We start from the raw sequence: 576,716 nt of genomic DNA, 5'->3' as shown, positions 1-576,716 counted from the left end.
TCTAAGGACATTACAAACAGTACTTTTTAAGTCTCCAGTTTTCTCAATTTGCTCAACTAGGAAATCCTAAAGCAACCAGAAAGTGGGAATACTTTTAAATGCTTTAGGATGTATCCACATTGGCTTCTGAGGTTAATAAAGTGAAATGCTTACATATAAATAATGAATTAAATTAATCAAACATCAAGTTAAGAAGTTGAAAAAAAAAGTAGGATATGAGAAATTCAAAAAAAAGAATAGTGGAGAAATAGCCAAGTTAAAGAAAAATGTTATCAACTAGAAAGAGAAGAAACAACAGAATAACTAAATCAATCCAAAAAATATTTATTTAGTAGATATAATCAAAATATAAAATATATAAAGCTTTTACAAGTTTAATTAAATCACCACACAATTAGGAACACTTATGACTGATGATAAAAACACAAGTATAGTTTTCAAATATAGAGAATATTATACGCTTACCAAAATTTTCTAAAAACAAAACATCGTTTTGACAAAATAATAATCATAAGAAAATAAAAATAGTGAAATAATTAACTTTTTAAAATTCTGAACCCAGGTGATTTTATAGCAGATATTTTAGGTTTGTGTGGACATTCCAAGTCTGTGCAAAATCTTCCAGAATATAAGAAACACTTTGTTAAAAAATGTTTTTAAAACATTTAAAAACCTTTATATCAAAATCTGATAAAAATGAAATTTTAACCTTATTTCACTAATGCATATAGATGCAAATGTCTAATAAATAAAATACTAGCAAATCTGATCTTAGTTAATGATTAATGATTACTTTAAGTGTCATTACTGTCAGTTAGGTTTTGATATGCATTACAATCAAATGCATATCAAAATTAGGTGCCAGGTCTCCTAAGAGAAAAATGGGCGAATTGAACCACAACTCTATTTTTCTTCTTTGTACCTTGTGTGTACTGCTTTGCAGGATGCATTTTTCTGACCTGAGATCATAACAGAAAATGTTATCAACTTTACTATCCAACTCATTAATTAAATGTTTTTATTTTATTCATGACTTCCTGTTTTTTTTTCTTTTATTCGTCTTAGAGCAGACCACTTAAAGTATGTAATATATTCTCATATCTTAATATGACAATTAGTCTTGTTTTGCTTTTGCTTTATTTCTCCTTTCTTCGTTGGCTTTCTTTTCTCATTTTTCCACTTTTTGTTAGTTTTTGTCGCTCACTTTTCATGTTGGTGGCTTTCCGCAACAATCGGGTGAGCTTTTACTGTCCCATTACATTAAAAATGAAACACTTGAAGCTGATTGGAAGCTCTCTGTAAAGGCTTTGTTGATTGAAGCCATTTACTGTGGGATGAGCTGCAATGACTCTGTCTCTCCTTAGTGGTGTCTTTTAATTCCCTGCTGTGCAAATAAATACCGGATTGCCGCGTTTATTCTCAGAATGGGGAAAGGGACTTGAGTTCTGCTTTTCACTCAGGCTGTTTATAGTCCCAAGCCTGGCCCTGTCCTCTTCTATGCTTGTAGTTCATGTACTGAGTTTTCTTAGACAATAAAACTTTAGTGTTGAAAGATGGATTGGTTGTAAGAAAGGGACCTGTGAGTGAGGAGTCAATATAATACAATACAACCTCTTATGCAATCTCGTTTTCAGGTCCCCATTTTAGCTATGTCTTTTTCAATAACTTATGTTCCCAGGAGCTGTGGAAACAATTCTATTTTGTGTCAGGTATGCCCCCCGCAGGTACTTTTTTATAAATCAGCTAAATGAGGAACCATACTTCTCTTTATGCTATTTTCTCTCTTGTTGTCTTTGACTTTATAGATTTTTGTATATTTTGAATTTCTACTTTAGTGAGTTTTCATAAAAAGAGGAAATACATGTTAGTGATCAATCAATGGTCCATGTCTAACCAGAAGCTTAAGAGTCAAATTAGTGAATTAGAAGGATGTAATCCTTAAGAAAAATATTGATTGTGTAATTTTTGATTATACATAATAAAATTGTCATAAATGAAATAAAATTATTTTATGCATTCTATCTCATATAATCATGAATTTATCTACTTTGTATTTATCAATGACCCTATGTAGTCTAAACATGCTTTTCTTGCATGTGGCTCTAGACATTGATCCATATTATATTAAACTCTAGCAGAAACATTGGGAATTATATCATGAGGTTTGAAATTACTCATGTTGTAATCATATTGCTGTAATGAGTTATTTAATTTCTTGTTATTTTGTGTGTCTTCCTTTAAGTGAAAATTTTAAAATTGTAATTGATTGAATACTCAGTATAGCTGTATTCCATTTCATTAAAAACTTAAACTTACACATCATATCATACAATTTAATTTGAAGATACCTTTCAGCTATATATTCACGATAGGAAGATATTTCACAAGTGCATGCTGTAAAAATGTCTATGGTATTACTTTTTTTTTTTTTTTTTGTCACAGAAGCCATATTATTGCTGAGAGCAAATAAGCTTAAACCTCAAAGGATTTACTTCGGAAGTTAAAAGGTCCACTTAGGAAGTGAAAACCCACAATGCTTTAATGGAATTTAAACATAGCAAAACCTCTTCTCCCTCACACTACCATTAACTGGTATGAGGCTTTTTTGATGAAGTTTAAAAAGCTTCTTCAATAAATTCCCATAAGCAAGCCAAAGTAAGGACAAAGTGGTAGCCTGAATTTTAAAGCTATATTTTCTTGTTTGATTTTATTTAACAGTGCTGTATTACTTTTAGGCAGTTTATTGTTTTCTGTCACCTGACCCTTGGAGTAAAGACAGTATTGTTGCATGACTTAATATTTAAAAGTCAATAAGGGCATGGGAAAGGCACTGCGTGAGACTTTTTTAAAGACATGCCTGAAATTCACTGACAAATAATCTTTTCTCATTGCTATATGCAGGGGTGTCTTGCTAAACACGAAAAATGGGTTTTTAAGCTCACTTGGTGGGAGTAATGTCAGTTACAAAATTTAAGCCTCTCTTTATAGAAAATTCGTGTAAGATAGACCCAGATCCCTAAAATAAAATGGTAAAGACAACACATAAACATAAAAAGACCAAAGACAAGTTGCATTTTCTTAAAAAAAAATTAAGAATCAGGACCAGCTATTTAATTTTTAATTACCATTTTATTGTCACTGTAACTTTTGTAAGATAAAGATTTGAAAATTTTCAAAGTCATAATCTGTTTTCTAATTTTAGGACTCAAAATCCTCAACTTTAGCTTTCTGGTCCCAGGGCAACTAAAATATTTAATAATTTTTTAAATAAGGTAAAATTTTGTTAAGAAACTGAAATAACCTTCAAACCCAGTTCTGCGAGAAAGGAATACATAGACGGAGCTATACCGTGACATAGCACTTTCCACAATTTCTTTCACACACAACTCCTTTCTTCCTAAGACTTAGGGATAGTTTGAAGATTTAGATTTTCTTCTACTCAGTTTCCTTTACTTCTTCTGGGGTTTAATTTTCCTGCTAGTCCTTCTATTTTAGCTTCTTAATTCATTCAAAATAGTTCAGGTTATGATGTAGTAAGAACTCCAAATTTTCATTGGCTTACCTCAATAGAGATGTGCTTTTGCTCTGAATTTATGGTATCTCCACAGCAATATAAGCTTTCACACTAGCTGCAGCAAGGGAAGAGTCAAGGCTGAATAATGGATCATTGTTTTCCATCAGAAATAAGATACCTCACTCCTCCTAACATAAGATTGACCAAAACAATCACACTGTGTAATTCAAGGGGGAATGATCTGCCTGTAGTCCTTGCTGCTTGGGAGGCTGAGGCAGGAGGATTGCTGGAGGCCAGCAATGCAGAAAGGCCACACTTTGGTGAACAGGGGTAGTACCCACCAAGTTTTTTTTTTTTTCTTTTTACTGGACTATTTTAAGTTCATTAATATAACTTAGAATCGTAATTCTCTAATTTTGCTTCTATTATTAGAGTCAAAATTTTATGATTGGATAAAAAGCAGGAAAAAATGGATATGCAGGGTTTTGCATCAAGGAAGAAATAGAAAATCTTTGACTCTGGTCATACGTCTGTTCCACATGCATTCATAAGCTCTTAGCAGTTCAGTAGACCCAGAATACTTTCTATGATTAAGAAATTCAAAAGGATAACTTTCAAATTATTTCAAGAAGAAAAGAAAAATTGTATCAAATTGTTTTCTATGGTCTCATATCTATACTCATGTATTTTGCTCTGTCTGCCTTACATTTTTCAATGTCAAAAAGATTATTCCAGGAATATTACAGATTGTTTATGTCTCCTAATGTCTGTTCTTTCTGCTTGGAAAAGAAAACCTAGGGCTATGCAAATTCATGGTCACAATGTCTCATTTTAACTATGCTTCGCTTACATAGCATTTTAGAACATTAAGAGTTCCCTATATAGACAAACTTTTAGATAATTTATCCCCTTATCTTTTGAATCATCTATATTTCACTTTTTACTTGATCATTCCTTCAGCCTATAGGGATTCTCTATATTCCAATATTGATAATAATTTCCTTTTGTCCTTGCGTACCTCAAACTAATGTCTAAATTATCTGCTCTTCTTCATAGCCATTTGAAGAGTTATTTTTCCATCTCCACTTCTTCACCTTTTATTCACTACTGGTTAAATTATTTACTATCTCTGTTTTTGTAGGAAAATCTTATTTAAAAATACACAAAAAAGAAAGCAATAATTTCTCATATTTCCCTTACCCCAAACCAACCATCATTAATCTTTTGTTATTATTGGTACCACTGTCACATTGAAAAGTGTTTGCTGTTTCTGCATCATTCTGTCATTATTTTTTTTGACTCAAATAAAATTTCCATATATACATGGGTTTATATCTATGCTCTGGTTCTATATTTAGGCTTTCTCTTTAGATCATTTTGTCTATGTGTCTCCTACTGTGCTAACCCTCTCTCTGTTAATTACTATAGCTCTATAGCTGCTCTGAGGATCTGGAAGGGCCAGTCTCTTCACATTGGTCTTCTTTTCTAGCATTCCGTTGTCTATTTTTTTTTTTTTTTTTTTTTTTTTTTTTGAGACAGAGTCTCGCTCTGTCGCCCAGGCTGGAGTGCTGTGGCCGGATCTCAGCTCACTGCAAGCTCCGCCTCCCGGGTTTACGCCATTCTCCTGCCTCAGCCTCCCGAGTAGCTGGGACTACAGGCGCCCGCCACCTCGCCCGGCTAGATTTTTGTATTTTTTAGTAGAGACGGGGTTTCACCGTGTTAGCCAGGATGATCTCGATCTCCTGACCTCGTGATCCGCCCGTCTCGGCCTCCCAAAGTGCTGGGATTACATCCGTTGTCTATTTTTTATCATTTGCTTTTTGATACAAACTTTAGAATCAGACTGATAAATTAAATGCAAATGTAAAGTTAAGTGAAACAAATCATACACTGGGAATTTTACTAGAATTGCAGCCACTTTGTTGTTTATATCATAACGATGTTGAATTTCTCAATCCTTGAAATAGTTATGTTTCTATCGTTTTTAGGTTTTCTTTAATATCATATAGTCAAGTTTTATAATTTGCTCTCTACAAAATTTACACACTTAAAAAGATTTACTAATAATTTTATAAGGAATAAATGTTGAATTTTCTTGTGTATTTTCCATTTTTATCAAGATAATAATATATCTTTACCTTTTCATCATTTAACATGTTAAAGTATAAATTACTTGATGCCTTTTGAATTATAATATACTTTTTTTATTATTATTTTTTGAAATGGGGTCTCCCTCTGTTACCCAGACTGGAGTGCAGTGGTTCAGTCACAAATCACTCTAATCTCAAACTCCTGGGCTCAAGCAATCCTCCCGCCTCAGCCTCCCAAGTACCGAGGACTACAGGCACATGCCATCACACCCAGATAATTTGTTTTTTTCCATTTTCTTTGTGTATAGATGAGGTCTCTATGTTGCTCAGGCTGGTCTTCAACTCTTAGCCTCAAGTAATCCTTTTGCTTTGGCGTCCCAAAGCTCTGGGATTATGGCATGAGCTACTATGTTTGGCATTAATTACATTATTTTTGTAGATGTTCACCCCATGTAAAAGCCACCTTGTGATTATAAATATGCAGGATGAATTTTTCTCTTCATTTATGGTCAAGATTAAGATTTTTAAATTCTCCAATCAGTTCCTTTCTGTGCAATGGGGTTTAATTTTCATTAAGCTGTGGGGGGTTTGCTTTATGTAACTCAATTCTGAATCTTGGGCAGGCTCTAAGTTTTATCTTCTCTCCCTCATATTCCATTATGTAATGAGGTTCCTTAAAGTAAAACCTCAAGCTCCCAGGGTTTATCAGAAAACCCTCTGGCTGAAAACAAGTTTTGGTGCTCACTTACCTCCCAAGGTTCCTGCTTTAATTTCATTTTAAATCTCAGTGTATTTCTTACGTTTTGTGCACCTCAGTGATGCATTGAAATTGTTTTCAACTTTTGACCAGCATTTGAGTTGCTTTAATCAAATCCAAGGTATCATTCTGATCTCTTATCTGCTATATGCCAGATTTAGAACACTATGGACTGAAATCCATTCACATCTGATTTTTAACCACAAAACCACCACTAACACTATTTTTGTCAAAGATCTTAACCAAACATAGAGAACTTGTTTAGCCCTTATTTCTGATTTGGCTACTAGCTTCTTCTTGGTGCACTTAGACCTCACTTACATTTTATGACAAAGCACTGTGTGGTTTTTTTTGTTTGTTTGTTTTGTTTAGTTTTGTTTTTTTGCTGCTCCGTCTCAGGCTTTATTCTAGACATTAAATGTCAGAGAGGTTGAATATTGGGGATAGACCCTGGGCTTTTGCTCTTTACAGTTTCTTCCTACATTAGCTCACATATTCTCAAGGCTTTATATAGCAACTATATCCTGACAGCCTCCAAAGTATATCTCCTACCCAAACTTCTTTGAAGTCTCAACTGATTAATGCAACTGTAAACTTGATTTATCCATATATAAGACTTTCAACTACTTATCACACTTTTAATTGAACTCTGCTTTTTCTGAAAGTCACTTGTTAATGGGAGACTTTAGCACCCCACTGTCAACATTAGACAGATCCACGAGACAGAAAGCTAACAAGGATATCCAGGAATCGAACTCAGCTCTGCACCAAGTGGACCTAATAGACATCTACAGAACTCTCCACCCCAAAGCAGCAGAATATACATTCTTCTCAGCACCACATCGCACTTATTCCAAAATTGATCACATAGTTGGAAGTAAAGTACTCCTCAGCAAATGTAAAAGAACAGAAATCATAACAAACTGTCTCTCAGACCACAGTACAATCAAACTAGAACTTAGGATTAAGAAACTCACTCAAAACCACTCAACTACATGGAGACTGAACAACCTGCTCCTGAATGACTACTGGGTACATAATAAAATGAAGGCAGCAATAAAGATGTTCTTTGAAACCAATGAGGACAAAGACAGTACATACCAGAATCTCTGGGACACATTTAAAGCAGTGTGTAGAGGGAAATTTATAGCACTAAATGCCCACAAGAGAAAGCAGGAAAGATCTAAAATTGGCACCCTAACATCACAATTAAAAGAACTAGAGAAGCAAGAGCAAACACATTCAAAAAATAGCGGAAGGCAAGAAATAACTAAGACCAGAGCAGTACTAAGTTCTTTCTCAATAAGTAAAAGGAATATACATACATTCAAGTGAACAAGCCAGAGACCTGGAAATCATTCTTAATTACTTTCTGTTCTACTTTGTCCAACCACCACCTTTCCAAATTAAGTTAATCAGCAAATGCTATCAAATCTACATACAAAAAAAAAAAAAAAAACTCTTTCTGTCTCTGCCAAACCATTGTTTGCGGGGGAGGGGTCCACAATTTCTCACATGAACTCAACCCAAGTCTTTTAACACCCCACTCACCCCCTGCAAGCTTGTCTCGATACAGCAGCTAAAGATATACTCTAAATCATAAATTAGATTATGCTCCCTCTAATTAAAACTACCTAATTACTTGTGCAAGAGAAACAAAATATTACTTTCTTACCAATTCCAAAGAGCCCTTAAGGCTACGATTATGTGATTTCTACCAGACTTCCCATTCTCATCCGGTATAATATGTCCTCAGCAAGTCCTTGAATATACAAGCTCTGGTGTGACTGAAAAGACCTTTTAGTTAGTACAAAAGGCTTCAGCTTCTCTACCACAACCTCAGAGAACAGATTCAACACCACCCACTGCCTATTCTTTTCTCGCCCCTCTGCCTAACCTCCATTATTCTCTTTCAGAAGTTGGCTTCTATTTCATTCACAATACTTGTTTCAGTTTCCAAGTTTACGTCCATTTCTTGATAATTTGTCAATTGCCTTGATAATATGTTCTAAGATGATATGGCCTTGTATATTTTATTTTCATTATTCCCAGTACAGTATCTAATACTTCCTAGGTGTTTAATAAGATAAAATATTGTGTTTGATTATGTGTGTGTGTTAACTGGAGAAGATACATTTTATACTAATTAATAACATACAATCAGAAAAGTATGAAAATCTTAAATGTTCTTATGTTCTTTGTTCACATGTCATCATACTCAATTAATAATTAGCTGTTAAATCAATGAATGTATATTTAAAGTTTACAACTTAAATTATCAGATTTTTTTAACCATTCATAGTCTTTTTAAACATATAAGTATGTATTTGGTATACTTAGTATATACCTAACAGATAGATGTACATAAATTAATCAAAACATATGCACAAGTGTTCATAGAAGCTTATGTATTAGAATCCAGTAATGAGAAACAGCCCAAATGACCACCAATAGCAGAATGAATAACTTGTGCTTTACCTGTAAAAGTAAGAATCACGTAGTAATGGTAGTACACAAATTGCTGCTATGCAAAACGCGAAGGCTCAATACCAAATTTGGATTATTCAGTGAAAGAACCAAGACATAAAATGAAATATACTATATGATGCCAGTTATGTAGAGTTCAAAAGCAGGCAGAATTAATATATGACAGAAGTCAGTACAGTGGTTGTTTGGAGAGTAATAATTAAGAGAGAGCATAAAGGAGGCTTTTGAGACACTAGTAATATTCTATTTCTTGAATATGTGGTATGTGATAAGAAGAAATGAAAAACCATTTAAAAAACCTATAAAGACCATTATTCCCCAATTACAATTCAGGATAAACTTTGTTATATCAAGGAATAAAGTTACTGGGTCACATGTTCTGCGTCAGTATATACCACCAAACAATTTTCTATTTTTGAGATGGAGTCTCGCTCTGTCGCCAGGCTGGAGTGCAGTGGCGCCATCTCAGCTTACTGCAACCTCCGCCTCCTGAGTTCAGGTGATTCTCCTTTCTCAGCCTCCCGAATAGCTGGGACTACAGGTGCGTGCTACCACGCCAGGCTAATTTTCTGTATTTTTAGTTGAGGTAGGGTTTTACCGTGTTAGCCAGGATGGTCTCGATCTCCCGGTATCATAATCTGCTCACCTCAGCCTCCCAAAATGCTGGGATTACACCGGCGCCCGGCCTGCCAAACAATTTTCTTTTCTTTTCTTTTCTTTTTTTTTTTTTTTTGAGAAGGAGTCTCGGTCTGTCGCCCAGGCTGGAGTGTAGTGGCCGGATCTCAGCTCACTGCAAGCTCCGCCTCCCGGGTTCTCGCCATTCTCCTGCCTCAGCCTCCCAAGTAGCTGGGACTACAGGCGCCCGCCACCTCGCCCGGCTAGTTTTTTGTATTTTTTTAGTAGAGACGGGGTTTCACTGTGTTAGCCAGGATGGTCTCGATCTCCTGACCTCGTGATCCGCCCGTCTCAGCCTCCCAAAGTGCTGGGATTACAGGCTTGAGCCACCGCTCCCGGCCTGCCAAACAATTTTCTAAGTTATTTTTATTATTTTGCACTCTCACCACCTGTATACAAAAAGTTCATTCACTCCACATTCTTACTAAAAGTAGATATTATCTCTCTTTTAGATTTAACATTTTGAAGATTGTGTGAACAATGGCACTGCCTCTTAATTTGCCTTTTTTGCAGTTAATGAGATTGGGAATTTTTCATATGTTGCTTGGTCATTTGGATATCCTTATATAATGCCCATTGAAAACTTTCACCTAGTATTTTATGGAGCTTCTTACGTTGTCGAATTGTACACATTCTTACATATCGTGCATATAAGCCTCTAGCAAATACATGCCTTGCAAAGTTCCCCAGTCTATTCTATATCTGCTCACATTTTCAGTGGTATGTTTTGATAAATAGAAGGTCTTAATGTTAATGTAGCCCTATTTATCTTTTTGTTTTTCCTTTATGACTAGTGCATTTGTGACCTAGTTAAAAAGTTTCTGTCTAGTCCTAAGTCATGAAGGTACTCTCCTATGTTTTCTTCTCGAAGATTTATTTTTCTGTCTCTCACATTTACATTTATTTTCTGTATGGAATTAAATTTTTAATATATTATTAAGTAGAAGGCACAATTCATTTTTTTCTTACATATATATTCAGTTGACTCATAATTATTGAAAAGATCATTATTTCCTAACAACATTGCAAAATGAACTTTGTCCTATCAGGTGATTATTTGTGTCTGTTTCTAATTTTTATTCTTTCTATTAGTACATTTCTCTATATCTATGCGAGAAAACGGTTTTTAAAATTACTGTAATTGTACATGTTTTGATAGTAATAGTGTAAGTCCTTAAGCTTTGCTATTTTCTTCAACATTATCTTTATTAGTTTTTGTGTGTTCTTCTTACCGAGACATAATTTGCATCCACTAAAATGCAAAAAGCTTAAATTTTTAGTTGGATGAGTTTTGGTAACTGTACAGATGTATTTTAGAATCACCCAAAACAAGAAATAGGGGCTGTAATACCAGCACTTTGAGAGGCCAAGGGCTGTGGCTGGCGGATCGCTCGAGCTCCACAGTTCTAGACTAGCCTGGGCAACAGGGTGAAATCCTATCTCTATAAAATAAAATAAAAAGATATAGAGAATTACTATTTTATTTACTTTATCATTTTGTTGCAAATTCCAGTATCATACTCAAAAATATTTTAGTATATATGTCTTAAACAAAAGGATTCTTAAAAACATAATCACAAACCCATTATCACTCCTAAGTTACAACTATAATTCCTTAAAATGTAGATATTTTACATTTTAAACTTCACAAAACAATCATGCTTTTTTTGCCTTAGAGGATGAGTTCTAGAAAGTTAAAGCCAGAGAGATTCCATACATACAACACATTTAACTTTTCTCAAGGTCAGTTCCACTGTGGTTGTAATAGAGACTTTAAATATTAGCCTTGTTTTAATCATAGCATATTACAGTGAGATAAAATATGTGAAAACTTCATAAAATGCATACAATCTTAAAATTCAAAATACATATAACAAGAATTATCTCTGCCAAACTCCTCATTTTATATAAGCCAATTGAAACCAAAGGCGGGTTCAATTTGAAATATTTGCAGACTTGGTATGGGGCCTGGATTCTATGTGTTCCTGCAACTCTCTTTACTAATGCAGTCCCTCCCCTCTCCTCTCCATGGGCAAAGACACCTTTGGTGAAGGACTCTTCTTTGCACCTCCAGACAGATCTCTTTTGAGGATGCCTATGTCTACTACTTACTTTCCTTCTTTCTGACCATTTCTAAAATCAAGCTCAACATGTTTCCCTTATCTCATTTTCCCATCTTTCCTCAAGTATCTCTATTTTTTCAGTGATACCAACATTTGCTTAGTTTACCCATATAGAGAACCCTGATGATGTTAACAACATACCAGGCCATGGTTCTCCTTTTTTTTTTGTAATTTATCCTCCTTGGATTTTGCAATATTTCTTGAGTCTGTAGATTTATGTTTTTTGTAGGTTTTGGTGAGATTTTTGACCATTATTAAATATCATTCTGATGTGTTTTCTTCATTCTCTCCTGAAACTCAAACTGCAACTAAAGCAAACATTTTGCTTTTTCCTCCTGAGTCTTTCACTCTCTTTTCTTTGTATTTTGTTCTTTACCTTCCATGTGTTAGTCAGAATATGTTTTTATCCCCCTTCTCTTCCAGTCATTTAACCCCTTTTGCTCTGTACAATGTGCTATTAAGTTTATCTATTTGTTTCTTAAGTTTTTTGATATTATCAATTGTAAAAATTATATCCTTTATTTTTATAGATTCAGATTATCTGGTGAAATTCTCCATTATATCATCTGTTTTCTTAAACTTAAATTACACTTAAAGTATGTTCCTAGTAAACACAATATCAAGGTTTTCCTTGGGTTACATTTTACGGTCATTTATTTCTCTTAGTATTGTCTCTTGGTATGTTGGGTACTTTCTCATTGATTGTGGGACAACTAACATTTATAATTTCAGAGTCTCTAAATAATGTTCTCTGGTTCTAGTCTTTCTTTTTTTGAGCAGCTAGGATGAGGCAGATTACCATACCCTAGTCAACAGCTGAGATAACTCACGCCTTTACCAAGAGTCCTTCTTCTTGATATACCCTTCAAGTTTTTTTTTCTTTTTAATATTATCTCTTTCACACTTTAAGATTGTCCAAAAATTCTGTAACGTTTTTGAACAACTGTCTGTTTAACTTTTTTGCTTCTTCTCCTGTGTAAATTAAGATTTCAATAAATGCTGCAAAAGGAAAATCACAAAATTTTGTCTTCTCTATGCTTCGCTTTTTCTGAGATCTTGGTATCTAAGGTTTGCCTGCCATTGCACCCCTAAGCTCCATTTTTCTCCCCAGACTTATGAAATTAATGAAAGCTCTACTGGTATTCTGATCTCTCAATAATAGCTCTATGTCTGACCTCACAGCCTTTCTGTCATCCCTAAGAATCAACAAATACACTGAGTTTAGCTAGTACATCTTGCAGAACACCAGCCCACCTCTACTAGGTTCCCTCAAATCCTGACTAGCAACTCTAGAGACAGATGATCCCATCCCATTTTGTCTGGTTTCATTTTTTTCTGCAAGCTACTTCTTCATATCAACAAGCAGAAATCAACTCTAAAACCTGTTAATATTATTGCTTTTGATTTCTTCTGAACTGGGAGGTGAAGTAGAGGTAAGAAGTTTGGATTGTTAAGTAGAACGATGTTAAGTGTTCTATTGTCAATAAAATAAATTAGATTTCAGGAAGCATTATGGTTATTTATAGTATTTTTACCTTATTTCTTGAGTATATTATTGATAGGTAAGTTTGACAGGTAAGAAAGATATACAATAAGTCAAATTGTAAAACTTGTTAAGAGGAATTATTTTAAAAATCTAAGCTCAATTATAGTAAAATGTATGATCTCCAGTTGTCTTTATTTCTTTTTGATTATATTAATACTATTTTCAACTTCATATCAAAACTATTTAAAGTAACTACACATACTTTAATAATATAAAAATGCAGACTACTTTCTACAATTGCTTTACATCAAATTTCTAATTTTTTTTCTTTCCCTAGTTTTAAAATCATCCTGTAACATTTTCAAGACCCAGAATATGACATATGTATTTAGGTTACTTCTTCTGACTGATTTTCTCTTTTTTTTATTGGCCACTTATTGAAATACAATTTATTGTTGTAAGTCCAGCTCAATGCTACTTATTTTTGTTTTATTCCTGTCCTTATATAACTAATATAAAAGGCACTATACTCACATACACAGATTAGATAGGGAGAGGATGCATCACTGAACATGGTCTTGTTAAATGGACCTGTTTTGCATAGGCCCTCATGGCATTATCCCCACAGAAATGTGTTTGCAACACAGTACAGGGATTTACAGCATAGCAAACTTGCAATTGTTAGTTTGTTATATTCACTTTCAACTATCTTTTATATGATTCTTTTGCCATACTCTCAAGTTGCACTAAATTTCCTGATACTTCTTATAATATGAAAACCCATTCAACAATTCTAAATTGTATGATAATCTTTGCCATCTTTTTTCTCAATCACTTTCTGAGGCTTTTCTGATGGAACTCTATATGACTTCCAATTTCATATCCTGTATGCTATGTCTTTTTTTTTTTTTTTTTTGCAGCTAGTTGAGCACTATCACTTGCTTTCCTTTTGTCAGGCATGAGTCATAACTGTTAACCAAAACAAAAAGTAAATGGCAGATAAAGGTTACACTGATGTAAACCACACTTTATAATAAACTCAATGAAAGCAAGCTAGAACAAACATTGGCTGAGAGAAAGTACAGAACAGAGCTCAAATAAAATTACATATCGTACTAAAATAAATTGTTCTGTTTTAGTATATGCAAATTTATAGAAGCATTTCAGAAACAAATAGCACTATAATAAACCAGCAGGGTGGTACAAATGACACATCTGTGTACAATACTTGGCATATCCATCAATAAATGTTTAACACATTTCTGAAAGTTATTTTATTTTCCTTTAGGTATAATTAGAGCTTTATCAATTTCAGCTCATATCATTTAAATATTCTTCTATTATGATTTCAGCCTGGGAGTTCTATGAATTCAGGAATGACAACTGGCTTGTTCTCTTTGTGTCCAGAACGCTGTTTAGTGTTGTGAACCCTGAATATCTGAAACAGATCTCAGTTAATTTAGAAAGTTTATTTTGCCAAGGTTGAGGATGCATGCCTGTGCCACAGCCTCAGGAGGTCCTGATGACATGTGCCCAAGGTGGTCAAAGCACAGATGGTTTTATACATTTTAGGGACACATGAAACATAAATCAACATATGTAAGATGAACACTGGTTTGGTCCGGACAGGCAGGACAACTTGAAGCAAAGGTGGGACAACTGGAATCAGGGAGGGGGCTTCCAGGTCATAGGTAGATAAGAGACAAATCGTTGCATTATTTTGAGTTTCTGATTAGCCTCTCCAAAGGAGACAATCAGACATGTATTCATCTCAGTGAGCAGAGGGGTAACTTTGAATAGAATGGGAGGTAGGTTTGCCCTAAGCAGTTCCCAGGTTGACTTTTCCCAGTAGCTTAGTGATTTTGGAGCCCCAAGATTTATTTGCCTTTCACAGTTTCTGACAGAGCCTGTATCTTCTTTAAATATGTACGGAATAAGATAAGCAACATACAGCATTTCTTCCCTAAACTAGGAATTCCCAAGGCCTTGAAAAGGGCTTGACAAATGAAAATAGATGTTCAAGTATTATTTGTGGAATTCATTATTTCAAATAACAACAATCGATTGAGTATTTATTGTCTGGCGTGAACTGTGCTGTGCTGAATAAAAATTGCTATGAGCAAATTGAGTGTATCCCCAACTACCTTTCCATCCACATATTCTCTTCCTTCCTCACCCTGTGATTTAATATTTTTCTACTGAGAACTCAGGACATAAGTTTAAGAAAACTATGAGACAACATGTATGTCCCTTGAAAATCATTTATGTGTGAAGCTTTTATTTATTCCTAGTGCTAGGCATAATTGTCTGTGTTTTGTTCTGTTCCCGCCCACTCCTATGCTTATTTTCCATTATAAAAGTTCTGACGACATAAGTTTTTAGAGGATGAGTGGGGAGAAGATTGAATAGTCAAGGTCCAAATTTGCATTTCACAGTTTTTCCTTCCTTGGGAATTCTTCCTACCTAGGAACAATTCCAATCTCTGAAAGAAATGATTCAGGAATTCAGGAATGTGTATTTGAATGTAATCTTCTGTGGGGATGATTGGAAGAGGTAAGAAATAGAGGCAGTAATTATACTGACATATCAAGAAAATGATACTTAAAATTCAAATAGGATCTTAGATGATACAAATATATAAAAGAAATAATTTTCTAAAAATTTGAAGTTAAGGCAACCAACTCTTATGTCTCAGATTCCTCCTTGCATTCACTGAATAAACGTTTGTTGAAGACTTAAGAAATACTCAGTAACTCACTAAAGATTATGAATAAAATACGAAATAAAATACAACCCATGGAAAATATAGTCTAAGAAAGCTCATCATTTATCAGGGAGCCAAGAAAGCTAAAATACACCTAGTGTATAATTGATAGCTGTTGTACATATTCAGATTGTTCTAATACCATATCCCAGACAGAGCAATTCATTTCCTCAGTGAGGTTAGGTACATCTTCACACACATAAAGCTTAAATTCTCCCAAAGAACAAATAGGAATTCATCAATCAGACAAGAGAGAGAAGAAAATTTCAGGCAGGAGGAATAATAAGTAAAAAGGAAAAAAATTCTTGAAAATGCACAAACTTCTCTGGGAAAAGATTGGCATCTACTATGGCTATAGCAGACTGGAGGCAGGGCATAGGATAAAGAGATTTTGCAACATTATGAGCTAGGAAAGAAGGTTGGAAAGATCCTGGAAAGTCTTAAAGAAGCTGTACACATTGCCATTAAGATTGTGTCATGTATTGAATTGGGCATGGGAGTGGGCATCTCATTACCAAAAGAATGCGTTTTTATTAGAGACAAACAGTGAATAGGCTGAAGCACTTCCTTTAAGCCTATATATACAAAATACATAAAAGGTATTGTTTTTATTTAAAATAAAACATATTCAGGGAATCCTTGGGCGATAATACAGTCATGGGTTCTTACTTTTTGTTTCTGGTTGGGCCAGTAAAGCCCACTCCTCATCCCTGTTTTCCACTTATTACTAGAGCAAGAAATTAAAAACCATGGCTTCAGGCTGCTGAAAGCCTAAAATAAAATAAAAAAAAATAAAAACAGAACAAAAACAAAACATAAGGCAGGTTGGACAAGCTTGCAAGTTAGATGATAATATAGATTCTCTTCGGTTTTATATAATATATTCATATCAAAGAATGCTTTTACAACATCTCTTAAATACCCAAATCTGATTCTCTTGTGCTTATATTCAAGGATTTTCTTTAAGAAAAAAATGGTATGACTAAGTCTACATTAGAAAATAATTCTTGTAATTTTGTGGAAGAGATGTAGAAAAGCAGAAACTGGGAACCAGGAAAAGGGCAGGAATAGAAAGATACTTCACAAACATTCTGGTATAATTATGAACAGATGAGAGGCAAGGTATGGGAGAGAGTGAGTAGTAAATGGTGATTCAGGAGTTTTAGCAATGTGAGGACCAAAGAGAGAGCAGGAATGAGAGAGTCAACAGAACAGTAGTAGGTACAGATGGGGATGTATCAGAAGGCTCCACATGCCTCCAACTATCATACAGTAAAAGCACATGTGTAAAAATGATCCAAAATGCCAAAGCAAACAGAAGAAAATACACTCTTTGTAAATCTGTATATATAATTTAAGATTGCTTATTGTTATTTTTAGTGAATATTAAAGGTATAGCAAAATCAACAATATGATTATACAATGTCATGAATTACTTTATATTTATTGAATTTCTATTTTTCCATTTAGTGTCTCATCCTAGTGCCACTCAGATTAAAACAAACATAGTTACCAGGACAACAGGACCTAGAGGCCCTCTTCTTCAGGGGTATAAGGAATCCCTTATTTTGTCAAATGCAATGGAGCCTCCTGACTGTTCTTAGACATGTGTGATTAATTGCCAAGAGTCACTTACTTCTTCACCCGTGTTGCTCCTGCTCTGCTCTCCAACTGCCACACTGCATCTGAGAGGAATTGAAATACGCTTTTATATTTAAATTTCATTCTTGTGATCAGGTTGAACCTGTCATATACACCTACCACCCTCATCTAATAATAGGCAAGCCTGAGTGAGTACTAGGACTCCTACTGTGTATTCAATACACTATCCATTGTGTAAAAATACTGATGTGTCTCCTGGAGCCTGCAGGTATGCATACATTTATTTGCTCTTACACCGATTTTCCTTGTCATCTGACAGTTTTCATCAAACACAGTGTTTGGTTAGTTAATCTTTGCTCTATTTTCTTTACTTATATATTTACTTCAAATAGAAAAGCATGAAATTTAAAAACAAATTCCAGCCCTTGAGATTCCTGTAACTAAAAAGTACATAAGCCGAAATGTAGTCAGGTAGACAGTAGACTGGTAGCCAGTGTGAAATCGATAGTTACTAATGTTAAAAGGTAAACTTCCAGTTTTGCTCCTACACTTGCCTAGTCGCTGGTTCTTTTGTGCCCGCTCTGGACTGGTCTTAGAAAAACAAATCAGTTGGTGCCGAACCCGGGAGGAGACCCCTCCTCAGGGCCCCCAGGGTCTGGGGAGCCTCCTCCTCCTCCTCGTTCCACGCCGCAGACGGACCAGGACCTGAGACCCGCTTCCCTCACTCTCACGGCCTCTCTGGGGTAAGTGCCCTTGTCTCCTCTTTACCTCCCTCGGCTAAAATCCTGCGCAGGTCCGAGGTCCATTTGGAGCCACCAAGTGGCTCGGGAGACCCGTTCAGGACGGAGACGTCCGCCTGAAGGTAATCTCCACTTTGGCTCCATGAGCCTCCAGTCTGTCTCTGCTGGTTCCAAAGGACGCTCTGAAGCCAGGCAGGGATCCATTTCCATTTCCATTGTGTCCATTGTGTAAGTAAAGAGGAAACAAACCGGAAACCCCCAGTCCAAATTTCCAAAGAGTACCGGCCTCTCTGGGGTAAGTGCCCTTGTCTCCTCTTTACCTCCCTCGGCCAGAAATCCTGTGCAGGTCCGAGGTCCATTTTGAGCCACCAAGTGGCTCGGGAGACCCGTTCAGGACGGAGATGTCCGCCTGAAGGTAATCTCCACTTTGGCTCCATGAGCCTCCAGTCTGTCTCTGCTGGTTCCAAAGGACGCTTTGAAGCCAGGCAGAGATCCACTTCCATTTCCATTGTGTCCATTGTGTAAGTAAAGAGGAAACAAACCGGAAACCCCCAGTCCAATTTCCAAAGAGCACCCCCTTAGGGTGCCTCCTAGCCAATTTAAAAACCTTACAGCTTGAACAAGACCTTAGGAGGAAGGGGTTAATTTTCCTTTCCACTGTGGCGTGATCGACCTCAGCAATTTCTGCCAGTGGCTAGGCAAGTGGTCTGAAATTAATTACATTCAAGGCTTTTGGGCCTTACGCTCTCGTCCCGATCTGCCCTATACTCCTCTTTCTCTCCCTGCTCTCTCCAACCCCTCCTCCTCCCCCCATCCAGACTCCTCCTTCCTCTTCCTTACCTACTAGTAATCCACTCGGTCCCGTGCCTCCTTCGGGGCCCCCAACTGGCTGTCTTGAGTCCCCTATCTCTGCCCACACCCTCCTACAGTGTTAGCACCTTTGCGAGAGGTGGCTGGGGCGGAGGGGGTAGTCAGAGTACATGTCCCTTTTTCATTGGCCGATCTTTCCAAAATTGAGAAGTGTTTAGGTGATTTCTCAGCTAATCCTACCATATACATAAAGGAATTTAGATACCTTTGTCAGACCTATGACTTAACTTGGCATGACCTCCAGGTTATCCTAACCTCCACCCTAAACCCTGAGGAGCAAGAGCGTATCCTAGTGGCCGCCAGGCAACACGCCAACCAACTATTTAACTGACGCCGCCATCCCACTAGGGGAGCAAGCAGTCCCCTTGGCAGACCCAGACTGGAACTACCAAGCAAACCAGCCTGGGTGCCGTAGGCGAGACATAATGGTTCAGTGTTTGTTGGCTGGTATGCAGGCTCGCCTCAAACAGAAGTTACAGCTCCTACCAGTGGCTTTACAGCCCAGTCGTAACCCCAGGCCAGAGAGTACACACTCCGCAGACTCCAAGGCTACGAAAGGAGCCTGCTATAAGTGCGGCAAGGCAGGACACTATGCCAACAGGTGTCCGCAAGGTCCCCGAGCCCCAACGCAGCCTTGCTATAAGTGCAAGGCATCAGGACATTGGGCCAGTGAATGTCCAAACCCTCGTCCACCAGCAGCCCCCTGCCCTGCTTGCCAGCAGGGAGGACACTGGAAGTCTGATTGCCCCACCCTGAGAACAGGTGCTGCGTCTCCACGTGACCCCCTTTCCCAGGATCCTGGGAGCTCCTTCCAGCTCCTACATCTGGACGACGACAACTGAAGGTGCCGAGACCCGGGGACCCCCATCACCCTCGCAGAGCCGCGGGTAACTCTCCTGGTAGCGGGTAAGACAATCAATTTTTTAGTCAACAGCAAGGCTACCTATTCTGTTTTGCCGTCCTTCTCTGGAACTAGCCTTCCATCCAATATCTCTGTAGTAGGAGTAAGCGGAAAGCCATCCACTCCACAAAAACTCCACTCCTTTACCGAAAGCAATCAGTGGAAATCAGTTTGGCTTTCCCCCACTCGCCTCAAACTTACTAAATTTTCTTAACTATCTCATACTCCTCAACCTTGCTGGGACCTTCCTTCTGGGTTTTGCCCCTATTCCAACAAATGCTTCCATTCCTCATTCCTGTACTAATACTGTGCCTTATTTTATTCTTCATCCGTACGTCCAAATACCAACCATGGGCCCTGACCTTAACGACGCCCCTTAACAGCCGGAAGTAGCCAGACAGACCAGACAGACCACGGCGCCCCTTATCACTATTACCAATAAAAGATTGGAATGTTTGGATGAACGGAGGCAAGATGGTGCACTTCCGGGTTCTTCTTCCGACAGAGTCCCCCGGTGGGGCTCTCCGACGGCGTTCCCACAGTCCCGACATCCCGACAGGAGTGGGGCTGTGAGAAGGCCGCCCGTGGCGTCCCTCCGGAGCGGCTTTTCTAGGAGTGGGAGGGCAATAGGCGGGGCACGGGCGTGTCGGGGGGCGTTCCCCAGGTGCGACCAGGTAAATCTTGGTCTCTTCGGATTGACGTCACCTGGCGCATGCCCAGTTGGTCTGCACCTTCCCGGGCGCCGGCTGCATTTTCGTGCGCGCGGGAAAAGTTGGTGAAGAAGAACCCGGAAGTGCACCATCTTGCCTCCGTTCGTCCAAACAGGTACCTCAGAACAACATATTTAGCAAATTTTCAAAATAAAATATCTTTAAAATTAGCTAATCCATCTTAAAGCACTTTCCAAAAGATTGAAAAAATGAATGTTAGTTGGATATACTTAATGTTTGTGAAATTATTTCTATTAATGATAGTTTAAATAAGTGTTAACATAGCATGTTATTACAGTGCTTTTTATTTGATAGATATTCTCACTTAATTCAAAACAACAGTATTCATATTTTTCAAAATTCCCATTAAATTTTTTTGTAAAAAAATTGTGTTCCTCCATTTTTATATCTAGATATGGCATTTTTCTAATTATTTCACTTTTAAAAAAAAGTAGTGAGTTCAAGTGAAGGACTGAATATGGAAGAGGCACCTCTGCTTTCATGTTTTTCATTTATTTCCTTTTTGATAACCTTTTAAAACCAAGTTTCACACATTCATTCCCTTGTGTATACTTCCTGCCACTTGTCCAGGAGTAAGCCATGGAGTCAGTGATGAATGTAAACAATGATCTGTCATTCTCCACAAGAACACCCGGTATTCTCTCTTGAGAGATCCTACTCTGAATTCTGCAAGGAATCCCTCCTGTAGCTCCTATTTCTCTGCTTAGCCAGTATGGAAGGTTGAATAAAGGAAGAATTTATTTCCCCTCTGCTTTCACAGCAGCACAAATTCATATTAATCTCAGAAAATAAGAAAAAGTGTCTATAGTGATAAATTAGCTGCATTAAATACTCTGAGCAGATTCAAATATAGTGTTCATAAATTTATTCAAATTTAGCTATTTTCATCCATACTGTTTCCATCAGCTCAGATCATAAAATTATTGGGTCACATTATTTTTTATGTGAATAAAAATAATGTAGCCACTGCCAAGTAAGTTTATTCAGGTACCTTTCTCAAACTTCAGAAACATTTTCTTTTATTTACCCTTGCATTTATCTAGCCATTCACCTATCCATCTATTCAATCATTAATCATTTTTTCCACAAACATGTATTTTTTAATGTTAACACAAAAATAATATAGCCAGTACTGGGGACTGTTAGATAATGACAAAAAATTAATTGCTGATAATTTCATTTACATTCCAATTTTCACAACGTTAAGGCTTGTTGACATTTCAATTAATTGTGCATATTCCTAATATTCTTTCTGGGAAGATGCCTCAAATTAAGAAATTTTTTTTATGTAGAATCAAGTGTTTTTCTATGAAGTAAGAAATTTTATGTTAGATGTTTAATCATTTAGATTTTCCTTTCTCAGAAAAATAAACGTTTGTTAATGCTTTGTGATTTTAATTTTTGTAGCTATATTTTATTGAACAAATCGGGATCAAGTTTTTAGAGTGCAGTCAGAAAACAAATCCATTTCCTTCTCTCTCCTACTCATTTTAACCTGCTCTGTAAGAATGGAACTTTCCTGCCTTACATGGAATTTTCAACAGGTTCTTCAACTCTTTCGGTTGCTCTTCTGTTTTCATTCAAATGAGAAGGATCTCTCTCAAGAACTTTGTTTGAAATAAATCGTGTCCTTTTTAACAGATCAAGCCTTCCAGAGGGGAAGTCTGCAGAAGGAAATGGCTGAATGCATGATATATTTTCTATTTTTTGCCTATATCTGTATTCTTCTCCATCTCTCACTAGGCTGCCTTAAGCTGCTCCAGGATTAAAGGAAGTGGGGGATTAATGAGAAAAGAGGTAAAAGGCAGGAATTTTATTTTTAAGTGACTGATATTATTTGGCATTGAATTTCTCTGTGCTTTGCAGGTCTTTAAAGCTAACTCTGTCTAGCATGCTCTTCTGAGATACTTTTAATGAAATAAGGGATGCATTTTTCCCTTGGTTGGTCATATATAAGTTCCCCATCAGTCTCTGATTTTGTGATGTTCAATTCATTCCGCCTTTCTCTGTTCCCTTCTTAACCACACTCCTATCCCTTTTAGGCAAATCCCTTTAATGTTGCTCTGATTCAAATAGCTCTCATCTACTGTGAGAGCATCCTTCGTTCTGATAAGCTCTGAATTTCAGCTTACTCCTTTCAATTTTGTAATTAGAAAAGGTAATCAGCCACCCTCTTTTTCCAAATGTGTATCTGGCACCAATTTTTATCTTCCATCCCTCTAGAGAACTGCAAGTCAATGTCTTCCTAAAGTAAGTGTGTGTGTGTGTGTATGTGTGTGTGTGTGTGTCTGTGTTACAATAAGGAAAAATTCCCACTCCTACCTGAACCATATTACTTTGTTGTTCCAACTTACTTTATAAGCTGGAAGATACACCACCTTTTTAATAAATCCTACTTGGATATTCCACTATCTAATTTTCAAATATGGTAGTAGTTGTCATTTCCCGGGAAGAGAAAAGGACAGGTTCTCACCTGAGTTACAAATAGATTCTTATTTCAATAGCTCTGTTGTTACCGGGGGTCCTTGCTCCCAGAACTCCCAAGATGGTGGCAGGCCGCTTCTAAAATGGCTGCATCACTTCCAAGATGGTGGCAAGCCTCGTGCTCTCTGACCTGGAGTTCTTGGCCTCACAGATTCCAAGGAATGGAATCTTGGACCATGCAGTGAGTGTTATAGCTCTATTAGAAGCCGTGGGTCACAGAAGAGAACAGTGGAACCCAGTGACTAGAGTTCAGCTCAATTAGGACGAACCCAGGCACTTGGCTGTGCAGGAACAATGGCAAGCCTTTAGCCCCATCCGGAGTGGCAATGGGCACCTCACTGGATCAGGAGCACAGCGGACACCCTTCTGGATCCGGGGGGATGGAAGTCAGTGGCGGCTCTGCGAAGGCGGCAAACAGCAGTGGTGGACTTTGAGGGAAAGCTTAGCTCGAGTCATAACAAAACACAGACTGGAAGAGTGCAGTTGCAAGATTTAATAGAGTGAAAACAGAGCTCCCATATAAGGGTAGCGGATCCAAAGGGGGTTGCCCTTGAGGGCTCCAATGTCTGGGTTTATATACTGATCCTTGTCCCTCCTGCTGTGCTCTTAGGCAATAGATGATTGGCTATTCTTTACCTCCTGTTTTTGCCTAATTACCAGTTTAGTGAGCTCTGTGATTGGTCGGGTGTGGGCTAAGTTTCAAGCCCCATGTTTAATGGTGGAGGCGGTCACCTTCCCAGCTAGGCTTAGGGATTCTTAGTCAGTCTAGAAAATCCAACTAGTCCTATCTCTCACTGTTACCTTTGTGACACTTCTTCCGTACTGGTACATAAGAGGACATTCATAATAATTGTTTTCCTGTTAAAAATGCCAGTACGAAATTTAAAACCGCATTTTAATGCTTTTCACTCAAGCACAATTTCTGAGAGTTCTTACTTATAGTGTATCTATGTTGATTAGTCTTTGACAGGGTTTCATATCATGATTTGAGGGATCTGTAGTTTCATGCTGGCAATTAAAAAAATTTTAAACCCAGAAACACTTTCACAAATGTCTACTTTAAAATGTGGAACTAGGTTTATATTATATTAATACAACCTAAATTAGTCAATAATATTAAAGGAAAAAAACGTTTTTATGTTGTCTAGATTTTGGCTCATCAGAACGCTGTAGGAACTAGCTGCCCGGTGCTGAACTAAGGCAAAACCTAAATAAGTAGCAAATGCAAATAATAGAAGTCCAGGAATCTCATTAATTATGAAACGTTACATAAAAACTAAAATATATAAAGTACAAAATTATTCAAGAAGCATTCTATAAGGAATTTGTAAGTTTTCACAAATGTTTTATTCACACTGTTACTCCCTTGATTCCTTCCCTCTGGGCTACTCTCTTATGCTTAAGATACATAGGTCTGTACTTGAAACAATCCTATCTAAATGGAATATCAAGAATACAAATAAAACAATTTGATTGGAATTTTGTAGCAAGCCCTTTTCATTACCTAAATATACTCAGTAAACTCTCCGGCCACCTTCATTCACTGCTTCCTTTTATTCGATTCAAAGCAAAATTGTAGTTCCCAATAACTCAACCTGTCCAAATTCACTTCTCTCCAGTTCAGTATCTAGTCCGATGATACTCTGATAGTCATCCAACAAATGTTTGCTTTTGTTTGTTGTTATCTCACCAAAATGAGGACGGTTCAATACATTCTTGATAATTTTGAGATTAAGGAGAAGATTTGAGAGGGCAAAAATGGCAACAGAATGCTTAATTTTAGCCTCCGTAAGCAATTTGTTAAGGAGAGTTTTTATTGTCAAGCTCATGATTCTCTATCAAATTGCACTTAATATTATACAGACTCGTTCTCTAAATAAGTATCAACTCCTTAACATGTTTTGAATCTGGTGTGTGTGTATGTGCGCGTGCGTGTGTCTGTGTTCTGAGAGATAGAAATTAGTGAGCAATGATAACGAAATAAAGGAATGGAAGAAATCCTTGAGACAGAGTCAAAACAACAATAAGTCATATAAATAATTAAAATAAAATATGATAGCTAATGACATAGAAATAAATAACATGTGCTTTGGAAGCACAAAAGAAAGTTGAATAAACCAAATCATATAGCCCCGTTGGAATGGGTCAGCACTCATTGACTGTACTGGAGGATCTTAAGGATGTCACTGAGTAACTGTTGCCCAGTCTTGCCTTTATGACCAACTGATGTGGCAGAGGTTGGAAAGATTAAAATTATAGTCCTTAAACATGAGAAAGACTCTATGTCAAATCAAGAAAATTATAGAATACTGAGCATGAATTCAATTTGGGATGCAAAACCAATAATAAAGTATGTTGACGAAACCAACCCATTTTAGAAAAATCAACATTTTTAATGTCAAAAATAAGAGTCATTTCAGAGGAAACATAAAGAAGAAATATTTAATACTATCTCTTAAAATTGTTTGCCGGGAATGTTCATGAGATGGAGCAATAATCAGTTGGGTGTTGATTTCAGATAAGAAATATTTAAAACTAGAACTATTGTGTTTAATATGTGTCATGCATTACACCATTTACTCTTGACAATCCTATGAGGTACATTCATTCACAGCATTTTGATGTTACAGGTAAGGCAATTGAAGTGCATAATGCATGAATAACTCTTTTGTATTCCTACACTCTAACTCCGGAATCTCAACTGTGATTTTATGCTGTCTGTTTGGAAACAGAATATACCTCATAGAGGTAAGATGGCAGATTTTCGGCTGGGCGCGGTGGCTCAAGCCTGTAATCCCAGCACTTTGGGAGGCCGAGTCGGGTGGATCACGAGGTCAGGAGATCGAGACCATCCTGGCTAACACGGTGAAACCCCGTCTCTACTAAAAAATACAAAAAACTAGCCGGGCGAGGTGGTGGGCGCCTGTAGTCCCAGCTGCTCGGGAGGCTGAGGCAGGAGAATGGCGTGAACCCGGGAGGCGGAGCTTGCAGTGAGCCGAGATCCGGCCACAGCACTCCAGCCTGGGCGACAGAGCGAGACTCCGTCTCAAAAAAAAAAAAAAAAAAAAAAAAAAAAAAAAAAAAAAAAAAAAGATGGCAGATTTTCTAAATGTGATTTCCTAGTTGTAGTTACTACCTGTCATTTCACTTGACATCTTAATACATTTTTCTGAAGAACATATACCATGAAACTCCCAAGTTTGAAAGTATTCTAAAATATTATGAAATCTAGTGATAAAACCAGGTGAAGTTTTTTTGTTTATTTTTTTTTAAATCATTGCAACCAAAAAGTTTGTTCTTCTCAAGAGTACCAGGTGGAAACAGAGAACAGATTCTACCAAGTCCTGACAGGCGTGTGAAGATTCAGGGCAATGAAGGTGCAGATAGAGAGAAAACAGACTGTGTGGGCAGAGGCTGTGAGGATAGAGATGAGCAGAGTTGGGGGGTTTTGTTTGTTTGTCCCTAATTCAGAGTTTGCTGAAAAAGAGTAGTGAGAGAAAGCAATACCTAAAAATAAATTTTCTGTGGAGTATATTGTATTCCACTTTAATGGGGTCTACAATACAGATCTCCAATATTCCTCAGAGGTTTAAGAGATGTCCCTGTAACTTAATAATTTTAACATAATATCTTAGTAATTAGCTATTATGTGTGTCTTGATATATCTAGATTAAATCCTTTTCTCTCTCTGTCTTCTCAAGATAAGCTGTTTTCTGCATATACAACATATTTTACATGGGAACAACTCTAATATGAAGTATTTGTACAATGAACACAAAATAAACTGAGTGATGATTTCTAGCTAACAATGTAAGAAAAAACATCTGAGGAATATTTTAAAGTTTACTCTAAGATAATGAGCTTAAAATTCAGCCCTAGCCTTTAACAGTCAATGAAATGTTGGTTTCTCAGAAAGGTAACAGAAAGCCAGCAGAAAATTTTCCTCCAATTTTATATGGCTGTGTGGTAACATTTACTGTGCATCAAGAAACACATGATGAAACCACAAATGGGCAATAAAATAGAGCCAATGCATAAAGAGAGGAAAATTATATCAGGAAATAGTAAAATGAGGAACTAATTTAAAATGAAGAATTAAAATGAGAAGGATGAAGAACAGAATTTCAAAAGCATGGTTGTGAATCCTTGAGTAAGGTAACCTTGGAATTATTCACCAATTTCCCAAATGCAGGAAGAAGAGGACCTGTAATAAATGACTATTTTTTTACTTACCATAAAGAATCTACCCTTCTTCTAGTAATAGAGTATTTTTTTTTTCTTTTTGAGAGCAATTTCTCCCCATCCCGAATTGTCAGTCGATGGTATTACTTTGGAGATGATCAGAGAGTGCCTCAGTCTTGAATCTTCCCAGAAAAAGGCATTCAACCCAATGTGGGCCAATGAAAGACTATGATGAGGAATTGCTAGAACTGTTACATTTAGTGAATTTGCTTTTAGTGGAATGGTTACGCTGGTGGAACATAATTTTGTAATTTCTAGGGAAAGAGCCTGCATTAGGTTGAAGCCAACAAAAGAGAATGCCAAATCGGGCAATGGGGAGACAAAGAGTGAGCCCCTGAATTCAGCTATTATAAAGCTAGGTCCTTCTCAAAGATTTTTAGGTACATGAGGCAATAAGTTCTGTTTTCTCAATGCTTAAAAGAGTTGTCGATAATTTTCTGTTATTACAACAGAAATAATCCTGATTAATAACAGTATATTTGGAAATCCAAACAAAATATTTGAAAATAGATAAAATACCTCATAATTGTTTACATTTAGTAGAGCAGATGTAACATTTATATGTATTCCTCAGAAGGCAATAGCAACTAGAAATAAAAATGGATTAAAAAAAGCTTAATTTCTAAGTAACAGAGCTATCTATAGTTCTAAATTTTAAAAATAAAACTAAGTATAGTATGAGGGAGAACAGTCATATATGCCACAGTATTTTGGTTAATAATTTTTGTTAATAATGCAATTGGTTCTAGAATGGGTTCTAGATTGGTTGGGTTGATTGCAATGTTTACATACCTCATTATGTAAAAAATACTAGTTTTTTTCTTTTTCTCAAAATATTTTGGAACAACCTGCTCTAAAAAATGCAGATATAAAGTTAGTAGGAATCATATGGGGAGACATATGCTACTAAGTAACATTTTAATAATTTCTTCTTGAAATAAAATGAATAACAAATTATAGATTATATCACAATAAGGTCCAAGAGTTTGGAGGGCTCTTATAGGCCATCTAAACCATTCTAAACCTTTACAGTTTAATTAACAGGTGAGCATGTAGTTTCTACATAAATTTTGCACACTTCTTTCTGAATAAGGCAACTTCATTCACTGAATGAGATTTCAGTTGTATGGAAGCTGTTTCTCGCACTGAAGTGAAATATGTCCTTTTTCAAATTCAAACTATTTATCACTCTGTATTTTAAAACAATACATAATATTTCAATAAAACTATTGCATTTTACTTTAAACTTCTCTAAGTATTCTCAATATATTAAAACATACTTAATTCATGTACATCAATGTTTTTCTGTGTGTCAGGTATAGCTTGGCTAGAAATACAGAAATAAACAGTACAGACACATTTTCTTGTCCCATGAAGCCATGAAGCATATTCTCTGGATGAAGTATATGCAGATATATAAACATAAAATGATGTTTATTACTGTGAAAATAAATAAACAAGATGACGGGAAAGTGTTGCCTTGAGAGAGAGAAGCGTTAGGTACAGAGAATAACCAAAGCATTCATCTACAGGAGGTGAGATTACAGCTGAAACCTGAATGATTAGAAAGGGCCATCGTGAGAAGATCTCAGGAAAAAAGCATTTCAGGCAATGCTAGGCAAAGTATCTCAACCGAAAATCACTAGGATAAAATGCTTTGCTTATTGTATGATTTCAAATCTCCTTTCTTATACAGTCTAGCATAGATTTTATTCACTCGAAGTGCAAATCCTTGAGATACATATATTTTAAACTAATTTTTAATAAACTCAAGTACATGATATTCTGGTTTAATTAATGAAGTTTGAGTATGCGTTAGCCTTTTCAGCAGTCAAATTGCACTATTGATTCATATTAATGAAGCACCATTTTCAGTAAAATTTTTAAAAATAATTTTTACCAGGTAATTAGTTTCACCAACATAACTCCTTTTCTTTGCACTCTTGAGATATCTAAAATAAAGAGTAGAGACTTTTACAACAGAGTTGTATTAATAGGTATAATTAACACCAAGAAATTCGCTTTCTGTTATATGACTCTGGCACATTTTTTATCATTTCACTTGATAGCTGATTTCTTAATTTTTATGTTTGCCAACAGGCTTACAATAAGTGGAGGTAATGGTAGGGTGGTCTTCTATTCAGATCTTTATCTTCACGCCTTTCTGAGATGACTCAATCACTACAGTCCCTACAATCGTCTTCCTTTCAACACTGCTGAGATTCACTGTGCTAACTCCATTATTTGTTAGAGAGGATCTGCACTGCTAGAATATATCATCCAGCTACTACAAATTTCTCAGTAATTTTACAAAAATAAAAAAACACTTTCTTTTATTTTTAAAATTTGATATTTGCCATCATTTTATCTCTTTCCTAGTGCTGCTAGATGTCTCCAGCATCATTTTATCATCCCAGAGTTTGTTCCTAATTTTCAATGTTTAAATGTCCTCTTAAACCAATTCACAAACTTCTTTGCCTTTATCACTTCCCAAGCTTCTGAATTTTTATGAAAATAATTTCCTGGGAATAAACTACAGTGGAATTGCACATCAAGACTGACCTTAGCTAATACTCATCTTGAAATATCTTACAAAACACGATTTTTTCTTCAATATCATCATCATCATCATTGCTTCTCGGAGGTCATTTCTAGCTCTCCGATACTTGCACTGTACTTTTCCCTTAGTAACTGCAGATTAACTGAACTATGTGCTGATAATCACAAGTGAGTTATTCTAGTTTAAAGTTTTCTCCAGAATTAATGGGACTAAACCTAAATCAATGTTTAAAGTGAATATGCCTCAGACACCTTTAGGCTAAATATGAAATTATAATAAGTAATATTCAAGGATCTCTGAACTAATACATTTTTACTTATTTGTTTGTTGTATTTAACAAATATGCAGAATTCACTATGAAAAAGTTATTGGGTGGCCAAAGATCTCACTTGCTTCCACTTTTGATTCATACGTGTTCTGCTTCACCCTAGAAAATGGTTTCTTCAGGAAAGAGAGTAATGGGAAAAAAAAAAAAAAAAAAAAAGACAGAAAACAAGAAAAGGAAAAGCACAAAGAAGAGTTCATGGAATTCATAAAGTTCTTTTTTTATTACTATTATAATTTAAGTTCTAGGGTACATGTGCACAACGTGCAGGTTTGTTACATAGGTATACATGTGTCATGTTGGTTTGCTTCACCCATCAACTCATCATTTACATTAGGTATTTCTCCTAATGCTTTCCCTCTGCCAGCCCCCCACCCTCCAACAGGCCCCAGTGTGTGATGTTCCCAGCCCTGTGTCCAAGTGTTCTCATTGTTCAAGTCCCACCTGTAAGTGAGAACATGCAGTGCTTGATTTTCTGTTTTTGTGATAGTGTGCTGAGAATGATGGTTTCCAGCTTCATCTATGTCCCTGCAAAGGACATGAACTCATCCTTTTTTATGGCTGCATAGTATCCCATTGTGTATATGTACTACATTTTCTTAATCCAGTCAATCATTGATGGACATTTGGGTTGATTCCAAGTCTTTGCTATTGTGAATAGTGCCACAATAAACATACGTGTGCATTTTAATATTTCAATAGTTTTGGAAGAACAGGTGGTGTTTGGTTGCATGGAAAAGTTCTTTAGTGGTGATTTCTGAGATATCAGTGAACCCATTACCTGAGCTGTGTACATTGTATCCAATGTGCAGTCTTTTATTCCACACATACCTCCCACCCTTCCCCTGAGTACCCAAAGTCCATTATATTGTTCTTATGCCTTTGCGTCCTCATAACTCCTACTTATAAGTGAGAGCATAAGATGTTTGGTTTTCTATTCCTGAGTTACTTTACTTAGAACAATGGTCTTCAACTCCATCTGGGTTGCTCTGAATGCCATTATTTTGTTCCTTTTTTTTTTTTGGCAGAGCAGTATATATGGTATATATATTACACTATATATATGCATACATTATATATTATACAAATTATATATATATGAATGCCATTATTTTGTTCCTTTTTTTGGCAGTATACATATTACATTTTATTTACATATAAATCATTTATATATTATATACCTATATATCACTATATATATTTAGTATCTATCTATCTATCTATCTATCTATCTATCTATCAGATTTTCTTTATCCACTTGTTCGTTGATAGACATTTAGGCTGGTTCTATATTTTTGCAATTGTGAATTGTGCTGATATAAACATGCATGTGCAAGTGTCTCTTTCATATAATGACTTATTTTCCTCTGGGTAGATACCTAGTAGTGGAATACCTGGACCAAATAGTAGTTCTACTTTTAGTTCTTTAAGAAATCTTCACACTGTTTTCCATAGTGATTGTACCAGTTTACTTTCCCACCAGCAGTGTAAAAGTGTTCCGTTTTCATCACATCAATGCCTACATCTGTTATTTTTTGGTTTTTTAATTATGGCCATTCTTGCAGGAGTAAGATGATATCTCATTGTGGCTTTGAATGCATTTCCCTGATGATTAATGATGTTGAACATTTTTTCATACGTTTCTTGGCCATTTGTATATCTTCCTTTGAGAACTGTCTATTCATGTCCTTTTCCCACTTTGATGGGATTATTTTTTTTCCTGCTGATTTATTTAACTTCCTTGTAGATTCTGGTTATTGGTCCCTTGTTGGATGCATAGTTTTGAAGATTTTTCTCCCATTCCATGTGTTGTCTGTTTACTCTGTGAATTATTTCTTTTGCTGTGCAGAAGCTTTTGAGTTTAATTAGGTGCCATCTACTTATTTATTTGTACGTTTATTTTTTGGGACAAAGTCTTGCTCTGTCACCCAGGCTGAAGTTCAGTGGCACAATCTCAGCTCACTGCAACTTCCACCTCCAGGGTTCAAGGAATTCTCCTGCCTCAGCCTCCCATGTAGCTGGGATTACAGGTGCCCACCACCTCGCCTGGCTAATTTTTATATTTTTAGTAGAGACAGGGTTTCACCATATTGGTCATGCTGATTTCGAACTCCTGACCGCAGGTGATCTGCCTGCATTGGCCTCCCAAAGTGCTGGGATTACAAGCATGAGCCACCGTGTCTGGCCTCATCTATTTATTTTTGTTGCATTTGCTTTTGTGTTCTTGGTCATGAGCTCTTTGCCAAAGTCAATGTCTAGAAGAGTTTTTCTCATGTTATCTTCTAGATTTTTCATGATTTCAGGTCTGAGAGCCCTTTGCTTACATACACAAAATTACATAATACAATTATGGTTTTATTTACAAAATTGAATACTTCTGTAATTTGCTTTGGGTTACGTATACAACTTTGTATTTACTACATATTAAAATGATCACTTAAGAATTAGGTGAAAACTCATGACAATGTTTTTGAGCACTAGTATACATTGTGTTTACCATCCATTTTGCGGATTCCAGCTTCATTTCAAACATGAATCAATTCAGTTCATCAGTGATTCAGTGTTTTTTTCTTCATTATATTGTATATCTATCATTTATTGATATGGTAGGTATGGTTGGGCATCGTGACTTATGCCTGTTATCCCAGCACTTGGAAAGGAGGAGGCTGGAGGATCCCTTGAGCACAGGAGTTTTAACATCAGCCTGGGCAACACAGTGAGATCTTGTCTCTAAAAAAAATACAAATATGAGTCAGGCATCGTGGCATGTGCCTGTAGTCTTAGCTACTTGGGAGGCTGAAGTGGGAAGGTTGATTAAGCACAGGAGGTAGAGACTACAATAACTATAAGTCGTGATTATACCACTGCACTGCAGCCAAGGTGACAGGAGGAGAACCTGTCTCAAAATAATAATAATAATAATAATAATAATAATAATAATAATAATAATAAATTTTAAAAAAGCATGATACTGGAAACTTTACTCCATCAGTGTCAGTGCTTACTACTTAATTACTGCCATCTAGGAAAAAAAAAATTCACATAATTTTATGACACACAATAGGTTGGATTCAGCACAGAGTGCTTTATATATTTCATATTTAAATGTTACCTGATGGCAAAAGACAAACATAGGTATGTGTTAGAATTTAAAATCTTTTTTTTTTTTTTTTTTGCTTTTTTTTGAGACGGAGTCTAGCTCTGTCGCCCAGGCTGGAGTGCAGTGGCGCGATCTCGGCTCACTGCAAACTCCGCCTTCCGGGTTTACGCCATTCTCCTGCCTCAGCCTCCCGAGTAGCTGGGACTACAGGCGCCCGCCATCTCGCCCGGCTAGTTTTTTTTTGTATTTTTTTTAGTAGAGACGGGGTTTCACCGTGTAGACCAGGATGGTTTCGATCTCCTGACTTCGTGATCCACCCGTCTCGGCCTCCCAAAGTGCTGGGATTACAGGCTTGAGCCACCGCGCCCGGCTTAAAATCATTTTAAAACTACAAATGAATGCAATAACAGAAATAACTTTTATTTATTTGTTTGTTTGTTTTGATACAGGGTCTTGCTCTGTTGCCTGTGCTGGAATGCAGTGTCACAATCCTGGCTCACTTCAGCCTTGCCCTCCCAGGCTCAGGTGATCCTTCCACCTCAGCTTCCCAAGTAGCTGGGACCACAGGTGCAAAACACCACGCCCAGCTAATGTTTGTACTTTTTGTAGAGATGGAGGTTCATCACATTGCCCAGGCTGGTCTCAAACATCTGGGTTCAAGCAATCTGCCCACGTCAGCCTCAAAAAGTGCTGGGATTACAGGCAATTGCCATGGTGCCCAGCCAATAACTTTTACTTCTTACACTATTTTTGTTGACTTTATATTCGTCAAACAGCTATTGTCAATAGTAGAAGCATCTGTGTAAGAGTAGCATTTCTAATATTTTTAATATGCTTAGCTTCACCCAGGCTATAGTGCAGTGGCATAATCAAGGCTTACTGCAGCCTTGAACTCCCAGGTTCAAGCGATTTTCCTGCTTCAGCCTCCCCGAGTAGCGAGGACTACAGGTATTTTATTTTTTTCCCTCAGACTGGTCTCTAAATTCTGGCCTCAGGCGATCCTCCCACCTGGGTCTCCCAAAGTTCTTGAATTACAAGTGTGAGCCATGGGGTCCAGCCAGGATTTCCTTTTTCATAATACTGGTACATGAGAAACCAAATGGCATGTATAATAGGGAGGATGCATTCTTTGTTTTCACATTATCATTGTACATTCTGTTATGACTGTTGTAAAATATGAAGTTTATTTAGATAATAGCATGACATTCCCTTCAGCTCAGCAAATCAGTTGTCTGAAAAAAGGCTCAATAGTTTAGAATGGAAACTGCGTATTCTTTTCCCATGATAAATCCTGACTTTCATGACCCTAACTAATTGAATCTAGGATAAGACAGGGAAATAGAAGGTGGCAAAATTATATTAATAATAGAAAAAGATGATGTAACCAAATACAGAGAACTAAAGTAAATTTTCTAATAGAAAAATAATCCAAGTGAATTAGATTGTAAAAGAGATAAACCATTCTCACCTAACAAACCAAAACCAAATATTTAGTAAAGGAAAAACTAATGAATTAATTGAATCATCATAAGTCAAGAATTCGGGGATTATAAGGACATTTAAATGTCACATTGTTCAACTATCTACATAATTATTTATAGAGCATACCTGCCATAGATATTTTAGCCTGTACATCCATATTACCTCTTAGGGAATTATTCCACTTTTGACAGCTTTGTTAAAAAATTCTTACATACATTAATTCTTTTATATCTACTTACATATCTCCCATTGGAACAAATTCTATTTTTGGAGCTTCTATAAAATTACTCTTATTCTTCTTCCATAGAACAATTCAAGAATTTTTTAAAAGAAATTATTTTCTCCTCTGATTCAGTTCAAAGCATGACCTATTCATTCATATGTTTCATATGTTGATTCTTTTTACAATCCCTTCATTTTAATTAATAATAAAGCATCTCAACTCACGTTTTATTTTTATTATCTTATAACTGAAAATAACAATATTCATGTAATCTGAGCAGTGTAGAGTAGAAATCTGATTGTCATCATTTCATTTTAAATTCCATGTTTTCTTTAATGTGTGTGAGGAGTTAACTATTTCGACCATCACATCATGAATTATCTCAAAATGTTTATATCATAAATAATCGTTTCAAAACATTGAAAAATATATATAGTCGCATTTTAAGAATGACAGTCATCACCTTTCAAATTATTTTCACTTATGACAATTTTGTCCTCAATCAATCACATCAGCTATACAGCTCTAGTCAGACAGTTTGGCAGGTCAATGCACACTATTGCACTATAGTCTATTTGTTCAATAATGAAGTTCTATATTCCTGTTCAATAGCATAAAAAGTGAATTATGATAAAATCATGTTGGATAATCAGTTCTTTGAAGACACAAATTAAAATTATACTGATTAATTGTGTCATATTGATGCATTTTCCTTTCAGGAATGAAACAAAGAAAATAGAAGAAAAAAATCCTCATGACAATTGTACAGGTATGATCTTCAACTTGCTGTGCAAACTTCACCTTCCTTGGGTAAAACACAATCAAAAGTATAATAATACTCCCATCAATAATAATGACTATCTTCAATTGGATTTATAGATATCCTGACTCAATTTTCCATAATATTGTGTTCCTTTATCTTAAATTTCTAACTTTCTTAATAAGTGAAGTTTTGTGCACTTACTTTCCTATCGATACGACAGATATATTATATTCTAGATACTGCTATTTTTACTTTTTAGGCTTCATAGATTTTCTAAACTTTACAAACCTTCTCTGAATGGTAAACTTCTAAATGTTCTAGTTATGTGTTCCCTATATTATAGCCTTTGTTAATAGCTAACACTGGATTTGTGCCATGCTAAAGTGTTTAGGATAGAGAATGTCAACTGATTCAAGCTAGGCATTTTGAAGTCACAATAGCTGCAATATGTTATTGGTTTTTAAATAATAAGATATGACCATAGTTGATTCAGAGGTAATCTGACTTTGTAAAGTTAATTACCACTAAACAATCTCACAAGATACTGTCAGACAAGACTTAGTATCATTTGTTAATTTATTTTGAAAAATATGAATATCAGGGTACTATAGTATTTTTTTTAAAAGATTGAGATAAAATCTTAGCTAGGCATTACTAGAACATAGCTAAAATAAAGCCTTTAACTTGCTCAGACTTACCAGTAAACATTCGAGGCAAGATTTGTGTCACACTAACACAATCCAGCACATAAAAAATTATGGAATGTGAAAAGATGGAAATCATATTTATTAAACAGAGAGAATATTCAAAAATGATTTTTCGTTAATAAGAGGTTATTCCACATTTCTATTTGATCTTCAAATTTTCTTTGGACACTTCATTGTAATTATGTCTTAGAATGTTTCAAAATTTTTCAAGTTTATATGTGATCATAAGCAGATACATTCATAACATATGCAAAGTATCATTGTGATATTCTAAAATTATGTTTCCCAACTGGAGTTGTGGAGCAGGTAAGGGATAATAGTAAAATCACCTAGGAATTTTTTCAAAGCATTCATTTTTCTCTTCCCCAGATAATGATATATGATAATTGGGTTGCAGAGGATAGGTACTTATTTTGGAAAATCATCCACAAATTATTTTTATTCTGCCTTCTCTTGAAAACTAGTTACTTTGATCCAATTACAAATGCTTGAATGCCCCCAAAATATACCAATTGCTCATAGCGTACAAAGGAAAGGGTAGAAAAGAAGGAAATGAAGACAGGATGAAAGGAGAGAGGGAGGGAGAGGGCAAAGAGAAGGGGGAAGGGGAGAAAGAAGGAAGAAAGGAAACAAGCAAGGAACAACAGAGAAAGGGAAGGAAGAAGGAAGAAGAAAATAAAGAAAGTGTCCTGTTCTTCCACGTTTAGGATATTTCAGACATCAATAAAAGTAAATTTAGTGACAGAGATATTGAAAGAAAGAAGAGCTGCCATATGTCTTCATCCTCCATTGTTATGTCTGAATCTTTCAGTGTACTAGTGTAAGAATAATTTATTTAATGTAAACCTCTTCCTTTATGTTACAAGAGGTAACATTAAAAAAAGAGAAGGGGCATTTTAGTTTCTTAAAAATTGGCCTATACTTCTTATGATAACAGCTAAAAATGCAGAAACTGTATGATTTATTTAATGATCTGAGTGAGATATATGGATTCTGAAAGCTAAGAAAAACAGAAACAACCAAGAATCTTTACTTTGCTCATTTAGACTCTCATATCTCTACAATATAATGTCCATGAATAAAATAAAAATTATTTTTGATAACAATATGTTGGCTGGAAAATTAGAAGCTCCTGTCATAATAATGTTTCTGTCAGTATCTCTACTAAAAGTGATTTTTGCAGCATCAAAGCATATTTGGGGAAAAAAAAAAAAAAAACCCTGAACATCTAAGTATACATCTGAAACAGTTTCCAACTTGAAACCCAGCTATCACCTGTATTAGTCCAGGGTTTACATTGTTAATATTTAATTTAGCATTTGCAGTGGAGATGTGCTGGGTGTTGTGGTATATTTGAGGTAAAGAAGTCAGCAAACCACAGACAGACACCTACGTCTTGACTATATTTCTATCTTTATTTCAGATAAGCTTCTCTCACATCGACTTAAACCAAAAATAGATCACACATTTAGGAAGTCTGGTTATATATATATTTTACTTTTTAAAATATTTAATGTTACTTTTGCTATATTAAGATGTTAGTAATATGCTAACAGTCAATATTCAAAAGATAATTTTATTTAGGCATACGCAAAGCAAAAACTTGTTCACTTTTTCCTCAAGCAGTAACTATAATAGACAAATACTACACATAACTTAAAAGGAAAGAATAAAATACTATATTTGTAAATATGCAATGAGCTCAAACTTGAGTATGAATTTTGGATTTATATTGTTTTCATTATTTGAAGCCTGATATATGTCTGAAAACTTTCTTGCAACTTCAACTTAGACAGTATATTGTTTAGGTCATTTTTCTGATGAATATTAAGCTTAGATAAATACAGAAAATACTATATATATATCTTTCATTTAAAAATAATAAAATATAATAATCATTGAAACTTAGAATTTTGATAACGAACAGTAGTATCTATCTGGAATGTAAAGCAGCACAAAACATACAGAAACGTTTAATGTAATTTAGTATAAAATTTACCAGACATTTGGTTTGAAGTATCATTTAAAAGAATCTTGTTTGTCTGTTTCTTGTGTTGCAGTTCTATGTGCTTTGTTAAATTTTAATTGGCAAGTTTATTTATTTATTTATTTAATTATTTATTTATTCGTTCATTCATTCATTCATTCATTCATTTGGAGACCGGGTCTCACTCTGTCAACCAGGCTGCAGTGGCACAATCATGGCATAATCATCCAACTTTTACCTCCTGGGCTCAAGCAATCCTCCTGCACCAGCCTCTCAAGAAGCTGAAAGGACAGGTACATGCCACCACATCCAGTTATTTTTCTGGATCTCCCTTTGTTACCCAAGCTGGTCTCTAACTCCTGGGCTCAAGAGATCCCCCTGCATTGGCCTCCCAAAATGCTGTGATTATAGACATGAACCACTGAGGAAACAGCAGAAAGGCACTGGGAGCTCGCAGGGTCCCGTAGGAGTCCATTCCTGCCTGTCATCAGAGGGATCCAATACTGGAGGAAGAGGGGGTAAAACTACAGGGAGAAGCAAACCTCTAGCTGAACTTTGTAACAGTTTGAATGGAGTGAGAAGCCTCCTGGCCAGAACTCAGCAGAGGGTGCAAATCTGTTGTGCAGGCTCCACAGGCAGGGAAATAAGCAAGCCTTTTTCTTTCACAGCTGGGAAGCATTTAGTCTGGGACAGTTTTTCAAGTCCATATCACTCCATGCCTGGAAAACGTCTGAGGGCTGTTGGCAGGGGCACGGTGGGAGTGAGACCAGCCCTTTAGTTTGTGTGAGAGCTAGCTGAGGGCTGTGACTGCTGGCTTTCCCCATTTCCCTGACAAATTTCATGACTCAGCAGAGGCAACCATAATTCTCCTAGGTACACAACTCCAGTGACCTGGGAATCTCATCCCCACCCCTGACGGCAGTCACAGCAAGGTGTGACCAAGAAGAGTCTAAGCCCACACATGCCTAGACACACCCCCATCTGATGGTCCTCCCTCACCCACCTTGGTAGCAGAAGACAAAGGGGATATTATCTTGAGAGTTCTAGGGCCCTGCCAACCGCTGGTTCCTTCCCATAATACCACAGCTGATGCTTTCTGGAAAGTGCCACCTCCTGGCAGGAGACTAACCAGCAAAAAAAACAGAGCATGAAACCACCAAAGCTAAGAACCCTAATAGAGTCCATTGCACCCACCCCTGCCACCTCCACCAGAACAGGCACTGGTATCCATGGCTGAGAGACCCATAGACGGTTCACATCACAGGACTCTGTGCAGACAATCCCCAGTACCAGCCCAAAGCTGGGTAGGCTTACTGGGTTACTAGACCCAGAAGAGAGACAACAATCACTGCAGTTCAGCTCACAGGAAGCCACATTCATAGGAAAAGGGGGAGAATACTACATCAAGGGAATAGCCTGTGAGACAAAAGAATCTGAACAACAGCCTTCAGTCCTAGACCTTCCCTTTGACAGAGCCTACCCAAATAAGAAGGAACCAGAAAACCAATCCTAGTAATACAATAAAACAAGGCTCTTCAACACCCCCCAAAAATCACACTAGTTCACCAGCAATGGATTCAAACCAAGAATAAATCCCTGATTTACCTGAAAAAGAATACAGGAGGTTAGTAAGCTAATCAGGAAGGAATCAGAGAAAAGTGAAGCCCAATGAAAGAAAATCCAAAATATGATGCACAAAGTAAAGGGAGAAATATTCAAGAAAATAGATAGTTAAAAAAAAAAAAACAGTAAATATTCAGGAAACTTTGGATACACTTTTGGAAATGTGAAATGCTCTAGAAAGTCTCAGCAATAGAATTCAACAAGTAAAAATAAATAAATTCAGAACTCAAATAACAGGTCTTCAAATTAATCCAATACATCTAAGACAAAGGAAAAAGAATAAGAAAATATGAACAAAGACTCCAAGAGGTCTGGGATTATGGTAAATGATCAAACATAAGAATAATTTGTGTTCCTGAGGAAGAAGAGAATTCCAAAAGCATGGAAAACATATTTGGGGGAATAATCTAGGAAAACATCCCTGGCCTTGCTAGAGACGTAGACATCCAAATACAAGAAGCACAAAGAACACCTGGGAAATTCGTCACAAAAAGATCTTCACCTAGGCACATTTTCATCACTTTATCAAAAGTTAAGAGGAAGGAAATACTCTTAAGAGCTGTGAGACAGAAGCATCATATAACCTATAAAGGAAAACCTATCAGGTTAACAGCAGATTTCTCAGCAGAAACCCCAGAAGCTAGAAGAAATCGAGGCCCTGTCTTCAGCCTCCTCAAAGAAAACAATTATCAGCCAAGAATTTTGTATCCAGTGAAACTAAGCATTATATATGAAGGAAAGATACAGCCTTTTTCAGACAAACAAATGCTGAGAGAATTCACCATTACCAAGCCAGCACTACAAGAACTGCTAAAAGGAGCTCTAAATCTTGAAACAAATCCCAGAAACACATAAAAACAGAACCTCTTTCAGGCATAAATTACAGAGGGCTTATAAAACAAAAATACAAGTTAAAAAGTAAAACCAAAAAATAAAAAAACGAAGTACGCAGGCTACAAAAAGCACAACGAATGCAACAGTACCTCACATTTCAATAATAACATTGAATGTAAATGGCCTAAATGCTCCACCTAAAAGATACAGAACTACAGAATGGATAACAACTCAACAACCAACCATGTGCCGCCTTCAGAAGACTTACCTAGCACTTAAGGACTTACATACAGTAAAGGGGTGGAAAAAGGCATTTCATGCAAATGGGCACCAAAAGTGAGCAAGGGTAGCTATTTAAATCAGACAAACTTTGTCTGAAATTTAAACAAACTTTAAAGCAGCAGCAGTTAAAAGAGACAAAGAGGGACATTATATAATGATAAAAGGTGTTGTCCAACAGGAAACTATCACAATCCTAAACATATATGCATCTAACACTGGAGGTCCCAAATTTATAAAACAATTACTAACAGACCTAAGAAATGAGACAGACAGCAACACAATAATAACAGGGGACTTCAATACTCCAATCACTGCACTAGACACATCATCAAGACAGAAAGTCAATAAAGAAACAGTGAATTTAAATTATACCTTGGAACAAATGGATTTAGCAGATACATACAGAACATTTCATCCAACAACCACAGAATACACATTCTATTCAACAGTGCATGAAACTTTCTCCAAGATAGACCATATGATAGGCCATAAAACATGCCTCAATAAATTTAAGAAAATTGAAATTATATCTAGCACTCTCTCAGACCACAGCGGAATAAAACTGGAAATAAACTCCAAAAGGAGCCTTCAAAACTATGCAAATACATGGATATTAAATAATCCAATCCTGAATGAGCATTGGGTCAAAAATGATATCAAGGTAGAAATTTAAAAATTCTTCAAACTGAATGACAATAAAGACACAATCTATGAAAACCTCTGTGATACAGCAAAGACAGTGCTAAGAGAAAAATTCATAGTCCTAAATGCCTACATCAAAAAGACTGAAAGAGCAAAACTGACACTCTAAGGTCATACCTCAAGGAACTAGAGAAACAAGAATAAACCAAATTCAAACCCACCAGATGAAAGGAAATAACCAAATCAGAGCAGAACTAAATGAAATTGAAACAAAAAAATTCAAAACATAAATGAAACAAAAAGCTGGTTCTTTGAAAAGATAAATAAAATTGATAGGCCATTGGCAAGATTAGCCAAGGAAAGAAGAGAGAAAATCCATATAACCTCACTAAGAAATGAAACAGGAGATATTACAACTGGTACCACTTAAATACAAAAGACCATTCAAGGCTACTGCGAATGCCTTTTTGCACATGAACTAGAAAACTTAGAAGAGATGGATACATTCCTGGAAAAATACAATCCTTGTTTAAATCAGGAAGAACTAGATATCCTGAACAGACCAATAACAAACAGCAAGATTGAAATGGTCATTTTAAAATTACCAACAAAAAAGTCCAGGACCGGTCAGATTCACAGCAGAATTCTACCAGACATTCAAAGAAGAATTAGTACCAATCCTTTTGACACTATTCCACCAGATAAAGAAATAATGACCCCTCCCCAATTCATTCCATGAAGCTAGCATCACACTAATACCAAAACCAGGATAGGACATAACCAAAAAACAAAACTACAGACCGATATTCTTGATGAACAAAGATACCAAAATCCTTAACAAAATACAAGCTAACTGAATCCAACAACATATCAAAAAGATAATCCACCATAATCAAGTGGGTTTCATACCAGGGATGAAGAGATGGTTTAACATATGAAAGTCAATAAATGTGATACACCACATAAACAGAATTAAAAACAAAAATTATGTAATTATTTCAATAGATGCAGAAAAAGCATTTGACAAATCCAGGATCCCTTTATGATTAAAACTCTCAGCACCATCGGTATACAAAGGACATGACCTAATGTAAAAAAAGCCATCTGTGACAAACCCTCAGCAACATAATACTGAATGGGGGAAAGTTGAAAGTGTTTTCTTTGAGAACTAGAAGAAGACAAGGATGCCCATTCTCATCACTCCTCTTCAACATAATACTGGAAGTCCTAGTCAGAGCAATCAGACAAGAGAAAGAAATAAAGGGCATTCAAGTCAGTAAAGAGGAAGTCAAACTGTCCCTGTTTGCTGACAATATAGTTGTTTACCTTGAAAACGTTAAGGACTTCTCCAGAAAGCTCCTAGAATGGATAAAAGAATTCAGCAAAGTTTTCAGGTACAAGATTACTGTACATAAATCAGTAGCTCTTCTATACACCAACAGCAACCAAGTGGAGAATCAAATCAAGAAGTCAACCTTTATACAATAGCTGCAAAAAAATAAAATGTTAGGAATATACCTAACCAAGGAGTCAATTGACCTCTACAGAACACTGCTGAAAAAAATCATAGATGACATGAACAAATGGAAACACATCCCATGCTCATGGATGGGTAGAATCAATATTATGAAAATGACCATACTGCCAAAAGCAATCTACAAATTCAATGCAATCCCCATGAAAACACCACTATCATTCTTCACAGAATTAGAAAAATCAATTCTAAAATTCATATGGAACCGAAAAAGAGCCCACATAGCCAAAGCAAGACTAAATAAAAAATACAGATCTGGAGTCAGCATCATACTACCTGATTTCAAACTACAGTATAAGGCCATAGTCACCAAAACAGCATGGTACTGGTAAAAAAAGAGGCATATAGACCAATGGAAGAGAATAGAGAACCCAGAAATAAACTCAAATACTTACAGCCAATTAATCTTCGACAAAACAAGCAAAAACATAAAGTGGGGAAAGGACACCCTTTTCAACAAATGGTGCTGGGATAATTGGCTCTCCACATGTAGGAGAATGAAACTGGATCCTCATTTCTCACCTTATACAAAAATAAACTCAAGACGGATTAAGGACTTAAACTTAAGACCTGAAGCTATGAAAATTCTAAAAGGTAACATTAGAAAAATCCTTCTAGACATTGATTTAACAAGGATTTCATAACCAAGAATCTAAAAGCAAATGCATTAAAAACAGAGATAAATAGCTAGGACCCGATTAAACTAAAAAGCTTTTCACAGCAAAAGTAACAGCAGAGTAAACAGACAACACACAGAGTGGGAGCAAATCTTCACAATCTATACATCTGACAAAGGATGTATATCCAGAATCTACAGTGACCTCAAACAAGTCAGTAAGAAAAAAGCAAACAATCCCATAAAAAAAGTAGGCTAAGGACATGAACAGACAATTCTCAAAAGAAGGCATATAAATGGCCAACAATCATATGAAAAAATGCTCAACATCACTAATGACCAGGGAAATGCAAATCAAAACCACAAGGCAGTACCAACTCAATCCAGCAAGAATGGCCATAATTAACAAATCAAAAAGCAGTAGATAGTAGATGTTGGTGTGGGTGTGGTGAACAGGGAATGCGTTTACACTTCTGGTGGGAATGTAAACTAATAGAGCCACTATGGGAAAAAAATGTGGAGATTCCTTAAAGAATCTGAAAGAATGGTAGAACAATCTTAAAGAATGGTAGAACTGGTAGAACTACCATTTGATCCAGCAATCCCACTACTGGGTATCTACCCAGAGGGTAAGAAGTAATTATTCAAAAAAGATACTTGGACACGCCTGTTTATAACAGCACAAATCACAATTGCAAAATTGTGGAACCAACCCAAATGCCCATCAATCAATGAGTAAAGAACTGTAGATAAAGAAACTGTGATTTTTTTTATATATATATATACACACACATATATATGTGTGTGTGTGTATGCATATATATCGCATATCATATATAGATAGATAGATATAAATACACGATGGAATACTAAGCAGCCATAAAAGATGAATTAACAGAATTTGCAGTGACCTGGATGAGACTGGAGACTATTATTCTAAGTGAAGTAACTCAGGAATGGAAAACCAAACATTGTATGTTCTCACTGATATGTGGGAGCTAAGCTATGAGGAACGGAACGCAAAGGCCTAAGAATAATGCAATGGACTTTGGGGACTTAGGGGAAAGAGTGGGAGTGGGCAAGAGATAGAAGACTACAAATATGGTGCAGTGTATACTGCTCAGGTGATGGGTGCACCAAAATCTCATAAATTACCACTGAAGAACTTACTCATGTAAGCAAATACCACCTGTACCCCAATAACTTATGGAAAAATTTTAAAAATTAAATTAAAAAATTAAAAATTAAAAAAAATTACTCTTGTCAAGAATAGAGGCAAAGATAATTTTTTTGCTTTAACTGTAACAGTTTTTTTGTTAAAATGATATGGAGAATACCATTACCTTTTTAAAGTTAGAGAAATTGTGTACATTATGAAAGTGTTTTTCATACCTCAATGTAAAAATAATAAAGAGAAATCAAACAAGCATTTCCTTTTTTTTCCAAAATTAACTGTCTAAATATTATCTTTTGCTGAACTGTGTTTTGGAAGCTATTAATATTTTAATAGTAAATTTTATTATATCTACATATATTTAAACATTAAAATAACAGGTTAAATAGTGATTTTTAATGAAGAGCACATATTTCTTTAACAATAACTTTATATTATGTGACTTCTTTGCCCTCTAACATTGAAGATTGGCACCTGTTTGAAAAGCATAAATTATTTGGGATAAAAGCCATTGTAATTTTAAGCCACAGCAAATATTTGTACATTTTATGGAATCTTTTTATAAAGATATTTAAATTCCAGAATGACTACTTATGAAATATGTGAATACTGATTCTCTTATTTCACAATTGCATGTATGGGCAATAATCTCCCAGCTGATAAAATTTTTAAAACAACAGTCAGTAGCTTAAATGTAGCATGTTATTTATATTCCAAAAAGTCAAATGACAGTGGCTGAATCACATAATTGATGAGTTAAGTGAGTTTTATGTCCACAAAACAATTTTAAAGCTGAGTAACCCAAATTTATGAGCCATATTCAGAGGGATTATAAAGTCAATATATTGCTGTTTATGTATCAAGTCAGAGAAAATTATTAAGGATGATTTCAGCCATGGATGGTTAGGGTGGAGGGCCTTGGTTAAATTTTGAGGCTATAATTCAAGGAAATTTTGGTAGCTACAAAGCTAGTGCAACAAATAGGATAACTGTGCTATAATAGACTTCAGCTGATTTATTTTCTTAATTTAAAAAATGTACAAATGGAGTTTAGTAGCAACTCCAAAAAATATTTCAAAATGTACTATTGGAAACAGGTATTTTATTCAGGCTTTTTAGGAAATTAGACTTAATGAAACTTGTAAAAATATCTAAATAGATACTTTGAATACAACTAAAATATAAATGAGCTCTTGGCAAGTAACTTAAAAAGTGATTCTTTTTTACCACGATTTTACCATAAGAAATGGAAGAGATTTTTGGTTTTTTGTACAATAAAGTTTTGACTAGCTTTAGCAGAGCATAATAGCATATATTTTGGTCATTAACAATTATATAAACACAAATATAATGAAGAAATATCAGAAAATTTTGAAGTCATATAAAGGAAAGATTAAAAATCATCTTTTCATAAACACTGGGTTTTTTCACTCTAGTATTAGTGATATTTTATAGAATACATAGGCCCCAGTCCCAAAAACCTTAATTATTTACTGTGTAATGTGGGGCAAGATCTGTAAGTCTTCAAGACCAAGTGTGGTCAAACATTCTTCAGCCAGTACGTACCTTCATCTCCAACTAGTATGTCATTTTGAGGAAATGCCGAGATTTGAGATTTAACTCTAAAGAAAGATAACAAGTTAGCCTTCCACAATTCCGTGAATGCTTGGAGAAGCTATGAGACTTCTGGGTCAAAGACAATGGACTATATTATACACAGTACAGCAAGCATCATTAGCATGGGCAAATTTGTGCCAATATCCTTGATTCCCAAATCCCGCAAGGACAAAGTAGATGGATGTGTGCACACACAGTGGATTGTGTTTCAGGAAAGGAATTGTGAGCATATGGAAAGCAAATATTTTATAATGGGTAATACACATTCCTATCCTGTACTTGGGAGATATAAATTATCTTTATTATACTAGACAGTAAGCATATTTCCCTTTGCTCCAGAGGGAAATATTAGATCTATCTTCAAAGGCTGTTCATTATGCAAACAATCTTGAGAAGACATCCAGAATTAAATGGGGGCCAATGCCTCCCTGTACAATATGTAGAAATGTTAAAGAACTATGGAAGATTGTCTCCTAACAAGAATAAGTAGCATTTATTCAGAAAAAAATATATAGCATACTATACTCTAGACACTGTTCTAGGGATTGAGAATATAGTGATAAATGAGACAGACTACGTTCCTGCTCTCATGGAGCTAAAATTCTAAAAACAAAGTAAACAACTGAGATAATTTCTTTAAGTAGTTAAATTAGTAATGCAGAAATAAAATGAATGTCTGTAACATAGTAATATAGCATGGTCAAGGAAGCCTTCTTTGAGATTACATATGATTTGAGGCCTAAATCATAAAATCTAGGGAAATAGAGTTCCTAGCAAACAGAAAAGTAAGTAGAAAGACTGATATTTGAATTTAAAAAAATAGCAATGCCAGTAAGTTTGAAATTAGATATATGAACAAAAGCCTACAAAATATCTTACTTTTAACAAGAAAAATGTAAAACATTAATATAGCCATATAGCCTTCAAAAATTATTCATTATTTAAATTTTTCCACAGTGGAAATATATTTGACAGAACACTTTTAACAAATATATTATCAACAAATATATCTGAGAATCCTAACATTATATAAATCTCTGAAAATGCAAATGAATGAAATATAATTGATACATTATATTTAATTCAAATTTAGACCTTCTGCTCTGCAAATGATAATGGTCAAAAAATGAGAAAACAAGCTACTGACTGAAAGGAAATATTTGTAAAGGACACATCTGGTAAAATACTATTATGCAAAATATATGAGGGACTTAAGAAACTCAATAATAAAAAAAAAAAAAAACCTGAGTAAAAAATGGGCAAAGGACCTTAGTAGACACCTCGTCAAATACAGATATACAAATGTCTTTAAAATAATTTTTTAGCTCCCACATGTCAGGGAGAACATTTGATACCTGTCATTCTGTGCCTGGCTTATTTCACTTAACAGACAGTTCTCTGGTTCCATTTAGATGGCAAACGATAGAATTGCATTCATTTTCATGGCTGTATAATATTCCATTGTAGACATGTACCATATTTTCTTTATCCATTTATCCCTTGATGGACAATTTAATTAATTCCATGTTGTGACAATTGTTAATGGTGCTGCAAAAAAAAACCTGGGAGCACAGACATCTTTTTAATATACTGATTTCTTTTCTTTTGGATTTATACCCAGAAAGAATGATAAATGTTTGAGGTGATTGATATCCCAGTTTTCCAGATTTGATCGTAACACATTCTATGCATGTATCAAAATATCACATGTACTCAATAAATTATGTACAACTATTATATATCCATAAAATTAAAAATTTTAAAAAGTTCTAAAAAGTCTTAATATTTACGATATCAGAGAAAACTATTTACAGATGGCAAGTAATTATATAGAAAGATGTTTCACATCATAGGTAATCAAGGATATGCTAATAAAACAAGATGCCACTACATACTAATTAGAATAGCCAATATTCAAGAGACTGGCTACCCCAAATGCTGGAGAGGATGTGGAGCAACAGAAACTTTCTTTCATTGCTGGTAAAAATGCAAAATGGTACAGACACTTTGGAAGACAATTTGGCAGTTTTTAAAAAAATGAAGGATGTCCTTACCATATGATCCAGCAATAATGCACCTTAATATATATCCAAAGGAATTGAAAACTTAGTCCACACAAAAACCTGTACACTGATATTGAAAACAGTTTTATTATAATTTCCAAAACTTTGAAGCAAGCAAGAAGTTCTTCAGTAGGTGTGCGAATAAATAAACTGTGATACATTTAGAAAATAGAATATTGTTCGGTATAAGAAATAAATGAGCTGCAGCTGTGATTCTGATTTTAAAAAAAAGAGCTAACAAGCCATGCAAATACATGGAGAAAACTTACATGCATATAATTAAGTGAAAGAAGCCAATCCGAAGAGGCAGGAGGCTGCATACTATATGATTTCAACTATATGATATTCTGGAAAAGACAAAACCATAGAGACATAAAAATTCAGTGATTGCCAGGAGTTAGGAAGGGAAAAATAAATAGGCAAAGTACAGAGGATTTTCAGGGTAGTAAAAGTATTCTGAATGATATTCTAATGACGGACACATGCCATTATACCTTTGTCCATACCCACAGAATACGCAGCACCAGGAACGCACTATAATGTAAACTATGGACTTGGGTTATGATGTGTCAATGTTCATCAATTAAACATAACTTTGGTAATGATGTTAAAATTGCTCATCAGTTTTAACAAGTGTACCCACTGTGGTTGGGGATGTTGATAATGAAGAAAGCTATACATATGTGGAGACAGCTGTTATATATGAAATATCTTTATGTTTCTATTAATTTTGCTATAAACCTGAGACTACTCTTCAAAAAAATGAAGCCATAGAAAGAATAAGAAAGGAAACATTCCTTGACATTCCTTGACACATTGTACAAGTCTTATGTAAACTTCAGAAAACCAAACACTGCATGGTCTCACTTATAAGGGGGAGCTGAATGATGAGAACACATGCACACATGTCGGAGGGAACAACACACACTGGGGCCTGTCAGGGGTTTGTGAGGGGAGGCAGGGCATCAGGAAGAAGAGCTAATGGATGCTGGGTTTAATACCTAGGTGATGGACTGATCTGTGCAGCAAACCACCATGGCACACGTTTACCTATGAAACAAACCTGCACATGCTGCACATGTACCCTGGGATGTAAAATAAAAGTTGAAGAAAAAAAAAAAAAAGGATACCAAGGGCCAATCCTACTCAGGAACAAATAATTTAAAAAAATAAAATGCAATTAATATAAAAATGTGTTTATATTATATATACATATATAGAGAGAGAGAGTGAGTCATATGTTCTGTATAACACCATTTCAGTCAATGACAGACATACACAATGGTGGCCCCATAAGATTATAATGGAGCTGAAAAATTACTATTGCCTAGTGATGTCATAACCGTCTTAAAATCCTGTTGTATTGCAGTACTCACGTATTCATGGTGATGCCTTTTTAAACAAACCTACTGAACTGCCAGCCATATAAAAGCATAGTGAATACAATTATGTACAGTACCTAATACTGATCACTAATACATAATAGTGATCATACCATTTGTGTATTTTACCATTTGTGTATTTACTGCACTACCCTTTTATTTTAATTTTTATATGTAATTCTTTTACTTACAGAAAAAACAGTAAATGTAAAACAGTCCCAGGCAGATCTTTAGAGGTATTCCAGAAGAAGGCATTTTCCTCAGAGATGACAGCTCCATGTGTATTATTGCCCCCGAAGACTTTTCAGTGGAACAAGATGTGGAGGAAGAAGAGATATTGATGACTTTGACTCTGTGTACACCTTGGCTAATGTGTGTTTGTGTCTTCATTTTTAGAAAAAAGTTATAAAGTAAAAAATAGTAAAAATACATTTTAATAGAAAAAGGTTTAAAAAGTAAAAAAGTTTAAAAATTAAATGTTTTTAGAGCAGAGAAGTAACAGTAAGGTAGTTAACTTATTACTAAAGAAATAAAAATCTTTTTATATAAATTTTGTGTTGCCTAGATTTATGGTGTTTACAGCATCTACATTAGTATATAGAAATTTCTTAGGCCTTCAAATTCACTCACCACTCACTCACTGACTCACACAAAGCACCTTCCAGTTCTGAAAACTCCATTCATGGTCACTGTCTTATATGGGTGTACCAGTTTTAAATCTTTCATATCAAATTTTCATTGTACCTTTTTAATGTTTAAGTATGTTTAGATACACAAATATTTACCATTGTGTTATAATTGGTCTCTGTATTCAGTACAGTAACATGCTGTACAGATCTGTAGCCCAGAAGCAATAAGCTTTTTTGTGAAGAGAAGATTTTAAGAAGAAAAAGGTGGTCAACTTGTTCTGTGTTGACACAGTTTGGTTTTGTGTCCCCATTCAAATCTCATCTCAAATTATAATCCTCAGGTGCTGAGGAGGGACCCGGTGGGAGGTGATTGGATCATGGGGGCAGTTTTCCCCATGGTGTTCTCATGATAATAAGTGAGTTCTCATGAAATCTAATGGTTTTATTAGGGACTCTTTCCCCGTTACATGTTCTCACTCCCTCCTGCCACCATGTAAGACATTCCTGCTTCCTCTTTTGCCATGATGGTAAGTTTCCTGAGACCTCCCCAGCCATGTGGAACTGTGAGTCAAAGAAACTTCTTTCCTTTATAAATTACCTAGTCTCAGATATTTCTTTATAGCAGTGTGAGAACATACTAATACATGTGTATTGCTCAGAGTTCATGAATCACAATTAAAATTTTTCATCAATTCCTTCTTTGTGACCTTTACCATAGACTTTCAATGAAAGGGCTGAAAAGAAAACTCTACTAGTGTGAGCTGAGAAGCGAACACGCTTGTCCTGTGAGATTATACATATAAAACCTTTCTTTTACTTTAAAGTACTAAGAGGCAGCTAAATTATCATCTCCTTTCTGAAGTCCTCTTTAACTTTTCAGACTGAGAAATACGTTCTTATTCTTAATATCAAATATCTTTTTTGTTAATAAGGTATCACGCATAGATGTTGACCACCTTGAGAAAAGTTATCTCTTTTCTTCTTATCTTTCTTCCAAAGCAATGTCTGTGTGTATCACAGTGAATAATAAAATTTTTGATAAGCATTCTCAATTGAACTGAAAGATAACAGTCAATTTCATTGAATTCATAATTCTGCATATATTATTCTTAAATATTAAGGGATTTATATTTTTCTTAATAAGACCTTGATTTATTCATAACTAATAATATTTTAACACTATGTCAACTGCTCAAATATTTGGGGAAAAATATAATACCACATTTAGAAATTTGTTCACATGCAAGTATATTAGATAAATTCATAATGTTTTCATAAAGATCCTGTATTATTTGGAGGCTATTTATGCTGTCAAAGCTAAGCAGCAGGAGACTATTTTCACACTACTTAGAAATGTTAAAAATTTAGTTCATGTGGGGGTGTGTAAACAATTTTAAATAATAACATTTTATCTGAACTTTATTCAAGCTGTGGGGAAACATGAAGTAAAACTGAATATAGAACTGAAAGTACCTATTCTTGCCGTCAAATATTCTTGAAAACTGCAGAGAATGGATGTTAAGTGTTCTCACCACAAAGGAGGTAATGCATTTGTTAATAAATTAGATAAACTATTCCACTATATATATGTATTTACATATGGATACTACATTTTGTATATTTTATAAATTTTACATATTTTATATATTAAACCCATATATACATACTTGTATGTACACATATGTGTGTATATATAATTCATATATACATATATACACATACATATATTATACCTGTGGGAGTGTATATCTATATCTATGTCCACATATAGATATACACACACTTCAAAGTACAATTCATACAACAAAGCACCATGTTATACCTAATAAGTACAAATGATTTTGTCTGTCAATTTTTTTTTTAAAAGTTTTTCTGAAATCTTTTATTTTTCACTTTCATTCTCTAGAATGTTTGAAGAGAGCACTTGTTTTCACCTCTTCTTTTGGATGATAAAATATAAGCCTATGAAGATGTGTGGTTTTGTTTATATTTTATTTTGATTTGCAATAAATAACACTCTCATGGCAAAAACAAGGGATGCATATGAAGTGAAAATAAATGTAGTTTTCTTTTGATCATCACCTCTTCTTTACATGTCTGAACAAAACTCTGTGCAAGTGTATAATCTGATGCATATGAAACTTGGCTAACCAAAACCATCCCTTTGATGTAAAGAAACTCATCTCACTATTTCTACTTTTTATATTGCTTTTACCTTACTATGTTTACACCAAGTGTAAAACTTTAAAGATAGTTTGCTTGAAAAGATGATTATGAATGAGTGAAAAATGTGTTTTAGGCAATCCAGGAAAATATTGTCATGGATATGTGTAGGTATTGCTACAGTTGCTTCTATAAAATACCTAGGAGAAATAGAGTCAGTGCTACCCAATATGTGTTTTTATTTAATAACTAATTGTATGGAGTTACTGATCTAGTTTAAAAAATGCACTTAAGAACATATTGAAAAATAATATACAATTGAAAATACCTCAGTTATTAAAAGTTGAGGTCCTTACCAATAAAGGAAAATACAAATAAATCAAATAATGGTTTGCAAGTCTTAATTTAATTCTGATATGCTGTACTCTAATTAAGGTTTGGGAACTGTGATTTACTAGGATGAAATGCTGAGATTCACAGTAATTTGAGTCATTTTTATTTCAATTCCACTTCTTTCTCCGTCTTCTGTACCATATCACATCTTCTCTTTGTAGCCAACCCCCACAACCTTCTCAGTTTCCTGTTTCCAGTATATTTTCATGAAATCATTGTGATATGACTTTTACCCCACCAGTCCCTGAAAAGGTAATTCATTATTTTCATTCTGTCAAATTTAACTGCCATTTTTCAGTCCCTTCCTCTTTGATCTATTAGCAACATTTGACACTCCTTGAGCTTTGAAACACTGCTTGCTTGGTTTCCAAATCCACATTGTACCAGTTTTCTTTTTCTGCAGTCTACTTGTCCTTTCACAATTTCTTTCAGTGGCTTCACCTCATCTCCAGTGTTGGACTATCTCAGCAATTAGTCCTTTAATCTTTTCTCTTTTCCATGTTTATTCAATTCTTTGGTGAAATCGTTCAGTGTTATCATTTTAAATTGTATTTTATCTGAATGACTTTCACGTTTATGCCTTCACTCCAGAATTCTCTCCTGAACTCTAGATTTATATTCACCTGTCCAGAGTTTCTACTTTGATATCTTGCAAACATTGGAAAGCTACAATTTCTAAAACTCAACTTTTAATCACTAAATGCCCTCCTCCCCCTACCAAAACTGTTTCCTCTCATAATCTCTCCATTTCATTAAAGGCAATCTCATCCTCTCAGCTGCTCAAGCTAAAAGCTTGGGTGGTTCTTAATGTCTTTTTTTCTTTCCACTTCATTTTCATTTTCCAGAAAACCTGTTAGTGTTTTCTTCAAAATGTAGCCAGAATCCTTTGAATCTTTGCTACCTCCACTTCTACTCCTCTTGCGCAAACCACCAATATCTCTCTCATACATATTTGTAAATATTTAGTAACTAGTTTTTCTGTTTCTGGCCACACTTTAATCTGCTCTCCCACAGCAGTGATATAACCCTGTTGATTATGACTGAAGACATAAAATCCTCCAGTGGGTCTCATTTCAATCGGAGTAAATATAAAAGACTTTAGAGTAGTTTATAAGGGAATACAGGATTACTATTTTCATTACCACCACAATCAACACATTTTTGACTTAATCATCTACTAATAGACACTTGAGCCTAACCCATCTCCCTGCTGTTCTGGAATCACAGCAGGTATCCAGTTGACCCATTCTTCCTCTACCTGGAATTTTCCTACCCAGAATATCTATTTGGCTTGACACTTAGCGTCTCTAGATCTTTACTCAAATGGCATTTGAGTTAATAAAGACTTTCTTTGCTACCCTATTTCAAATAGCAATTTGTTCAATTTGTGTTTTGTTTTTCTTCATAGCGCTTGCCATCCGACACATAATTTGTTTTACTTGTATATTTTGTTATTCTCTGTGTCACACTACTGAAATGTAAGCCCATCAGATGACATTTATCTCTTTAAAATTGTGACTTTAGATATTTCAAAGGCATCTGTATATTTTGTTATTGTTACATTATTTGATTTCAGTAAGTAACAAAGCACACTTCATTACTGGATACTGATACATTTTTATTTTATATTTATTAAAATTAAGAAAAATTGAAGTCAACGTGGAAACGGAATATATTCTTTTATGAATTTAAAACTAATATACTTAATGATTTCTCTTTTTAAATTGCAGAATATGTATTTTAAAATAAAAATTATTTTCTCCGAAAATACTTCAATTACATATTGTATACTTCTTCATAAAATTATATAATCATCCTTATTGCTTTAGAAACCATATATAGTAGTATTTTTTCTACTACATGCTCACTCCTGAAACAATGTAAATGAGAGAGAATAATTGCTAAGTTAGCCTTGATATATTTTTGGAAGAGGTCCTTTTCAGATTTAAACTTCTTATTCTAAATCAGCCAATTCCTTACCCTTAAAATCCATTTTAATTAATGATTTGAGATGTAAGACAATTATGACATAATAGAAGCAAAAAGCACATAATGGCATAATTATTTTTAAAAGCCCAGAGAGAATAATGTAGATTAAAAGGACTGCTGGTCTCACTGTTTCTTCTGTGTAGTGTGTCACTGACTTTTCACGTTTCTTCTCATTTGTGAAAGGTTAGGTAGTTTGACTTTGTACTGCATGGCACAGACTCTAATTTTGGAAGTTGTAGCTACTTTTGCACAGATGATGTGTTCAATGGTGCTAAACAAAATACAGTTGCTTTGAATTAGCAAGGATAACATAGGAAATCACAGGATCAAAGCATTCAAGAATACAGATTTAAGTAATTTTTAGAACTTTGGTTATTGGCAAAGTACTAAAAGTGTCATTAGCAAAATAATATGTGATTTATGTGAATCAAAAAATCTAAAAAAGAAGAGTAATATCAAGATTAGGATAAAAGCTTTTAAATATAAACATTTAAGTGAAAATAACCCAAGGTCTCTTCTTAAATTTACCAAGGCCAAAATAATTAAGCAAATGAGATATAAGTAAGGGGAATGAAATCTGAGATCTATTCATTATTGTATTTTTTTATTCACTTGCACACCCCACCAGTTACATAATATTTTTGAATAATAGAAATGTAAAATAAATGATAAGAAAATAGTATTATTAGTGATTATAGACCTAAATAACGAATGTTGCTTTTGGGGACATTTTTGCCCCCTATAGGAGCTTAGAGGATGACATTCATATTTATTTCTATCCATTCTTGTGTTTTATTAGATCTGATCAACTGTGCTTGATTGACTGTCTTTGATTAACAATGTCTCAATTTGATTAACAATGTTCTTAATTACAAATACTTATAAAAACATTTTGCCATACAGAAATGTTGTACTATTGACTAATAGCCAGAAAATTCTGAGAAAACTGATTGACCAGAATAGAAGTCAAAATACTAGGTTAAACTGAATAATGTAATTCACTGAATAATTTTGTATGACTTGCTGTTGTTACCCTGCAATCACCAGGTATTCATTTTATTCTAGAATGAGGAGACATTTTAAAGGGATATTGAAACTTCTCGTAATATTTTTATTATTTCTTACAGTCAGGCTAAAGATTTATTTAAAGTATAGTTAATAATGAGATGTTTCCAAAACCAAAAAATTAGAATAAAATGTGTATTTAATGTTTAACACAACTCATCAGCAAAGGAAATATTAATAGCTGCAGAACTATACAAATTGTCCTATACACTCATTGCAATTCTACTCACATGTCACTGCTATGATTATATCATAATCTGGGAAATAAATGCTGTATCTGACCTCAATCTAATATTAAAAGCCCACAGTATCTATTCTCATTACTGGAAACAATAGCAAGGAAAAGGGGGAAGATTGAAAACAAAGTGAAAGTAGGTAAGGAGATTGTGAGAAAGAAGAAATATTGGACAGCAAAGGATTGGATATTGGACACTTAAGAATGATAGAGAAAAATCTAATCTGCCATGAAAAACCGTGGAAAGAGTTTTCTCATTGTAATATTTTATGAGTACTTTTCTCACGATAGTATTTTTGTATTATCATACTTTAAGTTCTAGGGTACATGTGCACAGCGTGCAGGTTTGTTGTATACATATACTTGTGCCATGTTGGTGTGCTGAACCCACTAACTCGTCATTTACATTAGTTATATCTACTAATGCTATCCTTCCCCTCTCCCCGCTCCCCACAATAGGCCCTGGTGTGCGATGTTCCCTTTCTTGTGTCCAGGTGATCTCACTGTTCAATTCCCACCTATGAGTGAGAACATGCGGTGTCTGGTTTTCTGTTGTTGTGATAGTTTGCTGAGAATGATGGTTTCCAGCTGCATCCATGTCCCTACAAAGGACACAAACTCATCCTTTTTATGGCTGTATAGTATTCCATGATGTATATGTGCCATATTTTCTTAATCCCGTCTGTCACTGATGGACATTTGGGTTGATTCCAAGTCTTTGCTATTGTGAATAGTGCCGCAATGAACATATGTGTGCATGTGTCTTTATAGCAGCATGATTTATAATCCTTTGGGTATATACACAGTAATCGGATGTCTGGGTCATATGGTACTTCTAGTTCTAGATCCTTCAGGAATTGCCACACTGTTTTCTACAATGGTTGAACTAGTTTACAGTCCCACCAACAGTGTAAAAGTGTTCCTATTTCTCCACATCCACTCTAGCACTTGTTGTTTCCTGACTTTTTAATGATTAACATTCTAACTGGTGTGAGATGGTATCTCATTGTGGTTTTGATTTGCATTTCTCTGATGGCCAGTGATGATAAGCATTTTTTCATGTGTCTGTTGGCTGTATGAATGTCTTCTTTTGAGAAGTGTCTGTTCATATCCTTTACCCACTTTTTCATGGGGTTGTTTGTTTTTTCTTATAAAGTTGTTTCAGTTCTTTGTAGGTTCTGGATATTAGCCCTTTGTCAGATGAGTAGATTGCAAAAATTTTCTCCCATTCTGTAGTTTGCCTGTTACTCTGATGGTAATTTCTTTTGCTGTGCAGAAGCTCTTTAGTTTAATTAGATCCTATTTGCCAATTTTGGCTTTTGGTGCCGTTGCTTTTGGTGTTTTAAACATGAAGTCCTTGCCCGTGCCTATGTCCTGAATAATATTACCTAGGTTTTCTTCTAGGATTTTTGTGGTTTTAGGTCTAACGTTTAAGTCTCTAATCCATCTTGAATTAATTTTCATATAAGGAGGAGTAAGGAAAGGATCCAGTTTCAGCTTTCTACTTATGGCTAGCCAATTTTCCCAGCACCATTTATTAAATAGGGAATCCTTTCCCTGTTGCTTGTTTTTGTTAGGTTTGTCAAAGACCAGATGGCTGTACATGTGTGGTATTATTTCTGAGGGGTCTGTTCTGTTCCATTGGTCTATATCTCTGTTTTGGTACCAGTACCATGCTGTTTTGGTTACTGTAGCTTTGTAGTATAGTTTGAAGTCAAGTAGCATGATTCTTCCAGCTTTGTTCTTTTGACTTAGGATTGTCTTGGCAATGCGGGCTCTTTTTTGGTTCCATATGAACTTTAAAGCAGTTTTTTCCAATTCTGTGAAGAAACTCATTGGTAACTTAATGGGGATGGCATTGAGTCTATAAATTACGTTTGGCAGTATGGCCATTTTCATGATATTGATTCTTCCTATCCATGAGCATGGTATGTTCTTCCATTTGTTTGTGTCCTCTTTTATTTCACTGAGCAGTGGTTTGTAGTTCTCCTTGAAGAGGTCCTTCACATCCCTTGTAAGTTGGGTTCCTAGGTATTTTATTCTCTTTGAAGCAATTGTAAATGGGAGCTCATTCATGATTTGGCTCTCTGTATGTCTGTTATTGGTATATAAGAATGTTTGTGATTTTTGCACATTGATTTTATATACTGTGACTGCTGAAGTTGCTTATCAGCTTAAGGAGATTTTGGGCTGAGACAATGGGGTTTTCTAAATATACAATCATGTAATCTGCAAAGAGGGACAAGTATTTTATGAGTATTATTTCTCATAGCAGAATTCAGTAGATTAAAATAGGAAACAATCAATAAGTACGCCAACAAATATCTACAGGCTAAAGGAACAGGTAAGAGAAAAATTCACTATATAAAAAGGTGTTCCCAACAAAGCAATCTTCATGTGAAATTTCCAATGAAACTTTCAAAACATAGGAGACAGAAGCCAAACAAAGTTGTCAGAAAGAAATTTGATAAGAGTTTTATCATAATATACGAGTAAAAATGTCTTAATATTCTCTTAGTGGCAAATATGGTTATGTGATGTTATGAAGTTGCAAAACTAATTCTGGGCCTCTGTGTCTCTGGTAGTACTTTGATTCCTAGTAAAGATTAACAAATATTACATTAGTGGCATAATTTCATGTGTCACTTAAATGCTCTGTTTTTGTTCTGTGAATTAATGCTATTGGCAATTTTTTATGCTATTTTAATTGGTATTTCTGTGATCATTAATACATTTAAGTATAGCTTTTACTTACTGGTTAGCCATTTGCTTTTTTTTCCTTTTGTGAGCTGTCTATTCAAGTTCTTTACCCAATTTTTCATCACTTATTATTTACTTTTCCTCAATCATTTATAGGATTTTATCATAAATTTTAGCTATTAGTCTCATGTGAATTTTAAATGTTCTAAATATCTTTGCACAATGTGCCTTCTCTCTGTTAACTTTGTCAATGTTTACACTTTTGATATAATCAACTCTTATGTTATGCTTGGTGTTAATCAAATACCACTCAAACAAACCATTGCCTCCTGAAAGTCATTTTCTCCTATTTTTGATTGTATTACCTTTCTAGTTATCTTTCTCATATTTAGGTTTTTAGTCCAGCAACAATCCACTTATACACACTTTTATTTTTCTCCTTATATTAACAAGGTTTCAAAACAACATTTACTATACAATCGTAAATTTCCAAAATATACAAGTGTATGTCTCTGGACTCTTTTTATACCATTAGTCTTCTAGTTGCCTGCACTTATAACATCAACATCCAAATTTTACTAAGGTTGTCTTATAATTTATCTTACTATCTGCTGGGCAGTTTCTTTGCCACACCATCTACTTTGCATGTAAGTTGACTTAGCTATGTGAGAACTTTATTCTTTTACGTTTTAGAAAAATTCAGAATAATTTTCAGGTGAAGTCTAAATCTAGCCACAGAATTTGATTGGGACTACAATAAGTTTAAGGGATACTTCTGTGAAGCTGACGTTTACAAACTATCAGACCATCTCAACTAGGAGTAAGAAGTAGTCTTGTTTGTGTCTTTTAATAAAATGTAATTACTTTTCCCAATTAAAAGTCTTGTAGTATATTATTTTCTCAAGGTAATAGTTACCTAACAAATTACCCTATAGTTCCTGGATTTTGCAAATTATATCTCACTCTTCCATTGCAATTTTTATTTTCAATGTATAACTTCTGATACAAATATATACTCTTCAAGTTTGTAATTTAATCATGAACTGAGCCATCTTGCTAATATTTTAATATTTATGATAATTCATACATTGATTACTTTGATTTTTCTATGTTCGTCAGTGATCTTCAAAGTAGCTGCATATTAAAATCACCTGGTAAAATATTAAAAAAATAACAGACTGTAATACTTTTTGGTAAAAAAAAAAAAAAAACTCCAGATAGTTTTATCAGATTTAGAGCTACTCTTTTCTTATTCTTTAGATTTCATAGCCACTTACTCTTGAGCAATAAATTATTTTGTTTTCTTAGCTTCAACCCCTCACTGAATCTTTATTCTCAAAATATAAAGCATGTTCAGACCACTCTCTTTTAATAAGAAAATACACACAAAAGAATTCAGAGACTCCACATTCCCATCTATCTACTATTCTATAGTCTCACTCTTAAATACTAGATATGCATTCTCTTTACTGCCTAGCTTTTCATTTACTCCTTCAGAAACTAATATTTAAACTGGTCTTGCGAAATTCAAAACAGGACTATGTATTGCCACACATAATGACCACTAAAAATATTTGATATTATTGGCCATAAATCTCAATGTAGAATTTCTTTCCTTTCTGATCTCTGTCACTCCCATTTTTGTTTGTCTGTTTCTTTTATCTCTGGTGTCTTCCTCTTAGCCATCATTTTGGATTTTTCTTCTATTTTCCCTGAAACACAATATGACTTATCCACTTTCTTCAGCTTCAGCTCTTTTCTCTAAAATCATTTTATTTTGATGACACCATCTAACCTATGGATTTTGTAAGGAATAACAAATTTATTAATTCATTCAACACATAATTAGAAAACTATTATATGCCAAGCATTCTTTCAGGCAATGGGAACGTGAGAGTGAACAAGATATAGTCTCCTCACAGAGATTAGATGCTAGTGAAGAAAACAGATAGCAAATTGAAAAATATTTTTTTCTCTGGTATTAAAGAAAGCAAAATAAAAACAATAGTGGGTGTCATAAGCAGGGGAGCAGGGTTGTTATTTGATAGAGGTTTGTAAAAGAACAACTTATTAAATCACATTGATATTCCAGTTGTCTAGTTCATTCCTGGCTCCCGCATTACCTCCTATGCCCTGCGTTGTCTTTGTTACTAACTCAGCCTGACATCTAGTATGCCAAATGTCAATGTAGAGAAAACTCTGGTAATCAATGAAACCACACACTATTTAAAAAAGTAAGGCAAGTAATGTGATATGTTAAATTTTGAAGATCAATGTTAACTTATAGCCAGAAAGGAAATATATTTAAAGATATTTCACTCATAAAAGGGCTCTAATAGCAGCATCAGGGGCAAAACACTCACCCACCACCAACTGACCTGTGAGCACATGGCTTCTACTAACATACTCTACTGAAGGGAACCAAGCCTCCTTTGAATATGCCTCATTTCAGGCCTTGGGAGTATAAAAAATGAAGGGTTGGGAATATCCTATTGTCGAAAATGTTAAAGGAATAAGTGAAAGAATTATAATTCAATTTAAAGGTGTTTCCACTAGCCAAACTTGTGCAATTTAAACATTTATAAATTGTCATTTTACTATTGTAAATTTGGAATGAATTAACTGTGAGAAAAGCCATGAGTTGATAAGCACATCCAAGAGTTATTAAGTATAATAAAAGATAGCTAGTTGTATTAAAATAGAGTTACAAATAATACTTTAAATTATTTTTTAATATATAATTTAATATAGGTGAATATTCTTATTCTAATTTATCAACATTTGTTTATAAAGTGCAGATACATACTTTTTAAATCTGTGTCAGCAAAAACTATAGTCCCTATTTGTACCTTGCCCATTTTGACATTCTACCCAATATCTAGGACTAAATAACTGGCATCTTGAAATTTTTTTCGCATATCTTCATTCATTCAACAAATAGTTATCAAGTAAACATTATTTGACCAATACTCTTTAATATACTGAGGATGTAGTAATATAAAAAAAGATACAAAGTTCATGACCTTATACATTTTTCATTCTGATGGAAGAGAAATAAAAGGGATGGATTAAAAAGTAAAATAAATATTATGTTAATAAAGAAGCAAATGAAGTCATGAAATGCCTTGACAGGGTAACATTTAAGACAATGTGCTAGGAAAGTCCTCACTGAGAAGGTGACTTGAGTAATGGCTTAAGGGAAATGAGAAAGATAGTCTTTTAGATATCTAAGTGAAGGGCATACTGGTCCAAGAAACCAGCAAGCAAAAAAGCCCTGAAGCAAGACCACCCCTAAAAAGTGTAGAGATTAATAAGGATTCTGGATGATTGGAGAAGATGCAACGAGAAGAGCAGCAAGGTATGAAGTCCAAGGAATCAAAGAGAAATCATGTAAAGGTAGGAGGCCAGTGTAATGAAAACCATTGGGAGATATTATAACATGATCTTACATACATGTTGACAACGTCACTCTGGCTGCTATGTTGAGAATAGTCTATAAACATTAAGGGTAGAAGCAGGAAGACAACTTAAACAGCTACTGCAATTATTCAGGACAGAGATAATAATGACTTGAGACAGAGTAATAGCTGCTGAGGGAATAGAAAGTGGATGAATGCTTACATAATTTGAAGATGGATACCGTTTGTTTTTGTTTGTTTGTTTGTTTTTGAGATGGAGTCTCACTCTTCCCTCAAGCTGGAGTGCAGTGGTGCCATCTTGGCTCACTGCAACCTCTGCCTCCCAGGTTCAAGCCATTCTCCTACCTCAGCCTCCCGAGTAGCTTGGATTACAGGCACCTGTCACAACATCCAGCTGATTTTTTTTTTTTTTTATTTTTAGTAGAGATGGGATTTCACCATGTTGGCCAGACTGGTCTCAAACTTCTGATCTCTGCTGATCCACCTGCCTTGGCCTCCCAAAGGTTTGGGATTACAGGCGTGAGGGTGGCCCAGATGGATACAGTTTCAATGATGTATCATATGTGGAATGCAAAATAAAGAGATGAGTCAAGGGGAATACCAAGATTTGGAACGATTTGGAAGAACAGAGTTAACATTAACTGAGATGGTGCTATGGTTGAAATGTCTATCCCCACAATTCATATATTAAAACCATAACCACCAGTATCTCAGAATTCAGCCTTGGATATATGGTTTTCACAGAGGCAATCAAATTAAAATGAGGTCATCAAAGTAGTCCCCAAACCAATATGAGTGTTTCTTTATAAAACAAGAAAATTTCAACACAGAGGCACAAAGGGAAGACCCTTACCTCCTAGACCTCAGAAAGGAACAACTCTCTGACACCGTGATTTCAGACATCTAGACTTCAGAACTACCAGGAGATAAATTTCTTTTTTTAAGCACTTTGTTATGGCATCTCTAGGAAACTAATACCTATAGGGTATTATTTTTGGAGTGACATGAGTTATAAGCAAATTAATGGGAAAGCAAACTCACTTGTTTACCTATTCTGACTAAAACAGAAGCTTTAAATATAATAGTTGTTTAAAATTTTTAAATGTTTCGTTGATAATGATAATTAATTTCTTAGGTTGCCCAATTTGCCACACAATGCAATTCAGAGGCCAATTTTAATGAAATGATTTGTTTTTGGCTATTAAAGGGAGTTTCTCAAGTTAAAACCTGTTTTTAAATTACATTTACAAAGCCTCCATTCCAACATGATGGTACCAACTCATCTCTTCCTGGTTCTCTCCATTAAGTGCACTATGAGCTTAGGAAATAATTCCATAGGCAAACAAAGAAGAATATTAAAAGGTGAAAAGAGGAAGGTGTGCTAACTAGAAACTCCAGGATTAGAAGACAGACGTAACAATAGGGCAATTTACAAGCCCACAAAACAGAAAACACTACAGACACAGCATTTTTCAACCTTCCAGTAAGCCGGAGAAGGCTGCTCAGATAGGTTTGTTTTTTCACCATGTCAAATTGAGGTCCTCCTGACAACACCAATAAACCTGATAGAATGGGCATGGAGTACCAATCAGAAACTGATAGGTTTGTTTTTTTACCATGTCAGATTGAGGTCCTCCTGACAACACCAATAAACCTGATAGAATGGGCATGGAGTATCAATCAGAAACTAAAAATAGGTGGCTACACAACACTGGAAAGGGAAACACAACCACAACAATCTCCTGACCTGGGAAGTACTCTCCTTCCCCAAAAGGCCAGAGATTCCTCTTCCCCATCAAGAGTCTATGGATGGCTGAAAAGAAACAGCGAGAGAGATCTCACCATAATAAGTTGGCTCGTTCACAAACCCTCTTCTTCCCCATGCATCAGGGATTTCTTTCCCCATCTGACAGATACTAGGTGGCTTATCCTAAAGAACTTCAGGCAGCAGCAGCAGGAACCTGTAAGAGACCCAGAAGTACCAAGTCAACAAAGCAGACCAAAATAGCCCCATGAAGCCTCTGAAAATTAAATTGTAACTGAAACCAAAACCTACAAAGGTAGTTCAAGGCCTGCTTAATAAAACCAAGCAGATGACTGCCTTCTAAACAAAAGATTCAAACAGAATCCAGGGACTCCTTAAATAATAGACACAATGTTCAGAACACGATAAAAAAAAATTCACCCATGATACCAATAAAACAGGAAAATCACAGCTGGAGTGGAAAAAGAGAACTGATGGCAACACCAAGATGAATCAGATGTTAGAATTATTTGACAAATATTTTAACTCAGTCATGATAAAATACCTCAAACCAAGCATGATACCCATGCCTGTAATCCCAACACTTTGGGAACCTGAAGCAGGAGGATCACAGGAGTAATCCTCAGAAAAATAGAAAATAAACAGGTCTCTAAGAATTTGTGGGACAACTAATAACGGAAAATAAGCAGGTCTCTAAGAATTTGTGGGACAACGAATTCCGGTGTTGTGTAGCCACCTATTTTTAGTTTCTGATTGGTACTCCATGCCCATACTATCAGGCTTATTGGTGTTGTCAGGAGGACCTCAATTTGACAGTCCAGGAGTTTGAAACGAGTTTAAACAACACAGTGAGACCCCATCTCTAAAAAATAAATTTAAAACTTAGCTGGGCAGGTGGTGTGTGCGTATAGTCCCAGCTAACTGGGAGACTGAGTGAAAAGGATCACTTGGGTCCAGGAGGTTAAGGCTGCAGTAAGCTGTGATTGTACCACTGCACTCCGGCCTCTGCAACAGAGTGAGAACTTGGCTGAAAAATAAATAAATAACAATAAAAATATCTCAATAAATAATTACTGATTGTCTTCAAATAAATGGGAGATCTCAACAACGAAATGTTATTTTTTAAAAATGAAAATTATAAAACAAATACAGTACAATAACCAAAAGGAAAAATAGAAAATAAACAGGTCTCTAAGAATTTGTGGGACAACTAATAAGATCCAACTTTTCTATAATTGGAGTACAGAAAGGCATGGAAAAATGAGAATGAGTCTAAAAGAGTATTTAAATAAATAATGGTTGAAAACTTCCCAAACTTGGCAAAAAGACATGAGCTTATAGGTTTCAGAAACTGAGCAAACCTGAAGAAATGCAGGACAAGACATTATAATGAAACTTTTAAAAGTAAAGAAAAAATATTGAAAGCTAGAGAGAAATTTCACATTGCCTGTAGGAGTAAAACAATTCCATTAACAGTGGGGTTGTCATCCGAAACCAGGAAGGCTAGAGAAAAATTGGCCCAATATTTTTAAGACATTCAACTTAAAGGACTATCAACTGCAAATTATATAGTCAGTGAAACTTTCCTATGGGAGAGAAGGCTAAATAAAGATAACCTCAGTTTTAGGATCAATTTCCAAATTCTTAGCATTTTTCTGATAAAAAAACTTTCCTTTGTTTGTCTTTGCCTTTCACATAAAGATAAAAAAGTATGTTTCTTCCAAATTGAAAGTTTTATTGCTACATGAAATTAAGCATGCCTCCCCTTACAATGAGTGCTTGCTTATATTTTCTGTAGCTATGGTAACAAATAACTCAGAATATCAGTATCTTGGAACAAAAACCACTTAACTTCCCATTCATGAGACATATTGGTAGTGGATAGAGGCCAGCATTGCTCAGTATAATTCTCATTTCAATATCCTGGCTAAATGAATCAGTCTAAATTTGTCATATTGTAGCAACAATTTTGCAGCATTTTTCCACGATGATTATTAATAATTTTATAAAATTTACGTTCTTAGGACTCAATATGCAGTCACAGAATTCCAAAGGACATTCTTTCTGGTATTTATTAGAGGGCATCCAACTGAGCAGTGTTCACCTATGCTCTTCAAGGAAAATAAAAAAAATCAAATGAATTTGGGAGTCGCCAGTCCATAAATACTTGCTAAGCTCAAAACTCTTCATCTATATGCTTTGCAAGTAACATTTCAACTATCCTACTTTGATTTCTACATTGGTCCCTTAAAACCCCTGAGCATCTTAGTCATGAGTGATTTGTAAATGTGTATATATATATATATATATATATATATACACACACATACACACACACACACACACACACACATTCCATATCATATACAGATTTGGAACCAGTTCTATAAGCCAGCAATTAGAAATTTTCATGGCAATCACATGTGATGCGAATCAATTTATCTATGAAGAGTTGAATGTTTAGGAGTTTAGAAAGGAGCAGAAATCATATAGTTATTAGGAAATGTCTATCCAAAAGACAGGCAATAATAAATGCAGGAGAGAATGTGGAGGAAAGGGAACCCTTGTAGTCCGTTGGTGGAAATGTAAATTCCTGCAACCACTATGGAGAATAATTTGGAGGTTCATCAAAAAATTAAACATAGAACTATCATATGATCCAGCAATCCCCCTGATGGGTATATGCCTCAAAGAAAAGAAATCAGTACATCGAAGACCTATCTGCACTCATGTTTATTAAAGTACTTTTCACAATAGTTACGATTTGGAAGCAACCTAAGTATTCGCCAACAGATAAATGGTTAAAAGAAATGTGGTACTTACATACAATGAAAGGAGTACTATTTGGCCATACAAAAGGAGATCCTGTCATTTACAACAACATGGATGGACCTGAAGGACATTATGTTAAGAGAAACAAGCCAGGAAAAGAAAGACAAAGATCACATATTCTCACTTATTTGTAGGAACTAAAAATGAAAACAATTGAACACAAAGAGAGTAGAAGGAAGGTTACTAGAGTCTGGGAAGGGTATTGAGAATTAAGGAGGAGGTGAGGATGGTTAACAGGTACAAAAAAAAATAGTTAGAAAGAAGGAACAATACCCAGAATTTTATAGCACAGCAGGGTGACTATAGTTATTTTTTTAAAAAACTAAAAAATGTATAATTGGATTGTTTGTAACACAAAGGATAAACACTTGAGGGGACAGATACCCCATTTTCTAAGATGCAATTATTACACATTGCATGCCTGTATCAAAACATCTCATGTACCCCATAAAGATATACACCTATGTACCCATGGAAATCGAAAATTAAAAAACAAAGAAATGTGATTATGTCATGTGTTGTTAATAGTTAATACATCTAAAGCCAACAAGCATTGTTCATTATCCCCAGGAATTCATTCTGGACTCATAGAAATTTTATGCAGTCATTGCTTAACTAGTATAACATAATTTTATACCATTGGAATAATCTGTAAATAGGATTAATACACAGAATAAAACTACCCTAAGTTGAATGACTTCCTAAGTCACTGAACATAACCTAGGCAGAAAACTGAAAACAGAACCCATGGACATGATTGCATCACTAAACCACACACTCCTTTTGACAAAAGCCTTAGAATGATTAATAAGCATATGGGTTTGAGTGTACAAGAGAAACTTCCTCTACAGACCAACTAAAGGAGATGAACTCTCCTTTTATGTTAACACCTTAACAAACCACAGATACATATATTAAGACTGCATTATGCTGGATGAGAAAAGGCTTTCAGAAATAAAATAAAGATTTGTTACTGACTTTTACTTCAAAAGGTTTTAACAGAGCGATCTTTTAGAACTCTTAGCTTAAATCATGATGTTACTGGATAATATTTGATTTGACTTATAGAATTTGTTTCTCTACTAGGATTATGTAGACAATTTGCCTAGGAAATTTTAAAAATTAGAAAAGAATGAGATATCATTGGCACCTTAATTCACATTCACAGGAAACAAATTATTAAAGGTAATATATTGATTGTGGTACCACTTAGTCAAATAGTTTTTGTCCATGACCCACAAATAAGAAATAATTTTACATTTTAACCCCCCTCTTTAACAAATACATATATTACTGAAAGTTGAGGCAATATTTACTTTTAGTATTTTCACTCCACCTACCTATATTTTGATTTTCCTATTTTTATTTTTATTTTTATTTTTATTTATTTATTTTTTTTGAGACGGAGTCTCGCTCTGTCGCCCAGGCGGGAGTGCAGTGGCTGGATCTCAGCTCACTGCAAGCTCCGCCTCCCGGGTTTACACCATTCTCCTGCCTCAGCTTCCCGAGTAGCTGGGACTACAGGCGCCCGCCACCTCGCCCGGCTAGTTTTTTGTATTTTTTAGTAGAGACGGGGTTTCACCGTGTTAGCCAGGATGGTCTCGATCTCCTGACCTCGTGATCCGCCCGTCTCGGCCTCCCAAAGTGCTGAGATTACAGGCTTGAGCCACCGCGCCTGGCCGATTTTCCTATTTTTAATACATTTATTTAACATATGTATTTTAATGCTGGACAAAATTCATTGTTTTAATTTCAGGACCAAGTGTAGTTTCTTCTACTCTATATAAATCTAGGTAGAATGACTTGAAATTATTTGGAAGATGTATACTGTATATTCTTACTAGTGATATTATTGAAGTATGGAAAATAGAATATTGTAAGAAAGATGCTGACTCAAAGATTTGCAAATCCTCAGGACCCAAACATATAAAACTTTTTATCATCTCTCCTTCTGCTACTATAAAATAAAGGAAGTTTCCTCCTCCTATCTAATGTAAATCCTCCCTCTTCTTAGAAATTTATATAATAAGTTAACTTTTCTTTTCACCTGACTATTTCCCATTCATTTTGACATATGCCCAACTCATTTTAATCAACCAAATATACAAAGCACTCCCTGAATTTACTTTAGAACCAAATTTCCAGAAAATAACTTTATATAATTGTTACATCCATATATTTTCTTCCTATTTATTCCAAAATTAACCATGATCTCAATTTTGACTTGATCATTTCAATAAAAAATGTTCTCACAAGGGACACAAATTATCTCTATGCTTAACATTCAACTGACATATTTTCTTTTTTTTTTTTTTTTTTTTCGAGACGGAGTCTCGCTCTGTCACCCAGGCTGGAGTGCAGTGGCGCGATCTCGGCTCACTGCAAGCTCCGCCTCCCGGGTTTACGCCATTCTCCTGCCTCAGCCTCCCGAGTAGCTGGGACTACAGGCACCCGCCATCTGGCCCGGCTAATTTTTTGTATTTTTTTAGTAGAGACGGGGTTTCACCGTGTTAGCCAGGATGGTCTCGATCTCCTGACCTCGTGATCCACCCGTCTCGGCCTCCCAAAGTGCTGGGATTACAGGCTTGAGCCACCGCGCCCGGCCAACTGACATATTTTCAATCCTGATCTTTTTTGGTATCTCAGCAGCTTCTGACAGTATTTACCATGTCTTCTGAAACATTTTTTTAAAATTTAATTATACATCCTCTCTGAACTTTCATTTTAGTCTCTGTTATAACAAATCATTGCAGGAGTTCCTCAAGTCTGTTCCTTAGGCTTATTTTCTTCTCATTTCATATTTTCTAATTGTTGTTCTCAATCTTGAGCACAGCTTCAGTTATCATCTCTTTGAAAATTATTCATATGAAAATGAGGTATTCATCTATATAAAAATCTGTATCTCCCTTCTAGATACCTTTTTTTAGTTTCAAATCAGTATAGTCAATCACATATTTGAAACCTATCCCACTTATTTTTACCAGACCACATTTTTGATATATCTAGAAAGACTTCTTTGTATTTCTTTTTAAATGCCAAGAGAGTGGCTGTTAAAGTTTTCTCACCACAAAAATAATAACTATGGGAGACTGTGCAGATGTGAATTATCTAGATTTAGTCACTCTTCAATGTATATATACTTCAATATATCATTTTGAACACAATAAATGCACACAATTTTACCTGTCAGTTAAATTTTAAAATGTAAATAAAGACTTCAAATTTAAGCTGTCCAAAATCAAATGTTACCAAACTCCTCAATCCTGCTCCCACCAAATACATTATCTTGCAGTGTTACATGGTTTAGTGAATACCATCAACACATATTCCATCTTATATATTAAAAAGTCCATATTTCCCTTATTCCTTATCCAGACTTACTTTGTTATGTCAGCATCCTTTAACTCTATCAGTTTCTGTCCACCATGTCACTGAAGTTATAAACCATTGTCTCTTAACTAGATTGTTATAACTATTTCTTAAAATTTCTCTTTGCATCTAAAAGTATGGATTTTCTGACAAAAGAAAAAGCTAAATTGTGTTCCATTGCTATGAAAGTTTGGAAGTTCAAAGTCCGTGGAAAGGCATAGAAAATCTAGCATGGCCCAACTACTCTGTGGCCCTCATTTATACTTGCCCTTACTCCAAGCTCCTGTACTTTGTTCCTCTTTGCTCTTTAGGCTTAAGCCACATTAGGATTTTTACTATCCATAATATAAACTTTGTATCATCCCACTCCCATTATAACTGCCATTTTCTCTATTTATAATGAGTGTTAATGTTAACTTTTCTTACTTAATTTTATTCAAACATATTTTACCTCACTTATCACTAGATTCAACCCCTTATATTTTCGTATCCCTGTACTTCTTTAACATTTCTCAGACTTTGTATTTTAATTAATGTCTTTCTATCCCTACTCAGCTATAAGCTCTATAAGGACATGAGCTATGTCCATTTTACTTTTACTGTGGGTTCCTGCAGTCTAGAAAAGGTATTCACTACATATTATCATTGAATATGAACAAACTCTATCAAAGACAGTTACTTTAGAAAGTAGATTTCAATTATTATAAGAAAATGTATATAACATATTGAGAATAGTATCTTGACCATAATTAGCAAATATTAAATAATGGAAATAAAGATGTGATCAACAAATAGGATCCCAACTGTCTGTAATTTAGATAAAATCTCTCTCAGGAATTTTTGTAGTTATGAAGACTTCAAAAGATCACAATTACATAACTTAGCCAAAATAGCATAATTTAGCTAAAATTACATGATTACATTGTACAACTATAGAACGAAGGCCAAAACTAAGATAATTTAAACTCATAATGTTTTAATTTAAAAGTTATAATAATTAGAATCTTGTCAGGAATTTTGGAACCTAAAAACTTGTCTTAACAATTTGTATACAATCACATTTTCTATCACATATTTAAAACACATCACATCCAATATAATGGTAATCAGGTGTCTCAAACATAAAAAATGTCAACACAAACTTAATCTCTACAGCGCCTACACATACGCAACATGCGTGCACAAATGACAAAATGGCCTATTGCTATATCTGTATATTTTCCCTGAAAATGAATGAATGAATGAATGGTGAAAAATATGTTTTATTTTCCCTTTTATGATACACTATGCATTTGCAAAGCATATTCAGGCACACTAACATAATGTCTCACTATGCCCAAGATATTTGGCAAGAAAGATGAGAAGAAACTGGAATATTACAGTCATCGCTTGGTTAGCCATTATGTCAAGATGAAAGAAAAACGAGTAATAACTATCTCAATCATAGAAAGATAACGATTACTTTAAGATATCATATTTATCAATTCAAACTGATAACACATGTCCAATTTACTTGTGTTATATACCTCAAAATATAAATGTGACTCTTGAGGTGTCTATCAACTGATTTAAAATAAGTGAAACTTCAGTGCTTTCAGACCTCAACACCCAGTGAAATCGAATGAAGTCACATTAGTGTCAATTTTCTAATATGCATTTTACTTTTCCCACTGGCATATGTAGGCCATTAAAATCCTCTTCATCTTCTAATGACATCTCCTTATGTCTATTTCTGAAAGTGCCAAAAGGATGTCTTATGAGAGCACAAAGCAATCAATTGGTTATTCTCACCTCCCCCTACAGAAGGCATCTGCCAGGTTCTTCCTGTACATCTTAGGTGCTAACACAATAATTCCTTACCGTGAAAACGTTGAAATTACGTCATGGTTGATATTGCCATCTGCTGCTCACCTGGAAGTTACTGAGCAATGTTGGTGCCAAAGTCAAAATAGAACGAAATAATATCCCCTAACTTCATGCCATTCTTTGTCATTTGGCATGTACAGCAAAACTTGTCCCCAGAAAACACCCTGTCCTAAACTATACTTACTTATTATATGCTTTTGCTTCAAACTGAGGCTCCAGCCTTGTCGAAGATTCTGGATGGAAACAGGTGCTACCCTACCCATTCTTCACTGTGTTTCACTCACTTTCCTCCTTATTGTCCACAAATACACTCACTTACATAATAACATTAAAATACTTTGGCTAAAATAAAAGGCTCTATGGATAACCAATGGCTCAAATAGATGTTTGGGCACAGGATATCATTTAGTGCAACTGATGATGTGAGAACAAAGCAATGAAATACTCTGACTATATATATATATATATATATATTTTTTTTTTTTTTTTTTTTTTTTTTTTTTTTTTGAGGCGGAGTCTCGCTCTGTCGCCCGGACTGGAGTGCAGTGGCCGGATCTCAGCTCACTGCAAGCTCCGCCTCCGGGTTTACGCCATTCTCCTGCCTCAGCCTCCCGAGTAGCTGGGACTACAGGCGCCCGCCACCTCGCCCGGCTAGTTTTTGTATTTTTAGTAGAGACGGGGTTTCACTGTGTTAGCCAGGATGGTCTCGATCTCCTGACCTCGTGATCCACCCGTCTCGGCCTCCCAAAGTGCTGGGATTACAGGCTTGAGCCACCGCGCCCGGCCTCTGACTATATTTTTAGTACATTATTTTAGACTAGTGTCAAACAATAGTTAGCTAAGGTGAAGTTATAAGTGAATGTGTTTTGTTTTTTTTTTTTTTTCAGATTTTGTTCATTCTGAACCACTAATGAGTTGACAGTGAGACATTAGGATATACTGATTGTTTAATATTCTTTCAGACCAGTGGCACACAATAGTAACTTGAAATTGAGTAAAATGTACTTTATGTTTTGTTTTGTTTTGAAGAACTGAAATAGTAGAAACAGAAGAGTTGGTCTCCTCTATTACATTTTATAGACAAGGAAAATACAACTCAATATTGAAAAAACATTTAATTATGAAATGTGTCAGAGATCTAAACAGGTATCTGATTATTGGTTTCTTATAAAGGTGACTATTTTAGAGTTTTCAGAATTGCATTTACTATTTTTACTTTCAATTTATAGGAATGGATGTGAAATTAAATACTTAATGTTAGCATAAATTAATATATTTTAGTATGCTTAGGCCAAGAGTATGCATTAATGTATATAAACAATATAATCTATATTCTAGGGTTTCGGAGGTTATCAGTGTCTAAGATATGTAGGCATATTGTGCATGGAAACCATTTGTAAAAACAAATCATAACATTTATGTAATTTCTCATTGATGTCCTTTGTTGCCAAGTGTAAAGTTCACCAGTATAAAATAAATATCATAACTTTTCTTCAGGATCATGGAAGTGTTGGCACTCAGATGAGCAATCAACCCAAGAAACTGTCTACATTGTGTGGTGGCCAAGCATAGGCTTTCGAGTCACACTGCCGAGCTCCAAGGCCTGTCCCCTACACTTCCTAGCTCTGCGACCTTAAGAAAAGTACACTTCTCACTGTACCATGTGCAAAATGAAGACATTTGTTTTGAAGAGCGATTGAATGTGTGCATTATAATAAATAGTGTCTTGTACTTAGTGAGTGTTCACAGTTACTTTCTTCCTATTATCTAAGGTTTTCATCACATATATGAGGGAAAAGAGGCCAGCATACGTTATATCAGGATACTATGGTTGATTAGTGATACTATTCCTGAAGGAAAGTGGTTTCATTTATACATTCTTCTTGATTTCATGTGCCCCTCCTTTCTTTCCTTAAATATCCTTTAGTAGTGTAAGATATGACTAGCATAGATCCCTCTGCTCGTGTGCTTTAATGTTACATTGCTACATTATCATTTTGCACTACCTGCTATCTTACTCTTAATGGTAATGTAAAAGAGAAAAAGTGTCACGCAGGTCCCATGTCCCCTGTCCCCTGCCTTAAAGATTCAGTTCATGTTCTGTCATTCCAAAACTAAAATACTAAAGTATCACTGATATATAACAGTTCATATATATATATATATATATGTGTGTGTGTGTGTGTGTGTGTGTGTGTGTGTGTATTGCACTGCAAAGTTTAGAACAGTCTCCATATGTGGAAAATAAAATATACGGGTGTTGTGCCCAACTTCTCTGTTTAGTCCTATTGACTTACTTTTTTTTTCATATGCAACATAATACAGCATAATATAAAGAAGTAACTTTAAATACCGGAATTACATCACAGCAGAGTTAAAAATTATATCTGTAATATAAATATAAATGATCACTTACAATTTTTGACAGAATAGTTGATAACAGTGAATTTTATGAATTCCCTCTCAAGATTTTCTTTACATATCAGTATAATAATTTTGCTTTTAACTCCTCTTTGAGTAATCATTCTATTTCCTCATTAACTAAATTGTTTAAAAAGCTGAAGTTGATTATGTAACCTGAATTTTCTACTTTGAAATATCAAAATCGTTTACCACTTACTGAAAAAAAATATTTTTAAAAATAATTGTCACTTTTAGGTAGATACTACACATTTTCAAGTGCGTTATCTCTTCCTCATGGTTACATGCCCATTGTATTTGAATATTTTATTTCTTTAGAAAATATTCTTTTCTTGTGAGTTTTGTTTACAAGATTCTGATACCCCCAAAACATTTTTAGTTCTCTTTTAAAACTGGTATTTGTTTTCGTTTATTACTCATTGTTTAGTGGCAGTGACAAAGCAAGAAAAAATGTTTCCTCAGATGTTTATAATTAATGTGAGAGATTTGGGTCAGATGTTTGGATTAAGATGTTGGATTTAACTTTCAGCAGTTTTTCCTCACAAGTGGGATGGTCATCCTGGTCCTTTGAAAGGACAGTGGTGGAGGCACTCAGATTTTGATATTATTAATGTTCATCATATTTAAAAACTAGCTGCCCTCATGGTGATTTGAAGTTTGCTAAGTGACATTTTGATGTTAAGCTGGCTTTCCACACTGACTAGAAATTTGTGAATTCATAAAACTACACATAACTTTTTGTGAGCATAACATCTGTCATCACTCTGAGAGTGGAATTCTAAGGGTGATTCTCAGATCAGAATTTTGTATCACTCTGATAAAATCATAGCTCAAGGTGAATTCTACCTTATCAGGCAGTAGCTAAGCTGGCACCCACTTCTTGTAGGAATAGCCCTTATATAATCTATGATGGTATACTCTTCATTTAAAGCATCTATTGACAGCATTATTTCTATGCCCACTCTAGTGAAAATTGCTGATTCGCCATATTGCGTATTACCATTCTGCATTATGTAGAATGTCCACTAAAACAAGAATATATTCTTTTGCAGTATGAAACTTTTACTATGTACTTGGGATTTCTCATAATTTATCTGACTTAATTATTATGAAAATACGTTAAGGTCTGTCTGTATATATGAAGAAACTGGAGCTCAGTAAGGTTAAATATTATGTCACTGTCACATCACGAGTGTTCAGAAGTCACTTTTGAGTCCAAGACCAAGCTATACTCAAAATCCCTGGCAAACATTTTAATTAAAGGGGGTCCCGGTGGGTAATAAGTGCATTAGCTCCCCAGGGAACAACTTTGGAATGCAACATTCAGGAACACTTAAAGTGTTTGACAGCATTCTGTTGAAGTTCTTGCTTTTGACTCCTACGTATGAACATATGAAGAAAATGAAAATCATATATATAGGTCTTTCAATTCTTGTCATCACTTCCAATTATAATGAAATGTTTCCTTTCATTCTTCACTATGTTTATTTTACTGAAAGATTATTTTGGCTAACAGATTCTGAAGCAATTTTATTCCAGCTAAAAGAGTTGAACAAATTTCAAACATATCCATCCCACCATAGAAATTATTTAGCTATACTGAGGTCCAAGTGAAAAGAGAATAAAATTTCCAAGCGTCTCTCATTATCGAGTCTTGATTGAAAGTTACAGCCAGAAGATGAGGGGTAGCTCATTCTTAGTGAATATGTGTGTACATATATGTAGGTGTGATTTGATGGTGATGATGAATGGTTTATTTTGATCTGGTGGTATAGAATAAAAGGCAACAGGTAGGAGAAGAGAATCATATCAAAAATAAAATGACATTCAAATCCATGTTCTGAGACTATTTGGCTTAAAATATATAATTTCTTGTTTGAGTCTCTTTTTTTTTAATGTAAAATGCAGACATTGAGATAATCTCGCAGATTCATATCATAGCAGTAAATACAAATTAGAAATAGTTTTTAAATGAAGAACTCCTAATGCTTATATCAGCCATCTTTGTCACATTATGACTTATTATTTTTCAGCAATAGTACTAACAAAAAAATTTATTATATGCCAGAGATGTAATAGATTACATTTATTATATTTTAAATATAAATTCCATAAAATACAATATAAGAAAGGAAACGACACGTAAAATCAGGAAGCAACAATAAATATGTTCTGGAAACAAATAAAGCACTCAAACAAATACTTAGGAAACACATGGAAGAAAATTTTCCATGAGAGGAGCAAAGACCAATCATTCTATGTAACAGGGGTAAAAGAACAAATTTAAAACTTAAAACTACTGCACGAAATTCTTATTAAGGTGATTGTATCAGTATCAGGTGACTATAATATAATATAATAGTATATAATGTAGTAACAAATGATTAAATTTCTACTCTTTAGGATTAACTAATAACATTTAATCTGATTAAAAGTTAACCAGATCACTGTTCTATACAGCAACAAAGGAATAAATATTCCTCTGAGTTTCATTAAAACATGAGCTGATTTGAGTAAAGAAAATTAAAATAGAACTAATCTGCAGAAAACAAACAGAATGCTAAATATGGAGAGCAGTGAGTTATATATTAATAAGAGGAAATAATAAGAAAGTCAGTGAGCTTCAGAGTCAAAGGATGTTTTCTACTGCAGGATTTAAGCCACAACACTAAAAGCCACTGTGTCCTTGCTGCAAAAAATACATATAATTTAAGATAAGTTAAAACAATAACAGATTTTTTCCTTAGATGGATATCAAATCTTTTTTTTTTTTTTCCACTACGGAAAAAAAATTATTTTTAGTGTTGAATGTTACAGCTTTCTGGAAGCAGCAGATTATGAAGAATCATAATCTTCTACCATACCACATTAAAAATCTTTTCAGTTAGTAGAGCATTGAGACTAAAATTTGCTGTGCAACAAATACAACTTGAAATCCCTACTTTTGTGGGGTTGGCTTACTGTTGCATGATGCTTGCTAAAACTCAGATTTCTCCCTCGACCTTCTCTTGGCCGTAATTATCCATATAAAATCACCAAATCCATGGCTCTCAGCCACTCACCTCAAAAGGCTGGATCATGTCTGGAATTGTGGAATCACAGGCAGCAATAATATCCATAATTTTACTGAAAGATTAAAAGATTTTAATCATTTGATTTGATTAAAATCAAATGATTTCCTGATTTTGCCAGTATTCTATTCTAGAATGTTCTTACACATCCTTTCTCTGTTCTTTAATTAATTAGTTTAATAATATTTATTCAGTAATATTTATACACTATAGTAGGCACTGGGCATAAAAGATGGATCAGATACACTCCCTGCCTCAACTGCTTAGAACACTGTATACATACAGAAAAATAAAGTCATGTAAGAGAGTGGCAAGAGGTGCTGTTTTTAACAAGGTGTTCAGTACAGCCCCTATGAAGAAGTTACTAAAGTAAGGATGTGAGTCATATGCAAATCTGGGAGAAAAGTTCTCTAGGATAAAGGAGAAACTAGTGCAAATGCACTTTAAATGTGGCACATCTCAGAGAAATCTCTGATTCTTTCTCCCTGAACCCATCCATTCCCCCAACCCCACACAGACGAAATGTGCTGTTTTTTTTTTTGTTGTTGTTTGTTTTGTTTTGTTTTGTTTTTACTCATTTTAGTAAATGTTAACCTTCTATAATATGGCAGTATTGAGAGACCTGACCTCACTTGGTGATTCTGCAGATTAAATAAATTTATATGTGATACTTAGCATGTGATATATAGGCAGTGAAGGTATGTTAAACAATAGTCACTTTTGCTATTATTTGTTTTGCAGACTTTTCATTTTGATATTATGTTTTGTCTTGCTGAAATTTCAAGATAGTTGGAGTCTTGTTTGTGTCTTCTCTGTTTGGATACACAGCGTTTTTGATATTGTTATTTTTGTCTTTGCGAATACTTTTTAAGTTTACTTGGTGTTTTTAAAGATTGTGATATTTATGTTGTAATGTACACATATAATTGTGTGAGGACAAATACACATTTATTTTAGATTTCTTTTTTCTCCAACTTTAAGTCAATTTTGGTAAATTATATTTATATTTGGAGCTTTGAAAAATCTTGCAATCTTTATTTGTAGAAAAAAGTTTTAAAATATCAATTCAACTTTCATTGTTCTATGATTTCTATTAGTAACAAGTTGTAATATTTTTGTTTCTATTTTGAGACAGAGTCTTACTCTGTCACCCAGGCTGGAGTGCAGTGGTGCAGTCTCGGCTCACTGCAACCTCTGCCTCCTGGGTTAATTTGCCAATGTCTTCTCATATTTTTAAAATGTTTCGATTTATGCCATATTCCTACACGTACAAGGGCTTGTGAAGTTAGCATTTTTTTTGTTATAAGATTAGCTTACTCATCCCACTGAGTAGTATTTCTTTTAATTATTTTTTTGATATTAATTTTATTATAATATTAGTTACTATTACTTTCTTGTATCTTCTTTCTCTCCTAAGGTTAAATGTTATATTGAATTTATGTTTACTAGAAAAATTTAAAGCTGTAATGCTTATTACCATTTCAGAACTGTATTTCCATCCAAGTGTTGTAGATTTACTTCCCTTTTTCATGCTTTGTAGATTTTTACTTTGCTTGCATCTACTTGTTATAAGGAACTCTCTGTTTGCGTTTATGGCTATGGGGCAAGGGTTCTCAACCAGAGGTGAGTTTTTGCTTCCTAGGAGATATTTGGGAACGCCTGAAGACTCTATTGGTTAATGTGACTTGTGTGCAGAGAATGGTGGAGGGAGAGTGTTATTGACATATACTGGGTAAAGACTAGGGATGCTGCCAAACATCCTAGAATGAACAGATGTCATCTCACCACAAAGAAGTTTCCAGCCCAAATGTCAGTAGGGCTAAGGTTGAAAACTCTTACATTTAGTTTTATGAGTTTGTGAAAGTTTTTGTCTTTTTAATATTCCATGAATATTTTAATAGGTGTCAGGTTATATGCAGGCCCAATACTATCTCTTTTCAAAGTATCTTACATCCTTTTTTTTCTAAATTAGTTCATGTCTTTTTTATGAGAAGTCCTTCAGGATCACTTCTGTATGTAGACAAGCCCCAGTTCACAGCTATTCTGACTTTTAGATTTCTTATTCTTTATATGCCGCCAAGATTAATTGAATTCCATTTATGTCACTGGAAGGAGGTAAGAAGTCAATGACTTATGCCCCTGCACATGGCTATCTTTTATATTGCTGGTTTAACAATATACTCTATAAAAGTATTTTTAATCTGAGTTCACTTTGTCATTGTGGCTAATCTTCAAATCATGACAGACTGCATGGTAGATGCATTCCTTTTGCATAATTCCAGGTATATCATTCATGTTATATTCTGTGTTGTACAAACGTATAAAGTATGTATGTAAGTAAGTTACATTACGTGTAAGAAGTGTGGAGAAAAGGCAAGCACAAGGAAGGATGATGGTGGAGAGGGGTAGGAACTAAATTTTCAGCAGAATTGCTCAGGGAAGTCCTCACTGAGAAGTTCACATGAGCAAAACTTGGAAGGATAGTGAGGAAAGGGAGTTTTAATGGAAATGTAGCACAAATATAAACCCATACAGTAAAAATCTGTTTACAATCTTATCAGGCTCAAAAGTGCCATTATTCATTTGCATATGTTAAGTGACCACCAAATGTTATACCTAATTTCAATAAATGGCAAATTTGGGCAAAGAGAGGGAGAGTGCCTTGGCTCAAGTTTCAGAGGATTAATTTGGAAGCTGTAACTGGACCTGGGGTCTTTGACTGTTTTGTAATCCCACACATTTTCCACTATGCACAGCACTTTATTTCCAACTGTTATTAGATATCATAGCAAAAAAGACCGGACGTGGTGGCTCATGCCTGTAATCCCAGCACTTTGGAAGGCCGAGGTGGGCGGATCACGAGGTCAGGAGATCCAGATCATCCTGGCTAACACGATGAAACCCCGTCTCTACTAAAAATACAAAAAATTAGCCGGGTATAGTGGCAGGCGCCTGTAGTCCCAGCTACTCGGAGGCTGAGGCAGGAAAGAGAATGTCTTGAACCCGGGAGGCGGAGCTTACAGTGAGCTGAGATGGCGCCACTGCACTCCAGCCTGGGTGACAGAGTGAGATTCCGTCTCAAAATAAATAAATAAATAAATAAATAAATAAATAAAATTAAATAAAATAAAAAAGAAAAAGAAATCATAGCAAAAACATAAAATAGAACAATGAATCAATAGCAATAGCAAAATGTGTACTTAAGAAACATATAAAATAAGTACTTTGAAGTGTATGGTGAATATAAACTCATCATTTATATATACAAAACAACTATTCCCTTAATATTGTCTGCAGTAACATAAATCTCACCACTACACTTTCATCCTCTATGCTTACTAATTCTTTTTCTCTAATTTACTAAATTATGCTGATTTTGCCTTTTAAATGAGTCCTGCCTGCTTCCATGGTCATTGCTAACAGTTTCCCAAAGCACTTGTCTGTAGTTCTATGGACAACACTGTAAGGATTGATTGGGTGAACTGTAGCTGAGGACGTTACTGGAAGAAATAGCAACCTAAATACACTCCAGAGATACTGTAACCTTTTAACACTGCTATCATTTTTTTTTTCTTAAGGTTCATCTCAGAAGTAATGTATGCTAAAATATTAATTATTCATTCTTCCAAAGCTTTCATTAAAAAAGTCAACTATAGCCCTCTCCCAACCAAACTGAAAAGTTAGCTAATTCTAGTTTAACCTAACTTCTGCTCAGGTATTAGGAGCATCTTCATTTTATCAAGCCAGTCTTTGCAAAGCATTTATAATGACTCTTCATTTTTCTCATATTATATAAAAATAGGTTGTGCTCAAAATTTTTTATCCTCCTGTTTGTCTCTCCTCACAGCTTCACCTCACAACTCGTTTCACTGCTTCTTTCTTTTCACACGGACACTGCATGCTTACCAAGGTCATTCACTGTTTTCTGGAATGTGACTGTGCTATTTACTGTTGAAGAAAATTAAAATTCTTAATCTTTACAGATTATATTTGTTGATGAGGCCTTTCTTGTATCTCTGTGCCTCACAATAATACTGTTATCTTGATTCATTTTCCCTGTGACTTCCTCTATGTGGATATCATGCTTGTCTGTTTTTTACACATTTTCATTTCACATACCTATTCTTTTCTATCTACAGATACTGTTTCTATGACTTAATATTTCTTATCACAAATTCCAATCCTAAATCCTGGGATATAGTAACGTCTATGGTACTGTTCTTTTTAGGATAATATGTGGTGTTATTTGAGAAGTGGAATGTGTAATACTCAAAAGAGTAATTTCTTACTACAGAATTCCTTAATAAAGATGTTTTTGGATTGGTTGTTTCTTCCCAACACACTATTTGGGGGACATTTCAAGAGCAGTTCTTTAGAGGTTGGCTGGTCAATATAACAGAAGTACAATAATCCACAAGTACAAATGTCCTTTATGAGGAAATAAACTGATGTTTATGAAAGTAACTCTAATAGCTGTAGGAACAAAATGTCTATGTACCTTTTAAAATAAGTTCCAATAGATAGCAGCCCATTTAAATACTTATTAAATAAAAGCAGAAGTATCCAAAATTTTGACCTTTTAAATCTAATAGGTTTTGCCAGGGAAGTAACTATATTAGATAACAGAGACAATTCTTTGGCAGGAAATTGATATCTGATTGAAATTCAAGTTATCAGAATTATTCAACAAAGATCTAGTATTTCCCCAAGGACTATTCTTACATGATTTGTGAAACTGTGAATATAAGTTCTTCAGATTCAATGTCAGTTCTTTCTTGTAGGGTAGCGAGTGTCTGTAGAACTTCACACACAGATCTTTTTAATGTGCCATACAGTTTCAGAAAAATAGTACTAAATTTAGAAACTTAGTATTTCTTGCATTTTCATTTTTAAAGACTAGAGAACTCTATTTTTAGAAAACCCTGTGTTGTTTATCTTTAAATATACAATGAGCAGGAAACTCTAGGGTCACATAAATATACAGGTTATTATTTTATGATTCTTTTTAAAGTTATACGAGAGATTTCACTGAAATTTGAACTGTAAGAAAACTACATTGATAGTCTCATTTTTAAAGTTATTCAAAGCCTATGGCTTAATATTTTGTGTGTCAATGGTCATTTGCCATTGTTTTCCCTGTCCTACATCTAATATCCCTTCTAAGATTGCTAGATTAGCAAAAGTAATAATTAATTAATTGACAAATAGGTTGATTAATTAATTAGTGTAAGTACACCCTATTCAGACTTGCTAAATTTGTAAACTCTAGACTGGAGGTAATTTCTGTGGCTTGTGACCAAGAGCTTTGACTGATATACCACTTCTTATCCAGGTCCACAGCATCTTCAAAGACCTGTCAAAGGATGATGATCTATGTGCTACTTCACTCATCCCCCAAAATAGTTATAGCTTTAATGTAAATGATCTTAAGCAATTGGTTTTAATGAGTCACTGTAGTATTTGTAATAGTCTAACTAGTATTATGGACTGCTTTATAGTTGTTTGTCTGACAAGCAAATTTTGGGTAACTTGGACACCATTAATTTTTATGTCCTTTGATAGCACATCACCCAGTTCTATTGTAGCTTTTCAGAACTGAACTGAAATAGGACATTTGATTACTCTTTATAGATTCTTAGCATTAGTTCTGTTAATTTCTGTATATATAGTCATCTTTTTTGTCAGATTCCTTTTTAGTACCTGGGCATATACTAACGAGAAAACTTGTCTGAGTAGATACAATTATGAGAGAAAGGAAGGAAAAAAAACAAGGAAGAAGGTCCAGAAATCATTTTCATAGTGACATGGAATGCACAACGTTGAGCACATTAACATCAGACATTACCCACCTAAGCTAATAAGCCATGGAAAATTGCAGATGTTTAAAAGTCAGTAATGAAATAAAACCCAGATTGTTGACCTACACATGTGAATATGCCTAAACACATGTCCTTAAAACTGTGCCTCTGGATGAAAGGGAAAAGTTAATGAAGATTGAAAGCTCTGTCTGCATAGCTTTACGTGCTGGTGTTTAAAAAAAGCAAAAATAAACAAGGCTAATAATATTTCAAGGTAGAGCCTGAGATGGCAACGTGTTCAACGTACAAGATTTCAGATTACATGTTTTCAGTGTATATAACTTGAGATGTTACTTCAAAGCAGGCAAAATGTACCTCTTTAAACTATGTTTTCAAGGCTCCAGTTGCTGTTATGCAATATGTGGTTTGTTATATCAGTGGTTACAACTTGACACAGCCATATATAAAAGGTTTGGTGCACAATTTAGGACTGCAGTGTATATGATCTATATAACTTTAGGTGTCAGAATTTATAGAATACTCAGAATTCACATTTCCTCATATCCAGAATATATACCTGAATTCACTAGTGGATACAGCTTCACATGCTTAAGTAATTCAGATTACTTCCATTTGAAGAAACTGAAGCAAGAAAGAAATTTCATAAATAATATTCATATAGTGTGTGTAAGTTTGGGCTTCCCAGAAAAACAAAACCAATAGGATACATATATACAAAGATATTTACTACAAGGGGTTGGATTATGTTACTATGGAGTCTCAGAAATCCCATGTTCTGCAGTTGGAAAGCTGGAGACTCAAGGGAGCCAATGGTATAGTCTTAGTTTGAGTTCCAAAGGCTTGAGACTCATGAAATCTAATGGTGTAAGGTCACGTGTGAATCTGGACCTGAGTTCAAAGGAAGGACATAGTTCTATTATCAGTCTTCTTCAAAATATTTTCTTTAATACTGTGCATTCAAAATAAATTACACTATATGCAGGCTAAATGTAAAGTATACTTTAATATGATGTAATATAGTTTAAAATGTTCTTCCACAATTAATACACTTCCAACAATTAATGAAATGAAATAATTACAATCTATTAGGCCACGAGAACATTGAGTCCTGTGATACTTAAATTGACTCCCCTAACTTAAAGTTTAATTTGTCTTTTTAATTTGTTAGCTACTGGCCCATTTATAAAATAAATCCTGTTAGTGTTCAATGATGCCAACTTTCTTCTACAGGTGGCAAGATAAAACGGGTGTAGAGTCATGAAGAAATAGATGTCATTGCTGTCACATTGCTCTTCTTATGGAGGACTGATAGACCATGAGTATCAATGTATCAGAAAGAGAAGAGGTGGGGAGAGAAGTTCATGCAGCCTTGATCTGAAAGGACAATGTTGATCTTAATATACATGAAAAAACTGTTATACAGATAAATAACAAAATAAATACATGTTGCACAAATATATACAGTATATTTAGTGTGTATTTATATGAATACAGTATACATATAAATACTGTATAAACGTGTGTGCATGCATGTGTGTGAATCTGTTGATGTTAGGTACTGAGAACAATATAGAGATCAATAAAATCTTTTAAAATTTAGCTGGTATTTATTGCCTGCTTAGTAGGTTTCAGATAAGTTTAACTTTTTGCTCAACAGTAAGCAGTATGTTCCATGTTGTATTAGTTTCTTAGGGCTATCTTCACAAAGTACGACAGATTGGGTAGCTAAAAATAACAGAAATTTATTGTCTCATAGTTCTGAAGTCTAAAAGTGCAAAATCAAGATGGTAGTCAGTCTTCTTACTCTTGGAAACATCTTACTCTGTCTATGGAGTAGCTGTAATTTCACTACTTTACTTTTTTAATAAACTTAAGGTTACTTTGCACTGCAGACTCGCCCTGAATTCTTTCTTGCGTGAAATCCAATAACTCTCTCTTTGGGCCTGAATCAGGACCAATTTCCTGTCACATTAGAAAGGCCATGCTCCCCCTGAAATCCTTACTTGCCTCTTCCTATCTTTTGGTGGTTTGCAGGCAATCTCTGCTGATCTTTGGCTCGCAACTGCGTAATTCCAATTTTTGCCTTCATTGTCACATGGTGTTCTCCTTGTGTGTCTCTTTCCTCGCGTGTCTGTCACCTTATAATGACACCAATCATATTTGACTAGAGGCCCACTCTACTCCAGTATGATCTTTTCTTAGCCAATTACATCTTCAATGACTCCACTTCCAAATAAACTCACATTTTGAGCTATTGGGAGTTAGAATTTTAATATATATTTTTGTGGGAGACACAATTCCATCCATAACATATGTGTTATCTAATTTCATCCTATTTAATCTGATAATTTAGTTTTTATTATCACTATTTTACAGATATGAAGAAGTTCTAAGTCAAATTAGTTTAATGAACTTCCAACTAATAACTGGGGAAACTGACATTTGAACCTCATTTTTCTAATCACAAAGTCAGTAAGGGAATTCTTATGAAAAACAGCTAACTAAAATGCAAGACAGTTAAATCAGTGTCACTAGATAAGGAAAAAAGGTAATTAATTACTTTTGACTGGAGAGATCATGAAAGGCTTAATAGTGGTTATTAGAGTTGAGTTCAATCTTAGTAGGTGGATTGGAATTTATTAGGGAAAGGAGAAATGTGTAAAGGTTGGGAGGGCTTTGAAAACTGTATGAAAAGATCATGGTATTTAAACCAATTGTCCTTTTCCACTCAAGTCACAAGTCTTAGAAAACCTTGCTCAATCTCACTTAAAAAGGGAATGTATTGGTTCAAGTAATTGAAAGTCTAGAAATAGAGCAAGATTCACAGTTAGCTTACTTCAGTGGCTTCATGTCTGTGAATTCACTCCAATTTCCCTTAGCTGTGTCAGCTTCAGACAGGCTTTCTTCTTGGGCTTTTTCTCTTATAGTGTCAAAATAGGTATACTCTATGTACACCAAGATTTGCCAAGAAAGAGATTCTATTATCTCCTGGCGTGATAAGAAAGAGTCCCAAGATTCTCATTTATTTCACATGTGTCTATTCTTGAGCCAATAACTGTATGTCATAAATGTGAATAGGTAAAGAAGTTAGTACAGTACATGGAACACATTTAATATTAGGTAGGTATTAGTTGCTATTACTAGGTTCTTATTCTTGATGACACAGAGAACACTGTGTATACCTCTATAATTATACCTAACATATTATATATTTTATTATTTCAGTGAGTGTTTCCATTTCTATTCAGAATTTCTTAATAATGGTCTATCATAGCTTACTTATATTGTATCCCCAATAACTATCATGTTGTAATACATATATCCAGTTGGTTTTTAAATGAAAGAATGCTTAGTGAATGTGAAAATATATTGGAAAGACATATACGATGAGACTAGGTCGTTTACATAAGAATTGAATAATAGACTAAATTCGCTGTTATATACACCTTTTTATTGCATGAAAATTACTTTTTTAGTATTAAATGAAAAGATTGAGAAAAATTACACAGTTATATTGCTTTTGGTAACTCATTAAAACTACATAGAACTCCAGAAACTCTTGGTAGTAGCATTAAATTTAATTTCTCTCTTCTTAGAACTTCAACAGATTAACTAGAAAGTACTGGATATTTTCTATTTGATTCAACAAATATTTACTAATCATTGATTATGGAAAGTACCAATTATACTACATGATACTGGTGAAAAACAGTTGAATCAGTCATTGTTCTAAAGATGTATATTGTTAAGAAGTGTCACAGTTAAATCAACATGCCATGCCTATAATTTCAAAAGATTTTATTAAGGTTCCAGAGAAACATAAGGTTTCTGGAAACTATACATTCTAGATGTATTGTTAGATATATAAATATTACAGGTGACATGTATATTATAGTCATACTAATGTGACACTTCCTCAAATTGATTATATTTTATCTGTTGTTATCTTACAAGAATACAACTGTGTTATCTACCTTCTCCTTTCTAAGAAAAGTTTAATATAATTTCAAATAAATTTTTCTGTTAATCTCTGTTATTTTTCATTTATTGAAAACTGCCCAACTGCTTCCTTTTTTTGAATTTCAAATTTTGATTTATTCTTTCTTGGAAGATGATTTTTAAATACAAGCATTATGGTTATATATGTTTATATATATGATGCCTTATGTTTATTTTGAAACATACACATATACGGCGCATAAAAAATTAAACTTCTGAAGCCCATAATTACATAAACAATAAGATGTTATCTCTCATCTGCCTCCTCTTCCTGAACCTATAATGCTACTTGTAAATGTGGGGAACTTTATATTTTTAGCAGATGTGTTTAACCTTTTATAATTTAGAGCCCTTTTCACAAATACCTTAATATTTCATTAATCTAATGAAGTATTATGATTTTATAGAGAAGGAAAGAGGTTTAGATAAGGTAAGTGACTTAAGGTCACATAACCAATAAGTACACTATGTCACAAACCTATGACTTTTGAATACAAAAGCCAGCTTTTTACTATGCAGTGCTGAAATTGAGGGCAAAATGGTTCATGCACAATGGACTCAATTAGAAAGCACCAATAGTTTAAGTTTTGACCAGAGAAATCCAACTAAACAAACTAGAGAAATCCAATTAAACAAACTAGTTAGTCCAAACTTTGAGTTAAAATTTTTTCTCTGATTGCATTTAGTCTTCGTCTTAACCTTTGGTCACTGGTGTCCTGAAATTTATTGACTTCTATGCTGTCAAGAGTTAAATTTTCCTTTTCTTCTATTAATAGTTTCCAGAGGGTCCATCTTAGTTCAATAGAGAGCTGTTTTTAGTCACATAACTTGCTCCATCAGTTGGTTTGAAGGTATAGCTTATGTACAAATAAATTTTAGTTTTCATTTTTGATTTTCAGCCTGGAGCAGTGACACACTAATCTACTGCTGCATTATCCACAAACCTCCCTGTCAACCATTGCCAAGGCTCACTGCAGGGTCAGAGTCTGAGATCTCATTGAAGCTCTTCCATCAGCAAACCAATACATTGATTCTTTACTTGTTTTCTGACTCAGGTCTGCTGTTAGTATTTATTGCAATAATTCTCTTTAAAATATCATGCTAATTCTCCTAAGTTCCTCTTACATTCAGATCTTTTCCAATTGTTGGAGATGACATAATTCAAACATCTACTTAGCTACACTGGGTTCAGGCTGAGAGGCTGTTTCTCAGCCCAACCTCCTGGGGTAATCATCCACACACACCTGGCTTGGCTGCATTGACCAAGAGTAACAGTGCATCTGCACCTGTCTAAGAAAATTTCTGAGATCTTGCCAATATTTTGTAACGCACACATGCTCATTCACACAATCTTAGGGACTGAGTCCATTTGTCTCTGTATCCTCTGCAACTGTTATGTGTCAGGCACATGGCAGGTGCCCAGTAAAGGGTTCTTAATGAATGAATTCTCAGCCTTCTGCTGGAATTCACTTCTATCAGATACAAACCATCCAATTTTAGTTTAGTTTTTTTTTTTTTTTTTTTGACAGGCTATAAAATAGGCCTTAGCCATACCATCTGGATTAGGTATCTTTAAAAGGATCATTCATTTAAACATATGTACTGGGATTCTTTCTAGTTCAGGAATCATTCAGTGTTATGAAGAAAGAAAACTGTGGCTGGAGTACTGCTATACATACTCCTGCCTATGCACTGTGTTCTCTTTACCTGAGAGGTAGAAACAGGGATTAAAAGTACTTTAGTGCAATAACATGCATATAGTTGACACTATTGTATTGCACATTTAAAAACAGTTAAGATAATTAATTCTATGTTTTTACCACAGTAATAAAAAGTATTAAAAATTGTGCTTACTTCGGCAGCACATACACTTAAAAAAATTTACTGGACATGCTAAAGATTCAGAACCACTCTTGGGAAAAAAATTAGAGAAGCCCTCACAATTTCTTTGAAAACTCATTACTAGAATACAATAAAACCAGCAGCTAGCTACTCAGATCTATACAACAGTCATCTCTCACAGAAATAACCTCTGGTTATGTTCAAGCTTTTTCACAGAATTTGCAAAGCCCTTCATGATCTGGCGTCTATTTTCTTATGGCCAACCATGAACAAGTCAGTGTTCCTTGAACAGACAATTTCTTCATATTTTAGGGCTTTGCAAATGGTACTCTCTTGCCTCAAACACCTTTCTCACCATTTTTCTTCTGGCTACCTCTTATGTATCGCGATCTCAGCTCACCACAACCTCCACCTCCCGGGTTCAAGCGTTTCTCCTGCCTCAGCCTTCCGAGTAGCTGGGATTACAGGCATGCACTCCATGTCCGGCTAATTTTTTGTATTTTTAGTACAGACAGGGTTTCTTCCTGTTGGTCAGGCTGTACTTGAATTCCTGACTTCAGGTGATCTGCCCCTCTCGGCCTCCCAAAGTGCTGGGATTACAGACATGAGCCACCATGTCCAGCCCCTACATATCATTTCTTTAGGGAGGCTTTCTTTAAATTCCCTAATGTGGTTTGGGCTTCTGGCTGTGTCTCTTTGCATCCAACCTTCCACACTTTTTTTTTTTTTTTTTTTTTTTTTGAGTCAGAGTCTCGCTCTGTCGCAATCTCAGCTCACTGGAAACTCTGCCTCCCGAGTTCACGACACTCTCCTGTCTCAGCCTCCAGAGTAGCTGGGAGTATAGGCGCCCGCCACCATGCCTGGCTAACTTTTTTTTTATTTTTTTTATTTTTTTTTTATTTTTAGTAGAGACAGGGTTTCACCGTGTTAGCCAGAATGGTCTCGATCTCCTGACCTCGTGATCCACCCGCCTCGGTCTCCCAAAGTGCAGGGATTATAGGTGTGAGCCACTGCGCCCGGCCCCAATCATCCACACTCCTATAGAAGTCTGGCTTTTTTCCTTTGTAGTGTGTAATACAATTGTATGTAATTATGTAATATTAGTCCCTCCCACAAGACTGAAACTTACATGAGGTAGGCCGTATTTCTTTTGCTAATCACTTGTATTACCAGGGCCCCAGTATCTTGTATAGAGCAGGTACTCAATATTTCCTTTCTAGGTAAGGGAAGTATTTTAAAGATATTTACCCTGCAAATTCATCTTAACAGATTTCTCAAAGGAGTAGGTGAAGAGACACAGAATAATTGTGAGCTTGGTGGTGGAGACAGTGGCTGAAGGACCTGAGATGAAAGAAGTTTAGGGTTGAGTGACTGAGTAAGCAAGAAGCGAGAAATGAGGACACTATAGGACGGTCACTTAATGAGGTTCCCCCACTCCATTCCTCCACCATCCCACCCCACCCCAAACAAATCATTAAACAATGGCTTATGTATTCATTTCATTAGAGAATTAGGTAAACCTCACATTACACGACTAAGGCCAAAAGAATTTTGCACCGTTAGAATGTGTTCAACAAACCAGTCGCAATTTAACTGGAATAGATTTCAACCAGGAGATGATTGTATTCCTCCAAATAACCTTCATTTCATTAGATGACATTCCTCCAATATATGGAAAGGCAATAAATGCACTTTCTTTTCTCTGCCACTGAGGAAGAAATTCTCCTTCTTGAGGGACCAACAATATTTCTTTTTTGCTGCTCTTTTCCCTTCTCCTTCCTTTGGTTTCCCCTTTTCACGAAGCTTCTTCAGTCGTTTTTGCTCATTTTTAAAATCTTGATGCTCATCTCTGTAGAGACCAAGAAATCAGAGTATCCCTGTGAGTGCGGTGTAAGTATTGTGATCTGGATACCAGTCATAAGTCTCTTTCCTCTTGGCCAAGGGCGGTTCTCTAAATAGTTTCGCTACTTTCATAGCTTTGGAATCAGTAGGCCTGGGGACTTGACCAATTAAACGAGCACTGAGACGAGACATGCGCAAAGCACATTCTGAATAGGAGGACATTTCTTGAGTGGCAAGGAGCTAGAGTTCCTGGACCTGACCTTCCTCACCTACTGCACCCTCTTCCGGGCTCCTCGCTTGCACTGGCTACTACTACCCCGACCTGCTTCTTATAACAAACACATATAAAAAAGAAATATATTTTAACTGATAAAATATGTAATCAGATATTTAATAATCGCTATTCCTTCAAGTCATCCTCTTTAACACAAGTCACTTTTTTGTCATTATCTTATTTTTTTCTGTTTCGTTATTACAATGACTAATATGAACTTTTCACTGATTGATTCTCTTCTCTGTTAATCTAAATAACAGATTTTCTTTGTAATTTGAATTTTAACGTTGATTTTTTAAAATATTTATGAGCATATAAATTATTTACCAGAAATGTCTTTCTTTCAGGTATTGTATTCTTCAGACAGCAACATTTAGGGAAATTCTTCTTGTTGAAACCTTGAGTTTAGGCCTGACAGTTTTCTTTTGAAATGGTAGCAGCATTGAGTTTCCAACACTTATTATTGTCTTTTATATGCACATAACATAATTAAATGCAGATGTTACTTTAAAATTGATTGATAACTAAGAAATTTATTAGGTGTTTTGCTTTTTTTTTTTTTGCTTTTATGCAATACAAATTCATTAATATTTTAGTAGAGAAGATTTAGCGGAAAGAAGTAAACCATTAGGTCTAGCACTCTTTTTTTTTTTTTTTTTTTTTAGTGTTCATTCATATTGAATATCTCTTTATGAAGTTCCAAAAGTTATGCTGCTCCCTTTAAGATCTAGCTGAAATATAAACAAAATCACCTTTCCTTAGTTCTTATGAATCTCATGAGCTTTTGATAAAACACCAAAAGCAATGGTAACAAAAGCGAAAGTTGACAAATGGGATCTAATTAAACCAAAGAGCTCCTGCACAGCAAAAATTTTTAAATGAATTAAAAAGTTTACAAAGCCATTTTTTTAATCATAGGTGTCTCATTTCATTCCCTTTACCGAGAATATTTGCTGTTTTTTCACATCAGTGAACGAGTATCATCTAAGTGATAATGTACCAGGCTTCCTTCAGTCAAAATGCTGAATACTCATATTTTATTAAGAGAGGATCTTCTCTTAATCAACTTGAACATTTTAAAATCAAATTTAGAGAATTTAGGTTCAACTTTCAACGCTACTTTGTCACCATTTGAAACTCTTTCAAAATTTTGGTGTATGATCTAAAGAACTTTATCTTTAAATAAATAAATTGAAATGTTAGCTGTGTAATACTAGATATCCTCTTCTGATAAAATAAGCCAAAGTACTGAAAAATAAATACCACATAATCTCACTCATAGGTGAAGTGTAAAAATGTTGATCTCACAAAAGTAGAGAGTAGAAAGGTGGTTACCAGGGACTGAGGGGTGAGATCTGGGGAGATATTGGTGGAAGAATACACAATTTCAGTTAGAGTAAAGGAATAAGTTCAAGAGATCTATTATGCAGCATAGCAATTATAGTTAATAACAATATAATGTAATGTATTGTATTCTTGAAAATTTATAATAGAGCAGATTTGAAGAATTTTTTCACCCCAGAAATGTCTGTGAGGCAATACATATGTTAATTAGCTCAATTTTGCCATTTCACAGTGCGTACACATTTCAAAACAGCATGTTGTATACAATACATTTATATAATTTTTGTCAGTTTCAAATATATTTAAAAAAATAAAAAGCTACAAATAGCAGGAATTTCCTATGTGCACGGCAGGATGACTTTCTTACGCATAATAGAAATGTGAATAAATTACAGTAATAGTTGTCCAGGTATTTTAATAGTGAAAGAGGCCAGAAAAATTCTCAAGGTGAGAAAAGAAATTTTAATCTACTAAATGCACAAAGCAAAACACAAAGCAATTCAGAAATAATGGACAATTTCATTATTAATACTGGTTAGCTTTGAAAACGGAGATGTTATTAAATTGCTTGTTATTATATTGAAACCTATAACCATATCTTGAATTTTTAACCATAACATACAATACGTTTGAACAATCTTGCAACAATAAAAATATATTCAACTATCAGTCACCTGAAAGTGTTCTTTACATAACATGCTTGCAGTATTCTTGAAAAATTCTCAAATACATGGAGGGCTTAAACCAAACTGTTTTCATTAATTCTAGACATATAAAAATATTAAAACTTATTTTCCCTTCAGTCGATAACAAGCTTCCTTTCAGAAATGTGGAGGTGGAAAGAGCATTATAACTGTGGCTTATCAGATGCCTTTTCTGGAATCCTGTCTATGAACTTCGTGTTGTAAGGATGATCTACACAGTCACAAGCTGCCTGAGAGATTTTATTATTTTATAACTATATGTTTATTTTAATAGTTTCTCTGTCCCCCTTTATAAACTGTGAAATGAGGCTTAAATATTGAGTAGGGCCGGGCACAGTGGTTCAAGCTTATAATTCCAGCACTTTGGGAGGCCAAGGCTGGAGGATTACTTGAGCCCAGGAGTTTGAGGCCAGCTTGTGCAATGTAGCCAAACCCTGTGTTTATTTAAAAAAAATAAAATAAAATAAAAATAGCCATGCATTGTGGCTTGCACCTAGAGTTCCAGCTACTGCAGAATCTAAGAAGATAAGATCACTCGAGCCCAGCAGGTTGAGGCTATATGAGCCGTGATTGCACCACTGCACTTGAGTATGGGCAGCAAAAAGACCATGTCTCAAGACAACAACAACAAAACTAAATAAGAGTATGGCTTTATTCACAAAGAGATGGTAGAACTAAGCTATTTAGTCCCTAAAACCAAGACCTGTTAGTAAAAAGATAAAGAAATAGAAAAGATAGCATAATACATGCCACTTAAAAAGTTTCACATTCATTCACATTTCTGGTGTATTGGTGGTTTCCTTGAAATTTCTATTGGTGAAGGAATTAAAAAAATCTAAGCTATCAGCAATATTATAAGAATGGCCTAGGGAGATCAGTAGCTGGGATGCTGGTGAGAGTTATCTCATTTCTTCGCACAAAGAGACAAGGTGGCAGATGAACAGAGGGATAGGTCTATATCAGAGGGCTTCTTAAAAGTCACTCTAACTCTACCCATCTGTGCTTTTTTTATTTGTTTATTCTCATGCTACTAATAAAGACATACCAGAGACTGGGTAATTTATAAATAAAAGGGGTTTAATTGACTCACAGTTCATCATGGCTTGGGGGGGGGCCTCAGGAAACTTGCAATTATGGCAGAAAGGGAGGCAAACATGTCATTCTTCATGTGATGGCAGGAAGAAGAATGTGAGATGAACCAAGGCGGAAGCCCCTTAAAAAACCATCAGATCTCATGAGAACTTACTATCACCAGAATAGCGTAGAGGAAAACACTCCCATGATTCAATTACCTCCCACTGGATCACTCTCACCACACATGGGGATTACGGGAACTACAATTCAAGATGAGATTTGGGTGGGGACACAGCCAAACCATATCACCTTTCAACAGAAATGTGAATATCCTCCCACTCCTGGCCTGATGGTTTTTCTATTTCTTTCCTCAAACAACTTTTCCTTTGCCCATATTTGAGCCTCTCACTTCCATGTTTGCACCCTGAACCTTATCCTCACAAATTCTTGCAATTCCTCCTATATTAGTTTCCTATTGCTGCTACAACAAATTACCACAAACTGAGAGGGTTAAACGATTCATATGTATGGACTTACAATTCTGATAGATAAAAGTGGAATTCACTGAGCATAAATCCAGGTGTCAGTAGGGTTGCATTTCTTTTGGAAGCTCTAAGGAACTATCTGTTGCACTTTCAAATTGCTAGATGTCACCTGCTTCCCTTAACTTATGGCCTTCCTCATGAATTTTCAAAGCCAGTAGGAACAGATCAAGTCTTTCTCCCTTCAAGTCACTGTGACCCTCTTTTCTGTCTCCCTCGTTCACTTACAGGGACCTATGTGATTACATCAGGGTCTCCCAGATAACCCAGGATAATCTTCCTATTATAAATTCAGCTGATTACCATTTAATCCCACTGTAACTTTGATTCCCCTTTGATTTGTAAGGTAACATATGTACAGGTTCTAGAAATCAGGATGTGGACAACCTTGTGGACCATTGCTCTACCTACCACACCTCGGCATTTTCAGTTTTGAACATCTCATTCTTTGACCAACACCTCCTTTTTCCAAAATAGCAAGAATTTCCAATCTACACGGCAGGAAGATTTTCTTATGTCTAATAGAAGTGTGAATAAATTAAGTAATAGTTGCCCAGGTGTTTTACTAGTGAAAGGGGCCAGAAAAATATGCTGAGAAAGGAAATTTTTATTTACTAAAGGGCACAAAGCAAAACGCAAAGCAATAAATCTCATTCATTCTAGCATCTCATCTCCAATATTTTAACCCACTAAGACCCACGAATTGATGTTGGAAACTTTTCACTATCTTTCATCTCCCCCAGGTCTTCTTGTCCCACCTTTGATGGGAAGTACAATAATTGTAATCACCCCTAACAAATATAAATTCTATATTTGTTCTCCTTTAATTATAAACTTTTGACAAAATGCTAACTTTGATTATATCTCCTTAATTTTCATTTGCTTTAATACAGCTGATAGTAACAGGTAAAAGTTATGAGACTAATTATACTTTACATTCACGGCCAATATCTACATTTTGGGGGTTATTTACTATACCTTTCTCCTAGATGTTTATTTATTTATTTATTTTTTCATCTCTTCAGATGTTAAATATTTCATTCTCATCTTCCCTTTCAACCTTGTTTCTTGCTTCACCCAGGAAATGGAAGACATTAAAAAGATCATGCACAAGCTCACATTGTCTTTACTATCTACTGCCTCCACATATACTGCCTTCCTTTCTACTACTCTAGAAGAACCGTCTGTGCTGCTATCAAAAACTGTGTCATCATTTCATTAATAGATTCCTCCCTTCTCTCTTACTCAAGGACATTATTTCATTAGTTCACCATTTATCCTTTCTATCATGATTTCTCATTTTCATTGGATCTTTCCTATCAGTCTACAAGTATGTTGTGATTATTCTAATCTTAAAATAATAAAGTCTTCTATTATTTTAATACTCCATTGTTGTTTTCTTCACCAGAAAAACTTATCTGTCATCACGGTTTCAAATATCTCTTCAACTCTTTTAAATTCACTCAAAATGAAATGTTTTCACTATATGCCCCCAGAAAATTATTATTTTTTTATTTTATTAATCTTTTAAATTTTCATTTGTGTAGTTTTAGGCAGTACAAGTGCAGTTTTATTACACATATTGCACAGTGATAAAGTATGGTTTTAGTATCTCCATTACCTAAACAGTGAACAGTGTACTCAATAGGTAATTTCTCATCACTCACCTATTCTTACCCTCACACATTTGGAGCCATTCATGTCTATTATACCACTCTGTATGTCTATGTTTACACATTATTTAGTTCCTATGTATAAGTGAGAACATGTGGCAATGAACTTTCTGCTTCTGAGTTATTTCGTTTAAGATAATGGGCTCTACTTCAATCCAGGTTTTTGCAAAAAAAAAAAAAAAAAAATGAGTCATTATTCTCATGGCTGAGTAACATTCCATAGCATAAATATTTTCTTTATTCAATCCTTGATTTATGGACATTTAGGTTAATTCCATGACTTTGCTATTGTGAATAGTGCTACAATAAACATATGAGGGCAGATGTCTTTTTGATGTGACAATTTCTTTTGCTTTGGGTAGATACACAACAGTGGGATTGCTAAGTCAAATGGTAGTTCTATTTTTAGTTCTTTGAGAAATATCCATACTATTCTTCATAGAGGTTGTATTAATTTACATTCACACCAACAATGTATAAGTATTCCTTTTTCTCGACATTCTCACCAACATCTGTTGGTTTTTTTTTTTTTTACATTTTAATAACCATTCTGAATGGTATGAAATGGCATTCTATTGTGGTTTTAATTTTCATTTCTGTGATAATTAGTGATATTGGGCATTTTAAAATGTTATCCACTTATCTGCTTATGTCTTCATCCTTTTCCTTTTTTTTCTCTCTCTTTTTTTTTTTTTTCCAGACAGGGTCTTGTTCTGTCACCCAGGCTGGAGTGCAGTGCTGCAAACTCAGCTCACTGCAACCTCTGTCTCCTAGGTTCTAGCCATCCTCCTGCCTCAGCATCCTGAGTATCTGGGAGCACAGGCGTGTGCCACCATGCTCAGCTATTTTTTTGTTTTGTTTTTAGCAGAGACAGTGTTTCATCATGTTGGCCAGGCTTTTTGCCCACTTTTACATGAGTTTATTCAATTTTTTTTCTTATTGAGTTACTTGAGTGTCTATAGATTTTGGATATTAGTTCATAGTTAGATGCATAGTTTGCAAATATTTTCTCCCATTCTGCAAGTTATCCATTTGCACTATTTATGTATTTATTTATTTATTTATTTATTTGCTGTGCAAAGCTTTTTAGTTTAAGTCCCATTTATGATTTTGGGGTTTTTAAAAAATTTCCTTTTGAGTTCTTAGCCATCAGTTGTTTCTCTAGGTCAATGTCTAGAAATATTTTTTTCTTGGTTTACTTCTAGGAATTTACAGGTTCAGGTCTTATATGTAAGTCTTGAATCCATCTTGAGTTAATTTCAGTATATAGTGAAAGATAAGGGTCCAGTTTCATTCTTCTGTATATGGCTATCCAATTTTCTCAGCACCATTAATTGAATAAGGGATCTTTTCCCCAGTGTATGTTTTTGTTGATTTTGCAAAGATGAGTTGGTTGTAGGAAACTGGCTTTATTTCTGGATTCTCTATTCTGGAACAGAGATAGATTTCTGTTCCAGAATATCTTTATCCTGGAAGAGAGTAGATTACTGTTCCATAATAGATTTGTGTGTCTTTTTATACCAGTAACATGATGTTTTGGTTACAATAGCTTTGTGAGGTACTTTGAAGTCCGGCAATGTGATGGCTCCAGCTTTCATCTTTTTGCTGAGGATTCCTCTGGCTATTTGGGCTCTTTTGGGTTCCATACGAATTTTAGAATTGTTTTTCTCTAATTCTATGAAAAAACACATTGGGAATTTGATAGAAATTGTAGTGAAGCTGTAGATTTATTTGGGCAGTATGGCCATTGTAATTATATTGATTTTTGAGTTCCATGAGCATGGGATAGTTTTACATTTGTTTGTGTCTCCTACAATTACTTTCATCTGTGTTTTGTAGTAATCCTTATAGAGATATTCCACTTCCTTGGTGAAATGTATTCCTGGATATTTTTTGTAACTATTTTAACTTAGAGTGGTTCTCAGTTTGATCACTATTAATGTTTAGAAATATTAGTGACATTTGCATATTGCTTTGCATCCTGGAACTTCACTAAAGTCATTTATCAAGTCATCTAGAAGTATCTTAAAAGGATTTGTAGGGTTTTTAAGGTATCAATCAGATAATGAAATATCATATTTAGATTATAGAGATAATTTTTATTTCTTTTTTCAAATTTGGGTGCCTTTTATTTTTTCTTGCCTGATTCTCTGGCTATGTCATCTAGTACTTTGTAGAATAGGAGTCATGGAAGTGGGCATACTTGTCTTGCTCGAGTTTTTAGGGGGAATACTTTCAACTTTTCCCCATTCAGTATACTTTTGGCTGTGGGTTTGTTGCGTATGGCTTTTATTATTTTGAGGTATGTTCTTCCATTGCCTCGTTTGTTGAAAGTTTTTATTATATTGAGATGCTGAATTTTACCAGGCTATTTTTTGCATCTATTGAGATGATCATATGATATTTGCATTTAATTCCACTTACGTGGTGAATCATATTTGTTGATTTGTCTATGTTGAAAAAGCCCTGCATCACTGGAGTAAAACCCACTTGATTGTGATATATCATCATTTGACGTGCTGTTGAATTTGGTTTGCTAGTATTTTTTTGAGGATTTTGCATCTATGTTCATTAGGAATATCATCCTGTAGTTTTCTTTTTGTGTTGAGTCTTGCCTGACTTTAGTATCAGGGTGATATTGACATTGTAGAATGAGTTAGGGAGAATTCTGTCTTCCTTGATTTTTTGTAACAGTTTCAGTAGGATTGGTACTAGTTCTTTGTATGTCTGGTAAAATTCAGCTGTGAATCCATCTGGTCCTGTGCCTTTTTTGTTACGAAATTTTAAAATTTCTGATTCAATCTTACCACTTACTAGTAATCAGTTCTGAATTTCTATTTCTTCCTGGTTCAATATTGAGAGGTTGTATATTTCCAGGAGTTGAATTGACACCTTTATTATTATACAGTGACTGTCTTTGTCGTTTTTACTGTTATTTATTAAAGTTTGTTTTAACATATAAAACTACAGCTACTGTTTCTCACTTTTGATTTTTATTTATATGAAATATCTTTTCCAAACCCTTTACCTTGAGTCTATAACTGTCTTTACTAGCATGTAATTAGATTCTATTTTTTAAATCTATTTTGCCAATGTATATATTTTAAGTGGATCATTTAGTCCATTTATATTCAGTGTTAATATTGATGTTTTACTCCTGTTGTAATGTTAATTTTGTCCTTGTTGCTTTACAGTCTTAATTATGTAATTGTTTTATAAGACTGTGAGTTTTCTAATTTTGTATGTTTTAATGATGATGAGTATTGACCCTTTGTTTCCATGTTTACAACATTTTTAGCATTTCTCATCGGTCTTGTATGGAGGTGATAAATTTCCTTAGTGTTTGCTTGTCTTATTTCTCCTTCATTTATGAAGCTTAGTTTAGCAGGATACTCCCACTGAGTCCCTCCCACAATACATGGGAATTCAAGATGAGATTTGCATGGCAACACAGTCAAACCATATCAATACTCTAATGACTATATGAGTTGGTGAAATTCATCTTGCAATGTAGCTTCCTGAAGTTCTTTGACTTTCTATATCTAGAGGTCTAAATCTCTAACAAGACTAGGTAAGTTCTATTTAATTATTTCCTCAAATAAATTTTACATACTTTTATTTTTTCCTATTGTCCTTCAGAAATACTTATAATTTATACGATTAAACATTTTACATAATCCCATATTTCTCAAAAACTTTATTTTTTACAATCCCCTTTACTTTATTTTTGGCTGACTGGGTTAATAAAAATGACCTGCCTTTAAGGTCTGAAATTCTTTCTTCTTCTTGGACTAGTCTAATGTTAAAGTCTTCAACCATATTTTGTAACTCCCTTAATGAATATTTTATTAACAGAAGTTATGCATTTTTAAAATTAATATTTATCTCTTCAGAAACTCTTTCATTCATATGCTAAGTTATCCTTATGATTTACTGGTGTTGTTTTTCACCTTTCTGTTGGAGCTCATTGAGCGTCTTTAAAATCAATGATTTCAATCCTTTATCAGGATCGTCAAAGATTTCATTTTGGTTAGGATCCTTGCTGGAGGATCCTTTGGAGATGTTGTAACACTGTTTTTTCATATTACCAGGTTTCTTTCTCTGGTTTCTTCCCATCTGAATAAAATATCTTTTCTTTTTTCTTGAATTTACTTTCTTTGGATGGAATTTCTTTTCCCCTTGAGGATGTGAATATAATGCAAGTTGTAAATGGTCATTTGGTTCTAGTTCTGAGTGCTTTCAGTGCCAAAAAACTCTGTAGGAGTTACTTAGTTATAGATTTTTGTGGTAGCTTTCTCAAATGCTGGTTATAGTAGTGATGTACTAGGCACGTGAGTAGGTTCACTGCCTCTTATGGTGCAAGGATAGTGGAGGTCCCAGGAAGTTATCTTATTCCCCTGTGCTGTACACTCGTGTCGGCAAGTTTTGCACTGCGTATGTAGTTCAACCTCTAGGCCAGATGCTTATGGGTAAAAGTTGGTTGTGGCAGAGACCAATGGGTGTATGCTTCTTTTTTGTTTGTTTGTTTTTTTAAATATGGAACACTTCACGAATTTGCGTGTCATCCTTGCGCAGAGGCCATGCTAATCTTCTCTGTATCGTTCCAATTTTAGTATATGTGCTGCCGAAGCCAGCACGCTTCTTTTTATTTAACAAAGGATGCTCTCTGTGGCCTCAGGCAATGGGTTGGTCTGTGGAATGCCCAGTGGCCTCAGATCCATGCTCAGTCCCTGAGTAGGAGACAAAGCTGGGTGGAGCTGGTCCACCAGTCTCACCCTTATATCCTTCAATGGTGAAAAAATGCACCAACCCGGATGGGGGTGATGGGGAAGGTAATGATGAAATGCACTGAGGGCTTTGCAGATGGTGAGGGGGCTGGCCAAGCTCCATGACCTGGGCAGGCAGGAGTCCACTTCAGTGGAACATTCTCCTTCAGCCCCAAACACAGATTTGTGGCTTTCCTGCTCTCTACTGCAGCAATGCTACCACTCTGTGTAGAGGAGAGAGAGGATCTGCATTTCATGCAAACCCAGGCCTGTTGTACACACTGCCAATGGGGACACTGCCCCCCCAATAGTCCTAGAATGACCATCCACTTGTACACCTATGCCAATCTCCTATCAGAGTACCCACAGCTGTGTCTGTAGCAGTGAGCAAGAAAGAGAAGTTTCTCTCTCCATGTGTGTGTCTAAGTATGTAGGATGCCTGGAGCAAAGCACAATGTCTGCATCTCTAGTGGAAGAGGTGCAGTCCTTCTCAGCCCACAAGCTAGGAGTTCTCAGGTACAGCAAAATACATGCTTGTGTTTCCTCTGTCTCAAGGGATGCTCTTATCCCTTGATGTTCTGTACTTTCCCTTCCCTTTGCAGCAGCAGTCCCTGAGGGCTAGACCATTGGAACGCTTGCAGCTCCCCTGGGTCCAGCCAGCTCTGTGTGACTACCACAATCTGAATGGGTGCTGGAGAATGTCTGTGGGGGCATTCAGTGATGTGGAGACACAAAGGCTGCAGTTACAGCAGGGCACAGTCTCACAATTGGTAGGTACCCGGTATAGTAGTTTGCTACTATAGCTCAGGTTTGGAGAAAGGGTGAGTGGCCCTGTGCAAGTTGGTAGTGTAGCATAATACCCTCAAGAAGTACCCAAATCATTGCTCAACCAAGTGCTTGGGCTTGTGAGGGCAGAGGAGCTCTCTGATAGTTTGGAAACAGCAGTCTGCCACTGGGATGAGGGGAACCAAAAACACTCCCATCTAACCTTTTGACAACATACCAAGTCCCTCTGGATTCGATCTCTGCTAGCCTGTTGCTTCCTTCTTTTTCTGTTCCCTGGTTCTTTCTGTGATTTATCTTACAGTTTTTTGCTTACCTGGTCGGAAGGAACACAGTTTTAACACAGTCATAGTCTTCTCTCAAATAAGAGGGTAAAGGTTGTATATTCATGAGACTTTTGCAGTCTTTCAATGTGGGGATTGAAGAGGGCGTTATTGGCACTGGGTATGGATTATGATGGAATAGTTTAGGATTGTTGGAAACATCAGAGTGAGGGCTTTGAGACAAACATTTTAAAGAATCATGGAGTAAGAAGTTAATTGAAATTACATGTTGACAAGATGACAAATTTGTTATTCATTAAATGGATCTTTGAGAAGTCCCTGAATAGATAGTAAAGTCATTTGCAACTTTCATCTTGCTGGGCAGAAGTTTCCTGGAGTAGTAGAGTAATATTGCTATATTGTGGACAGTAAACTGCATGTTAAATGTTTTATTTCCTCAGGAAACATGTTCAAAGTTGTTAAAATCCAAGGTCTAGTTGTTTGCAGATTCAGACCTGGGAATTCAAGTTTTCTGAATCACTAGATTGCGATTCTACTTTATCACGACATATTAATATTCCCAATTCTATTACTTATACCAACAACATTGGAATAAGGTCTAATCTTAAGTTTAATTGACTAAGTATGGTATGTGAACATGGAGATAGGTTAATTCTAATGAAAAACAATTTTGTTACGAGAGTGATGGCAGATAAGGCCAGAGTGCATAAATATCTATATTTGGGAAAACAATAAATATCCCCCTTAAATATAAAAAAACTCCCAAATTTTCACTAAGAGCATTCACAAAGAGTCATTTCCTATGCATCAACAATATACCCTAACTTAATTATTGCACATTGTATGCTTGTATCAAAATATCCTGTTTCCCATAAATATGTACAACCATTATGTATCCATAAACATTTTTTGAAAACTAAAATAATATATAATTTAGAATGATGGATTACAAAATTCCAATACGGGATATAAAGGCATACAATGAAATAAAAATACCCTGAATTTCTTCCTACAATTCAAGGTATTCCAAAGTGCAATTATATAATTAAAAGCTAAATTGTCTACATATCTTGAAATCATACAATTTGATTTACTCAGTACTTACTTTGCCTTTATACAACTTAATTTCAAAGCTTTTTCTGTCTGCAAATTTTGATGTTAACAATGATAAGTCAGTAAACCTTGAAAATGAAAAATTTTTAGCACTCCATTCGTCAAATGATTGTTTCAAGTTTTTTTAATGCACTAGGAAAGACGTAAATGGTGCATGCCTGTAATCCCAGCTGTTTATAAGGCTGAGGCAGGAGAATCACTTGAACCAAGGAGTCGGAGGTTGCAGTGAGCAGAGGCCGCACCACTACACTCCAGCCTGGCAACAGAGTGAGACTCCATCTCAAATATTAGAGTAAGATAGTATCTTGTCATTTTGATTTGCATTTTTCTGGTGATTAGTGATGTTCATCTTTTTTTTTTCTCACATGTTTCTTGACCATTTGTGTATCTTCTTTTGAAAAATCTCTATTTCTGTCTTTTGCCCACTTTTCAATGCTTATTGTTTTTGTTGTTGCTGTTGTTGAGTTGTTTGGGTTCCATGTAAATTCTGGATATGAATCCCTGTTTGATGCGTGGTTTGTAAATATTTTTCCCATTCTGCAGTTTCTCTGTTTATTCTGTTGATTATTTATTTTACTGTGCATAAGCTTCTCAGAATGACTATTATTATGATAAGATATGACAGAAAATAACAGATTTTGGTAAGGATGTGGGGAAAAGGGAGTGCTTGTATACTCTTGTTGGAAATGTAAATTAGTACAACCTCTATGAAAAATATTATGGAAATTTCTCAAAGAACTAAAAATAGAACTACCATGTCATTTAGCAATCCCACTAATTGGTATCTACCCAGAGGAAAATAAATTACTATATAAAAAAGATACATGCATTCACGTTTATTGCAGCACTCTTCACAATAGTAAAGATATGAAATAAACCTGTGTTCCTCAAAGGATGACTAGATATAGAAATGTGATATAAATACAGAGTAGAATACCACTTAACCATAAAATGAATGACATCATGCCTTTTGCAGCAATGTGGATGGAAGTGGAGACCATTAAAGAAAACAACTTAGAAATGGTAAGAAGAATACCTCATGTTCTCAGTTATAACTGGGAACTACATAATGTGTACACATCAATATAGAATGTGAAATGATAGACAGTGGTGACTCAGAAGGGTTAGGGGGTTTGAGAAAGGTGAATGATAAGAAATTACTTAGTGGATACAATGTAAATTATTTGAGTAATAGTGATGCTAAAAGCACAGACTTCAAAAATAAGCAATATATATAGGTAACAAAATTCTACTTACAATCTTTAAATTTATACACACTTTTAAAGAAAGAAAAATAAATAAATACCATTGTAGGACATTTAGGTTGATTTACAAAATAGTTCCTCAAAAAATGAAATATCTCTAAAATCTGATGGATCACGGCAAAGAAAGCACATCCTGCTAGGCCAAATATATATTCAACACACATACACACACACACACATATATATGTATATACATGTATTCAACATTAGCTATCAGCTTCCTTACAAAAACATTGTAGTTCAAAACTCCAGCTGTGTATGTATACAAATATTTGAAAATTATTAAAAGCGCACCTTATCTTGCATTAGAAAAATGTTAGATTGTTTGAAATCAATCATGAATTATTTATGCACTACACCTAATTTCAATACATTCCAATTCCACTTGATAACTTATTTAGTGAAAATGTTGTTCTTATGATTATCTGCTTTACCAAAACTTGCACTTTTAATTACAAAACCATTCCTTTTAGGACATTTCATTTGATTTCTTTTGTCTTTAATAGTGAGTTTTAGTTGAGTTTATAATAACACGTACAATGATGCTAAAGGTCAGATTAACTTCCAGTAGCCTTTCTTTGACTCCAAGAACTAGAGAAAAAATTTTCAAACCATTATTAAATTTTTATGAAACTTAAAATTTATATTTTAAATTTCAGAATGTGCTATTTTCAAATTATTTTTATCTTCTTGTGCTACTTTTATTGTAAAGGCCCAATACTAACTTCTCATTTCACTTTTCATACATACAGAAAAAAACCTTAGAATTGAAAAGAATGAAAGTTAATTTAGAAGAAGTCATATGATTTAATGGAAAACTCATACTTCACAAAATGATATGTAAGTGCCCTTCTGGAGCTCTGTATAATAAATCATTGAGGGCACATTCTTGTTAAACTAGCTATAACATTTTTACTAGTTCCTAGAACTTGTTTAGCAGACTTGTAGTGGTTGTTCTCACAAGAAGTAATATCACATAGCCTTTAGTGATTTTATCAACATGTTTTGAAAAGAGAAATAAAATACTTTTTTTAATTAAACATGGAGTTTTAAAAATCAGATTGCTTCTAAGAAGTATTATTGCAACATAAAAAGTATTTTCAAATAGTTATATAAATAGCAGTTAATTATGTCATTGAATTATACTGCAAACTACAGAAGAAAAAATATTTGAACTTCTTTCTATAAACTCCGTTTAAACTCTATGGTACAGCTCCTCATTCTTTATTACCCGCACATATTTCACATCCACAAAAATAGAACTTTTACTTCCCACTGATCCCACTAATGCGTTCTGGTGGCTTCATGCATCTGGCAGCCTTCAGCACCACCATGGCCCCCCTCTCAGCACGCGGTATGTTCTTGACTACAAGTATTCAAGTACTTTCCTTACATCAACAACTGTCCTGAATGCTGAGCTGGAAAGAGAGGTGGGAGTTCAGACTGAAAAAAATCTAACAAAAGGAAAAAAAGAGATGTGTTATTATTGGTAATCTTCCGTAGTACATGTTAAAGTAAGAACTCTGTGCTTTGCATGTGTTTCTAATACAATACAAGAAGAGAATATGGCAAAGGCAAGTGAGAGTCCTGGCATATGCAACTTTTAACAACTATATTTAGTTCAAAGAAAATAAAAAATTCTGGAAAAGGCTAAGCCTGAACAACTGGAATTAGCTACAACTGCCCATGTCAAACCAGGTTGTATAGGTAACTTTACGTACTGGTTTCTTTTATGATCAGATAAAACCTAACATTTGAGTCTGTCATTTATTTCAATTTGCTATTGATTTGTTCAATTTATTGATTATCATCTGGCAGAACTTTTCCTTCCTTTTGAACAAATTACCTCTAAAGGTATCTTAGTAATAGTTTAATGTTTTACTTTACTTTCCACTGTGACACTGATCTCTGTTTCATAATTCAGACATTCTAAAATATAAGGATTAGATGATTTAATAGTGCTTTGAAAAGTAGGGAGCAAAAGAACCAAACAGTACTGATATTTACCTACATTGGGTACTGCTTATCTTCCCATTTGTGTGGTCTGAGGTTAAAATTGTGGGTGTAGAAGCTGGACCAATCAAGTTCATATGCCAGCCAACTACCTCGGGCAAACCTTTTGTGCTTCAGTTGTGTTACTTAACCTTTCTGTGCTTCAAAATCTTCATTTGTATCTTAGGAGGTAGGTTTTTTAATGAGGAGTAAGAGCATTATTATTATTATTATTTTTGAGATGGAATCTCGCTCTGTCGCCCAGGCTGAAGTGCGGTGGCGCCATCTCAGCTCACTGCAAGCTCCGCCTTCCGTTTTCAAGCGATTCTCCTGCCTCAGCCTCCCGAGTAGCTGGGACTACAGGCGCCCGCCGCCAAGCCTGGCTACTTTTTTGTATTTTTGGTAGAGACGGAGTTTCACCCTGTTAGCCAGGATGGTCTCGATCTGCTGACATCATGATTTGCCCACCTGGGCCTCCCAAAGTGCTGGGATTACAGGCGTAAGCCACCGCACCCGGCCAAGGGCATTAATTTCAATAAAATAAAATGGCTTAGAAGATAACAGGCTAACTCAAAGTGTGCTATGGCTGTGGCTTCATTTCTTCTCTATTCTCATTTTGCTCCTCCCCTTCCATTTCTCGTACTGTTATTCTTAACTCTTAACAAATTGTAAACTGTACATGCATACAGACACAAAGTCTACACGTTCTAATAAGATTCACCCGAGACCTATCCCAACTTGGTCTTAAAAGTATTATCATGAAGGAAACTCAAACCATTTAGCACATTGCCTCACCCCTATAAAGGTTTGAAAAATAGTACTTGCTGTTATTTTTGGCATTTCTGTTACTTGATAACATTAGTTGTGAAACTATTATTGTTGTGGTCATTATTACTACTTGCTAGTATTATTTGAGGAATTATTATTCTCATTTCTCAGTACTTCAAAGATAAGTGATTTGATGTACACAGTTGTCCTTTAGTATCCATGGAATATTGGCTCCAAAACCTCCTGTGGATGCCAAAATACACAGAATGCTCAAGTCCTTGATATAAAATGGCATAGTATTTGCATATAACATATGTACATCCTCCTGTATACTTTAAATTACATCTAGATTACTTATAACAACTCATACAATGTAAGCACTACGTAAATAATTGTTACACTGTACTGTTTAAGGAATAATGACAAGAAAAATGTCAGTACATGTTCAGCACAGCACAACCACATGACCAGTCTCTTTTAAAAAGTATTTTGGATCTGTGGTTGGTTGAATCCATGGGTCAGAAATCCACAGATACGGATGGTCAACTCTACTAGCCATTTATCTTTATATTTCCTATACAGAAGTATTAATATGTCTTAATTTTAATAGAAAATGGAAGCAGCAAACCAATAACTGTATTTTTGAAATTGGAAATCAAATTATGAGTATTTTTTCATTGTTTTATATTTTTGTCTCAGCAAAGTGAAATGATTCTGTAAGTGTGAATCAATGAAATATTAATTTTTCCTCGTTTCAAGCAGACTAAATAACATCAATGTAAAAACTTATGTTGAGTGTCTTTAGCTAATATATTTTATTATAGTTAAATCTACTTAGCTCAAAGTTGCTGCTTTACAGTGAAATTGATGTTACTCCAATAATTCATTCATAAATAATGTCAGTCAAAAATGTCTTCCTTCATAAATTTAACGTCATTTAGTACCAAAAGTTCACTTACTTTAAAAAGATGTGACTTTTATTTTATATCTTTGCTGGAAGTAAAAAGAAACAAACAAACATTGCTGTGGAGTTGTGAATGACATTTCTGCTTTGAACTCCACATTTACTCTTACAATAAAATAGCAAATTGTTTAAGAATCATAGAATATGTTTGCTCCTTGGAAATAGGCAGACCTAAACAGGGTAAAAAAAAATCTTGAAATTTACTCACATTTTAAAGAGTATTTTAAAAAATGTACTATAGATAGAAAAATTTTAAAATCATATAACAATTTCTACTGATAAGGAAACACGATCATTATTTTTTCTTGCTTCAATTCATATAGCCATGTATTAGGTAGAATAAGGTGTTTTACAACTTTAGCTGCAGAGAAAACAACTTTATGTAAATTAAGTAATACTGTGTAACAAGTTATCCAAGATTTATGTCTTAAATATACATTTTTGTCTTTAAAATTAAGACTTGCATGTCTAAGTTTTTATCTGAAAACCCATAAATCCAAACAATTGCACTACCAAAGTAAATTAATATTGTTTGCTATTATTGATATAAAGAGGTTAACATTCACATATATAACTCAAAGCTCCATTTATTTTTATGTTCATTGCATTAATATAATTTGCTTCTGTCTCTGTTCTCCTTGCAGCTCATGGATCAGCAGGTCTGTTTAGTTCAGCTGATCTGGTTGTCTTCTGCTGTTATTGATTAGGCTTGCTCAAGCACATATAGGTCATTTATGGGCTCTGCTCTAAGCTATTCTTGGCCGGAACACCTAAGCCAGACAGTGTTGATCTGTGTGTCCTGGCATGTCCTTCTCACAGTGATGACGGAATTACAAGAGAACAAACCTGAAATTAGCATAATGTCACTTCCCCCTTTGGTGGTGGTACATGACCCCTTCAGAGCGAGTCGTGTACCGCCACCAAAAGAAAAGGGGTGGAGAAACATGGTAACCTTCTTATTGAGGGGAACTACAAAGTCACATGACAAAGGGCTGAAGAATTAGACAAATCAGGCAATCAGGCATTCTGCTACATTTTTTTCTTCTTTCTTCTGTATTTTGAAGCAATGATTATTTTCCTCAAATTATAGCTACACATTTTACAAAAGAAAAGAACTTTGTAAAATTTTTGAATTAGGTCAGGAATTCTCACTCTATAAATAGTACACAACTAAAGAGCTTAATAGTAGCATCCTGAAATTCTTCCAGACTTGTAAGGCAGCAGCGAGATTGCATTAAGGTAGTGATAACATTTCTATGATTTTTTTCACAGTAATCATGAAAAAATGCTGAGTGCTACACTGCATAGTTTTATGAAAACTCATTTTTCCTGTTTAATTAGAAGTTTGGAATTAAGTGTTTATCTATAAATTTATAATTGTAAACTAAGTCTTAAAAGGAATTAACGTATTAGTTATTCTGGTGTTGTCTACATGAAGAGAGACCAGTGCTATTATTGTATGCCTCAAAGCTCCATTTAATTCCATGTTTGTATGATAACCTGATCTGCCCCTTTGCCTGTATATTCCCAAAGAATAGCATTCTCTATTGACAGTCACTTTGTGAAATAATAATGGTGTTCTGCTTAGATTATTAAAATAGCTAAGTGAAAAATTAGGGAAAAGTTCCAATTATTATACCATGGAAATGACTTAATCTTTTTTATATTCAGTACTGTATAAATACATAATGAATCTAGATTCATTTTTTAAAATTCAGTTCATAGATCTTTATATGCATTTACGTTAGTAGATTTAGGTCAGCATTTCAAAATGTTTATAGAATGAAATGCACTGCACACAAAGTAAGAAGTAAGAATTGTTTTCTGAAGCTCTTGTTTCAGTGTCTCTGTGTTGTGGGTCACAAAAATTTGACAACCAGTGATCTAGATTGTGATATCTTACCACCGGTCTGAGAAATTCTCTGATCTACCTCTTTTCTTCAAACCAGGAAAAGAAATTGTATAATTTAAATAAAAATAAACAGAAAACAAAATCTCACAATTTTCCCTCATTTTAATTCTCCCCTTAGCATATGCCAATGACTATGATTCCCTGTGCTGCCTAGTATTTCTAAAGCCTAATTAAATCCTTCCTTCTCTACTGTTCTTTAGAACAGATATTGGTATAGATAAGCATTTGTATAAAACATATTCATGGAGCAGATAGTACAATTTAAATGCTACCAAATTATTGGTAACTTGCCATATAGAAAGGTTAAAAGCATGACTCATGTTTTATCTATATATTACCAAGTGCATTATAAAGCACAGGGTTTTGAATGGACACCTGAAAGTCCACTCTGCTTACAGAGTAACGAAAAGGGGCATTCTCCAGGGACATTCATTCAGACGACTGTTTGGTATAGTGGAAATACCACAGGCCTAAAGGTTAGTGAGTCCTGTTGCTGATCTCAGATTTGCTACTTGTGTCTCATTGTTCTAACCCATACAATGTGGATATAATACCACACTAACTAATAATAGGATCATTGTGGCACTCACACAAAATCATCCATGAGAACACCTTTTGAAAACTCTGAAGATTTTAAAATGAGTTGAAGATAACATAATGTTAGTATTGAATGTATTATGAAAGCAAGCACATTGGAACAAACCTCTACTATCAGCTGTGACTGAGAGTATCAGGTTCAACAAATAGCCCTTTTCCCTTTGTCATCCTAACAGTGGTCATGGAAGGCACAGGTCAAATAGTGCTTTATGCTAGAAGAATAACTCCTTTCAAAGTAATCTGGAAATATGAGATAGGGATTTCAAGAAACCAGATTGTTCTAAATGTACCTCTCGCTTAATTGCAAACACACGCAAGAATTGCTTGATTACCATAGTTACTTTGGCAGATTGAAGAATATTAATTATTTAGACTTGAGAAGTTGTACTTGACAGGTAATTAACGTTATTTTAAAGATTCACATAATTTAATTTGAACTAAACAGTTTACTCTAGTTTGCTTTAATATTCAGGTACAAATTGGATGTCCTAAATAAAAGGACTAGATTTATATTTCTTATGACTAAATCTGGCTTATAGTTGTATTAATTTTCATTTGTTTACATTAGCCTTAAAATAGCTTTTGTAGGATATAATCATAATGATCTTGTATAGAACATCTCATAACGAGGGAACTGAGGAGAATTCTCTGAAGGTAGAATTGCATCTGTGCCATAGCAGACAGGTAGAACGTTATAGTATGCTTCATAATTCCATGTATCCCATATCACTGTGTGTATTAAAATCTGTAGGTAGTCGAATGTTTAAGATAATAGTATGTTTTAATGATACTACAGAATACATAATGTCTTTTCTTTCAGTATATGCTAAATGCAAATTAGCAGTTATTATGAAGGTCATTTAGGAGCAAATGCTTCAAGTTCTAATATACTTAGCATCTTTGAGAGGAAGGGGTTTACAGTGAAGCAATCTATTTTTGAGTCACAAGAGGGAAAGGTAAAGGAGTATATTTAAATAAGAAAGGTAGATGAGTGCATGATGATTTTATAATAGAAATAAATTTGAGAGATACAGCTAAGTATAATTTTGCATCTCCATGGCCCAGCCCTATTCTATGGTTATATCCTTAGAGTTATATTTGAATCATTGATAAGACTTTCATTTTACAAAATTTGCCTCACTTTATTTGTTACCTGTAGTTTATCTTCATTTTTCAGGCATTGAAGAAGACACTACCTTATTAATATTTCAAATAAACTAAATGGTATTGTGTATATATGTGTACATGTGTGTATTATATATATAAGTTATATAATAGAATGCAATCTGCTATCTGAGATCTGAGATGCAGTGATTAAATCAAATTAAAGGTGAAACTAGGGGCTATTCACTCAAGTAATCTACCAGTAAGTAGGATACCAAATTAATTTTCTTTGCCTTTGATGAGACTCTGTGCTATGTTTTTGTGTGCATCAGTTTATAAATTAGTCAGAGTTTGAGGGGAAGTGCAGCTCCAAATTTATGGTAACAGCAGTTTTCTTTAAAGCATATCAACAGAGATGAATTGGCAGATTCTTGGTTCGCCATCTTTTATACAATATTGCCCTCTATGGGAATATGGTAAAATATTGAATATTTTAGCAGGGTGATAAGTATATTCTTTCATACACTCCTGTGTTCATCACATCATTTTTCTTTCCTTTTAATTTAATTATTTTGCTCTTTTCCACCCTCTAACAGGTATAAACAGCTGAGCTGGCAAACAAATTCATCATTGTTTTATTATATAGTAGGTTTAGAGTATCAGAAATCATTTTGCTTTATTTTATTTATTTATTTTACATTATATTTAATTATTTGGTTTTCTTTTGTAAAATATCTCTGTTTTCAGAGTACTATATTTTAATTTACTTCATAATCATTTCATTTATGATAATTCCTATTCAGAAAAGGGAAACACCTATTAAAGTTCTAAAATAAAATGATACTTATTATAATATGGAAGACAAACAAATTGTTTTCTTCTGAATCTATAAATGCAAACCAAATTACAGTAATGTATAAAATATTTTAAATTCTTTAAAATATATGACAATATTTTCACTAAAATATTTTTACTCATGAATAATATTAGGAAGATTAAATGACACAGATTCTAAAAAGGAAAACTAATCTGGGTTTTCTTATCCATGGGGAAAATTGCTTTATAATGCATCTTTGCATCTTCCTTTTGAAATGAATTATTGGTTCTTTTTGTGGCATACAGAACTGGTGCAACAGTTTCATATAAATATATTTGTATGAGAAATGTTAATGTACTCCTCTCCCTATTTTCTAGCTTTGAGTTGCCATCATTCAGTCATTCATAAATTTATTTTTTTAAATATCAGTAACTACTTTATGCCATGGCACTGGTCCACGTAATAAGGATATAAGCCTCAAAAAGAAAAAAAAAAGAAAGAGAAATGTTCTCTGTCCTCAAAGAGTAAAGACTTCATTGCTAGCATTATGTGTGTGCCTACAAATCAGGCAATGATAGCAATATAATGCTGTATACCTAATTGTTAGCTGATTACAGAGGACAGCACTGGGTTTACAGGTCTTGGAATACAGCATGACTCTGGTCATTAGAATTCACAAGTATTGCCTCTCAAGCTTAAGGAGACTTTCAGCCATTGTTGACTTGCTTTAGAACATCTCATGTTCTTATACCACTGCTCACAACTTACCATCTCAACATGGTCCCCCAACACACACACACACACACACACACCACACACACACACACACGGCTTAAACCAAATAGGAGAAAGAGTGACAGCATCCAGTGAATTACCCCAGAGTGATGATAATTTACAGTGAGGCATTGAAGCTAAAGGACAGAAACTGATTTACTAGGGCTTAGTAAAAAATTAAGATTTCCCATGCTGATCAGAGCATTAGCTAAATAGTTCATAAATGAGATGCCTTTCCCTGAAGGACTGGAGCAGGCAGAAAACAAATGATATTGGGATATTTAAGATACAAAGAATTTGGTAACAAATGAAAGAAAATACCCTATATGACAAAAAGGGTTTTATCAAACTTATCACTGTGATGCTGTGATTTTGGTCTGCAAGTAGCTTTCTCACTTTGAACATTTAGGACTTCAAATTCGAGAATGTAAAATGACTTGACTTGTAAGGCGTCAGTCAAAAGGAAATCACCATTAAACCCTAATAAAATTTGCCAAATGAAAATTCCAAAGAAAAGAGAAACAAAGAAAGACAAACTGAAACTGCCTAGTGTAGATAAAACTTACAACCACTATAAGGTATTTAAAAATCCTACTCTGATGAGACACTCCCACTGGAGTTGGGGCCTAATTAATGCGTTTTATGAATTCTCCTTGCCTTTGTGTACCATGTAAAAGAGAAATTCACTGAAAATTCTCATACTAAAGATCAGACCAAGGAAAAATCATAAATTTAATGTTTACTGTCCTCCCCCACCTCACCCTAGCATTCTCTCACTTGAATGCTAACATTTTAGCGCACAACAAAATTTCTTGTGATGCAATAGTGTTTTGGCCAACAACTGCTATTTATTAAAAATCGTGTTTCTTTAAGTAGTTGTCAGCCAAACTGGAATTGGACTGTTAAGTTTGTTTGTTCCCTCACTTGACCTTTCAAGTTTTGCATCTTCAAAGGATTTATTTGAAGCATTAACATGCTGATTTCTCTCTTGCTACAACAATGCACTACAGTGATACTGGCAAAAAGATTCTTTCTTCCAACCTGCTCTTCCTATTTTTTTTTTCCCTTTTTCTAATAACTTGCTAACAAGAGATCCAGATGTATAATAACATAACATTTAAGTCTGTGACTGGGGTGCTTGTTACCCGAGTAATGCTATTTGGCACTTACGTTTTTTTTTTGTTTTGTTTTTTTATCATGTATTATGATACCAATGAAGCAAAACTGACTTTATACACCGTCTTTTTCACATAAGCTCTTTTCCTAATAATTGCCAGCAGAAGTTTTTTTTGCTCTTAATAAAAAGTTTTTATATTAGTCACTCACAGCCCAATTAGAGGCTTCCCCTGCTTCCTGAAGGCATAAACTTTGAACATGGAAGTTTCTTTTATTCATGCTTTTTCTTTAAAAAAAGAGTTATAGCCTTTTGTGTTGGGACAACAGGATTGTTGCTCATGTTAAAAAATAAAATTACAAGAAAAGGATATAGACAGAAAGTGGTAGCATGGTAATAGAATCTTGTATTTGTAAGTTTTAGTAGTGAAGACTGTAAATTAAATTATTTTAATAATTTAATTTATTAATTAATAATGTGTTAAATTATTAATTTAAATTAATTAATAACTAATTTAAATTATTAAATTATTTTAATATAATTTAATAATTTAAATTTGATATAATTTATACTATAATATAATATTAAATTAATTTAAATTGTTAAATTAATAATTAAATTATTAATTTAATAATTTATTTAATGATTTAATTTATTAAATTAAATTATTAAATGACTGAATGCATCATTCAGTCAAAATTATGAGAACTGTAAATTTAGTTGGTTGTGTTTATTCAAAGTTATTTTTGCTGTAAAAGTAACAGAAAAGGTGAAACTTGAAAAGAATAAAAATGTACGTTTAAAGATCTAAATATCTTCTGTTTATAGCCTGTATGTGCATGATGTATAATTTTTTTAAAAAGTAGAAATTATGAAGTACTTTGAATCTTGTTTTAGTATTTTCTATGCAAATTTTTATTTATTTTAGAGGCAAGCATTTAAAACTTACCATTAGTAACAATTAGCAGAACAAAGTTAATGAGAAAGAAAACGATGAAAATTTTTTGAAATTATTAAATTTACTGAGTTTTTTTTGAAGTTTACTAAGATGTTTGTTAGTAGATATTACTACCCTCTCATATTCACTGTAATGAAGACTTGACATACAAACAAAAAAAGACCTTCCTTTTTAAATAAACATCTTTTTGTTTGTTTCTTATATTGAGTAAGTATATACAAAGATATATGTGTGTATTATAAAGAACAAGGTGTATAAATACATATTTATAAATTAAATTTAAAGTATATTATGTTCTTATATATATAAGTGTACATTATATAATGTTTTCAACGTTTTTCACTTTTAAAATTTCCAAATAATGCATATAACACATACACATTTTTTGAACTTCCAAGGAAACGCCAGTGAAAATTTAAAAAGTAAATTCAAAGATAAATTCAGTTGAATGAAAAGGTTTTGTAGTTGGCAAATACTACTTGAACTTTTACTGAATCAAGAGAGCAATTGAATGAAAATAAGTGGAGCTCTAAAAGTTTATTAGTTCAACAAGTTCAATTCAATTTTTAAACGACCCATTCAGGTCTTAATATAAGTTTGGGCCTACATCTTAATAGATAAAGGAAAAATTATATTATACTTTATAGAGTGTTTAAAGAAATATGAAAGCATCCACTTTCTTCTCTAAAAGTCAACTATAAGCAATTGGGTAAATGCTTTGCATTGCGTGTATTGTTCAAAACAAACTGAATTGATGCTACATTTTGACATAAGTGCAAACCCTGTAAATGTGGAACACAAGTTAAATGATTTAAAAACTTAAAACACTTTGAGTAAATAATTCTTTCCGCTTTTCTCTCTTGTGTATTATATTTCTTCCCAGAAATGTACAAGGTCATTTATTTCATTTCCCCAACCTGACAGATTAGAAAATGATAAAAGATTACAAATTCACAAATATGTTTGTTTTAATTATTTGAGAATACAATATACAAAGAAAATTATAAGAAAAATATTCAAAATACTTTGAGGATTATTTTGATCTGTTTTAGTGTGAGTGTTGCAAATTTCTCCAGTTTTCCCCAGGAATAGAAAAGAAAGCACTCTTTAGTAAGTTTCCTTTCATTTATACACATGTATATGGTGGGACCCTTTGCCTTCAGTACTTAGTATATTTCTGAATGAACAATGAGACAAGGAGAGTAAAGTTGGGTACTTTTTCCCTACATTGAATTTTAATTAATAATCTCTGGATTTTTTGAATCTCAAAGTTCATGTTTCACAAATATTTAAAAGAATTTTACCTTTAATAAGAATACTTTCTATTAATATTTTATATAGCACTTTTACATTGTGAACGTATTTACTTCTTCAGCTTAAAACTTTGTTTATAGTTTAATGTTAGAGAAGAAATTGATCAACATTTTTCACTTGTAATCAATGAATATCAACTCTAAGTTATCACCAGAGCTGACAACATAAACCCTGCTCCATGTTTTAATGTGATGGGTTTTATCTTCAGATCACTGTGTTGCCATTTACTTCCAATAACTGAAAATACTCTGATAAAGTGGCATTCTTGATTGAGTTGTGAAATAGAACTATGTCAGTAATATAAAGATGTCGAGCATTTTATAATAGTTTTTTATTTAAATTATTTTTTCTAAAGTTAAGACTTAAAAATAATCACCCAACTTGAAAAAAGAAGAAGGCATTATTAGTTAGCCAAACTACATACAATATAAAAATCTTCAGTTGGCTTTTACAATTTATACTATTTTATTTTATTTATCAACAGATAGTGTTTCCCATGTTGCTATTCTAGTAATAATTATTTTATTATGACATTGTTGAAATATTTAACTGCAGTTTATCCATTTCGAATTTTGATGTGTATCACTATGAAAATTCTGACTTGATTTTAATTCATCTTTGCATTCCAAATGTTTTAAAAGGTAGTGAGAAGTACCTGAACTCTTTAATTATTTCTAAAATATAATTTTTTTCTTTAATATATTTTATCCTGTGCACCAGAAAAACGAATTGGTACATGACCTATGAGTTACTAGATTGTATTTATTGCTTATGAATAACTGGTAAATATTTTTTCTAACTTGGTAGATTTTTTCCCCTATCCTCTGTATAGCATGTGTCTACGGCTTGCGAACCCTCCAAACCTTGTGCAGTATAATAACACTAGTAATCCTGGATGCATTAAAATTAATCTTCTGAAAGACCACATTATTAATAAATGCTGAGTTTTGAAGGACTCCCTCCTACCCTTACTTCCAGTCCTATAGAGGACTTCATTGAAACCACCCCAATATTTCAAATGGAACCACTACGTACAACAAACGACACCCATATACCTGAGGAAGGCTTGGAGTTGAGAAAAGCTTGTAGCTCTGTTCTGTAGCCTATAAGGGGTGTTGGACCAAATTCTCATTAGCATATCTTGTTCCACTAAATTAAATGGTAGATACTAAGGAATGTACTAAAGCAAGTTAAAAGCCCAGGGAATCATGTAGTCTGGAATGAGGGGATGTACCTGAAAACACTTTACATTTACTTTTGCGTATATCCTAATGAATAAGTTTAAATAACTTTACATAAAATATGTAAAAGTACTTGATAGTATCTTTACGTGTTTACATTAATTAATAGAAAACAAAGAGCAGGTAATCTTCACCTTATATTGCCAAGTTAAAAAGAAAAAAGAGACATGGAGACAATTTTTTGTCAGTGCGGAGAATAGAACTTTTCCATAATAATCCAGTAATTTACCTTAATTACTAAAACAATGCACACAATAAATTCACATGCACATATTCTTTCTTTCCTTCTAACATTTATCATGATCTAAAATGCTATTATTAACTTCAGGAGTATGTAGCTTACTAATACTTGTCCGAGTTTCCTATTGCTCATTGTTGGCTTTTGTTGAGTTTGTGATTTGTGTGTTTAACTGGAACACATTTACAGCAGAAAATCCTGTCTTGAACTTTTTTATTTTGTCCAATAGAATCTCGTGGCATAGTGTTATAGCTGCAAAGTGGAGTTCTATCCTCAAATTACATAGGAAATAGTCCAACTGTACATTGAAAGATTATGCAAATGTTCAAGGAGCATCTAATCAATCACCGCGGTGTGAGAGGAATGCAGCCCATCGCTGAATTAGCTTCTGTTGGAATGTATTCATGTGTAACATCCCACTGACTGGATGACATCACAACAGCTCCAGGTCCTTGAAAGTCTTGAGGATGATTAGCTGAAGGAATTGGCTGTTTCTGCCAATCATAATCCGGCAAAGCTGCCTTTATAGTTCTGGAGATATGAGAGAGAGGGAGGGAGAGAAAGACCGACTACAGCTAAACAAGAGGCACAGCAGCACTAGCAACAGCAGAGCAGGAGCAGCTGGTATTCCGGTGATTAAATAGTTCTCATAGCCTTTTTGCTGTACTCGGTCTGCTCCCTGGTGTAATTCTCGTGTCCAAGAAGGAAGCTGCATTTTAACGGTGTGCTGAACAGAGGTTTGAATCATTCCAGCTGGCTGCTTGTTTTGAAAAGGACAATGTGTGTATAAATAAAAGGACTCTGCTGGAAGAGTTCAGATACTAAGACTGGAGCTAGAGAGTGCTCTTGGAATATTGTTGAGGCAGATTGCATGAACTGAAAGCTCCTTCTAATTAACCTGGAGCCAAGTGAACCTGAATACTGGATATCTCATGTTCTAACTCGGGATAAATTCAAGTTAGGAAAAGACAAAATATTGAAATGCTTCTCTAGGTAAGTTACTGCTTAATTTGCTGAAATCGAGGCGTGTACCATAAATGAATATGCGTTGCTTAGCTATGTAAACAAGTCGAACACAATAAAGTTTTATTTGTGAAATATTTATGTAGAAGCAGATAGTATTTTAAAATCAAATTCAATCTCCCTTTTCCGCATGTGTGTGCTTACCTGTCATCATGCTTTATAGAAGTTATATTTGCACGTAAATAGAAAATACAGTCCTGCCTAAAAAAAAAAAAAAAAAAAAGAGATACAACTTGATAAAATTTAAACAGTTGCTGGTACATTTGCATAGGAAATATCTTATCTGATACCATTTTAGCCTTTTCATATTAAAAGCACGAATTTTACAAACTCAACATACAAAGTTAACTGTAGGGTTATAAATGTTTCCCTAAAAAGTGTTACTGAAAACATGGCATTCAAATTACCGAAGATGGGAACTCCTCTTCTTTGGACCTGAGATTTGTAGGCATGCTCTGTTCCAGTGGTCTGCTTTAGAGAAACAGCTGTCACAGACATTTGAAATTGTATGATACAGTCATAAATTGCTTATAAAGAAATAGGTGTTTTCCTTCTACCTCCTAATGGAAAAGAAAAATAAATTATTAGAACAATATATGTCATATGCCCTAAGCATAGTTTCTTAAGAGAACAGAAAGCTTTATGGTATACATCCAATTTCCTCAAGCACAGAATAAGTTGGAAAACAAGAAATATTATTGGAATATGGTTTTATTCATTCTTTTCAATATCTCTGTTTGAGGAAGCTAAATAAGGAAACTTAAACCTTATTTTTCTTACAATTTCTCCTGATTAATGAAATACTGTATTATTCAGAATTCTTGTCACAGCTTTTTAAGTGATGATATGTTTTGTTTATTATGATAAATTATACTGTGAGTTCTCATACAGCTTGAGAAAGTTTGAAGTTTATGCTCGATCATGTCTCTTTCAAACTCACGCTTGCTTATTCTCATGGTGCCTTCTATCAGAATATTTTTATTTATACAATATCATAAATGCTTTAACATAAATTGCGTACCAAGATATTGATGTGTTTCTGTAACTCTCAGAATGGTTTTAGTTTTCCACTTTCTCACCAACAACATGGTTAAAATTGTGAGGTTTCTGCCCCAAGAGGAAATTGATAAAGACAAAAGTTATTGTAATTGGTTGAATTTCCCCAAAACTAGGAGGCAATGAATTTTGCCACAAAGATTTAAAGGTTTTTTTTTTTTTTCTTTCAAAGCAAAAGAGTAATTTACTCTATTAAAAGTATGCTAGGTAGCCATATCCCAGTGTCACATAGGCTCTGTGCTGGTCATTGGTGTGTGTGTGTGTGCATGTGAGTAGCAAGTTTATATAAAGAATATAAAGTCCACTGACTACAACAGTCTAAGTTTTCAACTGGAATTCATAAAAAAGTAACTAATTAATAAGCAAAATATATGCACCATTTACATTTATCTCAATATGTAAATGGGAAGTTAAGCCTACACTTGTTGACATTTTTTAAAATAAGAAATCCTGTGACAATACATTATGATGATCAATATTAAGCAACGTTTACACTGATAGACATCTCATAATAAGCAAATTGGGAAGATTTTTAGAAATTTAATACTAAGCAGAATGGGCCTTTTAACTCTATCTGAATGGCACCTGGTCACCACTAAGACTGATACATTAAAAATCCTTTGAAAAAATTATAATATATATGACATACTAGTTATAACATGAAAATCACCCTTAGATCCAATTTAGAAACTCAGGCATTATTTTTAAATAAAAGGAAGGTAAAACCTCATGAAAATTTGAATTTTTAAAATTGATTAATGCAAATATATAAGTAATAAATAAATATGCAAATATACATAAATTGCATTTTGTTTTCTCCAAGATAGGCTTATTAAGAAATGTATCATTTTAAATGTATTATCCTAAACACCAAAAGGAAGTATATGTGGACTAGTTTTATATATAAATATATTAAGTCATAATTTTGAATTTCTATAATTGACAATCAAAACAGAAATATGTGCTCACACTTATGTTTACCTCAGGAAAATAATGATCTTTCATTTTTCATTTGAGATTAAAACTGTTATATCTATTCTTTCTTCTCCCAAAGAAAAGCATTCTGTACTTGGATGTAAAATAAACTTAATTCAATCTCAATACTAACGTTAGTTCTTCAAGGTACTAAATAAATGTATCTAACCCAGTAAAACAGTTGTCCCCAGTAGGTTAAGTGTTCATATGATCACCTTGTATTTTCTGTTTGAGTGGAAAAGGGGCCTTTGGAAATAAAATCCAAAGATCAAACTTTGTGTACATCATTTACAAGCAACTACTAAGGAAGAAGAGAGAAGCATTTAGCATACTGTGTTCAAACTAGAAGATTCTGGCTGGTGCTGCCTCCCCAGATTTAGAAAGCAGCTGGGGAAACATAAAATAAAGCTAGAATATCAGCCCTGGCCGGAAGCCAAGACAGAGAAGCTGTGCACCCAGAAGGCTAATTCTTTCTGGGCTAAAATTCATTGATAATGCATTATGTTTAGAGTCTAAAATGAAGTGTTACTTTTTTTCTCCAGTACAAACTGTGGTATATTTAAACAGCAAATATATTTTCTAAGTAGAGCTAAATTTTAAACTAACAAAGGTTTGTTCTTTATTAAAAGTTGCTCTATTAAAAAATGCAAATAAGCCTAGCAGAAACTCCTATAAAATACAGTTTATACTCAGGAAAATAAAAATAAATAAAGATGAGATGTATCATCTAACCGTGATCTTGGAAAGTCAGAGAGATCAGAAATGACACATATGGATACATGCCAAAACAAAGAAATGTGAAGGTTTTATTAAAATACCTGGCCTAGTAAAATTTACAGTAAAGGTACAATGGTAAATACTGTTGTAGTATATATCTTCTGAAAGTAGACAACAAGCATAAGGTAAACTCTCATTATGTACTCCCAAATAACTAGGAAAAAGAGAAAAGCATGTTGTCTGTTGATTTATTTGAAGTTTATGAAGTGAGATAAATGGGTCTGGTGTCAGACACAATGCTACCGCCTTCAGCCATCATGATAAAACATCTAGCTAGCCTTTTCTTTAACATCTTTAACACTTGAGGAAACTTTCAGCTATGCTGTTATGCAGGGTGTTAAATGCACTATTTTTAAAAGTTATTTTCAGCAAGCTTAAGAAGTTAGAGGTATTATTTGCAATGTAGAACGTGTACACACATATACAGTTATTTCTAATAGATATAGTTCTATTTCCAAGCTTTCTTTATCTCAGTTTTCTAAGGAAAACTACCACTTTCTAGAGGTGATAAATCTAAAATTTCTTTTAGAAATAGTATTGAATTGAAAACAGATTTCCTCAAAAGCCAAAATAGTCTGAAAATGAATTCCAAACTCATTAATAGCCGCAGGCATTTCAAGAAAAAAATATTTTTTTGAAATGTGAATAGTAAATTACTCTTCATTCCTACAGGTAAACATGTTTGCTGATATAACTTAATGTATTTATTTTCTTTGCGTTGTTATAGTTTGTCTATATTCATCAGTATTCAGAAAATCCATGCCATGAAATAGATTTTAATAAAATAAACCACATATGACAGGATAAATAATGGTTTGCAAGTGACCCTTTGAGGTCATTTACATACATAGGCTATTTTAGATATATCTTTTAAGAGAGATTATATACTTCATTAAAACTAAATAAACAGTTGTGTGTAATTAGTTGAAATTTTTAAAAATCTGAGAAAAAAGGGTTAAAACTGACTATGTCTAAATGCTTGAGAATATAATTTGATATTGTACTCAGAAAACAAAAGCGAGACTTTTGCTGAGAAACAGAAGTGATAACTCTAGTGAATTATAGAATTGGCACTTCTCTCCCAATTTGTACTCTGTTTAGAAATTATTATTTTAAATATTTGAAAAGTTCAATGAAGAAAGCAACTTTCAGCAAGCTAATAAACACATGAGTTTAATGTGCAGCCACATGCTTCATTTGTTCCCAAATTAGAGGAATTTCTCTGTTTTGAAAATTCCACCATCAACTGAACTTATGTTGTGATTTATTGCAAATATTTAACCTCCTTTTTAAAGGTCCTTAATGGAATACATCGTCAACTATAACTACGTAGAAGTTGAAAGTTAGCTTGGCCAGGTTCACGATATTCAAGTAAAAAGTAAATGGAGAAATGCTTCCTTGATCTCTTTTCACTTGCTCCTTTCTTTCTTCTCTCTTTTTTTTTTTACTCATTTTTCTTATTTCCCTTCCCTTCCTCTCTCTTTCTTTCTCTATTCTTTTTCTTTATTCTTTTCTGTCTTCTCCACTTCTTATTTTACCACTTTTTTCTGTCCTTCCTCCCTTCCTCCCTCTCTCCCTTCCTTCTTTCCTTCCTTCCTTCCCTTTTCCTTCTTTCCTTCCTTCTTCTTCCCTCTTGCTTTCCTACCTTCCTCTTTTCCTTTTGCCTTTCTTCCTCCCCTTTTCCCTCTTTTCTTTATTTCCATTCATTTTTGCCACTTCAACTTACATGCTCTCTTGCATATTGGAAAACAAATCACTCATTTTTAGTATTGTGGCAATTATTAATCTAATAACCTGGTTTGAACACAGAGTAAGTGGGGAAAATGAAGAGAAAGAGTGGGTTAAACTGCAATAAGCAATAGAGGAAAAGTAAAATAAGGTGGAAGATTTATTTCACAGAAATAATGATGTTGACTTTAACATATGGTCTGTTCTTTCACCTATAAATTTCCATTTAATTTACTAAATTATTTAAGTGTAATTCTTTGCTCCCTTTTCCAACACTCTCTTTTTAATATCAGTCACATCTTTTCCATATAGCAAATGCACCTTAGTGGTAAAAAATAAAATGATAATAATAAATATAAATAATTTTTCCTTAGAAATTTTAAATCTCCTAAATCATTTTTATATCTAGTAGTTTAGGGATATCAACATTCATAAACAACCCAAAGGCCAACTGCCATGCTAGTGGAAGAAAAAGAGAGAAGGGAAAGTGATTTCACACATTTAGATGCTTTGGCTTGATTCCATTCCTGGATCAGAAATTCAGTTGTAGACTGCTGATCCACAGAATTTGTCATAGTTCATCAGACATCTCAAAAGAGTTCTTCTTCTTCTTAATGTACTAAATAGTCTTTCATGCCTACATAACAATCATTTAAACCTCAGAAATAGATATAACATCACTAAAGATTAATACAAGGAGAGGTAACAGATGCAGAGATGCATATGCTCCTGTGAATGCATAGAACAGTCCTAATTCTATTCATTACTCTAAAGTGCAAGTGAATAATTAGAATCAGATTTTAAATCTGGTTTCTCAATCAATCTTTCACTAATAGTTATGTCAATTCAATTGAGATTCCATGTACTGCCATAAGTAAAGTAAAATAAAACACAATCATTAAATCATACTACCAATTATCTAAAGTATTATGGTTACTGATATCACAGTTTTTGAAGTTTCTTTCCTTGGAACAGGACATTTTCTTGATAGCAATAGAAATAATGCTAAAATTGATCAATCGAGGTTGAACTCAATTGCGTACTTAAATTACTCTATCTGTCTGGACATATTTTTTACCTTAGACAGAAAAAAATAGCTTTTTTACTTTTTGCTCAATAATGTTCATAAAAATAAGAATAATGAATATTATTTTCTATTATTTTTAATATGTGTCAGGTACCATCGAAGTTACTAGGGTGAACAAAATAGCTCTCAGGAGGCTTATATTCACATGGTAGAAAACTGACAGTAAATAAATAAAGACCCCACGGTAGTGCCTGTGAGTACTCTAAAGATAAGTCAAGGTGGCACATTAAGAGCTGTATGTGAAAGTGATAGGACTGGTGAGGAAATGCCCTTCTGATAAGGCAGAAACTGAGTAAATCTATATAAAACAGATGTCAAATCGAGTAACATTATTATTTTATCTTGTAGAAAAATGTGATGAGGAGTAGCAATTTCTTGTAATTTGCAAGCTGACAAGCTGAATTTTGACTCTGTCTATTGATTATCTTCCTCAGGTCTGTGAAGTTGTTTGGGAAAATTTAAGACATGGCACAGTATATAGTGTTACTTTCTCTGGGAAGTAGAAAATCAGTTTTAGAAAATAGAAGTCTTATCTTTACTTCTATTCTTTATATTTCTAAGTATTAAAAAGTATTATGTGTGTAAACTATCTCAAATTATTGGATTTTTATTTTTTTTTCTCCTAGACTGAAATTCAATGCTATTTATTGCCTTCTTTAATTTTATTTAGAGATAGGGTCTTGCACTGTCTGGCACCCAGGTTGGAGGCAGTGGGGCAATCATAGCACACTACAACCTCAAACTCCTGGGATCAAGCAATCCTTCCACATCAGCCTCTCAAGAATTTGGGGCTGTCGGTGCACACCACCTCACCCAGTTAATTTTATTGTTATTACTTTTTTGTAAAGATGGGGTGTCACTATGTTGCCCAGGCTGCCTCGAATTCCTGGCCTCAAGTGATCCTCCAGCCTCAGCCTCACAAAGTGCTAGGATTACAGGCACGAGCCACTGTGCCTGGTCTCAATGCTATTATTAAAACTTATGTAGCAAGGGAGCTGGCTCCCTATTTCATTCTCCCAAATTAGTGGGGGTAAGAACCAATATTCCAAAACATCACCCAATTGGCTGGAATGATGGACTTAAATAATGAAATAAAGATCGATGTAATTCTTAGTATCCATGGGTCCATCTGTGCATTCAACTAACTGCAAATGAAAAATATTTAAAAAAAAAAAAGATGATTGAGTCTGTACTAAACATGTGCAGGCATTTTTTTCCTGTCATTACTCTCTAAATAATACAGTGTAACAACTATATACATATCATTCACATTGTATAAGATATCATAAGTAACCTAGAAATGAGCTAAAGTATACAGGAGGATGTGTGTAAGCTACATGCAAATACTATGCCATTTTATATAGCGGCTTCAGTATCTCTGGATTTTAGTCCTGGAGGGTTTGGGGTCCAGGAACCAATCCTTATAAAAAGAGATGACTGTTTCTTTTTTTTTTTTTTTAATTTCTCCAATTATAAAGTTACCTCAAATTTAACAAGAACCAAAAGTTTGATGGCACTAATACAATGCTAATACAAATTTAGAGTGCATTAACAGAACCACAGTGTCAACATCCAGGAAACAGTTATCTGTGGCCCTATTTAGTACAAGTCTGACATTATTTGGCCTGTTCATCATTCTCAGTTTCCCGATGCCTCACATTAATAGCAGTCTTCTGTGACCTTTCTCTTTCCCTATGGTCAACCAGATATTTTTGCCCTACCCCCATACCATTCCATCACGGCACTTATTATCTTATGATGTAATTGCTGTGTGTGTGTGTCAGTGCTCCCCATTTATCCAAAAGCTTTTTGATGGCAGAAATGCTTAGAGAGTACTTGACCAGTAATCAATAGATATTAAGGGTTTGATAAGTATAAAATGTGAGAAGACATCTGGCAACTATGCTATATGAGTAACAGTTGAAAAACACAGTAATAATTAAAGGAAAAAGCTAAAAAGGAGCAGTATAGTTATCTTTATATATTGAACACTTTTTTATGCAAAAGGAATTTGTTTTATGTTATGTGAAACTAGCAGACTAAACTACAAAAGATCTGGAAGTTGTTTCTATGCAACATCAGGTAAAACAAAACTTCCTAAAAATCAGTGAAATTCCACTCAGTCAAAAAAAAACCAGCACAGGCTGGAATGCTACCTGTCCAGAAGATTTTTGTGGAAGGAATTTCTGCCTTGCATAGAAAATAAACACTGGCTACCAAGGTTTCCTGTTGTTTTTCATTGTGTCACTATAAGAAGTATGGACAAAGGTTTTAGAATGAGCACTTTACCCACCTAAAATCCAGCTCTAGCAGTTGGCTGGAAGACTGGTCAACATAATTCAAGAAAATAACCATTGGGTAAAATTACATAGTGGAAATGTATTACTCAGGATATGCCCTAGAGTAAAAAAGCAAATTTTCATAATAGAATTATTTACAAGATGTACAATTTTACAAAGAAAATGAAATAATACATTTCTTGAGTAAGTGAAAGTATTTTTTTTAATGTAAAGATATTATTTTACTACTCTTTTGAGTCAGTCCAAGAAGGAAAACATGTCAACATTAGAGGAATGAATAAGAAACATACTTTTGCTTTCCATAAACTTCTAAATTTTAAGGAATGCAGAGATTGATTGACTTAGTTATGATGCCTTTTTGTAGAAGCCTTCATGTAAACAAGTGTGAATTAGTTTAAAGATGAGATAGTATTGTGACATATTGGAAGGTAGGTGTTAACCTTGGTTTCCACCAAATCAGGATTCCAAGCCTTGCTTTGTGCTGACTCATGATGCAACCTTGAAAAATCTGACTCTTCTCTGCTTCAGGTTCATGATCTGGGACGGGTTAATAATAATTCATAGACTTGCTGAGACAGCTAAATGTGACAATAAGTCCAAAGTTTCCAGTACAAAGTGGGAAACATGAGAGATTTTAAATTAATAGTATCAAGTTTTAATGACATGTGTCAGTACTCTGACTTTGGCCTGCAATGCCACATTTTGTACTGATTTAAAGTAACCCCTGAGTGATTAGTATTGACTGTTCCCAATCTTTCTCACTTGGAGGTAATGATCTAAGTCACATTTTTCTACTGTCTCTACTGTATTGTTGATCATATATTTTAATATTAATAACATTGAATCTAACTTAAAGGATTAAATTTCATTCACCAACATTTTAATGTGATTTATCACGATCTTGAAAATTAACTAACATTACAAAATTTTCAGAGAAACATACTATATTATCCCAGACAAAAAAAAAAAAAGTTAGAAAAAGGGGCCAAATAGTTTTCCTCAATTTTCTGTCATGCTGGAGTAAGCAGAAACATGGAATTGAAGAGGACAAAGACAAAGATTCAGAAACTAGAACTGGAGAGAATAAAAACGAATGCAAATGTTTCCTAGTTGGTCGTCTGACCAACTGCTAGAGCTGGGAGGTAGGTGAAGAGAATATTTATTCCGAAGTCTTTATCCACATCCCTTATAGTGACACAATGTAAACACAAGAAACCTTCCTAGCGACCATCTGTCTCCTACTCAAGGCAGTAGTAATTTCTTCCACAAAAGCAGTTTAGAAAACATAATAAACTACTTTAAATTACTAATTACTAATGCTAATGTTGACCTAGGCTGAAAGTAAAAAGATATAAACTATGTTCTAATTGTTGTCAAAATGTGCTGATAAATTTTAAATTGATCTCATGGTTTCCACCTGTAAAACAAGACCACTTTCACTCCTATTCTTTTTTTCCCCGAAATACATTTTGAATATAAACACAGTATTTCACATTTCTAAATCTCCCAGTATTTTCCACAGAACAAGTTTTCTAAGTGAATTATTTTGATCCTGTGTCTAGTATTCTTTTAAAGGCTCCATAAGTAACTATTGTGATAATTCTAGATGCCAGTCGTCAAGTATTAAAACAGGAACATCTCAAGAAATGTTATCTCTAACAAGTAGCAGAATATGTGAAATCACTCCAAATCTCTTGAGTTTTTATCATGCTTGTCTGATGTTCGAGAATTGTGTAACCCGGATTAGTTTTTGGTGGGAGAATAATATTCTATAGAGCATATATTTACATGTTACTATCCACGTTATTTCTGGTTTATGGCCAAGTTGGCATTTTATTTGTTAATATCTAAGAGATATAATTACATAAAATAGAAGGAAATTAAATTAAAAATAGCAGGTGTACCAGTCAAATTGAATGGAGTATGCCTCTTATGATAAAGAATAATCCAATCATTTTGTGTGTTGTGTAAAATTAAGAATTCTCTGAAGTAAATAAAAGGTGGGAACATAACTATAAGGTTTATTAAATATATAGTTAGAAAATAATCAAAAGAAAATACCAGTGTTTCCCATATTAGTAAGATTCTTTATAAGTCTTGAGCACAGCAATGAAAATTTTACTTCATGATATTTAAGGTGCCAATATAGAGCAGTGGCAATGAAAGAAGAGATTTACAATTAATTAAGAAATGTGGGTTCATATTATCTGTTTAACAGTGGAGTGGTCACTTCACTTCTTTGGGCATTAAATTCTTCATTCATTCATCCCTTGAGTTCTCTGAATAATAATTTTGATAATTAAAATGTATAGCTTTTTGTATTACAGATTTAAAGTGACAATTTAGAAAGAGTTTATTTTCCATCACCAGCAATACAAACTCAGTATTACAGAATGTCACATAATTTCTTGATAGTAAGGTAATATAATGAAAAACATCTTGTTAGACCTTTCTATAAACTAGATAATAGACTCTCATTATATCACACAAAAATGATCCAAATTTTTGGATGGCTTTAATGTATTTACCATAAGTGTCTCTAGATAAGAAAGTCAGTGGGGCCGAGAGTTGTGGCTCACATCTGTAATCCCAGGACTTTGGGAGGCCGAGGCGGGTGGATCACCTGAGATCAAGAGTTCAAGACCAGACTCGCCAACATGGTGAAACCATGTCTCTACTAAAAATACAAAAATTAGCCAGGCATGGTGTCAGGTGCCTGTAATTCCAGCTACTGAGGAGGTTGAGGCAAAAGAATCACTTGAACCTGGGAGGTGGAGGTTGCAATGAGACGAGACTGCACCATTGCACTCCAGCCTGGGTGACAAGAGCCTAACTCCATCTCAAAAAAAAGGAAGCCAGAAGTATATGTTATAGAAGGGACTATTGACATGAATTTTAAGAGACAGTAGTCTTTTGCAGGCAAATTCCACTTATGATGATGGAAGTGACTACTTACCTAAATTCAGAAGCAGAATAATTAAAATATTACAAATATAGCTTCTCCCTCTGGATATTAATGTAACTTCTGAATATAATTACAATACTATTAGTAGCATTAAATTTACATTAAAAATGGAAAATTTGATTACTGTTATCATTGGTATTTTAATAACTTCTTTTGTGATTTATTGAAATTAAATTTTAATGTTAAATATTAGGCAAAATTAGTTTTCTCTCTCCTTTATGCATAAGTCAGGTAGCAAATTTCTGCATTCTGATTTCATTCACTTGTCTCTATATCTTATAGCTTTTTGCCTGTAAGAATACAAGGGTCAAATGAGCATTTTATGTTTCATGGATAACTGCTTCCATGATTGTCTTCTGAGACAATGAGCAAGGGTGCAGATCAATACTAAATATAATAATGCTTTTAAATAATGATTATTGAGCTAAACCAAAGCAATTATCAGTTGATGATAATCATTTTATTACTGCCAGCTATAAGTTGATTTAACGTAAGTGTACAGTAAAGCACAGAAAAATAAATACTCCATTGTAATATTAAGGATCATCTCGTGTTCTAGATTTGTGTTTTCTCTTCTTTTTCAAATCTCTCTTTTCTCCTCAAAATCTAAATCCTCTCATTTTTTAATGATCAAAACAATTTACATCCCTCTCCAACCCATCTCCTAATGATGTCAGTCCATAGGAATCTCCACTCTCTCTGAAATCTCATATCCCTTACAGAGTTCTCACTTGCTAATAAGCATATATTCCTCATGACAGAAAGTTTTATATTCCTAGTAACTCTTTCGATTCTTTTTCTTTTTCTTGAAACTATTCTCAATTTCTTCACCACTACTTTGTTTTCAACTCACTTTAATCTTTTACTTGACTTCACTGGAACACTGGACTGCTTTAACACCACCACCAGTATTCTCTTGATTGGCAAACTCGGGATCAATTTCATGTTGTATTTCTTGACTCATAAATAGTATTCAGTTTTTATCACAAATATTTATATTCTTTACCTACAGTTTCTATTACCCTCTTCCACCAACACCATTTATTTAGTGTTGTTTCCTAAGATTTTCATGGCAAGCCTCTATCATGTTACCATGCACCCTGTTCTTTAGTGTTCTTCCTCAACATCAGGTTTTGTTTTTGTTTTTGTTTTTTTTCTATCCTTTAGCTTACCTTCCTGAAATGAATTTAAATTCCATTTCTATTATTCAGTAAACTAGTGGACATTTCCTTTTTGATATTTCACAGAGTTTTCAAACATGAGATATTATAATTTACTCATTTTCTCCTCACACTTTTCTACTTCTAAATAACTTGGTATCTTCCCCACTATTACACTTATTATGCCTTATTGCAATTGCCTTTTTATGTCATAGAATACATCACAGAATAAACTTCCATTGCTTTTGAAGAACAGAAATAGTGTTTGTCAGATGGATAGTGCATCTGGCTACTAGAAAGCATTCAATCAATATTAAATGAATGACTGTGAAAGCCTGAAGTCTTTGGGTGATTTTTTTTCCTCTCTACATCCAATCAATCATCATATCATGGCACTTCTATTTTGCATGTGACGGGATAAAAATAATTCATATGAAAGTATTCACAACCTTGTCTTTTTAACAAACAGCATAACCATCCACCCTTTTATTTCCCCTTAAAGATAAGGGCATCTTGTTTCTGAATGTGAGGCTAATTATCAATACAATAGGAACTTGGAGAAAGGAGGGGAGACCAGGAGGAAAAAAAAAAGAGTGAAGCATTTGGCAGAAAGGAAGTATTGTAATGGGAGGATTTCCAAAAAATCCTCCCTGCTTTGGGGTTCAGGGAAATTGAAGAGTAAAGAAACAGATATTTTAGAAGTGTCATTTTCTCTTATGAATCAGTCTATTTAATGTTATTAAGGAAATATATGTGAAGGACAGAATTCCTTTTAAATAAATTATTGTGGCTCTTAAACTGTGCTTCTTAAGTATATCCTGCTATGCGTGTGTAATAGTAACCCACATAGGGCTACAAATTTATAAGAGCTAGAAAGTTATGCATAAATGTCATGAAACAGCTTGCTCTTTTTTTAAATAGACTTAACTTTTTAGAGCAGTTTAAGATTCCCAGCAAAAATTGAACAGAAAGACCTTCCATATTCCCCTATGTACAACTTTTCCCACCACCATCTCCTATAATCAAGAAACCAGCATTGACATGTCATTATCACCCCAAGTCCATAGATTACACCAGGGCACACACTTGGTGTTTTATAACCTATGGGTTTTGACAAATGTTGTATTGTCATTACTTTTAAATTATGTATTAATTTTCATAGTATTAAACAGAAAAATTTCTCCACCCTAAATATCGCCTGTGTTCCACCTATTCATCACTCTCTCCCTGCTCCCAAACCTGTGATAACCACCGATCTTTTCACTCACTCCATAGTTTTGCCTTTTCCAGAATTTCATATAAGTGGAATCATATAGTATATAACCACCTTTTCTGATTATATTATTTCACTTACTAATATGCATTTTATGTTCATCCATGTATTGCTGTGGCTTGATAGATCATTTATTTTTAGAGCTGAATATTTCATCATACAGATGTACTAAAGTTTATTTATTCCTTCACTTGTTGACGGACATTTTGGTAGCTTCCAAGTCTTGGCATCTATAAATAAAGCTGCAATAAAACATCTGTGTGCAAGTTTTTGTGTGAAAGTAAATGTTTTAACTCATTGAATAAATACCAAGGATCATGATTGCTGGATAATATGACTATGTTTAGCTTTGTAAGAAACTGCCAAATTGTCTTGCAAAGTGGCTGTATCATTTTTCATTCCCACCAGCAATGAATGAGAGTTCCTGTTGCTCTATGTCCTCCCCAGCATTTGATGTTGTCATTGTTTTAGATTTCACCCATTCTAAAAGGTGTGTACTGGCATCTCATTGATATTTTAATTTGTAACTCCCCAGTGCCATATGATGTGTACTATCTTGTCATATGCTTACTGGACATTCGTATTTTTTCATTAGGGTGTATCTCTTTAGGTTTTTTTCTCCCCCATTTTTGAATTGGATTGTTTTTCTATTGTTGAATTTTAAGAGTTCTTTGTATATATTGGATAACAGTTCTTTCTCAGATATGACTATTTCAAATATTTTCTCCCAGTTTGTAGCCTGTCATCTTTCTCTTTAGAGTGTCTGCCACAGAGCAAAAGTTTATTACTTTAATAATGTTCAACTTATCAATTCTTTCTCTTATGGATTGTTCCTTTGGTATTGAGTAAAAAAATCATCACCAAAACTGAGGTCATTTAGATTTTCTACTATATGATCTTCTAAGAGTCTTATAGTTATGCATTTGACACTTAACATTTTAACAAATGTATATATACAAATAGTCTATAATTCATTTGAGTTAATTATTTAAAAGGTTGTAGTCTGTGTGTAAATCAACTTTTTTTGCATGTGGATGTTCCGTTGTACCAGCAGGGTTTATTGAAAAGGGTATCCTTTTTGCATTGCATTATCTTTGTTCTTTTGACAAAGATCACGTTGACATCTGGGCATGGTGGCTCATGCCTGTAATCCCAGCATTTTGGGACCCCAGTGTGGAAGGACTGCTTGAGCCCAGTAGTTCAAGACCAGCCTAGGTAACATAGTGAGACCACTGTCTCTACAAAATATATATTAAAAATATTTAGCTAGATGTGGTGGCACATGCTTGTGCTCCTAGCTATGCAGAAGGCTGGTGGGAAGATCACTTGATCCAAAGAGGTCTAAGCTGGAGTTAGCCATGCTGTGATCATGCTACTACACGCCAGCCTGGGCGACAGAGGGGGAACCTGCCAAAAACAACAAAAAAATAGTTGACAATATTTTTGTGAGTTTATTTTTGGGATCACTATCCCAATCTGTTCTTTCATTTATACCACACTGTCTTGATTACTATAGCTTTATAATAAATCTTGAATTTTAAAGTTTGTTAGTATCTGTCCTCCAACTTTGTTATTCTCCTTTAATATTGAATTGGTGACTCTGAGTCTTTTGCTTTCCAAATGTATTTTGTGTGTTCTTTTTAATCCATATTTTCATTTTTAAGTCTTCCTCTGGACTATTGTAAATAATTATTAACTGGTCTCCTACCTCCTGGCTTTAATCCATCCTCTTATTTCCTCAAAAGATAACTTTCTAAAAGGCAATGTTTACCATGTCAGTCTTTATATCGAAGTATTTCAATAGTTGTCCAATTTTAAGTCAATTTAAACTCTCTAAAATTTGAATAAGACCTTTTTATCTTCTGGTACCTACCTACCTTTTCAATCCAATTTCTTGCTACTCCTTTGTAACAAGAGATGTAAGAACTAGGAATAAAAGTTACAAAACAGAATAATATTCCAACTTCAAAAGCTTGCATTTTAATTGGAGTGACAGACAAGAAGAAATGTGATATTATGTATATGGTATAATAGATTGTTAATATTACACGCACAACCAAGGAGGGATTGGTTAGGAACTATGAGGAGGGAGCTTGAATTTTGAACCGGGAAACTGGAAGCAGCTATACTGAGGATGGTACATTTGAATAAAAGATTAAAAGAAATGAGGACATATGCCATGTTTATATCTGGGGCACAAGTATTCTAGGCAAGAAGAAACAAGAAGTGCAGAAGCCCAGAAGTACATATGTAAAGAACACAGCATATTCAGAGAATATAGAGAGGCCCAGTAGGGAAGATGTAGTAGAATACTTGGTAGAACTGTGTGGACCATTCTGTGAATTTGGCTGTTACTCTGAGTAAAATTAGGGTCAATTTTAGTGGTGGGTAGTTGATCAGAGGAGAGACATAACCTTAATTACATTGTAAAGTGAGAACCCCGGTCAGTGTATTGGAAAAAAAATGATGTGGAGCAAGGGCTTAGGCACAGTCCTTAGAAAGAAATTTCCATAGAAAGAAATTTCAATTAGAAAGAAATGTCAATAATCCAGTGGAGAAATAATGCTAATTTGTACGAAGGTGATAGCCATGGGAATCGTTAATATATGTTCAGATTCAAGATACATTTTAAAGGTAGAGTCAATGGATGGAGTGCCTGTATGTCTGATGGGAAAGAAAGAGAGGAGTCAATGACCAGTCCCAATAGACACAGAGAGAAAGAGAGTCTCTAAGCAAATTAGAAAATGAAGCATCATTTACTTATATGGAGAAACAGTGGGAGGAATAAGTTTTAGGATTAAGACAAATATCAGACAATCAAGTTTGGTCTCATTTAAGTTGAAAATGCCCATTAGATTTCCAAGTGAAAATATCACATATGTGGTTAGATATACAAATAGGAGCTGGTAATAGATTTAGCTGGAAACATAAACTCTGAAGTCAACTTTATCAATAGCACTTAAAATCAGAACATTGTAAGATATCTCAAGGAAGTGAATATAAGTAGAAAAGAGTAGAAGACTAAAGAATAAGCCCCGGGGAACTCCACATTTAGAAGGTAAGGATTAAGAAAAGCCATAAACTGTGACTAAGTCATAAAGAAACTCAAATATATGATTTCCTGGAAGCCTATTAAAGATAGTTTCCGTGTGGCTGAGGGGATGATCGGGGTATAAAATGCTGCTTATAGGTAAAGTAAGATGAGATGAGGAGCAAAAATTGATAACTGGATTTTACAACATGAAGTTTATTGGAGACATTTGTAAAATAAATTTCAATGAAGTGGTGATGGTAAGCCTGACTGGAGTAGATCCTAGATACAATTTGACCTAGCATTTCAAACAGTTTTGCTGTAGACAGGAACAAAATATAGTGATAGATTGTGAAGTAAGTGAATCATGATAAAAAATAACAGAATGCTTGTATGTTAGAATTAATATTTTAGTCAAGAAGGAAAATATTATTGCTACATGGGAGAGTGAAGTATTACTGAAGCAATATCTTCAATGAGTTAGTGATAATGCATTAGAACTGGTGAACAAGCAGAGTGTTATCCTCAGCTAGAATGGATAACTCATCCTAAAGAGAACATATATTCACATAGTGAATAAATGTTTAATGGGTGCTTATGAAAATCCTTGTCTTCTTGCTACTGTGTTCTCTGTGAAATGGAAAGCAAGATTATCAGATGAGAGCAATGAAAAGGAAAGAAATGTTAGAAGTTTGAAGATAGAGAAAAATATGAAACAATCATCTAGGAGAAAAGATAGCTAATGAACCAAAAAGAGATAGCAAGACTTATCACAGAATTAAAGGCCCATTTGAGGCTATTGATCATGAATTTAAGTCAGTTGGGTAATGTTCTATCCATTATCAGAAATGCAAGCGTAGATTTGGTGGACAGAGGGATTTAGTCAGTTTTGTTTTAAAAAATGTACATCATGAAATAAAAGAGTGTAAGATGATTTGAGAGTATATAAAATAGAATTAATATAATAATTGATTATGGAATTTAAACTGGGTAAGGGGGATTATGAGGCCATGAGAGAGTGTAAAGTTAAATGATAAATGACTTGAAGATTTTAGAGGTTTGAAATATTGTTGATGTTGGATTAATAGGTGAACTGAGCAAAAGAGATAGAAGATTGTGATTGGATAGTACAATATAAAGATATTATTAATTGCTTACAGTTATACAATGATTAGTTATAATGAAAAGACCTAGCATATGACTATGGGACTTGGTAACAATGGTAGGGAGAAAGAAAAGAACATTTAAGAGGATGCAAAAAAAATCTCTATAGTGTTGGAAGGATCATTCATATGGACATCTTTATTACCAATAATTATTCATGAGTACTTTTTTTAAAGCATGAGAGTTTTCTAAAAGATAAGATTTTCCAGGATTAAAGGAGTTTAACCAAGGTGCTAGTTGATAATTGCTTTAAGGAGAAGAGGCAGGTGGTGTAGTTTGATAAGATGAAAAGTTAGATGATTTTAGGGAGTAGAAAAGAAAAATAGGCTAGAAGTGACAATGAGAAATAAAAAGGACATCTAGCCAATTTCCTGACCCAATGGTAGACTAACTGGGAGAGAAAATATATACCAGAGAGTTCTGAGGTCCTAAGGGGAGAGCCAGGTTTCAGTTAGAGCTAGGAAGATGAAAAAAAGTTTGGAGAATCATTTCATTATGTAAGGAAATACTTTTTCTCATGATTGACCACAATTTCTGCTAAGCACAGTGAAAGGTTTCAAGAAATAGAGAGGGTGGGGAATAGGATCACAAACAGCATTAGCTAGGTGGACAAAGAAAGTCCTTGGACTGCTGAGTGTCTTTGGTAACTGATAAGGCCAGGGATAAATGGCATAATGAAGGAAGTTGTGAGGGTCCTGTGTGATGAGTTAAGACCCAAGGAGTCTAATACTTATAGCAATGATAATGCTGTAGGATTGAATGAGGTGGGAACGTGTAAAAAGGGGCTGGAACTCTTGGTAAGCAGCTGTCTCTAACACTGTGTTGGGAGCCTTGATGAACTTTTTAAAATTAGTTTGTTAGAGCCACCATAATAAAGCACGAAAACCTGAGTGCCTTAAACAACAGAAATGTATTGTCTCACAGTTCTGGAGGCTAGAAGGTCTAGATCAAAGTGACAACAGGACCATGCTCCCTCTGAAAGTGGTAGGGAAGGATCTGTTCCAGTCCTCTCTTCTGGCTTCTGGTAGTTCCTGGGCTTGTGGCATTCTCCCTGTGTGCTTGTCTGTCACATTCCTCCCTTTTATAAAGACAGCAGTCATATTAGATTAGGGACCTACCCTTCTGCAGCATGACCTCACCTTAACTGATTACACTTGCAACAATCCTATTTCCAAATAAGGTCACATTCTCAGATACTGGGGGTTAGAAAATCAACATGTCAATTTTTTGGGGGGGGAAATAATTCAACCCATAATGGCTGCTTCCAACTTTGTGATTATGTTTTATTCTTTTTATAGATGACAGGCTTGATTTATATTTTGTTTAGAATTTTTAGACCTTATATTCATGAATTGCGTTGTTTGTAATTTATTTTTTTATTGTCTCTTATTAGTTATTACAATCAATATTATGTTAGTCTCATAAAATAAGGTTGACAGCTATTACTCTTGCCATTTATCTGAAAACAGATTGTGTTAGATTGGAATTACATTATTCTTTGAAGTTTTGATGGGATCTTCTGTTGACATCAGTGACTGGAGGTTTCTTTCTGGAAAGATTTTCGACTATTCAAATTCTATTTTTCTTTATTCATTTTTAGGCTTCTCTAAACCTTAAATTTTAATGAAGCAATATTTTATAGGAACTTTGCACATGTAATTCTATTTAAGATTAAAATATTTTAATAAATTCATTAATAATTTTCTTTTTTTAAAGTCTGAAGTAGATATAGTTTTCTTTCTCTTTTTCATTTCCATCAGTTATGTTTGCTTTATCTGGTTTTATCTTCATGTTAGCAGAGGTTTGTCAAATTGATTAGTCATTTTTTAAAAAAAGTTTTTTGCTTTATTTTTCTCTCTATTGTATTTCTTATCTGAATGTGTTCTGCTCATCTTTGTTGTTTCTTTCCTTCTACCATCTTTTTATTGTTTTATTGCTTTTTCTAGCTTTTTAAGATGACTGCTTACATTATTAGCTTATTAATTTTCAGACTTTTTCAGGTACATACTTCTAAAACTCTAAATGTATTTTACTTATGTCTTATTTAGAATTGTTTTTAATTATGTTTCTTAAATTTTGAATACAGGAGCATTTTCTAGTTATTTTGTTATTAGTTGTTGGGTACATGGCATTACAGTCATAGTGCATATGCTCCATGTGATTTTAGCTCTGTAAAATTTATTGAGACTTCCTTTGAGGTTTGGAATGATTTATTTTTGTAAATATTCCCAAATTCTCTACATATTTTACATGAGAATCATAATTTGAATATGTCTTTTAGACCAAATTTGTTAGTCATATTATTTAGGTATTCTTTATTCTTACTGATGTTCTATCCACTTTTATTATAAAATTATTCTTGAGAAATGGTATGAATTCTTACTCTGTGATTGGGAATTCATAAATGTTTTATTGTAGTTCTGACTATTTTTGCTTTGTAAATTTGAGGCCATGATATTGGATGCATACACATTTAAATTTTAATGTATCCCTTGTGAATTGAACTTTCTATCACTACAAAATAATTTCTGTATATCTTTTTCATGATTACTTGCACTCATTATTTTATATTCATTGTAAATAGCATATATTTGGATTTTTAAACTCAGTCTGCAAATTTTTGTTTTTAAAAGATAATTTAGTAATTTACTTTTAACATGACCGAAACAGACCTATTTATTTTGTGTTTTCTACTAGTCTTAAGTGCTGTAGGTTTCTACTAACATTTTTTAATTGAATATTTTTCTCCCATTTTATTTTTTCTCCACTACTAGCTTTGACATTGAAGAATATAGATAGATAGGTATATTCTTCATTAGTTTCACTGGAAACCACAATATACACCCTTAATTTACCAATATGTGAAGTCATCTGATATTATGACCTTTCCAGAAAATACAGCATTTCTAGAACATTTTACTCCATTTATTCCCTTAGTACTTTTATACTATTGTTCTTACTTATTTTAATTATTTGGTTTTGATTATAATCCCTCAAGATTTTATTATTGTCATTTTCTCTACTCAAGTTCATTTAGACTAACTAACATTTTATCATTTTTTAAACTTCACTTATATCCAGCAAGTTGGACATGCTTATTATGTTTGAGAAATTCATGATTATATGAGTTTCCACTTCATTTACAGATATCAGATAATTGTTTTCCAGCCTCCCTCACAGCCAAGTCATGGGCATGCCTACTAAAAGCAGCTATTCTAAAATACTTCTAGCAGATTTTGAATCAGAAGCTAGTGAATGACAGAATACGTGGGTGCAGAAAAAAATCCTTTTAGGTTGGGGGTGTTCACCTACATCCATATTTTAAGGGCACCAGTAGCAGTGGTACTTGAAGAACTCCCAGATCCCAGTATTACCCAGGCTGATGGTGCAATATTTGCTCTATGGCCACTTTTCAAAATGGACTTTTCTGATATTTGTGTGTGTGTACGTGCCCTTAACTATAACATCAGTAGAGTAATGTTACTAAATCTAATTAAGGACTATTTTTTGAATTACATTTAATCATCTTGATGTTTGCATTCCAGTTATATAGTTTGCAACTTATATTATACTGTTATTTAGTACTCGCTTGTGACAAATTCTGTGATAGTTACTGAAGAAGCTTTGTTAGTACCAAAAAATACTTCAACAAATTTTAATGATTTATTTAGGGAAAGCAACTTTGGAAAAGATCTCAAAACATGGGTAAAAATAAAATCTATTACATATACGTGCAATTTACTCAAAATGATTAATTTGAGTATACTTCATTGCAAGTACAACCTCCTAATGATACATTATCTTTCAAATCAGCTGCAAAGCAACTGCATATGAACATGTATTTTTACGAATTCTCACGTAAATGATAAATTATAATGGAACCATATAATGTGACAACTCTAAGATGTAACTATGAGCAGCTGAAGTTGGTATCCAGAAAGCCTAACTGGCAAATAAATCATAATGCCATTCTAAATGGAAATTGTAACCACAATTTTAAGTTATTTCAAATATAGCTCTTATGTTTTTCTTTCTACCTCATAATTGAGAAGAGTAGATGGAGAAATAATCTAAATCATGGTGTACACATTTGTCTTTTGTATATAAGTTGTTCACATTATTCATTTTATGTTGATTTTCGATTCTTAAGAAATAAATGAGGCGGTCGGATCTCGAGGTCAGGAGATTGAGACCATCCTGGCTAACACGGTGAAACTCCGTCTCCACTAAAAATACAAAAAAATAATAAATAAATAAAATTTCTCCGGGCTCGGCGGCGGGCGCCTGTAGTCCCAGCTACTCGGGAGGCTGAGGCAGGAAAATGGCGTGAGCCCGGGAGGCGGAGCTTGCAGTGAGTCAAGATCACGCCACTGCACTCCAGCCCGGGCGACAAAGCAAGACTCCGTTTCAAAAAAGAAAAAAAAAAAAAGAAAAAAGAAAGAAATGATTAATTATTTTAGCAGATTCGAATCTTTAGAAATGTTGTCATTTCTTTCTTTTTTTTTTTTTTTTGAGACGGAGTCTCGCTCTGTCGCCCAGGCTGGAGTGAAGTGGCCAGATCTCCGCTCACTGCAAGCTCCGCCTCCGGGGTTCACGCCATTCTCCTGCCTCAGCCTCCCAAGTAGCTGGGACTACAGGCGCCCGCCACTTCGCCTGGCTAGTTTTTTGTATTTTTTAGTAGAGACGGGGTTTCACCAGGTTAGCCAGGATGGTCTCGATCTCCTGACCTCGTGATCCGCCCGTCTCGGCCTCCCAAAGTGCTGGGATTACAGGCTTGAGCCACCGCGCCCGACCAGAAATGTTGTCATTTCTTATAAATGAAATTATTACACAGGCATGTATGCATAACAGAGAAATATAACATGAAAAAACAATTTTATTTCGCCAAAACAAATGCATATTATTGTATACACTTAAAATAAAATAAATATATACTAGATAAATGGTAATTTGAAACCAATATGTATCAAAATTTGTTTTAGATATATTTGAATTGTAGCTATTGTACCTATCTTCCTTTCAGAAAAAGATTTAGATCTTAAAAGTCACAGAAATTAGCAACATATTAAACAGAGCTGATGTTTTTTTCTTCTTCTTTTGTGCACAACAGTAACAAAAAGATGTATATTGAAAGTCAGAAATAAAACTTCAGAAGCAGGGAACCATACAAGCAATATAAAAATGGCTGTTCATTACAAATGTGAAGAAGAGAATTGATTAAAATGTATTTGGTGTGTAATTGTGGCAAAATTAGTATTCTAACATTGAGTCATTGATCTTTCCCTGATGTCAACAGCATGATGCTCATCCTGAGAGCTCGGTTGACTATACTCCCTGGACTTATCTAGTTAACACTTTCTTTTTTTTTTTTTTTTTTTTTTTTGAGGCGGAGTCTCGCTCTGTCGCCCAGGCTGGAGTGCAGTGGCCGGATCTCAGCTCACTGCAAGCTCCGCCTCCCGGGTTCACGCCATTCTCCCGCCTCAGCCTCCCGAGTAGCTGGGACTACAGGCGCCCGCCACCTCGCCCGGCTACTTTTTTGTATTTTTTTTAGTAGAGACGGGGTTTCACCGTATTAGCCAGGATAGTCTCGATCTCCTGACCTCGTGATCCGCCCGCCTCGGCCTCCCAAAGTGCTGGGATTACAGGCTTGAGCCACCGCGCCCGGCCAACACTTTCTTTAGTTTAGTAACCTGTCAATGGAGAACAGGTGCTGTTGGCCTATTTTTGCAATAAAAGCAAGAGTATATTGCCCTCTAGTGTTGAAAAAGTTAGGAGACCAAAAGAGTGTTCAGAAATACCCATTAAAAAAAGCAAATTTTTTATTTTCTCCTTTCACATAAACGTGAGATTCCAATAGACAGGTTATTATTTCCCAATTATAGAAAAACAAATATCAAATATAATTAATAAATGTGTTTTATGGCCTCTGTTATAAAAATGGTGACTGGATTGAGAATAAATTATTTCATTTTATTATGTTATCTTTTTGTAATTTAATTAGATCCTTTTTCATTTTAGTTTTGGGTATTTTGCAACTTTAGGAAGTATCCATTCTTCATAATACATTATCTTCTCTAATTATGTTGGATTTTTCAAAAATAAAAATTAGGTATAAATATCATTTTTAAAAACCTTTTTAAAGTAAAGAACGTAACTCTGTAGAGTAGGTTATTCTATTGGTAGCGGTACTTTATAGGTCCTTTGTAGCTGGGTTTTGTGCCTAGTAAAAATATGTATTTCCTTCTCTGAAATACAAGAGAAAGGATTAAGTAGTAAAAAAATTCATCAGAAAAAGTCTTCTAAGAAATAACATAAAAAATTAATGATTGAGGTAGAAATGATATATTTATTATTGTATTTAAAAACAATAAGCTGAGACTTTTAAATAATACTGGAATAATAACACTACATGTTACACTTAAACTTGGTGAAGATGGTAGATCAAATTTTGTGTACTTACAAAAAAAATAAAAATATAATTAATATAAATAAATATATAAATTCTGCGGGGACATATACCAATATTAATATAATCCAGATTTCTCCAGACCTACATATCCTGTGACTACAAATGGGGTCTGGTTGATAATAAGTAAACTTAGAGATAATTTGGTGCAATTGATTTTCCAGTTTTCAAAACCTTAGGCTTGATTCTGAGATCATTGTTTCAATAAAATCTATCAAAACATTGTAACATTGAACATCAATTTAACTGAGTTACTCAAGATTGTTACTAATCTACTGTGTGTCTAATTTAGTATTGGGTTATGCTTGAAGGAAAATAAACTAACCAGCTTATTATGAAAAGAGAAGCTTTCTATATAGACTAGGCTATTGAAAATGTACCCACAGTCTTCTGCGGAAGACACATAAACCAGTTGTGTAAAAATGCAAAGGTATTATAAAAAAATAAGGACAACATATTCTTCAGAGATTTAGAGTAAGAAAGACTACCAGGGGCAGACATGAATAGGAAAGACGTTATGCATAAGATTATAGAATTTTATAGTTTGAAGCAAACTTACAGTTATGAAACTCACCCATTTAAAATTTTTTTCCTACATTTTTGTGCTTTTATACAGATAGTACATGATTCTTGAAAAAATGAAATAAGATAGAAAAGTACAAAACAGAGACAATCAATATTTCTTTGAGCATCCTTCCAAATCTTCCCTGGAGTGTATACATGAAAATAGAAATACAACCTTTTTATATCCTTCATCTAGAAAATGAAGAAACTGAAGTTCAGACTCCTTCCATCCTCCACCACCTTTCCCAACAAGTGTCTGGAGAAAAGATCATTTGAGTTGTACCGTGGGGTAGAGAAAGAAGGTGAATATATGCAAGATATAAATATGGTTATTGTTGTTTTGGCATAATTGTTTTGTGCATTAAATAGCAGGAAGTTTACAAAATGCAGAAGATTCAATTCTGAATAAATCACAGTTCCTGCCTTGGTGGAAATCCATGGATAATTACTCAATTAAAATGTCTGTGCTATAGGCTGTACTATGAGAGCATAGTGGAGACACACTTACTAAACTAACTTCTGTAATGCCAGGGGTGACTTTTTTAAGGTAGTTTTATCCAAGCTGAATCTTTCTAAAAATGAATAAGAACTGATTAGACTTAAAGATAAAAGAGATAACCTGGGTCATTCCAGAACTGTAAATGGTTCAACACATAAAGTACAGAAATAACAAGATGAAACATTTTGTAAGAGTAAACTCTCAAAAAGCTTGTCTCTGAAGCTAAAGAGAAAAATTAGGGCAGTTGCTTGGATTGGGGTGGGGGTGGGGGTGGCGTTGAGTGTGACAGAAAATGTTATGAACATGGGCATGAGCTAAACTTGTTAACAAAATGATACCTGGAGTCTCCAACTAAAATAAATACAGAACCCAGAAACTAGGAAAGGTGAAGAAGTGGTAGGGACTGAAGCCATTCAGATATCTAAAGATTTTAATTACAAATGAAACTTGTTTAGATGCTGTTTATGGTCTACAAATGAAACATATTTAGATGCTGTTTATGGTCAGTTACTAACAAAGCATTATACCATTTTTTTTTAAAGTCCCCAGAAAAGAGGTTAAAGTTCTAGAAAATAGGTGGAGGCAAAAAAAAAAAAAAAAAAGATTAACTTTAGAAGAGATATACATTATCTGTGGAATCAGGAGGCAGGTAAGGACAGTGAGAATTTTTCAGTTTGGGAAACATTAGTGGGAGGGAGTCAGTTTGACTCCCTGCATAATATTGAGCCAGTTCAACCTTTGCTTTCTGTTTGCTTTGTAAAGTAGAAGATTGTGTAGCTAGGGAGAGGGGTCACGTGGCTTAGAAAGTTATTGAAATCATCAAAATAGTATAAGTTGGGGAAATAGAAATAAAATAATGATGTATACTTCAAAGATGTCTTAATCACATTTCCCTTTTATTATAACTGTCATAATTCTAAGTGTAAAAATACGGTAAAAATTATATTTTAGACTATAAAAACACATTATACAGAACAATATAGAAAGAAACAAGAATCTGTTAATGTTCATTTTATTTTTAATATTATGGGTTTACAAAATTTATAATACTTTCAAGTATAAAATATGCATAAATTTTGTTAAGAAAAAAAGCAGTTGAGTTTCTGAAACATTTTCACATCATCCTTGCAGATAAGTTACAGAAAAATTGTTTACTTTTGAAGAAAATGGTTAATAATATTACATCTAAGCAGGAAGGCATATCATGATGTTATATTTCCTCAGTCATCTTTTGTAGCTTCCATATAAATTGTTTATATGGAGTGAACAAAAATCAAGACAGGAAATCACAACATTGTTACATAGATTAGCAGATTAATGCCCACACTTTTCACATGAACTCCATTAGCATAAGCTTAAGTCAGTAACTTTAAAACCATCCACTGTCAAGGAAAAATATAAGAAAAGAAAAAAAATTCTAAAGGTGAAAGGGAAATAGGAAAGGGAAGAAACAGAGAACAGATTAAAACAAAATAATTTAGATGTTTTTGCTGACAATAAGAGAAATACTCGAATTCGCAGATGTATCTGGTAAATAGGCTCTTAATAAATGTTAATATATATATTTGCTGAATGGATGTCAGATAAATGCCTTGACTTCTTACATGAAAGAGACAAATAGGAGCAAATTCAGGAATGGACTGAATTTTAGGTAGCCTGTCTGGTTCCAGTTTGATTATAAATGTCCCATTGTTAAAATTACCTCCAAATCTATAAAAATGAGAAAGAGTCACAAATTTATCCCAAAGTCATCCTAAGGTCCTGAGGAAATTGTCTGAATGTCAGAAACTCTGAGGCAGATCTACTCATTCAAAAATTGTCTAATCCTATTTAATTCTGGTCCACATATTCTGGAGATCTGATTATTATTTTAGTAGTATAATGGTAAAATTCAGTGATGAAATCTTAGCTATAAATATAAATAGAAAGTTCCAAGCAGTGATTATCAGACCTCTCAACTTGGCCACAGATAGCATGTCTACTATTCTACCTAAATCTTATATGGCAAAGCAGAACAAATATCCACATAAAAGTTTCCTTATTTGCAAAATCCCCATGTTTTTCTAATAAGCAAGATGAATGCATAGAAATTTGCAGTTGATTTTAATAAATTAGACTCTATATTAAAAAAATCATGTTGTTTCTTTGCTTTAGAAAATAAGAACTAAGAAAATGGTAAATAGGCACTATACATATCTCTGCAGGAAATGGTGATAAAAGAAATCGCCTGACATTTACTCTTCTATTTACTGAGTTGACTTCATAATCTTTTGAAGTATGAATGTAGCTGATAGCTCAGAGCTATGTACCTAATATAATATTATGTTACAATATAATATTATGGTAGTAATGTTATCATTATGTTTGAAATGACACTTTTAAGAGTCTGTACTGGTAAAAATGCACACTTTGGGGACTAAAATAAATTTATATTATGTCACTGAAATCAAGAAAATATGAAGTGTATGAAAGTTAGGTGATAATCAACTGGTTATTTATGGGTATAGAAAAGATCGTTTCTGCAGAATATTATAAACTGGACGTACTACTTCAATTTTGATTAAATATAACAATTACTCATTACTTTGTACCTCTATTTTGAAAATGTTATGATTTATGTAGCAGTGGTTGCTACTGAAAATATTATCATAATATTTTTGGCCTGGAAGCTGAAAGGAATTCCATGGGACCAGCCATATGATATCAACCATTTCATAGTCTCAACTACTATTTCATAAATATTGGATATTTTCTGAAACCACTCAGATTCATAAAAGACTGCATTGATCTTTGGCTAAAACCTTTAAGATATTTATAATTATTTTAACAACAGATTAAATAATTTGCATTAGCTGTGCCCTATTGAGTAGCACTCCTCAAACAGTTTTTACCATCATCCAGAATAAGAAATAATCTTACATTGGTATGCAAATACACACACGCATGCATACAGGGGCACTATAACATAAAGTTTCATAAAGCACTACTTACCTCTGCCATACATGAAGTTTGACAAGATTTCTATTCTAGTCTACTTCATTTTCACTTACATGTTGGTGAAATGTAATTTGAGAAATACTGCATCTCTCTTGAAAGATGAGGTACTAATTCATTCTCACACTACTGTGAAGAAATACCCAAGACTGGGTAATTTATAAAGAAAAGAAGTTTAATTGACTCACAGTTCCACATGGCTGGGGAGGCCCCAGAAAACTTAAAATCGTGGCAGAAGGCATCTCATTACAGGGTGGCAGGAGAGATTGAGTGCTGAGCAAAGGAGGACAATCACCTTATAAAACAATCAGATTTCATGAGAACTCACTCAGTATCATGAGAAGAGCATGGGGATAACCACCCTCAGGATTCAATTACCGTTCACCGGGTCCCTTCTATGACATGTGAGAATTATGAGAACTACAATTCGAGTGAGATTTGGGTGGGAACACAGAGCCAAACCATATTATTATGCCCCCTGCCCCTCCTAAATCTCATGTCCTCACATTTTAAAATACAATCACGCCCTTCCAACAGTCCTCCAAAGCCTTAATTCATTCCAGCATTAACCCAAAAGTCCAAGCCCAAAGTCTCATATGAGACAAGGCAAGTCCCTTCTGCTTATGAGCCTATATAATCAAAAGTAAGTTAGCTACTTCTTAGATAAAATGGGGGTAGAGGCATTGGGTTAATATACCCATTCAAAATGAGAGAATTTGGCCAAAACAAAGGGGCTTCAGGCCCCATGAAATTCTGAAATCCAATAGGGCAGTCATTAAGCTTAAAGTTCCAAAATGATCTCCTTTGGCTCCACGTCTCACATCCAGATCACGCTAATGCAAGAGGTGGGCTGCCATGACCTTGGGGAGCTCCACCTCTGTAGCTTTTCAAGGTACAGCCCCCCTTCTAACTGCTTTCACAGTTAGGATTGAGTGTCTGTGGCTTTTTCAGGTACATGATGCAAGTTGTTGGTGAATTTACCATTCTGGGGTATAGGGGATGGTGGCCCTCTTCTCACTAGGAAGTGCCACAGTGGGGACTTTGGGGGGGTGGGCAGCGACAACCCCACATTTCCCTTCCACATTGTCCTAGGAGAGGTCTTCCATGAAGGCTCTGCCCCTGAATCAAACTTCTGCCTGAACATCCAGACATTTCCATACATCCTCTGAATCATAGTCGGAGATTCAAAAACTTCAATTCTTGATTTCTGTGTGCCAACAAACCCAACACCATATGAAAGCCACAACCCTTGGGGCTTGCACCCTCTGAAGCAACAGTCAGAGCTATATGTTGGCCTCTTTTATCCACAGCTGGAGTAGCCTGAGGCACAGGGCACCAAATCCCAGGCTTCACACAGCAGGGGAGGACTCTGGACCTGGTGGATTAATCGTTATTTTCCTGTGACGGGAGGGGCTGCCATGAAGGTCTCTCATGCCCTGAAGATGTTTTCCCCATTGTCTTGGTGATTAACATTCTGCTCCTTGTAACTTATGCAAATTTCTGCAGCAGGCTTGAATTTCTCCCCAGAAAATGGGTTTTTCTTCTCTACTGCATCATCAGGCTGCAGATTTTCCAAATTTTCATGCTTAGCTTCCTCTTGAATGCTTTGCCACTTAGAAATTTCTTCCACCAGATACCCTAAATCATCTCTCTCAAGTCCAAAGTTCCACAGATCTCTAGGGCAAGGCTCAGTCTCTTTGCTAAAGCATAGCAAGAATCACCTTTATTCCAGTTCCCAACAAGTTCCTCATCAACATCTGAGATCACCTCAGCCTGGACTTCATTGTTAAAATCATTATCAGCATTTTGGTCAAAGCCATTCGTCAAATCTCTAGGAAGTTCCAAACTTTATCTTACTTTCCTGTCTTCTTCTGAGCCTTCCAAACCGTTCCAACCTCTGCCTGTTACCCAGTTCCAGTGTTGCTTCCACATTTTCAGGGTCTTTACAGCAGTACCTCACTCTCTGAGGTACTTGTTTAGTGTATTGGTCCATTCTCACGCTTCTGTGAAAAAATACCTGATATTGGGTTATTTATAAAGAAAAGAGGTTTAATTGACTCACAGCTCCTCATGGCTGGGGTGTCCTCAGGAACCTTACAATCATAGCAGAAGGTACCTCTTCATAGGGTGGCAGGAGAGAATGAGTGCTGAACAAAGCGGGGAAGCTTTTTATAAAAGCATCAGATCTCATGAGAACTCACAATCACAAGAACAGCATGGAGGTGACCACTACGGTGATTCATTTACCTCCCACCAGGTCCCTCCTACATCACATGGGGATTATGGGAACTATAATTCAAGATGAGATTTGGGTGGGGACACAGCCAAACTATTTTATATGGTTACAAATTTTGGAATTCATGCCAAAGAAGCACTGGTGCAGTTAATGTATATGAAAAGTTGTTAAATGTTTATACAATAATTTTTGTGTTTTCTGGTTTGTGTGTGTTTCCAGACAGGGTATCCCTCTGTCACAGTGGTGCAATCATAGCTCACTGCAACCTTGAACTCTTGGGCTCAAGGTAAACCCCCTGCCTCAGCTTCCCAAGCAGCTGGAACTACAGGTTCACACGACCGCACCTGTCTGTTTTTTTTTTTTTTTTTTTCTTTTTTGTGTTGAGATAAGATCTTGCTTTGTTGTCCAGGCTGGTCTCAAACTACTGGACTCAAGCAATCCTTCAGCCTCACAATCCCAAAGTGCTGGAATTACATGTGTGAGCCACAATGCTTGGCCTGTGTAACAGCTTTAATTAAAAATTCTGTTTCATTAATATGAAATATGAGCTAATTCTTTATGATTCCTAAAAGCAAACAAAAAAAACTCATGAAGCATGTAAAAACAAGGTATATAATAAAATGTTTTCCTCACAGGCATCACAAAAAGTCAAGGTCAGTGAAATTATCACAAATTCTTAAATCATTCAAATTTATAACACAGCTGCTTTTAAATCAATTCAATTCACCTCTACAATTTTTCTCCATTCTTAGTAGACATTTTTGACTTTGAATACTGAACTTTTAAAGTTGGAATAAGACTTGCTGATTTGCGGTTAAATTATTTAATGATGCTGACTGCTAAGTTTTTGACTTCACTTAATTTAATCTCTGTTTCTTCTCAACAGTGCAACTGTAGAATCCTAGTGTAATAAATCATTAATAGTTTAATCTTAGCTCTGTTTTTAAACCTTCTAAATTTTAATTTTGTCATTTTAAAAATAGATCCATATAGAGTAAACAGGACGATGAATAAAAAGAATATAGCATAGTTACTAGCAAGTAGTAGCCATTTATTAAATGCTGGTGAACATCATTGCTCTTGTTTTCAATTTCAGCTGAATTTTCATAAGGCTCTTTTTTTTTTTGAGACGGAGTCTAGCTCTGTCGCCCAGGCTGGAGTTCAGTGGCGCGATCTCGGCTCACTGCAAGCTCCGCCTCCCGGGTTTACGCCATTCTCCTGCCTCAGCCTCCCGAGTAGCTGGGACTACAGGCGCCCGCCATCTCGCCCGGCTAGTTTTTTGTATTTTTTTTTGGTAGAGACGGGGTTTCACCGTGTAGACCAGGATGGTCTCGATCTCCTGACCTTGTGATCCACCCGTCTCGGCCTCCCAAAGTGCTGGGATTACAGGCTTGAGCCACCGCGCCCGGCCCATAAGGCTCTTTAGTGATTTGTACAGCTCATCAGATCATCTTCAACAAAGAAACAACCACACCTATATGCAATGTGATTTAGTATCTAGCTTTCTTCTGTATTTCAGTCTTTCCAAAAAGTAGCAATGACTACAGTAGTACCTATAATTGTTTTGTTTACTAACTCCCTTCTCTGCTGCTACCAGAGATTACTAGAAATTTACCATTATTATGTGGCAAATGAACTTTGCAAACTGTATTTTAGAGACTCTCTAAACACATTTTGAAAATGTCAAAAGGCAATCTTATAACAGATATATAAAACAATAATGTTAATATCATCGTATAATATTTTCTAATCTTGAAAGAAAGTAAACGATTCTAGGAGGTATTTATTCCACTACTAACTAGGTGATAAGCCACATTTGGAAGGATAGAAAGTAAAAATAAGAAAACAAAAGTGAGAACAAGAAAGGCAACACCTAAAAAGGCCTCCCTTTTTTACTCATCAAAGCCTGTGCAGGGGTCATGAAGTCCACATTTTGTGACAGGTTGTCATGACAAATAATGAGTAGATCTCTCTTTATAAATTTTTAACAATAGATTTATTAGAACATGGAAAGTCAGATTTAGAAGAATTGGGACCAAAGCCTGTTTAACTTACTTACTTTGGTGGTTAATAAAATAGTTTTTCCACAGATGCAATTTACTCAGTAATCCACATATTTGTCTGTTCTTTCTATAATGATAGGTCAACATCACCATATAAGAGGCAAGTGGGAAAGGAAAGCTCTCAAATGTTTCTATTTGTTGCTAACTTGTCCCAGGGTCTTCCTGAAGAAGATACTAATTAAGGTAAAATAAAAATTTTGGTATATCACCTTAGACTACTTAAAAACAAATGCCACATATTTTTTATACCATTATAGCAGCAGTTCAATGTCTTCGTTATTATCCTGAAGTAATGTTTTAAATTTTGTATGACTCATTTAACACGTGCCTTTTGAAAAATAATCTCAATTGTCTTATTTGACTTACGGTAACAACACAAGATTCTTACGTTGGTTGCTCTCCGTATCTATACTCCTGCATGCCTTTTCCCCCACCGTTTAAGGGTCATACAATAGGTTAGAGATTCAAGCTAATCACAGACTACACTTCTTTGGCATCCCAAACAATGTAATAATACCATTTCTCACTTCAGGTGTGAGACATAAGGAAACATTTATGGTCTATTATGTTTTATGGTCCAGGCTTCCTCATCTCCACTGGCCAGTTTTGCTAGGGAAGGAGAACTGGGAGAATTGAATGGGAAGGATAACTCCTTTAGTTAAAACATCTACAGTGAAAACACATGTGGTAATATCTATCTATCATTCTTCTAACTCTGAACATATTACTGTTAAATAAATGTCACATTTAAATTTTATTTATTCTTTGGGTTGGCAGATTCTTTCCCCATATGTTTTTTTTTTTAATTTATTTTTCACTATTGCATTAGGAGGAGATACTCTAAATATGCAAAACTGACATATTCTCCTTTGTGTATTCAAAAATAAAAATCACATTTTTAATGTGAGAAGAAGTAAAGATTTAACAAAGTGTTAACTTGTCATCCATTTAATTTCTCTCCGAATCTCCTGGTTAAATTTATTCCTAAAATATTAAGCAATCCTCCAAAGCATGTAAGTAGATATCTGCTCTTATCAGGTTATTTAGGGAAGTGGTGTGGATGGGGTGGGTCTGATTTTATGTTTGTTTAAATAGATTTTTAAATTAAAGATGTGAGCTTGGATATATCTAAGAATTGATATAAGATTAATCATCTCCTTTGACAAGTTCCAAATATCTTTCAATTTCATTAGTATTACACACTCACACACACTACACACTATATATATACACACATATATATCTTTTAATTGAGTTTTTATTTTAAAAAATGATATATGAAAATTTTCAAGCATATATAAAAGTAGAGGATATAGTATAATTGCTTTATATATTTCATACCAAACCAAAGTCTTTTTATTTCTGTATTCCATTTCCTTTTAGTAAAATGCAATCCAATTTTGTTAAAGGGAGCTGAGTTTTGAAACAAAGACTTTTGGAAAGCAGATAATTATATTAAAGAATTTCATTTGGCTGGGTGTAGTCGCTCACACCTGTAATTCCAGCATTTTGGGAGGCTGAGGCGGGCGGATCATCTGAGGTCAGGCGTTTGAGATCAGCCTGGCCAACATGGTGAAACCCCGTCTCTACTAAAAATACAAAAATTAGCAGGACTTGAACGTGTGTGCCTGTAATCCCAGCTTCTAGGGAGGCTGAGGCAGGAGAATCACTTGAACTTGGGAAGCGGAGGCTGCAGTGAGCCGAGATCAGGCCACTGCACTCCAGTCTGGGTGACAGATCAAGATTCTATCTCAAGTAAATAAATAAATAAAACAAATAAAATTTGCAAATAGAGTATTAGTAATTCCCCAACAGGTGGGATTCATTTGTTTTTAAAGTCAATGTGAAGTCACTGTGGAGACTTTGCAAACTGGTACAATATGTTTCACAGTGAAAAGCTAAGGTACATTTATACATTTGGAATCTAAACTGTTAAAATATTTAAAATATTTGATGTAAATTTTTAATTTTTTGAAAAAGTTTAAAAGTTATATTCTGACGAAAACAACCATTTCAACATCATGTAGATTTTTAAAATTTAAAATACTAATGAGGTTAATTATTTTAGAACATAGAAATACAAAATGAAAAGTAGTGATATAATATTATAATGTTTAATTATTTAATCTAAAAACTTTTCAGTCGTTAATAACCATTAATCACTCAGATCCCCGGATTAAAAAAAAAATTCATAAAATATCCACAATGTGATAGAACATAACACTCATTAAAAAACATGCTAATTTAATTATGTCTGATATAATATGTCTTATATAATACATATCATAAATATATATATCACACATTGATAACATGAACTATTTTCACCCAAAATAGTTATCCTAGGGAAAGTTTGGCAAACTGGGAAATTGAAAATTATTTAAGTACTCTGACAGTTTAGAGACAAATGAAGTAAGCTTGTATAGAAAGTAATTCATAAAAGTCAGAATCATCTATACAAAGAAAAACATCTAATAATAATGGAAAATTATGTCCATTTGTGATGAAGCAGTTTGGGACTTTTTTTTTTTTTTTTGAGACAGAGTTTCACTCTCGTTGCCCAGACTGGCCAGGCTGGCATGCAGTTGTGAGTTGTGTGATCTCAGCTCACTGCAACCTCCCCCTCCTGGGTTCAAGCATTTCTCCTGTCTTGGCCTCTCAAGTAGCTGACACTACAGGTGTGCGCCACCAAGCCCAGCTAATTTTTGTACTTTTTTAGTAGAGACGGAGTTTCACCATGTTGGCCAGGATGGTACGGATCTCTTGACCTTGTAATCCACCCACCTTGGCCTCCCAAAGTAGCGGGATTACAGGAGTGAGCCACTGCACCTGGCCACGGGAAATTTTTTTTAATGCTGTGTTAGTTCATTCTCAAATGGCTATATAGCTGCAAATGGGTAATTTATAAAGAATAGTTTTAATTGCCTCACAGTTCTGCTTCTCCTTTAAATATCAGTTCTGACTGTAGGTCATTTCTTTGCTTGTGTATCCCAGTATAGATTGTTAGAAGCAGCTACGTCACTTTTTGGGGGGTGGGGTGGTGGTGGAGGGGATGGAGTTTTGCTCTGTCACCCAGGCTGGAGTGCAGTGGCACAATCTCAGCTCACTGCATCTTCTACCTCCTGGGTTCAAGCAAGTCTCTGTCTCAGCCTCCCAAGTAGTTGGGATTACAGGCACCCACCACCACATCTAGCTAATTGTTTTTTGTATTTTTAGTACAGACAGGGTTTCACCATCCCAGCCAGGCTGATCTTGAACTCCTGACCTTGTGATCCACCCACTACTTCTTAAATGCTTTGCTGCTAGAAATTTCTTCCACCAGATACCCTAAATCACCACATTCAAGTTCAAGTTCCACAGATCCACAGGGCAGGGACACAATGTAGTGTAATCGTTTGCTAAGGCATAACAAAAAATGACATTTTCTCTAGCCCCCAATAAGTTCCTCATTTCCATCTGAGACCTCCTCAGCTTGTATTTCGCTGTCCATATCACTATCAACATTTTCCTCACTACCATTTAAAACCAGTCTCTACAAAGTTCCAAACATATCCTCATCTTCCTGTCTTCTGAGCCCACACTGTCTCTTTTGCTCCTGCTTCCACTATGTGAGACACCTGGCTCCCTCTTGCCTTCTACTATGATTGGAAGCTTCAAGCAGAAGCTGCTATGCTACCTGTACAGCCTGCAGAACCATGAGCCAATTAAACATTTTTTCTTTATAAATTTTCCAGTCTCAGGTGTTTCTTTAGAGCAATGCAAGAACAAAGTAATACAAATGCATTCTACATTCATTTTTTTTTTTTTTGAACTAAAGGAAGTGATAGAGAAATAGAATATCTGATTCTTGGATAAAAATTGACAATGGGTAAGAGTTTTAATTCTTATTACAGGAGCAGGCAAAATTAGGAAATATGCTTTGAGACTAACATGCCAATGTTCTTTTCCCCTAAGCTTTCTGTCCTCTGTTTCATTAGCGAGATCTGAGAATGCCTGCTTCTGCATGAAGAAGAGCAATCCTATGTATCTGGGCTGTAATGCTGAAGAGGGTCAAGTGGCTGCCTGTCAGTCCGGATAAAGGATATATTATTAAAGAGAAAAACTTGTAACTGCTCTAAACTTGAGACAGATTTATTCAGTCAGCTGGGAATTCCAGAGACTCAAGCAGATACCCAAGAGCATGTTTAATTGCTCTAAGTCCCTGATTCCTGATTTCCTAATTTTATATGTATATAATGGTTATCAGTTTTGTAGAACAGTTTTGTGGTAACTGACATTCTTTGTTAAGGCTTACTTTCCTACTTCTTTTCTTTTTTGGTGTGATTAGTTAGAAAATGATCTCGCCGGGCGCGGTGGCTCAAGCCTGTAATCCCAGCACTTTGGGAGGCCGAGACGGGCGGATCACGAGGTCAGGAGATCGAGACCATCCTGGCTAACACGGTGAAACCCCGTCTCTACTAAAAAATACAAAAAACTAGCCGGGCGAGGTGGCGGGCGCCTGTAGTCCCAGCTACTCGGGAGGCTGAGGCAGGAGAATGGCGTAAACCCGGGAGGCGGAGCTTGCAGTGAGCTGAGATCCGGCCACTGCACTCCAGCCCGGGCAACAGAGCGAGACTCCGTCTCAAAAAAAAAAAAAAAAAAAAAAAGAAAATGATCTCAATACATAGTCCTATATACATATGGATGTTTAGGCAAAAATAAAATTGGATTCTGTGTTTTGGAGGTTATCAAAAAATCTACTATACTCTGGGTAGTTAAGTCGACTGTAAACATCAGGTTATTAATATTTTATCATATTAAAACACTAAAATTATCATTGCTTTATATGTTTCTTGAGCATCAGCATTTATATACAAATACATATTTTTATTTCTATTTTTGTCTTAGTTATTACGTTTCTCCTCTCTTTCAGATTATGCTTAGAGGATTCTGCAGCAATTCTTGATATTGGACATATTCAAAATCTCCTCAACTTATGTCCTCCCCGTCTATTGCCTTCCAGCTTTAACTCAGTTGTGCTCCCTTCAAACATTTTACATGATTTGCAATGGTTACATGAACTCTAGGGAAGTCATATTTGCAGCATCTCATACTTTATTCACTATGGCACTTTAGGAAAAGAAATTGGGGAAAAGCTTCCAAAACATTATCTTAAAAAATGAATCTTGTTGTGAAACTTCGGAGAAGTTTTCGAACATTGATTGTTCTCTTAGCTACCTTTTGCTTGGTGAGCATTGTCATTTCTGCCTATTTTCTCTACTCTGGCTACAAACAGGAAATGACAGTTATTGAAACCACTGCAGAAGCAGAATGCGCTGACATCAAAATTCTACCATATCGGTCAATGGAGCTGAAAACAGTTAAACCTATTGATACATCCAAAACTGACCCTACTGTCCTTCTCTTTGTGGAGAGCCAATACTCTCAACTCGGTCAAGATATCATAGCTATTTTGGAGTCCAGCCGATTTCAGTACCACATGGTCATTGCCCCTGGAAAGGGAGATATACCTCCTCTTACAGATAATGGCAAAGGGAAATATACTTTAGTTATTTATGAAAATATTCTGAAGTATGTCAGCATGGACTCATGGAATCGAGAGCTTTTAGAAAAATACTGTGTGGAATACAGTGTTAGTATAATCGGTTTTCATAAAGCCAATGAAAACAGCTTACCAAGTACACAATTAAAAGGCTTTCCATTAAACCTTTTCAATAATCTAGCTCTAAAGGACTGTTTTGTTAACCCTCAATCTCCTTTGCTGCATATTACCAAAGCCCCCAAGGTTGAGAAAGGCCCTCTTCCTGGGGAAGACTGGACTATTTTCCAATATAATCATTCAACCTATCAGCCTGTACTTTTAACTGAATTACAGACAGAAAAATCCCTTTCATCCTTGTCTAGCAAAAAACTCTTTGCAACGGTGATTCAGGATCTGGGGCTTCATGATGGAATTCAGCGAGTACTTTTTGGCAACAACTTGAACTTTTGGCTGCACAAGCTCATCTTCATAGATGCCATATCCTTCTTGTCAGGGAAGAGGCTGACATTGTCCTTGGACAGGTACATCCTTGTGGACATTGATGATATATTTGTTGGGAAAGAGGGAACAAGGATGAATGTCAAAGATGTGAAGGTAAGCATATGTATAAATAACATCAAAATTTGTGTTTCACAATGTGGTACTGGTAAAATATTCCAAATATGATAGATTACTAATCACTAAAGTTTTAAGATGCAGTAGAGTTGAAATAAAATAGCCATTTAGAAAAATCTTGAACCAAGACTTAACCATTCTTTACACACACATACAACACACACTAGAAGCTTCAGAATGAGATAGAGCTAAAATACCCCAAAGAGTTAGTGAAATTAATCTCATTGTCTCGTTTTTCTTTCTTTCTTCTTTTCTTTTTCTTTCTTTCTTTCTTTTTTTTTTTTTTTTTTGTTTTTTTTTTAGAACAGAGTCTTGCTCTGTCATCTAGGCTGGAGTACAGTGGTGTGATCTTGGTTCGCTGCAACCTCCACCTCCTGGGTTCTAGCAATTCTCTGCCTCAGCCTCCTGAGTAGCTGGGATTACAGGTGCCTGCCACAGGTCTGGCTAATTTTTGCATTTTAAGTAGAGATGGGGTTTCACCACCTTGGCCAGGCTGGTCTTAAACTCCTGACCTTGTGATCCACCTGCCTCAACCTCCCAAAGTGCTGTAATTACAGGCATGAGCCACTGTGCCTGGCCTCCTTGCCTCTTCTTAAGTCTTTCCCATCCCACTTAGAACCACTTATAACAGCCTCCCTTATTGTAGCGCATGCTGCAGTTTGTAACAGTGAGACTAAGATAGCCATGTAACTCTATTTCTGGATTATTTACCCTGCCAAATCCTGCCAAACTTGGGTTTGAAAATTGTGGTGTAAATAGAATAATGGAGAAATAGCACAAGACCTTTCTACAATCTCAACCAAGCGTAATATTTGCTCATATGAAATGTTCAGATATCTGAAAATACAGATATTAGCAAAAACAAATCATTTTATAGGGAATGTGGCATTGGGTTGGCCTCAGGTAGTTTTCATTATTATACCTATATTATTTATTTATTGCATTTTTTGGGAAAACACAGCAATGTTACTGATAGCACTTCTAGGTTTTGATCAATTGAGACTGAATAACAGATTCAGCCTGGGATTGCTACTAAATAAAAATAAATCCACTATGCTACACAAGATTAGGTGCACAATTCTGAAGATAATCATCTTTTAAACAATCTTGATGCAGTCTCTCACCTGATCTTTTACTTGTGACTATCTCATCCTATGTATAGCTAAATTTATTTTGTGTGTAAATAATTTTAGCAAAACACATAAACAAAAATTAAGGTGTTATTGACTTTTTGGGATCTTCTGTTAAAGTGTTTATCTTTCAAAGATAAAATTTGGATACTTCTTCAAAATAACAGGACATTTTTTTCATCATAAGACCTGATGGCCACTGTAAAGCAAAATGATTGAAAGTAGTAGAATAAGTTAACTTTTTAAAAACCTTCAAAGTTTATGTGAACCAATGAACTCTGTTTTTCATAAGTTCCTATGAAGCGCTGCTTGACTGTGACCCAAATATTTTATTTCGAGACTGTTAAGAAAAGATAAAGTGACGACAATTGAGTTCCATCCAGATTTTTCTCATTTTTCTTTTACATTTTGAGTATGTGTTATTCTCTTTAATTAGTATAAATGATAGTTTTCTTTTAATTTTGAAATCATAGGCTTAACAAGAGGCCAGTTACTTCAAAAGGTTCTCTGAGTGGTTGGTTCCTTTCTTCACACCCTAAAAATATAGCATTTCCAAGTTTCAGGCTAAAGAACAATATGAATTAAAAAGTTCTTTGTAAGTCTAAATGAATTTAACTAGCTCAAATTCAACTATTTCACTTTTTTCTCAGATAGAAAAACAAATTGTTACTCACTGCTGCTCAAAATAATATTCAAAAGTTGCTGATGGCTATCTCAACTGACATAACCCCAAACAATAAAATAATATTGAAATTTAACAAAGGCTTGAGCGGTGTCACATATGGAGAGAGAATCAGAAAGGCTATGTGTGTGTGTATATATTTATTAGTGTGTGTTCCTATGGATAGAATTATATCCTATATATGAAGTAATGTATAATATTTATTGATGTACACATATTAACTGAACTGTGTTTTTGAAGAAAATACTCTTTACTGCCTCTTTTGTTGTTATTTCTGGTTCTCCCTCAGAATTATTTTTATTTTTACTTTTTTATTGGCAAAAACAATATATATTTTTCATGTACAACATGATGTTTTGAAATATGTGTAAATCATGAAATACAGCAAAATGACATAGGAATTAATTATCCCAGATACTTATCATTTTTTGGTGAAAACACTTAAAATCTACTCTTTTAGTAATTTTCAAGAATATGATACATTGTTACTACTAGAACCTACTATAGGTTTCTTCAACTTATTCTTCCAATCAACATGAAATTTTGTGTATTTTAGCCAAAATCTCTCCAACTTCCTCACTCTCAACCTCTGGGAACTACCATTTTACTCTCTGCTTCTTTGAGTTTAATTTTTTTAGACTCCATAAAAAGGTGAGATTATGTATTTATTTTGCTCTGCCTTGCTTATTTCAATTAACATAATGTCCTCTAGGTCATCCATGTTGTCACAAATTACAGGATTTTCTTCTTTTTAAAGTCTGATAATATTTCATTGTGTGTATGTATCCCATTTTCTTTACTCATGTATCCACTGATAGACACGCAGGCTGATTCTATATAGTAAATATTGTAAATAATGCTTAAATGGGCAAGGAAGTACAGATATCTCCTTGATAAGTTGAATTCATTTCCTTTGGATATATACTCAGTAGTAGAATTGCTAGATCTTATGGTAGTTCCATTTTTAATTTTTTGAAGAATCTGCATGTTGTTTTCCATAGTGGCTATACTAATTATATTTCCACCTGTGTATATGAGGGTTCCCCCTTCTCCACATCCCTGCCAACACTTGTTACTATTTGTCCTTTTCATAACAGCCATTCCAACAGGTATGACGTGATATCTCATTATGGTTTTGACATGCATTTCCCTGATGATTAGCGATGTTGAGTATTTTTATAAGCCTATTGGTCATTTATGTTTTCTTTTGATAAATGTTTATTCAGGCCTTTTGCTCATTTTTTAGGTGAGTTATTTGTTTTCTTACTATTGAGTTACTTGAATTTGATATGTTCTTTAGCTATTACCTCTTATCAGATGTATAGTTTGCAATTTTTTCTCCCATTTCCTATGTTGTCTCTTCACTCTGTTGCTTCCATTGCTGTATAGAAGCTTTTTTGTTTGATGTAATTCCATTTCTTTATTTTTACTTTTGTTGTTTGTGCTTTTGGGGTCATATCTAAAAAAATCTTGCCCAGACCAATGTCATAGAGGTTTCCTCTATGGTTTCTTTTAGTCATTTTATGGATTTAGGTCCTACAATTAAGTCTTTCATCTATTTTAAGTTGATTTTTGAATATAGTGTGAGATGAAGCTCTAATTTCATTCTTCTGTATATAGATATCCGGTTTTCTTAACACTATTTATTGAAGAGACTGCCCTTTCCCTATTATCTGTTCTTAGAAACTTTGCTGAAAATCTATTGACTGTAAATGCAAGAATTTATTTCTGTGCTCACCTTTTTATTCCATTGGACTGTGTGTCTGTTTTTATGCTAGTATCATGCTGTTGTGATTACTATAGCTTTGTAGTATATATTGAAGTATATTTGTTTTCCTCAAGATTGCTTTGGTTATTCAGATCTTTTGTAGTTTCATATACATTTTAATATCTTTTAAATTTTTTTTCTATTTTTGTGAAAAATGTCCTTGGAATTTTGATAGGAATTGTTTTGAATCTGTAGATCATTTTGGATATCATAGACATTCAACAATAATAATTTTTCTACCTCACCAGTGGGGATAAGCTTTCCATTTATTCGTGCCTTCTTCAAGTCCTTTAAGCATATTTTGTATGCTTTTCTCTTGCTGCTTTCAAGATCCTTTGTCTTTGATTGTTGACTGTTTGACTATAACATGTCTTGGTGTAGTCTTGTTTGGCCTTCCTCTGCCTGAATATTTGTATTTCTCCTTAGGTTTGAGCAGTTTTCTTCTATTATTTTATTAAATAAGCTTTCTGGATTTTTATCTGTGTTTTTCTTAAACTTCTATAATTTGAATATTTCCCTCAGACCTATTAGTGAATAAATATGAGAAATTTGATTGGAATTGAGAATTGAAAACTCTTTACATACTAGGTTACTTATATGTCCAAAGAAAAAATGTTCTAGTCACAGTTTTTGCTTTTTGACTTTATTTTTTGGATAAATACAATTTTGTCGGAAATAATTTCAATTTTGTGTCAAAAAGTTTTGATAGTCTCATATTCTTCATTCTCATGGTTTTTTTTTTTCTTTTTCTGTTAGTACAACAGTAATACACTAGTGCACAAAGAGAATTTCATTCTCCTTCAAACTCTACCCCAATTCTAGAACAATGGTGTTGCATAGTTACTGACAATTTTCTATATTACTCCAAAATAGTATAAAAGAGGTATTCAATTGGTATTTTAATAGGTATTTCATACATATTTCAATCTGTATGAAATACCTATTTGAATTTGAAATTCAAATGTCATCCCTATTTCAAGGTATGAAAGAGGTATTCTGTTCCTCAATAAAACAAATTAAGGAAAGCAGGAGTGTTATGGATAAAAAATCTTGGTTAATTGGACTCTTATTTAGCCACTCCCACAATTAGACTGGAATAGCAAGAGCATTAACAACAAATTCAGACATAGCCTTATCCTCAGCACCACCTCACTCTATCAATGTGTGTGTGTGTGTGTGTGTGCGAGTGTGTGTCTCTGTGTGAGTGTGTGTGTGTGTTTGTGAAGGCATATTTTCATCTGAGCCCAATTTTCTCTTTTGAGATAGAGATTCTGAATCATACTGTTAAAGAGTAAGTACTTTTAAGGCAAAGAATTTTAATACATTGAAAATAATACTAGTTTTTATTTTATTTTTATTATTATTCATTTTGAAACGGAGTCTCACTCTATTTATTGCCCAGGCTGGAATGTAGTGGCACAATCTCAGCTCACTGCAACCTCCACCTCCTGGGTTCAAGCGATTCTCCTGCCTCAGCCTCCCAAGTAGCTGGGACTACAGATGCACACCACCACACCTGGTTAATTTTTGTATTTTTAGTAGAGACGAGGTTTCACCATGTTGGCCAGGCTGGTCTTAAACTTCTGACCTCAAGTGATTCACCCATCTCAGTCTCCCAAAGTGCTGGGATTACAGGCATGAGCCACTGTGCCCGGCCAGAATATGAGTTTTTTGACTGAAGTTAAGTGCTCATTATTTCTAACACTTAGTTATAATTGGCCTAAGCTATCTTCTGTATATCTTTTTTTTTGTAGAATTATTCATGCCTTATTTCATTTGATCATTCTCTTCTCCAACTAATGCTACTGAGATAAAAATCAGTGTCCTTTTATAAGGCAATCAAAATTAAATTCAGTTTCAGTAGCTATCATTTGTGTATTAATAAAATTTCATTGTATACCTAAAAATTAAAGATATATGAGAAAGATTACTCATGTATATAAGTTCCTAGAAACTAATTATATTTTTAAAGATGGTGAAATATTATCTATCAATTAAGTCAGATATATGGTCATGTTTTGATCTGCTAATATAACTGTTAATATAACTGTGGCCCTTAAAGCCATCACCCTCTTCCCACTCTCCACCCTCCAGTAGGCCCCTCTATGGGGAGTCACTTGTGTTCTCATCTTTTAGTTCCCACTTATAAGTGAGAACATGTGTTTTTTGGTTTTCTGTTTCCATATTAGTTTCCATATCTGTTTCCAGCTACATCCATGTTCCTGCAAAGGATATGATCTCATTCTTGTTCATGGCTGCATAGTATTCCAAGGTGTATATGTACTATATTTTCTATATCCAGTCTACCATTAATAGACATTTAGGTCAATTCCATATCTTTGCTATTTTGAAGAGTGCTGCAATGATTGTATTCATGTATGTGTCTTCGTAATAAAATGATGTACATTCCTTTGGGTGTATGTGTGTGTGTGTATATATATATATAGTAATGAGATTTCTGGGTCGAATGGCAGTTCTGTTTTTAGGTCCTCGAGGAATTGCCACACTGTCTTCCCCAGTGGTTGAACTAATTTACATTCCAACCAATAGTATATAAGCATTCCTTTTTCTCCACAACCTCTCCTGCATCTGTTATTTTTTGACTTTTATTTTTATTTATTTGTTTATTTAGAGATAGAGTCTCATTCTGTCACCCAGGCTGGAGTGTAGTGGCAAGATCTCGACTCACTGCAACCTCCACCTCCGGGGTTCAAACAATTCTCTTGCCACAGTTTCCTGAGTAGCTGGGAATACAGACATGTGCCACCATACTCAGCTTTAGTAGAGATCGGGTTTCACCATATTGGCTGGGCTGTCTTGAACTCCTGACTTCAAGTGATCTGCCCTCCTCAGCCTCCCAAAGTACCGAGATTACAGGCATGGAGCCGTCCTGTGTGAGATGGTATCTCATTGTGGTTTTGATTTGCATTTCTCTAATGATCAGTGATGTTGAGCTTTTTTTCATATGCTTATTGGCTGCATGTATGTGTACTTTTGAAAAGTGTCTGTTTATGTCATCTGCCCATAATGGGTTGTTTGTTTTTTTCTTGTAAACTTGCTTAAGTTCCTTATAGATACTGGATATTAGACCTTTGCCAGATGCATAGTTTGCAAAAGTTTCTTCCCATTCTGTAGGTTGTCTGTTTATTCTAATAAAACCAAATTTCTTATTTCAATGTTCCTCGTGAGCCAGCTCAAATTTACATTTCAATATCTATCCTTCCCACTTCTCGATACACACTGTTTTTTGTTAGACTTGCCCACTATATAGTTTTCAACTATGACTATCTCATGTCTACCACGACCTATTTTTCTCAGTTTCTGTGCCTTTACTAAACCACTTTTCCTAAATCTACCCATATTTTAAGTTCTACTTTTTATAAGAATGTGACACATCCCCTAATGACTCCAGCAGCCCATTATTTCTTTTTAACTTGAGTCCCTGCATAATTATGACCTTAATTCTCACTTAGCATCTTTATGTATATAAGTCAACTCCAAAATTAAGAGGTAACAGTTTTGCTCACACATCTAGTTATGCCCCAAAGAATGTAATAAGCAACCTTACAAATGATTAAAAAATATTTAATTGACAGTTATAATATTGTTTTTTAACTGTTTGGTGAGAGCAGAACCATTTAGTCACAGAACTGATTTACTTTTTTTTTTCTTCTTCTTTGTTTGGGATGGAGCCTCGCTCTGATGCCCAGGCTGGAGTGCAGTGGCACAATCTCGGTTCACTGAAAGCTCCACCTCCAGGTTCACGTCATTCTCCTGCCTCAGCCTTCCGAGTAGCTGGGACTACAGACAACCACCACCACGCTCGGCTAATTTTTTTGTATTTTAAAATTTATTTTATTTATTTTATTTTTTATTTTTGGAGACGAGGTTTCACCATGTTAGCCAGGATGGTCTTGATCTCCTGATCTTGTTTGTAATCCATCCGCCTTGGCCTCCCAAAGTGCTGGGATTACAGGTGTGAGCCACAGTGCCCGGCCAGAACTGATTTACTTTCTAAAGAAAGAATAATTTGAGGATAGTTTTGAACTTTATCTTGAAGCAAGTGATTTTATATTTTGCATATACAACAAAAGTGGAAAACAAAATCTATATTATAAACCTGGAGTCCTAAATAAGTAGCTAGCAGGCTAATTGGTTTGATTTTCCTTCCTATGTAGTGTTTTCAATGGATCTGAACCTAGGCTGCTATTAAGGCTTGATCTAGATACAAGTAATTTATGATCTCTTAACAGTAATGTTTTCATGCCTTTATTTTACTATACATTTTATGAGTTGAAAACCATATGCTCAAAACTATAAAGTGAAAAAGCAATAAATTGTACAAATTTGATGATGAAAACAAAGATGATAAGTTAACAAATATAAAAAACAGTTAATAGAGGGTGTTGAAAATACAGACAAATAAGTTTTAGTTCCAACAGCCATTTGAAATCTTCTCTTTTTTAAACAAGAAAATGATAAGGTTACTATATTTAAGAAGGACTCTTCTATTAGTAATGTAAATATCTGAAAAAACATTCCAGTCAAAATATGTTCAAGAATTATAATGTCATTAAACAGGACACAGGTTGCTATGAACAGCAAAGAAGAAACCTAGTATAAAACAAAATTTAAAAATTTGATTCCTAATTTGAATAAGGGTTGGATGAGAGAGAAAAAAAACCCTCAAGATTACTAAGTTTGTGCCTTTAGAAAACAAGACATTGTTTATCCTATGAACATTAGCACAGAAGATGAGGGGCTACATTAGTAAATGAAAGCATTAGTTTTCTATATTTTATGATTATAAATAAGTTTTGCTGTATTTGGTAAACTAGTAAAAAATCTGTTTTTAGAATATTTCATACTTCAGACTCAATGAGGTTTGAATCATTTTCAGAGTTACAGATGAAAAACAAAGTCTGGTTTGTGGTAGATGGAATCCAGATTTGATGCATATCAGCCAGTATAGATTTAGCAATGCAAAAGAGTCCAGGCAGCAAGAATTGGGTGGATGACCCAGCCAGGCAGTGAAGCAAGCAGTAATTGAAAGTTACTGGCAGTTTCTAGGCGGGTGACCCAGCATACAATCAGCAAGTGTAGCATAAGAGCTGGGCAGTGGTCTGGACTGGTGGGAATCAGCATTTATCAAAGATATTCGGTAGTAGACAGAAGGTACCAAATCTCTGAGTTCAGTTTTGTGGGCAGCAGTCATCTTGAGAAAAATGGCACAGACAGCAGTGGCTTACTCCTGGAGGAAATATGGGATTGGACAATTACATCACAATGTGGAGTTTGACATAGTGCACATGACAGAGAATGTGGTAGTTAGGAGCTTGGTCACAGCAAGCCTGTGCAGGAGAGAGGAGCCATCAGCAATACTTCCCAGAAATGATGGTCTTGATATCCTGATACAGAACTCCCTAGGTCTTCCTTGTCAGGGAGGGATTACATTTGGAACAGCATGAAATCCTTAGGTGTCCAGCTGTGCGAATTAGATGTACTATTTGAAAGTCCTCAATTGATCAAGGAGAAAAGCAGGCAGTATCAAGGGCTTATAATAAGAATGGTTTATATTCCATGTAAACAAGGAGTATCACTGTGTCAATTAAATTGTTTTAGTAAGTAGAATTTGACTTGTTTGAAAAGAGAAGATCTATTATCATGTATTTTGGCAGTCAGTAGTGACCTCGGACAACCTCAGATTTACTTTCAAGAGGACAGTTACTGCACAGGATATATTTAATCATAATTTTTCTTCTTTTATTGAAAATCTCAGTGTGAGTAATCTAGGTTTTCATTTCTTCTGAATTCTTTCAAGTAGCACCACACATTTCACTTTATCAATGGAAGGAAAAATCATCTGTTTTAAAAAGGTTCGTTTATGGAAGCAAATAGGGTTATTCTACACTTAAAAAATTGCCAAAATTGTATAAAAATACATTTTAAAATAAGAATTAAAAAATTGAGAAAATGCTTACTAGCAAAATCTTTTCCTTTGTATATCAGTCTTTATTAGAGAGTTCACACAAATATGTATTCAGTTCCTGATTTCAGTAGTATAGACAGGACATATTCACAATTATCTGCATTACAAGGCAGAATGCAATATGCAATGTATACCATGCCAACATTATTGCACACAATGGGAACAAAGACAGGTGACAGTAATTCTTCCTCTAGGAACTAGGAATATTTAATGGAGGATGTGGCATTTGAGTCCTCTGTGATCACTGGACAGAATTGTAGCAACGATAGCTGGGCAGTGTATTCTAGGCCGGTGGATCAGCCTAAGCTCAGACTTGGCTGAAAATATCAGGACCTTTTTGAGAATAATAAGTTGCCTGTGTTAATTGAATTATAAGGTAAATGAGAAATAGTGAGACTAAATATAGGTTCTGTTTGTGGCCAGACTATAAAGCCCCTATCCTGTCATACAACATTAGCCTTCATTCTGTTGAAAATAGGATACCACTGGAGTCACTCAGGATTTTTAAGCTAGAAAATAACATGATCAGAGTTGGAATTAAAGGAAAATATATTGTTTGAGCCAGGGAGAAGTTTTGAGGAGACCAATTAAAGAATCTATTACAATAATACAATCATACTAATGATTGTAACTTAAAATAAGGTATTTATTGAGTATATTAATATATGCTAAAAAGGTGCTGATCATTTACAAGCACACAACAATATTAAGAAGTAATGTTTTATACACTTTGAATGAATAAAATGAGGCTTAGCAATATTAAGATAGTTGTCTAATATATGGCTTCAGTGGCAGAACAAGGGACAAACCCAGAACTATCTGTCTTGAATGTTTAAACTCTCTTTTAAAAGACAATGGCTTGGCTTGGGTTTGAATCTTAACTTCCGCACCTGTTAGTTTACCTTAACCTAATATCGTCAACCCTCAAACCATATATCTGTAACACCAGTGCAAAGCAACCTAATTCAGAATATTTTGGTGAGCATTAAAGAGAGAAGGAGCGTAAAGTAGCTAAGACAGAGTTCGGTCTGTAAGATAGACTCAGCTTATCTTGGTGGCAAACTGGATGGAAAGGGAAGATCAGGAAAGTCCATGCAGAAGTAGAATTGACAGAACTTGAATATGGACCCAATGGAGCAAAAAGAAAACTGGAAATGCAGTGTCATCACTGCTGTTTTTAGCCTGGATGTGTTCATCAGAATATATGGAATCAGACAGAGTTAAGGGTGCTGGAAGGATGAGGAGTTTGATTTATGGTCTCATAATTTTAATGGGCTAAGGTCTAATGATTTACCATGGGCATCCACATTTGACCTCTGAAATAATAAATGTAGATTTTCTGGCCCGTCGGGTTGTTAGTGTATACTTAGAAATCGTCACACTTAAGTCTTGCAATTGTAATGGTAATCATTACATAGAAATAAATCAAAGAAGAAGAAAAACAGATTGAATAAAGTATTTGCAATATTCAGTGATAAGCCAATGATAAGTTAGTTTCATATAGAGGAAAAATGCCTCATGCACTGAGATAGGAGGCTCTTGTATGCCTTTCATTGGTTATAAGGAAGAAAGCATGAATGCTCAGTAGGTACAAGAAGTCCTCAAAGAAAGAAAATTAAAGGAATGCCTGACTCAAAAGAGAACAATGTTTATGAAACAGGGAAATTACAATATTTGTCTGGAATTTGGAATTTTGAACTCTTTTTTTCCTTCCTATTTATGACTCCTTGATGAATAAGAATTTCAACATGAGCCCCTCCTACCATCAATGTGAGATGTACCAACCGACACTGTGTCACAAATATTCCTAAACTTAGAGTGTTGTATAGGGGTTAAGTGTCAAGACAACAAGGAACTTAAATCTTTACTTTCAGTTGTTCTGCCTAGAAATTATGATCAATTGAAATAATTTTATTTGGTTTAATGTGTTCATTTTCTTGATGACAGAGTTGCAAATATGTCTATTTTTTTGTTAGAAATAAGTGGTTTTTAGGCATGCTTTCATGTATATCACTTTCCTGTGTGTCAACCAGCTATTAATTTTTAAAAATATGCATTTCAAACAAGGCCTCTGACCATGTGAAGAGTTTCTGCTCAGAATATTTTTACTGTTTTTAATGCAAATTAAATTTTAATTTAAAAATTGGACATTACCTAAATTTATTAGTACTCAAAACAAGCTACATAGTAATGGTCTAATACTAATATAAGCACTGACTTTGGTTACTTTACAGTATTAGATAATTATGGAGCTGAGAGCAATTTCTTGAAACACCAGGGAAGAAGACAATTAAAGTCCATGAGTTCCATTTCACTAGTCAAGTTGTAGCAATTGTCTACATGAGGAAAAGAAAGTATTAAGAAGTATTTTGGTAAAAGAAAGTATTGAGAAGTATTTTGGTAAGAAGGTAACAAAGTCTGAGAAAGGTAAAAAAGCAGTCTTTTATAAGAGTCCTTAAGTCTCATGGTAATGCTTTAGAAGCCCTGGGGGAAGTCCACTGGGGTATTTTCTGATTGGTTTTCTATACTTTGTCATCTCTGTGGCGAGATAAATTGTAATTAATTAGACAATTAATTGGCTCAGATTGTAATGAACCTCCTCAGTTAAAGCCACTGTGTTCCTATAATGATAACCAGCAAAAGATACACAAAATGGTTTCATATCTAAAAAATGACCAAAGAGAAAAAGAAAAACCAAAAATTTGCTATTTTCATGCTCCTTATAGAAATACACATGGTGCCCTGCAATAAATTAAATTATCATGGAAAATGGCAACTAGTTTACATAATCCTGAGCGAGCTAGAATATATTTTATTATCATTTAGAAAATAGTTTAAACTGTTAATGTAGCCATAGACATTGTCTTTTATTTTTATTCAACTCATCATTACTCATGTCTACTCTGAGCCTAGCTCTAGAGCATTGCTGGGATTGATCACTTCTACCCATCACTTTTTCTCCCCAAAATAAATCAAATAGGCTTCTGATGTATTTTCTTTATTTTTATAATTTTGAAATATTTCCTACATTCTAAAGAGTATATATAACAATGTCTATAACTTAAAAGATAATAAGAAGAATAGTTTGGCACAAACCATTTAGTTTAGAATAGAGAATAATACCACCACCTTTCCAATCATGTCACTTTTTTGCTACCACTAGAATGGCAAAACATATCCTGAATTTCAAGTGTATCATTTTCTTAACTTTCTTTTTACTTGTATCACATAAGAAAACATCCCTAAACAATAAATTGCTTAGTATTTTAGATGTTTTAAATTTGAATTTATATAAACATATTCCTACCATACACATTTTCTTCAAATTGCTTTTTCTCTTTCTTTTACTCCTATGGTTCACCCACATCGATACCTATAGCTCTAGCTCACTAAACTCATTTTCTTTGTAGTATTTACTATCTCCAATATTGGTACTGTCAAACATTACAATTTTTGCATTTTCCTGATTATGTGGATGAATAGCTATTCTTGTACTTAATGACTATTTATTTTTTATACAGTTTGCATACTCTGTATGTCTTCTTCCTCATTTTAATTTAGAATTATTTTTATATTTTATATTAATTTTTAAAAATTCTTTATATAGTCTGTATTTTAATGCCTGATACATTTGCATATACCTTCTCCTAGTGGTATATTTCATGTCTTTTTATATCTTTTAATGATGATATTTGATTCATACAACAATTTAATTTATTGTAGTTAAATACATCAATACGATCATACATCTCTTGTGGGCATTTTTTCTATGCATATTTTGTTTCCTCTAGAAGTTCATGTAATACTGGCCATATTTATTATTTAAAGGTTTTCTAAAATGGTCTGAGTCTGAAAATTTAATTTTGAAGTGTGTTAAAATTACTTTGCTTGCTTATGGTATATTCTTTGTTGTTTTGCTTATGGTATATTCTTTCTCTTACTGTCCTCATGAGTTATTTGCAGTTTATATTTTCAAAAAATATCTCAACTGCCTTGCTTAAAAATTCTAGTTTTAAGTTGTTCATAATAGATCATTATTGTACTTTAAAACCGGTTGACTATGTCACATTTTCTTTTTGAATGTTGTTCATTTTTGTTTTCTCTCTTGATTGATCTATTAGACAGAAATTAGCTCACTTCATTTTCCCTTTTCTTAATCCTCACTATTTTGCCTTCCCTTTCTGTTTCAATGTTTGCTTTTTCCTTTGTGCGTTCCTTCTGTCTATAATTTTTATTTTATTCTGATGTTCTTTCCATGTCTTCCTAAAATATATGATTAATTAATGAAGTGCCACTTTTTCCCTCTCATATAAGCATTTAATATCATTTATTTCAAGATTACAATTTCAACTAAGGGCACCATGCTTTTTAAAAGTAGTTTAGCTGTTAGCCTGCAATTTTGAACACTGTCTACTTTTTTCTTTATTATTATACTTTAAGTTCTGGGATATATGTGCAGAACGTGCAGGTTTCTTACATAGCTATACATGCGCCTTGGTGGTTTGCTGCACCCATCAACTTGTCATCTAGGTTTTAAGCCCCACATGCTTTAGGCATTTGTCCTAATGCTCTCCCTCCCCTTGCCCATCACCCCCTGACAGACTCCAGTGTGTGATGTTCCCCTCCCTGTGTCCGTGTGTTTTAATTATTCAATTCCCACTTATGAGTGAGGACATGTGGTGTTCGATTTTTCTGTTCCTGTGTTAGTTTGCGGAGAATGATGGTTTCCAGCTTCATGCGTGTCCCTGCAAAGGACATGAACTCATTCTTTTTTATCACTGCATAGTATTCCATGGTGTATGTGTGCCACATTTTCTTAATCCAGTCTATCATTGATGGGTATTACGGTTGGTTCCAAGTCTTTGCTATTGTAAATAGTTCTGCAGTGAACATATGTGTTCATGTGTCTTTATAGTAGATTGATTTTTAATTCTTTGGGTATATACCCAGTAATGGGATTGCTGAGTCAAATGGTATTTCTGGTTCTAGATCCTTGAAAAATTGGCACACTGTCTTCCACAATGGTTAAACTAATTTACACTCCCACCAACAGTGTAAAAGCATTCCTATTTCGCCTTTCTAAATGGCATGAGAGGGTATTTCATTGTGGTTTTGATTTGCATTTCTCTAATGACCAGTGATGATGAGCTTTTTTTCATATGTTTGTTGGCTGCATAAATGTTTTCTTTTGAGAAATGTTTGTTCATATCCTTCATCCACTTTTTGGCGAGATTTTTTGTTTCTTTCTTGTAAATTTGTTTAAGTTCTTTGTAGATTCCAATATCTTATTTCAATGTACTCAATTATAAATTATTCTAAATTACTAGTTGAAAGAAGAAAATTAGCTCATTTTCTTTCTACAATGTCATTTGTGTAATTTTAACAATTGTTTTAATAATTTAAATATTTAAAAATGCCATGTTGGGACTACACTGAACAAAGGAACTTTGTGTATCTCTCTCTTTGTGTATATTTGTGTGTGTGTAAATGTTCATTTGAAATACTGCTGCTAGAAGAAAAGGTATCAGTCTTATCATTACATAAACTCCCAAATTGATGCCGTCCTCCCCAATAATATTTAACACATATCTAATGTGGACCATCACAATTAGTTCCCTGTTACTCCTTGCATTCGTGACATAAATTTTAAAGTATAAACTATTTTAAATATGGAAACTCTATCCTACTTGAATATTTCATGTGAATTTTAGTTCAGGTGTGTACAGCTATCTTAAATTTTAATTTTGGTTATGAATTTCTCACAGATTATCAGTAATAGTTTACTTAATTGCAATTAGAGTTTTTATGATGCTTAAAGCGTACTGTATTGACCTCTCAAAATGAAAATGCATTTTTCATTTTCACAATGTAAAAGAGTTATAGAAGTTTGCAGTAAATAGAGTTAATTCCTTTCTGAGAAAAGTTTTTCCAAATTGAGACATCAGAATGTCTCTGCTGAGAATTGTTCACCCTAAAGTCCATAAACTTTTCTTAGGCTGCACAAATGAAGAGAATATCTAGCAACTTTTGTAGAAAGACGAAGGAACACAGTGATTGGCATCCATATAGCACTTACCCTACAGTATAAATTAATTCCCCTTGAATGATTTGTATGCCTCAATAGCCACTATTTATTACTGCACTGTATTTGTCTCTATAGGATATAAACAATGAAGGCTTGCTTTTATGGAGCAATATGGGGACAGTGGAATGGGAACTATCTGAGAAAACAGAAGAAAACCAATATTTAAAAATAACAGGATTGCAGAGATGTAGTGGGAATAACCCTCAAGATAGGACATGCCAATTAGTTCCTATACTGAAGCTTTAGAGAGAGCTAACCTAGTAAGACTGAGTACCAGAAACACTATTATAAAAGTCATAAGAGCTATTGCAACTTCTCCTCATGTGTCTGTGTGGAATTTCTTTCCCTTAGTTACTACTAATTAAAGAGTTTAGAAAACCTTGAAATGACTTGTCTTACTTCTAGGGCTAGTGGAGAGTAGAGGAACATGTGAACGTACCCCCTTTTTAAAAAAGAAACCAAGATATAACATTGCAAAGTGAAAGACTAGAAAAAGCGAATGAAAAGATAGATTGTATGAAAAATGTCTCTAGAAAAGTTTTTTTAAAGTAAAAAGAATAGAACTCCTTGGGTTAATAATTTTTGTTCACAACTTTGAGTTTGTCCCAAATGTAAGGTTCTTAGTGCACATCTGTATGTATTTTCAGCTCTCAAGCCTGCAGAAGCCCAAATGTATTTCTTTGTAATTCTCCTTGTAAATTATTGCATCCAAGGATAGTCACATATGTACCGTATGAAACCCTTTTCCATATGAAGATAATCACAATGTGGAGAGGAGATGTTTTGCATGTCTATAAATATGGAGATGGGGTTCTGTAAGCAATGAGACAAAAGACAACTTTCATTTATTTCATTAAATTATATTGCTCATTCCATACGTAACTTAATGTCTCTTCCAATCTGTTTCTAATCTGTTCACTTTGGTTATGATTATTTCTCACATTGCCATCTTGTTGGTACAATCAGAATTCAGTTGATCACTTTTGTTTTCTTTTGGTTCTTGGGGATAAAGTTATTACATTTTGGAGAGTTACTCATCATTACACTAAGGAATATCCTCCTACTTTTCTGTTCAGTGCTATATGATAATGGAAAGCTATGTGTTTGGTTTTTGGCCTCAATAAATCTAATTTTGAGCGTGTGTGTGTGTGTGCCTGCGTGTGCACCTTCAGAACTCTTTCCACAGTTTCAGCTATTCCCATCTGTTCTGACTCTTTGAAACCATTTAATTTTTTAAATAAAAAAGCACAATTAAGTTTTACTACCTGCTAAGATTATATAATTTAATGCTAAGCTTTTCTTACTGCTCTACCTTTTAAAAAATAATAAAAGTTTGGAGCTCCTGTGGAGTACAGTTTCACTTTGTATCATTAATGCTGAAAGGAAAGGAAATTGAAAGAGACCTTGAAATTGAAACTGCTTCTGAAAAATGGTACATTCAAACGTTGTTGCCTTTACCTCAAAGCAGGAGAAATCAGTTCAAAGCATTGTGTCCTGTAGAAAAGCACATCTTTATTTTAAATGTCTTAAAATTAAAAAAAAGAATGGAGGGAGAAAAGTTAAACTATATTCTAAAAATTCGGTACGGACAGTAACATTTATCAGGAAACAAACATAATTGTTTACGTATTGGAAAACAGCACATAGAAAGAAGATAAAATATCATGCTAGGATATTTAGCTCATCCAAACTTAAAAAGCAGTAAAATAATGATTAACTTGAAAGCCCTTGTTGTAGCAATAAACCCATTACAAAAATTGTCAGATGTACTGCATTTTCATCGGCAATAGTACGATTGAAGTTGCTTTGCCATCCAAATACAAGAATATACACGTAGGGTAATAACATGATTGAATAGCATTAACATTACACAAGGAACTTTTAACAAGTAACATTCCTCAGTGACAGTAATGGCTCAGGTGGATGGATAGCTATGAAAAGGTAAAAGTGTCATTTCTGTGTGTTTACAGAGGAGACACATTGCCTTTGTGAGCTCTACATTCGTTTCATTTTAAATAAATATAAATACTTTCTGGATTTTCTTTTTATGTCAGCAATCTTTCATTAACAGAACATGAAATAGATTCAAAGCCATTTTGTATTTTCTATGTCGACTTCTGAGTGACCTTTCATGATTTTAAAACATATATACATGTGCACATGCTTATAGATATACATATTTACATTTGCCTACTAGTATTATTAATCTTTAATATTCCATACTTTTTATGTGCCTTGCAACAGTGATGAATATCATGCACACATAGTATATATATTATTGTTAAGTTTCCATTCAAAAATAGATATGATTTAATCTATTCATTTCATCCATCATGGAGATAAATAGGTATCTCATATCTGAACACTGCCCTTTTTGGTGTGTGTATGTGTGTGTGTGCATGAGTGCGTGTGCATAGCTAAGTGGAAAATTTCTATCTACAAGTAACAATGCCAGATACATGTATAAAATTACTCATTCAAGTACTATGGTTGAACCAATATGTACTATAAACTAAGGTTCAGTTATAAACGTTAGAAATAATACAGAAATATAAGCAACATTTTCTGATGTCTGCCAATAGTACTTTCAGGTTGGCATTTTTCTGCAGGCCACTCATGGGTTGCTATATTGCTGGGCAGTTCTCTTTCTTCTCTCTCTCCTCCTCTCCTTTCCTCATTCTTCTTCTCTTCTCCTTCCCCTCTTCTTTCTCATCACTCTCTTTCTCCCCTCATTTTCTCCTTCTTCTCTCTCTCTGACTCTATTTCTCCTTCCTCCTCCCAGTGGCTTAATGTTTATTCTAGAATGCCAGTTTGAAATAATCTGTTACCAAGAAAAATTCAAAACCTCTTTGTTTCGCTGTCTTCTCTTCCTTCCCATCTATGTACTTCTGCAGGCAGGCTACTGTACCACTGTACCTCCATTGATATATTTGCTAACCAAGGACCATTTGCTGCAGAGAAAAACATTTCTTATAACCAAAACAAGCATCAGCCTCTGGGATTATATAATGCCAATTTACTTACATATGTAAACTCATCCTGTTTAAGTAACTACAATGCACAAGCGTGTATGTTTGGGGAAATGTGTGAAAGAGAAACAGAAAGAAAAAATACAACAAAGTGAAAAAAATCATCCAAAATAATGGTCCTTTTTCTTACCGAAATTTGTTATTGCTGTTGTTATTACTAGGACTTACTGTAACAGTTTTCAAAATTGATCTCTGACCGTAACCATACAGAAACATGAAGGATTTCTTTTTCTATAATTTAAATTTCATAAAAGAATGTCAATTGGTCTTTGGAAATAAGGAAACCATATTAATGTTAAGAGTCATGGTCTTGACAGTCTATAAACTGTGCTTAAATCATAGTAAAAAAATAAATATTTTTTTTCAAAGCATGACCAAAAATACAGGGAAGAGTTTGGTTTTATGGTGATACAGTAGTTTCTAATAAAAGTTGGATGATACATTGTGAAAGTGGCATTCTATCATACACTTGGTAGAGGGAATCCGATTTCAAGTTTATTTCCTATGGACAATGAAATGGCCTTTCACAAAGCTTTATGAAACTACAAATCATTTCAGTTGTTCCCTGGTTGAGAAACTTAAGTTAAATTGGAAATAACCTCCAGTCAACAGTCATTTCAAATTAAGTTAGCTCTATCAACATCATCATCACTCTTAGATGATTACAAGTAATTTTGGAGCCTATAGCTGTTTTACTCTTCATATTATAAGCTCATACTACACGTTTTTTTGAGACAGGGTCTCACTCTGTTGCCCAGACTGGAGTGCAGTGGCATGATCATAGCTCACTGCAGCCTTAACCTCCCAGGCTCAGGTTGATCCTCCTAACTCAGCCTCCCAAATAACTGGGACTACAGTCATGAGCCATCATGCCTGTCTCATTTTTATATCTTTGGTAGAGACGAGGTTTTGCCACGTTTCCCAGGCTGGTGTTGAACTCCTGAACTAGCCCAATTCAGCCTCCCAAGTACCTGGGACTACATGCATGAGTCATCACGCCTGGCTCATTTTTATATCTTTTGTAGAGGCTTTGTTTCACTGTGTTTCCCAGGCTGGGGTTGAACTCCTGAGCTTAAGCCCTCTACCCTCCTTGGTCTCACAAAGTGCTGGAATTACAGGTGTGAGCCACTGTACCTGGCTTAATACTATCATATAATCTTAATGCAATTTAATATAAATTATATTATTAGTCATGCCCTTGTTAGTATTTTTCAAATTTGAACATTTTACAAGTTTCTTTTAAAAAATATGACACACAGTGATAATTGAAATCTAATGTAATTAATGATATTGCTGCTTAAATTAAATGTTGCCTACCCTGTGAGTAACATGAACAATGAATATGGGATTATCTGCTGCACAGAGATTCATTGCAGTTCAGCTTGCTTATGCTTACTCTTTCTGGCTCATTTGTATATCTTGCTGGCCTTTAAGTGGTGCCAGCTTACCACTTATCTATCATCCCTCTATTGTTTCTCATTAACCTACAGAGTCAAGCCTTACTTTGCACAAATTTGATTTAAAATACAGACTCAAATTAAACATTGAAATCACCAGCACTGAGCCATAGTAATAAGTTAAAAGAGGCCCCAAAATCTATTCGGACTCAAGAACTGATGTGAACAATGACAACTTGAACTCAGGTTAAAGTTGCTTTCACTTAGTTTACTTTCAAATGAATAAACAATAAAATGGTTTATACACATCAGTAACACAAGTGTAGAGATACAACTTCCTGTTTATTCAAGGGTGTGTGCCAACTTTATATTTAGCAACCTAACAATGGGATAAGCCAGTGGTCCCCAATCTTTTTGGCACTAGGGGCCGGTTTCGTGGAAGACAATTTTTCCACAGACTGGCGGTAGAAGGATGGTTTTGGGAGGATTCAAGCATTTATTGTGCACTTTATTTCTATTATTATTACATTATAATATATTATGAAATAATTATACAACTTACCATAATATAGAATCAATGCAACTAAATGGTCCTGTCTGGAGATGATGAGAGACAGTGGCAGATCATCAGGCATTAGATTCTCATAAGGGGCACACAACCTAGATTATTCGCATGCAGTTTACAATAGGGTTCACACTCCTATGAGAGTCTAATGCTGCCACTGATCTGACAGAAGGTGGCGATCAGGTGATAATGCAAGTGATGGGAGCAGCTGTAAACACAGATGAAGCTTCACTGGCCCACTGCTCACTCTCTGCTATGTGGTCTGATTGCTAGCAGGCCGTGAACTGGTACTGGTTCATGGCCATGAGTGGATGAACCCTCAAATAAGCAACATTCCATGTCAAAAGATGGGTTTTGGATTTCCTTAACTTTATAAAACCATCTTCCAAGGAGTAGGAACCACATCAGGAAACAAGGACACAAAATTTCTGGATAATATTAGGCAATTCTTGATCTGTAATTGTCAGGTCTATACAATAAACTCATAGCACATCGTTGACTGCCATTTGTATTCCTCTGCAATGGTCTACAAAGGAAGCTGTGTGCACCTCTACTGAAATATCAGAAGAAAATGTTAGCATGTCTGCTCATTAGGCTTTATCTCACTTTTCCAATAACTATATTTTGTCTTATATGTGTTAAAATCCACATAAAATAAAAATATTGGTGACAATATTTCTTCTTGATTTAAAATATGCATTGCACTTTTTATAATGATTACTTCTCTAAAACGCAAAATTTCTTATTGTATGAGTGTGTATAACTTAGAACTTGTGTGTCCACTAGAGTAAATATCCAAAGATTCATTCTAGTTTGAAAAATACTGCTCTAAGTAAATACACCAAGTCATGAAGAAAATAATTCAATTCAACTACATTCTGTCTAATAGTTCTTACTTATTTAGTTAAGCTGATATGCAAGGACACCCTCCAGTGATTGCTTGCCTCATGATAGATACAGTAGTTCTGTTTCTTTGTCTAATTTTCCAAAGAAAGAAAATATTATCTTCTTATAATATGTTGTATCATTTTTAGGTAAATTATGCTTTAAATATTGTAAATATTTATTATCAAATATTATAAAATGTTAAAACTTTAATAATTTGCATTATTTTCTTCCTTTGAAGGACATCACAGTGACCTATTATCATTTAGAGAAATACAGTGGGTAACATGGGTAACATGCTTAGTAGATACAAAACTCTTTACTAAGAACCAAAGTAATTAAGATCCATTAGGTTTCTAAACATATGTAATAGTATGGAATTACTAAACAAAGAAAACCCTTTAGATTTTTAGATATATTTCTTACACTCGGTGTAAGAAGAGGTAGTATGATTGTCATCACTGTGTTGTTACGGGAAGGTAGAGAACCAGTAGAATAAAGGAGGTCAGAAGTTCAGAGACATTTGTAGGGGACCACGTACATCCCAATTCATGGTCCTTCTCTCTCTGAGTTGACTGTTTTATTTTCCTGCATGGTGTAAGAGCAGGTTAGGATGGTAGTTATTATAACACATTTTGGTAAATAGTCTAACAGATTTTTACATTCCTAGGAAAATTGCATATCTTTGAGCATTGTTTTGTATGTGACTGTGTTTATCATTCAAATGTCAGAGGTACACAAGTACATAGTAAAATGTCCCCAGAATGCAAGGACTGAGAATTTAAAGGCCAGTGAAATTGCACAGGAAAGAGTGTGGGAGGAAAAAGGATATATATGCAGGAATATATACTTTATATGAACTTATATAAACTAGATGAAGAGGTTTGGAAATTTGATAGCATTAGGTTTTAGAAAATTACTTAATGTAAAGCCCTGGGACAATTAGCTCATCATTTAAAAGAAAAAGTCCATTATACTTAAGTACATTGAGTATGTTTTTCTGAAATTCCATTACTAATTCTTTACTAGTGTTAAAATGTTCATGACTGGTTACTATCTAGATTTTTTGTAAATAAGACAACACAATTTTATTTTAATTGCCTGTTTCAGTTGTGTTTGCTGCTCTCTGGCTCTGAGAGAAACATGTTTTATTCAGTTTTACTTTCAGTCAATACATTATATCTCCCATAACATATTGTGGTGCTTCCATTTATTGATATTTCAGCACATGCTGGCCACCCTAATTTTTCCACTGGGCTCTAGCATGGAATTAACAGTCTTATTTCCTTCTAAACATGTACCTTTTGTTTAAGGAATAAATAAAATTTTGACAAAAAATATTTGTTATTTTCCCTTTAAGGTGGTTTACATTTGCTGTGTGGCTTTTCTGCACCAGGAATCACAACAAAATTTACAGTGACTATTGTTTTTTCTTAAATATCTTCCACTAGACTGGTACTTAATAATTAGGCTTACTGGACTAGAATGAAGGTGTTAACACTGTACAATATTTCTAGAATTAACTGAATATTTGTTGAATGAATGAATGAAGGAAGGAATGAATGAATGAATGAAGGAATGAATGAATGAATGAGTGAATTGTATTATTCTGTTCTCATGATGCTAATAAAGACATACCTGGGTAATTTATAAAGGAAAGAGCTTTAATTGACTCACAGTTCCACATGGCTGGGGAGGCCTCACAATCATGAAAGAAGGCAAATGAGGAGCAAAGTCCTATCTTACAGAAGGGCAGGCAAGAGAGCTTGTGTAGGGAAACTGCCCTTTACAAAACCATCAAATCTCTTGAGACTTATTCACTGTCACGAGAACAATACGGGAAAGACCTGCCCCCGTGATTCAGTTACCTCACACCACGTCCCTCCCACGACACGTGGGAATTATGGGAGATAAGATTTGGGTGGGGGCACAGCCAAACCATATCATGAATGGATAGGTGAATAAAGTGCCTTATCCTGACAAACTACAAGGGTGAAAATTTGCATCTACCTCTTTTCGTTATGTATCTTCTGAAAGTAAAAAACTTTTGGGGGGTAAAATGGTGCTTAAATCTAATTGTCTACTGACATTGCTGGCTTGTGGAACAACCAACACACAACTGCTGATTTTAAAAGAAATCCTGATGAAAGAAAAGTGTTTCTGTTTGAATTTATGAAACACTAATTCAATCCATCAAAATTTGGGAAGCTCAAGACCAGTTTAAATATATAATACTATTTAAAACGAGGCAGGCCGGACGCAGTGGCTCACACCTGTAATCCTAGCACTTTGGGAGGCAGAGGTGGGTGGATCACGAGGTCAGGAGTTCGAGACCAGCCTGGCCAATGTGGTGAAACCCCGTCTCCACTAAAAACACAAAAATTAGTCAGATGTGGTGATGCGCACCTGTAGTCCCAGCTACTCAGGAGGCTGAAGCAGGAGAATGGTGTGAACCCAGGAGGCGGTGCTTGCAGTGAGCAGAGATCATGCCATGACACTCCAGCCTGGGTGACAGAGCAGGACTCCATCTGAAATTATTATTATTAATAATAATAATAAATAAAAATAGGCAAAAGATCTGAACAGACATTTGTTAAAAGAAGACATATAAATGGCCAACAGGTATATGAAATGGTGCTCAACATCACTAATCGCCAGAGAAATGCAAATCAAAATTACAATGATATATCATCTTACCTCAGTTAAAATGGCATGGATCAAAAAGTTTCTGATGTGAACATGCCAATATTTTTCATTACAACTTTTCTGAGAATGTAAATTTTGTGAGAATGTAAATTCTGTATTGTGAGAATGCAAATTAGTACAAACACTATGGAGAATAGTGTAGAGACTCCTCAAAAAACTAAACTAAACTAAAATAAAATAAAAATAAAAATTTCATATAATTCAGCACTTCCACTACTGGGTATATATCCACCAAAGGAACAAAATCAACATATTGAAAAGATATCTACACTCCCATGTTCACTGCATTATTCATAATAACCAAAATATGGAATCTACCTAAGTTCTTACCAACAGATGAATGGTTAAAGAAAATGTGCTACATATACACAATGAAGTATTATTTGGCCATAAAAAAGACTGACATCCTCCCATTTGCAGCCACATGGATGGAATTAGAGGCTACTATGTTAAGTGAAATAAACCCAGCACAGAAAGACAAATATTTCATGCTTTCAATCATATGTGGCAAATTAAAAAGTGGGTTTTTTGAAGATAGAGAATAGATTGGTGATTAAAAGAGGCCAAGAAGGATAGGAAGGATGGGAAAATTAAGGGAAACAAAAGAACATAAATGTAGTTATTACTACTTAAATGTATACTTCAAAAGGGTAAAGGTGGTAAATTTTGTATGTATATTTTACCTCAATAAAAAAACAAAATGAAAAAATATATAAAATTTACAGATCTTTATTCTTTATATGCACTTAAATAAACTCAATGAAGACACTGAAATTTGACCCATTGTTGAGAATACATTTAAAACTGAATAAAATCATAAAGGCATGTAATAGTTCAATAAAACTAGGAAATATAAATAATAATCAACTGGCATGGAAAAAAAGAGCAAATATGGAAAGGTAGTAAGAAATTTCTAGTTCCTTAAAATCTCAAAATTTATAAATAATTCTATCTGCAACAATTGTTTAACTTGAAACTCTTACAATGTAACAAAAATGCGTACAATCTAAATAAAATTCAGTATGTCACTCTGAGAAGCTATTTTCACTGAGTAGTCTGGGGATTTTCTTCTGGAATAGAGTTCTCTCCAATGCAAACTGATAATGTTTTTATGTTTGAAGAAGATTGTATTTCATCAAGCCACGTATGAACAACTTATTTCTGTAGTCATAAGAATTTAATGCAGTACAAAGTCTCATGTACTTAAAATAGTAACTAATAATTGTTCTTTTGGTGGGAAACATGCAAATGAAGACTGAATTCTTTATGACCTCACAAACTGTGCCTGTTTCCTCCCAGTTGTACCTGCTAACATTCATGAACACAATAATCAAGCAAGATAAGAATGTTACAAACTATAATTTCATTATATTTGTTATTGAAGATGAAAACAAAGTTTCCCATAAAACAAAGTTATCTTCTTTGAACTTCTTTGAAATCTAGAATCACACTTGTGGAACATAACTAGAAACTATTAATTCCCCATAAACACCATGAATATTTCTCGGCAAATTCTGGAGTATTTAATTCCATTAAAAACCAACAGTCTTACATTCCAAACAGCAGTGTGTGTATGTGTGTGTGTGTGTGTGTGTGTGTGTGTAAAACTTCATTTTCAAAGCACTACTGGGCAAGGAGGCAGGTATAATTTATGATTGATTATATAGATTCTTACCTGTTTACATGCATTAGGTCACTTTGCAATATTTGCAGATGACGCTTTCAGAAAAGTTTTAATGAAAAATATTGACATGCTTGAGGATTCTGATTCTCCAGGGCATTGGGATATAACAGACCAAAACTATTACCATTAAGGCTATTTCTGCATATGCAAGAATAAAACTTCAAGAATTCACTCCATTTGTATTCTTATGGGAAGGAAAATTTAAATTCTATGGGGATTGGTAGGAATATATAACATGAAAGCAAGATATTAAAGTAAAAGGTATCAGGTGAAACATTAAAAAAAAAAGGCAAGGACTCATGATAATCAGAAAGGTCTGGTTTTGGTTCTTCCTCTGACAAAATTTTAGGCCATATCCTCTCATTAATATTGCTAAGTCTTCATCTGTAAAATGAGGGTAAGGAACTAAGGTCCCTTAATGGGCTATAAGGCCTTCTGTGCAACCACAAATTGATTATTTTGTGTGGATGTAACCAAGATAGCACGAAACATATGTTTTACATAACCTAAATTCTAAACTTCCCATTTGAATGCCACAACCTCGTATTTTCTCTCCAGTATCCCAACTCCAACAATTTTTACCTCACTGGCCCTCATCACTGAAATGTTTTCATTTCCTGATTAATTCACTACAGATTTAATACCTGCTTTACACCTTCAATCGCCACCCTTCTCTCACAGGGCAAAACTCCATTCCATTTAAATGTAACTCTCCAGTTACCCTATATGCAACTTCAGTTACTGAAATGTATTAGAGAAAACAAACAATTATATGTTGGTTCAATTTAAAGTGATTACTTTTTTACCTGAAAATGATGTTTGGTCTTGGTCACCCTACATGATTATCCTAGGGTTGGGGTCTACCAAACAACTGGTTTATGTGTAACCCTATGGGTACACAAAGACATTCCTAGCAAGGGCATAGTTTTAAGCTAATCAATGTCAGAATCCTCAATCTGCCTACGTACTTCTTTGTAAACATTATCTGCTTGAGAAGGCCTGAGGTCCTGACATCCTACTGGTCTCTTTTTCCACTTTCTCTTTAATGATCACCCTTTTCCCAGTTTACGAAAGACACGTTATTTCTCATCAGGCCAAATTTTATCATGCTGAAGGTTTATCATCTCTGTGCAGCAAAACAAAAGTTTCAAAATGTTGTTGATAGAATATACTGCCTGTAAAGATGAGGCAACGTATTCTGTTACAAGTCAAGTGGCTTTAATTACTGCTTTCAACAAAAATAATTGAACATCCTCAATCATGCACTAGAGGGAAAACATAGTAACCACGAGAAAGCACTCCTTTAACATTCACAATATTTATGCTGCTTTCCTCCTACAATTATTTCACTAGATTTACTGCACGCATAAATATCCATAGTGTGGGCCAGGCGCGGTGGCTCATGCCTGTAATCCTAGCACTTTGGGAGGCCGAGAAGGGCAGATTACCTGAGGTCGGGAGTTCAAGACCAGCCTGGTCAACATGGTGAAACCCTATCTTTACTAAAAATACTAAAAATTAGCCGGGTGCAGTGGCGCGTGCCTGTAATCCTAGCTACTCTGGAGGCTGAGGCACGAGAATCGCTTGAATCCCGGAGTCGGAGGTTGCCGTGAGCCCAGATCACGCCACTGCACTCCAGCTTGGGCTACAGAGCAAGACTTCATCTCCAAAGAAAAAAAAATTCATAATGTGACTTACACATGGAAATCTGTTGTCTCTTTGTATTCTCAAATAACTCTAGAAGAATGTAGTACCTTGAAATTTGATGTGTTCTATTTTATTTTTCTGTAAAATTATAAGCCTTAAAAATTCTCCTAGACTGAAGTGGCATTACTAATAGTATGATTTTTGATCAAAATGCAATAATCTGCAAACTTTCAAAAGGAATTAGTAAACATAAAATGCTTTATTTGAAATGAGTCTCTTGAAGAAGCTAAATAAGGATTTTTTCCAATAAGTGTATATTTTCATGAATGAATTTGACACATTAGAAAGACAAGTTCAGCATCAATTTTCTTTCGATGATTTGTTTTTATAAATGTAAATGCTAAAAATCTTGTTTTTCTAGCTAATATGTCAGAGTAGAAGTTTTCTTTTAATATTCTTTTTCAATTCTTTTAACTTCTTCAAAATAGATGCTTAAAAAGCCCACATGGCTATCTCTCATTAAAACAAACAAAACAAAATAAAAAGCATTTAAAGATCTATCAGCTAAAAAATTTATCAGGTCTGGTGCTGCTTCAGGCAAAAAAAAATTATAAGCTTCTTGCCATATAAGAGGATGTATTAGCCAGTCATTAAGTTTGTCTCGTAATAAGTTTCAGGAAAGAACACAAAATAGCTTTTCCATACTTTCCATTTTTTTTTGTCATTATCAAATAATGACACTGCATGTAAGAGTTTCATATAATGACACCTCATTTAAACTCATACATTTATAAAAGGTTGAAAAAATCAAATATTATTAATTCTATTACAACTTACCAAGTCATTTTTTTTATAATATTCTTTTATTGAAGGTCATAGATCAATTAATAGATTGATAAATGATATATAATAGGGGAATAAGGATATAGATACATAGATATATAGCCATCAAAACAGTGGAGATGTAAGATTTGACTCAATTAACTTCTTCAATTTATCTGCCATCAAACCTAATTAGCAAGGGCAATCTTTATGTCAACTTACCACCCGAATCAGGCTTATTTTAGCTCAAAGACCATCCACATTATTAAATTAAAAAATATTTTGTGTAATAGCATTAAAACTATTCTAAAATAAAAGATGCATCTTGTAAATAGATTATAAACAAAGTTATCAGAATTAAAATCAAATGGGTGTAATTAAATTATCTTTTGAAAAATAAGTTATAAGAAGACAAATATATATGCTATTTTTATTACTTACTTTGTAATAATAAATGCTAGAATATTTTCATGTACCAGGGCAAGGAATATGCTAAAACTTATAGTATTCTTGTCGTAAATGTGTGCCTGTCTGTCTGGTTTTGGGCCTTCAAAAGTGATTAACAACAATATTGTAAAAACTCAAAAATTACTACATTAATTTCTATGTAGTTAAAATAAATATATTGACTATTAAAACACAATGTTTGACACATAAAACATTTTTATTTTTCTTACTAGGTTTTAAAAATATTAAATATTTTATAAGGTGGAAACAGATAATTGACTCTGGATAATGTTGTGATATAACAAAATAAGTTTTACCCATCTTACTATTTTATCTGAAACTCAATTGTAATTTTTTTTCAAGTGGATATTGTTCATTGTATCTTGCAAAATTTAGAAGTCTTAGGAAATATTCAAATTCAACTGTAAAGAATGAACATCATTAAGTGCTTAAGCTGTTAGAAGGTGCTTTTAACTCCAGTTAAAGTGTTCTTGGGATGAATTTTGAGGCTATCTGCAATATATTTAAATATATGAAAAGGAAGTCATTTTTAAGACTAAATATTTCATACAATTTTCTCTTTGATTTGCTCTCAGTGAACTTTTCTTCAAGTGCAATGAATTACTGGGCAATAATTCAGAGATAGAAGATGTACTAATAAACAATTGTGATTCATCACCACATTCTTCAAATTCCTGAATAAACAATTTTCCAATATAAGCTAAAACACAGACTTAACAGAAATAACTCTTAAATTATGTATCATCTATTTGTCCAAACTTATCTATCTTATCATCCATCTGATACACACACACACATCACAAAGGGAAAAATAAAAATCTGATGTGTTTATGGTACCTTGAATAATGATTAAAGGAGGCTACCCTGAAATCAGTATAATGATTAATCCTTTTTCCACTCTTGCGTATACTCCAAACAGTTTCTCGCCTTGGGAAAATATACCACGGTAGGACTCAACTGAAATAAAAGTTATGGCTTTCTTTTACTGAGTGGCAGAAAGACTGCCAAGAATACAGGCAAATAATTAAGAGATTTTTAGTAAATAGAACCTATGTTAAATAGGGATCTGAACAAGTAAGTCCCTTAAAATTCTCATCTTAGTTTTGCTTCTCTAGAGGTAGAACCTGAGAAGGAGATTCTCAAGAGATTGATTGAGGAAGAGCTTAGGAACAGGCCATAGGGAGGCAGAATGGGGCAGGGCAAAAAGCCAAGGAAGAAAGGGATATCAGCCAGGAAGCAGCTTCAGTCTTTCCTGAAAGGAACTCTGGAATGAGTTGCTTCAGTCATTGGCCTGGATGGCTCTTGGGAGTCGCAGGTATATCTGTGCAATTACCAGGGCAATAAGGCTTCTGTTTGGCCTAGGTTATAGGTGACACATCAGAAAAGGGGATAGGTGTGAGCTATTAGCAGAAAAAACTTCCACAATTGGTGGATGGGCATACCTTCTGGTAAACATGATGAAGGCAGGACACCTCCAGATCCACTACAACTATTCGTAACCCTAATCCTTTGCCATTTCAAGAATTAGTAGTCACCCCAATGTGTAGTTCATTGTTCATGGACTTGACTGTGGCAGTTCTCCCATTTTTCTTCCACATCAGTTTTTCCTTCTACTTGATAAGGCCTATCACATCCTCATTTGCTATTATATTCCCACCTTAAACTGAAAATATCAAATAAAATAAAAGTACTGTGGGGAGGGAAAGCAAACCCATATTAGGTGCAGGTGTCCTTCCGTAAGAGAGACTCAGTGGCCTCTCCAGAATGAAAAAGGTCTCCAGGAATGGTAGAGGATCTGTTGTTCAACGTCAGTCTACTGCTGGGAGGTTAGGCATTCAACAATAGCAAGGGGAAGATCACTCTTGTGGGAGAGTCCATGCATGAAACCTCTGTACCGGAAAACATACCCAGTCTTTTCAGAGATCATTTCTGTGGAAACTACTAGAAGACTCAACTGAAGCATAAGTTCCTCTAGAGCTCTACATTTACTTATACAAGTCTAATGAGCAGGGATGGGAGGACTACCAACAGAAAGATCACTTAAATTGGCTAGTGAGGTTTTTGTTTGGTTTTGTTCTTCGTTTTGCACAACATTGGCGGCTTGATTTTGAACTTAAAACCTATATAAAGATTGGCTTGATTCTGTGTTTTTTCACGCCTGAGGCAAATTTTCTCCATCATCTAGACAAATTTCCTCTTTCCCCTTCTATATATGGAAGGTTTATTTCCTCTCTGCCCTAAGACTGAGGATGCAAAACTTGAGGTCTTATTTTTGTGGATTACTCTTATTAGATATCATTCAAGTTTTTCTAAGAGTAAAATTCCCAAGTTGTATTCACATGTTCAACTCTGTTACTATCATTTATTTAATAAAATTACTCTACCAACTTGCAGTTCATATATACCAGGAGAGTATAAAAGTTTCAATTGCTTCACATTTTTGTTGACACATAACATTGTCATACTTCTTAATTCTCCCTTATCTAGTTTGTGTAAATTTGAATTCATTTTAATCAAATTTGAATTTCCATGATTATTAATGAGTTTAAACATCTTTTCATGTCTTTATCAGCCATTTTCATGAAATTTTCCTTGCCTTTTTTAGTCTCATTAATTTATGCATAATTATATTGTATTATTTATCTGATAACTCCAATATCTGATGTTCTTGGTGGTCTAAATCTTTTTTTAAATTATTTTCCCTTTTCCTTCCTGCTGACTTTTACTCATGGTGTCTTGTTTCCTAACATGTTTGGTACATTTGGTTTTGAAGTTCATCTATCAAAATACATAGGAGTGTTTTTCACCAGAGTGAATATGATGAATTCTATCCTACTGTTCAATCAATAGTTACAAATGACCTGGAATATTTTTAGCTTTTCTGTGCGCTTCAGCTTATTCACAGAATCTTTGGAAGATCTTTCTCACTTTGTCATGCCTTTAGAATCCTTTGTTTTCCCTCACTAACATTAACATGGGCTTGTGCCCTCATGGCAGGCACAATGCACCATACCCTTTTCTTCTCCCTTGTTTCTTCCTTATTGCCCTCTGCTTATAGTTCAGCTCACAATTGTGTCTGTTTCTTGCCCATGAATGTTCAATCTTCTCTTAATTTTAGTGAACACATTAATGTAAAACATAAATGTTACTGTAATTTATTCCAGATCTTAGTAGTTTCCGTGGCAATCTCTGTAGCATACCTAGCCCACCATACTTTTGGAAAGAAGGATCAGTCCCTACCTAGATACTATTTGATTCTTAAATTAAGGCTTCAATTCAGTCTCTGCCCAAGATTTAAATCAATGCCTTTCAAACTAAGAGATGTGAAAAATAATTTAGTAGGTTTTAAACAGATGCATCAAATATAGATAGAAAATGCATCTTTTGAATTTGTTAAAATTATATGAACACAACATTTTAATAAAGCATCTAAAACGCATGTTTATTTGGTCATGGTAACAGAATTTGAAAGTCGCTACTCTTAAGTTATCCTTAAAAGCCAGTCATATAACGTCTTTTTGACCTCTTCAGTGGTAAGTAGTTTCCTCCCTGAAATACTATGATACTTCATACAATAACGTTTATATTATATGACTTCTTTATTTCATTTATTCAACATTTATTTTATTCATAAAGTATGCCAGAATAGAATTCATAAAATGCCAGTAAGCATTTTAGGCATCTTATTAAAATCAAAATAATGAGCTGCAATTTGAGTATTGTATGACCCATTTTACAGATGAAGCATTGACATCCAGGAGACAATTAGTAGCTTGTCTATAGTCGTACATTTATTGTGCCCTCTGAATCAACCAATCAGCCCTTGGTTGATTCAGGATTCTACTCCATCTGTCCCATATCTAAAAGCCTATGTTCTTATCTTCCTCACTCTGTGATATCTTTTTGTAACTCTAAACAGTGGTTCTTGACTTCATTTTTTCTGCAAAACTATGACTTACAGTGAACAGTGTACAGTGCCTATAGTCATGAGTGCATTATTTATACAAATATTAATGCACAATTGCCAACGAGCTGGATAAACATATGAGAGTATATTCCCTCTATTAACTAAAGCATGCAGAAAGTATATTTTAGTGGTAACTTAAAATGTACATTATCCCCCAAACTTGGATACCTTAGCTCATATTAAAATGTTTTTATAATACTTCTGTCAACTCTTGAGACATACTCTAATGTATCGGTAAAGACCATGATTGACAACTAATATTGTACATATTTATCATAATTTCATTTTTATTTTTGAAGTTATATTTGATATATATATTACTTTAAGCCTTTAAAAGAAATTTTAAAACTGAATGAATACGGCTGACCTAGACTGAGAGTAGACTGTCTTTCATATTTAAACAGCATGTGTAGTGGTAAATAAGTAGATCTGCATTTTTAGTGTACCTAAGCACCCTGAGGCATTCCGTATACACCGAGTACCAAATTTTTTTTTTAATATTTGAAAAAAACACAGAGACATCTGTCAGGCACAACATACACTAGTATTGTTAAGTTTGGAGACCTAAATACGTACTAATGAAACACTAGGATGTTTCTTTTGGTCTTGTAACATCGTTAAATAAATTACCAAGACACTCAAAGTGTCATGAATGAAAAAGTTTGGGAACTTCTAATGCAGAGTCTGGAAACAACTTCTCTGAGTTCAAACAGCAGATCTGCTGGTTGTTAAGATGCCTAGTATATAATGAGTGCAGTAGTCTCCCCTCACTGCCAGGGGATACTTCCTTAGCAGGTGTCGTAAACCTTGGATAGTACTGAACTCTATATATACTATACTTTTTCATATATATACATACATACATGCCTATAATAAAGTTTAATTTATCAATTAAACACAGTAAGGTTTTAACAAAAATAACAAATAATAAAATAGACAATTATACAAATATACTGTAATATAAGTTATGTGGATGTAGTCTCTCTCCCTCTCTTATTGTACTGTACCTACCCTTCATCTTGTGATTATGGGAGATGACAAAATACCTATGTGATAAGGCAAAGCGAGGTGAATGACGTAGGTCTTGTGACATAGCGGTAGACTACCATTTATCCTTCTGACAACATGTCAGAAGGAAAATCATCTGCTTCAGGTGATCTTGGATCATTGAGCCATAAGGATGTCGATGGCTGGATCTCAGAAATAGATGACATTGATGGCTAAAGGCCAGGTAGCGTATATAGCATAGATACACTAGACAAAGGGATAATTCACATCCAGGGACAAGATGAAGCAGGGCAGCACAATATTTCATCACACTCCTCAGAATAACATGCAGTTTAAAACGTATGAATTGTTTATTTCAGATATTTTCCATTTATTAATATTTTCAGATAGCAGGTAGAATCAGATAAGTGAAAATGGAAAATGAAACCATATTAAGGGTGGGGCTACTATACTATAAAACTGTTGAATAACCTTAATAAGTAAATCATTATGTCTTCAGCACTTACCTTAGAAGTTGGCTTATGATGAACATTTGGTAAATATTTGGTGACTGAAATTCATTCATAATCGAATAAACCCTTCCACAATAAATCATTTCTTCATAAGGAAGAAAACTACCACCTTGGTTTTATTTTTCAAATTACTTTCACAAATATCTGAGGGCTATAGTCTCTCCTGAATGTATGTTGAGAAAACTTAAACCTATAGGCAGAAACTCAGACATCTCACAGGTATGTAATGTGATGTGTCAGGAAGAAATAAATGGAACACACCAAATTCTGGTTATAATGATCAATAGCATTCTTAGAATGAAAAGGAGAAAGATATCAAAGGTCTGTGATTAAATTAACTTCAAAAAGACACTTAATCTTTTTTTCTTTACATTCATATTTCAGCCATACACTTTCATTCAGAGGTAATCCTTCTTAGAGGATATCATTAGCTAGCCTGTCAGCACACAGCTAACCAGAAATCACCTTGAACTGATTTGCATCATATCCGTATTTAATATTGAGATTTTTTTCAAACCTGTTTGAGTTTGCCATCAATGAACTGGGAACATTTTTCTGGAAGGCTGAGACACTTGATGAATAATTATCTCTCTTAAAAAGATTTATTTTTTAGGTAATAAAAAGAGATCCAAAAAAAAGTCTTTTGTTAAATGAGTTGTCTAACAGTCTGTCCTTTAATATGCCCTATATTTTCTGTAAATTGAGAGATGGATATAGAGATTAGATCAGATTCAGTTCCAATATATAAGTAAGACTGCTTCAAAAAAGGGAGTTATCTTGTCTTCTTCCATAAGGAGACGCTTAAAGTCTGTCTTTGTGTGATTTTAGCAGCTATCAATGATCAATGCCTATATGCATTAATTCATTAGGGGTTGTGAAATAATGATATTGCAATTATTTATTTATTTAATAGCTAGAATACTTCTATAAAGAGAAACTTCCCTTCTGTTTAGTTACTCAGAGGTAGAGTTCATAAAGGAAAGGTGAAAGGAACTTAGTTTTTTTACCTATTAATTTTCAAAACAGAGTGTTAGAAAACCAGCATTCTCCAACTGTAGGCAATTACTTGTTGTTTTTTTTTAATTATCCTTTTGATTTAATACATTTAAATATATACATGTATATATATGCACACATGCATAAACCTGTTGAAGATGTTATATTCTATTATCAATGCTCAAATTATTCTAACTTTGGTGGGAAGCTGTTCATCTTACTATAACAAAATGCTTCCATTTAGTCTTGTTAATTTTCTGGCCTAGGTCTGGTTTTACCTACTTTGCCAAAGAGCCCTAACTACTGTTAAAGGTAGAGATATTTCACGGCTATGAACTGTGCTGTAGGGATGCTCATTGTTTTAATATAAAATATATTACCAGCTTTGGCATCATACTTGTACTTCCAAAGCAAACAGGAAGACACAGTGTTTCATTTCTGTCTCATATTTTGTTATCTCCTTTCTCCTATACAAACAGGTGATCAGAGACACTGCAGATAACAGAAAAGCTCATATGGATGACTTATTTACCATATCTCATGATATTAATACAACAGTCTTAGAATAATAATGTCAATGTGATTATTGATCAAATCTTGGATTTTTTGGTAGTTCGTATTCTTCTTAAAATGTATCTCGTATGGATGTAGAGAAGAATTGCTTTGCCTACAAGGCCCTTGGAATAGTACCTTACTGTGTTATTATACTTCTAACTGGATATATATTTAGATCTATTGTATATTTTGTTTTTAATATTTATAGATTACTTTTTAAAATTTAGCTTAAAAATCATGGAAAAAAGTTACATGCTTTCAAAGAAAAATTCACTAAAAAAGAATATTTAAAGAAGTCTAGTTTTTATCTATGCCCTCCCTTTTATTTGATCTTTGCAAAGCTATAAAAAATAAATCAATAAAAATCAAAATTTATTTATTCATCAAAAAACAAGTGTGTGTGTATATATATGGGTATGTATGAATATATGTGTGTATGTGCATACATATTCACACACACCACTTACATCTTAGTATTGGTTGCATATAAGTGTTGGGGTTAGAAGATAATGGAAAATGAATTATTTGAGCCCTTCTATTATTCTCAGTGTTGTTGAAAAACTCTTAGTATGGGAGAAAGGATATATAAATATGAGACATAAATAAATGTAAGTATATATATATATGTGTGTGTGCATGTATTCTTTACACACCCCTCTTTTCTTAGGTAAATGTTATTATACACCACACGCTCTTGTCTAAGTTGATTTTCTTTTTCTTAACAATACGCTGGAGATTGATCCATTGTGGCATAGAGAGAGGTGGGACATGGTGTACGTTTAGCTTTGTTAGACAAGGCAAATTTTTATTTTAATAAATGAGTTAAGTGGTTTACATTTATTGATATAGCTGTTATAAATAGCTTCAGTTCTGCCATATTTTGCACATATGTAGGAATAAATGCACACACACACACACATCTTTTATATCAATTTATTTGTCCTATTTTCACTTCTTGCTTAATTTGGATTTGACCAACAAATTTGTTGTTTTTTTCTTTCAATGCAGAATGTGTCCACACTGGACACTTCTGTTAGTTAGCTCTGAGGTTCATACATCCAGATCCCTCCAGCCTCTACAAATTTTAGGCTAAATTTAGTGAAAAGAAATACATAAATCCCTTTCTAGCTCTAGCAGGTCTTCTAAGGTTGATGTGCAATGATTTCCAGTGGGCATCCTTAGGGATTTTGTGTTCTATTCTTGGTGTTTCACACACCCTCTTTCTTTCCTTCGCTTCCTCCTCTACAAATGCTGGTACTACATGAATCTCTTACCTATATGTAGTTTGGGCCTACCCACTCATTTTGTGGATTTCACTGAAATGCCTGCTCACCTGATTGTTGTATAGATATAGTCTATGATTTTTAGTTTATCTAAAGTAATTGCTGTTCATGTTTATAAGAAAATCAGAGAGACATGCTGCTGACAACATATTTTGAGAATTTTTCTTTTCTTTCTGAGATAGTATCTTGCCGTCACTCAGGCTAGAGTACAATGGGGCAATCACAGCTCACTGTGGCCTCGACCTCCCTGGCTTAAGTGAGTCTCCTAACATGCTCATGCTCAGCCTCCTGAACAGCGGGGACTACAGGCATGGACCATCACACTTGACGAATTTTTGTATTTTTTGGGGACACAGGGTTTTACTATGTTGCCCAAACTGGTCTCGAACTCCTGGACTCAAGCGATCTGCCCTCCTGGCCTCTCAAAGTGCTGGAATTACAGGTGTGAGCAACCAGGATCAGACCACAACATTTCTTATAACTTAATTTTTGAAGGGGAAATATACATGTTAAAAATAATCTATTCTTAATTACAGGTCCTTTACTTCTTTGAAAACAGAGGTTAAGTCATTTTATGAATGTACAATATCGAGATTAGAGATGGGGTGCCTCAAGGGTTTTTAAATTTGTTGAATATTAAATTCAGTGAGTGGGTATTAAGCCCCCGGATGTTTTCTCAGACTTAGGCTGTTTTTCCCCAGACTTTCTTTTACTGCATGAAACCAGAGGGATTTAGTCTTCCTACTGTCTTTGATGGCTTTCCTCAACCTTTCCTTTGCTGAGGGCTCCCTTTTCCGTTGTCTTATCCTTTTCCCCAGCTTTCTCCTTTCTGTCATCACTAAAGTTAAGAACAAATCTAATTATAATGACTTTCCTATTCAATACATTAAAAAGAACAAATCTAATTATAATGATTTTCCTATTCAATACATTAAAAAAACTAAGGATAACAAAGTAATAAACATGAGAAAGCAGGAAAGGTTATGAGACTTTCTAAAATTTACTACAGTAGTCCCTGTTTATAGTTTCTCACTTCCTCGTAAAATATAATTGAAAACCCCATTTGAGTTCATTTATTCACTAAACAAATATCAATCGAACACGTATTATATGTCAGCACTATGCTTGGTTCTAAACTCACAAAATGCACAGTGTGTTCTCTGTGGATGATATTCTCAGTTCTATTTTTATCCTCTCTTTCTGATTTTTGCTTCAGCTGCAATCATAGTCAAAACATGTGGTTTACATAGAACTCACACATAAGTTTACCTTAAAGTTTGTTATTTTGCCATATCACTTTCCTTTTCTCTTGCTGCTCTTTTCAAATATTTATTCACAGTATTTTTCTTCTATAATTTAAGTGTAGGCTACTGAGGGAGGCATAATATCAATGGCTTATGTTGTTGAATACCTGAATCAATACTGCTGACTGTGACTGACACAGACTAGAATTGGTAGGACCCTAACTTTGGCCTTCAGCTTTAGCTTTTTACTGGGAGTTACTCAAACCAATTATTTAGTCATTAATTTTTTAAAAATTGCTGAACATGTACAAGATTCTAGATGCTAAATTTATGCTCTGAAGATACACAAAGAAAAATCCTTGATCACAGAGAATATTCTGGAGAGAAAGATAAATACATACATGTTTACATACACATGCACATAACAATATAATAAGAATAATTTTAAAATTTGGCTTCTGAGGATTTGTGTGATGTGTAGACAGAAATGTCAAAAGATAAAATTATATCTTTCTTAGCTCACTTTGAGTTTATATACTCAACTCTTGATCTACAAGTTAGCAGTCATCTGTTTACATATGCAATTTACATATGCCAACTCAAGAGCAGCAATCTTCTGTTCAACTAAAACTCCATCTATAGTCTCTTTCTCTTCCCTAGTGGTACATTTTGTTCATTTACCTTGACTTGTCTTGCTTTGACTCTGTTTCCTTGGGTCACTGGTCTCTACCAATGTTCACCAGACTGCAGATTACTCTCTCTTCTCCATCTTTTTTTCTTTCGGGAAGAAGCATTAACAACCACTATCCTAACAAAGGAGAAATGATCTTGGAATCACAACCTCATTGATCTTAATTATAAATCCTGCTCCTCTTTTCATGAAATCTCTTGTAGTACACACATACATTATTTCTGTTTCCTTCTCCCATCTTTTTATCTCTTAAAACACATAATTTATCAAGCAAAATAATATATAAAAAGCTATTTTTCTTTTAAATGTCTTATCCAAATATTTTAACTAATGTGTGCTTTTTATTTTACCTATTTTATTTGCAGAAAAATATATTATCAGTATGAACATAAACGAGTTTGAAGGATATTACATAATTGTGTTCCCTATTTAATATCAATGTAATGCTTGAAAATTTTTCGTACTAGTGAATAATGATCTTATTTTAATATCTTTATGTTTAAGGCCATCCTTTGATGTCAAGAACTTTGAAAGTAAATTACTCATGTACCATTAAAGTATGCCTTTATGATAATTCTCTACCGTTAGAAAAGATGCTCAACTTGCAACAAAAAACTCCGAGTGGAATCCGGGTTTGATATCTGACCATTATATGACCTTGGCAATTTTATTAAACTCTTGTGACAGAATTATCACCTAGGAAGAAAGAATACATAAAGATTTTTATTTTTATTGGTCTGCTGAAGTGACTAGATGAAATTATTTATTTTAAATCATTTTATAGATACTATTATTTTTCCTTGTTTATAATATTTTAAATATAACACATACATATACGCACACATATAATTTCTATCCTTAAAATTATATATAGTTTATATTAAATTTATATTAAAAATTAAATCCTCATATTAATAGCTGTGAACCATGACAATCAGTATTTATTTATATTATAATATTAATGAGGTAAACAGAAAAATGAGATTCTGTTTTGAACTGATGTAAATACCTGTTACAAACAATACTGTATTAAGAAACTTTATATAATAGTCAAATTAGAAAACATTTTCCAACCAGATTAAAATATCTTTCTCTTTTGAGAAGTTAGGCTTTTGCAATAAAAAAAATTAAAAATAATTTTTGTGTTATTACATTACCTGTTAAAACAACTATGCTTTAATAAACATCAAAGAAAGCAGTCTCATTTTTATTTGAATTTTTATTTGCAAAGATAATTACTCAAAAGCTTAGAGTCCCAATTATTATCTTGTCCTGCATGAAGTGATAAAAGATAAATTCAAGTTATGCTATCATTATCTTTCTGTATTTTTACTGGTAATGACATTTTTCCTCATAAGTACAATTCTATAATTGACTTTCATTTAATGAATTATATGTTTTACTAACATCCTTGATATGCAGCTGAGAAAGGAAGAAGTAGAAATCAACATGGCACTTCTATCTCATATGTGACGGATATATTCATTATGTTTAAACATTCATAGTGCACATAACCTTAAGTGAGATGCTCTTACTCCTCAACTTGTAGTCATATAGGTACACATATAGAATAAAAGTCAACTGAATACATATTGCATTATGTTCTCTTAAAACTAAAAACATGCCACTATGTTTTATGTTTTAAATAACACAGCATGTATTTTAATATTTAACATTAAGGGAGATTACAAATTATGTTTCCACAATTGGTTATTCATTACTCTTAAAACACATTTCTTCTGCTGCCTTTTTTATTATTTCTACTTCCCCTCATCTGTAAAACCTCTGCCATTCATAGTGTTTCTCTACGTTATTTAACTTTGAAGAATGAACTCCAATCCTATGATCATATAGACTTTACCCACTACTTCAACTATAACATATATCTTTCCACAATTTATAGCACTTGTTTTCTATTCTTTTGAATCACATAATGAAATTCAATCTGATGAAATTTCTTGCATTATTGTTTTATTACTATTATTTACATATTCTTATTGTTTAAGTTATAACCAATCTTGTTTCTTCCAGAAATGTACAAGTCCTTTAATGGTATAGATCTATCACTTAATAGGATGACGTTAAATTTATGTTAAACAAATGAAAGTTGAAAGCAAATGAAATGACAAAATAATGAGCTATAGTTTTGCTATGTTCTGCAATTGAGTATAAAGATTTTGGAAAATTGTGTTAGTTTGGGTACATTAAGGAACAGATGTAAAGTTGATATTAGACATACAAGAAATTTATTGATTGGGGGAGAAGATGGAGAAGGTGGAATGAGCTTTCAGGTTGTAAGGCTCTTCTGACTTGTATAAAAGAGAGGAGGAAGAAAGGAGGATAGATAGGAAGAGTTTCAGATTGTAATACAATTCTAAGAAAGTTTAGACTAGGTTGATGATAAATCCTTGAAATAAAGACACCTATTGAAATAGTCATGTATCTTCAAGAAATAATCTTAAATTATTATTACTGCCATGATCAGTAATCAGGTTGGAGCAGGCTGGGGGAGCATTTGGTGAAAAGGCAGTGGTGGATCAAGGCAGAGGCCATGCTTGGGGTCACCAACCAATGTCACTCCCTATAAAAGATTAGAACAGCACATTTTCATGGCTTCCACATCAGCAAAATGAATGTTTTTAGTATACTTTTTCCCAGATTAAGGTAAATATATATTTTTAAGGCAATAGAATTTTGATTCCTACATACTTAAACTTAATGTTATAACGAGCACTTCAAATATGACTCAAATTGTTATAAATATTTATTAATTATTATGACATTTTATTATTGTTGTAATCACCTCTTCTTCCCCTCATTGGTGAGGGAAGGATTCTTGCCCTAACGTTGTGAGGATAGTCAAAAGCACAATTCCTGACACTGACAGATGAGATCAATGGCAATATACTGGTTAAATAATATAACCTGTGAAGGAGAAAGGAGGACACCGCATCAGCTTGCAGGGCAGATGGGGGCTGCACTTGGGAGAGAGTAAACAACCAGTGGATGTCTCCGGCGGAATCTGTATTTCCCTTGGTCCCTTCAGAGAATGTAATTAGCATGTTTGAATATTTCTGTGAGCCAGCAGAAAGTGGGAACCTGCTACTCAAGAATAAGCAGGATCCGAGTGTGGTCCCCATAAGAAGGAGGATTTTTGGCTAGGGACCTTATCCCCTGAAGAAAAGTGAGGAGAGGAATGTGTAGTTAGGGCATTTGAGGCCTTTCCTGTTTCACCAGATGTCAACACAGAACATAATATTAAACATTGATTTTAGGATCAAAATATGATAAACATTGTTAGTGTCAAAATACAATTAATTTCTTTTAATATTGAATCTTTAAGTTGTTTAAAACTGTCAAAACTTTTAAGTAATTCTGCAACTAGCACATTGAGAATAATCTTTTTGTAATTTATGTTAATTCTAAAGTAGCTTTTAAGAAGTATGTTTTTTATTACAGAAGAAATAAAATTTTTAAATGTTTGATAAACATCGTTCAAATACTATTCAAAAAGACTGAACAACCAACCTGCCACTAATGCTTTATATTGTGCAGTCTTTCAATACCTGTGTCACTAATGCTTATTCACTTAATGAATAATAAATGTTGTAATCCTAATTGATGGGTACTTTCTGTATTATTAAATAAATGAAATTGGTTTTGGGGAAAAATCAAATGAGAGCTGTTACTCCACCCAATTTATCAAATAAATTATAGATAGATCAAAAAGTTAAATATTAAGATAAAAATGTAAAAGAAAACATTTTAATCAATATTATGAATAAGTAGGTTTTATAAAAATTGAAGACGCAATTAATTACTTAAAAATTAATAGCAGGACTACGCAGGGTGGCTCACACCTGTAATCCCAGCACTTTGAGAGGTGGAGGTGGGCAGATCACTTAAGCCCAGGGGTTTTAGACCAGCTTAGGAAACATGGCAAAATCTTGTTTCTACAGAAATTAGCCTTTAGTCCCAGCTACTCGGGAGGCTGAATGCTTGAGCCTAGGAGGTCAGGGCTGCAGTGAGCCATGATCACGCTTCTGTACTCCAGCCTGGGCAAAAGAGTGAGACCCTGTTTCAAACCAAATAAACCAAAAAAGATATAATTTTTGCATTCAAAATAAACTTAATTGATAGATTATCAAAATTAAAGCCCATTTAGAGTTCTGTAGATAAATTGACAAAGTAATCAGACAAAAATAAAAAATAAAATATTAGTGGTAAATAGACCTTGGTGAAAGATATACTACTAATACCTTATTAGTAATCAAAAACATACAAATTCAAAGGAATCAACATGTTTATTTATAAAATTAGCAGTATTTATAGAGGAACAAGTCATGAAAGTTGGTGAAGAAAACAATATCTTTTGGGAAACTCAAAAGACATCATTAGTCATCTTCCAATTAATGAATTTCATTAGTTGGGACCAAACCTCACACTTTTATAACATCAACAACAACCATTACCTACCAAAAGCTCTTGCAAGGACATAAGCTTTGGTCAGAAGACAGTAATAAATGTGACTGTGATAGACAATATGTAATACAACTGAGGTAATTTCATGAAAACTACAGTGGAAACAACGCATTGCTCTATCATTTAATTATATAATCTAATACAATTTTACTCTAATTTTTGAGGCAGGCAGTGCAAAGAAGAGAAAATGCTCAGTTCTTTCAAATGTGGGACAGGCATTATTATCTCTTCTTTATTGGTTTCTGAATGAATGGGGATTTAGCTTTTACCCTGAAGCTTCTCAAATAAGTCTGGTTACATAAAGTAACCTCTTAATATAATTTTATGCAATTAAGCTATCAGAGAAAGTATTCAAATAAACAGGAATGAAGATTAGTTCTTACATGAAAATTAATCATGATTCCACTGAAAAACTTAATTTAAAGAGAGATAATAAAAGTACAAATGTAGTCAATGTTGTTGCTGACTATTACCATTTTTTGGATTGTTTCTTGGGGTCATTTTAATTTTTATTTAGAGAATTACAATTTTTCCTGAAGACTAGGAAGCAGAATATATAGTTTAACATCAGCACCTTGTGGTTCTACAGAACATCATGTGTACTTAAATGTGATTTGTTTCTGTAAAGTCATTAACTAGTTCCAAAATCAATTTTAAAGTTTCCAGAGAAGAGGAGCTCATAATTTTATAATAGACAGAACTCCCATTTTTACTGCCACTTGGCTGGGGGGAGAAGGGGGTCTTGATTCTGCTTTCTGTAATTCGGAAAAAAAAAGTTTCTGATGTCCCAGTCTTCAGTAACTGCTAGCCACCATAAACAGTAAGTTTTATTCAGAATAACAAATACAACAGAATGTTCCATGGGACTTTTCCTTTTTGTTGAAGACCATGGCATTAAATGCTGACACATCCCATAAAGAATAGGTGTTGGCTGGCAGATAGACTCTTAGCCCCTTTCTTACTTCTAGTTTGTAAAAGGGAAGAAAAAAATCTAAGGAAGCTCCAGAGTAAAGATTTAGTTTTGGATATAATTACTGGGACACCTTCTTTTCACTCTCTTCTGTTTGGAGAGAAAGGTGATTTCTACTTTAAACTTGCATGCTTTAAACTACATGAGGGAGTTTAGTGAGTCCCAGAGCTAGCATGGAACCTGAGTGTGTGTAGAGAAATACTTCCTAGGAGAACTTGAACAGAGTTCCCTGGAGTTCAGAGAGAAGAAGGCTGGTGCCTTACTCTTACCTGGAATAATCCCAGGGGATGAGGTTGGCCAGACAGTACTCCACACCAGAGTAAAGAGAGGGTATTACTGGGAAGAGTCTGCACTTTCAGAGTGGACGGCACAAGCTAGATTCATCTTGCAAAAATTCCACCCAAGCAGGGAATTTATCTCAGCAATTGATCTCCTTTAGTCAAGCCAGACATTATTCCTTTCCCACTCATCTATCCTCTGAACAATGGAGGAGTCAGAGCAACATGTTTGGGGCAGGAGGCAATAAAAACAGCAGTGACAACAACAACGACAGGTGGAGGAATCACAAATGAACAGACCACTTCCCTTTCTCCCATTACCAAGTTAAATCTGGGCTGGGGAGATAAAGATGTGTATTAAATCAGATAGGTGATCAAATCAGTTTTTAAAGGGAATATATTTCTTTTAATCCCTGAAAATTAAGCTGTTCTAACAATGACAATGAACAAATAAGTTATGAGCTATCAAAGAGGATTAGAGAAGCAGGAGATAATATAGACCGGGTGATGACATTGTAAGAGAAATAATGAATTCGACTAGTTACATTGTCTACAGTTGTTTACAGGGTGTGATATTAAGATTTTGAAGTATTCTCATAACCCTTTTCTGAATTACCTACCATTTCTAGATTAAAGTTGAGGCCCAATACTTATCTCATTGTAACACTGTTCTCGATAGAACATGATGCAATTTTGTCTTCACCCCCATTAACATGTTCTTCATTTTATCTCACACACATGTTTAAAATTTTAAGGTCTTTGGCAAACTCTCTACCAAACTGAATTAGTTTATCCTGTTTCTCTTTAAAAATTTTATTGTGATTACACACTTATATGATCAGTATTATATTTTTAACATTCTTCATCTCTTTTGAGTTGACATTTCAGTTTGAATCTTTCACCCTGGGATAATAAAAAAAAAATTCTGTTTTATTATATTTCTTCCCAAAAGTCTGACTTGCCTGCGAGACTTCCCTTCTTTCTCTGTTAGATAATTCAGGGTGACCCAGTTGCTGTGACTTATGGTTCCTGTCAAGATGACATTACAGAGAAGCATTTTTGTGTGGTTCAGAATTAAGTTCGAACTGGCAGTTTCTCTATTATTTCTTTCTTCTGAGTAAGACAAAAGTCTGCAAATACTGTTATGAATTTTTTAGATGCTCAATATTAACAGAATAAAAATTATAATATACATTCAAATAGATACCCCACTTCTACTTACACCACATTTTGTATATTTTTATATTGTAATTTGTGTTAGAAAAGCATCCTTGATATCTTCTGGCTTGCTGGGAACTCCTAATATATTGCCACAAACCTATTGTTTCTGTTCTCTGCTCATTTATAAGCATTCAATGTTCTTATTTTCAACACTCTAGCTCATGAATTCTCACACAGGAATGTTCCTCTTTCATTGTTCCTCTTCACTGTATAGCATAAAACAGTAATAACAAAAGTACACAATAAGGTAAAATAGATGGACTTCTTTGTGTTGAAAGAAAAAAATGTAACCAAGCATACTTTATGCTCTTTCGCTCCTGGTTTATCACAAAATTATGCCCCATCCTCAGCTACAAACTTTTTCCCTGAATTCTCTGCAATGCTCGTTAGATTATAAACCAACTTGCATACACTGTTAACCTTTCTGCAAAATGCTTTTAGCCTATCTTTTCTTAACTGAAAACTAGATCTCTTAGGAACACTTTTTTCTCTATAGTTATCTCTGTAGCTAAATATGACTGGGCCAATAGGAAAGTTTGGCATCCTCCTGCTTTATTGTGCCTCCAAACATCGCTCCTTTACTACCATGGGCATTTGTGGTGTTTCTAGCTCCTCATTTGAGCATCTGACCAACTGGCTGTATGAACCTCAGCCTATTCCATTGTCTTCTAACATCCTCCACATCATAAATTTTAAAAAGTTGGGTTTACTCCTTTCTTTCCCTCCCAATCCCCACTTTATCCTAGATGTCAAATTAGAAGTCACCTTCTAAGTAGAACCTGTCCCAGTCTCATCAGAGTTACCTGAGAGGACAAGAAGTTTTGTTTTTCAGTTCCAATCTAGACTTACTGAGTCAGCAAATCATAAATCTATTCCCTAAAGTAAGAGAAGAAGAAGAGTTCCTTTTCCTGTTTAAGGCCAATGCCTTAACCTGTGCCACAATCACATCTCTCTCTCCTATGATATTAGTGAATAGCTCTGGCTGCTCTATTTTTCAACTTCTCCTTCTCTAGGGTATTCTCCACACCCTATTAACATGTTCACTGCTTATCCATCTTAAAAACCCTTCTTTGACTTCACATCCCTTTCTGGTTGCAGCCGATCTTTTCTTCTCCTCCTTATTGATACTTCTTTAAACAGTAATCTACCCTTGATTTGAAAGCGCGATAATAACATCTACTTCTCTCTGGGATTGCAGCACCCTGACTAAGTTTCTTGACTGAAGCTCTCACTTTTTCCAAGTGACCCTTTCTACACAGAATTATTTTTCTTCCAGTTCTGGTAAACACTCCCTCTTTGTCACCTTAGTTTTGGAGTGGTAATAGAGTCCTGCCTTTAGGCTCTGAGCTACTGTATTATCCTTTGTGGTTTTTCTACTCCCTGCCATCATTTTTGTAAATCATCCCATTATTAAATTTGCCTCTAGTTATCTAATTTTAATGTGGCATGCTTCCTGTGAAGATCTTAACTAATGCAATGTTCAATTCTCACCCAGTGTAATCTGGCTTCTACCACATTGTTGTCATAAAACTGTTCTTGCTAAGTGCTCCAGCTACCTACTAATTACTATTCATAATTAGTCTTTTCAATTTTTATTATATTGCCATTGCCATAAATCTAGTGACACTCTGCTGCGACTTGCTATTTTCACAAATTCAAATGTACGGCAGTCTTCTTGTCTTACTGTAGCTCCTCTCTTTCTTTGATTAATATGTATTTTTTTTGGTATTCTCTTCTAATTTGGTATTCTCTGGGAATTTCATTGCTACCTCTAGGGCCAACTCAGCCCATTGTTATTTCTTATTCTACATTTTCATATTAAGAAAACTAATCAATAGACAGAGTTTCAACAATCACATGTATGTTAAAGTATCCCAAATCGATATATGTACCCATATTTCTTTCCTGACATTCATATTTTAATACAGACACCATCTTCTGGAAGTTTCTGTCCAAAGTGTTCCCATGAACTCTGTCCCTTTTTAAGAGTGTTTATCCTGTTTATCATTATTATTATTATTTGATAGCAAATTGATAAAACCAGACATTCATGGTAAGAATCCTAAGAGTTATGTCTGATCATCTGCATCACTTCCAACATCTAATCAAGAGTTATCACTGATTGTTATCTCCTAAATATCTCCTTGAATGTATGCCATTCTATCCTTCTCTACTACAAATATATTCGTAGGAATCATTGAGCTAATTGCTAATTTCTTCCACTCAGGATCATTCTTTTTTTTTTTGAAACTGAGTTTTACTCTTATCATCCAGGCTGGAGTGCAATGGTGCAATCTTGGCTCATCGCAAACTCTGCCTCCTGGTTTCAACAGATTCTCCTGTCTCAGCCTCCCAAGTAACTAGGATTACAGGCATGCACCACCACACCCAGCTAATTTTGCATTTTTAGTAGAGATGGGTTTTCTCCATGTTGGTGGTCGGGCTGGTTTCGAACTCCTGACCTCAGGTGATCTGCCCGTGTTGGCCTCCCGAAGTGCAGGGATTACAGGCGTGAGACGAAGTTCATGGCCGTGAAGTTCTTATAACAGTGCTTATCAAAAAGTTCAATGCTCAAGAATGGTGCTTTAACATGATGTCAAAATTTAAGTTTCCAACAAGATACCAAACTACAATAGATATGAAATTACAAAATCAATCAGGATATAAAGAGTCATCAAAGGAAATAATCAAAATTTGTATCTGTGTTGTTTAAAACTTCTCACTTTTTATGAGTGTATAAAAAAGATCAAGAGAGCAGTTTGAGAAAATTTATTCGAAAATAAATCCTGTGAATCCCTAGTCTCCTTCCAAGGAGAAGGTAGGATGTAAGTTGTCCTCTTTATCACCTAAAAATATACAGTGATTGCACTTCAAGGAGATAGCCCAGAGAGCTTAGTCTGTATTATATACACTCCATAAGTGTTGAGATCCAATGCTCTCACCCAGAAATCTAGAAATCAATACATGGGCTGACAAACTGTTTTAATGGAGAGGCTGAGAGCTGAATTCCATCTTTCATCCCAGATGGTATGAAGTCCTGTTCAAGGGGAATGTGTGGGAGCATGTAAAGACTCCACCATATGGGTGGTGTTGCCCACCTGTGAAGTTCACTAAAGAGAAGTGGTCAAGCAGCAACACACAATAACGTACCTACAAAGCATGCAGAAAAGCAGCCTGAGAATATCATGGGATCCATAGTGCTGATAACCTTCAAAGAACCATGAACACTCCAACAGATAAGGTGTCAACTTCAACACCTGCCAGGTTACTTCTTTTTTCTATCATCCCAGGCTGGGAGTTAAACAGCAACTAGATTCTGGAATTATGGAAGTCAGCAGAGAGAACAGAAGCCATCATTCTTCTTTCTACAAATGCAGGTTGTAGCCTTTTACATGATTCTACTTTGATTTTGTCAAGGTTCATCTCCCATAAAACTACCAGAAAAATCTATTAAAATACAAATCAGATAAATCCTACCTAAAATCCTACATGAAACTCTTCAGTAGCTCTTTTATCTGAAAGCTCCTTTGCTGTACAATAACCTCCACAATGCTGTACCTGCCTATCTCTCTGAGGCAAATTCTCAGTCAATTCCCCCCAGCTACCCCCCGCCCACAAAAAAAAAAAAAAGAAAGAAAAGAAAAAAGATGAGGAAATGTTGAGCAAAAAACCACAAGTCTCCTATATCTGGAATTTAATGCTGCTGGCACAAGGGGACTGGAGAGTAAATTACAGAAATGATGAGAGTCAGTATTATTGCTTTTTTCTTTAAATTGTGATTTCTTTGAAAATTAAATTATACACATACATAAATACATGTGTATAATCTGAGTTTCACAGAAATCACAATGCATGTGTATATGTGTGTGTGTGTGTGTGTGTGTGTAGTTTAAAAAAATAAGACTATGAGAAAATGTCTGTTTGAGTGCATGTGAATGTAGGTATGTATCTTGGTGTTTTGGAGAAAAAACATGCAGAAATCATAGTTCAAATATACTTAACTATAATGTTAACTTTCTCCATGACATTTTTTCTATAGAAATAAATAATTATCATTTCTTCTTATAACACATTTTTTGAGAGCTTTTTACTGACCCAAATCAGTTGCTTCAATAAAGCCAATTATACAACACACTTCTTATACTATAGAAAATTAACTTAAGGTTAAACTACATACAATCAAATGGAAAATTGGCAACACAAGGAGTTGAAAGGAAATATAACTTAATTATTGTAGAACAAGAACAAAGAATATGTGGAGGAAAAGGGGTCTAAATAATGTTCAATATCATGAATTAAAATCATATATATTAATTTTAAGACTATAATACAAGTTCAATGGCTATATTAGTATTAGTTGATGAACCCAAGTGACACCATAATTGAAAGTCAAAAGCCTCATGTATATTACTTAAGAAAATGATTCCATCTATAAAGATTTTTGCAGAGTTTACATAATTATTATCAATAAAATAATACTGCATAAATATGTATCTTGGAAAATTATATCTTTGTATTTCAACCCAGGATTAGTACATTTGAAATTAAAGAAACTTTAAATTCAGGCATCACTTTAAATTTTGCCTCTGTATATTAACTTCTATTCCATTTAATGTGAATAAATATACAGTACAGAATTTATGAACTCTAGAAAAGTAAGATATGCTCTTCACATTGTAGCATGCTGATGGAATTCACATGGAATAGGTCTCCTCTGATTATGGCCATTATGAAGAACAAATGAACTAGAAATGTACTAATAAATTTAAATTTTCCTTTAAGGGTAAATTCTATCAGGAACTCTCAATTATCTTCCTCAATTTTAAGTTTTAATTTCAGTGTATATTTTGTTTCCTCGTGTTCATAAGCAAATTATTAAAAAGAAATACATCCTTACCTAATTGAAGTCAGACATTCTCCAGGTGAGATACTAAGCTATCCAACAGGATCAGATTATCAAATCCGAGTCACATAAATCTCACTCACTGATATTCTACTCGTTATCACTCTTTACTAAATAATTTCATGGATGCAAGCAGTCAGACTCAGATGAAGCAGAGAATGTTCTAGGCTGTTGAGGCTGTGCCCCAGCTCCCTTCCTTCCATGTTGGATGTGTCACACTGACCCAATACAGTGAGGTTCCTAAGGGAGATTTGTGGGGTTCCTAACTGTCTTCGTTTTGTGCTGCCATAAACATGTGTGTGCAATATCTTTTTTTTGTATAATGACTTCTTTTCCTCTGGGTAAATACCCAATAGTGGGATTGCTGGATCATGGTAGTTTTACTTTCAGTTCTTTAAGGAATCTCCATATTGTTTTCCATAGTGGTTGTACTAGTTTACATTCTCACCAGCAGTGTAGAAGTGTTCCCTGTTCACCACGTCCATGCAAATATCTACTGTTTTTTGACTTTTTGATTATAGCCATTCTTGCAGGAGTAAGGTGGTATCATACTGTGGTTTTGATTTGCGTTTCCCTGATCATTAGTGATAATGAGCATTTTTTCATCTAATGTTGGCCATTTGTATATCTTCTTTTGAGAACTGTCTAGTCATGTCCTTAGTTCACTTTTTATGGGATTTTTTGTTTTTTTTTTCTTGCTAATTTGTTTAAGTTCATTGTAAACTCTGGATATTAGTCCTTTTTCAGATGTATAGATTGTGAAGATTTTCTCCCACTCTGTGGATTGTCAGTTTACTCTGCTGACTGTTCCTCCTGCCATGCAAAAGTTCTTTAGTTTAGTTAAGCCCCGCTATTTATCTTTGTTTTTACTGCATTTGCGTTTGGGTTCTTGGTCATGAAATCCTTGCCTAAACCAATGTCTAAAAGGGTTTTTTTCTGTGTGTGATTTAAAGTATCCATGCAGCTTCTTCAATATTTTGCTTAGAAATTTCTTCCACCAGATATCCTACTTCATCACTTTTAAATTCCGCCTTTTATAAAGCCTTTGGGCTTGGATACAATTAACCCAAATTATTCGCAAATGTATAACAAGGATGTCTTTTACTCCAGTTCCTAATACTTTGTTCTTTGGTTCCATCTTATACTTTGATTGATTGGACTTTACAGTCTATCTTTCTGACTACATTCTGATTATGATCACTTAGGTAATACATAAGAAGTTTTAGGCTCTTCCTAGTTCTAGGATCTTCTTCTGAGCCATCGCCAGAATTGTCCTTAATGCTGCATTAATGATAATCTAGGCTTTTTTCTAACTTGCTTCTTCAAATTCTTCTAGCCTCTATCCATTACCCAATTCCAACAGTGCATCTACATTTTCAGGCTGTTACAGCAATAGTCCCACTCTGGGTAAATCAACTGATTTACCCAAACAAATTAGCAAGAAAAAAACAAAACAAAAAGAATCCCATAAAAAGTGAACTAAGGACACGAATAGACAGTTCTCAAAAGATTTTCTTAGTCTGACTTGTGTTGCTACAACACAATAACACAGACTGGGTAATTTGTAATATACAGAAATTTATTTGGCTCATGATTCTGGAGGTGAGGGCCTTTGTGCTACATCATCCCATAGCAGAAGGCAAAAGCACAATTGAGTTTATGAGACAGACTGGGAAGGGAGCCCAACTTTATCCTTTTATCCGCAACTCATTCCCCCAGTACTAGCATTACTCCTTTGATGAGGGCAGAGCCCTTATGCCCTGATCACATCTTAGGAGTCCCACTCCTTTATTCCATCCCAATGGTAATTAAATTGCAACATGAGTTTTTGAGGGGACATTGAAACCAGGGCACTAACACAGTAGGATGAATTTAAATTACAAAACTTTTACATTTTATGCCCCAAGGACTTTATAAGTTTCGTGACATTCTCCAGGAGACTAGGCCTCATACATGCTGAGTTCTATTTATAATAAGAATCTGCTGCCAGGGCATTATTCTCAGGGCATTTTATAGATCAGGTCTCTTCCTTATGGCAAGTCTAATCAGTTGATTTACCCAAACATCTAGATGATGAAAAGATTAGGCTGGGTCACCTGGCATCTTTTCTTTCTTTGGGGTATGTCCTGGATGAAGAAAGAAAATACATCAGGTCAGCTGCTTTAACTTCACTTAAATACATACTCCTTGTTTAGAGGAATTTATATCTTTATGGAGTTTAAACTTTTTTTATAATAGTATATTTTGTTTTGAGGGGACACTAAAGAAGCCTACTGAATGAAGTAGGCAATGTGCTCAGATTTATATACTTGCCATAATATGTTTACAATATGTGTTAAAACATAGTTAAGTAAAAGCCAAGTATTCTATTAGTTCAATGAAAACCAGGTAATGTAGTATCCAGAAGGAATGATGAGTGAGAATAAGAATTAGGCTGGTTAAATGAATATTTAGATTTAAAAAAATAAAATAGATGATTTGATAATGAGTTAGCTACAAAGAAGTAATGGAAGGAATGTTTTCTCTGAGATAATTATTAACCACAAAAATTAGCATTTGCATTATCACCAATAAAATTATATTTTGAAATAAATGTAGCTTTGATGCAATTTTCTGAAATGAAAGGTAAGTTTTGGGAGATTGAAATTTTCATGTCCTGGTAACTTGCATTTTTTATTGTATTGATATTGATGTATTTTTACTAAGCATGTATAACAATTCTAATAATAATTTTATAAGTGCTTAGCCCCATGATTATTTTATAAATATTCTTAATTTTGAAATCTTAGAAAAACACAAAATAATGTGCATATGTCACATATGCTGCTTAATTATGGTTCCTAGTAGTCATGTGAAACTCTGCCTAAGGTTGACAAAGGAGGATCTACAGTCTATCCTGCAATCCCTGATAAAAATCACTTGTTTGAATATAATAGTTATAGAAGCACTCTGTATAAGTTAATTGATCTCCATAATTTTTACTCTATTGGTGAACAAATGATTTAAAGTCAATATAATACAGCTAAGATTGCAAAGAAAACACATTTTCAATATTAAAATACATATTATTAAGAATTCTTAAATCAGCCCCATATTGTTTGTGTGGAAAAAGAGATTTTGCAAACAAAACTAAAATTATATTTCCATTTTGTACTGAGAATTTTAACTCTATTCTACTAAAAAACCTGTCTGCCATATGTTATACCAGTCAATGACTAGTTTGTAATATGGTTAAGGACACTTGGAAGTTAGTACATTTGGAGTGAATTTGTTTTTTGCTCTCAATGGTTTTCATTTGTACTTTTGAGTATAAATTACTACTAGTTTCATTTCATTTATAATTACAAATTTAAAAATAGTTTGGCTACAGTAGCATTTAGTGATACATGCATGCTCCAGCAGCATTTTGACTTACAAAAAATAACTAGATTTTGAGAGATATATTTGTTGTGGTTCAATCACATATATCCATATTAACATGTATATGCCATATTAATAAATCATAACTCCATACCCTTATTAATATGGTAAATGTGTAATAAATTTGTTTTCTCAAATTTTTTATACAAAAGAATCTCTAATTCTTCTAACCAGTTATACTTTCTCTAGTATCCTCTGCATGTAAACAATCAGGAACTGGCTATGTGGTTGAGCACTGGGCAGCATATGATCTGATTATGGATTACCTCTTCTCCAAAAGTAAAATTCACTCTTCTAGATGATATTTTTGTTAACAATTGCCTTTTTATTACTAAATAGCAGAGACTTTTTTTTTTTTTTTTTTGAGACGGAGTCTCGGTCTGTCACCCGGGCTGGAGTGCAGTGGCCGGATCTCAGCTCACTGCACGCTCCGCCTCCCGGGTTTACGCCATTCTCCTGCCTCAGCCTCCCGAGTAGCTGGGACTACAGACGACCGCCACCTCGCCCGGCTAGCTTTTTGTATTTTTTTTAGTAGAGACGGGGTTTCACCGTGTTAGCCAGGATGGTCTCGATCTCCTGACCTCGTGATCAGCCCGTCTCGGCCTCCCAAAGTGCTGGGATTACAGGCTTGAGCCACCGCGCCCGGCCTAAATAGCAGAGACGTTTTATAATATACCTAGCACATTGAGCACATTGTAACATTGGATTGATCTATTATCATCTGAATGTTTTAATACACATTCCTTTATAAAATAAAATGGTTTTCATGATAGTGAATTCTATGGCAAAGGAAAAGCAAATTCATATCTGGTGTTTCCCAAAATCACCTTCAAGGTGTCTAAGAATCTCCTGCCAGGTGGCAGAAGATGATATTTGAAATCTGAGGATGTTTAGAGAAACAAGGAATGGCATAAAGCAGTGATCTGGATAAAATAGTATTATATGTAGCAATGTTTTATGAATAAATAATATCTGTGATGTGGCTTTTTTATTTGAGTAATGTGATTGATGGATAAAACAAAAACAGAAAATGCATATATTGAATAAAAATTTCTATGAAATGTATTTGAATTCTGTAGAACCCCAAAGTATAATTAAAAGAGAATCCTTAGCAGTCCATCTGTGAGTTTTTGTAGCAGTATGCTGAAGTTCTAAAAAGTCAGTTTGCTTTATTAAACAGCGTGTTCTTTCCTAATAATAATTAGCAAATATTTGACAACTTTTAAATGTGCATTCTGTTTGAACGACTTAGTTGTAATTGAAAAAATTTTGTAATTAAAAATCAAGTAACTAATTGAACAATACAATTTATCTTAACGGCACTACAAATTTCTAGATTTCATTATAGAAAAACCCTTTCCTAATTTGAATACACACACACACACACACTCATAACAAAACAAGGAAGAAATATTCATGATTATTACGGTTCTTTTGCTACAACTAGTCACGTGGTCATAGCTGGTATTTATCACTACCTTCTTCTACTGCCCATTCTATATATTTTTTGCCTTCAGCAAGCACCTCAGGGGGGTCATACTTCTTTACCTGGTGGGATGACCCAAACCTTCATTCTGGAAGGGTCTGAGTCATTAGCAGTCTTGCCTGGATTGGGTTGTTGTAATTTTCCATTGATAATCACAAGGCATGCTAATACTAAGAGATGTCCTAAAGTATCTCCTGTATTGCGTACATATTCTCCCTTTCCTCCATTGTGGAGTATTACCCAATATCCCCCTATTAAGTCAGGATCAATCACCACAGCCAACACAGTAACTCCCTTCTTTCCCTGTTAAATCAGAGGCATGCAAAAGACAAAGTGGTCAAGTGGCAGTCTTCATTGCTAATTCAGTGGAATCATTGTTGGATCTCCTGGTGGAAGTATTCCTCCATTTGGAGATAAAACCTTTAGATCAGCAACACGTAAGATTATCAGAACAGAGAGCAAACATTTTGCTAATGAGACATTAGGAGTAATACTGAGTGATGTCATTCCTATTTCCTCTTCTGGATTTCTGGACCCATGAATTCTGTCTGTGGAATAAATAGTACTGTATACTGGACAATTATTCAGATTATACACAGCCTTCTGAAGAACCTTGCCCTAGCTGCAAAGAATTGCCACCTACTTGTAGCTGAGTTTTTAAAATGCCTTTCCACTAATCTATCAAACCAGCTGCTTCGGGTTAATGCAGAACATGGTAAGATCAATGAATTCTATAAAAATCCCATCACTGCACTTTATTTGCTATGAAGTGACTGCCTTAATTGGAAGCAATAATTGATGGATTAACATGACTATAAATAAGGCATTCTAAAAGTTCATGGATGGTAGTTTTGGCAGAAGCATTGCACGGAGGGAAGGCAAATCCATATCCAGAATGTCTATTTCGGTAAGAACAAAATACTGCTCCTTCCATGCTGTAAGTGGCCCAATGTAATCAACATACCGGTAAGCAGCAGACTGATTACCTTAGGGAATGATGCCGTATCAGGAATTCAATGTTGATTTCTGCTTCTGGCAGATTGTGCATCAGTGCTGGCCATAACCAGGTAAGCCTTCGTAAGTACGACTCCATATTGCTGAGCCCATGGATAACATTTATTCCTGCCACCATGGCCACTTTGTTCATGAGCCCATTAGACAGTGACAGCAGTAGACTGAGAAAGAACTAGTATTCATAGAACAATTAGTATTATCTACTTGATTATTAAAATCCTCTCTGCTGAGGTTACCCTTTAGTGAACATTCATATGGAATACAAATATGTTCATACATTTTACCCTTTAAGAGAGAATTATCCACATACTTCCCAAAATCTCTTTGTTACCAATTTTTCAATTGTTTTTCCTCCAAGTGCCTGACCATCCAAACAAATACCACTGGTCATAGACCATGAATTAGTCTATTACTGCATAATTAGCCATTTCTCCTTCCAAACAAAGTGAAGAACCAGATGCAATGTTTGAAGTCCTGCCAATTGGAAAGATTTCTCTTCACCACTATCTTTTAAGGATATCCCAAATAAAGCCTATAGTGCTGCACCTGAATTTTATCAAGTCTTGCCTGCATTTCATGCAGAACCATCTGTAAACCTGGCATGAGTCTTCTTTCTCTCTGTTTGATGATCATAGATATTTTCCCATGAGGCTATAGGCACAGGTTGAGAGAGAAATGTCCATGGTCCTCACACCAATTACATACAAAAGCTATGAAATTGGTGTGACAACCATGGGCATTTGGGCCACTTCTTCAAATACCTTGTCATGCCAGCTTCACCCCAGTGGAGTGCTACTGGGATTGCCTACCTTTATGACTTGATAGGACAGGTAATACCCAGTTCAAATGTATTGTGGAGATTTGACTCTCTATTTTTATAATCCAGGTTAGATTTTGCTCACTTAACCTAGAACTTATCTGTTCATACACACCAGTTAAGAATTTAGTAGCCATCTCTTTTACTTTTAGGAGCTCTATGACCAACTAGTCCATGCTCAGGTTGCATGATAATTTTGTGGCAAATGGTTAAGTGTTCAGACCTAACAAGGTCCAGTAGGCCAAAAGATGTTTTCCAAAAGGAGAGTAGTTACCCAAAGAGGATGGCAAGGCATTATTCCAAAATTCTAAGGGATTGTTCTGTGATCCCTTAAAGGGGCCTACCAAAAACTCCAAGCAGTGCCCCTATTTGCCATTGATACTCCAAGCACCATTGATTTGATAGATCATATAACCCAAGTGACACAGCAGCTTGCATAGTAGCCTGGACTTATTGCAGAGCCTTCTTCTGTTCTGGACCCTACTAAAAAAATCTCAAAACCAGTAGATTTTCAAGTCATTAAGTAAATGTGATGGAGTAACACACATCAATGAGGAATACATTGATGCAACAACTTATCCTTTACCTTAGAAAATATACCTCAACATGACCAATACCATTAACCCCTAAACATTTTACTGAGGTAGAAGACCTCTGAACTTTTGTTGGATTTACTCCCTACCCTCTTATATGCAAATGTCTTACCCGTAAGCTCATTAGGTCTAATCAATACGATTTCATTAGTGTAACAGACTAGTGTGATAAGTTATAGAAGGGAGTGTGATCAAGGTTCCTGCAAACTAATTTAGGACATAAGGCTAAAGAGTTGATACAGCCATGAGACTCAGGACAGTGCAAAAGCATTGCTGGCCTTACCAGCCAAACACAAACTGCTTTTGGTAGGCCTTATTGATAAGGATGAAGTAAAAGGCATTTGCCAGATTAATAGCTGCGTAACAAGTACCGGAGGTTGTGTTGTTTCTCAAGCAATAAAACTACATCTGATATAGCAGCTGCAATTTGAGTCACCACCTGTTTAGACTTAGGATAATCCACTGCCATTCTCCAAGATCCTTCTGTCTTTTACACAGGCCAAATAGTCTATTTAAATAGGTATGTGGTGAAAATTATCACCTCTGCATCTTTCATGTTCTTGATAGTGACACTAGTCTCTGCAATCCTTCCAGGAGTGCAGAATTGCTTTTGGTATACTACTTTCCTAGGTAGAGGCAGTTCCAGTGGCTTCCACTGGCCTTTTCTATCATAGTAGCCCTCACTTTTCAGGTTATGAAACCAATGTAAGGATTCTGTTAGCTGCCGAGTATATCCATTCCAGTTATGCATTTGAAACTGCAGAAATAAACACAGGATGAGTTCAGGGACCTACTGGGCCTACTGTGAAATGGACTTGAGCTAAAACTCCATTGATCACCTGATCTCCATAAGCCCCTACTCTGATTGGTGGACCACAGAAGCATTTGGTGTCTCCTGGAATTACTGTCAGTTCAAAGTCAGTCTCTATAGTCCCTAAAACATCTGATTATTTTCTTTTCTTCAGTATGTATTTGCCCTGGTCAAAGACTGTAAATCCTTATTGGAAGATTGGGAGAAAGATTAACAGGGTGTTGTAAGTTTTTAAGTTTTAATTTCTGTGGGTACATATTAGGTGTATATATATATTTTAAATATATAATATATGGGTACATTTTAGGTGTATATATATTATATATAATTTATATATTATATATGTATATGTTTTACTTTATATATAATAATTATATAAAAATACTTTATACATATTATATATAAAGTATATGTTTATGGAGTACATGAGATATTTTGATACAGGCATACAATATATAATAATCACATTAGGGTAAATGGGATTTCAAGCATTTGGAAATCATTTCTTTGTGTTATAAACATTCCAATTATACTTGTTTGGTTATTAAAATGTACAATAAATTATTGTTTATTGTAGTCACCCTGTTGTGCTATCAAATACTAGATCTTATTCATTCTCTATAACTATATCTTCATATATTAAACATCCCCACTTTCCCCCTACCCCCCCAGTACCCCCTCCTAACACCTGGTAACCATAATTCTACCCTCTATGTTTATGAGTTCAATCATTTTAATTTTTAGCTCCCACAAATAAATGAGAACATGCGAAGTTTGCCCTTCTGTGTCTAGCTTATTTCGCTTATCACAATGTCCTTCAGTTTCATCCCTTTTGTTGCCAATGACAAAATCTCATTTAATTTTACTTCTAAATAGTACTTCATTGTGCATACATTTAAAAATTATGTACCACATTGTCTTTATCCATTTATCTACTGATGAACAATTAGATTGCTTCCACATCTTCGCTGTTATGAATAATGTTGCAATAAACATGAGAGTACAGATATTTCTTTGATGTACTGATTTCCTTTCTTTTGCATATACACCCAGCATTGGAATTGCTGGATCATATGGTAGTTCTAGTTTTCATTTTTTAGGGAACCTCCAAATTCCCAAATATAGTTGGCAAAATTAATTGTGGAATTGAAAAGACATTTAAATCAAACCGTTATATCAAAATTCGTAGAGTAAAAATATACTCCAATATTAACTGTTTATTTTACTTAATTTGGGTGAAAAAATTCCAGCAAGAAAAGGAAACTAGTGAGATCACTTAAGCTATGGTGTTGGGATGATAGTTTTACTTTGTAACCATCAAGTAATAAAACATTTGATTTAGAATGACATTGAGCCATAACATCAAGTAGTGAAAATTTAAGATGCTGGTTCAATTTCCCATCAGATAACTCAGCCATTTATAAATGAAAGCTCCCATATATCAGTGATAAATGTAAAAACAAGATGTTTTGCTGGTTGTAAAAAATGGTCTCAGAAATACTTAGCTTTAATAGGCATGATATCTAGGATGTAAAGTTGATAAATTATCATTTGTTTTATGATGTATCATTGATTCTTGGAATCAATTGTTGCGTGTTTATTGGTTTGTAATTTTTTGTTATTGTTTTGTTTTCTTTTGTGAAGTAGCTGGTCAGCTCTAAGACTCTAGTACTCATTCTAAGTAGGCTTTGAATCCCCTCTTACTTTATTTATTTTACTCCTATCACACATACACATTTTTCTCTCTTTCATGCTGCCATTTATGTATCTTATTTGTAAAATTTAAAAATAATTTCGTATATTTTTGTTAAATTAACAAAGCCTGTTTTATTTATGGACATAAAAAATTAACACTGCTTCATGAACTTGCAACATTATTCATCAAGGGCAATGTAACTGTTGTAGAATAAATATGTCTTTATTTCTATTCTTATTAGTTGGCTTCCATGTGAAATTGAGTTATTTTATCTTGAGGAAGCTATATTGGAATATAAAATAAAGTAAATTCTATATTTTTTCACAGAGATAAAAACTTTTAATATTTAAATAGACACTACATTATTATTCCTGAATGAACAGACCTTATGATAGATTTTTACTGTTTTTTATTACCTGAAACCGCTATTTCTCTAATAAATTCTTCACTTAGAAGACAAGATGTCTAACTTGAAAATGGTAGGATTTACAAGAAATGTCAGTTCATAAAGCTATCAATCATTTTAGGGAAGTGAGTGCTGAAGATTGCAGGAAAATAATAGTGATGCCTTAATGTTAGTCTGAAACTCCATTGTAAAAGTAGAAAGTTTGATGGTGCATGACGTATAAAGAAAGGTTAAGAAATTCACTTGAATGGAGTATCTGAAGAGATAAGTGATAAGACTTTTCTCAGATTGTAGAAATGTAGATAAGTACCAGAATGGCATGACAGCTACGAAGCACAGTTAAGGTAATTGTTTGGCCTATCAGTAAACATGTTACATAGAAACCATTCAAGAGACAAGTCATACGGCAGGATAAGATAAGCATATTATTCCTGAGTACTAAGCTTCTGAAGGCAAACTGCCTGTATATAGCATGAATGTTTCTATTTTCCTTTTTATATCTATTCGTCAGTGTTCAATATTGTGGGAATTGTGGGAAAATGAAGGCATTACAATTACATTGCACATGAAAATCAAATTATTACTAATGTGGAAAGATCAACATAGGCTTTATTAACTATTATTTTTGCCATGTTTAATTCTGAACCTGTGCTAAATTTAACATTGTATTTAATCAAAATGGTTATAAATATGTTGCAAAAATTTTAAGCAATGATTTATTTTTTATTAGTAAGTGACCAAAGTGCCTAGCAGCAGCTTCATTTTTAGAAGCAATTTAGAAGAAAACTGAATTGTGTTTGAAAGAAGCAAGAACATATCTGGTGATTGTTTTTCATATTATCTGATATTTCAAGTCTGTATTCTGATCATCATTTAAGATTTCAAAGTCACAAAGAGCCATGTATGTATTTTTAACATGTATGTGTTTCTTAATATGCAAGCTGAGATACTTTTGTGTATCTCAGCTTGACTATCCCTCAAGTAGTTCAAATTCAGCCTGTCTCAAAAAGATAACATCATCTTTTCCCACAAACTTGTTCTTCTTCTGCCTGTGATTATCATTCTTATGATTCCACTTGTTTAAAAGTAGAATATTTTAATAAGTAATAAGAATATGGAACATTATATTCATTTTAAAAATGAAAAACTTTATACCCTCAAAAACCTAATTTATTAAACAAAACAACAAAATTATATTACTTTATATTTAAAAAGTACAAAGTGTCCTACTATAGTATGTCACAAAAGAGCAAGTTATCGTCATGTAGGGTGAAAAGAAGATAGGAAAAAGATACAATAGAATTGTATCTTAAAGAGTTAAACTAGTTTAATCTCAATACAAACATTTTAATAAATAATTTTGAAAACGACAGTCCAGCTGCCAGTCTCCCACGAATTGAAATGTCTCTCTTGCTTATTTTTTGTGAAATAATTCTCAGTATACTACAGTTCATGATATTAAGAAAACTGTTCTATATATCAATGATCTTTTTATGCAGTAAAGGTATTTAGTAGCAAGAGAGTGTTTAATTCAGTGACTTTTATTTGTGGATATTCCCCCCTGGGATTCCTTATTGCAAGGTTGCTATAGAAAATTATTTAGTAAAACACTGAAAGATCAAGAAAATCGGTGTGACTGCGTGTCAAAACATTTGACGCTTTAAGTTTATGCTAGGGCTCATAGGCAAATCCTATCAGCTTTAGAAAACAGTACACCATCTAACACCCATACGTGTGTGTAAAAGTGTATGTGATTGCTTGAGGCATTATTAATGGAAGTCTATGGTGTTAATATGTGTGCGTGGTATTTTATTGTTCCAATATTATAAAGTAAGCTGTTTGTGAACACTATTTGACTGTGACCTGTGTCTTTAAAAGACAATTATAACATAATTGTCAATAGCCATTTGCAAAGAAATATAAAAAGTAAATTCATAGAGGTAAATGCAACAACTTGTAGTCAAGATTACCAATTAAAATTGTAGTTGACATCTGAAAGAATTTTTGAATAAGCTACGATCTCGATAGAAGAAGAGTCTTCTAAAAATATTCAATTACGAACCTAGACTTAGATATCAATGGATTTACTCATTAAGAAACCAAAAGTTATCAAATTATAAAGGGCTATGAAATAATTCATTGGTAACTGTATGGAAATGATGGAAATATGAATGGCATATTTATGATATAATCATTTTTATTATCCCTCTGATGTAAATACATTTGATACATGTCTGATAAAAATGCTACAGTTTAGAAAATTCCTGAAAAGGCAGAACTTTAATTTTCCCAATCTTGTCCCCCAAAAAGAGCTATCAGAGTGTATTGTATTTCTAAGACTATTCTGGTGGTCAGCTCAAATTCTCTTCTGGATTAGAAACCTCAGAGAGACTCACTCTAGGTCATTCCCAGGGTTTCTAATTTAGTTGAAAAGGAAATAAACAAACTTAATGCCCATCCTGTGGTGGATTTAAAAGTAAATTTTATTCTAGCATCTTCTGAACCACTTGAATTCCAAGGACAACTTAGAAACAGAGCCAGCTTTTACTCAGGCCCCAGATCCTTACAGGGGCAATGCAAACAGAGCCCAGACAGGAGTTGTGCCAGATGGTCTTTGCTGCAATTACATTTCTCAGAGAAGCAAGGGGAAATGCTTGGACCCGCCGAACATATTCCAGAAAGTCTTCCTGTTGTCTTTAGCATCTAAGCAGATATCAGCTAATGAGGTCTTTTATTTTGGTTTGTTTTTGTGTGGTAAATGATTCCCTGCACTTCATATCCCATTTCTCCCAACCTTCCTTAGCACCTTATTCCATCAGTCCTTCGATCTCTTTCTTGTATCATAATTCCAGCTTTCTGCTGGAATTCACAACTCACCCTGCTTTCCTCTTAAACAAACCAACAAAGAACAACCGAATAAAAAAACTCTTTCTTAATCCACGTGCATCATTACCTTGTGTTTCATCAGTTTTTGTCTGTTCACTCTTGAAGGTACTGTCTACATTTGCTTCTCCCTTAACTTTTCAATTGCGTATAGTCTGTGTTTTTGCCACTATCACTCCATTGAAATGGTTCTTGTTATTTCCCAGCCATATTTACATTGTGAACGTAAAGGCACATATTTTGTCACCGTTTCACAAAACAGCGGTATAAGATTAAGCATTTGGAAGTTTTAACCATACTACAGCTGCATGTTTACTAGTTCCATAGGCTGTGCCTCTATTGTCATGTATGTAAAAGGAGGTGATAATATAGTAATAAGAGTTAAATTATTTACATGTAGTGTTATTAGCACTGTCTGGCTCAATAAGTTTAATTTAACTATCAGTGTCTCCATTTCCTGAGATATAAAATGGAGAATTACAATAGTTCACTTTATACAGGAATTAAGCCCCGAGGCTGAATGCTTTAACCAATGTAAAGTACACAGAGTAAATATTCAATAAAACCCTGTCATTTTTAACTCTCACAATTGTAAGTCTTGATCACATCTATTATTATTACTGTTGTTATTATTATTAACATTATCTCTCAATTTTTCTGGCTGTTTCTTAGTAGTCTTCTTGCTGCCTGTCTTTCTCCATTCATGCCGTAACCATAAGTGTTCTCAGGGTGCTGTAGTTGGCTTTCTACTATACTAATTCTACATATCTCTCTGTAAACTTTATCCAAACCCATGGTTTCAACTTCACCAGACACATGACAACTCCAGAATCCTCTCCTTATATACAGTTTATATATAACACTTTTGGGTATCTCAGCTTGACTATCCCTCAAGTAGTTCAAATTCAGCCTGTCTCAAAAAGCTACCATCATCTTTTCCCCCAAACTTGTTCTTCCTCTGCCTGTGAATCTCATTCCTATGCCTCTACATGTTTACAAGAAAAATTTGAGATTTAAATTAACAACTTCTTTTTGACTTCTCTCCTATATTAAATCTGTATCTAATGCCTGTGTATTAAACTACATTGATAGCTTTCATATTTATTACTACCCCCTTTTTCCCAAGTTCAGTTTTTTCAATTTTTTTTATAGTTATAGGATTCGAACTGCCTATAGGCTGATTCAGCTTCTGTTCATCTGCAATGAATGCTATCTGTTTGATCATCATCATTCCCCTGATTGAAGATATTAAATGGCACCCTGTTACTTTGAGGATGAAATTCATATCTTTTAGTTTGTCACACAAAGTGTATCTTTATTTTTGTCTTCTGTTCTTAATCAACTCTTCCTCAGTCATACAGGACTTCTTGCCATTTCCTGAATGTATATTTTGTGTTGTTTTTCCAGGCTTTACATATACATATTTCTTTCTGTTTTTTCTTTATTTTTTCTCTCTTCTGCCTTTCTTTTTCTTTCTTTCTTTCTTTCTTTCTTTCTTTCTTTCTTTCTTTCTTTCTTTCTTTCTCTCTCTCTTTCTTTCTTTCTCTCTCTTTTTCTTTCTCTCTCTCTCTCTTTCTTCTTCTTCTTCTTCTTTTTTTTTTTTTTTTTTGAGATACAGTCTCACTCTGTCGCCCAGGCTGGAGTGCAGCGATGCAATCTCGGCTCACTGCAACAACCTCTGCCTCCCAGGTTCAAGCAATTCTCTGCCTCAGCCTCCCGATTAGCTGAGATTACAAACACATACCACCACAATTTTTGTTGCTATTTTCTGTATTTTGTATTTTGTGGCTAATTTTTGTATTTTTAGTGGAGATGGGGTTTCACCATGTTGGCCAGGATGGTTTCGAACTCCTGACCTCAAATGATCTGCCCGCCTCGGCCATATACCTATTTCTATTTTCTTTTTTCTGGATTGCCCCCACCATCTCATCCAGCTAACTTGTACTCAACCTTGAGATCTCACTTATCTCTTGGTCACCCCCTCTAGGATGCCCCCAGTCTTATTCAGAAGCCCCGTTCATACCTAAGATTAGTTTGAATGTAATAAACCCTGCACTTTTAGGATCAGTATTCTTGCCTTTTCCCAGTGGACTATGAACTCAATAAAAACAAGGACTTCTTTCTCACTGTTCAACTTCCCACTCTCTTCTCCTCAACCATGTGGGCCTCCTAGTTCTTCCTCTACTACCTCAGACATGCTTTCTTCCCAAGATATTGGTGTTGCTTGTGCCTTCTGCCATATATACGTATGGCTCACTATCTCCTCCTCGTTAAAACTCTGGAACAGGCCGGGCGCGGTGGCTCAAGCCTGTAATCCCAGCACTTTGGGAGGCCGAGACGGGCGGATCACGAGGTCAGGAGATCGAGACCATCCTGGCTAACACGGTGAAACCCCGTCTCTACTAAAAATATGAAAAACTAGCCGGGCGAGGTGGCGGGCGCCTGTGGTCCCAGCTACTCGGGAGGCTGAGGCAGGAGAATGGCGTAAACCCGGGAGGCGGAGCTTGCAGTGAGCTGAGATCCGGCCACTGCACTCCACACCGGGCGACAGAGCAAGACTCCGTCTCAAAAAAAAAAAAAAAACTCTGGAACTATCCCAATAGCTTAGAAATACCTGCCGTTACCACCCTATTTAAACTGCAAACCACCCTCTCAGCAGGCCCAGCAATCTTACATTTTAATCTCTACGATATTATGTGATGTGTTTATTAGGTCTACAGACTGTCTCCTCTGTTTAATGTAAGCGTGAAAGAGGGGCCATTTGTGTGTATTGTTCTCTATTGTATCACCGGTGCCTGGAAAAAACAGTGAACACTCAAAAATATTTAGCAAACAGTGAGTAGAAAGAGTGACGAATTATTCTTCTTTTGGTAGTATAGTGACAAACACATAATAGGTATCCCACAAATATTTATAGAATTAATAATAAATTAAAATGTTTAAGAAGTTCAATTTTAATAATTAAATTCAATGTAAGCAATTTAACATTAAAGAATCCAGTCCTTATTAAAATTAGAGGAAAAATTCTCCTATCATGGAAATGTTGAAAAGTAGTCAATCCCGTAAATTCAACTAAACTCTTGTTTGTTCACCTGAAAATTAAGCTGTAGCAAACTTAATTTTACGGTGAGAAAAGCTAAACTGTTTTCCACTTTTTCTCCTATAAAAAATTTAGGAAAAACCCTGGGAACTTTTGCCCAATTAGCCCTGAAAAGGATGAAATATTAACTACTAAAGAAACATCATACATGTCTTACACAACTCACGGAACTAATATATCTGTTATAGTAGACTAACTTTCTATTATATGTTCAAATTGTACTGTGATTGGGGGTTGATTGAGAAGGAGTGGTTGGTGTGACGAGCAGCAAGATGAAGATATATTTATACCAACTTCATGCTCAGGGCCAGCTTTACTTGCAGAATGACAAATAGATATGCTTTTTCTCGGTCGCAGCTCAGAAAGCTTCCTATTGCCTTCGTTGTACATAGTGCACCCAAAACTTAAGACTTGGGAAACAAAATATTACCATCAGCCAGCTGCAAAAACAGTCTGCAAATTCACTTTACCTCTCACAGGGATGAAAAGTGAATTATGTTGTTTGCAAGCCTGTACCTTTCCTAGATCTCCACAGAAAATTCTCATATATTTACTGTTTTGGTAAATCATGATACAAATTTTGAAGCCAAAGTAAGTGCTAATAATTAAGTGTGGTCAGGATAAAAAAAAAACCTTATAATTAGCTTTTTGATTTTAATTGCTTATGGAATTAAGTTGGTACAAATTATTTTCAGCTGTTTATATTTTTAATCTTTTTTTTTGCTATTTGATTAAAATAAACAAAAGTTTAGGTGATTAAATCCATAGAGATAGGCAAAGAGCAGGAAACTTGTTTAATTTCTAGAAGTAAAGGAGACCACATGTTGATAAGTAAGGAAGGAACAGAGTCTTGCTGGAATGGAATGTCCAGTGGTCTAGAGATACACAGACTCCAAGTTCTCTTCCTCGCTCAGCCTCTTATTGACTATTAGAAGGGGCAACATCTATCTAAACACTGTGTACCTCAGTTTCTTTATTTTAAAATGACATTAATTATAATTAACTTTTTCTTTTCTTTTTTTTTGAGACGGAGTCTCACACTGTCAACCGGGCTGGAGTGCAATGGTGTGATCTCAGCTCCCTACAACCTCCACCTCCCAGGTTCAAGTGATTTTCCTGCCTCAGCCTCCCAAGTAGCTGGGATTACAGATGACTGTCACCATGCCCAACTAATTTTTTTTGTATTTTTAGTAGAGATGGAGTTTCACTATGTTGGTCAGGCTGGCCTCAAACTCCTGACCTAGTGATTTGTCTGCCTCAGACTCCAAAAGTGCTGGGATTACAGGCATGAGCCTCCGCTAAGTACTAGTATCCATTTTCTTAAAAAATAATACAGTCTTTAAATTTATTCTTAATGTCCTTCAGTGACAGACTGGATTAAGAAAATGTGGCATATACACATCATGGAATACTATGCAGCCATAAAAAAGGATGAGTTTGTGTCCTTTGTAGGGACATGGATGCAGCTGGAAACCATCATTCAGCAAACTATCACAAGAACAGAAAACCAAACACCACATGTTCTCACTCATAGGTGGGAACTGAACAATGAGAACACCTGGACACAGGAAGGGGAACATCACACACCGGGGCCTATTGTGGGGAGTGGGGAGGAGGGAGGGATTGCATTAGGAGATATACCTAACATAAATGATGAGTTAATGGGTGCAGCACACCAACATGGCACATGTATACATATGTAACAAACCTGCATGTTGTGCACATGAACTTAAAGTATAATAAAAAATAAAATAAAATAAATTATTGTGAAAGTGACTCCAACAAGATTTCCAGGCAAAGGTGAATATATCATACAATTAGGTAAAGGCAACATAAAATCTGGAGAATAATAAACACTAGGTTTAAGAACATGGTGACAGATGACCTTGTAATCATGCATCAGCTTCAGTTTCCATGCATTTATTGGAGAAACAAGATATATAATAAGATCACTGTTTTCACTGTAAGCTATGAATTCCTATGGCCAGCAGTAGCCAAAGATAATCTTAACTTTTGTTTGATTTTAAACATCTAGAATTCTTTTATTCCTCTTCTTTCTAACTTTAAGTTCAGGGATACATATGCAGTATGTGCGGGTTTGTTACATAGCTATACATGCACCATGGGGATTTGCTGCACCCTTCAACCTGTCATCTAGGTTTTAAGCCCCGCATGTATTAGGTATTTGTCCTAATGCTCTCCCTCACTTTGTCCCCCCAGCCCTCAACAGGCCCCAGTGTGTGATATTCCCCTCCCTGTGTCCATGTATTCTCATTGTTCAGCTCCAGCTTATGAGTGAGAACATGTGGTATTTGGTTGTCTGTTCCTGTGTTAATTTGCTGAGAATGATGGTTTCCAGCTTCATCCATGTCCCTGAAAAAACATAAACTCATTATTTTTTATGGCTGCATAGTATTCCATGGCACAAATGTGCAACATTTTCTTTATCCAGTCTATCAGTGATGGGCACTTGGGTTGGTTCCAAGTCTTTGCTATTGTAAATAGTGCTACAGTAAACATACATGTGCATGTGTCTTGAGAATGGTGTGAACCTGGGAGGTGGAGCTTGCAGTGAGCTGAGATTACGCCACGGCACTCCAGACTGGGTGAGAGAGTGAGACTCCATCTCAAAAAAAAAAAAAAAAAAGAAAGATTTATAATCCTTTGGGTATATACCTACTAATGGGATTGCTGAGTCAAATGGTGATCCTTGAGGAGTGGCCACACTGTCTTCCACAGTGGTCTAAAGACTTAAATGTAAAATCTAAAACCATAAAATCTAGAAGAAAACCTAGGCAATACCATTCAGGACATAGGCACGGGAAAAGATTTCGTGACTAAAACACCAAAAGCAATTGCAACAAAAGCCCAAATTGGTAAATGGGATCTAATTAAGCTAAAGGACTTCTGCTCAGCAAAAGAAACTATCATTATAGTGAACAGACAGCCTACAGAATGGGAGAAAATTTTTGTAATCTACCCATCTGACAAAGGGCTAATGTCCAGAGTCTACAAGGAACTTAAACAAATTTACAAGAAACAAACAAACAACCCCATCAAAAAGTGGGCAAAGATTATGAGCAGACACTTCTCAAAAGAAGACATTGATATGGCCAACAAACTTATCAAAAAAAGCTCAACATCCCAGATCGTTAGAGAAATGCAAATAAAACCACAGTGAGATACCATCTCACATAAGTTAGATTAACAATTATTAAAAAGTCAGGAAACCATAGATGCTGGTGAGGCTGTGGAGAAATAAGAACCCTTTTACACTACTGGTGGCAGTGTAAGTTAGTTCAACCATTGTAGTAGCCATTTTATATTAGTCCTTTTATATCTTCATATACTAGCATCACAACTTTAAGAAATAACTTTTTAATTTATTATTTGATAGAGAAGGAGATAAACTATAGGGACATTGAATACAATTCCCCAGCAGACAGAGCTTATAAGTGATGGAGTAGCGTTCATACCTCACTCTGCCTGGGCTCTTACATATTTACCATGCTGCCTTTAGGCATGATTATAATACCTGCCTTGGGAAAACGCACACAGTGAATATGAAAACAAATTAAGTTCATTTCATGAAGTAAATTGAAAGCTGCAAGTTATTTTTGAAAACAAGGCACCATTTATGCAATTATTTATTAAGCAAAAAATACAGCAGAGTGCTATATTGAGGGATGCTGTAAAAATAAAATGTAATACTTGGTTCTAGTTCTGAAGGATTCTATATTACATTATAATATATGTAGTATATTATATTAGAGTGAAGTGTATAATTATTATATAGTAAACATTACCTAATATAGGGAGTCACTGTTCTTTGGTAATCAAACATAAATCTACTCTGGTAATCAAACAGAATTCTCTTCTGGTATCTTAAGTCAAATCAGTTTATTGGAAGCCATAAGACAGCTTATATATTCGTATAAAAAGCAGGAAAAAAACACAAATCACAGAATAGGGGCAGGACAAGCTCTGATAGCCTAGGTGGGGAAAATAATGGCTGTGCTCTCTACAGCATTCGTCTGGTGGGCTGACCCACTCTAACATTTTGTCTTTGGGCCACTCTTCTGAATAATTACATTCCTGAGAAAGAGTCTGGCTAGCCTAGTTTGAGTGTATGCTGACCCCTTGGACAAGGCAGGGCAACCAGAAGCATCCCACTGAGACCTCATGCAATGCCAGAAAACCAAGATGCTATTACCAGTAAAAAGGAAAATGAGTGATTAGCAGGAAAAGCAAAAATGATCACTCTAACAAGTAAATCAATGCTATGGTCTGAAAGTTTGTGTCACTAAAATTCATATGTTAAAACTCTCACCCCTAAGGTGATGATATTAGAAGGTGAGGTCTTTGGGGGAGATGATGAGTAAGTCATGAGGTCATGAGGTTGAAGCCTTCGTGAATGGGATTAGTGCATTTATAAAGATGCCCAGGGGAGCTCATGCATCCTTTCCACCATGTGAGGTCACAGATAGAAGATGCCATCTATGAACTAGAAAGAGTGCTTTCACTAGACATCAAATATGTCATTGTCTTGACTTTGGTCTTGTCAACCTCCAGTACTATAAGAAATAAAGTTCTGTTATTAATCAGCTCCTCAGTCTATGGTCTTTTGTTATAGCAGCCCAAATGGACTAGGACAATCAGAGATCATAATGGAAAGATTTGGATGAAGATGTCAGGAGAGAGGTAATTCTGGAAGGACAGAAAGGTTTTCAACAGTTGAGCGCAGAAAATTATTGCAGAAGGGTAAGAAATTTTGCATAGTAATTAGTTTCATACCAAAGATTATAGACTACTACTTCATTGTTAATAAAGACTGATAATAAGTATTTGCCTCATGCCATTTTAGGTTTGTTTTGTTTTATTTTGCTTTATTTTTAAATTAATGACAATTCTTTTGGGTCCATGTCTAAATAGTCCTCACTGCATACATTCAAAGGGTCTGAAGACATCTTAAAATTTGTTATAGCTTTGTGATTTATCATCATTAGTTTATTCAAAGAGATATTTGATTTCTTAGCAGAATTCTAAGATGTAGATATTCTCATGAGGCAAAAAATAAAAAAAGGAAAGGTTAAATTCCTGAAAAACCAGCTAAAATGATAAATGAAGATACTTTACTTTCTCACATTATAATTTATGTCATTTAACTTTACCCTCATTTTATCATTCTTTGGAACTGGCATAAAAGTCAAATCAGTTCCTCTTAATGTCAGATGATCTAGTTGCCATCACATTTTAGAAGTGAATTGAGTTGACAAAATATAGCTTTTAAACAATTATGAAAGTTAACATTTCAAACATACTTGTATATTCTATGGCATTAGATTATAACATGGAATAACAGGTGTTCTTGACTTTTGATAAAAGAATCAGAAGTATATACTTAAATTACAGATTTGGAAGATATTCTTGAAAGATAATAATATTGACACATAAGATTGGAAAAAAGAGGATTTATTGATAAGTATAGGTCCTTCATTGATCACCTCCCCAAGGGCCTTCCAGATATATCAATTACAAGTTTGCTAAATACCTCATCAGGATTGTGAGGTATTACATACCTCCTAACAGCCCTTATGACAATAACTCCTTTCCTCCTGACTTCCATATTTTAGGATACTTTTTCTGGAAAATCTCCATGATTACCTATTGCCTAGAAAGTAAGTTCAAAATTCTTAGCAAGAAAATAGAAGGAAGGAATGCTACTCAGAATGTTTTACCATTCCATGAATAAGCTAAGACTTTTGGTAATGCTATTATTTGTTTACAGTTATTGTGCTTCAAATCTTCTTTAGTTGGAAAAGCCAGGTGTCCAGTAAGAGTTTTCTTAATGAATGAATATCCAGATAAGAATTATGATAAACTTTAAATTTATCATGATAATATTAATCACTTGCTTTCATGGAGCCCTTTCTGTATAAGAAGAATCAATCCTAAGAACTTACTATGTAGCATCTCAATTATTTCTCACAGGGGAGAAGTAGGTATGAGTATTAGTTTCATTCTACAGACAATGGAATTGAGAGGTGAAGGAGAATCTAAGTGGTCACACTACTAGTACACAGCAGACCAGGATCCAAATCTAGAGCTCCTACAACAACTCAGAAGCAAGACTACTTAGGGTTAAATCCACAGTGCTTCATACCAGCTGTTTTACTTTGGGCAATATACTTAAACCTCTCTGTACTTCAATCTCATAATCTGTGAAATAAAGTAATACTAACCTGCACCCTAATGGTGCAGATTGAATTAGTTAACATGTATATAATGCTTACAATAGTGCATAATAAATGCTCAGTAGAGGATAATTTTTATTACCTGCTAATTCCTATGGAAGTCAAACCTATAGGCATTCACAAAAATGCACAGCTAATTAAATATCTCAATGAAGCAAATAAATCAAAAATAGATATATGAATCCACCCATTCATTAACAAATATGCATCATGTACTTAATTCACACCAGAAACTGTGCTCAGTATTTGTGAAATAACAGCAAACAAGATAGACCCTGATCCCATCTTCATGAAGTTTACTTTCTCAATCTTGTGTGATTATAATATGAGGTAAATAAGACACATTGTCAACTTGACCCAAAGTTTAGGCCACACAATAGGGGGAAATCACAAGTCACGCCTAATCATGAGGCTTGGTGGATGAGGTAACTCCTCTGAAAAGGGCAAGCCAAATTCAAACCCAAGGCCTACAGGGAATTTATTTACCAGCAAGAGTCCTTTGCGAAAAGGAAAATACAACATACCATAGAGCAGTTTCTCAGGGAAATAGAGGCAAGACCACAAAATACTCTATTGATAAAGTTTAGGGCCATGTTTAAAAATGAAACTCTCTAATTACAAAACTATAGTCAGACCACAAAAGTTCCTGTATCAGGAATGTCACTTTGATGATGTATCTGAAAGCAATGAGGTTTAAAAGCCTGAATTCTAGCACTTATGGTATGAGACTGCTTTTAATTCTTGCCCAGAATCTATTTTCTTTTAAAAACAATGTTTCCCTAAGGCCTTCATCAAAGGGGTGAGGTTTGTGCTACTCCAGAGTATCTGTTACCCAGGGAATAGTTAATGGGGTTGCACAGTATGAGCCATGACCTCCCCATCTCTGCACTTTGGGGAATTCATTCTCAACTTGGATTCTAAGCTGGAAGTGATTCTTTCCGTTAAAACAGGTTTTAGAAAACCTCTATCATAGCACACAGCATGCAAGAGAAAGCTAATCTCCAGAAGAGGCTGTAGATACAGGATGCTCACTATGGGGACAGACAAAGAGAAAGTTACAGTGTGAAGCATCCGTTTTTGCATTTAGCAAAACAAACACCAAGTTTTGTGGACAGCTGCAAGAATTCTCAAACTAGAGGGCATGGCAGGAAAGCAGGCAAGGGATAAAAACGACTGCTGGAAGTGATTAATCCTTAGGTCCTCTAAGTATGGGAATCAAGTACAAAGCAAACTGATTCCATTAGCCATACTACTTAAAAGTTATCATCAGTGCAGGAAACCTAGATATGACAACACAACATATTATATATACCAATGTATCATAGACTACATACAATTTTCAGCATAGCCTGTCATTTCCAACAAATCCTTTAATCCTCTTCAAAAAGATGCAAGTTTAAAACCCCTAGAACCAGGGGGAATTACTTGTCTATTAGAATCAGGGTTTTGATGGTTGGAGTGGGCGGAAAAGAACATCACTAACATAATTCTTTTATAATGAGTCATATTTCTCTCTGACTGTATAGAGCAAGCTAATGGAGTATTCACTTCAATGCATTACCTTCTGCATCTGTACTATAGATAAGGCATTGTGCATGTTTGTTTATGTGAGAAACATGAAGATAAATAAAACTCAGTTCCTTCTCTCTAAGGCTTTGCTATCTTGTACAAAGTTAGGAAAAGTTTCACAAAAACAATGCAAGACTGAATTAATTTACATAGCCTTACTTGGGTGTAATATTTATGATTCAGTATTCTTATTACTTAGACCTCAATGTGGTAGGTTATGTTCTGCCATACTGAAAAAAAAATTCATCACCAAACAATTAAAACAGTGATAAGTTTCACACTCCTCAGAGCTGGGTTTGTGAATTTTTGATAATATTATCACCTATCTGACAGATATATTTTTCCTTTAGCAACTTGGGGAACATAAGTCTATTTGTTTTTTTCTCATTCTATCTGCTTGATATAAACTTGCTACGAGAGGTAGAAAGAAAATAATATGAAAAAATAAATTTTCTCCCCTTAAATAATCTGGGAAAACATTGTGGAAGATTTGGATTTATAAAAGGACTAGTTAGTGGGGATACTAGTTTTGTAACAGAGATTTGGGAGAAGTGAAAAATACCCCATATAAGCAAAAACTCAGAAGTTAGAAAATGAATCTTATTGGCAAATAAGTCACATCATTAGCCTGGATAAGGGGAAAATGCGAGGAAGTGAAAAATATCTAAATGACTTTGTCCATGGCACAAACATTTAAGCAACCAAATACAACATTGCTAGGTCAGGTAGCTGCCTCATAGGTACCAGAAGTACCTGTTCAATACAATACCCTGCAGCACTACTGATATTTATGAACTCATTTGAGTAAAAGTAAGTAGATATTTCTTCTAAACACGACTTTTTAATTTTTGTTTTGCTCTATGAGGCCACTTATGAACACATGGAAAAGAAATTATCCAGAATCATTTTCTACTTTAGCCTGCATGAAAAGAAGTACATTGGCAAGTAGTTTGAGTTCTCAATTTAAACTAGTGGAGGAACACATACTGAATGAAATTTTAATTTTTAGTATCAGTCTTCTTTAAATAACCTAAGGAATTTGTTGTAAAGAAAATGAGATGTGCTTATTTGATTTTTGGTTGACCATTCTCTGACAGGTACAAAAAAGGGGACTTGGCTTGATGCAAAAGCTGGAATCTAGGAAACAGCGAGGAGAGCTAAGGTCAGCCCATAAAACACCTCTTGAATGTTTCTATTACTTAAAGGTGTTCTTGTCTTGAAAAAGTCTTCTCATACACAAAATTGGGAATTAGTTATGAATCATAACAACATAACATGACAGAAAACTGCTGTATTACTTCTCGCTCATGTTGCTATGATGAAATATTCAAGTCTGGGTCATTTATAAAGAAAAGAGGTTTAATTGACTCACAGTTCTGCATGGCTAGGGAGGCCTCAGGAAACTTACAATCATGGTGGAAGGCACGTCTTCACAGGGGCAGCAGGAAAGGGAATGAGTGCAAGTGGGCGAAATACCAGACACTTATAAAACCATCATATCTAAGAACTCACTCACTGTCACAAGAACAGCATGAGGGAAACTGCACCCATGATCTGATTACCTCTACTTAAGGTCCTGCCCTTGACATGTGGACATTATGGGGATTACAATTCAAGGTGAGATTTGGGTGGGGACAAAAAGCCAAACCATATAAACTGGAAAATCAGAGAACTTGGATTATGATCTCTAAGACAAGGTTCCTATGGAAATGTCAACAATATTACAATCATTCTAGTTTTTATTTTCTTCATGAATAAAAATGCTATATGCATATTGCATATGAGTCATTTCATTTATATTCCACATTCTTTAAGGTAGGTAGTTTTCTCCATATCTTTACAGTAGGAAAACTAAGGTTCAGAAAACTCATTCAGCCAGTCAGTGGACAACCCAAGTTTCTACTTTAAGTCTTTACTGAGTTGTCATTTAATACATCAAAAAATTTTTTTTGCACAGGTAGCTACAGAGAGATTTAAAAAAAGAAAACATTTGTAATAATTAAATGCACCATATAGGAAATAAAAACAAAATAAAAACAGAAGCATTCCAATAAAAATTAATAATTGGGAAGATCATTTTGGAGAATTCAAATAAAATTCCCACAGAAGTGTCAGGATTGTTTAATGTCAAATAATCATATTTTGTGATCTGAATGGAGTACATTAGGCAACCCAAAATGACGGTACATGTATGTCTAAGTCAGATGTTTATTAAAATTAACATTGCATTTCAATGCCAGGATGTCAGCATTGTAATGATAATAGTTATTTCTATAAAAGAGATGTCAAAATACTTTTGCTGTTTGTTACTTCTAAGTGAAAATAGAAAATAGAGGTAGCAACTGAAAATGAAGCAATTGTATACATGATTATGAATCTAGCTAATCTCTTAATTCAATTAGAATATTATCAGCCTGTCATTGCGAATGTGTCACTTACATTCACATTAATGTAAGAATCACATTAATGATTCTATATTCACATTTCCCTTCACAGTAGTAAGACAGTTCTGGTTTCATCCTGTTATATCATTAAATGGACAGTTTATAACTGCATAGCTTTCTACCTAGCTTAGGTGAAATTAGTAACAGTGAGAAAGAATAATAACTTAAATGCTTCTTTGGGATTCTAGAGGAAAAGTTGTGAGAATTAGCCAGTTCAACACACATTTTAGTGTCTAAATTTATACTTCTCTTCCAAGTTCAATGATCTATAATATTTATAAATCAGATAAAATTTCAGGCTTCTTGAAGTGACCTATTCCAAAAAAGCAGATAATTTATTCAAGAATTTTTCTTCTGCTGCTTAGGAAACCTGTGGAGATTTTATGATTTCCTCCATTCAGCCTGTCTTTTTCTGGTTAATCATAAATAGTGATGGTTTGTTGATTAATTAACGGGAAAAATGAAAGCCATTAACGTTTTTTAAACCCAAGGGGACAAGATTTTTTACAAGCTCAAAGTATTCTTCATATTACAGTCTTATTCTTGTTGTATCATCTGAATATCTAACCCCAAAGGCTCCAAAACTCAGCTGTATACAATGGTTCAGTAACTAAGGAAAACATTTATATATTTGAACATGATTTCCTATTCATCTCAGTCAACTGACAGTAATTACAGCCACACTGGAAATTTCTTTACCCTGGGGACCTGAATGTTGAGCACCTACCTCCTTGTAACTGATTTCCATCAGTTTCAAACACTACTAGCTTTCATCCCATAGACATTTATTGATCACTCTGTGTTCCAGGTAGGTTTAGGCTCATGGGATGCATCGTGGTACAAAGAAAGACAGAAAAAAAGCAAGGAGATTTGAGGTGAAGCCAAATATTCCAAGCATGTATGTACCCTTGCAAACGAAGAAAGGTTTTATGCTCTCATTCAAGTGGCTGGGAGAAAGTTTAGATATATAATGCTAAATTATATAGTATACCAGAAGGTGTTAAGTCATATGGAAAATAACATTTCTTAGACAACTTTATTTTGCTTTGTTTGTTCAGCAGAAAAATACATATTTTAAATGTAGGAACAATTACTTTATTATTTTTGTTCTTGCTAAGATCACGGAGCAGTTCTAAGTGGGTACTAAGTACTCCAGCAATACAAATTTCATTAAATAGAAATAAGAATATGAATTTTAAACAAGTAGAATACTATATCAAGAAAGTCAGACATTCTTTTTGGAAATTACACAAATGTGTTTTAACAATGTGGCATCAATGTCTGGGCCAAATATCTGGATTCAATATGGCTTTGAAAAATAGAATAGAGGGAGCATCATACTTTTATCAATTTCCTTAAGATTTGTCAATAGACACTGTTATTAGAGAAGATATGGAATGTATATGACCACTTATGAATCATGAATAAAAACAGAATTTCCAATTTTATTTTGCATCCTGAGTTGCAGTGGTACAACCAAAAATTAGAAAAGCAATGTCTTAAAGGAGTTAATTTATGGACAAGGATGGAACTTTTTTAGACAATTGCTTAGTGGAAGATAGACTTTATGAATGCACAGGTTTCCATGATTCACACAACACCTACAGGAGCAGTTGCCTTCATCACTTGGTTTTCAAAACAGAGGCTAAAAAAATTTTTTAAGTATTTTACATTTATTTCCCTGTCAAAAGCAGATTTAAGGAAAACATATATTCTCCAACAAAAATAGGTGTAAAGGTAACATATAAAGAATATATGTCCAGTTGGGAAGTGTGATACTAAACTGCAGTTAATGCTGAGTGAGTTACTTTCTATTTCCGATTTCTCCACTTGGTACCCAGCACTATCTCTCTAACTAGTATTACTTAAAACAGAAACAATAATTTTAAGGCTACAAGGTGAAAGAACACTCAAGTAAGTTTTTTGCCTACTCCAATTCTTACAGATACATGAAGAAATACACAACTAATGCCAATTTGGATATTGTCCAAATGGATGAATCCTAAACTTTTAAAATTAGGTCCACTTTAGTAGTGCACAAGATGTCATTTCTATAATCCCAAAATTTCTAGGCTCCTACCATCTAAATATGAATAATAAGCAAAAATATTTTTAATGCCTCAGCTAAAATTACAAATAAAATATGGAGACTTTGCAACATGAGTGTCATCTCTTTATTTGAAATTCTAAGCACTTACTATCTATAGTATACCATGAAACTAAGTTAGAAAGATATATAATTATTTAAATACTATTTTATTTCTGTGAATTTTAATTCTTTCTTTTGGAACATTGAATTCTGGAATTGAAGTGGTTATTTTTTAAGTAAAATATACAAATATCAGATAAAATGTTTACAATTCAGCTGACCATCAGTGAGTAGTTGATGCCACCCTTACCCAGGCGCTAGAGTTCTCATAGGAAATGTAAAGAACAGATTTGGGATCAGAGATTTAGAGTTTAGAGACTGGTTAAGCAACACCCCTTTCTAAATTAATTGTTAACCTTATCTGTGAAATAAAAGTGCATAGAATTATCATAAAAGTTAAATGAAATACCATACAATGACCTTTTGAAAATTGCAAAATGCTTAATGGAGATTATGCATAGTATCCCCAGGTTTGGCATCCTGTAAATACTGTACTTTCTATCTGAGTTTTGTGGCAGATGTGGAACCCATGGAAACAAAAGGTCAACTTTATTTATTGAGGGGGAAAAAAAAAAACCTTCCTATAAGCAGACCCACATAGTTCAAACCTGTTCTGTGAAGGGTCACCTGTACAACCCAGTGAATCCTCATGTAAATTCTGAACTTCAGCTAAGAGTAATGTGTTAGCATTCATTCATACATTGTAATAAATGCATCACAATAGTGGAAACTATCAACAGTAGAGGAATCTGGGTGGCGGGGCGGGAATGAGAAGACAAGGGACATAAAACTGTAATTTCTGCTTAATTTTTCTGTAAACCTAAAACATCTCTAAAAAACATAAGATACCTTTAAATGTTGCAGGCAAGAGTAGCTTAAGGAGACATAAAAAATATAAATAAATGTAATATGTTAATCTGATGGGATCCTGGAACAGAAAAAGGAAATTAGGGAAAAACTGAAAAAAAAAAAAAGAAGTATGGACTTCAATTAGCAATAATGTATCAATATTGGTTCATTAATTGTGACAACTGTACCATACTAACATATAATGCAATAAGTATTGTGTATATGGGAACTGTACTATTTTTGAGATTTTTCTTTAATAAACAATTCATTGAAGAAAAAGATATACTGATTATATACTTTAAACCAGAAACAATACTAGAAACATAAAAAGGCATATGCCAGATCTCACACATGAATCTAAAGTTATTGAAGGCATATGTACAAATAAAAATATATTATTAGAATTAGTTTAACTTTTAATTAAAAAGCAATGTAGTACAAGATTCAAATAATCCATATGTAGAATGTGTATGTCATAAGAGCACCATGAAAATTTTTGGTTTTTAATCTAAGCACATTATTTGTTAAGTATACATATTCCATTTAATTTTATGCTCAAGTCTCTTAATTTCATTTGTATTAAATTTTATATAAGTAAAAAGTTGTTCATATTACCTGTTTTGATATTATTGAGATTTCACTTTTCTCTTGTGGCTGGAGGTATGCATTACCTGCAAATGTGAATAACAACTGACATTCCCAGGAATGTCACATTTTAGCAGCCAGTTTTTTCTGAATATACAGTATGTATTCCTATAGCTCATGTTGTGTCCACATAGCCTTTATGTTATTAAAAAATAGCTCTTCAAAATATTTATTTGCCTTTACTTTACTTTCAGTGGTAAAATATTTGAAAATAGTTTTTCTTGGCTCAGTTAATGTGGCATTTGTTCTCTTCAGCCCATAAGTAATTCATCGTGCAAAAGAGAAGCCTTGCTCCTGCAGTGGTATTGATCCACACAGCCCTTTTGGTTAGGAGTAAAGCCTCTTTAATTACTTTGGCTGACTTTCATTTTTTACAAAGTCTTAGGCACATTAGCCATCATGTTGTTTTGTTCTCATTTGTCTTAAATTTAGACGCACCATGGTCTCAAGAGATTGATCAACTGTCTATAGTCTTGAGAAACCAGGGCCTACACCAGTCTATACTCACTCTGCTTAGCTTAGAAATCTGAAAGAGCTATCTCTCATCTTCTCCTAGGGTTTGATAACCTCTTCTCTTTACTTCGCCAGAGGTGTTTTGACCTTTAATTAAAAGGAAAATTTGTTGTCTTCCTTTCAGAAGACAGCAAATAATGAACTCATTAAAATGAGGTTAGTGTTCAGGCCTTAGAGCAATAAGAGTTGAAGTCTCATTAGCAGCTAACAATGCAGAACACAGCACATAAATAAACCTAATATGGCACAGCAAAATGCCTCAGTGCATTAAATTTGAGTATAATCAAATGTTTACCGTCAACGATGTCTGGGGCATAAAGTTTTAATGCACTTAATAAAGAAAAGCAAATTACTTCCTATTAGCCATGAAATGTTACCACAGAAATTGCCCCAAAAAGTATATTATGTAAATGTGAGATATGTTAATTATTAACAAAGATACTGTAGAAATATATCGGTCTTGCTTGATATATGCAACAACTAGGAAAAATCAAGATCACTCAAAAATTTCTAAAGGTAATTCTAGTGATTAATGTAAAATAATGTGGGATGTAAGACTTTTTTAAAGAGATTTTATCTCACCGCTGGCCCTAGATAAGAGATATTTGCAATGTCAAACTAAAGAATCAGTTAATAAAACATCTTTGTAGTTTATAAAATATCTTTTGGTCAAGGGATTCCTAAAGAGCATATTTAAAAGAGCTACTATACATCATTTACACAAGTATAAAGAATGTTGTATGCATAAATGTGAATACTTTGTGACTTTTTGTAATATTAAATGTGCTATAGTTAGTAAAATCATAATTAGGAGTTTTACATCAGTAATTCAGTGACTGGAATAAAAGTTCTGGTAATAATATGCTTTTTATTCTTCGTTGTTTTAGATTCCTTATGTAAAAATAGAAATTGGTTTCAATTTGATATTTCCTCCACAATGAACCTACTATGCTTCTTAAATTTTAAAAGAATTAGGATAGTTATTTTGCTTGATTACTCATTCTATCATCCTTTCTTCAAAATATTGGAACGAAATTTCTTCTATTCCCCACTTCTTGAGCTCTCACAAAAATGCAGACATTAAAAAAATAATTGGAAGTATCAAAAATGTCATAGATTAAGAACACCTGGTTTATGCCGATGACGTCAACTCGCTAAAGGCTAGATAGGGGTTTTGAAGAGATGCTTATTTACTGAAGAATAAAGGTAGCTGGTACTTTATAAACAATGTCCATCTGATACATAAAGTGTGGGAACGAATCAGAAGTCATCACATGCTACATTCAATTCTTTCACAACCTGCATTTAATGTATCATTCCATATTAAGAGTTCTAGAAATTTTATCTTCAAACTACATCCCAAATCTGACCATTTTCTTCCTACTTTACTACAAACTCCAAGACCCTCATTTCTCAATTGGCTGTTTTTCTCCTCTACATGTTTTCCTCTTCCATTCTTCTCCTGCCCTGACCCAGGCAATTCTTCATACAGTGGCCAAATATTTAAGGTATAAATCATGAACATTATTTATTTGCTCAAAACACTGCAAAGGCTTCCCACACATTTAACTGAATGTATTAGTAATTTATTTGTTTATTGTTTGTGTCACCCACTGAAATATAAACTCCAAACCAAAGAAATGTTTGTTTCATTCAAAACTGAATCTCCGGCACCTATGACAGCTGGACTATATTAGCTGCTTAAATATTTCTTGAATAGAAATAGGAACAGTTTTACACTGTTGGTGGGATTGCAAACTAGTTCAACCATTACGGAAAACAGTATGGCGATTCCTCAAGGATCTAGAACTAGAAGTACCATATGACTCAGCCATCCCATTACTGGGTATATACCCAGAGGATTATAAATCATGCTGCTATAAAGACACATGCACACGTATGTTCATTGTGGCACTATTCACAATAGCAAAGACTTAGAATCAACCCAAATGTCCATCAGTGACAGACTGGATTAAGAAAATGTGGCACATATACACCATGGAATACTATGCAGCCATAAAAAAGGGTGAGTTTGTGTCCTTTGTGGGGACATGGATGCAGCTGGAAACCATCATTCTCAGCAAACTATCACAAGAACAGAAAACCAAACACCACATGTTCTCACTCATAGGTGGGAACTGAACAATGAGATCACTTGGACTCAGGAAGGGGAACATCACACACCGGGTCCTATTATGGGGAGGGGGGAGGGGGGAGGGATTGCATTGGGAGTTGTACCTGATGTAAATGATGAGTTGATGGGTGCTGATGAGTTGATGGGTGCAGCACATCAACATGGCACAAGTATACATATGTAGCAAACCTGCACGTTATGCACATGTACCCCATAACTTAAAGTATAATAATAATAAAAAAACCTAAAAAAAAAAAAGAATAGGTAAGCACAGCAACATAGTTCACTCAAATAACACCAACATATCTTTATTAAAGAAATAATGTGAAAGATGTCAGTCACAGAACTCCAAAGGATACCATTCATACAGAAAGTAATTATACTGTTGCAGTCTCTTGTTGGGAAATGAGAGCTGTACTGGAAAATGTTACCATTCATGCATTTTTGGTTTTGCTCTTCTCTTTTGTGAGTGTCTCACTAGTTTCCCTTCATCAACACAAAAATCAGTTGGTAGACTAGTAGGTGTTTATTAGATTATATCACCTGCCTTGTTATAAATGTGCATCATAATTAGGCTTTAAATAGGTCTGAGTCAAGGAGGTGACAACAAGACTTCACAGGAGTTTTTATTTTTGAAACTTTTAAGTTTTTGTCAGAGGGAGAGACTTTCCAGAAGAAAAAGATTCATCTGCTGAGTAAAGGAAAATCCATCTTAAAATATTTTGCTATACCATGGATTTTAGTATATATTTTTTCTTCTAGTTTCTGTAACCAATTATGGTCCTATACGAATGATAATGGTTTTCATATTTATAACAAAATCTAGAATTAGGTATCTTTATCCTACTGGCAGTGCACTGAGAAAATTCTAGTATGTTTGAGCTTAAAAAGTAAATAAGCCTTAATGACTCAAATGTATATAAACTGACTTATAATTTGATATTCAGCCTTTGAAAGTAGTTTTGAGGGTACACATTTAAAGATGTATGTATCTGTGTGCTTACAAAATATGCAACTATATATCATGAAAAATTTCAAAAAGTTTATAAAATTGATCATGAAAATTTGAATTAATCCACATTTCATTAACAACTTAAAAGTTGTTTTCATTAACTTAATAGTTGTTTTTCATAATTTCTCAGCAAGAATAAGATGCTCCAAGAAATATACTATAATATTTATCAGCATGATAATTGTTAATTCTAAATATATTTTCAGAATTCCGTAATATAAAGGAATTTATCTTTATCTGAAGCTCTTTAAGGACAGCAAATCCTGGAATAATGGAAAAACACTCTTTCATACAGATCACTTGCAGAGAGTTAATGTGATTATTTGACTGCATGCATATTCAGAATCACATTTCATATAAAATCACAGCTATTACATTTTTCATTTGCATTGCATAATAAGTAGGAAACTATACTCAATAGAGGAGGTCATGACCCCAAAAGACATCTCTACTTTCCCATGATTAGTCATTCACTTTATGTTTTTTCCTGAATAAGCAAATTGCAAACTCAGGCAAGTGGAGGTGGGTGTTTCTGGCTGATTATTTGAGGTAAAAGATAAGATACATTAAGTGCAAGATTTTCCTACTGAAGGACTTCAGTATGTTAACGTGGGCTGAGACCCTCTCTAGTGATGTATGATACAGACTGTTTCCTAAACATTTTGAAGATGCAATTATTTTTTCACAGACATTAAATTTTATAGACCCAAATTTATAGCGACCCATGGATCATAGTTTGGTTTACCACTTGTCTGTGGTAAATATTTCTCTTTCACTGGTTATCTCTTTTTACACCGTGAAATCGTTCATGATGACTTGAAAAAGAAGGTGGCTCAAACATCCACATTCTGCAGATCTTAAGCCGTTTCTGACAGTGGTAACCAAATCCGTACCTGCTCTGGAGCTTCCACATGCAATACAAAGTATCTCCATTAAGCTGGCCTTCCAACACAAAAGCCAGGATTTTGCAGAGAGATTCAAGTTACATTTTAAAGTTCCAAGCAAATGCAAAGAGGACTTGGACCGAGTTCTCACATCCTTTCTGATAATTCTTGGGGATATTTTGTGTTATAAACTCCTTGTCTCCCACTCTGACCCAAAAAAGATTTTGACTTTATTATTTTGTTTATATCATACATATATATGTATGTTAGTTTTGGCTATTTTATTTCATATTATTCCTAAAGCCATTTTTAAGTCATTGAGGTTAAAATGACTGACTAACAGGTTCATTCCACTATTTTCAAAGAAATCATAACTAGTTTGAGTTCTACCCTACCATTACTCTATGACATATTTAAATACTTTGGCTTTAGGAAATATGAGTCATTTTTGTTATTATCTTATAAGAAGCTTTTAAGGAAATAATTATGCCACACAAACAATGACCTGTGAAGTTAAAATATATATTTATCTTTTTATAAGACAAAAAATATTTTGTAAGTTGTAATGGAGACTTGAGAACAAGAGCTTATAGGAATACTATATTAAAAATATATATAATTGGATACCAGGCTTAGAGGAACTAAATTATAAACAAAAATGCCAGTGCCCTAAATGATACCATTTGAAGGGTCATAATGAGATCACATTTGATTCAAATATACTTACTTGATTCAAAATTCCAATCAATTCAGTAGAGGATGGGAAACAGAGAAATCAGAGGAAAAGAGTGCAGGGCACAGTCATAGTTTGAGATGATCTTCATGAACTGAATAAGATGCAATTGAAAGAGAGATTAGAACTCATAAGAACTGAACAGTATTTCACCATTCTTAAGGAAATTTTCTGATCTCAGGAAGAGAGCCAGAGTGCCAATCAGAATACAGAAGGAGAAGTTCATCTCACACACTTTCAGAATGGACTAAAATCAGTGGCTTATAATTCTGTGGAAAGGAGATGCCCAGGACACTCTCCAGTAAAAACGTTTAGGGCACAAGACACATCCACTCACATCTACTAGGAAAGGGGTCAAAGACACATGGAGTGTTTTGCTGATGCAATAAAATAAAATTTACAACACTATGAACACACTTCAATTTGATGATTTATATAACCTTCATTGTGTTCTTTCATAATCAGGCAGAAAATGCAAACTCTTCACATACGTGACTTAATATTATTTTATAAGGTCAAACCAATTTTTATTTTTTATTTTCTTTGCCAGTATGTTTAATCAATATCAATGTTTAAACTTCCAGTATTCAAAAAATACTCCTTATGCAATGAGATCAGTACCCTTACCCATATATATACATTTTGTGTGCAGTTAGTTCCTGAAACTTACCCTCCAATCCTGTGTAACAAAGTTTTGAAAGTAACGACACTAAGTTATTTTCTGACCCTAAGATCTGTTCTCATTGATCCCTTTGTTTGGAGCAGACTCCCCAGGTCCCCTTTTAGGCATAACTGGTCTGTTATTTTCCATGCATCAACAAAATGGCCTACCACTTTTTCAAGGTGCACTTCATTGGTCTCATTGTCTACCCTGTTGAAACATAGATACTTTGTGTTTGTTTCAATAATAGCATGGTACTAAAATTAATTTTGCAACACTAGTAACAATTTGTAATTAAACAATTATTTGATTGATTTGTTATGTGTATCCCCTGTGTGCCTAAAAAGAATGTAGGTTCCATCAAAAGACAGAAAACTTACCAGTTTTGTTTATCAGGTACTTTCTAACTCCATACCTAGCATAAATTATGTAGCCTCTCTCTGCATTATTTTTTCCAGTTGTAAGATAGGATTAATAAAAAGATCATCCGAAGATTTACATAGTGTTTCTCATCACCTAACACATAGTGAAAGCTTGATAATATTAGATTTTTTTTTTTTTTTTTGCCATTCTCCACTCTATCCTGAGTACCTAGAAGAGTACCTAAAACATAGCAGTCCAGTTAATATTGTTTGAATGAATGAATGATGGCAAAAGGAGGGAAGAGTGCTCAAAGAGAGTGAGCTTTTAGATTTCTGTCTTCCTGGAGACAGACCAAAAAAGGAAAAATGGCAATGAAATACTTAAGTGATGGTTTGAAAGAGGAAAGAAAAAATTGCTCTGAAACGTCAAGGTGTTCTTTGGCTCACTAGGTTGTTTTCAGATTGAGTGTGATTTCAGAAGTGGGATCCCTACAGTTCAACCTTTCCCCCCATAAACATCCTTACACTTGTTCAGTATTGTTATCATTTTTAATTAATTAACATCCATTTCACAATCTGAGCTAAATCGCTTAACATGAAATTACATAGAAAACTTTGTATGTTGGTGTAAGTTTTTTGTTAGTGTATACATTATAGCAAATTCCTCCTTGAGTAGCAGTAACAGTTTATCAAAAAAAAAAAAAAAGAAAGAAAGAAAGAAAGAAATGAGATAGAGATGAGTAAGAAGAAAGGTAAAACTATAAAATGCAAATTTCCAAAGCTTCATACTTTCATCCTGGGTCAGCCCTATTGTACATTGACAAAGAGTATCTGTGCAAAAGTTTACGGAATCCCAACTCCATTTTATCGAGGTAGGTCCACACAAACTTGCTATATTGGAACACGAGGTTACTAAGGTTAGACTGAGTTTTAAGGCAGGCATGGTCAATTTTGGCCTTCTTCTTGTGTTATCTGGGTGGACTATTTAATCTTTCCATAAAGCAATATGTTTTACCTGGAAAATATAAATATAAGTTATCTCTTCTGATTCCCATATCAGAATCTAGTTAGGATAAGTAAGACACTTTTTTATTGAACTATTTTTTTTTTTTTTTTTTTTTTTTGAGACGGAGTCTTGCTCCGCCGCCCAGGCTGGAGTGCAGTGGCCGGCTCTCAGCTCACTGCAAGCTCCGCCTCCCAGGTTCACGCCATTCTCCTGTCTCAGCCTCCCGAGTAGCTGGGACTACAGGCGCCCGCCTCGTCGCCCGGCTAGTTTTTTGTATTTTTTAGTAGAGACGGGGTTTCACCGTATTAGCCAGGATGGTCTCGATCTCCTGACCTCGTGATCCGCCCGTCTCGGCCTCCCAAAGTGCTGGGATTACAGGCTTGAGCCACTGCGCCCGGCCTATTGAACTATTAAGTACAATAAAAGACTGTATAAAACAAACACTATCACCCTGAGGTAGCTGTTTTGAAATTTTGAAAATATAAGACTGTATTAGGCCTGGCACCATTGGTCATGCCTGTAATCCCAGCACTTTGGGATGCTGATGCAGGTGGATCACAAGGTCAAGAGTTCGAGACCAGCCTGGCCAATATGGTGAAAGCCCATCTCTACTAAAAATACAAAAACTAGCCTGGCCTGGTGGTGGGTGCCTGTAGTCCCAGCTACCCAGGAGGCTGAGGTGGAAAAATCAGTTGGACCTGGGAGGCAGATGTTGCAGTGAGCCGAGGTCATGCCACTGTACTTCAGACTGGGGGACTCCATCAACCAGAGTGAGACTCCATCTCAAAAAATAAATTAATTAACTAATTAATTTTAAAAAGATTGTATTAGTTTGTTCTCACATGGCTATAAAGACATACCCAAGACTGAATAATTTAGAAGAGAGAAGTTTAATTCACTCACAGTTCTACATGGCTGGGAAGACCTCAGGAAACTTAAAATCATGGTGGAAGGCAAAGGGAAAGCCAGGCACATCTTTACTTGGTGAGAGGAGGAAGAAAGAAAGAGTGCAAGGGGAAAGTGCCACACACTTTTAAACAACCAGACTTGGGAGAACTCTTTCACAAGACAGCACTCGGGGGATAGTGCTATACCATTAGAAACCACCCTCATGATCCAATCCCCTCCAACCAGGCCCCACATTCCACATGCGGGGATTATAATTTGACATGAGATTTGGGTGGGGACACAGAGCCCAACCATACCATTCTGCCCCTGGCCTCTCCCAAATCTCATGTCTTTCTCACATTTCAAAATACAGTCATGCCTTCCCAACAGTTCCCCTAAGTCTTAACTCATTCCAGCATTAACCCAAAAGTCCAAGTCCAAATTCTCATCTGAGACAAAGTAAGTTCCTTCTGCCTATGAGCCTGTAAAATCAAAAACAAATGAGTTACTTCCAAGATACAATGCAGGTAAAGGCATTTGGTAAATGCTCCCATTCCAAATAGGAGAAATTGACCAAAGCAAAGGGGCTACAGGCCCTATGCAAGTCTGAAACACAGCAGGGCAGTCATTAAATCCTAAAACTCGAAAATAATCTTCTTTGACTTCAGGTCTCACATCCAGGACACGCTGATGCAAGGGGTGGACTTCCAAGGCCTTGGGCAACTCTGCCCTGTGGCTTTGCAGGGTACAGCCCCCATGGCTGCTTTCACAGGTTGGCATTGACAGTTTGCACGTTCCAGGCACACAGTGCAAGCTGGTCAGTGGATTTGCCATTCTGTGGTCTGGTGGATGGTCTCCCTCTTCTCACAGCTCCACTAGGCAGTGACCCAGTGGGGATTCGGTATGGATGTTTCAACCCCACATTTCCCCTCTGCACTGCCCTGGTAGAAATTCTCCATGAGGGCTCTGGCCCTGCAGCATCTTTTGCCTGAATATCCAGGCATTTCAATACATCCTCTGAAATCTAGGTGAAGGTTCCCAAATCTCAACTCTTACTTCCTTCCCACCTGCAGGCCCAACACCACGTGGAAGCCACCAAAGCTTGGCGCTTGCACCCTCTGAAGCCACAATGTGAGCTGTACCTTGGCCCCTTTTAGCCATGGCTGGAGCTGGAGTGACTGGGATGCAGGGCACCATATCCCCAGGCTGCACAGAGAAGCTGGGCCATGAACTTCGCCCAAGAAACCATTTTTTCTCTCTGAGGCCGCTGGGTCGGTGATGGGAGGGGCTGCTGTGAAGGTCTCTGAAATGCCCTGGAGACACTTTCTCCATTGTCTTGGCGATTAACATTTGGCTTCTCTTGACTTAAGCAAGTGTTTGCAGCTGGCTGGGTCTTGAATTCCTCCTCAGAAAAAGGATTTTTCTTTTCTACCATATGGTCAGGCTGCAATTTTTTCAAACTTTTATGCTCTGCTTCCTTTTTAAATATAAGTTCCCATTTCAGACGATCTCTTTCTTTATGCAAATGAGTTAGGCTTTTAGGAAGGACCAGGTCATATCTTCAACACTTTGCTACTTAGAAATTTCTTCTGCCAGATCCCCTTAATCATCTCTCTCAAGTTCAAAGTTTCACAGATTTTTAGAGCAGGGGCAAAATGCCTCCAGTCTCTTTGCTAAAACATAGCAAGAGTGACCTTTGCTCTAGTTCCCAATAAGTTCCCCATGTCCATCTGAGACCACCTCAGCCTGGACTTCATTGTCCATATCACTATCAGCATTTTGGTCACAACCATTCAACAAGTCTCTAGGAAGTTCTAACCATTCCCACATCTTCCTGTCTTCTTCTGAACCCTTCAAACTGTTCCATCCTCTGCCCATTACCCGGTTCCAAAGTTGCTTCCACATTTTCAGGTGTCATTATGGCAGTGCCCCACTCCCAATACCAATTTTCTGTATTAGTCCATTCTCACACTGCTATAAAGACATACCTGAGACTGAATCATTTATAAAGAAAAAAAGTTTATTGACTCACAGGAAGAGAGAGAGTGTGTTGGGGGGAAGTGCCACACACTTTGAAACAACCAGATCCCATGAGAACTCTGTCATCAGACAGCACTAGGGAGATGGTGCTAAACCATTAGAAACCACCCTCAGGATCCAATCACCTCCCACCAAGCCCCACCTTCAACATGTGGGAATCACAATTTGACATGAGATTTGGGTGGAGACACAGAGCCAAACCGTATCAAAGACTATATCAAAATGTGAATATGCACATGACTTATTAGGGACACTTAGAGAAAAGGTTAGCCTGAGAGTAACAACCTAGTATCAGAATGGTTTAAGAAATATGCATAACACCTTGAAATTAATATAAATAATATACTAACTCAATATTATTAGGACACTAGTATCCTAATGGTGATAATCTCCAGATTGAAACTGTAAAAATCACTGTTAAAAACAGATTTTTAGTTTTCATTTTATAGTTTCCAATTCAGAATCCCCAGAGGATAGGCCTGGGAGTAGATACTTTACAAGCATGCTGGTGATTCATTTCATGTGGGCAACCTGAAAGTAATTGCTTGACATTTATTAGAACCAGCTGGAGTATGTGATGAAGTGCACATTTCTAGGCACTATGACACACAAAAGCACATTTCCTAAAGTGGGCCCCAGAATTGACAATTTTATCAATTTTCTCTAGAATATTGTACACACGATAAAGTTTGAATACCATTGCTGCTTTATGAAACAGTATGTAGCTATATAGGGGCAAAGTTGGACTCTCTTTCTTTTTCCTTCCTTCCTTCCTTCCTTCCTTCCTTCCTTCCTTCCTCCTTTCTTCCTTCCTTCCTTCCTTCCTCTCTTTCTCTCACTTTGTCAGTCAAAGTGGAGTGGCATGAACATGGCTCACTGCAGTCTCAACCTCTGGGGCTAAAGTGATCCTCTCACCCTGGAAGTAGTTGAGACTACAGACACATTGCACACCCCACCATGCCAGGCTAATTTTTATATTTTTTTGTAGAGAAGGAGTTGCACCATGTTGCCCAGCCTGGCTTTGACTCCTGAGCTCAAGCAATCCTCCCAGTTCAGCCTCCCAAAGTGCTAGTAATATAGGCATAAGCCACCACAATCAGCCTAGACTTGCTTTCTTCAATACTGAGAAATTTATTAGGAGGATATTGAATTAATGGAAGTAATGTTTATTAAAATAATAAACTATTCATTTTTATAAGTAAGTTACATATTTATTCTTTTTAATATACAATCAACTTACATAGTGAGTTCTTCATAAACAGTAAAAGAAAAAATTTCAAAGTCATTTATCTTGTTTGTTAGGTCATGCAAACCATTAAATAAATAATGTATATTGTCAAAACTCTATACACATTTTATTTTTTATTTTATTTTATTTATTTATTTTTTGAGATGGAATTTTGCTCTTGTCTCCCAGGCTGGAGTGCTATGGGGCAACCTAGGCTAACCGCAACCTCCACCTCCCAGGTTTAAGTGATTCTCCTGCCTCAGCCTCCCGAGTGGCTGGGATTACAGGCATGCACCACCATCTAATTTTTGTATTATTAGTAGAGAAGGGGTTTCACCATGTTGGCCAGGCTGATCTTGAACTTCTGACCTTAAGTGATCCACCTGCCTCGGCCTCCCAAAGTGCTGAGATTGATTACAGTCATGAACCGTTGCGCCCAGCCACATTTTTTGTATATATTTTCAAAAGCCAAAGTTCCCACACAAAATATTCAGGTAGAAAAAAGTGTATTTCCTGAGCTTTGCTATTTTATATGTATTCTAAATTGAGACACTCTATTTCTAGCTCATTAACAAGTTTTTCCAAAATAGGGGGTTTTAAAAATTAAGGGGTTTTAAAAGAATAAGTTAAATTTGTACTTAATGTATTCTGAAATGTATATCCATATTATTATTGGCCTAATATTTCTTCTGACATTTTACATTTTTCCTATATTTGAATTCTTTCTTCTTTCTACTTTTCTTCTTAATTTGTATGGTTTAGTACTTTTCTCTTTTAAATTTATTTCTGATATTTTTTAGTTTGGATCATTTTATTCATTGTTATTTTTTTCTCTCTTCCTTTGTCATTGAAAAGCATGAAAACTTCTCTGAAGTTTGAAAACTAAAGAACATTTGCTTGTACTAAACAAGGAAGGCTTGAAAACTTCTTCAGATTTGCTTTTTTTTTTTTTAATTAGTTTGTTTTGTTTTTATTTATAGCATTTGTCATTTTTACTACCTCATTAATCCAGACTATGTGTTAGGAGGCCATGACTAGACAACTCTATTTTTTTTTCAACAATGAAAAGGTCCGTTAAGTTCTTCATATAGCTAACTCGCCTCCCATCTGCCTTTGCCTCTCTGAACTTGCTTTGGAGATCTATGATACAAGGCTATAAAACATCTGTGTTATAAAACATCCTGGTGAATGCTAGATTCTATCTATATTGTTCTGATATCATCTTGTGGTATGGCCCATGAACTATGCTTATCATATTACCATTGGAAAAATGTTACTGATAAAAATTAAAAACTAAAAATAAATGAAACTAATCCAATTATTGCTGTGTATTAGTATGTACATTTATTATACTTTGAATACATCAAACCTTACTCATTTTCATGTATCTCATATTATTAAATGCAAAAAAAAAAAAACAGTAACGAGATACATGAAAATGAGTAAAGTTTGGTGGAACTTCAGATGTATAGACTAGAGGAAATCATAAGATACAGCATGGATGCAATAAAGTCAGAAATGATGCAAGTCTTAAGAAAATAATTTAGGAATCTACTTTGATGTACCAGGGGAGGCTTTATACAAAAAGTTGGCATTTGGGTGGAGATATAAAGAATGGGTGGGATTTGGGAAATGGGATTGGGAGCTGGGGAGGCTTTCTAGGTAAAGAGATTAAAAAGAGAAATGGTGTGGGGAAATGTAGGAGGTGGGAGATAGTTAAGTTTAACCAGAGTACATGGTGATTTGAAGGAAATAGCAATGTGTGTTGGAGGCACCAAGGGTACCTAACTGACGGAGAGAGAATGATAGACTCAGTTGTCAGTAATAGTATTTATTGAGCTCACGCTATTTGCCAGACACTTAGCTAAACCATTTGCATGCCTTATCCAATGTAATTCTCATAATAATAGTATAAAATAAGTATTCAAAAGTACCCCATTTCACAGATACATAAATGCAGAAAAATGAATGACTTCAAGAACTTAGAGGAAGAAAGCTAAGTGGATGAAATCGGAGTGGTGAGGGGAATAGCAAATGGGAGAAATTTTTTTAAAAATCAAGATAAGGAGACTCAGAAATCATGCATGGAATACAGCCAAAAAAAGTCAGAAAAGGGAACTCACTGAGGGAAATAATGTATAATGTTCTTATTTTATGGCTGTATTCCAAAGGTTTTACCAATATGTTCAACTAGTTCAATACACTTTTTATCTCAACTATTTTTAATATTTAGTTTAATCTCTGAGAAATGTATTTTAATATTTTGTAGAACTGAGTTAAGTTAGTGGTTCTATTTTGCCTTCGTCTACTTAGTTAATAATATTTAATAAGGTTGAACATGATAACACCCAGTGTAATTGTGGTCTTGGATAACCATTGACTATATATTTTATCAACATTTTGGTTACTTAGTCATTTTTTAAAATCAAACTAATGTGCAGGAGACTCCTTTCATTGTAAAGGAATAAACAGTTAGGTTCACAAGTCTTTGAAGCAAATGCTTAGCCACCACGACTAATGGAAAAAAAAATTGTTTAAACCTCTGACTCCTTAGTCACCTTAACAGATGGATAGGAGTAATCAAAAATCAGTCTTAATATCTCTTGCTTGAAATTAGCTTCTCATTTTAATCAGAACAAAGTATGTCCTGTTTAAAAATCCATTAAAAATAGATGAAGCATTCTGAATCAATATGCAGACCAGTAAGCAAACTAAAAAGCCCAAGGATATAAGAATTCTGAATTATGCCACATATTTTGACATAGCAGTAATGTCAGTGAAAGGATTGGCAACAAATTTACGTAACTAATGATGTGTCGTTGTTAGCAGTGTGTTATTATCCTGTCCACAAACCAGACTTTAACATAGTATAATTCCAAATCTAGAACCTAGGGAAATTTTTGTCACATTTAGAGAATTTCTGTTATGGAATTAGTAACAAAAAAGGGTATCTATTTTTACGTGTTCTTCCCTTTTTCATAATTAGATTTGCAAGCAACGTCCTATAAAGTATACATTGCTCTTTAGTTTGTAAGGTAAAACCCAAACTTTCAATTTAATAATTATGCCTTTAAAAATGATGAGGATGGTAGCCCAGTTAAATTAAAAAAATACTAAATTACAGTTCAAACAAAAGTTCTCCTCCTATTGCTTTCCAAGAAAACAGGACTTGTCTGCATTCAACAATTCTGAAAAATGTTCATCACATAAAGGAAATATAATAATCCAAAGTTCAAGAAATATCTCACACAGAAATGAAAAATGATTTCAGTGCTGTGGAGTTGGACAATTGCCTCTCAGCAATGCACAATGTGCTTAGGACTTAGCTGTTTAATGATATGGTGACCTTCAATAAAAATAATGACAATAATAATTACAATACCTGAAATATGAATACTACATAACAGTACCTATCAAAAACAAGAAAGCTCATATCATTTTGTTTTACTCATGCATACACATTTGCAAAAGAGGCATCCCAAAACTTCATATTCATTTTTCTAAAATCATGTTAATTTCTTATTTATTTCAGGCATTACTAGAGACTCAAAATTTACTGCGCACTCAGGTTGCAAATTTTACCTTCAACCTTGGATTTTCAGGGAAGTTTTACCACACAGGTAAGAAGGAGCTTTGTGTTCTCAGGCAGCTACATATAAATAGGATATAAAATTTTGAATGATCCATAAGTGGTAGAAATAGATTCTCCAGATTGATTATGGGAAAAACTTGGGCACATTACTTGAATAGCCAAATCCAAAATCAATGAGCATATTTACTTTGGCAAATACTGTTAAAATCAAGGGCAAAAGAGAAAGAGAATTGATGTTTTCAACTCATTTTTTTAAAAATAGAAAGCATAACCACTGTACTGAGTATGACTGTGCATCTTGTTTCTCAGTACAGTATGGGTAGAAGGCATAGTAATAATGATAATGAAAATACTAATAATAATCGACAGAATTTTAAAATCATCAAATAGTTGATGTGATAAATACTTTTGTACATATTATTTTCCTTTGGAAAACATCTGATGATAGAAACTTTATGGTCTCAATGAAATGCAATAGACTCTAAGGGTCATCTTGTTAGTTTACCTTCCCTTGCAGGATTTTTTCCCTAAAACAATATTACCACTAATTTGGCCTAACATAGACTAAAACCATCACAATTAGACTTGTATTTCTTTCCATCTCTATTCAGCCACAACTGTACTTCTGTGCAGTCTCACCCTCTCAATAAATTCTCAAAATGTGATTGTTATTCATGTGCTACTGTGTTCTGATATTCCTTACTTATTTACCTGCCCTCACCTCCAAAATGCTGACTTTTATTTTCTGAATAGTAGCATTGAAATAACTGGTACCATTTTAGAGAAAACTATGTTAATAAAATCGTTTGTCTTTGACAAAAAGAGTACTAAACTATGTGTTGGGGCCTGTATTAGGGGAATACCTGTAATCTGCTTCTATTTGTGCATCCATGCTGTGAACTAAATGCTTTGTTTAGAACTTTGCACTGTTGTTTCATAGTGTCTTTGAGAAAACATTTCACAGTATTTATTCTGTATGCAATTTATTGACTCATTAAAATATTCTATTCAAAGGTAGTCTTTAGTTTTAATAAATATCTTGTTTACTAAATGAGGCTTTTTAATGTAAAAGCTCAATATGGTTTGTTAGAATATTGAAATAACAATGTCTTATTGGCTTTTCCGTGATGCTTTTTTTTCCTGCTTTGAAACATGTAAATCTGCTTAAAGTAATAGAAGGAAAATTAGTATGTATGCCAGCTGATAAATCAAATGATTGCATATTTTAAAAGGATATTTTGCAGAAAGAGATTTGGGTCATCATATCTACACAGGCAAAGCAATTTCAGCTTACAATTTTGAAAATAGACATGGTTTTGTAAATCTTTTTCAAAAGCTCCTTCAAGAAATGATTTCAGACCAAAGAAGCTCTGACTATCAAGTTATAAAGCAGATAGCTTTAAAGGCTATGTCTACTCATGCAGGGGGAAAAATTATGGGATTATTTGGAGTTCACACGCAATACTATTTTGTCTTAAATAGCTGTAGATTGTTAAGTAAAGTCATTCTTTTGGCTGAAATGTACCTGGATAACTGTCTCAGTTTTTATTTACTTTTCATACTCAGACATATTAAATGTGCCAGACATTTGCAAAGTTAATGTTGATAGAGGTTATACCACTTCCCATTTCTTCTTTAAAACACTGAACATGCACAGAGTACACAACCACTGGGAAATGAGCAGCACACTAGTCAGTATCACAGGAATAGTTATTGAAGAAAAACAGCAAAAAGGAAAGATGTATTTTAATTATATCTTTTAAGCAGACATTATTGACTCTTTGTGTTGGAACCAGTATAACAAAAATAATAGAATAGTTTGTGCTGTAATACTGTGGTGATAGTACACTTTAGAGAATAAGCAATATTTATAAATTTATAAATTTTAGAAGTTTAATTTGTTTCACATAAATATGTCATTTTTATTTAATTGACATATTTACTTCATTTGTAGGATCATTGAAATGCCCCTATAATGTATTTCAAGTGCCATCATAATTATATTGAATACTTATTAATGTACTTAGGGATATCAAAGTTTCTTCTGGAGCTGAGTTACACAACAGTGATACCCTTTCAGATATCAGAAAGACGTGTCTCATCCCCATCTTGTCACGTTTCTATATGGAAATTTCACATTATAGAAAAAACAATTGCAAATCAAGGAGGTGCATTTCTTATCTGTGCACTTGGCTGTGATGTGTAACCGTGAGGAGATGGCCTTGTCGGATTGATTGTCTCTGTTCTCTAATGATCTGATTTCCCAATGCATGAGGATGCTGATGGATGAGCCTCATTGTTTTGAAGACATTTAATCACATATGCCCAGTGTAATAATGATTGATTCTGCATTTCTTAGACTGCTTTACTTATTTGTATTTCTTACGTATTCTTTCCTGTACAGTTTCTCTGTCCTTCACATGCTAAAAGCAATCTCACCCCAAAGGGTGCACCACTAAGCTTTTCCTAAAGTCATTCACCCACAGGTGCCAAGTTGAAAGAGGAAGGACATAGTGCAGATTAAATGGAAAAAAAAATAAAATAAAAGCATGGAGTTGAGAATGAAATATCTTACTCTGGAAATATTTAGAACTTGAATAGAATTGCATAACAAAAGCTTAATTGAGAAATGGAGACATTATAGTATTCAGATGCCTTCTTTGACAAAGGAGTTACCCACTGTACTTTGCGAGGGACATGATTTTTGGTGACAATCATTGCTGTTCTTTGGAATTAAATATGACTTTATCAATAATTAATTCATGAATAATGTTTGCAAACTGAATTAACATTGGTCTTTTCCATGGGATATTATTTTATGAAAAATAGCATTTTCTATAAAATCATTAACTTTCAAGTATGACAGTAAGTAAAGTGTTACATTCTTTCCCCTTTGGTGATTTTGTTTGTTTGTTTGTTTATTTTGCTTTTCTGTGTAGAGTATTAGTTGAAAGACCAGATACTGGTAACAAACTTTATGTTCAAATCCAGATTCTGACATTTTGCCAGTTATTTGAACACAGTTTACTTAAATTTTCTGTGCCTCAGTTTATATACCTACCAAATGAGGATAATAATATCTCTTTTATTAGGAGGAATGCCTAGCATGTTACAAGTGCTATGTAAATGTTTATTATTAATTTTGAAATTATTTTCATATAACATTCAAATATTATCAAAAAGTAAATAGTATACAATTCATATGGCACTATTTTCTAATTTTGGAACTATAGGTAGCTTTTAATCAATGTTTATCATCCCACAGTTCTTTATATTTAATATAATATTTAAAAGTGCTTTATTCTTTGTCCACATATATGGAATCATGCCAGGTTCAATGTACAAGGAAAGTTAGAAAATATCTCACCATGTAGAAATTATAATATTTTATACAAATTACACAAATATAAGGTAGAAATTTTTACAAAAGAGAAAATACATACACTGAAGTTATATATATCTTATTTTAATGTAATAACTGTACTTTTAAGGAAATTAACCTATGTGTCTTGCTAAATTATTCTTATTTTGGCGGACTTAAATAAACTTTAGAAGCATGCTTTTATCTCATAACACAGATTCTCCAAAAGTGATAGTAAAGAAACAAACTCTTCATGTATTTTACTTCTGAATTAAAACATTTTTTATTCATTGTTAATCAGGAAATGTAAAAATAAATAAATTTAATAAAAACAAAATATATTTTTCCATTAATAATTGTCTAGACCAGGATCTAGATCAGATTAGAAGTGAAAGGTTTAACTTGAGCACATATTTTTTTTTTTTTTATACTTTATGTTCTAGGGTACATGTGCATAACGTGCAGGTTTGTTACATATGTATACTTGGAGCACAGATATTTTAATGGTCTCTAAGTTGTGCTAATCTGGTCACATATAAACTGTAAATGATAGTTCCACATATAATTTAAGTATATATCAGGTACAGAAAAATAAATGTTTACAGGAAGTCCAAAATGTAATACTTTCATCTAGTTGGATTTAAAATCATTTGAGATTCTGCTGCTGTCCCTCAGTATGGCTTAGTATCATATTTTTTATTAAGCTGTTTCCAGTGTCAAAGGTTTGCCTCATGTGGCTTTGAATTATATGACCAGCATAAAACGAAAGAAAAGCTGACAAAAATTAATCCATGATGCAAACAAAAGGAAAGTTTTAAACTTTACTGTCAGACTTTTTGAGGGTGTTTATAAATTAACATAACTTCTAATATAAACATTGCTAAGATTTTATGATCAGCCATGTATCTGTTTCTATCAATAGTGCACAAAATTTTCTTTAAATTGAGTAATTGACCTCCTACCTGGTCAAGTGTGCATTATGTGCTTCCTGCCACTTGCGTAATGATCAGCAGAATTTAAAATGTATGGAAGCATTTTTCAAACATTCTGTATTCAAAGCACAACAAGATAATTCCAGGAGGGTGGGAGAACTATCAATTCTTTCATCGTATGTGACATAATGTAACTCTTTCTAATCTATGTCTCAGTTTGCTAAAATATAACCATGAGAAACATGAAACATCGGTAATATAAACACCTCATCTGAGGAAGTGATAAACTCTTACTCATTTGAATTTTAATATTTCATATTCTTTTTCTGGGGGGGGGAGCATAGAGCACAAGCACAGTCTCTTCTCTCTCTTTTTTTTTTTTTTTAATTATACTTTAAATTCTGGGATACATGTGCAGAACATGTAGTTTTGTTACATAGGTATACGCACATGACGTGGTGGTTTGCTAGACCCATCAACCCATCATCTACATTAGATATTTCTCCTAATGCTATCTCTCCCCTTGCCCCTCACCCCCTGACAGGCCCTGGTGTGTGATATTCCCCTCCCTGTGTCCATGTGTTCTCATTGTTCAACTCCCACTTCTGAGTGAGAACATGCGGTGTTTGGTTTTCCGTTCTTGTGATAGTTTACTGAGAACGATGGTTTCCAGCTTCGTCCATGTCCCACAAAAGGACATGAACTCATCCTTTTTTGTGGCTGCATATTATTCCATGGTGTATATGTGCCACATTTTCTTTATCCAATCTATCATTGGTGGACATTTGGGTTGGTTCCAAGTCTTTGCTATTGTGAACAGTGATGCAATAAACATACGTTGAGCACAGTCTGTTAAGTGCCAGATGAGGTGTCTGTGGTTTGGTTTTCTTCTTCTTCTCTTTTTTTTTTTTTTATTATATTTTATGTTCTAGGGTACATGTGCACAATACGCAGGTTTGTTACATAGGTATGCATGTGCCATGTTGGTGTGCTGCACCCATTAACTCATAATTTACATTAGGTACATCTCCTAATGCTATCCCTCTCCACTCCCCGCACCCCACAATAGGCCCCAGTGTGTGATGTTCCCCTTCCTGTGTCTAAGAGTTCTCATTGCTCAATTCCCACCTATTAGTGAGAATATGCAGTGTTTGGTTTTCTGTTCTTGTGATAGTTTGCTGAGAATGATGGTTTCCAGCTGCACCCATGTCCCTACAAAGGACACAAACTCATCCTTTTTTTATATTCTTAATATATTAACAAAAGTCAATGAATTATGAGTCTGTAATACTAACACTGTTAGCTAACAACAAAAATTAAGAATTCTTCTGCTCATCTTAATTATAGGACTTTATTACTTTCTAAATTTCTAATAGAAATAGAATTTCTTTACTCTGTATAGTAGCATTGAAGGTGCCAAAACCCTAATTAAACCTGAAGGTCCTTATACCTTTTGAAGATTATGAATTATAAACTGTATTCCAGGAACAGTGAATATATATAAAATAAATAAGTTGCCATATACTTTGGTGGCCATGTGAAGCTGCTAAATCCACTATCTTTGTTAAATATAGACTAAATTAAATTATTCATTTATTCACTGCTCTGGGGAAGTGGCATGTTACAGGACAAGGTAAAGGGATTCAGTACCTGCCTTTAAGACATTTATAATTTAGGCAGGCAAAGTTTCTAAAACAGTGTGAACACATGTAAATTCAAAACGCTGCAAGTGTAAAGCAATAGATGGAATTTTTAAGGAGATCCTAATATTCGAAAAGTGCTTACTATTTGCAAGTCACAATATTAAGTGCTTTAATAAATTGATCTCATCAGCTCTTCACTAAGACCCTATAACATAGGTATTTATAATCCCATTTTAAATCAGGCAACTAAGATCCGGAGAAGTTAACTTGTCCGAGATCACATAGTTAAGTAGCAAAACTAGGGACTCTGCTCCAAGTACTGAATGACACCAAATACATGCTTTAATCCTTTCATGGCGCTACTTTCATGACCATGGAAATCTTTGTTTTAGGACACACACACGGAACATTCAGAGAAAACCCTTATAACCATCTTTAATATTTATTCCCTGAATTTAAGTAAAAAAAAAAAAAAATTCAAACACCCATCTGTAAAACATACTCTTTTGTCTGTAATCCCAGCACTTTGGGAGGCCGAGATGGGCGGATCACGAGGTCAGGAGATCGAGACCATCCTGGCTAACACGGTGAAACCCCGTCTCTACAAAAAAATACAAAAATTGGCCAGGCGAGGTGGCGGACGCCTGTAGTCCCAGCTACTCGGGAGGCTGAGGCAGGAGAATGGCGGGAACCCGGGAGGTGGAGCTTGCAGTGAGGGGAGATCGCGCCACTGCACTCCAGCCTGGGCGACAGAGCCAGACTCCATCTCAAAAAAAAAAAAAAACATACTCTTTTATGAAAGAGTAAACCAAATAATACACTCCACAGTATAAGCCAGGACTTATTGTTTTACTTTAGTTGTATAGTTAAGAGAGAGAGCAAGCAGGAATTAATTCTTATATTATTGATTCACAACATTTGTAAATTGAGCTGTATACAGTAAAATTGTACAAAATCATACGAAAACCCTATCATTTAATTTGTGGATATTCTTGGATAGCTGCAATATAATTAATTCTCTTAGAAGTAAGTTTTTTTTTTTCTTAACTGTGGCATAACAATGTTTTTTGTTTTTATTTCCTATGTATTGGGTGCTGTTAACAAATTTTCTCAAAAGAAGGAGAGAAAGTAATACTAGTTTTAAATTCTCAAGTCACGTTTATATTATAAACAGTTATCAGATCCATTGTTTAGCATTGTTTAGTTTTTATGAAATATTTATATTAAAATGGGAAATTTGATATGTACAACATTAAGTGAAAAAACGTAAGCATGCAAAAATATTACTACAGCAAGAGTTGAACTTTTAAAATATAAGTAGAAAAAGATTTTTGAAAATAATACAGAAGTGATTTTACTGGTTAGCTGTAGAAGACAGTCTTACAGGTTTTTGGGTTGTTTTTGTGTTTCTTTTTGGACTTTACATATTACTTGTCTGTGCTTTCCACATTTCTTTAATAAGCATATGATATTTATTTAATCTGAAAAAAATTAATAGATTTTATGAGTTAAAATTTATGTTCAATTATTTGAAAAATAACCTTAAAATATAAGGGTATAAAATATATGTTAGGGTATAAAATACATGTAAGAGTATAAAACATATGTTAGGGTATAAAATATCCTTAAATTCTAAAACAAACAACTGTCTGACTTGCTCCAGCCACGCCTACCCACCCCATCCTAATCCCAAGTCCCCTTGCCTTTGATTCAATTTAGACTGTGGTCTTTTATTCTGATTTTAAAAGTCCACAGAATTGGGTATATGCATTAGCAGCATGAAAAATAACGTAAATCTGCCAAAAATAACCTTTAGGATAGTAAGATATTTTCACTAAAGCTGTTTTTAACTTTGTGTTTTATAGGGACTGAAGAGGAAGATGAAGGAGATGACCTTTTACTTCGGTCTGTGGATGAGTTCTGGTGGTTTCCTCACATGTGGAGCCACATGCAGCCCCACCTCTTCCACAATGAGTCATCTTTAGTAGAGCAGATGATTCTCAACAAGGAATTTGCACTGGTGAGCACATTTTATTGCGGTATCTTTTGAGCTATAAGTTGTGATCTTGTGGTGAAAGTGTAAAATCAATGATAGAAAGAGAATAAAATATAATATCAGGGTGCATCACATGTATTGAGGGTACATATAACTTAGTGATATTTTGTTTCAGGCATGTGTGTATATGTATAGGACCATCATGTGATGATGTAGAAAATATATTTCAAAAAGTAAGTTATTTTCAGGAGGCTTTCAACTCCTATTTTATGAGATGACTATTCTTGTATCTATCAAGACAAAAAAATAGTACAACTTTCATTTGTGGTGCAATATAATTAACCATTCAAAAATAATGTATTGTTCAACATCACTAATCATTAGAGAAATACAAATCAAAACCACAATGAGATACCATCTCATTCCAGTCAGAATAACTGTATTTAAAAAGTCAAAAACAACAGATGTTGGCAAGGTTACAGAGGAAAAGAGAACACTTATACCCTGCTGGTGGAAATGTAAATTAGTATAGCCATTGTGGAAAGCAGTGTGGCAATTTCTCAAAGAACTTAAAACAGAAGTACCATTTAATTGAGCAATCCCATTATTAGGTATACGCCAAAGAAGTATAAATTCTTCCACCATAAAGATGCACACTCATTTTCATCACAGAGCTATTCACAACATCAAAGTCATGCAATCAACCTAAATGCCTATCAACAGTGGATTGGATAAAGAAAATGTGGTCCAAATACACCATGGAACACTATGCAGCCATAAAAAGAATGGGATTATGTCCTTTGCAGCAACATGGATGGGGCTGGAGGCCATAATCCTAAGCAAACTGACACAGGAACAGAAAATCAGACACCACATGTTGGCACTTACGAGTATGAGCTAAACACTGAGTACACATGGACACAAAGAACGGAACACTAGACCCTGGAGCCTGCTTGAGTGTGGAAGGAGAGAATGGAGAAACTACCTATCTGATACTGTGCTTATTGCTTGGGTGACAAAATAATCTGTACACTGAAACTCCATGACACGATTTATCTATATCATAAACCTGCACATAGCCCTGAGCTATTTTTTAAATAATAGTTTAAAAAATCACTTGTTGCAAGAATGAAGGAAGAAATGAATGAGTTGAATGTTTGGAGCCATGACTCTAGACCAGTGGCTCTCATATTTTAGTGTGATCTATTTCACCTAGAAGACTTCTAAAACACAGACTGCTTGGTCCTTTAGCAGAGTTTCTGATTCGGTAGATCTGCAGAGAGGGCTGCCAATTTGCATTTCAGAAACTTCCCAGATGATCCCCGTGATTCTACACTAAGAATCACTTGCTCTAGACTAGGGGCAGGAAAATTATGACCTTTGCTTTTTATGATCCCTGAGCTAAGAAAGCCTTTTTAAAAACATTTCTTAATAATTCAAATAAAAGGTAAACAACAAAAGGAACAGTGATATTTTGTGGCACATAAAAATTATATAAAATTTACATTTAAATGTTCATAAATAAAATTTTGTTGGAACACAGCCACACTCATCCCTTTATGAATTGCCTGCAGCTGCTTTCACATTTCAATGGCAGAGTTGAGTGGTTGCAAAAGATATCCCGTGGTCCACAAAGCCTAAAATATTTTTGTCTCAACCTTTACCAAGAAAAAGTTTGCCCATCTCTGCTCTAGACATTAATTAAGCCATGTATTCCTTTAAGAATCTAACTGAAGACAGAAACATTTTCCCTAGAAAAATGCTCAGATGCACATTCTCACATCTTCACCCAGTGGGCATACAATCACAAAGGGTTTGTGAATCCACGAAAGACCCTAGTTCCTAGTTAGGAACTCCTAACTTAAAGGGTTATTATTCATTAGTACTGTACGATTACTGATATCTTCATTTTTTAAAGTCATCTTTGGAAGCATAGCCCCAAAGTCAAATTAATACTATGATATTTTATAGTTATATCCAGTTGTTAAGCTAATAGGTCATCACTCTTTGCATCTCTAAATCCTCAGACCAGTGTCAAATCTGCACACAAGATTCTTAGTAGTAAATGTAGAAAGCGTAAAAAGCAGGTAAGAACAAGGACTCAGGCACCAGATTATCTGTTTGAATCCTTACCTTCCATTGATGGTTGCTTGATCTTGAACAAATTACTTAGATTCTCTATGTCTGTTTCTCCATTTATAAAACTGAGGATAATGGTAACAACTACCTCATGGAATTGCTGGGAGGATATACATAATGTGCTGAGAGCAGCGGCTGGCACACAGTAAGCATTCAATAGTGTTAATTAACCAATATGACCTTTCTAAACATAGAGGAGCATGCAGTTACATCTTGCTTTTAAAACAGCTTTTTTAAAAAACATATGGATTATAAGGGGTCGTTTTTTACTTAACTTTTAGGAAATGTCTCATAAATGTTGTTTTATAAACATTATAAAACATTATAAAATTAAGTAAATATTTTCCATTTCAAAAATAAACTTACCTTGAGTAAGCATGCTAAATTCTCTCAGGACAGTTACCTTGAAAATAAAACATGTGCATCACCTGTCTTAAACTTCCCCCACTTCATTCCACTCCACTTCCGCTCTTGAGCCTTGCTCTTCAGGGATATAGGTTATATTTCATAATGGTTGATTCCACCTGTTTGTGTAATTTCTTTTTTAAAAGTCATGCTGAGAGCTCTGGGAAGACGCAAATGTAATTGCTTTGTAATGAAATGTTGAAAGGTATTTAGAGTCCATTCAGAGTAATTACATTTGTTTAGTCAGCGTGGCCAGAAACTACACTTATTCCTATAAATATATTGTTTAAAAAATCTTATTATATTTTACATAGTCAAAATACTACAACTGAAATGAAGTCCGTTAAACATACATCATACTGAAATGACACTGTCCTTTTCCTTCCGGAGTTCAGCTCAATAAAACTCAAGACTCTTCAAGCAGTGACATTCAGAACCCCACCTTTACTGTCAACATAACATGACAATATGTGTGTTATCCAGAGAGCCAAGAGATGTATCTCTTTCTTATTAAATTATTATCTTTTCACATCCAGCTGACACTTTAGAACCATCAACAGTGTCAAGATAGGATAAGATAGCAGAAACACTAAATGGATATTGGTGGAGTGAGTTTTAGTCCTGACAGCTAATAACAAGTTCTGATAAAATTGGCAACTTATTTAATGTCTTTATACCTCACTTTCCTCTCTCGAAATAGTAATTACTTGCCTTTTCATTCTCTAAACTACAAAGTTTTTAGATAATTAATTTACATCAACTCATCTGCGAACCAAAGGCACTGGACCAGATAATGCTACCGATCAATTTCAATTTTTAAAATTCTGTGATCGTTTGTGGACAACGTTGGTCCGCAAATTTGGAATGAACATCGTGAAATCCTTATCTAGCTGGAATTGAAGTAATTATGGGAAAATATTTCAAACTAAATGAATAACTTATACAGATAAAAATTAGAAGTCTTTAAATCCTTTTTTTAAGTTCTGTTCTGACATTCCTCATTATCCCTTGATATGACCTTGGCTGTCAGAAGGATTGTCAGTCTCAAAAGCACGTTTGTTCTCATAGCAGTTCCAAAAACAAATCAAACATATTCAGACCTAATAATAGCTTGATATTGATATTTCAAAATAGTTTTTTAAAGAAAACCAAACAATCTATCTGAGTGGTTTCATTTGTGGAATTTCTCTGAAATCTTTCTGGATGGAGTTTATTTTCTCTTGTATTATGTTTCAACATCATGAGAGAAACACATTGCAAACCTGTTTCTTTACCTTTCATCATGTTTGAAGAGACCTTATTAATATAAAACATTGTTATTGTTATTGCTTAATCCACACACACACATACACACATATATGCCTTGTGAATATGTATATGCTTGTTGGAGTTATGTACATGTATATGCTTAATCCATGAGCACAAATGTATGCAGTGGGGGTGTATATGTGTATGGATGTATTATGCTTACTCCATGCACGTATTTGTCATGTGTATATGTGTGTGTGTTTGTATACAGGATGTTAGTCTAATGACAAGTATAGGCAACCGAAATATGGCAGTTAAAAGATACCCTTCTTGGTATGGCAGTAGGGTGGAGAAAAATACTTTTTGGTTCTTTTTCCTTCAGTAACTCACTGCTATTCAGTTGCTTGACTATGTCAATAAATAGATGGAAAGCTTCATTAATGACAATAGACAAACGAAGGCTGAAGAGAACTAGAGACATTGGCCAACATGAAAGCACTAATAAAAAAATTATCAAAAATTATTCCCAATTTAACCTATACTATTTTCCAACCACAGAAAGAAAAGTGCATATACCATAAACCTGAATTGTTTATTTTATTCCACAATATACTTGAAAAAAATTTTTAAAATTGTATTTCATTGTTTTAAGTTTTACATATAAACTCATTAAAGTTTTCAAGCCAGTAGGGCTTTTCAGTCATTAATAGTTGCAGACCATGAAATATCCTGAAGGGATAAGTATCAACTCTTTGTCTTTACTGTTGACATTTTCAATGATGATGTAAATTTTACTTGCTATGTTCTTGAGCAGTCTGGTGTCCTTTTCGTGACTACGTGAAGATTCTTGAAATAAAGACATAGGATTTTAAATTCTGATTTTAAAATGCTACATATATTTATGAAATCTATATAACTTTTTTCATAATTACACAATATTCATGAGGTAAAAAATGCTGACATTTAAATTGTTCTCATAAAAACACAAATCTATTAAAGAGAGACTATGGAAAATCCTTAAGTGTCATAATAGACTGAACACTCAATCAGCTATGCAGGTGTTATATTAAAAAGAAGTAAAAGTAATATGATAGCAAATTAATAGTATAATGAAACTGAGAGAGAGCTTCCTTTCAATGCTGGTAATACTTTACAGTATTTTTACTGGATTATCCAGTTTACAGCCTTGCATTATGCCACAAATGCAAGATGTCAGAAAAAAAACTGATTATAACTTATAGGGTATTTAAAGGTAGGGAATTTAGAGAAGATAAGGATATTTACACTAAAATAAAATCGTGAACAAATACACAACAAAAATTCACAATGAACAAACAGTGTATTTTGGAAGTTCAATAACAAATAAAACAATCTTTACCCTCAAGAGTGGACCCACATGTGCAGGAAAGATTTAGATTAAATCACAATAATAAAAAACCCCAAAGCACCAAGGCATTGAAAAAAAAAGGAAATTCTGTAATACGTGACAACATGGATGAGCCTTGAGGGCATTATGCTAAGTGAAATAAGCCAGTCACAAAAAGACAAATACTGTATAATTCCACTTATATGAGGTGTCTAAAATAGTCAAATTCGTAGAATCAAAGAGTGGAATGGTGGTTTTTAGGGGCTGAGGGAAATGAGAAAAGAGGATTTAATAATCAAGGGGCATTAAGTTTTAGTCAAGATGAATAAGTTCTAGAGATCTGTCATACAGCATTGTGTTTACAGCCAATAATAATATTGTGTACTTACAAATGTATCAGAAAGGTAGATATCATGTTAATTGCTCTTACCACAATAAAATAAAATAATAAAACATTTTTTGGCACTTGAACAAGATCTTGAGGTATTATATGGAACATCTGCCAATTTAGCACACATTTCTATGTAAATTACTTCAGTAATTGAGCGTATTAGTTGAACATTCAGATATCTTAGATATTGTCTAATAAATTACTTAGACTATAAAGACCTAAAACACATATTAATTATTTAACAGTTTATGTAAGTCAGGAAGTTGACTATGACATAACTGGATCCTGCAGTTCAGGATTTCTCACAGATGTCAATCAAGGTGTCAGCTGAGGTGGCACTCATTTCAAGGCTCAACTGGAGGGTGGACCTGCTGCCAAGCTCACATGGTTATTGGCAAGATTCAGCTCCTCACAAGCTGTTGGATTGATTGAAGACCTCAGTTTCCCACCAGCTGCTGCCTGGGTCTGCCCTGTGTTCCTTGCCATGTGGGTCATTCGGGATGGCAGCTCACAACACAGTAATTGACTACATTAGAGCTAAGGCTCTGAGAGAGGAAGAGAAAAAGAGACAGATTGATTCAGAGTCTTTTATTATATAAATATTAGAAGCAATACCTCTTCACTTATACCATATACTCTTCAGGAGAAGCCAGTCACTAAGTCTAGCACACACTCAGAAAAAAAGGGAAAATAAACAATAAAGGGAATACCAGGAGACAGCAATAACTAACTGGAAGATATTATAGAAGCTGCTGATCATATCTAACTAGAAATAAGAAATACAGAGGATCCTGTATGATATAACTCACACTTATTATTGCATTAATTTAAAAATATTTGCATATTAACTAAAATCTAATATTTTTCCTCAAGGTTAGTGTCAATTACATCCTTCAAAGCTGTAAATATTGAACTCATCTATTACCTCTCTCTCATCGAAGGCATTGTCTATTTTAATTCTTACCACTTCTACTATCCATCAATTTAGTGCAAGTTACATTGTATCATTTTAGCAACTTTATTGATATTAGTATTAACATATCATAAAGTTCAACCATGTAAAGTGTAAACTTCAATGGTTTTCAGTGTATTCACAGCTCTGTGCAAACTAACCATAATTTTAGGACATTTTCATCAACTCATTTAATAAAAGTATCCCTTAGCAATCACTTTCCATTTCTCCCCACTCCCTCAACCTGAGCAAATAACTAATTTATTTTCTGTCTTTACAGATTTGCTTATACTGGACATTGGATATAAGTGGAATCATACATAACATGGTCTTTTTGACTAGATTTTTTCACTTAGCATAATGTTTTTAAGGTTCAAACATGTAACATGTATCAGTACTTCATTCCTTCTTATTGACAAATAATGTATCATTGTATGGCTGTATCATATTTTCTTTATCCATTATATATCCATTCTTTATCAGTTCATAGACACTTGGGTTGTTTTGGGGTTGTTTTCACTTTCTGACTAGTATTTATAATGCTGCTATGAGCATTCAGGTACAAGTTTTTGTGTGGAGATATGTTTTTATTTCTCTTTAGTATCTACCCAGAAGTGGAATTACTGGGTCAGTAACTTTATGTTTAACATTTTGATGAATAGCCATGCTGTTTCCAAAGTGTGAGTACCATTTTATATTCCACCAGCAATTCATGAGTGTTCCAACTGCTCTCACCAACTCTTATTGTTATCTATCTTTATTATAGTCATTCTAGTGGATGTGAAGTGGTTCTTTTCTGTCAAGATGATTTTGGCTATTCCGGGTCTTTTGAATTTCCATACAAATTTTAGGATCATCTTATCAATTTCTGCACAATAAACAACTGACATTTTGACAGTGATAGCAGTCAGTCTGCAACTCAATTTGGTAAATATAGCCATCTTACCAACATTAAGTCTTCTGATAAATGAACATGGCCTGTCTTCTAATTTATTTGGATCTGCTACAATGTCTTTAAACAATGTTTTATAATTTTCGGTTTAAATTTCATACTTCTTTGATGAAATACAATCCTAAATATTTTATTCTTTTTGATGCTATTATAAACAAAATATTTTAAAATTCAAATTTTATATTGTTAATTTTTTGTATAGAAGTATAATTGATATTTGTATATGGCTCTTGTAACATCCAAACCTTCAAATTTGGTGAACTCATTTATTATTTTTAGAGTTTTTCAGTGGATTCCTTAGGATTGGCTACATATAAGATTATGTCATGTGCAAATAGAGATACTTTTACTTCTTCATTCTCAATCTGGCTATATTTTATTTTATTTTATTGTCTAATTGTCCTGACTGTAACTTTCAGTATAATGTTGAATAGAAATGGCAAGAACAAATATTCTTGTTTTATGCCTGGTCTTAAGGGGAAAGTATGCAGTCTTTCACCATTAGACATGATGTTAGTGTAGATTTTTCATAGATACCTATTATCAAGTTGAAGAAGTCTCTTTTTCTGTATTTATCTGTATGTACTTTTATCATAGGAGGATGTTGGGCTTGTTACATACTTTTTCAGTACCTGTTGAGTTAATCATGTGTTTTTTCCTCCTTTATTTTCTTGACATAGTATATTACACTAATTGATTTTTAGATGTTGAGCCAACCTTGCATTCCTATGATAAATCCCACTTTGTTATTGCATATAATCAGTTTTGTATATTATTGAGTTTGATTGCTAGTGCCTTTTTGAGTGTTTTTAAAAACTATATTAATAGAGATACTGCTCTGTACATTTATTTTTCTTTAGACATAAGTGTTTGGCTTTGGTGTCAGGGTAATACTAGCCTCATATAATTAATTGAGAAATATTCTTTGCTCTTCTTTTTTTATGTATAAAGGGAGGAGAAGTCATGAATTACAAACATCAATTATTTTTTGTATGTTTGGTAGAACTCACCTGTTCCTTGCTTTTATTTGTGGGAAGTTTTTAATTTACTAAGTAATTCAATTGACTTGTTTTACGTCTATTTATATTTTCTATCCTCACTTGAGTCAATTTCAGATGTTTGTGTGTGTCTAGACATTTACCAATTTTATCTACGTTATCAAATATTTAGCATAGAATGTTCATGATGCTACCTCATGGCACTTATTATTTGTATAAGGTCAATAGTGTTGTCTGCATTTTCATTATCGATTTTACCAGTTTGAGCCTTTTCCCCAACTTGGTCTATCTAAAGTTTTTTCAATTTAGTTGATCATTTCAAATACCAAATTTTAATTTTATTGTCTTCCCAGATTGCTTTTATCTTCTCTATTTCATTAATTTCTGCTCTAATCTTTATTATTTCTTTCCTTCTAATTACATTATATTTAATATGCTTTTCTTCAATGTTTTATGGAGAAATATCAGGTTATTGACTTAAAAACTTTTTTTATATTTTTAATAAAGGCATTTTACAGCTATGAATTTCCCTCTAAGCACTAATTTTGCTGCATCCCCTGAGTATTAGTAAGTTGTGTCTTCATTTGTATTCATCTCAAAATGTTTCCTAATCTCCCTTGTGATTTATTCTTAGTGGTTGCTTAAGAGTTGCAATATACCTTTTAACTTCTCAGAATCTTTTTCAATTTCATAGTGACTTTTCCAGTGAAGTATAGAAACATTATATTTACATAACTCTATTCCTCCCTCCTTCCTTTTTTTATTATTGCATATTACATCCATATATGTTACAAATTCAGCAATACATTGTTATAGTTTATACTTTATATAATTGTATATGCTTTTAAAAATTGAAATAAGAAAGCAGAGAAAGTATATATTTATAGTTTTCTACATAAACTTTCTTCTATGACATTTTTCTACTCTTCATTTGTTCTTGTAAATTTAAATACTATTTGATGTTACTTCCTTACTTCAAAATGGTTTTTCTCCCACCTGTCTTTTTTGTGCTGTAATTAAAAATATATTGCATTTACACCTGTTATAGCCCTAGCAACACAATTATGTTTATATTGTTTTCTATCATTGCTTTTTAAATCTGATGAGAAGAAAGAAGATATGTGTATTTACACTGTCTTCCATAAATACATAATTACCTTTACCGACATTCTTTATTTCTTTTTTCTTTTTTTCTTTTTTCTTTGAGACCAAGTCTTTCTCTGTTGCCCAGGTTGGAGTGCAGTGGTGTGATCTCGGCTTACTGCAACCTCTGCCTCCCGGGTTCAAGCAATATTTCTCAGCCCCCTGAGTACCTGGGATTACAGGTGCCTGCCACCACGCCCAGCTAATTTTTGTATTTTTAGTAGAGACGGGGTTTCACCATATTGGCCAGGCTGGTCCTGACCTCATGATCTGCCCGCGTTGGCCTCCCAAAGTGCTGAGATTACAGGCATGAGCCACCGCACCCAGCCTTTATTTCTTCATGTTGATTCAAATTACTCTGTGTGGTTATTTGCTTTCAGTCTGAAGAACTACATTTGTAATTTCTTATAAGAGAGATTTGGCAATGTATTCTCTCAGTTTTGATGTATTTGTGAATGTATTTATTTCACTGCTATTTTTGAAAGATGGCTTTGCTAGATATACAATCACTGATTGCCATTTTCTTTTTTCTTTCCACTTCCTTCTGGATCCCACAGTTTCTACTGAGAAGTGAATAGTTAATTTTGAGTTTCACTTCTATGTGATGAGAGTTCTTCTCCTTTTGCTACTTTCAAGATTTGTGGATTGCCTTTGTTTTCAAAATTTTGATGATGATATATCTGTATATGGATTTCTTTGTTTATTTTAGCTCTAGTTCACTGAGCTTCTTACATGTGTGAATTAATAATTTTCATCAAATTTGCAAAGTTTTTAGGAAATAATTTTTTGAATACCTTTTGTGTTTCTTTTTCTCCATCCACTCTTGTGATAATCCCATCTCACATATGTTGGTGCATTTAATAGTGTCCCACATTTCTTTGAGGCTCTGGTCATTCATTTTTCCTATTTTTTTCTCTTTATTCTTCAGTTGCATAATCTCATAATTGATTTTCAAGTGTGCTAAATTTTTCTTCTGTTAGCTCAAATTTCCTGTTGAATCCTGATATGGTTTGACTGTGTCCCCACCCAAATCTTATCTTGAATTGTAGCTCCCATAATCCCCGTGTGTTGTGGGAGGGTCCTGGTGGGAGGTAATTGAATCATGGTGACAAGTTTTTCTTATGCTGTTCTCAGACAGTGAATGAGTGTCACATGCCCTCTTGCCTGCCACCATGTAAGATGTGACTTTGCTCCTCCTTCACCTTCCGCCATGATTGTAAGGCTTTCTCAGCCATGTGAAACTGTGAGTCCATTAAACTCCTTTTTCTTTACAAATTACCCTGTCTTGGGTATTTTTTCGTAGCAGTATGAAAATGAGTTAATCCAGTAAATTGATACTAGTAGGGTAGAGTACTGCTATAAGTACACCCAAAATTGTGTACGTGACTTTGGAACTGGATAACAGGCAGAGATTGGAACAGCTTGGAAGGCTCAGAAGAAGAGAGAAAATTGTGGGAAATTTTGAAACTTCCTAGAGACTTGTTGAATGGTTTTGACCAAAATACTGATAGTGATCTGGACAATGAAGTCAAGGCTGAAGTGGTCTCAGACGGAAATGAAGAACATGTTACAAACTGTAATAAAGGTGACTCTTGCTATGCTTTAGAAAGAGATTGGTGGCATTTTTTCCCTATCTTAGAGATCTGTGGAATGTTGAACTTCAGAGAGAGGATTTAGGGTCTCTGGTGGAAGAAATTTCTAAGCACTGAAGTGTTCAAGATGTGACTTGGGTGCTTTAAAGGCATTCAGTTTTATTCATTCACAAAGATATGGTTTGGAATTGGAACTTACATTTAAAAGGGAAGCAGAGCATAAAAGTTCAGAAAATTTACAGACTGACAATGCAGTAGAAAAGAAAAACCCATTTTCTGAAGAGAAATTCAAACTGGCTGCAGAAGCTTGCATAAGTAACAAGGAACCAAATGCTAATCACCAAGACAATGGGGAAAATGTCTCCAGTACATGTCATGCAGCTCCTCCCATCACAAGTCATGAGGCATAGGAGGGAAAAATGGATTCCTGGACTGGAACCCAGGCCTTGCTGCTTTGTGCAGTTTGGAGACTTAATGCCCTTTGTCTTAGCCATTGCTAAAAGGGGCCAATATACCACTCAAGCAGTTGCTTCAGATGGTGAAAGCCTGAAGCCTTTGCAGCCTACGTATGGTGTTTGTTGGAGATGATTGGTCTCAGATGGAGATGTGGAATATGTTACTGTAATAAAGGTGACTCTTGCTATGTTTTAGAAAGAGACTGGTTGCACTTTGCCCCTGCCCTAGAGATCTGTGGAACTTTGAACTTAAGAGAGATGATTTAGGGTCTCTGGTCAAGAGTTGAGTTTTGGGAACCTCCACTTAGATTTCAGAGGATGTATAGAAATGCCTGGATGTCCATGCTGAGTTGTGCTGCAAGGGCAGAGCCCTCATGGAGAATCTTTGCTAGGGCAGTGAGGAGGGAAATGTGAGGTGGGAGCCCCCACACAGAATCCCCACTGGGGCACTGATTAGTGGAACTGTGAGAAGAGGGTCACCATCCTCTAGACCCCAGAATGGTAGATCCACCAATGGCTTGTACCGTGCACCTGGAAAAGCCACAGACACTCAAGCCAGCCAGTGGAAGCAGCCAGGAAGGGGGCTTTACCCTGCAAAGCCACAGGAGCAGAGCTGCCCAAGACCATGGGAACCCACTTCTTGAATCGGTATGATCTGGATGTGAGACATGGAGTCAAAGGATATCATTTTGGAGCTAAAATTTGATTGCCCTGCTGGATTTTGGACTTTCGTGGGCCTTTGTTCCTTTGTTTTGGCCAGTTTCTCCCATTTGGAACAGGTGTGTTTGTCCAATATGTGTACCCTCCATTGTGTCTAAGAAGTAAATAATTTGCTTTTGATTTTACAGTCATAGATGGAAGGGACTTGTCTTGTCTTTACTTTGGATTGTGGACTTTTGAGTTAATGCTGAAGGTAATAAAAACTTTGGGGGACTGCTGGGAAGGCATGTTTGGTTTTGAAATGTGAGACCATGAAATTTGGGAGAGGCCAGGAATTATATGGTTTGGCTCTATCACCACCCAAATCTCATTTTCAATAATTCCCACCTGTCATGGGAGGAACCCAGTGGGAGGTAATTGAATCATGGGGGTGGGTCTTTCCCATGCTATTCTTGTGATAGTGAATAATCTTGTGAGATCTGATGGTTTAATAAAGGGGAGTTCCCCTATACAATCTCTCTTGCTTGCTGACATGTAAGATGTGACTTTACTTCTCCTTTGCCTTCTGTTACTTGTGAGATCTCCCCAGCCATGTGGAACTGTTAGTCCATTAAACCTCTTTTTCTTTATAAATTACTCAGTCTTGGGTATTTCTTCATAGAAGTATAAAAATGGAAAAATACAAGACCTGTAGTAATTTTTTATTTCAATAATTGTACTTTTCATCTCTGGAATTTTGACTATTAATATTTCTATCTCTATTGATATTCTCATTTGATGAGATATTGTCATCATACCTTTGTCTATGTCTTCAGGCCTAGTTTGATTTAGTTCTTTAAACAAATTTGAAGTCTTTGTCTTCTATGTCTAGCATCTTGGCCCTTTAGAGGCAATTTCAATTGCTCGTTTTATTTTTCTGTGGATGAATTCCACTATCCTGTTTCTTTGTATATCTTGTATTTTTTTACGGACCTTTTAGATAATTTTTGCAGCACTCTTCGCACTGATCCCTTCCCTCCATGTTAAGGATGTATTTTTCTTGCCATTTAGCTATTTATTTTTTAAATGAAATGGCTGGATAATTTAAGTGACTCTTTCACTTGAAGTGTGCGGCCTCAATGTTGCTCCTTATAGGGAACATAGTCACTCTTGGACAATAGTGGTTTTAGCACAGCCCTCTTTGACTGTCTTTTCCTGATATTTTTGTTAAGCTGTCTACTTCTGAAATAGAGCTTTGTCGGAAGTGGGCCTGTACTAATTATCAACTGTATACTTGATTGCTTTTGACAAAAGGCGCTCAGATTATGAGGCTTTTACTGACCCAAAGAGTGTCCCTCTTAGCTACCTCTTTATCTGGTTCACTCTAGATAGGAAGTTTCTGTTTAGTCAATGATTCGCTTGTTTTCTATCTTAATTATTATAACAACAGCCTCTCACTTACTTGCTTACCGTTAAAATCTCTACTGTTTGAGAGTGAACTTAGGCTAAAACGTCTTCACACTGTGTCTCAAATAAAGTGTTTCCTTGGGGGAACATTGAAGATCTCTCTTCTTGAGGCCTGCCTCTGTCCCTGGGCAAAATCTCTGTGCCACTGCTCAGAGATAAAGGTAACTACAGTTGTCTACTTCTCTCAAAGTAACACCCAGATTCATAGGCAGGGTCCTGGGTTGGGGTAGTAGCCCCTATTATTCTCCAATTTTCTTTCCTGGAATGGAATCAACACTCCACAATTGAGATGAGGCAAGGGAAAATTAAAATTACAGTATTATTGTCCTTCTGCACTTAGGGTACAGCTTCTTTTCTATGAGTAGGGCTACATAGTGGAGGAAAACTCCAGGTCTCTAATTTGCTTTTAACTAGAATAGAACTTTTGCACATAGAGATGCGGACAGGAGAAATGCTGTGGACTGCCATTCCCAAGGAGAAATCATAAGCCTACATTTGACACTGGAGAGACATGTAGTCCTATGTTCTTGGCTACAATTACCCAAGGTAAGAATTCTGTTACTCTAAACTGGGACAGGGACAGAAAGGAGCAGGTCATGGCTCACATGCCATTGACTCTCACTATTCTTATCATTTGTAGTAGATTTTCTTGAATAAATGGTTTTGCATGGATTATATGCCCTTAGTTCACTTTGCAGACATTTTTAATGTTTTTAAAATAATTTTCACCAGTTATAGGTGTGTCACTGGGAGATGGTCCACAGAACTCCTCATACCACCGTTGCACAACTCTGCATTCTACTATTCTTTCTTGACTAATTTATGGCAGCAGTATCTTTATTGTTTTTCATTTCCACTCTTGGCCTTTTGAGCCCATTCTCAGCAAAGCAGCTACAGTGATCCTGTTAACATGTAATTTATGTTCTGTCACATTTTGTCTCAAAGCCCTCTAAGCTAACTTAGGACAGCTCACAAGCCCCTAGCAACTGGCCTCTTGTTTCGCATGCTGTAAGCTCCCCTCTGGCTTTTTTAATGATTCGCACTTGGATGTTTTCAGTGTGCCTCCAATCCTGTAGTTGCTACTTACTCCCTGATGACTACAGTCAATCTGCACCGTTGCCATTCTTGTGTCATGCTTTTTCTTCTGATTTGGTGACTCTCACCTTGACTTCAAGGTTCCCCTGATCTTCCTACAAATTGATGCTGAGCTGCTTCCATCATGGCTGTACAGTCCTTGAATTTGGAAGAGTGTTTCTCTTCCTACCATTTTTCATATATATAGTATGAAAATACTATATGTGTTAGTCTGTTCTCCCACTGCTAGAAATACTTGAGACTGGGGAATTTATAAAGAAAAGAGATTCAATTGGCTCATGGTTCTGCAGGCTTTATAAGAAGCCTAACAGCTTCTGCTTCTGGAGAGGTCCCAGGAAGCTTCTAATCATGGTAGAAGGCAAAGTTGGTAGTGAGATGTCTTCACATGGTGGGAGTAGAAGCAAGGATGGGGGAGGTGCTACACGCTTTCAAATAACCATATCTGAAGAGAATTCACTCACTATTGCAAGGACAGTGCCAAGAAGGATAGTGTTAAGCCATTCATAAGAATTGTGATCTCATTATCCAATCACCTCCTACCAGGCTCCATCTCCACCACTGGAGATTACAATTCAACATACAATTTGGTGAGGACACAGATCCAAATGATATCACCATATATACACTTTTAAGAACAAATTATAAAAGCCAGGATAAAAGAATATTTTAGTAACATTATCTTGTGTCAATTCAAAATTTAACTTTTCGTATCAAAAAGCTGTTTGGGGAGAGTATAACTTTTATCTGTTTTTCACAAAATAAGTAAGTTACTTATCTTCTAGTCTTATCTTCCATTTCCTCTTGTCCTTGCTTCCCAAGGATGAGATCATTTTTATTTTATCTCATTTTCTAATATACCTCAATCCGTGTAATTTATTTTGCTAATACTATGTGCCAAAGTTGCCATGCTGCTTTTACATTTAAGCCTCATGATAGATGTGTATTTAGGATTACTAATAATTTCTCCTGAAATGCTAACATTTCTGGACTGGGCATTCAAATTAAATTTAATTTAAATTAAATCCATTGTGGTTTTATAATTATTTTTATAGAATCTGTTATATTTGGGATTTTTTGAAACAGTATTTTTAAGTCATAAAACAGCATAGGCAAAAAAAAAAAATAAGTTTAAAAAAAAATAACAAAATATTACTAGAATTTCCCTGGAAGACAGAGCAGTGAAAATTTGCTACATGTTTAGAAAATGGAATATGTGAATGATCTTGAATATAGTTAATCCCCTTTATCAGAAATTTGTGATAAGTAAAACAGTCTTAGGGAGGAAGAAAATAAAAGCACAGTGGGAAAAATTACAGAACATCAGCTAGTAAGCTTGAAACTCATTTATATGAGTGGTTAAATAATTTCGTTGCTGCATATAGAACACTTATTTACGGATGGCGTTTTATAGCAGCTTAAAAGTATTCTTCTATATCCATGTAGTTAATAGAAATATCTCTTCGTCATTATGTCTGTTAATTAGTTTTGCTGTTGATGTTAAATATGCATACATTTATTATGTTATTCAGTATAGAATATAATATTACAATGAATGAGTTAGCCATTTGTCACTTAAAAACTTCAGCATTTGAGTTATTTATTGTTTTATTCATTTCAGTGAACAACTTCCTAAAACAAAAAACTTACTGCTTTTAAATTAACAAATGCGTGCCAGGCATCACATCACATTAACATAGACTAAGTTTTCATCGTTCACAAAGACTAAGTTTTCATTGTTAATATGAGTGATTTCACTGCACTGTGCTCCTGATGTGTTCTTGGAATCTGCTGATATTATAAGGACTATTTGCTCCTAAACTATGTTCCTAGAATTTTTGAGCTCATGTGTCTACTTTTTCTTCTTTCTCAGTCTCCTGGTCCAAGTTTGTAAGATTGGTAACTTTCTCTCGCAGCCATTGTCATGTTATTTGATTCTAGTAGCCAGATTCTCACTTCAGTGAAACAAAGTGATCAAACTAGATGACCATCGGAGCTCCTGATACTTCTAAAAGTATACAAATCTAAGTTGTTCTGAGTTTGGAAATCAGATGGAGAAAGCTTCTTAGGCTTGTTTCTAAAGTGATATTGAAAGGTCTCAGTTTTACAAATGAGAAAACCGAGCCCTAGAACTTGTTTATGTGACTTCTGCATAGTCACACAAAGAACGCACAAGTGGCCATGTGGTTCCAGTTGTACCATGCAGCACTGCAAAGTAAGAGCTGATGGTCTCTGGGAGAAATGGACAAGGCCTTCCCACATACACAAAAAATGAGCCATCTTGTGTGCGTGGTTTTCTTAAAGCCTTTTTCGGTCATAGCACAGGTAATTAAAGTAACATATGAATGACCTTTGAATAGATGAGTAATTGTTGAAAAACTTGCTCACCTTTAGGTGTTGAAATGTTATTAGATAAAGCTTAGATTAGCATGGAAAATTGAGGTGTATAAATGGCATAATGATTCACATATTGGATAACAAGAAAAAATATTTTTATTTCTCTTTCTTTAGATACCCATTGGCAATAGATAAGGTTTTTACCCATTTTACAAGTAGCATATTGTTTTAAAAATTTCTTAACTGGCTTATTCTAGCAGTCTCCAAGGTTCTCATCAATTCCTATTTCCACCAAACTTACAACATAAAGGATAGCATGAACCTTTTGCTTGCAAATTAGAATTGGGATTTCATTAGCTTTTAATATTCATACTGCTTAGCAATGGATTTAGAGAAAAAATGGCTTTTCTTGTCATGTGTTTTATCATGGTAAGTCCTTGACTTGCTGGTCTGGTATTGGCAGGTAGATGAAAGAATTTTCCTTAGACAGAAAATCTCTACAATACATATTTATCTATTTGATTTTCCTAGCAGATGGCAATAGCAGACCCTCCCACCCCCCCAAATTGTTTTTTTCACTGCAACATCTTTTTCTTGTCAAGCAGTGTTTTGCTTCTGAACACATTTAACCTCAAAGACATAAATGTCCCCTACAAAATGCAATTCAATATCGAGCAGCAATAATTGAAAAATGAACTATTTATATCACTCAAAATTCATTAATATAAATCTATCAAGATTTACATCTGTCTGTTCTGGCCTTGTTATTATTATTTTTGGTAAGTAGAAAGCCTTAGTAAGTATAAAGCCTTAAAAATCATTCTTTCTGCTTTGCTTGATCATTCTATAGTCTTATGCTTTTAAATAATGTTCTAAGATTAACTAGAAGAACTCCAATTCTTTTCAAATACTGACACATGAAAATTATAACATAGGTTTTCCCCCAGAAGGTAGGCTGATAGCTAGTTAATGTACTTGGGGGTATTTAATTTACTTGCTTAAGCAAATTAGTATTTTCTACAACTATTATTTCACTTATTTAGAACAATGGTCTGTGCACAAAATACAAAAGAAGTCATGTTTTTCAGAAGAAAACAAAATTTTAGCTACTTTTATACATAAAGGATACTTCCTGTGTGATATGAGTTCACATTACATGAGTCATTACTTAGCTGCTCAGTGTAGAAGTCAAACCCTTGTATTTGGCTTCGGACCAATCTTGGATCAAGTTCTGTCTTTGACAATTATTACATGGATGGCCTTGACAAATTACTTAAAATTCTCGTGCTTTAATTTCCAAGTATGTAAAATAAGTATGCCAGTAGTTCCTACCCCACAGGTTTTTATGAGGATTGGACATTGTGTGTACATGTTTATGTATACATAATTCTTAGCAAAGTATTTGACATATAAGTTTTTCAAAAGTATTTGTCACCTTTATCATTATGGTTATCATCACTTTTACCATATTTCTTCAAGAAGCATGCTATCATTCCTTTTGAAATAAGTGGTTGATGATGCATGAAAGAGCCAAATAAATTTTTCAAGGTTACGTAATATTCAAGTTGGAAACAGAAACAAGACATTCTAATTTGCTTTGCAATTCTCCATCTATCCATAACTCCATACTGAAAATGGTCACAAGTATTTAATAATGAAGAAAACTAATATCTTAACCAACGTTCCAAGAAAAAAGAACATGGAGGTAAAAATTGTCTTTTTAAAAGTAAAAAAATTAAAGAATTCACTCATGTGCATGTGAACACATGAATCTTTGAAATTATTGTTTTCCAATTATGTCCAAGAATTTACACTTTCAGTGTGAAAACTACCTCCCTCCTTTCATTTGTCAGTCCTTTGTTTTTGCTTGTTTCTTCCTTTCTTCCTTTCAACTTTCAACTCCTTTATTCCCTCCTTCTCCCCTTCTTTTCTTTCTTCACTTCCTTTCTTCCTTTCCTCAACAGATAATGAATATGCATTATCTGCTGAGCACCTTACTTGACACTAGGGATGCCAAAATGATCGAGATGCTGAGATTTTACTTACTTAGTTGATGGGAGAGGGGAGAATGCATGAAGAGTAATAAAGTGGCATTTTAGGTTTTTGAGAGAAATGTACAGAACACAATACAGCCACAAAAGAGACACAGGTTTGTTATAAGGGTAAGAAAAAAAATGAACAACTGAGTTGATAACGTTTGTGAAAAAATGAATAGGTGGGCATGAAGCAGAAAGCAAGAGGGGAACCCTTATACAGAGGGAGCCATAGCAGAATGAGCACAAGACTATGCCCAATTAATGCACTCCTCCAGTAAAATCCACGTAGGTTTAGCAACTACCTATCTATGCTTTGGGAACTACTGCCTGTGGGATTTGGCCTGCAGTCTCTTAGTGTGTGGTTGGTGTGCTAAGGGTAAGTTTTACATTTTTTATTTTTTTTATTTTCTATTTTGAGACGGAGTCTCGCTCTGTCACCCAAGCTGGAGTGCACTGGCCAGATCTCAGCTCACTGCAAGCTCCGCCTCCCGGGTTCACGCCATTCTCCTGCCTCAGCCTCCCAAGTAGCTGGGACTACAGGCGCCCGCCACCTCGCCCAGCTAGTATTTTGTATTTTTTAGTAGAGACGGGGTTTCACCGTGTTAGCCAGGATGGTCTCGATCTCCTGACCTTGTGATCCGCCCGCCTCGGCCTCCCAAAGTGCTGGATTACAGACTTGAGCCACCGCGCCCGGCCAAGTTTTACATTTTTTAAAGAGTTGTAAGTATCAAACAAAGAAAGGAAATGTGTGACAGAGGCAGAATGTTGCTGGCAAAACGTTACCAAACCTTAACTTACACATGGTTCTGAAGATAGTATATAAAATTGGAATCATAATGATGAACAGTAGTTCATGAATTCTTAGCTAATGCACATTTTCATCAGTTACTATTGGTGACCTACTATAGCCTTAGAAATATGAAATTTATGGACAATAAAATCTTATTTCCAGTATTCTTGCCTTAATGAACCTTGGAAAGGTGGATAAAATGTTGAAGAAAGAAATAATAAATTGATTTGGCTCCAGAGGAAGCTGTGTGTTGGGAATTAGGAGAAGATGGGATCAAGTAGCTCATGTGGTCCAGAATGTGGAGGAACTTTTTATCCTAGGTGTTGGAGCTTCAGGTATCCTAAATCGAACTGTATAAACGACCTTTGCTTAGAGCTCTACATTTGAAATAACAATTTTCCAGTTTCTCATCTCACCTCCCCGTGTTCCTAACGAATATATTATAATTTATTGCTCTCCTATAATCTTCTAAATCAGTATTCTTTATATTTTGCACATAGGAAGCAGACTGCTTAGTAAACAGGGAATTTGATTCCGTATTTTTACCTTCTTGTTTCAGGCTACAGATGTCTTAAATCCTTGGGCATCACTTCTAAATGTATACCCAATGCCAATGTTTACTTTCTTCCTCACTCAATAAAGCCAAAGTTTGCTTGTGGAGCCAAACCATCCAGTTAAAAGAATAAATTTCTCAGCTTTTATTTTAGGTAGTGGGCATTGAACACTGTTTTGCCCAGTCAGATGAAAGCACAACTTACAGTATGGAGCTTTTAGGAAAACTTCAGAAAAAAGGAGGCTGGGTATTGCTGGGGCTCTGCCCTTCTGCCCTTAGCTTTTGTTTCTTTCTCTAACCTGCTATATGTTCCCATTGGCTGGAACTAAAGTATTCATCATAAAACTGTGGAGCAAATGCCAAGAGAATCCTCACTTTTGGCAATCTTAAACTGCTGAACCAGTACTAGCAACCACTACTCTACAGGTTCCCCATTACATGAGAGAAAAAAATAAAAATAAAACTCCTATGCTTTTCAATTTACTGTTTTTGGCATTGTTCCTTTTGTGGTACAAAGGCTGGACCCATTCCCTATCCGATGTCATGCTCTAATGCTTTCCCCTAGAGTTTTTCTCTTAAATTATTTTGAGATTTGCTTATATTCAAGTTGTTCCCATTGTCTAGAATTTGCAGACCCTCAAAGGAATATTTATATAGAATAGTATCCTAAAATATAATATTTTAATACTTTCTAAAAAGTATTGATAGTGAGAGTTATTAATTATTAGATAACAATTTTGTTATTGGATTCTTGAAGTGGTCAATAATAGCATAATTAGCTCTCAAAAAATTTAATTTCACTGTTTCAGTGATCACCCTTGTTTTTAATGATTAAATGTGAAATAATTAAGAGCCAACGTTTTCAATGATTTTTTAAACATTATTATTTACCGCTTTTGTTTTATTATTATTATTTAACTACTCTACTAAATATGACTATTTAAATTGGATAATCCCTCCAAACTACTAGTTAAAACATCTCTTTCTCTCTTTTTTTTCTTTTCTCTTTTGCATTTTGGAGTTTGAAAAATTATTTTCGTCTGATGGTGTCCTTTCTACTTTATCTATAGTAGCTGAACATTTTCAGCATTCCATGATTTTTTTAAGTAGTTGACACTTCAGTTCTCTGCAGTCTTTTCTGCAGTAACTTGAGCAATATTCAAATACAAGAAATTGTTTCCAAATATGTTGACAGTGGAGAGAATTAAAGCTGGTTAAGAACATAGGAGAATTGGGGTTTTGAATGTACACTTGTTTAGGGATAAAAGCTGTATTGATGACCTTATTTCCAAATATGATATCACTTCAACAGGATAGCAAAATGAAAATGTAATAATTTGTATGATTTTAGTTTGAAATGTGTGAACATGTCTACAGAAAAATATAATTATTTAATAATCTATATGGTCAGTTACTCAAGTAAATGAAATCATTCATGTAATTCTTTGAATATATAGATACCATTTATTAATAGGAACCTACTTTGGGACTGGTGAAATTTAACCTGCTTTGCCTGGTAGTAAAGGTTACACAAAATTGCAAACTATCATTATTTTAAGTAAGAGAAGGCACAGGATGTCATAAAAGGACAAAACGTAATTAACACTTTGTATTTGGGGGGCGGGGGAGAAAAGTGACAATCAGAGGGATGGCTCATGCATATACCAAATGTTTAAAGCATCTTCCCATAAATGTGTTAAGCTGACATTAAGTTGGGAAAATGCCTCCTAAGGGAAATCTCAGCTTGAAACAAAAATAATATTTAAAAAAATTCCATTGCTAAGAGAAAGTAGTAGTTTATGCTAATCTACTCTTTCTGCAAAGTGATGTCTTTGAATTAATGATTCTAACCCATCAGCTGCTATTTATAATTGTAGAAGGATCCAAAAAGTTTGGAAATATGTTCATAATCAGAAAATGAAGCACGCTGTAGACAGCTTTGAAAAGGACAGTTATCCCTCTTCCACTTGTCTTCTTCACATACACAGGCATCCGCAGCTATTCCATTGAAATCAATGCTTTACTCCATGAAAATGTGCAATCAGATTGAAGATTTTTTAAAGCCTAATATTTTGTTTGTGTGCTGCATATGAATACTTGAAGTACTAAGAATGAAGAGAAATATGCCAAGATATTTACATGTAGTAGTTACTTAAGACGAAATTACAGAAGGTCACTTTGTGAAAATTTTATGATTTGTATTAAGCAAAATTATTTTGAGTAACTTCTTCTTCCACATTTCTGCCTACAGTACTATAGAAATGATGTAATAATGGGCTGAATAATACCATTCTTATTTCCACCTGACTTAATACCTGGAAGAATTTTGAATGTTATTATTTAGTCCAGGTTAATGGCACTATTAGAAACTTAATATTTAACACCTATAACTTTTCTCTTGCTTCTAAATTAAATCTAAAAACATCTCTCTATGTAACACAGGCCTGCAATTAAGGGAGCAGGGCTAAAATGAAGTTCTGCGTTTCTCAGGCTATCATGATACATCTTTGTTGTCCCTCACTCTTCTTGGGCACTTGTTTTCCTCCTTATTCAACCTCTTTCAAGAGACAATCATAATAAGCATTCATTCCTTTATATATGCTCTGAATTTCTTTACACCTTTCTTTTGATCTTACTTCCCTATAAACCCTCAACCCTGGTTAAATCCAGGTTGACACCAAGTTTATGCCTATACTACTGAAAATAAATCTATCTTGGACCAGTGTTTAAGTGTTCTCACTTTAAAACCTGGCCATAGACCCCAAGGGGACCCTCAGTGGTGCCCAGACGTTGCATTACAAGTTTTATTTTATTCATAATCCTACTCTTCTGTATCATTTCCTCTCTCTTCAAACTACCACACAAATTATCTCATCCCTACTCTCAGCTGATGATCTTGTTTCTTATTTCAATGAAAAAAAAAAAAAATCAACCCACAAAGAAAACCTTTCACATACTCCTCTTATTACAACTGCCACTTCAATACAATGATAACAAAATAAAAATAAAATAGTAACCACAATTTTAAGTATGTGAAAATATCTACAGAAAAAATGTAATCATCATAACAATGTTTATATACGAAAACCTAAAAGATCTGTACCCATTCCTTCTCTTCAGTGTTGCTGCATTGCACAGCCTCTGGAAAAGCATGGTAAATGTGAATGGTGCCCACGGGAGTTGTTCAGTGAAAAATGTTCAAAGCTATTTGAAGCAACTCTGCCCCTTGACATCATCTCTTGCTAATCTCCCCCTTTGCTAACTCTGCTGCAAAAACAATGGAATCCTTGCTATTCCTCAGAAATGATCAGGCTTTATCTGTGCTGTTTCCTCTGCCTGGAATAGTCTTCCTCAAATTGTCTGTATAGCTCAATCCATCACAACTTTTTACCTTAACTCAAAATACTACCTTCTCCATTAGATGATGGCTGAGTAATCTATTTAATTTTGCAACCCATATCCCTTGATTCCACTCTATATTTCTGCTTTATTTTTCTCCATATTTCTAATCACCTTCTAATATATTACACAATTTACTTACTTCTTTTGCATGACCTTGGACTCACCCTGCTAAAATGTAAGCTCCCTGAAGGCAGGCATTTTGCTGTTTTCTTCAGTGCTGTATCCTCACTGTTAATAAAATTAATTAATAAGCTGTGTGCTGCACATTTTGATTGTCAATAAAGTAAGACTTCGGAACACAAAATTTAGCAAAGCAAGTGCCAAATCAACAGAAATGGCACATTTTATATAATGTGAATGAAAACTTGCTGGTTTTTCCATTAGTCCCCTTTAAGCAGCAAAGTAGACCTTCAGCAGGGTCAAGAATATTAAAGGGATGTGTCTCAATTGACCAAAATAGCTCTACTTAGGATTGGAAAGTTCAAGACTGTAGAGGCAATGCCATTTCTATGCTATTTCTTTTTTCAAAAGAAAAATCCATTTGTAACACAGAGTCCTCCAGAGATTTATCACCATTTGCTAGGCTTCAGTCCAAAAAGTGTCAAGACTGACCTAGCCAATTTCCAGGGTCACATAATCATTACTTTTATCACTTATGAAAACAAGAAGACAATTTCAGTCCCCTAAACACAGTGGAAAATCAATGATTCTAGGATCATTTTCAAAGTTGACAATATGAATCCAAGTCCTTATTAAAAGGAGAAATAGATAATGAGATATATTCTCTTTAGCACCAGTGTCACTCCCTAGAAGTTGTGCATTTAGGAGGAGAAATCAGTACTTTCAGTTCAACAAGGTACTGTTTAATGCATTATCTCTTTACTACAAGTGCATTACTTTATGCAGTCATTATTTTATTTTTTTCTTTTCACACTAATTTATTAAACACCTATGATGTGTTTCTTTAATAATATTTTTATTTCCTTTAAAATTATTTATTAAATGCCAACAATGTACCAAGTACTATGCTAAGCACTGGGGATATATTATCCCAAATATATTGTGGGCTGGTTTTACAAGTCATATTTCCTGGATCGCAAACATAGGATCATAAAAATAGAGAAAATACCATTTGCTGGTTCTTCCCCCTCTTTATATTGACACCTTCATTCACTTTTCAAGTTTCTGCCCAGCAATTTGTGTAAAGTCCAGGAAATGATTCCTATATGTTTATGAGCCAAATCCTCTGCACCTCCATTTTTCTTTTTCTTTCTTCTTTTTTTTTTTGAGGGAGTTTCACTCTAGTTGCCCAGGCTAGAGAGCAATGGCACGATCTCGGCTCATCGCAACCTCTGCCTGCCGGGTTCAAGTGATTCTCCTGCTTCAGTCTACCAAGTAGCTGGGATTACAGGCATGTGCCACCACGCTCAGCTAATTTTGTATTTTTAGTAGAGACAGGGTTTCTCCATGTTGGCCAGGCTGGTCTCGAATTCACGACCTCACGTGATCCGCCTGCCTTGGCCTCAAAACGTGCAGGATTACAGGCGTGTGCCACTGCGCCCAGCTGTCCTCTTTTATTCTCTGGCCCTCTGTGGTGTGTCAGGTCTCCTGAAAAGTAGCTGTCAGTGCCTGACCAAAAATGCAGCACCAGGATGCTTCTTATGCTCACCTATCGTTTCTTCTACCTCTGCATGTGAAGCTTTCAGCTGTTTGCTCATTTTTTAAAGATGTGGTTATATTCACAAAGGAGCACTGCAATGCATGCTGGCACCAAGGTGCTGTGATAATCAAAATCAATCCATTGGAGCAGTGTTCTTTCAAGAAAATCTGTCCCCTTTTGTGAGGTTACCTACATTGTATGCTTTCACCATAGTGTTCATCTGTGTTCCTAGGATCTAAGATAGATTTCCTAGAAACTATTTGCAGCATATCAAGTGCCAGAAGATTAGAAGTGATAATGACAATTGCAGAGGATTTAATAAGAAGACTATTTACAAAGGAGTAAGTAGGGTATAGAGAAATGCTTAAGTAGTATCCTAAGACTAAACACAGTGCAGATGGAGAGCTATGAAATTCCAAAGTTTGAAGGGGCAGAGGGGAGAAAAGATCACCAGGGTTGAGATGGAGAGAGTTATATGTGATGTGGGATTGGGGACACTTTGACAGTTGTTTTAACCTTTGATTGAAGGAGTCTGACAACTTTAGATGGCATTGCATAAGAAGATTTGATAGAACAAATATCCCAGCTTCACTCTTTCTTCTCTCTGATCTCCTACTAGGATTCTCCATTTGCCAGACTCAACTGGAAGCAAGAAAGCAAGAGAACCCCTTGAAACAGTTCACACACTCTGGCCCCTAAGTTATACAGCAGGGTGGAAAGAGGTGGCAGTGGTAACGGACAGGCCACTCTTATTCCAGATTTTAGCTCTGCTCCATCTCTGTGGAATATATTTTGGAATATACATTCCAAATAGGAATATATTTTGCTGTCGCTCTAAATCTCCTGTCTGCTTCAATACTTAGCTAAAGTTTGTGGTCCCTGTGCTTGCATTTCCCAAAGTTGATATTTTTCCCAAAATGATCTATGTACCTTTTCTCAAGAAATTAACACTTAAATAGAGTTCATGGCTTCGTAGCCACTATTTCAAGCAGAGGAATTATTAACTCATCTATTCCCCTCAACTATGTAATCCCCTAATATTATTAACCTGATTTACAGATGAGAAATTTGAGGCACAGAAAAATAAATCTCTCAAGGTCATACAACTAATAAGTGGCAAAGCCAAAATTCAAATCCAGCCAACCAGCCTCCAGACTCCAAGTTCTAGTACTCTGTTTGGAATAATAAATATTTTATTATGTACTTAAAATAGTCTATATAATTATGTGAAAAAGGAAATAATGTCTCTACACGAAGAGGTTAGGTTCTATTGGCAGAGATACTCAAATGTAATAAAGTTTTAATATAGAGATATTCATGTAAGACTATAAGGGCCCAAATCTACCTAACCAACCTCAGTCTAGGGTGGGAGAAAAGAATCAGAGAATGTACCCAAGAGGAAATCATTACTGATATTTGGAGGGCAAAGTTTAGTAATTTGTACTTTAACCTGAACACAACAAGGAACCACTGGATGAGTTAATGTTGGTGGATTACATAATTAGGTTATTACTTTTAAAATAACATTCTGAGGGTAAAAGTGCAGATATGAATTGTAGTGTAAATATACCATTTAAAAATTATTTGTATATGTCAATGTGTATTTAGGTGTATGAATGAATACTTATTTGTCCTGTTTTTATGATTTAAGCTTATTATTAAACATTCAAACATTTTTATATGAATTTTATGGGAAATACATGGGATCTAGTAACGTTATCTTTTAAGGTGATCCTTAGCATATACATGTATTATATAATATAATTTCTATCATATAAATTATATTATAAAATATATGTAAATATTATATATAAGTGTATATAAGTATATTCAAATTATGTATATATATCAATTCTACTCTGAAACTAAAACAAACTGATATAAACAAACTGATTCAAGAATTCAAGATGTTTATTTTTTTCGTAATAATCATTGATCAGGAGTACTTTATTCCTTTCCGTATTTTATGAGATTATGACCTTGTTTGGAATACTTTTGATTCTGAAGTTCACATTTATTAACTGTTATTTAAAATCCATTACAAAAATCATTATTGGAAGCATCAATACTAATTTCCATTTGATTATTTTGGGTATCGGAAAAATTTACCAACATAAAGTCAGTGAGTCAAAAACTTGCTTGTGCAGCCATATCACTAGAAATATGACTGTAACACAAGCAGTAATTATCCACATTCCATTCTTATCAAAAGCTTCCTAGACACAATTTATTATGTTCAATTGCATTTATCCAATTACTAATAATAGCCCAAGGAAGATTAAAATTGTAGCCCCCTAGATATAAATTTCTTATTTTAATTTCAATATCTATTAAAGAAATGTTAGTAGGATGAAGACTTCAACCTCTATAGATGTTCGTGTCAAGGATATCATTCTTTTCTGCTAGGAAAATGCTTAGAAGTTAAAATTAATAATATATTTTTTAAAAACTTAAATAATCTTAGGTTAAAATTCAACCAAAATTAAGACACTTCTATCTGATTTCAACAATTGTCTCCAGGTTTCAAACTTCATGAAGGTAGAAGCCCTATCTTAGACCCAGTGTATCCCCAGTACTTAGCAAAGTGATTGACAGAAGTCATGAACTGAAAAACAATTATTTCAAATGTAGTTGAACTTAATTGTTTTGATGTGCATTTGGTATTTTTCATTTAAATGACTGTAGTCTCCTATTTTCTATACGGTATTCACTGGCTACTCAATACATGACATTTAACAGTCACATATGTGACGTAATAGTATCCAGCTAGCAAAATAGGTATTTACTATGTTAATCAACTTTACAGGATAAGTATTGAGCAGTGTTTTACCAATTTTTTCCTCTGTTTTCTTAGAATTTAAACCAATAGACATCTCACAAGAAGCTCCTAAATCTTTTTATACTTATTAGAAATAGGCAAAGATCAGCTCTAGCAGTCAGGTTTCCAAGCGTTTAAAGTGACATGAGCCACTTTAAGTTATTTTAAACAAGAAGACTTTATTTAATGATTTCAGTGCTTCCAAAATCTTTGGAAGGACTCGTGGAGCAGATTCTATGCTGTATTCTGCAGGGACTCTCAGAACCATATAGAACTGGTTCCCTGGGGGAGCTGCCATTTCTGAGACTACCACAGGAGCTCTGTTAAAAACAATAAGTCTCTGCCACTGCCCTGAAAATGGGCACCAAATACTGCTGGAAAAAACCTGCTTATTTGCAAGAACTTGCTGCCAGCAACAGGAGCCAGGAGCTGGATTTAGGATTTAGGATTTGACTTCCTACTGCCTTCTGACACTGGTCCTGAGTACTTCTAATAGGCTGAAACTCATTTTCATAAAAAATGATAGCTGCAGAGGAGTCTGAGAAATGTAGACTTTGTTTTATAACCTCTCCAAGGGGAAAAAAAAAAAAAGTGAACAGGAGATTCAGTTTAGAAACATGCATATTAAAATCAATTCCCTTTTGTAAGTCAAGTGTCTTCATTTATACTTTGAGGAGGGGAGGGGTCACAGTAGAAGCAACTTAGTTAAAAAGCCAAAGCAAAGACGATGAATCTAGACAACTTGGGTAGAAGTATAGCTCTGACACTTGTGAATATAAGCCAGCTATATGCCTTCTCTGAGCCTCTGTTTCCACATTTTAGAGGAGCATCCAGTCCTCCTCATAGAATGATTACGAGAATCATATTAGACATAAATGTAAAAGTACTTCATAAATATTGATACAGACATGAGGCAGGAAAATACTAGGTAGAAGAAGGAGGTTCCGAACAAGGGCCACACCCTCAAGCCTGGGACCACGGCGCAAAGTGAGAACATGCATTCCTGTTTTCCCACTTGAATGTTGTTTTTTGGCCTGTCCCGCACCCCATCCTGTACCCATAAAAACCCCGGGGTCTACTGGCAGAGGGGCAGCAGAGCCGGAGAGCCGCTGAGCAGCAGAGCAGAGCACCAGAAGAAAGAAGAGAAAAAGCAGCTGGATGCCAGAGAGTAGCAGTTTGACTTCACAGGGCCAGCTTGACAGCAGGACTCTGGAGAAGTGTTCGGCCACGGATAAACAATAAAATCCCCCACATTCACCACCCTTCAGTTCCTTCATGCGACCTGATTCTTTCTCGACACTGGACAAGAACTTGGGTACCAAGAGGGTGGGTGCAAAAGGCTGTCACCTGACCTTCCACTGAGCTGTTAAGCCATCCATGGACGGCAAAGCTAAAAGAGCACACTGCAACTATCTTGCCGGTGCCCAGAAACACTCATGCCGGCCCCTGCACCTGCTCATTCACCTGCATGCTCCCCGTCCTTTGAGGAATTGAGAGTTGTGGGCTGAGTACACGAGCCAACCCAAGGGGACTATCCCATTTCAATATCAGGTACTAAGCAATTAAAAGAAGATATGATCAGTAGGAGTTATCAAGGGAAAATTAAATGACGTTATATTTCAGTTGCTGCTACAGCTTCAGTGCTAAATACATTTTATTTTATTCTAATTTTTGAAAAATGGTGATCTCTTTTATATAGTAAGTTACTGCAATGTCTCATTTCACAACCAACTGGGATTTAATGGACTGGAAACATTAGATCAAGTTAAACCCCTCTAAATATTTGTGATATAATGTCTTATTGTAGTATAGACTCCATAGATCCTATAAGAGACATTGTTCTAATAAATAATTAAAGCCATATTTGAATTTATTTGTTTTCTGTCATTTATGTGTCTATTTTTATAGAGTCTCGAATGCTTCCTATATTTACATTGGAAGGCTTTTCAAATTTTGTAATTTTTGTGATCTTGTGGAGGTATGGTGCTTGGTTGATTTTCTAGTTGGTCAAGTCTCTGCGAAGTAGATATTAAGCCCTGGACAGTAAAGAATAGAAGCTTCTCGGTCAGTAAGCCCCATGATAACAGCTAAAGAGTTGCTAGGGAATTACTTCTCACTTTGTGTTGTCATTTAGATTGAAAAAGCATGAACTCATAATTATGTAGTGTGATTTACTATTTTGATTGAGCTCCAGTTGCCAGTGTGATAAGATGACCTTATAACAGTATAACACTGGACCCCTAGAAATCAATAAATATAGTAGAATTTTTTTTACTGCCCCTCCTCCCTACTCACCAAATCAGTCGCTTTTTACCTTTTGTTTTTTATGAAAGTTCTTCAATTCATTTTATTACTTATCAAAAGTGAAATGTCTCTTTTTTTTTTTTTCCTGAGGGATATCGTTGTTTGATATTTCGATACTTTTTGCTGATTTTATTTTTCATTGTTTTGTATCTAGGACACTCACATAATCTATCTAACCTTCTAGGCCCCAAATTTAGAGTAAAATTTATACAGTTGTAGAGAATGAGGACCAACAAAGTGATTACTAAAGACTATTAGGATTTGTACACTGTTGATTTTGTCACTTTTCACATTGTGGGACAAGTTTTATAAAACCTCAGTATGAATCACTTGAGAGAGTAAAAAGGAGAATAACAGGTTTGATTCCCTTTTCTTGTGAATCAGGAGCACCTCTCTAGGCACATTCATACAAATTCTATTTACCAGACAGAGCTCTGAGTTTGGACATGTTTGTCTCTAGATTTTTCTCATAAAGTACATTTCTGTCTCACACCCAATGCATCCACAAGCTTGCAACGTCATGGACGCTGGAGGATTGCTTATCCTCAAAACACATTGTGATCACTCATTGGGGAGCATGGAACAAACCTGAGAGAACTAAGGCTGTCCCAGTACATGTCCCCTAATGATATCAGGGTAACAACTGTTGCCTGTCTTCTCTGGTAGTTTCCAAGTACTTTTATTACTGGACTTTTCCAGCTTTGCCTTGTATTGGAAACACAACTGCTAGGAAGAAGCATTTTTCTTCTGCACAGATCAAGAAATGAAATTTTCCCCAGTGTCTAGCAAAAGACTCTAGCTCATTTTACAGCATTGATTTCATTATTCAGTCTTCTACAGAGTCATTTACTGTAATAGATGTTAGAAAACACCCACAGTCTTGAAGAAAGAGAGGTAACTTTGGCTATACAATGAGGGTCATTACATGAAAGGAAGAATGTTGGAGACTTGTGAAAAATTTAGGGTTCATCTTCTGAGCTGAGTATAGTGTATGACTAAGGCATTGTAGATATGTGATCCATTCACTATTTGCTTATTATACCAGACTGAATTCTTTTCCTATGCTGGGTACCATGTAATAGAAAATATAAATGGCAATTGTCAAGTCAACACTTTTGTGTTCTGTTTATTGATTCAATCAGCTTTCATATATGACTGTGCATTGTCATTTATAACCTCAATTGATGACATTCAATCCTACAAGGAGTCTTTTAAAGCAGATAAGCATTTAAAGGGAGGGATATAAAGAAGCAGAAATTAGAAAACTGCAGATCTATTTTATGTACCTAGCAATATAATCCCATTCTTTGACAATTTTTTTTATATTCTTGTTTAAATTTATACTTGTTTTCTTTTAGAGTTGACAGTTTACCCAGGAATCTCATAGTAAAGTGTAGGTTTTATAAAAATAAATTGAGTTGTTTAGGTTCAAAACCAAGGAGAAAATCTTAACCTTTACCTTTCCTTTATCCTGGATGTCTAAAACATCACTGGATCTTGTATGGTATTAATCTCTTGCCTTTGAATCTGACCATAAATGATTGAATTTAGTTACCTATCTTCACCTAATTGGCACCATATCACCTAATTGGCACCATAGAAGTAGTTTCCTAATGCATAGCCTTTATTCATTTTCTCCCCCTTACAGTTTATCTTACCATGTTGTCACTCAGAGCAGATCTTGGTCCTCCAGGCTCAGAGGGCTTCCTTATCTACCTTGTTGAAATCAAATTAATCCCAAATCCTTCGGTTTAAATGTAAAAGCTCACCACTTCATTATTCATACTTACCTTTCTGATTTTCTTCAACACCACACACACATACACACACAACACACACACATGTACACACGCATTCTATGCACTTTCATCCTTCATAGTTGGGCGCTTCCTCAAATGACACCTTTCCCCACGCCCCATATTTATCCAAGGAAAGGCTAATTTCACTTCTTATCTTCTCCCAAAACTTTACATATTCAAAATTTTAAATTAATCTCACCCACACACCACATGCCCAAAGTAATGACTATATCTGTTATGCCTTCAGAGTTCTATAAGATTATGAGCTGCTTGAAGATAAAACCTCTACCTTGCTGGATTTTTAATTCTCAAATTTAACATAGAGTTCAATGTATTCTAAATAGATGTTGGTGGAAATGATTTTCACTGAATTAATTGGCCATGTTCCATCACGATGTTGCTCTGGCTTTCTTTTAGGAACATGGAATACCAATCAACATGGGCTATGCTGTGGCCCCACATCACTCAGGGGTCTACCCGGTTCACATTCAGCTGTATGCAGCTTGGAAGAAGGTCTGGGGTATTCAAGTCACCAGCACTGAAGAATATCCACATCTGAAACCTGCCCGGTACAGAAAGGGCTTCATTCACAATAGCATCATGGTGAGCACAAAGGGCCATGTATATTAAAAGATGTTATTATCTACGTGTGGAATGAAAACAGAGGGCCCTTTCCTCTAAGGATGTAACTTCAAACCTCTTTTACATGATTATCAGAAATGACCAACATATCTCAATGGTGACTGGTTATGCATTAACACATCTTTTGGCTATAGGCTTGCTCCTAAGCTGTGGAGTGGCTTTGGCAAATCTAAAACAAGCTGAAACTAACAGGAATGAATTATGTATAGATTATCCACTGTAGTTTCAGTGTTGAAATTTTGCCTGGGGGTTCTGTACTTTTCCTAGGAAATTTCTCATTATCTATTTGGTTGGGTGGTTTTACTGAGAGTTTTACAGGCAGAGTAAGGCTCCATGGATCAAGAAAACACCTCTCAAGTTGTTATTCTGTTAACAGACAGAATGTAACAAATAGCATCTGAGAGTTAAATTTATCCACTCAGTTTATTTTGGCTTTCAGACACACAAAAGTATCTAAGAATACTGCTCTTTTTTGTTTTTGTTTTTGTTTTTGTCTTTTCCTTACATACTCCAAAAAGGGAGGTATGTGTTTTTCTTTTCAGATATAGTAATTGAAAAATAATAGGATGTAGGAATCCTATAAGCAACAATAAAACCAACTGGATTTTAGATGGCAATTTACAATCATTCATTTGTAAAAAAAAAATATATTACTCACTTTGAGATAAAATAGACTATTTTAAAACAAGTATCCCTACTTCTAGTGACTTAGATGATGTTTTCATAATTAGTTGCCAAGATCAGAGCATTGGTTTACAAACTGTTCTCACTCATTTAAATATTTACACCTTCCTAATTCATTATTCATATTGCTGTTAAATCCATCTATCATCTATCTATCTATCTATCTATCTATCTATCTATCTATCTATCTATCTATCTCTCTATCTATCTATCTATGATTTATTTTTCTATCTAACCACTATCTGTGAGTAAAGCAACCGCACACACACATATCTAACCAGAGCTGACACACAATATTTATTAGTCGTGAAGCTTTATTTTATTGTAAATTGGTACCAGAAGGCCTGAAGAAGTCTCAAATTTAAGAGAAGCTATTGGCAATGCAAATAGTGACATTGATGGCCACAGAAATCCAGAAGGTATAAACAGAATTACTTACATAATTTCAAATCATAGTGAAAATACCTAAGTTTCTCTTTACCTTTCCTTTATCTTCTATATCCAAAACATCACTGGATCTTGTATGGCATTAATTCCTTGCCTTGAATGACCATTCAACATATTATGAAATAAAAGCATTCTTTTTAACCAATATTATGCGCATTTATTTATCTTAAATTTAAGATTAACCCTTATGATAATTAAGCAAATAATTTAAAAAAACAACTCTAGGCAATTAGATGCATTTGTCCATTAAATTACCAGTAGTTTGTTATTCAAAATATGGTTTTGGAATAAAATTATTTTTTTGCTTTCTTTATTAAACATTCATATTTACAGAAGAAACAACCACAAAATATACCAGAAGTAATCACTAAATAATTTGACTACTATGTGATAAAATTTAAATTCAGAGTGTAGTGAAAACAAAGCCAGCGTGGAAGGGGTTATGAAAACCAATTGTTTGAATCCCAGAACTTGAATACCTTTACAATGCAGGACTTGATTTTAGAAGCAAGGAGAGTGATGGCCTAATGGCATGAAAGATGTAACCTTGGAGAATTTCCATCTTTGGATGAAATTAACCCTAAGAAGGCTTTGCATTTTCCATAATCATTTAACATAACACAGGTGGTGGGTTAGATTTATAAAACCAACTGAAAATTATTTTACCTTTATTTTTTATGCCTTTGATATGGAAACTTCCTTAATATTTACAGAATTACAACAAACATCAACTTGTGATTATAATAAGATTTTGACTTTAGCAACCAAGAAGATCTAATAGGAAATTACAATTTGCAGATTCTAAAGTTATGAGATAGTGGTGAAGTTCCTAATTAAATCATGACCGTGTGCTGTTTTTCCCCTCTTTTACTCAGGTCCTCCCTCGACAGACTTGTGGGTTGTTCACTCACACTATTTTCTACAAAGAATATCCAGGAGGACCCCAAGAACTGGATAAAAGTATCAGAGGAGGTGAACTTTTTCTCACAATCCTTCTAAATCCAGTATGTATTCTATGCATGCATCTTACGATAAGATTAGCGTTTTCAGATGTGTTTTATTTTCCTGTCTTTTAAACTAAATAATATTTATTTTCTTTATTTACAGCACATCTTACTGGTCATGCATTTAAATCTACATTAAAATACTTTTATTGATAACATTTGACTTTGGGGACTGATTTTTCAGTAGATTTGATTACAAAGTCAGGGTTTTTACTTTGTAATGTGGATAGTGAAAATGTATTTCTAGCAGTAAAAGAGTAGCGATGTTTTCCACTGTTAATTTTTTCAAGTTAGGTCTTTCAGCTTTATGAAGGTATAATTGACAAATAAAAAGTTTATTTTTACAGTACAACATGATGCTTTGTTATATGTAGACATTGTGAAATAATTAAATCAACCTAATTAACATACATCTCTCATTCTTACTATTTTTGTAACAAGAACATTTAAAATATTTATTATCTTAGCAATTTTTAAGTATACAATATGTTATTATTAACTATTAACTTATTCATCCCATCTAACTGGAACTTTGCTCCCTTGCACGAACTTTCCCCCAGCCACTGGCATCCTACTCTCTGGATCTATGAGTTCAACTTTTTTTCTTTTATTTTTGAGAGGGAGTCTCGCTCTGTAGCCCCGGCTGAAGTGCAGTGGCGAGATCTCGGCTCACGGCTAGCTCCGCCTCACGCCATTCTCCTGCCTCAGCCTCCCGAGTAGCTGGGACTACAGGCGCCCGCCATCATGCCTCGCTAATTTTTTGTATTTTTAGTGGAGACGGGGTTTTACCGTGTTAGCCAGGATGGTCTCAATCTCCTGACCTCATGATCCGCCCGCCTCGGCCTCCCAAGAGTTCAACTTTTTTAGATCTTACATATAAGTGAGATCATGAGGTATTTGTCTTCCCGTGCCTGACTTACTTTGCTATGTCCTCCTGGTTCATTTATGTTGTCACAAATGACAAGATTTGCTTCTTTTTTAAGGATAAATGATATTTTATTTTATATAGAGATACATACATGCGCCACATTTTATTTATTAATTCATCTGTCAATTGACACATAGATTGATCATATTTAGGCTATTGTGAATAATGCTGCAATGAACATGAGAATGCAGATGTGTCTTGAACACACTAATTTCATTTCCTTTGGCTACATTCCCAGTAAAGGGATTGTTGGATCATATGGTAGTTTTTAAGGAATCTCTATAGTATTTTCCATAATAGATGAAGTAATTTATATTTCTACCAAAGGTGGTCAAATGTTCCCCTTTCTCCACATCTTTGCCAACTTTGTTATCTTCAATCTTTTTGATAATATTCATTTTAACAGGTGTGAGGTGATATTTCATTATGGTTTTAATTTGTATTTCCCTGATGATGAATGATACTAGGATTTTTTCATATACCTGTTGGTCATTTGTATGTCTTCCTTTGAGAAATATCTTTTCAAATATTTTGCCCATTTTTGAGGGAAGTTATTCCTTTTCTTACTATTGAGTTGTTTGAGTTCCTGATATGTATTTTGGATATTAAGCATTTGCAGATATATGGTTTTAAATATTTTCTCTCATTCCATAGGTTGTCTTTTCAGTCTATTATTTATGTTCGTTGCTGTGCAAAAGCTTTTTAGTTAAGCTAAAAAAGCTTTTTTCTTAATGCAATCCCATTCGTTTATTTTGCTTCTGTTGTCTGGGCTTTGGGATTTATATACCAAAAAAAAAAAAAAGAAGAAGAAGAAGAAGAAAAAGAAAAAATCAATGCCCAGTCCAATGTCAAAAACTTTTTTCCCTATACTTCCGTCTAATAGTTTTCCAGTTTCAGGTCTTTGATTTAAGCCTTTAGTCCATTTTGAGTTGATTTTTAAATATGGTGTGAGATAAAAGTCTAATTTTGTTCTTCTCTATGTGGATATTCAATTTTCCCAACACCTGTTTATTGAAGAGACTGTTATTTACTCATTCTGTGTTCTTGCAACCTTTGACAAAAATCAATTGACTGTAAGTGCATAGATTTATTTCTGGACTGTTTGCTTTGTTTCAGTGGTCTTTATGTCACTCTTTATGTCAGTACCTTGCTGTTTTTATTACCATAGCTGTGTAATATGGTTTGATGTTAGATAATATGATGTCTCCAGCTTTCTTCTTGTTTCTCAAGATTGCTTTGACTATTCTGGGTCTTTTGTGGTTCCGTAGAAATTTTAGAATTGTTTTTTATATTTCTGTGAAAAAGTCATTAATATTTTGACAAAAATGTCATTGAATTGGTAGATCATTGTGAGTAATATAGACATTTTAGCAATACTAATTCTTCCAATCCTAAGTATTTTTTTTATGCTATTGTAAATGGGATCCTTTTTTGTCTCTTTTTCAGATACCTTGTCAGTGTACAGAAACTACTGATTTTTGTACGTTGATTTTGTATACTGCAACTTTACTGAATTTATTAGTTTAACAGTTTTTTCAAGGAATATTTAGAGTTTTCTATATAAAAGATCATGTCATCTGCAAACAGAAACAATTTAACTTTTTTCTTTTCCAATTTGGGTGTATTTTTTTTTCTTTCTCTTGCCCAGTTTTTCTGGCTAGAACTTTTATTATTATATTGAATAGAAGCAGTTGGGGTGAACATCCTTCTCTTGCTCCTGATCTTAGTAGAAAAGCTTTCAACTTTGCACAACTAAAGATGACATTAGCTGTAAGTTTGTAATATATGGCACTAATTGTGTTGTGATGCATTTTTATACCTAATTTGTTGAGCTTTTTATGATGAACGGATGTTGAATTTTGTTACATGCTTTTTCTGCTTCCATTGAGATGATCATATGATTTTTGTCATTCATTCATCTTATTAATGTGGCTTATCACACTTATAGATTTGCATATATTGAAACATTTTTACATCCTAGGGATAAATCCCACTTGATTATGGTGTATTAACATTTTGATTTGCTATTGAATTTGGCTTGTTAGAATTTCATTGAGAATTTTTGTCTCTGTGTTTGTCAGAAATATTACCCTGTAATTTTCTTTTCCTATAGAGCCCTTAACTGGCTTTGATATCAGGGTAATGCTAGTCTCATGAAATGAGTTTGGGAGTGTACTCTCCTCTTAAATTTTTTGCAAGAGTTTGGGAAGGATTTGGTGTTAATTCTCTAATTTTTCTTTTTTTTATTTTGGATAACATACATCAATGACACTGTTAAGTCCTGAGCTTTTCCTTGCTAAGAGACCTCTAATTACAATTCATTCTCCTTACTCGTTATTGGTCTGTTCAGATTTCCTGTTTCTTCATGGTTCAATCTTGGTAGGTTGTATCATTTTGGGAATTTATCTATTTCTTCTAGGTTAACCTGTTAGGTATATCATTGTTCATAGTAGTCTGTTATTGTCCTTTGCATTTCTGTGGTATTAGTTGTAATATCTCCTCTTTCTCATTTTATTTGAGTCTTCTGTCCTTTTCCCTTAGTCTTGCTAAATGCATGCTAATTTTATTTATCTTTTTCAAATTCCAGCTCTTAGTTTCATTGATCTTTTATATTTTTCTAATCTCTACTTTATTTATTTTTGCTGCAATATTTATTTTTTTCTTCTTTCTGCTGACTTTGGACTTATTTTGTTCTTCTTTGACTAGTTTCTTGAGATACAAAATTAAGCTTTTTATCTGATATCTTTCTTTTTTCTTAATGTAGGCATTTAGTGCTATTTCCCTCTTAGAGCTATTTCAGAACTTCTTCACAAAACCAGTTGGTAAATTCTAGCACTGCTACAAATAAATTAGACTGCATCTCTAAATAATTTGTTTCTCTTATGATAGTCAGGAAAACCACATATTTTTAAGAACCGTGTGTTTAATATAATAATTAAATATTATGTAATATCTCATTTGGCTTCTATTTTTTAATCATAGTAATGAAATATTGATATGTGAGTCCCTAGCCCAAAATTAAAAATCGTAATTTTATCAGGGGAGCCTGTTAGGCCCATAAGTTAAGTTTGCTTGTGGCTGGAGATCTCAGTAGGCACACTTACTTCAGTTTCTAAAAGTGGCCACAATATAAAGCTGAATTAAAACTAGACAGCTTTGTATTATCTTTGTATACTTGGATGATCTGAAGCTCATTTTTTAAACTCTTTGCTAATTTTTCTTAATCTAAAATAGAGAGCTTGACCCTTTTGTATGTGTGTCTTTGCATCTTTTATAGTTGTAATTTTATTTCCTGTTATAAATAGAGGTACAATGGTGTAGCAGTGTGGGAATCCCAACATTATATAATGTTGTGATTATTTCAGCTTTCTAATTTCTTCTCCTGCAATGATTCCATTTTTGAGGTCTTAGGAAAGCATGTCCTCATTCATGTCCCAGTATATACAGAAAATATGAAATAGTGAACCTTATGCTGTGCCCACTTTGTTTCATGGAAGAAAGTCTTATACTTGAATAAAAAGATATACTTTGAAAAAAGCTATAGCTAAGTTGGCTATGGTAAAGCTCTAGGTGTGTTTAAAATAAATTACATTAGATAATTCATATACACTATTTTAAATTCCTAAAAAAAAAAAACTCACATTGTATGAAAATAGAAACTTCTAAATTTGATGGGAAGATAGGAAAGTGAGGGCAAAAATGCTTTGTCAGGTTATGAGTAATTAAACTGTCTTCCCCTACAACTGCATGACTATTAAAAACAAAACAAAACAAAACAAAACAAAAGGTCTGTTGGGTATAATGGCACCACACTTGGAACAGGAGCGTGGATGCTCTATGATCTTTAGCAAGAAAATTCATTTCCCAGAACTTGCTTGTACTTCTGAATAACAAGCTAGTTGAATTAATCCTCAGTGTACCTCAAAAGTATTCCTACCAAACCTATATCTGAGATATTTCAATTTTTGTGCATATTTCAAAATGGACATCTTTTGTATATATGTTTTTAAAAACATCAAGGATATTCTAAAATAATTTTTAACAATTGAGATGTAAATATTAATTAAAGCAAGTGGAAACCTCTCTCTTCATTCCTTTCCTTACCGAGAATTTAATCTCAGCAGAGGTAAGGGTCACTTCATCATACCCTTTTCATTCTGGGGCTACATTCCTGACACATATCTTCCCTAGTCATGTCCTTAGGGTAAGTCAGTAATTTTCAGAACACTGGCCATTGCCTCCCCTGGACCTCCTGTCCAGGTGTGATTGTTACTGGTGTTTATTACTTGAATGTTTGTCTGACTATTTGTCAATAAAGACATAGATTATGCATCTGTTTTTAAATATTTTGAACCCAGTGCCCCTCATAGAGCCTAATTTGGAGATTTGAACTTAAAATAAATCTCAAGATTTTAAATAACATAAAAGACTATTTGGCTTCTAGTAGTTCCATGTTTACCACTTGTGAACTAACCAAACTATACTTAAGTTTTATAAACTTCACTTTTAAAAGCTTAACATTGCTACACAGATTTATTTTAATTTTAGGCAGAATAGGATAATGAAAGATGGGGAGTTTCAGGAGGTGTCTTCTATCTAGTCACAAACCATACTTGCTTTGTCATTGTAAATTGATGGTGCGCTCAAAATATGATACATAGATAAATGATAGAGACCAGGATAGACACAGCAGGAACAGACAGTCAAGAGGGTCAGTAGTATGGATAAGATAGCACATCCTAATATGGGATGAAGTATAGATCAAGCAAACAGTAGTCCATAAAGATGACTGTTTAAGGAACAATGTTGCTCAAACCAAGGCCTATGTGTCGCCTCACGCAATCTGAGTAGATACTGCTCAGATCTCAAGGGAAACAGACTACAGGTAGCATCTGGTAGAGCCCAGGCCAAATTGCTTAATTCCCAGCCTGCATAGGCAGAAGTTATCAGATGCCTTAGCTGGGGTTCTCCAGAGAAACAGACCCAGTAGGATTTAGATAGATAAATAGATAGATGATAGATAGGTAGATAGATAGATAGATAGATAGATAGAGACAGACAGAGAGAGAGAGAGAGATTATAAAGAAGTGGCTCATGGAATTATGAGGGCTGTCAAGACCCAAGATCTGATATACAGTCAAGAAGCTGGGGAGACCCAGGAAAACTGATGGGACAGTTCCCGTCCAAATGCCAGCAGTCTCAAACCCAGTGAAAGCCAAGATTGCAGTTTGAGTCCAAAGGCAGAGAAGAAAAAACAGTGTCCCAAAGTGAAGGCAGTCAAGCAGAAGGAAATTCCTTTTACTTAGCTTTTTTGTTTTATTCGTATCTTCAACAGCTTGAATGAAGTCTACCCACATTACAGAGGACAATCTGCTTTACCCAATACAAGGTTGTGCACTGGACTAATTAAAATGTTATTCTCATCCAGAAACACCCTCATGGACACACCAAAATAAGGTCTGACCAAATATCTGGCCATTTCATGGTCTGGTGGTCAGGTTGACACGTAAGATTAACCATCACACCAGATGAGGAACTTAATGTGGGAGGCAGACTTGGAGTGAGTGAAAGAAAATGGGGAACACAAAGAAGGAAGAAGTGAATGAAAGAAAAGACATTCACACTTGGTTTTTCTCCGTGTAAGTGTCTTCTCATAAACAGATAGGTGATGGGCTATGATTAATACTTATCTCACTAACGTTGAGAAAGTAAATATTATGGCTTCTTGATGATGAGTTACTATTTTAAATTTAAGGTTCCAACAAGCCTGGCAAGGAGGAAGCCAGGAATGGTATGAGGAAAGAAGTAACCAGACAAAGAAAACAATAAGCCAGCCTTCTGTGTTCCATTCGTTTCTTCTAATCATCACTTAACTCTTTGTCAGAGTAAAGAATATTTTCATATCTTTCACCCAAACCATGCTGAAGAAAGAACTATAAGTTAATTAATTTGAAAATTAAAATTATTGATATGAAATAATAAGCGGACTCTGAAGAATATTTCTATTTAACAAAGCTGACTTTTAAAGGGGAGATCCATGAATACATTATTCTAAGTATCAAAGTCCCAGGGGAAATGTGTTTTTAGTGGGAAGTATTCAACATACATGAAATCACCCAGAGACTACCATTTTCTCTACCTACTTTCCCAGCTGACTCTCAGTGTGTAAAAGTGATGTTTGTAGGAACTTGTAGGTAGAAGAGGTGATCAATAATGTTAGGATAAATTCTAAAACATAAAAGTCAATCTATACTAGATTTCCTTTTCAATTAATCATCTATACTTTAATCTTATAGAAATGCTATAGGCACAATGTATGACGTCTCTCTTGGGTGGTAATTTTGTCTGTGGATTTGAAAATGATTGATAGTTTTCTGTACTTAGTATTGTTGTTTTTGTATGTTTATCAGTGGATGAATAAGGACATACTAGCTTGACACAAAGCTGACAGTGAAAGTAAATACACCAGATTATGATATTAATATCTAGTTTTGGTTAGCATATTAGAATAAAGAAATCAAATCTAACAAGGTGAAATTTAAAAGGAGATAATGAAAAGCCTCTAGTCATTTTGAAATAAAATAATAATATAATCTCACCATAATATAAGGATAAATATTATATAAGGATAAATTAAATCTGTCAGAAAGTTGTGTGGGCTGCAGTCATGACATATTAAGTTCCCTGTTGTTGAAGCTGTCCAAACAGAAATTTTGTAGAAATTGAAATCTATTACTGAGCTTCTAATATCTCATCTTATACTAAGAATACGTGATTTCTATGTTCTTATACAATTAAATCGTGGTTACATCTCTCTCACTATAAAACACACACACATCCACAAATCGAGTTAATTTTAAATATTACAAGCATTATAAATCTGGATCTAATCTATAATTAAAAGATCGGAGGAAATGGGGAAATAGTAGTTTGTCAACATATTTAATAATTAAAGGATGAGATAAAATTGTAAGATATCTAATGGTAGATATATTGAGGGAAGTAGAGAAAAAAAGACCTTCCCATTACTTGTATACTGAAATATAAGTTCCAGATTTTGCAGGACCATTTTGAATTTTGATTAGTAGTTACTGAATTCATATGTATGTAAGCATCCTATGAGGTTAATAAAAGCTGGAAAAAATATATAAAGGAATGTCCTGGAATTTCCCCCTCTAGAGTACTTTAAAATAGAATCAACAACTCTATAGTTCTTTCTTATCGCCTTGGGAATTCATCTGCCTAAAGGAAGGAGATTGGATTAAATAACCTTGAAAAGTTTCACATTTTGTTTTTCTGGTTTATAACATCTACAACTTTGCTCTGCAGTCCAAAAGGCAAATGCCACAACAAAATCAGTATTGTTTCTTTCCTTCTTCAGCTTCCAGTTTGAGGATTCACATTATTTTGTGTTGGCCCTTTCTACAATACAACTGTATCTATTCTGTGTTCGAAAGTCTCTGATATTTTTTTCTTTCTGCATTTTCAACAGTTTTTTTTTTTTTTTAATTTTGACTCTTCCTGGCATTCAGAGATACATCTTGTTTTCATAGTTTGACATATTTCAAAACATGTCATTATTTTATAATCTACCATAAAACAGAAAATATGAGTTGGAATAAAGTTTTACATCTTGATTCACATATGAACTCCTGTTACTATTATGTATTATATTTTTTGATTCAGCCAACTACAAGGAATGAGGTTTCTTGATTTCCCTGGATACCAAGTTGCTTTGCCCAGATGAGCCTAACAATTGAAAATTAAATGATCTGAGAGCCATTTGAATGGAATTTCAAAAGCATACTTTGACATCTGTCTATTTAACATTCAGATAACTTCCTCTTATTTTTCTTAGATTCTTAGCATGTCTTCATCACATATTGATATTTTTCTGCACTGCTCCACACTTGTCAAATACTAACATGCATTTCCCTGGTGCCGAATCCTTCCTGTATTTTCAAATAATCTTTGTTCAGACAGGAAGAAATATAATTTAATCATGTATGAGGTGAAACAGCTTACACCAGGTAGTCCACCATCATTCAAGTTGAGACACTACCCTATAAAATATGCAGCAACTGAAAATAGTCAAAACAGTCGGGAGTCTTATCAGATGGTTTCCACAATAAATATAAAAGCTTGAAATTAATATGTCCTACAGGATTTAATTTTTTCTACTCATTTTAATTTCATGCTACACAAAGAGCAATATAAAAATAGAATTTTCTGTTTTCTTGACAAATAGGTTTCAAGAGGCTCAGATTCTAGAATGCTCTAAAATAGCAGTTCAGGAGCCAGAAAAGTTATTACACTTTCCAAAGTTCAGAGCAGTGCCTAGACTCGCTAAACCTCACCTATTCTGTTGGCCACTTGCAAATTCAGGTGAACAAAAAATATGTGCCTGAAAGAGTGGTGTACTTGAAATTGACAGTAGAGTATAATGGAACTGCAATGATAAACTTCTCCGTGTGCTGTCTGCTGAACTTACATACACCTAGTCTGGTTAATGAGCTTTCCTTCTCCGTGTATATCAATCTCTGAGTTCATGGAATCTAATAGCAGGTGCAGTACATTATGGATTAGTGCCGGCTCTTCAGACAGGTTAGAGAAAAGGCAGCTGTGAGGCACAGGATAACATCAACATAAAATAACCTGAAACCAACTTTGAGGAGTTCTGTTTAATGCTGAGATAATATAGAGCTGGATATGCAAGGTAATTTACAATAAACTATTTTATGTGCAGAGCAACAAAATAAAATGTAAGCAATATCCCAAGTCTGTAGCAGATTATAAAGAACTGATTACTGATATCAAGGTATCCAAGTATTCTTTGATGATTTTGGCTTTGATTTCCTATAAACTCTGTGGTTCAAAGAAAAGTATGACAATGAGATAATATTCCACAGAGAGCAAAGCAATTATATATTCCGTCAAAATATACATCTTCATAAAATAGTATATTAATATTTCTAACTTGGAGACCTAGGAGATTTTCTACATGTGTTCCAGGAGGATTTATATTTTTCTTTATCTTTTTTATTGATACATAATAGATGTACATATTTTGGTGGTGCGTATGATAATTTAATGCAATCTGTATATTTTGGAAAGATTAAATCAATGTAATTGGGATATCCATTACCATAAATACTTGTCTTTTCTTTATGCTAGCAACATTGGAATTATTCTTTTTGAGCTACTTTGAAATACATAAGAGGTAATGTAAACTATAGCCACCCTACTAATTTTTCAAGCACTAGATCTTACTTGTTCTATCAAACTGTCTGTTTGTACCCATTAATCAACCTCTCTTCATCCCCTAGCCCCTCTCCCGAACTCAAGTGTGTTTATTTTTATAGAAATTAACTTCTAACTTTCCTACTATAGTGAGATCTACTTCTCAAGACAGGGACTTTGAAGCAATTAATGTTATTGGGAGCTCTGGGGCTTAGAGCTGGGGAGAACAGCCACCAACTGGGAGAGGAATGGACCCCTGTGGAGTATACAGATTGTGGAAAATTCTATTTCCACTCACTGAAAGACCTACAGTCACTTCCTTTTTTCCTTTATCTTTTTTTTTTTTATTTTTTTCTATCCTTAAAGATTTGCAGGACTAACCTCTACAAAAGGACATGAATCACCACTTCTGTAAGGGATTCACACTCACAGCAGGGATTTTGTAAAATCTGGAGTCAGCTAAGATCCATGGCCTCACAACATACGATATTATTCTTTCTGTTCACAATGAAAATCAGGATCAGAGTTAGCATAAAGATGTAGAGAATGTGGGCAAATTTTGTGTTTTTTCCCTAGATTTTTAGTAGTAGTTTTGTTTCAATTTTCCACAATAGAATTTATTTAAAAATGGGTAGTTCAGAATGTAAAGTATGCCGTAAAAAAATGACCAAAATATTTTTGTCTCCTAAACTTAAATTCTGTCTTCTCATGAAATAAGAGATTTATTTTACTGTGTAGATATATCTCTTTCTAATACAATATTTGCTACAGGTTCTGATGGAATACAATTTGCATTGCTGTGTATTTCCAGAACATGAAAAAATCCATAAGATTTCATTTTTTTTTTTCCAATTTTGTTTCCACAGAAAAATAAATGAAAGCTGCAGTATTTTATTAGGGCAGTCTTTTCCATCTAGTATAACTGACTACTTTAGTTTTCCCAAAGTATGGAATGAAAGATAGTAAAATAGCTCTTTATCATAAATAAACTTTCAACAGCAAAATCACAGTCTCCTGTTTATGTGGATGTTAGTCAGTAAATAAAACATTTTTTCTCTCTATTTTGGGGCATGCAATATGTAAGTACGAGGTATATAATGCTCTTCACATTTGGGGACAGTTTGCAAGCATTATCAGTGAATTCATAATAAGAAAAAAGAAAAGAAAACACTCCTTGTATCAGTGTTTATATGACTAATGAGTTGGTGAGAAAGTAGAAGAAGTTGGTTAGTCTACAAAATTAAATTCGGAAATGTGTACTTTTTTGGTTTGTTCTTTTTGGTTTGTTTGTGAGGTTTCACTCTACTGAAGAGTTCAAAATTCTGGATTCTATTATCTATTTCACAAATTTTATAACACCTAAATATCACAATATGTCTTGTTTCTTTTCCTTAATATTTATTTTTTTAAGTACAGTGAATGAGAAAGACTCTTTTTGGATCACTTTAACTTATTTCACTTTGTTTGTTCCTATTTTATGTCCCTCTGGTTATTCCTCAGAGTTAGATACAGTGAAAATAAAAATACAAACTGTTTCCTAAAACATATTGACATTTTCTTATTTTTATATTTGAGGAAAGCAAATACTTCTGACTTAGCTTTTCCCTGAGTGGCTTATATGCAGATATGATATCGAGTATGTATGTAAATGCTAAATAATGGTGATCTGCAGTTCCATTTGACATGTCAGGGCTTATTCTGTATCAGAAGGCCTTGTATGTATAGCTTCTTATGCCTACAGTACCTTTCTATTAATATCTCTACTACTCTCACTTTAACCTCACTATTTATCTATCAAATTTCGTCTCTGCTTTCTCTTTCTCATCCCCTGAGCCTGCTCATGGGTTTGGGTCAGATTTCATGGCTGTTTACACAGATAGAGTCATATGCATAATACTGTAGCTCATGGTGGTACCTGTTTAGTGACTATCTTCCTCACCTCTACTATATGTATCCCTAGGCATAGAGTATGGGCTCAATAGGTTGAATAAATTAACAAATGAAAATTATGCCATAACTGCATATGTCTACCACATGCCCTTTTGTTACCACTACAGAATGGATCTGAGTCACATGGCACTGAAGTGTGTTTGCAGTGGTAAATCTATACAGGTCTCCAGAAACCTCAATTGTTGTCTCCTCATAAGAAAGAATTCAACCAAGGGGCGTAAGGGTGAGTGATGGACTGAGACAAGCTTCAGAGCAGGAGTGAAAGTTTATTAAAAAGCTTTAGAGCAGGAAGAAAAGGAAGTAAATTACACTTGGATGAGGGCTAAGCAGACAACATAAGAGATCAGTGCGCGGTTTGACCTTTGACGTGGGGTCTTACACATTGACATGCTTCTGGGGTTGTGTTACTTCTCCCCTGATTTTTCCATTGGGGGAGGCTGTCCACATACACAGTGGCCGGCCGACATTTGGAAGCTGAGCACGCACGGTGTGTTTACTAAAGCTGTCTGCATGCTCACTTGAGGTGTTCTCTTACCAGTCAAGAGTTTCTAGAGGAAGATCATATACCAGTTAAACCCTGCCATTTTGCCTCTTAATGTGCATGCTTGAGCCTGCTGGCTCCACTACTGAGATCTTATCAGGAAGCTGCTGATCACCAGTTTCAAGTGTTTTGATATGTCAGGAGACTGCCTTTCCCTGGCACTACTGCAACCGATTATTATTTTAGAGAGACAGTTAACAACCGCCTGACCATCACTGGATGGTGGCTTGAAGGCGGTGTGGGGCGGTGGGGTCTCCTTCCCTGCCTGTGTCTGACTAACTACCAACACTTTTGCATGAGTTGTTAATGTGTCAGAAAAAAAAAAATGGAAATGAGAGAACAGTGGAGAGGAGTCAGGAGAAGAGGAGGAGAGAAAAGGAAGAAAATGATAAAAAGGGACAGCAGGGGAGTGAGTCGAGGGGAGTGGAGAAAAAGGGAAATGAAGGGGGAAAAAGAAAATAGGAAGTTTATTCTTGCCTCTTTCATGAAATCAAACAGGCAGCAGGAATGTTAGTGCATCATCTGATAACCCAAACTCAGAAAACCTTGTTTTATTTTATTTTTTTCTAGTTTACTAAGTAGCAAAGAATAAGTCATCTAACTTCCTTGGGCTTCAGAATATGTCTGTAAAATGAGAGAAATAAATGTTGCTTCTCTTACTGTTTTACACAAACAGTACATGATGTGATAAAAAGCAAGCGATTTTATTTTTTAGAGAAAATATAAAGAATTTGGTTGCAATTGTTATTTGAAATGTCATTTTTATCATCAAATGATATTTGAGGCGTATTAGAAGCCCATGAGCGCTGGGTTTATTTACAGCTTGAATTTTGCTTGATTGTTTCTCGCTGCTTGAACACATAAATCATGTGATAAAGACATCCTCTATTACAAAGGCTTTTAGTTCATTACATGTTTTGCTTCTGAAACTATTCTTGTGGTATCAATTTACTATGCTTTCTGAGCTATTTTTAAGTGATAACATTTACATCGTTATTTTTTATTCCAGTGAAACAAATGGGGTCATTGAACACAATGCTTGCTTGGTTGGTCAAAACAAATTTTTTTCCTTTGATTTTGTTCTCCACTAAAATACCTCAGATGTTTTTGGCAAAGGTTTTTGTTTCAGTTGCTAGTGTTGCTGGTTTTAAGGTCTTTTAATTTTTGTATTAATCGATACATTTTTGGAAACACTAAGTTCTTTGTTTATCCAAACATATATTAATGATATGAAAACTTAAAGCCCTTACTAGTTGTTAATTTTTACAAATAATTTAGATGGCTGAGATGAATTTAATATAAATAAGAAATTCAACCCCAGAAATCAAATAGAAAACTTTAGACTGGGTTTCATCACCCATCACTAGTGGAAAGGATACTCTTCATATCTGCAGTTATTGATCCTATAGATCTGTCTCCATTGAACTTCACACCTAACAGAACAGTCAGTGTTCAATTACCTCTCTGTGAGAACATTAACTAAAACTAGAGAAATAGCCTAGATATTTAGAAGTAAAGAAAAGGTCATGTTCTTGTAAATGGAAAGTTCGTGATGACTGCTAGCCTCCTCTAGCACTGTATGGAAATTACCAGCTTAAACAATGTAAAAGATAAGATTCCAAGCATGAAGTGTTTCCTTGATTTATAGTTGTCACTTGTAACGCAATTTAAGATATTCAATAATGCCATTCAAAGTATAAAGTGTAAGTAACAGAATCTTGCTCCTTTTTGAAGCTGTTGTTATATCCACTTAAACCCTCTTTCACACACAGGTACACATTCAAATCAAATGTGAATAAAAGATGTGACTTGAAAATTGCCATCCTCCTGCAATTTCTTTTTAGAAGTCCATTCTGCAATTTACTTGCTCAAGCAATCCAATCTATACAGACAGAGCTTTCTACATGGGCTGAGATGTTCTGCTCACATACACAGCATTTGAGAATTATGAGCTATTGAGAAAAATAAAAAAGAAATTAAATATATTCCATTGCCCCAAATTTAATGCAGCTTTTACCAAATCTTCTGCTGAATGCATCTTGAATATATATATATATATATGTCAACATATATTTATACATAATTGTTTATAATGACTGTGAATATTTACTATTTAAAGTTTTGAAAAAGAAGCCTATCAGTGCCATGATAGTAACTTGCAGTGTGCAGTCATTGGCTCAATCATTATGGTTTTGTAAATGACTTTCTAGAGGGTGGGTGACTTCCCAGTAATATCAAGAGATATTCCTTTCACCAGTGTGTAACTATAGTAGGTTCTATTATATATCTGTTGAATGAATAAATTCATCAGTAAGTACTGTCAACTCTCCTTCCAAATTATATCCCAATTATTTTCTCTCCATCTCTGCAACAACCCTGCAAGACAAGGCATCTGTTATCTCTGTTCCAGAAAAATTGCTGTCTCTCTGGCCACATAGAATCCATTATCCCTAGAGCAGTTAAAATGTTATCATTAAACGTAAAATAGAGCATGCCACAACCATTCTTAACGTCTTTCAGTGCTTTCTCATTTAATCTTAAAATTAACTTCAAATTCTGGACCATGACCTGGCCCTCTGCCGCCCTCTCTGCATTTACCAAGTTCCACTCCGACTTTCACTTGCTACACTATAACCACACCATCCTTCTTTCCATACAGGCCTTCATACATGCCGGGATTGTTTGTCCCTCAGGGCTTTTGTGCTACCATTAATTTCTTGAAACAAGTTGCTTCCAGGAATTTGGAAGCCTGATTTCTTCTGCCTTTCATGCCTCAGGTCAAAAGTTATCTCCTCAGAGAAGGGTTGCCGACTTTTTTCAGTCACTCTCTATCATTACTTGTCTTATTTTTTCATAGCATTTACCACTCTCTAAAGTTATTTATGTGTTTGTCATCTGTCTCCCTTTCCTACTTTTATTCCCCACCTTTATATCACCAACAATCCACTCCACATTAGCTCAGTAAGCCCAGCCACATTTTTATTGCTGTGGGAAATTCAGGGAGGAGACTGATGGCATAGAAATTGATTTGAATGTTAACCACTGTATGTTGTTGGATAAATATCTTCGTGAGCATTGGAAGTAATCTTTAGCTAAGATTTTAAATTTTTAATGTGCAAATGAGATCAATTCTGTATTGATCGTTGTTTTTTTTTTGTTTGTTTTGGCATACACAGATAACTTTACAATTTTTACAGAAACAGCATATACCTGAAGTATTTGTTAACAAAAGACCATGATATCTACCGGAGGAAGAATGGAGAATTTTATTTTCTAAAAAAAAAAATACAAAAAAGAAAAAACCAAAAAACAATCTGCAGATTGGGGATGCACAGTCTTTGGTAAAAGTTAAATTGTGCTCTCCAAAGAACAAAGTGAGAGTCTGGCTTAAATAGAGAAAGTGCTCTCCTATGTTCTCAATCAGGTCCTTTTATGCAAATGAAGACTCCAAACTTGTTCATCTCTGATTGGTCAAAATAGTTGATCTCTGACTGGGGGATTTCCAAGCCCATGCCAGAAGTCTCTGTCAGATGTCTCTTTCAAATGATCAGGGGATGGGTGGGACAGGTTTCCAGCTGCAGTTTATATTGGCAATGACAACAGGAACTTGTTTGGTTTGGTTCTAGAAAGGGAGGTCCTGACACACTTTTACAACATCTTTCTGAGAACACAGTACATGATTGCTCCTTCACCTAGCATCACAGCCCAGTTCTGTTTTAACTTTGAGCACCTCAGATAGCCATGAGGAGCCCGTTTTGTCTGTCAGCCAGGGACATATTTTAATATTTTTTATAAGGTTTGCACAAGTTTGACTTAAAGAAAAATTTTATTTTACCTTTTCAAAATAATTATAGTAAGATCTGTCTAACATTAAGAAAAGATACCTTGGCCGGGCGCGGTGGCTCAAGCCTGTAATCCCAGCACTTTGGGAGGCCGAGACGGGCGGATCACAAGGTCAGGAGATCAAGACCATCCTGGCGAACACAGTGAAACCCCGTCTCTACTAAAAATACAAAAAATAAAAACTAGCCGGGCGAGTGGCGGGCGCCTGTAGTCCCAGTTACTTGGGAGGCTGAGGCAGGAGAATGGCGGGAACCCGGGAGGCGGAGCTTGCAGTGAGCTGAGATCTGGCCACTGCACTCCAGCCTGGGCGACAGAGCAAGACTCCGCCTCAAAAAAAAAAAAAAAAAAAGAAAAGATACCTTGTAATCATTTTCTAAGAAACATATATCTAAAACTGGAATACGACAGCAAAATCTGCAAAATTCCTGTGATATCCAAAGCCATCTTCAGTATCCACTCAAGTACTGACATGGTTATTTTTAATATAATAAATCTCTCTTTGTTCTGATTATTCATAAATGACATTTATTGTGTTTACCTTATTTAATCTTCCAAATGCTTTCTATGTATTAACTCACTTGAGCCTCCCATCAACCATGTAAAGTTGAGACTATTATTGTTTTTATTTTCTGGATGAGGAAACTATTCAGAGAAATTAACTAATGAATTCAGTATTACAGAGCTTGTGAGTAGCAGAGCTACAGTGTGAATGACAGTATGTATGTGTTTGGCAGTGGAAATGCACCCCTGCACTCCCTTTCTGTGGTTTTATGCTTTTATTTTTGACAGCACTAAGCATTTCTCTATTTTTTTCTAAGTCATATATTTTATTTTATTTTTTTAGAGACAGGGTCTCACTATGTTGCCTAGCCTGGACTTGAACTCTTGGGCTCAAGCAATCCTCCAACCCTCACATCTCAGCCTCTGTAGATGCATGAAAGTCGAGTTCCAAAGTCCCTGTTCTTTGATCAGTACAGTATGCTGTCTCTTTAAGGCCCACTACTATCAAAATACTAATATAACTTGGAGATATATGTCTTTTTGAGGGAGAGGAATTTTAGCAGCAATAACTAGACTCCATCAGCTTCCAAGGTTGAACGCATTTCTGTAATTGCAGAGGTATACAGTTGGCCTTCTCTATGTGAGTACCACATTCATAGATTCAATCAATCTCAAATCAAAAATGTTCAGTAAAACAAAAACATATGTGCTGAATATATAAAGTCTTTTGTTCTTGCCATTATTCTCTGAACAATACGAATATAACAACCATTTACACAGAACTTTCATTGTATTAGGTATTATAAGTAATCTAGAGATGATTTAAAGTATATGGGAGGATACGCATAGGTTGTATGCAAATACCAAATGATTTTATATGAGGGACTTGAGCATCCATAAAGTTTGGTATTTGCAGGGAGTCCTGGAAACAACTCCCCACAGATATCAAGGGACAACTATCTATACCTTTCAGAATTCCATGTTCACCTCACAGCAATAGGTTATTTGATTCACTCATTAAACATTTATTAAAGATTTATAGTGTTCTGGATAAATTATAAAAAACTAATGGTACAGTTCTTATGGACTGTGGGAGAAAAAAAATCCAACAGAAAATTTAGGTAAGATTTGCTGAAGACAGGCACTGTGGCAAGCACCTGTAAAGGCTGAGGTGGCAGGATGGGAGAGTTGCTTGAGCCCAAGAGTTCAAGTCCAGGCTGGGCAACATGGTGAGACCCTGTCTCTAAAAAGAATAAAAAATATAACTTAGAAAAAAATAGAAAGATGCTTAGTGCTGTCAAAAAAAAAAGCATAAAAACACAGAAAGGGAGTGCATTTCCACTGCCACACACAGACACACACAGACACACAGACACACACACACTGCCCACCCAGACAATGTGGCATCTGAACTAGACAGAGTACTTAAAATTTTTACTTTAATTGAAGAGGAATATTGTTTCATGCTGAGAGGAAGCTAGTGAGCTACTAAGCTAGAAGCATATATGGAAAAGACTATAGAAAGGACATATAATAAAAGGAGATAGAGGTAAAGGTGAAAGGAGAGAAAGAGGCTGGAAGAGAACGTGGTTCTACTTTGGGCAGGTTTTTATGGATCACATGTGGGGGCACTTACATAAGGGAATGACATGATACTTAGGTTTAGAACAAAAGTTAATGTTCATATTCTTAATATTCAAGCTGTTCTATTGAAATGGTGACCTTCCTTGAGAAAGGATAGTTTTCCTCTCACCAAACCATGAGAGTGGCTCAGCCCCATGCTAGAACTTTCCAAAAACTGTCCTCATCTTAAAGAACATGAGGGTAAATATTGATAATCCATTACTCACAAATGAAATGGTGATGTGAGACACACAGGTTGTGCCATTTCTTCGTCCTAGGCTGTGTTCAAAACAAAAGATCTCAGGACTTCTTGAAAAGACATTTGTCTTTTCAAACTGATTTTAAAACTGTGTAACAAATGGGAATATTGCGATTTTAAATGAGTGGACTTTGCATTTTTTCCTTCCTTCTTTCTTTTTATCCTTTTTTCTCTCCTACCCTCTTCCTTCCCTTCCCTCTCCCCTTCTCCTTTTCCTCCACTACCTCCTCCTTCTTCTTTTCTGTTTATTAAGCAACTTCAGCTCATTGCTTCTAGAATCATTATACTATTAGACTATAATAAAATAATATAGTAGTATTACACTGTCCACTGACTTTTAATGGCATTTATAATAAAAGTGATAGATTTCAATTAACAACCAATGAGGTAGATTTTAAAAATGAACTTGTATTTAGAAAAGCACACAGGATTTACATTCGTTTACTTAGTGTCTTTAATGAAGTGAAGTGTTTTCTGTGTTAAAGAAAAAACAGAAAGGTAACTATTGTTAAGATTTTGTCACTGCCCAATAAAAACAACCTTTCAATATAATTTTATTCATGAAAGTTACTATAACTCTTTGCACATTTTGACTGTTAACAAGATTATTATTAAAAAGGAATGAATTTAACATAAAGCATATTTATCTTAACTTCTAATTTGACTTACTAACCTTTTTGCATCCTACCTGGTGTAAGTGGGGGGATAATAGTGAACTGTGAAGAAATAAAATCAAATTCAAGTACAGCAAGTTCACTGGCCCCATATGGCATTGGACAATCTTTCCAGGCTTCCTTTTGATTATTTGATAGCTTGATGGTTTTGTTCTTAGCCTGAAGACCAGAGAGGCCACAGAACGAACTGACTGTTTGTGATTACTGGAGAACCCCTGAGAACAGAGTGAGGTTGGTGAGAACATTTGAATTCAGGAATCTTATCAACTCTGCAGGGTTTTGTTTTTATTTATTCACATCTAGCATCTGCTAAGCAATCTGCTGTATTTAATATTTTTCTTCTTGTTTTAATTAGTTAAAAATAGTGCCAGTTTAATATTTTAAGAAGTAAAGATCAGATATTGAGTAATAAAAAAAGAATTATAGGAACAGACATTAAAAGATGCCCCACTTCCACCTACCACTGTTTTGAGTCCAAATTACCTGTTCTCTGCCTGACAACAACACAAGTAAAAAGAAGTTAATGAAACATTAAAGGAAAACAAGCAACTGCTCTTGCCTTTAAAAAAAAAACAGTCATCAAAAACATGGACTGGAAATTCAGGTACTTCCCATCTCCATTTCCTTCTACCTCAGCTTTAATATAAGCAAAAACAAAACTTGAATTTAGGCTAATGCCATGACTTTTTGAAATTTCAGGGAACTCTTGAAAAAGCAGAACTCGGCCGGGCGCGGTGGCTCAAGCCTGTAATCCCAGCACTTTGGGAGGCCGAGACGGGCGGATCACGAGGTCAGGAGATCGAGACCATCCTGGCTAACACGGTGAAACCCCGTCTCTACTAAAATATACAAAAAATTAGCCGGGCGAGATGGCGGGCGCCTGTAGTCCCAGCTACTCGGGAGGCTGAGGCGAGAGAATGGCGTAAACCCGGGAGGCGGAGCTTGCAGTGAGCTGAGATCCGGCCACTGCACTCCAGCCTGGGCGACAGAGCGAGACTCCGTCTAAAAAAAAAAAAAAAAAAAAAAAGAAAAAGCAGAACTGATTCTGAAAAAAGTATCGTTACCTCACTAAACAATAAAATGTTCCCCACAGTCTACACACAGTCCCTAGCTTGTAGTTAATGTATTCATAGGCATTAAGACATGTTTACTATTTCTTCTCCTATGAGTAATGTAAACTAAAACTTCTTTCTAATGCAGTAGTATCCTACATTGCTTTTTAATTTTATATTTTAATTTTTGTTGGTACACTGTAGGTATATATATTTATGGGATATGTGAGATGTTTTGATACAGGGATGCAAAGCTTAATAATCACATCGTGTAAAATAGGGTATCTGTCCTCTCATTTATCCCTGTGTTACAATCCAACTATACTCTTTTAGTTATTTAAAAATGTACAATTAAATTATTATTGACCATAGTCACCCTGCTGTGCTATCACACAGTAGGTCTTATTTATTTTTCTATTTTTTTGTACGCGTTAATCATCCTCACCTCCCCACAATGACCTGATACCCTTCCCAGCTTCTGGTAACCTTCCTTCTACTCTCTATCTCCATGAGTTCAATTGTTCAGATTTTTAGACCCCACAAGTAAGTGAGAACTGAGATGTTTGTTTTTCTGTGCCTAGCTTATTTCATCCATGTTGTTGCAAATGACAAGATCTTATTCTGTTTATATGGCTGAATAGTACTTTATTGTGAAAGTAGATTTTCTGTAGGCATTCATCTGTTACTGTTCACAGTGGCCAAAACTTGGAAGCAGCCAACACTTTTTAACATATCAATAAAAATAATTTTGAACAAGTATCCACAAAATATTCACAAATGTTTATTTATGTATAAATTAAATGCATTCCTACTATACCAGTGCATTACTATGCCGTATGTGTTTATATTGAAGTGCAAAATAAATAGAAATAAAAGTGTTTTTTTTTTTTTTTTTTCTTGGAGATAGGTTTATTAACCCACAAGGGTTTTTGCATACCATTCTGGGGACCAACACTGTAGTAGAGTAAAAAGTTGATTAACAGATAGAAAAAATATTCTTAAATATGCCTAAGAAATTAAACAAGTTATTAAAATCTCTCCTTTAAAAACCAAAGAAATTGATTATATCAATGATCTCATTCTAAAAAACAAAGTTCATTTTTTCTCTAGGCCAGTGTTTTTCAAAATATGGCAGCTAATCTCTATGAGGATCACCCAAATCAAAATGTTGAAGTCTAGATATTTCTGCAAATCGTAAGTCAACATTTTAAGACATTTTATTTTATATACTAAAATTTGAGAAGCACCACTAGAGGTAAAAATAACTATTGTTGAAAATTTTAGAAAGTTGTATTTTCATGTCCTGTTATCTTCCAAGTGTACATAGCTTACAATCAAAAACTTTCTTTTTTTTTTTTTTATTATACTTTAAGTTCTAGGGTACATGTGCATAATGTACAGGTTTCTCCCATATGTATACTTGTGCCATGTTGGTGTGCTGCACCCATCAACTCGTCAGCACCCATCAACTCGACATTTATATCAGGTATAACTCCCAGTGCAATCCCTCCCCACTCCCCCTTCCCCATGAAAGGCCCCGGTGTGTGATGTTCCCCTTCCCGAGTCCAAGTGATCTCATTGTTCAGTTCCCACCTATGAGTGAGAACATGCGGTGTTTGGTTTTCTGTTCTTGCGATAGTTTGCTGAGAATGATGGTTTCCAGTTGCATCCATGTCCCTACAAAGGACACGAACTCATCCTTTTTTATGGCTGCATAGTATTCCATGGTGTATATGTGCCACATTTTCTTAATCCAGTCTGTCACAGATGGACATTTGGGTTGATTCCAAGTCTTTGCTATTGTGAATAGTGCCGCAATAAACATACGTGTGCATGTGTCTTTATAGCAGCATGATTTATAATCCTTTGGGTATATCCCCAGTAATGGGATGGCTGGGTCATATGGTACTTCTAGTTCTAGATCCTTGAGGATTCTCCACACTGTTTTCCATAATGGTTGAACTAGTTTACAATCCCACAAACAGTGTAAAAGTGTCCCTGTTTCTCCACATCCTCTCTAGCACCTGTTGTTTCCTGACTTTTTAATGATTGCCATTCTAACTGGTGTGAAATGGTATCTCATTGTGGTTTTGATTTGCATTTTTCTGATGGCCAGTGATGATGAGCATTTTTTCATGTGTCTGTTGGCTGTATGAATGTCTTCTTTTGAGAAATGTCTGTTCATATCCTTTGCCCACTCTTTGATGGGGTTGTTTGTTTTTTTCTTGTAAATTGGTTTGAGTTCTTTGTAGGTTCTGGATATTAGCCCTTTGTCAGATGAGTAGATTGCAAAAATTTTCTCCCATTCTGTAGGTTGCCTGTTCACTCTGATGGTAGTTTCTTTTGCTGTGCAGAAGCTCTTTAGTTTAATTAGATCCCATGTGTCAATTTTGGCTTTTGTTTCCGTTGCTTTTGGTGTTTTAGACATGAAGTCCTTGCCCATGCCTATGTCCTGACTGGTATTACCTAGGTTTTCTTCTAGGATTTTTATGGTATTAGGTCTAACATTTAAGTCTCTAATCCATCTTGAATTAATCTTTGTATAAGGAGTAAGGAAAGGATCCAGTTTCAGCTTTCTACTGATGGCTAGCCAATTTTCCCAGCACCACTTATTAAATAGGGAATCCTTTCCCCATTTCTTGTTTTTCTCAGGTTTGTCAAAGATCAGATGGTTGTAGATGTGTGGTATTATTTCTGAGGACTCTGTTCTATTCCATTGGTCTATATCTCTGTTTTGGTACCAGTACCATGCTGTTTGGGTTACTGTAGCCTTGTAGTATAGTTTGAAGTCAGGTAGCGTGATGCCTCCAGCTTTGTTCTTTTGACTTAGGATTGACTTGGCAATGCGGGCTCTTTTTTGGTTCCATATGAACTTTAAAGCCGTTTTTTCCAATTCTGTGAAGAAACTCATTGGTAGCTTGATGGGGATGGCATTGAATCTATAAATAACCTGGGCAGTATGGCCATTTTCACGATATTGATTCTTCCTATCCATGAGCATGGTATGTTCTTCCATTTGTTAGTGTCCTCTTTTATTTCACTGACCAGTGGTTTGTAGTTCTCCTTGAAGAGGTCCTTTACATCCCTTGTAAGTTGGATTCCTAGGTATTTTATTCTCTTTGAAGCAATTGTGAATGGAAGTTCATTCCTGATTTGGCTTTCTGTTTGTCTGTTACTGGTGTATAAGAATGCTTGTGATTTTTGCACATTAATTTTGTATCCTGAGACTTTGCTGAAGTTTCTTATCAGCTTAAGGAGATTTTGGGCTGAGACGATGGGGTGTTCTAAATATACAATCATGTCATCTGCAAACAGGGACAATTTGACTTCTTCTTTTCCTAACTGAATACCGTTGATTTCTTTCTCTTGCCTGATTGCCCTAGCCAGAACTTCCAACACTATGTTGAATAGGAGTGGTGAGAGAGGGCATCCCTGTCTTGTGTGAGTTTTCAAAGGGAATTTTTCCAGTTTTTGCCCATTCAGTATGATATTAGCTGTGGGTTTATCATAAATAGCTCTTATTATTTTGAGATATGTTCCATCAATACCGAATTTATTGAGCGTTTTTAGCATGAAGGGCTGTTGAATTTTGTCAAAAGCCTTTTCTGCATCTATTGAGATAATCATGTGGTTTTTGTCTTTGGTTCTGTTTATATGCTGGATTACGTTTATTGATTTGCATATGTTGAACCAGCCTTGCATCCCAGGGATGAAGCCCACTTGATCATGGTGGATAAGCTTTTTGATGTGCTGCTGGATCCGGTTTGCCATTATTTTATTGAGGATTTTTTCATCGATGTTCATCAGTTATATTGGTCTAAAATTCTCTTTTTTTGTTGTGTCTCTGCCAGGCTTTGGTATCAAGATGATGTTGGCCTCATAAAATGAGTTAGGGAGGATTGCCTCTTTTTCTATTGATTGGAATAGTTTCAGAAGGAATGGTACCAGCTTCTCCTTGTATCTCTGGTAGAATTCAGCTGTGAATCCATCTGGTCCTGGACATTTTTTGTTTAGTAGGCTATTAATTATTGCCTCAATTTCAGAGCCTGCTATTGGTCTATTCAGGGATTCAGCTTCTTCGTGGTTTAGGCTTGGGAGAGTGTAAGTGTCCAGGAAATTATCCATTTCTTCTAGATTTTCTAGTTGATTTGCATAGAGGTGTTTATAGTATTCTGTGATGGTAGTTTGTATTTCTGTGGGGTCGGTGGTGATATTCCCTTTATCATTTTTTATTGCGTCTATTTGATTCTTCTCTCTTTTCTTCTTTATTAGTCTTGCTAGGGGTCTGTCAATTTTGTTGATCTTTTCAAAAAACCAACTCCTGGATTCATTGATTTTTTGGAGGCTTTTTGGGTCTCTATCTCCTTCAGTTGCTCTGATCTTATTTATTTCTTTCCTTCTGCTAGCTTTTGAATGTGTTTGCTCTTGCTTCTCTAGTTCTTTTAATTGTGATGTTAGAGTGTCAATTTTAGATCTTTCCAGCTTTCTCTTGTGAGCATTTAGTGCTATAAATTTCCCTCTACACACTGCTTTAATTGTGTCCCAGAGATTCTGGTATGTTGTATCTTTGTTCTCATTGGTTTCAAAGAACATCTTTATTTCTGCCTTCATTTCGTTATGTACCCAGTAGTCATTCAGGAGCAGGTTATTCAGTTTCCACGTAGTTGAGCGGTTTTGATTGAGTTTCTTAGTCCTGAGTTCTAGTTTGATTGCACTGTGGTCTGAAAGACAGTTTGCTATAATTTCCATTTTTGTACATTTGCTGAGGAGCGCTTTACTTCCAACTATGTGGTCAATTTTGGAATAAGTGTGATGTGGTGCTGAGAAGAATGTATATTCTGTTGATTTGGGGTGGAGAGTTCTGTAGATGTCTATTTGGTCTGCTTGCTGCAGAGATGAGTTCAATTCCTGGATATCTTTGTTAACTTTCTGTCTCATTGATCTGTCTGATGTTGACAGTGGGGTGTTGAAGTCTCCCATTATTATTGTGTGGGAGTCTAAGTCTCTTTGTAAGTCTCTAAGGACTTGCTTTATGAATCTGGGTGCTCCTGTATTGGGTGCATATATATTTAGGATAGTTAGCTCTTCCTGTTGAATTGATCCCTTTACCATTATGTAATGTCCTTCTTTGTCTCTTTTGATCTTTGACGGTTTAAAGTCTGTTTTATCAGAGACTAGGATTGCAACCCCTGCTTTTTTTTGTTCTCCATTTGCTTGGTAGATCTTCCTCCATCCCTTTATTTTGAGGCTATGTATGTCTCTGCATGTGAGATGAATCTCCTTAATACAGCAAACTGCTGGGTCCTGACTCTTTATCCAGTTTGCCAGTCTGTGTCTTTTAATTGGACCATTTAGTCCATTTACATTTAAGGTTAATATTGTTATGTGAACTTGATCCTGCCATTTTGATATTAACTGGTTGTTTTGCTCATTAGTTGATGCAGTTTCTTCCTAGCCTCGATGGTCTTTATATTTTGGCATGTTTTTGCAATGGCTGGTACCAGTTGTTCCTTTCCATGTTTAGTGCTTCCTTCAGGGTCTCTTGTAAGGCAGGCCTGGTGGTGACAAAATCTCTAAGCATTTGCTTATCTGTAAAGGATTTTATTTCTCCTTCACTTATGAAACTTAGTTTGGCTGAAATTCTGGGTTGAAAATTCTTTTCTTTAAGAATGTTGAATATTGGCCCCCAGTCTCTTCTGGCTTGTAGAGTTTCTGCCGACAGATCTGCTGTTAGTCTGATGGGCTTCCCTTTGTGGGTAACCTGACCTTTCTCTCTGGCTGCCCTTAAGATTTTTTCCTTCATTTCAACTTTGGTGAATCTGACAATTATGTGTCTTGGAGTTGCTCTTCTCAAGGAGTATCTTTGTGGCGTTCTCTGTATTTCCTGAATTTGAATGTTGGCCTGCCCTACTAGGTTGGGGCCGTTCTCCTGGATGATATCCTGAAGAGTGTTTTCCAGCTTGGTTCCCTTTTCCCCCTCACTTTCAGGCACCCCAATCAGATGTAGATTTGGTCTTTTTACATAATCCCATACTTCTTGCAGGCTTTGTCCATTTCTTTTTCTTCTTTTTTCTTCAGATTTCTCTTCTCACTTCATTTCATTCATTTGATCCTCAATTGCTGATACTTTCTTCCAGTTGATCGAGTCGGTTACTGTAGCTTGTGCATTTGTCATGTATTTCTCATGTCATGGTTTTCATCTCTGTCAGTTCGTTTATGGCCTTCTCTGCATTAATTATTCTAGTTATCAATTCTTCCACTCTTTTTTCAAGATTTTTAGTTTCTTTGTGCTGGGTACGTAATTCCTCCATTAGCTCTTAGAAGTTTGATGGACTGAAAACTTCTTCTCTCATCTCGTCAAAGTCATTCTCCGTCCAACTTTGATCCGTTGCTGGCGATGAGCTGCGTTCCTTTGCAGGGGGAGATGTGCTCTTATTTTTTGAATTTCCAGCTTTTCTGCCCTGCTTTTTCCCCATCTTTGTGGTTTTATCTGCCCCTGGTCTTTGATGATGGTGACGTACTGATGGGGCTTTGGTGTGGGTGTCCTTCCTATTTGTTAGTTTTCCTTCTAACAGTGAGGACCCTCAGCTGTAGGTCTGTTGGAGATTGCTTGAGGTCCACTCCAGACCCTGTTTGCTTGGGTATCAGCAGCAGAGGCTGCAGAAGATAGAATATTGCTGAACAGTGAGTGTACCTGTCTGATTCTTGCTTTGGAAGCTTCCCCTCAGGGGTGTACTCCACCGTGTGAGGTGTGGGGTGTCAGTCTGCCCCTAGTGGGGGATGTCTCCCAGTTAGGCTACTCAGGGGTCAGGGACCCACTTGAGCAGGCAGTCTGTCTGTTCCCAGATCTCAGCCTCCGTGTTGGGAGATCCACTGCTCTCATCAAAGTTGTCAGACAGAGTCGGTTGCATCTGCAGAGGTGTCTGCTGCTTTGTTCTTTTTGTTGTTGTTGTTGATTAGCTGTGCCCTGTCCCCAGAGGTGGAGTCTACAGAGACAGGCAGGGCTCCTTGAGCTGCTGTGAGCTCCACCCAGTTCGAGCTTCCCAGCGGCTTTGTTTACCTACTTAAGCCTCAGCAATGGCGGGTGCCCCTTCACCAGCCTCGCTGCTACCTTGCAGTTAGATCGCAGACTGCTGTGCTAGCAATGAGGGAGGCTCCGTGGGTGGGCATGGGACCCTCCCGGCCAGGTGTGGATTATAATCTCCTGGTGTGCCCGTTTGCTAAGATCCTTGGTACAGCGCAGTATTGGATTGGGAGTTACCCAATTTTCCAGGTGTTGTGTGTCTCAGTTCCCCTGGCTAGGAAAAGGGATTCCCTTCCCCCTTGTGCTTCCCAGGTGAGGCGATGCCTCACCCTGCTTCAGCTCTCACTGGTCGGGCTGCAGCAGCTGACCAGCACCGATTGTCTGGCACTCCCTAGTGAGATTAACCCAGTACCTCAGTTGAAAATGCAGAAATCACTTGTCTTCTGTGTCGCTCGCGCTGGGAGCTGGAGACTAACTTGCCCCGCCCCACTACAATCAAAAACTTTAATAAAGTTTGCCATCACTCTAAGTGAGCCCTTTAATCCCAGAAGCATAAAGAGGAATTGACATCACAACATCAATATTTAACATACAGTCATTATTTTAAAAGGATATTTGTCGTATTTTTATTTTTGAAAAAAGTACAATTTTATTTTTCTTTCTGAGGCTTATAACTACATTGTCAAAAATTGGATATGGGTTAAGTTGTAAGAGCTCAATAATTTATTAATGCTCATTTAAAAACAAACTCATATCATAATGTTACAGAGAAAGAATCAGTTATCAGGGTCTCTTGATATGACACTGAGAACATAAAATTGAGTAAGGATGGATATATTGCATCCACCCTTATTTTACAGCCTGATTCATAAAATTTTATCACTTTTAAATGGTCTGGATGCATAAACATTTTCACCTGTCCATCCTAATTTGGCTATATATATAAAAAAAAAAGCAAGTGATTTTTATATGACAATGAATTATTTGGTTGTTGTGATGCTAATGACATCAGCAGTGAAGCATATATAATAATTTTTGCACCCAAAATGGATTCAAGCATACTATTTTGCCTACAATTTAACTAAATGCAAAATGATTTTATAAGAGAATCGTGACCACTTCTAAATGAATGTCTTATAATCATTTTTGAGTTGAAGTTGGATGGCAAGGTTCTTGCTAAACTTCTGAGTTTTAATTGAAGGTTTAATTCTACCACCTTCCTCCTTGCCTTTCATGCTTTATGCTTGTTCAGGCACCTGCATTTTGGTTTAACTGCCAACATGACAAGCTGCACTACAAGTACGTCAGAAAACATCATTTCGAATTCATCCTGATTCAGTATCTATCAAACGTGTAAATGGGGAGAGTGGTTTGACATTTACAAAGTCTCTCTTCTTCCAGATATTTGAACATCCACTTGAGGATTTGAGTAGAAAAGAAAAGAGCTGTGTTCTTAGGCCATTCAAAGCTTCAAGGATGTTTCTCCTCACAGCCACCATGACCATAGTAGATGCTTTTAAACTTAATTGTGTGTAAGTGTCAGAGACTTTATACAAAGTGGCTTTTTTGATCACCTCACTTGTCACATTGATAGTGCCATCTCTATGAGGATATTGAAAGAAATCCTGAAAAAACTTAGCATCTAGAGTATTTCTTCTGAGCAATTGGTCTCTTAGAGTCTTATGAAATGGAAATTTTCACAACAGGTTTCCCTTTTTCATTTTGGATGTTAGAAAGCTTTGCACCAAATTTATGTTCCATTGGTAGCAGGTTATTACCAATATATTGTATTAGACTACACCTGCCTACATGTACTGCCTATAAACTTCCCCTTCTCAGCTACTTTCAGTTAATATTGCATATTATTCTAGCCAGTAATTAACCCTTTCTCAAACTAGGTAAATGATAGCATTAGATGGTTGAAATAGTGAAAAGAAACAGGGGCTATAAAATACTTTTTAATATAATATATAATAATTCTGTACTTATTGTGGGAAACCATGAAAGTGGTCTAAATTGTCACTTATCAATTTAGAAGATACTATTTTGAGGTTTTAAAGGTAAAAATACCCAATACCCACACTATTTTCTTGATTTTTTTCTCCATTTTTCTATGGAAGAGCCACAAGTACTTAAGAAAAGTAAAATATTAGCTCATGCCTCTTTCTCTGCAGTAGTGTTCAGTTGTTCTACAGTTTTTATTGAGTGTGGATTTTCTTCCAAGTAGGACCTAGGTACAGAGAAATAAGAAAAAAAATGCTTGCTTTCATGAGATTATATTATAAGGGGGAGTGACAAAAATAAATAGAGTTATTTTTGTCATATAAATGAGAGATTTATATATATATCTTAGCGTGGCAAGCCTCTGTGATGAGGTAATGTTTGGCAGAGAGCTAAGTAATGAGGCAATCATTAATGTGGCCATATAAAAGAAGGGGGCTCCTGTTACAGAGAGTAGCAAATGGCATAAGCTCTGGGGTAGAATTGTTTGGCATGTTTAAGAAAGTTCCAGAGGTCTGGTTGGCTGAGGCACACTGAGTAAAAGAAGTGGTTGGAAATAAAATCAGCAAAGTATCAAGACTAAGTCATGCAGTGAGTACTAGGCCATGGAAAGAACTGTTTTACTATTTATATATTTTTTTGTATTTTTATAAAGCCTTTTTATTCATGTAAGTGAGATGTGAGCCACTGGGAAATTTTGACTAGGGATCTGATTCAATCAGATCATGTTTTAAAACAATCTGATTACTGAATGGAGAAGAATCAGTAGTCAGCAAGTGTAGAACAAAGATACCAATTAGGAGGCTATTGCAAAGCAGAAATTAATGTGTCAGCTAGGCGGTAATAATAGAGATAATGAGAAACAATTGACTATGGGATATGTTTTAATTTCTGATGGATTCGATGTGAAGTGTAAATGAAAGAGGAGTCAATGATGTATCAAATATTTTAGCCTGAAGAGCAGATGAGTGAAAGCATGTTTACTAAGATGTGGAATACTGGGAGATGATCAGTTTGGAGAAGGGCCTATTAAGGGTATATGGATTGATATGCTGATTTTGCAATAAATTTTAGATATATAACACATGAGTCATTTGGCTAGGTGAGTCTGTAGCTCAAGAGCTCCGTAACAATGAGATGTACTGGCATCTAGATGGCATATAAAATCACAGGACTGAATGATATATCTGCAGAGAAAAAGAACACATTTCAATAACATAAGTTTATCTTGTGTATTTAGAAATATTATTCAGACACTGCTATTTCTTGTTAATAATTTCAAGGAAAAACTTCTCATTTTCTCTAGGACAAAGAATGAGCTACTACCACTACACACACAGACACACACCCACACACAGACACACACACACACACACTTGTTCTCTCGAATGACTGTCATAAGATTGAAATATGATGATGTTTTAGGGCCTCTTTTTTCTTCTTAATAAAGATGTACATTTCCTGAAACGGTAATTCTGAGAAATTGAGGAGATGAATGAATGAGATGAGCTTTACTTTTTTGCTCACCTACTGCAGTTTATGCCTCATTGAATACCTTTAATTTTCCCCCATTCCTTCATTAAGCTTTTGAGTGGATCTTGAGAAAATGTGCTCTGACATATTTAAAACATCCTGAGACAGAATCCAACCTGTGATCATATCTCTTCAGTGTCCACAAGGTCTCATAGTATCTTTTTTCCAACTCATCTTTCTTGCTCCTTTGGCATTTTGGATGATAAAGAACTAGCTGATAAATGTTTAACAGACAAGATAAGCTAATAAATACAGCTCTAAATACCATCCCCTTACAATAACCAAATAATTATCTGTTCAGAAATAATTCCTTATGCCAACCAAGAAGAACTCTCTGTAAGTCAAAATTAAAAACAAAATCTACATTTCAAATGAGATATTAGCAATTCTTCTGGCATTTAAATAACATATCTTGCTATTCATATCAATAGACTTTTAATGTCATACTCATCCATAAAATTGTCTTTATTAACCAATAAGGGTTTGCCCAAGGAAACCGGTGATATCTTAGTTTATAAATCCCTGAATGGCCATTGAATTAATCTATATTAATAATTCAGCTTTCTAAGATGTCTCAGTAGTTGAGATTTTAAGACCTGTAACCTTGATACCACGTCATCATAGATGTACTTAATTACCAAACAACCCCACATCCTCAATATGCTTTATTCATCATCATCATCATCATCATGAGAAAACATTAATTTTTTTTATTATGTTGGTCATTATGTACTCTACTTTATATTGAAAAATATCCCAGAATAAGAGGAGATAATTTTTTTATAAATGAATTTTTAAAATAATAATAAATATAGAGATGTATTTCAATTTATAGAATTTTGGTCAAATCACCATACTATTTTGATTAGAATGTGGATAGGAGGCATCATATCAAGGTAGTAGAAAAAAATTTGTTCTACTTCATGTGTTTTAATTGAAACATATTTTTTGTGAAATTTCTCTGTCTTTATAACTAATAATATCAGTACACATTTCATGTTAGTTAAACAAATTCTAAATATATATATATATTCCAATCTATGGTTTATTTTCCTTACTATAATTATGAAAGTAGAAAATGTTAAATCAAAATTCTTTTAGAATATTTAAAGTGTGGACTTAATAAGGCTTAGTTAATATTACTTCATTGGTTTAAGCAAAAGGTTTTGAAAGTCTGCTGTGTGTTTGTGTATGTATGTGTGTTAACATGTTTCTTGATTTTACTCAATTTTTTAGTCTCCTTTCTGAGACAAGGGAGGAAAATTTAACCTTATATAACACAAAAAATTGTTTAAAACCCAAATATAATTCATAATTCAAACTGCACGTGTCCTGCAGATGCTAACCAATAAAATGACTTTTCATATCATATCATATAAAATGGAAGGGCCAAGCATTTTATAGCTAACAAACTCTACATAATTAAAAAGTATGTCAGCATTGTTTTTACTGTTCCAGAGGGGAAGAGAGAAATTCACCAGAATTAAATTCAACTGATATGATTTTAAATGTTTAAAAGTATATATTATTCTGGTAACAAATGTAATAAATGCATGCTTAGTGAAGACAATGTGAAAATAAAGAAAAATAAAAGTAGATGATAAAATTCACATAACCAGACAATTCATCTTAGCTTTTTAACTTAGTATGATAGCATTGGGATTTTCCCCTGATGTCAGAATTTATTTATATTACCCTATACATGATTATATTAGAGACAAAAAAAATGTGACTTTGGTAATATTCACCTGATCATTCCTCTGTTGTTGACTATTTCTTACCAATATTGCTCACTTTGTTCACCTTTTAACGCTGCCTGCCACCAGGGATATATTTTGTTAAGCCAAAAATCTTTTCCAGTTACTGCTGCTCTCAAAATATTAGATGATTTCCCTTCAAGAGAAAGTCTAAGCCTCTTAGTATAGCTAGCTCCAAGTTTCTTCACAATCTGACTCTAGTTGGTCTCACACCAACAGGAAGACTTTAACATCCAATAATATTGATGTTGGCTTCTTCCCAATAAAGCCATTTTTTTTTCTCATGCCTGTAAGTTAGTACCCTCTCTTTTACCCTCTTTTTCTATCCTTATCCTTTTCCACGTTCATTTCAAGTACAACCTCCTCTTTGAAAATTTTTGACCACCCCCATCCCAGGTTGAGGTAGGTACCTCCCCACTAAGCTTCCATGTTAGCTTGTATAAACTTATAACTGATCCCCCATCATAACATATTGAAAACACCTGTTAGCTTGTCTGTCTCCTATTTAGATAGCAAGCAGCTTGAGGTTTAAGTGTGCATATTAGATTTATTTTTGCTTCAACAATGTGGGTTATTGCTTATAAATATATTTGTTAAATACAATTTAAAATCATAACATCTGTTAAAAACTTTCCTATGTGCTAGAAGTTGCTGTAACTTTTTTGCATGTATTAACGTAATTAAATCTTCACAACAACCTTATAAGAGACGTATTATTATTATTTACCGTATTTTTAAATGGAGAAACTGAGGCATAGTGAGGTTAAACAATGTGTTGACAGCAAGACATTTAGTAAATGTCAGAGCCATATTTTGAAGGCAAGCCCTCAAGAGCAGAAGCCTGTGCCCTTATTCTGGGCCACATGTATTTTCTCCATCTACAATGAATCCAAGAACAAGCATGAGATACGACTTTAAAGCAAAATAGCTAATTAAAACAGTGAGGACATATATCACTGTCTCGGCTTTATTTCCCTGAGTTTCAAAAAAATTGATTGTCAGAAGGGGTAAATGATTTACCAATGTGTTTTAGCTAGTTAGGATCATATCTGGGAAATATTAGTTCTCCTTTCCCTAATTCTAGTGTACTTTCCCACTAGATTAAGCTGAGTTAGTACTTCTTTTATGTCAAGTTAAGATACAGTTTCAAAGAAAATATAATCATGAATCTAAAAGAACACAGAATTATTTTTACTTATTAAAAGCCAAATGTTATAAAAATGTGCAAAAGACTCCAATCTTGACAAACAGGCTTAATTGGGAAAAATATATACAACATGATCCCTTCAGAAGAGCTGGATCTAGATACCTTCAAGTCCAAGTTGATTGGAGATATGCCTTTTGTCTACAAAAAGATCATTATAAATATAACTTAATATGTTTTAAGAGATATATTTATAATGACATTTATGTAGGCAAGATATATAAGCTCTATCTCTTAAGATGTATATATTTTTTAAACTGAAAGAGAGGTAAAAAAGATGGTTCATGGTTTTATTGTTCTTCAACAAATATAGGGAAATTTTAGAAATAATGTATTTTATGTATTTTGAGTTGGTGGTACGCCTGCGAAATTAACTGAGCTAGAGAGACAGAATGGGTTAAACACAACTGTACGTTTACAACATGGCAGTTTGAAGATTACATTCTTAGCAAACAGTATGTTACTAGAGAATGCTTATCTATGGAATAATCTCCCCCAAATATCTCCTTTCATAACAACAACAACAAAAAATGCCACTAGAGAAGATAACATGATAGAAAAATTAGAGTGCAAACATAAAAGTAGAAGGGACTTTTATCATCCAACTCCAGATATATGATTAAATCTGTTTCTTCCTAACTCAAGCTTTTCTGCACAATTTTTCTTTCTAAATATGACTGTAAGTCTATCTTTCTTTTCAATCTTTCTCTCTTGTTTTTTTTTAATACAGAATTCCTAAATGAGGCAAAATATCAGAGTCTACTGAGAATAATACTTTTCAGCTTCATATTTTATAGTTAATTATGTTATGACTCATAGAAAAATTGATCCCAAGGTTCATCATTTTTCTTTTTCTAATTTCTCCTGTTCTGAAGCTGCCGTTCCACCACTTCCTCGTTAATGTAAACCAATAGTGGTCCTTGTTTGAAAGCACTTCATCAGAATTAGCCTCAAGTGAGTCAGCTGATGGAAGAAATAGTAATAAATGAACATGTGTCAAAGAGAGGGCTGTTGAGCAAAAAAAAATTCAGTTACCTTCCAGCACAGACTCCAGAATAATTTATTAAAGTGTCAGAAGCAAGCCTTTAAGGTAAAAAACAGCTGATACAAAATTCTCTGATTACCTAAAATGAATCTTTAATGAAGTAAATGAAAAAGAACAGTATTTCAACTGTGCTGTTTATCATTCAAAATTAATTGGATAATGGTTAATTTGAAAATATAATATCTACTGAATTGACTGAATAGTGAATAAAATGAATTTCAAGGTTTATTTACACATAGTAAGGCTTCAAAATAGATGTTAATTAATTATCATTTGCAAGTAGTTTTTAAAATGTTGTTATTGAAATCAGCTTGACAAAAACAAAGTCATGAAAGGCAAATAACATGTTTTTATATTTCAAATTCACTGGTTTTTATAACTAAATTTAAAAAAAGCATTCTGTTTTTACTGTGTCAAATAAAACACTTTATCTACATTTAAAATTGTGTGGATTAAAAAATCAGATTGTCCTCTCTGTGTGTAGCTTATAAGTTGATAAGAAATTCCCAGTAACATATCACAGAGAGGTTCAATTTGTGTGTGCTACACAATCGCTTTAAGAAGCTAAGTATTATTTGTGTAATTCTATCCAAGATGGATAACCCACTTAACAAGCTTTATTTCCACCAATTAGCAATGAACTGGTCCAGGGAATGCATAATGTAGGGATTTTATAGGGTGGTATATTAATTAGGTTGAGGCTACGCACATACCACACACTGATTTATTGCAGAAAAGGAAAGGAAGAATTTTTATCTTGCAATTAAATTTTTGACAAGGTAGATGAAGAAAGAGGGTTCAAACAAATCATTAGAGGCGGTTTTTTGTTTGTTTGTTTGTTTGTTCATCTGTCTTTCATTTTCAGCCTGATTTGATGCTGTAGGCAAAATGGCTTTAATAGTATGTAGAAATTTTTAACTGAATAGTCCATTACCAAAGAAGGAAAATATTCCCTTTGAGGTCTTTTCCAGTCTTTAATTGTGAATTGTATGGTTAGGCAAGAATTGCAATGTCCCAAAACTGTTTAATTATGGGAAGAATTTCTATAGCACAAGTGTGGCCTGCAGTAATTAGAGAAGAGAATATAGGTATAACATGCCTATCAATCTACTTGGATTTGTGTATGTCTAATATTATTGCTATTAAAAATTTATAACTCTTATTCCCTGTAAAAAATCTACAAATTACACAACATTCTTTCTGTCAAATATTTTAGAAATATTGATATAATCATTCTAAAAAATTCCATATAAATTTCAGCTATTTCTAGTACCTATGCAGCAAAAACAATTGGTTAAACATTGTCAAAAATAAGTTTCAGGCATAAAAACATACATTTCTTTTCTTTCTATTCTATGACTTTTAAGTGTTCTGCTATCATAAGCAAATAAAGAGAATATGTATTATTGATGCTAAAATTATTTGTTAGTTTAGGTTATTAATGAGAATAATATCAATTACATTACTAATAATAACTTGTGTAATTCTAGAGTAAAAGAACAAGAATACAGCGTAAAGTTTTCTCTTTCTATACTTTGGTTATTATTCTGATGTTTCAAATTTCTTCACATTTTTGATAATTATTCTGTTAGTTGTGAAAGGAAAAATGAATGAGAAATTTATGATGTATGTGGTAGTTAAAAAACGTACATTGCTTGAGTGGGAAATAGTGATTATTTCATGGTCAAAAATACTACCACTAAGAGGTAATTAATATGGAAAAGGATAGCACTTCATGAATTGAGGGATCACTTTCCCACTTCTTACCCTTTTTTCTAATAACTGCATTAATGAAAGGGCAAACATTTTTACATATAAATCAATATTATTATGAAAGGCATGTGACATCAGGACTAACATTTTTAAAACATTGAGTATAATAGGTATATAATGACAACCTCAAAGAAATCCCAAACTAAACCTTGCAGAATTTTATTTCATTCAATTGGCTTCTACTTTTGATATCTACAACTGAAGTAAAAATTCCTATGCGTGTCAAAAATCTAGAGATTACCAGATATTGGAGGGTTAAAAATAGGAAACTAGAGTTCAGATCACAAGTGATTCACTACTAAAAATAGTGCCTATGTTGCTTTTTCTTTATTTCTCCTTTGTTTTTCTTTATTGTAAGTCAATCCAGAGACTTACAGTTTCTGGTCTAGCATTTAAGGACCTTGGCAGTCACATCTCTGTTCTAACAAGTAAAAAACTGAACAAACTAAAAAATCAATTTTTCTTAGAGCTCTAGGAGAAGTGAAGTCACAGGGCATACCTCTGCCCTCAAACTGGGTATATACCCAAAGGATTATAAATCATGCTGCTATAAAGACACATGCACACGTATGTTTATTGCGGCACTATTCACAATAGCAAAGACTTGGAATCAGCCCAAATGTCCATCAGTGACAGACTGGATTAAGAAAATGTGGCACATATACACCATGGAATACTATGCAGCCATAAAAAGGATGAGTTTGTGTCCTTTGTAGGGACATGGATGCAGCTGGAAACCATCATTCTCAGCAAATTATCGCAAGAACAGAAAACCAAACACCGCATGTTCTCACTCATAGGTGGGAACTGAACAATGAGATCACTTGGACTCGGGAAGGGGAAGATCACACACCGGGGCCTATCACGGGGAGGGGGGAGGGATTGCATTGGGAGTTATACCTGGTGTAAATGACGAGTTGATGGGTGCTGACGAGCTGATAGGTGCAGCACATCAACATGGCACAAGTATACATATGTAACAAACCTGCACGTTATGCACATGTACCCTCGAACTTAAAGTATAATATATATAAATAAATAAATAAATAAATAAATAAAATGTAAAAATAAAGTCTAAATATGAAATTGAAAAAAAAAAGAAATGCAAATACAGATAATTACAACTGTCTGGAACAGAAACCTCCTAAGCAGAAGTCTCCGTGGGAACCAGTACTCAGGTAGGAAAACCTGAACTGTACTTGACAAATTGCTACAGGGTCAGTAGACAAGTCTGAAATTCAAAAACTCCAGGGAAACCCAGTCATAAGGCCCCCCACACTTCTGTGACTTTTACCTCCAGAAGCTTGATCAGGTTTTTACAGTGAATATTGGAGAAAAATAATTCTCCCTGCTATCTTCAGTGGGAGAGGAAAAGTAATTATTTTGAAATATGCCAGAGAATCTGTTTTTCTTAACAAGTTCTGCCCTCGAGAGAAAATATTTAACTAGAGCCTAACCCGCAGGGGTTTTATTGGAACCTATTTACAGTCGTTCCTTTTATCCAGTAATCATATCTGCCTGTCAAGAAAAAATTATGAAGCCTACAAGGCATACTAAAAGGCAGAAAACACAGTTTCAAAATCAATAATCAGAACAAGATTCAGAGATGGCAGGGATGTGGAAATTTCAGAACAATAATTTTAGACAACTATAACATGCTAAGGAATCTACCAGATAAACTAGACAGCAAGCAAGGCAATGTAAATAGATAGAATGTTGTAGAATGTAAGAGACGAAAATTCTAAGAAAAATCAAAAAGAAATGCTGAAGACCATAAACACTATAACAAAAATGAAGAATTCTCTTGATGGGCTTATGAGTAGCTTGGACATAGCTGAGGGGAAAATCTCTGGGCTTGAAAATATCTCAGTAAAATCTTCAAAACTAAAAAGCAAAGAAAAAAAGAGACTGAAAAAAAAATCCAGAATATCCAAAAACTGTGGAATAAGTATCAAAAGTGTAACTTAGGGTTAATGAAAATACCAAAAAGAGAGAAAGAGAGAAAGGAAGAGAATAAATATTTGAAGCAATTATGACAGAGAATTTCCCCAAATTGACGTCAAACACCAAACCACAGATCTAGGAACCTCAGAGAATATCAAGGAGGATAAATCTCACCCAAAATTACACCTAGGCATGTCATATTCAAATGACAGAAAACAACAGTTAAAAAATTCTGAAATAAGTTACGGGGGAAATACAGAGGAGCAAACACAAGAATTACATCTGATTTCAGAAAACATGCGAGCAAGGAGAGAACAAAGTGAAATACCTACAACGTTCAGACAACAAGCACCAACCTATAATTCTGTACTCTGAGAAATATCCTTTAACTATGAAGAAGAAATAAAGACTTTCTAAGAAAAGCAAAAATGGAGGGAACTTGTTGCTAGTAGACTTGCCTTACTAGACATGTGGGAAATATTTTTTTTAGACAGAAGGAAAATAATGCAGGTCATAAACTTGATTCTACATAAAGAAATGAACCTCATTTGAGAAAAAATAAGTGTGTAACATTCAAATGTATTTTTCAATTCTTAATCTAACACATAACAGTTGGTCCAAAATAATGATAGCAACAAAGTATTTAGTCATATACGTAATCATATTTGTATGTGTCATATATGTGTCACATATGTATGCTTACAGATAAGTCTAGTAAATGACTGAAATAATGCAAGTATTGGAAGGAGAAATTAGGATTTTTTTTTCTTGAAAGATATTTGCACTACCCATGAAGCAGAATAATGCTATTTGCAAATGGACTTGGATTAATTGTAAATGTATATTGAAAACTCTATTGCAGTCACTAAAAAAATAAAGAGAAGAAAGAAGGAAGAAGAAAAGAAAATAAGGAGTGGAAACAGGAGGGAAAATGCTATAAGAGAAAATACAATGATATGCAATACTTAACTAAAACCAGAAAAGGCAAAAAAAAAAAAAAAAAAAGACAAAAATAGAAAATAGGTAACAAAAAGCACTACTAATATGGCACACACTGTTTCAGCTAAATCAGTAATCACATTAAATTTCAATAGTCTAAGTACATCAACTAGAAGACAGAGATTGTCAGAGAGGATAAAAAAGCCCCAAGTGTATGTTTTCTACAAGAAATTCACTTCAAATTTAAAGATGTATATAGATTAAAAATAAATACAGAAAGATAAATCATTCTAACACTAATCAAAAGAATGTGGCAGTAGATATATTAACTTCAGACAGAGCAGACTTCAGAACAAAGAAAGTTGTCCAGTGATTAAAAGGGGCATTACATAATAAAAGAGTGATTCATTTTATAAGAAAACATAACAGATTTTAGTATGCTTATGCAAATACTGAAGGCAAAAACTGATAGAACTGCAAAGAGAAATAGATTAATCCAGTATTGTAATTGAAAATTTAACACCCAACTATCAGAAATGGACAGATTCATCAGGCAGAAAATCAGTAAAGACATAGTTGAGCTCAACTACACCATCAGTCAACTGGATATAATGGACATCTATAGGACTAATTCATCAAAGAACAGCATAATACACCCTCTTCTCAAGGTTACATGGGACAGTCACCAATATAAGACCACATTCTGGGGCATAAAACACATCTTACCGAATTTAAGGAAAGAAAGTCATATAGTATCTGATCTCAGACTATAGTGGCATTAAACTAGAAATCAATAATAGAAAGATAGCTAGAAAACCCAAAAATGTTTGGAGATTAACAACACACTTCTCAATAACACGTGGGTCAAAGAAGAAATTTCAAGAAAAATTTTAAAAGATTTTGAAGTAAAAGAAAATGAGAACACAGCTGGTGAAAATTTGTGAGATTCAGCAAAAGCAGTGCTTATAGGAAAATTTATAGCATTGAATGCATGTACAGTCATGTATAACAATGACGGGGATACATTGTGAGAAATGCATCTTAGGTGATTTTGTGTGAATGTCATAGAATGTATCTCCAGAAACCTAGATGGTCTAGCCTACTAAACACCCAGACTATATAGTATACTCTATTGTTCCTGTGTTACACACCTACACAGCATACTGCTGAACTGAATACTGTAGGCAGTTGTAAAACAGTGGTCCGTATTTGTGTATCTAAACACATCTAACCATAGAAAAGGTACATAAAAATATGGTGTTATAATCACAGGCACCATCCTTGTATACATAGTCCGTTATTAACTAAAACACTGTTATGTAGTCCATTATTGTTTTAGAAAAAATGATCTAGAATAAATCTAAGCTTCTACCTCAGAAAACTAGAAAAAGAAAATCATATTAAATTTGAAGTAAAAGAGAAGAAACAATAAAAATTAGAGCTGAAATCAATGAAATTGTAAACAGAAAATCAATAGAGAAAATCAAGAAACCAAAAGCTGGTTCTCTAAAATGATCAGTAAGACTAATATGCCTATAGTTAGGCTAATGGTGAAAAAAAAAAAAAAGAGAGAGAGAGGACTCAAATGATTAATATGAGAAATGAAAGAGGGGACATCATTTTGGACACCATGGACATTATAAGAATAATAAAGAAATATTGTAAACAACTCCATATCTACATATTTGATAACATAAACAAAATGGGGCAGTTCTTTGAAAGACCAAATCTGCCAAAACTCACACAAGAAGAAGTAAACAATCTTATTAGGATTATATATCTATTACAGAAATTCAGTCAATAATTAATTACCTTCCAAAACAAAGTTCACTAGGCCAAGTGGGTTCACTGGTGAATTCTAACATTTAAGGAAAAAATCACGGCAATTCTCTACAATCCCTTTTAGAAGATAGAAGCAAAGGGAGTCTTTTCTAATTCATTTAATAAGGCCATCATTTTCCTAGTAGTACCGCAACCAGAAAAAGACATTCCAAAAAAAGAAAACTACAGATCAATATATATTATGAACAAAGATATAAAACTTCTCAGCAAAATATTAGCAAATTAAATCCAACAATGTATAAAAAGACCATGATCCAGGGGGATTTATTTCAAGTATGCAATGCTGGCTCGTCATTGGAAAATCGATTAATGTGATCCATCATACCAACAGGCTAAAGAAGAAAGATCACACCATATTAGTAGACGTAAATAAAAGAATTTGGAAAAAGCTGTTTCCCATTCATGATTAAAAACAAAAACAAAAACAAAACAAAACAAAACAAAAAACAAAAAAACCTTTCAGTAAACTAGGAATAGATTGAAACTTTCTCAATTTGATATAAAAAATCTAGGCCGGGCATGGTGACTCATGACTGTAGTCCCAGCATTTTGGGAGGCCAAGGCGGGTGAATCAGGAGGTCAGGATATCCAGACCATCCTGGCTAACGTGGTGAAAACACATCTATACTAAAAAAGCAAAAAAATTAGCCTGACGTTGTGGCACACACCTGTAGTCCTAGCTACTCGGGAGACTGAGGCAGGAGAATCCCTTGAACCTGGGAGGCGGAGGTTGCAATGAGCCCAGACTGAGGCACTGCACTCCAGCCTGGGCGACAGAGTGAGGTTCCATCTGAAAAAAAAAAAAAAAAAAAAAAAAAAAAAAACTATAAAAATCTGTAACTAACATCATTCTTAATTTTGAGAAACTGGAGGCTTTCCAACTGAAATCAGGAATCAGGAAGAAGGCAAGGATGTCCCATCTCATCACACTTTTTGAATATTAATAAGTACTAGAAAACCTAGCTCAGCCAATACAACAAAGAAAGGAAATGAAAGGTATACTGATTGGGAAGGAAAAATAAAACATAAAATTGTCTTTGTTTGCAGGTGACATAGTTGTCTATGTAAAACATCTGAGAGAACTGACAGAAAAAAACCCTCCTGGAAATAAGTGAATATAGAAAGGTCACAGGGTACAAAGTTAATATGCAAAAGTCAGTTGCTTCCCTATAGACCAGCAATAAACAAATGAAATTAAAAAAAAATACTGTTTACATTAGCACCCTGAAAATGAAATATTTAGGTATAATTCTAATAACCTAAGCGTAAAACTTATATGAGGAAAACTATGCAACTCTGATAAAATGAGTCAAAGAATAACTAAATTATTGGAGAGTTATTCTAGGTGTATAGGAAGACTCAGTATTACCAAGGTGTCATTTCCTCCTAACTTAATCTATAGATTCAGCACAATCCCAATTAAAAGCCCCAAAAGTGGTTTGTGAGTAATAACAAACTGATTTTAAAGTTTATATGAGGAGGCAAAAAGACCCACACAATATTGAAGGAGGAGGAATAAGTTAAAGCACGGACACTAACCGACTTCAAGGCAGAATATAAAGCTACAGGCATCAAATACAGTGAGTTTATGAAAGAACAAATAGATGAATGGAAGATAATAGAAAACCCAGAAAGAGACATTCATAAATATAGTTAGCTGATCTTTGACAGAGAAGAAAGGGCAAAACAATGAAAAAATATAATCTTTTCAATAACTGGTGCCGGAACAACTGCACATCAAATGAATAAATAAATAAATAAATCTAGACACCTTATGCCCTTCACAAAAATAATCCAAAATGGATTATAGGCCTACCTAAATTTAAGACCTAAAATTATAAAATTCCTAGAAGATAACATGGTTAAAAGCCTAGATGACCTTGGGTATGCCAATAAATTTTTAGCTACACCACCAAAGGCATGATTCATGAAAGAAATAATTGATGAGCTTGACTCCATTAAAATTAGAAACTACCATGAGAAATACAGCATCAAGAGAATGAGAAGATGAGCCACAGACTGGGAGAAAATATTTGCAAATGACACATCAAATATACAACTGTTAACTATTACAAATAATTCTTAAAACTCCACAATAAAGAAACAATCAACCAGATTTTAAAAAGGGCTGAAGACCTTAACAGACACCTCAACAAAGAAGATACACAGATGGCAAATAAGTATATGAAGAGATGTTCCACATCATGTCATCAGGGAAATGCAGGTTAATACCACTACACACCTATTACAATTACCCATATATCAAACACTGACAATACCAAATGCTGGTGAGGATGCGCACCAACAAGAACTCTCATTCATTGCTGGTGGGAATGCAAAATGGTATAGCTAATTGGAAAACAGTATATCTGTTTCTTATGAAACTAAACATACAGTTTGCCATAAGATCAGCAATCATGCTGCTTGATATTTACCACCGAAAGTTGAAAATTTTTGTCCACACAAAATTCTGCAAATGTTTACAGTAGCTTTATTCACAATTGCCAAAACTTGGAAGAAACGAGATATTATTCAATAGGTGGATAGTGAAATATACTGTGGTAAATCAAGACAGTAAAATATTATTAAGTGCCAAAAAGAAATGAGTTATCAAACCATGAAAAGATATGGAAGAAACTTAAATGTATATTATTAAGTGAAAGAGGTCAATCTTAAAAGGCTGCATGATTTTCAACTACATGACATTCTGGAAAAGGTTAAAACTACAAAGACAGCAAAAAGATCAATGTCTGTCATGGGTTAGAGGGAAGATAGGGATGAAAAGGTGGAGCAAAGAAGATTTTTAGGGCTGCAAAACTATTCTGTATACTATAATAGTAGATGCATGCCATTATACATCTGTCTAAATCTACATAATGTACCACACCATGAATGAAACCTGACGTAAACTATCTGTGGACTCTAGGTAATAATGATATGTCAATGTAAGTTCATCAGTCATAAAAATTGTACCACTATTGCATGGGATATTGATAATGGGATAGTCTATGCAAGTGTGGGATCAGAAGATGTAAGGGAAATCTCCGTACCTGCCACTCAATTATATTCTGAACCTAAAATTGATCTAAATAATAATCTATTAAGAAAAAATAATAAGGAAGAAAGAAAGCTTGAGTTGTATATGATTGACTTCTGGGAAACAAAAGGAGAAGGTGACAAAATCATAAATGTTCAAAAACATGCAAATAGAAAAAAAAACAAGCACAGTGATACTAAAAATACCATGTAAAATAGCTGCTGGCTTGTATTTTCTTGCAAAGAGTTTCCATGCAATGTGAACATCTCATATGTAGACAAGGTTGATTTCTAGAATAATATATGTTCTTCTAAAATGCAGTATTTTATCAAAAGCAAATAATTTAACAGCAAGTGATGATACCTTCACCCTCACTCAAAAATCCATAATAATAATAATAATAATAATACAAAACTACACTAATTAATGTGCGTTTCTCAGCCTCTACTGAAAGAAATACAGATGAATGCTCTCAAGGATTGAGTCCAATGTTCAGAGACTGATGTTCATAATTGTCAATGGCTAAATGGTATCAAAGCCTCTAATTCCCAGAAAAATTCATACTATAATCCCATGAATGTGAATATATGGAGAATTTTGATATTACTTAATATTTTGTATTAGAATCACATTCTTTATTGCTTTGTTAGGTTTTAAATACAAGATACTGTATTCTTAAGGCAAATCTGTTAGGCAAGCTTGATCATTTTGAAAATTAGGAAGCACGTTGTTTTTGTCTTTAGTTCTGTTTATGTGATGGATTATATTTATTGATTTACATATGTTGAACCAGCCTTGCATCTCAGGGATGAAGCCAGCTTGATCGTGGTGGATAAGCTTTTTGATGTGCTGCTGGATTCAGTTTGCCATATTTTATTGAGGATTTTCACATCGATGTTCATCATGATATTGGCCTGAAGTTTTCCTTTTTTTCTTGTGTCTCTTCTCGATTTTGGGATCAAGATGATGCTGGCTTCTTAAAATGAATTAAGGAGGAGTCGGGCTTCAATTGTTTGGAATAGTTTCATAAGGAATGGTACCAGTTCCTGTTTGTAGTTCTGGTAGAATTCAGCTGTGAATCCCTCTAGTCCTGGGCTTTTATTTTATTGGTAGGCTATTAATTACTGCCCCGATTTCAGAGCTTGTTATTAGTCTACCTGGGGATTCAAGTTCTTCCTGGTTTAGTCTTGGTAGGGTGTATTCCTCCAGGAATTTATCCATTTCTTCTAGACTTTCTAGTTCATTTGCATAGATGTGTTTATAGTATTCTCTGATGGTAGTTTGTATTTCTGTGGGGTCAGTGGTGATATCCCCTTTATTATTTTTAATCATGTCTATTTGATTCTTCTCATTCTTCTTCTTTCTTAGTCTAGCCAGTGGTCTATCTATTTTGTTAATTTTTTCAAAAACCCAGCTCCTGGATTCATTGCTTTTCTTGGAGGGTTTTTCAAGTCTCTATCTCCTTTAATTCTTCTCTGACCTTAGATATTTCTTGTTTTTGCTAGCTTTTGGATTAGTTTGATCTTGCTTCTGTAGCTCTTTTAATTATGAATTTAGGGTATCGACTTGAGATCATTCTAGCTTTCTGATGTGAGCATTTAGTGCTATAAATTTCCCTCAACACTGATGCAGAAAATGTCTTTGATAAAATTAGACAACTCTTCATGTTAAAAACTCTCAATAAACTAGGTATTGATGGAACATATCTCAAAATAATAAGAGCTGTTTGTGACAAACCCACAGCCAATATCATATTGAATGGGTAAAAGCCATTTGGGTAAGGGAATGGGTAAAAGCATTCCCTTTGAAAACCGGTAAAAGACAAGGATGCCCTCTCTCACCACTCCTATTGGTACTGGAAGTTCTGTCCAGGGCAATCAGGCAAGAGGAAGAAATAAAGCCTATTCAAACAGGAAGAGAGGAAGTCAAGTTGTCTCTTTTTGCAGACGACATGATTTTATATTCAGAAAACCCATCATCTCAGCCCAAAAGTTTCTTGAACTGATAAACAACTTCAAAGTCTCAGGATACAAAATCAATGTGCAAAAATCACAAGCATTCCTTTACAGAAAGGATAGGCAAGCAGAGAGCAAAATCTTGAATGAACTCTCATTCACAATTGCTACAAAGAAATAAAATACCTAGGAATACAGCTAACAAGAGATGTAATGACCTCTTCAAGGAGAACTACAAACCACTGCTCAAAGAAATAAGAGAGGACACAAACAAATGGAAAAACATTTCATGCTCATGGATATGAAGAATCAATGTCATGAAAATGGCCAAACTGCCCAAAGTAATTTATAGATTCAATGCTATTCCCATCAAACTGCCATTGACATTGTTCATATAATTAGAAAAAAAAAAAAACTATTTTAAATTTCTTATGGAATCAAGGAAGACACCGAATAGACAAGACAATCCCAAGCAAGAAAAAAAAAAAAAAAAAACAAAGCTGGAGTCATCATGCTACCTGATTTCAGACTATACTACAAGGCTACAGTAACCAAAATAGCATGGTACTAGTACTAAAACAGACATATAGACCAATGGAGCAGAACAGAGACCTCATAAATGACACTACTCATCTACAACCACCTGATCTTCGACAAATCTGACAAAAACAAGCAATGGGAAAAAGATCTGTTATTCAGTAAATGGTGCTGGGGAAACTGGCTAGCCATATGCAGAAAACTGAAACTGGACCCCTTCCTTACACCTTATACAAAAATTAACTCAAGGTGGATTAAAGACTTAAATATAAAACCCAAAACCATAAAACCCTAGAAGAAAGCCTAGGAAATACCACTCAGGACATAGGCATGGGCAAATACTTCTGATTAAAATGCCAAAAGGAATTGCAAGAAAAGCCAAAAAACGAGAGCTAATTAAACTAAAGAGCTTCTGGACAGCAAAAGAAACCATCATCAGAGTGACCAGGTAATCTAAAGAAGGGGAAAAAATGTTTGCAATCTATCCATCTGACAAGGTCTAATATCCAGAATTTACAAGGAACTTAAACATATTTACAAGAAAAAAAACAACCCCATCAGAAAGTGGACAAAGGATCTGAACAGACACTTCTCAAAAGAAGACATTTATGCGGCCAACAAACATATGAAAAAAAAGGTCAACATCACTGATCATCAGAGAAATGCAAATCAAAACCACAATGAGATACCATTGCATGCCAGTCAGAATGGCAATTATTAAAAAGTCAGGAAACAATAGATGCTGACAAGTCTGTGGAGAAATAGGAATGCTTTTACACTGTTGGTGGGAATGTAAATTAGTTCAACCATTGTGGAAGACAGTATGGCCATTCCTCAAGGACCTAGAACCAGAAATACCATTTGACTCAGCAATCCCATTACTGGGTATATACCCAAAGGAATATAAATCATTCTACTATAAAGACACATGCACATGTACGCTTATTGCAGCACTATTTACAATAGCAAAGACATGGAACCAATCCAAGTGCCCATCAGTGATAGACTGGATAAATGAAATGTGCTATATATACACTATGGAATACTATGCAGCCATAAAAAGAAATGAGATCATGTCCTTTGCAGGGACATGGATGAAGATGGAAACCATCATCCTCATCGTTCTCATCAAACTAACACAGGAACAGAAAACCAAACACAGCATGTTCTGACTCACAAACAGAAGTTGAACATTAAGAACACATGGGCACAGAGAGGGGAACAACACATGCCAGGGCCTGTTTGGGGGGTGAAGGGAAGGAACTTAGAGGATGAGTCAATAGGTACAGCAAACCACCATAGCACACGTATACCTATGTAACAAATTGCATGTTCTGCAAATGTATCCCTTTTTTTAGAAGAAGAAATAAACCAATAAATAATCTGTGACTGCCCTCCCAACTCCCATCCCAACAAAAAAAGAAAATTAGGAAGTAGATAGAGACACATTTCAGCATTTCAGTAGGTACAGTTCCTTCTTGGGCCCCCTCTTATCTCTGGTATACCCATTTCTAACTCAATGCATACACACACACAAACAAATAATGAGTTAGTTGTGCGAGGCACAATGTATGTGAAAGAGTTTACTTGTATTATCATAAAAACTTAAGTGGTAGGGATGTAAAATAGGACATCTTTGATGGTCAGAAATATTGGCTACTTAGGTAAAATTTGTATGCAAAAGAAAGGTAACATTTTATGTTTCTTAAAAAAGAATAAGTTGAGACAACTTGCACAAATAGATACTACGGCTAATAGAAACAATTTTTATTTACTTTTCTGCATGTACATTATATATCAAAGCACAAAATGTTAAAAACAATTAGTGTAGAAAAATATAAGCAAGCCAAAAGTACTAAGTAAATTATTTACCATACATCCAAGTATAAATAATGTATTTGGTATGTATTACCAACTCGTAAATTCCATAAATAAATGTTGAGTGATTATAAATATCAGTATGCCAGGGAATTTGTAAGGATAGATAAAACTCAATTCTACTTTCAAGGAGCTTCCAATCCAACAGGAAAAATATTAGGTTTCACCAGGTAAAATTTTCCATTCTCTACAATTTTTGTCCTACAAAATGGCAATTTTATATGGTTCATCTAATATAACAAAAATCCCAAAACCTTGTGTATGGTGCAGGCACTAAGAGAAGAGTGAAGTGCTACAATTATTCATAAATTGGGCTTGAAGGTACAGAATTTCCAAAAGTAAAATTGGAAATGTGATCACACATTTCCAGACAAGAGCATGTGTAAGGTGTAAAGAAAGTTATGTTTGAGGAATGGCAATTAGAATGTTTTTGTATCAAAGAGTCAACACCTGGAACTCAAGGTAAAGATTAGACCATGAAGGTCCTCAAATAATTTAGAAGCAACCTCAACTTTAATGAGAAAGTACTGAAAGCAGTGAACATTTCTGTCGGAGAAAGGCAGAGTTATGTTTGACTGTGATTAATGCAGTGTTTGGTGCTGAATGAATTTCTACAATAAAGATGGAAGTTGAGACCAATCAGAAGATTCCCGCAGTAGAGCTAAAGAGACCTAAAAAGACTCTGTATTAGAATGATGGACATACAAATAAAGAAGGAAAAAAGTACAGCAAGAAAATATGGTAGGGTAGAATCAATAGGACTGGTAACTGACAGGGCATCTAGAACAAGGGAAAGAAATGAGTAAAACAACAGAGATTCTGAACTGGTTGATCTGGTGGAGGAGTTGATTTGGAAAGAAAACCAAGAAATTAAGAAGAATGTGAAATGATCTAAAGATATTCGGTCAAAGAGGTCTACATTTCCGACTGCACATGTACACTACAATTTTTAGCCTTGAAAGTACTTGTGAGTACTTTAAGACAGGAATGGAAGCTAAGACCTATAATAATATTAGGAGAGAATATTCTACAAAAAAAAAAAAAAAAAGTCATATGTAGAACTCAGAGGACTTTTTGGGTGAAGAGAAGAATCAATAAAGGAGAACCAAAGTGTGAACTGAGAGTTTATTATCACTTATGGCAGACGAACACTTATGGCAGAGGAAAAGTCAACATTGTCAAATGGAGTTGAAGTGTCAAGTAAGGTGAATCCCTCAAAATTTAGTAACTAGGAAGTCATTAATGACTTTCAAACGAGGAGAGAGGAGAGCATTTCAGTATGGTCAAACCCAAAACCAAATACAAAAGAACTAATGAGTCAGTTCCTGGGGAAAACATGAAGGAATTTGAAGAAATCAGTCAGAATGAGGTAGCAGAAAGTTTGCGTAACAGCTCCAGGGCATGAGTCAATTTTAACCTATTTTAGCATAAAGCGACTATATGATTGTAGGCAAATTGATAGTGGAGAGGTGGGAGAATAAATTTGTGTGTATCTTAAGAAAGGAGCAGGGAGTGATTAATTAATAGGAAACATTTTCTGAGGACAAATAAGAGTACCATTAGAACACAGAGGATAAACCTATTCTATTCTGAAGAGGCAGGAAAAGAGAGAGAGAGGATGAAGTTAGAGTTTGGGCATATTGGGAAAGAACTTGCAGAAATCTCTAACCATTGCTTAGCACTGCTTCCTATACTAAGATTGGAATAACAACTGTTATTTCTGTGGAAGGAAAGTTTATGCAGTGTAGTCAATCTCCATATATTTAGTGAAAATATTAGTGATAATGACACGAGAAAAAAAGGTGTTTAGAGATTTGTCCTAAAGTATTTCCTATAAAGGAATAAGGCAGTTGTATATGCAAGGCTTTGTGCATTAATGAAGTTTTAATAACATGCCATTTACCACCTGTTACTATTTATTTAAAGTTGCTCTAATATTTTATTTATATTCTTAACTTACAGTCATTGTGATAACTATAATTGCATTAGATTTATAAATATCCTTATTCTCCAAAATACAACCTGGAAAATGGTACAAATGTGGAGTCTACAAAAAAAGATGTCAAGAGACTTTATAAGACAGAGCTTTCCATTGTTAACTACTCAAAATTTGTACACATGCATTAAAATAATGAAAAGACCTATCCATGGGTAAAATAAAAATTTGGAGTGATATAAAGCATTGGAGTTTCCAAAGAATAGCTTGAGAAAGGCACCAAGAGTGTTTTCAGGCCCAACTTTGTCCCATCATGTGAATATATTATACATTCCAAAACACATTTTTTATATTCATTGTGAACCAAGTACTTTCCTTCTCACAGCAGAGCGTTATGACTGTATCATTATCCCCAATTTACAGATGCAGTCTCTGAGGCTCTGAGAAAATTAAAAAAATTCCCCATAGCCAACAGTTAGAAAACGATGAAGCCAGAAGTTAGACACAGGTGCATCTAACATTAAGCTCTGTGCTTTTCTCCCCCCATTCAAGGCTGTCTCCCTGAAAGGTGCAGCTGCTTTATTTGAAGACAGCACATAATGTTTCTGAAAGAAGCTTATGATTGATGTTTGCTTTGACATTTTCTAAAAATCTTTGTAAAGTTCCATAAGGATTATCAACTTTGCTGCACCTTTGCTGAACCAAAGTTTTGTGCTTTGTTCCAAATATGGCCTAACCTCAAATACTTTATTACCTAAAGTGAACACAAGTTTTATTATCTTCACCAAAGTGTTCATGTTCAGCATAGACTTTATGATCATGGTCTTCTGACTACTTTACTTAATATATTCTTCAAGGTCATCTTCATTCTACTCTCCACTTCTTTGTCTGACATCTCTTTAATATTTGATAAGCAATAACCAGTATATAATTTGTATATTCATCACCTGTCTAGAGTAAGTGGAATCAAACTCCACTTAATGTAAAATGCACTAAAATGAACAATTCATAAGTATCTTGGGAAGGCAGCCTGAAAGAATATCCCTGTTTTCCAAAAACAGAATTATGAATTAAGTATTTAACTTGGTTGCAAAGTAGGCAGCTTTTCTTTTGCTCAAACACATGCGCTTTTGTAAAATATAAAAATTTGGTTTGGAAATACATATGTGTGTATTTTATACCATCAAGGAAGTAGTCATTTAAGAAAATATTGTGATATCTAGTGTTCCTACATATATATGTGAGGAACTGATAGCTAAGCAGGGATGTATGGATGAGAACCTGGAGGTGGAAATAACCTTTAAAAAATAACAATAAATAAGGGAAAGCAAAGCTAAAATGCAAATATGTTAGTGTTCTGATTCCCAAAGTATCAAAAAAGTAAAATAAGAAAAAAAAATGACTATGTGATTAAAATCCACTACCTATCATAGACTCCCATGGTCTCAACAGAAGAAATACTGATACCGTATTTCTTATGGCCAGAGTCATGGGCTACTCATTGAACTGATACAAGCAGTGACAAGGACAACAAAATTAAAGAGTCAGGATAAAATTTGTATCAAATGTAAGAAATAATTTATGGATTAACAAGGAGACATTAAAAAATGATGCAGTGTACTTAGAACTATGGTTGAGAACATGAGCTTTGGAATCTCAAACTGCTCTGTTGTAAGCCTGATGCGTTGCTGTAAGTTATGCAATTTCTGTGAGTTTTAACCTCTTGACCAGTTCATCCATTAAATGAGCATTATAAGGCAGTTGCAAAGACTAGCATATAAGAGCTACTTTGTGAGTGCTAGCGAATTGACGTCTTTAAACTTCACTTGTCCTTTCCATCAGTAACCAGGTGAATAAATGCTTTTAAGTTTCAGCCATACTGAATGAGCAGGTTGAAACTAAACTGTTTATACTTCTGAGGTATATTATTTCTCCCTGGAATTGTATCACTTGTAGTAAGATTTAGTTACATTCTAAGATGAGTTCTTGAAGAAATACACAAAGGAAAAGTATCTATATATATATATATTTTAATTAACTAATTAATTAATTAATGTTGAGATAGAGTCTCCCTCTGTTGCCAAGCTGGGGTGCAGTGGCGCCATCGCGGCTCTTTGCAACCTCTGTCCCTAGGTTCAAGTGATTCTCCTGCCTCAGCCTCCTGAGTAGCTGGGATTACAGGCGTGTGCCACCATGCCTAGCTAATTTTTTGTATTTTTAGTAGAGTCAGGGTTTCGCCATGTTGGCCAGACTGGTCTCAGACTCCTGACCTCAAGTTATCCTCCCACTTCGGCATGCCAATGGTATCAATATTTAAATGCAAAAATTATAAGACCTATTAGGACAACCAATTCGATAAGAAGAATCTATCTCCTTTTATCTATCATTAAAGACAGTGAAGAAAAACTTGAAATTATCTAGTGACAACAAAGTGGAAAATTTATTAGTGAATGTCGCCTTCTCCTGCTTACCAGTAGTCTAAAGCGTGAAAAAATTAAGTCGCATGGGGAAAACAAATACTATTTTAATAAATAAATTGAATGTGCTCCAGATGAGCAGATGTATTAACTAACATTTAAAGGATTTTAAATGCCAAATTACTTTAAGCTAGATAGTTTGGGATTTCATAGAATAATTATTAAGTGGATCTGCGTGTGGATGTCTGTTTGTTTTTGTGCCAACAAGCAGACATCAATGCTTATAAGTTTTAATCACATAACCTCTTCTGTGTAGCTGCAGCTGAATGTCAGTTTATCCTTGTTAACCAAAAACTCAGCACTAAAACTTATAGATGTATGACCAGGCAGACATCCTCTTAAACAGTTCTGACACTTAAGCCCTGAACTCTTCTTCAGCATTATAATCTTCCCTTGCCTGATTCTTAATATAATTCAGATTAAAAGTCGCAGGTGTACTAATTTCTATTTATCTGATTTCTTTCTGTATCACAAAAAAAATCATGTTTTATTTCTGAAGTCTATCAATTTTTACACTAAACAGTTTGCTGTTGCTTTCCAAAGTGTCTCACATTAGACCCAGATATTCTTAAAGGTCTTCATATATAATCTAATGTCTCTCATTTAAAACCTGATTTTGAATTCAGATTCTTTAAGAATAAATCTTTAGCACATTGAGGAATATGAGATTTTACATTAGCCTTTTTTGTTGCTGCATTGTTGTTTTCACAATCTGAAAGCTAAAGTGTAATTCACAAAGGATTAGTGGCCATTATGTATCTCTTAAGAAGAAACTACATAGGTATATCTGCTAGATAATTCCACATATTCACTAAACGGCATAACTCTGTCTTATCTTTTTCAGTTTTCTCTGTTCTCCTGTGAGTTCCTTTGTTTGCAAGCAATTCATAAAGCTAAGACCTCTCTACTCCCACAAAAGTATTCAAAAATTCGGTTTGTTATTTTCCAACAAGCAGACTAGGAGATCAGGAGATTTGAATAACCCAGCATTATGTACTTGCTGGATTTTTTTTCTCTCCATCACTTCTTCATTATTTATTCCTTATTTTCTTATTGAATAAAGCAACATATAGTATCTCAGAATAAGAGAAATAAATTTTCCCATCAGCAAAGATTGGTTCTATCAAAAACTACATGATAATGAGCACAACCACAAACTATAAACAGAATTTTTTTTTAATGTCTTTAGTACTTCACAAATTAGAAAATACTTGGTGGCACACAAACTTTTTTGTTATGTTGGGTTTAAAACGTGATTGCTGTATCAGAAACACTTATTTCTCACCATCATTAACTGGCAATTTGATATTTTCACAGGAAATAATGAATAACTTTCAGATGAACAATAAACAGCTACCGTAAAGTGTTTTCTGCCTCCATCCAAAGAGTTCCTCAATGAATTCAAGGATTACCTCTATACTTTGAAGTATTTGAAGTACACTCAGTTCCATTAAATTCCAAGAATGAAGAAGTAGGACAGTGACATATCTCAGCACTTCTTGACTTTTTCTACCACATAAGACAGTGATGCCCTGCACCTAGCCATTCTTATATTTTACAAATACTTTCTTCAAAGTTTGAAAAACTGTCTGCCAATGACCTGAATTCACCTAACAGGCATATTTTCTTTGGCAAACATATTGCTCATCATTTAAAAATTGTAAATATATTAACAAAATTTACATGAAATCTTTTGAAATATAGCATAACTTTCTGTTGGAGAGTAGAGAGCAAAAGGTGACCTCCCTAGTTCGATATTGACATCACCACTCCCTATTGTCTCAAACATGAATGTGATCTTTCTAGAAATGTGTACCTGTTTTTTGTATGTTTTTAATTCATAGGCTTTACCTTCTCAGTTATAACTTGATTGCTTATCCCTTACATGCAACTGAGTTTGTGATTCCTGCTCTGTTTTTATTAGAAACTATACAGAGCCCAAGATAAAGATGTATAAAATTTATTTTAAAAATGTATAAAATTTATTCCAGATCCAGATATGCTCACAGCTAGTGGAAGAAATAATTAATTAAAATACAGTAAACAGTATTAGAAATCCATGCTCAAAATCCTATGGGAATACAGAAGAGAAAGAAAAAAAATCCACTCATATGTTGCCTGTATGACCATTCACTGAAAAAAATTACTAAGAAAACATTTAACTTTTTTGTCAAATAAACTGACACAAAAATACAAGAAATCCATAAGGGCACCAAATTAAGGCACAGAAACAATTTTCAGGCATACAAATTACTTTGTTTCAGGACCAGGAAGGTTATGAATATATTATAAAAAGTATTGAATTCTGAGACCATTTGTCATTATTAAAATTAGTGCTCTGTCAACGCAAAATCTAGCTTTCATAAATTCTTTGTTACTGCAGCTGTTTGTTGAGTTACCGTGTCCAAATGTTCTAGGAGATCCATCAGCAGTGAATGGACAATGCTTTTTAATCTATAATAGCAGACTATAATCTGTAATGGTAGACTGCCAGCATGCGACACATGTTCAACACTCAAATCTCAAAGAACTTGTGTGACAGATAACCAAGGGTGGAGATGTTTTAGTACTGGGAAATGGACAGTTGACAGGAACACTTTTGTTCACAATGCTATTCATGTATTTAAAAGTATAGCCTGTTGGCATACAGATCAGATTTTGACAACTTGGAAATTATAGAACAGTTTGCTAGTATAATAAAAAGACTAAGACTAGCAAAACCCATATTTATATCAGCATACAAGAGAGTAGAAAAGAGGAAAAAGGCAGACAGGAGGGAAATACAGAAGAAAACAATTTTAGTTTCTCAGATCATCTTACATATAAAGTGCAAAACCACTCTGAGCTTACTCTCTCAAAATAGGGTCGGCCTCCAAACCAAATTCGTTTTAGCCGCTTGGTTCACTTTAATCAAAAATTTAATACTCTATTTTTATTTATTTATTTATTTATTTTATTTTATTTTTTTTTTTTTTGAGACGGAGTCTCGCTCTGTCGCCCAGGCTGGAGTGCAGTGGCCGGATCTCAGCTCACTGAAAGCTCCTCCTCCCGGGTTCACGCCATTCTCCTGCCTCAGCCTCCCTAGTAGCTGGGACTACAGGCTCCCGCCACCTCGCCCGGCTAGGTTTTGTATTTTTTTAGTAGAAACGGGGTTTCACCATTTTGGCCAGGATGGTCTCGATCTCCTGACCTCGTGATCTGCCCGTCTCGGCCTCCCAAAGTGCTGGGATTACAGGCTTGAGCCACCGCGCCCAGCAATACCTCTATTTTTAAACATCATGATATTTATTTTGATAGTGTCGATCACGATATTTCAAAAAATAATTTATTCTAACATGCTTCATATAGCATAAACTGGAGAACCATTCATATGTTTTCTATGACTTCTACTAAAAGGCAATAAAGACAAAAAATGCACTTTCAAATGAGAAATTAATACTTTTGAAAAATTAATTCAAGTCAACATTATAAGTAAATATTGGTGTAACCTTTCTTAAAACAAGTTTTAATATAGATATAAGCATTATTTCTGTTGAGATGTTTAGACAAAATATTTTTAAAGGTGCCACATCACTGTGGAGACTTAAAGAACTATTATTAGAACATATATGGTATATAAGTTTGTTGAGAACTCTCACATGTGCTACTTCCTCTAAAGTACGGGAATTTTGGAAGATTCCTTAGCCAGAATTTATAATTCTCTAGCAGTTTTCAGTTATAAGAAGATTATAGATGTTTCGAGCTAAAAACTGCAATTACAAACCCAAATAAAGTTTTTTCTTCTCCTCCCAGTGCTGACTATCTTTTCCTGCCTCCCCAGCAGCTTGGAGTTGCTATGTGTGCACACATGCAAGTGTGAATAAGTGTGCAAGTTAATGTGTTCACGTTTGATATGAGAGTGTGATTATGTGTGTATGAGCAGATGAGTGAGTGTGCAAAGTCCAGCGTCAGCTCTGGGCAGCAAATGTACTCATTATCATAGTAATCTTTCTCATTATAAGTGGGGTTTTCCAAAATTAGTATAAGCACCCTGGCATTCTTTTGATCAGTGTGAGCATGGCATGGCTTTCTCTAACTCTTGACTTCTAATTCATATGAGTCTTTATTTTGTAGGGAGTGTCTTGTAGACCAGGGGTCCCCAACCCTGTAGGTGAGTGGGGGGCGAGCTAGCACTACAACCTGAAATATGCCTCCTGTCAGATCAGCGGTGGCATTAGATTCTCATAGGAGCATGAACCCTATTGTGAACTGAGCATGCAAGGAATCTAGGCTGCAGGCTCCTTATGCGAATCTAATGCCTGACGATTATCTAAGGTGAAACAGTTTCATCCGAAACCACTCCCTACTTCCCCCTACTCTAACCATCCATAAAAAAGTTGTCAAAATTTCTTCTTGGTCCTTGGTGTCAAAAAAGTTGGGGACTGCTGTCATACACATCAAATATCTGGATCTTGTTTGTTTTCTTAATTTATGTATTTGGACAGTTTATGATTAAAATGATTATTGATATGGTTGAATTATTTATACTAGTTATATCTGTTTTCTACTTTTTGCATTTGCTCTTGCTCTTTCTGTTTTGACATTTCTGGGTTTGTTTGTTTGTTTTTTTTTTTTTGAGGCGGAGTCTCGCTGTCTCCCAGGCTGGAGTCCAGTGACCCGGTCTCGGCTCACTGCAAGCTCTGCCTCCCGGATTTACGCCATTCTCCTGCCTCAGCCTCCCGAGTAGCTGGGACTACAGGCGCCGCCACCACGCCCGGCTAGTTTTTTGTATTTTTTTAGTAGAGACGGGGTTTCACCGTGTTAGCCAGGATGATCTCGATCTCCTGACCTCGTGATGCGCCAGTCTCGGCCTCCCAAAGTGCTGGGATTACAGGCTTGAGCCACCGTGCCCGGCGACATTTCTGGTTTTAATTGAACATTTTATAGAATTCCATTTTATCTCTTCTTTTAGCACATCAATTATATATTATTTTAATCTTTCTAGTGATTGCCCACAGTTGACAATATACATTTTAAACTAACCTAGACAACTTTAAAATAACAGTATACTGTTTGCCAGATAGTGCTGTAGTGCAGGTCCCTTATAACTCAGGATCCCCAATGCTTCCTTGTAATTTCTTAGGCCATTTCAGTTAATCATTTTACTTACGTGTATGCTATACTCACCCAATGCATTACTTTTATTGCTGTATACAGTCATCTTTTAGATTAATGTAGAATAAAAATATAATTTTACCTTTATTCCTTTAAACACATTTTCTTTCTTTATGTTGATTTAAGTTTCTGAACTATATCATTTTTCTCTGCCTAAAAAGCTTCATCTGACTTTTCTTTTTTCAGGGCAAGTCCACTGACAAAGAAATTCCTGTTTCTTGTTTGTCTATGAGTATTTATTTCTCATTCTCTTTTGAATAATAACTTTGTTGGGTATAGAATTCCAGATTGGCAGTTTTTAGCTTTTAACATTTTAAATATTTTATTCCACTCTCTTATTGCTTGCATGGTTTCATATGAAAAATTCCCTGTAATTCTTATCCTTGTGTGTCAATAGGTAATGTTTCTTTTTCCTCTGGCTTTCTAGGTGTGTTTTTGTTTGTTTATTTGTTTGTTTTTGTATGTTTGTTTGGTACTTATCCTGCTTGGTGTTCCCTGCGCTTCCTAGATTTGTGATATCCTTTATGTCATTAATTATAGAATATTTTCAGCTGTCATTACTTTAAATTTTCTCCTGCTTCACTCTCTTTTTTCCTATTCTGGCATTACAGATATATTACAACTTTTGGTATTGTCCCTCACTTCTTGTATGTTTATTTCTGTGGTCTTCTTCATTATTTTTTTTTCTCTTTGTATTTTAGTTTGGGAAGTTTCTCTTTACCTCTCTTCAAACTCACTAATCTGTTCCCTGGCCATGTTGAGTCTATTTGTTAATAACTGACTGACTAGTTAACACCGGTTCAGTAAGTATATGTCCGGTGTGGCTGACACTCAAATGCTGCACTTCTCAGGGAAGCCTATGTGGTTCTTCAGGACTCATAGCAGTGATGTTTTCTACCCATATCCTATTGCACAAGTATATTCAACTCTTTTTGCCCCCTTGAGGCCCACATGTCATAAAGCCTCTTACTCATTGAGATCTCTTGCTTTGAGGGGAATCCTCTTGCTTGAAATTATGTGCAAAATAACTTGAGTGAAGATACTTTCCCTAGTGTCACCTTGATCCACAAGAAATTCATGTGTTTTGTCATGAAAAGCTAAGTTTGATCCAGAGGAAAACTAAAAAAAAAAAAAAAAAAATTCCTTCTAAATTATTAATAGGAGAGGGAAGAGAGTAAATGTGTGATATAATTTTGATCCTTTTTTTCTTCCTTTAAAACAACACACTACATATCCCTTCCTTCATTGTTGTCACTTATCAGAATACTCCCTTGACATTTGAGGGAGCAGAAGGTATATGAGTTCTGTAGAATTAAAGAAAAATGTCTAAGTAATTGTCAATGCTTCCTAATGCACTTTGGTAGAAACTTTAAAATGTACACTTCAATATGGAAACATATTTTTAGTATGATCTACTTGTAGTCATACTGAGTTGTTTAACATATTATACAAATATATTTTGGAAGATTGAAACTGTTACTAATTTAAAGAAAGCACATTGGGAGATCATTTCAATCCGTGTCTTCCAATCAGTACAAACATGTCTCTTATGCCACTGCTCTTTGATTCCATTTATTTGGCAAATACTCAAGGCTAGAATAATTCAGCTGTCTGTTTCCTCCAGACCTATAACTGGCTTCTCATTGGTGTACTGCTGGAGAATAGCATGCAGATTAGAGGCTGTATACATTTATATGGGCTCATCTGGACCCTCAGAGCAGCCGCAGCATGCGCAGCATGTTTCTATCCTCCCTTGTTAGCTCACTGTGTGGTTCCTGATAGTCACTATTTTGAGGTTTCTGTTCCTCTCAATCTTTTGTTTCACTCATCACTTTATTGTTCTCTATTTAGGTGAAATTGCTCTAGTATCTATCCAGTCACCTAAGCCAGAAACCTGAGTATCCCTTTGATCTTTCCTTTTTTTTCATCCCTGACATCAAATCAAATACAGATCATTAGAGATTCAGTATCTTAACATATATCAGATCTGTTTAATTTCCCTCCTTTCCCATTGTCACTGTTCAAGTAGTCATCACCTCTCAATTATACACCTACAGCAGCCTTCTAAATGACTCCCCACCTCCAGTCTTCACTCTTCTTCATAAGACAGTCAAGATCTAAGAATTTGTAAAATGCATATCTGACTATGATACCTCCCTACTCAAAATCCTTCAATGGTTCCTTATTGCTCTTAGGATTAAAGTCCAAGCCCTTAACAGTTTAAAAGATTTATATGAGCTGGTCTCTTTCTTTTCCTTTCATGAACCACATTGTATAACTTTTAGTTTCTAGAAGGCACTGTGTTGCCAATTGCTTTTCACTATGCGTTTCTGTCTGATACATAATCTCAGCCCCGCTCCTACTCCAACCCATCGTCTCACATGAAGATTCTCTACTCTTCCGTGAGACCTTAGTTCCCATGTTTCTGTTTCAAGGAGACTTCTGCAAGTCTTAGATCAGTGCCCTGCCCCAAGCAGCTATGTGATATTATAGAACAATAGAATTTCCATTTCACATTGTATCATAATCTGCTGTTCTCTTTTTTATATTCCCATTTGACCCTAAGCATCTTTAGGCAAAACTATGGATAATTTATTTAGTATTGTATCTCTAGTTTCTTATAGACTGTCAGGCACCTGTTAGGCATTTAATAAATGTTTCTCAATTGGTTGATTGCTTGAATAACTAAATGTGACATTATTTTCTTCATTGAAAACTGTGGAACTCTATTTGAGGCTGTCAGTGAAGCTTACACTGATTACTAATGGACATGTTTTCTCCACCCCATGGCTGAACTGCCTATGATTATTCCTGGGATTATGAATTTGCACTTCAGTGACTTTCATGTGGCATCACTGCAACATGGTTGAAAGGGAGATTTAATCTCTTAAAAACAGTAATGGTAGATAACTCAGATGGAAAGCAGCTTTGGTTGTCTCCCATCATATAAAATTGGGAGATCTTTGTTGAAAATCAGGGTATTCTAAAATACAGTTGCCGGGACATCTAAAATCCCAGTTCTGACTTGCCTACTAAAACAAAACACAAATATATGCAACAACCATACGGTTGTGAACATGTGTTGCCTTTTAATGACTAAGCCTTTATTAATGTACAAGAAAAATGGAGAGTAAAGCGTCTGCTCGCTGAAATATAGCAGGAGCCTTCTGTTCTCAGTTAGAACAGCTGCCCTATTTACTGCTGCTTTGACAAAGTCACTGCCCAACTTCTCTATTCAGGAAGATCGGTGTTTACACCCTAGCCGGTCTTGAATCAAAACAGTTCTGATTTGTTAATAATGCACTAACCAAATATTATGATGGGAAAACTGGGACACTGGTAAATAATCAGATGCAGAATAGAACTTCAGTTGCATTTAGTCTGATAATGGAAATGGAAAACACAAATAAAAAATGTAATTTAACAATTCATTGTATCCTGTTAAATGCCAGCTGCTTTCAGGGTTTTAGGATTGTGTTTTGTTTTTCCCCTCGTGTTTTCAAACCTTGGGGAATAATTGGAAAGCAATTAAATTACTCCATATTTTCTGCTGGCAAAGAAGTGTATGTTATCAAGGATTTATTTGTTCATTCAATAAATATTTTTTGCATACCTATTATGTGCCAGGTATTTTACTATGCATTGAAGATACAGCAGTAAACAACAGCATCAGAGTTCCTGTATTCAAGGAGATTAAAATGTAACATGAGACAGAGAGAATAGCCAATAAATACCCAAACAAATACATAATATGTCAGGTAGTGAGTAGCCTGAAGGGCAAGGGAATGGGGAAGACGGATGGGGGTGCTCTTTGATTTGGGTGTGTAGAGGAGGGGCAAAACAAGGCATCACCTCATCATACTACCCTTGAGTAGTGTCTGCTTCTCAAGTCTACTAATTGAACTTTTAAAAATGAAACAAAGGATTCCATTTAACAATCTCTTCCTATATTGATTTTTAACTGCAGCTGTCAGAGGTGATTCTGGTGGATAAAACTTGCATGTATTAGGATTAAGTTTTAGTGTCCTATTGCACAGCCTGGGGACTATAGCGAATAATAATGAATATTATACTTCAAAATAGCTAAAAGAGGATTTAAAATGTACTAATCACAAAGAAAGGTAAATATTTGAGGTAATGGATATGCTAATTAGCCTGATTTGATAATTCCACAATGATGTATCAAAACTTCACATTGTACTTCATATATATACACAATTATTATTTATCAATTAAAAATGAAATAAAACTTAAAAACACAAAGACTACAAAAGAGTTTCATTTATTGGGTATCAAAGTTAGTCATTTTCTCTCTGGTATACATGTATCCAAAATTTTCTGGTTTAACCAGAAATTATATCATCATAGGCCTTGGTATATATGGATGATAGCAGAGGAACAAAGAAACACTGGTTTTGCTTACAAAATATATTATCTATTATATATAAATAAAATAAGTTACATTATATTTGATATATTAATTATTCTAAATTTATTTTAACAGAATATCCATGGTGATAATATATAATGTTTTTCATTTTACAAAATGTTTTGGCATACCTCAACTCATTTGGGCACCACGACAAACCTGTAAACTAAATTATTGTTTTCATTTAGCCATAGAGATGTCCGAGATTCAGAGAAGTTAATTGATACAGTAATGAAGAGCCAGTTCTCAAGCGTAGTCATTCTAATTCCAAATTTCATGTTTGTATTGTTCCATTGTGTGCAAATCAAAACAATATGAATATTATAGCAATCTGATTTTTTAATATTTTCAGACTTATGAAATACAAAATTCTGGGATATTTTAATCAATATCTTTTTTTATTTTTTAACTCTTTCATTACTATTATTTTCTTCATGAAGCCCGCTCCAAATTAACCAAAAATGTAGTTTCTCACACACCCCAAAAAAGATTTCCTTTTAACAGTCAGGGATATGGGGTGTTACAACATCAACTAGCAATAGTGATTAATTATAAATGCTTGTGATGATGCACACCTTATATGAAACCGCAATGAAAGTCACATGGAGCAATAGAGCTCCTGTGTTTAGGGAAGTAGCCTGAGTGGAAAGATCAATAACTGAAGTTTATTGTAAGTGGAGATTTAAAGACATGAACCAAACAATTCTTAGTAGCCTAACCTTTTTACTGCTCATCTGACCTACACATGGTGAGATGTATTTGATTCTGGAGCTTTTCTTCGCTTCTTTTCCTCCCTTCCTTTTTCCTTTCATTTCTTCTTTCTTTCTTTCTCTTTCTTTCTTTCTTTCTTTCTTTCTTTCTTTCTTTCTTTCTTTCTTTCTTTTGCTTTCCTCTTTCTCTTTATTTCTTTCTCTCTCTTTCTTTCTTCTTGCTTTTCTCTTATTCCTTTCTTTCTTCTATTTTCTTTCCTTCTTTATTTTTTCTTTTTCCTCTCCTCTTTCTCTTACTTCTCATTTTGTTTGTTTGTTTGTTTGTTTTTTGAGACAGAGTCTTGCTGTTACCCAGGCTGCAATGCAGTGGCGTGATCTCGGCTCACTGCAACCTCTGCCTCCAGCGTTCAAGTGATTCTTCTGCCTCAGCCTCCTGAGTAGCTGGGACTACAGGCAACCACCACCATGCCTGGATACTTTTTGTATTTTTCGTAGAGATGGGGTTTCACCATGTTGGCCAGGCTGGTCTCGAGCTCCTGACCTCAGGTGATCTGCCAGCCTCAGCCTCCCAAAGTGCTGGGATTACAAGCGTGAGTCACTGCACCTGGCCTATTTCTTCTTCTAAGTGTAGTTCTTAGAGGAATAAATCTTGAAACATCTACCTAAATTAATAAAGTGTATCTCTTTGAAATTGGAAGATCAGAGTTACTTTTTATTTTTAGAACACGTTTCTTAGTGGAAATCTATTATTGTGTTCCATTGTGAAAAAACTTGGCATCTGCTTTTAGTGCTGCAAGAGAATTAAAATATTTCCAAGTGCCACATTTTCTTAATCCAGTCTGTCACTGATGGACATTTGGGTTGATTCCAAGTCTTTGCTATTGTGAATAGTGCCGCAATAAACATACGTGTGCATGTGTCTTTATAGCAGTATGATTTATAATCCTTTGGGTATATACCCAGTAGTGGGATGGCTGGGTCATATGGTACATCTAGTTCTAGATCCTTGAGGAATCGCCATACTGTTTTCCATAATGGTTGAACTAGTTTACAATCCCACCAACAGTGTAAAAGTGTTCCTATTTCTCCACATCCACTCTAGCACCTGTTGTTTCCTGACTTTTTAATGATTGCCATTCTAACTGGTGTGAGATGGTATCTCATTGTGGTTTTGATTTGCATTTCTCTGATGGCCAGTGATGATGAGCATTTTTTCATGTGTCTGTTGGCTGTATGAATGTCTTCTTTTGAGAAATGTCTGTTCATATCCTTTCCCCACTTTTTGATGGGGTTGTTTGTTTTTTTCTTGTAAATTTGTTTGAGTTCTTTGTAGATTCTGGATATTAGCCCTTTGTCAGATGAGTAGATTGCAAAAATTTTCTCCCATTCTGTAGGTTGCCTGTTCACTCTGATGGTAGTTTCTTTTGCTGTGCAGAAGCTCTTACGTTAATTAGATCCCATTTGTCAATTTTGGCTTTTGCTGCCGTTGCTTTTGGTGTTTTAGACATGAAGTCGTTGCCCATGCCTATGTCCTGAATGGTACTACCTAGGTTTTCTTCCAGGGTTTTTATGGTATTAGGTCTAACATTTAAGTCTCTAATCCATCTTGAATTAATTTTCGTATAAGGAGTAAGGAAAGGATCCAGTTTCAGCTTTCTACTGATGGCTAGCCAATTTTCCCAGCACCATTTATTAAATAGGGAATCCTTTCCCCATTTCTTGTTTTTGTCAGGTTTGTCAAAGATCAGATGGCTGTAGATGTGTGGTATTATTTCTGAGGACTCTGTTCTGTTCCATTGGTCTGTATCTCTGTTTTGGTACCAGTACCATGCTGTTTTGGTTACTGTAGCCTTGTAGTATAGTTTGAAGTCAGGTAGCGTGATGCCTCCAGCTTTGTTCTTTTGACTTAGGATTGACTTGGCAATGCAGGCTCTTTTTTGGTTCCATATGAACTTTAAAGCCGTTTTTTCCAATTCTGTGAAGAAACTCATTGGTAGCTTGATGGGGATGGCATTGAATCTATAAATAACCTTGGGCAGTATGGCCATTTTCACGATATTGATTCTTCCTATCCATGAGCATGGTATGTTCTTCCATTTGTTTGTGTCCTCTTTGATTTCACTGAGCAGCGGTTTGTAGTTCTCCTTGAAGAGGTCCTTTACATCCCTTGTAAATTGGATTCCTAGGTATTTTATTCTCTTTGAAGCAATTGTGAATGGAAGTTCATTCCTGATTTGGCTCTCTGTTTGTCTGTTACTGGTGTATAAGAATGCTTGTGATTTTTGCACATTAATTTTGTATCCTGAGACTTTGCTGAAGTTTCTTATCAGCTTAAGGAGATTTTGGGCTGAGACAATGGGGTTTTCTAAATATACAATCATGTCATCTGCAAACAGGGACAATTTGACTTCTTCTTTTCCTAACTGGATACCCTTGATTTCTTTCTCTTGCCTGATTGCCCTAGCCAGAACTTCCAACACTATGTTGAATAGGAGTGGTGAGAGAGGGCATCCCTGTCTTGTGCCAGTTTTCAAAGGGAATTTTTCCAGTTTTTGCCCATTCAGTATGATATTGGCTGTGGGTTTGTCATAAATAGCTCTTATTATTTTGAGGTACGTTCCATCAATACTGAATTTATTGAGCGTTTTTAGCATGAAGGGCTGTTGAATTTTGTCAAAAGCCTTTTCTGCATCTATTGAGATAATCATGTGGTTCTTGTCTTTGGTTCTGTTTATATGCTGGATTACGTTTATTGATTTGCGAATGTTGAACCAGCCTTGCATCCCAGGGATGAAGCCCACTTGATCATGGTGGATAAGCTTTTTGATGTGCTGCTGAATCCGGTTTGCCAGTATTTTATGTGGCACATATACACCATGGAATATTATGCAGCCATAAAAAATGATGAGTTTGCATCCTTTGTAGGGACATGGATGCAGCTGGAAACCATCATTCTTAGCAAAGTATCACAAGAACAGAAAACCAAACACCGCATGTTCTCACTCATAGGTGGGAACTGAACAATGACATCACTTGGACTCGGGAAGGGGAACATCACACATCGGGGCCTATTATGGGGAGAGGGGAGGAGGGAGGGAATGCATTGGGAGTTATACCTGATATAAATGACAAATTGATGGGTGCTGACGAGTTGGTGGGTGCAGCACACCAACATGGCACAAGTATACATATGTAACAAACCTGCATGCTATGCACATGTACCCTAGAACTTAAAGTATAATAAAAAAAAATAAAGAAATAAATTTTTAAAAAAGTAAAAAAAAAAAAAATTTCCAAGTGAAACAATCATTTCTTTCTTCAGTACTTGTTATCTTGAAGTGTCTAGAGTCAGTAATCAGCTGAAATGTATGTGTGCGCATAGATATACATATTGAAATATCAAATTTTATTTTCATTTCCAAAAAAGTAAAAATATGTAAGTGATATTTTAGATTTAATCCATTCTAGGAAAAGCTTATGAAGAAATATCATTAGTTGCAATATAGAGTTGTTATAAATAAAATTTACCAGGTAAATAAAATAATAGAAGAAGACGAAACAGAAAATAGATGGAAGTTTGATGAATTTGTCGCCAAAGTTCTGGGAGAACCATGGAATAAGATAGAATACTAATTCTAAATTCCTATGCCCAGCTTTGCGCACACGCGCGTGTGTATGTCTTAATAATGCTTAATGTAAGAACTATTCTCTTAACAAATTATTAAGTGTGCAATCTGCTTGTTGACTACTTTGAATGCCCGATTTGCTAGAATTCACTATATAACCTCAGACAGGCCACCTGAAACCCTTGATCCTCATTTCCTTTTCTCATAAATAAGATAGTTTCTTAGTTCCTAGTAACACAACAAAAGTGCACATAAAACCATTTCGTAAAGTTATATAAGTAAATTAACATTAACATTCAACAACATAATATGTTAAGATCAATCATTAATCAATGATTCATTGGAGTGTTTTGTTTTTAAAAAAACAAAGTGATGTATCCAAATAGTAGACTACAAGCTGAGAGCCATTTTTAGATTGAGCAAAAGATTAATATAGTTATATTAGGTTTGGACAAACTTTCCTTACTTTTGATATCTAAGAACATAGATGTTGACATTTACCAAGTTATTAGTTGCTCAGGCCTGAAGAGTTGCCTAAGACTGGGTTGCCTACAATTATTACCAATAGTTATGTGTGTTTAAATCAAGAAGTGTTATTGGCACTCATATTAGTAATGCTAAGCCTAGTCTGACTCTTAATATCCCTTGTGTGGTTCCAGACTATTTTTAGAATAAAATAAAGACACAAAATTACCTTTTATAAGAAAAATGTGAGTACAATGCCAAAGCCCATCAGATGAGCCATCAGGGATGTATTTCCCTGTATTCCATCTACCTTCACATTTTATGAGAACTAAAAGCATAATCAATAATTTAACAAGCTAATGGACATATTTTTAAACACAATTGAACTATTCTGAAAAGCAGCACGCTGTCAGAGCCACAGAGGCAAAAATGGAAACTGCCTGCTAATATTTAATACCTATCTTGAAAAATACTGTGCTGCAGCATGAGCACAAAGCAAGCTGCCCTAAAACAGGGTGCCTCTCTCCTTGCTCTACAAAGCCATTGTTTCCTTCTGTGTTTGTGATTGTGCATTTTTTTTCCTAGGAACCAAATATCTGACTATTCTGTAAATGATTTGACTTTTAAAGGCACTGTAAGGCACAGGACTAAATACCCAAATATTCAGTGTGTACTTTAACTAAAAATGTATGCTCTAAAAATGATTTTTAATTCCAATTTAAAAATGCTGTATAATATATCTGGCTACTGATATTCGTGATCATACAGTTTACAATACCATTCTATTTGTCATACAAGTAGGAAAAGCAAGGAAACTCTTCTGGTCTTGGCAGTGAAAATATTCTAACTCAACTTGGAGAGTAATGCTTCATTTTGTGGATAAAATAAGGCCTTTCACTTTTATTTTGATCTTCCCTTTTTTCTTCTCTTCTTATATTTTGGATATTGGCAGCTTCATAAGACAAAAACAAAATGTTAAAAAAAACAATTAATTGTATAATTTTTAATTAAACACTCAGGGGGATAACCAGTTGCCTAATTTATTTACCACCATTCCATTTGTCCTATGACAGTGTGTTTACCCACAGTTAAGGATTATTCATAAAGTTCAATTATATTTACTCAATTTCCTGTCATCAAGATTTATACATTATGATACATAAAACTTCCTTTTTCCTTGAACTTTAGATACATCATTAAACAGATTTATTCCATAGATAATGTCTTCCCAAATTTTGAATATATGTATTGTATCTGACAATCAGGTTAATGAAAAACTACTTATATTTCTAATGACTATGAATGAATGAATAGACTATGAAGGTGCCCATAAGCTTGCTTGTATATTTTTACAACAGATAAGAAAGTTTAGACTTGTTTCATGTTTCGTTATAATGAAGTTGAGAGCCTTGAGAGTTGAGGGAGAAACATAGGTAGAAGTGCCAACAACAAGATAAAGCCAGTCCGGAGTGCTTGATGACAGAAGCAATGGCACCCGGACCTCGGTGCCCTCTTGGAAAGCCTGCTGCAATTGGCCTACTGAAATTAGCACTTACTGAATATCTTATTCTCCAATGCGTCCATTGAACAAGATGTCCTTTCCTGTCCTTTTCACATGAAGCTCTGCTTGTTTGAATCAATGCGTTTCTCTGAGCGGCAATATTTCAAGGTTCAGTAGGTTGTATATATAAACCATTTTTATCCGTGTAGTACTGTCATACTTTCCCCAGATGATACTTTTGGGAGTACACTATTGAGAAAGATTATTTTTAATATGCAATAAGAAAATAATAATCAAAATAAATATATAAAAAAACAAAATAAACAGTAAAAAATTGTAGCAATGTAAGTCTGTGAAAAATTATTTGCTACTATCTCATACCACATGTCTTTTGAATTCTCTTATTTATGCCTCAACAACATCCATTTTTAATTTGTCTTATACACCTACACTCTCTGAAATAGGTTTTATTGTGGTTGTTTAAAGAAGCCATTTGCCCAGAAATGCTAAAACTCTTAAAATGCTCTGTCTGCACAATAGGTGATTTTAGCAAGCCAGATATGCACAGTTAAGCTGTGCTTGCAGAATTGTTTTTCTTAAAGTGCAACCAATTGACCATATACCAGCACTAATTTGTTTCTAACCAGTAAGGCATGTGCACATATTGTCCCATACAACAGTGATTGCAACCAATATGGACAAGGTGCTTGTTTTTATTCTCAGTAAAGGAAAATTTAAATGCAGCAGCATGCCTCAGCTTAGAACCACATATCTCCAGACTCTGCTTTCTTTCAAAGACAGATTTTCCATTTGCCCTGCATTCAGTTTTACACTTTTTTTTTTTTTTTTGTCATCAAACAAAGCTTATCCTCCTAAGAATGCTCTGGAAAAATGACTTAGAACCAGTCTGCTACAAAAATCTTTTAAAAGTCTATATTAATACCTTAATGAAATGATAATATACATCTGCTTATGATATAAAAATACTCTTTATGATACTCTCAAAGTAATATTCTGATTTATAATTTTGTCAGACTTTAGACTCTCACAGGTGCCTTACAATTCCTTCTTAAAATCACAATGCTAAAAGGGCAGGTGGTAGATTTCTAGGACATTATTATATTTCTTCAGGCATTTAGCCGGCAGCCTGGTTTTCATACTATTTTCAGTCCTGGGAAACCATAATTATCCTGAAGCATGTTACTTACACTGCCTTATTTCTTAATTACAGCAGTGACATGAGATAAATGCATACTTATTGGGATCAAATGCATATTATTTTGTGGTGATTATCAAGAAGTTCTCATGATAACAGTGGCAATTATGTGGTCATCAACTACTGATACGATACTATGTTACAGAAACTCTGCAACTAAGTCCTGCCAAGAGGGAACTTTCTATTTGAGATAAAAGAATTTAAGGGTGAGAGATTGGCCAATTTGACATTGGACAGTGTTATGTTTATATAATTTATCTAGGTAGAAATTTAAGTTAAACTCCTAAATATTAGTTGATACAATGATTTTGCTTGATCTTCATATGGAATCATTTACAATTTTTAAATGTTTTAAATTTTACTTGAGATTCCATATGAATCTCAATTAAAATCATCGTCAACTAATATTTAGAGGTTTAACTTAAATGTAAAGGGATTAAGAGGTTTAACTTAAGGGGTTTAACTTAAATTTCTACCTAGATAAATTAAATAAATAATTTTTAAAAATATCTATTGTCTTTTTTGATGTTTCAAATAAAATATTTGAATATATTTCAAGGATTAAAAAAGGACTAGAAATATGATAGCAGTGATATTGTCTTTAAAGATAAATTTGCAGTCTATTAGTAATATTCTTCTCAGATGCTATAACTCATTGTCTTAAAAGATTTCATTTAAGGTTTCCAAAATATTTTTTTTCATTTCAATGTAAAAAGAAAAACAAAAACTTTAAGCTGCCAAGATAATACTTACATAGTTTTCTACTACCTTCTATAAAAATATGTTCTTTGTCTTGCTTTTTTGTTGTTGTTGAAAAGGGCAAAAGGAAAAAATGATGGATGTCAAACTCAATCTATATACATGTTTTGGTGAAAGTTTCAGTTACATGTCAGAATTGGGAATCTGGCTGCCTGGGTTTAAATTCCTACTCTGCCACTGACTAGATGTAGAACTTGAACAAGTTGCTTAACTGCTCTGTGCTTCATTTTCTTCATCTGTAAAAGGAGACAATAGCAGTAGTTACCTGTAACAGCATTGAGAGGATTTAATTATTTCATCTATGTAAAGGGCTTAGAATCCTGCTTAGTACATAGTAAGCAAGCATTATATAAATTTTAGCTATGACTTTATGTAAGTTAGGGACATTAAAACCACATTCTCTTCTCTACCTTCAACCATGATGAAGTGTGACTTTGATCATTTTAACAGGTTTCCTTCAGATATTTTTTTCAGTATTCTAGTATGACACATAACAGAGAATGTGTTTTCTACAATAAAAAGGGCATTCAAACAACGAACTGATATCTATCAGATTGGTCAGTGTAATATTGGCCAGTGACATATATGCCTGTATTTGTTTAAATGATTCCATATGAATCTCAAGTAAGACCATTTTATCAACTAACATTTAGGTGTCTTTAACCTATAGAGGGGTTTGAAGGACTTGCTTTATGAATCTGGGTGCTCCTGTATTGGGTGCATATATATTTAGGATAGTTAGCTCTTCCTGTTGAACTGATCCCTTTACCATTATGTAATGGCCTTCTTTGTCTCTTTTGATCTTTGATGGTTTAAAGTCTGTTTTATCTTTGATGGTTTAAAGTCTGTTTTATCAGAGACTAGGATTGCAACCCCTGCTTTTTTTTGTTCTCCATTTGCTTGGTAGATCTTCCTCCATCCCTTTATTTTGAGCCTATGTATGTCTCTGCATGTGAGATGGGTCTCCTGAATACAGCAGACTGATGGGTCTTGACTCTTGATCCAGTTTGCCAGTCTGTGTCTTTTAATTGGAGCATTTAGTCCATTTACATTTAAGGTTAATATTGTTATGTGTGAACTTGATCCTGCCATTATGATATTAACTGGTTATTTTGCTCGTTAGTTGATGCAGTTTCTTCCTAGCCTCGATGGTCTTTACATTTTGGCATGTTTTTGCAATGGCTGGTACCAGTTGTTCCTTTCCATGTTTAGTGCTTCCTTCAGGGTCTCTTGTAAGGCAGGCCTGGTAGTGACAAAATCTCTAAGCATTTGCTTATCTGTAAAGGATTTTATTTCTCCTTCACATATGAAGCTTTGTTTGGCTGGATATGAAATTCTAGGTTTAAAATTCTTTTCTTTAAGAATGTTGAATATTGGCCCCCAGTCTCTTCTGGCTTGTAGAGTTTCTGCCAAGAGATCTGCTGTTAGTCTGATGGGCTTCCCTTTGTGGGTAACCCGACCTTTCTCTCTGGCTGCCCTTAAGATTCTTTCCTTCATTTCAACTTTGGTGAATCTGGCAATTATGTGTCTTGGAGTTGCTCTTCTGGAGGAGTATCTTTGTGGCGTTCTCTGTATTTCCTGAATTTGAATGTTGGCCTGCCCCACTAGGTTGGGGCAGTTCTCCTGGATGATATCCTGAAGAGTGTTTTCCAACTTGGTTCCATTTTCCCCCTCACTTTCAGGCACCCCAATCAGACGTAGATTTGGTCTTTTTACATAATCCCATACTTCTTTCAGACTTTGTTCATTTCTTTTTCTTTTTTTTTCTTTTGGTTTCTCTTCTCGCTTCATTTCATTCATTTGATCCTCAATCGCTGATATTCTTTCTTCCAGTTGATCGAGTTGGTTACTGAAGCTTGTGCATTTGTCACGTATTTCTCATGTCATGGTTTTCATCTCTGTCATTTCATTTATGACCTTCCCTGCATTAATTAGTCTAGCTGTCAATTCTTCCACTCTTTTTTCAAGATTTTTAGTTTCTTTGCGCTGGGTACGTAATTCCTCCTTTAGCTCTGAGAAGTTTGATGGACTGAAGCCTTCTTCTCTCATCTCGTCAAAGTCATTCTCTGACCAGCTTTGATCCGTTGCTGGCGATGGGCTGCGCTCCTTTGCAGGGGGAGATGCGCTCTTATTTTTTGAATTTCCAGCTTTTCTGCCCTGCTTTTTCCCCATCTTTGTGGTTTTATCTGCCTCTGGTCTTTGATGATGGTGACATACTGATGGGGTTTTGGTATAGGTGTTCTTCCTGTTTGATAGTTTTCCTTCTAACAGTCAGGACCCTCAGCTGTAGGTCTGTTGGGGATTGCTTGAGGTCTACTCCAGACCCTGTTTGCCTGGGTATCAGCAGCAGAGGTTGCAGAAGATAGAATATTGCTGAACAGCGAGTGTACCTGTCTGATTCTTACTTTTGAAGCTTCCTCTCAGGGGTGTACTCCACCCTGTGAGGTGTGGGGTGTCAGACTGCCCCTAGTGGGGGATGTCTCCCAGTTAGGCTACTCAGGGGTCAGGGACCCACCTGAGCAGGCAGTCTGTCCATTCTCAGATCTCAGCCTCGGTGTTGGGAGATCCACTGCTCTCTTCAAAGCTGTCAGACAGAGTTGTTTGCGTCTGCAGAGGCTCCTGCTGCTTTTGTTGTTGTTGTTGTTAACTATGCCCTGTCCCCAGAGGTGGAGTCTACAGAGACAGGCAGGTTTCCTTGAGCTGCTGTGAGCTCCACCCAGTTCGAGCTTCCCAGCGGCTTTGTTTACCTACTTAAGCCTCAGCAATGGTGGGCGCCCCTCCCCCAGCCTCGCTGCTGCCTTGTGGTTATCGCAGACTGCTGTGTTAGCAATGAAGGAGGCTCCGTGGGCGTGGGACCCTCCCGGCCAGGTGTGGGATATATTCTCCTGGTGTGCCCGTTTGCTTAAAGCGCAGTATTGGAATGGGAGTCACCCGATTTTCCAGGCGTTGTGTGTCTCAGTTCCCCTGGCTAGAAAAAGGGATTCCCTTCCCCCTTGTGCTTCCCAGGTGAGGCGATGCCTCGCCCTGCTTCAGCTCTCACTGGTCGGGCTGCAGCAGCTGACCAGCACCGATTATCCAGCACTCCCTAGTGAGATGACCCCAGTACCTCAGTTGAAAATGCAGAAATCACCGGTCTTCTGTGTCGCTCGCGCTGGGAGTTAGAGACTGGAGTTGTTCCTATTCGGCCATCTTGCTCCGCCACTACTCGAGGGGTTTTAACTTACAGTGCCTTGCCAGAGTAGATTTTCTAAATTCTGGTACAAGATAATGCTTCTATTATTTTTTAAGTTAAAAGACCTCCTCTTTAGACATTTACGATTATCCAGTGACATATTAGATCATGGGAACAGAAGGTCTGCATATAGTCTTTATTGCATGGCTAATATCTAACCAGGTGTCAATAAAATTAACGTTGGAATAGTTCTGCAAACCCATTTTATTTCCAAATAACCACACCAAGAAACATAAACTCTTAAAAAAGTGCCAGCGAGTTTTCATAAAAAATATTAGCCATGAGACACTTGACTTTTCTTCTATATTATTTTTCTGTTCAGCTTCAGATGTTACATTTGTTCTAATATTATTATTTATAACCTTGTTTTAGCCTTGCATTTCTAATAAAGTTAATAAATTATTTCATTATAATATTTGGGTTGTTATAAAACATTTACAATACAGATCAATACAGCAAATAGTAAAATGAATTTTTAAGATAATTAAATTTGAAAATATTATGAGATTGAGGAACAAGTACAAAATTATGTTTGTCATAAAGTAATGAACTCTCTTTTTTATGAGTTGCATAAACGATCTCTGCAATTTAAATCAGAATTTTGCAATTTCTCTTTTATTTAGTATTTTTTAAAATCCCTGCTGCAATGCCTAATAAACTAAATATTAGATTATGTTTGTAACAACATTTGAATTTTTGGTTGTTCTTTCAATATCAATTAATCTAATTTCACTTTTTCTTTGTCTATGATACACAAAAGAACAACACTGAAATGCCATGATATTTTTAGGGTTAATACTGGGGTATGAAAAGTTGTAAGAGGATTAATGAATGGGGAAGAGTTTCTGGCTAAATGCAATCAGTTTCTGTGCAAACATTTACAGTCTCTACCGCAATAAAATTCGTTTAATAAGACCACAAAGAAACATGTTTTCTTGAGTCTGATTCTATTTCAACCTGTACACATATCTACACCAGAAAAGTTCTGGAAAATTTGTTTAATTTTAGAACTGGTCTAATATTGATTCTTCACTGGTCTGAAAGTTACTAGATTGAAGTTTGATGGTATTTGTTCCACAATAAGCAAAACTGATATGCAAAGTAACACTATACTTCTGAAGAACAGTGAGGAAATGACACTCTCAACTTCAATTTTAATTTTAAAAGTGAGTTTAAGTGTTATTTTGTGATTAAAATTAAATGTGTGGCTTTCCACTTAAAAAGATCAATGTAATTCTTGTGAAATTCCAAGGTGAGGCGAAGTGCTGCCTGGGGCTTGTACTGCTACTTTTGAGCTTAAGCATATGATATTTTTGTGGTCATTTTTATCTTTCAGATCAGCATTTTCATGACCCATTTATCAAACTATGGAAATGACCGCCTAGGATTATATACCTTTGTGAACTTGGCCAACTTTGTGCAGAGCTGGACCAACCTGAAATTGCAAACTCTGCCTCCAGTGCAGCTGGCCCACAAGTATTTTGAGCTCTTCCCTGAGCAGAAAGATCCTCTATGGCAGGTAACATTTAACATTCTCTCCTGGGGTGGAAGGAAAGAAACTAGCAATTTGTGAGTGTATAATTTGTGTTAAGAATTCTGCTGGGCATATTAAAACTGGAATTTAACTCAAAATCCTCTTTTTTACAATAATTTTATTCTCTTCCTCAACAATTTTTGCTTATTTTATAAATTGCATTTTTTGCTTGTTTTTCTGGATTTTTGTTTGGTTGGTTGCTTGGTTGGTTTAAAATTTTTGCTTTGAAGATGTTGTTTTATTGTTGGTGTCTTCTCCAAGCTAATCATTTTAACTTGCATGCAGTGTGAGCACTAACTGGCAGTAAAATAGTTAGACAGTAGATGTCTAGAGAAATAAAAACCTAGAGCCACTGGAATCTAAGACTTATAATTAGACTTTGATATGTATATGTACAACACTGTGTATATAAGAAAGGAAAAGCAATTTTTACCTTGTATCCATATACAGTTAATCTCTCAAGCCTATCTTCTCTTTTCTTTAAATGTAACAAATATTTCACTAACAGTAGAACTACTGAAAAAGAGAATTGTCAGTGTTAGGATTGTTTTTACTAATAATTCTACTTCATATGGGGCCACTTAGCCTGGATGCATCAAATGTAAACTATCTGCTTCTTGGCAGTTATCTAGGACAATGTTGCCTCCCATTTTCTTGCCTCTTTATGCATCAGATTACATCGACCCACAAAATCAATAGGCTGGCTGCAGAGAGCAAATCAGATAGTCCCTTGCCAAGCAGTCGGTTGAGAAAGCAGCATCACCATTAATGAGAAATTACTGTGAAACAGACTTTTTGTCATCCTCTTTCCCTCTCTTCAAGACTATTTGTTTCTCTTTGTTTCATAAATCATATTACATGCCACTCTCTGTCTACACTGTCAGAAATGCATCCAACACATGTTCATTGTCCATCTGTTATGTGTAAGGTAAGGCTAGATGTTCTAGGGCATGCAAAGAACAAAATACATTTTTTCTCAAAGCCAGTGGAGAGATTTCTCATTATTCACCATCATATGTTTCAAATGTGTTTTAAAACTGACTGCTATCATATGTCATAGTATATTCTGACAATTTATTAAGCAGCTTTTTACCATTTGTGTTTACATTGAACTACACATTCTATTTACCATTCCAATAAGTTACTTGACCATCTACCATTTGATATGCAATTTAGAAAGATAGATAAATAGATAGAAGCATAATTATTATGAGCATATATCCACACACAAAATAGAATTGTATAAAGACAAAGCATGGGTCCCACAAATAGTGGTTATTCAGAAGATCTCACACACTTTTATAAAATTGATAAATTATTGATGGTAAATCAATTCTTTTGTCACAAATGTTTATATAAAATATATCTATAATATTTATGGTACAGTAATAGTAAAAATCAGACAAATTAACAAAGATTTTAGACAGCTTACATAGAAAGAATCCTTCAATGGCCTCCAGCTCCATCTCTACTCTTCCTCTATCTGTAGAAAAAGGAAAAAGTTTTTTTAAATGATGAACTGAATTTCTTGATATTGTTTGAACTTTTTAAGATAATTGTATTTATTAATATGTTTGGATATCAGTGACACTTTTCTAAAAAAATAAATATAATCAAAGATATGCCAGCTCCAATATGATTTGGAAAACATGATGATTCTAAGTATTGATTGACGGTTTGTTAAATATGGAATACAGTGCTGGTAGATTAGGGGTGTAAATGGAAATTAGAAATTAAAGTATGGGATTATTCTTTCAGAAATCATATCATTCTTGGAAGATATAGGAAATATATATTTATATATAATTTGCCAGTGCTGATAATTTTAATTTCACATGATATCATAGGGGTAAGTTCCTAGGAAGTTCATCATAACAGAAAGAATAACTCAGAAAAGATAACGTAGAGTTTACAAATTTTCATCATTTGACATAAACAAATCTTAAGATCTAGTGGCACACACACTATTTGTTAACTAAAAATCATATATTCTCAAATATAATATATTCTCAAATATATTTAAGAAGAAAAACAAGGAATAGAAAATAGAGTAGCTAAGTTAAAGAGAGAATTATTCAGATACATGAGATTTTTGAGAACAGTTGACTTATTGCAGCAAATCCGATGAACTTCGCCAAACACATCATGTCCAAAAATCTTCAAGCTGTGAAGTAACAATAAAGTGCGTAATACTGAGTTTGTTTCCCTGGTGGTTATCTCTTCTTTTCATATTCATATCTATAATAGGCCATTTTAAAATAGGCATTGTCACCCTTTTCTCTATAAAATATGAACTTAGTTTTATTTTACTTAGCATTAATTGGTAGGTTTTTTTATGGCCCATTCATCACAATGCTAGAGAGTTAGAATAGATAAATATGGTGTGTTTCTGTTATTGTTACAAAGTGTCAAAATAAAACATTAAAGTAATTTTTTGTATTTACCAGTGTGACTTCTTATTCAGTATATTTCATGTTTAAAACTAAGGCAACCATTATCTTTCTTTAGATTTTTCAATTCACACATTCTTGTTACCACAAATAAAAGTGAAAAATGATAATATTCACATCTATTTAATTTCCTTTGGTTCCTCGTGTAAATTTTCGTTAGCACCAACTACTGTATATGTGAAGCTGCTTTGTCACCTAATTAAAAACTGCAATATGAATATCTGTCAATGGGTAGCCTGATAATATGGCACAAAATGCATTTGTGGTCATCTCTCACTGAAAGTTGATTCTTGTAAAGGTGATTAACATGGGAATGTGTACTGAGGACACATATGAAATGCAATCCCCAGACTGTATCCTTGTCAGTTTAGTCCTTAGTGTGTAAGACTCTTAAAATTGTACTCACTGGTGTCTACTAATTCATGTCCTTTATTATTTTGGTAGAATAATCACTATTATTTTGGTGAAAGAATAAGGTTTCTTTCTTTTTTGCTTTTTGTTTTTTTCCTATAATTCTTATTATAGGAACCAAAACCACAATATGGAGGAAGTTAGAAGGTCAGATTCTTACACATGAACTAATCGATGCTTTTAAGCTCTCAAACTGTCAGGTTAGCTCAGTTCCAGTCTTCACTCAGTCACTCCAGAGTCTCCCTATCAACAAACATGCCAAACATGATGTGGAGTCCTGCTTTTCTGTGTGACCAGGAGAATGCTCAAAGAGCTGAAGTTTCTCTCTCCATGCCAATGTCTCCAGGGTTAAAGAAGTGGGAAAGTAAATCACAGAGCACTAATCTTAGGTGGTTAATCGCTTTGCTGATTCTAGCTGTCAAGACATCCAGCCCCAGCTTAGAAATGAAATCTGAATAGCTGTGACATAAACAAATCTTAAGATCTAGTGGCACACACACTATAGGTTCTATTAGTATGTGTCTGTTGAAGAAATGAAGGAATGCTGACACAGAGAATTAAAGACTGTGAGAGCAGAATAAGAAATTAGGGACATCTAGTTCAACCTATTCATTGTAGAGAGAAAATGGATGACACACAGTGAAGTGAAATGCCTTGTTCTAAGTCACATGGCTTATTAGGAACAAGTCAGGACCAAAGCCTAGGCTTTCTTACTCCTCCTCCAGGGTAATTTCAACCAAAAGATAGTGGTTTTACAATTGAAAAAGCAAATATACTATTATCATCAACTCTCTATGTAGAATGAAATGTCAGGGATAGCTCCTTACTTTGGAAGGAGCTGACAGTTATTCAACCTATGCTTTTGAAGTACCTACATAATCAAAAGAAAGTTCTTGCCTTCCTGGAACTTATAAGCCACAATAACTGCTTGTTATGTGAACAAAATAGTGTTACAAATTTGTCTTCATATTTATTTCTCTTTTTACCACCCTATAACTTATTTATAATTATATTACTGCACTTACCACACAGTATTTCAGACACTTATGCCTGTCGTATATCTGTTCCTGCAAACCTTGAAGAATGAGACATTGTTGGTTCATATTTGCGCCCTGGAACCTAGCATAGTACAATAGCCACTGTCTTCAAAATATCATTAAAGAATAACCAAAAACAGAGGGCTGTGTGTACAAAGAACAATAAAAGTGGCACATCTGTTTCTCAGATAGTAAGTAGTGATGCAATGGCAAGTAACCTATAGAAGCAGGTACAAGTCAGTGGGGGAAGCTTTGAATGCTGCCAGTGTAATTTGAATTTGGTAGGCAATTAGGTACAACAAGCTCTAGGCTCTGAAGTTGAGAGTGAAGTGACTTAAAAAAATGTTAGTCAATGAAGATTACCCCAGAAGCCATTTCTCAGGACAGGGAAGAATAGGGAGGTGCTGAAGATAGGACAATAATCTACCTATGAGAAAGGGAAGCCCAGAAGAGCTTCATGATTGTGAAAAGCAAGACCTTCGAAGTAGGAGTGAGTGAGACTGAGAATAACGAAAGAGTGACCTGAGACTAATTACCCCCATTGCTGAGGAATAGGAGTTCTGTAATAGCACTTTTCACTTTAATTCATTCATCTTTTAGTCTTTTCAATGAAATTAAGTCAGTATAGTTTTTATCACTTCACAGATGAGAGAGGACAGATTTCATTATTATCTTAAATATTTTTTCTAATCAAAATTTAAATTTATATTTTGCCATGTTATCTTTTTCTTCCTAACTTAGCAATAGTAAGTTCTATACCTTTCAGGAATATCTCCTCCACCAAAGATGGCAATAATTTATCATGATTTTGATTCTTTAATTTATACTGAAGCCACATTTTGATTGTATGAGGCTTTCAGACATTCTGACATCCAAAAATGATGACTTAAGTCTTGGATTGTTTTCCCTGGTAATCAATTGGAAACATGTTCTTGTCAAGTATCAAATTCCCCACACAAACCACTTATTAAGGTTCAGGCATAAAAAAATTACTTGCAGATAGCTCCCTTAAAAATATAATAAAGTGACAATACTTTCTAAATTAAAATCATCATAAAATATATTTGAGCATTTAATCCAAGTATAATAATGAAAAAGGAAATTGAATTTTTTGTTTGTGCCTTACAGAAACATTTGATAAGTTCAATGTCATATATGAGTGAATAGTACTATATTAGAACAACTGATTCATAAGTGTTTAAAAATATAGTTCATTTTATTGAGTTGGCTTTCTTTTCCCTGCCAGGATATTCATTAAAACACAAATAATAACGTAAGGGACTACGTTCAAAAGTACACAGTCATTAGTTTAAAGATAGAGCTGGCTGAGTGCAGCGGCTCACTCCTGTAATCCCAGCACTTTGGGAGACCGAGGCAGGCAGATCACAAAGTCAGGAGTTCGAGACTAGCCTGGCCAATATGGTCAAATTCTGTGTCTACTAAAACTACAAAAATTAGCCAGGCCTGGTGGCATGTGCCTGCGGTCCCAGCTACTTGGGAGGTTGAGGCAGGAGAATCACTTGAATCCGGGAGGTGGAGGTTGCAGTGAGCCGAGATCGCGCCACTGCACTCCAGCCTGGGTGATGGAGTGAGACTCCTTCTCAAAAGGAAAAGAAAAAGAAAAAAAGATAGAACTACAGAAAGTAAACATGCCACCTTCCCTTGGGGTCAATTTTACTATGAGACTACTTCATGGAAAAATACCAGTAGTATTAACTTACTTAAATAAACATGAGTATAATATGGTGAAGAATAGATAGACATTTAGGATAAATTGGAAACACTTTGTGTCTAAAGCAGCACTCTTGAAGCTGTCACTCTAGACAGACACAGAACCACAGTCTCCTTTCCATCCAATCCTACCCCAGAGGTTGGCATTATAAACCTCTGTAACTCAGGGTACTTGGTAGAAAAGTTTGAGAAATCAGTCTATGAAGTGCTACAGGAGTTCTGTAACGAGTGTGTTTATTATGGATTAGTGTACTCACACGAGGAATGCTTTCCCAAGAAGTGAGGGACTGCATGGATTTTACATGGAGAACAAGGAGAGTTCAAGCCTTCATAAAGATGTCTCTCAGTTTTTCCATGAAGATTTGTTGATTGGAGCACTGAGAATAAGCACCCTTAATCTATTAAACTTCCTCATCAGTGTACATGGATTATGTTAGGCTTAAATGATATTGAAAGACAAAAGTTGAAAGTCACCACCCTGTACAATACAACTTGGAAAAGGCATTTTACAGACATACACAGGGCAAGACTCAATAACCAGAAAAAATTTAGAAACAACACAGCCCAATTGGAAAGGAAAAACAGGTTTTAAAAGATGCCTTTTATAGCATTCTTCTTTAAACAGTCGGGAATAGCAAAAGGGAAATGAAAAGCAAACCAATGGCATCTGAAATGTTTGTAATTAGTAAAATAATCCTTCTATCATGAGCACTGGGCATTTTTAAAGTTTCATATATTAAGGTCTAGAAATGTCCTAGTTCTCTAGAATAGGCACATGACCTGGATGGGATAATCAATCTTGAATTGATAATTCCATGATGTCCTTGTCAGTGAAGGATGTGGAGGATAGTGAGCAAAGCAAATTTTTAGTAGCAAAAAGACAATGTAGACTTTGAGTAACTAGATATAAGAACAAAAGTTATTTTAATGTATTCTATAAAAATATGGAATTATAATAAGGTAAATGGTATGACATTCTTTCAATCCATGTTTCTTCTTAGCTTGATTGCAAATTTGCAGTTTTTACTTATTTGGAGGGAAATATCCAAGGGTGCTTCTGCCCTGGTAAGGAACATAATTTCATCAGATTTTACTGCCCTTTCTAAGTCTTTTTCATTGCTTCAGGAAATCTTCTGCCTGCTTGTTTATGTTTACTTAAATGTAAATTTGCCTTATATATTCTACATACGAAAACCACGTGCATCGCCTGTACCTGTGTGACAGCTGAGTTACATGCATTTTCACTGGACTGGCACTGTAACCATAGACTGCTTAAAGCAATTTTAACTGAATTTCTTTTTTGAAGTTTAAATATATCTACAGTGTTAGATACTTAAACCAGTAAATATCTATTGCAGTTTCAGTTATACAGGGAACAATCAGATTGCAGAATGAAAAGGGAAATAATTGCTTTCTAATTTTCTGACTTAAAACAATAGAAATAGAGCAAAGTAAGAAAGTGCAATTAAATGCTTAGCTTTTTTGGGAGAAGATCCTTTACCCTTCATAATCATTGTCAAAAACTTCACATGCACATGTGTGCGTGCATACACACACATAATTTAATTGCAGAGACAATGCCAGATTTGGATTCTAAATCTGAAACTACCTTGCTGTGTGACCTTCAGCAGGGTCTAAATAAAACACCTTGCATCTCAGCTTTCTCAGCTATCAAGAAGGGATAATAAAATCTGTCTTGCCAGGTTGCTTTGAAGATTAGAAATAATCTACGTCAATCAAATGCCTGGAATATAGAAGGTAATCAATAAAAGTTAGACATTATGTTTGCTGGTATTCAGATTTTCATACAGTATAAGAAAAGTCATACTAGGAAAAGTCTGAACAAACATTTCCAGAAAATAGAAAATACAAACATCCGTTAATAAAATTTTGATTAACAGACAAAAGGAAAAATATGCCAGGAAAAGAGGTGAAAACAGAAATGGGCATCTGGAAATCCCTAAAACAGCATAATATAGAAAGAGTGTAGTTGCAAAGAAAGACAATCTGCCTAGATTGAGGAACACACCGATAGGAAAACCTGAAGTAATGTAAATTAAGTTGTTAGTAATAAAAATATTTGGAACAGCATGTATTGTAACAGCTTAGCATCCCAACTTTCTGGGAAAGTATAAATAGATATTAACTAGTGTCATCCTCTTCCCCCCAGAAACGTGCTTATCCAGATTCTCTCTGTGTGTTGGAGACAACAACTCTTTTCAAGTCTTACATTAAATCTGCTTATTTCTGTGAACATTTTATTTCACCTGTTTTGCAAGCAGAAATCAGAATGGCAAAGACATGTGCACTGCAATAAAGAAGATAAGTGGCCGAGTTGAACATATAGAACCGAGAAAGATCTCACAAATAAGACTTTGACTTTCAACAGTGGCACTGAATAATCCATTAGTCCGCTCTTCTACCTTTGCTAAGCATAAAGAAATCTTCATTTGAGCAAATAAAGTGAACACCTACTCTGAGATTTGCTCTGCTGGGTTGTATGTGGGGAAATTCAGGAAGTATAGGTTGAGAACCGCCTTCCTATTGCTTTGTATCTAAAAATGCAGTTCAGAAATGAAGTTCTTTATAAATCAAGTAGTTATATAACAATATGAGAGAAATAATGTTTAAATTCTAAAGTGATGGTGTACTCACTAACTAGCTTCTGGGACTGCCATGAAAGAAAGTACTGGGGATTATGTATGGTTTGTTAAATGTCTATACAGTTAACATTATGTTTGTTTTCAAACATATATCAAAATTAGTCTATGCCGATTGCTAAATGTTTACTGTGCCTGTCCTAAGTCAGTCATTCTACAAACATTCATTCAGCATTTCTTAAGTATTGGGTTGTAGCAACAAAGAAGACAGGGGCCTCACCTTCAGAGAACTTACATTCTAGTTGAGATAGAATTATTATAAACTATAACTATACTTATATATATATAATTATTACAAACATATACACAAAGAAAATAATTTTAGCTACTGACAGGTAACAAAGAAAATATGACAGGAAACTCAGAAAGAGACAAGAGTGAGAAGAAGCTTTGACTAGCATCATCAGGGAAGGCCACTTTCATGAGTTGATATTTGTGTTGAGATCTGAATGGTAAGCGGTACTGAAACTATTGGCTTTATGAGTTGCAGGAACCAGGCAGCAAGTATACACAGAAATGTGTTAAATTAGAATTATATAATGGTCTTCGGGTCATCTAGTAGGGCAACCTATATCCTCAAGTCGGCTAAGGATACTCCAAGCTATTTCTCTACAAAGTAACTCACAGATGCCAGAAGTCTAGTGATCTGACTGTGTCAGGTCAAACTTATCCTGTGGACAGACAGCCACACATAGTGCTGGTACATTCTGATAATGGACCAAGAAGTCTGCTCTCAAGATGAACACCTCTAGCAAAGCAATCCATCAGTGAGATTTACTCTTTCTCTTGCTCCAATTGCCTAACTAATCTTGCCTAAATAATTCGGACAAAAAGTAAAGAAGGGCAAATGTGGAATCAGATAATAATTACTCTTATATAAAGCATTATTTAACCATTTTAAATAACATATAATGTTGTCAACAACCACATGAGATAAATATTATCAATCATTATATTATAAATAAGGAACTGAGATCCAGAGAATTTAGGAAAATTGCTTAATGCACAGGCAGTCTCCCTCATGAGCTCAAGCTCTTAATGACTGCACTATGCTAACCCTCTAAAATAAATAGGGAAGGTTTATGGTAGATATTAGCTTAAGCTAGAAATGTAGGCAAAGTTTTGGGGAAAAATATGAGCATCACATGGAGAAATAATTCATTGATTAGGGTACAAACATGAGAATTTCAACAGCAGTGAATACAGTATAACTGAAGCATTAAGTTGATGTTGGCAATTATTAACCCAGAACAGTGCTACTCAAAATGTGGTCCATGAATAGCCTGTTTGAATTATGTTGTTGCTGATTCACCATGAGACAAGAAGCTGGAGCCAGAGTAGAAATCAACTATATCACTAAGCACACCAGTTGCTTTCCTTGAAATTTTGTTTTTATCTTGTAACAGAATGTACTTTTAGAAACAAGCAGTGCATTGATTCACATTCTTGCACAAGCTCCTTATCTTCTCATAGACAAGTACTTTGAAACACAATGAGCTAGAGTATAGGTGATGTTGCTGCAATTATGCCATTCAAAATACATTGGCTAAATAAGATGAAAATGTATTTCTCACTCATGTAACCGTCCAGAAGTAAGCAGGTGGTCTAGGAGCTGCAGACAGTTCCACTCCACGTGATCACCCAGGGCCTCAGACTGATAGGCTCTTCAATATATGGCTTCCACTTGAGGCCAAGTTACATGCTACAATCTAGCCATTTTACAGCTGGTGGTAAGTTGGAAGGGAGAAATCCAGGGAGTGTGGCTTTATCTTTGAGGGTACTTCATATCATTTTGGCTCACTTTCCATTGGACTGAAATTAATATGAAGAAAGCTACATTGAAGAAAGAGTGTGACATATACTCTCTAACTGGGAATCTGTATAATAAGCTAAATAGGGGATGTTTCATTGTCGACTGAAGAAATGAAGAACAGATAGTTCAACCTTCTGTTCCATGGTGAAAAATATGGTCAGTTGCACTAAAACTACACCATATGGAGTGTATGAGATGGAACACTGAATAAAAAGATGGCAGAAAATGGAGATACCAGTTAAAACAAAATTTCAGTTATGTAAATTAAATAGGGAATGTCAAGTTTACTGGCTTGTAATTAATTCCTTTTATCACAGTTTCCATAGATGAATTTGTAGAAAAATCCAGGATCTGTAACCTAATTTTTTCCAAGGTAAATTCTAACATAATATGGTTGTCATTATACATTACTGATCCTTTTATATTGTACTTCAGCCTTGTTCCAATGAGAGCAGGGATAGAAATGGATTTGAGTCAAGAGTATCTTTTAATTTTATAGAGTATGAATATGAATAGCCATTGTCATAAGTAGTGTTCTCTAGAAGCAGAGTGTGAGATAGAGATTCCATTGCAAATGATTTAAGAAATGCTTTCAGGAAAAACCTACAAGGGGAAATGTGGAAGTGAAAAGAAGGAAAAAGAGCTGAGCAAGGATGTCATCTCTGGTAAAGCCTAGCCTTACCTGATCTGCAGGGAGCAAACTAGTCACAGGCAAATTGTCTCACCTTGAGGCAAGCAGGTCAGTCTTCCGTACCCCTGCATCCACTGGAGGTAGGCCATCCCCTGAGAGTGAGAGGGGATGCAGAGTTTGATTTGCAGTCAGGTGGCTTCTATTAGCCAGGGAGAATTCTTAATCCCCCAGCTGGGGGCAATAGCAGCTGGCAAAGTTCAGAGAAGGAGTGGAGAGTTTGCACTAGTTTGAAAAGAGGATGCTTTCAGAGAAAAGAGCATCACACACTCTATTCTACATGCACGGTTTCATTTGTTATGGTCACTCCATCCAGACACATTTTTTCTCATGAGTCTATAAACTTCATGCCTGGGGAAATTTATAAGAGGAGAATTATTGTGGGAAACTATAACACAGTTGCTGCTTTTGGTCCCAAAGGTGAAATCAGTGATTATTTCCTCCCATTTTGTCTCCTATTCTGTATTTCCCCACCTTTGGCTAGCATTTCTGCTAGTCTAGAAGAAATACTGGGTGGGTCAGATAGTCTTAGGACTGGAGGAAGTAGCAGCAGTGGTAGTATGTCTCACTAACTCTCCTCTTGTAAATTTCTTTAGGAGAAAGGCTGTATTTAGATAAAGATAACTTAAGGAGTACACTGTGGTAGTCTGTTCTGGCACCCCCATGTGGCACTTATCAGACAGTGATTGCCGTACTTTCCCATTTACAGTTATAACTGGATATGGAAGTACCAACAAGCAACTTAGTGAATTATTTGAATGTCGAAGATATTTCTCCCTGTTCTCACTATATAGTAACTATTCTAATTCCTCATGATTATGTGGGTCAGTTATCCCTACCAGGATGGTAACTCATTTCCATGTCTGCCAATCCACTGGGATTGTCACTACCAAAGTGACAAGGTAGGCATTTTACCTTGTGTTTGGTGAGCCTCTTCTCATGTCTTCTGGTGGAATCTTCCCTGCTATGGAAGCTAGAATTCCTATATCCACCAACCTTAAAGTTATGAGAAACAAAAGCACAAATTCTCCAAGTATGTCATTGGAAATAGCGGTGAGGGGTTCCATTCCTACATCAATTCCTGGACTCACATACACAACTCTTTGGCCAAAGGGTACAGCAGAGGCACCTGTTGGTAATATAATGTATTCCGTATTCCTTAAACTATTTGTTGGACACTGTGCCAACTAATAGTTTATGATTTAAGGAGTACACTGTATCTTCAAGCTGGTGCCTCAAAGGCCACCAACTTGTAGAAAGTGGGGTATATTGATGGGACTAGTGACTTTCAGGACCACATGCCTACTGCCATGCTTCCTTTACCAGAAAGAAGTTCCCCTTATCTCAAGCCATATTACGTGAGATAACGTGTCAATGAGTCATATACTCTGTGAGCCCTTGCATAGTGGTGATAGCCAGGGCTATGTGGGCAGAGAAGGCGAGTGAAGATTTGGTATACATGCCAAACCTGATTTCTTTAGGAGAAAGGCTGCATATAGATAAAGATAACTTAAGGAGTACACTGTGGTAGTCTGTTCTGGCACCCCCATGTGGCACTTATCAAACAGTGATTGCCGTACTTTCCCATTTACAGTTATAACTGGATATGGAAGTACCAACAAGCAACTTAGTGAATTATTTGAATGTCGAAGATATTTCTCCCTGTTCTCACTATATAGTAACTATTCTAATTCCTCATGATTATGTGGGTCAGTTATCCCTACCAGGATGGTAACTCATTTCCATGTCTGCCAATCCACTGGGATTGTCACTACCAAAGTGACAAGGTAGGCATTTTACCTTGTGTTTGGTGAGCCTCTTCTCATGTCTTCTGGTGGAATCTTCCCTGCTATGGAAGCTAGAATTCCTATATCCACCAACCTTAAAGTTATGAGAAACAAAAGCACAAATTCTCCAAGTATGTCATTGGAAATAGCGGTGAGGGGTTCCATTCCTACATCAATTCCTGGACTCACATACACAACTCTTTGGCCAAAGGGTACAGCAGAGGCACCTGTTGGTAATATAATGTATTCCGTATTCCTTAAACTATTTGTTGGACACTGTGCCAACTAATAGTTTATGATTTAAGGAGTACACTGTATCTTCAAGCTGGTGCCTCAAAGGCCACCAACTTGTAGAAAGTGGGGTATATTGATGGGACTAGTGACTTTCAGGACCACATGCCTACTGCCATGCTTCCTTTACCAGAAAGAAGTTCCCCTTATCTCAAGCCATATTACGTGAGATAACGTGTCAATGAGTCATATACTCTGTGAGCCCTTGCATAGTGGTGATAGCCAGGGCTATGTGGGCAGAGAAGGCGAGTGAAGATTTGGTATACATGCCAAACCTGATTTCTTTAGGAGAAAGGCTGCATATAGATAAAGATAACTTAAGGAGTACACTGTGGTAGTCTGTTCTGGCACCCCCATGTGGCACTTATCAAACAGTGATTGCCGTACTTTCCCATTTACAGTTATAACTGGATATGGAAGTACCAACAAGCATGATGTAGGTGAATCATGCCCTTTTCATTATCAAAGCATCCAATATAATCAATGTTTCACTAATTGGCAGGATAATGCTATTTCTGAGATATGAAAGTATTTGCTGTTACTGTCAGCTCAGATATTCAGCAGTGGCTGTAACTACAACAGACACAGGGGAAAGAGGTCCATGCATGGCCTTCACCTGTGCTGCCATGGTTATTCTATTCATGAGCCATTTGCATTAGCTCTGGGTTAGCTGACAACAGAGGTTAGGCAACATGTAGGAATGCTGTAACCTGGCTGAATCATACTGCTCTCTTGGTTGTCAATGCCTCTTCTACATAAAATGCTCTCTGGTGTACATTAATGTATAATGCAAAGATTATCACACATTTTGAACACTATCATAGGTCCATCCACATGCCTCTTTCTTAGAACTTCCTATCTTAATTTTCCTAGCTTGTTCCTTCAAGTTGTCTGGCCTGTCCATTCTATGCCATTTATTCATCTCTGTCCATTAGTTTGTCATATCCTTACCTTTGGCTATGAGTCTATCAACAAAAAAAGCAGATGACTAGGTACACTGCCCACAACTCTGACAACTGAGAGTTCCATTACCTAGTGATTTTTAGAAACCCCTCTGAATGGAACTGTAGCGCCACCAAAGTCCATTTTTGTCTTCTACTAACATAGAAGTACCAACATACTGCAAACCAAGCCTGGGTTTCTCCTCTTTATCAGCAGGTTATAGGAACCCTTCATGAAAGTAAAAATGAGCTGATGGAGAAGCATCAGTGCAACAGTGACAGGTGACATAGTCATGGGCCACTGATTTGTAAGTGGCCCCTGGATCAGCCTTTCCCATCTTCAAATGAATTGTTGCTGGACATACCTGAACTTATTATTTGATGGGTCTATCACTATTCAGTTCATGGTGGGTAGTTATGGCCACTTGATCACATTAATGACTCATGACAAACACTCTCTTCCACAGCACTCTCTTCTTGTATACAGCAGTATACAAGAGTTGTAGTTTGCAAAATATGATTAGGATAGTATGCTTTGCTACAGAACCTTAGAAGTGTACATTGTGATTCTTTTCAAGTACTTGCCAGATATTCCACATGGCATCCATTTATATCATTGATGCCACAGTATCATGAATCTTCTGGCATATAAAGCCCAAGTGTGAGGGTGGCTTGTACTTCAGCCTTACCTACTGCATACCCCTTTCTTGCTCTAGGCCCCATCCCAAACTTGAAGCTATCTGTATCACTCAATAAATGCACGGAAAAATATTTCCTAGCACTGTGCTACCTCCTAGCAGTAGGAGTTGCAATGTACAACTTACACTTTGCTATGAACAGGATGTCCCAGTGTGCTCAAGATGTCCGGACCCCTGAAAGCTTGAAAGGTGGCAGGCTCCTAAAACTTTGTATGTTTGTCTTCCATCCTCTGAGGTGCATGTGTTTTATCAAGGCAGCCAGAGTAATTGCCACTTATTTGTCAGGTCCAAATACCATGTCACCAATGTAGTGGGCGAGTGTTAGGTTCTACAGAATGCCAGGGTGATACCAGTCCCTTTAGTCTACATAGTGACACTGGGAAGAATCGGCCTAAGCATTTCTTAATAGATCTCCTATTTTAATTGGATAAAATTATATTCTGTGCTAGAATAAAATGATATTGAGAAGTCTATGATTTTGCAGCACCTATATTTGACAAAATGGTTAAAAGAATCATAATTAGAGAAAACTCACTTGACAAGTGTTATATTTAAAAGTATTTGTCAAAGAAAAACACTCTTAACAGAAAATAATTGTGAAAATATCTGGTCTCTAATATTTAGACATTTTAATATTTAAAAAATTAGAATTGAAAATTAGCTTATCGTCCAGGCACAGTGGCTCATGCTCATCCCGGCACTTTGTGAGGCCAAGGCCAGAGAATCACTTGAGGCCAGAAGTTCCAGACCAGCCTCAGCAACATAGGAAAACCCCATCTCTAATAAAAAAATAAAAAATTAGCCAGGCATGGTGGTGCATGCCTGTAGTCTCAGATACTCCGGAGGGTGAGGCACAAGAATCGCTTGAACCTGAGAAGAGAAGGTTGCAGTGAGTCAAGATGGCACCACTGCACTCCAGCCTGGGTGACAGAGCAAGACTGCATCAAAAACAAAAAAAAAAAAAAAAAAGAAGGGAAGGGAAGGGAAGGAGCTTATTTCTATTCTCTCTCCAGTTAGAAATACAGTGGCTTACAGAGAAGAGTGATCTGAGTGTCAGCATTTTCACATTTATTAACTATGAAATGCAGCTTTGAGAAGGATTGCAGACAATTTTATAGAAAAGCAAAACATAATAATATATTGAAAACAATCATTCTTCAGAAGAACTTTGGCAACACAGTATTAAAGAAAGATGTATCTAAAGAGTTGATCAATACCACCAATGGCACTCTTCACAGAAATACAAAAAATAATCCTAAAATTAACATGGAACCACAATGGACCCAGAATAGCCAAAGCCATCCTAAGCAAAAAAGTACAAAATAGGAAGAATCACATTACTTGACTTCAAATTATACTACAGAGCTGTAGGAACCAAAATGCATGGTACTGGCATGCAAATAGACACATAGACCAATGAAGTAGAATAGAGAATCCAGAAATAAACCCATACTTCTACAGTGAGCTCATTTTCACCAAAGATGCCAAGAACTTACACTGGGGAAAAGATAGATTCTTCAATAACCAGTACTGGAGAAACTGGATAGCCGTATGGAGAAGAATGAAACTAGACCCCTATCTCTTGCCATACACAAAATAAAATTAGAATAGATTAAAGACTTACAACTAAGACCTCAAACTATAAAACTACTAATACAAAACATTAGGGAAACTCTCCAAGACATTGGTCTGGGCAAAGATTTCTTAAGCAATATCCCACAAGTCCATGCCAAAGCAAAAATGGGCAAATGGGATCACATCAAATTGAAAGGCTGCACAGCAAAGGAAACAATAAAGTTTAGAGACAACCCAAAGATTATGGTAAAATATTTGCAATGACCCATCTGACAACGGATTTTTAACCAGAATATATAAGGGACTCAAACAACTCTACAGGAAAAAAAAAAAAAAAAAAAAAAAAATATATATATATATATAATAATCTGATTTAAAAATGGGCAAAGGATCTGAATAGACATTTCTCAAAAGAAGACATACAAATGGCAAATTAGTATATGAAAAGGTTTTCAACATCATTGATCATCAGAGAAATGCAAATCAAAACTACAATGAGATATCATCTCACCCAGGTTAAAACATATCTTATCCAAAAGACAAGTAATAACAAATGCTGGTTAAGAGGTAGAGAAAAGGGAACACTTGGAAACTGTTGGTGGGAATGTAAATTAGTACAACCACTATGGAGAACAGATGTAAATTAGTACATCAGTTAGTAAATTAGTACAAGAGAACTAAAGTAAATTAGTACAGCCTCTATGGAGGTTCCGCACAAAACTAAAAATAGAACTACCATGTGATTCAGCAATCTAACAGCACGGTCAGTAAAAATATTGTTAAAGGAAAGGAAATTGGTTGGGCATGGTGGCTCATGCCTGTAATCCCAGCACTTTGGGAGGCTGAGATGGGTGGATCACAAGGTTAGGAGATCGAGACCATCCTGGCTAACACAGTGAAACCCCGTGTTTACTAAAAATACAAAAAATTAGCCAGGCATGGTGACACATGCCTGTGGTCCCAGCTACTCAGGAGGCTGAGGCAGGAGAATTGCTTAAACCTGGGAGGCAAAGGTTGCAGTGAGCTGAGATTTCACCATTGCACTCCAGCCTTGGCAACAAGAGCAAAACTTTGCATCAAAAAAAAAAAAAAGAAGAAGAAGAAGAAGAAAAGGAAAAAGAAAGGAAATCAGTATATTGAAGAGATATCTGCACTCCCATGTTTATTTCAGCACTATTCACAATTCACAATAGCCAAGATTTGGAAGCAACTTAAGTATCCATCAACAGAGAAATGAATGTGGTACTTTTACACAATGGAGTACCATTCAGCCATGAAAAAGAATGAGATTCTGTCATTTTCAACACTGGATGAAACCTGAGGATATTACATTAAGTGAAATAACCCAGGCACAAAAAGGCAACCTTCACATGTTCTCATGCTTTTGTGAGAGCTAAAAATTAAAACAATTGAACTCATGGAGATCACGTGTACAGTGATGGTTACCAGGGACTGGAAAGGAAAGTGGAGGTGGTGGGAATGGGGATTGTCAATAGATGCAAAAATATAATTAGATAGAATGAATAAAATCTAGTATTTAATAGCACAATAAGGTGACTAGTCAACAATAATTTATTTTACATTTAAAATAACCAAAAGCATAAAATTAGAACATTTGTAATACAAGAAATGATAAATGCTTGAGGTAATGGATACCCTATTTACCCTGATGTGATTATTATGTATTGTATGCATGTATCAAAATATCTCATGTATTTCATATATATGTATATATATATATCCACTATGTAGCCACAAAATTAAAAATTAAGTGAAAAAGAAACTGACTAAAGTACAGAAATATGCAGAAATATGAACTATAAATGCTTTCTTTCTTGTTTCATTGTTAATATTGGGATAATAAATATAAAAATAGAATGTTTTAATTTCCAAGGTATATGTTTTTAAAAAATACTTTTACTTGTGACAATCATCTTGAATATTATTATCGTTTAGGTCACCAATATAATAAAACCAATATGGCAGTCAATAAATATTTCAAAAATTTTATCTTTTTAATTTTAAAAGCCCTTTTAATTCTCAAAAGTGTAATTATTTTGATAATAAATTAGAGTCAGCCGGATAGAATGAAATAAAAACTGGTACTGGAATTGTAGGTTAGATGGGCATAATATTAGACTAGTGGATACATTGAGTATGTTGAGTATGAAATTTCCTCACCATATCTATACAAAAATCATACATTTGCAATATAAAAACTTAAGTTCAGAGCTCAGGAGGGAGGTAGAGGCTGGATACTGATCTAGAAGCTATCAGCTTAGAAGATGTGACCAAACTATGGGAGTATCTGAATCAAAACATGAAATGAGAAGGAAAAGTTGGCCAAGTCTGGAATTCAAGGATAACATTTCAGCCTCTAGGAAGAAAAAACAGGAATGATTAGGGAGAACACAATAATATGAGTAACTATGATGAAACCAGGTAAAGTCAAGTCCTCTGATATATGGACATAAAACATAAACCAACAAATAGAGTAGTAGCACAGGGATTAGAGCCTTGCCAAACACTGAAAGATGATAACACCAGGAGCGACTTGAGGTCGGGTTCCAGCCTTGAGATAAGGAAGGTGCCAATAACTTTATTTTTAAAAGATTTGGAAATCAGAGAACCAGAGTGAGGTCTAACTCCAAGCTCTAAGGTATTAGGCAAGAATTCGATTCCATCTTTTGAACAATTTTTAGAGAACAGAGCCAGACAGTCATTACACTGTAAGGTCACTTATTCTTCCTTCTTGCAGAATCCATGTGATGATAAACGACACAAAGACATCTGGTCCAGAGAGAAAACTTGTGACCACTTACCAAAATTTCTAGTAATTGGTCCACAAAAAACAGGTAAAAATAGCCAGTTGTGCTACTTATATCCTTTTTAAAACTATTTTATGAGATATATTGTTATATGGAGTTATCAGACTAGATTTTTCTTTGTGAAATATTTAGCTATCCAAGCAAGTTTACTATTCAAACTGCTTTTCATCTCCATGAATCGCATTTATACCGTGAACCTCAAGAGGATCTTAATGTTGCCCGCTAATTAGCCTTAAACACTAAATTCTTTATGAATTTTAAAACTGTTTAATATGCATGTCAAATTTGGAAAACTTTGAACTTATGTGTCACAGTTGTTGTACCTCATCTTTAATTTTTACTTTTCTGGCTTTAATTAATTTCTATAGCAATTTATAAAAATATGTTTTAGCTTGATTCAAACTATTTTACCTGGTACAACAGCCTTTGAACTGATTTTTGTTCACAGCTACTGCCATGATTACTTTCAAATATTTTACATGTGTGATTTTTTAAAAAAATTAATCACTAGGTATTAGCATGGTATGGACTTACTTTCTGAAACACTTGAAGTTCATCAGGTATTTTTTCCTTGGTATTTTCTCATGCACTGAAGGACAACTGCATAAGAATATAGTAAAAGAGAGTGAAAGTATTTCACCAATGAGATGACACTTTCAATTAGAATATTTTATACTTTCTTCAGTATGTGACAGTTTTATACACTTTGCTCATGTCCTGATTAATTAAAGTTTTTATTGAGTTGCTGTATTTTGAATTCACTACTTTGACTAGAAGAAGCATTTTCATCAGTGAGTGCACAAACCATAACAGAAAACAAACAGTCTCAATAAATAAGCCTGGCCCAGATGAAGATATTTGTAATACAAGTAAGTAGATCATTTTAAAAGTTGTGGGCAAAATTTCCAGACTATTAAATATCGGTTGTTGAAATCTTTTCTTCTTCTAGGAATATAAATTATATTACAACAGAAAGTTAACATGTGCAGGGAGGAGAAAGAGCAACACATATTTTCAGATAGATCACTTTTGTTGTTGCTTAAAATGTACATTAATTTTCTACCAACTCCCTTACAGCATTGCTAACTCTGGAGTGACTACTAAAGATAGAAAACAACCCTGTGTTGTAAAATTGTGTTAAAAATCTAATAGAAAGACATACCCCCTATCATTCGTCCTTGATGTTATTATGTTTTAGTTCTGTGAGAAAATTACAGCTTAGTAACTATAAGTCTATTTTTCCTTCTTGTTGTTTGCATTCATAAAGACATTAAACTATACCTTTAGATTTTCATATTTGACTTACCAGTATGGAAATGATAAAGCTTTTAGCTGGTTTTGGCTTTCCTAAGACAAACAAACAAATAAGATGTTAAAACAAAGGAATCAGATGGTAATAATATTTCATAGGCTATGAAAATATTATTCTAATATAAAAATGGTTGTAGTAATTCTTAAAATCCAATTGTAGAAGTCTGAAGTGATAGTTTGTTGTTCTTACTGCTTCAGTTGGCAAAACACCCAGTGCAGTCAGAGACTATAAATTCACTGCAGTGGAGGGTTCACAATTAAATGCTGCCAATCTGCCCTTAGATGCACAGTTGTCTTTCGATGACTTTCGTGGCACATGCATCTCTTACAATAAGCATGAGGTACAAAAGTGGTTCCCAAATTGCTGTTTACTCAGTTGTTGTGAGGTGAGAATGGAAAGACGTGATATTTCACTTTGCCATTGCTGAATCCTAGAAGAGATAGATTCCTGTGGGCTGAAATTGGGTCAGGGAATGAGGAAAGGGAGAAGAGAAACAGGCAGAGATGATGGACATAGACTCAGAGACTTTAGACTTAAGGGACTCAAAGTTCAAATCATAGTCCCTTGTGAGCCTTTGAACAGATATTCATCCTTCATCATTCCGAGTCAAATTCTGGTATTGTCAATGCAGAAGAGGATTCTGATAGGGTTACATTATAAGAGCATAATTCATTGGCCTTAGATCTTTCAGAAGATCAATTTTCACATTGTCAATATTAATGTCTCATGATTTGTCTGGCTTATCTCGGTACATCAGAAATAAGGAGGAGTTGATTGTACACAAAATAGAATAGTTTCTATTAGTATAGGATTTTTTTCTCTTCTTCCGTGAAATATTTATGTTAAAGAAATTGATATAAAATGAAATGAGGTAAAAGAAATTGATAGAAAATGAATGTCAAGGATAGATGAAAATGTACTTTTTGAGGTAGTGGGCCCAGATTTTATGACTGATTATATGAATATCAAGCCACATTTTTTCTGTTTCTATTTGAGAGTGCTTTCTCTCTCCTCCCTATCAGATGCCTCTTGATGTCCCTCAACATCCTGGAGGCATGAAGGTATAGAGTTCAGAACATAAAGGCTTTGACTTTCTGTAGGCCAGGGGAGATCTGGGTACAATTCTGTGACCATCAGGGTAATCAAACACTTCTACTTACTACCGAATGAGGCTATAAAGTATCTATATTTAGATAATCAACAACAACTAAAGAATATTTTTTTATATGTGCCCTGCATTCATCTACATTTAATACCTTCAAAATATTAAACTATCAGTTTTCTCATTTGTCTTGTGTGTCTCAAATCTCTTTCTCTCCACTCCCCCATGAAAGTATTATCTTAAAAAGTACTTAAAAAGAACACTTCTGGATTTCATGTTTCCTTCCAGCTTCTTCTCTATTGCTAATTCATTTCCCTAGAACATTTTTTGGTTTTGCTCTTCTCATATTTTCTCCTTTTTAAACTCCTGTTATATTTAGGAGTAAACCAGATGAGCTCTTGAGGATGCCCCTCGTCCCTCATAACTATTAAATCTATATTTTTCAGTGTGGTTGAGAGATTTTTCCTGTCTAAACTTTAGGATTCTATTTTAGTTCTTAACCAGTTCTGTCTCCTTCATTCTTTTAATCGAGTTTGTATAATTCAATTTCATACTTGTTATTCCTTAAAAGTCTTTTAAAATTGGTAATTACATCTCCCTAGGGCATTTATTAATTTTGCCATCTTATTTCATAGAGTCATTCATTATAGGTGTTTTAACATGTCTTCCATCAAGGTGGTTGGGCCCCATGGATCTGTTGTTACATTCTTTCTTTTAGCTACTCATTACTTCTTGGCGGCCATGTAAAGCTGTGAGGATCTAAAAGGGCGACAATGTCATTAATACTCAAAACGCAGTAGCCTTTGCTCATATGAGCTTAAGGTATATGTGAACAAAATGCCAATTATCTGCTGGCCTTCTCTACTTCCAGATTCCAGTTGCAATGATAGTTGTTCTGCCAGCCCACCTATGTAGCTTGCTGCAGCTCTGCAGATATCTAACATCTAACATAAGGGCTAGGACATCTAACAAATGCTGCTCACTCCAATGTATCACAGAACAGTTTACCTTTTCAAGAAGAAAAGTCTTGATTTATGAGAGCTATGATGGCCTAGTCACTTCATGAGTTCTTTCTGCTATAACTGCCAGTCTCTGGCCTGGCTCTGAGGGAAATAAGGTTCAGAGATTACATTTGAGACTTCTGCAATGTGCACACAGGTGGTTTCTATCAGCTAGTCTGTTCCATCTAGTGCTCCAATTATCAGACTTGATTGTCATATTTTGCCAGAGAAGTCATTGAAGCAGCCATCTTTTGAGAGTCCTGCCTTCTTCTTTCAACCTTACTGTGTAACACTTACGTTTTTAAGGAACAGTATTACAATACACTTTCTCCCAGAAGCTGTCACTGATTTCCCAAGTCTAAATCACCCATTTTCTCATATATTGGAAATATACTCTGGTCTTCTCTCATTATGGCACCTGTCACACTACATCACAATTACTTGTGTACTTGTCCAAGTCCACACATGGACTTTAAGTTCATTGAGTGTAGCAAATGTGTTTTCTTAATCAAGAGTTACTTCCGGACCATACACAGAGTAGCATGTCAACTTCTGTTGAATAGTTTGATTTCATTCATCTGAATTTCAATACTAATTGAAGACCCACCAGTTAAGGTACTGTGCTTAATGATAAAGATGGAGACAGAGGGATCCATGCCCTTCATGCTTCAGCCACTCACCTGACTCCAGGAGGAAAGTTGAGCTGCATGACTTCCGCAGTGCCACACTACTGCATCATCATTCTGCTTCACTTTGGCCATGTGCTAATATTAAATCAGGCATTTTGATAAACAGAATCATGTCAGACTAATAATAGAACGTTTAGATTGTGACTGCATGGAATGCACCTAATAGATTTTAAGGAAATCATTTTGACACTGGAAATAGTTGATTATTTTAATATTCCTTTTTGAGCAAAAATATGCTAAAATAATATTTTGTCTCTTATTGCCATATAACTTTTTACCTTCTTTTTTTTTGTAATAGGAACAACTGCACTTTATTTATTTCTTCTAATGCATCCTTCAATCATCAGCAATCTCCCTAGTCCAAAGACATTTGAGGAAGTTCAGTTCTTTAATGGCAACAACTATCACAAGGGAATAGACTGGTAAGAAAAGTAACGAAAAATAAATTCCATTATTAACACATGCTCAATCACTGCAGAGCAATTACAGATGTATGTGTGGCATCTGCATAATTACAGGATAAATTTGTTATACTCAATTCTACCACAGTGAATTAGAAATTAATTTATAATGATGATATGTTTAATCAGTGTTGCCTATAATGTGATTTGGACAGTGCAATAATGATAATATTTTTCTGCTAAATTAATATGATTGAATAAAGAACATTATGGGATATATTTCATCAGAATTATTCATAAGGGTATTTAAAATTCTCTTTAAGCATAGCATTATTTAACGGTGCCTAATTTTTTTTCTGAACTCATAATTTGTTTTCACAACAATGTTTGAGGCAACAAATAAATCAGTAGTTTGTTTTATTTTATAATTCGTGACATGTATCTTCATTAACCACGTAAACCTATAAGTTTTGTTATAATATAGGCTGATACTTGTCATGCAAATAATAACAGCACAGTTTCAAAACCATATCAATTCTAGTCACACACATACATAAAATAAATATTAAGTAACATGTGGTAAATTATGAAAAAAACAAAATCACAGTATTTCCCCTAAACTAAAATAGAATAAACCTGATATTGGAAATGATTTTCACTCTGGTGATTTTTTCTAGCTCTATCCCAATTTTTCAAGAAAACATGGTCCTGAATTTAATTTCTAGTTCACAGGTAAATAAAGCAAATCTCACCTGAGGAAAATTCCCCTCAATGCACACATCTGCCGCATGTAAGTTTGTGTGTCATCATCATGCATGAACTTGTTTGCAATGAAAGACACATTTTTTTAAGGTACAGCTAGGATCAGGGTTGGGCAGGTGCGATACCGGTGAGCAGGTGAAGTTTGCCATTGTGGTTAGAGATGTGTCAGCTCTGCATCTAGGACATTATATCCTACCTTACTTTAAAAAGGCTAAATAACCTTTGGAATTGCATGCAGGTTATTAAAAGCAGAATGGCAATTTTCTCTGATCTGTGAGCCCAAATGGAACACAAATTGTTTAGCAGGAATATGGATGAGACTCTTCACCACTCCGCATTTGGGAAACATAATAACAAATGTCAAAGAGGGAAATAAGTGTCTTATATGAATTCTTAATTGCTCTCATTATTTATTTCTAGAACATTTGAGGGTGAGAGAAGTGATGAGCTGTAAGGAGGGTTACACACATAATTAAAGACTTGTACTGAATTAACCTCAGAACATATTGATTCCATAATCCGCACGCAGAGGAGCGTTCTGACAGCATATGGAGGAGGGAACCTACTGAGGCACCACAGGATCAACTGGCAGGAAATAGCCCCTTAATTACTCTAGATAGACTATACTGTGTTCACATTGCTACATATACTACAAATTATGAAGAAATTCAGAAGGAAGAGAACCGCCATGCCCTAAAATGGTTGGTATTTTATAGCTCTTCAGACTTACACATCTTTCTGTCTTGTGAAATTTAATCTCACTGGAGAATTTCTGCATTCAAATTTGCAAACATAAATTTACTATTTTTTAATATCAACTAAACAGTATAGTGTAATTTGCTGTTTGCCACGGGCAAATGGTATTTCTTGGATTAGCTTTTTATAGCACAGCACATCAGCCCAAATGTATAGTACTTTTCCTTTGACCCTTATTGGCCTACCTATTTCACCTCACTCCTTCCCATCCCAAAAATGGGTCATTAGAACAGGAATATTTTGGGTTGTCTTCACATTCAATGTGTATATAATATTTATTATTTAAACTGTAACTGCATAATAATCAGAAATAGCTATAAATGAATATTAAAATGTTCCAATTATTTCACACAGAATATGGCAAGAAAAATTATTTTCAGATTAATTAGTTGTCTTTCTCTGCCTCCAGGTATATGGACTTTTTCCCTACACCATCCAATACTACAAGTGACTTTCTGTTTGAAAAGAGTGCTAATTACTTTCATTCGGAGGAAGCTCCCAAACGAGCTGCATCTCTTGTCCCCAAAGCCAAGATCATCGCCATCCTTATTGACCCCTCAGACAGGGCATACTCTTGGTACCAGGTATGGTCAGTAAAAAAATCTGCTAAAAGCATTTTGTTATAGCTTAAATGGAGTCAGTGACAAATAACCAGAATAGAACCCAAACATATGAAAAGTCAAGTATAAGAATTTCTGAACCCCAACCCCCCACCAAAAAATATATGAAAAATAAGGACTTTCAGGCATAAAATAATTATTTAAAAATCACACATCATCAAAGAATTAATAGATTTCTTAAGCTATATAAACATGTAGAATGTTGATTTATCAAAAGTTAACAAATTTAAGTCAGTATCTGGAGTAACAAATAAATGGTAAATGGCATAGTGCCTTTATTTTGTAAAAGTTTCCTCCAAGTTAATAAATAAATAAAATATCACAGTAGAAAAATGAGCAAAATGAACAAAAGGCACAGCTAAACAATCACACACACACAAAAAAAACTGTCCAACAATTTATGTGAAAAATAATCAACCCAATTGGAGACCAGGTCTCACTCTATTACCCAGGCTGGCATGCATTGGCGTGATCATAGCTCACTGCAGCCTCTACCTCCTGGACTGAAGTGATCCTCCTACCTCAGCCTCCCAAGTAACTGAGACTACAGGCACACACCACTACACCTGCCTATTTGTTTTGTATTTTTTTAGAGATGGGGTTTTACCATGTTGCCCAGGCTAGTCTTGAACTCCCGGGCTCAAGCAATCCACCAACCTCAGCCTCCCAAAATATTGGGACTACAGGCATGAGCTACCAAGTCCAGCCCATTCTTTTTTTAATATCTTGACAACAATTGTGATGTTTTTCTATGCTGGCAAGAAAGTGATTACAAAGGTTCTCAAGTGTTCCAATAGAAGGTACACTTGGGATATTTTCTGAAAATTCATTTGGTAGTAGTTCCAAAAAAGGGTATAAAGATCTTTCGGTGATGTGATCCCCCTTCTGTAATAGATCATAAGGAAAACTTCAAAAGGATGGACAAATATTTAGGAACATTGCAGCACTATCTACAAAAATTATAACAAGAGGAAAGTGTCCATCGATATAGATTTGTGTCATACTAAAATGGAATATTCTGCAGTAACATTTAACTATGGTTTTAATTAACAAAATAGTAATTAAAAGTTGTTTGTCTAATGTGTAGATATTAAGTAATCCTGATGATATGTAATTAAACATTATCTAAATACTGTGAAGAAGTGTGTAGAGGTGCTCTGAAAGCATGGTGTAAGAAAATAAACTTAAGACCTAAAACTGAAGGACAAGTACATATTGCCTGAGTGAGAATAGAAGGAAGGTGGAGTAGAGGATATAGTATATGTTAAATACATTGGATATAAAGAATCATGGCACATTTAAGAAGCTAAAAGAATTTCATGTGGCTTGTGGGAAAATCCTAGGTAGAGACCTATAGGACTCAAAGCTGAGAGGCAAACTAGAGCTAGAACCATTTGGCTGCTGCCATTTGTTGAGCAACTGAAAGCCTTTGATAAACGGTAGCCAGTGTGTGACTACCAGACTTTCTCTTACAATACATCGAATTATCTGCTATTTGAAGAAACTGGAATAGGACAAATGACTCTTTGGAGAAATCACACTTGAGGCTATTGCAATAGACCTACTGAGATATGGAAGTGGTGTAGACAAAAATGGTAAGTAGAAGCTGAATGAAGAATAAGTATTCAGAGATATATAAACATTAAAATCAAGAGAATTTGGTGAGAACATAGGGTCACGGATGAAACAAATTTCCAATCTGGGCACCTAGATGATGGCCACACATTCCCATGAAAAAAGGATCGTTGAAGTATACAGGAGGGGGTGGGGTGGGGTGGGAGGTGGGGACTAAAAAAGTGTAGATTATGATCATGGTGAATGAAACCCTTCATTATCAAAAGAACAGTAAAGTCAGCTGACACTCTGGAAGAGGTCTGAGTTAGAGACACATGTTTGTGAAGCAGAGGTATGAAGCCATGGCCATGTAAATGGTGAAATCACCCTAAGGAAAGAATTTAGAGATGAAAAGTGCAGAGCAGGATGAGGCGCCAAGAAAGATAAGAAAATATAGCCAAAATAGAAGAAAAAAATATTCAGGAGTGCAGTGGCACTGAATCGAAGGGAAGGGAGCACTGCTAGATGGAGGGGTGGCAACAATTCCAAAAACTGCTAAAAAATCAAACCGTTAGGCAAAGCGAAAGATGTGGAGGGAAGTGGCGCCCTTACCAAAAGAGTAAAAAAGAGCAAAGCTAGATGGATGTTGGTGAAGAAAGAAGTAATTGGAGGTGAAGAAATAGAGGCAGCACTTGCAAAAGACTCCAAAAACGTGATTTTGAAGGGGTAAAACAGGACACTGGTTTATTACATACAAGTAGAAGTGGAATTGAGAAAACATCGTATGTAGTAGTGGTGATTTGATAAGTCATTTTCAAAGAAAAAGAGAGGTTAAAGGCCCAGAGGAGAAAATAGGTAACTAACTCTGTGAAGATACGAGAAAGAATGGCTACAGGAAATGGCTTAGATGATGAGACCAGTGGCAGCCCTGCCTCCATTCCGAGTTCTTAACTTTTCTTGTGTTGGGATTCTTCCAGCTGTCTGATGGTTCCTACGAGTGTTTCAAAAATATATTTTAAAAGCATGAAACTAAATATATAAACAAAATAAACTGCTATGTTAATGTGAAATACTTTTTCAATCAGTAACAAACTTTTTAATTAAATCATTATATGGTAAGTTCTAATGATGAGTCTAGTACTATAATAACTTTGAAATAGTAGTGACCATAAGCAACATTTTGATATATCTAAGACACCAGTAATGGGATATAAAATAACTGATTTTTATTGGTGGTAAAATCACAACCACAGTACAATAAATACTGTGGCTGTTGTCTATATTCAGTCCATTCAGTAATTTCTGAAAACAAAAAGCTTTTTGTTTGTTTGTTTTTGTTTTTTAATGGAGTCTGGCTCTATCGCCCAGGCTCGAGTGCAATGGCGTGATCTTGGCTCACTGCAACCTCCCCCTTCCGGGTTCACGCCATTCTCCTGCCTCAGCCTCCCAAGTAGCTGGGACTACGGCACCTGCCACCATGCCTGGCTAATTTTTTGTTTTTTTAGTAGAGACGGGTTTTCACGGTGTTTTGCCCAATCTCCTGACCTCGTGATCCGCCCGCCTCGGCCTCCCAAAGTGCTGGGATTACAGGCGTGAACCACCGCATCCTGCACAAAGAGTATTTTTGTCGTTTTTCTTTTTTTTCTTTTGCTGATCCAAGTCCATAGACACACTGTATTCTATCAACAGGCCTAGGTTTAAGAATCCCTGGGTTGAAACTTAAGGGATAGAAGAGGGGAAGAATGTAGACACTGGTAAATCCAAAGGCCTGAGATAGAAAAATTGAAGTGACTGTGATGGTCGCCTGGAATGAGTTAATCTGATGAAAATACGATGATAGTTTCAGGACATAGCAGTTTGAGAAGAGGAGAAAAAAGAGGATATGAAATCATCATACAGTGGTGGGATAAAGCTGACAACAGAAATGTAAATTCACCTACAGCAATGATGGCCTAATACAAGTTGGTAATCTTGAAGTTATGATGGTAACACTGTATTATATACCAAAATCCCAACGATGTGAGTGCATTTTGTGTATGCACAAATTTAGTGCATATACAAATTAATATCAAAGTAAAGAATACTAAAAGGGAATTTTTGAAGGGTGTAGTAGGATAACAAGTAATTTCATTTTTTTCTTCTTTTTCTTGATTTTTCAAAATTTATTTAATAAAAAATGTATTACTGAAAACAAATACTGATGTATAGAAAAATGTGACATTGCAAACTGGAAGGCAAGTAGTTGGGATCTAAAACTTAGATTGGAAGCAAAATTTATAAACTACCATCAGAATTTATCTAATCCATGAGTCAGTATTTCCCACAAGGTACAAGAATTATGTCTTTCTCACTTTGTGAACACTCATTGCAAAGCAAGATAAACTTATTTTTTCAGTAGACCAAAAGCATTAAAATGTGAAGCCTTAAAGTTTTGAATTTAAGCAACTGAGGAAAACGTCGAACATTTCGCTAGCATGGTCACTACTTAGAGCAGATTTAAGTGAATCTTTTTTTTTCACGTAGATTCAACTAGTTCAATAAAAGCGAATCTTTATGATGTGTGTGCCTCTCTGAGCTTGCTTTTTCAAATAAATTATTTGAACATACATACAGGTTTGAAAGGAATTATTTTTTCTGATAATACTTTTTTATTGCTGTATGGCAGTGAGTAGGGCCCCACACTGCTCCACATTTCAAAATAATGTAGCCTATTACTTAGCTAGTCCCATCTATTCAGTAAATACCATAAATCCAAAGCTCAGCAGGTATAATTCAGAAACTCCTACAAATGTCACCTGCCACTGTAATTTCTACCCCACATTTTTATAATGGACCTCGCAGAGGAGCTATAGTGCTATTTTTCCATAAAATATGTCCCTTTGTGACTTCATGGTCATATTTTTATGCTAATCTACTTAGCTGCAGGAAATAAAGAAAAGTTGGTGCTAAGCTGGCATAAGTCAATATAGAACAGATTAAGCACAGTTTCATATTATCACTGCTTAAGGTAGACATTTTAACATTACTGTATTAAATATGTGTGTAGTGTGTTTCTTATTCTTTATTGAAATTATATAATTTCTACACATTTTGTTAAAATGAGTTATATAATCTATATACTCAGCATAAGGTATACATATGTAAAAATATCAATAAATATACAACAATGAGAGGCCTTCAAAAGTGTGTGCCACTTATTAATTATTCTTTAACCATTCACCATTTCCTAACCATCTTTACTTTTTTAGTTATTTTTATTTCTAACTCACACATAAGAGCCATCACTCACACATAAGGCCAGCCATTACACAGTCATAAACAGGGACCAGTATACTTCCACCTTTACCCTACGCTAGAATTTCTTCAAATTCACTTTCCGAAGTCTTACAACACTTATTCCCACACACTTCATCTACCTTTGCTCAAACTTACCTTAGATGATGAAGTTCTCTTAGTTTTCATATGTGTTTGGTGTTTTGTTTTGTTTTCTGATTCTCACAATCTTTCTCCTTACATTTTAGCTCAAAAGCTTCAACCGTTGAAAACTCCTTTCATGCTACAGTCAGAATTAATCACTTACTGATCTGGCTGTCACAGCAAGTAACTTCTACCTCTAATCAAATATGTCAAATATACAACTTTATTCCTATCTATGGTCTCCCACACTAGATCTGATTTCTTTGAAGAGAGTAGTTGTGTCTTATATCTTTTTATCTCCAGGATCTATCTCAGATCTTTGTTCTGGAAAGAAGCTTAAATAATGCTTGTTAAATTGTATTGACTGTTAAATTTATCTCTCACTGAGCTGGGCTGTCTCCTGTTTGACCAATGATAGTTTGATGTGACTCAGGATTTGATACTGAAAAGTAGAAGTGAAGCAGTATTCATAAATTTGCAGGTTTAGGTAGAAACCCATGTGAGAGCAAACAGAAAGGACCTTGGGTGATATCAATATGAATATGACACCTAAACAAGCGTGAGAAATGGACAGCAGCTTTCTCTGTACCCATAGCACCTGCTACACAGGGGTATTGGGAAAATGTTAGAATCTGAGGGAATGGCTGTAATGAAATGATGGCCCAAGAAACATGTATGACTACTCTTAAAAAGACTGTTCTTGCAAAATCTAAATTTTTCATCAGGCTTGATTTGTCTGGTCTCTGACATCTTCTCATTCTTAATAATATCCATGAAGAAAATCCTCACATCCTATCTCTGCCTTGCACCTAACCACTTTAGACATATAACTACAAGTTTATGTGCATACCACTTGATATATAGTGAACGCTTGTACTTTAACTTACTTTAAAGTAAGCAGTATGCCAATGGGTGTTCCAGTGTATGCAGTTGTCATTCTATTTCATTTTGTTCATTTTTTTACTCTAAAATTAAGTATTTAATTTGTTATTCTTTTGTGACATAAAGGACACACACACTTATACACACACACCAAGCACACACATGCATGTGCTCACGTATACACATATGCATATCTACACAGGCATTGAAAAAACTAACTTTACAATTGACTTTCTTGTTAAAGCACCAACGATCACATGAAGATCCAGCTGCTCTGAGGTTCAATTTCTATGAAGTTATTTCAGCAGGACATTGGGCTCCATCTGACTTAAAAACTTTGCAGAGAAGATGCCTAGTACCTGGATGGTATGCAGTCCACATAGAAAGATGGCTAACTTACTTTGCTACTTCTCAGGTAATGTCCTGAAATTACTTTCTTCTGTTTATTTTATTATAATGTCCTGAAATTTTATATTTTATCATAATGTCCTGAAATTACTTTCTTGTGTTTATCATGATTGTATTGCACTGACAAGCAGAAAATGTGAATGAACATTGCCACAGATGGTGATTTATAATCAGAACAATTATAAGTAAGGAAGAAATGTGCATTTTACATTTTTAATTTTATTAATACTATTGACATGATAAATATCTCTAAAACACATTCTTGCAATCTTCTTTTGAATAGTAGCTAGTCTCAGAGTGATAAGTTCTCCACAGGAGACATCATGTGATTTACAGGCAACAACTCTCAACTACCAGTACAGCAGCCAGTTAGACAACAACTTTATGAAACACCACATGCAGATAACTACATGATGTTTGTTCTGTATGGCCCTTATAAGGAAAGAAGGTCATTCACTAGGCTGCCAAATGGGGAGTGTTATAATGGCTACAGGAATATGAGATAGACCAAGAAATAAGGATTTGAAAAAAGGCATCCATATATATTTTTTTTGTATTGATCTTAAAAAAAAAAAAAAACTTTTAAGTTCTGGGCTATGTGTGCAGAACATGCAGGTTTGTTACATAAGTATAGATGTGCCATGGTGGTTCACTGCATCCATCAATCCGTCATCTACATTAGATATTTCTCCTAATGCTATCCCTCGCCTTGGCCCACACCCCTGACAAGACACAGTGTGTGATGTTCCCCTCCCTGTGCCTATGTTCTCATTGTTCAATTCCCACTTACAAGTGAGAACATGTGGTATTTGGTTTTCTGTTCCAGTGTTAGTTTGCTGGCAATGATGGTTTCCAGCTTCATCCATGTTCCTGCAAAGGACATGAACTCATCCTTTTTTATGTTTGCATAGTATTCCATGGTGTATATGTGCCATATTTTCTTTATCCAGTCTAAAATTGATGGGCATTGGGCTGGTTCCAAGTCTTTGCTATTGTGAATAGTGTTGCAATGAACATACATGTGCATGTGACTTTATATTAGAATGATTTATAATCTTTTAAATATATACCCAGTAATGGGATTGCTGGGTCAAATGGTAGCTCTGGCTCTAAATCCTTGAGGAATTGTCATACTGTCTTCCACAATGATTGAACTAACTTACGCTCCACCAACAATGTAAAAGCGTTCCTATTTCTCCACATTCTCTCCAGCATCTGTTATTTCCTGACTTTTTAATGATCACCATTCTAACTGGCATGAGATGGTATCTCATTGTGGTTTTGATTTGCATTTCTCTAATAAATAGTGATGATAAGCTTTTTTCCATGTTTGTTGATCGCATAAATGTCTTCTTTTGAGAAGTATCTGTTCATATCCTTTGCTCACTTCTTGATGAGATTGTGTTTTTCTTGTAAATTGTTTAACTTCCTTGTGGATTCTGGATATTAGCCCTTTGTCAGATGAATAGATTGCAAAAATTTTCTCCCATTCTATAGATTTTCTGTTCACTCTGACAATAGTTTCTTTTGCTGTGCAGAAGCTCTTTAGTTTAGTTAGATCCCATTTGTTAATTTTGGCTTTTGTTGCCATTGCTTTGGGTGTTTTAGTCATGAAGTCTTTGCCCATTCCTATGTCCTGAGTGGTATTGCCTAGGTTTTCTTCTAGGATTTTCATGGTTTTAGGTCTTACACTTAAATCTTTAACCCATCTTGAGTTAATTTTTGTATAAAGTGTAAGGAAGGGGTCCAGTTTCAATATTTTGCATATGGCTAGCCAGTTTCCCCACCATCATTTATTAAATAGGGAATCCTTTCCTCATTGCTTGTTTTTGTCAGGTTTGTCAAAGATTAGATGGTTGTAGATGTGTGGTGTTATTTCTGAGGCCTCTGTTCCTTTTCATTGGTCTGTATATCTGTTTTGGTACCAGTACCATGTTTGTTTGGTTACTGTAGCCTTGTAGTATAGTTTGAAGTCAGGTAGCATGATGCCTCCAGCTTTGTTCTTTTTGCTTAGGATTGTCTTGGCTATATGGGCTCTTTTTTGGTTCCATATGAAACATCAACATCAACATAAAGTAGCCCTACACAAAACCCCATCCAAAGGTTATCAGCCCCAAAGATCAAAGGTAGATAAATCCATGAAGATCAGGAAAAACCAGGACAAAAATGATGAAAATTTCAAAAAACTGAATGCCTCTTCTCCTCCAAACGATTGCAACTCCTCTCCAGCAAAGGCACAAAACTGGACACAGAATGAGATTGATGAATTGACAGAAATAGGCTTCAGAAGGTGGGTAATAACAAACTCCTATCAGCTAAAGGAACATGTAACACAATGCAAGGAAGTTAAGAACTTGATAAATGTTACAGGAACTGCTAACTATAATAACCAGTTTGGAGAGGAGCCTAAATGGCCTAAAGGAGCTGAAAAATGCAGCATGAGAACTTTGTGAAGCATACACAAGTATCAATAGCTGAATCGATTAAGCAGAATAAAAGCTATCAGAGATTGAAGATCAACTTACTGAAATAGGGTGTGAAGACAAGATTAGAGAACAAAGAATAAAAAGGAATGAACGAAGCCCCCAAGAAATGTGGGACTATGTGAAAAGACCAAAGCTAAAATTGATTGGTGTACTTGAATGTGACAGGAAGAATGGAACCAAGTTGGAAAACACAATTCAGGATATTATCCAGGAGAACTTCCCCTACCTAGCAAGACAGGCCAACATTCAAATTCAGGAAATACAGAGATCACTACTAAGATACTCCATGAGAAGACCAACCCTAAGACACATAGTCGTCAGATTCTCCAAGGTTGAAATGAAGAAAAAAATGTTAAGGGCATCCAGAGAGAAAGGTCAAGTTACCTACAAAGGGAAGCCCATCAGACTAACAGCAGATCTCTGCAGAAACCCTACAAGCCAGAAGAGAGTGGGAACCAATATTCAACATCTTTAAAGAAAAGAATTTTCAAACAGAAAAAAGAATTTCATATTCAGCCACACTAAGTTTCATAAGCAAAAGAGAAATAAAATTATTTAACAAGAAGCAAATACTGAGGGATTTTGTCACCACCAGGCCTACCTTACAAGAGCTCCTGATGGAAGCACTCAATATGGAAAGGAAAAACCTGCACCAGCCCTGCAAAAACACATCAAAATATAAAGACCAATGACACTATGAAGAAACTATATTAACTAATGTACAAAATAACCAGCTAGCATCATGATAACAGATTCAAATTCACACATAACAATATTAACCTTAAATGTAAATGGGCTAAATGCCTCAATTCAAAGACATCCGATTGACAAATCGGATAAATAGTCAAGGCCCATTGGTGTGCTGTATTCAGGAGACCCATCTCACATGCAAAGACACACATAGGCTTAAAATAAACGAATGGAGAAATATTTACAAAGTAAATGGAAAGCCAAAAAAAAAAAAATACAGAAGTTGCAATCCTAGTCTCTGATAAAACAGACTTTAAACCATTTAAACCATCAAAGATCCAAAAAGACAAAGAAGGGCATTACATAATGGTAAAGGTATCAACACAACAAGAAGAGCTAACTGTCCTAAATATATATGCACCAAATACAGGTGCACCCATATTCATATAACAAGTTCTTAGAGACCTACAAGACATTCAGACTCCCACAAAATAATAGTGGTTGACTTTAACACTGCAGTGTCAGTATTAGACAGAACAATGAGACAGAAAATTAACAGGATATCCAGGAATTGAACTCAGCTCTGGAGTAAGTGGACCTAATAGACATCTACAGAACTCTCCATTCCAAATCAACAGAATATACATTCTTCTCTGCACCATATAGCATGTATTCTAAAATTGATGACATAATTGGAAGTAAAACACTCCTCAGCAAGTGCAAAAGAATGGAAATAATAACAAACAGTCTCTCAGACCACAGTGCAATCAAATTACAACTCAAGATTAAGAAACTCACTCAAAACCACACAACTACATGGAAACTGAACAACTTGCTCCTGGATGACTACTGGATAAATAACAAAATTAAGACAGAAATAAAGAAGTTCTTTGAAACAAATGAGAATAAAGAGACAATGTACCAGAATCACTGGTACACAGGTAAAGCAGTATTAAGAGGGAAATTTATACCACTAAATGACAACAACAGAAAGCTGGAAAGATCTAAAATCAACACTCTAACATCATAATTAAAATAACTAGAGAAGCAATAGCAAATAAATTCAAAAGCTAGCAGAAGACAAGAAATAAGTAAAATTAGAAAATTAGAGCAGAACTGAAGGAGATAGAGACACGAAAAACCCTTCAAAAAATCCATGAATCCAAGAGCTGGTTTTTTGAAAAGATTAAGAAAATATATGGACCACTAGCTAGACTAATGAAGAAGAAAAGAGAGAAGAATCAAATAAACACAATAAAAAATGATAAAGGGGATATTACCATTGATCCCACAGAAATACAAACTATCATCAGAGAATACTATAAATGCCTCTATGCAAATAAACTAGAAAATCTAGAAGAAATGGATAAATTCCTGGACACATACACCTTCCCAAGACTAAACCAGGAAGAAGTCAAATCCCTGAATAGACCAATAACAAGTTCTAAAATTGAGGCAGTAATTAATAGCCTACCACCAAAAATACTAAAAACAAACAAACAAAAGACAGGATCAGACTGCTGAATTCACAGCTGAATTCTACCAGAGGTACAAGGAGGGACTCCTCCCTAACTCATTTTATAAGGCCGGCATCATCCTGATATCAAAACCTGGCAAAGACATGACGAAAAAAGCATAATTTTACATTCTGTCTTCCAGCTCAGGGCAAGTTGAAACCCTAGTAGCTGGGCCTTACCATTGACCTTTTTCCAGTATTCCTTTTTTTGGAGATGGAGTCTCACTCCATCACCTAGGCTGGAGTGCGGTGGCATAATCTTGGCTCACTGCAACCTTGGCCTCCTGGGTTCAAGCAGTTCTCCTGTCTCAGCCTCCCAAGTAGCTGGGACAACAGGTATCTGCCACCACACCTGGCTAATTTTTGTATTTTTAGTGGAGACAGGGTTTCACCTTATTGGTCAGGCTGGTCTTGAACTCCTGACCTCAAGTGATCCACCCGCCTGGGCCTCCCAAAGTGCTGGGATTACCGGTGTGAGCCACTGTGCCTGGACTTTTCCAGTATTCCTTTGACAATTATGATTTTCTAGGGCAGTGATCCAATGATCAGTAAAGCAGGGACAAACATTTCCCTCTTCCCTCTGTCTTGTTTTTTTAAGATTAGATGAGTGATTTTCATTTGGATGACCACTATTTCTGAGCCCTAAGCTCCAGGGTCAGCTAATAGGAATTTGGTAGGCTGGATAATTATCTGATCACACAACAAATGGAAAATTATGTTTCTACTAAAGTACTAAATCAAGAAAGTGTCTATGTTTACTTCTAACTTACAAAAAGCAAGTTAAGGGTGGTAACTTGATAATTCACAAGAAATGATGCCTATGGCAAACTTTATTGTTTATGTAGAAGGATGGAAGAATAATAAACATTCAAATGTATTCTAAGTAGGGCATATTTGCTTCCCATCCACACTGATCTAATTTTTGAATGCCACACCAGGTAAAGGAAGGCATCAGTCTATTCAATTTAATTTTGTTCTTCATAAAGTGACTATTTCTGACTTTACAGTTGCTAATTATTGATGGACAGCAGCTGAGATCTGACCCAGCTACTGTGATGGATGAAGTCCAGAAGTTTCTGGGAGTTACACCTCATTATAATTACTCCGAAGCACTAACGTGAGTCTATTGTCATACTTGATTTCATTTCCATTATTTGCCATCATAAATTATCACTGGTAGGTGTGTATATAACATCATTAATACTAGCTAGAATTTATACATCCTATGCTACCTACAAGCAAAGGAATCTCCTCATCAATCATGTAGTGTTTCTTATTTATTTATTTTTTGAGACGGAGTCTCGCTCTGTTGCCCAGGCTGGAGTGCGGTGGTGCGATCTCGGCTCACTGCACGCTCCGCCTCCTGAGTTCACGCCATTCTCCTGCCTCAGCCTCCCGAGTAACTGGGACTACAGGCGGGTGCCACCTTGCCTGGCTAATTTTTTGTATTTTTAGTAGAAACGGGGTTTCACCGTGTTAGCCAGGATGGTCTTGATCTCCTGACCTCGTGATCCACCCACCTCAGCCTCCCATAATGCTGGGATTACAGGCGTGAGCCACCATGCCTGGCCATGTAGTGTTTCTCTTTCAAATACCAGAAATACTTTATTTTATAGAGTATATTTTATATTATTGTAAATTCTTCTTTTTGTGAGTTTTCCCTGTACCAGTTTGATTAAGTAAATTTTTCACTTGCCTACCTATGCAGAAAGTGTCCTAGAAATTTAGGTTACAAAGGTGAAAAAGATATTGTCTCCTCTTTCACATAATTTACAGTTTAGAAAAGAAATGCAATATTTAGGGCAGAATTGGGAAATTAGTATATTCGTGTTTTATTCTGTATTTATTAAATTACTTATAACCAAATATAATCATGTACACTGTTCCAGCTACTTATTGTTGCATGACAAAACATCCCAAAGCCTACTGGCTTATAATGACCATTATTTTATTATGTTCATGGAATCTGTGGGTAGGAATTAGACAGGATACAGAAGGATGGCTTGTCTTTGCTCATGATGTTTAGAGCCACAGCCTGGAAGACTTGAATATCTGGCTTTGACTCAGATGACTGGGACCTGAAATCATCTGGAGTCTCCTTCACTCACATCTCTGAATCCTGGACTGGCATGGCTCAAAGGCTGAGATCAGTGGATTGGTGACTGTCCATGAGGCCTCCTGGATGACTTGGCTTTCTTACACTGTGGTGGCGTGTTCTAAGAGGGAACAATAAGTTAAGGGAGCATGTGGTCCAAGACAGCCAAGTCCTTCTCTAACCTAGAGCTGCAAGTCACACAGTTTAACTTAGGCTACATTCTACTTGTTATAATAGTCACTAAAGCCAGTCTAAATCCAAGGAGAGAAAAACAAGACAGCACCTCTTGATGGGGTGGGGCAACATCACCAGTGGGAAAGAATGTGGGATGGGAGATATGATTGCTGTCATCTTGGGAAAATAAAACCATGTATGTTTATAATTAAAAATGGGGAGAAATGTAAAAGAAGCAAAATGACAAACAAAAACAGGCAGCCAAAAGATACCTTAAAAGAGATTGTACTTTACTCATAAAAGCTTCTCCCACAAAGTCTGATACAAAACCTGTTAAATTTTAGATAAAATTCTAACAAGCGCAATTGTATAATTTCCCATTTCACAGCAGGTTAGAATCAGCAATTAGACAATTAGAGAGGCTAACAGAGGAACAGGAAAAGCAGTAATAAGATTGAGTTGTTCCTTATCCACTAAAACAACCTTAATGAAGTTTTTACCTACACATGGAAATAACAGCAACACAAGGCATATTCCTGTTAATTAAGTAAATGAAGCTTCCTATAATATGTTTGTATTAATAGTTACTGATGTTGGCTTTTTTTCCCTGCCTCTCAGCAGTAGTTGAAGTAATGTTTCTATCCTGTTTATGACAAATAGTTGCTTATGGTTCAATAAACCTGTAAAATTACACTTTTGAAGGCGAGATTACAAACAAGTACAAAATATACAGTTTTAATATGTCTCACACATCACAAAAATTAATAACTATAGTGACGTCCAGTAGAATAAAAAAACTCAAACCACGACCAACTCATGTGCTAAAAGTTGCCTAACAGTTATATTGAGGAAAGTTTTGCATCTTAATTTCACAATTTCATGCCTACTAAAGTAAAACCATAAAGCAATGAATTGATGTAACTTAGAGAGGATAAATGTCCTTTGTTAGACTTAAGACATATGAAGTTGCCAATGCAATAAATGAAACCAGTACAGCAAAATCATGTAGATTCAAGGTTATGACAACCCCATCTAAGAAAAAAAATGACTTTCAGCATTCTGGATGGCTCTCCTTTCTCTGATTGCATTAAGCTGTGCCTCACAACAGCTGCTGTGGAAAACAAGGAGAGACCACAGCCCATCCTGAGACCATGGCACTACCTGAGAGCAAAGGAGATGCTCTCAGCATGTGTATAAATATGTTGGCTTTGCTGTCAGGGTTGTATTTTACCTTAATGCAGTTAAATATTCTCATCCTGAGGCAGAAAACAATGTTTAGGGGCACTGCTATGCCAACTTCCTCATCTCATTTTATACAGCACGCTGAATTGGTTTTCCTCTTGGAAAATTAATGAAAACAGGAGAAAGGACTGTGATAGGCAGAGAGCAGATTGAAAAGTCCAGGTTGGAAATGACTCTGTCTTTCTTTTATCCATTTAACTAGTGATATATTTAATTTTAATTTACAACATGTACTAGGACAACTTGGACTGCAAGGTTCAGGTCTCTAATAATAGGTTGGGCAAGGAACTGTGAAGAAAACTTCCCTCTCCCCCTAAATGAATTCACATATGTGCAGAAGCAAATTGCAGGTGCACCGGTATTATAGGAATGGGCCCAGGGCAACAAAATATTCTGCAACTAATTAACTTTACATCCCAGTCAATTATGCTTCATCCTTCTAAAACATCTGCTGAGCAACAAAAATGCAAACCTTTTCAATGTTTTATGCATGCAGCAAGTCCTGTAGTAATGAACTTAAAATTTCCCTTCTTATTTGGTTCATTCTTCCATTTTGACTCTGCTGTTAGTCCTAAACAAAAATTCTTATATATTTGACTTTTTAAAAAGAATTAGGCCACACATCCTTTCTTTTGTAACTCAGTGCAGCTATGGGAGCAAAACAGCATTAGAGTTTTCTTTAAGAATATGGGTACCTGAATTATCTAACAGAGTATCTGCGTTCAACAAGAGAAATAAGAGGTTGTCTAATCTTCCACTTTATTTTTACACTTCTAATTTGTTTTTTGAAAAGTGTAAGCATTTTGAACTATAAAAAACGCAATATTTTCTGAATTGAAAGCTTTAAATTCATGTTTATATTCACAGAACTATACCTACATTACATTCAACCCCTTTAATGTATACCAATGAATGATTTCAAATAAATCTGTTAACATATCTTTGAAATCACCTCCATAAGTAAAGTATCCTAAAGTTCGTTTATATATGGGCTGTAATTTTAGTTATTGGTCTTTGATCTTTTATGGATTCATAGGTAAGCTAAGGAACTTAAGTTAAAAATTTAATGTAAAATTAAACTAAGGATTTTTTCTTTTTTTCATTAGAGTATAGCTACTTAAAATGCATAATAACATATAGCTTCTTTCATCTCAGTTTAGCCTCTCGCAAATCAGCTAAATAAATATCTGGAAAAATGAATTAAATTAAATCAATGGGCATACAAAAGTACATTTCCTTTATTCAATTGGTGAGGCTGTCTCACTGAAAATTCTGCATACAATTTGTAACCATTATATGTTTTATGTATTGTAGGTTTGATCCCCAAAAGGGTTTTTGGTGTCAATTACTGGAAGGAGGAAAGACAAAATGCCTTGGAAAAAGCAAAGGCCGAAAATATCCACTTATGGATCCAGAGGTAATATTTTCTTAATCTTTGAATTACTCTAGCAAAAATATTTGCAAACAGCTATTTCAAAACTAGTAACAAGAAATTTGCTTCCTTTCTCTGCTCTTTCTTTGCAATTAATAATTGTATATACTTAGAGGATGATAGAGAAAATTGATACATAGATAATAGATAGACAGATAGATAGATATAGATCGATAGATAGATAGGTATTAAGGATTAATATACATTCCCAGAAATTCTTTGCTGCTTGAATGCAATTCAAACATAAATATTTACTAAAAAGTGACTCATTTCCAAATGTAAAGCACTTAAATAGTTTACTAAACAAGTGATTTTGGATAAAATATTAAAGTATCATTATTATATATTCAATACAGATATTCAAGGCCTACATCACAGGTGGAACTGGACTAAGCAATGGAAAGAATACAAAGACAAAACAGTTGTGAACCCAGATTTATTACAGGATAAATAAATTAGTTATATCCACTGATTTGTAATAGGGACATAAAAACATAAAACAATGACAAATGAAACCAGAAAATGGCAGGAAAATATTTCAATAGAAGTGAGGATATGAGAAGAAATGCCTTATCTGGTAGAACAGGCTTGGAAAACCAGTCAGCAATTGGCTCAGCCAGGTATCATACATATTTCTTTTATGGCAAGGTGGGCAAAGGGGGATGCAGTTGATTCATGGGTTACTATGGAAATAGATGTACCAGAAGGTCCTTAAACTACATTTTTGAACTCAATAATTTCAAAAGGGTTTCAGAAATCATTTTAATCCACCAAGAAATAAATGTAATGTTCCCACTACTACTATAAACGTCTTATCCGAAATGTGAAGTGTTTACAATCTGGTTTAAGGGAAGAAACATAATGAAATACCTGGTGAATGGTCCAAGATGAAATGTAGTTGTCTTAAATCCATTTTCACAGTATACACAAAAGTTGCTAAGGGAGTTTTATGTGGAAAAAGACCATTTGCGTTAAAATATTGAAGAGGGATTAAGAGAGATGGTGCAACTTGGACCAAACGGAAAACAATGAAGGAGCCATTGTTACCTATGCCAGCAACAGAAAAAGTGTTCATCTCTAATTTTATCAAATAGATGGAACGCTGCCAGTTGGGCTATAATATGAGATAAATGACACCCCAAAAGAAAGTCCAATTGCAAATGTCCTGTTTTTCAGAAATCTGTGTAGATGAAAGATAACTATAGAACTAAAACCATTCATATGTTTTATATTTTTTTAGCATTTCTCTAATAATGGCCCATCTCTGCAACATGATTAGAAACATGAGCATTGTAAAAAGGATCAGGTTTCAGAGATCTTATAATATTTTGGAAGCCTAAAGCTCTTAGTGACTAAAAAAATGTATTTCAGCTGTGAGTAAAAAATTATGCATGATATAGCAAGTTATTGTTTGTAATAGTGAATTTTAGTTTTTATGATTATGCTCACATTTAATGTTTATATTATGAGCCAATTTTCAAAAAATGTATGTTGGTTTATCTAGCTTACTTCTATAATTCATTCCTCATGCGGTCCTTATCTCATTTATCTCTAGTATTATACTCCTGTCATCGTTTTTTCTTTCTGTGTAGACTTCATATATCCCACAATGAATATGTGCTGTAATGACAGATAAGCCGCATAGGATACACCTGGTCCTGTTTCTATTTTGTAGCCACACATTCGCCAAATATTTTCAAAAGGTAAAAATAACTGATATTTGAGGAAAAATACAAGAAATATAATATGTTGTAGACACATATATTATAGTAGATATATTCCTTAAGAAATATAGATTACAAAATCCTGTTTGATGAAACGACGAGCTTTTTTCAAGTTCTTCTTTTTTTTTTCTTTCCAGTCTAGAACTTTCCTCTCTAATTACTACCGAGATCATAACGTGGAACTATCCAAACTGCTACACAGACTGGGACAGCCTCTGCCATCATGGCTGAGACAGGAGCTGCAGAAAGTGAGATAGCACTGGAGACAAGAACTAAGCCTCTCAAGATAATTTTAGTGTTAAAAAAAAAAAAAAATCCACAACCTTTATTCTTAAGCACTTGTGATTGTCAACAAAGAACTGTGTGAATAAATTTCTTTCAGCCTTTTTCATAAAATGAAAACTGTTATATATGCACGCATTGACAATTACTAGCATCAATCCCTGTGTAAGCTTCTGGGAGATAATGTGGGGGTTTGTGGCATTATCCAGTTTCTAGTGTATAGATCATAGCACAGCCCAGTTCCTATGTTAAGCATAAGGTTTCAGACACTCTATGTACGCCTGATAATCTGGATTATATACAAGTGACCAGTTAAAATTTTAAGGAAAAAATGAGTGAGGTATCTGTAAATGAGGTTAGTCGTAACTCAGTATTTGAAGTAAGGGCTAACATTTTCCCCTTGACAATTTAAAAACAATTTTGCTTTTATTATGAGAAGGAATTATGTGACCCCATACTCTTATTGTGAGTAATTATTCTTTATTATATCAGCCCACATGCTTTCTTTCTGCAGTGACTCCTCTCTATTAATTTATTGACTTAGAGCTTCCCATGTGTTTTGTTTTCCTCCTGTAAGAGGGGACTGAGAGCTTCCATATTCACTGACATTATTTTATCTTCCATATTCACTGTTATTATTTTATCTGGCAGCACATGCCTTTCCAGTTGAATTTGTCACTATGATTCCAGCAAAATCTGTTAAAGTTTTTAGGGGAAAAGAAAGAGTATGAAGCTGCATAATACCACTATTAAGTCTAAGGCCATCTTTAAGTGGGTCCAGAAACTTACCATACTAATAATCTAGATATTTCCACCTTAACAATGATATAGTATCTATATATTTTTCACTATCTGAGGTAGAAATAAAGCTTTATTGATAAAATATGGAATGAAAACACCAAGGTGTGTCTGCATATATAGTGAGGCAGTGTGCCTTCTACGTAGTATATGTCAATCTTTTTAAAGCATGAATTTTTTCATATATGCCAGTACATCTACTATTGTAGAAGATTATGTTTTCAATGCCTATTAAAAAATAAGTCTAATCCAAATCTTACCTCTTCAAACATCACTAATTCTCTAACCTAAACCCAATTTCTCAGCTACGCCACCCAAATGTTAATTTCTGGAGAAGTGATGTTCTTTTTGTCTTAGAGTTATAGGTTATTTTCTTATTTGGAGGTTATTGTAAGGCTAGTTGCATTTTTATCTCATTTATCAATGAAAGTATACTGATATTTTGTTAAACTTTTCAGTAATACACGAAGGTAAAATTTCAACAGAACAGTAAATCAAACTGACTTTGGTAACATTACCCAACAACCTATGCTTCCTCCAGAATAATTTTTCTGTTGGCTGTAGATAATACTACTTTTTCTTGTAATTTGAGGAATTATGCTTGCAATAATATAATAGCAAATCAAAGATCTGTATTTTTCTGTATGTTGTTTGTTGTTGATTTTTAAGCAAACACATCAAATTTATGTGTCCTAATTGGGGTATTCAGCATCCAACTTTACATTTATACTTCATTAAGATTGTTTGTTTTCCTGTTGTTTCTCAGAAAAAGGATCTTGACCCTCTTCTAAACATGTAAAGTTTTTCATGGATATGAATGTAAATCACATATACTTTTGTTGTTCCTCTCTGTTAACTGTGAGGCTCAATTCTCCACCTCGTTATTGCATAAGTGAGTGTGTGCTTCACAGCATTTTATTACGCACACTAAAATCACAGTAACTGCATGTACAGCTCTAACCTTTGATTGATTTATTCATTAGTTTCCTCCAATGTATAATTCTTTCTTTTTAAAAATAGAGATTAACTTTTCTTCAAGTGGAATAAAAGTAATATTTATAGAACAAAGGGAAACTTTTTTACATCTCAAGTACAATCTATGTAACTCAAGGGTCTCCAACCCATCACCTGGCATTTAAAAGTGTAACTCATTTTATGCCATTTTCATTGTTTTCTAAATAATGTATACAATATCAGTTAGCTATCTACAGATATCTGGGAGCAAAATTTTCCCCAAACTCAACTAGTCTTTTCAATTTGGTTACTTTAATCAGTGTGAACATATTTCTCATTAAGGTTGATAGTGAAGACAACAAAATAAATTTTAGTTATATAATTTATCTTCATCTTACAATAAACTACTAGGAGGAACTCTGGGCTGTGAGATTATAATTAATCAGGAAAAATTTAATATTTAAGAATATCTTGATGTTTTTTCCAATTTTTACCCACTGGCTATTTTAGAATTATTGACTCAAGATTTTAATACATGTAATTATTTAAAATGTTAAATAAATTTGATCTCATGGTCTTAAATCATATATGTTTTAGTAGTCATGAAATTTATTTAAGCTATCTATAAATAAAAAAGTAATTACAACGAAGTTACAGAAATGGAGAATTTTAGTTCTTAGGCTAAATTCAGGCTGTTTGTTTAAACTTTCTTTTAATTTCTACCAATGAATATGAGGCACCACAAACTGTAGGCAAAGCAATTAGTTAATAGTAGTATATTAATATAGTATATAGTATATTAATCTCTCAAATAAGGTGTCAAACTAACTTTCAGTGGTATCTATTCAATAGTCAGCATAAATACAGAGATGGGGTCTTGACAAAAGCCACAATAAAAACAGCATCATGGGCCATAAAGTAAAAGAAGTTTCCCAATAAATACTTCTGAAAAGGGATAGATACCTCATCGTTGTGAAATAACAACACCTTAGAATCCTATATGTTCTCTTCATCACTTTAAATGACATACTTTCTTTAAAAATTCTAAAGCAAGCTAGTTTCTCTCCTTTCTTTTTTTGTAATCCAGTTGCCTAAATCACAGATATAATTATTGATGACCTCACATTGATAAAGGCAAAAAACAATATTTGATTGTTGTCTTTATCAAAATGTGTATGCATATCAAGGAACATTCTCCAAAAATTATATTACAAAACTCATCCCAAACCAAATTTTGTTTGTATTTAACAATGGCCCAAAGAGAATTAAATAAACAACAAGAAAGAATGCTAGTGAGAAAAAATTATACACTTTTTATCACATTTTTTTTCTAGAAAAATAGCTTTTAGTCCAATGCAAGATTTTATAACCCTTAATTTTAACAAACCCCTCCATTGACCCTGTGTAATTTTTGTTGTTCCGTCTCACTGTTTTAATATAATGTGACACACTTACCATGAGAACTGCTTTATTTTTAATTACAGACAACACAAAACATGTATGGGGGAAAGATATCTTAAAAGCTCAGTCTCTGGTGGCTAGAAAACATAATTGTTTTGTTGATTGAAGTACCTCAAAAATAATGCTAGCCCATTATTCCAAAAAGAAAAAAATCTGTTAGTCTTGCAAGTAGCATTTTCTTTCAACAATAAGAACACAGCTTAGCTATGGACACACGCACACACACACACACACATTATATGTGTATAATGCAAATGTATATGCATATATATGGTGTCTGAGAAACTTCAACTAGTTTTTGATCTCCCAAATTATATTTTCTATGTCAGCCAGTGAAGTGGGTGGTAAAAGCAGAGAGAGAACTCTGTATTTACTGAAATTGTTAAAAAAAAAAAAAAAAGATGTAGTACATGCATAGCGTATCATTGGTTCTCACTTCCTCGGAATAAATACTACTGCTGGTATGGTCACTAGAGTCATGTTTTTTTCTCCTCTGAAATCCGAGGCTTTAATCAATCATTGATTCTTTATCTTTTCTTTTATCTTTCTTCACTGTATACATACTCCCTGAATTTTAAACCCTTAACAAGTATAACCACAAGGTTATGAGAACAGGCTTTGGATGTCTGAATTCTCACCCCAGTTCTACCTCTTACTAGCTACTAGCTGTGTGGCCTTGGACAGTTTGTGGAACTTTTCTATGCCAGTGAGTAAAAGATAGACAATAATTATTCATTGGGTTTTTGTAGGCATTAATTGAAAATACATTTAAATAACTTAGCACAATGCTGATGCAGTTGTGTGGGAATGTGTTAACAACATGTAAAATTTGAATCTCTCTTCGTTTATCAAAAAGAATATGTTTTTCCTACTCCTTTTAAAATAAAACATATAAATCTTAAACATATAATTATATATGGTCAAAATGGGAAACTGTCTTCCTCATCACTATCAAAAATAAATTTTGTACTTTTCTTTGTTGTTTTTCTGATAATATTGACAGTAAAATAGTGCCATCTGAGTCCATTCTACTGAAGTCTCTTTCCTTTTTCTCCTATCTATTCCTTTGTCAGTCTATTCAGTAGAATATCTATCTCCCTTGTACCTTCTCTTTATATTGCTCTCTTAAATTTCTTTGCAACCTAACACATATTCTATCAAAAATATCAGATCTAGAACTGCAGCTTCCTCAAGCCAAAGTCACAAAATTTAATGACAGCATATGTATCATATGGAGACATATATATAATAGAGGCATATATTATAAAGAATCAGTACTATAAAATTGCAAGAAAATTTTTCGGAATTCTCCACAAGTCTTAACTCTAATGTCACCTTCTTCTAGTAAGATTTTGCCACAAATAAAAATGATTTATTATATTTAAATATATTTTCCATTACATTTATTAATATCAAACACTGTTGTTTTCTGCCTTTTTTTCTTTTTTTTTTTTTTGAGACAGTCTCACTCTGTCGCCCAGGCTGGAGTGCAGTGGTGTGATCTCGGCTCACTGCAACCTCCGCCTCCTGGGTTCAAGCTATTCTCGTGCCTCAGCCTCCTGAATAGCTAGGATTACAGGTCTCTGCCACCATGCCTAGCTAATTTTTGTATTGTTAGTAGACATGGGGTTTCACCATGTTGGCCAGGCTGGTCTCAAACTCCTTACCTCAGGTGATCCACTCGCCTTGGCCTCCCAAAGTGCTGGGATTACAGGCATGAACCACCGCTGCCCGGCTTGTTTTCCACATCTTTAAAACTGCAGATACACAACATTTCTTGCCTGAAATAAGATATTTATATAAGTGATTAATTTCCATTCAAAAAATGTTATTGTTTTTCTAATGTCTAAAATCTCATATATCACCAAAGCCTGGCACATAGTAGGTAATCACTAGAGGATAATTAACCTATACTTAAGTGTGTTCAGCAGTACTAATTTACTTAACCCTTTTATGCATTTTAATATATATCACCCACCTTTTCAGTTTGCTCTACATTCTAGCTCTAGAAATTTATTCATGACTTTAGATGTCAGAGCTAGCAACTCCCAAATCTGTATCTTCAGCCCAAGCTTCCTCGGGAATTCCAGACCTATTATCCACTTTACACTGTTTATCTTCAGCTAAATATCTGCCTGACATCTCAAATGAGCACATGCAAAATCATCATCCACTTTCTGCTCCTCCTCAATCTTTTTGTCTTTTCAATGACTACACCCAACCAGACCAATATTTTAGTCCTTTCTAGAAATCTCTCTCTTCCACAAACCCAAGTTACCCTGCATCTCTTCCTGAATACATTTCACTAAACCAAAGTTGCAGAGTACAAATATAACATGAGTCACAAATGGAAGCCACATATATAATTTTTAGTTCTCCAGTAATCACTTTAGAACATTATAAAAATGAAATTTACTTTAATATTTTATTCAACAACAATATATGTAAAATATACCAACCTGCAATTAATATAAAAATGTTTGCTGAGATATTTAGATTATTGTGTTCATATTCAGTCTTCAAAATCCAGTTTGTATTATACTCTTACGGCACATAACAATTAGGACTTGCCGCATATCAAGCATTCAATAGTGGCAGGTGACTAAAGGCTACTAGATATCACAGCTCTGACCGCTACTCTCCACGTGTAATTGTTTTGAGGTCCTCTTTTCACCGCATTGGTGAGACAGGGATTCCTACCCTAGGGTTGTGAAAAATGCCTGAACACATAACACTCAACATAAGACAGATGAGCTCAACTGTACTCACAGCCCAGAGAGGAGGACATCCCATGCCATGCAGACCCACAGGGGCTTGCACTTAGGAACACAGTGAAGAATTAGGGGCTGTGGGAGGCAGGTTTTAGAGTACCAGTAGAAAGAGGTCTTTGCTAGCTCCCACAGGAAGATGTGATGGGCTTGTCTGAATTCCTCTGCAGATAGGGAACTAAAACCCGCTACTCAGGGATAAGCAGAAACTGCAATGAGTCCATTTAATTAGGAGGATTTTTGGCTAGAAACCCTTATCCATTGGAGCAGAAAGGTAAGAGAAAACTTGTGGGTATGCCATTCAAGGTCCTTCTGATTTTACCAGATGTCAAGGCAGCACATAATATTGAGCCTTAACTTTCGGCCTCATATCGCACCTCTCAACACTCTTTTACTCTCTCTAAATTCTCATTATCTCCCTTTGTTACAGCCAGGAACTTTCACCTCTCTCTAAATCATACACCACACTACTGATGGGATAGTCTACATAGCTTGTAAATTGGACTATAACATTTCTTCCCTTAAAAACCCCTAAATCTTCTTCCAACTAAAATGTTTGAAAACTCCACAATTTATTCTATGAAGTGTTTTTATAAACTAAGGTTTTGTATATCAGACTATTCTTTTCTTTCTTTTTTTCTTTCTTTCTTTTTTTTTTTTTTTTTTTTTTGAGATGGAGTTTCGCTCTTGTTGCCCAGGCTGGAGTGCAATGGCACTATCTCGACTCAACACAACCTCTGCCTCCCAGGCTCAAGCAATTCTCCTGCTTCAGCCTCCCGAGTAGCTGGGATTACAGGCGCCTGCCACCATGCCTGGCTAATTTTTTGTATTTTTAGTAGAGACAGGGTTTCACCATGTTGGCCAAGCTGGTAGTGAACTCCTGACCTCAGATGATCCACTTGCCTGGGCCTCCCAAAGTGCTGGGATTACAGGTGTGAGCCACCGCACCCAGCCCAGACTATTCTGTTTTTTATTTTTTTTTAATTTTACAATCTCTTAAAAATTACATTCCTAACTCTAGTAGCAACAAACCATTTGCAATTCTCCAATTACTATAATTTTTACATCTCCAGGCCTTTGTATGTGATGCTGCCTGGAACACTTTTTTGTCCCTTCTTCAACCAGTTTTCTGTATGAACTGGAGTTGCTGATTCACTTACATAATAACACTGAACCTCAAGCAACCTAGCTGTGAAAGTTCACTTCCTTTTCCTTCCCTATTCCTTTATATCTAAAATACAGAAATATCAAGCTTCTAAACTTTACAAGATTTCACATGGATCTCCAGCTTAAAGTAGTTTCAAAAATCTCCCGGTTCCCTTGGCAATAGGCCATCAATATCTGGGTATTAATGATAATATATTTAAACTGTAATCCCAGAAGGTGATTTGATATTCTTCCATTATACCATTATTGTTGAACCTACATTGTACTGTAATATTTTACATGTCTATCTATATGATAAAACGTAAGTTATAAAAAGGAGCAATGTCTTTTCATTTTTGGATGTCTCATGCAGAACACAGTATCTGGCACAAAATAAGTAAAGTGAGTGTTAAATGATCTTACATCTTTACACTGGTGGGATATTAAATTCAATTTCTAAGTATAAAAATTACTGTCATTCTGTCATTCACAGTTTCAAAATATACATTTTCAAGGATGTTTGGGTTTAGGAGTATTGACTGTTTTCTGTGAGTCTTTATGTGTGTATATCTAACTCACCTATTCTGGCTTAGTAAGACCACGCTCCCACTTTGTCAAACACACAAATTTAAGCAACTCTAAACACATAAAAATTTAACTACATCAGATATTGCTCTTTTGTATTAATTTAAAGTTCTCACAGCATTTTTTCCTACAAATGTACTTGTTTATAATCAGAGCAAAGCTAAGAGGCTGTCTATCTACAATGCAATTAGTGTGGTGACAGTGCATGGCTTAGAATTAAAAAGAGTTCAACTTATTGAAGGGAATAAAAGATCACTGTCTTAGCATTAGACTATTGAAACCCTTGAGTTTCATTATTTTTTTCTACTGGCAAAGAGAATAATGCTAATTGTTTAATGATATGTTTAAAATGTCTGTGTAAACACTGCCAAGAAAAAGGAGAGGTGAAATTGTTACGTCAGAAAGCTTTGGCACTTTTTCATTTGAATTCAAGTGGAATTAAAATATCCCCACATAATCAGGTATATCTATGTAAACAAGATTATTTCTAGAATACTCTGAATTATTTAAGGCTCCATTCTCACATCCTTAAATTTCATAAGTCTTTCCAGAAATCTAAATAATATGCCAAAAATATAACACTAGCAACAGGGTAAGAATACACAGCAGAAAAGAGAAATCAGAAATCAATGTGCATGAATACAGAAGAATAATGACTGCATTCCTATGACCACCAATGGCCATTTCCAGATCACATGTGTTGGTGTAAGAGAGAAAATTTACTATGAGTTGTACAATTATCAGCAATGTGTTCAGAAAAGCAGGAAGAAACTTCAACTGCTTTTGACCCAGAGCAAGAAGTGACATGAACCAGAACCTGAACCAGAACACATGTACATCCAAATGAGGGTGTGTCAGGGGAGCAAATCTTACCTTGAATGTATTTTTATTTTTCTCCCATCTTGTTTGCTGATGAGAATAGATCACAAGTCAAAGATAGAGTAGTATGTGGTGGGGAGTGTTGAGGGTAAAATGGGCTTATAGTAACCCACTTGGCATTTGAGGTGCAAAATGTACAGACTTGATTTGTCTGGGTTACCTAAAATAAGCTCACTTCACTCTACAGAGTGAAGCTGTAGACATGCTTTTCTCTCTGTGCCTCCAGATAGCAGTCTATACACGAAACTCTAAAGTCCAGATCAATTGTAATTCTCTCTTGCATGCTTCCAGAATGTTGCCGGGAAATCACAGAGTTTTTACACAGAAGTCTTTAACCTGTTAATTAAATTAAACATATATAAGCCTGTAATTATGTCTTGAAGAGATTGGTAATGTTCCCTGTAGATGAGACTCTGAGGCCACTTGGATCCCATTTCAGCAGCATGGCAAAGCTAAAAGAAATAATGCAATTGATTTAGATAATAAAAGTTATAGTGCCTTTGTCACAGGTGACACACATACAAACACATAGAATTCTCAAATACCTTCAATCAAAATAAATAATGCAAGGATTTATCAGTTTTTGTGCTACTCTCTGAAATGAACCAACTTGCATCAAGCTCCTGTGATTTCAACGAGGTTCTTCAAGTTATTTAAAATGCTTTCAACTGGAAGAAGTGGAGTGCAACATAACACCATTTATGGACCTCTGAAGCCAGAGTGACAGTTGCAATTCTGACACTACCAATTACTAAACATGTGGTGTGTCACAGGCACATTGCTTACCCTCACTGTGCTACAATTTCTGTATCTTTACTTTGCAAACAATAAGAGCACCTATCGCTTGGGGCTATTGTGAGGATTATATTAATTAAAATACACAAAAGCACGTAGAACAGCAGCTGGCACGTAGCAGCTACTTTAAGAGTGTTCGCTGTAATTATTTACTTTTTGCATCTCTATTTATAGATGTAAAATAAGTGTTTTTAAAAATATGTTCCAAATGTGTTGGCTTCATATAAAATTAAATATATATAAAATTAAGTATATTTAAAAATATAAGATTCTATAACCACAAGATAGTTATAGATAATAACAAAGCAATAACAAGATGATTACCTACGATATATAAGTATTTTAAAATTTTAATTCTGTCAACTATTTTTACATGGTTGACCAAATTATGGAATTCTGAATCTCATTTTTCCTGAGTAAACACTGAGAATAAGAGCTTAAAGATAGAGTGCCAATAAGTGAAGCCAAAGTTTAAGGTGAATTACTAAAGAAATTGAAGAGAAAACTGAACTGTTACAAAATTAAAATTGCCTATAAAGGATGGACTATTGAGAAAACCTGCAAAGTAGATCATTATACAGAAAAAGAATAGCATAAAACTGTTTAGGTGCTCTTATTGAGGAGTAATGGAAATGAAAAAATGTTTTTAAAAACCAGAGATTTAAAAATACCAACCTAATTTTTGAAAGTGGATTTAAAAAATATCTTCTGTATACTATAGACTATTAAGCTTAACAACATTTAGTCATGGGCAAGATTTTAAGATCCTGGAAAAGAGCATTTGAAATTTCCCAAAAGTATTTTACAGACACTAAAATTCTTCAACTCTTCAATACATGTGATTTAACATTAAATTTTCAAGACATTAATGAGAACTCTGTGGAGAAAGAAAAGGATTCTGTATTCAAAAAGTACTGCTAAAAATGGAGCTAATTGATCAGACAACTCTAATCTTTATATATGAGCATTTACTATGTTGATTTACTTTGTAAATCTTCATAAGGATGAAATAATGTGCAGTACTTCCACCAATTATTTGAATGAGAATTGTTGGCTTATACATCCTTCAGAGTTACAATTTCATGGAGTACAACTTAGGAACCATTCATGGAAGGAAAGGTACATAGACATCCTGAAGAGAATTCGTATCACCAAACCATGGCCCATGGGCCAGAGCCTCCATTTATACATACAATCATGAACTAATAGTCTTATATTTTTAAAAGAATGTTAAAAATATGTTAAATAAGAAGAATATGAGTCAGAAACTGTAGGTGGGCTGCAAGGTCTAAATACTCACTGTGGGATCTTTTACAAAAAGGAGATCGGCAACTTCTAATTTAAAGACGCAGTCATTTTATAGTAAACATTATCTAATTTTACATGCTAGGATTCTAGATTAGAAAAATACAATAAATGAGAGGAACTAAATCATAAGAATCGCTTATGGAACTGGTCAAGAATCCAGATTCACAGTTCCATCTTCCCTGAAATCTGAGTGAATAAATTGAGATGAGATAGAATATTCAAATTACTTATGTGGTTTATATGTTGAAGGTCTTCAGATATTTCAAACATTTGAAGCCTCAAATATGTAGATGTAAGTAAGTCATCTTTCTGGATTTCAGCAGCCATGAGCCAATGTTTCTCTTGATATCTTTATAAATGAATAAGAGAAATAAGAACCACAAACTAATAAAGTTCAGTAAATTGGCAAACAGTTGAAATAACACACTCAAAGAATATGGTTAATGAATACATGTTTGTGTAAAAAAAATTTGAGTGGCTCACTCTTCAGTTTTGTGCAAGAAAACTTTTATTAAAATATTCAAATAGAGAAACAAATCAAAGGTTTGAATATTGTAGTCTTTGGAGTACACTAGCCAGTAGATTTTTTAAATTACCATGTTGCCTTTAGGTAGGGCATGTTCTGTTTAGTTCCCTGGGATGTACTGCCTTCTCTTTTGCATTTATAACTGTCTAGATGCTGAAAGCATTAGGGTTTATGGGCCCTGATCTGAAATTTATCATTAAGAAAATTGTATATGGAAAATGTTGGAAGAGATATAAATCTCAGGTGATGTTATGATCTGGATTCAGCATAAATAATTTGTCTTAGGTTCAAAAACCCAACTAACCAAGTACTATAGTTTTAGTAAAGATTTTTCAAACTAGTATCCTTTATAAAAGATAAATTTTTAAAGTTATAGCTTAACACAATCAAAGTTTATTTTGCACTCACATAAAAATCTAATCAGTGAGGAGGAAGAATGGGCAAGGGAGGTAATTTTACTCCATGTTGTTATTTAGAAAATCAAGCTGCTCTAGTCTCCGTTGTCCTTAAATGCAAATGTAGCTTTCACTGTCACTCTAGACTTCGACCAGCCTGCAAGGCATGGAAAATGGGAATCAGAATCATTTAGGAGTATTTTACGGACCTCAGAATGATTCATAGTGCTCTAAAACATACCATATTGACCAGAATTTGATTATAAGGCAGACTTTTCTGAAGGGAGGTTGGGAAATGTAGTCTAGCTTTATGCCAAAGGAAAGGGAAATAGGTTTGATAAACAGCTAGACAATCTCTGTCCTAGTCCACCCTTCTAGTCACCAAATATCCATTACATTCTTCCATACATAGAACACATTCATCCTTTCCTCAAGGAAAACAGCACAAAATCCTGTCCGTCCACTTCATTCAGCTCAATGTAGAAAATCTCTGAGTTATACGTCAGCCTCTTCATCAGGTCCAGGTATGGCTTTTTGTGATCCAGCAATTCATGGGCAGGTCACCTTCTCTCATCACAGGCAGGTATACAATGGTGGACCAGGGGCAGGATATCCACAGTAGACATTCCCATTTGGAAATTGGAAGGATGGATAACACATGGTTGTTAATAAACAGTAATTATTATGTATTTCTGCTGGCAAGGCAGGGGATGCCTGCAGTGGAAATTTGTTTTCTTGATTAGAGCTGATTTTGCTCTCTGAAAGGAGCTCCCTTGATCATTTGGTGATCTGGAGTTTGGTGATTTGGAGCTACTAGTGATGACCATCTCTATCTTCTAGGAGCATTTTCCCTTATAATCTGGACTTATGATTTATTTGCCAATATACTTACCTCAAAAACTTAGCAGGTATCTAATCTAGTTGCCTCCATTAGTTCTGAGAACCAGTGGTCATCCTCCAAACCCTGGCTCTTGTATCTGCTTTTTTCCATCATTTTCTTACACCAGTCACTCCTTCTCTCTGTGTTACTCCCTCTCTCTGTCTCTGGAGCTCTCTCCCTTCCTCAGTTTAATGGCAGCCTCCAGAGGCATCATGCTTATATGTAAAAGTAATATTCAATTTTACTCTTTTCGAAAGGCTGAATCTTAATAGGGCCTTTAAACTAAAGTCTTCTCTCGATATTATACCATTGAGGTTTAGGAGAATTCAGATTTTTCAAACTTTTGAGGTCTCAGATACCTGGAGTATTTATTTCATTTTATATTTGCCTACAAAATCAACTAATTCTTGGGCAAGCCCATCTCTTTCTTCTAATATCTTCTATTGCAAATAAAAAACATCCTATCCTGTAGCTTTCTCCATAGAAATACAGTCTTGGAGGCATTTGATCTATTTTTCAAGTTATCATAAAGGACAATTTCACCAACGTTTTGCCACTAATATCCAATCTCTCATTTTGTTGTTCTCATTAGCAGCCACTCTCACTGCTGGGAAATGTTGCAAATGTTAATCTTAATTTATAACATCCCTTCTTAAGCTACCAATTTTCAAATTAGTTACGGTGCTCCTAGCTGCTGTAATGGATTAATACCAAATTCTTAGCAGTATCATTTTTCAAAAGATCATTTTTTTTCTTTCATATATACTACAAATAGTGGAAGAGATAACTGTTTTCCTCTACACAGAGAATCTGCCTTGAAAATCTTCCTGGATTATCTTGTGTCAATGAGAAAGCCTTATGAGAGAAAGGAGTGGAGGCTTTCTGAGTGAACAATTTTTGAAAGATAAGCTTAGAAGTCATGTTCATCACTTCTGCCCATGTTCTGTTGTCTAAAATTCAGTCATCTGGCAGCTTTTCACTACAACAGAGGCTGAGAATTGTAGTTGAGCTGTTTGATAAACAGCTATCTATATTTGATATATATTTGATATATATTTGATAAACAGCTATCTATCCCTGGATACATATTTGGTAAACAGCTATGTATCCCCTGCCACTCAGATTGGGGTTGAAAATTAGACCAGGATTTAATTTAAAGGTAAACTCAGCATGAAAAATAGTAGACATCCATAAATGATGATGTAATATCAGTGTACGCTAATAACAGTACATCTAGATCATGAGAAAAAATAACAATAAATCTAGATCATAAAAAATGATTACTTTATTTTGTACCAAACAGATCACACCTAGGACATAAAAAATTCTTCAGTGAAGTTTATACTATCAAAGAATAAGGTGTTAAGGAATTGTAGCCCAACTTTAGTATTTTTCTGAACTAAGAAAACTGGGTTACCCATTTCCAGAAAGAACAAGTCCATTTGTCCAGGCTAAAAACTTCAGTCAGCCATGACCTCTTTCTTTCCACAACCTTCGTCTATTGACAAATCCTGTCAGCTTTATCTCCAAGACTACTCGGACTCTAAGAAATTCCTGTCGTCTCTAACTCTGGTATGCTAATTCAAGACCCCACCATCTTTTCCAAAATAAACTAATAGCCTTTTCTGCTTAAAACTTGAGGTCCTACAGACTAGTTCCCATAACAACCAGAGAAATTCTTTGACCAATTTTCCTATCACTTCCCCCTCAAGTGACCATCTTCAGTCAACATCAGTCTCCTTAGATTTCTCTGAACATGCTAAGCAGGCTGTTATCCCAGAGCCTTCATGCTCTCTGTTCTATGCATAACAGTTTCCCTAGATATATGCATCGCTCATCCTCTCTCTTCCTTCAGGTTTTTGTTTAAATATCACCTTATCAGGCAGATCTTCACAGCCTCCTGCGTCATTATACTTTCATCTACTCTTCTTGCTTAATTCTTCTCCCTACCACTTACCAACAACTGACATATGAGAGTTTTCTTGATTATTTTTCTGCTTCCTCTATCTTATCAACTCCATGAGAAAATGACTCTCTTCTATCCCCTGCTGCTTTTCTTATGCCTGGAGCTCTCTGCCACATTATATTAGGCTCTCAACAAATGTTAATACAAAGATGAATTTAAAAAAACAGGATGGTGAAGGATCAGGAAACCATAAATGAGGAGCACATGAAAAAACTTGAACTGTTTTTTTAACAAAAGCTTGAGTGTAGACAAGGGAAATGAAGTCATAGCAAGTGAAAGAAAGATTTTGAGAGCATATTGATATCAAGAACCTACTGCATAAAAGAATAGAATTTACAGAAAGGCAAATTTTCTTTTAATAGGAAATAGAAAAATATTTAATGTTTTCCATTAAAATACTTCAATAGGAAAATATTTTCTAGTAAATAGGGTATTGGAATGAGATGCTTGGAGAAGTAACCTTCACATATTTTTAAGTCTTCAATAGACATAACTGGAGTTTTCCAGAAAATTCATCAAAAAAGTCTAAAATCCTAGCCTTTTGTTCCTTTCCAATTCTAAAGAATATGATATTTAGCATAAAATAAAAGAGAGAGAGAAAGAGAGTATAACCATTGACAGGATATTATAACTAATATTTGATTGGTTCGTTGATTATCCATTTGTCAACCAACAAACCAATTTACTGGTTTTACCTTTTTTTTTTTAAAGTATTCACTTATTTTTAATTCAGATAGTCATCTTAATCAAATCTATCTGCTAAGCAAGAAGCATGTGGGAAGGAGACTTATATCTACCCTACATTTTAGAAAAGAGGGAGAAATTTCTTGATTTCCAAGTCAAGTATTCTGCCCTAGTTAGAACATACATATATATTACATCTAATGTGTATATATATAGTATGTCTATATACATATGTGAAATGTATACACACATATATGCATATTCACACAAAAATATATGCTTATATATATGTATGTGTGTATGTGTTATAGAAGTATAGATATAGTAATCATGTCTCCAATACAGCAGGCCTGCCACTTTGCCAAACCATTGTAAAGTTTGCAAAACATAAATTTATCATCACTGGGAATGCAGTCTTGTCTTTTTCAAGCTGTTTCACTTCTAAAAGCAGTAAATAAATGCTTTTATTTTGTGCATAGCATTTTATTCTTTGCATTATGACACTTATACCACTTATCACTAAATCCTTTCTTTCTGGTTGACTTTATGATTCAACTTCTCCAATAAAAGTTTTATAGCGGGAGTCTAATGAATTAGACCCTACAGAAAGGAAAGTAAATTGGTCTGTTTCAAAGCTTCAAAGCTGCAGCAATAAGTTCTACAGATTTATTGCAGACCTCTTCACTGTTCCAATAAGGGTGCCAATTGTATTGTTTCCAATTTCTCTTTACAACATTTTTTAAAGGCAGAAACTTCTAGGATATATCCCACCAGAATTACAGAAAGCCAGGATTCACAGAGAAATCAAGTAAGAAAAGCTGTATTGGATTCAATAAGAAACAGCATAGGAAAACAGTGGTCATGCGGGCCATGTTAAAGGACTGCATTTAGGTACTGGTTATAGAAAGTATGTATCATGATTAAGCCAAGCAAAACACATGGAAAGTCCCAGAAATCAGCCTAATTATTCATGACACAGAGGAGGCCCTGAGGCATGACCAGCCAGAACAAGTGGAGGATTCTTAAGGCTTAGGAACCCTGGAGGAGAAGCAGGACCCAGGAAGACAAGAGATGCTCCTCACATCTCAAAGAGTCTGAGGAAAGAAACAGAAGAGGGTTGCAAAATAAGATGCTTTATTTTTTAGTCGTTAAATTTTTTGTTGTTAAATTTTAGAAGGGGGTTATTTTGTTGTTGTTAATTGTCTTTTTAGGAGGAAACCAAAGAGGATTGGATTGGTGACCTGGAACCTATTCGCGGTCACACTGATGGTGATTAATTTTCCCAAAGGCTAGTGTTCTGCTGCATAGCTCTGGGTTTCAGATTCAGATGAGAAAGAAGAAAGAATCCAAATCATTAAATTCAATGGTAAAACAAGTAAAAAGAGAGAGATAAAAGTTTAAACATAGCATTTACATGACTAAACAAATGACATTTATTTTAGTTGGTATTGGCGATAGTTACTTTCCATACATGATATACCAAGTAATAATCTATCAATCAATAATCTAATTTAAAAGAATTATATATATAAATGAAACAAGTAAAAGATACAAGTGAAAAACTACAAAAAAAAATTCTGTTTTTTTCCTTAATGTTTAAAAACACTTACAAACAAATAAGAAAGTAAGTTAGCTTGAGCAACTGGGGTAATTTTTTATTTTATTTTAGATTTAGGGGGTACACATCCAGGCTTGTTACGTAGGTATATTGCATAATGGTGGAGATTGTGCTTCTAGTGAACTCATCATGCAAACAGTGAACGTTGTACCCAACAGGCAATTTTTCAGCTCTTAAACCTCTCCCACCCTCTCTACTTTCAGCAAATATTATCCCAAATGTCCAACTAGTTTGCTTCCTTATTTGTTTATATATTTTTTAATACTCAGGGAAAAAAAGCAGAGAATGTTTTGTAGCTTTTCACTTGTATCTATTTTCACTTGTCTACTGTTTCTGTCTTTATGTCCATGTGTACACACTGTTTAGTTCCCACTTGTAAGTGAGAACATATGCTATTTGACTTTCTGTTTCTGGGTTATTTCACTTGGAATAATGGCCTCCAGCTTCATCCATCTTACTGCAAAGGACATTATCTCATTCTTTTTATGGCTGTGTAGTATTCCATGGTGTATATATATTATAGATAGACATACATATATATATAATGTATATATAATATACACGCATATATATATATAAACAGTGCATTTTCTTTATACAGTCATTCACTGATAGACACTTAGTTTGATTACATGACTTTGCTCTTGTGAATAGTGCTGCCATAAACATATATGTTCAGGTATCTTGTTGATAAAACTATTTAATTTCCTTTGGTAGATACTCAGTAGTAGGATTCCTGGGTGGAACTGTAGTTCTATTTTTAATTCTTTGAGAAATTTCCATACTGTTTTCCATAGCGGTTGAATTAATTTACAAACCCAAAAACAGTGCTTAAGCACTCTTTTCTCTGCATCCTAACCAACATGTTAATTTTTGACTTTTTAGTAATAGCCATTCTGACTGGTACGAGATGGTATCTCAGTGTGGTTTTGATTTGCATTTACCTGATGCATACTGTTGTTGAACAATTTTTCTGTTTCTTGGCCACTTGTATGTCTTCTTTTGATAAATGTCTGTTCATATACTTTGCCCATTTTTAATGGGATTATTTGTGGGATTTTTTTTCCTTGTTGATTTGTTGAAGTTCTTTATAGATTCTGGATATGAGTCATTTGTCAGATGCATAATTTGCTTATATATTTTCCCATTCTATAGATTGCTGTTTACTCTGTCAATAGTTTATTTTGCTGTGCAGAAGTTCTTTAGTTTAATTAAGCCACATTTGTCTACTTTTATTTTTGCTGCTTTTGCTTTTGAGGTCTTAGTCATAAATTCTTTGCCTAGGCCAATATCTAGAAGAGATTTTCTTAGGTTTGCTTCTAGAAGTTTTAGGTTTCAGGTCTTACATTTAAAATTTTAATTTATCTTGAGTTAATTTTTAAATATGGTAAGAGATAATGGTCTAGTTTCATTCTATTGCATATGGCTAGCCAGTTTTTCCAGCACCATTTATTGAATAGGGTGTCCCATCTTCATTATTCATTTTTATTGACTTTGTCTAAGATTAGTTGATTGTAGATATGTGGCTTTATGTCTGGGTTTTTTATTCGGTTCCATTGATCTATGTGTCCATTTTTGTAAGAGTGCCACGCTGTTTTGGTTACTTTAGAATTGTAATATGATTTGAAGTCAGGTAATTTGATGCCTCTGGCTTTGTTCTTTCTGCTTAGGATTGCTTTGGGTATTTAGGCTCTTTTTCAGTTCCATATGAATTTTAGAATTGTTTTTTCTAAATCAGAGAAAAATGTTGCTGGTAACTTGATAGGAATTACATTGAATCTGTAGAATGTTTTGAAAAATATAATCATTTTAATAATATTGATTCCTCCTGTCTATGATCATGGGATTTTTTTCATTTGTTTGTATCATCCACGGTTTCTTTCATCAGAGTTTTTTAGTTCTTCCTTGCAGAAATCTTTCACCTGCTTAGTTAAATGTTTTCCTATGCTTGTGTGTGTGTATGTAGTTGTTCTAAATGGGATTGAGATCTTGATTTGTTTCTCAGCTTCTGCATTGTCAACTTAGAGAAATGCAACAGATTTTTGAACATTAATTTTGTATTCTGAAAATGTACTGCAGTTGTTTATCTGGTCTAGGAATCTTCTCAAGGAATCTTTAGGATTTTCTTGGTACAAGATCATGTCATCTGTAACAGAGTTAATATGATTCTTTCTTTCCCAGTTTGGGTGCTTTTTATTTCCCTTCCCTGATTGTTCTATCTAGGACTTCTAATATTATGTTGAATAGGAGTTGTGACAGTGGATATGTTTGTCTTTTTTCAGTTCTTAGCAGGAATGTTTTCAACTTTTCCCCATTCAGTATCATGTTGGCTGTGGATTTATCATAGATAGCTCTTATTATTTTTAGGTATATTCCTTTAATGCCTAGTTTGTTGAGGGATTTTATCAGAAAAGGATGCTGGATTTTATCAAATGCTGTTTCTGCTTCTACTGAGATGATCACATGTTTTTTATTTTATGTTTATGTGGTGAATGACATTTACTGACTTATGTATGTTGAACCAAACTTGCATCCCTAGAATAAAACCTACTTGACTGTAATAATTTATCTTTTCAAGGTGCTGTTGGATTTGGTTTGCTAGTATTTTGGTGAGTCTTTTTGCATCTACATTCATCAGGAATATTGGTCTGTGTTTTTTTTGTTATTGCTGTTGTGTCCTTGCCAGATTTGGGTATCAGGATGATACTGGCTTCATAGAATGAATTAGAGAGGAATCCCTCCTCCTCAATTTTTTGGAACAGTTTCAGAAATATTGGTACCAGCTCTTTGTATGTCAGGTAGAATTCAGCTGTTAATCCATCTGGTTCTGGGCTTTTTTTGGTTAGTAATTATTTTTATTACTGATTTAATTTCATAACATGTTATTTGTCGAGAATTTCAAGTTTTTTTCTGGTTCAATATTGGGGGATTATATGTTTCCAGGAATTTATTCATTTCCTCTAGGTTTTCTAGTTTATCTACTTAGAGCTGTTCATAGAGGTCTATAGTGATCTTTTGTATTTCTGTGGTGTCAGTTGTAATGCCACCTTTATAAATTCTGATGGTCATTATTTGAATCTTCTCTTTTTTTATTGGTTAATCTAGCTAGTAGTCTATCAATTTTGTTTATCCTTTCAAAAATCCAACTTTTTGTTTTGTTAACTCTGTATATGATCTTATTAGTTCTAATTTCATTCAGTTCTTTCAATATATATATCATAATATATACAATAATAATATTCAGTTTCTTTCAATACGCATTATATTTTTAATTATATATCATTGAAAACTGTAATATTCAATAATTATTTGATATAATTATAAAGTATATATAATTTCAGAAGTGTTTTATATCTATGTTGTTTTATATATATAAAGCTATAAACTGTTTCATCTTTCTTATCCTGAATCATGTTTTCTGGTTTTTTTGTGTGTGTGTTGGCTTTTAACTTTCTGTTGAATCTCATTGAACTTCTTTGCAATCCATATATTGAATTCTTTATCTGTCATTTCAGAATTTTCATTTTGGTCAGAATCCACTGCTAGAAAGCTGATGCAATCTTTTGGAGGTGTCAAAACACCCTGACTCTTTGTTCTGTCAGAATTACTGCATTGATTCCTTCTCATCTAAAGAAGCTCTTGCTTATTGTTTTTGAATTTGCTATTGTTTGGATGAGACTTTCGTTTATGTGTTTTTTCCTCGAGCATATGACTGTAGTGTATATTGTGTGCGATTGTTTGGCTTTGTTTCTGGGTGTTTTCAGAAGGCCGAGGTTCTGTATGGGTTCTTCGGTTATGGATAGCTTTTGTGCCGTGGCTTTCTCAAATGCCTCTTGTTGTAACAAAAGATTAAACATATGATCTGACACACTATTCTCTACAGGGCTTAGAGTGCGAAAGTCTCAGGAAGTTGATCTTTTACACCAGCATACGCCTTTCTGGAAGGTTTCTTATTTGGTGGTGCAGTTCAGTCTGAAGTCCAGTAGGTGACCCATAAGAGTACGTGCCAGCTTGCCCTGGGGCAGCCCAATAATGCGCGGAGGCACCTGCCCTGATGGAGGTTGAGGAGAGATAGCAGGGTAAGACTGCGTTGGAACACACTGAGGTCTCACGGGGTGGGTGGCGAAGCAGTGGTGTGAGGGTGGATGCACCAGCTGCTTGTTCTGACCAGGGAGGAATGCGATCTTCTTCCCCATCAAACTCCTGTTGCAGGGCTTGCGACCTTTGATTAATATTGACATTGTCCTTTGGCTACCAGCTGCAGTGCAACTGAGGTCCCCCGAAATCCTCCTCTGGTGGCTACCCACAAAATGGGCTCAAAGCAGAGCCTCTTCCTCCATTCCAGAGCAGAGCTGTGCGGTTTCTCTGCTCTCCATTACCCAGACACTGCTGCTCTCTATAGGTCGGGGGGGCACAGCCACCACAAAAAGTGCTGAAAAGGCTGTCTCACGAGTGAAAATGCACTCGTGTCAGCCTCAAGCAAGGAAAGTCTCTGCTGTGTCTGCGACAGTGGTTGAGAGGAGTGGGAGAGAACCTCCCCTCCGTATTCATTCCTGGCCATTGATTACACCCCCTTCAGCTATTGATGCCATGCCCTTTTCTTTTGCCCCAAGGGAGGCTTTGGCAGGTTGTACTACCCACTCCCATGGGAGCAGCCCGTGTTGAGGCTGCCCGGAGATTCTGACACTAGATCTCCAGGGATTCTGCTGCTCTCCAGAGACCCACTTAGTGCCCCACGGTTGCCAAAGTCAGACCGGGTTCTAGGGTGTGTTTGCAGGGAATCTGATGATGCAGCAAAACAAGGACTGAGGTTTCCCAGTGGAGATAGTCACCCACAATGGGTGCAGAATCAGTATAGTGCCCACCATCTCAGTTCAGGCCTGAGGGGAGTGCCAGCACACCTTCAGGAGCTGGCCACCTGGTGCTCTGTCCATGAGAAGATCCCAAATTGTCACCAAAAGGTTTACTTGGGAACATTAGGGTAGAGGGACTCTCAGACAATTTGGCAGTCAGTAGATTGTCACAGGCATGCGGGGAGCACAGAGAAATACTGCCACCTACCCTTTCCATGGGACTCCGAGTTCCTCAGTGGTCCATCCCTGCTAGACTCTTGCTGCTTTCCTTTTCTGTCCGCCAGCTTCTTTCCACGGGCTCTCCAACAGGTCCTGGACCTCTTTCTTCAGCCTTCCACTCAGATCATGACCATCCACCTACAACTTTGATCTTCCTCCTGAGGAGAACTGGCATCCAATACCCCTAGTCAGTCATCTTTGAAAAAAAAAAAACAAAAGTGATGTAGTACCTTCTATCACAATGATCACTGTAGAACTCCAGGACTGAACAAGAAATTTGGAGACAGTAAATCATAGGGAAACTTTAACAGGATATACCAGCAAAATTATGCTAAGTATCACTTTTCCTAGTACTAAAGAAACTAAATATATAATAAAAAATGCTATTTATCCTTGACAACCAAATACATAGCAAACAGATTTTGCTAGTGTATCTGTTATATTTTATTGACTGATCCACATATGATTAGAAACACACATTTAAGCTAGGATGTATTTGTGTATATTGACACCATTCTGCAGCCGTATGATTATAGAAAATAGCAATTGTATTACACAAGTTAGTTTTCCTATATGTTAATAAAACTGTTCCAAGTGCATTATTCTATACATGTATTAGACTTATTTTGTTTTGAAAGGGGCTATCTCAAATATTGTCATGTCTTTCACTACTTGGTTCTGCAGAAAGAATGATGGTGCTTTTTCCCCATTATTACACAATAAACCCCAGTTCACATGGCAGGTAATACTAGTTGTCTAAATTTATTTCCTTTAATTCCTCAATTGGAAAGAATACCACTGTTTATCAAATATTATATTATGCAAACTAATATTCACTTCTACCAAAATATCTACTGTATTTGTAGATATCTACAAGATATCTACAAAATTTCTACCAAAATATCAACCTTTGTTTACCAATCTTTTAGTTCACTTTATTACAATTATTCTCATTTTTGGAAAGTATTAAATATTTTCTTGTTTATTATCCAACAGTATGTTATCATCATTAAGTACATGAACATGTTAATTCTACTGCAAAGGTTTTGTATGGACTTGCACTATACATAAAATATGATATTATTAATTATGTTAATCTAACATACTGTATCTGCTGACTATTTCAAAGAAAAAAACAATTTAAAGTGACTATAAGCAAATAAGTTACCTTGAAGAGACATTAAGGAACACGAACACAATGTCATAAAGAGTACTTGGAAAAAATGCCCTCTTTAGTGGTCATCTACAGCTCACTGAATGTGGTTTTTCTCTACGTTAAGGGCACTTTTGAAATTTAGTTTTACAATTGATTCACTTAAGTAATGGTAAGTGCATTTTAGGTTGATAAATTTGTAATAAGTGTAGACAATAAAAATCTGCAATTTTTACAAACTCAATTGTCTTCCAGATGCTTATATGCTCAGAGATGAGATTATTTTTTAAGACTTTGTTGTTGCATCTAAAGAATAAAACACATAACCAAAGGGGAGATTAAAATGTGTTCATATTTACTAAGTTCCAGGTGTGTAATTGAAAGAGACATACTAAAATGATAAAAACGTAAGCCTCCAGATAAAAAAATGCTAAAAAATAAAAGTTTATTACATACTGCGGTATATTCACAAACTAAGCGTGCATCATTTAAAATGTTTCAATCACTGTAAATATATTATATACACCTGTAAATTGATTGAGAAGAATTCAATTACATAATCTAAACACTGAGTTGGATAAATTAGTGATAGCAATATGTTCCCTATTTAGCTGATTTGGTGAAAAAATAAACATATGGTTTGGTATAGTAAACTTTGCATTTGAAAATTGAAAATGTTACTGAAGGTTTTAAAATTTTCTTGAATATGAATTAAAGTCTTTCTGTTGTAGTAGAAGATTAGATTTTTTTGAAAAACACAAGTGTCTAGAATATTTGATAAGGGGTTAAGGATTTAAAATACCAATGCTTTCTTACTACCAACTACATATTTTTTGTAGATGTCATATATTATCTTAATATACTTATTTTGAAGTAATTCAGTAGAGAATTAGCAAACTTTGGTGTAGTATATGCACAATGTAACAAATGTTAGACTGCTATTTTAAATATGTAATATTGCTAAACATCTTAATATTAATGCATTAGACCAAGGAAGTAAAGAATATTCCTCCACATCAGTATTCAAAATGATCAGAATAATAAAATGTAAACAGCAAGGGCAATGAATGACAAATGTAATACTATCTTATAATGCCTCTTTTTATAATAGGGTATCTAAGGAAGCCATTAAATTAAAACAAAGTGTATTTTATAATTGCTTCCATCAAACAGACAATTGAAAACAGAATTGTATAATGTAGATTCATTTTACATTGCATTAATTTCCTATTTTTAGGAAATTAACAAGACTCCAAAATTACTCCATACACTTCTCACTCACTTAAATGAATATCTATATAAATTGTATATCTATATTGGAGACAGGATGTCATTATGTTGCCCAGATTGGAGTGCAATGGCTATCCACAGGTGCAATCCCACTGGGGATCAGGACAGGACTTCTGACCTGGTTCATTCCTGAAAGGGGCCAGTTCACCCCTTGTTAGGCAACTTGGTGGTCTCCCACTTCCACCTTCCCCCACCTTCCCAGTATTGATGCAGAACTCAGTGCAGACACCTGATATGCATAGTGCACTACAGCCCAGAACTCCTAGGCTCAAGTGATCCTCGTGGCTCAGCCTTCTGAGTAGCTTGGAATACAAGTGCATGCCCTGTGCCTGGCTGTATAAATAATATTTTATATAATATGATAACATTACATATAATATGATAACATTACATATAATATTGTTTGAATATTTGTCTCTGCTCAAATCTCATGTTGAATTGCAATCCCCAGTGCTGGAGGTGGAGCCTGGTATGAGGTGTCTGGATCATGGGGGTGGATCCCTCGTAGCTTGGTGCTGTCTTGGTGCAATATTGAGTGAGCTCTTGCGAGACTGGTCATTTAAAAGTGTGTGGCACCTCCCACTGGTGTTTTCACCACGTGACATGCCTACTGCTTCTTTGCCTTCCGCCTTGATTCTGAGCTTCCTGAGACCTCTGTAAAAGCCAAGCAGATGCCAGCACCATGTTTCCCGTAACACTTTCAGAACCATGAGCCAATTAAAGCTCTATTTTTAAGAAATTACCCAGTCTCAAGTGTGTCTTTATAGCAATTCCAGAACAGCCTAATACAACATATAATTTCAAATGGTGTTGTGGGGCTTGTTAGAGTTGATCCTGCTTCCAGGCTTTTTTCTCCTTTTGGCTAGCAACAAAAGTCTCTATCATACTACTTTGAAACAGTTCATTTCCTTCTCTTAAATAAAAATAGCAAAAATAATTATAGATGCATATATATGCACATATATATGTATATAGACAGTACACATATCTATGTATGTATATGTATATACATATGTCTATATGTGTGTACATATAGACAGACAATAGGTAGGTAATTAATAGATAGATCATACATAAACTAATAGATCTCCTCATTATGGAAGTCAGAATCCAGCCTAACCTAGTATTACAGTGGATCTGTTACCCTTGTTACCTCTTCCCTCCTCACAGAACCAGCCAGCCTATACCCTAACTCAGGCCCACATCAGTCACCTAGAAAAAGAGAAAATACATAGACAAACAGATCTCCTCATTATGGGAGTCAGAATCCAGCCTAACCTAGTATTACAGTGGATCTGTTACCCTCGTTTCGTCTTCCCCTCCTCATAGAACCAGCCAGCGTACACCCTGGCTCAGGCCCACATCAGTCACCTAGAAAAAGAGAAAGGTAGGCATGAAAATAATCTCCCAAATAATTCAACTTGGATTTAGAGACTGGACTGATTCCTCAATCAAAAAAGTAGCAAAGGACAAGAATACACATGCCACAGAAGATAAATCATAAATAGCTAATAAACATGTGAAAAGATGCCGAGTCTCATGCATTCCTATACTCAAACCCATGGCACAAGTACTATTATTATATCCTTTTAATGGATGAGAAGCCAAAACTCAGAGGATATACGTATGTTATCAACGTCACATAGATATTAAGTTACAGAGTTGAGACTGAAACCCAGGTAGTGCACTGTAAGAAGCCTGATTCACTTAAGATAATAGAGTAAATAAAAATATGACATTTTAAATATACATAAATGTCTTTTTATTTAACAAATTCAGAAAGATAAGGACATATGCATAGTAAGTAGGATTCAAAGAAAAGAAATGACTAAACCAAGGTGACCTTGAGCCTGAGTCAGACAGAACTGACATTTTAGAAGATAATATTTCTTAGTATATCCACGGCTCAATTTTTTTTCATAGGATTACTAACACTCACCCAAGCAGTAGGTTCCAAATTTTAAGAAGACAAGAAAGGTTTTAGTCTCATTCACAAATAGATTCCCATCATGGAGTACAGTTACTGACTTACATGCAACGCTCCCAGAAAGAGCTGTTGAATGCATGCATGCATTAAAGAAGAGGACATCAATCAAGAGTCAGTGGAATGAATTGGTCAGTAACATACTAACCATATGACCATTTGTCCAGGTAAATGAGTAGCATATAAACTCCAGGATATCATTTCTTTCCAACTACTGTTTTAAAGGAAACGTATCCCTTCATCAATTACAAAAGAATTCCCTTACTACCTATAGCAGCTTTATAATTTTATCTGACTTTTTTCTAGCTTTAATGCCTGCTTTTTAATTTCCTCTATGAGTCTATTTTTCACCAGAAGTATAGAACGTTTTCGCTCATCATCTTCATCTCTTTCTGTGCAGTGGCTGTGGCTTCAGCTCTGAGACTAAGCTTTCCAAGTCACGAAGATCAAGGAAAATGATGCAGTGAGGATCAAGAGAGACTCTGCTCCCAATAACAGGGGCGTTCTGTTTTTAGCTGGGCTTTTTTCTTCCCCCGGTTTCTACTTCAAAACAACTAGAAATTTTTGTCCCTAGATTATTCTCAAGAAATGGTATCTAAGCTCTTCTAAAATTTACAGTGAAATGCAATTATAGGACTTTAGGTAGGTAGATTTCTTTAATAATTATATTAACATAGATACCTCAATAAATAAGAGTTTAACTAAGAAGACATGTTATCTGTGTAACATACTTGGCAGTTATCACAGGTGATAATCTCTCAACTTGCAAGTCACACAGAGAATGCCACAGACATCTCAATAGTCCCCTCCCGATTCTAAAAATTTTGAATTGTGGCCATAAACAATGCTTAACACATTCTAATAGTGCCATACACGGGATTTATTTGTCCTTTAATTGGTGTTCACTTACTATTTTCTGAGAGTTTGCTGAGTGCCAGGTATGTAAGCTGTCCTTGGTACCTAGCTTTCATTTGCAGCGATTTTTACAGGCAGTTAAATAACACAAGACAAAGTGATTTCTATCCTATTTCTTGGTGCTCTTTCCAAACTGTCACTTACTTATGTTCAGGAGATATTTCTTTGGATCTTGTTGTCAACCTTTTTCTATTTTCTTTCATTTTCATGGCTCTCGTCTCTCAGAATGAAGGAGATCTAAAGTCAGTGGAAATAAGAGAGAATGAAAGAATACAGATATATGAAGAAACACAAACTTTAAGATAGCAGTAATACAATTACTTGAAAGTAGTGTTTGCAAAACAATGAATGCATAAGCAGAAAACAGTAAGTTAACAGGTAAAAAAGTAAACAGACATGCTTACATTACCAATAAAGCATTTTATGAATTTGATGTTATTCAGAGAAATGCCTAATTTTTAAAAATCCTCATTCTAGAATGCATTTTGCCAGATAAATAATGGTTGTATCATATTGCCATTTTTCAAAATAATTGTACATTCAGGGACCAAAATCTCAACTGAAATCAAATTCGCATTATCCTCAGAACGTGTATCTCCACCATTTCCTGGTAATTTTCTTTAGCTAGGCAGAATTTCTTGACAGTATAGCCACACTTCCTGGCCAGTGTTATTCACCTTATTGTTTTGCCTTTCTGGCAATTTTCTTGGAGAGGTAGCTTTCTAGTTTATCTTAGAAAATACTTTTTCCAACACTGTCTTAAGCTCAACAATCTACTTGTGATGAAACAGAAAATCCTTTCTTGTTTCTTTTTTTCTTTCTAATTTACTTTTTGTAGATGTGGGGGTCTCACTATATTGTCCAGGCTCATCTCGAACCCCTGGGCTCAAGCGATCAACCCACCTCAGCCTTCCGAAGTGCTAAGATTACAGGCCTGAGCCACTGCATCTGGCCTCCTTTTCTTGTTTCTTACTATTGCAGTGAATCAGCTGTATTGCAATTTCAGCTTATAAAAGGTAAACTAGCCAATCCGTTGAAATATCTCACAAATGCAAAAAACTGTCATCCTCTACGCATTTTTAAACTAATCAATTTTCTTGGGAAGTCCTTAGCCCACCTGGTAACTTTGAGATGGACACTGTGAGAGGCCACCCAGACCCTCCTTCAGTGAAAAACTTGCCAAAGCTCCTATGACCTCCGTTAGCTTGGGTCTGTGTCACAGCTTGACTTCTCTCTCTGCTGACTCCTGCTTCATCTTCTCCCTTCCACAAGCATTAATTTTAAGAGTATAAACAAGCATTTTGCAAGCCATGTTCTATGTCAAAATGTCTCCTGTGGGGAACCCAAGGAATATACATCCTTTAAAATGTTTTGTTCATTCATGGGCACTGAGGTTTGTTGGGAAGAAATATGGTCCTGGAGTCAAATTGAATGACTTTTTACCCCATTCATATAATGTACTACCTGCTGAAATCACTTAAACATTATAAACTTCAGTTTCGTCATCAGTAAAATGGGAATCATAATATCAGTGCACAAGATTTTTTTGTGGGGGTTAAATAAGGCACCTATATAAAAGTCACAGTACATGTTAATAAAAAAAAAGCACTCAATAAATATTACTTCTGTTACCTACCCTTTTCCTCCACTACTCAATGCTTGATTTATATGATGTATATGTTGATAATGATGGCATGAAATTTTTGTTTTCTTTCCACAAAGCTTTGCATTTAGTTTTGTGAAAAATGGGTTAGGTCAAAAAAAAAAAAAAAAAAATACCTCAGCCCAGTTATAGTTCCAGGTGATTCATTAATTGCAGCACCAGTCAGCTTTTTCAGATAACATGTTATGTGACTGTGACCCAGTTTACAATAATGCTTCGAAGCTTTACTTTCTTGTTTCTATATTAGAAAGTACATGCCATGTTTTATTAGTCACACAGCTGTTGAGTTCCAGCTGCCTCTGGAAAAATAAAAGTAAGTAATGCTGTTCTTTGTTAAGTTGTAGGGCCAATATTACAGTATCCTCTGAATATCAGATATTAGATCCTAGTTAAGATCATCAAAACAACAGAATGGGAATAGCTCGTTGTTGCAAAAGGTACATTAAGGGTAATATCAATAGAAACATGTTACAAACTGCTTTCCTGAAAATAGAATAAATACGTAATATTAACTTATTTCTAACATTGATTTCAAAGTCTTAGAAGACCCCAAAATAGTAATATTTCAAGATGTTATTTTTTAAAATTATGTGCATATCATTGTCAAAAGTCTACTAAAAATTTATCATTCCATACATCCCATTTGGTCCATCCATAATTCATGGCTAGTTATTTGTAAGAATTTCTTTGTTTTTTTGGTAGCAATCTTGATAATCTATATTTTGTTTTAAAAGTCCCAAAGCTTTCATCATGACTATCAAATTAATTTTGGAGCTTTCTCTCTGAATTGATCATGCATTTAGAAATGGAAAATTCTATTGTGAACAATATTCAGAACGCATTGGTGAGGTACAAGTTAAAGTGATATACATATTCCATTACAGAGTTAGCCTTCATTTAACAATACTAGCATTAACATTATCCACTTCATAGTTTAAATAATAAACCTACTCTAGAGAGTAGAGATGCCACATTTCTCTTCCAGCTTGGCAAGAAGGCCAAATAAGTTTCAAATACTGGCTCTTTACAAGCACGAGGCCTGGTTTAAGACCCTAAACCCTTAGGGTCCCAATTTCTCCATTTATATAATGAATATTAGGATGAAATATAAAAAGATGGGTAAAGCACCTGTACAAGTTGGGGTCCCAGTAAATTTAGATACTCCCTCCTCCTATTTCTAGGTTCTTTGTGCAATTAACTGTGAACAAACCAGAGGTAAATGTTGTTTGGAAAGGTTTAGTAATAGGAACCAAAGGCCCTAGGGCTTGGACTGGAGCCAGAATATTAGAGAAAGTGAAACTTTTTTTGAACCTGCATGCAGTAAAATAACTTACTAGAAATAAACACACTGACAAAACTGTTACCTTGGACTTTAAATGTATTTATAATATTTTATTTCATTAAAATATCTTAATCACTACAGCAAATGGTAATTTTTAATAGATTGTCTGCAGGTTTGAAGTATTTAAGAATGAGCGATTGAAATTTCTTTAAAAATTATGTTAAATGTTATATACATTGTGGGCTGGGAAAAGTCATATTGTAGAGTCATCTGGAAAATATTTCTTTTCTTCAATAATAATGTAGATTCTGTCTCTGGAAATGACTTGTGTGTTGTCAGTGTTCATATTTCTTTCTTTGTTTTTTTTTTTTTTTTTAATTTTTGTCATTTATTTATTTATTTAGAGACTGGAGTCTTGCTCTGTCACCCAGGCTGGAGTGCAGTAGGATGATATCAGCTCATTGCAACCTTCTCCTCCTGAGTTCAAGTGACTCTCCTGCCTCAGCCTCCCGAGTAGCTAGGACTACAGACACTAGCCACCACTCCTGGCTAATTTTTGTATTTTTATTAGAGGCAGAGTTTCACCATGTTGGCCAGGCTGGTCTCAAATTCCTGACCTGAAGTGATCCACCCATCGTGCCTGGCCTGTGGTTTTTTTTTTTTTTTTTTTTTTAGAGAGAAACGATCTCCCTATATTTCCAGGGCTGGTCTCAAACTCCTGGCCTCAAGCAATCCTCCCACCTTAGCCTCTCAAAGTGCTGGGATTACAGAGGTGAACCACCACACCCAGCCAGTGTTTATATTTCTGTGAGTGTCTTTACTTTCCAAAATTTAACAAGAGATAAAAACCTGGGGTCTGAGGGAAATGAAGATTTTAAAGGGATGAAGGCTTGAAATGACTAAAACCATTTTTCACTGTTCTGCTGAAGTCTGCCCACCTTTGGTGTTGGTTCTAGCCAGAACAATTCTAACTTTTCTGAAAATAGACGATGAATTATTTAATCAAGGGTTTCCCTAGTAAAAAGATAAAGGAGTAGAGGGTGAAGGGCTAATTACAGGGTGAGATGTGGACTCAGACAGACAAGGCTAGGAAAAATAATGTGCTCATTAAGGAAATATTGCAGAGATATAAATTACATTTCTCCTCTCGGGCTGAAAACAGACATATTTAACATCTAATGTGATTATTTTCCCTGTAACATATTTATTTCAGATTATACTCAAGTCTTTCAAGTCAGATACACATAAATGCTGTGAGTTAATAGAATTTAGAAAGCATTGTAGTGTGGAATCCTGGAACTGTCTGTCGGTTTAGTATTGCTCTAGGCTGTAAAAGAGTTAACTCCTGGGGTTCTCTTGTTGAAGGGAAAATGATGGACACCTAAGGTTTGACTGAGAATAGCAGACAGGACTCAGTAAGAGCTAAGAGGGGATTATAACGAAGGCTGACTTAGTAGTGGATGGAAAATAGCATCTTCTGCAATTTTATGCAGCACTACTAGGAGATGAAGCTTAAGGGGAAAGGGAGAGCATCGATAGAACTTCAGATTTCTCATCTGTTTCTGTCAGAGGCCTTTGAAACAGTGCAATTTCATCTTGAATAGGAGCTGGGTAAAATAAGCTGAGACCTACTGGGCTGCATTCCCAGAAGGTTAGGAATTCTTAGTCACAGGATGAAATAGGAGGTCGATACAAGATACTGATCACAAAGACCTTGCTGATAAAACAGAATACAGTAAAGAAGCCGGCCAAAACCCACTGAAATCAAGATGGAGATAAAAGAGACCTTGGTCACCCTCACTGCTCATTATACATTAATTATAATGCATCAACATGCTAAAAGACATTCCCACCAAGACAGTTTACAAATACCATGGCAACATCCAGAAGTTACTCTGTATGGTCTAAAGTGGGGAGGAGTCCTCAGTTCCAGAGCTCCTCTCTTTTTTTTTTCTTTTTTGCCTGCCTTTTTTCCAGAACACTCATGAATTATCCACCCTTCTTTAGTATATAATCAAGAAATAACTGAAAGTATACTAAGTGCAGCAGCCCATACCACTGCTCTGCCTGTGGAGTAACCATTCTTATTTCCTTTACTTTCCTAATGAACTTGCTTTCACTTTAGTCTATGGACTCGTCCCGAATTCTTTCTTGCGTGAGGTCCAAGAATCTTCTCTTGGGGTCTGGATTGGGACCCCTTTCCAGTAAGATTTCTACAGTCTTTCAAAGTGTTTGTGTGGAGTCTTAAGGGTTTTGAGGAGGTGTCTGCATGACTCGGGGCTAAATGTTTAATAGAACAGCTAAGAAAATTGAGCTGCAAATTCTCTATATCTTCTTCACCAAAGCATTCTATATGGACTTTATTTGAGAATTTATTTGTTAAAAGATTCCTGTGACACAAAAAGGAGTAAATTCAGATTATTTTTTATTAAGTGAAAATGTTTAAATAATATTGGTTAAAAGTAAATAAAATTCAGTTTGTGCAGTGGCAAGATATGAAGGTAAAATAGTCAAGGTGTTTGTCATGGTAGTCTGACTTTTAAAAGATTTCTACAATATGACGGAATACTTTCCTTTTTTTAACTTTAAATTTTTTGTCTTTATGGGATTAAGACAATCAATTCCTTAATGCTTATAAGCAGAGGTTTTAAAGCAATAAAAGGAAGAAAGTAGTTTTCTGTTGTACAGAATTTAAATGTCTTTGAACATTAATTCCACATTGAAGAATCCATTAAGATAGAGGTCATTTGTGTCCTTTCAAATACCTGCTTAGCAAGTAGTTAATAATAGGTCAATTGGTCAAAATAAGAAGGAGGAGAAGTGAGTACTCCGGTCTTCTCCATTGCCTTTGTTGAATGATCTTTTTATTACCACCAATCTAGAGTGTAATGTTTTTGTCTTGCCCTGCTGACTGTCCAAGTATACTAGAGATCACTTTTGGAAAGCCTTTTATATGCTGGAACTTATTAAGTTATCTTACTAATTACAAATATATGCCCTTTATGTCATCTGTAACCCATTTCTTTTGCATTCCTACTTGCTTCTCTGATATAAGCTATGTGCAGTGTGGATCAAAATAAATTAACTGAGAGCATGACTTTATTTCTCCTCCTCACTCTGTCCTAATTGTATCTATCCATAAGTCTGATTAAGACTGTTTCTTCACTTGTAAAATAAGAAATCTTATTATACAGAATACTATTTTCCTCAAATATTAATAGGTTTTAATAAAAATATTAAGCAACATAAAACAGTGATATTTATGGTGTGACTTCTCAGGACTTTTACTGTGCAAATATTCATTGTAAATGTAAAATTAGGCACTGGTATGCAATGGTTCCCAGCTTTATTTCATGATGAGATCCTGTGTTATCAGAGCATCTTATAGAAATAGTGTTAAATGCAACAGATTTGTGGAATGTAGGTCTTTGCATTTCTCTGATTATACCAAGGCTCCATCTTACATCTTTCTGAATATAAGAGAAGCAAAGGTATGAATGTCCATTAATAACAAAGTCAGTATTGATAAGGTTTTGCACATATAATTAATCAGTATAGCTAATCTAAGATGACTATGAAACTTAAAAATATCCCTGATGAGGGTAATAGAAAAAACAAACAAAGCTCTTGTGAATGTCTTACCTTATGTGAAAATAAATGAAATTATTCTAAAGCTAAAACAATGCAGAACTGTGACTCTAGAGAGGTGATTCAGTAATGGAGCCAGTTTCTGCCATAACAACTTTGCCTAAGTTTTAAGAAACCACAGAATCTAAAGATTCAAATTATTATTATTATTCAAAAGCAGAAACAGGGTGATGCCTTCTATGAGTGAGTCTGAAAAAAAATCTATCCAGGGGAAAATGTGAAAATACTTATCATCTTCACGTTGTAATTCCCAGCCACAAGCTCATATGAGTTTGTCACTAGAATTCATACTACATCTAAGCTTCAAAATCCCAAGAAAATAAATTAATCTCATTAGTCCTTAGTTAAGATTGCCTCATGTATCCTGAAAAAGCATAAATAAAATCATCTCCGAAAGAAGACACTTTAAGTTCACCATCAGAGACTGGCTGGAGATAGTGTGCCCCTGACATCGTGAAGGTCACACTTTAGTGCTCCCCAGTATACTTTCCAACATCCACCAGAAGTATATAAAAGAAAGCACACACTTATGCTCTGGTGAGTAGTGATGTGTTTAACCTTTAACTTTAATGCAAGGAGAGTTTACCATTAAAAAAAAAAAATCAAAGAATGGAATCTATGTTAACAGACTGAAGAAAAATAAACATGATTATGTTAATATGGGCAGATAAAAAGCACTTGATGAAAGTCAGCCTCCATTTATGACAAAACTTCTTATACTAAGCATAGAGTGATAAATCCTTTTCACAGGTAAACATACATCACTGTGATAACATACTCTTTTGAATTTATATTTGAATAACTTCATGATTAAAATTTTTAGATGTTAGTGTTCTATGTGATTGTAATTCATAGTCGTATTTGGTAATCTTTGCTCTAAATGTCTCATTTTGTAAGTAGTAAATGCAAATATATTGAGCAAAAATAATCTAAAAATTAATTTTGTGCAAATTCCAGAATGTTTAAAAATGGCCTATATTAAAGCATAACATTTATCACTTTCAGTTATAGATAACTTTAGAATGTAATGTGAATAATGCACATAGGTATAAGTTCTTACAGTTTTTACTTGAGTGTTTTTTAGTTCATTTTTCAATAACAACTTTATTGAGGTTAGTCACATCCCATAAAATTCATTTTTTAAAGTTCTCAATTCAGTGTTTTTTAGTATATTCAAAGAGATGTACTACCATCATCACACTCTAAATTTACAACATTTCCATAACCCCAGTAAGAAGCTCTGTGCCCAACACCATTCACTTCTCATTCCCCTGTGCCACAGCTCCTTACAACCCTTACCCTACTTTCTGTCTTTATGGATTTGCCTCTTCGAAATGTACCATATAAAAGTAATCATTCAATATGTGAACTTTGTGTCTGACTCCTTTCACTGAGCATAATATTTTCAAGGGTTATCCGCACTGTAGTATCAATACTTCATTTTTTTAAATGCTGAATAATATTTAATTACATAAATATGCCACATTTTCTTTATCCATTCATCTGTTGATGAGTATTTGGGTGGTTTTCACTTTTGAGGTGTTTTAAATAATGTTTGTATAAATCCTTGTGTACAAATTTTGGTGTGAATGTATGTTTTCAGATTTCTTGAGTATATACCTAGGAGTGGAATTGTCTGTTCTTATTTACATTTTGAGAAACTGCCAGACTGTTTGCCTAAGTGGCTACATCATTTTACAATTCCACCAGCAGTGTATGAGTGGTCCATTTTCTCCACATCCTCACCAACACCAGTTATTGTCTGTCTTTTTTTGTCTTGGTTGTCTTTGAGTATGAGAGAGTGTCTCATTGTGCTTGTTTATTTTTCTAATCACTCATGGCATTGATCATGTTTTCATTTGCTTATTGGACCATTATAAATCTCCCCTGGAGAAATATTTATTCAAATCCTTTATCCATTTTTATGTAGTTCTTATTTTAAAATCAGTAGGTACCTGTGCATGTGTATTTAAAAGATTTATAGCATGATGCTGAGGTTTGAGGTGTGACTGAACACAATACTCAATAGGTTGTTTGTCAGCACTTGCCCCTCTTCCTGTCTTCCTCCTCTAGTAGTCCCCAGTTTCTATTCTTCCTATCTTTATGTCAGTGAACCTGATGTTTATAGCTCCCATTTATAAGTTATAAGTGAGAACTTGTGGTATTTGATTTTCTGTTTCTATATTAGTTCACTTGGGATAGTGGCCTCCAGCTGCATCCATGTTGCTGCAAGAGCATGACTTTATTCTTCTTTATGGCTGCATAGTATTGCACGGTGTATATGTACCGCATTTTCTTTGTCTAATCCACCATGATAAGCAGCTGCATTTATTGACATGATTTTACTATTTTGAATAGTGTTACAATGAGCGTACAAAAAGTTACCTGTGTCCTTTTGTAGAATAATTTATTTTATTTTGAGTATATACCTGATCATGGGATTGCTTGGTCAAATGGTAGCCCAACTCAGTTCTTCAAGAAATCTCCAAACTGCTTTCCACAGTGGCTGGACTAATTCACATTCCCACCCAGAGTATACAAGTGTCCCCTTTTCTCTTCAGCCTCACCATCACCTGTTTGTATGTTTTTATTTTTGTTTTTTGATTCTTTAATAATAGCCATTCTGACTGGTGTAAGATGGTGTCTCATTGTGGCTTAATTTGCATTTCTCTGATAATTAAAGATACTTAGCTTTTTTTTTACATATGTTTTTGGGCCATTCATGTATGTTTTTATCAGAAGTGTCCACGTATTTGCCCATTTTTTAATGAGTTGTTTGCTTTTTTGCTTATTGATTTCTTTTAAGTTCTTTATATATCCTGGATATTAGATCATTATCAGATGGATAGTTTTTATTTTCTCCCATTCTGTAGCTTGCTTGTTTACCTTGTAGATAGTTTTGTTTGCTGAGCAGAAGCCCTCGAGTTTAATTAGGTCCCACTTGTTAATTTTTGTTTATGTTGCAGTTGTTTTTGAAGACTTAGCCGTAAGTTATTTCTCAAGCTGATACCAAAAAGGATATGTCCTCCTTTTTTTTTTCTAGGATTTTTATAGTTTAAGGTCTTACATCTACTTCTTTAATTGATCTTGAGTTGATTTTTGTGTATGGTGATAGGTAGGGGTCCAGTTTATTCTTTGTCATATGGCTAGCCAGTTATCCAAGCACTATTTATTGACTAAAGTGTCTTTTCACCATTGCTTGTTTTTATCAACTTTGTCGAAGATCAGATGGCTGTAGGTATGTGGCTTTTTTTTCTGAGTTCTCAATTTGGTTCAACTGATTTATTGGCCTGTTTTAGTACCAGTACCACACTGTTTTGGTTACCACAACCTTGTAATATATTTTGAAGTTGGGCAATGTGATGGCTCCAGTTTTTTTGGGGGGGGTTTGTTCGTTTGTTTTTATTTTTTGTTTGTTTATTTTTGCTTAATATTTTGTTGACTATTTGGGCTCTGTTTAGTTCTATACAGATTTTTAGAATACTTTTGTCTCCTTCTGTAAAAAATGTCATTGGTAGTTTGACAGGAATAGGATTAAATCTCTAGACTGCTTTGGACACAATAGACATTTCAACAATAAGAATTTTTCCAATCCATAAGCATGGAATGTTTTTCCCATTTGTTTGTGTGTCTCTCATTTCTTTCATTGGTGTTTTTTAGTTCTCCCTGTAGCAATCTTTCACCTCCTTGGTTAGATGTAGACCTAAGTATTTAATTTTTTTGTGGCTTTTGTAAATGGGATAGTATTCTTGATTTGGTTCTAGGATAGAATGTTATTGTTGTATAGAAATGCTACTGATTTTTGTATATTGCCTTTGTATTCTGAAACTTCATTGAAGTCATTTATTAGTTCTAGGAGCCTTTTGGCAGAGTATTTCAGGTTTTCTGGATATAGAATCACTTTGTCAGCACAAAGAGATAGTTTGAGAATATCTTTTCATATCTGAATGACTTTTCTTTCTTTCTCTTACCTGATTTTGGTTGCTAGGACTTCTAGTACTAGGTTTAATAAAAGTGGTGAGAGTTGACATCCTTCTCTTGTTCTGGTACTCAAGGGGAATGGTTCCAGCTTTTGTCTGTTCAGTATGAGGTTGGCAAGGGTTTTGTCATAGATGACTCTGGCTCTTATTATTTTGGGATAAGGTCCTTAAGTGTCTAGTTGGTTGAGACTTTATCCATTTTTAATTGCATAATTTGCATTTTTGTTGTTGAATTGTGAGGGTAATTCATCTATTCTGGATACAATTCCTTATCAGATATGTTATGTACAAAGATTTTCTTCCATTATATGGCTTGTCTTTTCTCCTTGGAAGCAAAAAATTTTTAATATCAATGAAGTACAATTGATCTATTTTTTTCCTTTCTTTCTTATGCTTTTGGTGCCATATTTAAGAAACTATTGATTAATCCAAAGTCACCAAGATGTACTCTTCTATGTTCTAAGAGTTTTATAGTTTCAGCTCTTATACATGTCTATGGTCCATTTTGAGTTAATTTCAAACATGGCATAAGGTAAATGGTCTAACTTCCTTTTTTTGCACATGGATATCTGGCTGTCCCAGTACCATTTGTTGAAGGCTTCCTTAAGTTTTAATAAATGAGAATGGGTAAAAGAATTCAAATGGGACTGCCTAAGCCTCACTCACAAACTTCTCCCTCAGATGTAAACTGAACTTGCAGAGAGTGTGGGAACTTCATTTAAGCTTGTAATTCTGAAACGAGCTGACCTGGTGTTTATCCATTCCTACCAACATATAGAGTCTAGGTAGTGTATGGAATCATTTCATAAGTAAACCTCTCATAAAACTAATCAATTTCTCACTGACCAATACACTTGCTAACACTTTTAGAATTTTAACTCTAGTCAACAGCCACATTTACCTCCTAACATAGAAATCTTTAACCATTCAATAACCAGATATATCTTGCAAGCTCAGGTGACAGGTGAACCTGTAAAAAGCCAGATGCTGGAGATCCAACAGTGAGTAAGACAGAAATGGGCTCTCTCTGGACAATCTATCCAGCATTTCACACAAAGCAATGTGCAGTGTTTTTCTTTCTCTCTAAAATGATTCTCTGTTTTATTTCATTTCATATGTGTATTTATTTAATCAAACTAAGTACTTACAATGTGTCAGGCACATTCTAGGGAAGGGCAATAAAACAGTTTGTAAAAACAGATAGTGTCTTGGTCTCATGGGACTTGAAACCTAGTGATATGGTTTGGTTATGTATCCACCCAAATCTCATCTTGAATTCCCACGTGTTGTGAGAGGCACCCAGTGGGAGGTAATTGAATCATGGGGGTGGGTCTTTCCCTTGCTGTTCTTGTGATAGTGAATAAGTCTCACACGATCTGATGGTTTTAAAAATGGAAGATTCCCCTGCAGAAGCTCTCTTCCCTTGTCTACCATTATGTGAGATGTGCCTTTCACCTTTCGCTATGATTGTGAGACCTCCTCAACCACGTGGAACTGTAAGTCCATTAAACCTATTTTTCTTCCCAGTCTCAGTTATGTCTTTATCAGCAGCATGAAAATGAACTAATACACCTAATGATGGAGATCCATATTTATCAAATAAACTGAACAACAAGTACTCAACTGCAACTGTGACAGCTGCTGCAAAAATTCCCAATGTTGTCAAAGTCTACAATAAAGGAACGGATTTTACCTGTCAAAATCATGGAAGATATTCCCTAGGAAATACCACTTGATCTAAGATTTGAAAGATTAAAAGGTATTAACTAGCAAAAGAGGAATGAGATCAACTTTCCCAGACCAAAAAAAAAAGCTAAGCAGATACAAAGTCCTGAATAGGAGGAAGATGGCGACTCTGAGCATATGGGAAAAGATAAGACCACATTCAGGAATTGGGTTTTTATCCTTAGAAAGTAGACTATTATTCAAGAGATGTAACAGTCCCGAAGGAAGAGCGATTTTCCAGGCACCAAAGTACTATCCAGAAGCTAAGTGTATTTGTGTGTTTCCTTGCTTTTAAGTCAGAGTGAGACGCTTCCGCCCGAATTTGCAAAGGGATCCTCAGGTCTTTCGCTGTGATACCTGCTTTGATGTACTTCTGGCTATTTGTTTCACCTGTCTGATTTTATGTTTCTACTTCAGCAGTGTGCTATGTGTAGTCAGTTTAGCTACTAGACAGTAATACGCCATCACCAAGGGGGCTTCACAACCCAATTCAAGCCACACCCGTACTCATGATTTTCAGCCCTCAGAGATCTGCTCTGTGAAGATAACTGGCACAGGTCCAGAGATTCTATCTTCTTGTCCCTACTCTGGCACAAACAAGTTTTAAGTTCTTGCACAAATTTATTCACCTTACTTGACTTCAGTTTTCTTATTAGGTAACCTCTAATCTCCTTCTAGCTATAGAATTAGATAATTATATTTGTAACAGCGTTCTAAATTTCTTTTGTATTTGAATATGGCCACTCTTCTTACCATCTCCAAAGATATTTCAAATTAGCCTAACTAAATATGTTAAAAAATGAAGTAGCCCACGCAAACAACATGCTATTCATTCCATGCATTGAAACACTGTGCTATCATTTAGAGCCGGGTTATAAGTCAACCCCCTCCAGAAATTCCTGAAATGCCAAAAAGAGTTGGCTACGGAAAGCAGAAAAAGAAATGCGCCAATGACCCATGAGAGTTGACTCTCCTCACTCAGTGTAAATTGTTATTCACCTCCTGTGAGTGGGCAGATGACTATTTACAAAGCTATTACGGGTCTCATTAGTTGTCATTATTATTTATGGATATCACAGCAATTACCAAAGTGCCTCTGTGCACTTTACCTTGGAGTTCTTTCTTTAATTAGTCATATTGAGTGTTACTAGCTGACCTCTTTGCATAATGGATAAGGCAAAGGAAGTACACAGTAAGGTATTAAAAACGGAATCTTTGTTGTAAGGAGGGGAAAGGAATCAGTCTATGAGGATCAATCAGTGACACTTCATCACAAAGTGCCAACTGTAACTTTACCTTTGTAGAAACCAAGAGAAATTACTCTGTTATACACGTAGAATAATGACATTTTGATGGACTTCACCTCCTCCAGGGAAGGAGGGGAGAGACTCTGTCTTCCAGAGCCTGGAAAGCAGGAATTAAATTGCCAGCAAGACTCCTATTAGCCTATTATTTAAATGTTTAACCCAATGATCTGGTGAAGCATGATTAATAAGAAATCTGTCCATGGTATCAATTTGTGTCTATGAGACTCATTGTCAAGTGGCACAAGCACATTGCAGACTTCTAATTTATTATTTAGGCTGATTTGTCCTTGTGATTCACTTGAATATAAAGATCGGCATGTCTATATTTAGCAATTTCAGATTTCTAATGTAATAATTTTTGTTTTGTTAATGTAATGCAATTTTTGTATCATCTCTTGTGCAAAAAAAAAATTAGGTATAAAATATGTGAAAGAAGGATTTATATTTTCTATATTATATAACACTTGCTACTTATGTCAGTCAATCAAAACTATCATTGAGCACCTACCATACTCACCAAAATGTGGTAGTTGCTAAAGAGAAAACTAGAATAATAATAATAACAACAAAAGAGTAATTACCTGTTACAATAAGTATTGCAACAGATTAGCAATAACAGTTTTAAAAAGGAAGAAATGTATGAGAGTAATGCTATAGAAAATGCCCATGGAGGAAATAAAGGTTGAACTAAACATAACAGTATATCTTGGCAGGTGTATATAAAAGAGAATAATAACTCAGACAAAGGGAAAAACCAAATAAAAATAAAAGGGTGAAAAGACCTTTATTATAAGTTTTGAATCAGTGAGAAGCTTCTCCTAAAAGGTTCCTTATCAGAAGTAGTGAAGAAATGTTGACTAGGAAACACAGAAAAAACATATAGAGCAAAAGCAAGAAGAGTAAAAACTTAATGTGCTGCCAAAAGACAGTATGCTAATAATAATTTATAAATGTGGCTCTGGACATTTCTTTCAAATATTCCCACATCATTTCTTTGCAGAGGGCAGAGAAAACATTGTCATCATTCTTGTTTAGCAGATGAGGAAATAGCGTCATTACAAGTAAAAGACTAGTAAGTGCCATCCACCTGTTGTTGAGGTGGTCTGATTTCTGAGGTAGGGATCTGATAACTTTATGGGCTTCACAGAGCAGTAACAGTGTGAACATGTCTTTTAAGGACAATGAGTTTTACTGAATAAACAGGATGGATTGGAGAGACACGAATTGGGAGTTAAAGGCAGCTAGAACCAGTTATCAGCTTCAGTGTCCTATCTTGTGTAAAGTGGTGAGAACATATGTGAAATAATCTAAGGTGAAGTGTGATGAGCAAAGAAGTCCAGAGCATAAGGAAGATAATGATGAAACTAACAAATATTACAATTGTGGTTAGGAAGATAGAATTTTATGGGGATTGAATTAATATTTAGATTTGGATATCTGAATCAAAGGTGATGGGAAAATGCCCAAATGGAAACAGAAACATACCATGTGAAAAGATAAGCCTAAGACAAAGCATGAAGGTAATTGTTGAAATAATGAAATGAAGGAACTCTGTGGAAGTGGCCTGGAGAACATGAAGAGCAAAAGCTAGAAACCAAAAGACAGGACAAAGACTTAGAGAGCAACCACATAGAGGTAACAAAACATTGAAGAGTGTGCAATGTGGGGAGCTTCCAGTCCCACAGTGGCAGCATAAAATCAAGCTGGCTTTGCTCCTCCCCACAGAAAACCAAAACCAAATATACAACACGGAGATAATCATCAACACTATCCTAGAACTGAAATATAAGGATGAGACAGTTCCTGGAGCCACAGAAAGGTGAAGAAAAACTCCAAGCAGATGGTAAGAGAACTGAACTTCTATACCATTGATGCCCAGCCCCACAATCTACCCTGTACCAAGTACACAGAAAAATTTCCCTCAATTCCTGGTTTCTACAATGGAAAAAGTGAGACCAAGGTGGACAACCAGTTTCCCATGTCAGGAGACCTTTTGTTGCCTCAACCCATGGAAATCATCACCAGTGCCTGAAGTGAGAAATATCACTGAAGACAGAGACAAAAGGTGGAGGTGGGACTACCATCCCCAATCTTGGAAAATCTGGACTATAACTTGGGCAAAGGAAACATCCAATCAGACTGACTGTTCAATAGTACCACACTATAGGGGGTACATTCCAAAGGTCCGCTTGGCACAAACTCCTAGAAGCTTTCCTACACTTCCAGGATATCCCCTTTGAGAACTCCCTCATTCAGGGCAGGGAGTGCTCTGATTGTTTACTAAAGCTGAGGCAAACCTGGGCTTATGCCACCATCTAGTGCCAAATATGAGGTAATGACCTAGCAGGAAAGAAAGAAAGGAAATTCAAAAATTACAAAGAATCTCTAAGCAAACATATCCAAAAAAAGTCAAAAATAAGACAGAGAAGACAAGAATAGATAGCTAATACTTCAATGCAAAGGCATAGACATATATTTGCAAGAAGCAACAGCAAACAGAGAATCATGACCTTTCCAAATAGGCAAAGCAAGAAACCAGCAATGAAGACTAATAAGATGGAGATATGTGAGCTCTCTAAGCAAAAATGTAAAATTAGCAGTTTTAAGAAAACTCAGTGATTTGATTTTCCAGATAACACAGAAAACTAATTCAGAAATTTGTCAGAGAAATTTAACAAAGAGATTGAAATAATTAAAAAATCAAATAGAAATCTTGGAACTTATACATTTACTGAACTGAAAAAGAATTATTATAAGCTTTCTACAGCCAAATGGATAAGGGAGAGGAAAGAATTTGTGAGCTCAAAGGCAGCCTATTTAATTGAAAATACACAGAGAAGAAAGAAGAAAAAGAATGAAAAGTAACAAATATCACATACAAAATATAGAAAAATATCTCCAAAAACCAAGTCTAGGAATTGTTGGTGTTCAACAGGGAGATGAGCAAAAGCAAGGTTAAGAAAGTTGATTTAAAGAGAAAATAACAACAACAAAAAAAACTTTCTAAAACTTGAGAAAGATATAAATATCCAGGTACAGGAAGATCAGAGAACAACAAATAGATTCTACCCAAATAAGTCCAAATAAGACCACCCCGAGATATTCAATACTCACACTCTCAAAGGTCAATGAAAAGGAGAGGATTCTAATATTCTAATAGTAGCAAGTTAAAAAGAAGCAAATAACATATTTTTTTAAATCCTTCCAGTTCATCTGGCAACAGACATCCCAAAGGAAATTATACAGGCCAGGAAAGAGTAAGATGACATTTTAAAAGTGTTGGAAAAAAACACTGTCATCCAATAATACAAAATCCAGCAAAGCTATCCTTCAAATGTAGAGCGATAGTCTTTCCCAGACAAGTAAAAACTGAGAGAATGTATCACCACCCTTCTGATCTTATAAGAATTATTGAAAGGAGTTCTTAAATCTGAAAGAAGAGAACACTAATATGCATGAAGACAAACAAACAAACAAACAACAACAAAAATGGTATAAAACCCACTGGTAAAATTAAGTGCACAGAAAACCCCAGAAGAGTCTAATTCTGTAATTGTGGTGAAAATCTGCTCATAAGGAAGCCCAGAACACAAATCTATCAAAAGCAATAATATGCACAGTTACTTGTCAAGAAATAGGCAATATAAAAATATCTAAATTAAGACAACACAAAATCAAAATGTGAGAGGAATTACTTTAATTTGCAGAGGATTTTTAAAATTTCATTTGTTTCTATTATTTTCTTTGCCATCTAAGATGTTATCATGTCTTTAAAATAACTTCTTATAGCTGTAAGATTTTTTTGGAAACCTCATGGTAATCGTAAAGCAAAAACCTATAATAGATGCACACATAATAAAATGCAATGAATTGAAGCATACTTCCAGAGAAAATCATTTAATCCTAAAGAAGGCAACAAAAAGGAGAAAAGGAGGAGAGGAGTTACAAACCAACCTGTAAAAAATATCAACAAAATTCCTACAGTAACTCCTTACTTATCAGTAATAATACTGAATGTAAATGGACTAAATTCTCTGATTAAAAGACATAGAGTGGTTGAATGGATAAAGAAACAAGACCCAACTATATGCTGTCTATGAGAAATGAACGTTACCTATAAAGACACAAATAGACTGGAAATGAGAGTATGGAAAAAGTTATTCCATACAAATGGAAACCAAAAAAGAGCAAAAGTAACTATACTTACATCAGATAAAATAGACTACATGTCAAAGACTGCGAAACCAGACAAAGAAGATCACTGTGTACTGATAAAGGTGTCAATTCAGCTAAAGGATATAACAATTTTAAATATGTATGCATTCAACGTCAGAGCACTCAAGTATATAGAGCAAACATTAATAAATCTAAAGGGAGAGACAGACTGTGATACAATAATAGTAGGAGACATTAACACCCCAATGTCAGCAATGGACAGATCATTTAGACAGAAAATCAACAAGGAAACATTGGAGTTAAACTACAAACTAGGCTAAATAGGCTTAATTAACCTTTACAAATATTTTTGCCCAGTTGCTACAGAATACACATTCTTTTCATCAGCACGTGGAACATTCTCCTGGGTAAACTACAGTTTAGGCTGCAACAAATTCAAAAAAAGTAGAAATAATATCAAATATATTTTGTAACTGCAATGAAATAAAACTAGAAATCAATAACAAGAGGGTTTGAACCTTGGAAACTACACAAAGCAAACACATGGAAACTAAATAACATGCCCTTGAACCAGCAATAAGTCAATGAATAAATTAAGAAGGAAATTTAGGAATATCTTGAAACAAATGACAATGGAAATACAACATATCAAAATCTATGGGATACAGCAAAAGCAGTACTGAGGGAGTTTTATAGCAATAACCAAAATAGACAAATAGGATAACATTAAGCTAAAAAACTTCTCCATAGCAAAGGAGACGATCAGCAAACAGGCAATACACAGAATGGAAGAAAATATTTGCAAACTGACAAGAGATTAATAGCCAAAATACATAAGGGGCCTAAACACCTCAGTAGCAAATAAATAAATAATCAAACTTTTAGATGGGCAAAAGATCTTAACAGACCTTTCTCTAAAGAAGACAGACAAATGGCAAACAGGTATATGAAAAAATATTCAATGTCATTGTATTAGTTTGTTTTGTGTTTCTACAAAGAAATACCTAAAGGCTGAGAAGTTTGTCTTTAAAAAGAAGTTTATTGGCTCACAGTTTTGCAGGCTGTACAAGCATAGCAACAGCATCTTCTCAGCTTCTGGTGAGACCTCAGAAGCTCTTACTCATGGCAAAAGGTGAAGGGGGAGCAGGCTTGTCACATGGTGAGACAGGGAGCAAGAGAGAGAGCAAGAAGTGCCAGGCTCCTTTAAACAACCACCTCTTGCCTGAACAAAAGAGTGAGAACTCACTACCACAGAGAGAGCAAGCCGTTCATAAGGGATCTGCCCCTATGACACAACACCTCCCATTAGGCCCCACATTCAACATTTGGGGTGTCAGATTCCAAGATGAGATTTGGAGGGAATGAAAATCTGAACTATATAATCACTAATCATCAGAGAAAAGTAAATCAAAACTACAACGAGATCTGTTTTCACTCCACAGATAATAAGTATTTCATCCATCTATCTATCTATCTATCTATCTATCTATCTATCTATCTATCTTATAATGGCCTTTTTCCAAAAGACAGGCAATAACAAATACTGGAAAGGATATGGAGAAAAGGGAACCCACATATACTTTTGGTGGGAATGTAAATTAGTACAGCGACTATGGAGAATGGAATGGAGGTTCCTCAAAAAACTAAAAACTACAACTACTATATGATCCAGGAATGCCACCACTGAGTCTATACTCAAAAGAAAGTAAATAAATATATTAAAGAAATATCTGCACTCCTATGTTTGCTGTAGCACTTTTTACAATAGCCAAAATATGGAATCAACCTAAATGCCCATTAACAGATGGGTGGATAAAGAAAGTGTTGTATATAGACACAATAGAATATTATTCCACCATAAAAAGAATAAAATCCTGTCATTTGCAGAAACAAGGATAAAATGAGAGTCATTATGTTAAGTGAAATAAAACAAGCACAAAAAGACAAATACTGCACTACCTCACTCATATGTGGGAGGTTCAAAAAAGTGTATCTCATAAAGATAGAGAGTTAGATTAGTGGTTTCCAGTGGCCAGGAAAGGTGGGGAGGAGAGGGATAAGAAAAGAGGTTGAATAATGAATACAAAGATACAGTTAGAGAAAAGTAAGAGGACCTTGTGTTCAGCAGGGTGACTATAGTTGACATTAATCTATTGTACATTTCAAAATAGCTGGAAGAGAATAATTTGAATGTTCCTAGCATAAACAAAAAATGAATATTTAAGGCGATGGATAATCCAATTATCCTGATTTGACCTTCATACATTATATGCATGTATCAATTTATCATATTTACCCCCAAAATATGTAGATCTATTATGTGTCAATTTTTAAAAAATTAAAAGAAGAAAGTACAAGGAAAAATTATCCTTTTAAATGAAATGAATTAAAACTATATATAAGTATTCATGACTTTTCTATACAGGTGAAAAAGGTTGTCACAACCACTAATGAATATTTCATAGCAAAAGCATGTGTTTCTTAAAAAAGGGAATAAAAGAGTATCAGTAGAGGAGTGGGCCAAGTAATTGCAGCTCAGCTTATAATTTAATGACTTTAGTTTGTTTTCTAAATATATTACGCATTTGGGGAGAGGTCAGGATTTTTATTCTTTAGCATTTAGAAGTATCCCTACAGGGAGAAGGGATGGGGATAGTAGGGTAGTTGAGTAATATGGGAGAAATGAAGAGATAGTCTTTAGTCTTCTCAATGAGAAAAGAAGTTGCCGATCAGGTTGTCTTAAATAAAAACAAAAGCAAGAGTAAATGTACAGGAAGACCACATGGAAGCTCATAAAATCAATAGGAAGACTGGAGAACTGGTCTATAAAATAGGCAGGAACAAGGGCAGCTCTAGAAGATAAAGAAACAAGAAATACAGCAACCAGGCTCTATTAAAAGCATTCTACCCAGTGTACCAGTTTCTCATCCTTTATCTTTGCATCTCAAGTCCCAGACATGAGCTTTCAATCAGTTAGGGTCTGTATGCCTTTTCTACCAGTGACAGAAAAGTAGGATCATTCCCTCATAATGACTTTTCCTGAGAGGATATGGCATTGTTTCCTACCAATACTGCACACAGTGAGGCATTTCCCAAAGCAAAAATATGCACTGATGCTGAAAATAGCCACAAAAATAACTCAAAACAGAAAACAAACAAACAAGTGTCTCTGATAGTGTCTATGCTTTGGCTGATCAGTATTAAAATATAACCTTCCTTCTATCTTTCACAAAATAATATATATTTTACAAATCCTAACAATATAACCATCCTTTTTACAACAAGGATATTCATTCTCTGCTCAGATATTCAAAGATTAAGTGTTTTCAATAGCTCTAGATCCAGGACTCAGGTATCAAGCAATTCCTCCTTTTGCACCAATCCAACATTTTCCTGCATTTGCACAAATTTCTAAAATTGCCTGATGCCAATGTAGTTTCTCTGAACTGGTTTATTTATATTCTATTATATGGTCCATGCTATGAGAATCTTTCCTAGTACAACAGGTGTTTATTAGGGGATGGAAAGTAAAGTATATGTGGAGAATGCAAGTAATCTAAATGACCAACTAATTGTGTCTTCAGAACCTTCTTGGGTTCTGCCCTGTATTTATTATTTCCATTTAAAATGCTCCTAAGCACAGCTGCATTCATGTCTCTGTTGATTAAATCATAAAACCATTCATGTTAGGCACAGAAAGCGTTGATTGTGGTTACAACTCAAGATAATGAAGAATGTGGATTGGCATTTGAGGAAAAGTGTTTTCTCTTGAAACACCTTTCTCATGGCAGGGAATAGTTGCAGCCCCTTTAAGCGAGGGAGAAACAGACATATCACGGGATAAGGGAAGTTTATTAAGATACTATATCTAGGCATATTCTAAGTTCTGATTTACATTTTTAATACAATACATAAAAAATGTATATTGTACGAGACAGGAGAATATTTACAAAAGTTAAGCTCTAATATATGTGGGAAAATATGGTCAGATACTTTTATATGTTTGTTCAGGTTTCACATATAGTGTTCAGATGTTTTCCTTGACCACTGCAGGAACTCAACACAGTAGTGGTTGCAAGTAGTAGTAATAGTGACAACTTCAAGAAAATAAGAGCAAAGTTCTGTCCATGTTCCACATGTGCTTCATTATGTAATGTATCAATCATGAACCAGGCACTCTTTGGGGACTCGATCACATCCTGAAGGTAATTTGGCTCAAAGGAAGTTTAAAGTCACATTTAAGGTACTACTTAATAATCTTAACTTGGGGAAGAAAGAAAAAAACTGCCTGTATTTGCAATCACTCTTATTTCTTTCCTTTTTTTTTTTTTTTTTTTTTTTTTTTTACCATGTTTAGTAATTCATTGTTATGTGCCAGGGACCTACTAGATTCTGCTACTGGGTTTACAGTCTAGTAGCCAGGGGGAAATACAGGTATATCGGAAAATCCCACATTATGTGATAATGTTCTCACTTATAAGTGGAAGCTAAATGATGTGAACACACAGGCATACAGAGGGGGACAACACACACTGGGGCCTATTGCAGGGTGGAGGGTGGAAGGAGGGAGACAATCAGGCAAATAGAAGCCCTTGAACATCAGATTCCAAGTTCTTCAGCTTTTGGAGCCTTAGACTTACACCAGTGGTTTACCAAGGGTTCAGGCCTTGGGCCACAGACTGAAGGCTGCACTGTCTGCTTCCCTACTTTTGAGGTTTTTGGGATTCAGACTTGCTTCCTTGCTCCTCAGCTTGCAGCCCGTCTATTGTGGGACTTCAGCTTGTGATCATGTGAGTCAATACTCCTTAATAATAAACTCCTTTTCATATATATATCTATCCTTAATAATAAACTCTGTTTCATATACACATCTATCCTATTTGTCCTGTCCCTCTAGAGAACGCTAATACAGACACATATATGTAGAGATTAACATATATATATATATATATATATATGGAGAGAGAGAGAGAGAGAGCTATAAGGCTATACAAAATCTGATTCTTAGTTACCTAACTCTCCCAATGTAACTCCTATTATTTATCACCATGTATGTATATTCTGCAGTCACAATGGCATTCCTGATGTTTGTGGTAATTGCCAAGAACATTCCTATTGAACTCGATGTTCACCCTGCCTAGAATGTTTTCATGACAGATTTTTAAGTATAATTGTCCCTTGTATTATTTATTTCTCTATGAAAATGCTATCTCAAAAAGTCTTTCCATGACCCATAACTATCCCCTTCCCCTACATTTTTCTCTTTATGACACTAATGACCCTGGAATGCTGTATGCTGTGCTTATTAGTTCCCATCCTCTAGATTGTAATTTTCCATAGATCTGGTACTTTACATTTTTTACACCATGTCCCTGGTATACATAACAATGGGAGGTGCATAAGAAGTAGTCAATGAATATGTAGGTAGAGATAGATAGATGATAGATAGATAGATAGATAGATAGATGATAGACAGATAGACAGACAGAATGGCTGAATCTAGCCATTAGAATATAAATGGTAGTTGAAGCCATGATTATGTGGATGACGTATCTAGAAGAAAAATAAAAAAAAGATCAAGGCCTAAGGATAGAATCCTGAGCTGTATTGATTTCAGTGAGTCAGTGAAAGTAGAGGAGTCTCTTCAAGAAAATTGAGAAGGTAGAGATGTAAAAATAAATCAGAGGAGCATTGAGAGAAAAAAAAATGGTCAAACGTTTCAGAGATATCAGTCAAGGTAAAAAAAAAAAAAAAAACTTCATAGCTTTCCTTCTTTATAGCCTTATTTAAACATCCCATGGATATGTTCTAAGAAATGCATCGTTGAATGATTTAATAATTGAATATTAGTGTGTACTTACACAAGCCTATATAGTATAGCCTATTACACCCCTATGTATATAATATAGCCTGTCACACCTGGGTTACAAGCCTGTACATCATGTTACTGCACTGAATACTGTAGGAAACTGTAACACAATGGTATTTGCTAACTTAACATATCTAAACATAAAAAATGTACACTAAAAATATAGTATAAAAGATTTTTTAAAAGTGGTGCAGGCTGGGCGCGGTGGCTCAAGCCTGTAATCCCAGCACTTTGGGAGGCCGAGATGGGCGGATCATGAGGTCAGGAGATCGAGACCATCCTGGCTAACATGGTGAAACCCCATCTCTACTAAAAAATACAAAAAACTAGCCGGGCGACGTGGCAGGCGCCTGTAGTCCCAGCTACTCGGGAGGCTGAGGCAGGAGAATGGCATAAACCCGGGAGGCAGAGCTTGCAGTGAGCTGAGATCTGGCCACTGCACTCCAGCCTGGGCGACAGAGCAAGACTCCTTCTCAAAAAAAAAAAAAAAAAAGTGGTGCACCATGAATAGAGCTTGCAGAACTGGAATTTGCTCTGGGTGAGTCAGCGAGTGAGTGGTGAATGAATGTGAAGGCTTTGGATATTACTGTACACTACCATGGATGTTATAAACACTGTAGACTGAGGCTATACTAAATTTGTTAAAAATTATTCTCCTCAATAATAAATGGACCTTAGTTTATTTATTTACCTTATAAGATTTTTAATATTTTTAACTTTCTGACTCTTAACACTTTTTTACAGTTGTACAAAAATATTCTTTCTTTTTATCTTCATACTATACGCTTTTTTCTATTTTTTTCTTTTCCTTTTTACTTTTTTAACTTAAAAAAAAAAGATACAAACTTGCATTAGCCTAGGCCTACACAGGGTCAGGATCACCAATAACAGTCGTCCACTTCCATATCTTGTCTCACAAGAAGCTCTTCTGGGACAATGACATGCATAGAGCTGTCACCTCCTATGGCAATAATGCCTTCTTCTAGAATACCTCCTAAGGACCTGCCTGAAGCTGTTGTAAAGTTAACTCTTTTAAAAAGTAGAAATACACTCTAAAATAATGATAAAAATCAATGCACAGTTGTTCACTCCAGCATCACCACAAACACCTGAATGAATTGTTGCACTACACTTCTACCGTGGCTACGACATCACTAGGCAATAAGAACCTTCTAGCTCTATTATAATGTTGTGGTACCACCATTGTGCATGCAGTCAGTTGTTGACTCAAACATTGTTATGTAGCACATGACTGTATATTTTTATGCTAAGCAAACAAAGTCATTATAGGAAAACGAGAAAAGACCCAAGATGGGATATTTGATGAATATAGGAAAAATGAGATCAAAGATTGTGGTGGAGGATTTAGCTTTAGATAGGAAAAAGAACATCTCCTCCAGTTGCGAAATACCTATGTCAGCACCTGTGGATTCTAGCTTCAGATACTGGAACCAATATCCCGTATATTCCCTTTGTTTCAGTCAAACAATAACTAAGAATTTAAATAAATAAATATATTCTTCAGGGAAAAAAATAAATAACAGAAAACTTTCATGCTCCTTTGTACCCAAGACTACACAAATTCCAAGTCATCTGGTTAGAACTTCTCACTCCACTCTCCAGGCTAATCTTTACTCATTCTTCAAGATTTTGCTCATGCATTACAGACAGTAGAATAATCCTGGATTACCTATCTGATTAGAGTTCTCTTCTGGTGGTATCTTAAACTCAATCACACCTCTATATAGTATTTTTAATATTTCTTAACTTTGTTTAAAGTTCAGGGGTACACATGCATGTTTGTTACATACATAAACTAGTGTCATGGGGATTTGTTGTACAGATTATTTCATCTCCCAGGTATTAAACCTGGTACACATTCGTAATTTTTCCTGATTGTCTCCCTCCTCCCACCCTCCGCCCTGCAATAGGCCCCAGTGTGTGTTGTCCCCTTCTATCTGCCCATGTGTTCTCATCATTTAGCTCCCACTTATAAGTCAGAACATTATCACATAATGTGGGACTTTCCAATATACCTGTATTTCTCCCTCACTACTAGACTGTAAACCCAGTAGCAGAATCTAGTAGTTCCTTGGCACACAGCAATGAATTATTAAAGACTGTAAAAAAAAGGAAAGAAGTAAGAGTGATTGCAATTACAGGCAATTTTTTCTTTCTTCCCCAAGTTAGGATTATTCACCTGTTAAGTCTTTGATTTTCTGTGATGTGAATACAGACAAGAGAGTATTGAAAAAAAGTACAGTATGTTTGACAACGTCATCATGGAGAATAGGAAAAGGAAAAGGAAAAGGAAAATGTGGCAGTTTTGTCAGGTGGTGTCAAAGAGTAATTGTAATCTCAAGTATAAAGTTAGGAAAGTCAATAAAATTGTTTAAGTTTTACTAAGACTAGTTGGAATGGAGCTAAATACTGGATTAGAGCAATAAATGTTCATTTGATATTAAAAAGAAGGTGTTTTGGACAAGAAAATAGTATCTCAAGATACTTACCTGCACGAAATTTTTTATTCTTTTGGGCCTATGAAAATTGACCTGTAAATATATGGTTAAGAATAAATGAAAAGATAAATTGATATAATAGTATTATGCAAGTATCCTAGACCATCTAATGTACCCTTGGTACACAAGTGAGAAACCACTGGCAACTTTCAAATATCTGGGAAATCCTTGGAGTTTATTTCACTAATAATATATAGTTCCTAACAAATTCTTGATATGCTTTGCTGAAAAATTCATCTTGAAAAAAAAAAAAAAACACTGCTCCAGGCCAATTCTCCAGGCATAAGAATTAATTTGTGTTGAAGTGAAATTTGCAAGAATCAGGGAGTATAGAGCCACAGAAAATTTGAAAATAGTAAAACGGTATTATTTTTGGAGAGCTAAATTATCAGCACATAAATGCTTAAAGCAGAGATAGGTAAATTTGCCTTAGGGAGTGTGGGAAAGCAAGAAAATATTTTCATATTTCTGCATAGTTATGGATTTCTAAGTAAATCTTATCGCACCCTGGGACTTGGATAAAAAACTAGCCTTTACACGTAATTTATGACTGATTGCCTAGTGAAATAACCCCAAAAAGGTTTTGTTTTCAATAAGGCAATAAATGGCTTAGAGACAGATATGAAACTGTTGTCTTCATATCCTCTCAAAATTGTAGTCTGTTTTTATCAATTTAGAACATTAACTTGAGAATTAAAAATTATTTTCAACTATAAATAACTCCTTGAAAATGCAATTTAGTTTTTGTAACTAATTTTTTATAATTTAGTAATTAAAATGCATAAGTAAAATACAATTATAGAACAAAAATCCCCCCAAAATATCCAAAGATTTTAGGGGGTCCTAAATACTAGCCAGAAAAATTTCATATATATATATGAAGTATGTGTACATATATATTGTTTAAATATAGGTACAGATATATGTATTGGAAACAAGGTGTCAGTGTGCACCCAGGTTGGAGTACAGTGGTATAATCATAGCTCAGTGCAACCTCCAACTCCTGGGCTCAAGAGATCCTCTTCAGCTTCCCAAAGTAAATATGTAGATATTTCCTTCTTGGTAAGGTTGACACATCTGGCTTTTATGGAATGATGATCCTAATAATAAAAATCACCCAACATATTTCAATTTGCCCAATGTCATTAGATTATAATTTGACATTTTATATACATTTGACTGCAGAGGAAGAATAAGCTCATCATTTAATGAAAGTATCTACATATTCTGGTTGATGGAGGTCTGTGAATGTGAATTCAAAAATTGTCATTCTCATTTTTACATTTTATTTTTATATGCTCTTAACTAGTTTTGCAGCTAGGCTAGTGACTCTGAATATATTAACAATTATATTTCCAAGGCAGAAAATCTAAAAATGACAGATAGTTCCTTCCTTAGACAGTGCCATTCCTTCTCTTTGCAACAATAAAACAAGGAAAAAGAAAACACATGATTTAAGAGTTTATAATAACTGAGAAGATGAAGACATGTATCCTTAAAGGCAGAAATTCAAACATTTAGGAAAGAGTATTGATCTTATGATATGAGATTCTGTCATAGATGGTGACTTAGGGATTCTCAGAAGTATAATATTTATTTTTTCAACCATAAATGATCCTATTGAGAAAGATAGGAAAAAAATACCTAAATAAAGCCAGAAAAAGTACATACGATGTGCTCTGATGAATTCACACTGTAAAATTTATATATAAAAATGATGGGGAAAGTGCTCTTAAAGATCAGTAGGAAGATTACATAAGCCAGTAAGACCAATATTATTGTATCTAAAGCTCCTAATGAGTTTAGGCTTTAAAGAATTGTTCTGAACAACAATGTCCCCTCTTTTGGTTAAATTCAAATCAAGAAAGATGATGAAATACAAAGGCTGGTTTTCAGCAGCCTATGATACACTGTTGATGGACAACATGAGGCACTTTTTCTCTGTCATCATATTTCTATCTTCCCTGTCAAGGAGAATGAACTTCAGCATGATAAGAAGGAAATAAACTTAATATTTAAGAAGAGATTGCCAGAGAATTCCTGGGTTGTTGTAAATGAATTAAATTCTCATGGTGGGAGGATAATTATATTTCAGGATATATGAAAAACGTGTAAATGAGATCAGTGAACTACTGTTAGAAATCTATGAAGAGGTTGAAGAATATGAATGATGCCAAAGGCCTGTGGAGAAATAAATGGCACTGCTAACTTAAAAAGAGGAAAGAAATAGAATCCTTGATCTATGTATTATTTATACATTTATTTTTGTTCTAGTAATTTCATACAAGCTTTGAGGGATTTTACACAGAAGCCCTATAGAAATAATAAAAGCAGTAATTGAAATACAACAGAAAAAAATTACATGAACGTGTAGGGGAGAGTCTTGACCCTACTTAAGTATATGAAACATACTTAAGGAGACTCTCTCTGTCTTTCCAAAATTGTGCTCTCTTCCACTACCTACAGCTGACTAACTGATCCAGAGTTGACAGTGGATTAACTATGAATCCTTCAGATTCTTGCTTCCAGAAAAAAAGAAGTTGAAAATGAAGTATCATGGGGGTTGGCAGTTGTTGGAGCTCCATTACAGGTAGTGCTCCACGTTCAAGATCAGCAAACTGCTGCTACTAGAATTCTCCCATCAGTTCTTAATCCTTCTCTTCCTGAGACCTGAATATCGCATTCATCTTCTGATACTTTCTTCTGTGTATTACTGAAGACAGGCTAAATGTTAAAATAAGAATTTCCAAAATTTCAGTGGCTGACCACAGTAAAAATGTATCTGCTGCTCATACAGTAGCCCATTGTGAGTGTTTTTGGTAAGATGGCTCTCCTGGGAGCTGCCTTCCATGCAAAAATTTACTAACTTCTTGCATATTCTAACACTGCCTTCCTCTAAGTTTTCAGAGTGTGTTCAATGGAGCAAGTGAATAGATAAAACAGCTTTATGTTCAGATTTTAAAGTGTCAGAAGCACTTTTTCATCACCATTCATCATTGGGAACTCAGTCCTACAGCCGTACATAACTGCATATCATCTAGCTACGTGTCCGAGAGAGACGGAAACAATTTGGTGAATAGCTGGTCAGTCTCCGTCATAGCGAACCCTTTTGATTAGATCACCAGATGGCTCTTTTATTCCTTCTCTCACACAGAGAACATACTCACTTCATACTCAAGGAATACCATTCTATAATCATTCAGTTCACCATATCCAGCTCACATTCCCAGAAAAGGACAAGTTTGGTGCCAAAATTCTATCACATCCAAAGTCCTCTGTCTAAGCCAGTAAGGATTATGATCTTTGCAACCAAAAACCTTACTGAATAAACTGAAAATAGACTTGTAGGACAGTATTTTTTAATACCAACTGGTTCTTAGAATTACATATATAATTACTTAGTCATATACTTAGTTCTTGGAATTACTTAGAAAATCGTATGTGTATATATACATATAATTCAGAGTAATTCATATATATATGGGCTCTACCTTCAAAATTCATATACATATATGAATTCATATATATATACATATATAAATATGGTTCTACCTTCAAAATTTGTGATTTAATTCATCTGGATTGAGGCCCTGCCGTTGATATTTTTTAAACACTCCCCAAGTGAATGTAATGTTCCAGCCTGAGAACCAGTTTCTAAGAGAAAGATGAAGAGATGGCAATTGCCTGCGCAAGTAACTACCCTTTGCAAAATGAACAGAACTAATAGATTAATAAGAATATTGTCCACATATGAATAACCTACTAATTTTCTGAATCTTTTTGATGAACAAATGATTAATGGACTTTATTTACATCCAACTCATAGGTATTAATACTTTATTGCCAGAGTTACATATCAAAATAAAGATTTTGAAGATACCTGAAAGGACTTGCATTCTTACTTGAATAAAAGACATCACAGAACGTGGAGACTACAGTAGCCTGATCTAGAAAGAAAAAAAATCTGGCTTAAGAATGCTGTTTAGTGTTTGGCCACAGAATTAAAAATGAAGCCGGCCTGGTGCGGTGGCTCATGCCTGTAATCCCGGCACTTTGGGAGGCCAAGGTGGGCGGATCACGAGGTCAGGAGATGGAGACCATCCTGGCTAACACGCCGAAACCCTGTCTCTACTAAAAATACAAAAAAATAGCGGGGCGTGATTGTGGGCGCCTGTAGTACCAGCAACTGCGGAGGTTAAGGCAGGAGAACGGCGTGAACAAGGGAGGCGGAGCTTGCAGTGAGCCTAGAGGCGCCACTGCACTCCAGCCTGGGCAACAGCGCGAGACTCCGTCAAAACAAAAAACAAAAAACAAAAAAAAAGGAAGCCTGAAGCCTGTCTTTTAGGGTGTGCAATACACATCAACACACAGAGGGAATAACACACACTGGAGCCTTTCAGAGGGAGGAGTGGGAGAGGAGGGAGAAGATCCAGGAAAGATAACTAATGGGTACTAGGCTTAATACCGGGGTGATGAAATAACCTGTGCAACAAACTCCCATGACACAAGTTTTCCTATGTAACCTGCACTGGTAACCATAAACTTAAACGTCAAATAAATAAATTAATTAAATAATAAAATGACACTGTCATTCCCCCTTTTAAAATTTTTTTTTTGGCTCTTTTTTATTAACAGTTTCAGATGAAAGGAAACTTTAGATCAAAATTCACAAAACAGGTTGTTGGTTATTGATTCATATTTGCTTTCACATCACCTCCCCTCATGTGAGTCCTTTATCTTGCTAGACTTGTTCTCTCCTTTGCCCTCCCCACATCCAGTCCTGTGAAGGTGAAACTGAAATCCTACCTACAGTTAAAGTGGGAGGAACTTTTTGCAGAAAAACCCCACAGGCTTCTTGGGCTGCAGGCTCAACACTAAGTTAGGAAGCTCAGGCTAACAAGCTGCCTATCCCAAAGTTTGTTCCTAAATGTTATTCTAGGATACAAATAGAATTTATAGGCATCGCTTTTAAATCACTTTAGGATTTACACAGACTTTCAGAGATTATTGAATCCAGACTTTCAGAAATGAAAATGATGGAAGCAGACAAGTAGGAAAAATATATTCCTTTAAACAATGACTCTGACTTGGAAGAGTTTGACAACAGTAAAATTTCACTGACACATTAAACTCAAGAAGGGCAAGTTTTATGAAATATGAATATAATAATTTTATTCAAAACGTACTTACCAATTTACAGCTGTGTGTATATAAGTATACACAGTGTAAGTAAACACATAGAAATTCTATCTATAGACATGCAAATGTATTATATTAGACTTTTAGGACAGTATTTAATATAACTGGTTCTTAGAATTACATATATCTATTTACTTAGAATTACTTAGATGGTGATATACTTAGCTCTTAGAATTACTTACAGAATCATATACATTGGAATATGAAACAATGGACTAGTTTTATCATATCCAGTGATTTCATTAATTTTAAAGAAATGATTTAAATGTACAGAAACTTACCAGATTGCCTGTCTGTAAACAGAAAGTCATCAGTGTTACAAATACATGTTTATTATTGACATATCAACTCAGACTCTATCTATGGCTGTTCTATATTTGTACTTTTAGAGCCAGGTATAACAGAAAACATAAAAAGCCATGCGGTTGCCCAATATTGATTTGCTGTAAATAAAGTCATTTTGCAATGTTTGTCACCGCGTGTCTTCTATTTATTTTTCTAAATCACAGGCATATGGATGGATTAAAATTGAATCACTTTTTGATACAAATATAGATTCGACATTTCTGAGAGCATAGGTTTAGAACTTGTTTCAGACTAATTGGCCAAAGTTAATAAGACAATTTGCAACCTACTTTATGTATTTCTATGTTGTATTTTTTTTTTTTAATTTTCTGTCTGCCATTCTCTTTGAAACATCACATATTCTTTAGAAGCAAACTGATTACAATCCTTTGGGGAAATAGCTCTAAGTAGCAAACAATAACAAGAGACAGTTTCAGAGTCTTCAACTTAACTCTAAAAGATCAATCCTACATGGGAAAAAGACATTTAGATTAAAAAAACTGTGGAAAACAATGAAAATGAGACACTGATTAGTAGAATATATAACATTTTCCTAAATTATTCGCTTTGCTTTTAGTGATTTCAGGTAACGTGGAGGCTGCAAATGCTTTGTATGTGTATGTTCATGGAAAATAGTGATATGTGCTTTTGCTAAATTGCCTATCTCCACCATATGACGATGTTATTAACTTTCAATGTCTATTTGCATTATCTCCATTATCAAAAGGGATTAGAGAAAAGTAAAATCATAATCCTAAGGGTTTTTCAAGATGCGCTTGGATAATCAATTCTACATGAATCTTGTATATCAAGCACCATATTTTATTTGGAAATGTTAACACGTTTTATGTACCCTAATTAAAGATGAGCTTTTAATACAGATTTCAAATGCTTTGTCTTCATGACATGTAAACATTAAAACAAGAATATTAAATGTTAGGACAGTCAGTTATTTATAAAAATGGTAAGTAATATAGGTGGCAGACTGAAAAAAAATAGTCTGTGTGATGTGAAAAGTAAAAACAGGATTTTTGTTTTTATCCTAGGAGACATATTGAAAGGTTCAAAGAAGTGCTTTGATGTTTTGTGTCCCAATTGAGGAAGTATTTTTTTCACATGATATAAAGTGACACTTTCTTATAAAACAGATTAAAATTGAGCCCACTAAATTCAATGTCTCTAACTCACACAGAACTCTAACAATTGAAAATGTCATTTAATAATCTCAGTTCTCCTGGTGACATAGCCCAAATCTCTTCTTACTGGGCAAAGAAAATTGAGAAAGAATTTACAGGTGAAAGATTGTTTTTAAGCCCATGAAGTTCGATACTATATATTTGTCTTATGATTACATTAAGGAGAAAAAAATGTGAAGAGCAGAGAAAAATTGAAATAATATATTCTATCTTCTAAAAAACGTTCTCTTTTAAAAGTCTAAAAATCTTCTGAAAAAAAATATGCTCATAATAGTGGCATTTTAAGCCCTGTTTGCTTATAATTAACACATTTGCTCTTAAACATGTTCACTGAAAATTGAATCAAGAGACAAAAAATCATTTATGTGAAAATAATTTTAAACATAAAGAGTTTAGGATAAAGATTTTGCTGCTACCAATTGACCAGCTTATTCAGTTGTGCCTAGTAGCCTGGTGTATATTACCAAAATCATAAAGAAAATCTGTACGGGGCTTCGTCTGGTTTTCTCTAATTTCAGTTTATCTATTTTTGTTTTGTTTTGTTGCATATGGTTTCTGCTCATGCATTCATTTGCTACATGCATTGTCTACCAGAAAGGTTGTTGGGAACACTCAGAGTTAAATCTCAAATTTCAAAACAGATGAGCACAAACTAGGTACCTTTTGAACTTGAAAATCCCCTTTCTTCTCCATGCTTTCTTCTTGTTTCCCTTTCCTCAAAAAAGACTGCAAATAATTCCCTCAGCAGTTACAAGCAAAAATGTACTCCAAGTGCTGAAAGACAGAGAGGGGGAAGAAGACAGATGGACAGAAAGAGAGAGAGAGAGAGAGAGAGAGAGAGAGAGAGAGAGAAGGAGGTTGTGGAATGGGGAAAGGATGGAGGCTACAATGATCATTATTCCATGTAGGCTGTTCCCTAGCTTTCTACGTATTGGTATCTTAGATTATTCAAAATATAGGCTCTAAATTTAGAAATTATACTGACCTGAATTCAAGTAGGAAAGAGCTTGTTCAAATCTGTTTCAAAAATTCTACATTTTTTTAATCTTGCATTATTGAATAGTCCACACACAGTCTTGCTAAAATGAATAACCATCATTTGTTGAGTGTGATGTAGAAAACACTATTGAATATATGAACATTATACAGTAGATTAATTTATAGATGAGAAAATTGAGGATCAGAAAGTGGTGTTTACTTTGTTTCTAAGTCTTGAAAGTAGGAAATTAACCTTCAGTCTTTCTGACTCTTCACTATACGTAGATATTGGAACCTTTGTGCCTTTTACTGTGTGCAGTGGGTAGATTAGGACTTTAAGTGCTTTTACTCATTTTGATAAGGTTTGGGGCAGACATTTCAACACCTGACTTGACCTCCTCCCAGTTGTGACCCTGGGTAGGTCACTCTAGCTGGACTTCATTAGCTCTCTAAATGTCTCCCTAATTGTAGTGATGCCACTTTTTAAAATTTGTCTGATGCCCAAGATCCTATAGATTGCAAGCTGCCCAAGAGCTCAGTCTGCTGTATTCACTGCTGTAACTTCCACAGATTGCTATAGTGCTGGGAATTTAGATAGGGTTTAGGAAATGCTTGTTAAAATAATTGATTATAAATTATTGTAACTTACTCTAATATTCATGTAGTTGGGCAAAGGACAAAATTATGTGCAGTAGATAATCTTTTAAGAGAAGCTACTTTAACTGCAGATATACTGCCTCATGGTTGGTTATTTGCCTCTCAGGTTGAAGACACTGAGATGCAGTGAATTCAATTTAGTGTCAATTTTGTGGCTATCTCATATACTAACACTTGACTGAAATCCCATTGCTAAACAAGGCCCTTTCTATCCATAAATAGAAAGTACAGAACTGGGTTTCTTCTCTACTTCTAGGTAGAAAAGCATAACTTCACTCAGAAAAACTGATTTTACTAAATTTGCAGGAATAAAACTTAATACATTATTTAAAATAGGAGGGTGTAGAAATGGCTCTTTTCATCTTTTCTGCCTGGTAGTATATGAAATATATTCTCTTCGAGATGCAAAGAAAGACAATCAAATCACTTATGTGTGCCAAATAAACCCTCCATTTGCATCCATTATCCCCCTTGGCTAACTATCTCAGGTCATTTGATTGTTCTGACACAAGAACTTGACATCTGAGAAATATAATTGTTATAGCAAAAAAAAACTGTTGAATCTTATAGTGTGCTTGGTCTGAGCAAAAACATAGCAGACTTATAATTAAAGTGAATTAAACAATTTTGCTAGAACGAATAAAGGCAATTGATATTCACAGACATATACATTAGACAAACATAAGAAGCAAATGGAGCATGTCATTATTTCAAATTGGAAATTAGAAAAATAATAGATTACTCATAAAGCTATCCAGGAACACAGAAAAATTGGTCATGGTGGAAATTTTCACTGTGAAAAGTGATGCAATTAAGTATAATTGGACACTCACTCTGAACAGCAAGATGATACTCAGGGCAATCAAGAACAGATTCAGAATTGGAAAGAAAAAATTGAAGAAAGCAACATCAACAGTCGTATTTTTAAAAAATGTTGTCAGGCAGTGCACATTATGACTTTCAAGTAAAATTACTTTAAGAGTTTCATTTGGACCACAAATGAAATCTTTTGTTCCCCAAATCTCTATTGTACCTCAGGAATTCCGAAAGTCATTTGTGCTCTTTAGAACAAAGGGCTATTAAACTCAGGCTTGAAATGCTCACAGTAGTATTCTGAAATACATCTATTTTTCATTTATTCATCAGTTCAACTATTTCTAATACATTCCTACTATGCATCAGGTAATGGATAAGATAGAAGTTCTTTGCCCTCAAGATATGATTGCTCAAAGTAACACGTTCTGAGAGGTTTATGAAGAGTGCTAGATAATCCCATAAAGAGAGCCACTAATTCCCTGGAATTATTAGGGAATTCAGTTTGATGTAAATCTTGTCAAATGAATAGAAATTTTCCTGTAGAGAAGGAGTAAAAGGTAATTCATGTCTGAAAGATAAACTTGCGGAGAAAAATGGGGAAAAAACCTTTTCCTCTTTGTGCTAAATAATACAACAAGGAACGTTCCACCCAATGAATAAATAATCTCAGGATAAATACTACTCATTTAAATGTATACATGGAAGCTTTGATGTGTTCATGTTATGTGTTCTTAGAAAGGAAGGAGGAAGTTTCATCACATTTTCCCTCAGAAATCTAGGCTATGTACATATTCTGTCTACATTAATTAAAGTTTTAATATGCTACATAAATCTGTTACTCTCTATATGATATGAAAAAGCTGAAGATGAAAATAAATTTATTTTCTGAAATTTTTACAAGAGGTTATGTACATTTTTTTCAGAGCAAATATAAAATTTGAGAGTAAAGTACATTTGTTAACAACTAAGATTCTGGAGTCAGTCCACCTAGATTTCAATCTGGGCTCTGCCATTTATTAACTTTGGGAACTTCAGCAAATCTCTTTAATCTTTCTGAGATTCACGGTCCCCATCTATAGAACTGGAATAATAATGTTACTACATTTAAAGGTTGCTGTGAATAATAAATGTGATCATGCTTATCAGTGATTTGCACAGTTCCTGGCACTGAGTATGCATTCAGTGGTTTAGTTATGATTGCAATTTTTGTAATCAAAACCCAAGGCACAGACATGCACATATGCACACTCAGAGGGATAATAAAAGAACCTTACTTTATTTTGAAAAGAAGTAACCAGAATTAGCTAAAGCACAGCCAGGTCTTATCTTCTCGTACCAACCTTTTACCTTCACCATTATCGTTTTTTATCACATCTTATAAATATTGGTTGAAACAAATCAAAATAACCTAGGACAGAATGCTTCCCCAGTCTTGACAGTGCATCATCCCTAGCCATCACTAAGACCTCTTCTCATGGGAAAAGCTAAGCAAAATAATAAGGTGGTTCCCCACAATGCAATGTCTCTTTCTAAAATGTACTTCCTTCTTTTTATTCTCTCACATTACATCCAATGCCACCACCTGCTCTTTTTAATATTTTACTTTCTTTCTTTTCTACTGTATATATTCTCATCACTTACTCTTCCTTACTGGGGACACTTGAATCCTTAGCTACAACTGTAGCTCTCACTCCTGCAAAAGTCAATTGGCAAGCTCCTTTGATTCTTCCTTTTCAAAACTATTTCTTCCTTCCATTTTCACTGCTGCTAACCTACCCAAACCCCAATTTTTCATGTGTGGCCAGTTACAATAGGCCTCCTGCCTTCCAGACTGTAATCCCACCAATCCACCCAACAGTTCATGGCCAGAACATTCCCGTGTTCAATAGTGTCTAATGATACCATTAGCTATAGGATAAAGTTAAAATTGCTTAGTATAGTGTTCATAATAGAAAAATCAATTTTAAAAGAATCCACTGAGATTTTTTTCTAAGTAGGCAACAGTTTAAAAATGTACGCAAGAAGGAAGGAGGAAAGGGAGGGAGGGAAGATAAAAGGGGCTCTTGGACTTCATAAATCATGTTCATACTTCCATTTAATGTAATAATGGTCAGATGGGTAGCCCGGCATTTCTCCCTATGTGCAAAAGTAGGAGAGCTGTACATCATCATTGACTGTGGACCATTGCAAGATCTAATTTCAGGCACATTTAAAATACTGGCCTCCTTTAAAAATTATCATTATTCCCCAAATGTATAAAAACAAACTTATTACACTGTCTCAAGGATATGTTATTATTTCAAATCATTGTTCTGCTTTAGATAAATCCAATGTATTACAGTGTGCAATTTTTTGTGTTACATCTGAAATACTTTTTGTAGTTTTATTGATTCCTGAAGAAAAATATAGCTCTTCTCTCACTAACTATAAGAACATATTATACCTTAATTAAAACAACTTATTGTTCATATTTTGGCAGGAAACATCTCTCAAGAAATCCTAAAACTAAGAAGTTTTCATCCTGTGATCAATTCCAAAGACTCTTGTGATGCTTTCTTTGTGCTGCTGATATTAATTTCCCAGAGATTTTTAAGTTCCTTTGTCCTAAAAGCTCATCAAGATTTGAGCATGCTTAAACAAAAGGGAGCATCCACACACATGAAAGGTAAGAGAATGATGAGTTTACTGTTTGTTTGTTTTTTAATTACGATTTCAATCTTAGGTTAAACAAGCCCCAGGTAAAATCTAGGCTCAGGTAATTCAATTGATTCCATTTTAATTTTTACAGGTTATAAGTTTTTGTGAGATATCTCTGCAATTTCAGTTTTAGATGGTTTGGTAAAAACAATAGCAAACTTGATGCTTGTTAATTGATATAGTCCAGCAAGAAAGTCACATTTTGTTTGCTTACATTTCTAATGTCATTATAAACATTTAAAAAACAAAAAAACTTCAGAACAGAAAAACTGACTTAAAAATGAATACTTAGATAATAAGTAATCATGACTATAAAGATTTACCTAACCATCAATTTGCAAGTTTTCCTCTTGCACTTAATTTGATTCGCAAGTTAAAGATCAAACCTCTGATTCCAAAGAACCCATAGCAGCTGGCTGTTAACTCTTTCTCTCTGGTTATGATTAACTAATTTCCCTGCCACTGCCCTGAAATTCTTCTCTCACAGCCTAATATCTTAAAACGTGCCTGCTCAAAGCTCTTCAGTAAACTCCAGTTGCCTTCACAATAAAACCTAAACCTTGTTGCAAAACATTTTGTGATGTAGCCCTGTTTACTGAAAGCTGATTTCAATGTTAGCTTTTCAAGGTTTTGGATGACTCCCTCAATAAAAAAAAAAAAAAAAAAAAAAAAAAAAAAAAAAAAAAAAAAAAGAAAACCAATTCAAAGGATCTATTTTCTTAAATAACATTTTTAAACATTTTTATATCCAAAGAACAATGGTGGTAGTGATTAAGCTATCAAACACAATAGTAGCGATTGTTAAGTACTTACAACTTATCAGGTTTGTCTAAAATCCTTTGCAAGACTTGATCTCCCACAATATCCTGTACCTAATTTTTAAAATCCTGCTATTATCATTTTAAAGATAAAGAACCTAAGCCTTGGAGAGGTGCAATGCCTTGCCCAAGGTCAGGCAGCTAGGAAAAATTAAAAAGCTGAGATTTGAATTCGGAGAGTCAGACTCCAGTATCTGTGTGATTAACCACTCTCTTATAGATTACATTCCAATTAAGTACTATGCTATTCCTACCTGCACTACAAGTACTTATTAATAATTATAAGTTATTATAATTATAAGAAAGCAACTTCTTTCATCTTCTTATATCACGTAAGAAATAATACTCAACAATATCATCTTGGGGGCTAGACTTTAACCTGTACTTTTGATCAAAGTAGGTACTTTGGAATTCATGTAAATTTGCAACAAACATTACTAAATTTTGAATTGCTACTAGTTCCAGGAAGAAATGAAGTTTGCAATATTCACTTTATTCAACTACTTCTGGTTATTCCTCCAGTTATACGGCCTTTTTCTTATAATGCAAGCTGTTATAAAAAAAAAAATTACATTGTGAAGCCTGAAATACTGGCTGGTTGAAAGGAGAATATCCAGCAGAGCTCTTTTTATATATGTTTGAGAGTTTAATCATGTGCTGCTGGGTAGATGTTTGGTCTGTGAAGGTTACACAGTGGTCTCTTAGAGTATACTATGAAAGTACATGTAGAGGGAGAGAGATCTGACAAGCTGATGAAGATTCCAAGCTGGGCAATTCTTTCAGTAACTCTCCATACCATGGACTTCTTAAATTACATAACCCTTTTCATATCTCTATGACTATTAATTGGGAACAAATAATGACACAGAAAAAATAGCTCCTTCAATTTTCTTCCTCCCTTGATCGTAGCTGAAGGAAATGCTAAGCTCCTAGCCCTTCGAGGGACCTAAAATTTAAGCAGCTTTCTGGATTTCACACACAAATGCCAAAGTGTTTGATTATATAATGTCGAGGAGGAACAAAATTGTATTGTTTTTTATTGCCTTAAGACCATCTTTCTGTCTCAGATTATTAGAATTTACCAAATATTCAACATCAGAAAACTCTTTTGATCTCCTATCTGGGCATGTGAATCATATACTTCTCCCTTCCAGAGGTCCCCCCATGGGATACTGGGGAACGTTACGTGATCCTGGTGTACCAGTGAAACACTAGCTAATACCCTTAGAAAGCCATTGTGGGCAACATGGGCAGTCTGAGATTTTAATCGTGTTCATTTGTGGTCTGAGTGTGACTAAGCAGAAATTCAAGTTGGTGGCTGAGAAGAAAGTCAGTTTTGTGGCATTTGTCAACATGGCTATATTGCTGTTTTGATCCAGATGGCTCTCTAGATGAAACCGAGATGCCTGTAAATCATAGAATGGATGTAATTTAAGACATGGTGAGCAAAAATGGCCCTGAGCAGCAAAGAATACTATGATTCTTTTTTTCACCGGTTCCCTGGATGATTAGTATCACATCCTTCACAATTCTTCCCCGTTAATTCCATCAGCTAGGAAAACACCTCTATCACTGAGAAGGGAAAGGAAAATCACGCTTAGTAGCACCAGGGTTCTGCTGAGGAGATGCATGGTAATCATTACAACAGTTTCTGTCAGTGATCACTCATAGAACCTTTCAATCCAGTTTATAAGGTAAAATTACCAGACCTTATTTAGTAATGAAAAAAAGGCATTTGCAATAAAAATTCTCATCTTTAAAATTTCAGGACACTTTAATGAGAAAGAAATAGCTTATATACTAGAATAGCTCCTACCTGTCTTATTTTTCCCTCATGTTGTATATTTATGACTTATTTTTTATTAACCTCAGCATTGCCCTGAGAATCTGTTCTATTATTCTGTTCTTCGTATGATAAAGAACTTCAGTTGACATAAACAAGGGACATATACCAAAAGGTACCGGCAGATTAGATTCAAACATCAGTCATTGTAAATTTGAGCACATGTTACTGTTAATATGAGAATAAGGAGATGCCTCTGGTTAGATACTGATATCTGATTATTTCTGTCCTCCTTAATTTATTTAAAGATTGTACTTTGGCTTGCAAATATGTTTCTTTTCTACTTTTATTCACATATGTTCTGTTTTTCCTAACACAAGTAAAATAATTCCAAAGATAAATGAATCTCTTATGAAAATATTTCAAATTTTGAACTTTTTTCAAGTAAAATATTAGCTCACACTGTCTCTTTTGTATATAAGAACAGACAGTGCTGATGAAGAAACTGGTGAATCTTTTTGTTATTCAACCTATTCTTTGTTGATATACATTTTACCAACTGTATTAGTCAGGGTTCTCTAGAGGGACAGAACTAATGGAATAGATACATGTATAACAGGTAGTTTATTAAGTATTAACTCACACAATCACAAGTCCCCACAATAGGCCATCTGCAGGCTGAGGAGCAAGGAGAGCCAGTCCGAGTTCCAAAACAGAAGAACTTGGAGCATCCAGCACAGGAGAAAGATGTAGGCTAGGAGGCTAAGCTAGTCTCTCCTTTCACATTTTTCTGCCTGCTTGTATTCTAGCCACGCTGGCAGCTGATTATATTGCACTCACCCAGATTAAGGGTGGGTTTGCCTTACCCAGCTGTATGACTGAAATGTTAATCTTCTTTGTCAACACCCTCACAGACACACTCAGGATCAATACTTTGTATCCTTCAATCCAATCAAGTTGACACTCAGTATTAACCATCACAAGTCCACCCCTTGTCAACTTTCACCCATACACATCTCCTGAGAGCATATATAATCCTGAAATAATGACAATAATAAGGTCATAATTATGCCTAACATAGTACGACTATCCTTCATAAAACCAGAAATGCACCAATCCCCAACCCAAATACTGCTACATAAAGTTAACAATGCTTAAATGCTGATATGAAGTCAATAAATCTTATGTCACATGATAAAGGAGAAAATAAATAAAATGAAGATATTTTCTTAGTACAGTGTGTATATTCACAAACATACTTTTAACAAAAGAAGGAGGAAATACTCATAACAATTACAGTCCTCATTTCTGCAGCTGGTCACATGGCCATAGCTGGTACTGATGATTACCTTCTACTGCCCATTCTATATTCCCTTTGCCTTCAGCAAGCACCTCAACAGGTTGTGTTTTTTTCCTGGTGGAGTGACCTAAACCTTCATTCCTGAAGTGTCTGGGTTATTTGTAGTCCTGTCCGGATTGGGCTGTTACAGTTTCCCATTGACCTTAATCACAGGGCATGGTAATACTAAGTGATGCCCTAATGGATCTCCTGTATTCCATGCATACTCTTCCTTACCTCCATTTTGGAGTAGTAGACTGATTTCATCTTGATAGTCCAGGTCAATCACCCCAACCAACACCGTAATTGCCTCCTTAGCCTGTTGACTTAAAAATAGGTGGAGCCCAATATGTTCAGGTGGCAATCTTAACTTCCAGTTTAATGGAATTGTTCTGTGTCTCCTGGTGGCAGTGTTCCTTCCTCTGGAACTAAGACCTCTAGGCCAGCAGAAGTTAATGTCACAGGAACAGGAAGCAAAAATTTTGGTAGTGGATCACTAGGGGTGATGGTGAGTGGTGCCACTTCCACTTCCACCCCTTGATTCCTGGACCCATGAATCCTGGCTATGGGAGAAACAGTATCATACATTGGATGCTGATTCACAGCATACATGGCCTTCTGAAGAACTTCGCCCCAGCCCTTCGAAGTATTGTCACCTGGCTGGCATTGGAACTGTGACTTCAAAAGGCCATTCCACTGTTGTATCAATCCAGCTCCTTCAGGATAATGGGGAACATGGTAAGACCCAGTGGATTTCATGAGCAAGCCCACTGGTGCTATTCTTTAGCTATAAAGCAAGTGTCTTGGCCAGAGGCAATATTGTGTGAAATACAGTGATGGTGGATAAGCCATTCCGTGAGTCCATGGATGGTAGTCTTAGCAGAAGCATTTAGTGCAGAATAGGCAAACCCATATGCAGTGCAAGTGTCTATTCCAGTGAGAACAAATCCATGATGGAAGAGGTCCAATATAATCAACCTCCACTAGGTTGCTGGCTGATCACCCCGAGGAATGGTGCTATATTGAGGGCTCAGTGTTGGTCTCTACTGCTGGCAAACTGGGCACTCAGCAGTGGCTGTAGCAAGGTCAGCATTGTGAGTGGAAGTCCATATTGCTGAGCCCATGTGTAACCTCTATCCCTGTCACAATTTTCACTGTTCCATGGGCCCATTGGGCAATGACAGAGGTGGCTGGGGAAAGAGGCTGACCGGTGTCCATAGAATGGGTCATCCTATTCGCTTGATTATTAAAATCTCCCTCTGCTGAGGTCACCCATTTGTGAGCACTCACATGGGACACAAATATCTTTACTGTTTTCTACCACTCAGCGAGGTCCATCTGCATACCTCTTCCCCAAATTTCTTTGTCACCAATTTTCCAATCATGTTTCTCCCAAGTCCCAGATCATTCAGCCAAACCGTTGGCTATAGCCCGTGAATCATTATTTCCCCCTTCCATGAAAAGTGCTCAGCCAGGTCCACTGCTCAAAATTCTGCCCACTAGGAAGATTTCTCTTCACTGCTGCCCTTCAGGAATGTCCTAGAAAGGGACTGTAGTGCTACAGCTGTCCACTTTTGAGTGGTGTCTGCATATTGTACAGAACCATCTTTGAGGCAGGCCCTGGTCTTCTCTTCCTCTGTCAATTGATATTAGGGAACTCCCCATGAGGCCATCGGTACGGGCTGAGTGAGAGAAGGCAGGAGTGGAGACCATGAGCATTTGAGCCACTTCCTCATATAACTTACTTGTGCCTTCAGGACCTACTCGAGCCTGATCACGTATATATCACTTCCATTTGATGATGGAATGCTGCTGTGCACAACCTACTTTACGGCTAGATGGGTCAGAAAGCATCAGTTCATGACAGACAGTTCAGGTCTCATGGTGACTTCACGACCCATAGTCAAACGTTCAGTTTCCACCAAAGCCCAGTAAAAGTCCAAGAGCTGTCTCTCAAAAGGAGAGAAATTATCTGCAGAAGATGGCAGGGCATTGCTCCAATATCCTAGAGACCTCTGCTCTGGTTCACCTATGGGGTCCTGCCAAAGGCTCCAAACAGCATCCCTATCTGCCACTGGCACCTCATGCACCATTGGATCTTCTGGTTCATATGGCCCAAGTGGCAGGGAAGCTGTCACAGCAGCCTGGACCTGTTGTAAACCCTTCTCCTATTCTGGACCCCATTCAAAACTGGCAGTCTTCAGGTCATCCATAAGTGGGCTGGAGTAACATACCCAAATGAGGAATGTGTTGCCTCCAAAATCCAATTAGGCCCACTAGGCACTGTGCCTCTTTCTTGGTTGTAGAAGGAGCCAAATGGAGCAACTTATCCTTTGTCTTAGAAGAACTATCTCAACAGGCCCCACACAACTGTACCCATAGAAATTTTACTGAGGTACAAGGTTCCTGAATTTATTTCCCATCCTGTGGCACACAAACGTCTCACCAATAAGTCCAGCGTGTTTGCTACTTCTTGCTCACTGGATTCAATCACCACAATGTCATTAATGTAATGGAGCAGTGTGATATCTTGCAGAAGCGAAAAGTGATCAAGGACTCTCAGAATAAGATTGACAAAAAGCTGGAGAGTTGATATACGCCAGAGGTAGTACTGTGAAAATATATTGCTGGGCTTGCCAGCTGAAGGCAAATTGCTTCTGGTGGGTCTTATGGACAGAAATGGAGGTAAAGGCATTTGCCAAGTCAATGGCTGCATGCAAGGTACCAGGAGATGTATTAATTTGCTCAAGTAATGAAATCACATCTGGTACAGCAGCTGCAACTGGAGTCACCACTTGATTAAGCTTACCGTAATCCACTGTCATTCTCCAAGATCCATCTGTCTTCTGAACAGGCCAAATGGGAGAGTTGAATGGTGGGAATCATCACCCCTGTGTCTTTCAAGTCCTTGATGGTGGCACTAATCTCCACAATCCCTCAGGGATGCAATATTGTTTTTGATTTACTGTTTTTCTAGGTAGAGACAGTTCTACCTAAGATCAAGCTCCATTTGGCCTTTCCCACCATAATAGCCCTCACCCTACCAGTCAGGAAGCCAATGTGGAGGTTCTGCCAGCTGCTAAGAAAAGTCTATGTCAATTAGGCATTCTGTTCTGGCACTGTGGAAATGACCACAGGATGAGTCTAGGGACCTACTGGACCCACTGTAAGTCAGACCTGAGCTAAAACTCCATTAATTACTTGACCTCCATAAACCCCTACTTTAACTGGAGGACCACAATGACATTTTGGGCCCCCTGAATCAACATCAGCTTAGAGATGGACTACAGTGTCCAGTAGTCCCCAAAATATCTGATATCTGATCATTTCCCTTTCCCCAGTGTGCAGTTACCCTGGTAAAAGGCCAGAAGTCTCCTTGGGGAAGGATGGGAGAAAGATTCACTGCATAAATTGTCAGTAATGTAATGGAGTCCTTCCTCAAGGTAACCCGGCCTCCCCTTCATTCAAAGCGTTCTGGGTCTGTAAACTGGCTCAAGTCTGGAAATTGATTAAGGGGCCTTGATTCTCTGTTTTTTTAATTCAAATTAGTCCTTTGTCCATTCAACCTAGAAATTTTCTGCTTGTATAAATTAAGTAGGAATGCTGTAGGCTTACTATCAATTTCACTCCTAGGAGCACCATTATTAATTAGCCAATGCCAGAGCTCTAGAAAAGTAAGACTACTCTGATTGCTTCTTTGCCTCTGCTGTCCATTATGATAACTAAGCCCACTTTGCCTTGACAGTTGAGTGCCACCACTTGGCACCTGCCACCTTGGGATCCAATTTTTCCCATTGTATTTAAATTTTGTAGTGGAGTGATTGTGGTTCCTACTGTTAGATCTGACATACAGAGAAGAGCAATTACAGGGCTCTTCAAAGATGCAGGTGCTGCCCTCACAAATCTATTTCACAAGGCACTGGTCAAAGGTATGTCTTCTGGACTCTCCCAGCTGGGATGAGTAGGCCTAAGGTGACTAATCCACTCCACCATCCCAATCTCCCTAAGCCTTTGGATCCTTTCCTTTACATTAAATAAACCAAAGGAGATCAGCAATTTCCAGTTTGCTCACAGTGGGCCATCTTTAAAGCCGTATTTCAGCTAACCAAGCAAATAAACTATTAGAACATTTTATAACTCCCCAAGCTGCAGCATTAACTGCAGAGTCCCTACTTAGTGGGCCCAAATCAACAAATTCAGCCTGATCCAACTCTATGTTCCTTCCACGATTATCCAATACCCTTAATATCCATTCCCATGCCTGTTCTCCAGATTTGTGTTTATATAAATTAGAAAACTCAAGCAGTTCTTTTCAAGTGTAGTGCACCTCCTCATGGGTTACACTGTGAACCTCACCTCTAGGGGTCCACCGGGACTTCAGTCTAGTTATAGGCCTAGAAGGAAACAGGTATGTGGGGGTGGCTCTTGAGGAGAATCAACATTATCTTGCCTGGCAACTGTCTCAGGGGAGGCCATCGCCGTTGCCTCAGGCAGTGCAGGGTTTATCTCCACAGACAAAGGTGGAAAGGCTGCCGGCAGCATGGGTCGGGAAGGGGATGTTGCCACTACTGGGGATGGGAAAGTTGTCTCTTCTGGTGAAAAAGGTTCATCAGAGATTACAGACTCGGTGTTCTCAGCTTCATCAGGGTCCTCCCACACATCCCCTTTCCAAGTTGCAGGGTTCCATTCTTTTCCAATCAATGCCCTCACTTTAACAGTAGACACCTGGTGAGGCTGTGCATGCACTTTTTGTTGCAGGTCAGCCACTTGCATGATAAGAGCTTGTGTCTGTTTTTCCACAGTTTTAGCCCTCTCTCTACAGGAAATAAGACTCACTCAGAGCAGTCTTAGTAGATCTGAGGTTCAGAGGTTCAGTATCTGCTTCCAAAGCTGGGAGATAAAATCCCTGAGTTCATCATTTGCTTTCATCACTTTGTCCACGGAACTTAGGAGCAACCAACCAGCTTCATTATGTTCCTTGGTTCTCCACATGTGGCCAAAGGTATTATGTATAGAGTGACTAAACTCCTTGCCTCTCACGAGCAACGAATCAGGAGTGTCAAATGCATTTATTTTGTATAACTCTCTAAACAGTTCACTCCAAGGACTATCAGTTTTCTCCATACTATCAGAAGTAGAATCTTTAGCATTTTGGGGTCTAATCATCATATTAAGCTGCCAACTCCAGAAACCCCAAAACCAATGAAAGAATTCAATCCTTAATATTATTTTCCTCTGGAACCACTACTGGTACCAAAATTTGTATTAGCCAGGGTTCTCTAGAGGGACAGAACTAATAGAATATATAGGTATATGTGTATATGTATATACAGACACACACACATATATATGGGAGTTTATTAAGTGTTAGCTCACATGATCACAAGGTCTCCCAATAGGTTGCCTGCAGGCTGAGGAGCAAGGGGAGCCAGTATGATTTCCAAAACTTATAGGCCATCTGCAGGCTGAGGAGAAATATTGTTTGCCAAGGTTAATGTCCAGAATGATGTTTCCTAGGTTTCCTTCTAGAATTCTTGTAATTTGACATCATATATTTAAATGTTTAGTGCATCTTGATTTAATTTTTGTATATGGTGAAAAATAGGATTCCAGTTTCATTCTTTTCATCTGGCTAGCCAATTATCCTGGTACCACTTACTGAATAGGGAATCCTTCCTCCATTGTTTATTTTTGTCAACTTTGTCAAAGATCAAATGTCTGTAGGTGTGTGGCTTTATTTCTTTGTTCTTAATTCTTTTCCATTGATCTACGTGGCCGTTGTTGTACTAGTGCCATGCTGATTTGCTTACTCTAGTCTTACACTGCAGTTTGAAGTTAGGTCATGTGATGCTTATGGTTTGTTCTTTTTATTAGGATTACTTTGGCTCTTTTGGCTCTTTTTTGTTTCCATATAAATTTTACAATAGTTTTTTCCAGTTCTATAAAAAATAATATTGGAAGTTTGATAGGAATAGCATTTAATCTGTAGACCACTTTTGACAGTACAGACATTTTAACAGTATTAATTCTTCCAATCCATAAGCATGGAATATAGTATGGTTTGACTGTGTCCCCACCCAAATTTAATCTTGAATTGTAACTTCTATAATTCCCATGTGTTATCAGAGGGACCCAGTGGGAGATGAATGAATCATGGAGTGGGGGGGGGGGGTCTTTCCCATTCTGTTCTCATGATAGTGAGTAAGTCTCATGAGATCCGATAGTTTTATAAAGAGGAGCTCCCCTGCACATGTTTTCTTGCCTGCTGTCATGTAAGATGTGACTTTGCTCCTCCTTTGCCTTCCACCATGATTGTGTGGCCTCCCCAGACACGTGGAACTGAGAGTCTATTAAATCTCTATCCTTCATAAATTATCCCATCTTGGATATGTCTTTATTAGCAGCATGAGAACAGACTAATACAGAATGCTTTTCCATTTGCTTGTGTCATCTATAATTTCTTTCAGCAGTGTTTTGCAGTTCTTTTGTAGAGATATTTCACCTTCTCGGTTAAATATATTCCTAGGGGTGTGTGTGTGTGTGTGTGTGTGTGTGTGTGTGTGTGTGTAGTAAGTAGGACTGCTTTTTTGACTTGGTCCTTAACTTGAATGGTATTGATGGGTAGAAATGCTTTGTATCCCAAAACTTTACTGAAGTCATTTATCAGTTCCAGGAGTGTTTTGTCAGAGTTTTCAGGGTCTTCTAAGTGCGGAATCATATTATCCACATTGGTAGTTTAACTTCTTCCCTATTTGGAGGCCTTTTGTTTCTTTCTCTTTCCTTATTGCTCTAGCTAACACTTTGACTACTGTGTTCAATGGGAGTGGTGTGAGTGATATTCTTGTCTTGCCCCAGTTCTCAAGGAAAATCCTTCCAGTTTTTGCCTGCTAAGTATATCGGCTCTGGGTTTGTCATAGATGGCTTCTCCCCATTATCTGGGCTGTCCTTTATGATTCTGGTGGAGCCTGTTTTCCTTCTTTAATTAAAGATCATGGAGTTGATCTTTATAAACTATCTTGCTATTTCTAGGTGGCCGAGGCATGTTAAAAAGCCTCTACTCTGATATGTGGGGGAAAAAAACACATTTTCTTTTTTCATTTACCTGTTGATGAGTACTTAAGTTGATTCTAAAACTTGACTATTGTGAATAGTGTTGTAATAAACATAGGAATGCAGATATCTTTTCAATATACTGATTTCCTTTCTTTTGGGTATATACTTAGCAGTGGGATTGCTGGATCATGTAATAGTTCTATTCTTAGATTTTTTTGAGAATCCTCCATGCATTCTCCATAGTAGGTGTGCTAATTTATATTCCTACCAACAGTATATGAGGGTTCCCCTTTCTCCACATCCTTACCAGCATTTGTTGTTGCCTTTCTTTTGAATAAAAGCCATTCCAACTGGGGTAAGATCATATCTCACTGTGGTTTTGATTTGAATTATTCGATGATTAATGATATTGATCATTTTTCACATACCTGTTGTCCATTTGTATGTCTTCTTTTGACAAATGTTTATTGACATCTTTTGCTCATTTAAAATCAGATTATCAGATGTATTTCCTACCAAGTTGTTTGACCTCCTCATATATTCTAGTTATCAATCCCTTGTGAGATGCATAATTTGCAAACACTTTCTCTCATTCTGTGAATTGTCTCTTCGCTTTGTTGGTTTCCTCCTTTGCTGTGCAGAAGCTATTTATTTATTTATTTATTTATTTTTTTCATTTATTTATCTATATATCATTTATTTGAGATGGAGGTCTTGCTCCGTCACCCAGGCTGGACATGCAGCGGTACAATCATAGCTCACTGCAACCTAAAAACTCTTGGCTAAAGCAATCTTCCCAGTTCAGCCTCCAAAGTAGCTGGGACTGCAGGCATGCAGCACCACATTAGCTTTTTTTGTTGCTTTAGAAACAAGGTCTCACTCTGTTGACCACACTGGTCTCAGGCTCTTAGCCTTAAGTGAGCCTCCTGCCTCAGCCTCCTAAAATGCTGGGATTATAGGCATGAGCCACCACACCTTTGATGTGTTTCCATTTGTCCATTATTACTTTGGTTGCCTGCGCTTTTAAAGTATTGCTCAAGAAATCTTTGCCCAGACCTATGCCCTGTAGAGTTTCCCCAATGTTTTCTTTTAGTAGTTTTGTAGTTTGAGGTCTTAGATTGAAGTCTTCAATCCATATTTATTTGATTTTTGTATGTGGCGAAAGGTAGAGGCTTCATTTCATTATTCTGCATATGGAAATAGTTTTCCCAGCACCATTTATTGAAGAGACTGCTCCTTCTCCAGTGTATGATATGATCCTGGCACATTTGTCAAAAATGGGTTTGCTGTGGATATATGGATTTATTTTGGGGTTCTGGATTCCATTCCATCAGCCTGTGTGTCTTTTTTATGCCAGTACCATGCAGTTTTATGCCAGCACCATGATCTGAAGTAAAATCTGAAGTCAGATAATGTACCTGGTAAACTTTTATAGTCCAATAGTACTGAATTCCTGGCATTTTGAATTTTCCACACTGTTTCATAATAAGATAACTTTCTTGTGCTTAATGTTATGATAGCTGCTTATCTGAAAGACCTTTCCTAGTCAATTTGGAGGAAACATATTCATCTTCTTAACATAAATTCAATTATCTCCTTTTCTTGAGAACCTTTCCTGATACTTCCTTCTCATCTGTGCCTATGTTGAACACAGCACATATTTCTATTATAATAGTGCAATTTATTTCTGTATTTTATGTTTTTACTAAACTGTAAGTTACCAGAGAACATATTTTGTCTTTGTTCCTTTGTATTTTCTAACCCAACTCATTACATAATAATAGTTAATAAACAACCTGATATGTATTAAGATAATTATTAATTTTCAACCCACACCTGCATAGTGCCACACTGTGTATCATGCCACTCTAAAACCCATTGTTGTAACTAGCCCCAAATTTTGCATGTAGTTGATTCTACTACATTTCTTTTTTTTATACGTTTATCCAATATTCTAAAGTAATCACCTTTCTTAAGCTACACTGGGAAATCCACTCCTTCTGGCTTTCCCATAACAAAGTTGGATGCTTAGATGTCTGGCTTTGTTCACTCCTCATTTATCATGAACCATGGATTGTCCTTCTCTCCCAGCACCCACATCATTGCTCCTTCCCCCCACATTTACTTCATACACAGTAGTTGTATAGTTGAGCCATTTGGGTAGTGTTACTGTCTCTGTTCTTAGGACAAGAATTATACTCGTTATCTTGGACAGTTTTTTGGGGGGATATACCCTAGTTTACCAATTTTCATCTTAAACTGACAGTAATTTTCCAAGTGTGATTTAGGCACCATATTATAAAATAGGACTTCTATTTATAAAAACTGTAATTTATGGAGCACTTACAAAGTTCCAGGTACAGTTCAATGTGCTTTGCTTATTAAATAGACATGGATAAAATGGAACAGTATCAAATCAGGTAAGTTAAAGACAAAGAAAGAGAGAAGATTCTTTTATATTTAGCAAAATTAAACTTCCCTATGGGATTCTAATCCTACTGACAGTGACTACTTGATCTTGCAACTTAGAGTTATGGTCATTTATGGATCAAAACATACATTGAGGTGATGGTCTAATGCAATTAATGTATTAATATTTCAATCAATGCTTACAACTTCCTTTCAGATCTTATTTCTATTCTCAAAAATCTTTCCTTCTTACTTCATCTGTTCCCATTTTAAAATTTCCCTAGCTCACTTGTGTCAGAAGCTGGGAGCCTCAAGGACAGAATGAAAGTATTGCTCATGGTTGGGTGCACATTGGCATAATTGTGGTAGTGCAGCACTTCTTCACTTTCATCTGCTCCTCCAGCTGGTGTAGGTACCTTACAGTCTCTCTTGGCATAAATGGCTTCTGAAGTTGGCTTTTATTGTGTGGCCATGAGAGTGACCTTCACGTGTCCAGATGGGCCTTCTTGCACATTACTGATTTGGTTTCTTCTCCATCCGGTGACCTACTCCACACCCTCAGTTGGTGTGGTCATGATATATCAGTTATAGTCCCGTTCCAGCTTACCGAGAAACTTTAAAAGAAGTAAATTTAAAATAAACTTGTTATTATTCACAGCTTCAAGTAAAGTGCATGAATTTGATCTGTATGCTTTATTAACTGAAATAGTTATTAATTTAAAATATTGGGTATTGCTATAAAGGGAATAGAGCTCTGGGACTTTACTTGAGATACCTTTCTATGTTATCTCATTAAATTTTCAAACTTTGCATCCAATTAATCAACTATTTACAATTTTACCTAATTATAAAAACATTTACCTTCCATTCTTCTGTCTCATCTACAAGGTTATCAAAAGTTACAGTCGGCCGGGCGCGGTGGCTCAAGCCTGTAATCCCAGCACTTTGGGAGGCCGAGACGGGCGGATCACGAGGTCAGGAGATCGAGACCATCCTGGCTAACACGGTGAAACCCCGTCTCTACTAAAAATACAAAAACTAGCCGGGCGAGGTGGCGGGCGCCTGTAGTCCCAGCTACTCGGGAGGCTGAGGCAGGAGAATGGCGTAAAACCAGGAGGTGGAGCTTGCAGTGAGCTGAGATCCGGCCACTGCACTCCAGTCCGGGCGACAGAGCGAGACTCCGCCTCAAAAAAAAAAAAAAAAAAAAAAAAAAAAAGTTACAGTCAATGTCTTACAGGAAAGAATTTGCTATATGTTTAGAATATTTCCTCAAAATCTTAATAAGCAAGAGGAGAAAAGGAAGGAGAAAGGTAAAGAAAAAAGACAAAAGCAAAAGATGGAATTAGGAATGGAGGAGGGAAAGGTAGAGGAAGAAAAAAATGAGAAGGAAAAGAAAAAAAGGGAAAGAAAAATTCCCATTGTCAATCCTCCTTCAAATCACTACAGGTAGAGGTGCTTACTGAAATCCTCTCCAAGTGTTCACAAAACAAGGGTTTAGTAATCTATTATAAGGTGGGTTTTTTTTTCATAATTAAAAAAAATCATAGAACTGTTCTCCCCAGCCAGAGTCATCTGAAAAAAGGAAAACGTTGATGTTTTGATTGGGATCTTAGTGAAGGTACTCAGCCTCTCCCGATAATCCTTCCTCACTGTCACCCCAGTCCCTTATGATTTCTGCTAAGAACGCCAGAGCATGAAAAACCATAAGACATGGACAACTAAAGTTTGTCAAATTCCTGTCATGTAGATCTTGCTATGGAATTAATTCAAGCTCACTAACCTGCAATACAGATAATCCATTATTTGCCCTCTATTTGTTAGAAACCAGGATGTTATTTTCTGTCTCCAATTTTTTTTATCATTTCTTTCATTTCCTACAAGTCTTCAAAATGTATCAGAAGCAGACATGTAGACATCTCTTCCCCAGTTTCCCTTGGAACCTATAATACAGTGTGTCTGGATCCTGTGGAACACCAGGTCTACTCTATCGGTTGTATCACCTCACTTGACATTCAATTCCCACTTGTCAATACATGTTCTACCCTCTCTAGTGGAAGAGTTGTTTTCTGTAACAAAATAGCTAAAAATCCAACATGAGTGAAGGACTTCTGTTTTCCCCTGTTGTCTGTTAACATTATACCATCTGTCCCAAGCAGAGGAATTATTCATAATTTTGTCTTCTCTTTGCTCTTCACATGCCTTAAAAAAGCCATTGGGTACCTTTGACATTTTTTGTTGAAGCCACATTTTATTCAGTTATAGATTTCTTCACATAATTTACATAAGTTTATAGAACTTTTTTTTTTTTTTTTTTTGAGACGGAGTCTTGCTCTGCCGCCCAGGCTGGAGTGCAGTGGCCGGATCTCAGCTCACTGCAAGCTCCGCCTCCCGGGTTCACGCCATTCTCCTGCCTCAGCCTCCGGAGTAGCTGGGACTACAGGCGCCCGCCATCTCGCCCGGCTAGTTTTTTGTATTTTAGTAGAGACGGGGTTTCACTGTGTTAGCCAGGATGGTCTCGATCTCCTAACCTCGTGATCCGCCCGTCTCGGCCTCCCAAAGTGCTGGGATTACAGGCTTGAGCCACCGCGCCCGGCCTATAGAACTTTTAATACTGGTTCTTGGACATGTCATCTAATATCCATGCTTTGTACATGATAAATTTTACTTTAAATCAACAGAATCTAATGTTAGTTGGTGCTCTACGCTGTAAACTTGAGTTCTTCAGAAAGCTCTTTCTAGAAAGAGTAATGCCATTATATTTCTGTCTCCCCCAATGCCAACTTTTACCTCTCAATGTCGGGATCCATTATAATATTTAAATTTTTTTTTTTTTTTTTGCATTATCAATCCTTGCCGAACCACTTTTCCTTTTAAAGTCCCAGGACAGAAGATTCCTTAAATATCTTTAATATTATTTATTAAAATCTGCCTTCTTGAATGTTCAACTACACATGTGATGCATTGTTCTCTTCTTTAGTTGCCACTATTTGCTTCCAATACTACACATATGTAATCACCATTGTTTGATGGTCACAATTGAGTTCAGAGTATAATATTTCCAATTATAACTTATTCTGCATTCTGAGAAATAAAAATACTATTCAAGTCCATGTTTATTGGTTGAATTGTGTCCCAGCAAAAATGTATATGTTGAAGTCTTAACATCCAGTACCTCAAAATGTGACCTTACTGGGAAATAGTGTCATTGTAAATGTAATTAGTTAAGATGTAGTCATACAGAAGTAGAGTAGGGCCCTTACACATTATGACTAGTGTTCTTATAAAAAAGGGAAATTTGGACACAGACACAAACACAGAGAGAACATCATGTAAAGATGAAGCAGAAATTTGCATCTGCAAGCAGGGAAGAGCAAAGTTTGCCAGCAAATCACTACAAGTTAGGAGAAAATAATGGAACAGATTGTCCCCAATAGCCCTCAGAAGAAACCAACCCTGCTATTTCCTTGATCTTGGAATTCTAGCCTCCCGAACTATGAGACAATAAATTTTGGTTGTTTACTCCAATCTATGTGGCCATGTTATGCTGGTCATAGCAAACAAATACAATCAGTCATAAAGAGATCAAATCTACCCTTCTAGAATTTGTCTTCTAAATGGATCCACATAACTGGAAGATCCCATAACTTGTATATTTTTGGTCACTTTCATTTTCCTTTTTTTCCTTAAAGTGTATATTTCATTTCCTCCATCTGGCTGGAAATTCTTAACTCTAAGTAAATTTCACCTTTATTTTACTATATGCTCACCTTATTTGGATGTCTCTTAATATTTTCAACATTTTTTACCGGAATTACTTCGTACTTTATTATTGCTCCTCTTATTGTGACATACCTATATCAGAGAGGACAGTATTTAGGTACTATCCATGTATTTAAGTACATGGGCTTGGGAGTTGGACTGCTGACTTTAAGATTTTATCAGCAGTATGATCTTGATCATGTTTCTTAATTTCTTCAGACTCCACTTTCTTCCTTTATATGTGAATATTTTAAAAAAGAAAAAATAAAAGAGGAAAAAACCTATCCAGTAAGTTAGTAGAGATGATTGAACAATCTAATACATAAAAGAAACATATAATACTTAATGCTATTGCAGTCTATAAAAAGTACTCTACAAAATTTAGTTCTCATAATTTACATATTCTGGCCTTTTGTTTTTCATTGAATCAAAGGATTTCTCTTTCTCTCTCTCCTCTCTCCACTTTTAGGTTAAAATCCTACTATCAGATTGCCAAGTGTCTGGGTCACTTTTTCTATCCTTTCCAAGTAATTCAATCCAAACCAAAGGACTCATTCTTAATGTTTAAATCATGGAAAAGAAAATAAGCCCTGTCCTTCTACTCAGCAGCCATTTGTTTACTCCCAATTTTCTTTCTTTTCCAACATGATAATCTTCCTTTTTATAAAAAAGATGAAATCAGCTGTATCTTCAAGCCCCTTTCAGTTTTCTACCTGGAAGTTCATAGTTTCTCAGAGATTGTACTCTGGCAGTGGCATTTGTCCCAATATAAATCAACAGGAAGATGATAATTTCAAAAATGCCATCAGATACTCTGCCACAATAACAATATTGACTATGGGAAGACTACACCCCCCACTCTTCACGGTAGCCTGTCCACAAAAGTATGCTGGACACTTCAGTCCCTAGACATCAATTGCCTCGGCTTTTCTTGGGGTCAGGGACAGATTTCCTCAAATCTGCTAATGACTGAAAATCCTCTGTACATTTCTGAGAAACAAAGACTGTATTTTCTATTAAATATCTTAGTTGTGCTGAGGTGGAAAGAAACTTACTTGCCTTTATAGCATTATTGGTTCAAACTTCTCTCCTTGATCTTCTCCATCAGTTTTTCTGGTTACCAGCATAGTTTCACTAATTTTGATAATCTTTATCTTCCTCATAATCTTGTTTTCCCTCTTGCCTTTTATTCAGGTTACTTCCTATGTGCTATCTAGGAAGCACATATTTATCCAATAAAAAAGTCTTCCTCAAACACTCACACTTCTTTGAATTTCTTTTGCCTTTTTTTGTTTCAAATTTGAAATTTCACAATAACTTGACAAGTGATTACCACTAGTCCCCTAACTATTTTTCAGTCACAAAATGCAAACACAGATGCAATCAATCATATTACAGAGAGTTCTGATAAATGTTTTTAAATACATTTTTGTTTTCCCAACCTTTTTATTTGTATCTGTTTCTCTCCTTTCTTTGTCAGGCCTTTAACTATTTCTAGAATTTTTTGAATGAATCAGGTACAGATAGCAATGAATTAAATCAAGAAAATGCTTCACTAAATTTGTCGTGCAGCATTGTCAATTGAAGACAGTCATGACCTAAAACCCCCATTTGGCACTTTTCTTTCGGCGAAGACTGCCAAATGGCTGATGATTTAATAATCCTGCTCTTGGCTTGGGGAGCTGTATAAATGGACATTTGGATGAGACTAGTTAATTCATTATTCACATTTACCTAAAAAGTGATCCCTTGAATTCTAGCAGCAAAAGGTTAATGATATAATTCCCTAGACTCCTTTGAATTTTAATTAAAATTATTTTTAAAAGACTTTGAATTTCAGTATGAACTGGAGCTTTCTATACTATCAGGTATGTCATCAAATCTAAAACTCCTCTATGCAGAAAATGAGAAACTCTGACAATATTCCTCATTTTTATTTATGCATTTCATTCTATGAACACTTCTGGCAATGCATGTCAAATTATCTTTGCACTTCTTTAACCAAGCAATGCCATCCACTATTTGTCAATGAACTGTAATGAATCACATTCCAAGAGCCAGATTCTCCGAATGATTGTGATAGGTATTTTCCAGATATACAGTTTGGGGCAAGCTTGTATTTTAAACCCATGGAACATTCTTTATATATGTTTATTAATTGCATGTTCCTTTTTCACTGTGGTATGCTTAATTTCTTTAGATCTTAAGCAAGGGGTGGGAGAAGTAATGCAATATTATCTACAAGTAAAGCTTTTAAATAATTAAATTAACTATTTTTCTTTTTGTTATGAAATGTCAAAATTGGTCTCTTGGGGAATCACATTACATAGTACCAAACTAATAATTTTGATAATAGCAAATACATTGTAATAGCATATAGCTATATGACACTTACTCTATGCCAGACATTATTCTAAGTATTCCACATATATTAACTCAATTATTCCTCACAACGATCTTCTAAGTAAGTTCTATTATTATCCCAATCTAACAAGTAGTAAAACTGAGGCCTAGGGAGGTTAAGTGACCCAAGTAGAATTCAAAGTTGGCTGAAACTACAAGTGCACAATTTGTTTTAAGTTAAATGAGTTATTGCTTCCAGATCTATATGTATAATGAAGCCTAATACCTCAAGTTTGAGGAGCTTTCCCCTTACGGATAATTTTATGCTAAATATGGTACTACATGGAGTATCATTAGATTCCATAGTCTGATGTTAAATGCTGCAATTTTATTCACTTTTTATAATATATTAATAAGGAAGGAAAAGTGAAGCATATTTTTTACTTTTACTTATTAATGATTTTGAGATCGGGTCTCACTCTGTCATCCAGGCTGCAGTGCAGTGGTGCAATTGCGGCTCACTGCAGCCTCCACTTCTTGGGCTCCAGTGATCCACCCACCTCAGCTTCCTGAGTAGCTGGGACCCCAGGTGTGCAGCGCCATGCCTGGCTAATTTTTGTATTTTTGGAAGAGATGAGGCTTCATGATGTTGCCTAGCCTGGTCATGAACTCCTGAGATCAAGCAATCCACCCGCCTCCATCTCTCAAAGTGCTGGGATTACAGGCATGAGCTGTCACACCAGGCTAAGGGAAGCAGAAAAGTGATTTATTGGGTGCTCAGGAATACAGTGAAAAGAGTGTTCTAGAATACCTGGGAAATCTCAGTTGATGAGAGGGTTATATTGTTCAGCATGTGTTATTGGTTGTATTCTCCAATATCCCATATGTGTCAGAATCAAATGCCGTATGATATTCTCCTATGATTAAAGTTTTCAGCTAAGTAAATGTGTATATATCACACTGTATATGAACATTGTATATGTCATTGTATTATATATTTATGTTATGGATATGTATAAGTTCATCCTGATTCTTTGTCCTCAAAGGTAGTGATACATTGTGGTTCTTTGTACAACAGTTCTCATATAACCCACTTTGCTAGGAAACATTTATCTCATATGATTAGATTTCCTTGTCTTAGTAATTATGAAGTTATACTTCTCAGTGTAAATTTGGACTGTCAAGCCTTAATAAGACTGTTCATGGCCGGGCGCGGTGGCTCAAGCCTGTAATCCCAGCACTTTGGGAGGCCGAGACGGGCGGATCATGAGGTCAGGAGATCGAGACCCTCCTGGCTAATACAGTGAAACCCCGTCTCTACTAAAAATACAAAAACTAGCCGGGCGAGGTGGCGGGCGCCTGTAGTCCCAGCTACTCGGGAGACTGAGGCAGGAGAATGGCGTAAACCCGGGAGGCGGAGCTTGCAGTGAGCTGAGATCCGGCCACTGCACTCCAGCCTGGGCGACAGAGCGAGACTCCGCCTCAAAAAAAAAAAAAAAAATAAGACTGTTCATACAGAAGATTTAACTTGTTTATGTAATAGGTATGGTTTCAATGACTATATCTTATATAATTTAGTGAGGAAAATGCATTCTTCTCTGAAAAATATTTCAAAAATGATCTCACTGTCTGTATTTATCCTTTAACAGCATCTTTTAACATTGCCAGTGAGCAGACGGATGTAGAAAGAATTAACAGCAGAAAAGAACAGAAGGACTCTGAATTCAAAGACTTAAACCAGCAGGTATGGACAGATTCATGGTTTACCAAGCCTAGACCAGTATATTGGAACAGCAGGTAGAGAGATGACATGATTCAGAAGAAGCTTGAAGCAGAAGAGGACATTTTTATTTTAAATAAATGGTAATTTTAAAAGGGTAATATCCTTGAATTAATGATGGACATGTACTAAATTAACTTATTTAGGAGAATTAACTTGTATTTTTTTTTAGTCTCTATTTTGTTTATATTTTCCTCATTCTTAGAAGCATGAAAATCCAATTCTTTTTTACCCTGCTGATTTTTTGACATTTTCCATTTGGCAAAAAGGAATTTCTCTCCCTCTCTGGTGTTTCTAATGGACCTGAAACCCATGTGATTAACATGGCTTCCTTCCTCACGCTAGGCTTGGCATCAATATCACTTTCAGAATTAATATGTGTATCTCCTGAGAGCAAGCATTAATTTCTAGGAGTTCTAGCTAAAATGCTATTATAAATGGCTACCGTTACTGGGCATGAGAGTTAAGTGGAAAAGAAAATATTTTGGGTGCTTGAATCTTTGCCTTTAAATTATTCAGAAAAAATTAAACTTATGTTATGGAATACCAAGATCAAGTTATGGACTTCTTCCTCTTCAGGGGGCAGTACTTCTCCTGACTGAGTACAAATGAGCAATATTTCAAGCTTTCTAATCTGCTACATATTAGAATCACCTGGGGAACTTTTCAACTAAAACATATTAGTATCCAGGCACCACCTTCGGAGTGTCTCAGCCAGTTGTTCTGGATGAATATCTGACATCTAATACTTTTTAAAATGTATTCCAAAGTTGATACTAATCTACCTCCAGGATTTAAATCCTAGGCGTACTCTATTTATCCTTATACAATTAAAGTGTGTTTTAAAAAGCACTGGTGAAATCAATGATCTGAGATGATTAAACTATTTTAAATATTTCCATTAAAATTAAAGTTCCTTAACAAATTGAGGTGGCGTCCTAATACATTTTGTTCCGCTATAACAGAATACTTGAGACTGGGTAATTTACAATGAACATAAATTTATTGGCTTAATGGATCTGGAGGTTGGGAAGTCAAACCTCCAGATTGAGGGGCCGGCATTTGGCAAAGGCCATGGTAGAAGAGCAAAAACAGGGTAAGAGAGACAAAGATATTAAACTCCCAGCCTTGAGCCCTTTTAGAATCAGCATTAATCTATTCATGAGAGTGGACCCCTCCTGACCTAAACACCTCCCAAGGGCCCCACCTCTCAACACTGCGCATTACAGATTAAGTTTCCAATACATGCTTTTGGGGGGACACATTCAAACCACAGCAGAGTTCATGCTGGTTTTACATTTCATGCTTACCAAAATTTAATTCAATATCAAAAGCTTCAAATCAGTTCTTCGAAAGTAATTTTTCTTTCTATTAATTCTCACAACCAATTTATCAATAAATTAAAATATGCCCATACCCTGATCACTTCTCACCATGTCTACCACAACCATCCTTGTCCACCATCCTCTCTTGTCTTAAAACTCTGAGTCTCCTCACTAGTTCTCCCTTTTCCACTATTGAACCCCTACAAAATCATCCTTTAAAAATGTAGGTCAGCTCATGCCATCACTCCACAAGACTTTCAGATGTCTCCCTAGGTTGCACCCAATAAATGCCTGAGGCCTTACAACGCCACAGTCATGACCTGGCTGTCCTTCCTCTCAAACCTCACCTCCCCGTTCTCTCTCTTTTGCTCTTGCAGCCTCTTGCTCTATCTCAAACATTTTAGGTGTGCTCCTGCATTAAGAACCTTCCACTGTCTGTTCCCACTGTCTGGAATGCTCTTCCCAGATATTTGCATGGCTGACTTCCTCACTGTGTTTGTTGTTGTTCTCCTTCCTCTTCTTAAATATCATCTTCTCAGTAAGGTCTACCCTGACCAATTTACTTAAATTGTAACTGCCCGCCCACCATCTCTCCCAATACGCTTTATCCCACTCTCCTTTTTCTTTTCTCTACGACACATATTTTAAATTCTATATAATTTTCTTATTTTTTAATTGTATATTGTTTCCTCCTTTAAGAATATAAGTTTCATAAGATCAGGAACCTTTGTACATTATGTTCAGTGATCTATTTCAAGGGACTGAATCAGTGTTTGGCAAATGTTAGGTGTCACAAATAACAATTTATTGAATGAATCGGTGATGAAATAAATACAAGTGCAATATCTGGTACCATGCTTTCTAATGGCAATTAATAATTTCCTTTAAAATATGGTAATATTCCTAGCACTTTGGGAGGTCAAGGTGTGTGAATCACTTGAGGCCAGGAGTTGGAGACCAGCCTGGCCGACATGACAAAATCCTGTCTCTACTAAAAATACAAAAATTAGCTAGGCGAGGTGGCACATGCGTGTAATCCCAGCTACTCGGGAGGCTGAGGTCTGAGAATTGCTTGGGCCTGAGAAGTAGAAGTTGCAGTGAGTCGAGGCCATGCCACTGCACTCCACCCTGAGTGACAGAGTCAGACTCTGTCTCAAACTATATAGTACATGTAAAATAAATTATATAATATTACCACCACTTTCTACCTGTGTGACATGGTATTATATGGTATATATAATATATATGGCATGTTTATCTAATATATATGGTAATGTTTCACGTTAGCAGGACTATTTTTATGTTTCTAATTAGTTTTCCATGAAAGCATATTGTACTGAGTGCTTCATTACTCCTGGAACTTCCCCAGGTCCTCAAATTTTTCATGCAGGAAAGAGATATTAAAAATATATAAATATTTCAGTGTGAAGAGGCATTCCCATAAAACTATCTCTTGATCCCTAAAATTATTGTCATTTTTTCCACATAGACACAACTTTCCACTCCATCTTCATATTTTCACTTAAAAAATAAACCTATCCCATTACATATCAAGCAATTTTTTTTCTTCCCATTATTCGTTAGTGGGAGAGTGATAAATCAAAATCCTTTATCAAGGCTTTACATAATTTCTAAATCTGTAATTTTACCAATTAAATTGGTCTGACACTATGTCTCACGTGATTCAAAAAATTTGAGAGAAGTTAACAAAACTTCAAATACAAACAAGTGCTGCATCTTTTCTCCTCACAATGATAAATGATTCTTTCATTTTGGGTTAATTTTTATTGTTTGTCATTTTATTAATTCAACAAATAATTTTCAGCAGTAGGCAGTGTTCTAGTCACTTGGGTTCATGAGTGAATAAATCAAGCAAAGGTCCTTGCTCTTGTGGAGTCCACATTCTCGCCTTCTCATTTAGTAACCAGCTCAAGCATTGCTTTCATCTGAGAGCCTACAGTTTTTTATTCGATTTAATCTTTATCATATTCATCATGAAGATTGATTTTAAAGAACAGAACAATAGAAATGGTTGCCTCCTGCTAATAAGTTCACTTGCTCTGACTGTGTGCTATCACTCTGAGATTACAAACTTGTCATCTTTGGGAGTACTAGACCTGGGGCACATCTCTTCGCCACCACTTTCTACCTGTGTGACATTAGAAAGTTCTTTAATTCTATGTCTATCATGTTTCCTCTATGTACAAAATGAAAATAATACTTCACAAATTTGTATTAAAATCCTGTAAAGCACCTACCACATTATTAGCCAAAAACAACTGGTCATCAAACCAGTTATTTCCTGCTTAGCAAAGAAAAAAAAAATCCAATATTCTCTGTCAATAACAGCAGTGAATTTTTTAAAAGTAATTCTTTGTGATAAAGGCTCAATAAAATTATTTTTATATACCCAAAGGATTATAAATCATGCTGCTATAAAGACACATGCACATGTATGTTTATTGTGGCACTATTCACAATAGCAAAGACTTGGAATCAACCCAAATGTCCATCAGTGACAGACTGGATTAAGAAAATGTGGCACATATACACCATGGAATACTATGCAGCCATAAAAAAGGATGAGTTTGTGTCCTTTGTAGGGACATGGATGCAGCTGGAAACCATCAATCTCAGCAAACTATCGCAAGAACAGAAAACCAAACACAGCATGTTCTCACTCATAGGTGGGAACTGAACAATGAGATCACTTGGACTCGGGAAGGGGAACATCACACACCAGGGCCTATCACGGGGAGTGGGGAAGGGGGAGGGATTGCACTGGGAGTTATACCTGATGTAAATGACGAGTTGATGGGTGCAGCACACCAACATGGCACAAGTATACATATGTAACAAACCTGCATGTTATGCACATGTACCCTAGAACTTAAAGTATAATAAAAAATAAATAAATAAATAAATAAATAAACAAATAAAACACTTCAATAAAAATTAACATGTTTTTTAAAGAGTTGTCCCATATATGTTCAGAGGGAAAGGCATCATAATTTCAACTATTTCTACAGTAGAATAATCCCCTGTATTACTCTACTGCTATTGGATTTCTCAAAATATGTAAAACAAACACTTTAATAAAAATTAACATGTTTTTTTAAAAAAAAAAAAAAAAAAAAGAAAGCTACCTGTCTCTGAGGCAGTTTGTCTCTTTATCAGGGTTGAAATCATATATTACTCACTCCAGAGAGAATATATGACCAAGCTAAATTAGAGTAAATTCCCTTGCTGCATGCCCATATTATCTAGTCTTTCCCCTTCCATACTTTTCACACTCATAATTACACAATTCATCTCTGACTCCACCACTTCACTGCAGGCCGCAGGACAGCAGAGAAGTCCCTTCCTGCTGACCGCTTAATCCCCAGCACACAGCACCAGCGTCAGGGTGTGGCAGGAACTCAGTAGATTTCTTCTTAACCACAATGCAAGAAATCAGTAAGAAATTTGTAATGTGACTCAGGAATGTCTATTTACAGTTTATAGTATAGCCTAAGTCATCTTTAGGCCTCTATAGGCATTATAAAAGAAGCTGAAAAGTACATTTAAGAAAATTTACGGCCAGGTGTGATGGCTCACACCTGTAATCCCGGCACTTTGGGAGGCCAAGGTGGGCAGATCACCTGAGGTCAGGAGTTCGAGACCAGCCTGGCCAACATGGTGAAATCCCATCTCTACTAAAATACAAAAAAATTAGCCAAGTGTGGTGGTACATGCGTGTAATCCCAGCTACTCTGGAGGCTGAGGCAGGAGAATCGCTTGAACCCGAGGTGGAGGTTGCAGTGAGCCGGGATCACACCATTGCACTCCAGGCTGGGTAACAGGGAAAAAAAATCATTTTGGTGCAAATTTCTTGAAAAACAAAGCAGACTATTTGTTACAGTTTTATCTTTTTTCCATAGATTTGTTAGATCCATTGTGATTGTTGATTTGTTTGCTTTCTTTCATTTTGCTTTTCAGGGAATTGCCTCCATAGAAACTATTATTTCCAGAAACACTAATGAGCAGCCTACATCGGCTGAGAAAAATGAAATTGGAATTCCTAAAGATAAAAGCCACGTACTGTAATGTGGGAACGAGCCATAGGCTTAGAAGGAAAGGATGTGGTTCCTAGCACCGCTGCCTGGTTCTTTTCTTGTGTCACTGTTTGTGAGCTTTTAGGCTAAGTCCTTCCATTAATTACATCATTGAACTGTCATAATATCCCTGTAATGAGGCTTCTATTACCCGCTCCATTTTGTCAGTGATAACCGTGTAGGTGAGGTTAAGAATTCTCAGAGGTGCACAGTGAGTAAGGAGAGCTGGGCTTCCACTTCAGGACTCCCTGACTCCAAGTTATCAACTTTAACCGCTGTTTACTCTTTCAAAGGCTCTTTGTCGTCCTGATCATGAGTTCTCATGGGAACAGCTTTAAATATATTGTACACAAAAAGGAGACCCATGAAATAATCAAAATCCAGCTCATCCAACTTTCAAAACTATTTATCTGAAAAGATTTTACAAAGAACCATTTTATAAATACAACATAGTTTTAAGAGGCATTTTTTTTTCCTCCAAAGTAGTAATGTTAGAAAGCTGCTATTCTTACAGTTAGAAGGCGGGGGCGGTGGGGGAGGGAGGTGGAAAACTTGTAGATATTGCAATGCCTCATTCAGCCGTGAGCATTGCTTAGGACTTCCTAAGACATTAAATAAAATAACATGGTTTTAACAAAAGTTGCAATTAGCGGTAAACATCTGGCAATCGTCTCCATATTTTTTCAATATTCTTCTAGCATGCATGCAACCAAATAATTGTTATTTTTAAACTAAAATAAGCAAATGTATATATTCAGGTCTATAACTGACATACTAATAAAAATGGTAGATTAAGTTTAAAGAAGGAAAATCTTACAGCTATATATTATTTACTGAGTGGTATAAAAAGGATTAGAAAAATGGGGTATTTAATTTTATAAACTCTAGTTTAAAGGAGCCCACGATAATTTGAAAGTTCTAGTTTTACGTATTATCAGTCCTAAGAATATAGTAGAGGAATATTATATTAGAATATCCATCATTCTCTTGCAGAATAAATCAAAACACAAAGCAGGTAATACCCAAAATGACTTCAATTGCTAGCAGAGCCAGAAATGAGAAAGATGCTCTCTTTTGCAAAATGTACCCAAATCCCTGCTCATCATATTCATACATCCGAAACTTTGCTTCTCAAAAAAACTATTTTAGGAGTTACTTGCTGTTTGAAATGGGGCTAAGTGATATTATCAAGAAGAGATGGCTTAAAACTTTAGTGATAGGGTTAAGGTGACATCAAATACATAAAAAAAAAAAAAAAAAACAGAAAATGGTGAAAAATGAAGACATAAAGAGAGAAATAATTCTTTTAAAAATAGTGCTGCTGTTATTCTTCAGAGTAATAGTTTCATCTTCTTAAACTCTGGATTGTTCTATGGTTCCCTTCACCGCCAACATGAGAATTCCTAATCCACACCCTACTGCTAAAAATGAATGTTTTAAATGAAACTTTTGCGAACAGTATCAAGCACAATAAAGGCAAAGCACTCTCTAACTGTGCTTTTTGCTCAGCTCTTTGTTCAGTTATTAGATTGTACTGTTCTTCACGTAACATTTTGCAAATCCACTGGATACATTCCGAAGGGATGTGTGTGTGTTTGTGTGTACCAGAGCAGCCCAACGCTAACCTTGGCTGCCCTAATGTTCTTTCATTTGGATGTACTTTGGATTAAAACAATTGCAAAGCACAAATGTGAATTTCCAGCAAAGGTGACCTTTCTTTAGTATTAGATTACAACCTTGTTTCTATAAAAATGAAAGTTACCTTTGAGCATTGCCATCCTAAACCTTTGTTAAAAGAGCCAGATGCTTCCCTGGCTTATTACTGGTTGAGACGTAACATTTAATTAGGCATTTACAGGGATAGATTCAAGGGTCTCTATCTGTGAAAACTGTCCTCAGGCTGCGAATGGTTGTAGTTTCCTGGTATTTTTTTTCAAAGGAAAAAATCAAGATGCCATGAAAATAACCAGTAATGGGTATTCATGGCAAAGAAGGTCATTTGACACATGCATGAAATATTCTGTTTTCCAGTTCATGTGGCCTGGCTATTTTTAGCATCAGTTGATATCAACCCTTGAATTCTCACAGAGCTCTAAGCAGGGTCGGTACCTGGTTGGGATTTCTGACAGCAGCCTCAGCCAGGTTACTGCTTCACAGTTTCTCCTGCCAGCTGTATGGCCATCTTCCTGCCAGCCATACGCTCACCACGGCCACCTCCTGTTGCTCCCAGCTGCTTCAAGACAGCCCATGCCAGTCACACCCTGGGGCCGCTGCCAGCTCTGCAGCAGTCCCTACCTGCCACATGGCAGCCCCTGTACCCTGTGCATCCGTCCCACTGTCACACAAAGAAAAGTTATTCAGTGGGTTGCCTAAAATTAATTTTCCCCCACAGAGCCTCTTTTCCTTGAGCTCAGTGTTTGTAAGAGGTGTGGTTTATTTTTCTTCTTTTAGACAGTTTGCATAATTTATGTGAAGGAATTCTTTCCATAGTAGGCTGAGATGCTCTCACAAGTACAAATGCACTTCTCACACCTTGACCACAATTCCCTTGAGCTTAAGATCATTGAGCAAAAGCAACTACATTTGAAGTTTGGAATCCAGATTCTAACAAAGTATAGGGACTTTAAATAATCTTTTCTTAAAGTATACAGAAAAAGCATAAATTAGCAAAAGAAACTGCCCATATAATACCTTTACATTTTTCAAATTCCCCAGAATGTATCAGTTTGGGCAGGGTTCTCTAAATCTTGACTAATCAACCACAACAAAAATAAATTGACAAAAAAGCCAAAAATATTTAATTAAATTCCAATTGTGCTGTAAGATATTAGAATAGATGGAGATAGATTTTTTAAAAAATGCTTAAGACATGGCTCTGCCCATAAGCAGTTTGCATTTTAATTTGTGATTAAAGTAGAAACATTTGAGACAGCAGGTTCCAGAGTACTGCAAAACCAAAAGATAAGCGCATGATTAATTGTGCATTGTATGCTACAGCATACGTGTATACACAATGGTAGGTGCTTGGGGAAGGAAAGAATCAGTTACTACATTGAGCTATGAAGCCTTGTAAAGGAAGTGGATTTTGAGTGCAGCCAACTTAACTGGATTAGAGAATTGTGGTAGAAAATTGCTGTGGCCTGTTGATGAGTCCTCTTGAACAGCCAGGCTAAGGAGTGTGGATTTTTACATTGGTAGCCACAGGAAGCAACTTAAATTATCTTGGGAAGAGGAATGACATGGTGCATTTTTGAGTAGGTTGAACCATATGAATATGTTTTTTTTTTTTTAATAGGTCAAAACCATTAAAACATCAGTAGTTTCACAAAGTTCAACTTAATATAAAAGACAAAGTGAAGAGAAAATAACCAGACTAAGTTTGGTTTGGTTTTCCCATGCACCTCCTGCTCTGTTAACTAATTTGCCAATTTATTCCATATCCTGTCTACTTTCTTACACTAAGAGGTGAAAAAAATACAAAAAAGTAAAAGATGAGAAGACTAAATAAAAGGAGAAGGAAACAAGGCACAAAGTCAGCAAGAATCGTGGAACATCTTAAAATTTCTTAACAAAGTAAAAGTAACTAAATCTTGGAAAGCTCTCACATGAATCTGCATTACCACTCTTATCACGACACAGGGAATAAAGCAGTTCTAAAAAAATTACACATTAGCCTATTCACAGATTAAAACATGTGACTTGACTCTTACAATTCATTTCCTTATGGCTGTTATTTACATTTTCCAAAAGAAAATTATTTTAGGTTTCTAGGCTCAAGTGAACTCTGGATACTTGTGTCTTAGCGCATTACTTTAAGTTACAATTTTAGGGATATCCATCTACTTGTATTTGATTTGATAAAGGAATCATATCTTCTGCAACACCTCAGATGACACAATTTAAATGCCAAACATTGGGCTTTTCAAAGAAAAGCACAATGTCCTACACTTTTGTAATTTTCTTTGCACCTGGGATCAATTAATTTCCCGCCCACACACTGGGGCCTCTCTTTCTCCACAGAGACTTTAAGGAGCCTACCTCAGGCCCAGAGTCAGCAAAATATTACTCTTGTTGTTCATGTACAATGCAATGCAGAGCCTCCTGCAGTGATCCAAACCCCAGATGACTTTGTTATTCCATGTTGACTTCTAACACCCGCCTTACTCTCTCAGCTCATCTTTCTGCTTCCTTCTCTGCAGCCATTCTTCTCCAGGTGCACACTTTTCCTCTACTCCACTACAAAATGGAATGTGATTTTTTTTTTGTCCCTCCCTTAACTCTTTATTCTCTGAAACAAGTACAAGGAAACAGAGGAGACAATGTAACAGATAATGGTAAAATTACAAAGACAGTATTGGTCATAAGAGCTATCATCTTTATTAGAATGCAACTTAATTTAGATGTGTTCTTGCTAACTTCCTACATTATTCTTTCACTGAGGCAATATTTTTCTGCTTCTGTGGAAGTTGGAGAACCAATACAATATCTATCTCTCTATCCTTCCTGGGAAACTTTTGAGTTTCTTTTGTTCTTAGATAAGAACCTCCCATCACAGCCCCTGTAATTCTCTGAAACAAATAATAAAAATGATGAGGATTTAACTTTGTTAGAATATACAAAAAGAATCATTTGCATGTACCAGATCCTCTGACAACAGACTGTATTTTAATCTTTGAACTTCCATTGATTATCTTTCCTGGCATTTGCTTAGAAAGACATACTTCATCTTGGATTCACTTTCATTGGGTCAAAACCCAAATTCCTAGAGGGTCCAGAAAAATAATATAAATTAGTGACAAGGAGTCACATATAGGAAAAACAAGGAGTGGCAGGGGCAGTGATGACCTGGAGAGCTCATCCCATCTTAAGGGGGCCACAGCTAATAAGCACTAGTTGATAATTGCCTTATAAAAGCTCACTCAGTGCTTCCATATTTTTTTTTTTTTTTTTTTTTTTTGAGGCGGAGTCTCGCTCTGTCGCCCGGACTGGAGTGCAGTGGCCAGATCTCAGCTCACTGCAAGCTCCGCCTCCCGGGTTTACGCCATTCTCCTGCCTCAGCCTCCCGAGTAGCTGGGACTACAGGCGCCCGCCACCTCGCCCGGCTAGTTTTTGTATTTTTAGTAGAGACGGGGTTTCACCGTGTTAGCCAGGATGGTCTCGATCTCCTGACCTCGTGATCCACCCGTCTCGGCCTCCCAAAGTGCTGGGATTACAGGCTTGAGCCACCGCGCCCGGCCCCATATTTTTTAAATTAAAAAAAAATTCATTTGAGAAACTAAAAATATTTTAAATATAATAACTTAATCACAAATATTTACAAATATTCCTTGAAAACATTAATTAAGTATAATAATTAACTTTATACATGCAGCGAGTAAATTATTTATATCAGGAGTTGGCATTTTTTTCTATAAAGGGCCAGATAATAAATATTTTCTGTTTTGTGTGTCTTATGGACACTGAGCTCAGCCTCTGTGTTGACAAAGCAGTCATGTGTAATTGCAGGTCCAAAGCTGTGTTCAGTAAAACTTTGATTACAAAAAACTGGAAGACCAGATTTGGCCCATGGGTTTTCTCACCCTAATCTATACATATATCTATCTAAAGGCTACACATTGAGAGTTTTACAGAGTATATACCTAGTAGTCCATATGTTCCTCTTATCTCAACTTATACAATGTTTGCTGAGGGACATCTTCCCAGGTCTGGATCAGCTGAGGCCTTCAGTTTGGTGGTCCATTGTACCTGCACCTGCACTAATGTAATATTCAACAAAATGTCACACTGTGATATAATATTTTAATTTTTTCTGCTTTCACTAGATTATAAGCTTTAAAGGAATGATGACTTTGTCTGTCCTGGTACTTTGTATCCATGGTGCCTGGGACACAGTGATAGCAGTGGCTGCTGCCATCATGCCAGCTGCAGCAGGGAGGTGTGCTGAGGCTGCACAGTCCATGGAGCTGGTGGGAGCCCTGGCCCTTCTGAGTTGGGGCGGGAGCTCCCCCGGTGCCGCTGCAGCCACCCAAGCTCTGGCTGCAGACCCAGGCCTCCTGCTCTAGGGAACAGGCAGGAGCCCCACCCAAACGGCAGCCATGGGTCTGAGCCTCCGTCTGCTCTTGGAGGGGGCCAGGAGCAGGCAGGATCTGCCCTCCTGGGTACAGCTGAAGCCAACCCCAGGGGCAAGACCCAGGCATCTCTGCAGCCTGCACCCTTAGGGGACCCAAGAAGGACACCCCTAATCCCCCGAGCAGGCTCGTGGGTATCTGCTCCCGCTGCCTGGCCTCTCTCCACTCCTGGAGTGTGCTCCGATCTCAGAGCAGGGTTTGAGGCCTAGTCCTAGGGGCCATGAATGGTATCGGGAGGCAGACTGATTCCTGGGTGGAAAAGGGTGGGTCCCCAGTAAGGCCCCACATTCAGGCCAGGGAGGGCCTGAAGGGTGGGGGCAGTCTGCCAGTCCCATGGACTGGAGTGGGGACTCGTGGTGCCTCTTCCCACTAGCCCGTGGCCATCCATGGATGAATCCGCACGCACTTCCTCCCCTCTGAGGTCCATAAAAGCTCTGGACTAAGCCAGAGCACAGGAGAGGGCAGAGAAGAAAAGGGCAGAGAAGAAAGGCCAGAGAGAGGATGGAACAACCAGTTACAAAGAGGAGCTACCCTCTCTGCTGAGAGCTGCAGAGAGGACCTGGAAGAAAAGGGCCAGAGAAGAAAAGGGCAGAGAGAGGATGGAACAACCAGTTACAAAGAGGAGCTACTACCCTCTCTGCTGAGAGCTGCAGAGATGACCTGGAAGAAAAGGGCCAGAGAAGAAAAGGGCAGAGAGAGGATGGAACAACCAGTTACAAAGAGGAGCTACTACCCTCTCTGCTGAGAGCTGCAGAGATGACCTGCGGGCAAAGAGGAACCACCCTCTCCAGGGCCTCACCCTCTCCCGGGCCTCCTCTCTACTGAGAGCTGCAGACATCGGGATGACCAGTGGGCAGAGAGAAGCCACCCTCTCCAGGGTCTTCTCTTTGCTGAGAACCAAACACTGGGTGAATGACCTGCCTACAGAAGGGAGCTACCCACTGCCACTGCGCGTCTCCTCTTAGCTGTTTGAACGCTCAATAAAGCTCATCTTCCCCTTGTTCATTCTTCGCTTGTCTTTGTACCTCATTCTTCCTGGATGCAGGCAAAGGCGCCACAGACACAGAGGTTTTTGGCCAGAAAATCCACATCCCAAAGACATCCTGTAACAGTAGTAATCATGAATATTTTCAGTGCATTTTTTATTTACTTCCATAATTAATCTAAACTGGAAATTTTCTTGTGGTGTTTTGTTTTTAGTAGGAGAAGAAAGCCATAAGATTATTAAATGTTTGTATCTTCATCTAAACTTCATCATTCATGGCTGTATTATTTTACCATTTTCTGTTATATTACTTCCTGCCTTAGTTTGTGCCACTATAAGAAAATACCTGTAACTGGTAATATATTCTCACAGTTCTGGGGGGCTGAAAAGTCCAAGATCAAGGTGCTGGAATTTGGTGTCCGATGAGAGCTGCTCTCTGCTCCCATGGTGGTGCCTTGTTGCTGTGTCCTCCAGAGTGGATAACGCTGTGTCCTCACATGGCAGAAGCAAGGAGGGCAAAAGGGCCAAATGTTATGTGAAGTCTTTTTTATGAGAGTCTTAATTCCATTCATGACAGGGGAACGTAGATAACCTAATCACTTCCTAAAAGTCCCACCTCTTAATACTATCACATTGAGAACACCTGAATTTTGGAGGAGACACATTCAAGCCATAACACTCCACTTTCCCTCCAGCAGAAAAAGAAAGGTGAAGCGTCAACTGCAAGAAAAATGGTTGCAGAAAATTTTGATGGAAGTATCATCATTGATGATATGAAAAGGAACACTTCATTTTTGTAGTCTTAGTATCAGGAAGTTATGGAACTAATTGTAGAGATTCTTCTGCTATAACAAAGAGCCAGATTCCTAAAGTTATACTCCTTGGGCTAAAAATCCATGCTCTGGCCAGGCGCAGTGGCTCACGCCTGTAATATCGGCATTTTGGGAGGCCTAGGCAGGTGGATCACCTGAGGCTGGGAGTTTGAGACCAGCCTGACCAACAAGTTGAAACCCCATCTCTACTAAAAATAAAAATACAAAAATTAGCCAGGTGTGGTGGCAGGTGCCTGTAGTCTCAGCTACTCGGGAGGCTGAGACAGGAAAATTGCTTGAACCCGGAAGACGAAGGTTGCAGTGAGCCAAGATCGCACCACTACACTCCAGCCTGGGCAACAGAGCGCAAGACTCAGAAAAAAAATCCCTGCTCCATCACTTACTATATGTTATTATACAAGTAATATAGGCTTTCTGTTAACTTGGTTTCCTAGTCTAAAAATTGTAGCTAATACACATAACTTCCTCATAGAAAGTAAATTCATATAAAGTCCTACGAGAGATGCTTAGATATCCTAAGCACTCAATAAGTAGTAACCTATCTTTTCAGTTTACATGTTTGAAATCATTCCTTCATCTTCTCCACCTTACTCAGTTCACTCAAGTAAGCCTTTGGCCAGGTCTCTCACTGGAACAGCCCTTGCCACTCTCACCAGTGAACTCCTTGTTGACACAACTAATGAGCTAATGATAATTTCTTTTCTTTGTTTTTCTTTCTTTCTTTTCTCTTTCTTTTTTTTTTTTTTTTTGAGACAGGGTCATACTCTGTTACTCAGTCTGGAGTGCAGAGACATGATCTTGGCTCACTGCAATCTCTGATTCCAGGGCTAAAGTGATCCTTCCACCTCAGCCTCCCAAGTAGCTGGGACCACAGGCACTCATCACCATGCCAGGCTAATTTTTGTGGGGTTTTTGGTAGAGATGGGTTTTGCCACATTGCCCAGGTTGGTCTCAAACTCCTGGGCTCAAGGGATCCTCCCACCTCAGCCTCTCAAAGTGCTGGGATTACATGCATGAGGCACCATGCCCAGCTGATATTTTCTTATCTCACATCTTACTAGATCTCTAGCAGATAAACCATGTGACATGGTTAGTACTTTATATCTTTTGTCTACATCATTAGCCCTTTCTTCAAAGTCTCTTTCTTGCTGCATCTATCCTCTTAACCTCTAGATTTCAGAATGCTCCTATGCTCAGGTCTTGAACTTCTCCCCATTTACTCACTACAAAGTGACCTCATCCACATCCAGGGCTTTAAATACCATCTAGATGCTGAGGATTCCCAAATTTACCCTCTAGCACTAAACTCAGGTGAACTCCAAACAAATGTGTCCAGCTCCTACTCACCTCTTGACTTGGCCATCTAATTGCAACTCTAAACATATTATATCGAAAACTGCACTTGACATTTTACACAGTGCACACACACACACACCCCTCACTCACACAAACATATGCTTTTTTATCTTATTAAATAAATGACAACCTTATGTTTCCAGTTACTTAGAATCGAACTGAACCCCTCAATCTTATTGCCCACAGCTCATCTATCTACAAATCCTATCAACTCTACCTTTAAGAGATAATCAGAATTTCAATACTTCTCACCATATTTATCATTCCTACCCAGTCTAAACCTTATCATCTCTCATATGATGTATTCAGGTAGCTTCAGGACTAGTGTCCTGGTTTTCAATTTTGTCATTTCTATGGCTTATCCTCCACACACAGCCAGAGTAATCCTTGAAGAAGGAAATCAGGCCGTATCCCCTTTCTGCTGTAAATGTGTAATGGCTTTGTATCTCAGACAATAAAGGCTACAATTCCTAATATGGACTGAAGACTGTCCCCAATCTTCCTTTGCCAACCTCTAACCTTATTTCTTCATATTTTCTGTATTGTTTGTTGAACTGTAACTGCTCTTATTATTCTTTGAAAATAGAAACTGCTGGGCATGGTGGTTCATGCCTATAATGCCAGTACTTTGGGAGGCTGAGGCGGGTGGATCACAGGATCGGGAGTTCGAGACCATCCTGGCTAACACCATGAAACCCCGTTTCTACTAAAAATACAAAAATTAGCTGGGTGTGGTGGCAGGCACCTGTAGTCCCAGCTACTCAAGAGGCTGAGGCAGGAGAATCACTTGAACCTGGGAGGCGGAGGTGAGCCTCCCAGTGAGCTGAGATGGCGCCACTGCACTCCAGCCTGGGTGGCAGAGTGAGACTCTGTCTCAAAAAAGAAAGAAAAAAAGGAAGGAAGAAGAAAGAAAGAAGAAAGAAAGGAGGGAGGGAGGGAGGGAAGAAAGAAGAAAAGAAAGAAAGAAAAAGAAAGAAAGAAGAAGAAGGAAGGAAGGAAGGAGGAAGAAGGAAGGAAGAAGGAAAGAAAGAAAGAAAGAAAGACAGAAAGAAAGAAAGAAAGAAAGAAAGAAAGAAGAAAGAAAGAAAGAAAGAAAGAAAGAAAGAAAGAAAAAGAAAGAAAGAAAAGAAAGAAAGAAAGAAGGAAGGAAGGAAAGAAAGGAAAGAAAGAAAGAAAGGAAAGAAAAAGAGAAAGAAAGGAAGGAGGAAGGAAGGAAAAAGAAGGAAGGAAAGAAGAAAGAAAGAAAGAAAGAAAGAAAGAAAGAAAGGAAGGAAGAAGGAAGAAGGAAGGAAGGAAGAAGGAGAAAGAAAGAAAGAAAAAAAGAAAAGAAGAAAGAAAGAAAAGAAGAAGGAAGGAAGGAAGAAAGGAAAGAAAGAAAAGAAAGAAAAGAGAAAGAAAGAAAGAAAGAAAGAAAGAAAGGAAGGAAGGAAGGAAGGAAAAAGAAGAAAGAAAGAAAGAAAGAAAAGAAAGAAAGAAAGAAAGAAAGAAAAGAAAGAAAAGAAAAGAAAGAAAGAAAGAAAGAAAGAAGAAAGGAAGGAAGGAAGGAAGGAAGGAAAGAAAGAAAAGAAAGAAAGAAGAAAGAAAAGAGAAGAGAAGAAACAGAGAGAAAGAAAGAAAAGAGCAAGTATACCTCTGCACTGGGGCCTTTGCAGTGATGTTTTCTTTATCTAGAATGTTCTTCCCCAACCGATCCTCTGGCCCTTCATTTTCTTCATGTCTCTGAACGAGCAACACCTTATCTGAGTGGCATTTGTGTCTCCCTGCAAGACATAGTACCTCTAATCATGCCCATATACCCCAGCCTCATTGTTCTGCTTATTTTTCTACAGAACACACCACTATTTGATATAGTACATTATATATCCAGTGCATTTTCTGTCTTTCAGCATATACTAAAATGTAGGCAGTTTATGAGGAAAAACTTCATTTCTCTTTTGATTACTCTATTTCCATCATGTTCAATGATGTCTGGCACATTGTAGGTGGTCAATAAATATTTTTGGATGAATTTGTAATATTAATCCAGATTTCATGTATATTTGCAAATATTTTCTACGATTATTTTATCTTACATTTATTTTAGACTCAAGGGGTATATATAAATACTTCTTACCTGGGAAATACCGTATGATGCTGAGGTTTAGGGTGAGCAAAGTACCTAATAGTTTTTTTAAACTTGTCCCCTCCCACGGCACCACCTCTAGTAGTCCCCAGTTTCTATTGTTACCATCTTTACGTCCATAAACACAATATTTACCTCCCACTGATAAAGTGAGAACACAGTATTTGGTTTTCTGTTCCTGTGTTAATTAACTTAGTATAATGGCCTCTAGCTACACTCATGTTGCTGCAGAGGACATGGTTTCATTCTTTTTTATGGTTGCATAGTATTCCATTGTATCTATGTACCATATTATCTTTATACAATCCACTGTTGATGGGCACCTATGTTGATTCCATGTCTTTGCTATTGTGACTAGTGCTCTGATGAACATGCAAGTGTATGTGTCTTTTTGATAGAACAATTTGTTTTCTTTTGGATTTATATCCAGTAATGAGATTGATCAATCAAATGGTAGTTCAACACTTAGTTATTTGAGAAATCTCCAAACTGCTCTCTACAGTGTTTGGACTAATTTTCATTCTCACCAACAGTGGTTAAGTGTTCCCTTTTCTCTGTAGCTTTGCAGCCTTGCCAATGTCTGTTGTTTTTTGACATTTTAATAAGGACCATTCTGACTGGTATAAGATGGTATCTCACTATGGTTTTGATTTGCATTTCTCAGATGAATAGTGATGTGGAACATTTTTCATTATTTGCAGGCCACTTATATGTCTTCTTTTGAGAAGTATCTGTTCATGTCTTTTACCCAGCTTATAATGGAGTTATTTATATTTTGCTTATTCAATTGTTTAAATTCCTTCAAGATTGTACATTTTAGATCTTTGTCAGATACACAGTTTTTAAAAATTTTCTGTCAGTCTCTAGGTTGCCTGTTATGTGTTAATAATTTCATTTGCTATGCAGAAGCTCTCTAGTTTAATTAGGTCTCACTTGTCAATTTGTGTTTTTGCTACAATTGCTTTTAAAGTCTTACTCATAATTCTTTTCCCAAGGCAGATGTCCAGAATGGCATTTCCTGCGTTTTCCTCTAGGATTTTTATAGTTTGAGGCCTTACATTTAAATCTGTAATCCATCTTGAGTTAATTTTTGTGTATGGTGAATGGTAGGGGTCTAGTTTCATTCTTCAGCATTGACTAACCAGTGTTCCCAGTACCATTTATTGAATAGGTATTCTTTTCTCTATTACTTATTTTTGTTGAACTTGTCGAAGATCAGATGGCTGTAGGTATGCTGCTTGATTTTCTGGGTTATCTATTCTGTACCACTGATCTATGTGTCTGTTTTGGTACCAGTACCAACCCGTTTTGGTTACTGTCATTTTATAGTACAGTTTGAAGTTGGATAATGAGATGCCCCTGGCTTTGTTCTTTTTACTTAGGATTGCTTTGTCTATTTTGGACTCTTTTTCTGTTCCACATGAATGTTAAAATAATTATTTCTAGTTTTGTTTTAAAATGACATCAGTAGTTTGATAGGAATAGCATTGAATCTGTAGATTGCCCTTGGCCATATGGCCATTTTAACAATATTGATTCTTCCAACCATGAACACGGAATATTTTTCCATTTGTTTGTGTCATCTATGATTTCTTTCAGCAATGTTTTATAGTTCTCCTTGTAGACATCTTTCACATTCTTAGTTATATGTATTCCTAGATATTTAGTTTTTTGTGTGGCTATTGCAAATTAAATTGGGTTTTTTATTTGAATCTCAGCTTGAATGATATTGGTGTATAGAAATGCTATTGATTTTTGTTAATTGATTTTGTATCCTGAAACTTCACAGAAGTCATTTATCAGTTCCAAAGGCTTTTGTCAGAGTCTTTAGGATTTTCTAGGTATAGAATGATAGCATCCACAAAGAGATAGTTTGACTTCTTTTCTTATTAGTATAGCTTTTATTTCTTTCTCTTACCTGATGGCTCTAGCTAGCACCTTGAATACTACGTTGAATAGGAGGGGTGAGAGTGGGTATACTTGTCTTGTTCCAGTTCTCAAGGAGAATGCTTCCAGTTTTTGCCTGTTCAGTATGATGTTGGCTGTGGGTTTGGCATAGACGGCTCTTATTATTGTGAGGTATGTTCCTTTGATGTTTCATTTGTTGAGTGTTTTCTTGAAGGAGTGTTGAATTTTACTGAAAGCATGTCTGTTGAGGGGCTGATGTGGTTTTTGGTTTTAATCCTCTTCATGTGGTGAATAACATTTATTCATTTGTGTATTTGAAACCAGCCTTGCAATCCAGGTATAAAGCCTACTTGATTTTAGTGAATTAACTTTTTGCTGAGTTGCTGGATTAAGTTTGCTGGTATTTTACTGAGGATTTTTGCATTATGTTCATCAGAGATATTGTCTTGCAGTTCTCTTTTTTGTTGTATCTTTGCCAGATTTTCAGAGTAGAATGATGCGTAGAATGAGTTAGCAAGGGGTTGCTTTTCCTCAATTTTTAAAAGTAGTTTCAGTAGGATTGGTCCAAGCTCTTCTTTCTATATCTGGTTAAATTCAGCTAGGAATCTATCTGGTCCAGGGTTTTTTGTTTATTCGTGTCTTTGGCAGATTTTATATTATTGATTCAATTTTGGAAGTCATTATTGGTGAGTTCAGGGTTTCAGTTTCTTCCTAATACAATATTGGGATATCATGTTTCCAGAAATTATTAATTTCCTCTAGATTTTCTAGTTTGTGTGCATAAAGGTGTTCATAATACCCTTGGAGGATCATTTGTATTTCTGTGGGCTCCATTGTAATGCAATCTTTGTCATTTCTGATTGTGCAAATTTGAATATCTCTTTTTTTTGCTGCTAATCTAGCATTCTATTGATCTTGTTCATCCTTCCAAATAATCAATCTTTAGTTTCCATGTTTCTTTGTATGGATTTTTGAGTCTCAATTTCATTCAGTTCCACTCTGATTTTATTTATTTATTTTCTTCTGCTAGTTTTGGGGTTAGTTTGTTATTTTGTTTTTTCTGTCTCCTATAGGTGTGATGTTAGATCATTACTTTGAGAACTTTCTAACTTTTTGAGGTAGGTATCCAGCACTATAAACATTACTCTTAACACTGCTTTTGCTGCATCATAGAGATTATGGTATATTGTGTTTCTGTTTTCGTATATTTCAAAGTTTTTTTTTTTTTTTCTGCCTTAATTTTATTGTTTACCCAAAAGTTATTCAGGAGCAAGTTGTTTAAATTCCATGTAATTGTATGGTTTTGAGAGATCTATCCATTGTGGTCTAACAGCATGGTTAGTACAATTTTGATTTTTTTAAATTTACTGAGATTTTCCTTATGATTGCACACATGGTTAATCTTGAATTATGTTCAGTGTGCAGATGAGAAGAATGTATATTCTGTAGTTAATGGCTGGGGTGTTCTGTAGATGTCTATTAGCTCCAGTTGATCAAGTGTCAAATTTAAGTTCAGAGTTTCATTGTCAGTTTTCTGCCTTAATGATGTATCCAATGCTGTCAGCGGGGTATTGCAGTCCACCACTATTATTGTGTAGCTGTCTAAGTCTTTTTGTAGTTCTGTAAGTACTTGTTTTATGATTCTGGATGCTCCGATATTGGGTAAGTACATTTTTAGAAGAGCTAAGTCTTTTTTTAATTGAATGCTTTATCATTTTTAATGCCTTTCTTTGCCATTTTTTACTATTCTTGGCATACAGTCTGTTTGTTACCTAATGTAAGAATAGTGACCTCTGCCCTTTTTGTTTTCCATTTTCATAGTAGATCTTTCTCCATCTCCTTACTTTGAGCCTGTGGATTTTGTTACATTTGATACGGGTCTTTTGAAGATAGCAGACAGATATATCTTTTCCTTTTTATCCACCTTGCCACTTTGTTCCATTTAAGTGGGGTGTTTAGATAATTTGCATTCAATATTAATATTGATATATGAGGTTTTGATTCTATTATGAAATTATTAGCTGGTTGCTTTGTAGTTTTTATTGTGTGGTTACTTTATACAGTCTTTGGGCCATGTACTTAAGTGTGTTTTTGTGATAGTAGATATTATTCTTTTAATTCCATGTAGAACTCCCTTAAGCATCACTTGTATGGCTAGTCTAGTGGTAACCAATTCTGTTAGAGCTTGCTTGTCTGGAAGATTTTCTTTTTCCTTTGCTTAGGAAGCTTAGATTGGCAGGATATAAAGTTTGTGAAATTTCTTCTCTTTAAGAATGCTTAAAATAGTCCCCCAGTTTCTTTTGGCTTGTAAGCTTCTGTTAAGAAGTCCATTGTTAGCTTGATGGGGTTTTCCTTTGTACATGATCTGACTTTTTTCTCTAGCTGCCTTTGAAATATTTTTCTTTCTTTTTTCTTTTTCTAGTCATTTTCTGGTGACTGTATGCCTTGGTGATGTTTATTTTGTATAGTATCTTGCAGGTGTTCTCTGGATTTCTTATATCTAGATGTCTACCTCTCCAGCATGATTAGGGACATCTTCTTGAATTATTCACTCAAATATGGTTTCCAGGTTGTTTTCTTTTTCTCCTTCTTTTTCAGAAATACCCATAAATCATAGGTTTGTTCACTTTACATAATCCCATATTTCCCTAAGACCTTGTTCATTTTTAAAAAATCTTTTTTCTTGATTCTGATTTTTGTCTAATTGGGTTAGTTTGAAAAACCAGTTCATGCTTTGAAATTCTTTATTCTACTTGGTCCAGTCTATCGATAAAGATTTCAATTGTTTTTTGAAAATCCTTAAGTGGCTTTCAATTTCAGACAGTATGATTGCTTTGTTTTGTTTTGTTACAATGTTCATCTCTGCCTTCATTTCCTGCATTGCCTTAGAAGTAAGTCTCTTTGTGTTTATTTTCAACTTTGCCATAGATCTCATTGAGCTTCCTTGCAATCCATGTCTTGAACTATTTCTGTTATTTCTGGGTTTCCATTTTGGTTAGGGAACAAAGGTGGAGAGCTAAAGCATTTTTTTGTCACTACATTTAAATGTTTCATTCTTGTGCTGGTGCTTTCTTATCTGGCGACACTGGCACTTGTAATTTTTGCAATTATGTTCATGCAATATTATTTCTTTTTCTGTCTTTTCTTATAATGTTATTTTTTTTTTCCTTTTCCCTCTCCTTTCCCCTACACTGGTGGTGCAACTGTAGAGAATGTTGGGTAAAGTCTTCTGGTCTTCTTTCTATAGAAGTATGTGTGTCTTTTGGCAGGTTTTTACATTGGGCTGTGCAGTCTGACCTGCAAGCCACTAAATAGAACTTATAAATAGGAGCTGGCTGGTGCCAGTGTGGCTAGGTATATACTTGATCCTTGTTCACTGGGAGAAGCTCTGTTGCCTCAAGCAATAGAATGATTCGTGGAATACACATAGGTCTGAGCTCCTTGCTCAGTCCCAGGGGCACTGGGGTCACAGTGGACAGGGTTGGATGTGGTAGGCCCAGCTAGAGGTCCTCCAGTGGCAGGCACAGGCACCAATGCTGAGGGAGAATCCAGTAGAGGGCCACCAAGTACCCAGAAGTGTGCCTAGGTGTAGAGCTGGGAAACCTCCTGCCTCAAGTTTTCTGTGTAGGGATGGGGGGTGGCCTAAATTCCTAATCCAGGAGAATGGGTCCTATGGATGCGTGGAGATCTGCCTGTACCTGGAGCAGAGAAGGCAATGCTGTACCAAGATCTCTGCACAGGGAGAGTAAGGTGACCCAGGCTGCTAAACCAGGTAAGCAGGTGCTCTGAATGCCTGGAGGTATGTCTGGACATGTAGTAAACAGTGACCCCTTGCTACAGGATCTCCATACAGGAGGGGAAGGCTGTTCATGCTGCTGATCCAAGAGAGCTGGTGCTCTGAATGCCTAGAAACCTGCCTTAGTGTGAACTGGAGAGGGTCCCACTATACAAGATTTATGTCCAAGAAAGGTGGGGCAGCTCAGGCTGCTGACCACACAAACAGATGCTCCAAGTGCCTGGAGAACTCTCTGGGTGTGGAGTGGAGTAGGCCCTGCTGCACCAAGATCTCTGCACATGAGAGATAGGGCTACTCAAGCTGCTGAGCCAGGTGAACAGGTAATCTGAATGCCTGAAGATCTGCTTGGGTATGGAGTGGAGAGTGTCCCACTGCACCATGATCTCAGGGAGCAGATTAGAACATCCAGCAATGGCACAAACAGTCTAGTTATGAGTCACCAAGCTGCTGGCTGCAAGTCTAACTGCCCAGGAGAAACTGCATCTATAGCTTCTCACTTCCTGCCCCAAACTTGCAACAGAGGTGAGCACAATTCCAGCATCTACTGCTGAGGCACTTTCCACTGTTCTGGCTTTGGAGGACCCTACCCCACTCCAGAGCAGGCACTTCAATGTCTGCCCTGAGCTTAAAATGCTTTCATGGCCACACTGCCAGGTTACCAAAGAATAGCTGACTTTGTATGCATCTGGATTAAAAACTGGTATCCTGCTCCCAGTTTGAGTCTGGGAAAATGCCTGCAGCTTTTCCCAGGGTCTTTCCCTCACAGTGTCTCTAAGCCTCTCTCCATGTTAGTTCCAGAGTTTAGGGAAAACAAAGTGATCTCCCTTTTCCTGGGTTGCCTGGTTCCACAGTGCAAAGGTGAGTCATAGATGGAGTCTTTCTGCCTCTCTCATGCACTGGGACTTCACTCACTTTTATCAGCTGGACACCATCACTGGGCCTGTTTGCCGGTATTCTTCTCCCCAGATTCTGGGATGCTATTTCATCATCCAGTAGATTCTCATTTCCTTCTTGAATTAAAGCCTACAGAGTGGATCTTTATTTACTGTGTTCCTATTTCCAGGTGACTGAGGCATATTAAGAACCTCTAATCCACTATCTTGGTCCTTTCCCAGTTTCTAACTTATAGTTCGTTTTTGTGAAGTTCTATGTCTCTGTGTTGTAGCGTTTCTAGAAATGCCAGTTCCCCACTCCAAGTGAATTATAAGTGAAATCCAGAGGGCATATGGGATATTCTTCAAACAGTATTGAGTTTGTATGTCAACTGCAACACAAAGTCAGAATCTAGTTTAAAATGTCAGGACAAAGTAACATAAACGGAAGGTACAGGATTGTGGTCTAGACATAGGGTTTAGGGATTACAACACAAAAAATGCAGAAAAAATTTATAAGAAAAATAACCCATGTACAAACACTGGAAGAGTCTATTAACTCAGGCAAAACAGATTGAGTTTTTCTTTCATGAAACTGTTCTCTATGGCTGGGTAAGCATAGTCATATTTCATAGCATCTAAAGTTACTGCCCAATATCTTCTGTGAAGAAGCTCTGCAAACTTTTGAAATCTCAGTGCTTAGTGGAGTATTCTACACATAGTGCACACCTAATGAGCATGCAATAAAGTCGGTGATAAAAACATAGGAGATTTACTACCCCCACCTTATTAAAATGCATGTGAGATTTTTAGCAGGTGAATACTATCAGGAATGTGTTTCTTTAGCAGATAAACGACTTTTCTTGCATTTTTTCTTTCCTGTTGATGTGTAGACTACTGAGTGCCAACTAAGCAGAGAAAAAAATTTTACATCACTTTTCTTGTAAAAAGTTGTAAAATACATACGAAACTAGACATCAAAGAGAAAAGAGGATTCTGTTTTGAATTCTCCCCAACAGTGATGACAACCTTTTAACACTATGCTTATTCAGTTTTTTAATACTCATCATCTCATTTCCTCCAAAGAACACTCAGTAACTCTAACTTGACATGCATCTTCTTATCTTCACACAAATATTAAAGGTAATCCTGAAATTTCTTTATTATCTCAAAAGCCTAAAGGACTTTTTGGCAGCTGGGTGTGTTGTAACTTACATATGACCAGCTTTGTCCCGTCCACACTTAAAAAATATCGAAACTACTCCTCTACCTCATTAAAATTAAATTCCGTATGAATAAACAATTGATAATTATGGTTTTAATATTCTGGTTACTTTTGTCACATATATCATAATGTCTAGCAAAAGTAAGTTTAGTTTTATCTAAAGGACAGCAACTGACTTCAGTGTTTATTTTAATGTTAGATCTCTCTACATTCAACGTTTTGCAATCTCACTCAAGATAAAAATAAATTGAACTACCTTAGGGGGCAGAGGGAGCTTTTCCAGCAACTACTCTCATTTATTCCTATTGTTTCTGCATAGTAATTATTAATCCCTCTTTCATTCAGAAAAGTGTTTGGATAATTAATATTCATCCTAACATACAAGTGCATCAAAATGTTGACATTTCTCTAAATACTTTTAAAATGATCTGCTGAAGTTGTTTTCAAAGTTACTCATCCAACTTGGCTTATCAGGATATTTTTTCATAATTAAATCTCATTTTATATCAAAATAATATTATAAAAATTTATCACCCATTTAAAAAGAAGTAGCCTAAATCATTTTCATTTGTTTCTAATAAACAAGTACACTTTCAGAAAAACAAATATTTATTACTGAGAATTTCAAAACATGTAGCAACTAAACACAAAAGGAACTACGGCAGTAGCCGAAATAGTAATAGTAGTAACAGTCATAGACACAGTTATATAAGTACCGTATATTATTTAGTATTTTCCAGTTATTATGTGAATATCATATTTATATATAGATAATCTGATTGATAGATAGATAGATAGATAGTAGATAATCTTCATATCAATCCTGAAAAGAGTGATATAATTGAAACTGGAACTTGGGGCATCATTATTTTAGGTAACTTGACCAGGTCTCACTACTAGCAAACTGCAAAGCAGAGATTCAAGGCCTCCATTTGAATTCATTCCAAAACTCGTGGTTCTCAACACTGAGCTATACTTCCTCTTTAGTCTCTTATTCCAAGAAGATTATCAAATGTATGGATAAACTTGGTAATTTCTGGGAATACTGGTGATACAGTATGGCTGGAATATAAGATAATGAAAGGCTGCGTGCTATAGAAAAGAGGTTTGTTTGTGTCCCTCCAAATTTCGTATGTTGAAATATAGTCCTCAATGTAGTGGTATTTGCATATGGGACTCTGGGAGGTGAGTTGGTCATGAGGATGGAGACCTCATAAATGAGATTTGGAACCTTATAAAAGAGACCCTAGAGAACTCCTTTGCCCCTTCCTCCAAGTGAAGTTATAATGAGAAGATGGGCTTCTATGAAAAAGGAAGTGAACCCCCACTAGACACTCAGTATGTTGGAGACTTGATCTTGGACTTCTCAGTCTAGCACTGTGAGAAATAATTTTCTGTTGTGTATAAACTAGCTAGTCTATGGTAATTTTATGGCAGCCTAAGAGACTAAGAAAAGGAAATATAAGAAAAGTAACATGGAGCTTCCTTATGAAAGATCTCATGAGTCAAGTTCAGAAATTGTTATACTATCCTGTATATAATAAGGATTTAATGGAGTTTTTCAAACAGAATAGTGAAAAGGTCAAATTATTTTCAGAAACACAAGTTTGGGAGAAGAAAAGAGGTAAAATTAGAGAGATACTAAATATAGTAAGCCCAGTTAGGAGGCTAGTTCTAGAAAAAAGGTAACAAGATCCTGAATAAAACCACTAATAGAACAAGATGAAAGAAACTTATAAAAGAGATTTTTAGGAGACAGACAAGGCTTTAGGATTTACTGGCTGAAGTAAATGGAGAGGAATAAGAAAGGAAGGGTGATTCAGGTATGGCTTGGGTTCCTGAGCAAAAGGTGGTATTACTGACCAAGAGAATGTGGATCAGTTGCAGGTCAGATCCTTTTCGGGGAAAGATGGTTTTAAAGAATTGAGTTTAATAATTGTTAAGTTTGTAGCTTTTAGTTTCTATATCAGATTGACAAGGCAAGATTTTAGGGGAAGTCTGGAAATGCTGTAATAGAAAAGATCATGAATTAAAATAGTTTGAAAACTTGAGTACAACAAGTAACTAAGGCTTAAACAAGAATGTGAAAATTAAGCTGTGAAATTTAATACCAACCTTCACCTATCTGAACTATTATTTTGTGTCAGAGACTTTATAATGATTCTTTGCTGTTCCACTTAGAAGTAGAAAAATGATCTAACTTTTTTTCTATTTTACCTGCAGTAAAATATAGAGGATGCTACTCAACATCCAGCAGCGTTAGTGCATTGACCCTTTTGAGCCAGAAATAGTATGCTTTATGTTGACTGCTGAGTATTACTGTGATACCTGTTTTATCAGCTTTTAAAGTTTTAACATTTCAAACAATAATAATAACCTATGACTCTTCCATGCTATCCTTATATTTTTACATTTGTGTGTTATGGTATAGCTTCCCCAGAGTAGCAATATTTAGAGTAGGAACAAACATAAAGCAACTAAGGCTGATTTGTTTTTTTCTAATCATTTTTTATCTTTTTAAAAAGGTATGGTTGGTGGGGAAAGTAAAGACTTCTCATGTATTAGCATCAGATGGATTTAATACCAAGCATTGTACTCTTTTTCACCTCAGTCCTGCTGATATTCTCTACATATTCAATTACTGGTAATAGGCAATAGTAGATGCTGGGAAACTGTAATTCCAGGTGTGTGCTTTATGGTTGTATTGTAGTAAGTATATGGCTTAGCTGTAAGTATATGGCTTAGCTGAGCTAATCTTTCAGATTTATGTTTATGTTTGTTTAAAATGCTGACATTTCAAATAACCATGTCAAATTTGGAAGTTACTGCTTGTAAGAATTTAATCGTAGGTGCAAAGGATAGAGACAACTAGGTCTATTGTCAGATATCTATTAGTTTACAGATCTTCACAAATACAGAAACAAATGACAGCTGTCATTTAAAGATAATCTAAAATAGAACACTTAGTAAGAGTTCTGTTCCATATATTAAGAAAGTATGTACAAAAAAAATGAAAATAGGAACATATAGAGGCCTTAAGTGATAAACTCATAGCATTGTGGTCCACTCTGGTTGTCTTTCTGTAATTATTTCTGATCATATTATCCAGAAATAGATTCAGATGTGTAGACAAAATTGATCTGATAACAATATTATCTTTAAGGCATTTTCAATACAAAGAAAATGAGCTATTTACTTTAAAGTTATGTTTCTGTCACTGCATCTACACAGTGTGGTATAATAAAAATAAAACCTGTTGAGAATTCAGTTACTGCAATACATCTGATTCATATTCTTGATTTTCAGTTTTGTTAACTATTATGACAGATTTTAAAATAGAAGATTCTTAAAAATCATACAAGTGAGTCATACATGAACCAACTCAGTGGAAATGAAGCTTTTGGTATAAGCTGTGTTCCATTGTTGATATCGGATCTGAAATAAAACATAATTACATTTTTCCAAATGATTTTCTCTCACATTTGGAATTCATCTATGGAAACAAAGATTTCTATGCAGCCATAGAAGACCTTGAAAAAAATGTAGAGAAACTACAAAAGACTAAATTGACTGCATTTTAACAACCTACACCCAGCAAAAGCCTAGGGAGGCCTGAAACTCTACTCTGACGGAATGGAGATAGCACTCAGATCATCGAGTTTGTGAATAATTGATGGATTGGTGTAGAAATAATTAAAGTCTCTTCCTAACCTGAGGTGAGTGGGAAGAAAAATCTCCATTATAGCATTTTCTATCTTCTTCTATCAGGGTCATGACATTATTAGAATTTCCATATACTGAAACAGACAGATAATGAGTTCTATTTGTTCTAAAGCTGAATCTGTTTTAACAAGATTTACTTTTAGACTGTATTTTTGTTTGACACTTATTCAATATATATATATACTTCTTATGAAATATTTCAGTAACTTTGATCACATGAGAGTATTATCTCAATACAATTTATTTTGTTCATTTGGATATCATGTATTGTCTATTCTGTGTGAGGCATGTTAGATATAGGGAAATACAAAGTAAATTCCTGCTCTCTATGCTTTAACTGTCAAGAAGGGAAAATTGTGCAAATCCTCAATTGTGCAAATCAATCATAATTGAATAATAGAAATACAATAATAGGGATACATGAAATTTTTAGTTATTCTGGGAAAGGGAATAAATAACTGCCTAGGAATAGAGAAAAGCTCAGTGAGTTGTTGACATTTGAGATGAGTTTTTGAAGTTTAAATAGGAGTTTTCAGAAGAAGTCTTCTGAAAGGGTGTTCCAAACTGACTATATGGAAGCAATAGAAATATAAAGGAATACGGCCCATTTATTATTTAGGGTAAATGCTGAGTGCTGTTACAAGAAGGTTTAGAAATGCGGCCAGACACAGTGGTTCATGCCTGTAATTCCAACACTTTGGGAGGCTGAGGCAGGAGAATTGCTAGAGCTCAGGAGTTCAAGACCAGCTTGGGCAACAAAGGGAAACCCCATCTCCACAAAATTAGCCAAGCACGGTGGTACATGCCTGTAGTTTCAGCTACTTGGGAGGATGAGGTGGAAGGATGGCTTGAACCTGGAAGGCAGAGGTTGCAGTGAGCCAAGATCGTGCCACTTCACTCCAGCCCGGGTGGCAGAGCCAGACCCTATCTCCGAAAATAAATAAATCAGTCAATTAAAATAAATCTAAAAATTAAAAATTAAAAAATTTAAAAAATAGATATGCATGTAAGTAAAAACATAAATTCACTTCTCACTTACATAAAATGGTGGCTTTTTTCCACTCAATGATTTGGAATTAGGCTCCTTTTTTCGTGGGTTTTTCTGTGTCTTATGGTATGGTTGCTTTCCACATCAGCCCAACAGAAGGGGCAAGATATCTTAAAGGGTCATATCTACTAGCCCAGAAATGGCACGCTAAACACCTATTTATATTCCACCAGCCAGAACTCAGTCATATGGCCACGATTACTCACACAGAGTAGACAATACATGGTTTATAAATGAACATAGTAAGTTGTACTGAGATACAGTCTCTTGTGACCAAAGTTACTGAAATGTTTTTGTAGGAATGAAATATATATTGAGTGTCAAACAAAAAATACAGTCTAAAAGTAAACTTCTAGGGGAGACTGGGAACTATAATGTAGCTTAACTACTGTGGAAAAAAAAAAAAAACCCTCTTGGTGATTTTTCACAGTAATCTTTCCTTCTTGCTTATGTCACTACAGTGAAAGTTGTCAAAGAGGCTTTGTTGCTTGCACTCATTTAAGGATCAGCTTTTTTTCCATATGATGCTTTAACAATATCCTAGGACCTCAAAGCTTCTGCATGATCCTCTACAGTGGCCAGAAGACAAAGAGAGAGAGAATTATTTGAGGGACCAGGCCTGAAAGTTGTAGACAACCCCTCCAATCACATCCTGTGAGCAGAACTTAGTCATACGACTCCATTAGCCTCTGTTTTCCCCAGCTCCAGCTCCAAGATGGGGAAATCCTTCACCAACTTCATGTGCAAGAAGGACTTTCATCCCACCTCCAAATCTAATATCAAAAAATATGGGTGACAGAATAGAAAATATCATATGGTAAGAAGAAACAAGAAGAATTAATGCAACAATATCTTAAGAACAAGAATCATATGATAATAGCTTGGTTATGGGATATGAATGTGTAAAGAATGGCTTCATAATTTCATGTATGAAGCCCCACCAGGAGTTAAAAAAGTAAAGTAGACAAAGAGAAAGAAGAAACAGAGGAGAGACTGAATACAAATTTGAATGGCAGAAAGGAGCCCCACAGGACAAATATGCTGAAGATGACATGAACATCAGAGATCAACCCTTTGGTATTCGGTTTTGAAATGTGAGGGGCATTAAATGTTACAAATGGGGTCATGTCAACACAGATCAAGAATATCCTTAGTTGGGTCTTTCTGGAATCAATGCAAGTTCAGTTCCCAGTGATGGCTCAGGTCATCAATGCACATCTCAGAACCAATAGAGGAAATGAGAAACAGTGGATTTGCCCTGAAATGAAATGTGCTGTGGAGAAACTTGATCACAAATGATCCACCACAGGAGTTTGCTGTAAGCGGGGCTGAAGAAGATCCAGAGTTGAATTTTTAAAGTTATTAACAACCAAACAAAAACAGAAACAGAAACTTCTCAGGAAATGAGATAAACTGGAGAAGAACAAAGAGAAAGAAAAGAGATAGAAAAAAGAAAAAGTTTCAGAAAAGCAGAAGTACACACAAAAAACATAAAAACAAGTCCTCTTCTTCCTCATCCTCCTCTTCCTCCTCCTCTTCTCCTACTGAAACTTCAGAAAGCAGCAGAGTGAGAGTGACATTAAAGAAAAAAATATATTGAAAAGAAGAAAAGAAAGAAAAACAAGAGCTCAGGGCATAACAACAGTGATTCTGAAGAGAAGGACAAGCCTGAAAAGAGAAAACTTTATGAAGAACTTTCTAGCAGTTACCCTAACCAGGAAAAAAGCCAATGAAAGGCCTGAGTTCTTAAAACACGAGAGTTCTAGGGAGAATAGCAAACGAAGCCATTCTGATTCTGACAGAAAGTCCAGAAGCCACAATCATAGCCCAGGGAAGAGAAGCTCTGAAAGAAAGGAAGAGAACAGCAGAAACCATGGCAGAGAAGAGAGGAGCGGGAGAAGCCAAGGCAGAAGTTCTGTAGCTATAAGCAAAGAGAGAGAAGAAAACAGCCACAGTCAAGTCCCAGTGAAGAGTGTAGTAGAAGAAATGACACCAGAAGCCATGGCACATGTGTATACAGAGAAGAAAAAATATACAGAGTACCCAGGAGATATGCATACTAAAGTTACACAAAGAGAATGAAGCAGAATGAGAGACTAAAGAGAGACTCTACATGATGATTATCTGGGGATAAAAATATCTCCACTTTTTAATGAATACCTTTATCATGGGCTAAATGATGTACTATTGTCTTTCTAATTAATAAAGCTCTATTTAAAAAAAAAAAAGAAAAGAGGCTGGAAAGTAATGTCTAGTTGTTTGCAAATTAAAATAGATATTTGTGTACAAGCCAGTCTTTGACTTTTATTCTCCACACATGGGACACCCTTGCCACTTCCATAAAAGAGACAGCCAATGCCTCATCCAGTCTCTGCCGCTAGCTCAGAGTCCACAACCTTTAGGAGATATGCAGTCCTCAAGCACAAATGCCATGTCTGGTAGTGCTACATGAACTATAAGTCATGTTTATTTGATCCGCTTTTTCACCAAAAAGTATATGTATGTTATATATATACACAGAGTAGATCAGAGCAGAATAACAACAATAACCATGCCCATTTGAAGAATGGCAGAATGGAAGTAGTCATTTGGCTGTAGTGACTATGAAATCCTGTTGGGCCAGCTTGGTGAATGAAGGTTATTGTTCTGACACTTGGTAGAGTTTCCAAATTAGACCCTGACTCTGTTTTCTGGCAGTAACCCTTCATTTCCCATTATTCTCCACTGGGGATGTTGCCATCCTTTGGGAATGCTCAGCCTTTACAGCTCATTTACTTCTGGAGAAAGCTTGATGAACTGAAATGTGTTTAATATCTTGAACATTCAAAGGTTTTTTTTTTTTTTCTTTGACATTGTCTCATTGGCAACAAAAGTCCCTCAAAATTTTAGTGGGTTTCTGATTTACTTGCTTCAAGTCATTTTCATATGACAGTAACCACACTTTAAGTATTTTCCTAGACCTAGTTTTATCTCTGTTTGCTCATCCTCAAACCTCTTCTCTCAACTTGATAGGGTATCATGATGACAGCCTGATAGACCTTAATGGAAAGGTACCTTTAATTTGACTTTCAAAAATATGACTGAGTGAATCACTTCAACTGAAAAGTCTCACTAAGTATTCAGTGCTCAAAGTCATTTTCTCAGTCTCATCTTTTATGTCTCTTATTTTGGAGTTCAGAATCAATTGGCTTTCCCACCTTAGAAAAGCCTCTAAATTCCACCTGTTCCTTTTTTGCTACAAATAAACCACTTATTTCTTGCGATTTCTTTCTTGCAATGCCTTTCCAAACTCATCCAATAGCAACCTATATTCGTGAATAATGTTCTGTTTTTCAACCTCTCTTCATAGTTATTTGTGTATGCTTGTGGTCTGCTTTTCCAGTTATCATATTTTATTTTTACCAAATATCTTGCCATAGTAAAGAATGGATCTCAACTGTCAGTCTTTTATATCTGCTTCTTTGTAGCTCATTGTCCAACCACTCAGCCAATGACACATTCTTTAGGTTTTATTGCAGCAGCAACACCTCTCGATATCTCTGTTAATCTGGCAGGCTAAAAGTTATTAGAATTAACAATAAAATCTCAATGGATTATCACACACATACAAGACATCATTCTTGTTTACATCACAGTATAGTGGAAATTGAAGGTGGGGAGCTGCTTCATATAATCATTTAGGAATCCAAATGTCTGTGATATCATGGCTCTATCATCTCTCAGAGGCTCAGAATCCTCCCTTGTATTGTTCACATCTGGCCTGTAGGTATTGTATTGTTCACATCTGGCTTCCAGGAAAGAAAAGGAGTGTGGAGAAGTAAGTCGAGCTTTAATGACTAGGCATGGGAATGGCACATATCACATCTATGCATGTTCTGCTACCCAGCACTCAGAAACATATCCCCACTTAATACAGAGGATCAGATCATACAGTGTAAATGGGTATATGGAGAAAGATTACACAGATATTGTTTACAGTTGACAAGTTTCTGCCACAACAAAAAAGAAAATGGATTTGTGGTGAGCAACTGGCAATGTCTGCATTAGCTCATTTCCAGGATGTTGTACTACTTAGAAATTGAGCCTTGTGGGTTTTGCACCAATGGAGTTACTACTATAATTCAGACCCATCAGCTGTGCCCAAGAGTGGAAGGAGATTAAAAAAAAAAAAAAAAAAAAAAACAAGTCAAGCCATTGAAAGCCTTTTATGCCATGGTAGAGAATTTGCTTTCCATTCTATAGTAACAGAATTTTTTTGAGATCTCTTTTGTTCACAATAGAATGACACAATCAAATTTTCATTATTAAGCTACAGCTCATATCCTTCCCCCACTTTTTGATGGGGTTGTTTGATTTTTTCTTGTAAATTTGTTTAAATTCTTTGTAGATTCTGGCTATTAGCCCTTTGTCAGATGGTTAGATTGCAAAAATTTTCTCCCATTCTGTACGTTGCCTGTTCACTCTGATGGTAGTTTCTTTTGCAGTGCTGAAGCTCTTTAGTTTACTTAAATCCTATTTGTCAATTTTGGCTTTTATTGCCATTACTTTTGGTGTTTTAGACATGAAGTCCTTGCCCATGCCTATGTCCTGAATGGTATTGCCTAGGTTTTCTTCTAGGATTTTATGGTTTTAGGTCTCACATTTAAGTCTTTAATCCATCTTGAATTAATTTTTGTATAAGGTGTAAGGAAGGGATCCAGTTTCAGCTTTCTGCACACGGCTAGCCAGTTTTCCCAGTACCATTTATTAAATAGGGAATCCTTTCCCCATTTCCTGTTTTTGTCAAGTTTGCCAAAGATCAGATGGTTGTAGATGTGTGGTATTATTTCTGAGGACGTTGTTCTGTTCCATTGGTCTGTATCTCTGTTTTGGTAGCAGTACCATGCTGTTTTGGATACTGTAGCCTTGTAGCATAGTTTGAAGTCAGGTAGTGGGAAAGATATGAACAGACACTTCTCAAAAGAAGACATTTATGCAGCCAAAAAACACATGAAAAAATGCTCATCATCACTGGCCATCAGAGAATTACAAATCAAAACCACAATGAGATACCATCTTACACCAGTTAAAATGGCGATCATTAAAAAGTCAAGAAACAACAGGTGCTGGAGAGGATGTAGAGAAAGAGGAACACTTTTACACTGTTGGTGGGTGTGTAAACTAGTTCAACCACTGTGGAAGACAGTGTGGCGATTCCTCAAGGATGTGGAACTAGAAATACCATTTGATCCAGCTATCCCATTACTGGGTATATACCCAGAGGATTATAAATCATGCTGCTATAAAGACACATGCACATGTATGTTTATTGTGGCACTATTCAAGATAGCAAAGACTTGGAACCAACCCAGATGTCCATCAATGATAGACTGGATTAAGAAAATGTGGCACATATATACCATAGAATACTATGCAGCCATAAAAAATGATGAGTTCATGTCCTTTGTAGGGACATGGATGAAGCTGGAAACCATCATTCTGAGCAAGCTGTCACAAGGACAGAAAACCAAACACCACATGTTCTCACTTATAGGCGGGAATTGAGCAATGAGAACACTTGGACACAGGAAAGAGAACGTCACACACCGGGGCCTGTCATGGGGTGGGGGAAGCAGGGAAGGCTAGCGTTAGGAGATATATCTAATGTAAATGACGAGTTAATGGGTGCAGCACACCAACATGGCACATGTATACATATGTCACAAACCTGCACGTTGTGCACATGTACCCTAGAACTTAGAGCATAATAATAATAATAATAATAATAAAAGTTATATATGAAAAAATAAAATAAAATAAACTACAGCTCTAGAAATGTAAGAGAAAGAAGGAAACTAACATTAATTGGACATTATGTAGTGCCAAAAATTACCTAGGTTTTATTTCATTTAACTCCAGCAGCAACGTTATAAATTAGATAATTTTATTGTGTCCCATTTCGACTAGTGAGGAAAGTTTATAAAGCTTTATCTTTTATCTGACAATAAATTTCAAAGCTGATATGCCAACTGGGAAATATCTGACTCCAGAATCCATGTTTTTTTCAATAGATAAGCAGATTAATTAGAGGTGATACTAGAAACATAAAAGCCTTTTAAAATTGTTTCAGCATCTCATGCAACTAAAGAAGAGAGTATGTACTAGGCCAGGAGTGTGAGGATAGAAAAAAACAGCAACCCATTTGGGACATAACTTGAAAGCATAATAGAGAAAGCCTGGGCATCTATTGAATGTGAGAGGTAATGGGGAGGGTAGAATTAAGAATGTCTCTAGTCTCTTGCTTAGGAAAAAGAAAAGTGAGGAGCAGAAGCATTATTTATCGAGCTGAAAAGAAAAAGATCTTAAAGTAAGAGAAGTCATAGTGGAAATTTTTCTACAACACTATGGAATTTAAGGAAGATTGTTAGCAAATTCTCCCATATCCTCTATGTCTCCAAATTTTCCCTTCACCTTCTTGCTTTAATAAAAATGCAGATGCCTTCTGTGAACCTCATTTTCCTTGAAACCCCTAAAGTAAATTCTGATTTGCTGCTCACAGTTCTTGGACCAGTAAATAAAGTAAGTGTCCTTGTTTCTCACAGTGGATTCCAGATCATTTCCCTCCCTCTTCCCTGAAAGAAAAAACAAAAAGCTTTAAATTCCGTATCTTCAAAGTAGTTCACTACTAGCCCTGCTTATCACTGCCATCTACTGTTACCTGATGTATTAAGCAGCTTTTGCTGCATAATGCTGCATAACAAACAATCTCAAAACTTAACAGTTTACAAAAACAATCATTTATGTTCCACCTACTGGTCTGTGGATTGGTTTTTAGCTGGACTGAAATGAGCTAAGCTCACGTGGGCTTAGAATCAGGTTGTAGATTAGTTTCAGATCTGCTTCACATGTCTTCACATTCCAAATCCCTGGCTGAATGAGCAGTCACCATCCCAGCATGCAGTTCTAACAACAGAGGTCAGTAGGAGCTCAAGAGGACTGGCTAAATCCTGTAATAGCCTTTAAAGCCTCTGGTCAGAACTGGCACATTTTCACTGATCACTATATTCCATTGGCCAAAGAAAGTGACATGGCAAAGCCTAATATTTACTAAACAATAATAAAATCTGCCACAGTGGGTCATGACTCTTCATTGATTAAATATTTTATCTCTTGGATCTCTAAAACCCTTTTATGTTGATTTCTTTTATTATGCATTAAGTTCTGGGACGCATGTGTAGAATATGGAGGTTTATTACATAGGTATAAACGTGCCATGGTGGTTTGCTGCACCCATCAACCCGTCATCTACATTAGGTATTTCTCCTAATGCTATCCCTCTCCTTGACTCCCATCCCCCAACAGGCCCCAATGTGTGATGTTCCCCTCCCTGTGTCCATGTGTTCTCATTGTTCAACTCCCACTTATGAGTGAGAACATGTGGTGTTTGGTTTTCTGTTCCTGTGTTAGTTTGCTGAGAATGATGGTTTCCAGCTTCATCCATGCCCCTGCAAAGGACAGGAACTCATCATTTTTTATAGCTGTATAGTATTCCATGGTGTATAGGTGCCACATTTTCTTTATCCAGCCTATCATTGATGGGCATCTGGGTTCATTCCAAGTCTTTGCTATTATGAACAGTGCTGCAATAAACCTATGTGTGCATGTGTCTTTATAGTAGTATGATTTGTAATCCTTTGGGTATATACCCAGTAATGCGATTGCTGGGTCAAATGGTATTTCTGGTTCTAGATCCTTGATGTTGATTTTTAAAGTAATGGCATGGGCTTTATAATTATCCTTTCAAAATGATAATTTCAAAACTGAGGTCTGTCAGTTCTTTAGACTACTCTCTTCCTTTGGAGTTGGTTCATTCCCATAATCAATCTCTAGACCCACTACAAAATAACAATTTCAATTTCAAGCTTCCTATTCTTCAACAACTTCTTTCTATGTACATTTTCTCTGTATATATATATGCATGTATATATTTTCTCTCATCTCCTCTCATAATTACTGCTTACTATTTTCAATATCTTGTGTTGGGCAGAATAATGACCCCCAAAGATGTCAATGACCTAATTCCCATGTTACATGACAAAGGGAAATTTACATATTAGACAGAATTAAGTTTACTAATTAGCAAATCTTAAAATATGAAGATTACCCTGGAATATCCGGATGGGCTCATTTTAATCACAAGATACCTAAATGAGGAAGGCAGAAGAGTAAGAACCGGAGAAAGATGTGAACAGACATTGCTGGCTTTGAAGATGAAAGGGGGCCATGAACAGGGAATGGGGGAAACCACTAGAAACTGGAAAAAGTACAAAAATATATTTTTTCCCTAGAGCTTTCAGAAAGAAACTCAACTTTGTCATCACCTTGATTTTAGCCCAGTGGGACACATTTTGGAGTTCTGACATCCAGGATTGTAAAATAATAAATTTGTATTTTTATAAACTATTACATTTGTGGTAACTTGCTACACAAGCCATAGGAAACTAATAGACATCCCAACTCAAAATTCCTTTAATCCCAGAAAAACAATACTTTGATATTACCCATTTTTACTGTCCCTCACTTTACCCATTTTTACTGTCCCTCACTTTCCTTAGGACTTCATTTTATTCATGCAATTCAGCAGCTTAGATTCTATGGCCAGACATCATGATAACCCAACTCTGTTGCTTTGTGATACCTCACTCAGTAAAACTGAAAACACTATCTCTCAGCCCACTCTAAGTCTGCACTCACGTGATAGAAAAGAAAAAAATCTATGCTTTAAGCTTTCAGTGCTCTTCTATTTTCACCGCATAGGAAGTATCCTGTCTATTTGAATGTGTTTACAACCCGAATATGTCCAGTACACTGGAACCTCATGAATTGAAAGGCAATGACAGTGATTATGCAGAACACAATCACCTTAAATTCATTGTGTCTTTCAAGTGAGTCTTCAATACTGCGCAGCTAAAATACTGTATTTCCCTAATTCATACACTAATCCACATTCTGAATAACTACTTTATATCTATTTCTCCTTGAAACTCCCACACCAATTCCCCAATTACATTAGGTCAATGGCCTTGTTTCATTAAATAAAAGGAAACAATCTGAAGGTTACATCCACACTCTCCCACCTTCCCACGTGTGCTCTGTGTTTTTTCTCCTACTGCTATGGAGGGTATGACTGTGCTTTTAGCTGAAGCCACATCTGTCACTTGTACTCTATGCCTTGTCTTCTTTAACCCACTCAAGGATATCAATCAGGTTCTCCAGTCTCTCTCAAGTCTTAATTTTCATTCTCTACAACCGTTCCACTTCATACATGAACATAATATCATTTCTTCTGTATTAAAAATTAAAAATATTTACTTGCCCCACAGCCTTATCCAGGCCTCCCATGTCCTTTCTCTTAGCTAAACTTCTCGAAAGTCTTGCCTACAATCATCGTCCTCTATCTCTTATCTCAAATCCCTCATGCATTCTTTCTTGAACTCAAGCCATTCCCAAATTTTCCTCAAACACTAAAAAACAACAGGTTTTGTTAAGTCACCAATGGCCCTGTATTCCAAAGTCCAAAGATAGTTATCAGCCCTCATTTTGCTTGACCTATTAATAGCATTTGATTCTTCAGATACCTCTTTCTTCTTTATAGTAATTTTTTCACTTGGATTCCAGGTCACTATCTTTTTCTGGAGTTCCTCTTATCTCAGGGAGAACTCCCTCTCTGTCTCCTTTGTTGTTTTCATATTCCTAATCTCTTGAGTGTAGTGTCTCATATCAAACTCATGGGACTTCTTCTCTGTTCATGCTCACTCTCTTAGTGATCTCACCCAATCTCATGGCTTAAGACACCAAGCTGAAAATTTTCAAATTTTTGTGTCTACCCAGGAGCTCTCCCCTGAACTCCAGCCTCTTATATTCAAGACTGTTTACACAACATCACAATTTGGATTTTTAATACTCATTTCAAACAAAATATTCCTCTTGACTCTCCCTTTCCCTGATACAAGCACACACGTACATGCACACACACCCCAAATATGTTTCTTTTGAACTCTTTACATATCGCATCTCAATAGTAACTCCTCTCTCATGGTTTCTTTGCCAAAACTTTGTGTGGTAATATCAATTCTTCTCTTTTGTTAATATCCATATTCTGTTGTTTCTACTTTCAAAATATGTTCAGATTGTGACCATTTCTCCTTTACTTCTACTGCAATCTCCCTGGTCAGAGCTTGCTTGGACACAGCAGTAACCAACTAACTGTCCTAGGTTTGGCAGCCATCAACTGGCTTCTCATTCTACTCCATTAAAGTCAAAGACAATTATTTTGACTGCTTCCCCAAAGCCAAGTCTAGCCCATTTGAGTCTTTGTGCAAAGCATTATAAACTTCCCCCTCCTGTAGTGAATTCAGCTGCATCTACCTAGCACCTGGCAGAATAAGAGTCTTTTCCATATACCCAATTTATATTTGTGATTCCTCTCCCCATCCCCACCTCACCAGAACTCACTTAGTCTTTTCTTCACTTTAGATACATAGCGTAGTATTTATTTCTTTTGGTTTATTTTCTCTCTCTTCCTTCTAGAATGCAAGGCCCATGAGGATATATATGTTTCTCTGTCATGTTTAATACTCTATTCCTAGTGCCTAAAAAGTCTGATACATAGCAGATGCTCAATTATGTTTCTTGAATTAATGACATGAATTAATTCCATTTCCTGAGCAAGAAAACCTAACATAGTTGAAATATAATGAATAAGATCACTCCAAATATTTAGAATAAGAAAACATTTTCCATCAAGACAAGGCAGCATACTGAGAAGGAATAAATATATTAAAATATGTGACTTGATTGCAGCTCTCCAAATTCTAAATAAATCAATTGCTTCATGAGGTAGCATAAATCATGCCAAAAATTATTAAAGTCATCAAATTACTTCTAAAATATATTATACAAGGACTGTGTATGTGTTATTGTGTATATGTTTGATGGAAATTGAAAAAGGGAAAGAGACAACACTAACAAATTTAGTTTTACCTTCCAAGATCAGACGCTTTTTGGAATTCACTCCAACTGATAGACTAGCACAAACATTTGGAAAACCTCAGACTAAAGAAAACTTTTTTAAAAAGCTCAGTTTTATCTTGTTTATCTTTTCTCTGATTGCTATGAATTTCTCACAAAGTAGAAAACCACAAGTGGTGGAAATATATGTCAGCAGCTCAAAAATCAAGGCAACTAGTGCTCATTTTGAGAAACAAAAAATAATCCCTGCCGTATCATTTTCTAAAATCTAAGATTTGAGCTATATTTACTTTACTAAAATTTTATTCCTGTGCATCAATGGATCTTTTCGTATTTAATTCCTTTTTAGATGGCCACTTCAGAGAAAATTTTAGTATATTCACTAAAGAAATCTATGCTTTCAGCCCAGTGCAGTGGCTCACACCTGTAATTCCAGCACTTTGGGAGGCCAAGGCAGGAGGATCACCTGAGGTCAGGAATTCAAGACCAGTCTGACCAACATGGAGAAACCCTGTCTCTACTAAAAATACAAAAATTAGCCAGCTGTGGTGGCATGTGCCTGTAATCCCAGCTACTCGGGAGGCTCAGGCAGAAGAATCGCTTGAACCCAGGAGGCAGAGATTGCAGTGAGCTGAGATTTGCCACTGCACTCCAGCCTGCGTGACAAGAGTGAAACTCCGTCCAAAGAAAAAAAGAAAGAAAAGAAAAAAATCTATGCTTTAAGCTTTCAGTGCTCTTCTATTTTCACCGCATAGGAAGTATCCTGTCTATTTGAATGTGTTTACAACCTGAATATGTCCAGTACACTGGAACCTCATGAATTGAAAGGCAAAATTATCCAGTTATACAATAGTATGCATAATTTATCAGATCAGCTTCTTTCTATGGAGACAGTCATGGATTCTCTGTTCTATACTGTCAGTTCCCAGGTTATTGACCATTGTGTTATTATTTGCTGAAATGAATTTTAAAAGTATGACTCGCTATCCTGTGACATTATGGTCCACTGCAAAAATACCAATGGGCATGAACAGCATGCTCTGGCTGTTTATTCACATGGAACAGTCTGCTCTGGCCAGGTCTTTGCCTTGCCCTTTCCATTTGTCTAACATTTGTCCTCTTCTACTAGCCAACTGCATAAAATTAATTACTTAGAAATGGCCAAATGACGTTCAGATTATACAGAGAGCAACCCAGTAATTGTTTTTCTACTTAAAATTGTTCATTGGACAAACGCATTAGAGAAGACATTTTGGGGATAACTGGCAAAATTTACGAGTGGATAGAGTATTGGATGACATCAATAAATTATTTTCAGATGTGATAATATTATTTTAGATGTATGTGTTCTTATTTTTGTAAAGATGCACATTAGAAGTACTTAGAGATAAAATGTAATGTTGCATGCAATTTATTTCACGATAATTAAGCAAATAAAAATGAAATTATAAAATGAAAAATAAAGCTATCAACTTCTGAAATATAACTGATGATTTACTTTAACACTTATATTGGCATATATTATTCCAGTTATTAAAAAAAAATTACTAAGTAGCAGTTATTGAGTGCTTATTATGTGCCAGGCACACTGGTAAGCATTTTATATGCGCTAACACACTGAATTATCCAACAAACTTATTTGTTGGGTAATAATATTTCCGTTTTAAAAATGGGAATATTACCTCAGAAAAATTTATTGTCCAATGTGACAGTGTTTAAAATATCTTATACAGAAGCAAAAATATATTGTCAAGATAAGGCAAATTAAAACAATTGAAGAAAAATAAATGAAGGAAATATAGTAATAGAAAAATAAAGTAGAGCCAATAGTGAGTTTGACAAGATAATTTAAGGCCTTGAAGTGGTTTATATTTGTGAAATAAACACCATAAATTTGGTTCTAAGTTTATCAGCAAATCACACAAAGTAGAAAGTACCACTAGTTACAAAATTCACAGCATTCTGAAAGTTAAGAAAAAATGTTTAGTAAAATCCTAATTATCACTGCTTCCAAAATGACTCAGAGAACAGTTTCTATTGATTCTAAGGACACAGGTTAATAAATAGAAAAGATCCTTTGGACCAGTGATATTCAAACTTCATTGTTCATAATAATTATCTACCTTTTTGCATTAATAAACTTTTTTTAGATCAGTTTTAGGCTCACAATAAAATGGAGCAGAATGTCCATTTTACTTTTTCCAGAATGTCGTATAGCTGAAATCATACATTATGTAGCCTTTTCAGATTGGCTTCTGTCACTTAGTTATATGTATTTAAATTTCCTCTGCATTAATCAAATAATTTTATGTATAGAATTCCAGGCTTCACTACCAGAAATTATGCTTTAGTAAGTTTGAGATAAGGCCAAGGAATGTGCATTCCAGAGGATTCCAATACAAAGGTATATTTATCAGTTTTTGAGAAACACTGTTCTAAATATCCTAATAATAAACACATGATGCTCCCTCCTATACAGTAAGTCATGCTCATAACAATATGCCAAATGCAATCAAGCAAAATAAATGATGTGTTACAGTTATATATAATACAATACAGTTTCAGGGCATAATTTGCTGATAATGTGGCTATTTGAAGATAGATTTTAGAGTATCTGGGTGTGGAAACTAGAGTGCAAAGGATAAAATAAGAAGGGCACATGTGCCTTGTGTGGCCAGCACAGGATTTTACAAACAAACAAATCACAGTTGATAAATGCCCTTGGGAATTATTCATGCTCTTGATATATATTTTGTGTGTATATGTCTATGTCTATGTCTACATATATGTATACAAATACAGACTCATTTACCTTTGCTTGAGTGGGCCCCTAACGGCCTTTGGGCTTGCAACCTCAGTTACAGCAATGGTTTTCAGATTGTTCACTGCACAGCTGTGGGTTCCACTAAAGACAGCAGGGTTCAACAGGAGTCCCTGGGGACAAAGTCTTCTTTAAATCCATTTTATTTACTGGACTGTGTGAGAAGTCCCATTTGATAAAAAGGTTCTGCTACTTTAAAAAAAAAATTGAAAAATACAGATTTAGTTGAAAGAATGGATAATACAATCTTTATGCAGTCTTCAATAACTGCTGTTTATCTCAGCCAAGTTTTTGGAAGCTATTGACAGATAGCAAGGTCAAGAGTATATTCTTAGGAAGGACCTTGCATATAGTCGCTTTTACTGTAGGAGTTAAGTGCAGTGCTCTATGCTTCAATAGGCAGTTTTGCTGGGAGTAGGCTGCCATCCTCTTGCAAAAATTAAGAATCCTGAAAAGGGTATATAGCTGACTAAGGGGCGCTGCTCACCTCTAAGGTGAGCCAGGTAATACCCATTGGTAAGAATAAAGTTATTATCCAGCAGCAATTCCAAGTGTGGTCTTACATAGCAACAGGTAGGCAAACAAGCCTTCACAGTTCCAAGCTATGAAGCATGACTGCAACTTAAATCGTATAAAAACACTCAATAAGCCATGAATAGTACAAGATGAATCTCCAGATCGTAACTGCTGCCTGCTAAGAATCAAATAAAAATCTTGCCTGATATGATAATTTTCATTTTGGAATATTTTAATTGTAGCTTCTCCTTCTGCCAGGAAACAGGTAGTTGGAGTAACTTTCTCTTAAGACCCCCTATTCTATCCTGATAATAAAGCTAATTCATTTTTCATGCAAGAAAATGCTTATCTTTCAACTATCTGTATCTGGGGATATTCACCTAAAGATGTAAAAATATTTGTGGAGTGTGTCAAAAAGAGGGGAAGAGGGAGAGAGACTGACCAGGACCATCTTTATTTTCTCTCCTCTGGAAGATATTAGTAGGCTATTCTGACTGACTTCGATTTTCTTAGTAGTACTGTATTACAATGTAAATCAGTTGATAGTGTTAATCAGTAGTTAGTAAGTTGATATTAATCACTGAGATACAATTCTTAACAATCTTCATCCACAGATTTAAAGGTTGAAAAAACATCAATGAAGGCTATAGTCTTGGATTACTATGGAAATGTTTGGCGATAAAGTGATATAAAATGTAACAGAGGTTAGTCCTGGAATAGCAATACATACACACAGCCTATCGTTCCTACAAAATGTTGGCCTGACATATCCAGAGGTTTACTAAGCAAGAAAATAGTGTACATTTTACATTGAAATCTTAATGGATCCATAACTTGTGTGAAATAAAGAGCTACCTTTTAAAAAACTAAGATGAATTACACTCAGAGTTATACCAAATAAGAAAAATAGTGATAGAAGCAACACACTTATGAAACATCCTTAAATAGTCATTAAAGAAAGAACACCAGCACCACCAGCATCTCCCCCACGCCCCACATATGAAATGCTATTTGGCTCAATCTTATTGTTTCAACTCTGCTACTATGTAGGTAACAATCAGAGTGTAGCCAAGAATCTGGCAAGGTATGTTATACTGAGAAAATTAAATCACTCCTGTGTGAATTTGTATCTGAGCTTCAAAAACTTACTCACCAAGTTCATGTTTGGATGACACGCATCTTTATCTGCCTTCCTAACTAGATGTAGCCACTAAGTTTGGGTTTTTTCCTACAAAACTATTTGTAACTAAATTACATAGTAAACATATACATTTTTACATTTAATCAGACCCTGAGTGGTTGCTCCCAGTTTTCATCTTTCTTCAGAGCTTACTAATCTGGTCGCAAGTTTTTCAGCTGCCAAATGTTTGTCAAAAACAAATACTAAACAAAAATTTCCTAGTTTCCTGGGATATTGAACAGATAAAATGAGTTTAGGTTATTGACTCTTTATAGTGACGAAAAAAGAGAATCTACCTCAAGTTCCTAGAGTTTTCAGTGGTCTGCACCAAAGAGTAGCAGTAAATCTCAAATATGACCTGAAAGCACCTGTCCCTCTTAGTATTTTCTGTGCCCCATCCCTGTCTTTCTCAGTTCAAATCTGTATACACAGAGACCCAAGACTGTGAAAAAATGTGCTAATTAAAATTACGCTTAAAACCACCCGAACCCCTTCATCTGTTCTGTCTCAAATAGGTCAGTGTCAATATTTTTTGTTTTTCAAAATAATAGAAGAATACTCTTGCCAAGTGTTTAGCACACCGTAGTTATTCAATAACTATGTGTTGATTAACTAAGTTGCTGAATACATGAAAAATTGCAGTTAATCTGATTGTCTACATACCAGTGTATGCAAGATTCTCTTATATTTTAGGGAAAAAAGACAAATTCATATTCCTAAACTTCACAAAACCCAAAACATTATTTGAAAAGCAAAAGGCAAAATTAAGAAAAAATGAATAAACTCTTTGGTGTAGATGTTTTTGTAAAAAGAAAACAAAAATTGAAACAGAATTTCTAGGGGTATAAAGCCTCATACATACGTTTTGGTTCCAGTTTTATGTTAGTAATTTCTGTTTTTTCTTTTCATTTTTGTATTTTTCCTGATTCGCTTTGTGTTGGAGACTATCTGACATTGGAAGATACAGTCTTTCTGCCGTTATAATAGTCAGGTATTCAGTATGAGATAGATTTATGTTATGGAGTTTAACTCCTTCATCAAACACGTAAGGAAATTAAAAATGTAAGAAAGTGATTTGTTCCAGATCACTGAATTTATTAGTAAGAAAATTATTTATTTATTTCACCCTATCAATAGTTTAGTGCTTTCTATTTTTTAGTGATTTTTAAACTTTTTATTAAAACTATCTTTTCCCTTCATGGTTAACAGAGAAGAAGTTTCACTTGATTTAACCTCTTAGTGCAATGACTCTGTGAAATAGAGATATATTCTGGTAGCATAAATCTATTGTTGTAGATAATTATATTATAATTTATTTCAAAATTTTAATACCAGTCACCAGTATGGTGTTCACTGTATTGCTCAGGTTTGTTTCCGTTATAAACAAGAATCATAATAATAACAACAATAATCATAAGCCTATCTTAAACTAACTTAAGTATACAAATGAATGGATTAACTCATGTACCTAATAAAGCCAGTATCTTGTTGCAGATGCAGCTGGATCCAGGGAACCAGAGCCATTGAGTCTGAAGCTCCTGTCCTATGAGTTTAGGAATCCTAGAAAAATCTGAAAAAACAGCTCCTGCTTGGTTTGTGTTCTGATCCCTGCATTTGTCACTGTGGGCAGGAGATGAATTACTCAGACTAAGCAGTCCTGGTTCGCGTGCAAATCTCTGTCACTGGGGGAAAGAATTTAACCCACCCAAACTACATAGAATCCCCCAGTAAGGAGGGGCTTCATTGTCAAAAGAATGAGGAGGTATGCTGAGCAGGAAAACACACACAGATGTGCACACACATACACACACACACAAAGGTGTCTATCCTGGTCCCTTTTCAAATTTTTTCAATATGGCTCAGTCTAAATGATCAAACTTATTTGGGTTTTGAATAAGAATGCAATAGTTAATCTTCCTGGGCAGAATACACATTGTCTTCTCCTGACAGAAAAGCTACAGACCCGAGGTTCTAATTTCCACTGACATTAATGGCTTTTTAGAAACATTCATTTACACTGGCTATGATTTACTATACCAGCACTAATAGCTTTTTAAGATTCTGTTAAGTGTTGAAACACATCTAATTATGCTATATTAGAAAATTAACCAAACGTTAACTCAGCTAAGCTCTAAAATATTTTGGGGAAAAATCTGCAATAAGTGGTTCTCTTTACTGTGAACAACATAACTTTTGTGTTCATTTTAAGATCCTAAATATACTTATGTATAAGCAAATGATATTTATTTACTTAGTGATTATATCCTGATGAACTAAGAAGCAAGTATTTTCTTTCAGGGAGAAACCTGCAACCAAACAAGCAACCACAAGAAAAAGATTACAACTGAAAATTTTTGACATATTTATACAACTATGTTGAAAATTATAATACTGTTTTGAAGAGACGATACAGAGATACAAATTTACACGACTTAAAATTGAATGGATTTTTCAATGTGGAAGATCTCTTAGAAACAGCATAAATAATAACTATTTTATAGCTCTTCAACGGAAATAAACAAAATTTAATTTGTCTCTCCATTGGATGTCAGTATTGCACCACTAAAATATCACTGCCAGCTTTACTTTGCAAAAAAAAAAAAAAAAAATGAACTGGATACCTTACTGACGAACTTAAAAGTCAAGTTGTTTTACATAATTTTACCTACAACTCAATTAGTTATATTATTGTTGCTGCCTGATATATATGACTTTGTGATATTCTCTTTCAGCAGCTACAAAGTCCTGTTGGTTCAAAAATGAATGCATTTGAAAAACAACTTGAAAATGTCACTACCACTTTGAATAACCTTCAAAACTGCTTACAGTAGGTCAGTACTCTCTCTAGGTTGGTGTACAAGTGAGGGTGATTAATTTTTTAAAAGGATAATAATTCAATTTTGAAAGATACACAGTTACTCACCTTGCGTGCAATAGCCTATTTGTACATTTTGGAGGTGGTTGGCAGGAAGTTACACAATGATTTGCAAAACTGCAAACAGAGGTATATAGCATATCATAATATATTTATTAAGGACTAATGCAAACCACATTGAGTTATAGGAAGGAAAATGTATTCCCCGGTGCTTAGAATTTACTGAACATGAAGAATTTGAATGATATTGTTTAGTAAGAAGGGGAGGAATTTCCATGTCTACCTCCCCAAACAAATAAATCACTGCTTATATCCTGGGAATGTTTCCAAATAGTCTATGTTTAATGATATAAGGAGTATTTATAACTGAGTTTATATTCACTTGTCTTTTCTGTCTCACTTTTTCAAATATATACTTCAGACTGAGGCTGCGAATACCAAATATATGTTCAAGATAGAGTACTAGGATACCAAGGTCAGTTGTCCTTGCATTGTTCTTTTATGTTTTAAGACAACAACAGTGTTGCTCCACTGAATGGTTACCTTGTATTCATCCATAAACAGCCCAGAATAATCCATTAAACAGCATAAGAGTAACTTTGAAATCATCCTTATTCCATTGTAGAAAAAAAGGATCAGTGGACTAAACAGAAAAAGGAAGACTTCCTGCTTAGATTGGTCATCCATTCAGGCCATTTCATTGAACACTTTTTTTGTTTGCTTTTGTTCCTGAGTCAGTATCTAGTTGCTAACTGATAAATGTTAAAAGCCTCACAAAATATGCACTTGGAAAAAGTGCTACATTGTAAAAGTGAAGCTGGATTTTCAGACGTCCTTGCATGATACAACTGAGATCAAACATATTTAGGAGAGATTAGAACACAATTACATTGAAATGAGAAAAGGAGGAAGTAAATTGTAAAAAAAAAAAAAAAAAAAAAAAAAAGCAGACACCTAAACTTGATGACAAGAGGTCTGAATGTCAATTAGTTTATCAGGCGATAAAACATATTAAAAATTATAGCCACTCATTCAACTAATATTCATCAAAGTCAGGATGGGGAAAGCATGAAAAAGTGTAAAACCTAACCAAGAAGAAAAATGTTGCCCTAAACAAGATAAGGGTCCTGCTGAACATAAAACTTTATGTGACAAAGAAAATATCACCATGATAGAGTGAAGAAAGCATTATATAATAAGCAGTACTGGGATAATTATTTAAAATTTGGGAGCAAATTAATTCAGGTAAATATTTTACATCAAACACAAGTGAATGTAAGTGAATTAAAAGGTAAAGTTTTAAAAATGAAATAGCATACAACTAAAAGAAACTAGACCCAAATATTTACAATATCCTGGAAGAGACAGAGGTGACTTTCTACATTTGAAAACAAGGGGAGATCTCATAAAGCAAAAGATAGATAAGAAAAAAAAAAATTATGCAAAAACAGTAAAAGGTAAATAATACAGTAGGAGATATATCTGCCAAAATTTTCAAAGTGTATATACATCCTTATATATTTTAAATAGCAACAGAAATTTTAAATAGCAACAGAAAACACATACAGATACATTTTTATATTAAAGAAATGAAAATTCAAATCAAAATGAGATATAAACTTCACTTAGCAAACAAGAAAAACAAGAAGAAACAAGTTTACTTCCTAATAATGATACACGATAGAAAAACAAGTACTAGTGATATTGCAAACTATTAAGTCTTTTTGGAAAGCAGTTTGGCAATGCCTACCAAAAGCTATAAAGTATTCTTACACTTTTATCAATTCATTTTCAGTTCTAGGACTCTATCCTAATAAAACAAAGTGAATATTACAGAATTAACAAACACAAAGATATTGCTGAAAGCATGTTTTCAAAACAGTAAACAATTGTGTTTTGCTGATGTGATTATGCTCCATTTCTGTGTATAAATACCACACTTGTTCTGATTAAGTGAATTTCAGTAATATATGAAAATATATTACATATAGTAATATATGGTAACATATACAGTAATATATAGTAAATATATACATATAGTAATATATGGAATATATTTGGAAATACATAAGAAAATTTAAATGAAATGCAAGAGAAAACTTGTGTATATATTTTCCATTTATGATAATCTATCATTATTTATATTTTTAAATGATGGAATAGCCATGTCTTTATAATTAGTAGCAGCAAATTTTGTTGGCCTAGGCTTATTTTATGTGTTTCAAGCAAAATAACATCACAAACAATGAAGTCTGATATTTGTTAGGTTTTCAGGAGCAAAATTATCTACACTTTTAACAAATCAACTCAGACCTTCAGTGAGCATGTTTCAGTGGCACAAACGTGCTGGAGACCGCTGGGGAAAAGATACCACAAAGCAGATTTTATCAATATAAAATTTTATGCTGAGCACATAGTCAGTACTCAGTAAATATTTTTTGAATTAATAAAAATAACTGACTATAACATTTTGATCATGTATGTCAAATATTTTGTTGCTCATTTACAGTGCGATTAACACAACAGAGCTTATCTAATATAAAGAAAACATATTTCCCCTGAGAAACTGTACTAGTTTACATTATTATGTACTCTCTTATTTCTCTGTCAGTTTACAAGTTAAGTCAACACAGCAAAGTGTAGGCTAAACATTTTATGTAATCAATATAGACAATAATGTAGGTAAATGAGGCTATGACAAATTGAGTCTGGATTTAAACACTAATTGAATTAACTGGATAATTAACATAATTCCAATTTCACTTGTAATTTGTAAACAGAGTCTTAGAAATATAATTGTGACATTTTCCCCGTACTGCTTGGTAGAATTTTGTTCCGAAGAGTAAGTAAAGCATATAGATGGTCATATAAAAAATCAAAGAATGTTTGGATTCAAAGAGAGCCTGGAGTTTAATCCAATATATTCATTCTGAAAATAAATTTCAGGCTTAATGATATCAAATAATTTATCCCAATTTCTGCTTATATATATATATGTCTGAAGACAAACTTTGACAGTCTCCAGCACATTTGTGCCGCTGAAACATGCTGACTAAACGTCTGAGTTGATTTTTTAAAAGTATAGATAATTTTGCTCCTGAAAACCTAGCAAAAATGAGACTTCATTGCTTGTGATGTTATTTTGCTTGAAACACATATAAAATAAGCATAAGTCAACAAAATTTGCTGCTACTAAGTATAAGGACATGTCTATTCAGTCACTTAAAAATATAAATAATGATAGATTATCATAAATAGAAAATATATACACAGGTGGTCTCCTGGCTTTCTTTTAAATTTTCTTAAAAGTTCATATACTACTGAAATTCACCTAATCAGAACAAGTGTGGTGCTTATACACAGAAATGGAGCATACTCACATCAGCTAAACATAATTGCACGAAGAAATATGTTTATAATATAAGCTACAGTTTTAAATTTTATTCTCTACACAAATTTCTCAGAATTAAAATGTAAAAATATTTACTAAAGGTTATTTAGCTCTTTTCTGCCTACCCTTTGTTCTTAACCATTTTAAGGTATTTTTGCTGAAGACAAAACTTACCAAATTTTTCCATTTTATTCAATCTCCAACTTATCTCAATGTCTCTCAAGATATATACATTGGCATTTTAAAACTTTGAAAACAGTGAATAAATGAATCTACATTTTACCACTAGATGTCCTCAAAGATCTGTTCATCAAAACATGCATCAGCCATCCAGCTTTTGGCCATTTGATCTCTACTGGAAAAATTATTCTATTTCTCAGCATAATCAGGAAACAATAATTTTAGTAAAATAGTCTAATTTCTCAATGTTTAAATAATGACTTTCCATATGCAACAATATCTTAAAAATAAATAAAAATAACCCAAATGTATGTTAATAGAGAAGTTACTTTATCATTTCAAAACTTCTAATAGATCTAATCAGTAGGCATTGCCAGTGTAAGAGTACTTTTTATATAATTTATATATATATATTTATCAGAAACATATATGCATGTAATTTCTCTGCCATTTTTATTGGAAAATAAGTACAAGTTGTCCTCTTTCATTCTAAGATAACTCACCAGTTGGGAGGATTATAACACTATTAGCAGTTGAAACTCTTCATATCATTTATAACTATTATTATTAGCCCCAAGATGGAGAATCTGAAAATTGATTTTACATGTTTAATTAGTCTAAATAATTTTAATATATACTTTTCATTCTTTATATTTATTACCACAGGAAATAATAATGAAATAATTTGCTTCATATAGTTTTATGGCAGAATTCCTTTAAAAAGCAAACTTTCGCCTGAAAGTGAGGGGGAAAATGGAACCAAGTTGGAAAACACTCTTCAGGATATCATCCAGGAGAACTTCCCCAACCTAGTAAGGCAGGCCAACATTCAAATTCAGGAAATACAGAGAACGCCACAAAGATACTCCTCCAGAAGAGCAACTCCAAGACACATAAGTGCCAGATTCACCAAAGTTGAAATGAAGGAAAAAATCTTAAGGGCAGCAAGAGAGAAAGGTCGGGTTACCCACAAAGGGAAGCCCATCAGACTAACAGCAGATCTCTCGGCAGAAACTCTACAAGCCAGAAGAGACTGGGGGCCAATATTCAACATTCTTAAAGAAAAAAATTTTAAACCCAGAATTTCATATCCAGCCAAACTAAGTTTCATAAGTGAAGGAGAAATAAAATCCTTTACAGATAAGCAAATGCTTAGAGATTTTGTCACCACCAGGCCTGACGTACAAGAGATGCTGAAGGAAGCACTAAAGATGGGAAGGAACGACCGGTACCAGCCATTGCAGATACATGCCAAAATGTAAAGACCATCGAGGCTAGGAAGAAAATGCATCAACTAACGAGCAAAATAACCAGTTAATATCATAATGGCAGGATCAAGTTCACACATAACAATATTAACCTTAAATGTAAATGGACTAAATGCTCCAATTAAAAGACACAGACTGGCAAACTGGATAAAGAGTCAAGACCGATCAGTCTGCTGTATTCAGGAGACCAATCTCACATGCAGAGACATACATAGCCTCAAAATAAAGGGATGGAGAAAGATCTACCAAGCAAACGGAGAACAAAAAAAAGCAGGGGTTGCAATCCTAGTCTCTGATAAAACAGACTTTAAACCATCAAAGATCAAAAGAGACAAAGAAGGCCATTACATAATGGTAAAGGGATCAATTCAACAGGAAGAGCTAACTATCCTAAATATATATGCACCCAATACAGGAGCAGCCAGATTCATAAAGCAAGTCCTTAAAGACTTACAAAGAGACTTCGACTCCCATACAATAATAATGGGAGACTTCAACACCCCACTGTCAAAATTAGACAGTTCAACGAGACAGAAAGTTAACAAGGATATCCAGGAATTGAACTCATCTCTGCAGCAAGCAGACCTAATAGACATCTATAGAACTCTCCACCCAAAATCAACAGAATATACATTCTTTTCAGCACCACATCACACTTATTCCAAAATTGACCACATAATTGGTAGTAAAGCACTCCTCAGTCTTGTACTGAGTACTTGTACTTGTACTCAGCAAATGTACAAGAACAGAAATTATAACAAACTGTCTCTCAGACCACAGTGCAATCAAACTAGAACTCAGGACTAAGAAACTTAATCAAAACTGCTCAACTACATGGAAACTGAACAATCTGCTCCTGAATGACTACTGGGTACATAACGAAATGAAGGCAGAAATAAAGATGTTCTTTGAAACCAATGAGAACAAAGATACAACATACCAGAATCTCTGGGACACATTTAAAGCAGTGTGTAGAGGGAAATTTATAGCACTAAATGCCCACAAGAGAAAGCTGGAAAGATCTAAAATTGACACTCCAAGATCACAATTAAAAGAACTAGAGAAGCAAGAGCAAATACATTCAAAAGCTAGCAGAAGGCAAGAAATAACTAAGATCAGAGCAGAACTGAAGGAGATAGAGACACAAAAAACCCTCCAAAAAATCAATGAATCTAGGAGTTGGTTTTTTGAAAAAATCAACAAAATTGACAGACCGCTAGCAAGACTAATAAAGAAGAAAAGAGAGAAGAATCAAATAGACGCAATAAAAAATGATAAAGGGAATATCACCACTGACCCCACAGAAATACAAACTACCATCAGAGAATACTATAAACACCTCTACGCAAATAAACTAGAAAATCTAGAAGAAATGGATAATTTCCTGGACACTTACACTCTCCCAAGACTAAACCAGGAAGAAGTTGAATCCCTGAATAGACCAATAGCAGGCTCTGAAATTGAGGCAATAATTAATAGCCTACTAACCAAAAAAAGTCCAGGACCAGATGGATTCACAGCTGAATTCTACCAGAGGTACAAGGTGGAGCTGGTACCATTCCTTCTGAAACTATTCCAATCAATAGAAAAAGAGGGAATTCTCCCTAACTCATTTTATGAGGCCAACATCATCCTGATACCAAAGCCTGGCAGAGACACAACAAAAAAAGAATTTTAGACCAATATCCTTGATGAACATCGATGCAAAAATCCTCAATAAAATACTGGCAAACCGGATTCAGCAGCACATCAAAAAGCTTATCCACCATGATCAAGTGGGCTTCATCCCTGGGATGCAAGGCTGGTTCAACATTTGCAAATCAATAAACGTAATCCAGCATATAAACAGAACCGAAGACAAGAAACCACATGATTATTTCAATAGATGCAGAAAAGGCCTTTGACAAAATTCAACAGCCCTTCATGCTAAAAACGCTCAATAAATTCGGTATTGATGGAACGTACCTCAAAATAATAAGAGCTATTTATGACAAACCCACAGCCAATATCATGCTGAATGGACAAAAACTGGAAAAATTCCCTTTGAAAACTGGCACAAGACAAGGATGCCCTCTCTCACCACTCCTATTCGACATAGTCTTGGAAGTTCTGGCTAGGGCAATCAGGCAAGAGAAAGAAATCAAGGGTATTCAGTTAGGAAAAGAAGAAGTCAAATTGTCCCTGTTTGCAGATGACATGATTGTTTATTTAGAAAACCCCATTGTCTCAGCCCAAAATCTCCTTAAGCTGATAAGCAACTTCAGCAAAGTCTCAGGATACAAAACAAATGTGCAAAAATCACAAGCATTCTTATACACAAGTAACAAACAGAGAGCCAAATCAGGAATGAACTTCCATTCACAATTGCTTCAAAGAGAATAAAATACCTAGGAATCCAACTTACAAGGGATGTAAAGGACCTCTTCAAGGAGAACTACAAACCACTGCTCAGTGAAATAAAAGAGGACACAAACAAATGGAAGAACATACCATGCTCATGGATAGGAAGAATCAATATTGTGAAAATGGCCATATTTCCCAAGGTTATTTATAGATTCAATGCCATCCCCATCAAGCTACCAATGAGTTTCTTCACAGAATTGGAAAAAACTGCTTTAAAGTTCATATGGAACCAAAAAAGAGCCCGCATTGCCAAGTCAATCCTAAGTCAAAAGAACAAAGCTGGAGGCATCACGCTACCTGACTTCAAACCATACTACCAGGCTACAGTAACCAAAACAGCATGGTACTGGTACCAATACAGAGCTATAGACCAATGGAACAGAACAGAGTCCTCAGAAATAATACCACACATCTACAGCCATCTGATCTTTGACAAACCTGACAAAAACAAGAAATGGGGAAAGGATTCCCTACTTAATAAATGGTGCTGGGAAAATTGGCTAGCCATAAGTAGAAAGCTGAAACGGGATCCTTTCCTTACTCCTTATATGAAAATTAATTCAAGATGGATTAGAGACTTAAATGTTAGACCTAATACCATAAAAACCCTAGAAGAAAACCTAGGTAATACCATTCAGGACATAGGCATGGGCAAGGACTTCATGTCTAAAACACCAAAAGCAATGGCAGCAAAAGCCAAAATGACAAATGGGATCTAATTAAACTAAAGAGCTTCTGCACAGCAAAAGAAACTACCATCAGAGTGAACAGGCAACCTACAGAATGGGAGAAAATTTTTGCAATCTACTCATCTGACAAAGGGCTAATATCCAGAACCTACAAAGAACTCAAACAACTTTATAAGAAAAAAACAAACAACCCCATCAAAAAGTGGGCAAAGGATATGAACAGACATTTCTCAAAAGAAGACATTCATACAGCCAACAGACACATGAAAAAATGCTCATCATCACTGGCTATCAGAGAAATGCAAATCAAAACCACAATGAGATACCATCTCACACCAGTTAGAATGGCAATCATTAAAAAGTCAGGAAACAACAGGTGCTGGAGAGGATGTGGAGAAATAGGAACACTTTTACACTGTTGGTGAGATTGCAAACTAGTTCAACCATTATGGAAAACAGTATGGCGATTCCTCAAGGATCTAGAAATAGATGTACCATATGACTCAGCCATCCCATTACTGGGTATATACCCAAAGGATCATAAATCATGCTGCTATAAAGACACATGCACACATATGTTTATTGCGGCACTATTCACAATAGCAAAGACTTGGAATCAAACCCAAATGTCCATCAGTGACAGACTGGATTAAGAAAATGTGGCACATATACACCATGGACTACTATGCAGCCATAAAACAGGATGAGTTTGTGTCCTTTGTAGGGACATGGATGCAGCTGGAAACCATCATTCTTAGCAAACTATGGCAAGAACAGAAAACCAAACACAGCATGTTCTCACTCATAGGTGGAAACTGAACAATGAGATCACTTGGACTCAGGAAGGGGAACATCACACACTGGGGCCTATCACAGGGAGTGGGGAGGGGGGAGGGATTGCACTGGAAGTTATACCTGATGTAAATGACGAGTTGATGGGTGCTGACGAGTTGATGGGTGCAGCACACCAACATGGCACAAGTATACATATGTAACAAACCTGCACGTTATGCACATGTACCCCAGAACTTAAAGTATAATAATAATAAAAAATAAAATAAATAAATAAAAAGCAAACTTTCATGCAACAAGTATAATTTTATCTGAAAAACCCAATCTAATAATCTTTCTTTTTTTTTTTCTGAAACGGAGTCTGGCTCTGTCGCCCAGGCTGGAGTGCAGTGGCCGGATCTCAGCTCACTGCAAGCTCCGCTTCCCGAGTTTACGCCATTCTCCTGCCTCAGCCTCCCGAGTAGCTGGGACTACAGGTGCCCGCCACCTCGCCTGGCTAGTTTTTTGTATTTTTTAGTAGAGACGGGGTTGCACCGTGTTAGCCAGGATGGTCTGGATCTCCTGACCTCGTGATCCGCCCGTCTCGGCCTCCCAAAGTGCTGGGATTACAGGCTTGAGCCACCGCGCCCGGCCTAATAATCTATTTTTATTGCTTAGAGTAAGTAGGTTGATGTTCATCTGAATTGACACACTTCCAAACTGAAAGAGATCAGGAAGCGAAAATTCATAATAGAATAAATAATGAATACATTATTTTCAATATAGACTTTTTCCTCATAATGTGCTATCAAATATCACTTTGGGTATTAAATATTTTCCCTAAATGTGCTTTGTAGTATCTTTTTTTCAAGATAAAATGTAATATAATTGGAACCATTTTGATTAAGCATTTTTATTCTTCTTTTGAACACTCATTAATTACACTTTGCTTTCTAGGACCTGAATGGTGTTTTTATTGCAAATTTCCCAACTTAAAGATAATCTCTATGTTTTGGAGAATACATTGACTATGACCAGGATGGAACATTTAAATTCATATACTCAATCACTAACTCAATCCTTCCAAGAAAAATAAAAGAAATCATATATTCCAAGGCTGTCATATATAATGCCGACTCAAAATTATGATATTTCTGATAGGTTGATCATTGGTTATACTAATAATATGCTTTAGTATGATATTCAGAAAAGGGTGGGCATGGTAGATATTTAGGTCACTGCATATCTTCAGGCATATTTCCTGGCACACATTAGATATTCTGTAGGTATCTGTTGAAGAAATGAATAAATGCATGAATAATACGTGGCAGTAATCATGAGAAGAGAGACTCTGGCTTTTTCTATACTAATCTCTAATTCTGCAAGTAATACCTATGCCATTTGAAATATTAATGATAATAATATATTGGTAAATTTTAACGTAGGGACATACCTTATTTTTTCAGCTTATACTTGCAGGTAAGCAGAGATTATATAAACAATTCAGGAGTGAAGAAAATAAGACAATTGACCAACTAGTCACAGCAACCTGAGATAAATTGAGAAAATAAGTTACTATTTTTAACAAACCTTTCTTAGAAACTTTAATATGATATTCCATGTTCCTTATAACCCCAATATTTTATAGTATTCAAGTCCATGTTGACAAAATGTAGGGGTTGACAGAAATTGTCATGCTTTTATATTGTTAACTTATATTTAAGAAAAGGATATCTATAAAATTCAGTTTTACCAACTGAGAGGGTATATGAATTGCCCTGGGTTGCCCTCACACTTTATTGGGAATATCTCTTCTTAAATATTTACTTATTCAACAATATTTATTTAGCAAGTACCATGTGCCAGGCATTGCTCTGGTCACTGAGGACTCAGCATTCAAAGAAGATCTCTGCCTTCATGGAGATTGCCTTCTCATTGAGAGAAGTAAACATAAAAAAAGTAAAGAAATAAGTACATAAGTAACATGATTTTAGATAATAGTGAGCGTTATTAAGAAAGGGTGATCCAATTATTAACCACTGGAGAAGGCTAATTTAAGTTGGTTAATCAGGAAAGGCTTCTCTGAAAAGGCATTTAGACAGGCCTGAAGGAGAAGAAAGGGCATCCACATGAAAATCTGAAGAAAAGGTATTCCAGGAAAAGTGAACAGCACTGCAAAGGCCCCTCAAAGGAAACTGGCTCAACATATTTGAGAAAGAAAAAAGGTGCAGTGAGGCTGAAGTTTAGTGAGTAAAGAGAAATGTGGTAGAATATCAGATTGAAAATACAGGCAGTGGCAAGAAGAGGTAGACACCAGTAGGCCTCAGTGGGATGCTTAGAAAATCCAAGCGTTTTGAGAGGGAAGTGAAATGACAGGTTATATGGTTTTTGAAGATGGCTCTGGTTGTTGAGTAGAAACTTAATATTAGAAAGCCAAGGATAGAAGGTGGGAGATCCTCCAGGAGCTTTGTGCAGTACGCCAGGCAAGAGATGAGCATGACTGGGGGTGGCAAGAGATGAAGTGTTTCAGGAAAACTTAGAGTGGTAAAACCAACAGGACCTAAATATTTGATTGTATGTGACGACTGAGAAAAATACAGCAGTCGAAGTGTATAAGTAACTGGATAAATATTGGTATCATTTACAACATGGAAAAATCTTGCGGGAAATTATGGATTCTGTTATGGTATTTTCAAGTTAAAATCCTTATTAGACTTAAAATAGAGATGACAAGTAGTTAAGTTGCGAGCTCGAGAGATAGATGAGAGGTAGAGATATAAATTTGGGATGTTAATGTCCATATAATAATCAAAGACATGAGGCTCTATGAGATTATACGGGGAGGAAATTAAGACAGACTAGAGAAGAGGGCCCAGCCCTGAGCCCTGCTCTATTTATAGGTCAGGCAGCAGAGTCACAGCGAGAAATCAAAACCGAAACAGTCATTGAAATAGGAGGGGGAGCAGGAGAGTACCGCTTTTAAAAACAGTAACAGCTTTCATTTTTTGAGAAATATCATGGGCTAGGCACATTTAATACTACTTACGGGCCAGGCGCGGTGGCTCAAGCCTGTAATCCCAGCACTTTGGGAGGCCGAGACAGGCGGATCACGAGGTCAGGAGATCCAGACCATCCTGGCTAACACGGTGAAACCCCGTCTCTACTAAAAAATACAAAAAACTAGCCAGGCGAGGTGGCGGGCGCTTGCAGTCCCAGCTACTCGGGAGGCTGAGGCGGGAGAATGGCGTAAACCCGGGAGGCGTAGCTTGCAGCTGAGATCCGGCCACTGCACTTCCGCCCGGGGCGACAGAGCGAGAAACCGTCTCAAAAAAAAAAAGAAAAAAAAAATACTATTTATGTACTAGTATTAACTCTTCCATCCTCACAACAGCCACATGATGTAGGTAAACATAGGTACTTACCTCCTTTTGTAGAAGAGGAGTCAAAGACAGAGAAAAATTAAGAAAAGCATTTTAAGAAAGAGGAAACTATGTCAAATGTGCTGCAAGGTTGAGCTTGACTAAGATTAAAGACATAAAAGTGAATGTTTTATTTGGCAAGAGAGAGGCCATTAGTGATTTCAGAAAAAACAGGCTGAATAGGATGAATGTGAGAGTTCCACAAAAGTGTGCTTTATAAAACATAGTAGTACCTTTCTGAGAAGTTTTCTATAAAAGGGAAAGAGAAAACATAAATTTGTTGGAAGGAGACACTATATTAATAATTTGTTTTCAAGATATGAGAGACACCAAGAAATATTTTTATTCTTCTGGCTATTATCCTATATATGGAAATAAATTACATAGGAAAGATAGTGATTAATTACTGTAGCAAAACCTTGAATAACCAGAATGTGATCCAAACTATAAGTGGAGAGGAACTAGCTTTTTTTTTTTGTGGGTGCTGAGATTGTGTATTTTAACAGGAATCTGGGCAAAAAGAATATAGATACTGAAGCAGGAAAGGTAGGTAGGTTTGATGGTGAGTTACGAGGATGTTCATGACTATTTCTATTGTCTGAAAGCAATATGATGGTCACCATTTGAGTATGAGAGGGAAGAGTGCAGAAAGATTAATGGAAAAGGTTGGGTGCGGTGGCTCACCCCTGTTTTCTCAGCACTTTGTGAGGCTGAGGTGGAAGAATTGCTTGAGGACAGCAGTTTGAGATCAGCCTAAGCAACATGAGACCCTCATCTCTAAAAATGGTTTAAAAAAAAAAAAAAAGAAGTTGAGCATGGCGACACAGGCTGGTAGTACCAGCTATTCAGGAGGCTGAAGCAGGAGGATCACTTGAGACCAGGAGGTTAAGGCTGCAGTATACTATGAATGCACCACTTTATTTCAGCCTGGGTGAATGTGACTATTCCTTTTCTCACATCTCTTAGACCAGGATTACTGATTGTGTTGTTTTCTTTGTAAGAGCTGTTCCAGGACCAGCATCAAAAAATACTAAAGACAGATTCTGCAATATTGAAAGAGAAATACAAGATAATTATTTCATTCATAAAGAATCTTACAGGTAAGTTTCATGATTTAATAACAAAGTGGAATGTCCAAGCATATCATCGGAAAATAATTTAATAAGTATAAAGTAGTGTCTCCACATGACTTGCCTTATTCTAAATAATATTTATCCTTTAAATATTATTACATATTATTATATAATGACTATATGACTGTATGTTGCCTGCTTTTGACAGGGATACAAGTTATTATTTTGAGCTTTCTCTACTGCGTTAAAATAACATATTTGTATGTGTTTCTGGTTTGGTTTTTAAAAATAACATCTTTGTTGAGCTCAAATTCACATCCGATTTATTTTAACACATAGGTTATATATGTCATATAAAATCGGTGAATTTATGCTTTAATTTGTAAGGGCAACAAGAAAGAAAGGCACTACTTAACAAAGATTCAGAAACAAGTTTGCCTATGAAGGATTGAGAACAATTATTCCACTAGACTTTCTCCAGAAGATAATCAATTACTTAGTAAATCTCACAGCCTCTATTGAAAATATCCTGTGCCAGACACTGAGGATAGGTCACTGAGCCTGACAGATGTGGTTCCTGATGTGGAAGAATTTAAAGCCCAGAAGGGAGGGAGAAAATATATGTATATGCTTAGTACTCAGAGAAAGCTAGCAAGGGGGTCTTATTTGAGTCAGAGTGGCGAAGAGTTACAGTTAAATATATTTTGTCTCATCTTACATAAATTTAGCTTTATTTCTACCACAAATTCTCATCCTAAATTCTAACATATACAGATATAGAAGCAATAGGATAAATAATGAACCAAAATGCTTCTTTAGTTCATTCAGCAAACATTTTATGTGTGCTTCCCATGTCTTACATCTCTACTAGGTGCTGGGAATGAAAATTAAAAAGTCACTGACATGGTTTCTGCAGTGGAGAAACTAATATGTGAGCAATTATAATAAGGAGACATAAGCACAGAAAACCAGAAGAAAACTTGGGAGCAGGGAGAATAACTCAGACTGAGAAGTCTTTCTCTAAAGGATAATATTAGGGTTATGATTTTAAGAAGAAACATTTGGTCAAGGAAATGGTGAAGAGAGAAGTGGGAAGAGGTGAGGAAAAAGATGGTAGGTAGTGGGAACTCAAGAAAGAAACAGAGATACTAAAGCTTATGTTTATTAAAAATAGCATAATACATATGAGAAATTGCAAATGACTATATCGAGCAGGTAGGAAGTGTAGAAAGTAAAAAGAAATGAGTTTAGGGATGCAATTAAGCACCAAATAACGAAGGGTATTATGTGCCAGTGTAGGTTTTATCTTACTGTGACTAGGGAACTACTTAAAGACCTTGAGTAATCATAAATAGAATGACCACATTTGCATGTGTACACAGATAATTCAATAAGTGTAAGGAAAATAGGTTGCAGGAAAGACAGCCTGGAAGCAGAGCAAATACTTAGGGAACAGTGGCAATAAGCCAGGAAAAACACGCTAACCAGCTGCATGAAGGTAACGGCAACAGAGCAGATACTCAAAAGAGACCAGGGGGGTAAACTAACAAAACTTCGTTACTGGTTGAATATGGTGGGTGTTGAAGGCATCTAAGGTGACAAGGATTTATTGGCTTGAGTGGTGGTATTAATTCTGGTGTCACTATTTAAGAGAGGAAATGAGGAAGAGGATGAGATTAGGGAAACAGAGACAAGAATAGACTAGTATTATTCAGTGTATTATATGTGCCAGCCACTGTTCTTCTGCCACAGTTTTAATTCATCTTTATTTGCTGCTGAATTTCAAACATGAATCTCCAACCAGGCTTTCTTTCTTGAGTTCCAGATTTGTATACAAAAATGTCTCCTAGATATTTTCACTTGGAGAGCTTGATAAAGAACTGCAGAATAGAATCTGTAAAATGAGATTAGATTTAGGCACTAGAAGAGAAAGTGTGTGTGTCATTAACTTTTTGCTATATATTTTTTTTCACTGAAACTAGAGAAAATAAGAAAAATAGAGGTATGGATACAAATACGTTAGAAGTGGCAGCAAGATGAAGAAACACTTGCTTTGGGAATTATTTTTTTCAGTAAGTAGAAAAAGATAATCTGCTGAAACCAATGGAGGTAAATTGGCAAATTAAAAAAAAAAAAACTGAGGGGAAAATGGTGAAGATTTGAAATAGCTACGGATAGTAAGAGAGGGAATCAAAATGGAAATATAAAATGGTGTGCAGGTATCATTGACAGTTCAACTAAGATGAGGACCTTGATCTGTGGGATTTCAATTTTAGTAGCACAAATCCACGTGGCTATTTGATTTCTGTAAAATTTGTGAATCTAGGTACAGGAGTGGAGAACACAGGTGGTTGGGTTTATCCAGGATTAGACTTTTGCTTTGTGAGTGTAGCAGGAAAGTAGAGTCAAGTTTTGTGGGTGTAGACAATAGAATTGTTTAAGTTAGAGATCAAAGGCCCAGAGTGATTATCAAATAAAATGTATCCAGGAGGAATCTTTTAGATTCACAGGGAAAAAAAGGAGCAGTTATGAGCTGAACACCAATAGAGTGTAATGGGAATGGGAACTGGAATATTAAGAGGCTAAGAACAGAGGGGAAATCTTAAGAGCAGAGTATTTCAGAAGTGGGGAGACGCTGGGTGATGCAAAGCCCCAGGTTTGGAATGGAGTTGCTCACTGAAGGGGAAGGAAAAAGTCAAGGGCTTGGACAAAACCAAGGGAACCTGCTGTTAATTTGTCAGATGGCCTACACAGTGTTGGAAGGACTTTCAAGGCCACTAGTCCAGCCTCCTTAAACAGAAAAGTATATTACGTTGTGACCTTCAATAAATGTTGGCCAAGGAGCAGGCATCCTGAGCATGAAATAGTCACCCATCATAGAACATCCTATGCAAATGATTGAGCTTACGTTCTCTAAAGCAAGTATAAAATAAGTCAGTGATAACTTTGTTTTTTAATTTAAGTATTATTTGCATACGGTAGTTTGTATTTCTTACTTTTGTTTTTAGAAGAAAATGGTTCACAGGATTTGAAGGGAAGGAGCTTTTGATTCCCTCTTGGACAAAAGAACTTCAGCAAAAGTCCTAGAGGGAGAAACAATATGGGATGTAACAAATGTTCTTTTAGAGTTGACATCTAAATGACTTTTCATTGTAGAGGCATGGAACCTATCTAAATTCTCCCACCTCATCTTGTGTTGCCTATCAGACAATTAAATCTTATTGTTTTAATCCTCCTATAAATGTAGCTCTGGGCTTAATATGGAAACAATATTTTTTGAAAGTGGATTTTTAAAAAATCTATGTTTGCAGATGTTAATTTATTTGATTATACCATCATCTGCCTCTAGTGGAAGAAAATTCAAGGCTGTTTGCTTTCCTGGCCTCCTTTTCCCACTTTCTCTCCAAAACGAATCAGGATAAAGGAATAAAAATCATTTTCTTCCATCCCTAAGGAGGAGGAGTATTGGTTATTGCCAGCTCCTAGGATATAATAGACTCGATGAGCTAAAATAATCTAATCAAATCTTTGTTAAAGGGGTTAGAAGGTACTGTATCTGCAGGGGCTTCACACACAAACCTGAAACGTTTCCTAATTCTATTTCTTTACAGTCTGTGTTCTTTACCTGTTGACAGAGAAAATATATTGAATCTGAGAAGAGAGCTATTAAATTAATAGTCAAAATTACTTATTTTACCACACTTCATTATTGCTCTCAGTTCCTTCAGTCATACAGAAGTTTGGTTTACCTATCCCTTTCCTTTTAAACATCTGGGAAGCTTTAGAAACCAAATTTGTTATAATTCTGGGATGTGGGTTTGGTATTTGGCATGTATACTTTTGCAAAATGGAGATTAATAAAAATAGAGTAATAACTACTCAAGCAAAACCAAAAATTGCAGGAAGAGGCAAGTGCTAATTGAATAATGCATGTGACTACAGTTAAAATCCCTAAAAAATATAATATATGACATTTGGTTATTATATTTCTTATATAGTAACTTCTTAATGTAGTAATTTCTCTTTCTATACCAAAGACCCAACATTATATAGTAACCCATGCCATGCACACCTATTTAATTCATGACTGCCTAGATAATTGTAATATTATACTTACTCTGTCACTGTTATTTATTTTTCTTTTTTTCTTTTTGAGATAGAATCTCACTTTGTTGCCCAGGCTGGAGTGCAGTGACACGATCTCGGCTCACAGCAACCTCTGCCTCCCAGGTTCAAGCGATTCTCCTGTCTCAGCCTCCCAGGTAGCTGGGATCACAGGCACCCACTGCCACACCCAGCTAATTTTGCATTTTTAGTAGAGACGGGGTTTCACCATGTTGGCCAGGCTTGTCTTGAACTCCTCACCTCAGGTGATCAGCCCACTGTGACCTCCCAAAGTGCTGGGATTACAGGTGTGAACCACTGCACCCGGCCTGTCACTGTTATCTTGAACACGCTGTCAGTCAGTACTCCGAGGCATTTATATTTATTTACCATGTTAAGTAAAAAATGGTTTATAAATTGTTGCAATTGCTGGATTCTTTTATTACCAGATCATATTCCTTTTCATATTTTAAGATGAAAAAATTCTCATTTCTCTTCTGCAAAGTAGCTAAGAAGAAGCTGTACATACTAAAACTGTTTGACAGATTTCCTGAGCCAAGCACAAGTAAACTTGAGTGCTATCCTTTTGTCTATCTACAATTTAGCTTGAATAGAGAGCCTTTACGTTACATTAAATCATCTGTAACACAAGAAGCTTAACACCAGCTGTTTTGAAAGTTGTGCTATATGACCAGGTATCGAACATTCAGGAACATAAACAGGTATCTTGGGGAAAGTTACTGAATAGCTAATGCAAAGCAGATTGTGTTACAGTAATAAACTAAAGAGCCAAAAGTAAGACTGAGGTCAGTTAGAAAAGTTTTTTGTTGGTTTGTTTGTTTTTGCTTAGCATAGTGGTCACATCTGTTCATCGTGTATACTCCTATCAGAGCAAACTAGCTGCAGCTCCCCAATGTGCCACACTCTTCCATAATTCAATGCCTTTGACCACAGGGTCATGCCTTCCAAAAATTACCTCTATCTATTTGTTTACCTGGTGAGCTTCTATGTTTTCTTTTTGACTCAACTGAAACAATCCCCACGTGGAAACTTCTCTCACTCTCCTCTGTTTCAATAGCACATTGTGTGTACCCATATTACAAAATATATTCCTTTGCTTATTGAAACTGCTTACTTGCTGGTTTTGTCCCCTGGAGGTCAGAAACTATAACTTCTTCATCCCTGCATTTCCAGTATCACATACAGAGCCTGGCACTTTGGAAACAAAAAACAATGTTTGTTTGTGTTTCAATAAAGGCAGTACTGAGAGCAGTGAGATCAAGAGAATAGTAAGAATACTGAAAAGGAATAGTATTTGGTGGTGTTATAAATGAAGAAACACATGATTTTGTATACATTAATAAATTTTACTAACTTAGGAGTGTAAGAAATATCAGTATGTTCAGAATTCTTAGCAACATAAGTAGGCATCTTTTGATATAATATTAAGAAATATTAGACAGAAGGTAGCAAATGAATGTAAACAAGGGAAGTGCAAAGACTGTGATAAAAAGGCCATTAAAATGTAGCCAGATGGAAGTTTTTTATAACAGTTTTAGGAGAGAAAGAAGATCCTATGAATATATCAAAAACTACACTACCAGCGAAGAAGAATATTCCATTATAGTGCTTATGTTAAGGAATGAGGCAAACAGAAAACGAAAACACTAGTTTATGATTAGATATAAAACATCATGAGAATACAGATCACAGAAGAAAAATTATTGAAGTAAATGATCAGATAATTCAAGTAGAATGAAGAAAAGAGGTAAACTGGATGTTGAAAGAAAGGAAAGGAACAACTGAAGTGGTAAAGGGATGTGCAATGAAAGTCAAGGTGGAAGCAAAAAATGATCTAGGAATGTTTGAGGACCAGAAAGAAGACCAGCTCCAGGACAAAATGCTGTTCTTAAAGGTGTAGATGTTTGGGTTAACATTGAAAATTTGAGTTGAAATATAGCAAACTTTTTGTTTTCATAGACCTTCAAGTCTTTTAATATAGGCTGACAACAAAGCAAATGGATATTTAACTTACAATGAAATCCAGAGCCTTCTAGGAGCAGAGACACCAGAACAAGAACAACTGGAGCTATTTGATGCTGATAATAACAAGATGTGCTCCTATCTGTAACTAATAAGAGCATTTGGGCTGACTGGTAAGAGGATTCAAGGGCCAGAATATCAATAATGATCAAGTGACAAGTAGTCTTGAACAGTGTTCTGTATTACAGCCCAAAATTAACAGGCAACCCACATTTTCAGTTGTTAGTTTATAATTGAAATCCAAAACAAAAGTTTATAGAAAAACCTGACAGTAGCAATAAACATAGCATCTCAAGCCATACACAAGGATAATTAGAGTTTAAAAAACTGACAGTCATTGCTTAATTGCACAAATAAATGGGTTATTTGCAGGCTATGGAAAGGCATATTATTTAGTCTCCTTTTGTACTTGATAATAGGATTTTAGGATGACACTCTTAATACTGTTAAACTTTTTTTGTTTTGTTTTTTGAGACAGAGTCTTGCTCTGTTGCCCAGGCTGGAGTGCAGTGGTGCGATCTCAGCTTACTGCAAACTCCACCTCCTGGGTACAGGCCATTCTCCTGCCTCAGCCTCCCAAGTAGCTGGGACTACAGGCACCCGCCACCATGCCCGACTAATTTCTTTTTGTATTTTTTTTTAGTAGAGATGGGGTTTCACCATGTTAGCCAGGATTATCTCGATCTCCTGACCTCACGATCTGCGCGCCTCGGCCTTCCAAAGTGCTGGGATTACAGGCGTGAGCCACTGCGTCCAACCGATACTGTTAAACTTTAAAGCCTGAGTATTCTAAAGTGATGTAAGGCTACTACTCATTTAACAGAAATAAGAAATTAAAGCAACAGAAATAAGAAATTAAAGCAACATAACTTGCATGAAATTTTAAGGAATCTAAAATACCTTTTTAAATTGTACTATTTCCCCCATGTGCTTCTTTTCTATTTAGTTTTCACAGAATTTGTTGTGTAATTTGAACAGATTTACTGTGTATATCTATGGACAGTTTCTTAACCAGTGAGGAAGAGCAAACATACTAGACCTGGCATCTGAAAGCTAGTAGATGAATAGAACACACAACTATAAAATGCAATTCCATGTCACCTAATGCTAAATGTATTTATGATTGGAGAGCAAAAAAATTAAATTTCTGACATTTACCTCTGATTTAAGAAATGATAGCCAGCAGAGAGGTGTTCTGCACCTTCTGTCTTGATATGCACAAACATGTGAGTTGACGCCACCTACACTTCCATTGGTATGGCCACATTTTCAGGTAGGACACCCATTCATGTTGAAATTTGCATCACTAGAACATGTATGACATAATGTGGTCCATATGCCTATAGATGCCTAGATATTGCCAAAGTCTTGCACTTGCCAAATTCCACTGACATCTTTGGGCCTTACATTCAAAACCTTTAAAGATCTTTGCTTGAGTTGTGCTCCTTCCCACCTTATCTCTGATGAAATAATAATTTTAAAAAAAGATGGATGACCATTCCAAAATATAGATTGCATAGTTGGGGGACCCACCTATCCAATTCAGATAAGCTTATCCAGAATATCACTTAAATATACCAGGTGGAATAAAAATCCATTTTGAAAAGTATGAGAGGAATTCTGAGGTAGTTTTTGATCTGTAACCACTCACTGCTGCTTCCTTCCCAGGTTGTCCTTGCCTTTGCTATCCACACCTTTCTGCTCATTGTTATAGGAAAGGCAATTACTGCTGCAATCCTAGCTTAAGATACATTTTTGAATACCTGCCACCTATCTGTCTTGGGCTTGTCTCGTGCTCCAGTGGACAGATGGCTGCAGGTCTAGCACATTTTAATACTGGGGATATGAGTGATGTTAAGTGACATTTACAGAATCAGAGACAGCACTCTTTTTTGGTACAAAAGGATCCTGTTAGGAGCACCAAGAATGAATGTTTGAGACAGGCTTCCACAGGGGAAAGCCAACGTCTCTATTTGTACAACGCAGTTATCTAAAAATTTTAGCTGACCAAGTTGGGGATAAGAAGAGTGTATGTGGCTTGATAGTTTAGTGGTCATTGAGCTATGACCCAAATGGTTCATTCAGTGCCACATCCAGAGTGTTGCACAGTGCCCTGAGAGAGTGCAAACTCATTCAGTGGTAGCCCTCCTCCCAATACCCATAAGAAGCACCATATGCACATCCACTGTTTTTGATCTTACATCATAAATGGCATTAATCTAGTACAGATAAAACTTTTTTTTAAAAAATGCTAGATATTTTCTTAGCTTACCTTTGTAAATTACAATGTTTGAGTTTATCGTATTTCCTCATTGTTAAAAAACAAAAGCATCTGGCTGGGCATAGTGGCTCACAGTTGTAATCCCAGCACTTTGGGAGGCTGAGGTGGGTACATCACTGGAGGTGAGGAATTTGAGAAGAGCCTGGGCCTGGCCAACATGGTGAAACCCCACCTCTACTAAAAATACAAAAATTAGCTGGGGCGTGGTGGTGCATGTCTGTAGTCCCAGCTACTCATGAGGCTGAGGCAGGTAAATTGCTTGAACCTGCGGGGAGGAGGTTGCAGTGAGCCGAGATTGTGCCCTCCAGCCTGGGTAACAGAGTAAGACTCTGTTTCAAAAAAAAAAAAAAAAAATCATTACATACACATTAGAGAGACAGGCACAATCTATGCACCATAAACTTGAAAAGGATAGGGCAGCTTGGAAAATACCTAAGGGTAATAGAAAACCCAAGAGAGGAAACTGAAAGCTTAGAAGCATGAAGATGGGAGAGAACAGGTAAGGAAGGTTGTGTCATGTCAGTAGTATGAAATCTGGACCTGGAGTATGGCAAATTCAAATTCAAAATTAATTGCGCTTTCTCAAATGGTGCAACTGGTGTATCCATTCTCTTGGATTCATAAAATTTATTCAGAGGTACCCAAAGTAAATTTCTTTCCTGCCTTCATTTTTTGAGATTGCAAATTAGAAGAAATGTTATATATACTATAATCTAAGTGTGGTTTAAATTTCTAAATCTCAAAATGTTTTCCATTTTAGAGTTAGAAGATGGAAGTACAAGAAAGAAGAATACATTCAAAGCAGTGACTTGATTTTATTTTGTAACAATTTCATCCTATTTATTCCTAATATTTTAGCAAGAAGTGTTACAGGGGTAGATCTGACCGATCTAAACCTTGCTAGTCCTTTTGAATTTTATTTAGTTTAAAAAAGATAGTTTTTGTTTCTTAAAAGACCTCAAAAATTTCATAATACTGCCATTATTTTAAAAAAATTGAGAGAGCATTTTAAATTTTTTAAAAATCAAATTTCTAAAGAATTGCGAGGATAGTGTAAACGCTACACACATAAATATATGTAAAATGGTATTAATAATACATATTTTTGTTCAACCTAATATATGTCTTTAGCATTTGTTTTTTCTGATGACTCAAACTTAATTGTTCACATTGGTATTTTAAGTACCCTTGCCCTGCCTTCTTATTCATAAGTTGAACCTCTCATTATACATGGAGGGCAGAATCAAGATTGGAAGCAGAATTGAGAATCTTTAATATATCATAGCGTTGGACTTTTCTGGATGCCTCATCTCTGCCAGTTCCTTTTATAGACAAAATAAGTTACCCAGAGATATACATCCTTACTAATTTGAAGTTTAAAGTTATGCAATTTATCGAATGCATTTACATTCAAAAGTTTTCATTTTCTGCTAAAAGTAAAGAATATTCATGGCCTTCAGCCAAAGTTCTACGAGGGTAACTAAAGCAAAATTAGCATGAACATATGAAATTCATCTTTTCAAACACATTAGATACTCTACTGCAGTGCTATACTAAGTAAGAGTAATAGATCCCTCGATTAAAATATTACCTATTTGTATAACGAATCTCAACAAAACTTTTCTCTCTGCACTGCTTTTATTTTTTACTTCAATGAAAATATCTTAATATTACGACTAAGCCTCGTGACTTAGTAGATACTATCTTTTTAAAAATAAAGGTATTGGCCGGGCGCAGCACTTCGGGAGGCCGAGGCGGATGGATTACTTGAGGCCAAGAGTTGGAGAAGAGCCTAGCCCACATGCCAAAACCCCGTCTCTACTAAAAATACGAAAATTACCCGGGCGTGGTAGTACATGCCTGTAATCCCAGCTAGTCGGGAGACTGAGGCAGGAGAATTGCTTGAACCCGGGAGGCGGAGGTTGCAGTGAGCTGGGATTGCGACACTGCACTCCAGCCCGGGCTACTGAGGGAGGTTCTGTCTCCAAATAAATTAAGTAGGTAGGTAACTATTAAATTGACACAGTGGAACTGAAGTCACCTCTGCTGTCAGGAATATGGAATAATCACTGCACAAAATAGGGTTACTGAAAAGTTAAAACTAATTGTAGATAGAAACTAACAGAAATAAAGTACTTTTAATTCTATAAAATTCAGCAGGAACTTCAGGTTTTACTGGTTAATAAATGAAAAACCTGAGATAATGTATTACCTGAGATTAATGTTGATGTTGGACTTTGAGTAGATGGACATTTTTATATCTACTTTGATCTACTTTAAGTAGATGGATATTATTATAATTGTTTTATTTGAATAACGTAATTCTACATGTAGTTCTGATTTTTCAGAGTCTGAACTTGGATTATATATTACTCTATTGAAAATAATCTGCTGGTTTTATTTATAATAAGGAAGATCACTAGTCTTGCAGGATACAATATAAATGAATTATCTCTTACATCGTGTCTGCCTTACCCAAAAGTGAAGGTATGAGTCATATAAGTATTGTGTGCCTTTGGTTTCCATATTTTAAAAGCTAGGCATCTTGGTACCAATACACCTTACCTGCCCTGCTAACCCCAACTCAGCAACCCAAACACCCAAGTGATTGGGGATTTTTAACACTTTGTAGGACTTGCAGAAAAACGGCAATATAAATACTTTGATTGTGTGGACATCTAAGATCCTTCTAATTAAATTCGTTGGAAAAATGTTTTTGCTGTCAAAAATATCAATAGTATCCTCACATGAAATGTGTGTCTTCAAAAGCTGGCTAAAAATGTTACCATCTCAGAAGCATGATAAGCAGCTCTTTAATGCACATTTTGGAGAAGTTTCAATAATAGAACT

At 35.2% G+C, this 576,716-nt stretch overlaps 2 protein-coding genes, 1 non-coding gene and 1 pseudogene across 5 annotated transcripts; 2 read left to right on the top strand and 2 right to left on the bottom strand.

The window, feature by feature from the left end:
• Positions 1-91,544: 91,544 nt before the first annotated feature.
• LOC117086416 (28S ribosomal protein S33, mitochondrial-like) lies at positions 91,545-92,085 on the bottom strand. The gene is given in 1 exon segment (XM_033216007.1): positions 91,545-92,085. A coding segment is annotated over 1 exon segment (423 nt). The 5' UTR covers positions 92,022-92,085; the 3' UTR covers positions 91,545-91,598.
• A 9,855-nt stretch (positions 92,086-101,940) lies between these two features.
• LOC117086596 lies at positions 101,941-102,047 on the bottom strand. Its single transcript, XR_004438469.1, has one exon. It is a non-coding gene; the product is annotated as a U6 spliceosomal RNA (small nuclear RNA).
• A 17,927-nt stretch (positions 102,048-119,974) lies between these two features.
• Positions 119,975-418,249, top strand: LOC117085819 (bifunctional heparan sulfate N-deacetylase/N-sulfotransferase 4). 3 transcript variants are annotated; one of them, XM_033215104.1, is made up of 14 exons: positions 119,975-120,407; positions 157,688-158,911; positions 255,029-255,116; positions 262,890-263,044; positions 295,976-296,161; positions 298,207-298,335; positions 374,257-374,439; positions 393,295-393,391; positions 397,767-397,890; positions 399,797-399,971; positions 406,105-406,275; positions 411,968-412,077; positions 415,786-415,888; positions 417,765-417,925. In XM_033215104.1, exons 2-14 carry the CDS (start codon positions 157,934-157,936, stop codon positions 417,882-417,884), a joined length of 2,619 nt encoding a protein of 872 aa, XP_033070995.1. In that variant the 5' UTR covers positions 119,975-120,407; positions 157,688-157,933; the 3' UTR covers positions 417,885-417,925. The 3 variants fall into 3 exon arrangements, with proteins under 3 accessions (XP_033070995.1, XP_033070996.1, XP_033070997.1); XM_033215105.1 differs by lacking the exons at positions 119,975-120,407; positions 406,105-406,275 and having other exon boundaries at positions 157,934-158,911; positions 417,765-418,249; XM_033215106.1 differs by lacking the exons at positions 119,975-120,407; positions 415,786-415,888; positions 417,765-417,925 and adding an exon at positions 413,890-413,907 and having other exon boundaries at positions 157,934-158,911; positions 411,968-412,042.
• Positions 418,250-534,557: 116,308 nt separating this feature from the next.
• Positions 534,558-535,924, top strand: LOC117086415 (annotated as a pseudogene).
• Positions 535,925-576,716: the final 40,792 nt, after the last annotated feature.

The sequence above is a fragment of the Trachypithecus francoisi genome, unplaced genomic scaffold, assembly GCF_009764315.1.
Source record: "Trachypithecus francoisi isolate TF-2019V2 unplaced genomic scaffold, Tfra_2.0 Lachesis_group1, whole genome shotgun sequence".
In the NCBI taxonomy this organism is placed as follows: domain Eukaryota; kingdom Metazoa; phylum Chordata; class Mammalia; order Primates; family Cercopithecidae; genus Trachypithecus; species Trachypithecus francoisi.
Note: the sequence above shows the minus strand (reverse complement) of the source record. Positions and strands in the feature narration are given on the sequence as shown.

What these genes read in the sequence shown, in the direction of transcription:
- LOC117085819 (XM_033215104.1), top strand. Translation starts at nt 157,934, where the DNA reads ATGAATCTTGTTGTGAAACTTCGGAGAAGTTTTCGAACATTGATTGTT. An exon ending in TCAACAAGGAATTTGCACTG is followed by an intron (nt 263,045 to 295,975) that starts GTGAGCACATTT and finishes GCTTTCTTTTAG; the next exon opens with GAACATGGAATACCAATCAA. An exon ending in TCATTCACAATAGCATCATG is followed by an intron (nt 296,162 to 298,206) that starts GTGAGCACAAAG and finishes TCTTTTACTCAG; the next exon opens with GTCCTCCCTCGACAGACTTG.